Genomic DNA, 520,792 nt, shown 5'->3' on the forward strand with positions numbered 1-520,792 from the left:
TGCTCCTGCTCCTAATGCCTTCCCCAGCGCGCCTAACGGGGACGCAGAGCAGAGCGGGGAGGCCAGACGGTGGCTCAGCCCCGCTGTCCCCCCCCTTGGGGGTGGCTGTCCCCACCCCGGATGGCCCTGGGTGAACGCTGCCGAGGCACGGCCAGGGCGTGTTTTCTCCCCGGCTCGCTCCGGTTTTACCTTTAACATCTGCAAATGCGGTTAAAAGTTTGCCGAGCCTATTTTTAGAGCCTCTCACCACATGCCATTTCTCCATCGTGAGACAGGAAATGCTGATGAGGTTGATCGCCACGGAGCTGCTTTCTCCTCCCCGGACGGCCCCCGAGCGCCTTCGATCCGCTCGGTGCGGCGGCACCGGCACCGGGTTCAACCCACTACGAGGCCACATCCTGCACCAGCAGCCCCCAAAACCCTCCTCCTGTCCTCCAACCTCATCAACCCCGCAAAATCCCCTAACCTTTGGCTCTCCCCGTAAAGCCAGGCCGACCTCAGAGCCCCCACCTTGCTCCGCGCCTCGGTTTCCCCAAAAGCGACCCCGGGAGCGGTGCCAACGATCCGGTGGGACGCGGGGACGTGGCGGCACCGGGCAGCGGGTCTGCGGGCACCCAGCCCCTTTCTCCCACCGCCCTGCTTCGTAAAAAAAAAAAGGATCCAGGGCCGGGGAGGAGCCCGGGTGCCCCGCCAGGTTGCAGCCCTCGTGCTGCGTGCCGCAGCCCCGCGTCCTGGCTCGGTCGCGCGGTCCCGACAGCCAGCGAGCGCGGCTGGCGCTCGGCGGCGCGGGTACCTGCTGTTTGAATGTCAACACCTCATTTATACATCTTGATTGGCTCTCATCAGCCATGCTGCGTTACACCTGATTGCTCCGAGCCGGCGCGGGGTGCCAGACTGCAGCGCGTAATTTCATTTAATTGGCCCTCCATCCCAAGCAAAATAGAGGAATAAAGAAACAATAAAGCAAACACCCCTCCCCCCCCCAAAAAAAAAACATTAAAACCGCTGCATTTTAAGGGTTGTTTGCCCGTTGCAAACCGAGGGGCAGGAGGGGAATGTGGGGGGCTGTGGAAATCCCCTCCCCGTGGTGCTGGTCCCCAGGTGATGCTTTGCCAGCCCGGGGGCTCCCTGCGCCCGCTCTCCCCCTCGGCCCGTGGCGAGCCCGCCGCGTGTGTCACGCTCGCCTGTGCTCCTTCTCCCGCACGTTCTAGCAAACCACTGAGGCTGAAATTTCAATTAAGAAGGAGAAATAATTACCCGCCGCTCCACATTTCCTCTAAAATGGTAGCCAATGCCAGCAAGCCGAGTCATCGCCTCCCACCGCGTCCTGGCGCGGAGCGGCGGGCTGGCATCCCGGTGACATTTTCAGGATAATGCCGGCCCAGCGGCCGCTTGCCGGTGGCCACTGCCACAGGGTCCGAGCCCACGGGCCCGTGGGGGGCAGCTCAGGCTCCCCCCGGCCCCAGCTCTGCTTTGATTCACCCCGGTTATGGCCCAGCCACCCCGTTTCTTGCGTCGTTTTATTGTAGCGCAGACGGAAATAAAGGGAGTGGGGCTCAGTGGGAACAGACCCTAGTAGGGTTGCGAGGGGCACGAACCCCATTCGGAGGAGGCTGCAGCATCCCACAAGTGTTCCTCTCCATCAGCCAGCCCGTAACAGCTGGGGGAGCCCCAAATTTGAGGCACAACCCCACTGCACATCCCCCTGGTCCAACCCCAAGCCAGCACAGCTCAAGATGCAAACTCAAACCCCAAGCAGCTGCCAACCCATGCACGGGAGGCTCCGATGATGATGATGATGAAAGCAGGGACCTGAGGCTGTGTGCACCTCGAAGGGCAGCAGTTCCCATCCCACCTGCAGCACCCCTGCCCTCAAGCCCCCCTCTGCTCCAGCCCAAATGCCCCCCTGGGCACAGAGCTGCAGGAATCACGGGCTGCCGGGTGCTGAGCCCGGCACAGGGGGTGCTCAGCGGGCAGAGGTGCTGGGGAAACGGGTGCTCCCCGCACCCAGACAGATAAAAACGCCACTGCCCAGCAGCTCGGAGGTAATCTGCTTGTGCTATCATGTGCTCGGGTAGCCCTACCTTGAGTGAATAGTAATTACGCTCCGGCAGCCCCGGCTGCACAAGGAGCCGAGCGCGTGCTGCAAGGATTAACTGCACAACGAGCTGGGGTGCTGGGCTCGGTGCCCCCCGAATGGGACCCGTCCTTCGTGGTGATCCGTGCCCGTGGAGCAGAGATAAACCCCGTGGTTTATCCTCTGTGACCAACGGGGACGGGGGCACGGCCCCCGTGGGTCCCCACGCGCCTCCGAGCTCCCTGAGGCTGGAGGGGGGGGACAAAGGAGAGGGCTGGGAGCCCCGTGACCCCCGAGGCAGGAGCCCCGGGCAGCGATCACAAGAGAGGAAAGCAGCAACCTCAGGCTGCAGATTAGCCTCGTGCTGCGGAGGCAGGAACCTCCCGGGGCTCAGCATCTCGCCGGAGACCACACAGGGAGCCCGTCACCACCACCACCACCACCACCACCACCACGTGGGGACAGCTCTGCGGTGCCCGGAGCCCCCCGGGGACACGGGGCACAAGCCGGATAGAAAGCAGGGGCCACGTTTTTCAACCCCTTCACCCCACGTCCCCACCAGCCCGGTGGCTGCTGAGGCTCCGAGCGAGTTTCGGTGCGCTTCCCTTGACTCGATTCCCAGCTCGGCGTGGAGGAGACCTGAATTGGCCGGCAGCCACGGCGCTCAGCTCTTCGTGTCCCTCCAGCTAGACACATTCCTCAGCACTGCAGCTAAGTGCAGCGCCGCCTCCGAGGCCTTCACCCCTCCTTCAAGGATAATTTATGCCCCCCTGACCCAGCTCCCCCTTTTAAATCAGGCTGATCAATAGAGGAATCAGACAATCCTTTTAAGAAACTATCTCAGCTGATCCTTCCAGCTAATGATCCCTGCTCTCCTCAGGGCTGCTTGCAGAGACGTAGCAGGCGCTGCTGCTGGGGGAAGCAGCGGGGAGAGGGAGGGAGGGAGGAAAGCCATGGAGCCAAATTCGGCTTTTACCCAGCACTCCTGGTCTGCAGGGGTGTCAAAGCAGAAACGCCACCCCCTGGCTTTCCAAACAACGTCACGCCTTCAGCTTTTGTCCCTCGTGGTCCCTCCCAGTTCATCCCATTATAAAAGCCGCGGGGACTGGGACCTGCCGTGGCAGAGAGGCTGAGCAGGCTGGGAAAGAAGCGGGAGCGATGCCCGGCACGGCACCTCTGCTCGGAAGTGCTTGGGAAGAGAAAGGCTCGGCGAATTTATACAGCCGAGCCTCCAGAAGGGCTTTATTGACGACGGCTGCATTTCTATTTAACTGGCAAAGTAACAGGGTTAACCAGCGGAGAGGGAAGCATCAGAGAACGCTTTAAGTCTTCAAAGTAAATCAGCTCCTGGAACAAACGCTCTCGGTAGCCAAATGTCCCCTTCTCCTTTGTGTGCGCAGGGCTTTTGACATTTATTACGCCGCCGGAGAGCCACCCGCAGGAACCATGCCTTTTTCTCATCTCAGGGCCATTTCTCACCCCGCCGTGCTCCCACCGGGCTGCACCCCGTGCCACCCACCTGTATCCCCGTCCCCTTTGGGACCTCACCCCGGGAGGTGCAAACAGGACGTGGCCGCGGGCTCAGCACCCTTGGAGCATCTCCGACGTCCCCGTCACCTCCGCTGCCACCCGTGCCCTGTGTCCCTGCCCCGTCTGCGGGGCCAGGCAGCCAGCAGGCGAGGCAGGAGGCGAAGGCAGCGGAGCCGTGCCGCAGCGCAGCGCGGCGCAGGTCCTGCCACAGCAGTCACAGTGAATTACAGGGTATTAGAGCCCCGCGCCGCGCCGCTCGCGCAGCAGCAGTCACGGTGAAGGACATGCTATGATAGGACTACGCTCTCCTCCGGAGAATACAGGCTGCTGAAAGGCGGCGGGGTTAGCAGGAGCTGGAGATCCTACAGCGCTGCTCATGGTGAAGGACACGCTGGGACAGGACTAGCCGGGGATGGGGTTTAGGCACAAAGGATGCGGTGAATGGGGGCGGCCGTGCCCCGCAGCACGCCGGGGGATGGACCACGGGGTGTCCATGCGCTCGCCAGCCAGCGGCCATGAATATTTTTAATTATTCCTTCCTCCTGTCTGTAGCACCTTATTTTCGTTCACCCTCTCCACCTGGGAGCCTGGGTGATGGGAGCTGAGGTGGCCCAGCTTGGATGGGACCTGCAGGTGCCACGGAGCATCCCCAGCACACAGGACGCGTGCGGTGCCCAACCTGCCCTCCTCAAAACCCACGTCAACGAAGAATGGGAACAGGAAAAGCCTCCCTGACATTAAACATCCCTCCCCACCACAGCACGAGCCCCAAGCACAGCTTTTTGTCGCGGCCATAAATGCGGCAGGAGCGGTGTCCCCTGGTGAGGCATCGAGCGGTGACTAAGAGGAGATGACAATGAAGCGGAGGAAGCGAGGTCTGGCTGCAAAGCAACAAACCGAACCCCAGATCGGGCTCGAAGGGATTTATTGAGGATGTTTCCCCCCAAAACAAGCTGGAGCTCAAGCCTCTTTGGCAAAGCACACGCGGAGCCTTCTGCACAGCCCCTGCAGATAAATCTACCCCGCTGAAATGTGCTCAGTGGTCAATGTGGTAGAAGTCGTGAACGACTTGACAGATCTACGCGTATTTACGGTGCTTTGGGACACAACCAGTGGTGATTTTTTTAACCCTGCTCCACCACCGGGGCGTAACGCAGCCGCACCAAACCCATCCGAACGCCTCTTGGCTCAACCAAGGCGGGGAGCCGGCGAATTCCCCACGGAGCCGGAGCGAGACTTTGGGCCAAATTCATCTCCGATGGATCTCCATCAGCTTCACGGAGTTACAGCCACAATTTGGCCCATTCCTGCGATGTAAATCTGTTCAATCTGCTCCCCAACAGTCCAACGATGGCCTCGTTTGTGGAGGGGTCTCTGTGGGTACCGTGCCAGCCGTTCCCGTTTTTATTTCCTCTGTTGCCCGGGATAAAACACGAGCGAGGGGGGTGTCTGGTGGCTCTGGAAGGAAGCAGGAATTTCCTTCTGCCCTTCCCAGCCTTTTGATAGGCAGGTGGGGATGCGAGCAGGAATAACTCAATCAAGACAGCGCAATTTTTAATTAATTGGTGGATCCCTTCACCGGCTGATCGCCTTGGAGACAAAAGGGAAGACTCCTTTAAGACTTGTGTGTGCCTGGTACTCTGAGCCTCCCCTTTTCACCAGCGGATCTTTGGTCTTGAGAGCTGCACAAAAGGAAGAATTCCTTGATCTTTTGCCTTGCCTTTTGCTCAGGCACATGAGGGGGAGCTGGCTCGGTGGTTTTTTTGTTGTTGTTGTTGTTTTGGTTTTGTTTTTTAAGGATTTCTCTCTGTTTTTTTTTGTGGAGGACACGAGACCCCCTCCCCCCAAAACGCACACGGAGAGGGGTGGGAAAGGGGAAAAAAAAAAAAAACAAAGGAAAAAAAATAAAAAAAAATAAAAAAAAATCCCTCAAACCAAAGACCGCAGAGCATTTCTCCCTGCTCTGTCGACACCTCCTGCCCAGCCCGCTCCATCCCCAAGGGGAGGGAGTTGAAAGGTTCAAGCTACATCAAGCGGTGAGTAATGCAGCGGGAGGCTCCCGCGCGCTGCTCGGGGCCAGGCTCTCGCCCCCTGCAATTGCTCCCCAGCCCGCGGCGGCTGCGCGGGGGCCGGGGCAGAGCCCCCCCCCCCATCCCCTCCCTTCCCTTTCCCTTCCCTTGCTCCCCCCTCCAAGTGCAAGTGCGATGCAGGAACTTCACAGGCGGTGACTGACACTACAATTATCGATTGTCGGCTGCGAAGGCTTGCTCTCGCCTCCCCCCCTCTTCTCACTTGTTTTCTTGCGTGCAGCAGAGTGCCAGCCTTCAGAGACTGCTGCTGGAAAAGGCTCGGATTGACGGGGTGTCAAGATATCCACTGCCCGTGGCGGCTCATGCTGCCTTGCAGGGGGAGCGGGAGCGCGCTGCTCCAAGCCGCCGGAGCTCGGCGATCTCCCAAATCCAGAAAGGAGCCCTCGAGATGAGCCCCCAGCGGCAGCTTTTCCAGCCTCAGCTTGGGGCTGGGATGCTGGGCTGGAGGAGAAGCTGTGTGCCATGACAGCGGGGTCCTGCCTGCCCAAAAATGAAGGCGCCCGGGAGGGCGAGAGGTGTCTGGGCCAGGCGAGGTCACTCGGCGAGGCAAGGACGGGGACAGCAGCCACGGGCACCGAGCTCCCTGCCCGCACACGCTGGTAAACCTCCAAAGTCATCAAAAGCAATAGGAGCTCTGGCACCGGAGCAGGTTTTGGCCCTGGCACCGTACGGGCTCGGAATTAGTGGATGATGGGACTTGCTCGGGCAAAAGCTGCAGAAAGACCGGGCGCATCCGCTGCTGTTGGCACCGAGGGCACGGAGGGACCAGAGCGGGGGCTTTCCTGGCAAAGCAGCAGCTCCAGCTGCCCTCCCAGCTCCTCCACTGAAGGCTGGATGACACCTCGGGCCCCCCATCCCCTTGTCCCTTGCTTGGCCAGCCACCCCATTGCAAAATGGGGACGGTGACCTGCCCACGGAGCGGGTTGCAAAGCCTGGTGGCATCTGGGGATCACCGCTAAGCGCGACGCAACGGAACCGGAGGCCTGAAATTAAAGCTGTCGGTGTCGACACCTGGCGATGGGAGGACTGGGACTGACGATGGAGACTGACTAAAGGTTTCCAGGCCTGGGAGGGGGGGGACACGGGGGCAGCAGGGACCTGTCCCCAGCAGCTTTCTGCTTGGGGACACCCCTCACCGCCCCATGGTCACAAAGATGCCATCGCCCAACGGGACCCAGCACAGGGAGCAGGGGTTGATGAGACCCCTCTGTGGGGCAGCCCCATCTGCAGGGCCCCCTGCCCGTCCTCATCCCAAATTTGCTGGGCGATGGAAAGGGCAGGAGGAGGGGGAACTCTCCCCAATCCCACCTGGCACCCTGGGCGTGCAGAGGGGCTGCGTGGCTTTGGCACGACGCCCGTCCCCTCCGGGTGACACTGGGGCTGCAGACAGCACCCTCGGGTCCCCATGAGCCACCCCCCCGAGCCCTAACCCCCCCAGGGCTCCCCGTTATCGCCTGGAGCCCCAGCAGGATCCATCCCACAGCCCGGGGGTCCTGCACAGATGAGAGCCACCCGCAGCCAGGCTGCAGCGCTCTGGGGGGCTCTCACCGCTTCCTTGGGCACTGCGCATCCATCAGCAGCCCCCGAGCCCACCCTGGGGGCACCCAGCATGGTGGGGCCGGGGGTCCTCACCCACCCGGACCCTTGGGGGGGGTGACAGGGGAACAGCATCGCACCCAGCCCCGGCGCAGCCAGCCTCACGCCGGCCCCCCCAAAGCAAGAAAACAGCGCGCGGCATGAATAACAAAAGCAGCGATCAGTAAAGGCTCTCCCAAGAGGCCGTAAGTTCTTCAATTAGAGCTCTCATTATAGGAACGAGAAACTCCACTCTGTCTTCTGTGCGGCTAACACTTTTTTTTTTCTTCTTTTTTTTTTTTTTTTTTTCTCCCCCTCTCTTTTAAAGAAAAAAGGGAGGGAGGGAGAGGAAGGCTGCATCTCTAATGCAACAGACAGGTCTGCCGAGATTCACTTTGGCTCTTATTTTGACTTTCATCTCAAAGAGCTGCCCTGGGAATCCATTAAGTCCAATTTAAATCGGCTCTCCGCCCTCACGGCTTCTCCCCGCCTTCGCCACCACCCCCCCTCCCCAACCCCAGGCTCCCTTCTCCCCCTCCTCGGATGCAAACAAACACAAAAGCCAGGCCACGCAGGGCGAGCAGCGAAGGGCAGGAAGGGCAGACACCGAAGGGCACCCCCGGCGCTGCTCCGGAGCCTCTCCCCGGGGACCGCAGCGCTCCCCGGGAGGTCGCTTCCAGCTCCAGCTCCAGCTCCGTTTCCGAACACATCAAAACCCTCCTGGAGAACCCCCGGCCACGCTCCGCTACCTCCCCGACCCCACCAGCACCGCCGACACCTTTTGGGTGGCCGGGAGGTGCCACCGTCCCCATGCGCCCCTCTCCCCCTTCCCTCCCCAGGGGCGCATTTCCATCTCCTTTTATTCTTTCCCCGTACGGCCAGCCGGCTCCATGAAAGCAAACTTCCCCTGCCCATAACCACGCGCTTCGCTCCGGGTTTTTCCCCCCCTTTTCTGTGGGTTTCACGCTCCTGGGATCATTTCTTCGCCTCCTCAACCCCCCCCCCTCCAACCCCCCCAGCCCGCAGACGCACGCACACACGCAGCCGGCGAGCGGGCGAGGGACAGACCCCTCGGCTTTCATCTACGACACAGTCATTCAAGCTCCGCTTCTGTCGTATAAGCAGTTTTCCAGCTTCCCCCCGCCCCCTGCAACGCACACGCTCTGCATTGCATCCTATTCATATGTTTTCAATCATTGCCATTTCGGTATTTAAAACAAAAGCGCACATGCCCCCCCCCCTCCTCTCCTCACACCCCCTTTCCCCAAGCCGCCGGCACGCTCCGGTTCGGAGAAGCGAGCCCCCCCCCCTCTCCCCGGGCTCGTCAGTCCTTGGCTGGTTTGTTTGTTTATTAATGTCAGCGGATGAATTTTGGGGGGGGGATCAATTTTGCCGTGGGAGAAAAGGGAGCGGGGAGGGGAGGTGGAAGTCCCGCCGCGGGGCTATCCAAAACGCACAGCCAGATGTGCGAGCCCCGGGATCCAGCAGCCTCGCCGCTAAATCCCTTTCTCCTGCCCCGCCAGCCCCGCTTGCCCACCGAGGAAAAGAAAGAAAATAGATCAAGTTCTCACGTGCAGACAACGGCGGGGGCAGCCAGGCGCCTGGCCGCGGTGGCACCGCAACTTTTGCAAGTCGAGCGGCGTGCACGCCGCCGGCTCCCGCAGGAGAAGCAGCCCTCCCTCCCCTCCAAGCCTCCCCCTGCCCCGTTTTTTTTTTATTTTTTTATTTTTTTTTTATTATTATTATTTTTTTATTTGAACTTCAGGAAAAGTCGGAGGCAGGACGAGCAAAACGCATCCGTCTCCTCCCCGCGCCGAGGCACAAACATCCCGAGCCTTCAGCCCCCCCCGAGCTTTGTTCCGACACCCATCCGTCGGCAAGTCCGTGGGGTTTCTGGACCGGTTGCAAATTTCTTTATTACTTCCAGCAAAGCCAAGCAGCCCCCTCCCCTGCGGGCAGGACACACACACACACACGCACACGCACACACACGGACCAGCACCGTGCATCCATTCGGTCGCCGCGGCACACGAGTTGCACAAGGGAAAAATAAACCCCGGAGAAAGCCCCGTCCGCACAACCCCCCCCTCACCCCCTCCCGCCTCCAATCCTGCTGCAGCCTCGATAAAAAGACAGAAAAAGGCAAAAAGCACAAAGATGTAGCTTGCAACAATACCTGCGATGTTCCTTGCTCTCTCCTCTCTCTCCTGCTGTCTCTCTCTCCTCCTCTTCCAGAGCACAGTAGCCAGATTAGATCCTTAGAAAAAAAAATGTGAGAAATAGCACAATTCTCTTTTTTTTTTTTTTTTTCCTTTTTTTTTTTTTTTTTTTTTCGCTTCCCTTCTCAGCAGCCCTTCCGAGCTCCTTCACTAACCATTATTCATAGACCACTAGGGGATATAAGGTAATTAGAAACGGCCCTATAGCATCCAGCCTGAAAATGTAATGCCAGCGGTAGGAGTGGTGGAGGGCTCTGGCTGCGGGCGGCTCCAGCAGACAGGAGAAAGTGCTCGGTGGAGCTAGGGACGAGGTGAGAAGTGGGGCGGAGGAGAGGGCGAGCGGCCACCGTGCCGCTGCCTCCTGGCCCCGCAGAGACGCGGCCGGCGGCGGGCAGGGGCGGCCGAGGGGTTTGTTTGGGTTCTGGGGGGGGGGGATTTTTATTTTTTATTTTTAATTTTTTTTATTTTTTTTTTTATTATTTTTTTTTTTCGGAGCGGGTCGCCGGCTTGCCGTGCCCGCGCGAGCTGCGCTGTGTGCGTGGTGTGTGTGTGTGTGCGTGTGTGTGTGTGTTTGTGCCAGGAATAGCAATCAGCAGAGGCAGCACACAGAGCGCAAAAATGCCATCATGCAGGGTCAACAGAAAGCTGCAGACATTTTTTTTTTTTCCCCTCTCACTCCTTTTTTTTTTTTTTCTTCTTTTTTTTTTTTTTTACAGGCTTAATCCTCTGGAGCGGGGGAGAGCGCAAAGGAGGAGGCTGCTGCCTCCTTTATAGTTTTGATTTTTTTTTTTTTTCCTCTCCCAGCCTCGCAGGATCACATTAACCCCCCCCACACACACCTTTTTCCCTTACGTGTGTGTGTCCCCCCCCCAGCCCCACCGACACCTCCCCGGCCCCGCAGCGGGGCGATGCTGGGCTAGGTGGGCTCGCACGGCAGCGGGGATGGGGAGAAAAAAGGGGGGAGGCAGCGCGGGGGGGGGGTGGAGGCAAATGAACAAATCACACCTGCAGCTCTCGGCGCGGCACAGCCAGCTGCAGCCGACCGACAGGAAAAATACAGGCTGCAGGCACCGCGCATCTGCGGGGATTTAGGTGCGTGCTGCCCGGCTGATTTGGGGTCGGCGGCAGCTCGTCGTTGGGCACCCTCGCTTTTTTTTGGGGTGCTTCGAGGATGGGGAGGAAAGGGAGAGCGTAACAAAGAGCCCTCCTTTCCCAGCACGCTGCTTTGATTTATTTCCCCAGGGGAAATAAAAAGCCGGAGCAGAGGCGAGGAAAAGGGGGACGGACCCCGGGTGCGGGGTAAGGACGGCGTGGGTGGCCTCAGCACCCTGGGGTGCAGCCCCGCGTGCGCTCGCTCTGGCTGAAAGGGTGCAAAGGCTCAGCCCTGCTCTGGGCTGCGCTGCTCTAATTGAGGCAGAGCCGTTCACCTTGATAGCGCAGCGCGGCACGCGGGGGGCTGGAGAGCTATTTGATCCGCTTCCAAGGTGCTGCCTTTCCGTTCAACCCCTTGCTCTTGAAGGATGGATAACCAGGCCCTCTCTTTTCCCTGTTAATTACTCGAGATACCGCGGATCAAGCTGCAAAATAGACCGAAATCCTCCTAAGGGGACCCAGTGGCTGACGAAGCAGACCGCTCGCTCTCGTCTCCCCAGCCCCACAGCCCCACAGCTCCAACCCCACAGCGCGCTCGAGGCCACCCCGGCCAGCCCACGTGTGCCTCTGCGGGATGGGAACACGAGCTGGGACCTCGTGGCTCTCCGGGGACTGGGTGCTTATCCCCCAAACCACCGGCCCCAAACCCATCGCGGGGAATTGCACCACCACCATTCGGCGCTGTGGGCTGCAACCGCAACCCTGCCAGCCCAGTACAACCCAGTACAACCCAGTACAACCTAGTAAAACCCTGTAAAGCTGGGGTGGGATGTACCCAACAGGCAGCAGCCCCAGCTGCTCCTGTGGGATGGGGAGGAGACCGAAGGATTTGGAAGTTGTACACCACAGTCCCACCAAGACACGATCCGGTGCAGCCGGGTCACGTTTGAAATCCCCAACTCCTGGGATCCCGTGGTTTTGGGGGAATCTCAGCCTCACGTTTCTGAGACCCCGGCTTGTGTCAAGGAGTGAGGTGGAAACCGTAAGCCCCCCCAACGAGCCCCCTGTGCAAACGAAATCGCCACCGAACGCTTTGCGCGTTACACGCTGGGATTTTTCCGGCAGCTCTGGAGCTCCGCGGCAGCGACGGACGGGTTCAGAAAGGCTGATTTGGGGATTTTTCAGCACTTCTGAGGTGACGGTGCCAACGTCATCCCCGTTCATGTGTGTGACGTGCTGCATCTCCCTCAGCCTGACCCCACCGTGCCCAACCATCGCCTAGCAGAGCAATTAACGCCGCTCGTTAAACCCCCCGAGCTCCTGGAGGATGCCGCTGCGCGGTTGTGCCAAAGGGAAAGTTTCTTTTTGACAAAACCCGGCCCAAAACCCGTGCCGTGCGCGTTGGCTACGGCCCTCGTGCCCCTCGCATCTGGCCCTGCCTCTGAGGAGCAAATCTCGCCCCTGAGCTGCCGCGGAGCCGGCACGAGCGGCACGGAAAAGCCTCTCCCCTGCGCCTGCCCGCGCGCGCGGAGGGCAGGGCTCACCTTGCCAAGAAAAGTCAGAGGCTTCCCTGGAAGCAACCCCCCCGCCGGGGGCTAAAAAAATAATGACTCATTGCCATGTCATTTCTGGAGCTGCTAAAACAAAGGCGCTCCGGCTCCGGAGGTGTCTCGCCACGGCGACCTACAAAGATAAAGCTTCCTCCCTGCTCCTCCTCCTCCTCCTCCCGGTGGGAAAAATGAGTCCCAGCCCGGGTCCTGCCGGGCTCCGCTGGCCCCACAGCTCTGTGGTTCCCATGTGGGATGCGTTTGGTTGCTCTCCATCAGCTGAGCCCCCGCAGCCAGCTCTTGGTTGCCACCACCCGGTGCTGGGGCTGCGCCCTGCGCCCCCCGCTCTTGGTTCCTGGTGCGCGGGGACCCCGCGTCCCCTCCTCCAGATCCCACCCAGCGCCACGCACCAGCTCCGAGCGGATCTGATGGATTTCCATCTCCTAACTTCGCCCTTCGGGCTATTTCTAATGAGCTTCCTGGTGTTTTTTTTTAAAAAAAACTTCATCTCGCAGCGCAGCAGCTCTCGGGATGGTTGTGCCTACAAGGATGCTCCAGATCCATCATATTGTGGTCACCCAGGGGTGCAATGGCACCTTGCTCCTCACCAGCTCTGCCTGGTGCTCGGGATGAAGCCATGAGACCCTTTTCCCTCCCTCCCGAGCTGCAATCAGGCTTTTGGGGCCTCAAAAAACACGTTGTCCTGGTGCCTGCACTGCCATGATGTTCACCAGTGTGCAGCAACATCACCCTAGGTGAGGAGCCACCAAATTTGCCAGTGTCCCCCCAGCCCCACCATCTCCCTGCTGCCCCCGTGTCCCCATCCCAAACCTCCCAGCAGCTCCATTCGCCCCCCAGGCTTCCTAGGAGAGGAATCGGGAGCTTGGCTTTCTGCTCCTCTGGTGCTTTAATGAGTTTCTGGGTGCCCAGCACGTCGCTGCTGCACGCCACGACCCCTCCAGCACCGTTGTGCTCCCTCGGCGTGCCGAAACCCCTCATCTCGAAGGCTTTCCGTGGTGGGAGAGCGGCGATTATTTCCCTCAAAAGGTCTCTTATAATGGAAACCATCTCTCCATCCCTCCTCGGCCTCCTCCCGCCGTGACCCAGGCTCCGTGGAGAGGAGCTCTGCTCCGAGGCAGCGCCGTGTTTCCATGGAAAGAGTGAATAGCCGAGTCTTCCCAGCGGTTTATTAGAATTCCTTTTACTTCGATGGAGAGTTTTAGAGCAAAGTAAAAAGGCTTTAATGTGGGGCTAATGGAGCCCCTGGGAAGTGCAGGAAGGAAATCTCCCCTGGAGAAGAGGAGGCGTGAGGAGAGGGAGGGCAACATTCAAGACAAATTCCTGGACAGGTTGAAATTTTTTGCAGAAGCCATCTCAGGCAGCGAGAAATGGAAATGAATGTTTGTTTTATTTTTAACAGATGTTACAAAAGACCTGCCAGTAATTCAGCGAACGATGCAAAACCTAGATCCCACTCACTTTTCCCGGCATGTCTTCCATTCCCTCCCTCTCCTGCTCTGTAAGAATGCTTATTTGCATTTAACATATCATATTTAAAAAAATATATTAAGCAATAAAATAACAATCTTAAGCCACTTCATTTCCTCTTTCCCTAAGGCTTTGGTTTCAGTTTAAATCCTTGGTTGTAGCAGCTATTAATTGTTTTTAATAAATTTCCCTGTCTCCTCCCGTTTCCCAAGCCCGTAGCCTCGCCACCGTGGCGGTTGCCCTCTTTGCCTTTCCCCTGGCCCGTTTTCTCCTTGCTCGTGCCCTGCTCCGAGGGACTCGACGGCTTTTGACTCTGCAAAGTGTCGGGAGCACAACCACCACCGCTCCCTGCCCGCCGAGACCCAGCGGAAAATCCAGGTCTTGGCGGCTGCGGGGAGGAGCTGGGGAGGTGGCGAGGGGAGGAGGAGCCCGTGGCTGAGACAGGAGCCACGCTCTGCCCTGCTCTGACCACTTTCCATGTCCTAAAAACCACTTTCCATGTCCTAAAAACCGGGGGCAGACTCCAGCTGCTGTGCGAGTTGACATGGACGTGCCACACGCCGGGGGGAGAGGTGGTGCTGAGCCCCCCAGCATCGCCCAGAGGCTGAGCCCAACCCCGCGGCACCCACCCACACGTGCAGGTTCCCTGGGAGAAACGGGGCAGGATTTGGGGGCAGCCAGCTGCCAGCTTTGAAGGGGAGCTAAACCCAAACGTGATGCCAGGGTGGTATTTTGGGGGGAAAGGGTGAAATACGGCACACGGAAACGGAGCTGGGAAGATGGCACCAGGGCGGAGGAGCTGAAAGCAGAGCGCGCAACGCCGTGCCCTGAACGTCTCAGCGTGCCAGGCCTCCTAAAAATTAGCCAGTTTGCCAGCTCCGGGTTTAACCTTTGAGGACGGTTTGACCTTTGGCGACGAAACGCAAGCCGCAACGTGCCCGCTTTTAATGCCTAACCACAGGAAACCGCTCCTCTCCTCCCCGTACGCCTGAAAGAGCAAGGTCCTGCAGAAAGCTGCGGGCAGGAGCCCTGGGCACCCTGCCTGCCCGGCGGATATTGCCCAAACGAGAGGGAATCAGGCTGATTTTCTGTCCCATTTCCCTTTGGCTCCCCTGCACGCACAGCCCAAGCCATATTTCAGCCACGGCGATGCCTCGTCTGCAGGATCCCGAGCCGGGAAGGAGGAGAGGGGCTCTGGAAAGCATCTACGGGGCAGCACGGATACACCGGGGGTGCCTCTGCGCCCTTCACAAATCCTCAGCTCCAATTTCCAGGCAGAAAATGGCATCCATGTGCAGCTCCAGGTGACGGGGGAAAGCTGGCTGCTTTCGCCGAGCTTCCTCCTCTCCCCGTTCCGATCCTGCACCTGGTTAGCAACCGTCGGAAAGAGGTTAATCACAGCCCTTAAATCAGGAACCTTGTTGCGGTATGCTCGGGATGCACATCTGTGCTCTCCACGTCTCCTCCCCGCCGGCATTTGGGAGAAGGCGCCATGCCAAAAAAAAAAAAAAAACCAAAAACCCGCAAACGAGCCCAGTTCCCCCCTAAAGGAGCGCCGAGCATCCCAGCGCGTGGCACCCCGCTAATCCCCGGCCCCACGGCTGTGGGTTGGAGGGGTCCTGGCTCCTGCGACGTCGGCAGAAAATGTTTTTTCGAGGGTTGGGCTTTTTCTGGCCGTGATGGAGGGGCGGAGGTGTCAGCACCCGTGGGGAACGATCCGGACTCAGCGCTCTCAGCAGGGGAAGGGCTGCAGCTCCCGCAACCGGCAGCCACCTGGCTCTGCTGCTGGCGTTCAAGCGTTGCAAAGCCCGGCCTGGCCTCGCTATTTCTAGATTCGTCCCAGGGGATCACCCTGCTCTCCCCGTTTTGGGAAAAACAAGCGTTTCTGAGCACCGCAGCTCTTCCGAGGAGAGCCCAGCTGGTGCTCGGCAGCGCTCACCGGCGGGGACGGAGGCTTTTGCGCGCGTGCACGCACACACACGCGCGTGCACAGCCGGGAAAATGGAGAGGAATTGATCCTGGAGGCTAAATCTCTTTTGTTCTAGCCCCGTTCCTGTAACTGGATCTCCCCGGGTCTCGGCGCAGCGGATCGCATCGCTTTGCATGCCTTCTCCCGGTGCCAGCTCGTCACATTCCCCCGCCGGCGGCGGGGAGGGGACGCGCGAGGGGCAGCGCTGCTCACGGCGCTTGTTTACCTCGCAGCCGCGCACGAGGGGCGCACGGCGGTAATGAGCAGAAGCCAAGAGGGAGCAGATTGCAAATCCACGGCACGAGACCACCCCCGGCTCGCAGGCTGCCCCCTTTTTCACGAGGTGCCCCCGTTCTCCTCCCCGCAGGGCCACCCCGTGCCCGGACAGGCTCCTCTCCTGCCTTTCCTCCCCGGTGCCTCGTCTGGGCTGCAGAAATGCTGATTCACGGAGCCCAGCACGGGCAGCACCGGGGAGGCAGGCGAGGAGCCCCGGCTGAGGCTGCTGCCTCTGCACCGTGCCGCCCGTATGCCACCCCGGGCGCTTTCACACCAGTGATTAGCGCCAACGCCGCGACGCGAAGACGCTGCAGATTAATCTGCTCTGCGCTTTTTTCCTAGCACCTCTTACCCAGCGGCTCTCGGAAACGGTAATTCATGCCCCCGGAGAGCGAGCTCGCTGGTTTTATCCCCATTCTGCATGGGGGGAAAGCCAGGTTAAAGGATTTATGTGATGAGCCGGGGACACAGAGAGTGGCTGGGACACCGTGATGGGGACAGGGATGTCCCGGGCTCGGTGGCCACGGGGAGGGAGCGCAGGGAGGGAGGTGAGGCGGGTGGCTGTGCCCGGGGGATTGCTTGGCTTTCCAAGAGGAGCTGCCAGAGCAATGGGGTGTGCACCCCGGTGACATCCTGGTCCCCAAAGCCATGGTAGGCACACTGTGAACCTGCCTGCTGCGCCTCGCCTCCGCTTTCCTGCCAGCGCCGTGCATCTGGTGCTGTGCCTCTGCCTGATCACACAAGTCCAGTGGCCCCTGCCCGAAATTGGAGACAGCAAAATGATGCTTTTTTTTGGGGCAGGCTGTGGCGATGGGGTTCCCAACAGCCCGGGGCAGGCAAAAGTCCTGCAAAAGGAGGAATCGGATGCCCGAGCCTCCTGCTTGGCACAAGTCCGGCTCCCTTCTCTTTGGGGCGACCACGACACCCTGCAGAAGAGCTCAGGTAAACAAATCCAACCTATTTTAACCCATCCTGCCCGTTCAGCTGAATTCAGCATCCTTCCTCCTCCCTGGGGCCGCGTTTCACCCCAGAGTCACCCACATCTCTGCGATGGATGCGGTGATGGGAACGCTTTGGGACACCACGGGCTGAGCAGCATGACATGACGTGGATTCTCCTCGCACTCCTCCCCATGCTGTGTCCATCGGGGCTGGCTCAGCACCGCTCAGCCCAAGCAGGACCCGGCCTGGAGCAGCTCATGCAGGAGGCAAGAGCTGGTGAGCCAGGCAGCGAGGCCAATGCCTCCCCGCGCCCTCTCCGTGCCTCTGCGAGCTGCAGTGGCCAGGGGACAACAGGGCATGGGGAAAACAACCCTGGCCACTGCTGCCTGCAGCACCGAGGCTCAGACCTAAAACCACCTTTCCCTTTCTCCCCCTCGTGCTCTGCAGGGCCGTGTTTAAGCCGTGCCGCTCCCCTGATCCCCCCGTGCACGGGTGACCGCCTGCCCGCAGCTGGCGCGGGTTCCTCTCGGCTCACGGGGGCTTCTGAATAGATTTCCACCATGCAAATGTAAAGGCCCCAGTGGGTTTGAATAGGAGCCCTTGAGGTATTATCTCAGCAGTGCCTCGAGGCAACCACCTGAATCCTTCCATGACTCGCCGGCCTGCTGCAAAAACCCAAAATGTCTCCAGCGGCGGGGGATTACGGGCAGAAGAGGCTCCCGGGGACCCCACAGATGGGGGAGCTGCTGCTGGCCACGCACACCCAGCCCTTGGAAAAGCAGGCATGGTAATGCCAAGACACCCAGGCAGGAAACCGAGCTGAAGTTTTCACATTAATCATATCAAGCTCTATTCTTTTTCATCTATTTCAAGGCGAGTCAAAAAGAGGTTCACACTCTCCCCTGGCAAACCACAGAGGATGACGTGAGCCTGTCTCTTGCATTGCAAGTAGAGTGTGTCAAGCAATTAGCAAGTAATCAGGAATTCAGATGTGGTGGGCAGGATACGATCCCTCAAAGAGCTGGCAGGAGCAGAACCCAGCCCGGAGATCCCCATCAGGCGGGGAAGGCAGCAGAGGGAGCAGGGGCTGTTGGTGAGCTGTCCTCGCGCAGACACCGTGCCAGCAGAGCCTGCTGCCACAAACCACCTCGCCGTCAGCCTGTGCTGGGGCTGAGAGGCCCCAGAGATTTCCCCTCACTCATTTCCAGCCTCGGCAAGGCGGCCAGGCCAACGCAAGGTGCTGCTCCCCTGGCATCCCACAGCCCTGCCTCCAGCGCCCCTTCCCGATGCGCTTCGAGGTTGCGCCAATTCTTTTTGCCGTCCCCACTCCTGGCCGTGCTCAGCACCCTCCCGACACCTCAGCGGTGCCCTGCTGAAGCCAGCATCCCACAATTTGTGCTGGGGTGAGAGCCGGAGCGAGCCCAGCCCAGCACCCACACCCCACGGCGCTGGGCACCGCGGGGCACGGCACCCACCGCGCGCACCCGGGGCGGCGCGGCACGGGGCCGGCGGCGAGGATCCAGAAGGAGCAGGCGGGTGGCAAGGGGGACGCCTCATCTGCCAGCCGCCCCTCTCCTGCCATTGCCAAGGTAGCACAGACAATGCTATCTGCCGGGGCCGTCAGCCGGCCCTCCTCCCGCCGCCCCTTCAGCCAGCAACCTCTCCATCTGTCTCCAGATGGGGTGTTTCTACCACTCCAGTCAAACCAATTCAGAGTGGAACAATGATGCTTTGTTAACAAAACAATTTTTGTGTGTCAAGCCCTCCTTCTTGCGGTTTTTCTCCCCCCCCCCCCGAGTCCCCAGTGGGTCAGCTTTGTGTGGCGTCCTACATTTTGTTGTTTCTTTCACATTTTAAAGGCTCCATATTTTCGTACAAAAGGTGCCTGCGGAGCAGCTTTTATCTGCGAGGCAAGATTTGACACATACGCAGATCACAATTGCGACAGGAGGTTCGTGATGTGGTGGTTAAGGGTGGTGTCAGGACCTTCAGAGTGATGAAGCATTATTTCCAGTGATTTTTGCCTCCGGGATAAAAATTAGAGCTGGTCCTACGGCTGCGTCTGAGGCTTCTGCGAGCTGCAATCACCCAGGGGCTGACGGAGGGGAAGTTTGAGGGAAGATGCGCTCGTAAACCTCATCCAGCATCCCCTGGCGTGGCTGTGTGAGTACAGCCCATTTTCTCCCTTTTCTCCCCGTTAAAACCTCAGCCTCACCGTGGCCGGTGCCCCACGGGGAGGTCCCGGGCTGTGCTTGACTTCTCCCCAGCTGCACGGGTTGGGATTTGCCCCTTTGGCCAGCAGCAGGGAGGAAATTTCCCTTTTTTCTTCTAAAGACGTCTCCGCAGCACAGGCCTCCACGAAAAGCAGCTTTCCCCTTCCTTTCCTTTTTTTTTTTTTTCCTTTTTTTTTTAGTGCCCTGAAGCAACAAGCACACAAACCACCTCCTGCTCCGCACACAGCCAGCAGCTCACAGCAAACACCCGACCCACCGGCTCCAAAGCAAACAGCCCTGTGCTCCTGAGCGGGCTGGCAATTCCTACACAAGTGGGACTTTTTCTTCCAGCTCTCCCCCCCGCAGTCCCCTCCTCCTTCCTGTCCTCAGGTAACTGCATCTTCATGGAAACACCACCGCTTCTCCGAGCCACCCCCTCCTGCTCCGTGCCAACACCTCGCTGCTTTCGAGACCAGAGCTGCGGGGACCTCCTGTGCCGTGTCCTCTCCCCCAGCCCTTCCCAGCTCCGTTTGCAGCCGCTGTCTCCCCACCTGCTGCCCTGCGCCCTGAGCCCACCAGGAATGAGGGATCCCTCCCAAAATGTGCTCTGAAGGAGCCTCCTCGGCCACCTCGGCCCTCTGGGCTCGGTCAGAGATTGTGCCGTGCGTCTCCAGAGGAAGGAATGTGCTCGGAGAAGGGAGAACCGGGATAATCCCAATCCCCATCCCAATTCCCCGTTTGGAAACTCCTCCGCAGAGCGGTGCACCGGACAGCATCTGTTTTCCAAGCCAGCAGCTCCGCGTGGACGGACCCTTGCTGCAAGCTCGCTTCTGCACGGCTGCGAGCTGGGGAAGTCCGGGCACTTCAGAGAAAGATCTGAAGCTTGTTGGGGAGCAATTAGCCTCAGGGATGCCAAAACCTGGTTGTTTGGGGGCTTGGACGGAGCATCTCTGGCCTGTGCTCGATGGAGATGACTTCAATTTGCAGTGAGGCTGATGGGGCTGGCTTTGGGGAGCGTGCTCCCACTGCCACAGCTCGTTTTGGGCACATCGCACGCACCCACCAGGGTGCTGAGGGCCGGTGCTGAGCGGCGGCACCGTGTCCCCTTCCCCACACGTCCCGCTGGAATCCAGCCCGGAGCCGTCTCTTCACGAGGACTTTGAAGGAAGCCCAGAATTAAGCCTCCTCGGCGCTTTTTTATATGTAAAATGCCGAATTTAGCTGCTAATGGCAATTCCCAGCAGAAAAGGATGGTTAGCAGTGGCTGGGATATTTATGAACACTTTCTAAGCAAGCGCTGTGAGGCAGGAAATCTATCGGTCCTGTTAGGCAGCTGAACACCAAGTTTCAGCTCGGCTTTTGCCCGTGGTGCTCTGCCACGCACGTACCCTCCCCGTGTCTTCGTCAGCCCCTTTTTGGTGGCCATGCACGGGTGTCACCGGCCCCTGCCCGGCCCAGGGGTACAGCCAGGTCTCCATCCTTCCCCAGACGTTCAGGGGGGTCCCATCGATGGCAAACAGCTTGGGGGGTACCCCAGGGGTCTCCTCAGCCGCAGTGTGGGGCTGACACGTGCTGTGCCCGTGCCCTGCGTTTTTGGGAGGTTCTCACTGAGAACACGTTGGTTTTTCCCAGCAAAGCCAGCGAAGAATTTACCCAGGGAATTTCTCTTTCCCGGGACAGAAAACCAGCTTCGAGCGGGCTGCTAGCAGCTAACCACAAGCTCCTCAGCAGCGGCCAGGGTGAAAGCATTCCCACTCCAGATCTCCTTTTATGTCCACGGCACGGTACTCCGGTGGAGGGCTCTCTTGCTAAGAAAAGCCGTGCTAACTCCCAGCAAGGCGCTCCAGGTACGGGAGCCAGCTCCCCTGCGCGCCTCCCTCGGTCCCCCTGAGCAGCCGAGGTGTCCTTAATTCCTCCTCCCGTCCCCTCCAAGCCCTGGCTGGCTCAGCTCTCAAGCTGCAAGGCTGCTTCTCCTCCCCAAACCCTCCTCACGGGGTTTCAGGAGGAAGGCAGCCTGCTCGAGTCCCCCAGCCCGCTGCTGGGTGCTTCTGGGGCTTTCCGCCCCGCGCCTCCTTTGTCCCGCACGCTGCGGGCAGACAGACAGAAGGTTCCCACCCGAAACCCACCTCTCCCCTCTGCCTTCAGCTGAGCCCAAACAAAAAACAGATGGAGAACGAAACGCTGGCAGGGGGAAGCATATGGGTTGCACTTGCGGCAGCCCTCCTGGAGCTGCGGTGTAGCCCTCCTGCCGCGGGGTCCCAGAGGGTCCCGCTACCCCCCTGCCCTGCCAAGCAGCCTGGAGGTGGAAGGGACACAGGGAGGGAAGGGAAACCAAGAGGAGAGAGCGAGCTTGGCACCTGAGGACGGTCCAGGAGGAGCAATTTCATCCTCCAAGCAGGATCTGCGCGATGCACAGCACGCAGGGTTGGGCACAGGACGGTGGGGGACAGCCAGCAGGGGACACTGAGCTGTGTTTAACTGAGCCCCATCCATCCCACATGCTCCTTGGGGAAAGTGGCCACAAAATTAAGTCGGTGCCCTAACGAATGCACCCTGCTTCGCCCGCCGAAAGCCCCTCAGGTGTCTTTAATACTGGGATTTCGCTCAGCGCCTGACTTTGTGACCCTAACCATGTATTTTTTAGTGTTCTTGTGCACGCGTGAGCGTATCTTCTTCCACCACAGCATCATCCTTTCACCGTCTTTTTGGAGTAAACAACTCCCAGACTTTTCAGTGTCTGTCCTCAGGGCTGCATCTGTCCCCTGAACGCTCCTCAGCTTTGAAATTGAGCCCCTGGAGCCGTGGCAAGCCATGCAGCATGGCAATGGGGTGGCCGCAGACCCAAGTGTGGCTCCTGGTCGAGGTTTCCTGCTGAGCACCACGCTACTGGGGCCTCGGTGGTGGGCACCCGCTAACCCCACACACTGCCGATGCTCTCCATGCAGTCCCGTGGCAGGAGGAGAGTGGAGAGCCCATGGTGGGCTTGTGGAGCACACTCAAAATGCCCTGATGGATCGCCCTGCTCACGCTGCGTCCAGGGAGAACCACGCCGGGGATGGGGACGGGGATGGGGAAGCACCCAGAAGCTGCTGGGAGCAATCAAAGCGCCGCGTCCTCCTTCCCCTTGCTTTTGCTTTCAAAACCCAGCCGCCCCCAACATCACTGTCACTGAGAGCAAAGGCAAGGAAGCTTTCAAATCACTGTAGTAAGCAGAGAGGGATGAGGAAAGGAAAGGAAGAGCCCTCTGATGGGAATGGGGCTCCTCCGTGGGAGGCTGGGCTCCCCCTCGCCCTCGGTACCCGAAGATGCTGGGCCGGTGGCTGCTGCGGCACAACGCGCAGCGAGAGGGAGAAGAAGAAACAGGAACCACCTTAAGGGAGGGGAGCCACCAGCAGAACAGTTTAAAATGACTAAATACTTTCCCAATATCACGGCTCCACGTAAGCACTGCTGTAATTGCCCTTGGGATGTTGCACAACCGGAGGGAGGGAGGGAGGGAGGGGCAGGTGCTGGAGGGGCAGGCAGGGAGGGAGCCGGCCCCGGCCTGCAGCACCCAAAGGGCAGGGGAGCCCCCCTGCTGCCCCCCGGGAGAGCAGCTCTACACAGCACAGGGACGTCTCCAGCACCTGGATTTAGCCCTGGAGGGGCCGTTCCTCGTTCCTCGGAGCCAGAGCGCTCCCGGGGGACTCCCTCCTGGCTGCCCCAGGGAGCAAGAGCAAAAGGCGAGGAACAGAGGAGGCGAGCGCACGGTGCGCCGCGCGGCACAGACAGCGAGAGGCAGAGATAAGGGCTTCATTCAAGCGCTCTCGCTCTCTGGAAGTCTCACGCAGAGCAGCTGGTCTTTCAGACGGTCGCACGCACGACATGCGAGCGCAGAGCGGTTCCATTTCTGGGTGCTTTTATTAGTGGCACTCAGGCAGGGGCATCCACTCGACCCCCCGCGCAAAGGAAAACGGCTGACTCATTCTTCCAGCGATGCTCGAGAGCAGGACACGGCGCTCTGGAGCAGCAGCACGGGTCCTCCCCGCGCTTCGCAAGCCAGATCCCCGGATCCGGGCTCAGACACCACGCGCGTACGCAGGCAGCAGCTAAACCGCGGGATGCGCCGGCTCCCTGGATAGAGCACCCGCAGCTTTCGCTTCCAAAAGCAGCCCGCTGATGCTAGAGGCGGCAGGGAAACCTCTGAGAGCTGCAGTCCCGGGGTTTAAAACATCCGTGGGCCACCAGCCATTAAAGAGGATGCTGGGCTGGTTGGCTGCTCTCGGGTCTTTACGCCAGGTTCATCGCTGTGCCGGCTGGGCAGCGTCCAGCAATGCATTAAGTGATGTGACTATTTCTGTTCTCATCACATGTTTGCTCTCATCCTCTCCAGGGTGTGTGTGTGTGGGGGGGGGGGGGGGGAAAAACACATTCATTATGGAGTGTCTTATTTTGGTGAGGCTTTTCCTCTCCCTGCGTACGCGTGCCGTTGGGCTGGCGGAGGAGAAGGTAGGGGTTTGTTTTCCCAATATCCAGCATACCCAGGTATTTCTCTTCGAGGAGGCAAAGTCAAAGAAATGCTAATCAAATATCCAGGAGTGCACAGTGCTGACATCTGCACCTCGCTACTATATGGCCTTTCATTAGCATTACCTAAATGTACGACCGTACAAAGAGCAAGATTTCCTTAGCAACAGGGCTGCCTTCATATTTCCTCCCCACTACCCCCTGCCCTTAGAAGAAAAATGACTTCAGCTCTTTTGCAGAGCGGCGCTCGCAGCCGCTCGGCGCTGCAGCAGTGCTGCGCGGCGCTGCCAGCCTTGCTATATGCTGCATCTGGGACGCCTTCCTCTCCACGCCGGGACCCGCCAGCCATAAAGCAACCTCTTGACTTAGCTCTTCTGCACAGCCACCATAAAACTCCTCTCCTTTCCTAACCGAGCATATGCAAAAGAGCGCTGTAAAGGGAGAGCGGGGAGAGCCTCTCCTCCGGATGACTTACAGCTCCCCTTGCACAGGGAGGGGGATGTCCAGCACGCACGGCGATGCCGGCACCGGTGGCTGCCCCAAATTTGCTCCGTGTCGCCCGGTGCTGGCTGCCCTCCTGCCCAGACCACGCTTGAAGCCATCTCCGCCTTGGGCAGGGAGCTGCCAACCCCCTCCTGCCCGGATCTGGGCCAGGAAGACTGAACACTTCATCCTCCGCGCTCTCCCCCGGTGCCACCGCCTGGTGCGCTGGGCTATTTTAGGAGATCGTCTGGGAGCCTGGCACACGCACCGCGCTGCCGGGAACTCCCTGCTTCTGTTTCTGAAAGCTGGAGGCTGGGATCCTGCTGGGGCTCACCCCTGTGATTCCCGAGGTCTGACCCTCCTCTTGCTGGGACTGGCGCGAGGCTGCCGAGTCAAATGGCACCGGTCCCGGTTAGCAGGGTGAAAGGGGAGGAGGACCATGCCCTCCCCGGCATCTCAACCCCTCCAACTGGGGCTGTGACCACGAAACCTCCCCCCCTGAGCCCCACCGGCGCTTCTCAGCGTCCTGCCACCATTCCCCGCCTCTCCCACATGGATACTCTCTCCCTTTTCCATTACGACGGGGTCTTTGATTGCGCGATCGCATAACTATAATGAGACAAATATTTATTTTGCAGATATGGGTTAATCAGACCGAAGGTATAGAAATATTTCATGCGCTAATCAGAGTACCTTCAGCAATCAGTATAGTAAATAACTCAGGTAAATTAACATAGGAGAGTTCCCTTATCAGGTTTTAGCCTAAGATATATGTGCATTAAGGACTAATTTGCCCTCCCCCCTCAGATTTGGGACGGAGCCCAAGAAGGGGTTCAGACCCAGGGCCCTCCCACACGCTTCCACGGGCTCTGGGGGGGCTTTTGCTCCTGGCGGGATCAGGCGCCGGGATGAATATTCAGCAGCGCAATCGCCGCGCCTTTGTTTTCTGAGCCCTGCACCTTTAAAATTCCAAGGGCTCCGCTGTTTGCAGCTCAGACAGCCTTTTTGCATTCAGTTCGTCGCAGGCTGACACAGAAGACACGATGGAGCAGGTTGTGTCTCCTGCTCTGAGCCCTTCACGCCGCTCTGGCAGCGTGCAGGGGCCATATTAAGAGCCGCCAGTAATTAGCGGATCCTCCCGCCCCAGCGCGGCGCAGAGCAGCCGCAGGCTGCCGGGGCCACCGGCCACAACGGGGCCAAAACGGTGAGATTTTGGGGCTCCAGTGCAGAGGGGCTGAGGGCAGGATGAGCCAAGTGACAGCAGGCCTGCAACCGGGGCAATCTCCAGTGCCACCACAAATTAGCAGTCCCTGGAGAGACCTTATGTGTAAGGGCAAGAGCTGCGCAGACCCTCCAGCCTCTACATCCCCTGCTCAGAAACCTGTGTCCCCAAACCAAGCTGCTGCTTTTCTGTCTCAGAGCGGCTCCTGCAGCAGCATTTTCCTGGGTTTCCTCCGAAAATGCTCCCGCAGAGGAAGCACGGAGGACCTGGCGATTCTGCCCTCGCCTCCGCCGTGTTTTGGGATCCCTGCGAACAAAAAAGCACTGGAGGAATGGCAGGCATTATAGTAACGATGGTGACAAATTTAATTAGAGCAGGAAGCTCTGGAGCGGATTTCAAATGGCAACACGGCATTTTGTGTGAAAGCATTGCACGGCTCCCCCCCCCCACCACCACCCTTTCAGCCTCCCCGCCGCCGCCACCGGGCTCCTTCCAAAGCCACCCCACCCCGCAGGATGCGTCCCTCTCTCCTTTTCCCACATGTCGTCCCCTATGCCCCCCAAGGACTGACACATTCCCGCGGTCTGGAAAATGCAACTGTAGAGCAATTCAATAATACAGCGGCCAGATGTGCAACAGTATATCCAACGTGTCATTCAAAGGAGCCCTTCAGCAGAGCCGAGACATGCTATCCCGCAATCTTAACTAATACATCCTGGGGCCCTGGAGGAGTTGATGGATATATACAATTCCCTTTCCTACAGCTGTGGTCCCTTTTAGAGGGGGCATCCAGACTCAACAATAGCCCCGCTGTTGCTTTCAAGACAGAACCTCTTCAGACAGACCGGGCTCGATCCCGACCCCGCGGCCGCCCGCGCCGCTCCGTTGGGGTCGGCGGGGTTTCGGTACGAAGGGCTGGAGGCAGGATCCGGCCTCGTGCAGCCAGCATCTGCAGCTTCACCTTGTGCTACAGCCTCTGAGAAACCTTGGTAACTGGTTGGAATAGAACCACCTTGGGGAAAAGGCAAGCGGAGAGGAGCAGGTAATAAGATTTCTAACTGGTGCTGGTAGAAAGAAGGAAGTAATATAACAGTTTAATTAATCTATGCCTATTAGCGTTATTAAAGAAAACAGGGAGCTATTGGAGATTTACCTCGGAGAATATCATCAAACGGGGACCTTCTGCAGGGAATTTTATGTCTCTGTGCCCAATTTATAACCAGCACGGAGGTGTGGTGTTAGTGACAGCCAGCGCTGAAATGTCACAGTGCTTAGAAGTCATTAGCTGGGGACACAGGGAGAGAGAAAGAGAGGATGGAGGAGGGGACAAGGGAGAAATGGGGAAGGAAGGAAAAGGAATTAATTTAATTAAAAATATCTTTAGAGCCTGTCTCTTGATTTGTGTGGTTTTGGGGCTTGGCAGAGCTGCTGAGAACGGTGTGGAAGGAAAATCAAGGTTGCTGGGGCTTTTTGAAGCTGATAAAAAAAAATAAGCACACTTTTCATGTTCAGGAAGATAAATCCCCATTTTCTCAGTCTCAAGACAATCCAGTTATTTACTGACAGTTTTACTGTGAAATAAAAAGGGCTTTAAGCTTCTTTCTACTTGATGTCTCCATAGCCTGAATATTATTAGATCCCAGCCTGGTGCAGCTGGAGTTTTGGTTAATAAATTTAACGTCATTAGACAGAAAAGCCTTCTACTGAATGTTGCAATTCTCTCTTTCTTTTTTTTTTTTTTTTTTTTTGCCGTTGCAGTCAGACTGTATGTAGGTGGTAAGAATCAAAAGAAAGGAAGTGCGCCTGGCAAACAGGGGAGCACTAAAAAAAGGTTTCACTTGGGCTGGGGCTGGGCGCGAGGGTGTTTCGCCCTCAGACGATGCTGGGCTGAGCCCCCCTGGCCCCGATGCTGTGGCAGCAGCGCTGTTTTTGTGGCATCTTGCTGCAAAACACCACGGTGCCTCGCCGGGCGCTCAGCCCAGGTGAGGGGATGGCACCGCAGCAGCCATGTCCGCTGCAGCTGCAAGGCTTCTCGGGCTGGTGTTAGGCTGGGGTAGAGAGCTTGTGAGAGGCGATGCCACAGTGCTCGGGGCCACCTCGATGAGGCCACCACGGGGCTGTGCGTAGGGTGGCTTTTTGGAGAGGAAAAGTCTCGCTTTCCACCTGAAGTCTGCCGTCAGCGAGGCCAAAGGCAACACAAAACGCGACTCAGTGGGACAAGCTGGGGACCAGAGCTGAGGGATGGGCAAGGAGAAGGCATGCAGCAGGGCCTCCATCGTCTCCTGTGGAGAGCCAGGTTGCTGCATCCCCTCAGAGCAGGGCTCGTCCTTCTGGAAGGAGAGCTCCCATCCCAAACCCAACATGGCCCCCTTCTCCCCTCAGGGCGGCCGCCATCTTGTGCCTCCCCCTGCCTGCCCCTCTCCTCAGCTGTGGTCCTCCCGCTGCTTCCCCTGCCATGGTGTCTTCTCCTGTCACGAAATGCACAGGCTGGGAGGAAGACACTGAGGAAGACACCGATGAAGATGCTGAGGAAGATGTCATGCCACTCTCATTCCCCCATCACATGCCTGACCCACTTCTTCCCCAGCTCCCACCTCGCCATCCCACCACAAGCAGGCAGACGCCATCCCCGCCAGCAAGCCTGAAGAGTGGTGGCGTTAAGGGGATGCTTCATTTTGGGGAGAAACCAACACGGTTTGGGAAGACCGGGTTTGAGAGAGGCTACATTTGGGGAGAAATGCACCCAACGTGGTGGGTTGGTTCTCTAACCCCTAAACCCTGCAGGCGTTGGGGACATCAGGATAGGGCTGCGGGAGCGGGGACGTGAAGGACCAGGATTCGCCTCCCACCCGGTGGCCCTGCAGCTACGGGTTCACCCTGTGCGGAAAAAGCCTCTGCATCTGAGATAAGCCCTTTGACAAAATAAACAGCGTCGGCTGGAAGGAGAGAAGCGGGAGAGGGGTCTAGGGGAGATAGCGAGGGGCCGGGCGAGCCAGGGCCGGCAGGGACGGTTGCGGAGCCAGGGGCTGCCGGGAGGGGAAGGAAGTGGTTGTTGTGGGAGTAACGTCAGGAAGAGCCTCCTGAGGGGCCCCGGCGGGCAGGGAGAGGGAGAGATCTGAGAGTTCACGGGACGGGGACGGGGACGGGAGGAAGCGACGGGGCAGAGGAGGCTAAAAGGAAGAGTCCTGCATGGGGTACATGCCCCAGTGCCACGGCGGGCCAGGAGAGCCCGACCACTGCAAATTGATCCCTAAAATAAAAAGGTGTTTATTTTTTATCCTTTTTTTTTTATATTCTTAAATCCTCCTCCGGTGAATAAAAGCAAAACAAATAATCGCAAGAAGCGAGGACGGGTAATTAGCAGCAGATGGCTCGCGATGACAGGTATCTCGGTACCTGTGCACCCCTACTTAACAGCCTTCACGCTTGGAGGTGCTCCCAGACCCGCCGCCTGCGCCAGCCCAACAATTGCAGCCCGGCGAGAGGCACGGATACGGGCGTGCAGACAGCAGCGCCCGTGAGCTGCTTTAGGGAAATCCAGTTCCGAGCCAAGGCAATGCATGCAGAGTCATTAATCTAGGTCTAGTGCCAATAGGGATGGCTTTGCATTAGCGCCGGGCCCCTTTGTAGTTCAGACAATCGGTCGTATTCAAACAGCGCGAGATAACGCTGCAGAAAGCTGAGACCATCGCAGCTCATTCCTCCTGCTAGGGGTGGGGGGAGAGGATTTCCAGGCAAAATAGCATTGCATTAATGGGACTGCTCAGTATTCTGCACAGACGCTCGCGGATAATGTCTTTGCAAACTAACTGCAATAAATTAATTAAATTAATCTACTATGCCGTGCTTGTCCCCACCCAACATCAAATTCAAGGATGATCAGGGCTTGCCTTATCCTCCATAGCCTACGAAAGAATCTGATCTCACTTGCTCTAGAGTTTCTGAGGCACTGAATTGCAAAGTACCACCTGCCTCACTAAACTAATCACCAGCCTGGTGGTTTAGATCACATCAGTTTTACATGTAATTAAGACTGTCCAGGAGGGCATGCAGCTGCTTACATGGTCGTTCCCTCTTATACAGCAACGTGCCTCCTGCTCAGATAGGTGCAATTAAACAAGCCTGTTCACAGTCATTAAGCATTAATGCACCTCATTAGCATAAGAACTGGAAGAAGCTTTGATGCAGGGAACCCCGCAGGAGAAGGAGATAGAGAGAGATGTACATACAGACAGGAAGGCGAAGGGCTGGGCCACCACCTCCTCGTGGCCCCGACCATCCATTCCAGCTCCATTTCTCCAAAGCAATGAGCCATGCCATGCCCTCCTCCCCAGAAATGGGACTGGGTTATCTTTCTCTCCCCCTCCCCCCTTTCTAAATTATGCCGGTAGAAAAAAAAAAAAAAAGAGGAAAAAAAAAAAAAAACACACACACCACAAAACTGTTGGGATATTAACCTAGCGAATCCATTAATAAGCTGAACTCTCTGTTGGCTTTGACACAGCACACTAAAGCTTTAAAGAGACAGGGCCCCAGACGCTGGAGATAGGGGCAGAGACAACAGCGCTAACAAAGAGCCACTGTTGCCACGGCCGTGGCCATCTCGGGTAGGTCCAGCTGTCTTTGGTGTTCTGTTTTCCAGACACAAAGAGCAGACTGAACCGTTTTGGTCTGAATGGCTTTCATTTGATGGTAGAGAAAATGAGAGGGAAGAAAGAACCTAAGTAAAGTGTCCAGGAGAGAAAAAAAAAAAAAAAAAAAAGGGAAAAAAAAAAAAAAAAAGAGCATGGTGCGCTGCAGGTCTTCGGTGAGAAAGGCTGCAGCTCCCTGGAGCACAAAATGGGGCTGTCTCAGCCAACGGGCACGGTGCAAGGGGAAGGCGACGTCGCGGTTTCGGAGCCGTGCGTGCCACCGTCAGCGAGGCTGCGTGGGTAAGCAGGGATGCACGCTCCTGGGAGCCAGGCTGCCCGTCTCCTCCACGCTTCCCCGGCGCTTTGCACAGCACCGCGCAGGTCTCCAGGCGCTATCAGACCTCAGATAATAAACAGCTTGTCTGACTTGGTTTTAATCTCCAAGGGAAAAACGTGTGTTTGTACAGCACCTGGCACCACCAGGCTCAGAGCCTGTTGGGAGACTCCAGGCTGGACCACGGCGCGTTGGTATGCGCAGCCTCGGCAGGCTCTGCTGCTGCCACGACAAGAAACGGGCTTGCACCGGGAGCATGAATCAGCTGGAAAAAGCGCATCTCCCAGTGAAATGGCTTCGGGGAACCGCCACGCTCACACGCTGCCGTGGGGCTGTTCCGCAATCCACACCCCAACCCAAACCGTACCCTCAGCGCCTTGCCTCCATCCCGAGCCGGGACGAGGACGTGCACGCTCCGAAAAACCTCCCTGCTGCAGCTGCAGAGTCAAGATGCCAAAGTCGTGCCCTTGTGCCTCTGCCAGAGGCCAAATCTGCATCCCGGGCTTGAAAAACAGGTCTACAATTTCCAGTCCAGATCGCTCTGTTATAAAGCACGGCTCTGAATGATGGAAACGGGAGCTGAGACCAGTTAGATGCGTAAGCCCACCCACCGGAGAGCCCCGCAGGCTCGTCCCTACAGCACGCGCCCTGTCCCCCTGTCTAGTCCAGTCCGCAAGTGATAAAAGCGTCCACGACTGCAGCTCTCAGCTGGGAAGAAGAACAAACAACCCAAGCAGATCTCACCACTGGGAAATGGTTTCTAAGGGTCTCCAGAGATAGCCTCTTTCCTACGCTCATTCCATTAGTGCTGTGCATGCTCCATTGTCCCAGTCTCTCCCTCCTTAGTGGTTACATCCTACAAATACAAACAGATTTCGAATCCCCTGTAGCCATTTGGCCCATGTTGATAATAATTTTCCCTCCTTGAGCACCTTTTATCTAGAGATCTGAAAGCATCTCCCCGGCATTAATAGTCATTAGCTCCTCCACCACCACGCAACGTAGGGTTAGAGCCGTCACGTTTTACAGCTGGGGGGAACTCGGGCACGGCGGCGCAGGCGGTCCCGACAACGAGCAGCACATCTCATGCCCCGTTAAATGGCACACGGCCGGGGGCACTCGTCCCCTGGCTGAATCTGCGCTGAATTGGGCCCTAAACAATTTGCCAGCAGCGTCAGAGAGAGGAAGAGATCCCAGGTTTGCATCTGAGTCACCCAACCCTCTGTTTTCCCGTCTGTGCGCAGAGAAGTCAACGGAAAGTCTCCCGTGGACTGCAGTGGGAAGTTCACGCTTTTTGAGTCAGTTAAAACAGCTTTTTTTTTTTTTTTTTGCTTTTTTTTTTTTTTTGGAGGTTGTGGGGTGGGGAGTAGCCGTTAAGAGGCTTTTACTGTGCAGTCGTTTTGATAAACTGAGGGAGCCAGGCTTTTACCCAGCAACAGGCTGGGAGAATGACTGATGGAGACCATGACCCCAGTGAACCACAGCCCTGCTCCCCTGGTCCCTTCCCATTTGCCTTTTGTGATTACAATTAGCCGTGGGGGCCGGCAGGTGGAAAAAAAACATCACGAAAAGGGCCCCCCCCCAGCCCTGCTCCCACCCCCTCATTGTCTGCATGAGGCTGGCTGAGCGTCTGCACACTGCAGTCCTCTGCCCATTGTGCTGCTGAGAACATGCGAACAGACGCTCTCGGGCGATGGGTTTTATTGAACGCAACTTCAATGGCAAATGGAGAAAGGAGGAGGAGAAAGGGGGGGGGGAAGGAAAAAAAAAAAAAAAAAAAAAGAAGCCTTGAAAATCCATGCCAAAAAAAAAAAGAGGTGGGGAGGGTGTTTTTTTAATGCAATCAATGGCTCCTTCCTATAACTCTGCCTGTTGTGAGGAAATTTCTTTCCAGTAGCAGCCAGCAGCAGTCCCAAGGCTGTGACATTGCTGTAACGCTTGGAGCTCAGCTCTCTATCTCTGGCAGCAGCCCCGTCTTTTTGTCATTATTGGCTGTGATTGCAGGGGGTGCACGCCAGCTCTCCGAGTGCTGAGATATTGCTGTCTTCCCCTCCCTCTGGACAACCTGCCCTCGGAGAGAGGAGCTGGGGAGGGCGGCGGGGAGGAGACGGGGGTGAAACCGGGAGCTGAATTCTCCTTGCCTCCCCCGAGTAAGCTCCTATCCAAACCCACACGGATAGGTAGAGGTCCCCAAGGCCCTTTCGGAAAGCTCATTAGGAAAGTAGTGACAGATGCATTAGCTATTAAAAAAAAAAGAGGGGGGAGAAGCTATCACAGAACTTTAAAAAAAATGCAGCAGCAGCCGCCCGACAGTTTTACTGCTGTCAGATCCTTTTTTTTTTTTTTTGGTCGGCACGACGCAAAGCAGGAGAGGTTTGGGGAAATATCTGACGCCCCAACCCTTTTCCCAGGCTCTGGACTGTCAATAAGCCAGCCAGGATATTTCTCAGACCCCCAGGGAGGGAAAATACCAGCTCTGGGCCTTCGCCTGCCCATTGCCCTGCACCTGCTTGCCCTCCCTGTCCTCCTGGAGAGGGGTTTGGGAAAGGGCTGGAGGAACCTGCTGGGATGCTACGGGTGGCCAAAAAAACGCGTGTCAGCTGCTGCCATCACCGACTGCAAGCTGCAGCCCAGGGAGGACAGGTCTTGGCATGAGATGCTCCCTTCCCAGATAAGCAGGGGCTGCTGAGCTGGTGACAGAGTCCTGCGTGCTGGGACCTGCTGTCCCTGCAAGCTCTGGCCTGGTGTAAGGACGGGTACAGGTGACACTGTGCAGCTGCACTGGGCTGTGAAACCCAGGAGAGTGGCAGCACCAGGTTGCAACTCCAACCCATCAGAGACTGGGGAACGGGCGTGCTAGTGGGATGCAGCAGCGGGAGCACTAAAAATTGCCCCCCTGCATTGGGACCAACACCTCTGGCAGCTGTGGAGCCTGCACAGGGGCAGGTAAAGGACAGGGAAATAGGGGGAATGGCTCAAAACTGGGTGCTCAGTGTGGGGGGCCGGGCTGGTGAGCTGGGAAGGGCAGGGTATGGATGGGGAGGCAGGAGCGGGACGATGGCACGACCTGGATACCTCCATCCTACGAACCTAAAAGGTTCTCCTACACCTGCGTGGAGAGCAGAGCCCAGGTACGAGCAGCCCAGCAGATGTGGCACCTGCGTGACAGCTCCCGAGCAGCGCGAGACGAGCTGGGATCGGCGTCTGAGACTCTACGACAACGCTCCTCGCGCAGACAGCAGCGGGGCCGAAAGCACCTCTTGCACCAACCCGCTCCCAGCACCAGCTCCTGCCCCCATTTGTGGCATTTTCCTCCTGCCATCCACGGCCACGGGGTGCTCACCCTAAGGACACGGCTATTTCCAAAGCACCAAGAGGGGCACCGGGGGTGGTCGTGAGCCCGTGCCACTCGATTTCCCCTCCTGCCACCTTCAATCTGCAGCCGGGAGGCAGAAAGCTCGCCGGAGGAACACGGCACCAGCAGACACCGTCCCCCTCGGTTGAGTTTTAAATGGCTCTCGGATCCCTTCAGACAAATCTAAATGCACCGATCCTATTGTGTGCATAAATCTTTGCACCGGGCCTGCACGCCTCCACACTATTGATAAAGAGAAACGAGTCTTAAATATTTAATGAGCGAATAAACCCGTTAAGAGGATATGATTAACTGCACGCCACAGCTCTGCATTTAAGGTGTCCCTGCTGTACCTTTAGAGGGGTTTTATTTTTAAGGGAAATCGGCAGCAGCAGCTGGTGGAAGCGAGCAGCCGGGGCCGCCCGGGTGCTGCACCACCGGCAGCGCCAGCCCAGGCATAAATACACTGCGGGGGCCCCCGCTGCCAATGGGGGGGGATCAATGGGGCCATTTGGTGGATGGGGGGCAGAAAATAGAGCCCGGGAGGGTCTATGAGGGGTAGCAGGAGGCAGTTTGGGGGTTAGAGTAAACGCCCGGATCCCAAACCTTCCTGGACTGGTCTCCCAGCGGGACGGGGCTGCTCTCGGGGCAGCGGGAGTCCTTGGAGCTATTTCCAGCCGAACCACGGAGCTGGAGGATGACCTTGGGCAGGCCACTTACGGTCACTCTGCCTCGAGCCGAGCTCAGCGCGACGCTGCCGGAGACTCGTCCGCTGTGGGTGCGGAGCAAGGAAATATTGGGAGCCAGGAGCTCTGCGCTCTCCTCCCCTCGGGACCAGGAGAGAGCAGCCTCAGGTACCCAGCAGGGCACGGGTACCAAGTCCCTTCCACGCCTGGGCCAGCCCACGGGATGCTCTCGGGCACACGGAGAGCCGCAGACGGGAGATTTTTATAAACGGAGCGCTATAAAAGTCCCCCAGCAATGTGACTTTTTACGATTCAAAATTATTTTGATCGTTATTTTTACCCGAGCTCGGAGAATAATACAAACGAAATCACCATGAATCATCACTCAACTTCTTAAGAACGTTAAATTTAGCTGTTTTTGTGCCACCTTTTTGTTTATGTTCTCCAAGCGTTTCTTGCCAACGAGTTACCGGCAAGGATTTTTGGCCAGAAAGAGAAAAAAAAAAAAAAAAGGAAAAGACAGACTGTTAATTTTAAGCAGCGACGGAAGATATCGGAAGAAAGTGAATTTAAAATTCTTAATCGCAACAGTTCCCTCCCCAAAACCTCGAGTCGAAAAATTTCGCCCGCCCAATCAGGAAGCCAAAACCCACCATGTGATGCGAGATCCCAATTAAAACCGCTCCAGTTCTCGAGACCGAGTACTCACAAAAGAGCAAAGACCGCGAATTATTTGCGGAAATTATCCGGAGGACAATTTTGAATAATGAATACGACGGGGGGAAAATCGCAGACACTTGGAATGCTTAATGCAACTACCAAAAAAAAAAAAAAAAAAAAGAAAGAAAAAAAGAATCGCGAACAATTTGCGAGCAGAAAAGAGGTGAAAAGCGCGGAATAAATCATTTCTCAGAGTCCTTCCCCCCACCAGCGATTATGACATACGAGCGGTGCCCCGGCACGGCTGTAAATGCTGCAGAAACCTGCTCTGTGCTGACAGATAGATGGAAGTCACGCCTGGAAATGCACCTAATGGGAGAGGCTGTGCTACCGCAGGCAGGTGAGGGACCCCGCGCCCAGCGCCGGCTGTAAATCGGGGTTGAGACAACCCGGGACGTGCCAAGCAGGAGGGAAAGATGCTCAGGGTGATGGAGCCGAGCAGGGAGCAGCCACCGGGTGCGTAACCCCGACGTGCCAGACCCCAAAAGGCACGGGGCACTGTTGAGGGTGAGCTTCTGGACTGTGTGGCTGTGTCTGGCACGAGGGGTGGGAGATGCTGGCTCCTCCTGGCTCACCAGGTCGTGGCTCTGTGCTGGGAAACGCCGTCCTGCAGCACAGGGACCTCGAGCACCCAGGTACCTGCAGGGTCTGGATTTTGGCAGCTCCCACCCTGCCTCGGCCATCCCTTCTCGTACCAGGGCTGAGCCAACTGAGAGCAGCTCCCACGGCCACCTCGGGCACTTGGAGAGTGGAGAAGCGATGGCTGCTTAAACCCAAAAGTCCCCGGTGCCCAGGTGCCAAACTTCACATCTTTCTTAGATTGACAACAGGCAGCTTTGCAAAGCATTTCCACCACTGAACCTGGAGACCAAACCTGCACCAGGCTCACTTTTCAGCCGTGGAGAGAGAGCTGCTGATGGGAGAAGGCACGCGGAGCTCGGAGGAGAGGTGCTGGAGGACCCCAGAGACACGGCGGGGCTGGCACCGTGCTGGGACCGGCGGGTGCAAACCCCAGGGGATTGCTGCGAGGGGTGAGACCTCGCAGTCGCTGCCTGCAGAGCCTGCAGCTGCCCCCCCTGAGCCGGGCAAAGTCTGCAAATGCCGCTCACGTGGGAGGCACTGGGGCCTCTTCCTGCCCGAAAATCGTGCGCGGCACAGCGCAGCAACGGTCTGCTGGAGATGGAGCCGCGCACATCCCAGCCCGCTCAGCTGACGTCGGGCAGGGTAACGAGAGGTTACAGCCTGATCACAAGACACGCTGACGAGGCATCTTCCCCTTCTGGGGAGGAAAGTCAAGTGCAAAAGTTGTAGCAGGAGCCCGGCTGCCTCCTGTGCCGCCGCCTTCTCGCAGCTCGGCTGGCGGGGAGAGACGGTTCCTCTCGTTTCCCTTTGAAATGGAAGGGAAATGCAAAATAAACTCTGCATTTTGGGGGCGAGAATTAGGAAAAAAAAATGAAGTTCTTTAATGCTTTGGGCCTAATATTCCCCAAAGGCTCTGCAAACGGAGGCTGGATCTCTTGGATTCGCTCGGGTTCAGGATGTTTGTACCAACTCGCACCAACTTTGCGACGAGCCTCGCAGGGAAGCCTTGCTGCTCGCTGCCCGGACTGAGGCATCAGGAGAGCTGCCCATAAACCGAGTCATTATCTGCTGTTAGCTCACCTGGAATCCCTGATTCCTCACGTTATTGTCCTGCAGAGGGAAACAGCTCCTTAAAAATAAAAACGGGAAGGAGAGAGCTGTCCCCCAAGGCAGGACCATCCTTCCAGAGGGCTCCGATGGGTCCCCAGCATCCTGCACCACTGGCAATTAAGAGCGTCGTGGTGGCTTCGGGGCTTTCATCTCGTGCCCCTTGATTTATCACGGATTCCCTGTTGAGCAACCAAACCATCCTGCTCCGCTCCTGCTTTTCCAAGCCCTGCTGCTGGATGTTGTGGGGCAATTTGCAGAGCGTGGGCGTTTGCTTCGTGTGTCCAGGGAGAGCAGAGTCCCCTTGGAAAGCCGTGCCAGCAGGACGGTGCTGCTGCTGCTGGGCAGGGAACCAGGCAGGGCCATCCAGCTTCTCCTAAAAAAGCCTCAGAGTGAGGCGTTTGGAGGATGGAGGGGTTTGAGGAGGATGGAGAACACCCGAGATCCCCCAGGCTCTGCTCCTGCTTGTCTGATGGTTCCCCCCAGCACCGATTTGGGTGGTACGAAGGTTGCTTTAATTCCTTTTGGGATGATGACTGATGATGCCCAGGGCACTTCTGTGCCCCAATCTCTTGCAGCACCTGCCTGCTATCGTGCTGACTTCACAGACAGGGAAACCGAGGCACAGAGCTGGCTCTGCAGATCCCCGAGGCTCCGTGCTCCAACGCCACCCCCCAGGCGACCCCAGCACATCGCCCACAACCCACTGAACGCCCCCAAATCCCCCCCGAGACACCTTTTGCACCCTCTCCATCCCCAGCTCGGCCTCCCCGAGCCCAAATCCTTCGGCCCTCCTCTCGAGCACCCGTTTCTGTCTCCATCCCCGCCAAGGCTGGGGGGAGGCAGCATCCCCCCCGCAGCCCCCAGGATCGCTCAGCCCCGCCGCGGTGGTGGCAGCGGGGCAGACAATGACATTTGCTGCGGGAGCCTGACATTGAACCCAGGCAGTCAGCACGGCGGGCGTTTTGCTGGCAAGGGGAGCAGCTCCGCGCCGACACCGTCAGCGAGGGGACAGGAGAGGGAGGGGAAAGGGAAAAAAAAAAAAAAAAAGAAAAAGCCGAAGCAGCAGCCAGACAGCTGCCTCTTCCTCCTCCTCCTTTTGTGCAGAAATGTGTTTTTGTTTGTCAGTCAAACAGATTGTTTTCTCCTTCTTTGCAGGCCAATTGTTTCTGCTCCTGCAAGATAAGGGATTGAAAAGGGCTATATTTTTATGGCACTGAATCCAGGCCCTCCGAATTGGAGGGGAGACATCAAGTGGGAGGAGATTCCTGTTCAAACCAGCACTCCTCTCCCCCTTTCCACTCTCCAATCCTATTTCCACCCCCATTTTCCTTTTTATTTTTTTTTTCTCCTTCCTCCTCCCGCCTGGAGCTGCCTCTCGGCCCTCTCGCTATTTAATCTCCGTGTCTCTGGTGGACTCGGGAGGTTTGCACAGCTTCGTCCTCTTTGCACCATCTGCTGAAAAGAATCCGTCTGTCCTTCTGCCGCTCTGTCCGGCGGCTCCTCCTGCCATCCTCCCCCAGAAAAAAAAGGGGAAAACGGGGCTGCTGCTGCTGCTCGTGAGCGTCCAGAGGAACAAAACCCAGGAGGGGGCTTCCTTTTTCTATGGCAGGCTTGAAAGAGCAGCCCCCTGTGTGGGGCAGGAGCGGTATGCAGAGACGAGGGAGGAACGTGGTTAACAAAAGCAAGCCCAGGCCGAGGGGAAGATTCCTCTCCTGACTCCAGAGCTGGCCGCAAGGAGCCAGCTGCCATCCTTCATCCCATCCCTTGCTGGGCTCCCCAAAATCTGCGATCCAGGCGGGATGGCGTTGACTCACGGTGAGCACGGAGAGCAGAAACGCCGGAGCAGTGACCCCAAAACGATCGCCGGCATCGGAGCCACGTCTTCAGAGTCTTCAGAGCAGGTCCCCAAGCCAAGAGACCCCGGGAAACCCTTGGTCCATCAGGGCTGGAGGCCACCCCAGCCTTGCCAGCCGCGGTGACGGGGTGGGGATGCTCTGTCCCAAGCACAAATCCCTCAGTCACATCGCACGTGGCTGTTCGGTGCCGAGGACCAGAGGGGAGGTTTTGCCTCCCTTCCTCGCGGGAGGAGAGCCTCGAAGGGGGCAGCGTGGTTCATATCCAGCTCATAAGCCTCTCAGAGCTCAGGCTCGAGGACTGAGATTCACTCAATTAATTTTGCTTTGGCAAAAAGTCCATTTTTATTGCTATTTCATGCCTTCAGTATAGATTTTCCCTGCTCGTCTCAAAGGGATAATAAAACCCGACTCGTTCTTTTTATAAAAGTCTCACACTCCCTCTCTCACCAGGCTCTGTGTTCCCCAGCTAGAGATGTAAATTTAAAGGGGAAATGCTGTCACTTAAAACAAAACAAAACCAAAAAAAGCAACTCAGAAAGCCGGTCTTTGAGCATATTCCAGCTCTCAAAAACTAGGCCGTGCAACCAAAGCAAAACCCAGCGGCAGAGCGGGCTCCGGATGCGATCCCGGACCCCCAGCGCCTGCACCTGCCTCCCCCCCCCTCTGCCCTGCTGGTGCCCAGGGAAAATCCCAAACCTGCGCGGTGCTGAGCAGGGAAATTGTGGGTTCTGAGCGTGTTTCCAGGTGTGCAAAGCCCTGACACCTGCCATAGCTTGGGCACATCCTGCCCGGTCTCCAGAAGGGTTTATCCACGGAGCATCCCCGTGTGAATAAGGGAAACCCTAATTCCTCTGCCCCGTGGGGACAGGACACGAGCGGAAACCAGGCAGTGCTGCTGCAATCTGTCACCAGTGAGTGGCAGCCACCCCTTGGGGACAGGGCAGCGTCCCCAGCACCGCTTTGTAGGAGCAGCTCAGACCCACGTATCCACCAGGACGGGCTCAGGCTGTTCCCTCCTGCTCCGGCCGCGCGTCTGAGCCGGTGACGCGCACAAATCCGCCGTCTCCGGGACTTTCCTTGCCTGGCTGGAAACCAGGAGCGCATCCAAAGCGGAGCAAGAGGAGACGTGCACGTGCCTGCGCGCTGCCAGCCGCCGTGCCACCGCCGCAGCAGCCGAGCCCTCGGCCGCACGTGCAAATGTTTCTTCTTCTTCTCCCCTTCCTCCTCCCTGCACCCGCGCCCTCGGCACGCCCCGGCCGCGGTGAGCTCAGCGCCCTGCTTGCGTCTGCAGCGCCCGCGGCGAGAGGAAACCCGCAGCTCGCCCTGTTCCTGCAGGTGTGCCTCCAACCGCCGAGGGGCTCGGGGCAACTCGCGCTGGGACGGGGAGGAGAGGAAAAGAAGAGGGTGAGGAAAACCCCCGGCGATGCCGCGCTCGCCGGCTAACCGATGGCCCCGTCGCCTCCTCCATGCCCCCGGCTCCATCGGTTAAACCGAAGCCGTGCCGCGCTTCCTCTGATGGCAGCACCAACCGTCCTTCCCCGCCACAAGCTGCCGAGCCCAAAAATAATTCTGCAGCCCTGCCAGGGCCGCTCCGACAGCTCCCGTGTCGCAGGAGCAGGCAGCCGGAGGGGGCCTTACGCTCTCCTGCAGAGCCCTCGCCAGAGCTGGCCCTCCAGGCTGGAAAATCCTTGGCGAGCTGTGACAACCTCCGCAGCTCAGGCAGAGGCGAGAGATGATTAAGGCTGGCTGAAACCTCGCAGGACCCTGCTGGCTGAGAGGCCCCCCGTGCACGAGACAGAAACACCCCGGGGCTGCTCCTCGCAACCTGCGCCTCCCCCTCACCTTCGCACGGGGCCGGGCACCGGAGCAAGGCCAGGAACCAGGTCACCGCCGCCCGTTTCCAGGCAGCAAAGGTTTGGAAGAGCAGAGGATCATTTAGCAGAGCGCCAGCGAAGGTTCAGAGCAGAGCCTTCAAATTACACGCTACAGAGCACTTTCCCTGCCTAAAAGGTCTCTGAAATGACTGTGGCGGCTCGGAAACGCAGCACTCTGCGTGCAATCGTTCCCTGGGGCTTGCAGAGGAGACGGAGCTGGGAGAGGAGAGGTGGCACCGCGGTGCCCGGCACGGGCAGCCCCTCCAGCAGCCGAGGACACGCTGCTCCTGGGCACCCAGCGCGGCCCCCGCGCCGCTTCCCTAAAGCTCCCCGGCAGTTTCTACTGGTCGTGCTATTTTTTTTTGTTATTGTTGTGCTTTTTTTTTTTTTTCCCTTTCTCATTTCTCACTTCCTGCCTTGAACTTCACACAGCTCCCCGGCCCCGGAGCTGCCGTTCAGGGCTCTTGGTGACCCCCAGCACCACGCACAGCCCCCCACGGAGCCCCCCCAGCACCACCAGCGCGCTCGCCAGGCCTCCAGGCGATGCCACGGGGCTCAGACCTGATGTACACCAGGGGGGGAGCAGGGAGCAGAGAGCGCCTGGGGGGAACCTGTCCTCTCCATTTCCCTTCCCATCCTTCTCCAGCCCGTCCCCCAGCAGCTCGAGCTCCATTTTCACCAGGCGGTGACAGCCACCAGCAGACCCCCTCTGAGCGCACAGCCCCGGGGCACCACACGCAGCCAGCCCCCGCCTCGCCACCCGCGTGTCCCCTCATCCTCTCTCACGGCTGACAGCTCCCACATCCGCAGAGCCACCAGCACGGTGCTGCTCAGCCACCCCGGGGCGAGCTGCCACCCCAGGAAAGGCGGCTGCAGAGTCCCACAGCCACAGTTTTGGGATGCCCTGCCAAGTCCCAGCACCCAGCGAGGAAACTCCTGGAGCCTCCAGCAGGCTCCAGCGATGCCCAGAAGCTGGAGGTGAACTGGGAGAGCCCTCCGAAGGTGCTGGCACCACCAGAGCTGCCTGCCCTTCGCCTCACACATGCAAAACCCTCACTGTTGTTTCGGGGAGGGCAACAAAACACCGCTTGGGGAGGTCACCAGAGGACAGGCAGCCAGGGGACCGCTCGCCGCCAAAGGGGAGCGCAGGCAGGAACCGGTGGCCACAAGAAGCCTTCGCCAAGCCAAATCTGCTCACATCTAAAGGGCCGGCACCACGCTAGGTGAAAGGCGGCGGGGAGCGAGCGCGCACCCCAGCAGCTCCCCGCTCTGACGTCAATGAAAACCTCCGGCAGGTCCGCGACGTCAGCCGCGACGCATCGCGACCGGCCCCAGAGCCCTCGAGGTGCCAACCCCCTAAAACTGGGGGGTCCGCAGCTCCCTCGGGACCCCCAGCTGGGAGAGCACCCAAAGGGGGCGAATGCTTGCAGGGAGTGGTGGCAAAAGGGTGGGCACGGGGGCAATTGCAGCTGAAAGGCAGCTCCAGCAGAAAGATCTCGGGGGGGGGCGCAGGGGTCCCAGCCCACCTTGCTGCAGGGGGGCTTCGAATGCACAAAGTTGCATCCTCCTGAGCTGGAGGATGCTGCTGGGGGGGGGGCACGGGGAGCCTAATTGCCCCTCCACGGCCTGGGGGGTGGCAGTGAGAGGTTCCCTGGCCCCTGTGCCATCACCGAGCTCCAGCCAAGGTTGTGCCTGGGGAGAGGGGGGGGGTCCAGAACGGGAGGCGGTTGCAAATGCAAAGCACGGCACGCGCAGCGCAATGGGAGCACAGCCTGAATGCAGCGCAGGGGCCGTGGGGATGGAAAGGGAAGGAGGAAGGGAAAAGGGAAAGAGAAAGGAGAGGGAAGGGAAGGGAAGGGAAGGGAAGGGAAGGGAAGGGAAGGGAAGGGAAGGGAAGGGAAGGGAAGGGAAGGGAAGGGAAGGGAAGGGAAGGGAAGGGAAGGGAAGGGAAGGGAAGGGAAGGGAAGGGGCTGCAGCACACACCACCGGTGCCACCGCGGCTCCAGCAGCAGCAGCACGGCCGCAGCCGCCAGCGCGGTGCAATCGCAACGCGACGCCCCCCAGGCTCGCCGCCCCGCGCCTGTCACCCCCCCTTCCCCTTCCTTCCCTTTTCCCTTCCCCTTCCCTTTTTCCCCTTCCCCTCCCCAAACCTCCCTCTCTACCCCGGGCCCTCCCCGGGCGGCGCTCCCGGTGCGCAGCGGCCCTGCCGGCGGAGCGCATTAAAAAAAAAAACAAAAAAAAAACCTTTTCCTCCCCGGTGACCCCCCCACGGTTCCTCCCCGGTCCCCCCCCCGGCTGTAGCAGCCTCTTACCGGGCGGGCCGTGCCCCGCTGCGTCTCAGCGGCGGCGCTGGGCGGGGGTGGCCCCGGCGGCCATCCCCGGGCGGCCGCGCCGCTGTCCGCCGCCGTGCGAGCCGCCTCGGCGGTGTCAGCGGGCGGGAGCCCCGCGCGGCGCCGGGAGGGAGGGGAGGAAAGTCGGGGGCATGACCGAGCGCCGTCGGAAGTGCATTCGTTGCCCGTCGCCCTCCCCGCGACGGCGGCGACATCTGCCGGCGGGGAGCGCGCACCGCGAGGCGCGCACCGGGCTGCGCGCAAAAATAAAAGGGGGTGAGGGGGGCGCGGCGCAGGGCATCGAGGGGTAAAAGGGGGGGGAGGGAGGGGTGCTGGGCATCGCGGGGTGGGTGTGGGGTGATAGGGGGGTGAGGGGTAGTGGGAATCGCGGGAGGGGTGTGGGGTGATGGGGGTGAGGGGTATTGGGTATCACCAAGTGCGCGCGGTGCACGGGGGGTGATGGGCAGCGGGTATCGGGCATCGCCGGCTGCATTTGGGGTGATGGGCACTGGGTACTGGGCATAGCCGGCTGGATATGGTGTGCTGGGGGTGATGGGCACTGGGTACTGGGCATTGCTGGCTGCTCTCGGGGTGCTGGGGGTGATGGCACCGGGTACCAGGCATCACCAGCTGGATACGGTGTGCTGGGGGTGAGGGGTACCGGGTACCGGGCATCACCAGCTGCACCTGGAGCACTGGGGGTGATGGGCACCAGGTACTGGGCATCACCAGCCATGCACCACGCTCGGGGTACCCCCAGCCACACGTTGGGTGTGATGGGCACTGGGTGTTGCCAACCACACACCGGGTATCATACGCCAGGCACGCAGCACTGGCTGGCACGCACTGGGTACCGGGTGCTGGGGATCCAGTGCAGCACGGTGGGTATGGGTACTGGGTGGCGCTTACTGGGCTGCATGCAGCAGGAACTGGTGCCAGGCACAGCAGGGGGAGTGCACTGAGCACCGGGGACCAAGCAAGGTTTGGTCCAGGATTCTGCAGCATGGTTTAGATCTGGATTTGGAGCTGGGTCTGTGCCTGGGTTTGGATTCACGTTTGGGTGAGGGTTGGGCAACGCGTGGATCTGCACTTGGATCGGGGTCTGGGTTTGGATCAGGATTTTGGATCTGCTCTTGGATCCACGTCTGGATCTGCATTCAGCTCCTCATCCGGATCTGCTTCTGCATCTGAATCTGGAACACGCATCCTTCACAAAAAAGAGGTGGCACTTCTGACACCCCCCCAAGCACCCTGCAGCAGCTCCACAGGTGCGCTGAGCACCACCACGCCACGGGGCGCTCACCTGCTTGCTGGTGAGGGTTTGTGCACCCTGCCCTGAGCACCACGGGGACCCCCAGGGAGGAGCTGGGGGCTGCAGCAGGAGCCGTGGGGAGGGAGAAGATGTTTGTGCACCGGCCCCGCTCGCCTTGGCCGGTCACCAGCCGTGCGTCTGGGGCTGAACGTGCTCTGAGGAGGGGCTGGGGTCAGGGAGGGGGATGAGTGCAGGAAACATATTAAGTGAGGAAAATTGGCTGCAGGCAGCACTGCTGCCTAGTGCTTACTTGGTATTTTCCTCTCCGTCAGGTGTCTGGTATAAGCCCTTTCTGGGTAGCGGTTGCAGCTGGTTAACTGTTTGTGCTGCAGAGGGGCCGCCAGCCTCCAGCACCCGCTCTGCACCAAGCAGGGGGGCACCCAGCACCCCCCCCAAAGCTTGTGGCCCCTGGAGCTCACGCCCGGGTTCGGCCCCAGCAGCTCGTGCAGGTATTTTAACAGGGAGCTCCTGGGCTCTTGCAGCCCAGCTGCTAATTTGTAATCCCCTTCTCCTGTTAAAATAAAAGCCTCTCTTATTCCTGCGCGCGAGAGCCAAAGCAAAACTATGAGGAAGTGCCCTGTTTGCAGAACATGCTGTGAAACGCACAAAGGAAACGAAGAGAAAACAGCGTTTTGCACGTTTTTTAGCCTCATTTCAGCTGGGACTTGGAACCGCAGAAGGGAAATCTTTTCCAGCAGGATGTGCATAGCAGGGAAGGGGGGGGGGGGAGGTGGTGCTGAGCTGCTTGGCTGCTGGCGTCCCTCTGGAGCAGGGCCACCTGCCTGCCGGGGCACGGCAACCTCCGCGATGTCCCCGGGGGGTGCCATGTCCCTGGGGGTCCCGGGTTGCTGCGGGGGCTGGAGCAGCGTGTCCCCACGGGGCCGGCGGGGCACGGATGGAGGCGGATGGCAGGAAATACCTGCAGCTCCACCGCGGCCCCGCCAAGCCCAACAACGGGGCGCGTGTTCGCAGGGCGGCCGCGGCCCGGCGGGAGGAGCCTCCGAGGGACACACGGGCCATTGTTCCTCGGGCACGGGGCGGAAATTCAGCTGGGCCCGTGGTGTGACGCTGCCGGGCTCTCTGAGCCCGGGCTGCAAGTGGAACCGAGGAGCCGCCAGCGTGGGTCAGGATGGGAATGGGTCAAACGCAGCGCCCGGTGGCTGAGCTGCATGTGCCGGCGGTGGGGCAGGCACCAAGGGGGCTCGCTCGCTCCTTGGCTGTGGCGTGGCACGTGCCTGAAGCTTTTTGCCTCCCCAAAGCTCTTGCAGATACTCATCTTGTCCCCTCTCAGAGCTCTGCTGTCTGGCTGTCTGTCTGTCTGCGCTCTTGCCGTAACCTGGAAAGACATCTCTCATGTGGTCTGGTGCTTGGCAGTTCCAACAAGCACTCCCTGGTGTTTTCCTTTCGCTTGCACAGCGCCTTTTACCGCTAACTCCCCCCAATTTCTTAGTAAAAAGCAAGAAAAAGCCTTGCAGAATGCGCCCAGTGCTGCAAATCCCTAATTACCCTCAACTCCTCCTAAAAAAAAAAAAGGGATTCCCATCGAGGAGCACCGCTGCCAGGGGCAAAGGGCTGCAGGCACCGCAGGGCAGCCAAAAATGCTGCTGCTCCCTGCCACCACTGTGAGGATACTGAGAGGGTTTTGTCCCGTTGCAGCTCTCCCAACCAAATCCCAAAACATCAGCACTCGCCTTCCCCTGGCTTCCAGAAATGAGGGCGTTTCTCGGAGGCAGGCTGCGAGCCGGGGGCGAGGAGAGGACGTGCAGCTCTCCTCTGCGGCCCCCGCGCTTTGCCCTTTCTCAGGAACTGGCCAGCTTGTTCCCATTAGGAGGAGCCGAGGATCCAAGTAGTCGTCAATGGCCAGGAGAGGATTTGCTGATCGTTGCCTGGGATGATGGCGAGCGAGGTGCCTGGCACGGAACGATCCTTTTATGGTAAAATTAAGGCCGAGCGCTCATGCCGATTTGCATCTGAAGTTGATTGATACGTGGCATTAATGCACACGCAGATAATTTTGTGTTTGGAGATCGCTGAGCAAGGAGGAATTTTTATTTGGGGTCAAAGATAAGGGCATGGTGCGGGGATGAAATATGCAGGTTTTTTGATCAGTGTCACAGGCGGCGCGTTCCTCGTTGCTGGGCAAGGTGGTGGCAGGCCCCCACCACCCACTCCTGTCCTCGCTTTTAAGTGCTTTGGGTCCGTGCCCGAGGCGAGGAGCAATCCCCTTGCTGTCAGTTCCAACTTCCTGAGCGCTGGAGTTCCCCGTCATGAAAAAAAAATATATAGAAACCTCGCTTTTATTTCATGTATTTATATTTTTTGGGGCAGGCAGGAGGATGCGCCACCGAGAAGCGTTATCTGAACGGCGCGGTGCAGCTCGCTCGTTCCGGGAAAGGTGCGGGCAGAGCGCTGCCAAGCCGACAATGCCTTTCAAACCCACCTCTGGCAGCCTGCACCGAAGCCGTCAGCAAAACCCCGGCCCTCCCAGCTGCTCAGCGCCACTGCCTGCCCTTGTGCCAGCCCTCGTGACACGTCCCCGGGTGCTGCGAGGTGGCTGCTGTCAGGCAGGGAGGCGCACGGGGTCCCCTCGCCGTGCTCGACCTCTCCGTTTTGCTGCGTGCCAAATGCAATTGGGATTTTTGGGGAGCCTGGGAGGGGTCCACCCTGGATATCTGCTCCCTTGGCAGCGAGGACACGGGCTCAGCAGGGGCTCGGCGGTGCTGGTGTGGTGCTTCCCAGGCTGTGAGGGATGAGGAGCTGGGGGCAAATTTCCTAAAAACATCCCCGTGCTGGGACTCGGAGCAGCCGGTGCCCGTCCATCTTCCAGCCGGAGCTCCCGGGGCTGCTCTGGTAGGGGCAGGAAGCAAGAGGCAGCTTCATCCGTGGGGCAAAGTCAGCCCTAACGGAGGGAACGGGGCAGGAATTAATTAGGCAGATCCTCAAGGGCTGGGAGCTCGGCACAAACACCAGGCCATCTGAGGAAGCCTGGGGTCCCCTTCACCCCTTGGATCGTGTCCCAGGACCACCGCATCCCCTCCGACAGCAGGGCAGGGTGGCAAACACCCTCTTCATCCTCCTCCACCTTCCTCCTCCTCCATCAATGTGATGGGAGGAAGAAAAGGACGGGAAAGAGGAGGGAGCAGCGCCGAGGAGCAAAAGAGGCAGTGCTACAAAGAGCCCCGAGCAGCCACTGGTGCTCGAGGCCATCCCCACTGCGAGGCCGAGCGGCTTTTTCCAGGCCAGGCAGGGGAAGCCCAGAGGAAAAGGGACAGGGGCGAGGGGAAGAGGGGGCAGCCCCGGGACGTGTGCCCAAGCCCCAGGAGGTTTGCGAGGCTGCTGAGCGTTTCGGGGATGAAAGCTGCCCCGGGGCCCCTCCCAGCCAGCAGCAGCGCTGCGGGCATCGCGTTTGTCTGGCTCATGGCTTCCTCGTTACGTCGAGAAGGAGGTATATATACTAAAAAAAAAAAGGCATTGCAAAAACAAAACGAAAAAAAAAAGGGAAAACCTACAACAACACAAAACGCAGCGCCGGCTCCCCCCCAACACACACACACACCATCTCCACCACCCAACAACAACCAAGAAAGGCAAGATCTTTCCTAAGCCCGGAAGATGTCACCATAGAAACAGAAATCAGAGCCACTCCAAGGATCCTGCCGCCTGGGAAGGCGATAAAATGTTTTCTATCGATTGCTGTCGGGAAAGTCACTGCTGATAAGCCATCCGAGGAGAAATGGAGCAGGGATGCGGGGATGGGGGGAGCTCTTCAAAGGAGCCTCCTGACGGCCTCTTGGCTCGCCCCGTGGGGAGCTTGGGGTCTGAGAGGTGCCGGGGGTGGGTGCAGTGCCCCGGGCTGTGTGCGTGCAGACGGAGAGGTGTGAGCCCCCCGTGCCTTTGGTGTGCCCTGGGTGTGCTCTGGCAGCTCTTCATGGCACAAAAGCACCGCATCGGGGTGGTTGGTGGAGGTGGGGGCACTTTGTTTTGCTCCTGGTGTGGCATCGCCAGCCTTTCACGTCCCCCTTTCGCTCCGAAATGGCCGTGGAAAACCCCGTGGCGCTGCTTTGGCTGGGCAGCACCGTGCCCACCAGCCCCGTGCCCTCGCAGGACTCGGTCCCAGGTCTACATCCACGCAGGGGGACCCCACGCACACACCCCGGGGCCCTCAGCACCCCCCGGCATCACCTCCGCAGCTCGGAGCATCCCCAGCGTGGCTGCGGGATCTGCCCCGCAGCTCTTCCCGGGGCGCTGCTCAGCGCGGGGGCCGGCTCGCGTGCCCTTTGAAGAGACAGCAAATCCTATTATCTGCTCATTCCTCTCGCAGCGTGAAATCTCAGAGCATTCACCAGCAGCTGAGTGTGGTCTGCCGCCTGCAAGCCCCGCGTTGCCTCCGCTCCCGTGCGCACAGGGTAGGGGTGGGGGGTCTCCAGGTCGCCACGGATGCACCCCGAGATCCGGAGATCTGGGACCCTACAAAACAGGGACCCTACAAAACGGGGACCCTACAAGCCTCCAGCAGCAAGGTGCGAAGGATTTGGGGTTCAGGAAAGCAGGGTTTGGGGCTGATTTCCCCTCTTCTCACCCGCGGGGAGCCGAGCTGTGGCTGCAGCCCGCGCAGCCCCACGTCATTAGGGCCGGGAAGGTGGCAACCCGGCGCGCGCTCCCCATCCCCGCGGCAGCTCTGCTGCCAGTAATTGGCAGCAAGAACAGAGGCAGCTAATCCCAGCCAGCGGGGGATGCAGGCACGCTGATGTCTGCCGTGAAAAGCACCCTGGCAATAGGAGGAGCTGGGGGGAAGAATACACTCCTGGGCACAATCTGCGGCCCCGGAGAGCTGGTTTTGTGCCACCGGGAGCATTTGCCGGGGATTTTGTTAATGATGCAGGCGCAGCCTTCCCAGCTTGGCCCGTGTTGAAGCCCTGGCTCCCGCGAGCTGAGGCTGTTTGGCTTGAACTTCGACCAGCTGCTTTCCACTGCCTGGTGGATTTTTGCCTCCTGACTGGGTGGCTCCGCGCGATAGGGGAACAAAGGAGCAGTTAGGGGGGGAGATTTCACCCCCGGGGTGGATTTTTGGAGGGGGAAGGAAGGGTTAAGCAAGGTCTTGTTACTGGGTTATTTTAGGATGGCAGCGCTGAAGGGACCGCAGGAGGGTTTCTGCGCACAGGGGAAGATGGAATTTAATCAATATTGACAAGAGCCGTTCACCAAAACGCGCTCTGTCGCTAATGAAAGCCAGACCTGGTGACTCCCCGGGGAAGGACGGCTTTGGGAAAAAAGGAGAAGGAGGCACTGGGAAAGTCACGGCTCCCTCTCATGCTGCTTTTAGAAAACCAGGCTGCATTTGGGGTTGATTTTCCCAGCCTGCAAACACTTTGGCTCATAGGTGCGGGATGCCCAGGGCTGGACCCCGTGGCATGAAGCGAGGGCCCCGTCCCCACAAGGACCTGTCCCTCTGACGGCACAGCACATGGAGAAGAAGCCAGCTGGGGGCTGCAGCCACTGCAGCTGCCTCCTGGCATTTCCCCACTGCTGCCAGCTCCGTGCCGGGGCTGGGGCATCACCCGGGGCCACCACCATAAAAGCGACCACCCCAGGCCGTTCCCAATCACTCATGCCCTATTTCTTTCTGCTCTGCTTTTTCTTTTCTTCCACCCAGCCATTTACCTCTGCGTTTCCCCAGCCTCAAATTGAAGATCCAGGCACTTTCCTGCTCCGGCACAGTGTGGGTGCAACCCAGAGACCCGACCCCAGCACGGGCAGGGGGCAGTGGGCTGAGGTGGGATCCTTCTCCTCCTGCAGGGCATCCCCCAGGCTCCCGGCACGGCCACGGGGCTGCTCCTGGAGCAGGGGGAGGTGAGCGAGACGCAGTTGGAAAGGAGGAAGGTTTTGATCCCCCGCCAAGCCCTCACAACCCTGTCCAAGTTCACACTGGCAGATAATGAGCTTTAATGAGCAGGTCACACTAATTGGTAAGTGATCCCAGACCCATCTGTGGCAGAGGCGGAGGAAGAGCAGAGGCAGCACGGGGCGAGGAGAAGGGATGGGGCTGCCTGGGCTGGTTTGGGAGCAGGGGCTCTGCGGGCATGGGGACAACCCCGGGCAGGGTTTGCAATCAAAACCCCGAGCAGGGTTTGCAGGCACGACCCCAAGCAGCACTTCTGAGCAGGACAAGCAGGGTTTGCGAGCAGAACCACGAGCAAAGGTTGCAAGAGTCCTTGGCCAGCTTTGCGAGCATCCCCAGGACAAGGTGGGTAGCCAAAAAAAGAGGCAGGGGTGTAGCTTGCCTCCCAATCCCAATTTCTTTCGCAAGCACAAACGGGGCACGGGGAGCTGAAGGTTTTCACACAGCAGCGGGCAGGAGGAGGCCAGCTTGGCCCCGCGGCCCCGAGCCCAACAGGGCAGAGTGGCAGACGTATGGCGCTGACAAGGCAGTCCTAATCGGAGATCATTGTAAATTCCCCTCTCAAATGGAGTGGAAAAATGCTATTAAGCTAATATAGCAGCGCGGGGGAAGGACGCCCCGCCACCGCGGTCTCCAGGGAATCGAGGCCGTAAGGAGGGGAAGGAGCAGGAATATTTGGGGCAGGGGGAGCTGCCCGGCCCTCCCCTGCTGCTCCCTGCCTCAGTTTCCCCAAGAGGCTTAGGGATGGGGAGCTCTGCCCCAACCCCAGCCTGCTGCTCGCTCTCTCTGATCCATCCTGCATCACCTGCGCTCCTTGCCAGCAAGTTTTCCACCTTTCTGGTGCCACAGCCCAGTGCATCCCAGTATAGCCCAGCACCGCGCTGTGCAACCGGGGCAGGTACGGCTGGAGCCGGGGCCACCTAAATTGCATTTTTGGGGTGCTGGGACCCCCCCAGGTGAGGCCGGTCCCCAACCACGGGCTCCTCGCCTGCAGCACAGGGTGCAGCAGCAGCCGTGCTCCCTTCCCGACACTAAGTGGCAGCCTCTGCCCGGCTTTGGGGCAGCACCCGGGCAGCAGAGCCTGGGGGCTGCAGGCAGGGGCAGGGAGATGCAGCCTGCTGTGGGGCTGCAGCATGGCCAGGGGGTTCAGGAAAACCCATAAATGTCAGGCTGAAGGCAGTGTGCTGGGTGTTATCCCCTCCGGCACGGCCACGGTGCCAAGCTGAGCCCTGCCCGGGTGCCACCAGGAGCACAGCAAGCGGCTGGCAGCTCTTGGCACCAGCTGCTGAGCTCCACTCCCCACGCGCTGAGCAGCATCTGGGGATGAAAACATGCGGCTTATACCTGCCTGCTGCAGGTATTTCCACGGGCTGGCATCCCGCCGTGGTGATTTGTGGTGCTTTAAAGCAGCACAGGGACAGAAACGAGCCCTGGGAGCCGTGTCCTCACCATGCCCGTGAGCGCACAGTGCGCCCACGCTGTGCAGGGTGCTGGGGGAAACACGGCTGCTCCTGCTGCAAAAGGGGGTGAAAGAAATTCAGCAGCCAGCCCGGGGGTTGTGGTGGAAGCCCAAGCTTCTCCCCAGGTTGGGGCCAGCATCACCCAAGGACGCGGTGGCTCCGGCCCTGCTGCCCCTGGGTTGCAGCTGTGAGCACCGAAAACGCTCCAAAAGCGCAGCCCCAGCTCGTGGCGAGTTCCCCCATCCAAAAAATAAACACATCCTGGAGAAACCCAGCCTCCAGCCGAGCTGGGGAGGACCAGTGGGTTGTGAAACCCAGTCCTCCGCCACCCCTAACCCCACTGGCTTCCTGCATCTCCCTCATCTCCCAGCTGCCGTGCCCCAGCCGGGGCTGCTGAGTTATTTCCCTCTCTGCCGGACGATTTGTGGCCACCCGCCTCCGCTCGGGGGGGATCAGGGCTGCTCGCAGGAACCATCCAGCATCTCCCCCCCTTTCCCCAGCATAAATCAGCGGCGGGCAGCTGATTTCAGCGGGGCTGATTTACGCCTCGGGAGGACGCTCCCAAGTACCTCCGTGATTTAGCAACCCCATTAGGGCCCTGCCACTTCTGCGGGATGGACGCAGCGGGTCGCTTTGTCTTCTCCTGGCGGCGATGAGCGGGGACAGCCGGCTGCAGCCCCCCAGCCCCGCTCCCCGAGCAAGGGGAACCTGAAAAGCTCCTCGCTGATTTACAGCAGGCAGGAGAAGCCGGTCCCATCTGCTTCCCCAGGCACCTACTCGATATTTTTTTTATTTTTTATTTTTTTTTTAATAAAAGCCACCCATGAGAGCAAGCTGCAAGAGGCAACGGGGCTGCTGTGGAAGCGTCTTCCATGGAGACGCTTCTTGGGGAGGCAGAAGCTGCGAGGCAGCAGGAGCTGAATTTGCCTCCGCAGGAACCCTGGAGAAGCAGAGGAGCCGAGCGTCACGCCGCAGATGGGAGGATGAGGCAGACAAGCCAAAAAAGTCACCCAAAAAAAAAAAAGGAAAAACTCCTGGCGGGGCTCTCTCAGCCTCCTTCCCCCAGCCCTGTGCGCACCGGGGGCACGGTGCCGCTCAAGGTGCTCTGCGGCCCCTTCTCCAGGCACACAAATGGAGAAAAACCACACAGGCAGCACCGCTCACCCCATAGCCAGGCTGACAAATGACTGAACGACCACAGCAGCACTTTGCAGCATCATTTTTTTTTTTTTCCCTCTTTTTTTTTTTTTTTTCCAGCAGATTTAGCAGCAGACCGGCTTTTACGGCGCGGCTCTCCCTGCCGTCGCCTTATCCATCCCCCGTAACGCACCCCCCCTCTCCGAGAAACGAGGGAAGCAGTTAAAAACGGGCCATTTCAGGGAAACGGCACTTCGCAGCGGCACCCCCCTTACAAAATGGCTCCTGGAGGAGCTGCTGCAGCCCTCCGTGCTCTGATTGCGAGGCCAGGCAATTAGCAGAGGCAAGCTGGGCTCGCAGGTGGGGGCTGGCTGCTGTGGCAGGGTGCTGAGCCCGGCAGCAGGGGCTGAACAAGCAGGGCTGAGCTCGCCCAGGGTCAGGGGGGAAGATTTGCAGGTCCTGAGGGTGGGAGGAGGGCTGAATCCGTCCCTGGGCTGGAGGCTGGATGGTTGGAGGAGCACCTGGGGGGCGGCTGTGCGCAGGAGGCTTTGCCTGCCGCAGATAACGCCAGCCCAGCGAGCAGGATGGAATTAAAACTCCCCGTGGGGAAAACCTGTCTCGCGGCTGGCTTGGCAGCCTTTCCGCCTGTGCCTCGCTCGTCTCGGTGGCAGTCTCAACACCGTGGGCTGCTCCACGGCGTTTTTTTTGGGGGGGGAAGGTTGCTGCTGCATCGCCCCGGCACCCAGATGGGGCCCCCAGGGCGCAGCTTCTCCCATCGCACCTGGGTACAACCAAAAGCCAGGGCTGGGTTGTTCCCTTGAGGCACTGTTGCCACCAGGAGCATCGTGTCCTGAGCATCTTCCCTTGTTCCCTGCCGGGGACATGGCCAGGATTTGCCACCCTCATCCCCAGAGGTGGGGCCGGCCCCATGGGGCTGGCCCTTCCCTGCCACTGCTCCCCTCGCAGCCAAGCTGGAGCAGCTTGCTGGTGGGGAAGAGGAGGCTTCAACCTAAGATTGACCACAGGGAAAAAGGCTTTCCTGCCTAAGTATTAATTGAGATTAATTGCAGCCACGGGGAAATGATTTGCATTCGCTAAATCAATCACCTAGTGCCCAGCACCCCGGGTGCATTTTGCTTGCAGCTCACTGCTTGGCTTGGGCACATGTCCAGCGTTGACTTTTCCTGGTGTTGCACCCCCAGCGCACACTCCCACTTCCCTCCCCAAGGCCTTTCACCCATTTCCCCCACCCCAAAGACCCTCGAGACCTCCCCTGGGCAGCTGCCTCTGCCCCAGGAGGTGAGGAGCACCCGACAGGACCGCAAAGAGCATCTCTGCTATTGCACAGGGGGGCTCCGTTCCCCTCAGCTTCTGCCCTCTGCATCTTGTAGCAGACGTCCTCAGGTTGTTGGTGGTTTTATTTTTATTTTTATTTTTTAATCAGTGCTTAAACACGCTGCATCATGTGCTGACATGCCTGAGCAGCAACCCATGGTGGGGTTTCATGGCTCCATCCTCCCTTTCCCCTTGCCTCTGCGGTGCAGCCCCGTGCTGAAGGCAGCATCAGTGCTGCCATCAGCTTTGTTGTACAAGAGGGGCGCTGGGACACCCATCCCATAACCTCCCCTGGCCGAATTTCCCCCATTCCTCACCTCTCCCTTCCTTCCCTTCCTCCTCAAGGAAAACCAAGCTGCCGGCAGCTCGGTGCAGCACTGGGCTGCGACGCTGCAGCCTTGGAGAGCCGGGGGCACACCGGGTCCTGCGTGCTCAGACAGGGCTGGATTTACTTCTGGCCATAATAACCACGCAGTGCCACGGCCCTGCTGTGCCACACCACTTGGCCAAAGCATTCGTGCTGTTGGAAATCCTGGTGAAAACCAAATCGTGCCGGCCAGGCGAGGATTGGGGCCGCACGCTTCGCCCGGCACGGCTGAGGGCGGCGAGCGCGTGATGTTGTTTCTCCCTCGCGGTCTCTGGGATTAGCTTAATAGCACAGGGAAATAACAGGATGAAAAATTTGCTCCCCTCCAAGCACTAAAAGCCAAGTTTCAAGGTTAATTGTCTGCCCTGTAGGAATAGCTTTTGCACGCTGCGAGGGGCTTAATTAGTGTCATTTTAGCCAAGCAGGGAGAGCGCGCCCTAAACCCGTCCTGCGTGCCCCCGAGCCCATTTTCCTCTCAACACGGCGGTCAGAGAGGTGATGGATTGCAGGCAGCCTCCCTGCACCAGCGCCCTGCCGGGCTGGATTTGGGGCCGATAAGGAAACCCCAAGATGTTCTTCTCCAGCTGCAGCCTCGTGCCCCATCCTTGCGCCTTCTGCACCCACGGATGCTGTGCCCCAGGGGTCTGTGCCTGGCACTTTGCGAGCTCCTGGGGTTACCCCGTTGTGCTGCAGCATGATGGAGAGGGGGAAAACAAACAGTTTGCAGCCCAGCACGACACGGTTGGGCACCAGCGAGGAGCCAAGGCGAGCCATTTCCCAGCGCCCGGCATCATTCCTCGCCGGCTCCGGCTTGCGGAGCCCGCAGGGACGGCCGTGACCTCCTGCGCAATCCCGGCCAGGAGCCTTCCCTGGCCGCCTGCCTGTCTGGGCTGGAGCAGACCTTGGAGAAGAGCAGCTCATCGGGACTCCAAGCTTTCCCCACGCTGAAGAATTCGCTGCAGCCCCCGCTAAACCCATCCGCTGGAGAAACCTCCGCGTCTCCAGCCCCCACCGGGGCTGGGTGAGGGATCCGTCCCCTTTTCCAGGAGGGCTCCAGCCTCTCCTCCTTCCCCCCCTGCCCTTTGGACTCCAATTTCTCACCCAGCTGCCGATGTCCAAATGGGGCCCCAAGGGTGAGCGTGGCTCCCCAGCAGCATCAACAAACACAAAACATCCGCCCCGACAGACGGCACCGCTGCGCGTCGAGCCCTTCCAGCCAAGGCTGTTTTCCCCTTTACAGGGATCTGGGGAATAAAAATAATAATAATAATAATTAAAAAAAAAAAAAAAAGGCAAATTATTGGTGCTGCAGCCCCACATCCTGGCAAAGGGGACTTTGGGGTTTCGGTGCTTCCAGGCAGTTTCTGGCTTCCGCGGGTGTGTGAAAAAGGAGAGACGCAGCAGAGGGAACAGGGACAGCCTGAGGGGCCTCTTGTCTGTAGAGACAAGGGGATTAAACGCCTTAAACCTTAAACAAGGTGGTTAAGTACCTCCCGGCCTGCTGCAGGGGCTTTGGTTCAGAGGGAAGGAAAAACCCAGACCTCTTTTTTTTCAGGCCCTGTTTTCAACCACACAGACCATTTTGTGCTCGTTTATCCTTCGCCTTGCCAAAAAGGTTATGGAACAGAACCAAAAGGTCGGCTCCAGCAGCTTCTTTTCCCTGAAAACTCCTGAGCTGGCACCCAGCAGTGTCCCCCCCTCCCGGGGTGCCCACGCGGGGGGTGGCAGGGCTCCCTGGGGACAGGATTTTGGCAGGGTGAGGAGGGGGTGACAGGGTGCTGGTGCTCGCAGCTCTCCCTGCCTCTGCTGCCGGGACTCCCGGCAGCGAGGGGCAATGCATTTTTAATTCATTTAAGGGAATTAAGCTCGTCTGGGCCTGTCTGCTCACGGTTTTTCCACTTCCATTAATTTCTGAGCCGCTTGCCTGGTTTTCTCGGGGTCTGGCAGGGGGGTTGGCAGCGCAGAGCTGCCCGATTTCTTGCAAAGGCAATGAACGCAGGTGGCTGAAGAGCAGCAGGACACCCTATTAGCCCTGTCCCCTGTGGGTGAAGGATGCTTCTGGTCGCCTGCCACACGGGTCCTCCAGGGACCGGCTGTCTTGTGACCAGGCACCAGTTTGGGGATGTCTGGGGGAGCTGGCACGGCTGCAGCGCTCCGTGCCGGTCCGTGACCAAGCAGGACCGGTTTCTCCCAGCTGAGAACAGTTTCTGGCTGAAGGTTAGGGGAAAGTGGAGTAAAAAGCCCTTGGGATACACCAGGGAGAGGGTGGGGAAGGGCTCTGCTGGGCTCTTTCACCTGCTGCTGCTGGCAGCAGAGCCCAGCCGGGGCGAGCGCGGTGCAGAGAGGCTGGGGGTGGCACCTGGCGAGTTGCAGCTCCCAGTTTAAGGTGCCTTAAAATCAGAGAAGCATGGGATGAACCAGGGCCGGGCTGCAAAAGGGGTGCGAGATTGCTGGGGACGGGACACAAAAACCACGCAGATCCCTGCAGGGTGAGCCCCCGGGGAATTTGGGATCCCTTGGATCCCAACCAGCCGTGGGTGCGTTGTGAGCATGGTTTCAGCTCTGAGTTTCTCAGCTCACCCCCGTCCATCAGCCCCTGGCCCCAGAGCAAGCACAGGAGCCACAGGGACCCCCACAGGGCAGAGATCTCGTCCTTCTCCTGCTGCTGGATGGAGCCACAACGGGGCAGGGGAGGCGGCTGGCCATGGGGTTTCTGCTGTCCCGGGGTCCCCAAGCTTCTCCCCGCTTCCCTTCTGAGACATTTCTGCTCGTAAACAGCTGTGAATCAGAGGGGAGAGGAGAGAAGATAAAAATAACAGCAGCGGGAGCGGGTTGGAAGTAAATAGCAGCACAACATCAAAGAGGAGGGGGAGCGATGCTCCGAGGAGGTATTTATAGCCAACTCCGTGCTTCCTGGGGATAAACCTGCCTGCCCCAGTGGGAGCCCTCAGCCCTCGCCCCCACGAGCACATTTCTGTCCCAGATCTGCACGTCGCCCTTCCCGGGGGGCCTGGGGTGCTTTAAGCCCCGGGTGGCACAGCACCCACACAGCTTTTAGGGACTATTTGGGGAAGGGCTGCTGGCCCCGACAGGCTCTGAGCTTTCCATGGCGCTGGGTGCCTGCTGCGGGGGCTGTAAGACACAGCATGAAGCATCCCCCCCACTGGCTTTGTCCCCCTGCCGGGTCCTGGATGAGGGTTTTTGATCTCCGTGGTGCTCCTGGGTGCCAGGTCTGACAGCAGGGCTGCTTGGGGTCCCCCTGCTGCGGGGACCATTAGGTGGCTCGGCTCCAACACCTGCCTGCTCTGCTCATGGGGTCACCCTAATAACACGCTGTGTGCCTGGAGCAACGCAGCACCCCCGGGATGAGGATGCCTGGAGGAGTTTTTCAGAGCCTGGTTCAGCTTCAGATTCATGCACCATATGGGAAAAGGTGCTGGGGGCGCACGGAGTCACTTGGAGGCACGGGGAAAGCTGTCCTGTGCCCACCAAGCAGCTGCATGGGGATGGATCCACAGGGAAATGGGGTGCCTGGGGTGTGGGACGTGTTTGTGGCCAGGTGACGGGGTGGCAGTGACCTTTGCAGCTGCCTCCTGCTTCGGGAAGCCAGCTTGCCTTAAAGCATTAGTCCCCGCGGAAGGGACTTTGGAGGGATTTAAACGGTTTGGGGGATTTAGGGCTTAGGGGGAGAGCAGAGTGGCAATAAACCCTGCAGCCGGCTGTGCAGGATCAGGGCATTTAGGAGAAGGGAAAGCTCGGGGAGGATTTCTGCCCCCAAAGCCCCGAAATCTCCTCCTCGCTGCGGCGGCGCGGGGGCTGCTGCTCCCTCATCAGACCCAGAGGTTTGCAATTAAGCGACACGGAGCACCTCGGGGACACAGCCTGCTCTGGGAGCTGAGCTCAGACGGGTTCGGGGAGGGAAGGGAGCTGATTTCCCACTTAGCAGACAGGTCACGAGCGGCGGATTCATTGATCCCAGAAAGCAAAGCCTCCGCTTCGTTAGAGGCACGCCGGTGATGAAGGCGGCCTCGGGGAGCGGGGAAGCTGCGTGAAACCTTCCCCAAATGTTGGCTCTGCCCCTCTGACTGTCATTCGGAGGGCTCCATCCCATGTTGCTTGGCTCCAAGGGGCAGGGAACCCCTGGAAAAAGGCTGTGCTTTGTGTGCCAGCTCTTCCCAGCTCCCTCATAAGGCTTAGTTGGGCTGGGCTGGGGGTCCCCAGCACCTGGGGGGCTCCTTGCCCAGAAGCAAGGACATGGTGAGGCCTCAGAGAGCCGGCTGGAGCCAGAAAACAGGCAAAGAGGCAGCCCCAGGCGATGTTAAACCACAACATCATGGCACGCCGAAGCTTGACAAGACCCTTGTACAGGTCTCGCTTGCTGTGCTCCCGTGCCAGGACCTTGTGGGTGCAAAATGTTTGCACGGTGAAGGCAAGGGGGCCGTCGCTGGTCCCCTTTGCCTGCAGGAAGGACGGCTCCTGCTCTGTCCTCTGCTGCCTCTCCGATTCGCCCTGCCCGGCTCAGCTCTCCCCGCGGGGAGGTTTCCTCGCTGGCTCCTGCCAAGAGCTGCTGGCAGGAACGTCCCGGTGCCCTTCAGCACAGCTGCTCAAGGCAGCAGATGGGGACGCGGGCTGTCGCTCTGCCAGGCCGCTCGCTCTGCAAACCTGGCTCGGGAGAAGCCGTGCTTCAGGCGAGCAGCTCCGTTTACCCCCAAAGTTCCCAATTTCCCACGTAAATGCCCACCGAGGTACTCGGGTAGTGATCAGGAGCCCGGTGGGAATTGCTTCACCAGGAGGTGAGCGCTGCCCACCAGCTGGAGCGGGGCCCCGCGCCGTCCCCTCCCCTGCATCACGACTCGCGCCCACCGGGCATCACAAGTGGCAGCACGACAAAAAAAACACCCACGGGCGAAAAAGCAGGGGAAGGACTCGAAGGCCCGCGAGCCTTCGATGTGAAGATTTTTGGAGGTTTTCCCCGGTTCTCTGCGGCTTTTCAGATTTTTCTTCGTCGGGGAATTAATTGTGTTACGCTGCCGGCTCGGGGCAGGGATGCGTCACGCCGTTCCCGCGGGTGTCGGGGCTTCTTGATGGTGATTTTTTTTTATAATAAACCTCCCCCATGGGCAACCAGCACCGCGTGCCATCGCTGCGCCCCCTCCCCAGCACGACCGCCCAGTGGTGGCTCTATGCTGGCTCCTGCCAGGGAAGAGGAGATGCCTGGCAATGTGCCCCGCTGCCAGCACGGGCATCTTCAAGCCTGCGGTGGCAACAAGCCCCCTGCCCCGCCATACATCCCCTTTGCAGGAGCTTTCCACCCGGGGCCGATGTTCAACAACTGCTCCAGGGGCAGATTTTGAGCTCCCAAGCGCTTGGCTCCGGTTTCTGGCTCGCACCGACGCACGGAGCTGGAAGCGCAGCGTGCCCACCCCCAGCCCAGCTTTCGGGGAGGATTTGGGTATTTGGAGCTGATCAGGGCCCCTCTGCATCCCTCGGCTTTCACAAAGAGGCAAGGATCAGTCAGAGCAGGCAGAGGCAAAGCAGCTGATGCTCCAGATTTACGGGGCTCAGGATCCGTGCGAGTCCCCAGCATTAACTGGGGTGTAACTGGGAGCAGCGCCTGACCCGCACGCCGTATGTTCCCAGTCCGCCGCATTCAATCAAGCCTAATAAAATTAATAGGGGAGTATTGAAAAATCTTGTGATTAATTCTTTATGATCTGTAATAGGGGAGCTGTGTGCCAATTACTCGAGTAAATCATTCATCAGAATATAAATAGAGCTAACCTCCAGCACAAACACTAGAGGATTTCCACCAGGATTGCAGGGCTGGATTGCAGCATTACACTGCTGGTGACAACACGTTATCTGATGGAGGACAGGAGCAGCTGCAGTCCCGGGGCTGCCTGGCCTGCCCAAGGTTTCAGCTCTGTGTTCCAGCACTATTTGTCTCTGCCGGGCCTTGCAGTGCAGCCCTGTTTGTTTACGGCGTGTTTTGATGCTCCGTCTTTGATCTGCGTGACCCGCCGGTCCCAAACCCTCGCAGATTTGCGAGGGTTAAGCCCGCAGGGGTCAGCTTCACTTCGTGGAAGGTTTGAACCTGTGGGCCGTGACACAGCCACCGGGGAAGGGACACAAAGAATTGGGGAAAGAGCTGCTCCCATGGGACCTCTGTCAACGAGGGACACGGCTGGGGTGGCACCAGGCGGGTGGTGGGATCGGGTAGGAAAAAACCCAGTTGCCAGCAGAAGCAGCCCTTCCCGGTGACCACACTAGTGGCCAAACTTCCCTAAGGATGAACATCAATTCTGGTTCATTTGGCTGGAGAAATGAGAAAAAAAGGGGATTGTAAGAGGTTCACGGCAAGCAGAGGAGCTCATGGGCTTGTCTTGCTTCTCAAGGGGTGGCAGCAAGTCAGCTGGGAGCGTGAAACCTGTGGGTGCCTTTTTTTCCCTTTTTCTCAGTGTGGAAGTCAATTGTTTGGCCTGGAAGCTTTCTCTTGGGCTTCTAAGGAGTCAAAATTAACCTGTGCTCTTGGCTGGTGTTTTCCAGTGCCCCATTTCCAAAGGAAACCCACCTGAAGGCACTCCCTGCGCTGGGAGTCCTGCCATCTCCTTGCGCTCAGGGACTTGGAAATGCTCCTGAGCCAAACCACAGCTTGCTGAGCCACAGCATCCCGCTAAACCTGACAGCAAGCATCCTTCACCGGCCTGCTGCATGCATGCACTGCTGACCTGAGGACAATCAGCAAGGAAAAGGCACAAAAACCCTCGGTGCAGCTGCAGCAGACGCCTGCAGAAGCCACGGCGGCTGCACAAACCCCACGCACCATCGATCCTCCCTCCAGCAGGGCAGCTCCTCGCCCCTCTCCCTGATGACTTTAAGTGCTCTCTACCCACGCAGGCACTCTGCAAGTCCACATTCATCGAGGCTGACCCCTCGGGGCTGTGATGGGATTTAAAAGGCCGCTGGGAGGCTTCCAGCTGAGAAGGGACTCGGGAACGGGGAGGGCAGTGCCCTCTTCCTTAGCTCAGCGCTCGGAAACAGAGCGCTGGATAAAAGGCACGCCACAGGGAGAAGGGGAGGGATGGGGACACAAAGGGAGATCCAGCCCTGCAGAAAGCCCTCTTTGTCTCCTGCACAGCTGCCAGGATATTTCCAAGGCTGGTGCATGGCGGGGCCCTGCTGTTGGAAACACCCCTGGCCCTATAACATCCCCTCAACAGGGGATTTGGCAGTGGGAGCAGCATGGGGGTCCTGTTCCCCTGCCCCAAATGCAGCCCCCCTCTCCTGAAGCGCAGGGTGCCCCCCAGCGTGGGGTGACAGGATGGGTACGTTTGTGACAACCCCGCTCTCCCCCATGAATGCTGACTTTTAGCTCTTACCCAGTGATTTCAGTTCCTGCCCCACATTTTTCTCCTAACAATTTTAAAAGAAACTCAGAGTCAGTGATTTCAGCTCCTGCCTCTCATTTCCCTCCAAAAGCTTTATTATTCAGCTCCTCTTCGTTTCAGGTCCAGCTCTTCTTTCTCAGCTCCTTTCCCACAATTTTACCTTTTCCTCCCCCGTTTCCTCTCCTGAATGTGGAGTCTCAGCTCCTTCCCAGGGATTTCAGCTCCTGCCCCATGTTTCCCCCCAGAAGCTTTATCATCCTCCCAGCCTGCCGTGGTGTCCTTGTCCTCTCCCAGCCAGCCAGGGACAAGTTCTCCCATTTGGAGAGCTTTCCTCCCTGCTACCTCCCTCCCCAGGGAGACATTTCCCCCTTTTCTAAGCACTGCCGTCACTGCTCTCCCCACGGCGTCCCCTTCGCCCTCCCCTCTGCCCCAAGGACCCAGCTGGTGGGACTTGCAAAATAAACATCCTCCTGCGCTGGGAGATGGCAGAGGCGATAATTACACACTCAACGCAGCAAAATTATCCAGCGCCAGGGAGAAGAGGCCGGAAGCAGCTGGAGATAATCCGTTTCGGGGAACGCTGCTCCCACCCACAGCGCTTTCGTCTGCATCCCACCCCAAACCAGCCAGCGCTGCAGTTTCTGCTGTGATCGCGTTCGTAGGGCCCAGCCGGGATGGGATCCAGCCTCGTGCAAGAGTCCAAAGTGCAGGAGCTGGTCCTGCAGGCAGGGAAATGGGGATGCAGAGAGGGATTTGGATGAGTGGAGATAAAGAAACCTGGTTTCCCACTGAGCTGGGTTGTCACTGGGCGTCCCAGCATCTTTCAAGCACAGTCTCAGAGGATGGTGTTTTGCCAGCGAGGGCTGCACGTGAACCATCACTCACGCATGTTTTTGGTGCCTGTCCAGGCAAATGTGCACGAAAATCCCATCCCCTTCCCCACCACCGCTTCTGAAAGATCTCTGGAGGGGATGCTTGAAGCTCACTCACAACACTCCCTTCCTGTCAAACTCCTTTTTGAAAAAAATGTATTTCTTCTCAAATGAAGGTCTGTCAAACTGGAAGGTCCGCACAGAGATCCTCTGGGGTCCGCAGGGAGGATCCTACCTGAATTCCTACACACAGGACCGATTCCCACCAGCTGCACCAACCCGAAACGTCTCGGAGAGGAGAACAGAAAAGAAATAACGCCAGGAATCATCATCGCAGTCATTACAGGCAGTACCACCTGCTGAAGGGAGTGGGGCACGGTGAATCAGCCCTAAAACACATCCAGACCTGACGGGCTGAAATTTTGCCTTGGGATGAGTAAGCAGCGATGCCAGCAGCAATTTCTGTACTAAAAACCCCGCTTTTGGCCCCAAACACTGACCTGCTGTGGGACACACCACAAACCCCGTGCCCTTTGCCAAGCCCCACGCTTCCCCCATCTGTTTGACCCCAAAGGGCCGCGAGGCTCCCACTGCCCCCCCACTGCACCCCCCCACTTCTCCAGGACATCCCGGGGGGCTCAGAGCCCCCTGTCCCCCTCCCCAACCCCAATGTCCCCCCCACACGACCCCAGGGGACCCAACCCCACCTCCCCCCCACCCCGGGGGGCTGCAGGCGGTGCCGTTCTCCTCCATCCCCCTCCTATCTCCATTCTCCCCCCCCTTTTTTTTTTTTTTTTTCTTCTTGCTTCACCGGGGCGAAGTCCAGCGAGCCTCCAGCTCCGGCCACCCCCCCTCGGCAACCGGACACAAGCCGGGAACCCCCCGAGACGAAGGCACCGAGCTCGGTGGGTGCTCCCCCAAGGCTTTATTTTTTTTTTTTGGGGGGGACACAACGGGCACGGCCCCGCTCCCTCCTTGCCTTTCCCCCCCCCATCTCCGCGGCGTCCTCTGGGCCCTGTAGTCCTCTTGGTGGCGGACTACACTTCCCAGCACCGCCACCGTGTGCTGGTGGTGCTGGTGGGGAAGGAAAAAAAAAAAGGGGAAAAAAGACGAGCCCCGTCTTCCCCCCCCCCCCCCGTCCAGCCCCGTCCAGCCCCGGTCATGGCCCTACGGGACGGCCCCGGGGGCGAGCGGGGCCCCGCGGGTGGGCGGCGGGGAACGGGGTCGCGGTGGTGGCCGAGGGATTGCTGCAGAGGGCTGGAAGGCCTGGACTACGGGCAGGTACCGGGATAAAAGCCATAGGGGGGGGTTATATGGGGTGCCCCCAAGCCATCCCGGCTCGCTTCGCCGCGCTGCACCCGCTGCGGGGGCCGGGGGGATCATGGCAAGGGGGGTGGGATGGTGCCGCGCGAGGTTTGGGTGTTGTGGGGGTTGTGGGGTATGGTGATGGAGGGTTTGGGGTCGTTCTGGGATCTATGGGGTCGGGAAGGTGGCTGCTGGTGGCTGCCATGCTGCCGTTGTGGTGGTGCTGCCAACGCTGCTCTGTGTGAGGAAGGTGATGGTGAAGGTTTTGGGGCTGCTGGAGATCACATCCCTGCCCTGTGTCCCCCCGTGAGCAGGGGTATGGGTGATAAACCCCCGGGGTTGGGGCTGCAGGTGGAGCAGATTGCTGGAAACCTGCAGGGATGCTCAGCACCACGCGTGGACGGGGCTTGAGGTGCTTCCCGTGGCCCTTCCCGGCACTAATTGCTGCTGGAGGCAGGATTTCGTGCCACATCCTTACGGCACCTAGTGGGGTGAACCCCTCCTGCTGCCACCGCCAGCCCTGTGTGGCCGCACAGCTCCCGTCCACCCCGATTTTGGGGCCTTGCAGCATCCCAGCAAGCAGCGTTTGCCACCGGGATGCGGTTATTTATGGCCTGTCAGGGAGGAGGGGGCAAAGTCGGATGTTCTGTGCTCGTTACCTGCTCGTCTCGGCGGCTTGCAGAGACAGCTCATCCTAATGGGCTCCCCTTTCATCCCGAAAAGCACACGCCAGGCACAGGCCAATCTGCTTCCCGCTGGCAGCGGCGAATTTGGTCGTTGAGGAGGAGAAAAGGAGGTGAGCTGCGATGTTAACGATGTTGCCAGCCGGGAGTTAGTAGGTCAAGAAGCTTTTGTTCAGCCCGTGCTGGCGCTGTGTGAAACAAGAGGAAAGAAGCTGTCCTGGTCCTGGGCTTTGCCATTGAAGCAGGACTGGACAGTTCGGCCCCGGAGGCTCTCTCAGTGCCCAGGTTACCTCCTGATCTGAAAGGACGAGGTCTGATGGTGAAGGGCTGCATGGGGGTGACAGGAGGAATAGGGACAGAGGGTGAGGAGAGGCCTTAGGGGCTCTCCCCTTGGCTCAGCGCTCTCCCCGGGGGCAGTCGGTGGTGGTCGACGTGCTGGGGGCAAACCCATGCAAGGCTCGCCGTGCCTGCCCGTAAAATTCAACCTTTGCTCTCGCCCTTCGTCCTCTGGGCGGTCGTTTGGCCATGAGGGGACAGCAGGCCGAGCAGCCCCTCTCCGTGACTGCTGTCACCGCTCCGTTTCCTTGGAAGGAGCCCACGGGAGCTTTTCTCCTGGACAGGAGAGGTCAGGCCGCTGCATTTTCCAGCCCTTCCCGTCCCCTGGCATCGCAGGACTCGCAAACACAGCTGTGTTTGGGAAGCAGAATCCTTCCACGTCTCAATGTTGTCTTGGTGTTGATTCAAGTGAGGGAAAGGCTCGGGCCGGGCTGCTATTTTGTCTTTTGTTTTCAAAGTTTTTGGAGGAAAAAAAAAAAAAAAAAAAAAAAAAAAGGCGCTGGCTGTTTTTCATCCACATACCACTGCAAGGAGAGGGGGAGGGATGGGGAAGCAGCGTGGCTTGCTGCACATAAAAACAGCGACAGGGAGCTGTCCTGGGAAAAAAATGAGTGGAGATAAAAGGAAATAGGGGGAAAAACAGAAAGGAGGGAAGGAGGAAAACCAGGAAGGTTTAAGGGTTTTCTTTTGTTGTTGTTACATAACAGAGGAAAGTTTTTTGCAGCTAATGATGCAAATGCATCTGTGCACACTGTGCAGCGGGTTGGCATCGGTCTTGTGTAATGGAAAACGAGTTGGAGGCTGCACGGTGCAGGGCTCGGGGTGTCTGTCCTCTCTCCCCAGGAGCAAGGAGGCCGTGAAGCAGTGCCCCCTTCCCTGTGGCTCAGAAACATGTAGGGTTTCCCTGTAGTGCTGGTGCCCATCCTCACAGCAGCAGGTCCTCACAGCGCCCGGGTCCTTTTGGGCACCGCTGCAGACACGGGGCTCCCTGAGGCGTGTGGGGAGCCAGTTTTGGGGGAGCCCCCACCCCTCTTTTTGGCTTTGCACCCTGAGCTTTGCAAGATTTTACGATGCATTGCTTGGGGACATTGAAAGATTGATCCTTTCCTGCAGGGTGTTTGGTTTGGGACGAAGACACCCCCTTTGGGTATGAGGCTCGGTGCCCCCGCAGGCACCCCCCGACCCCAATAACTGCCTCTCTCCCCCCAGGTGGATGTTACAGCCATGGCGCAGCTCTTCGGCTACGTGGACATGACCGACTCCGGCTTCATTGCAGCCATCCTCTCCATCGCCTTCAACCCCTTCTTCTGGAACGTGGTAAGAGCCGCTTGCACACGGGCCACACCAGGGGATGGACCCCCTTTGGACTGCGCTGAGTAGCCCCCTGCCTCTTCCAAACACCCCTAAATCATCTCTCCTGCAGGAGCCCTGTCATCCTCCCCACTGGTGGTGGTGTTTATTGCTCTGGGAACACAAGGCCAGAGGAGAAACCACCTCTGGGGAGGTCTGCTGGGCTGGGTGGGGAGAGCTGTGCCCAGGTCGCAGGCACTCGAAGTGGGTGAGCAGGGAGCTGTGCTGTCTCCTGGGGGCAGCAGTGGCTGTGACCGAAGTGGCAGAGGACAGGAAGGTAGGAGCCAGCGCAGGATGCAGAAGGGATGAGGAACTGAGCTCAGGAGAGGGGATAGAGCAGGCAAACCCATCCTTCAGCCACCTCCTGCTGCACCTCCTGCCCCAGCAGCCGGGCACGGGTCACCCCCCACACTGGGGATGCGCTGGGCGCGTCTCCTGCTGCTTCTCCTCAAAGTTCATTGGCAGGCGGTTGTGTGGATGCAGGAAACAAAACCAGCCAAAAAAGTTAACCTGAATAAATCCCTTCTCCATCATGCTGTGAACTCTGGCAAAGAACTGCAGAGGTGGCAGCGAGCCAGCCCGAAGCGTGGGTAGGGTACCTGGGCACAGGTGATGCTCGCTGCCTCTGTGGGTTGCAGCTGGGCACCATACAGCTTCAGGAGCTGATGCTGGAAGAGCTTTCTGTGCCCTTTATCACCTCCCTGCAAGAGCAGCGAGCACCAACACTGCTGTGCGAGCACTGCAGAGCCAAGGCGCCAGCTGGGGAGCCCAGGACGAGGAGCACGAGTTCCCACAGCATCCTCTGCAGCGCAGCTGAGGGCTGGGGACGAAGCCTTCTCCCCGCAAGCACTCATGGAAACGGGATGGCAGCGCAGCCAAGATTCCAGAAGCCGCCTGCCAAAGCTCCCCGCAGCGCTTCTCACCCCGGGGAAGTCTCCTTAAAAAGGCCTTGTTTTTTTCCAGAGGGGGAGGACTCGGCTCTCTCCGAGCGCGGGGGCTCTTGAGATCGTCTCACGCTGGGCTTTGGAAAAGCGAGGCTCTCCGAGCCGTGAGTCACTGTGGAAACCTCTGTCGGAGTTCTTTGTTGCAGCCTCCCTAATTTTTCATGCAACTCGTTATTAAAAAGTCTCACGGTGTCTGAAATGCGAGCTGGAATATGCCACGTTATTTCAGCTGCGGAGTCATCGCTCAGCATAAAGCAGCAATGAACAAGAAGATTCGGGATGTGGTCTCCGGGGGAAGAGACGGGCTCCAGCGAGAAGCAGCATAAAAGGGAAAGAAAAAAAAAAGTCCTTTATTGGCGTCTGCTGCTCTGCCTGCGAGTCGCGGGATGCCTGCAGCTTGGGAAATAGCGCTGCTTTTTGGATCAAGAGTTTGGCTGCTGTTAAAGGACGGGGAAGGCTGATGTAACAGCAGGAAGTTCATTGCTGTGGCTTGCTGCCGTCCCCTCCGAGCGTCTGAAGAGCATTGCCGTTGGCGGCAGGTGGCACTGCAAGCAAATCGTGCGGGGAGCAGAAGGCATCTCTGCATGGGTTTGCAGCCAGCAACCCGAGCGGGCGTGCTGGTGGGAAGCTCTGGGGAGGCGAGCGTGGCGCTGGAGGTTTCTCAGCTGCAGAGGGCCAGGTGCCTCGCGCAGTCCATGTGCCTCCATCCACACGCTTGTGCTCCCGGCATCTCTCTGACGTTTTCAGGCCCTTCCAGGCTCTGGCTCGCACCAGGCACTGCTCGGAGGCTGTTGCAGGGGTGCTGGGGGACCTGCAGCCCTGTGCAAGCCCCTGCTGTCGGGTGCAACTTAGCAGCAGTGGCTCCAGCCATCCCTGAATTTTCCCTAGCCTGTCTGTCTGGTTACCGTCCCCTGCCTGCACGGAGCCAGCAGCTCTTCTTTCTTTCTCTGCATCCCTGCACAGGCTCCCTTCGTCTTTTTTTCTTTGAGTTCCTTCCCAGCAGCTGAGCTCGTCTCTGCATCTGAATGACTTCGTCTGGGCTTGCAAGAGCCTCAGTGCAAAGAAGGGTTTCTGGGCAGTGCCAGGCACCCTCTGCTCTCAGTGCTTACTAAGCAATGTGGGGCCCTGGTCAAAACACCTCCTGTGCGTGAAATTCCCAATTTGGGTAGAAATCGGGTGGGGACGCACTGATTTAGTTCAGCGTCTTCATTCCCTCTTTCTCCTGAACTCCGGCCAGGTCTGCCTCTTGCAAAGCTTGGCGCCGGGTTGTCCTTGCTGCGCAGAGCCTCTGAATAAATATGTGGTGGGGAAACCCTGCCTCGGCGGGGGCTCGGGCACTGCACAGGCACCTCAGGGCCTCGGGGCAGCGAGCGCTGGCTGCCCTGCTCTCAGCGGTCACGGGGAGTTTGTCCTGCTAAGCAGCCTGCGTGTTTCTTTTGGACAAAACTGCAGTGTTTGGAGACGAAGCAAGAGCTACGGAGGCTGTGGAGCAGCGTGGCTTCAGAGAAAACCCGAGTGCTCGTCGAGTCGAGTGCTGTACTTCGCTTAAGAGAAGCAGTTTAGAGGAGCAGAGCCGAAGAGGAGCAGCCTGCAGGACTCGAGCTGGGCTGGGCTGATGCTCCTTCATTCCACAAGGGGGAAAAGTCCCCCCAAAAAGACCACAGGGCTCCCAGTTCCTACCCTCTTCCCTGCATGCACGTGCTGGGGGTACCATGAATGTCCCCCTGCGGTCTCCTGCTGCACCTCCCCACCAAAACCCAGCCCTCACACCCCCTCTTCTCCTTCCTGAAGTCAGTGCCAATTAAAACCCAGCTCATCCCTGGGTGGCCCCCAGCTTATGCTATCCACGGCACAGCTTGGACGCGTTCCTGCACTATTCACCTCTTTTTTTTCCTCTCCTCCTCATGCTGCCTCTTGCTTTCCCACCCGCTGGGGCTGTTACAAAAGGAGCTGCTGGGTGCCACGCTCCCACGTGAGCCAGGGTGCCCACGAGGCCCCAAAAAGCAGCAGCGGAGCCGTTCCAGGAGGAAAGTTGCTCGAGCTGCCCGAGGATGTTGAGAGCAACCAGGAGACCTGAGCCCCGGTGGGGCTGTTGAGGGGCACCTGGCGAGGAGGAGGCGTGTGGCTGGAGCCGTGCCATAAAACTGTAATGAGGTCGGGGAGGCAGAAACTTCAATAAATCCCATCTGTGTTTGGAAAGCCGCGGGACGATGGGCAAAATTTCCCTTCCGTTGGTAACTAAGGAAGATATTAAATAACAGCTCCTCGGGGACAAACATTTCCAAGCCAGGAGAGGCAGATAACCTGCGTGCTGGAGGCTTGAAAGAGCTCTCCGAGCCTTGGCATATGGGGAGTTTCTAGAAAGCTGGGTGGTTTCTGGTGCTGTCTCAACAGCAAGCAGGCAAGTGGCAGAGCTGGGAGCCAAGGTGGCTGACGTCCACCTCCACGCAAACAGGTTGAAGCAGGGAGCACATCCATCAGCGATCCTGCTCCGGATTTGAGCCTCTTAAAAGTTTTTTTGGCTGGCGTCACAGCCTGATTTAGACACGGCACATCTTCAGCTGCTGCGCAGGAGCGTGCTCGTCTCCTCACCCCTGGTGACCCCCTCGAAATACCCGTGCATGGCGCAGGAATCCGCGGGGCGAAACCTCAGGTGTCAAGGCTGGGAATGGGATTAGCATAATTTAGCATGATTTATAAAGAAAATAGAGCCCATCAGGCAAATGTGATTTTATTCTTCAAGGTTGCAGGTTTTCCTGTTCAGGGTAACAAGATCTCTGTTCTAGAATTTCTGTCAAGTGCTTAAACTGCATGAGGTTTTGATTAAAGAAGCAGTTGCACAGGGACCTGAACTGACAACGCCTGGCTCCTGATGGATGTGTATCTCTTGGTTCGTTTATTTTTAATTTCCCTTCCTTTTCTCCTTCTTTGGAGACTGGAGAGAGCTGCCAAGTGGATAAGAAGCGCTTGAGTGGGGCGGAGGGGGGAGTTTGCAGACGCCAGCAGCCCAATCTCACCGCCCTCTGACCGCTTCTCGCTAAATTCGGAGGAAGGTGCCTGCCTAAAAACCTCCCCCCGCTGCCGGGAACTGTCAGGATTGAGACCTCCGGGTGCAGACCTGGCAAACCTTCTGGGGGCAGGAGAAAAATGCCTTCTGCTGAGGGATTTCGGCAGCTCTCGCTGCTTGTCTTGCAGAAGGGGGGAGACTGAGAGGTGGCTTGATTGCGGCGCGTTTAGTACCTGGCTGGGGGAAGAAAATTGCAGCATAAGAAATGGCTGGAAGCCAGCATCTGGGTGAGGGTTGGGGGGGCTGCTGGTGGAGGGGGGCCCTGCACGCAGCTCGAGCATTCGGTGCAGGGCGGGTGGCTGGGGTTTGAAGGATTGGGTAGATGAGCAAGCTGGAGCGGGTGATTTAATGCTCTCTTCGGGCCCGCAAATTCTGCAAATCTGCAAGAGTTTCGTGATCTCCCTGAAAAAAAAAAACCCTCTGCCTGCGTGCAGCTGTGGGTAAGAGCAGGAAAACAGCCCTCAGACGTCTTCTGGAAAGCGCTTTCAGATCCCATCATTGCAGCCGTGGCACAGTGACAATGGTTATCTGCGTAGAGCAGATGCCAGATCAATAGCGGGGCTTCGAGCCACGCTGCAAGGCAATTGACTGCAGCAAGCGGCTCTTTGCTGGGGTAGAGCTGGGCTCACGACGAGGCTCAGCTTCATTCTTACATCTCCGGTCTTAAAATGTCACCACCAGCCCTGTTCCCTTTCATCCTTTGTGCGGGGAGAGAATCCACATTATTCATAATTGGGCTCTCTACCAGGCGGCAATAGCCGTTTTCATTGCCTACAATGCCTGAGAAACAGCGAGGATTTGCTTTTTTTCTTTTTTTTTTCCCCCTCAAACAGCATTTAGTGGCAATTTTGTTCCGAGTGACTTGGTAACACTGCCCACTCGGGTGGTGATAGCTTCGGAGCGATGCTGTAATCGCGTTGGGATCGATTCCCCCGGCCGTTCTCGTAACGAACGCCCCGGGACTCGTCCTGCTGCGAGTCCCCTGTCCTCTGCCCCGTAACTCTGCACCTGCCTGGCTGATAAATTTAGCCTTTGCAGTGTGTCAGCACCGCTGTGAGCCACGTAACAGGCGCCCAAACTGGGTCACATCCTCCAGCCTGCCGGCTGGAGCGCCACAATTAGGAGCTGTGTTACCTGGCGGGGGAGCCGCGTCCTGCATCCCAGCACTGCTTCCCTCTCCCCTTCAGCCTCCCAGCCAGGTTTTTTAACCTCATTCCTCCTCAAAAAGCCGTGCAGTGTCTTTATTATATCCTCGCAGGCTGAGCTGCCTGCTGCAGAGGGGAATCGTGGAGCCCAGCCACTCGAGCAGCCACTGTGCACCGGTACCAGCCCATGCTTGGGCACCTGAACCATTTCCACGCAGGAATTTAGGATTCTCCTTGGGTACACGATGCCCGCTCAGCATTTCTCTGAACTGACGTCAGGATCTTGCCTCTCACCTCATAGTTTCTTGTGAATCGTGGCCAAAGTGGCCCAGGAAGCAACCTCCTTTTTTTAGCTTTTGCCACATGCTTCTCTAGGAACCCAGGGGTTGTTGCGCATTCCGGACTTCTCTTGTTTAGCATTTTAAAAATAAACTGCGGGATGCTGGCAGCCCTGCTGGAGTAAGTCAGCACACGCACAAAAGATGAAAAAATACATTGAAGCTGAGATTCCCAAGTCATTGTGCGGCAGAGGATTATTTATAGACCCTCGGAGCTGGGAGAGGCCTTTCCTCTCGGCCCCTCCATCCCTATCCTGCATACTGCAGCAAGACACGCTCTCCCATCACCACCTACATCCCACGGGAAAAGGGAAAAAAGAAAGTGGTGGTGGTTTTATCTACCCAGCCCAGAAGGCAGCGAGGCCTCCAGGGCAGCTTGGGGCTTTGCAGTTTTCGTGCCCAGTTTTGGGGTTGGGGGCTACGGAGCCCTGAGTCTGCGTCAGGACATTTTCTGTCCTTGGAAATGTGCACGGGCTTCCTTCCAGACGTGTTTCTGCCACGGTTGTAGATTGAGCTCGGTGTTTTCCGGGTATGCCTCGGGGCAGCCTGTTTAGCAGAAGCCTGTCCAATTCCCAGAAAGACAGCATCTCCCAAAATAGGCTGCTTTGATGAGGAAAGGCAGACACACTCAGTCTGCTGGGGCACGGGGGTCAGCCGGGCTTTAGGCTTCGGGTCAGCACCCCCACGAAAATGCACCCTTGTTACGTCTGGTTTTCCCCCACCCTTGCCGAACTCAGAGGGGATGCTGATCTCCAGTTGCTCCCGTGAAAGTAGGAAGTGGTGAAGTAGCTTAATAACTCATGAAGTAAAGCCCTCGTTTTCCTTTCGAACCATATTTTATCCCCCGTGGCATAAGGAGCTGGAAGTGGCACTTGGCAGAGGACTCCGACATCCCTTGTGGGTGAAACTGGGCAGCTCAGCCACAGCATCAGCTGGGCACCGGTTCCTGGTAAATATTGGGAGCCTCATCTCAGCTCAACAAATATCTGCACTCCTCCCAGTGCTGCCTGACTTGAAAATTAAGAATTTCCTTGCCAGAAAAGCTGGCTGCCCCAGGCTTTGTTAAACTTCCCCCATCTCCCAGCAAATTTTGGGGTGAGGCAGAGGAAGGCTGAGGGGAGCTCTCCATCTTCCCATGTACCACCGCAATCACGAACCTCCTCGGTGCATGACCCAGTTGTCCAGATTTAACTATATCTTGTTGTGTTGTGTTTTTTTTTTTTTTTTTCCTCCCTGAAAACCCTTTTTTGTTCCCCATTTTACTCCTCCAGAGCAGATGATTCAGTGCCGGGCTCGTTCTGCAGGTCGGGGCGTGCGAGCGGCGTCTGGCTGGCTGAAGGGCTTTCACTCGCAGTCTGCGTGGGCACATTCACTTCGGTGTGATCCTTTTTTTTGCACTTTTGGGAAGAAAAAGCAGGCTGTGAGTCTCAAGTGGGTGAAATAGAGATGGGCTTTAGCAATTTTCTCTGCATTCAGCCGTTGCGGGAAAGCCTGACCATCAGGGCTTGTAGAACACCTTCGCCGCCACCTTTGTGCGGTGGGAGGTTTGCTCATTATCTGCCTCGTGCCTCGCTTATAAAAAGGAGCTGTAATTGTGGCAGCTCCTCGCCATAAAAGCACAAAGACGTTTTCAGGGAAGGAAAAAGTCCACGCAGCTTTTATGATCGGGTATGGTACTCTGCCTGCTTTTCTCACCTCCTGCCCTTCATCCAGCATCAGCTCCTCCTGGTGCTATCTGTGACCACCTCCGGATGGAGCCTCCCCCTTGCTATAGAAATACCCCTTTTAGAAGGACCAAATTTAGCTTCCTCCACCCCATGAGTGAAGAGACAAGGGACCCAAAATCGCTCCACATGGCCCTGATGTTTCTATTCTTGCCTCATCCCCCAGAGCTGTGTTTTCAGTGGTGAGTCCACCACTAGGTGCTCAATCCATAAAGTCCCATGGGGGGGTTTGAAGTGGGAAAAAACCCTTCCATCTGTGCCTGGATTGCACTGGGAAGTTGGTTTCTTTCCAGCTCTCTGGTATCCCAGATTGGTCTTGGATTTCAGATGGCGCTGAGGTGGGAGAGCCAAAGTTTTCTACAAGGGTCCATGTGAAATAATAAAACCCTGTATGCTCATGGTGGTGAGAGGGAAGCTGCGAGGTGTGCCAAGCAATGGAAACAGCCATGGAAACATCTCTTTCACCCCCCATTGCCATGGGGAGCACGGCTACGTGTGTGTGTGAAACAGGCCTGGAGTAATCCCAGATCACAGCACCTTGGGGCACGCGTGGCTCTTCATACTAAAAACCGAATGAGCTCAGCTGAGATACAGTATTTTTAACTGCGAAGCATTCCTACTAAGTGCCCTTTCCTGTTTATTTTTACCAGGACGTTGTTTTAATGACTGCAGAGTTACTCATTTGATTCCCAAGGCTGGAGAGCAGAAATGAATTAGTTTCATTTCAAGACCGTGGCGTGCAATCATTTTTCCAGAGATGGATGTACTCGGAAGCCAAAATAAATGCATTGCCCAATTGAGGAACATTATTTTCCTGCCTGTAGCCGTCAGCAGAGACCGGCAGGAGCGCGGGTCCCTGCTGCAGCCGTGTTGCAAGGGCAAGCTGTGCGGGTGCACGGGGGTCCTGGGTCCTTTCTGGGACCTGTGCTCCAGTGCAGATGTGTGGTAAAACCACCACAGCGACTCCAACCAGGTTGGGCATGATATGTAGGGCTTAAATGTGTTGTAGCGCTGGGCTTTGAGGCTTCAAAAGAGAGGAGGAGCTCCCCTGTAGTGCACATCACTGGGCTGGGGGGCACTGATGGTTCCCTTGGCTTTTGGGTTATATGTACCTAGGGGCACGTGGGGGCAGCTGGGGCCTCCCGTAAGCACCCACAGGAGCCCCAGTTATAACAGCAGCAATCCTGAAGGGGTTGGTTATTGTATTTAATCCTTTAGCTGGTTAGTACGAACTTTATTTCACTTTATTTCACTTGATTTCACTCACACGTTGGCCTAATAAGCAGCTCCACATGCCCGGTAAGACCTGCACTGTTCCGTCTCCTCTGGAGCCTGGACAAAGTGGAAGCACAAAATTAAAATAAAATGAAATTCCATTGGGAAGAGGCTACATCCTCTTCCCAAAACATAAAAAAAAAAAAAAAAAGGCTTTCCTGGGCCAGGGCGCTGCGTGTTGTGCCGGGCGATGCGAACGTCCCCTCCCCGAGGACACGGGGACGGGAGCGCGCGGCCGCCCGCGTTACATAAAGATCGAAGTGTCCCTCGCTATTGTTGGCCCCGGGGACGCCAGCAGCATCACAAACATGCGTGTCCTCGGCGCCGTGGGAGATGTTCCCAGGGGAGGCTTAGCACGGAGCAGGGAACGTGAGACGCTCGGCCCCGGGAGGCCCGGAGGCCCTAGGCCGGAGGCTGCGCTCCACAGAGCGCGGTACCCGGAGCACCGAGTACCTCTCTTCCAGCGAAGTCTCACTCCTCTGTGAAGGGGTGTAGGGTTTCTGTGGCATTTTGTGCTCTGCCAGGCATATTTATTCTCCCCCCCCCTCCCCTCCTCCTCCCTCCCGCCCGTCAGAGCCTCTGGGAGAGCGCTGAGCGGGTACACGCTGTCCAGAAGGATGGGTGTGTTGGGAGGCCTTATTAGCAGGCTTATTCCAGGGAATTAAGCCCTAATTTCACAAAAGGGCAGCAGGAGAGCGGCTACAGCTGAGGGAGAAGCAGACCGGCTTTGTGTGCTGTGTGTAAATGGGACAAGAAGTCCTGGTCCCAGACTGCAGGTCCTGGCCGTTACGGCATCACAACCAAAAAAATAATAATCATTATGTTTCTTTACTATTTAAAACAAAAATTACAAAGTGGTTCACGAGGAAGCCAGTCATGTCTCCTCTACTGTGGCCCCCGCTCATATTGGTTTGGGGGCTTTAAAATGTTCCTGACCCTCTCCCGTTTCACCGTTTGGCTACCCTGCTTCAAAACGTGCCTCGGCGATGCCCGTCATTGTTTCTCCCTGAATTAATTGTTGCGGGTAATTGCGACCTGCCGCAGGACGCTGCCTCGCTCCATTAGAAAGAGCGGTGCTAATGAAGAACATTGGGTACCGTGTGCCGGGAGAGCAAGGCTCGACTCGCTGGGACGCGTACTCGGCGTACTGCTGTTGCCAGCCCGGGCAGAAATGGTGTTGCTGTCTCTCGTCAGTCACTGGCTAATGATTGTAATTTTTACTTGCTGAGAAACTCCGGCTATAATGGACTTCATTAACAGATACACGAGATGCTACCAGACCTGCATTAGGGGGAGAGAGGAAGAAAACAACCCCTGCGTGGAGGCAATTTTATTATTTATTTGGAGCGATGGGAGTGATCCTGAATTAGTGTCGGGTTCGACGGGGTGGGTAATGAGCTGGGCTGAGCTGGAATCCAAGCAAGCCTATTAACGAGAGCAAACTGCAAAGATGATGCCTGGGCCTGAAAACAGCAAACAGAAGAGCCCGGGCAGCACGTGGGGCTGTGTTTGTGTGCTGATGTGTTTGCATCCTGAGATGCTTCTGCTTGCAGTGGGTCACAGGGGAGAGCAAAGAGCCATGTGCAGTAGCTGACACCTCCGGGGTAGCTTTATGGAAGCGTCTTTGTAATTAATCAGGAGCTGCAAGAAATGTCGGGAGTCGTTGGGTGACCTCAATCTCCTTTTAGCTGGAACCGGGAAAGGTTTGTCTTGGTTCGGTAAAGGATATTTCTGGATGCATTTGCTGAAGTCTGTCCATTTTTATTCTGGCTAGGATAGCAGTTTTTTGATCAGGCTGGCCTTATTTACAACTGCGATCGTGCTTGAAGCTGCAGGTTTGCAGCAGTAATTGGGAGGCTTTGGAAAGCAGAGGGGAAGCTTTGTGACAAAGACAGAAGGCTTTATGCCCACATCTCAAACCCAAGGCACTGAAGTCTGCAGCGCCTTCTGAGGCACTCGCCCTGTGGATCAGCTGGGACCCAGGGCCTGATTTGGAAATCAGCAGAGTGGAGGTGCAAAAATAGAAGGGAAGTCTTAAAAAAAGAGAGACGTTTGCTGTCTTCTAACGTGGCATTTGTACCGAGCGCTCGCTGTCCGCGTGGTGCAGCACAGAGCCCGTCTTTATGTACTGGTGCCAGTTCAAACACCGTCAGTGCTATTGTTGGATCGTTTTGTTTGGACATGGGTCTTCTGGGGGGACAGCCAGGTTCAGGGCAGCGGCTGCGTGCACAGCACTTCAGGCACTTTCCCCAGCTTTGCTTATTTAGTGCTGCGTGAGCATGAGCAACAGGAAAAAAAAACATAAAAAACAAGTGAGTACAGGACGTGAGATGGGCAGAACAGTTAAACCAGCGAGGGACCGACACGCACCTTCACTTCCAGGTGGATTGGGAAGGCAATTTTTGCTCTGCTGACTGCATGAGCAAAGCCAGGGCTGTGCTGCTCGGGGAAAACGCTCCGAGCTTCAAAAATGTATGAAAGCAAGAGACGTGCGGCTTTCTGGCTCGGTTCGGTTGGAGCTGAGTGCGATGGGAAGCAGGGTGGGGGCCAAGTCATCTGAGCACGGAAGAAGACAAAAATAAAACATGCAGAATCCCCCCTGGGGAAAATGCTTCACCATCCTGCACCTGAGCCGCTCACCCAGCAGCACTCGCCATCCTTGTGGGCTCTGGCACAGCCCCAGCTACTCGTGTAGGTGCAGCTTCTGCCTTTCCCTGCTCTCAGGAGGCTCTTTTATTAGGATGCATTACTGCATCAGGGCACGCATCCCCCTGCACCCCTCCCAAAGCTGGGCCATCCACACCCCATCCCAGACGGGCTGGAAGGGGCCTCCCACAACCCGTGCTGCGCTCTGGAGAAGTCATTATTTCTTAAGACTTTTTCCACGGGGTTTGTTGGCCGGGAGAGCCTGTTAGGGCCGTGCGATCCCTGCGGCTGCAGAGCATCATCCTTCCCAGATCTGTCCTGGGGAGCTGCTCGCGAGGGTTCCTGCTGCCAGGACGAATTCCCGCAGCGCGGCCTCGGTTACGCGAAATCACCTGCCGCCGGCTTCCAGCCCTTCGGCCATAAATCATGAGCTCCTTGCCTCGAGGAGAAGCCGTTCAGATTTTGTGTTGGAAATTGCTAGCGAATGCGGCCCGTATTCCGTGTCGGTTTTGTTTTTATTGAAGAGGAAAGGATATTGCTCATGGAACATTTGCGGGCCCTGGGCTGCCGCGGCGCACGCTAAGCAGGGCGCTTGTTTTTATTGCAGGCGGCTAATGAGATGGTCCTCTGACAAATCCCATAAACACTATTAGAGAAATGAAATTTATTATCTAGCTGTTTATCATGAGTGGATTCAAGGTAAAGACTCGTGTGGAGGTAATCTCAAGGGATGGCTTTGAGGTAAAGCGTACCCAGTCCTTACGAAACCCTTATCTGTTTACCTGCCGGCTTGTTTTGTTTCCCCACCTCAAGGCCGTTTGCTGAGGTGACCTGTGCCATTTCAGTCCAGTTACTTTCCCTGGGGAAGGATGTGGGTTTATTTTTTTTAGGCGAAACTCTTCCATGGTTTAAGCAGGCTGCGTTTCTTCTATGCTCATCTTTCTACTTCTCAATAAGTGTAGGCACTTTGCTCTTCTCCCCGTGTCGGAGTCCTCAACCTGGGTCCCATTGACCCCTCGTCTGCGGCGCAGCGGCTTCTTCAGGCTGGAATCACCAGAAGGAGCACTTCAGCTCTAATTTCCTCTTCTTGACTCCCCCGTTTTGGCGATGGGTTTGTCACGCTGGCACAGCTGAGTGCTGCAGCTCTGCTGTACCGTGTGCTGCCGGAGAGGAGCCGTCCCCGGTCCCACCGACCACCCCACGGCAGATGCCTTACAGACAGCACAAAACCCACCCCTGGGCTTTGGGGAGAAGCTCGACCTCCTTTTCCCTTGTAGATATTTCTCGTCTTTAGCCCTTGGATGCTCTCGCTGCTCTCACTTTCCATAGCCAGAGCCTGCAAACGTGTGGCTGTGTCCTCGCGGAGCTCTCCGTCACCTGTGCGTGCGGCCGTGCTGCTCCAGCTGGCTGTTCCCACACTGCCTGCATACCGCAGGCTTTTTTCCTAAGCCCCGCTGTTGTTTCTTTTGGCTGGAACAAACATCAAAACCCCACACCCAGGGCTCGTGGAAGGCAATGGAAAAGTCTTCTTGAGTCGAACCGACGTCTTCCTTTCGGAGCTCTGGCAGACGCGGACCCGCTAAGCCTTTCCACTGGGCTGCGCCTCGCCGACAGCTGTTATTGCCATCGTGCAGATGGGGAAAGTGAGAAAACTGATGGGTGTAGCCTCCCAGGGCGGCCCCCTGTCCTCCTCTCCCAGGACACGTGTCAGGGCTTGAGGTGCCCAAAACCCCCAGGGTGTGACCTGAGCCCCGAGATGGATGCACTTTGGGAACGGGGTGGTAGGAAACCCTCTGTGCCCCCACTGCGGGTCTTCTCTGATCCTGGTGGTCCCAGGGCTGCAGAGCCCTTGCCATTGAAAGCACCTACATCTCATCTCGGTGTGTTACAAAAAAAAAAAAAGAAGCATTTACAAGCCAAGTCTCTGGCTTATGTTGCCTTACAGCTTACACGAAACTCTTAATATGGTGCCTGTCTCTTCTAATATCACTGCAGCGTTTTAATTGCATGAACTGGAAGCTGCTGCTCCAGTACTTAGTGGGGGAACTTTGCAGGGCTTTAATCATTTGCTAAAAAGCTTTCGGGCTCCATTACCATCTCATGGCTTTCCGTAATTGAGTGCCTGCGAGTTGAGAAGCCTTCAGAGCAATAACTCGCTCTCCGGATCAGACGGTCCAGAGCCACGGCTGCAGGAGGAAGCAATTAAACAAAGCTGAGCCCTCTGGGGCGCTGCCAGGAGCTGGCAGCCTGGGACCGTGGGGCAGAAAGGGCTCTCGTGGCTGAGCACCAGCTTCTCCTCCTGCCTCTGGAAAAGGTTGGGCCAGGGGACAGCCCAGCAGAGGGAGGCAGGCAGCGCTGCAGTGGCACGGGGCGCCGAGGCTGCTGAGCGATGCCGGTGGCGGAGCCCAGCTGAGAACTGGTGGCTCGTAGCAGGTGAGAGGTGGTGGATGGAGGATGATGAAGGACCAGCCTGATAAAATCCGGGAGAGGAAAAACATCCTTGGCTCACCGGTGCTGTGGGGCCGGCGGTTCTGCTGGCGGGCGCTTCGTGTCGCCGCCACGGCTGCACGAGGAACGTGACTGAGGGGAGGGGACGGCTAATTGCTGCAGCGAGTCAAGGGCTGTTTAAGCAGCTAATTAATTCCTCCTAATCAGCCCTTGATCTGTTGAAAACTGCATGGCATTATCTCCTCTGCTGCAACACCTTGATAATTCCTGTCTGAATGGCCTTCATGGAGAACATATTTAAATAAACTCAATAGAGATTTCAGACAGATAGCAACTATAATTACCAGCTTGTACAAATTAAAACGTGGTTTGTTCTGTTCTTTTTCTCCTGCCTTCGCTGCCCAGAGCTCCCGCTAATCATGTTCTTGCTGCTGGTGGCACGCTGGTCCCCGGGGCGTTGCAGCACATGCCTTCGGAAAGCCTCTGCCGTGCCTGGTGCCGGGGTGGGCATTTCAGATGGGGCTGCGCACGGGCACACAGCATCCTCACCACGTTTGGGAAGGGGAGCAGCAGCTTTCTGGATGAAATACCACTCGTGGAAGATGGCATGATGCTCCCCGGGATCAGCCCTGCAGCTTCCCTCCTCCTGTCTCTGCCGGGGTTTGCAGTCTGCTGGAAAAGCAGAGGTTTTCTCCCCGAGGAGCTGCAGGACACGTGCCTCGAGCAGCCGCAGGAACCCACGTTGGAGCTCTCAGCCTGGCCCCGGTGCTCAACCACCGCTGCCCAATATACCCACCCCGAGCACTGCTGGCTGCAGAGGGCTCACACACGGTTTGTTAGGAGGGATGAGATCAGGCAGGCCACCCTCATTTCCTCTGCAGTTACTTGGAACAGCCAGAATCGCTGGCTGCTCAGCGTTTGCCAAAGGTCAGCCAGCCCCAGGGCTCCCAGCCCCGCGGTGTCCGTGTGCTTTCAGCCCGCTCGGTTATTTCTGCCCCTCATCGTGGCGTCCTCCCCGCTCTCACGTAACTCCTGTGAGTGCCTGAGTCAGAGTTTGGGTGCTCGGGCGTCTCTCTTTTCTCCCTGTCTGTTAGATAAATGCAGTAGCTGCAAGCAAGGTCATTTTCTGGCACCCAAGTGCTGGCAGAGAGCGGGGAATGTCATGCTGCTTTAATGAAGGATTTCAGGGATTCGGAATGAGAAAATTGATTTTTCACAGCCGGGGAACGATTTGGTGCCCCTGGTCTCTGGAGGAGCATTAAGGGGACTGTCAGATTTCCTACACTCTCGTGGCATTACGAGCTGGCAGGGGCATGCCTCCTGCTGCAGGAGGTGTTCGCACGGAGCCATCAGAGCTCACGTCGGGGTCTTTCCTAACCCAGCAGCAGCGTGGAGCCCGGCATCCGTGGGAAGCTGGCCCAGGAGAGATCAGGCTGAAGGGTAAAGCTACAAAAATTGCTTAGGTCGTTCTTGTCTTAAGGTTTTTGAGTTTGAGCTGAATTGTCGACGCATCCAGGGCTCACTCTGTGTATGCAAACTGTCTTGGTGCTGGGGTGCACAGATGCTCCGGGGAACTGATTGTTCTTCCTCTAGGTTTTTCATGAAATGTTTGAGTTTTGTGTCCCTCAGTGGGCTGTTTCCTTGCCCCTACGTGGTGGGATAAAACCCTTAACACTGTGAGACAGGTACAAGAGGGACAACATATCCTATTCACTGTCATCTTACGTCCAGCTCAGACATGTGCATTCACCGTTTTTATGCTTGGCCAGGGCAGGAGCATCCCCAGAACCAGTCAGAGCATCTCCCCGAGTGGGCAGCAGCTTTGGGATTTCCCAGGATGTGGGCACAGCCTCACCACCCTGATCCCAGAGAGCTGGGAAGCAGTTGCACACCTCGGCCCTCCAGTGCCTCAGTTTCCCTTTGTGAAAGAGAGCTTCTGATCCATCCCAGCCCGCCAGGCACGCCGCCTGCCTAAATTCAGTTAGTGCCCACCCGGTGTTGTGGTGCTAAGGCAGTGGGGCAGCGTGAGGACATCGGCCAGCTGATCAGCAGCCTTTGGGGTGTCTGGTTTCGTTCCCTACCTCTGGGGCAAGCCAGATATAGAAGGGGAGTCATGCGAAACAGAACAAAGTCTCCGTTTCAAAGCCGGGGTTGAGCAAATTAAAATGTAGCACGCTCAAAAGCCAGCTTCCTTGGATGGCAGACAAAAAAAAAAATAAATCAATTTCCTTGAAACAAATACTAAATATTAATGAGAGGATATGGTCTGCCATGCACACAAAGCTGTAAAGAGCATTTCCCGTGGATCAGCGGCGGAGGCAAGCTCGTGAGATGAAATTGCTTTTCCAATGGCTATTTGTGGCGCGTCTCAAGGTGGCTCGGGAAGGTTTACCCACCCCAAAAAAAGGAACAGAGAGCTCCGAACATCTCCTTCTTCCTAGCAGGGCGGCCACGGGGGATGCGTGGTGGTGCTTTCAGTGCTGTTTACGCACTTGCCCAGGCGGTTGGGGAGATGGCTGGGTTCGTGTTCGGAGGAGGCAGCCCCGCGTTACGCACGGGGGGAGCGATGCCCTGGGAGCAGCAGCCTGCCAAAATGAAGAACACAGGGCCCAGGAGCCCACCCGGCTTTGCAGCCACATCCACATGCTGATTTATTCCGATAACGAGCTTTGGGGGAAACATTCAAAACCTGCTTACAGCCATCAGCGAGTTTTTGTAAAGTGAAAGCGCAGGGCTTTGGAGAAAGAGCCTTATTTTTAGTTTCTATTGCTTTGACCCTCGGGTAAAGTCAGGAAACTTTGTGTTGCTCCATTTCCCCGTCCCGATGCCGTGCACGGCGGTGGGAACAGGGGCTGCCAGCCTTGGCCGGGGAGCAAGCATCGTGCCAGGAATAGCTGCAGCCACGGAGGGTGCCAAAACCATCTTGCGTCCACGGCGCAGTAAATAAAAACACGTCGGCTGATGGTTTCATAAAACCATGAAGCCAGCTGCGTAGCCGTAGGTCGGAGGAGAGCTAATATTAGCCAGCAGATGACTAAAATTAGAAAAGCAGAACCGAGCCAGAACTAATTAGCTGCTCGAGGAACAGAACCAGAACCGGAACAAATTAATTGTTCGGAAGCCGAAATACCAGCGCGGGGCCTGGCAGGAGCCCCCCGGGAAGGCTCCACGCAGGCTCTCGCTCAGCTTTGCTGCTGGTGACTCATGCGTGGGCTCGTGGCGTGCTTGGAAAAAGAGTCCTGGGTCCTATCTGGAGGCTGCAACAGCCAAATACAGGTTGATGTTTCGCTCCTAGCCGGGAGTTTGCACGATGCAGCACGAGCTCGGCTGCACCGGGAGCGGCACGGAGCCAGCTGGTGCCCCGAAGGGCTCCAAAACAGGCTCCTTCCTTCTGCCCTGTCTTGCTCTCTCGCTGCCCAGACGAGTGTTTGTAGCGGCGAGGGTAATTACGAGGCCACCTGGATGGCTCCTGGAGGCCTCAGCTCTCAGCCTCAGTTCTGAGATGCTTTGCCGAGCTCTCGGAGCGAGCCCGGAGCTGCCACCCGTGCAAACGCCACCAGAATAATTTCCAGGGAATTAGGAGGCTCGCAGAGATAGCCGGCACGCGGCCGTGGTTTTTGGCTGTGACTCAGTCACCTGTGTGGTCACTTCTTTTCCTTTCCAAAGGTGGTAACTCACCCTATATTTCTTCTTTTCCCCTCTCGCAGCGCTCAAACAGCAGCTCCCGTTTTAGCAGCAGCATGACGCACGGTGTTTTAAATTCAATTTAGAATACAAACTATTTATACCAGCCAGGAAAAGGCAGTGAAGCAGCTCTCTCTGTCATGAGTGGATTTGTAATTTCGGAGCAATCATTGCATAACTAATTGAATCAGCTCTCAGCATGTGAAATCGGCGCCCTGCTTATCGGAGGTTTTCATCTCGCTCCCCTCCCGAAGGCGGCTGTCCCCCCTCCGCCACCGGCACTTTGTGTGTCTGCAGCAGCCTGGGAAGAAAGCGGTGCCTGCAAAGCCGCCCTTCCCTGCTCGCTGCTTCAACGGAGCCACTAAATTACCAAATTTACTCGGAACGGGTGAATGGCCGGGTTGTGGGTGTCCCCCAAAGCTGCCCAGGCTCCGTGCGAGGGAGCGGAGAGTGTTTGAAGCTAATGAAGAGCCCAGCGTGTCGGAGGAGCAAATTGATGTTGAAACATTCCCCTGGCTCCTACCAGGGTGTGGAAAGGTAGAAAACATTCCAGCTGTAGGGATTTTGATCGGGTTGGGAGCGAGGCTCGGGGATGTGATGACTCGGGTGGGTCCAGAGCTGCGGATTTGGGGAGCAGCTCCAGCCACCCTCATGCAGCAGCCTCCCAGGGCGAGGGGGCACCTCTCCAGCTGCATTCAGGGCAGGGGGCCGTCAGCTTCTGCTGCTCTGCAAAACCTGGAGCTTAACGCTGCAGGCAGAGGGACACACGCTGGCAGGGATGCTGACACCTCCCTGGAGATGTGAGGGGCCAGGGACGTCACCAAACGGCGTGCGTGGTGCTGGGAGGTGGGTGAGGAGCTGAGGCGAGCCCTTAATGGCTAAAATTGCTGAGCGCTGACGAAGGCCAGCTGGTTCAGCACGCCCAAGGGCTGCGGTTATCTCTGCCAAGCTGGCAGGTTTTACCTGGGGGGAGCTGGGGGGAGCGCTGCAGATTTTTCTGGAAGAGGGCTGGGAGGGGTTGCCCCTGCCTGGTAGGGTCTGTGTGGCTGGGGGCAGGTCCCAGCCTGGGAAATCAGAGCTGGGGAGCCCTGTGGTCCGTCCCCTGCTCTGGGATCTGTTTTCTTTCCTTGCAGAAGAGCACTGCCAGGCTCCATCACACGAGCCCGTTGGCTTCGATGGCCCTGGGGCAGCCTCAGCCTTGCTGAGTGCCCCCAACCACCCCTTTCCTTTCCTTTTGTCTTTTCAGGTGGCGAGATGGGAGCACAAAACGCGAGCGCTCAGCCGGGTCTGCGGCTCTCCACACACCGCCTGTTACTGCCTGGGCACTGTGATCCTGATGCTCAACTGCGTGCGGAGCCACTGGTAAGGATCCAACTCTTCGTATGGAAACCCAACGAGGTGCCCCCACAGGGCATGGGGACTGAATCCAGCCCCAGCGTGTTGGTTTTACCTCGATCCCTTCAGCCAGCAGATTTATTCCGGGGTTTGGAACACCCCAGTCAGGCAGAGGGATGCAACGAGGTGGCTGTGGGCAGGAGAGCAAACCATCAGCACCCATCGGGTGTCATGGATCTTCTTGCCCCACTCTCTTGGGGCAGTTTCCCCTGCCCTGCGTGCAGCCAGGTGGCAGGAAGGCTGCGGGCACGTACCCAAGAGCAGAATCCTTTAATTTTCTGGTGAAAACAATGACCAAAATGAAGCCTGTTTTTAAGAAATCCCCATTTCCTGTGCGGGAGAGTGGGATTATCTGTGCACTTAGCGAGCAGCCTCTTCAAATTCTTATCTGCAATCTGTTTAAACGCTACCTGTGCTAATAGTGCTGTGTGACTGATGCGCCCTCCACCATGGGAATACGTCCGCTGACGTTCTGAGTGCAGCACAGAGGTTTGCTGCAGAAGATTTCCCCGATGCCAGCAATTTATCTGCGATCTGATAGGCTTTATCTCCAACGCTGTGAGGAGAGGCAGGCTCTCTACTAAATTTCCAGATTCAATTATGCCAGGGTCAGAGCTAATGGGTTGTTTAGTACTCCGGGTAATTTCCCAGGCACGGAGATCTCAGGTTGGAATTTGCACATGTCTTTAAGAGCTCTGCCTTCCTGGAAACGACACCGAGACCTGCCCTTGCCCTTCTGCCTTTGTCACCGCTGCTTCTTGTTGCAGAAAGCCCAAGAAAGCTCGCGGTGAATGTGGCCATCGCTGAGTGCAGGCGGTGTGGGGCTCAGTGCCCGTGGCTCGGTGACACGGCACGCTTGGATTTCGCTGGGGAATGTCTCGGCAGTCTCAGGCACTGATGACACAGCTGCTTGTTGTCTGGGAAGCAGTGCAAAGCCTTGAGCCCGGCCTTTAATTAAAAACACAGCTGATGGGGGGACGATCCCAGCTCCTGGGGGCTGAGCGCCGATGGGGAGGGTCAAGGAGGCTTGAGCTGTCCCAGCACTGCACCCCAAGCTCTCCAAGTCCTTCCCCTGGGAGCCACGGGATGCTTTCAAGCTCCATCCCCAGCTCCGTGAGCCCTCCACAGCCCCAGCCAGGAGAGGCTGTGCTGTTTGGGAAGGCGTGATCCTGCCCCCTGCTCACACATGAAGGCAGAAACCAGCCCCAAACTGGGCTCCAGCTGCCCAGAGGAGGACCCGTGAACGCGGGCACTGCCATCTCAGGGCTGCTTCCACCAGGAGGGGCACAGCTCTCGTGCTTTCACTTTCCCCTTTAATCATTTTTTTTTCTCCAAGTCACTTCTGCTCGGCTGCACTGATGTTTTTGTGGGCAGGGGCTGCTGGGGAGCGCTTGGAGAGCCCACAGGATGCCTCTTTTGTTTTTAAACACCTGCTTCCTCTTCACAGCTGTATTTTTGGCAGGCTCCCAGCCAGAAGTGGAGGCAGGGGAGGGAAGAGCAGACAAATTCTGCAGGTTGGCATCTGGGCTGCAAGCTCCAATGCCTCCCCTTCCTCAGTCTTGTCCCCAGGTCAGTGCCGTGATGGTCTCATGCATTTTTTCCATCCAAAGGGGTACCTTGGTTGTACGAAAAGAAATATTCCATGCTTATTAAGCAATTAGGTGCTTCCCAACCCTGAGCTTCGTTATCAGCCCCGGAGTGTTTCTGAGAAGCAATGCAGAGTGACCTGTGACCAGAGGGGACCTGCTTAGTCAACCACACGAGGCAGGCACCCTTAATTGCTTCGGTGCAGCGATGATTTTCATGATGTTTGTTTGGCAAGAAGCAGGAGCTTCTTACTGGAGCTCTTATCAGGGAAAACAACTCCTGAACTTCTGCACTGCCTGCCTGCACTGTGTTCATGGCTGTAACCCTGTGACACGGGACATGCCCCTCTGTATCCTCCTGCACATTTCCATCCCGTGTCTCTCTCTGGGTTTAGCCACCTTGTTGGCATCTTCCCCTGCTCTGACTGTACAATAAGCCAGGGGTGCTGCTTTTGGAGCTCTCCCCTGCTCCCCTTTGTTTGCTTTTTCAAACTCCTCATCCCACAGCAGGCGTGTGCAGGTGGTTTTGTACCTGGGGTGCTTACAGACTTCCCACCTTAGGGGCCTTGGGGTGTTTTTCCGAGCTGTAACAGCACCACCCCGCATACGTGTGCCAAAAGGGGGATTTGGCAGATGCAGAGCGAGGCCCCGGGGGTGTCTGGGTTGTGGTGCCTTTGCTCCAAGCACGCCCTGCAGAGGCTGAGCAAGGACAACACCTTTTCAACAGAAAGAACCCACCCTGGGACCCGATTCAGCCCTGGGAGGGGCCGGGTGGCATTCAGCAGTGCGCTTCTTTTACGCTCAGCTTGTTTACTTCCTGGATTTGCTATCAAGAACAAGCGTGTTGTAAACGGCATCGATCTCCGTATCACAGCGTTTTGTCACCACGCTCGTGATGGGAACTGAGCGTGGCCCTCAGCAGCCCACGTCCCCTCCGACCCACGCTGCCAGCAGCAGGCTGAGCGTGGCTGGGAAAAGCTCTGGGTGGACCAAAACACCTCGTGCCCCCCACGGACCCGCTGCCGGGCAGGGAGAGAAGCTGCTCCAGCCCCGAGCTGACCTAAATAACACGCACCCCAGCGCTGGCAGAAAGGCAAAGTCATTATTGGCAAAAGAAGCTGTGAAGATGATGACCGAGCTCCCAGTTGCTGGTGGTATCGGCGGGATGGTTTTAGGCTTTATTTCCTTTTTTTTTTTTCATTTTTTTTAACGAGCGAGGTCTTTTGTTGCGGCGTGCAGGCAGCGGTGCTTGCTGCTGGCCACCGCTGGACCATTTTCCCCCTGCTGCCTGCTTTTGCCAGGGGGAACAAAGCCTCCTGCACGGGGACGGGGACATGCCGCGCAGCTGCCTGCGCCCCCGACGCTTCCCGCTGCCTGCCAGCCCCCGTCCCACTTCTGCCCCAGTTGCACTTGCCCAGTTTCCAGGCTGATTTTGGGGATCGGCCGAAGGGAGCGCTGCGGCAGCGACCCAGTTTGCTCGACGAGGTCTTTGCTCTGCTTTGTGGGGAAGGGGTTACAAAATGTGGTCACCGTGTGCCACCGAGAGAGGCCCAGAGAGCTGAAAAGCTCAGCTTCTCTCTCACTACAGCATTTCCAGGGTTGCTTCGTGCTCCATGTGGCTTTTGGGGATGCATTAGGGCTGCAGGTTTGGTTAACTTTCTGTTTTTGCAATATAAGCTCCTGTTTGTGCAACCCTGGCCACAGGTCCCCTCCGCATCCCCACGGGAGGAGCGGTGCCCCCAGTATTCCCCTTGCCCCCGAGGCTGAGCACACTGCGGGTTAAAAACCACTTCCAGCTGTGTGACACCTCCGTCCCCGCGCTGCGGGGCCATTTCCAGAGTGCTTTTCCAGTTCATGTGCTTTATTCCCACCACGCAGCACCGCCTGCACAGCAACAGCTGAGTGCCTGAGCAAACGCCCTTTGTTTTGGGAAAGCAGCGCCGGTTGCCTTGGCATCCTGGGGCAAACCCCGCTGACGGGGAGGTTGTGCAGGTGGCCACGGGGCTGCTTGCACCCCTCGGGGAATCAGCCACATCTGCCAGTTGGGCCAGAGCTGCTGGATTTGGGATTTTTGGATGGAGCAGGGAGCGGGTGCCGCTGGTGTTTGTGCCGGCAAACCCGCAGGTACGCGTGGGGAGATGCTGGGGGAAGCCCCGTTTCCCCCATTTCCATTCCCCAAAGCTGGGGGGCACCCCCCAGGCCCCCTCTACCCCACAATCACTGGCATCCTCGTGACAGCAGCCGGGGATGCGATTAAAGTAGGTCACAGCCCATCCATCCCTGCCCTGGGAGGAGGGCAGCTCCTCCCCACGCCACTCGCTCCGCTCGGCGCACAAAAGCGTTTCCAGGTACCAGGACAAAGCCCGGCTGCAAGCGGCGTCCTCTCGGGTGCCGAGCCGGGATGCTGCCTTGCAGCACAGCCAGAAATAAACGCTGTGATGAACGTGACTCAGAGGCACATGGAGAAAGGGACCGGTGATGGGTGGCCGCGGAACTCGTGCCACACGACGGGGACGGCCCCCGCCTCGTCCTCCCCCTGCCAGGAGGGTGAGCCGTGGCCCCCGAAGGGGCTCCCCTGCTGCCTGCAGCGGGCACGGATGCCACAATCACTGCATCTGCTGACGGCTCCGTGCTGCTCGTCGTGGCCCGGCATCATAAATTGCTTGAAAGGTTTATTTACCAGTCCTGAAAACTCCGGCGCGCATCATGTTTAATGCAAACAGAGAGCGTGTCTAGGAAGGTGGAAAGCAGCACCGGAGGGCAAGGCAGCCCGTTATCTCTGCGCAAACGCCTCCCTGCCTAGCTGCAAGCCGAACAGCAGGGCACAGAGCAGGGCATGGAGCAGGGCATGCTGCTGAGGGTTGCTCCTGCAGGCCTGCGAGAAGGGAGGATGGCATCAGCTGGAGCAGGGGACACGGCTTCGCCAAAGCAAACGGCCTCACGTGCTGGTTGCAAAACCTCCGCGGCTGCTTTTGCAGCCAGTTCGTGCTCTCGAAGCCACGTTCGTGCTTCTCATGCTCCGAGGCCGAGGCAGGTCACGAGCACAGGATAGGGGAGCTCCAAGGATGCAAGATAGCGTTAATCCTGCTAATCCCGAGCAAAAAAGCAGCCTCTGAGCACCTCTGCACCTCCCTGCTCACATCTTTTTGCATCCCCACAGGGCGATGGCTTTCCATCCAAGCCCCGGCAGTGCTGGTAGCAGGGACACAGGTTTGGGCTTCCTCAGCGGGGACGCTTTTATTACTGAAAAACAAACATCAGGGATGCGATGCGAAGGGCTGTGAGGCTGCTGGATTGTGCCTTCCCGTCAGCACTGATTTTAAACAAAACCAGGATGAACCTGGAGAGCAGAGGGCAGTGTGCTGGGTCACGGAGGAGCTCTCCAAGGCTCCTTCCAGCTCCCTGCCCAGCAGAGTACATTTATTCTGTGTTTTGCTTCTTTGCTCTAGTCCGTGCTGAAGGATGAAACGGCTTGCTGTGGGGGCCTAAAAGCTCCCAGAGAGTAGAAAACCTGGTAGGAACGAGCTCCAAGGAAAACAAGAGGTATCAGCCAGGTCTGTGCACCGTAAGGTTTAAGTATCATCCTGGGCTTTGCTTGGCGAGTGCCTCGCCAGCCGGCCTCGAGCCTTCGCAAGGTGCAGCCCCGGCTCTGTCAGCTTCCCGGGCAGGACTCTCAGCTCCAATTTGGGCAGCAAAGAAAACCAAGGGATTTGCAAGGCTCGCAGAGCTGGACGTTAGGAAAAAAAACCCTCCCAAGCAGCGCAGATAACATCACACGAGCTGGCAGCCCTGAAACCACCGGGTCTGTTCCACGCGCAGAGCGGGGAGCACGAGGAGCAAGAGGCAGGCAGCGATGGCCAGGGGCGCAGGAGTGCTGTTATTCCGCTTGAATTTCAGCCTCCAGGGTGCTCATTAAAACATAACAAAACAAAAAAAAAAACGCTCCGAGTTTCCTACCTCGTGTGTCAGCAGCATGTGGAGAGGCGCTGCACGCAGCTCCGTGGGGCTCTTATCTCATCTGCCTGTTATTAACGGGCATTTCTGAATCACAGCCTTATCTCGTTTGGAGCCCTCCGCTCGCACCGGAGCTATGTGAGGCGCCAGGGCTGCCAAGCCCTGCTCCTGGGCAAAGTTCGGGTGGCCCAGGACAGAGGGGTCACGGATTTTACGCTCGAAAACAAGCATTTGGGAGGTCAGACCCAAAATGCCTGCCTGAGCCTGGAGCCGAGAAGCGCAGCTCCAGCATTTTCCTTTCACTGCTCCCATCCTCCCCCTGACTGTCAGGCCCCAGCCATGAATCACTCCTGGGCACGTGGCGAGCCCACAAAAGCTGCAAAATGTTTTGGTGGAGAGGAACGGGGGTGGGAGCACGAGATAACCCGGGGGATTGTTCCCCAGTCCTCCAGGTCCCGTGCTGAGGCATCGCAGCCTCCAGCGTTTGCCAGGGCGTCTTTGTGCATTTTATATTTATTTTTTTTTGCATCATATTGCGCCTCGGTGGGGTTGACATTTCCAGGACATTTCCAAGACATTTCCACCAAGGGTTGCGAGTTAAAATAAGTGCCCCAGGCCAAGCCCTGGCTGCTCACCATTGCTTCTCCCACTGGAAAAGGGGATCCTGAGAAATGCCAAAGGGCCCCGAGAAGTGTCTTCCCCAGCAGCATCCTCTCCCAAAGCTCTGCCTCTCCCACAGGGGGGTGATGTTGGCAGTGAGTGGCCGCTATTAACAGCCCTTGTTGTCTCTCTGACAGCTTCACAGAAGCCATGAAGAGCCAGCCGAAGCTGGAGGGCTTGGACAGCCACTGGGCTTATTGCTCAGGCTTGGTCATCTTGGCCGTAGGGACCTTGTTTGTCATCTCCAGCTTCTTAGCACTGGGATTCACCGGGACTTTCCTAGGTAAGCACGAAAAAATTCAGCAGCCGAACCTGAAAGTTCATTGAGCCCCCCCAGGGGTCTTTTGGCTGGGCAGAGCCCCGTAATTTCGTCCTCCTCGTCTCGGGGGAGCTGTTAGGTTTGTTCTGGCTGTGCGATACCGCAGCGTGATCCAGCCACGCCGTCACCTTGCACGGAGCTGCTCGTGCAGCGATGTTGCCCAGCCGGCCTAATCGCCTCCGGTGCCGAGCCTGAAATTGTAGAAATACGGCTAATTATCGCGGAGATCAAATGTCCTGCAGAAAGAGCAGCCCAAGGGCAGAGCTCCTGAGCAGGTCAGCACCTGCATGGTGGGGAGGAGGAGGAGGAGGAGGAGGAAGGGGAGGATGAAGGAGAGGTAGGAGCCATCCAGGCGCCCTGCGCTGAGCCCCCAGCCGCCTGACACGCGCTCGGGCAAGATCTCATTTGCTCTTCCCCTCTGCAATAAGCCTGACATCCGCTGACAGATCCTTTTATCTGCCGGCTTTCTGGCAAAAGGCATTTTCCACTGTGCCTGCTCTCACATTTAGAGAGTAATTCTATTAGCATTGTTGACTTTAGAAATACGCCAGTATGTGTGGAATTCATAAAAATAAAATAGAGACGGGAACAATAAATATCGAAGGAGAGGGGCAGCTCCCGCTGGCTGCAATAATCACAGCCCCGGCTTCGACACCGCATTTAGGCTGTGCTTTTGCAAGTGCTTTACAAACCAGATTCAATTAGCTCCTGCAGCGTCTCCAGGAAGAGGAGAGGGAGGTAATAAGCCTTCCTGGTTTCAAGTGGAGGCGCAAAGAGACGCCTTGGGTTGGCCAAGATCCTGCCGCCAGAAATAGAGCCCAGCACTCCTCAATGTGGGCTCCTGGCTTCGTGTGGCACCCCTGGCCCCCAACCACCAGCCTGTGGCTCCCTCCCAGCTCGCCCGCAGCCCCCGGGGGTGATGCTGTGCGCGGAGACGTGTCCGGGGAGGCCGAGCACAGGAGCACCCAGCGGCCGGAGCTGCTTGAGCGCTCCTGAAGCCCGGCCAGCTCCGGGGCTGTTGACGTAAAGCCTGATTCAGCCGACCAGGAGGACCCACTGGGCTTGAACCGCTGGGGAAAAAAAAAAAAAAAAAAAACAAACGAATGAGTCAGGCTCGGCGTAAGCAGGGAGCGTGGCCCCGGCCCCCTCCGTTTTGGCACGGCCGGCGGTGCCCCCCGGGGAAGGGAGGAGGCGGGCGGTGGTGGCCCACATTGGGTGCTGCTGCTCCGTCCTGCACAATGGCTCGTGCCAAGCCTGGCGTGACGCAGCAGGGAGCGGGGCCAACGCTGCCAGCTGGAACGTGACGGGGACAGCAGGGCAGAGCCGAGCCACCGCAGCGCTCGTGGGGCAGGAGGTGCCGGGAGCATCCATCCTGGGGGTGGTCAGCTCCAGGGAGCCCCCAAACTCAGCTGAGAATGATGTTCAGTGTGGTTTCTACCGACACACGGGGTCTGCAGGGCTCAGGGGGTCTCACCTGGGTTGAGCACCGTCCCCTTGCACACCCAGCTGGTGTCCTGGGGCTGCGGTGGGAGTGGGGTCCCCGGGCGGTGTGGGCGCTTCTGGCTGTGGGTAGGGGAGAGCTGTGCTTCTTTGGCACCGAGTGTCATTGCATCATCCAGCTGCTTCTCACAGCCGGTTGAGCTCAAGAGGAGTTTAGAGAGCCTGAGATGCCTGAGCACTTAGCGAATTTGCTGGGACAGCATTTGACCCTTCCCTCTCCAGTTTTCCTAAAGCAGCGAGGGCTGAGCCATGCGGGACATGGAGGCTGCATCGGGGCTGCCCAGGAGGACCCCTCTTTAACAACCTTAAGCTCCGGAGCACAGCACTTTGTCTCTTAAATGCAGGCTAAATGGTTCACAGGAGCCACCCTTCAGCCACAAGCCTTTCTGTGCCACCCCATTGCCCCCAGGACCAGTCCCAGCCTCCGTTTGCAGCAGCTGGATGCGGCCCCTTGCCACGACAGCCCCGACCTCCTTCTCCCCTGCAGGACCCCGCTCCCACCCTGCCGGCGCCAGCGTGCCGATTCGGAAAGCACCGTGTGCTTGCTGGAATTCAGTTCAGGGCCGTTTGCCCGATTTTCTGACAAAGGCAAGAACAAGTGCTTGGCTTCCCGGAGGCTGGGGGCACCCAAGAGGCAGCTCTGCCTGTCTGAGCCCATCTCTCCACACCCACGCGCGGTTCCTTGCGGTGCTGACCAACATTTCAAGTGAACCAAACTCGACCAAGCTCTGTTAGTGGGTTACGGTGGACCCGGTGGCTCTGAAAAGGGGCAGTGGAGACACTTCGGGTTGCATTGTGCTCAGGAGGCCGTGGGAAGCTTAACGGGGTGCATTGCATGGCTTTCTGCTGCCAGGATCCAAAGCAACCCCCAGAGCAGCGTCTCCCCTTGGGGGCAAGGTGATAACACCGACCTCCAGCCAAAAAAATGCACCCAAATTAGATCCCAAAGTGCCTTGCCCTGACAGGGGACAGATTCCTGTTTCGAGGGCTTGATGGAGATGCAAGAGATGCCCAGGCTGATGCTGATGCCCAGTCCCTTCCCTCAGCACCTGCCTGGCTGTGAGAGCCTTGCAGATCCTCTCTGTTGGTTGCGTTCCCTTTGTGCAAACCTCCCCGGTGCCAGCGTCATTTGGGGCGCGAGGTGTTCAGCCCCGAGGCGAGGGCGGGCAGGGATAATGAAGCATTTTGACACAGAAGAAAGCACAGCAACGGCAGCGCTTGGGGGGTGCTTTCTACCAGAACAATCTCCGAGACGCATTGCCAAGTAACTGTGAGAACATATAGTATAAATACCAGGCAATTATCTCACTTAGTGGCCTGTAGTTAAAGCCCAAAAGCGTTGTATAATTGGGCAGGCGCTGTTTATCCTTGGAAAGAAATGTCTTAGCACCACGTGAGGTCAAAGAAATTACTCGGCGATCCAGGTAATAATAATAACCTTGAATACTTTGCACTCCCATAATGTGCTTTATCTGGATTTCCAAGCGCTTTCTCACCATACATTAATCCTCGCCCCCACTGCGCTATGAGAAATACCGATATTATGGTCGGCACACAATGGGGCTGGGAGGAGACGTGCCCAAGGTCAGGGAACGGGCTGGTGGCAGCGCTGGGGACAAAACTCTGGGTCCTGAGCTGGTGGACTGCTGGCTTGTGCCGTGCCTTGTGCCGCGGACACGGAGCAAAACCCTTGCTGGGCTTTGTGGTCTTCTCATTGTAAGAGCAGCAGGAGGCCGGGCTCTGCATCCCAGCTCCTTTGCCCCCCCTGAAACGTGGTTCACGAGCTGCACATCTCCTCACTTGTCATTTTACCCAGGCACCCTTCAGCAGCACCGAAAAGATGACTCCGCGCTGGATGGGAAGGCTGAATGCTGACAGTTCTGAGAGCTTTCCTCATTACGGATGACAATCACCTCCTATCATCATCATCATCATGCCGATAATTGAGTGTTTTGTAGGCAGAGGTGCTATTTTCTGAAATTCTGAGAAATTCTCTGAGCCACGAGATAAGGGTGGCACTGAAAGAGGGCGTTTGGTGGTAGCGGTCTTGATTGTAGCATCTCAAAACACCATTACAGTGCTCTGGGCTTATTTCCCCATTAAATGGCTTTGGACCTATGCACTCGCTTCCTTGTCGAGTGACTTTAGAGGGGCAATTTTCAAAGGGGAAAGCAGAATCAGCCAGGTGGGACCTCGAGAGCTGTGTCCTGGGGAGGAATGTAGCTGCCGTAGCCTTGCTGCACTGCACAAACCTTCCTCGTGGGCAAAGAGCCATTCCCGGAAAAGCTGATGGACACGGAGTAAACAGTCAGCCTATTTACTGCAGCTTTCTGAGCCTGCAAGCCAGCAGTAAAACCCTTCATTCACCTTCATTTTCCTTTGCTCTGCCTCCCCAGCAGGGATACCCCAAGGAGGGCACCGCGTGCCGAGCCCCCCGAGCCCCCAAAACTCCTTCCTTAGTGGATCCTAATGAGAAACCCTCTGCTCGCCCTGCAGGTGATTACTTCGGCATCCTGATGGAGGCAAAAGTCACCAGCTTCCCCTTCAGCATCCTGGACAATCCCATGTACTGGGGCAGCACGGCCGTCTACCTGGGCTGGTCCCTCATGTGAGTATGTGCCCCCACCGGCAGCGCTATGGGGTAAATGTGGGGTCTGTGCGCTATGGGGCAGGCGCTGTCGGGGAAGGTGTAAGGTGCTGGCTTGGACCAGGGGCCAAGGAAACTGTTGGCGATGGGAAATCAGCAATAAAATGGCCGGGGAGTAAAATGGCAGGGAAAGCACAACGTGCCCTGGCTTCTCGCTTCCTGGCTATTTTTGTGCCTCTGAGATCTTCTGCTGTCATGAAAGACTTGCGGCATTAATGGTAGAAAAATAAATAACGGCCAAGAGCTGGGGAGAGGAAACATCAGCAAATGCTCTGCCGCCGAACGGGGTCCTTGGCAGGCTCTGCACATGGAAAAATCAACAGTCAGGGCCGAATTCATGCCGGGTGTCACTCAGCAGGGGCAGGGCGCTGATACCAGGGATCAGTGTGACCCTGTAATTACCTCTGAAAAAAAAACAAAACAAGCCAACACACCCTTTCCCCCACTGCATGGCGATAACACTTCCGAAACACTCCTCATGTGATACAACACAGCTTAATAGCCTGCTTAGGAGGAAATGAATAGGCTGTAATTTAGCAGTAAATGAGCAATATACTCTATTCTGTGTATTAAGTTTTATGTGGCTTTCATTTAATATCACATTTTATTTATTTGCCCAGGAGAAAAAAACAACACTGGCTGCCTTGCCTTGGGAGCCCGTAGAGCATTACAAGTCTTTATCTCTACATATTTTTCATGGGCACTCCCGAACGGACCCACCTCTCTTCTCTTTCTGTGGAAAAATAAAAACCTTTTACCACTTTATGGTCCCCTTTTCAGCCACGTCTGCGGCAGCAGACCAGTCTGGCCCCTGGTAATAAGCCAAGCCGATGGCTCCGCTGAGCCTTGCTGATGTTCCCTCTGCACGGTGAGATCCCCCCCCTGCAGCCGTCAGGCATCGCTGCACAAGGTTATTTGCCTTCCTTGCAGCCCCACGGCAGCTGGATTGGGTCCAAACCCTGGGAAATGGAGCCCGAGAGCCAGCCTCACGCCCTCGCTACCCGTGGCCACCGCAGGGCTGGGCACAAGGGGACAGCGTGGGGACAGCGGGGCAGGAGGAGCCCCCCACGCCACACCGCAGCCACCCAGTGTGACATACCCGAAGGAGGAATTTGACCAGAAGGAGTTTATAAGATTTTTATTTTTTTTTTTTTTTTTGCAACCAGCATCAAACAATTTCCTGGAACCTCTGCCGAGCCCCCTCGAGCTGTTTGTGCCGCAGAAATCCCCCCTTCGCCCCCGCGACAGAGCAGCCTCGCACCGGGTGCTCTTTGCTTGGCCTTCCAACACACAGTCCCAGGGAAAAGCAGCTTGAAGCAGCTCAGGACAACAGTGCGATTGCCTCTTTTTCTTGTTAAAAGACTGCTCCCATAAAGGGCAGCAAGGTGTGACAAATAATTGCTGGTGACAAATTGCTGGAGCTGTGCAAAGTGGCACCAGGACACCACCCGCCTGGCCCTGGGGAAGCTCAGCACAACCCTCCCCGCTGTGTTTGTGGCCGTTTGCCTTCCCCCTGATCTCGGCTTGGGTTTCTCAGTTTTTCTGGGGGTTCCTAGGGCTCTCCGGAGGTCTCGCTGGAGTCACAGGGCTTTAAGATGTTGGGTGGCTGCCCGCGGAGGGGCCAGATTTAACATCCCGGGGGCGGGAGGGATGCTGCAGCTGAGCTGTTGGTACAGGAGGAATGCATCTGCTGACGGGCTTTGGACGTGGCCTGAAATGTAGAACGTATTTCGCCTCCCTCGGTGATGTATCATGCTCCATATCGTGGCACTGGAGCCCAGAGGGTTGATTCATTTCCAGCTGTAAGGGCACATACCGCATAATGGAAGCGAGCTTGGCAGCGCCCCAGACAGCCCACGATTAGGACTCCGACGTTAGGAACATGCTTTGGGGCCAGAGCCGCTGTTTTCTCCCTTCTAGGATGTTGCAAATATCCCGGGCTTGACTAATGGCAGCTCCACAGTCAAAATAAACACGTCTGCCAAACGCGTTGCAGGCAGAGCTTTGACCCCTCGGTGCGTGCAGCAAGTGGAGGGGTTCAGGGCTGTCGGGGCTCCTTGCCGTGCCCAAGGGGGATGCATGAGGACAAAGCTCCTCTGCTGCTCACCACAAAAAGGGGAGTTCGGGGAGGAAAGGGCTGCGAGCAGCAAACGTGAGGCAGGAGCAAAGCAGCACATCCACGAGCCCACGCGCATCGCTCTCGCAAAAAACCCCACGGCAATGGGGAGCTGCAGCAAGGGGTGGGGGCAGACAGATTTCCTATCAAAATAAGTCCTCAACAGCTACCAGGACCACAAAAAAAAAAAAAAAAAAGCACAAACCCTACCTGGCTGACTCATCAGCAACCCTGCTACAAAACGAGCCGTGGCTCAATAAGTAGGTCGGGCTCGTAAGAGAGCAGAACCACACAAATGCTCCTCGTCGCCCGAGCCAAGCGGCCTCATTTCTCCCCCCCAAGATAAATGGAGCGTTGGCTGTTTCGAGACGGCTCCGTGTATCGGTGGTAGGGGAAGTGTTTTAACTCATGGCAACAGGCTGTGTAAATCAGAGCTGGCACCGCAGCCAAATGATGCAATTAGAGGTCTTGCTGTCAACAAACAATCATGCAAATTTGTTCCCTCTGATACAAATCAAGGAGGAGACATGACTAAGCATGTAATAGCAGGGGGTGGGGAGACAACGATGTTGCCCCGTGTATCCTAATGAGGAAAAAACTTACAGCAACATGGAAACGGTGAAAAAAAAACGGTGGAAAGGGTGAAAAGTGTGTGCACCTCTCCAGAAGCTGCAGGGTTCAAGTGCTTCGAGCTCTGCTCTGAAGGCATTTTTCCCAACAGGGCTGGCCCCCTCGCACGAGGCTAGCGAGATGTTTATCCTCACCAGAGACCAGCTAAGTACATTTTATTGCTGACAGCCAGCTCTTGTCCCCTTCACAGAGCTGTAACCAGCAATTAAAGGCAATCAGCAGCGTCCTAATTAATGGCAACGCTTGCAGACGGTGGCTGGAAGCATGGGATGCAGGCAGGATGCTTTGGGGGGGCTGATGCTAAGTGATGGACTGGCCACAGCCACGTTTCTCGCTGCAGAGATGAGGCTGGGACCTGGTGGGGAATTTGGGAATTTGTGGTGTTGGCAGCTGGTTTGGAGACTGCCGAAATCCCAGTGCCATGGCAAGGACCTGGCTGCCTTCGCTACCTTCTGCCCCTCACGCCCTGATGCTTTCAGGCCAAGCATCAAACAATTAACCCCAACACAGGCAGCGCAGCGTGGCAATGGGGTTAATTCTGATTTTTTGGATTTTTTGGCCCCCTTGCTAAAAGAAAAAGCAGCCCCCATTGCATCTGCAGTCCCCGAGCACCGCTGCAGCGCAGTGTGGCCGTGGCATCGGCCCCCGTGCTGCGCCCGGGGACCCTCTCAGTGAGGATCATTCAGCCAGGCCCTGGGGACCAGCCAGGACCCTCTCAGGGCCACCATCTCGCTGTGTTTGGTGCCATGCACTGCCAGGTGCCTCCTGCAGCCCGGGTGGCCCGTATTTCTGGGCACACCAGGCGTCTCCCTTGCAGCAGGCTGGCTCGGCGCCACGGCCGTCCGTAAGCAGCTGCTCAGCTATTAAACAGCCTCCTAATCTCAGGACTTAGCATCAAAGCAGGAGCTCTCTTAACGGAGACGTGCGGGGATCAGACTTAAAAGAAGTCGCCGAAGTCGGCTGGGGAAGAGGCTTTGCCAAGTAACATCTGTCTAAGACAGTTAACATTAAGTACAAAAAAAAAAACAAACCAAAAACCACCAAAAACACACCGCCTTTTGTTCACTTCTGTTTAATGAGCGAGCGAGAGCTCTCATGGAGCCTGATGTCTCATTTCACTTTCTGAAGCAGGTCTTGCATAAGCCCATGTACTCACCTGATCTTCTCCTTCCCTTTCAAAACAGGCACGCAAGCCCAGCTGGCCTTCTGCTGACAGCTGTAGTGGCAATTTCCTACACAATTGCGGTGCTCTATGAGGGGTGAGTAGCTCTGCAAAAGTGGAGGGCTTCTAATTATTCCTACCAGCTTTAGCTCCCAAGGTTTCGGGGAACTGCAGAAGCAGAGAGGGTTTTGTTTTTTGTTTTTTGTTTTTTTTTTTTTCCAATTCATGCAGCGGGGAAGAAGGAAAACAGAGGATTGTTTTCCAGTTGTTTTGATAATGGGCAGATTCCTTTCTGAAACTATGTGCTGAGTTCTAGGAACATTTGCGCCTTTGCTTATTTTTATCAAAGCGAGGTTTTTCTCCTTCGGCTGCCCGCCTCTGTCTGCACAAAAGCACTAAGGAAGGCAGGACGAGGACTCATTGTGGCAGCTGAAGAGGCCCTACAGGAAGGACTTGCATTCTGTGGTTCCTCGGATGGGCTCCTCTGATGTTTTACGCCACGGTAGCCAGGCAGCCCTGGCTGAAGCAGCCCAGAACCGTTCCCAGAAGTACTGGTTAGACTTCAGCAGTACAAGGGCTTCTGTCTTTTCAGGGAAGAAGGAGGGTTGGGGGGGGCACAGCTTCTGTTCCCTGAGGCGAGGCAGGAGCAGAGGTCACCCCAGAGCTCCCAGCACCTTCTCCCCCTTCTCCTGCCCCTCTCTCGTGTGTCTCTGCCCCCTCTCTCCCCACGTTCCTGTCCCCCAACCACAGGCCTTTCACAGAAGAAATCTACCGGAGGAAACAGAAGGGAGCAAAGACCAAGTAACGACGGGTACGTTTGCTGCTCACACGTGTTCTGTTCACCAAGGGGGGCTCCGGAGGGGCTGCTCTGCCGGGTACCCCCACCTCTGGGCACACTGGATGGGGACAGGAGTGCTGCCCACCTTCCCAGCCCTGCCTTCCCCTCTCCCCAGAGCCCTTCCTGCATTTCTCGGGAGCGTTGAGCCTCAAATCTGTGCACAAGCCTGTGTGGGAAGGCTTCACACTGCAGCCTTTGTGTCTGCCTCCTGGCAGCCGACCAGCAGCCCCCAAACTGTTTTGATCATATACTTGAGAGTCAGCGCGAGGGAACGCTGCTGGGGAGTTTTGAGGCTCCAGGTTTGATCTAAACCAGGCGGAAAAAAAAGCAGATATTGGCCAAAAAGCAGATATTGGTGCTCCAGTGAGTGCCCAGGGTGTTGTACGAGGATGTGTGTGTCCTACAGCACTGCAAGGAAATTGGGCATCCCTGCTTCGTGCTGGGGTTGGGGGCATTTCTGTGCATGTGCTCACACCAGCTTACTGCAGAAACTCAGCCCTGGCTCGTTTGTTGGGCCAAAGGCTTCTGCAAAATCCTGGCCCAGCTGCATGCACACGTTACTGCCCAGGCTCCTTTCCCTGGGGTTAAATACCACCCTGGAAACCTCCCTTTCCTCTCCCTGCTGGTGGTTGGAGAGCTTAGCCCCTTAGCCTTTGCCCCAGCAAGGCTGCTGCTGCACCAGCACTGTCCTTAACAGCCTCTTTTTGTCTCTTTGCCTTTTTTTAAAGCAGTGTCTTGGATACCTCGGCGCAGCGTGCCTTTGCGCTCCCCACGCTGTCCGATTTGCCCACTTTTCCCACCGAGATGTATCCTACTAATTAGCCCAGCAACCCCTAATGAGCCAACTGAGCACCCTGCAGTATTGGAAGCAATCAGAGGAACAGTACGAGCACCTCCTCGCTCAGCCCGTGGGAGCTGGAGGGTCCTGATCCAAGGTCCCCAGGGCCTCCCGACCTCTCCTCCTGCACCGATTATTGAAGATCTGCAGGGTACAGAGCAACCCAGCTCCAGCTCCGGACCGGGGGGCACTGGGGGGTCTTTCATGAGCAAGCTCTGAGCACGCAGGAGCACCGGCTGCAGCTGATGCTCTGTGCAGAAGGCACTGGAAGCAGGCTGCTCGGGACGGCGATGCCACTCGGTGCTTTTCGGGGCAGCTCACTTCATCTCCTCGCTCACTCCGCAGGCTGACACCTCGGAGGGGCTGATCCTCCGTAGCCCCGCAGCACCTTTGCAAGCAGACGCTGCCAAAGAGGCACAGCCTGGTGCCCCCGGGGCTCTCAAACGCTGCCAGGTGAGGAAGAGGAGCAACTGCTGCAAAGCCAACACCAAATCCCTTCTTATCCGGAGCAGTGAAACCTCCCCGACCACGACAGCGGTTTTCCAGCGGTGCAGAGCCCTGTAGCATCTCTGTGCTGCTTGCAAAGGGGACTGCAGAGCACGGAGATGTGAACGCACTACCTAAACCACTGCCTGGGGACAGCAGAGGGATGGCAGCTGTCCCGTGGGGAAGCCCCAGCCTGGAGAAACCACGCTGGGAGCAGAGAAGACCAAGGGGAAGAGCCAGTTCCCATCGGGTACCCACAGAAGGACTGGACCTGGCCCTGGCCGTGCCGGTGCCCCTTCCCTCTCTGCACCCCGGGGATAAACCCCATCCATCCCCTGCTTTGCCCCAGGCTCCTGCCCCCCTTCCCCACCACCCAGTGCCTTCCAGCTGTTCTTCACTGCCTTGCAGGGGCGGGAGGGAGGGTTGGGAAGGGGTTCTTCCCCTCCGCCCCCGCGAGATGGGACCAAATACAGCCTGGGCTCATCCCGAGCCCTGCTGCTGGATCCGGCCCTGAACAGGACGGTCCCAGGGCTGAGGCTCCAGCCCCACGCTCAGTGTTTACAGATTCCCAGAACAGTATGAGAAATAAGCTGTAAATGACCAAAAAAAAAAAGCAAAAAAGCAGCGTAAAGCTCCCGGCAGAGGACGGCGGCGCGGGGAAGGGGGCTGTGGGATCAGTCCTGGTCCCACCCTGGCACAGCGCCTCGTCCCCATGTCGTGACGTCCCCTCCAGAGAGGGTCCTCGCTTCTCTCAGAACAGCCCAATTCCCTCTTGCTTGTGCATGGTTGTAATTCACCCTCCCGGCATCGCTCAACGGGAATTAAAAGTGTCGGTTTCTTTTCAGCCCGGCCCCGGTTTCTTTTTCCTGCGCTCACGGACGCCGTGTCTGTGCCTCGCCGCTTCAGAGCCATCGCACAAGGATTATTTTCTTGTATTTCTGTCTCGGCGACCTTCCCCTTGAAGACTGGGGTATAGTATTTTATTTTTAGCCAAGTTTCCACATCCCCTCCGCGGTTAATGTTTATAGACAGAGGCTCAAACAGCCCAGTGCCCATAGCAACCAGCGCGGAGAGGATGCGTTGCATTATGCAGACAGTTTATGTCAGAGCTGCCAGTCCTGGCTCAAAGTCACTGATGTAAATAAATTCAGATTCGGTGATAGGTGAAATCAGTATTTACCGAAGGGGCATGTGCTCGTTAGGGGAGGATTACTCTAACGAGGGCTGTGTTTGTGCTGTCTCGCTCCCGGGCTGGGGAGCGCGTACGCCTGTCCTTGTCCTGCCACGAGGCTGCGGGGACCCCCCCTGCAGCCCAAAACAGGACCCCCCTGGTCCCCAAAACAGCATTGGGCCCCCCAGGTGGGTGCCTGTCACCACACACCCCGCTGATGCAGCCGCTCTCCTCGCAAGCTGGTGGCATCCCAAAAGCACAGGGGCTTGGTGCTGTGCTGGGAGCATGTCACAGACCCCGTCCCCGAATCTGCCACTTCACACCCAGCCCTCCCCACTCTCATCTCACAAAGCTTTTTGGGGCTGTGCTGGCTCTGTCACCCTTTTTAGGGTCTTTCCCCACAGCAGCCGGTGTGGGTGAGCGCGTCCCGTGTCTGCAGACGTGGCTCTGCCTGCTGGGAAGCTGGGATTTGGCGTTTCGGAGACGTCTGCTCCATTCCCTAAAGCAAAACCAAGGAGCTTAATTGTGATGTTCAGACCCACCTACACACCCCAAGCCTCCCTTTCTGCTGTTTTTGGGGGGATTCATTCTGTTTGGGACCCATTCTCAGCAGTGAGCACCATGTGCCGTGCTGTGCCACGGGGAGGAGAGCCCCGAGGAACCATTATTTATTCACGCGTGGTATTTGGCCTCCAAGCCAGGCTGTGAGACTCCTGCTGCTTCCAAAGCTGAGGCCTCAAAGCACCAAAAAAAATCCCTCCTGGGTTATTTCTGTGCCACGATAGCATCCTGGCATCCTCCTGGCTCCCCAGGGCACAGCCCCACTGGCCGGGGCTCCCTGACCCTAAGGACAAGCTGGTCCCAGTGCCAGCAGGGGCAGGACGTCCCCCCGGCTCTGCAGGAGCACCCTAACACCACGCAGGGTCCCTGCAAAGGTGGGCCTGGGATCGTTCCCAAATCCTTGTGTCTTGGAAACGCGGCGCGGGGCTTGCTGGGTTGTTTGAGCTTGGCAGCGGGGTTTGTTTGTAGCCTTGGGCAGAGCCGCGCGCGAGGCTGTGCGCAGAGGCGGCAGATAACGCATCCCTCTGTGCGCCGCACGTTTCCCCAGCGCAAACACCGGGAAAAAAAAAAAGGAGAAATTGGTTAAATGACAACTTCTGCCTGGCAGGGACAGCCAGGTCACCGCGTCCAGCCCCCAGTCACCTTTTGGCAGCAGCAGAGACCCAGCAGCCACAGCACCGCTGTCACACATCACCGGGGTTTTTCCCCTGCGTGCCTCCTTCACACGTGCTTCACATGCATGGGAGCATTTGCTCGTGCTATTGAGGGCATAAAACCGCATGTGATATTTTGGGGGGATCAGGGCCAGCTCCACGCTGAGCTCTGCCCAGGGCTGCCGGGCTGAACGTGGGGGCTGCATCCTGCCGCCCTCTCCTTGAAGGCAGCCGCGGCACCGGGGCGAGGCAGAGCTGGGTCCGCGGCCCCAAAAGCCCCTCGCTCTGCATCCCCCACCCTTACCCCGTGTTTGCTTTCGTCCAGCGAAGCTGCACTTCCTTCACCTGGGGGAGGAAAGGCCATCGGCCCGTACACGGAGAGCAAACAGCGTCAGCCAGTAACAGAGAACAAACACACGGCGCAACCCGGGCAGCGCTTCGCGCATCAGCAGAGCTGGCAGGAGGTTTGGGGCTGCAGGAGAAGTCACGATCCCTGTGGGGTCCTGCCAGGCCCGGCCCCTGAGCCTGCAAGCTGTGGTGTTTGGGTGGAGAGGGGGGGGACGAGGGTTAATGGGGGCTCTGGAGGTGCTGCTGCATTGATTCCCGATGCAGAGGCTGAGCCGTGCAGCAGGAGGGGGATGTGGGTTTGTCTGGCACCAGCAAACGGGTTGGGATTTGGTGCTGAAGCAAAGCTGAGGTTTGGGCCCATGGGTATGGGGTCTTACAGGAGCTGTTTGGGCACTGAGTGCTCCCCCAGGGCTCTCCTGGTGCAGAGAATTGGGCACGACGGACCCTGTCCTTACAGGGGAAGGAATAAACCGGGCTCCTCTATCTCTGCTGCACGGGGAAAACAGCCCTGGGCTTTAAACTGGTCCCAAAGTAGAAATTCAATGGGTAAAGTGCCCTCAGGGAAGTTCATTCCAGGTGTGAAACCGCCGGTGCTGGCGGTGAACAAAACCCTGGTGGCAGCAGGAGCCGTGTGGGGAGCTCTCGGAAGCCCCTTGGGTCCCTCCGATCCCAGGGCTTGTTTCAAGGCTTCAGGACGACCCCGCAGCGTGGAGCAGCAGCAGCCCTCGCCCACCATCACCCTGCCCCTCGCATCGCCCTTCCCGGGCCGTTAACAGCATCCAAATTTCCCCGACCCCATCCCACCTCCACCGGGGGGGGGCTTTACGCAGGTAGCTCGCTCCCTGTGCCAGAGGACAAGTCGTGAGGCTGTTTTTCTTTAATTAGCACACCGAAAAGCAGCCCCGGGACAGCCTGCGGAGCTGCCCAGGCTGCGAGCATCATCCTCGGCTCTTATTTCCAAAAGCACACGGGGAAGCAGAGGAATGTGCTTCTTTTTTCCATGCTGCTTTTTGATCGCGGGACAATTGTTTACCCAGGGCGGCTCGTTGGGGCTCAGCTGCTCGCCTGCCCCGGGCTGAACCCTGCCTGCAGCAGGGACAGAGGTGACCCCCGGTGGGTTTTGGGGGCAGCGGGGGCAGGTGTGGGACCAGGACACCAAACACCTGCGGGCTCTGTGCCCACCACACCGACTGCGCATCCCTCCACCAGCTCAAGCCCATCTCCAACCGCTGCTACCTCTCGGGCTCTGCTCTCTTCCAAAAGCCTTTTATTTTTGCCCCAGTGCCCTGGCAGCTGCTGCAATTCCCATGGGACCCCCTGAAATCGGTAGAGATGCATCCACTGGGGTCATCGAGCCCCCCATCTCCCCCACACCCTATATTCCAGGCCTGTATCTGCCCAGATCTGGTCACCGGTGACATTTCTCTCTAAGCCTCAGCATCCTCAGATCCGCACCGAGATCCAGGCATCGAGCTGCTGCCGTGGGTTTTGGTGAGTTTGTTGCACAAAATCCCTCCGGGGTGGCTTTCCATCAACGTCAGGAAGCGGGGCTGATAACCGTAACCAGACACGGGTCCCAGAGGCAAAAATTAAAGGGTGGGAGAAGGGATGCAGATGGTCAGGAGAGCTGCCCCATGCACATGAGGCTGCGGCCGTGCCTCCCACGGAGCTCTCACCCGGGTGACTGAAGGATCTGGGGATTTGGAGACGTGCCTCCAGCTTTCACTTTCTCTGTTAATCATATTCCCAAAGAGAAAGGAACCAAGAGCCACGAAAGCCGTGGCGAAAGAAGCAGGGGGTGGGGGGGGCGGAAGGAGACAAACGAGCGGCCCACCTCTGCTCCGCGCCTCGTCGGGGGAAAATTACACATTGTGAATTAGGGGCCGCTTTTGAGAAGCCTTAAAGGAGGTTTAATAAAACGAGACAAGCTAATAATATAGGGAATTAATAGCAACCCTGGATGCTGCGCCTTGATTTAATCAGATGCTTTTCCCCAGGGGGGGACAAGGAAAAGCGAGAGCTAAGCCCTCCCATCCCTCCTCTCCCCAGCTGCTCCCCTCGCCTCCTCGCTCCGTCCCAGGGGAGCAGCAGGGCAGGAGCTGGAGCCCTCATGGCCCCGCTGGCCTCCAGCAGCTGCTGGGAAGTGCTCAGCCCACGGTGATCATTTCTGAGCGAGCTGCAGGCTGGGGAGCTGAGAAAACGGGGAGATGGGCACGTTCTGAGGAACACGGCCCTGTCCTGGGAGGGGAAAGCAGGAATTTGGGAGCTGGGGTGCGAAGCCCCGGTGCGGATATCAGGAGATAAGGAGCTCCTGTCGGATCTGCTCTGCAGCCCAGGAGGGGTTTGGGGTGCTGGATGTGCCGGGGGAAGGCACAAACAGGCTGTCCTGTTCTGGGCTCTTTCCTCCCTTGCACCCTGAGGATCCAGCTGCAATCTGAGGCCAGCACAGCCTCAGCCACCCCAGCTCCAGGTGCTGATGCCATCGTTCCTTCCCTCAGCATCCCTCCAGCTCGCCTCTCCCCGGGCTTGGCTGTGCGACGCACGCTCAGGCTTTCTGGTACATTTTGCTTCCTCCATGCCTGCAGAGGCTGGTGCTGCCCTGAGCTCTCTTTGCCTGCTCGCACAGTCTGTCCGAGAGGGGCCCTGGGGAGCTGCGTGTTCTGTCGCCGGGACGTTCGTGCGACTTTCGGGGAATTTCCTCTCCTCGGTGACTTGCTGGTTGTTTTGGGCAGGTTTCGTTCATCAGCAGGCGGCTGGAGAGCACGGGCGGGCGCAAAAAAAAATTAAAAAAAAATAGAAATAGCAAGAAGCTAGGGATTGATCGGTGCTGAACACGTTTAGTTCCAGAAAAAGGTGCCTGTGATCACCGGGTTTCGTGCTCAGCAGCCTGCCCCAGGCTCTGGCTGTACCGAGCAGCTGCGTGAGCCAGCAGAGAGCCTCCTGCGTCCTGCAGGAGAGAAGCAGGCACCCCACAAGCGGCGGGGTCAAACCGTGTGGGTTGTACAGCAGCGGTGGGGGGAAAACGCTGTTTTACCTGCCCCTGCGCAGGGCTCGGGCTGTTTGCAGTCAGGTCAGAAATAGGTGGTGATTTTTCACAGGCAGAGCCGTGGGAAGGCTGTGCCTTGCGGCGAGCTGGCTCCGTTATCATCCATCAAAGGCAGCTGGCTCCTGGCAAACGCGCTCTGCTTCCAGCAGCAGACAAATTTCCAGATGATCCTGGGGGACGGAGACTAATGCCTCGTAATGCTCCTCTCCTCGGGCTCTGCGTGACTCTGCAGGAGCCTCCGGTGCTGCGGACGGTGCCCACGTCCTCTGCTGATGGATGAAGCCCTGCGGGGCCCATCCAGCCCCGGGGTCCCGTTCCTTGCACCCTAGGGTCCCTCCCTGAGCAGCCCCCTGCGTGCCCCCTGCCCCAGCCCGTGCAGCCGCGCCTCTGCTGTCTCCAAAGAGCCTTTTGGAGCAAGCAAATGGATTTTCCATTTGCTGAAGCCTGCTAACCTAAGAGGAGGCTTGGAGCAGGCTATTTTTACCGACTCCCAGCACTATTAATAGTTGTACGGTTAACAATAAACCCTAATCAAGGTATTTGATTTGTCTGTCCCCCAGAGGTCCGTACTTCCTATTCGTCCTGTTGTTTTCCTTCAACTGCTTCAATTAAATGATCTTTTTTGTTATTTGGGGGTGATGCATCTGTGCTTCAGAAGCGGCTGTTAAGCCTCCTTGCTGTCTCACACCCGGATCGATAAGCTCTCCCTCCCCGACCTCTCCTTGTGGCTTCGCTGTGGGGCTGCCAGGGGCTGGAGCTGCTCCTTGCTCCCACCCCAGGGGCACCTGCAGCTCCCCTGCATTGCTTTCAGGTGCTCAAATCAACCTCCAGGGGTGAGAACACCCTCAGAGGAGCCCGTAAACTCAGCAGCATCCATTTCCAAAGCAGGGCTGGTGAAACGCCCCCGTGCCCCATAAATCCCCATCCTCCACCCCGAGCTCCCTCGCAGTGCTGTAGGTCAGGGCTCTGCCATTCCGAGCCGTGCTCAAGCACCAACTTTTGCACTTTTTTTTTTCACTCCTGGCTCCTCAGAGGTGCTTTGATTCCAAGTTTCTCAGCAGCTCGCTGCCAGCTCGCCTTTCCCTGCGCCCCGTCTCCCGTTCATCCATCGCGCCGAGCTCTCCGCGCAGTATAGGGGCTCCAGCGAGCCCCGACCGCCCCAAACCCACCCTGGCCCCCCCTGCCAGCATCTTTTTCTCCCCTCTCCGGCTGTGTCCCGGGCCCAGCAGCCCCCGACCCTGCCCGGCTGCTGCCGCTGCGCTGCCCGGGGCCGGCGGCGGGGCCCTCGGCCGCGCTCTAGTGGGAGCAGCCGGGGCTGCAGGCGGCTGGGGCTGGGGTCGGGGTGGGGATGGGATGGGGTGGGCATGGGGATGGGGTCGGGATGGGGATGGGGTAAGGATGGAGAAAGGAATGGGATAGGGATTGGGATGGGATAGGGATTGGGATGGGGATGGGGTAGGGATGGAGAAGGGAATGGGGTAGGGATGGGAATGGGGTAGGGATGGGGATTGGGGCAGGTTGGGGATGGGGTCTTCTTGGGGTTGGAGATGGTTATGGGGTAGAAATGGGGCTGTGTTAGGGCTGAGGCTGGGGTCGTCTTGGAGATGGGGATGGGGTCGTGTTGGGGTTGGGGATGGGGTAGGGCTGGGGATGGGGCTGGGATGGGGATGGGACTGGGGGCAGGCTGGGGCTGGAGATGGGGCTGGGGAAGAGCTGGGGTCGTGTTGGGGTTGGAGGTGGGGTAGGGATGGGGCTGGAGATGGGGTTCTGCTAGGGCTGGTGATGGGGCTGGGGTCAGGATGGGGCTCGGGTCAGAATAGGGTCGTTTTGGGGATGGGGCTGGGGCTGGGGTAGGGCTGGGGATGAGGATGGGGTCCTGTTGGGGCTGGGGTCGGGCTGGGACTGTGTTCGGATTGGGGTTTCCCCACAAAGCCCGACCCAAAGCCCTCCTTCTCGGGGCTGCATCCCCGAGCTGGCCACCACCTCCCCTCTCCCCCCGGCACCCCAAAAGCGCCCCAATCCCTGCGGGACTTTGCCATCCGTGCGGGACTTGCCCGGGGCGCACGGAGAGGGGGGGGCTCCGCCTGCTGCCCAGGACCCTGAGAAGGGGAAGGGGGGGTCGGGACGCGGCTCCCCGGCTCCTGCAGCATCCGGAGCCGGGGCAGGACCGGGAACGGGAATGGGAACGGGGCGGGGGGGGGGACGGGGAAAAGGGGGGGGGGCCGGGGCCGGCGCTGACTCAGCCGCCGCCGCCCCGGGCCGTGACGCGCCGAGGGGCGGTCGCTGCCACCTCCATATAACGCGGCGGCGGAGCCCGTGCGGAGCTCACAGCGGCCCTTTCCTAGCGGGGGGAGAGGTGCTGAGCAGCCGGGCACCCTTGGCTTTTCTTTCCTCATCCTCTTCTTCCTCCTCTCCCTCGTCCTCTCGGCGCCAGCCGCGCCTTCGCCGGCTTCAATGAAACTGGCAGCGATGATCAAGAAGATGTGTCCCAGCGAGGCCGAGCTGAGCATCCCCGCCAAGAACTGCTACCGCATGGTCATCCTGGGCTCCTCCAAGGTGGGCAAGACGGCCATCGTCTCGCGCTTCCTCACCGGCCGCTTCGAGGAGCAGTACACCCCCACCATCGAGGACTTCCACCGCAAGTTCTACAGCATCCGCGGCGAGGTCTACCAGCTCGACATCCTGGACACGTCGGGCAACCACCCCTTCCCAGCCATGCGCCGCCTCTCCATCCTCACAGGTACTTGGCTGGGGAGGAAATTGGGTGGGTTTTGGGGGTTGTTGTTCCTTTTGGAGATGGGTTTTCCAGCCCCGGGAGGAGGGAGGTGGGATTTTGTGCGCGCACGGGGTGGGTGACTTGGTTTGGTGCTGCCCGGTCCGTCCCTCCCCGGTCTCTGTGTGGTTTTCTTGGGGGGGTCTCGGTGTGTGTCCCCGTCCCCGCAGCCGTCTCACGTCCCCGCTTTGTCCCCAGGCGATGTGTTCATCCTGGTGTTCAGCCTGGACAACCGGGACTCCTTCGAGGAGGTGCAGCGCCTGAAGCAGCAGATCCTGGAGACCAAGTCGTGCCTGAAGAACAAAACCAAGGAGAACATAGAGGTGCCCCTGGTCATCTGCGGCAACAAGGGCGACCGGGACTTTTACCGGGAGGTGCAGCCCCGGGAGATCGAGCAGCTGGTGGGGGGAGACCCCAAGAAATGCGCCTACTTCGAGATCTCGGCCAAAAAGAACAGCAGCCTGGACCAGATGTTCCAGGCTCTCTTCGCCATGGCCAAGCTGCCCAGCGAGATGAGCCCCGACCTGCACCGCAAGGTCTCGGTCCAGTACTGCGACATCCTGCACAAGAAGGCGCTGAAAGGCAAAAAGCTGCTGAAAGAGGGCGGCCGGGGAGGCGCGGAGGAGGCGTACGGCATCGTGGCTCCCTTCGCCCGCCGGCCCAGCGTCCACAGCGACCTCATGTACATCCGGGAGAAAGCCATCGGCGGCGGGCACGGCAAGGAGAAGGATCGCTGCGTGATCAGCTAGGAGCCCCCGAAGACCTGAAGGAAGGAAGGAAAGAAGGAAGGAAGGCAGGGAGGGGGGAAAGAGGCTCGGTTCCGGAGTGACTTTGGGCAGGCAGGAGGGTGGGCAGGTGCCTACCTGGGCAGAGGGACTTGCTTCTTCCCCAGCCTCCCTCCTCCCGTGGGTCGGTTTTCCTCAGCTCCCACCCCCGGGGCACATTTTGGGAGAGGGGGATGCGGTGGGGGAGGATTTGGAGGGCAGGAGGGGGGTGCCAGGAGCAGTCTCCTCCGGGGAGAGAGACGGAGAAAGGGCGGATGGGTGGCGAGGGAGGATGAGCCCGGAGGGCGCAGACCTCGTGTTTCTTTCCCTCCCAAAACGCCCAGCCTCGGGCCAGGGCATCGCTCTCAGGAGGGAGGGCAGAGACCTGTGAGAATCCACTTGGGGCTTGGGGTTTGTTTTCGTTTCGTTTCGTTTTGTTTTTACTTGAGAAGCTGTGCACGGACTCTGGCTCTGTGTCGTGTGTTTGTCTGTGTTTGCAAAACACGTGCAGAAGACACTCCTAAGCTGTTGCAAAGGCGTTGCGGAGTTACAGCCCCAATGGACCCAAAACTGACTCTTGTTTACATTTGTCTTGTCTGATTTGCAAGATTTGGGGGGGCGGGGGGGAGTGGGAAGGGTTTTTTTAAATGAGAACATAATAGGCACTTTATGTAGGTATTGCTTGTCACTGACATGAACAAAAAAATCTTCAAGTGTTTCTACCGTGGGTGAAACTTGATGTTTTATTTTTTCTACAAAATAAAAAAAAAAAAACTCTTTTTCAAATGACACTTGTGGGTCTGCTTTTTTCTCTTTGCCGGTCCCCAAAGCAAAACCAGATCCTGTCAAACCGAGACCCGAGCCCAGCTCCGAGGGGCTCAAAGTCGCCTCTCAGCTCAATCCCTTTATTACACCATTTTCCCCGACTCCCAGTGCAAAGGTTTCTGTCTCTGAAAGCAGCCGGTTTCTTGCCACACAGGGTAACGAGGGGCCACGCAGGCTGTTACTCAAGCAGGTCACGGAGCCAGAACTCTTTCCTCACTTCACTGGGTAACGCTGATTTGCGATCCTGTCAACTCCATGACACGCCGGGCATTGGCATGTCATTCACTGCAGAAACCGAGGCAAATGACATCATTTAATTATAAAGAGCTTATTGTGTTTCATGCCTTTTCCCGGTTAAATAAACACACTTTAATGATGTCAACAGAGACTGATTCATTTGCGCCCCGTCCAGGATATTGTTTTTATTTTGCAACATGAGTAAAGGAAGTACTTTGCTTGAAAGGTCACCTCTGCATCTGATGGTTTTTAATCTCTTGGTAATAATAAGTCACAGCAACCATTGCTGGAAGTGAAAGGATAAGGTGAAAGCTCTTCAAAGAGGCACTCTCGCCGGCTTCGGGTTCTCAGAAGCAGACTGTTTCTGTTCCAGATCATTTTCAGCAACCCCATTCCGCCCTCAAGTTGCAGAACAGACTTACATTTAGTACATATTAATGAGGAAAAATTCTACTGAAGCCATAAAAGTAAGGTGGGTGAGTGAGATTGCAAACAAAACCTCTTCAGTTTTAGTCTAAAACTTGGATTCAAGTTAACAGAGTTAACTTGTTCCTGTATTAAGGCCAGACATTTCTTTGGAAAACACTTTGTTTCTTCCAGCTCTTCATACGCCCTGGTTTCTCAGGAACAGCAACTGGCAAAAAAAGGGAAACCTCCGTCCAGGCATGAGACAGAAGAATTTATTGAACTGGGACAGGCAACGGCTGGCAGAAAGGTAATTTCGGTAATAAAAAGCGTGTACATTGTGCTTTGTTTATCTTGCTGTTCTGCTTTGCTCAGAGTTTACACGCTGGCACCGTCCCAAAGAAATTACTAGTAAAGCAACTCCGGTGGGGACAGAGCAATCTCTAGGCTACAGGTGAGCTGCAACCATCCCAGCTCCCAGCGAGCATAATTACCTGCCTCTCGGCTTAGGGAAGCAAAACCATACCCAAACAGATCTTGCTTCTCTTCTTTTGAGGGCACGAATGCTACCGGCCCTCAGATGCTGGTTCTCAACAGATACTGTGCTTCCCTGCGTGGTTTTCCACTCCTCCACTGCTGACGTGCGCCTTCTTTCAGCGTAGCTCGGAGAGCCGGGAGATTAAAGGTTCCCTCACAGATTTGTTGGTGGGCTGAGATGCCGTGCTGCTTACCAGGTTGTCACCCGACACCGTAACCGCTAGCAGCGGGAGGACAGAGGACAGGGAGTTCTGGGATCCATCCGAACACAATACCGCGTTCGAGAGCTTTCCACCCGCCACTGGCAAACGTTCAAGCCACTCCAATATTTGCACTTGTGGGAAGCCCCTGGAGCACTGAAGATACGGATCTGCCCCATCCTGTTGGGCCTGACTTCTGTCACTTACAGAACAAGCGAAAGCTGCTGTGTTACACCTGCTGGTTCGATTCTGCTTTCCCTTCTTCTCTTCCAGGAGGAGGATGCCCAGCGTACTGCCTACAAGCTGTGCTCCCCCAGGCAGATGTAGGGGATCAACGCACCCAAAGCCCGCTGAAATCCACGCCCCTGGCAGCCTGTTTTGCTTTCCCAGGTCATCCCCCTTCCAAAAAAAAAGGGATGTTAAGAGAGAGAAGCTGGGTCCAGGCACTTCTCCTCTGTACTGCCAAAGTCCTGCCCCTGCTGAGCCCACAGGCACTCAGTGAACACACAGAGGGGGCAGTTTGGAGTTTCTAAATCTTTACTTGACTCATCTCAGACACAACCACCGCTTGTTTAAAAACAGAGAAAGGGAGAGACATACAAAACTGAGAGCAATCGTTCCTCTTTTATACACACAAACTGCCAAGTGTCCCAGAGACCCTTTCCAGCAGCAGGGCCAAACAGCTTGGGCTTCCCTCTTCTGTTCCCTTTTGATGTTTGGCCACTTTTGTCCATTCAGAAGTGAAAAAAAATATGCAGAAAATGCCCCCTTTTTCCTTTTCAACTTAACCAGCAGGTATTTTGACCTTTAGTGAGGAGAAAACACAATGCCCCCTGCTTGCTTGAATGAAAAAAAAAAGAAAACAAACACACACAGAGAGAAAAAAACAGAGATGCATATATAAATACACACAGTCCTACAGCAGATCAACGTGACGACACCGCTGTAATCACCGTATGTGAGGCACTCAAGAACTGTTCTGGTTCAGTGTCACATGCCTGTGGTCCACAGGCACGACTGCAGAGCAATGTGACAAAAAAAAGCATGTAAGAAAGAAAAGTAAACTTCTGACACCTTTTTCTCTCTGTTCGGCCAGGAGAAATTTCCCTGACCCCGCAAGCAGAGCTGCTCCCCTCCTACTCCTTGGGGATTTCAAACATGCAAAGGCTCTTGTACTTCTGCAGCAGTTCGTTTTTGGTCCGGACCTGCTCCCGCAGGCTCTGCAGCTGCTGCTGCTGCTGCTCCAGGCTGACGCTGATGCCGGGCATGGAGCTGATCAGCTTCCTCATCTCCTGGAACTTGTTCTTGAGTTCATTCAGCACCTGGTGAACATCCTGGCTGTCCTTGTCCATGCTGCAGAGGAGAGAAAACAGAGACACTATTCACGCCTGCTATTGGAAAGGTGCCTTCAGCCTGATGGGGGAACTGCCATTTCCAGTGTAATCACAGCTTAAACTGGAATTCACTGGGAAACCTTTGTTCCTGGTATTTAGCTACACACACCTCAGTCACCTCTGACAATAAAATAACCACAGATAGATAAACGGACTGGGTAGCCTCTGAGACAAACTGCTTTCCTGGTAATTTCCAGCACACAATCCAGTTACCTTAGGTCCCATTCCACCGGTCAGGAGTTGGTTTAGAGCTTTAAAACATTACAACAAAATAGGCTAAATTCTCACTCTGGTTTTTTTTTTCAGTCTCTCTCTTTGGGGCCAGTAAGATTATGCATGCGTGTTGTGTGTAGGCACCTGTGAAAAAAAGATCTCAGGCTCGCCTGTGACCTGTTGCCAAAGTAATCCAAAAAATCAATGCAGTCAAACAGCTTGACAGCAGAAAATGGAAATTGTTCCCCAAAGTATCAGAGAGTGTCCAATGGCAGAGAGAATGGCACTTTGGAGCTTTAAAACGACTCTCTGGGGATGTATACCTAATAAAAGAGAAGCGACAGCTTATTTTTTAAGAGCAGCACAATTGCTTCTGCAGCCAGCTCTGTGCTCTTCAGGGATCAGTGCTGTCTGAAGCAGTGTCTGCCCTCAAACCCTCATTAGTATCTGCCTCAGCTTCGTTAGCAGCAGCGAGCAGTTTTACGATTCCAGGCGAAAGCAAATCTCAGCTTCCAGGGCGCCTGCTAATAGCGAAAGCGGGATTCTAACGGCCTTTGAAATCTGGGAGCCCGTTCAATAGCCAGCCCTAAAAATAAACCTCCTTGGCATGACCAGGGCTGAGAGGTGCTTGATTATAACTTTGGGGAATCGTGACATGGCTGAGAGCAAAACTTTTAACCAGATGGTCCTGTTCGTTTCAAAAGGCTGTCGGAACAAAATATTCATTACTCTCTTCTAAATAAAACTGCAGCTGGTCCGATAATGTATCCCCATTATGCAGGCATCTACGGTCAGGTCGGCAGTGGAAAAATACAGGCGCACACACACGTTGCACGTCTGGGGAAGGATGGGCTGACACTGCCTTTAATCCACGAGAGCTGCAGGGTGGCTTTAAAAGGGCCCTCCAGGTCTCTCCGAGGCTTATTCCCTTACCTGCACCTAGAGAACGGCTGGTTGCCTGTCCAGGTGGTTGATCCAAATGAATAATTCTTTTTTTTTTATTATTTTTTTTTCTGATGGGTGATTTCCCTGCTGGATCAAGACATTGAAGCGACTCCCTCTTTGAGGGCAGGGGCAGAGGTGAGAGGAAGAGCGGGAAGAGATTCAACCACCTGCAATAACCTAGGATTAAATGCGATGTCCAGCCACAGCCTGTGCTGAAGGAGCACATTGAGGACCTCCCTTAAAGGAGAGAGCTCTTCAAACCCCTCGCAGGCTTCCCCAGTTGTCCTTCACTGGTGTCACTCCATCACATCCCACCTGGGCTCCTGGTTACACCAGCACAACCAATTAGTGGTAGAGCCATGTGCTGGGACCTCACAGGCGACGCCATTTGTTTGCACAAGGGTGAAAACAACAGCAAGCCCTGCCTGGGAAAACTTTCTCAGGACCCAAACGACAGGAAAGAGCACGTGGCCTTGAGTGTAAGCAAATTTACGCGATATATCATCGCTCCTGAACACCGAGTCACCTTGGAGGTGAGGTGTCTTCAGGGCTGAGTCAGTGTCAAAACAGCAGGGCTGGGCTCCGTGTCTAGTGCCAGTGTTAGAGGATAATACATTTGCCATCTGTCAGGGCCATGATGTGGCACATCCCACACCGCCTGGCTCTGCGGTCCTGTGTGCCCACAGCACCGCTCGGCACAGCTGCATCGGCTCATGGAGAAGCCAGGTGCCAGCCCCACGGAGGGAGCAGGGTGGTGGGAGTGGGTGGCTCGGCAGGACAGGGCACAGGATATCCTGGGAACCGTCATCTGTGGGTCGTCATGACCTGCTCGGTGACAAATCGCAGGCTGGGAGGTCTCGGCACGGGGCTCCTGCCCGCTTTGCTTATGCACAGGATTGCAGCTGGCAACGGGGTCAAGCTCCCCGCTGTGGTCTGGGCAGCTCAGGCAGGGTCAGCCTCAGGGGGGAAACTGAGGCTGGGGTTTGTGTTCTCACATCTGCCCTGCATCTGGTGTGGCAGGGGGGGTGTCTTTCCTTACCATGGCTCTCACGGTACAGTTGTTAAGGGTGAACCTCTCTCAGCACTCAGATAGGTTTGGTACAAGTGAAGCACTACCAGGAAACAAAGCAGCTTCAGCTCTCATATAAGCATGCAGGGAAAGCACAGTTGGTCCCGTAACTGGTAACAGGGGAACTTGTGTTTTCCATGCCCAAGTGAGAGCACAGGGAGGGCCCTGGATGGATGTTCAGTGTCATGCTCCTGCTGGGAACTCATCTCCGATGGGGCCACCCTAGCCCCAAAACACCCCAGTTTTCAGGATCCTTTGCCCATAAATCACCGATCTCGAACCAGGAAGCGATCCATTCAGCCTGTAAGGCTGCAGAAACCATCCCATTTTTTACAACACCCCAGAAACACCCTGTGCTGCTGCTCCAGGACTGCCTGTACCTTCTGGGCCATTATCAGCGGGGTTACGCAGAGCAATGACCCAGCACGAGCGCCCTGCTCCTGCTCCTGGGTGTCAGCACCCGGGCACCACCTCGGTGACCCAAACAGCGCCCGGTACGGGTGTGCCACCCTTCCCACAACCCCAACCAGGAGGCAGAGAGCAGGGGAGACGCTGAGGGGACCGAGAAGGATCCTTAAAAAGTGGGCACCCCACTGCCCCGCTCCCCAGCCGGGGCTCTCCATACCCGGCTCCCCGCAGCCCGTTACCATTTGATGATGTCGTGGACGAGCGGCAGGAAGGAAAATTCCTCCTGAACCGGCGGAGGGGGAGGCGGCGGCGGCTTCTGCTCGGCGGGGGGCTCGGCCGATGGCGGCTCCTCGGCGGGGGCCCGGGTGGCGGTGGCGGAGGCGGCGGCGCCCCCCGAGGCCATGGCGGCCCCCAGCCCGCGGCCGCGGCGCTGCTCAGTGACGGCACGGGGCGGAGCTCGGCCCGGGGATGGGCCGGGGACAGGGCCTGCGCCGGGTCCTGGGCTCGGTTGGGGCCTGGAAACGGGGCTGGAGCCCGGGGCTGGAGTTGGGAGGGGAGCCGGGGGCATGGGGGTGAAGCCTGGGGGCCGGGCTGGAGGTTGGGGCCTTGCGCTGAGGCCTGCGGTAAGGCCCCGTGGGTGAGGCTGGAGTTGGGCCTGTTGTACAGTCATATGGGTTGGAAGAGAGCTCCAAAATCATCCAGTCAAAGAATCACAGCAGTTTACGTAGTCCAGCCTCTGACCCACCGCTAACAAGCCCTCCACTAAACCGTATCACCAAGCACTACATCTAAACATCACTCAAAGACCCCCAGGGATGGTGACTCCACCGCTTCCCTGGGCAGCCCCTTTCAGCGCCTCACAACCCTTTAAGTAAAGAAGTTTTTCCTAATATCCAACCCACGCCGGGCTCTGGGGCTGTTCTCCCAGCTCTACACCCCACAATCTGCACTGATCATCAGCAGATTGGGGGTGTCCCCAGCCCATCTGCGTCCCTGCCTTTCCCGCTGAGCCTTGCGGGAGGAATTGTGTTATTCTGTGATAAATCAGTAACCACTGCACCCTTCTACCCCAGCAGGGTTTGGTTGTGTCCATAAGATCTCAGCTTTCTGCTGTGTTTTTTCATTAACCGCTGTCCTTAGTTTAACTTTAACCTAACTGAGGACAATGCATCGAGGTGGCTGGTGCGCTGTTTTGTAACACCTTACCCAGAGATGCCTCCACAAGAGCTGGCTTTCTGTGTGAGGGAAGAAGCACTGGGTGTATCTGTCGGAGGGATGGAAAACTTAAATGTTGGCAGAGAGCTGGAGCTTGAAAATGGGGGAATCTGGAGGGACAGAGACAGAAATCTGGTGCCAGGGCTGGGACCTGAGTGAAGCTGGGAAAGGGGAAAGAAATGAAGCTGGGAAAGGGGAAAGAAATGAAGCTGGGAAAGGGGAAAGAAATAAAGCTGGGAGAGGGGAAAGAAATGGGGTTTTCGCATGCCTGACCTGCAGGTGAAGGAGGTGGCTGCTGAGGGTGCCCTGCCTGGAAGCCAGGAGGTCGGGGATGGTGCCCCTCAGTACCACAGTCTTCCGAGTTTGCTTCAGCAAACTGCTGCTGCCATGTTTAAATTGCTCTATCAATACACAGGATTGCAGCCATAATAATGCTAGACATAATCACGAGTTTTGCTTCCTGGATTGGCTTTGAGAAAATACATAATATTTCATTTGCAATAAGCCTCCGTGCTCATCAGTTAGTTATAGGCTGAGGATGACTGGGAAGGCAATTTTCTATTTCTTTAAAGCAATTTATTTCAAAAAGCAAACAGGGGCTATTTATATATCAAATGAGAATGCTGGTAACCATTTGTACACGTGGAGTATTGACTGCTTGCTCTAAATATAGCAGATGCAATTGTTCACTTTGTTCCTACTGTCAGGAATAGATCCCAGCTTGGGCACTGGTGCTGGAATGTGAGAGGAGCCCTGGGGAGCCCAGGACCTGCTGAGCAGATCCCTGTGGGAAGGCTGGTGGGATTTATGGTCCTTGGCTGAGCCAAGCAGGAGGTACAGGATGCTGCGTCCTTTGCATGGGGCTGAGCAGAGAGGTTTGTTACTGCACGTTGTTTTATGGGCTTTTCTAAAGTGAGATTCAATTCGGCCTCACGGGGGTCATTTTCTTCTGTACCGTGCTGGGTTTAACTCTCCCCTTGACTTCATTGAGGAGTGTGGTTAATTGCTAGGCTGCTGGATGCCTGCCTCTGATGGGTGAGTCAGGCAGTCATTAGGGTAGGTGACAACATGCAGATACCATTCAAACACAACTACAGCGCTGTCAATCAGCATTTCTTTGTGCCATTCAGTTCCCATTTTGGTTCACATGTTCCCACAGCAGCTGGAACAGGCAGCTTTATCTCAGTGGCATTTAGCCCTGTCCCTGCCTCGCACCTTCCCTTTCTCATGGGAACAGCTCCTTCAGGTGACCCACTCCCATCCTTTGGGGCTTGTCACATCTCCTGGCAAGTTCAGGGGAGAGAGAAGATGTTTTGCACTGAGGAAGTGGTGCCAATGGCTCCTCCATCACCAAAGATGCTGGTGAATTGATGGGATGAGACTGCGTGGTCACAATTTGAGTGTCAACCTCTTGCCTATACCATGACTGGTGTGTGCATAGCCCTGGAGAGGACTGCAGGGACCTCAGCCCTAATCCTCACCTGCCCTTGCAGAGCTCCAGGCTGTGAGACCCTTATCCCCACAGGGTGACTCTTCAATGGCCTGGGTTACGTCCTTGTAATGCAGTTCCTAATAGGTAGACATCACCCTCAACATGATCTCCAGCCGCCACATCACTTTAAAATCCTGCCAGGGTCTCCATCTCAGCTGGAAGGGCTGTATCTGTCCCTCCCGCTGTTCCCTCACGGAGCTGTCATTGCTCTGCAGATCTTCCTAATTTTCAGTCTGGTTTTCACCCACTTTCAGACCCTCAGCTGAAAGGTTTGAGTGAGCAACCTCTGAAAATTCCTAGTGAGGCAGCTAAAGCATGAACAGAGATGCTTAGCGTTGAATGAAAAGAAAAACTTCCCCCCTAGATTCGGTGATAAACCCAGAGTGCAAATGATTGTCCTGTTTTTTTTTTATCAGTATGTAGATTGTGCTCTTTGTATAATTCACTTGCTGGACATCCAGTTTCTGAAATGTGCAGATGTCTCCAGACCACCTGATCTCCCACATCTTGAAGCTATCACATAAGCTCGTTGCTTGCCCAAACATTTGGTTAACCTGTTATCCTAAAAAAACAGCTGATCAAATAAAGCATGTCTGGAGCCTCTTATTGCCTGTTTCTTTGCAAAGCTAATATTATTCTTTTTTTTCCTGTCATTTCTATACAAATCGCATCTCATGCCTGCTTCCAAAGGTAATTTGGGGGACTTTTACCACCAGTTATTTAACAGAGCGCCATGCAGCTCCGTGCCTCTCTCTGATGTCTCCTTACAATGACCTGACATTTTTATGAGGACGGTCTGGCATTTCACCAGGCCCCTTTCTCTCTGCTGTCCATCTGGAGCTTGCCGTGCGATTGCCACCAGCTCTGTTATCATTTTTTAATGCCCGGCTATCATTGTGTCGAACTTTATCTCTCCATCCTGCCCCGGTACCACAATATCGACCCAAATTTTCTGTTTAAAGGCCTGCCAAGCTGCTGCGGTGGGATAACTCTGTATCACAATGTCAGGGAGGTGCTGTCAGGGTTGTGGCCACCTGGCATGGGGTGATAGGAATAAAAAGTTATAGCTCCTGCCGGCCTCTGGGCAAGCAGCCTGTGGCTGTGGTCAGCAGCATGAAAACATTGGTGCTTTTTGCTGTTGTGGCTGTGAGCCTGCTGAGATTCCTGCCCAGCATCCCCCTAATTTTGATCAGGTGGAAATTTGGGCCTGTTTCAGGCCTTGGTGTCCCTGGTTCTTTGAGGGATGCTGCCAGGAATGAGGGGGCCATAAGCTGAGCATCATCCAAGCACATCTGAAGCACCAGAGCCAGCCACTGCCAGGGGAACTCGGCGATGTCCCATCTTGGGGCTGCCCTGGGGAGAAGTCCATCGTCCCATGGCCCAGGAGGTGCCACCATGAAGGAGAGAGGCCTCCTCATCCAACGAAGCCCAGCATGTGGGGAAAATTTGAGGCACAGGAGGCTTCGTCCAGGTCATTCTGGCTCCAGGCTGGATGTCAGAGCCACAGGACATCGACCCTGCCCTGAAGGCCAGATCTTTAGCGTGCCAAAATTTGGGGGGGAGAAGGGGGACGAGTCAAGGGGAGTGTCCAGCGATCTCATGATGTTTGCTGATGACACGCCACCGCTGAGCAAACGCGGGGGGCTGCAGTCCCCCCCCAGGGGAGGTATCCAAGCCAGTGCGTGGGCAAGGAGAGCGCGGAGAGCTTCTTGCACAAGGTCAGCTACGCAGAAACGTGGATCCAGGAAAACACACGGCAGGACCGGCCGCAGCCCCCAGCCTGGCCCATCTCCTGGTGCAGGCAGCTCTGAGCTTTGCTGCCTCCCAGCCTCAATTTTTACTAAATGCAGAGGGGCAAAACTCACCCCGCAGAGCCTGGAGTGTGATTTGGGGGTGTCAAACCCACCCCCAAAGGAGGAAAGTGCCCGTTACCACTGGGCAAAATCAACTCTGGGCCCCTGCTGGTATCGCCCGCAGTGTGCTTGACTCAGCAGTGTCCTTGCTGTTATTTGCAAACAATGAGTTAGTCACAAAACACGTGCTGCCAAACACGTGAGGCGGCGGCGTTTGGAGCTCTCGACATGAAAGCAGAGCCTCGAAGAAATGTTGTAAGAGCCTCTGGCAGTGCCCAGCACCCAGCCTGGGCAAGCAGTGCTTCCTGACAGCCCAGCTGCACACCGTGCTTTGGAAAGGTGCTGGAGAGGGACAATATAAATGTTTGAGTCCCTATGAATGTGGATATGTGGGTCCCAGAGCAGCACTGCCCTGCACAGCCATGGTGCAGGTTTTAATTCTTGCCCTGTTCAGAGAACAGACTTGTCAGGATCGATTTATCTGGATCCATTTATCAGGATCAATTTATCCGGATCCACGTAGCAGGGACGTGTTAATAGGACAGCATTAAGGACTTGATTGAAATCCCCGCTCCCTCTCTTGGTGTCGTTCTTGTTCTGCTAAAGTGGGTCAGGCTTTGTTGATGTGTTTGTCAGGTTCCCTTCAAGCACGGCAGGAAAAGCCGTTCCATGAAGAGCCTGAGCAGATCAAAATGCTGCCCTTTGGTTACCTAAAGCATGGGGAGAGGAAATAGGCTTTGCGTGCGCTTTGTTTTGGCACCGCTGCAGAGACACCACGCAAGATTTAAGCCCGTCCTTTGCTTCAGTTGCAAATGCCGTTCTGGTATCACTGGCCTGATTACTGAAGGCAAATTTTACAGGGGCCCTGCGAGATGAATCAGGCAGCCTTGAAGGACACAGTTTGATGTGCCAGAGCAGTGGGTTTCTGGGACAGCACTGGCGTGGTTGGAGACACGCTGCCTGTGCAAATCAAGGCACCGCGAGGTTCAGTGGTGGAGAAATCCCCATCCGTAGCAAGATCATAGCTTTTAATCCCTTTTCAGCCTCACTAGCTCCTTTCCCTCACCTGGAGGAAGGTACATTTCTGAGGCTGTGCTGAGAGCAGCGTTTTGGGGAGGCTTCCTCCTGCTGCTGCCCGGGGCCGGCAGCCTGTGGGGCACCGCGTTGTGGCCCCACAGCCCCAGCCCCGCTGCTGGCCCCGAGGGTATCTCCCAGCCCTGTTTGCCGAGGGTTTAATATTTAGCCGCTAATAAACAAAGCCTATCAGGCTTTTCTGACCAGGTAGCTATATTTTCCTGGGAAGTTTGCTGCTCTTGCAGGACAAACAAGCCCAGGATGTGGTGGCACGCTTGCCAGAGATAAAGTTTTCAATGGAAAATGCCCCGCGTTCCCCCAGAGAGTGCACCCCACATTCCTCCAGCTCCCACCCCCTCTCCCCAGCCACTCCTTGGGCATCGGATGGTGATTGGGTACCCAGCCACATCTGAACCTGCCCTAAAGCTTTCCCTCCAGCCTAGCTGCACTCTGATTTATTCAGGGAGTGGTTGTTTATCTGCCTGGGATTGGTTTGGGATTTTGGCTCCAAGCAGCCATCGGGGAGCAGGGATTACTTCTAGCAGCACTGAAACGAGATGTTTAAACAATGTCAAGGGGAAAAACAAAGAGCCTTCCTTGTTCTGAATTGAGAAAATTGAGAAATTGCCCTTTACGCTTTTTCCCAACAGGAATTTCTCAGCCAGAAGTCTGATTTCTGCCCCCAGAGGGACGTGTCCTGCAGCTCTGCTTGGCAGCTGCCACCGGGGTTGGTGCCCACCAGGTACCCAGGGCTCAATCCGGCCCCGGTGCTGCCCATTTCTAAATAGATAAATGGAAAAAGCTGAGCCCAGCCCCACTTCTCCCATGATGGAGCCTGGCAAGGAGGGAGGCAGGAGCACCACATGAGGCAGCCTGGTCCCTAACACCATCCTCTGCTCCGTCCTTAATCTGAATGCAAACAAATGTCATCAGAGAGTGACATTCAGCTTCCAGACAACCCCTTCCCTTGTCCTGGCTGTCCTTCCTGCATGGAACAGCCCCTCCTGGCATTGCAGGAGGCTCTCGTGGTGCTCCTGCTTGGTTTGCTCTTCCTCCTGGCACCCCTGCCCCATGGGGATTGCGCCCGGGAGCTGGCCACCGGCTGGCCCATTCCGGCATCACGCAGCGCCTTCATGGATAATTGCTCTAATTGTTCCTGCTGGATAACGAGCGTTTCTGCATCGTCATCCCCAGCTGCAGAGAGCATCATCCGAGCTGCTATTTCTGGGGCGGAAAGCAGCTCCTTTGGGCCAGCAGAGGCTGAATCAGGCTGGCTCTGGCCGCCCGAAACCAAGCTGCCGCACCAAGCAGCCCCCGCGGAGCGCTGCGTTGCTGGCGTGGTTCGGAGCAAGGCACGGGCCAGGGATGGTTTCCAAAGGGCAGGCTGGACACGAGGGCATGCGAATGTGGGATTTCCAGCGTTTTCATGAAACACAGCCAAAACCCTGTGGATTTGTGTCTCCAAAGTGCGCTTCTCTCACCCAACCTTCTCTCTGCAACCCTGTGGGATGCAGAGGCCTGGGGACACATGCACACACATGGATGTGCACGCACCTGGGATGGGACAAGCAGTCCCCTTGCCCCTGGGCAGCAGACGGACCAGCTGTAGGGCAGAAACCCCAAATGGGCTTTGGTTTCTCCACCACAAAGCGCTCTGCAGGACCTGGGCACCCACCACCTCCCAGGCAGGGCCAGCTGCAGGAAGCCTGAAAGCCTGAGAAGCATTTGCCAGGAGAAGGGGGTTGTTTTACACCCTGCCTTGGCTTCAAGAAGGGGTTTGGGGACATCAGCGTGGCATAAAAGCAGAAGGGCTTTCCTGCCAGTTGTCACTTGAGCCCCTAATGCCGTGCACAGCCCCCTGGAAATGGGTTTGCAAAGGATGCTGCTGAAAACGCCTTGGGAAAGGGTGGTTCAGGGCTTGAGATAAGAGTCCTATGGACTGGTTAGGCAAGGAGAGGGAGGAAAAAATGTGTCAGGCCAAGAGAAGGGAGAGATAAGCAGGGCATCCGGGCTGAGAGCACAAAGCCGCCAGCCTTCCCGGCGCCATGGGGCTGCAAGGTGGCCGGATCCGGGCCGGGAGAGCCTGGGCTGGTGCCAGCCACGTGGCAGAGCCTGGCCTCCAGCAGGACTTGGGGTGAGTGGACGGGTTTTATAGGGACAGGGTGATGGGGATGGCTCCCCCAGCCCCATATGAGCCATACAACCTGCATTCTGCTCTCAGCCCCGCTCATGGCCTGGCTGCTGTCCTACATAATAGGATTTTGTGTATGCTGGGGCCATGCTTGAGAGAGGAAGATGCTCATTTAGCCCTATCGATCTGTTCTGTTGGTGACCAGATTTAACACCTCTGGGAGCTGCAGTGTGCTGCCTTCCCTTCAGCTCGCTCCTGCTCCCAGCTTTTGGGGCCGGGGTGCACCTCGTACTGGGAGGGAGGGCACTGCCCCTGGTAGCCACCAGGCTAATTGCACATTGCCTCCTAATTGCGGTTCTTGACGTTCTCTCAAAACAAAAGGAATAATTTAGCTGGAAGACGGGAAATTCAGGGAGCTGGGAGCATCCTGTGGAGCTGGCAGCAAGGGGGTGGCTGCTGGAGGGCACATTGGTGGCTCCTGGTTTTGCAGGAGCCCTTCTCCCCTTCCAAAACAGCCACTTGGCATCTTTTCTACCACCGTCCCCTCCTTCCCACCCTGTGCCACATCCACCCCGGCACCCCAGGAGGGAAGCAGGGCACTGAGGATGCTCCTCACGCTCATCCCACCGCCGCAGCCATGCACATGAAGGCAGCCGAGCCCACGCGCGCGCTTCCCCGGTTCCAGAGCCGTACTTGCAGCCGCTGTATATCCACTATAATCCACCCACAGGGTGGCCAGGCTGTACTTGGCCGGGAAGGACAGAACATCCTTGTGATTTGAAAGGTCAAAACGAATGTCAGTGCGCTGTCAGCTTGACTCAGCAGGAATGCAAAGCTGCCTTGGGGACGCGGGGAGCTCGCAGGGACGGTTTGGGGCCGTTGGGTAGGGTGGTCCCTGCATATCAGGCAGGGAGAGGCACAGGGTCCACGGCAAAACTGTCCCTGATGATATTGGGATGTGTGAACAGCTTTGCACGCTCAACTTCTGGCTGTTTGAGGTAAATCCAGCAGAGAGGACAGAGGGCACGGGCACATCGAGCGGCACTCGAGGAGGCTGAGCCAGGGCGGATGTCTGGGATTGATTTCCAGGTGACAGAGGCGCTGCCTTGTCCCTCGAGCTCCTGTCTCCGTGCCCAACGATTTTCTCTGCTAATAATCTCCGCTGAGCAGGTGAAAACACACGCAGGCACCCAGCACAGGGCTGAGGGGATGTTTCGGAGCCCGATGTGCCGACGGCAGGGCCATGCAGTGTTCCTGCCCTATGGATCTCAAACATTTGTCCCCCTGCCCACCCCAGCAGAAAGCCCTGGATGTCAGCAGCACCGGCCCCTCTAGGTATTGGTGCCTCACTGCCACGTGCCACCCCGAGCTGGCTGCATTTTGGGGCAGGTGAAATGTTCCCACGTGTGTCCCCAGCACACCTGGGCAGTGGCACGTGCCGCTCCCTGCGCTGCTCCCCGTGCGTGCCAAGCAGCGTTGGAGCCAACAACACCACCACGCCGGGCAGGGCTCTGGTGGCCCCGACCTTTCTGGCTTTGAAAACAGGCCGGGAACAAGCCGCACTTTTGTTTTCAGTTGATGGAGCTGGAACGGGACCTTCGGGTTGTTCCCGGGACACTGCAGCAGCCCGGGGGGGGGGGCTGTGATGCCACATCCCGGCCTCGCTGCACCCTTGTCCCGGCCCCATTTTGTCCTTCGGCGGCAGAGCTCCGGCTCAGGGCTGCGGACAAACTCTCCCCTATCTCACCCGGCAGCAGGGCCGAGTGGATCCCACCATGGGACAGCCTTCGGGGGAAGCACCAGCAGCTCCAGGCATGGCTCACGTGCCCGGGGAGTTCAGCGAGTTCGGCCGTGCCGCTGGCTGGTGGGACACGTGCCCACTGCCCCCGGCATCAGGGGGCACTCAGCTGAAACACCAGCGTGCGAGGAATGCGGTCCCTGCTTGGTCTCATCCCTCAAACATTGCTCGTGGCCCTCCCCGGGCAGCCCCTGAACCTTGGGGATGCAGCCAGGGAGAGGAGGGCGGTGGGTTGGCAGCTTATGGTCGTCACACAGGGAAAAATAGGGCTGAAAAATGGGGTTACCCAGGGACCTGAGGCGCTTCAAGTCACAGGAATTAGGGACAGTGCAGCCCTGAAGCACCAAAATTTGGGTGATGAGTGTGGGGAGCACAGGGCTGGCACCAGTTTGCTGCTGGGTATGTTGGCCACAAGGCGGGCAGCAGGCAAATGACAAGGGTATTTTTATCTCTGATATGGAAAGGGGTATTTCCAAGAAGAAAAGGCAAATCCCTTCATTCCCCCATAGCCAGTGGTTACCTGACCGTCACTAACCGCCTGTCCCCGAGGAGCCCCAGGCAGCTCGCTGCTTCCCGGCCAGCTCCTTATCAACCTCCCACACCCACAGGTAGGAAAAACAACCCGCTGCCTTCCCGGAGGAGGCTGTGGAGCTGACCACTGCTGAGAAATCACCTGAACCCTGCCACGTCCCCGTGCCTGGGAGCCACCGTCTGTGCCGAGGTCTGTCCGGCACTTCTCACTGATAACGCCCGGAGCTGCTCGAGCTGCCCTGATTAATTTTGGTGAATGACCAATTCCTAGCAGCCAGCACAGGTTTGGGCTTTCTGCAGCTGTCTTGCTAGGGAAACACGGGGTTTAAAAGGAAAGCAAGGCTCCCAGGTAACCTCAGCACCAGGGACTTCAGGAGCTCGTTCGGAAAATCAAGTGTATTTTCTGTGCCACGGCACTGAGGCCGATGTGAGGCCGTTCGTGTGTCCCGTGGTGTTTGGCTAGCAATGTGCTGAGCCCCTCGTCCCTCACACCTTGTCCCATGTCCCCCGTGCCTTGTGCCAAGGCAGGTCAGGGACCTGATCCATCCAAAAGCCGTGCCTGGCCCGGTGGGCTCGGTGCCGCGGGGCCAGCTCTTGTTTGTGTCTCCGGATCACAGCCCCGCCAGCCAAAAAACAAGGTCTTTGTTTTCGCTGCCTGACGGCTGACCCCTGGCCCTCCTCGGGGACGGGTCCCTGAAGGCTGGCAGGGATTTACGGCCAGATGTGATTTATGCTGGAGGTGGAGCGGGACGGAGCCGTCGTGGCCAGCAGGGACCCAACAGCACGGCTGTCCCGGCCTGACCCTACCCGGCACGGGGAGAAAACCCTGGGGGCAGACAGATGTCCCCAAAAATGCCTGGAAGCTGCATGGGAGGGAAATGTGTGAGTGCAGGCAATGGGAGAAACCCATCAGAGTAGAGCCAGTTGGGACACGGGCTCATACCCCATAAGAGGCAGCTCTGTGGGGGCGATAGGGCTGTGGGGCCATCACCCCTCCTGGCACCCCCTGCCCTGTTTCCCAGCCACGTGGCACAGCCCTGGATGTCTTATAAACCCCAAATACATTTCTGTACATCCCCAGGCACCTCTCCTCCCTGCACCATCACCCTCCCCTGCCTGAGGGGACAGGGAAGCATCCCCAGATGCCCCCCACACCCCGACACGTTCCCCCCAGCACTCGGCCACCTCTCGCTTCCTCCTCGGCTCCTGCTTATCAGCGCGGGGCTCCGGGGCCAGACCAAACAGCCACCCCCACACCGGGGAGCAGCGGGGAGGTTGGGGACCCAGACAACCCAACAGAAGCTCCTTGTCTTCTGCTGGGTGTTGAAATCCAGCCCCGGGTGCCCCCGGGCGGCTCCAGGCTCCCTTCCCTCCTCCCTGCCCTCCTGGGTGAGAGGTCTGCCTTGCTCAGCTCTGTTTACTAAGCCGTGGATTTTCCCCTCCAGCCGTTTCTGTATTCTCGCAGAACCACCTTGGCCGAGCAAGTGAAAGCTCAGCACCAATACCCGCACCAGTTCCAACCAGCAAGGAACTGGGGACAGCTAGGGTGCTGGGACACCGGGCTCACCCCAAACCTGGCTCTGGCTGGGGGACCCCTGGGGACCACCATCCCCCGGGCATTTGGGACAGGGCTGTCCCCTCCCAAACCTGATGTAGAGGCATCGCCTGCCTCCCACGTCACCAGCATCACTCTTGGGACAGTTGGGGACAGGGGCTGGCCCCCGATACAAAGAGCTTTTGGTGCTGAAATGCCTCTGGGACAGCTCTGCGTGAGCGTGGTGGGGTGCACAGCCAGCCTGCACCGGGGTCACGCTCTTCCCACTGGGCTTTTACTGCCCAGTGAGCTGCTGCAGGAGGAAAGAGGTTGATTTATTTATGATTGATTCCTGATGAAATGAGCTGGCACCAGCCCCCAGAGCCCGAGGTTTCAGTGGTGCCAGGTGGCACTCAGTCGTGTGGTCTGAATTTTTGGGTAGACCTGCGAGGAGCCAGGAGATGAACTCCATGATCCCTGTGGGTCATCGAGTCCAACTCGATGTCCAACTTGAGTCCAACTCCAGCCCTTCCAACCTGGGATATTCTGTGATTCTGCGATTCTCTGATTCTATAATTCTCTGCCCCTTGCCCTGCTCTGCCCCATTTTTGGGGAAGCTGTGCCGAGCCCTTCTGCATGGCCAGGGGGTATCAGGATTGTGCAGCACCCCCACGGCGAGCCCGTCTCCCTGCCCACCACCTCCCGCCAACATTTTCCGAGCCCAATGCTCACATTCACCCAAATTACACACAGAGCTAGCAGTCACAAGGCTATTTCTTCGCCCTTCATGAGAATTGCTGGTGGAGAGGAGAGACCTTTCCTGCTGAGCGTGAGCCCAGCCCTTTACGAGACACCGGAGCAATCACGGAGCCTTGGGCTGCCTGCTTACGGCGCTGCTGGGTTTGTTTTGTTCCGGGCTCGAGATACCGGCCGGAGAAAAAAAAAAAAAACACTTGCTAAGTGCTGAATTAAAAGGATGATGCAAAACCCGCGGGGTGCCTCGGGTGGGAAACGTGAGCGGCCGGCAGTCGGCAGCCGCGGGGTGCAGGCTGTTTGGAGAACAGGGGGTTCCTGCGATTAGCCCGCTCGCATGACTCAATGCATAACCACCAGTTACACACTACATTTAATCTGGGGTCAAAAGTCAGGGATAATTCCAACCACGCAGAAAAAAATGTTTATCGCCCGCTCGCTGTAGCTGTTTGTTTCTGCTGCTCGTCGTTTGGCCCAAACAACCTCAGCAAAACAAACGCGCTCTGGTCCGGGGTCGGGGCTACCTGCGGCAGCTCAGCCTCTCCCTGCATCCCCCAAAAAAGGTTTCTCAGTATCATTTCATCTTGAAGATTTGCTATGGGGGGGGGGGAAATATTTTTTTTTCCAGAAACAAAGGTTTCTGGAGCTCAGAGGCTTTGCAGACACGAGGACCAGCTCACCCTTGGCTGGGTGTGATGATGCCAGTGGACAACGTGGTGTGATGGTTCCCATTTTCCCATCTAGGAAGAACAGAGAAGTGATCATCTGCTTAAATCCTCTTTAATTTAACCCTGGGGTGCTTGCAGGAAAATCCTGAGCCTGTTTCAGGACACGGGTCCATCAGAGCCCCTCGGGACCAGGAGCTGCTTGGGAGAGCGATGCACCAAAGGGCATCATGCCCTGGGCACAGGCTTGGAAACACGAGATGGCAGTGCTGGGGATGCCAAGAAAGGCTCACGGAGCAGCCAGAACGCTTGTGGCTTCCCAAAAAGCTCATTGTGTGGCTGGAGCCTCTGCAGTTTGCCAGCCTGGGGCGGTTTGGGCTTCGCTCGCCCTTTGCCAGCCTCTGCCCTGTGGCAGCTTGGATGTCTCGGGATGCACAATCCTCTCAGCAAGAGCCACAGCAGCTGCCAGGAATGGGCTTAAGGGAAAAGGAAGCCAAGGAGCTGGGGAAGGGATGGAGCTGGGGAAGGGATGGAGCTGGGTGAGGGATGGAGCTGGGGAAGGGATGGAGCTGGGGAAGGGATGGAGCTCTGCTCCCAAGAAGGGCTCCAGCACTCCCAGGGCTCTGCTTTGTTTTCCTAGCTGGTGTGGTGGAGCTGCTCAAAGGGAAACCAGTGGCAAACAGGATGCCTAGCCCTGGAAAAAGCTACAATTGATTAATTTGGGGTGTCCAATGCCTTTTTCTTTAAAGATGCCTGCTTTGTGTTACGCACAAAGTACCCCTGCCACACACGCTGCAAGGTACTTTTGTCCAAGGATGGGGGCTAGGCTTGGGGTTGAGCCGAGGGGCTGGAAATGAGGGAGTTTAAAGCTAGCAAGAGCAGAAGAAAACCACATTTATCTGCTCTCGAGCTAATATTGAAGCCTGAAGGCTTCTCACACATGGTGCATTTAGGTTTCCCCCTGCATACAAACTCACCAGCCCTGCAGATGGAAAAGCCTGCTCTGCTATGGCACCAGCAGGTTTTCTCAGTGACTTTTGTGGGTTTGTGGCTTTTTTATTAGCTCTAGGTTTGAAAGCCACTAATGGGGGAATTTTTCCTCCTCACTAGGCAGAGCAGTCCTAGCAGGGCAAGGAGGAAAGGGTCAGATAAGGCTCACAATGATTTTTATTTTCCCCTTCTTCAGACAAAAGAGCTCCCAAAGCACCTTGTCCCTGACCGAGCACACCAATTATCTTGCCTAAACCCCTTGCTGAGCTGAGCAGGGCTGGTGCAATTACGTGGATGCTGGAGTGCTTGGCTAAACCACGGCCTCCTGCCCGCTCCCCACAATCTATCCTGGCCCAAAATAAAAAAAATAAAAATAAAAATAAAAAACCCAGGGCCATTCATGGGGGTCACTGGGCTCCTGGGCCATGTAGGCACCCAGATGGGGGCACTTCAAACACCCACAGCAATGGTGCAAAGCCCCAAGTGCACAAATATCCTCCGTGCTTGTGCTGGAGCCTGCAGGAGCCTCCTGCTTGTTTCTCCTCCTCCTCCTGCTCTCTTCCATCACCAAAAAGCCCACCAAGAATTATCCTTCGGCACCATCACCAGGCCTTTCCAAATCATCCCCAGCCCAGCCACATTTTGGACCCACAGTGGTGCAAATGGTGCGGATACCACGGACTTCTACAGTCCCAGATCACCCTTTCTTCACTTTTTTTGGGGGGCAGCCCCCGCGTCCCGTCTCCACACAGGCTTGCCTCGTTACGTGCCTGAATTTAATTCCCCTCCACCAGGAGCTGGGCCGAAGCAATTACATAATAATGAGCTATTCATCCAGAGGGAGGGCACGGATCTAGGTTAATTGGGCTGACAATTGAACCCGAGCCGTTCTGGTTTTGCCCAGTTTCCCCGCTTTTTCCCCTCTTCCGCGCAATATCTGCAAAGCTCTCAGCCTCGTTAATTAATAAGGTAACTTCACCCCCAGGGCTGTTTTGTTCTCCCCTCCCTCCTGCAAAGGGCTGGGATAGAAGAAGGAGCAAGAATGAGCTAGCTGGTAACAAAGCAGCCACCGCCGAGCAGGACAGATCCGGCTCGGTCTGCCGGGGGAGGCAGGCTGTGGTGAGCTGCTGCTGCTGCTCTCCTGGGTTTTGGGGAAAAAATGCTGCGTGTCGAGGGCAGGTGTTGTATGGGGAACGCTCTGCCTGGCACGTGCAGGAGGTTCGATGGAGGTGCTGCAAAGCTGGGAGGTGCAGAAAGCAGCCGAGCGCCCAGGGCTTGCCCTGTGTGGGGTCACCAGCAGGGCTGCAAAGCTGGGGGGAGATGCAAAAGTGCTCGTGGGTCATTGGGAACGCGCAACCCTAAATGATCAGGCACTTTTGAAGGTCTTTAAGCCACCAGGAGAATGGGTGGGATGAGTATGGGGTGCTGGAGCCCAGCTCCATGCCCTGTCTTGGTGGGGAAAGTGGGACGCTGCCAGCAGCGCTGCGGGCTCCCGTCTGCCCTCCTGCACTGGGGAACTTTATTCCTCTCCAGAAAATGCATCACTCGAGTCTTTATTTACAAATAAAGGGACAAAACCCATAAATCCTACCAGGAGGAAACCGCATCCCGGTGCTGAGGGGCGAGACAAATCCATCAGAAAGCTCCCTGCTTCCCCCAGCCCTCACCACCCACAGCTCTGCTCCCAAAACAGGCTCTGGTTTTGGGACGAGTGGGAGGAAAAGCAAAGTAAAGGCCCTTTGTGGGATTTTGGGTGAAATCTCAGCCCTGGGAGAGCCAGGGGCCTGCAGGGAAGTGGGGCAGAGCCGAGCAGGGAGGCACAGAGCAGGAGGAGAATGGCAACGATGAGAGATGCTGGGGGCTGCATTTTTCCCAGGGATATTTTCCATACGGACCCCATAGATCCCCAATTCTTCTTACCCACCATTTTTTTAAGCTTTTACCCTTCCGATCTCTCCCACATCCTCACAGGGAGCAAGCAAACGGCCGTGAGGAGCCTTGGCTGCCCGTTGGGGTCGGCACATTTCTCCCACAGCTGCAGCTGCAGACGCCTTTCTGGGCACCCCGTGCGCCCTGTGCACCCCGGGATGAACTGCCAAAAGGGCACCAAAGGGCTGCTGAGGTCCTTCCCTATAGCTGGAGGGCTGCAGGGTTGGGATGAGCAGGGGGCCGCAGGGCTGGGCTGCAGAGGTGGCACGAGCAGGAGGCTGCATGGAGGAGCCCGATCCTGCTCCGAGGCAGCCTGGCAGCTGTGCGCTCCCACACGCGATCGCACAGTCCCCTCTAGTGGATATTCCTCCTGCATCCCGTGGATCTCTCCTGCACGCCCGCTGCTGCTTTGCCCACGATGTGCCTCCAGGCCCTGGCTTCGAGCAGAGAGGCCAGGCACCATCCTGCTCCAAAATGGAGCGTGGCAGCCCCACAGGTGCCAAACCCCATCTGGCTGCCTCCAGGGGCTGAGCCATTGCTGGCTCTGCTCTCTCCCAGCCTGAGTTATTCGGGTGACTAAGCCTCCCTCCGTCCCCTGCCCTGGCTTTGTCCCACACCACCCGCAGCCCTTGCGTCAGGGCTGGCCCCTGCACAGCACGGCTGGGCTGACCCCGGCCCCGCAGCCCCCTCTTGGAGTTCTTTGGGCATCGGCCAACAAAGAGTTTAGGAATAATGCAGGCGAGAGCATCGCCTGCTCTGCCCCAGACAGGTCCTACAAGCAGGACCATAGTGTGCCAAAATGGGCTGGAAAGGGGGCTATGTCCTTACAGAGGGGTGCCTGCACCCACACCCTGCGCCCAGGCTTCGGGACCAGCCGAAATCCCCATAGATTTTGGGTGATGCCCCAATTCAGCCCCCATCATGCTCGAGGTGCTGTCATTGCTCTTGACGTCCTTTCCTCTCTGTGCTGCTCTGCCCCAGGGCCACATTCACCTCCTGGGGGTGTTTGGGGGTCTCTGGTGCAGCCCCTGCCCATGGGGAGGGCACCGAGGCTCCTTGGCAGGGGGCTGCAGCTCCCCCCTGCTCCGGGGAGGTGCCGCTTGCAGGTCCCCGCACCTCGCTCCATCCCTTGCTGGGGAACATGTCCCCAGTGCCACCACCACAAGGGCAGCCCCAAAACGCAGCCACAAGGGCAGAGAGGTGCTTGTTCCCCTAACCACCCCCCTGGGCACATTTTTGGGACCGTGGTGGCATTTGGGGGGTGCATACCCAAAGGCAGCTGTACCCCCAGAGCCCACCGCCCCGCAGAGAAAGGCTGAGCCAGTGGCACAGAAAAATTTATTGTGCGTCTCCTTTGCAGCGTGGCAATGGGAACATGCATCTTTTTGTAGCCCAAACAGAGTGGAAAAGCCCCAAATCTCCGCTTTTTGGTTAACCCTGAGAGTGCCAGGGGCACGTGCCATGCCTGAGCTCCAGCAGGATTTCCTCTCCAGCTCACGGGTGTCACAGCAGAGCATGGAAAGACACAGCCCAGCCCTGCTGTGAATGCCCCATCCTCCCTGCAGGCCCCCAGCATCGGGGTTTGGGCTCAGAAATGCACATTTCGGGCACGAGCCGTACCATGGTTTTCCTTGCCGTGGCATCTCGGCGGGGTCCGAGCTGTGGCAGGATTGGGCTCGCCGGTGAAGGGGCGAAATTAAGGAGTTCTTGCAGCCGGCGAAGGCAGGGGTCCGAGCTGGAGGAGGAAATTCAAACTGTCCTTAAAGCTGGAGGTGGCAGTGAGCTACTGCCAGGAGAAAACAAACAAACAAACGAGAACAACAAGAACAACAACAAGAGGGGGAAAAACAACTCCCATGCTTCGCGTCCCAGCGTCAGTGCTCGTTTCCTCTGTGCCACGCTGATCCCGGAGGAGGGCACAGGAGGCCGTTCCCTGCCTGCAGCATCCCCCCCAGCACTAAAACTGCCCCTGGGCTCTCGTTCTGCCCACAGGGACTCTGTAATGGCATTATTATTGTGCTGGGAGGGCTGTTTTCAGGTTTTCTGGCCCTGAGGATTCCCCAACCCCAGGTGCAGCCCTCCTCAGTTCCCCCACGCAGAAGGCAGAGCCTCTTCGGGTGGGAAACTGCAAAACCCAAACTGCGTTTCTGGGAAGCCGGATGCCAATAAACCCCGGTGTTTATTGCAGTGCTCCTCAGCAGCCTCTGTTTTATGGATGTGCGTTTAAAAATAAAAGCTCTGTGCGTCCCAGCTGGCTGCAGAACGGCTCGAGCACTAAAAGGACCACGCGGCTGGGGGATGGAAAGTCAGGTCGTGGCCCCAACAGGACGGCAACCACATGGGATTTCTGTGAGCCTCATACAGGGAGAAATTCCTGCCCTGCTTTCAAGTATATTTGGTGTGATTCCATGTGGTCTCTCTGGCATCACACGTCGAACCCAGAGGGAAAGATCTGGACCTGGAAAGCTGCGTCCCTCGGGTCCGCCCTGGCTTTGGGGGAAAGATGTGGGGTTTGGGGCAGCCGTAGCAATGTGGCAGCTCCATTTCAGCTCGAGGACGGGTTGGGAAATGGCTCTGGAGAGCTTGGGGAGCTCTTATTTAAATGGTGCCACGAGGGACAAGCTGAACTCGGAGCCCATGCAATGCCATGTGTGATGCTCGGCAGCCGCAGCAGCTCCTCAGGAGCAGCCCAAAGTGGTTTAAACAGGATTAAAAAAAGTTAAATCCTTGCGGTTCGTCACTCCTAGACCACAGGATCTTTACACAACCTCCCCATCCCAAGAGACGGGGCAGCTTTCAGAGAGAGCTGAGGCAATTCGGGCTTCACCCCTGGCCCGCAGCAGCTGGGGAAGGCACGGATTTGGAAGCACCGACTTCGAGAGCCCCTCTGAGTCCCAGGCGTGGTGGAGCAACTGCTGCTGCTGAAATGTGCTGTTTGTTGGCTGCGTGGCTTTCAGCTCACATTGTTTTTTTTGCTGACGGGGCCAAAAGGAGAGAGGAGAGCAAAGCCAAAGGCTTGGTGAGCAGCACACGGGGTGGCTGACCCATGCCACATGTCCCAGAGGGGAGTTTTACCCCTGTGGTCAGCAAGTCCTTGGTCTGGGTCAGCAGGGGATAGTGGTGGGATCCCAAACAGGGTGGGGAGTGCTGCTGGATACCCCAAATGACCCCTGTGAGAGCTGCAGCGTCCCTGCAGGTCCCCAGGGCTCTGCCTGGGGACACTCAGTGCGGTGCCCCCCCAGGACAGGGACATCCCCTCTCCGGGGCCGGCAGGAGAAGCAGCAGTGGCCGCTTTGTGGTGCAGTTCAGAGGCTGGTGCAGGCTCAGGGAGGTGGGAACCAGCCAGGCAGAGAAAAAAGAGGCACAGCTACATGAAACGTGTCCCTCGGGGAGCTGCCGCTTGCTCCAAGTGCTCCCTTTTCAGTGCCCATTGTTCCAGCTGGCCACTCGCAGCCCCAGCCAGCTTCCCCGAGGTGAAATCAGACAATTTGGCAATCAGCTGGGCAGTATTGACGGTCCCACTGCCTCAGCCTGGTGGTTTGCACCACCCAGGGCTTTCTGCGTGGAAGGATCCATCCCCAGAAGGATCCACCTCTGGGTGGACACACACCCAGAGCTCTCCTGGCGGGCTGATTTTGGGCAGGATGAGGAGAGAGATGGGGCACGGACCACGCAGCCAGCACTGTGCCGACCTCCCTGGCTTTGAAATCCATCAGATCACCGGTTTGTGAGGTGAGATGTGAGCTGCAGAAGCTGCTGGGCTTCCAAAAAGGGCTTCTGCCAGCACTGCTCGGCCTGCTTGCTGCATCAGCAATGCCCAGGGTGAGCGGCCCGAGTGGAGAGCAGTGGGAAACGAGCCCCAGAAGCTCGTGAGGTGAGTGCCAAGAGCTGGGGAAGGAGGAAGAGCCTTTGGGCAGGGTAAAGAACCCCCCTCACCTCTGCCAGCCCGTCAGCAAGTGCCTGCATGGTTTCTTGCAGCTCTTGTGTAAAGAAACATCTGCTCCCTTCTTCCCAAAGCAGCCCTAAAGTCTCTCTGTGCATAGCTGCAGCGGCTCCTCAGGGATGAGGGTGGATGGGGATCCTTCAAGCCAGCCAGAGGACAACTCCATCGCGGGTGTGACCATGCCCCAGCAGGACAGAGAGCCACTCTGTGCCATGCTGGAGGAGGACGGTGATGCTGGGGGTGCAGACGTGGCAGTAAATGCCCCTGGCTGGTCTGAGATCCGCTCCTGGGGTCCTTGCTGCTTCATCTCCCCTTCCTCTCCACTCTAGGGATGGCGTCTGTCTGTCTGTCCGTGGTGTCAGCCTTCAGCAGGACTCTGCAGGGCACCAAGTGGGTGGCCACAGCCCCAGGTGGCCACGGGAGGCTGGTTTTTAGGTGGCCCGGCCGGGCGGCAGCCGTTTGCTGTCCAGAATGGCCCTCCAGTCGTCAGTCCAGGACTGCAGGCGGCGGCTGGGGGGCTTCAGCTGCAGGTGCCTGTTGTGGCAGGCTGTGAAGAGCACGTGCTCCCAGCTGGGGTTCAGCTCGGCCCCTGTGAAGCAAGGAGAGAGGTCAGCTCACCCAGTTCCTCCCCTGCAAGGCGCAGAGCTTGATCTTGCTCACAAATGTGGACACAACCCCCTGATAAGAGCTTCATCAGCCAGGCAGGGACCAGCACCCATCACCCCCGATGCCACCTGCCCCTTGGGGCTGTAGACTGTCACTTCTGCCACCCCACAGTGCCCTTACCTGTGATGTCAGGCCTGTCGTCGATAAGCAGGTCAGCAGAAACCACCGTCTTATCTCGTGTCAGAACGATCTGCTCGAGGAACTCGGGGCCGAAGTGCTTCTCCACCCAGGCGTACTGCAAGGCGAGGGGGAGCAGTGAGAGGAGGCAGGCTGACACGAGCTCTGACACCCTGCCGAATTGGTTTGCTAGCGGGAAGGGTTCAGATGCTGCTGGAGAGCAAGCAGCAGCTTTAAAAAACCCAGGCATCAGGATGAAACATTAAGACCACGTGAATGCAAGTGGCAGAGCTCAGCCGAGGGCAGAGAGGCCACACGGAGAAGATGCCAGGGCACAACGCTGCTGGTGGGGCAGGGAAATGTTGCTGCTGGCTTATGGCTGGGCAGAGCGAGGCACGTGGGGGCTCACTGGAGGGGGTTTCGGACCCACTCACCTTCTCGTAAGGGCAGTAGCGGTACTTCTTGATAGGGCTCGTGCAGATGAACACGTCAGTGCTGCCAAGAGATAAAAGATAACAAGGTGTTAGCCCCCCCTTGCACAGCATCCCACCCACAGCCACATTCTCATTTTTGCTGGGAGCAGAGAGCTGAAGGGAAGGGGATGCACGGGGCTGATTCTTTTGGTGAGCACCCTGCGGGTCAAAACCCCCTCTTTCCTCCCATGCACAGGTGTCCGGTCGGCATTTTCAGTGCTGATGCTGTGCTGAGTACCTCTGCCAGGAGGCAAATCAGCCTGCACGCCACTGCTGCTCCCCCCGTCCGTCCCCAAATACCACAGGAAGGTTTCTACTCACTCTGCCATATTTGCCATTTGCTTCACAGCTTCCACAGCACCGGGGAGCGGGTCCAGCTCGATGAAGAAGTTCTTCGATTCCCAGATGCTGATGGCTTTCTCCTATGAGGGGAAAGAGAGCGGTTACTGCACAGGGCTTTCTTCTAGAGCCTGTCCAGAACCCAACGAAACCTCGGGTCCGTGTCCAGAGGGGAACTTCTATGTGGATCCCCGCTGCAATGTGATGTAGTTCAGCTCACGACGCTCTCTGCCCTATTTATCTCCATCAGATCACTTAAAATAGCAGCCGGGCTGCTCTCGTAGGAGACAATGTAATATAGGATGAAATATATGTCAGGATGAACGCCGACAACCTTCCTCGGGGATGCCCGGGCGAATGGAGCAAGAAACTCCAGGCAAGGGTTGGAAACACATAAAATCCAGGTCTGCAGCCCCAGCACACTGCTCTGGTGCTAAGGGAGAGCTGAGCAAAGAGAAACCACAGGGGGCAAAGCCTTGGGACGAGGACAGAGTCCAGGGGCTGCCTGCAACAGCACCAGCACAGCTCTAAGGAACAGCATCCAGAGCTCCTGTGCTCCCTCAGACAGGTAACGGCTTCTCAGTCGCCAAGAAAAGCAATTATTTCACACAGACACGGGGTCCTTGGGGAGGAGAGCTTGGGAGTGTTGCCACATGGATGTGGGCAGAGGAAGCAGCCGTGGCCCGGTGTCGCAACGCAGCCGAGCAGCTGCAGCCACAGCTGGGAGGTTTTGGTGGGAGCCCTGCCCTGAAGGGTTGATTTGGAGCATCTCTGCTGCTTTACTTGGGGTGGAGGGATAGGGATGAAGGAAATTCCAATCCTTCCTGGCCTCCTTGCATTGCAGAGTTAAGGAGGAGCCAGCTGAGCATCAGGGTAGGAGAGAGCAGCCTCAGCAGCATTTATACGGTGCTTAAATAAGCTCATAGCCAAAAACAGACTGGTCGGACAGGCCAGCTAGACTCATCCTGCCTGATGAGTGGGAATCTACTCTGTCCCACCATCTTTTGCCCTTACTACACCTGCAATGGGGAAAGAGAGCAGGCAACCCACTACATATTTGTGCATGGAGCATTAAACACAACATGCTGGCATCAAACCCATGCACTTCTCCAAAAAATCCCAGGTAATATGAAAAGATCAGGCACACCTAACTTAAAAGGTTGTCCCAATCAGACCAACTATTGCACTCCTTTGCCTGAGGAGCAGAAAACATCAGTGGCTCAGAGGAAAAAAAGAAAGAAAAAGACATATCTTAGTGCCTGCTCAAAAAGAAACGCACCGATTCAGCGCAAGAAAACCAGCAGAAATGCCTCCTGGTAGCATGAAAAGAGCAGCCACCCTGCTAGTTTGCCAAAGGGCCAGGCAGACTCCAGTTGCTCAGCCTTAGATGGGTGGGCAAAGATGTTTTATTTCTAAGGTACTGAATGTAGTTGCCCAAGAGACAGCTAAGAAACGTGGCCTGATGCAGCAAAGCACTTCAAACTGTGCTCAAGTGTTTTCTTACAGCAACGACTTCCATAGCTATTCTGCTTCCACTTATGTCAAAAAGCGTTTTGCAATCAAGCTCGATGGGGGAAGAACTAAGCTCATCTTGAGGAAAAGACCCACTCGGCTCCGAGAGCCAGAATAACTCCCTATGGCAGAAAAAAATCCCCACAGGCTGGAAATCCCACCCTGTGCCAAACAGGATGGACCCCGCGTGTGAACCTCGATGTTCTTCTCAGCCACCGAGCAGCTTCTATGCTCCTTGGTCTGAAAGCAGGGCTGCCCTGAAGATGGTCTGTAGAAGTTTTGTTACTTGTTCAGCCCAAGGTTTGGGGGTTTTTACCATGGCAGATGCAAGACGATCTCACATGCAAAGTAGTTAACATCCAGGAGAAAGAAAAAAAAAAGTTATCATGCATTACCGCATCAAACTTTTAGCATCTGCCTTATTGCGTGGAGGATGTTCTCCATTCCCCATTTCATCAATCTCCATCCCCCTTCCATCAATCCCAGCTAGAGGGGATGCGTCATTCCTTCAGCTCTTTGAGCCATCGAGGACTTTGCCAGTGGGAAGCCCTGGCCGTTACGCATTCTCCCCTCCTTAGAGCCTCTGTGCTGTTGAAGAGGAGTATTTTATCCGCTGCAACTCCTTTCAACTGGTGCAATTACAAGCCTCAGATAAGACCACAGCCCTCCAAGTGAGCTGGTAAACTCGCAGAAGCAGAAACCGACTTTCTGCAGCACTGAGCCCTTTGCTGAAAGATAAAGTACAACATAAAGAGAGCTCCTGCTTCTAGGCTTTAATTAGTAAAACGGATCACAACATTTTACAGACATGGGAGGGCTTAGGGTCTTTTTAATTTCCAGTAAGCCCTCACATGAAGCATCACTTGCATGGTTAGCTCTCAACTCCTCTGCCGCGTCCCACCGCGTACATTGCTGTTGAGGAACTCCATAAATCCATCTAGGGATAGTTCCAACCCATGAAGCATGGCCAAATCGGAGCTAGAACAATCCAGCGAAGCGACTTTTCCTCTTTTTTAAGTAAACAGGTGTTCTGAAAGATCTCCTTTCCTTGCATCTCCATCCGTGCATGCAGGGAAAGGAGACGGACGCATTACAAATGCTGGATTTCTGGGACAAGAGGCATCGCTGGAAGCCCTGCTGCATGCAGACCTGTGCCTGTATTGGGGTGGGAGCTCCGGCCAGCACCCACCACCCTCCCCAGGGGCCTGTGTGAGCCTCGTGCCAGAGCTCTGGAGGCAAAAGCAGGGTGCAGAGCAAACACGAACCGCGCGAGGAGCCGGGGGGATGCAGAGACTCACGCTCAGCTCGGGTCCCAGGCGCCCGTATTGCTCCGACACCCAAAAGCCCCTCCGGTCCTCCAGGGCAATGTAGGGCTTGTCGGGGTACCTGGCCCTGAATTTCTTGAGGAAGCCTCCCTCGAAGTCGGCCAGCACCCCGTCCATGTCCACCAGCACCCGCAGAGCCCTGCGGGACCCCGCTATGGGGCCGGGCCCCCTGCCCAGCCCTGCCAAGGGGCCACAGCGCCGGGGGGGGCGGAGGTGCAAGATGCTGCTCAGCAAAATCATGGTGGGAAGAGGGGGGGGGCTCAGGGCAGCCGGGGAGGGTCTTTGGGGGGGGGGGGGGAAAAGGGGAGACTTTTATTTCAAGCACGCAACCTGCAAGCAAGCAGCCCTTGCAAGCGGCTCCCCTGGGAGATGCAATAGGGGAGAGCGGAGGGGATGCAAGGGGGAGCAAAGGGGGTGCAAAGGGGAGCAAAAGGGGTGCGAGGGGGTGCAAGGGGGATGCGAGGGGGTGCCAGGGGGGTGCGGAGGGGATGCGGAGGGGGTGCAGGGGCTCGTCCTCGCCCCGGGACCTCCCCGCCCCATCCCCTCCCTTGCAGCGAGCAGCGAGCAGGCGGCTGCGGGGCTGGGGAGGGGGGTGATGGTGGAGGTGGTGGTGGTCTCAGGAGCCGGGGGTCGGGGCCCGGAGCTGGGACGTCCCCGACCCGGCAGTGCAAAAGCCCAGTTCCTCTTCCCGGTGCCTGGCCGAGCCCGGAGAGCGACGGCACCGCCTTAAAGCTGCACAAGCGCCCTGCGGAGCTGGGGCTCGGCAGCGCCTCCGAGCCTCTTGAAGCCTCCCCCCGGCTTCTCCCTCCTCTCTCCCCGTAGCCCCCGGTGCAGCCCCGGGGCTTGCACCCGATGCCAGGGTGCTGGGGTCTCCCTTGGGACCCATTGCCCCGGCTTGGGACCCCGGGGGTGAAGGCAGGGCTGGAATCCTTTATGACCCCCCACCACTGCCTCCCCTATGTCCCTGGGTCTGTTTGTAGCTGCAGGGGGTGCGGTGGGTGTATTGGGGTGCGTGGAGGTGATAGGGGTGCAGGTGGAAGCCACGGGGGGATTTTTGCTGCGAAGATGCAGTGTGAAATATAGCAGCACCCTTACAGCAAGTCGTGGGGAGAAGTGAGAGTTTGCCCAGAAACCTCGCTGGATCTGACAGCTCCGTCCACACAAGCGCTTGTGGAGGTTTGCAACATGGACCCAGAGCTCTTCAGTGCACCCAGAACTCATCAGTGATGGGAAACATTTGCAAAAGTGGCCGTGGAGACGGGGACTCAAAGTGACACAAACAAGTGCTGGCACAAAAACAGCATGCGTAAAGGGCTGAATGTTCTGACACAGGACCAAACATCACCATGGCCCAAAAACCACTTTGGGGATTTAAGCTGGTAAAGAGCCGGGAGGCATCGAGAGTGTGACTAACAGCATTAGGCAACCGCTGGGCTGGGGAGGAAGAGATTTTAGCTGACAGCAACGACACGACTTAGCGGATCCAGAATATTTAATCTTTCGGTTCCAGCTTGTTTTCCTTGGAGTATGTTGTTCTTGTTTCATGTAAAGGGCAGACGGGCTGTGGAGAGCAAACGGCTTGGTGAAGGTCAGGGAGTGAATATACAGAATACAGAAAGGGAGTGAATGCAGGAACAGAATTCCTGACAGCTGGGTGTATGTAACAGTAACATAAATGTGAGTTTCAGGGGGAAATGTGAAGTTTTGAGGCTGTATTCTTATTTCACTCGAGCAATCACCGTCCCCAAGGGTGTTCAAGGAGGGGTTGGACGTGGGGACATGGCTCAGTGGTAACAGTGGTGGTAGGGGGGGTTGGACCAGATGAGCTTGGAGGTGCTTAACGACCTTGATTCTGTGATAATTGTGGTAATTGTGATAATTCTGTGATGATTCTGTGATATTTCTGTGATTCAGAGCAAGGACCGGGATCTCATGCTTTATTTCTGGCCGCGCACTGGCAGCACACACACACCCCCTCCTTTCAATCCAGGCACCGGGGAGGGCCCTGAAACAGCCCCAAACCCCACGCGTGACGCCATGGTGACGCCATCATGACATCACCCCGCGGCCCTGCTGAGTCACGGCTTCTCGCGCTAAGATGGCCTCCCGCTCGGGGGGGGGGGGAGCGGCACTTCCGGCCTGCCGCCGGTTACCATGGCAACCGCGGCGGGCTCCCCCCCCGCGGCTCCCCCATCTCACTAGGCGGCGGAAATGACGCGCAGCACCGGCGGGCGGGGCGGAGGCCCCGCGGCGGCATCCGATTGGCTGGGGGAGGTGTCACTTAAGCCCCGTTTCCTTTCCCCCTCCCGTCACCGGCGGCCCCGCCCCGCCCGCAGCGCGCGCGCGGCCGCGCCGCCAAGATGGCGTCGGCGCTGGAGCAGTTCGTCAACAGCGTGCGGCAGCTCTCGGCCCAAGGTGACCGCCGCCACCGGGGCCCCACCGGCCCCACCGGCAGCCCCCGGCTTCGGGGAGGGGTTAACGAGGGGGTGGGGAGGCCGGCGGGGCTTCATCCGCTCTCCTCAGGCCTTGCGCCGCCGGTTGGGGGCGGGCCCGGGCCTGGTCCTGTCACGGTTGTGGGGATGGGGGGGGGGATGAGGGGTGGAGGGGGTTAGGGAGGGGGGAGCTGTGCTCATCCCCGGGGTTTTTCGGTGGGTGTGGGGAGTGGGGGGCTCCCCGAGGTCCTACCGGGGAGTTTGGGGCCCGGGGGGAGCTTTTGAGGGGTTTGGGGGTGGTGGAGGGAAAGGGGGCACAGGGAGGGCAGCCCCGCCTCGCAGATTTGGGGTGCTGAAGGTTTGGGGTGCTGAGGGGTTTTGGGTTAGGGTGGGAGAGGGTGAGAGAAGGGAAGCCTCAGAGTTCCCAGAACCGAATATCCATAAAATATCACCAAATATTTTAATATCCCCGCTTAGATCGTCTCAGATTCATTGCCAAGCTTTGCCTGCATTTGGGCACGGCGTTTCCTACTTCTTGTGTTAATGCTCCCTAAATTGTGTTCTCTGCCCTGGGAATGATCGAAAACTGCTATTTCCCTCTGTGGCCTCAGGCTTTCTCTCTGCAGTTACTTTTGGGTGGAGCTCAAATTCTCTCATAGTTTGGTTTAACTTATTAAATGTGTAGTGCTTTTACTGGGGACAGCAGGTGCAAGAGACGGTTTGTACCTGCAAGGTGGAACAGACAGAAGGTGCCAAGTCCTTGTATGCATTCAGTGTAGCTGGGGGGCTTATTTTTGTAAGGTTTTGTAGGTGCAGAAGGTTAAAGGGGAAGCTGTTTGTTATGGAATTACTAACCAGATAGATGCTCGCTGTCAAAAAGTAAACCAGAGGCAGCTGGAGCTCACGTGAGCCTCCAGGAGAAGTATGTGTGCTCGTGGTGTTGCTGCTCCTTGGCTGTCAGCGTGCAGCTGCACAGGAGGTGGCATAAAGGGGCGCCTAGGCAGGCCTCTTATGGGGCTGGTCAGTTGGGATTTTTTGGGGGAAGGGGGAGAGGGAGTGCTAGATGATAGCAGTAGGATTCCTCTGTTAAGGAGGGCATCAGAAGTCAGGTTTTGCAACGCTTCAGTAGCGTTACCAAATCATGGTTTTATAAGCCCTGTTTCTTTCCATGCTGACACCTGGAGTTTTTTGTATGTAGAGGGCTGTTTTTGGGGTGGGCTTATAGGGTTCCTGGGCTCTGGGCCTACATTCAGGCCTTTTGATCCCTCAGTTACTTCAAAATTAACGTTTTATTGCTAAGGCTTCCTAGGTTTCTTTTTTTTTTCTTTTTTTTTTTTCAAATGAATAGGACAGAGATGTGAGAATACCGTTAATCTTTATAAATGGGGGCACTATTACTTAATTTAGGAAAACTTTTGTAAGGGCAAAATAACTTCTTTCTAATCTGTCTAATCTGCAAGGACTGAACATTAAAACAGAACTCTGCTTCAGAAAGACCTAGTTCTAATTCTGGTAGTTCTGAGGGAAAAAAGAAAAAAAGATTTTGAAAGCAGTTCATCATAATGCAGAGGGAGGTCCCTGCTTTGCAGTGCCAAGAGCCAGAAACTTTGCTGTCACATTAGGAAAAGCTTACTGTATGTAGGTACCTTGCTTGTTGAAAATTTGTGCTTGTCCTACTGCAGAAAAGTAAATGCTCTGGGGGATGCTGCCTTTTCCTCAGGCTGTGTAGGGAAGCAAGGTGTGATGAACTACAGGAATGCACAAGCGTTTCCTAACTGGAGTCTGACAAGAATGTTTTGTGTTTCAGGGCAAATGACCCAGCTTTGTGAGCTGATCAATAAAAGTGGAGAACTGCTAGCAAAAAACCTCTCCCACCTGGATACAGTGCTTGGTGCCCTGGATGTGCAGGAACACTCGCTGGGAGTTCTTGCTGTCTTGTAAGTGTTGCTTCCTTTTTACTAACTATTCTCGTACCAAAAGCTCTGACAACACGATGAATTACCAACCAAACGTTTTTCCTTTAGACATAAAATACTTTCAGTCTGCCTTTCAGGGCAATTTCTTTACTAGAAGAAATGTCACAGCAATTTGTTTATGGCTGTGTAAGTATTTTTCCTTATCTGTTCAGCAAAAAGATACAAGCCTGACTTCTAAAATTTGGTTGGCAGGACATTTGTAAGCCAAGCTGTGAGCATTAAGCAATGTGTTTTTTGGGTTTCTTCCCTAGTGACACAGGGGTTCTTATCATAGTTCTTGGTGTTTATCTGCAGGCAGCACTGAGGGTCTTGCTGCTGTCTTTAATTAAAGATAATCCTTGGATTGCCTTGGTGATACCAAGGGGTTTGGATTTTGTTTTGGTGGTGTTTTGTTGTTTTTTTTTTTTCTGAGGTTTGGCCATGAAGTTCAAACTATCGTTTCCAGTTGTACCTAACTACAAGTGAAGGGTCTGTGGGTGTATTTTAAAATGCTCTTTTAAAGGGCAGATCAGAAATCACGTACTTGTTGTTACCCCTTTGCAGCAAACTGACTGTTTTGCGTATTGATACTAAACTTAATATTCATTAGAATTTCACGAAAATGTGCTCTTGAATTCACAAAAATCAGGGTATCCAAGGTGGAGAAAGGAAAGTAGCTGTAAGAAAGAATATGCAAAATGTATTATTTGAAGAGATGGTATCAGTGAAGCATAGAGGAAAGTGTTCCTGGTTGAAACTGGCGTGGGAAACTCACAAAGTAAGACTTTGTGAAGAGACAGGAAAGGACAGCCCTAACCCTGGTGGGGAATGGCTGTTTACGATCTAGGTAGGCTTCAACTGCCTATTATAGTGCAGAGCAACTCAAGTAGGGGCAGGGTTGGATGCCTTCCAACAGCGTTAAATAGGTGTGTTTGTTTTTTGGTGACATTTCTAGGGTGCAGAGCTAGAGTTCTCACTGCATGCAGATGAGTGTAATCATAACTCATCTTCCAGGAGAAGCAGTGTGCGAGTCTGCGGCCCATAGGGTGCTAAGGAACCAGCAGAGATGAGAGGAACTGGAAGGGAAAAGAAGGAGCTCTTATCAGGAGATACAAGTCTAACAATGCAGTGGTTAAGAAAGCTGTAGCACATTCAAGCAGGAGGTGGCTGCAGCATAGGTAAAGTGTCCAGAAAAGTTGTGTGGTTTATTATTAAAATTATGACTGTTAGCTACTGTTTCTGTTATGATTGTAGTCATTGTACCAGGTGAAGTGGTCTTTATTTGCCATGGTTTGTTCAAAATTGTAGTTCACACTAGATTCCCAATAGGAGTATGCACTGAAAGTGTACGTTTGAGAATTGTGCAACTCCTGGGGAAATCGTATGCCATCTGTCATAAACACTTTGGGTTTGCTTGCAAGCGGCTGCGTGCATCTGCAGAGACAGCAGTGAACGTTTGGAGACTAATAAACAAAAAGCTTTAAATGTTAAACTTTTCTTTTGTCTTGTTTTAGGTTTGTGAAGTTTTCTATGCCCAGCATCCCTGACTTCGAAACGTTATTCTCACAGGTGCAGCTTTTTATCAGCACTTGCAATGGGGAACACATTAGATATGCAACAGACACTTGTAAGTTAAAAAGTTTTCTATAAAATCAAAATTTACATATTTTGGTGTAGTTTGGCTTTACTGATTATTTTTTTCCACTAATTTTCTTTTCTGTTTGTTTGTTTTTTGCTGTGTTTAGTTGCTGGCCTGTGCCACCAGTTAACAAATGCCCTTGTGGAGAGAAAACAGGTAAGCAAGCTTGGTACAACTAAGCTACCTACATATCCAAGTTCTTAAAAGGGGCATTACTCAGTGCTAAATATTTTTGTGCAGCTCCTGGTGGGTTAAGTCTACTGAGAGGTAATGAACCTAAAGTGAGATTTTAAAATTTCTTTAAGGAAAACTTAGCTTAAAATTTTGGGGAGAGTCGCCTAGAATCATGCTCTCACATACAAGCCAGGAAATCACTAGTACCAAGGATGTTCTTCAGACAATGTATGCGTGAGTAGGAGAGAGCTGCAAAAACTACTAGCACTGGTGAGTCAGTGATACTAGCATCAGTGTTATTCTCACCAGTGTTATATAACATCCTTACCAAAATGCCTTAAAATGTAAGGGACTCTTGTTTTAAGGCAAGATACTGACTTTCTGAGGGCATTTTGAGTGAAATCTAGCTTCAAATAAAAGCAGAGATCCAGTGTGGTCTAAGTGAAATAAAGTGAGAGCCCTGCATTTCCTTATTCAGTGGGAATTTAGATAGTGCTGCGGGGTCAATAAAAAGCTTTGTTATCACTACAAACAAATGTATTCCCAACGAGATTCTCGTTGTGGAGCAGAATTGATGGCATTATTTAGTTTATCAGAAGTTGTATGGCCAAGACTGATTTTATTTTCTGAGAGACTGCAGTATCCTACAAAAAGGGAACCTCAAGTTAACTACTACTTAATGGAACCTGTCAATTAGTGTTATTTTTCATTTGTAAGTGTCAACATAAGATCCAATGTGCTGCCATCTATGAGAAATTGTCTGAAAGAGATGTAATTTCTGACAGCCCCTGCGAGGAATTAGCATTCTCAGACAAGCCATAGACAAGATGCAGATGAACACAAACCAGCTGACCTCAATACATGCAGATCTCTGCCAGGTAAGGGGGACACAAGGGCTTATTCTGAGAGTAAAAGCTTGTAGAATATCTATAACCCTTTGAGGAAATGCATATTCACATGTTGCAATGTAAAAATATCTTTTGATTGTGGGTTTGGGTGTTTGTGGGTTTTTTTTCATCTTTTCCAGTAGTCAATGATGTGATATACTGAAATAAAACACCTTTCTCCTTGTTTTAAATGTTCGGTGTGTGCCCCCAGCTCTTTGGTTTTGCTCATGACTTCTACAAGTCTTTCTCTCTGGGCTGAAAGTCATGCACAGCTTCTTTTAGGCAGTGTGAGTGTAATGGCCAGATACTGTTTGCTCAAGTTTGACAAAAGGCATGTTTGTCTCGGTGTCTTTGGCCTGGATATGCACTTCTGTCTCATTCTTGGCTCCTGGGATTTGGGGTTGGATGGGAATGTTCAGTGCAATATTTAGTGCTGCCAGCACAGTAGCCTGGAAGGCCAGGACTTGCAAGCAGCTTTGTCGGTCTAGTTTTTTTTAGGATTCAGATAACTTATAACAATTTGTGATCAGTGTTAATATTTTTTCAAGTGCCACTTTACAATGAATCTGTATTTGCTGACATGCACTGCTTCTTCACCCTTGGAGGAGTGAGATCTATTGAAACTAAGTTCATTTAGTAGTTTCTAACTTCTTCCTGATGAGAATTTGCAATGGCTAATTTATGAAAACTTGCTCTGTTTTCTTATAGCTCTGTTTGTTAGCAAAATGCTTTAAACCTGCCCTCCCGTATCTAGACGTGGACATGATGGATATTTGTAAAGAGAATGGGGCATATGATGCAAAGCACTTTTTATGTTACTACTACTATGGTGGGATGATATACACTGGGCTAAAGAACTTTGAAAGAGCACTCTACTTTTATGAACAGGTAACTTTCAATTGGAAGGGTAAGTCTGAATTGTGAGGAACTAGAAGGCAAAAGCAGCAAGTGTGATAGCACCAGGTTAACACGTTATCTTTGAATTGCCTTGAAGGGTAGAAAAGAGAGCTATGTACTAGCATAAAGCACAAGCATGCCCTGATTATTTTTGTTCTTAACCTTTAGGATACAGTTCTATTAATAGATCTATCCTGCTGTTCATCATGCATATTGGCTTTGCTTTTGCATGTGTGTGCATCACAGTTGTACATAAAAAAATGATCTGGGTTAGTTTTTATTTTATTAGCTGTTTTGTGAAGGGTTTGGCATAAGTGGTATCCTTTAGCGTACAAAGTAAAGTAGCAAACAAAGTGACTTTAGAAATGTTTTCTTTTAAGAAGGTCGCTTACAGCTGAGTAACTCTTACACCATAAAACTATGCAACTCAAAGGTTGATGTTAAATTTATCTCACTATAAATATTTTTCAAATGCCTGCTTATTACTGCTGGCGTAGAAACAGTTTAAAAGCTGATACTTGGAATTATGTATTTTTTTAAGAAAAATAAGCTCAGTGGTTTTGCTTCCTAAGACCTTCGTTAATTTTATGCTAGGCTTGATGTGCAACTTCCATTACAGTAATTGCTGCTTTACTTTCTCCGTGAAAGAAAATAACAAAACTGGGAAAACTCAGTGGGGGGGGGGAAAAAGGTCAAATGTGCAGCATTTTATTATTTTGCATCAGTTTCTTCTGTAGACAAGGGTGAGTTGTTGAGTAACAGTCTTGGAGTAAACCAAAATCCCTTCTCCCTATTCTACAAGCCTCTTTCAGTGTGCTTAAATTTGATATGGGATGATGTAATATCTTTATGAAATCCTTCTTCAAATTATAAAATAAAATACTAATTTACAGTATAAATCCATCTTCCATGGGAACTGTGTAATCGTTCATAACACATAGCCACAGGTGATCTATAGTACAACTTCAGATGCATCCCACAGAAAGAAGTTTCCATTTGATTTTATGCATCACAGCAAGGCAGGCATCACTGTAACTTGATATGTTAAAAGTAGTTTTATGTAGAATTTACTTATTTAGGACGTTTTTTGGTATTTACTTTTGACAGAAGTTAGATAAGCTTTAAAACTCAAAGGTGAATTTAATATGTCATTCTATCCTTCCTGCATGCAGCTTTAAATTGAGATTTGGTTAATACAATAACTACTGCTATCTACAAGTAAGTATATTAAACTTGCTTTATTTCTTTTTCTCTTGCTTAGGCAATAACTACTCCAGCCATGGCAGTCAGTCATATTATGTTGGAATCATATAAAAAGTATATTCTAGTTTCTTTGATACTACTTGGCAAAGTTCAACAGCTACCAAAATATACTTCCCAAATAGTTGGTAGATTCATTAAGGTAAGTCTTGCAAAAACAGTCAAATAATAGAACAGCAGGTGAATTTGTAAACCACGTGGGCAAGAATTTTTCTATCCTCATTTGATGGTGCTGTTTAGTGTTGCAGATCATGCAGAATAATGCACAATGTGTCAGTACAATTTCTTGTTTTCTTTCTAGTCTACGATGGCTAAACATTGTCTGGCAACTTTTACATCTCTTACACGCTGTAGGGTTGAACAGGACTCTAATTATCAATACTCTTTGCTGATACTACACATCCCCCTACTGACCTTTTACTTTAGAACTCAAAGATGACTCAGGTTTCACTTGGCTTTCAATATGCAATGCCACTGTTGTAAAAACATTCAACCTGCAGCTTCATACAGTTTAAATAAAAAATGTAAAACTCTTTATTCCAAAACATCAGCTTTATAGTAATGAATTGAACCTTCCAAAAAGGCTCCATTTTGGAGTCACTAAGCATTCTGATTAGGTGTAGAAGACAAAAATACAATCTTCACCCTCTGGTTCTGTATTGTCCGTACTGGGATTCATTGGGATCAAGGATGACAGTGTCTTAGAGGTTAGAACAAATATAATAGGTCAGAAATGACTAATTGATAAGCTACTGATCTTAAATTCAGCTTTCTTCAACTGGTGATCAACTGATGTTCTTTTTCATGCTTTGCCGTAACTAAAATACACAGGTCCTTGAATGATGCCTCTCATAGCACTAATACAGGTTGAGTGTACAAGGATCTGTGGTTGCTCTGAAGCCTTATGGACATCACCTGTATTTTGAGAGGCACTTGAGCTTACTTAAATTTCCTTTTATATCTGTATGACTTATGTTGAAGCAGTGAATAGAACTTGTAAGGCTGGTTGAACACCACATTCTTTAAGAAGAGTTCTTATTTTTCTAATTGCAGCCCCTTAGCAATGCTTATCATGAATTAGCGCAAGTTTATTCAACCAATAAACCCTCGGAGCTTCGAAATCTGGTGAACAAACACAGCGAAACATTCACAAGGGATAACAATATGGGGCTGGTTAAGCAATGCTTGTCATCTCTCTACAAAAAGAATATTCAGAGGCTAACCAAGGTAAGATGCTTTTTTTTTTTGGTTTATTTTGCTGAGAAATTGAGTGATTTAGTGTTCCTTAAAGGATGTATCTCTGAAACTTACTCAAATGAGAGCAAAATGACAATATAATAATGTCACAATGAAATAACTAAAGCAGATTGATGTCTGTGAAGTAGCATCGAGGCTTTCAGATGCTTTATACAGAAAACCAGTTCTGTTGGCTGTTTATGAAATGGAATAATGACTCCATCAGTTTGGTCTGCATACGATGTGCAGTGTAACAGATTATCTTTGCAGTAAGAACTGAGTTTCTTACATCTGGTTTCAATGGTTTGGTGCTTTCTAAATTTCAGACATTTTTAACATTGTCATTACAAGACATGGCAAGTCGAGTGCAGTTGTCGGGGCCCCAAGAAGCAGAAAAATACGTCCTCCACATGGTAAGACTTGTGACTTGACAAAGCTACTAATTTAAAAAATGATCCAATGAAAGCCTTTTAAAGTGTCTGGTTTTGTGGTGCATGTTCCAAATGTCTGAAGAATGAATGAATGGTTCTTACCAGGTTGAAGGAAATACTGTCAGTCTGCTGTGGTGTTTAGGCTGTTCAAAAATTCAGATGTTCTCTGCCTAAAATAAGCGTGCATCATTTTGTATTCAGGAGGTTGTTAAGAAATAAAAAGTAAATAAGTTAAAGATGATTCCACAAAGAGTCAAGGTGTAGTTATCTGAAATTCTGTTCTTACTGATACCTGATATTAAACCCTTTCTTATTTCAGATAGAAGATGGTGAAATCTTTGCAAGTATTAATCAGAAAGATGGTATGGTCTGTTTCCATGATAATCCTGAAAAATATAACAATCCAGCTATGCTTCATAACATTGATCAGGAGGTAAATCTTTACGATATTCATACTTTTGGAATTTCTACTGAAGAACCATAGTCTGTAATCATAAAGCTGCTGGGAGATGTCAGTGTAGGTAACTTACATGTAGAGATTGAGAGCTATGAATCATTCCTATTTTACAGTACCAGTATTTAAAGGTTTTAGGTTGGTAGGCAATTACTGTCAGTGACTTTCCTGTTATTTTCTGTGTGGCTTAAGACACATTAGTAGAATGACTGCTTAATGTTGGTGGTGTGAAGTTCCTCGGACTGACTGGATTAGAAAGATGGTATTTAGGTTGAGAGTCCAAGGATCTCTTCTGCTGGCTGTTAATAACATGCCTCCAGGCTGAGATGGTTGACTCTCATGGGGCTGTCAGCCAGTGGCCTTAAAAAGGATTGTTGGGAAGACATGGATCAAAACAAGGGAATAAAAAGTGGTATGACACTTTTGTTGGGGAGATGAGGGCAGAGAAGATTTTCACGCTGAACTTTTGTGATGGCAAACATTGCTGGTTCTATGTAGCACAGCCGTGAACTATCTTTGAGATCTTGTACAAGCTGGACAAAGTAATCAGCTTAGTATGTTGCTTTTTTTTTTTTTTAAGATGCTGAAATGTATAGAGCTTGATGAACGACTGAAAGCCATGGATCAAGAGATCACTGTGAACCCTCAGTTTGTGCAGAAGGTAACTAATGTAGTGTTTTGTAAGAGTTTGTAACAAATGAAGTGCAGTGAGTATATTGCACTGAATGTTGGTATGTATAGAGTTAACAGTTACACATCAATGTAATGTGCATAAACATCGTGTTTAAAAGAAGTGCTTGTTATTTTATATCCACTTAATTTCCATACCTGTTAACTTCAAAGAAATGTCTGTCTCAAAGGTAAATCTTCAGACCTGGTTCTAAAGAAATAACTCTTTCTCTTCCAGAGTATGGGCTCTCAAGAAGATGACTCAGGGACCAAACCATCCAGTTATTCCTGAAATTAATGTTGCTCACCACTCCGCTTTCAAGTAAAAGCTTAAGAGAATCACGCCTGGAATAGGGCATTGAGGAGTTCCATGAAGAGAGCAGAGAGAACTGAGCTTTGCTTTTCACCTGGACATTGAGAAAATAAAAGAACACCCTCTCAGTACTGTATAATTTCAGAAATATTCTCTGCAAAGAAAAAGGAAATCTCAAAAGAAACTTAAAAGTCTGTTGTGGATTTATTTATCTTCAGATTAACATCGTTAATGCATTAAATAATCTACCTTTTGTTTTAAAGGGTTTGAATGTTGCAGTGTTTCTGTAGCAGTTCTTTTTCCTCCTCTGCAGAAAAAAAAAAAGTGTTATTCAGGGAAGAATACAAACTAGCATTGGTTCGCTTACAAGATAATTACTGGTTCGTTCTGTATTTAAAGTTGGCTCAAAGTGCAGATTTATCATTGTATGGTGGGGGGAGAAGGGGTGGAATTTAAGTAAAAAATAATAATAATAATAATCTCTACTTCATAATTTGCATATACCCGGTGTAGTTGGCTGCTGTCTCTTAAATGATGAAATAAGAACCATGTTCTTCCCAAAAGGGTAAGCATATTAACGAGTCCTTGTTTAGGAGGCTTTGCTGAAAAGCAGAAATCTCTATAGGGAATCTATACATGATAGCTGTTTATGAGTTTAAGTTTCTGGTACAAAACACTTCCTAATAATGTTTGCTCTTGGATCAAATTTATTAGGCCTAAACAAGGATATTTGGAAGACCTGCGTGTTCTGGAGGATGCTGGATGTGAAGTTGTTCCCACTGAAAGAAATTTAAAGTTTTGCTCTTACACATGAAGGTATTCAACACGCTACTGTACTATACTTCTGTGGTGGAAATCAGTTCTAACTGAAGGCCATGCTATAGATCATTTCTCTGTTTCCAAACAAAATTCTTAATGATGGAGTTCTATACAGCTACCTTAACAAAGCAGGATTTTATTTGGATGCTGGAATGGCATCTAGTTCTTATTTAATTCACTATTTCAAACAAAACCTTTTGGATCCTTCAAGTGCTCACTCCTTAAATCAGTGGTCTCTTTATTCTGTAGCTCTCATGTATCTGAAGATTCTAACTATTCAGTCACCTTTTGAAACACTTAATGTCAGTGCAAATCTCCTCCTATCGGGCATAAATACACCTGTCATCAAGGCAGAATGTGAGAAGCTCAGCATCCAGTGCTTCCTGCTTAAACACTTGAATAGGAGCTGCTTGCTACTGCTAACCTGCCAGCTTTTTTCAGGTGCTGAAGTGGGAGCTGAGCATTTCTGGCTCTTGCTCTGTGCAACTTGTATGTGTTGAGGTCACCCATGGTTGAAAATAATCCATTTGTGCTTCCAGTGCAGATGCAGAACTGCCGGGGTTTTTATTTAAAACCTCTCTCTTAATTCTAGCAGAGCCTCTGTGACAGCAGTATGCTTTCTAGTAGAAGAGAACTATCCCCAGCTTGTTCTCTAGGTGGTGAATGAAGTTTTTAAAGTATAAAATAGCAATTTAGTAGTGAACACAGCATAGGTCCATAGTGTTAGTGGCTCACCATTGAGACCTTGTGCTTCCATAGCCTAGTGACTTCCGTATTTGAAGGCAACTCTTACACCTAAAGCAAAATCTGTTGTTTTTTTTTTTTTTTTCCCTAACTTGCCTTACTAGCCTTACAATTAAAGATATTTATGGTTTTTAACTTTTATTTCTCCTAGTTAATCCTGCAGTGATTTCAATGCTGAACTGGTTTATGCAATTTTCTGCTCTGGTACTGTGGAAGTGTTAAACACGTGATTACTTGTGCTGTGGGCTGGAGCACAAAGCTGGGTTGTGGAAGTGTTTACAATTATGTGCAGTACTCCGAGTATTGCAAATGACTAACCCCGAACTGCCACGTACACAAAAATGTGGATGGCTTGCCTTTCATCGCCAAGGGCTTGCTCGCCAGGGGGAGAAGGTATGCAGAATGCTTTCATGGAGCTTGAGAAGAACCAGAAATGCTCCCTTTGCAGTGCCTGGGCTTTGGTAGCGCTGGTTCCTGTTAGTGAGTGTGGATGTTCTGCTGAGAGAATGGCAAACTAATATACACACTTGGCAAATAGCTGCTATATTTTCTTTTATTTCCTAAAGTAGATAAAATAAATCCATAGTACACGTCAGAAGGATGGCAGATATATTTATGTAATATTTTCAAATGACGTATTACACTACTTGATCTGATTTTTAAGAAGGCAAATGCTTTGAAAGAGAGATGATGCGATTCATTTTCTGACGTGGATAGTTGTGCTGTTAAACTCTTCATTGCTGTTGAAAATTCAAAGTCAGGTCCCACCTGTAGAATGAGTAGAGAGAAAGCCTTCACCAAAAGTGTTTTGGGGAAGGGCTTTTAAGTAATGGCTTGATAAATGCATATGGTCTGGCATCTGCGTGTCTTGAGATACTGTTGAAATTAAGTCAGATTTTTAATGAAGTAGCTTCTTCACGTCTTGGAACTAATTGCATGGGCTGTGGTCAGCTGAGATGCTTTGAGAACACTTGAGCTTTCTGGTTTTAATTTGTATTTATTGCAGGGAAGGACTTTTGATCAAATATAGGAACACTGTGTGCTCTTGAACTTAGACTCTCAGAGGGCCTGTGGCTAGTTCTCATCATGCATGGCCACAAGATGTGTTCACAAAATACTGAGTGCATGCTTTGGTGTCTAACTCATATTTTCAAGCACCTTAATTAGCAAAGAGAGAAAAACGCAGCTCTGAAGGTAGCATTAGTCCTGCAACTGCACCTCTTAGCCACAGGAGGGGGGTCTAGTTCAGTTATGCTTAGCAGGTAATAAAATATTTTCCAAAAAAAAAAAAAATAAAGGCTGGAAGCTGTATGTATACAATCACCCCTCCTACTTTTGTGCCACTGAGGAACCCTAGTTAGTGACCTTTGCTGACACACCTGCAGTAGTACCCACTGCGCCACGCGCTTTTGCATAACTCAAGTTGCCTCCTTCTATACCACTTCCCTTCTCTATCCAACAGTACAACTGCGACCCATGTGTGTGTTGTCGTAGGTGATCTGTGTAACCTAGGAAATGTTTTCTGCATGGCCAAACTGGCTGAGGAGGTTAGTCCTGAGAAGTTGTTTAAATGTACTATTGGAAAATAAAGATAACAAACGAGTCATTCTTAGTTTGTCTTAAATGGTTGGCCTGAAAAAATGAGATAGTAGGGCTTTTGGATTTGGATTTTTTGTAGAGGTGTTTTGTTTTTGTTTTTGGGGGGGGAATCTTTTGTTCTTTGATATCTACTGGTAGCTTCTCAGAGCTCTCCTGGACGGTCTCAAACAGAAGTAGTGTTTTTTTTTTTGTGCAAACAGTTTGTGTCTTGGGAAGTGCTGCTACTGGCCTTTGTCCAAGACAGACTGGAATTAGATGGGCTTTGGCTCTAATGTGCTGCAAATTAGGACTTCTTTGTACTTAGATCTGATCATTGTGTTGCAAGCATCATCTATCTCACTGTCCATCTGAATATTTTCTTCTGCAGAAGCCCAAGTCTTCAGTCCACATGTGGCTGCTCGGAGCAGAGGCGTAATATATGGTGCTGGTATCGCTGGTAGCTGCCTTTTTGGGGGGTTTCAGTCGGTTTGTAGCAGTATGAGTTGTGCTCAGCTGAATGATTTGTGCCATTATCCTGGGGAAGACTTATTACTTTTTTATTTTTTTTAAAGACTCAGATACTTGAGACCTCTTTAGAGGTCAGCTCCAATGTAAAGGGAAGGGGTGGGGGAAAAACACAGCAGTTGATTATTTTGGAAAAACCCAGCAGTTGATTATTTTGAAGCTTGAAAGGATAACTAATAAAGGGGCTGTGGGGTGTACGTGACATATATGTGGCGTAGTTTCCACACAGCAATAACCCTGTGGTAAGATGTGACACCCTACAGCAACACAGGACGGGCTGAAATAAGGGCAGATGTGTAAGAGCCTAAATCGAGGTGTTTTTAACTCGGCTGAGGTGTTTAATTCACTGTCTCTGGGCTGTGTAACCCCCGCAGCCTCCCCGTGACAGGGGCCGGGGCCGAGCCGAGCCCTCAGGGGCCCAGGCGAGGGGCGGGGCCGGGCCATCCCCTCAGAGCGCGGCGGGGACGCAGTGCGCCTGCGCGCGGCCCGCCCCTACCCCCTCCCCTGCGGGTCGGCGGTCACGTGACACACCCTGTGGGCCGCACCATTTTGCGGGGGGTAGGAGAGGGGGAGCGGGGCCCCCTCCGGCTGTGGGGCTCGCAGGCTCGGACCGAAGCCGGGCTTCTGGAGGTGTAGCACTGATGTGTGCTCTGCACCGTGTGATAACAGCGCGAGGATCAGCGAGTAAAAAGAAGGAGACGTCTTTTGGAGTTTCAAGCCCCCCCCGCACCCTCTGAGGTAATGGTTCCGCCCAGCCCTGTGCAGAGGGCGGCTGCGGGCCGAAGGCGTCGCCTGAACCATGACGGCGGGGCGCGGGGGGGGGGGACGCGGCGGCGTCTCCTGTCAGCACCGGGGCTGCGGCGTGAGGACACCGCCTGGGCGCCGCCTCACCGCCTCCTTCCTCCTCCCTTCTCCCCGTTCTTCCTCCTTCTCCTGCTGGGCGGCGAGCGAACAGCCGAGAAGTGACCTTCCCCTATAACCTCCCCCCCCTCGGCGGTGGGTGGGGATGGTACAGCCCGGCGGGGCCGCGGCTGTCAGCTGCCCGCAGCCACGGGACGCGCTGGGGGGGCCGCGGCCGCGGTGAGCGGGGCCTGGGGGGGACCGGGAGGGGGTCGGAACGGGGCCGGGCCCGCTGAGGGGGGACCGGGGCCGAGCCCTGAGGCGTGAGGGAGCGGGGGGCTGCAGCCCGAGGGGCCTCGGCCCCGTCGCGGTGTGGGGAGGGCGGGTGGGCCTGGCACCGGCCTCCCCCTGAGGTACCCGGGGCCCCCCCTGAGGCGCCTGGGGCCTTCCCCTGAGGTACCCGGGCGCAGCGAGGCCGCTTCGCTCTCCCCCCATCAAGGCCTGAGGTATAAAACCCCCCCCCCCCCATGTAGGGTTGGGCCTCTCCCTTTGGCTCAGCCGCCCCTGAGGGGGATGCACAGCAGGGTTTGAGGCTTGTTCCCTGTGCTGATGTCGTCTGCTTTCTTCTTTATTCACAGGACGCCTTGACGGACGCGCCGCGCTCTCACTATGAATGCTATCGTTGCCCTCTGCCACTTCTGCGAGCTCCACGGGCCCCGCACCCTCTTCTGCACCGAGGTCCTGCACTCGCCCCTTCCCCAAGGCGCCAGCAGCGGGGACATCGCTGGGCAGAATGAGCAGGCGGAAGAGGAGGAGGGCGGCATCCAGATGAGCAGCAGGATCCGCTCGCACAGCCCGGCTGAAGGTGCCAGTGCTGACTCCAGCAGCCCAGGGCCGAAGAAGTCAGACATGTGTGAGGCAAGTGCGAATAGCTGCGCGTGGACATCAGTGGCCTTTTACTTTACTAAATCTATTACTTTTCTAAAAGCTCTTGGATTCTCTAATGCAAATTGCGTCGCTATTTGTTTGTGTTTTTTTTTCTTTACCATGAAAAAAGTGAACTGCACTTGCATTTGAATATGACTGACAGCACCAAAAAACGTCTAAGTCTTTACACAGTACAGCTACCCATGACAGGATGTTAAAGGGACTGTGTTTGAGGCCATTGACCTTAACAAGATTGTCTTTTGAGGTCTCTTTTAAGCCCTCTATGCATTTTAGTCTTGTGAGGCTGAGAAATGCTTCCCTCATCCTCTAAGAGTCACTGCTTCGTTAGCTCAGGTCTTACTATTGATTAATGTTAGTCTGTAACTCTTGAATGAGAAACAAAATTGTCAAAGCAATTAAAATGGTGGAGAAAATGTATGTTCTCAGTTGTTTATGTGCCTGGCTTCCGTGTAAGTTATGGCCAGTAGTATTGTTAGGTCAGCCAGGGATGGAAAAATGAAGAGACGATCAAACACCTTAGACAACTGCACGTTCATTTACGTTGAATTTGCTTTTCTATCTTTAGGGTTGCCGCTCTCTTGCGGGAGGACATCCTGGGTTCGTCAGCCACGACAAAGAAACTTCGATCAAGTACGTCAGTCACCAGCACCCAAATCACCCCCAGCTCTTCAGCATTGTGCGCCAGGCCTGTGTCCGCAGTCTGAGCTGTGAGGTAACTGCCTTGGAGTACGAGAAGAAAGCCTCTCTAGGGCCTTATATATTGTTTCAAATCAAAAATACTGCTTTTCTGATCCTAGCTGATCTGTGTAGCCTGTGAGAAGGACGGAATGGGGGTGGAAAGAAAGACCCAGAAGTCTTTCTTACTGATAAACTGCTCGTGTGAGAATGTTTTAATCTGTTGCTTTTTTATCAAGAAATTGCTGATCTTTGTAGACCATTAACATTCAGCATCTCATAGAAGTGAAGAGCCTTATAGATTAACAATGCTTGTATGCCAGGATCAGCAATTTCTTGTGGATTCTCAGCAGTATTGTAGTTGAATAGATCAGAGTTTGTAAAATAAAGTTAAATTGAAGTTTGTGTAGTATTTGTAGGATGTCTCTAGAGGATTGTTTTACCACAGATTTTGGATAGCAGCCTAAAAAAGGTTTGTTTTATTCATCAGATTTGTTTTAAAGAGCAGGAAGATTTTATTCAAACAGTTCATTACTGTTTCAGCTGCGTGATGAGCTGAGCTACTTTGGTGTATGTCCTTCAAATTCAGGTCTGCCCAGGACGTGAAGGCCCTATATTTTTTGGAGACGAACAGCATGGTTTTGTGTTCAGCCACACCTTCTTTATCAAAGACAGCCTGGCTCGAGGCTTCCAGCGCTGGTACAGCATCATCACCATCATGATGGACCGGATTTACCTCATCAACTCATGGCCTTTCTTGTTGGGAAAAATCAGAGGCATCATCGATGAGCTTCAGGGCAAAGCACTTAAGGTGGGTCAGTGCAGAGTCCATCTGGCTCAACATTCATCAAAAATTATGATAGTTGCTTTGTATTTCAATCCGAAACCTGATCTAGCTCACTGCAGCTGGAGTCTTTAAGGTTGGCACAAGGGACAAGAGGATAGTGCGTATCTGCGTGGGCAGGAGGGAGGGAACACGCTGCCTCTGGCCTTTTAAGACAAACTTGATGTTTTTCACAGACCTAACTGCTAGACAATAGCTCTTTTAGCAGTGTAACCAAAGCTGTGAAGGCCAGTGTTTTGGGAGCAGATAAGTTGCTTAATAATTTTTCTTAATCAGGAATAAGATGTCCCTTCTGTTTCTTTTCCTATAATTTACAGTGTATATTGGATGACCGTGATACATCATTTTCATTTGTTGGTGTTTCTTGATGTGCTTTGGTTTTTTTTAATCTGTGTAAGTATTTTATCTTTTTCAGGGTCTTACACTGCCCTTCTTCTGTGTTCTAGGTATTTGAAGCGGAGCAGTATGGGTGCCCTCAGCGTGCCCAGAGGATGAACACAGCCTTCACTCCCTTCCTGCACCAGCGGAATGGCAACGCAGCCCGCTCCTTAACGTCGCTGACCAACGATGAAAACCTCTGGGCATGTTTGCATACTTCCTTTGCTTGGTAATGCCACTTGTGATTCTACCTTCTAGAACTCCTTCGTGAAAAGGGTGCTGCAATATTCTGAAAGGGTGGAAATGTGTTTTGAGTGTTGGGGTGGTTTATCTTGATATAGTAAGTTGGACTTAGCTCCTTCTAAATCAGAAACTACTTAGCAAAGCACAGAAAGGCAGCAGACTGATGATGTATTTAGGACCAAAAAAAAGTCTGCTGATGGAAACAATAATGTATAAAAACAAGTAAGGAAAAATGCAAGATAATCTGCTTCTGGCCCTAGTGTGGTGGATGTGGGATTCGCACTTGAAGTAGAGCAGCTGTTCACCTGGAGGTGCCTGTGTGTTGTGATAGGCAGTGGGAGAGATGCAGCCATGTGGCACAGTAACTTGGCTGTGGAAGTCCACGGCATGTTTGTCCAGTGCCTGATTTGCTCATCAGGCTTCCCTGGAAAGCTGCCACAGAGAGGGTTGCAACACTGGCATGTGACTTGGATGGGGATGAGCACATTGCACGAGGTAATTGCAACATGGTAGGCCCTTCGGTGACTGAATGGCAGTAACTGTGAGATGCGCTGATAGCTGAGGCACAGAGGAAAGCATAGATGTGTTGATTGGAAGTGCACATTGGTTAGTGGTTGGATGTTTTGCTGACTTCACTGCAGCAGGTTTCTTTCCAGATTTTTGCACCTAGCAAGCTTAACAAATGCTGCTTCCACTTGTTTTTTTCAATGTCCCCAGGCTTTTGAAAGCTTGTGGCAGCCGACTTACAGAGAAGCTTCTGGAGGGAGCACCAACAGAAGACACCCTCGTTCAGATGGAAAAACTTGCAGGTGAGATCTAAGTTTTCAGAGATGGAAGACCCTCTGAGAATGCTTAGGCTGGTAAAACACCAAGTTCTTTGGTCATTATTGTAAGTGCAACCATCTCTCTTGGACTGTAGTTTGCGTAGGCACTTTGGAGGCAGTTTCTTTTCCTAGACAGCAGCAATATTTATAACAAATCTGCCTTTTTTTGCTAGACCTCAAAGAAGAGTCAGAAGGTTGGGATGGTTCTGAGGAAGAAGAGAAGCCTTCTTCCCAGCCAGATGCTGTAGAAGGACAGGAGCTATCTAAATGCTCTCCTGAAACCTCCCTGATGCCAGATTGCAGCAGCTGGAATGTAGCTCACAGAAGGTTGTCTGTCTTCCGCTCTCTCAGGCACATGAGACAGGTAAGAGAGGAACACAGTTCTTCAAAGCCAGGTATTATTTGCTTACAACAAAACTGTTTCAGGGAAAAAAAAAATACAAAGAAAACATGATTCTGTGCAGATGTAGCTTGTCTCCAGTGTTTCCAGTTACCTGGCTGAGGGCGAAGGCACAGTGCATTAGACCCACAGTCTCTTTCATGGTAGCTTGCTTTCCTGGACACTCCTGACAAATAGCTCCTGTGTTTCTGAACTTATGCTCCTTTATCTTTTTAGCTTCCTTTTGTTCTCCTTTCTCTTAATTTGGAATGCTTGAAGCTGTGAAACTACAGCGCTGTATTGCAAGTGTGTGCCTTTGGGGGCTTGTCTAAGAATAAAGTTTAATATTTCATGACTGAATCACTGCTGTGAACATAACTCAGATCAGAGAAATGCCTGGAAGTTATCATCACCTAATAGAAGTCGTTCAGTCCCATTCCAAGCAGGCCTGTGTCCATCTTGCCAAAGCCACTAACTCAGCCAACATGCAGGCTGATTCATGTAATCTTGCCAGAGAACTGAAGGATTTGGAAGAACCTAGGAATACAACTCTTCTCTTACTGTGCTTAATGCTGAATTGGATCACGGGTTAGGCACAGTGGTGAGGTGATGCTTTGCTGGTGTTTGTTTTTGAAACCACAGGTGGAGGTGAAAATTACTTTGCGTGATAGCGTGGCACCTTTAGCACCTGTCAAAGAAATACTCGGTGCTGTGCTTTTGAATGACTGTCTATGCACACAACTTGCTAAATTATTATGTTAATTTCTGCTCTTCAGTTCTAGACGTTTTCTTATGTGGCAGTCATGTTTTTAACAGGGCAGACTGGACATTTCACTGATTTTCCTAATGAGTGCTATATGGTTTCATTTCAGGTTCTTGGGGCATCAGCATTCCGCATGCTGGCTTGGCACGTTCTGATGGGGAACCAGGTCATCTGGAAAGCTCGAGACATGGATCTTGTCCAGTCTGCTTTTGATGTGCTAAGGGTTAGAAACTTTTTCCTTTCTTTCCTGGCTGCTTGTTTTTCCATATATGTTCTAGTAGTCCAGCCTTCCTAATGACCTATCTCTAACATGTAATCTTGTGGAGAATGTGTTCTAAATTATGTGGCTGGCGGGGAATCCAACCTTTGGATGTCTTGGTTGTCCACAGATAGCAACTGCATAGTTTTTTAAGCTGAGTAAGATGCTTCTGCTCCCCCAAATAAGCAAAATCTGCATCAGCAGTTCTCCAAGTCCTGGCTGATCGTGGAAATCGTGGAGAAAAGTGTGCTTTACTGGTTTAGTTCCAATGTTTCTCTCAACGTGTTTCCTTCCTTCTCTAGACTATGCTGCCCGTTGGTTGTGTGCGGATCATCCCCTACAGTGACCAGTATGAAGAGGCATATCGATGTAACTTCTTAGGGCTTAGTCCACATGTCCAAATCCCATCCCACATATTATCATCTGGTAAGAACCTGTAGCAGAACCCTCTCTTTAACCTAAAAAAACAAACTACCAAGTCATTGGTAGTTTGCTGCGTGAACTAAAACCTGTAGCACTTCCTTTGTTTTCCCTATATGCTTGCATGATCAGTAGTCGAAAGGTGTGACACCTATGAGCATTAATTGTACCAAAGCTGAAAGTCCTGCTTCCTACTGATTACAGCAAAGGCTCTTGCTGGACCAAGTGTTGTAAGCTACCAGAGCTGCGTTTTCCAGGAGCAGAGTTTGTAGCTGTGTTTTAGAAACAGAGCTATTATAGTTAATGTTCTTTTGGGCTTTTCTTGCTCCAGAGTTTGCAGTCCTTGTGGAAGTTCGCTCTGCTACCCGGTCCAGTCTCTACCCAACTCTGTTTGATGATGAGCAGTCCCTCAACAAGTACGAGTTTGTTGTCACCAGCGGTAGCCCTGTCGCAGCAGATCGAGGTGAGTGCTTTGAAAGCAGAAGAAACTCATATCCCTGAGATTAAAAAGAGCATCCTGATGTTTAACTGCTTTTTTTTGCCATTCATGTACTGTCTGAGTAGAAAGCTGGGTCACTGTACAACTGGGGTTGAGAATTTACTGCCACTACTACCACAGTCTGCTTAATTAAAAAGGGTTTGCTTTACCCAATCAGTGTTTTGCTTGTTAATTTTCAGAAATGAAAAACTAATTCTGTGACATGGACACAGTAGCAATTGTAGGGAAACTATTCTGTAACCCATGATGAACACTTTCTATCCTGAAGTACCTGTCTGTGGTTTGGTTTTTTGGTATTGTTTTTTTTTTTTTTTTTTGAGTCAGTTCAGCTTAATCTGCTAAACACATAAAGCCCATGGCATGACTCATCATCTCCCATATTCTGCTTGATAGATCAGTAGGACTGGTACAGAAATGGCAGACCTTTTCTTGCCTTCTTTGTTCAAGAACTTAAACACTTGCATCTAGATGTGATTCCAGTCGGATCCATCAATCTCGATTTAATGAGAAGTCTTAATTTAGATATGTTGGCCTCTATCTTTGACAGATAGGACAGATAGCTAACCCTTTCTGCGTTGTCTGCTGAAGATACAGGTGCAAAGCAAAACAAAGGTTCACTCCCTCTAGACTTCTTTCTGTGCTCCAGCAGCTGTGTATCCTAACAAGTATTCAGGCATAGGTCATAGGATAAATGGACTTGTCCTTGCTATTACCAGTGAATGTCTCAGTGGGTAACCTGTAGATGTGAGTCCTGTTTCTTACCCTGTTTCCCTCCTTTCTGATTTTGTAGTTGGCCCTACAATCTTGAACAAGATTGAAGCTGCTCTGACCAACCAGAACCTTTCTGTAGATGTTGTGGATCAGTGCCTTGTTTGCCTGAAGGAGGAGTGGATGAAGTAAGTACAACACTGCTTTCAGAGAAACAGCTTTGTTGTCAATCCTGGAATGGTTACACCAGAGTACAGACAAACTTGTAGTCAGGTAACCTTGACCTTAGTCTTGAGAGCAGTCAACTTTACTGCTGGGAGCTGACAAGATTGGAATTTATTCTACTCTGATCCTCTCTGGCTTTCAGCAGGTCTTCACCTTTATGCTTCAGTTCATGCATCTGGAGATTACCTACGTGACAATACTTGTCTGCCTTATATACATTGTGAGGATTAAGTATGCAAATATATATAAGCCTGTCAATGCACACTATATTCCAGTGCAGATAACATGCCAAACAGATATCGTGGTTGCACCCTCAGGCACCACGTTTCAGAGATGCAAGCAGTTATAAAGGAAGACCAAACAGTCATGTGAAATAATTCACAAAACATTCAGGTTTTGTAAATTTATCTGAAGGCCAGATGGGCACTATGTGTGCCTCGCAGGGAGATTCCCAGTTGTCACAGTTAATCATTTCACTTTTCACATGAATGAAAAATCAAACCTGAGTTAGGCGTGTTACTGCTGAAACGAGTAATCTCCTTAACTAATCTCCCCTTTTCCTGTACTCCTCTTCTCCCCGGTTTCTTCATTTAAAGCTTGAGAATAATTTCTTTGGAATATTGTTTGAGGTTTTTATAAACAAGTAGTTGTAGTAGGTACTGAGAGAAGCTACAGTTGGTTGTTTCCTGCTTGATGCATGCAAGTCTATTGTAATAGTAACAGGAGTTTGTTTTTGTTTCCTGCAGTAAAGTGAAGGTCCTCTTTAAATTCACTAAAGTGGACAGCAGACCCAAGGAAGACACACAAAAACTGTTGAGCATTCTGGGAGCTGCAGAGGAGGACAATGTCAAGCTTCTCAAGTTCTGGATGACAGGCCTGAGCAAGACTTACAAGTCTCACCTGATGTCAACAGTTCGCAGCCCAACGTCCTCGGAGTCCCGGAACTAAAGGGTGCCCAACCTCACTTGCTGCCTTCAGATAACTGCAGGGAACCCCAAGTTACCTCTGCTGAGCCTGCAGCATGTGTGTTAGGTGGATAGTGAAATTTCATCACTATTCTTGTGGTCCTAAAACTAACTTGAAGAGTGACTTGAGTCTTTTCTAATTGCTGTGAGACTGGACTAATAAGTGCTAATAAATATTGCTGCTGTCTGTCCTGAAACTCAACTCTAAATCTAGACCTGCACACTCAAGACTAAAATACAGCAACTTTCAAAGAATCAGCGGGAATTATTTGAAATCCTGTGCTGTCATCCTAAAGTATTATGGTGCTTAATCAATTTTAGATTTCATTGGCAAGACTCAGATACCTGTGGCAGCATCCAGAACTCCTGGGAACGGATGTAGCTAATCTCTCCGAATCTCACATAAGTCTCCTAAATGTCTGAGAGAAAAGAACCAAAAATAAGTGACATGTCACAGGGTATGGATCACGTGTAAATTATTTAAAACCACTTCACGTTCAGATTTACAAAGAGACTATTTTCTGCTGTAGCGTTAAGTCAGGAGTATCCTGTTGGAGTCACGTCACTCCGCTTTAATTTATTTATATCTTAACTTGAGACATTTTCAGCATTTGCTTTGGGAATCGTGTCTGGGAGGGAGAACTGTAATACAAGAAGTCTCAAAATGCAGTCTGCTTGCCTCTCTAGAGGGTGAAATACTTGCCTTGTTTTGCCTGTGTTGCAAAACTTCCAAGTAATGAAGATAACCTCTCCAGGGTAAGGTCTCTGGTGTTCTGTCCTCAGATATAGTTTTCTAGCTTCCTAATTAAGCCGAAAAGATCCAACCTGTAGGTGCTCCATTCTTATATAATTCTATAGTAGCTATTTTGAATGCTTAATAGTTCAAGACAACATTGGTGCATTTTTTAATTAACTAAATGGACATTCTTTAACTGTATTGTAAGGAATTACTGTTTCTGTTGTGAAGTCATGTTTTTTTTCCTCAATCATTGTTGGGAAAACTTGACATTACTATAAATGTTTTTAACAAGCTAGAAGCAGCTTTTACCCAGGTGACCTACTACACTCATTCAAACAAGAATCAAGCTCAGAGGGGGGTGTTTGAACTTGTCACGAGTTCTGTTCTTATGTATAAAATATGCAGGTTGCTTTTGTCTGTAACATCTGTAAAATGGAGACAAGCATTAAATCTCAGTAAGAGCTATTTTTGTAAAATGGACAAAGCCTAATTTTGTGTTGATTTGTGTGCGTGTATTGGGGTGGGAGAAGCAGCATCCAGAAGATGAACAATTCATCCACAAGATCGTTCCTGCATCTCTTAGCCCAAATCTAATGTACAGCACTTTAAGAGGTCTTTTCCTCTTAACTTCGTAGGTATTAGTGTGTTTTTTTGTTGTTGTTGTTGTTTTGTTTTGTTTTGTTTTTAATGTATTTTGAGGAAGATGTAGTGGTACATTGATAGAAAATGCTTGACTGGACATAACCACAGGATGTTCAAACAGCAAACCTATTTGGAAGAAAGGTGTTGTTTAATTTCAAGGTTCACAACAAAGCTTGCATCTCTCAACCCGCAATAAGGAAACAAGGGAAAAGAGGTGCTCCGGTTCTATCCACAGGGAAGGAAGCTCTGAATTATACATCTTGCTGCTTATGTGCTGGATCTAGTCCTTGAGGGAAAAATAAAGATAAAAAAAAATCACAAATAAGGAAATAAAACTGACAGAAGTAATTACAAAAGGTTGGAATTTCAAGTGCTAGGTTGATGCTTGCTCTTGAGGCTACCTTGTATGTGATCCAGTATTTTTTATTTTTCCAAGTTAAAACTATGCAGCTACAAATCAGAGTTACATACTGTAACAGGTGAGACATTATTTGGCATTTAGGCCTTCCTAGCTGCCGAACTGCTTCTGTTCCTTAAAAAATAGCTTATTCTAGCGATCATGCATTAACACCTGATCGAAGTTCCTAAACAGAAGCGTGGCTGTTTCTGAACCAGCAAAAGGGTGATGATAAGGTCGAGCTTGAGGTTTTATGTTTTACATCCAGGGCAGTACAATGCGAGTGGTAGGTGACATCCATTGTTCTGCTGCTGTGAAACAGGGCAGTATCACAGACACAACCATAGCCTCTCTGAATAATGTACTGTGTGTGAGCCAGGGTCTGGAACCCACTGACTTCACACTCATAAAACATCCCCAGGAAGGAAGGGGGCAGTCGGTGGAGCCTGTGAACCCCAGGCTCCTGCTTTGCATAGGAGCAGAGGTGCGTGCCTGCCACAACAGATCTGTGCAGGGATTACCCAGCTGAGTGCCTGGGCAAGTTCCTGCAGCTCACGGCTTAGGCCATGGGCACTCATCTCGCTGTCAGTGGGAACTTGAACATGCACAGCGCTCTTTGTGAACTTAATCAGCGAGAAGGCCACCTCTCAGCACCCTCCTCCCCTCCGAGCACCACCCCCTGAAGGCAAACCCTCAGAAGCAGGACCTCTCCTGGTCCTAGCACACTTCCCTTGCCCAGGAACAATGAAGTGACAAAGGCCACACTGACACCTGAAGCCTTTTTGTGCTGTTTGTGCTTTGATTCCCCTCAACCACCTCACAGCAGCCTAAGGGGAAAGGGGGGGGAAAAAAAATCGGTGCAGACAGCTGGAGCTTGGGTTGGGCCTCAGCTGTGTGGCCTGAGGGGGAGCTTAGTTTCAAGGACACCAGACAAGGACACCAGGCTGCTTGGGGCTGCTTCTGGGGGCGTCCAGCAGGGCCCACACCACCCCCAGAGCTGAGCAAGCACCGAGGGAGCGATGTGGGCGGCGGGGGCACGGCAACCAGCCCTGGTGCTGGCGGCCCTGGCGGCGCTGGGCCTGGCCCTGGAGGTGCTGGTGGCCCGGAGGCGGCGGCCGGTGCGCGAGGTGCTCTTCTTCCCCTCCAAACCCAGCTGCACCGAGGCGCTGCTGGCCGAGGCGGCGAGCCCCGACGACGCGCCAGTCCCCTGCCCCTGCCCGCTGCCTCGCGGCGACTGCGCCTTCAGCCGCCTGCTGCGGCACCTCCTGTCCGCCCGCCGCTCCCTCGAGCTCTGCCTCTTCGCCTTCTCCAGCCCTCAGCTCGGCCGTGCCGTCCGCCTCCTGCACCGCCGCGGCGTGCGGGTGCGCGTGGTGACGGACGCGCAGTACATGGCGCTGAAGGGCTCGCAGATCGGCCTCCTCCGGCACGCCGGTGAGGCGCAGGGCATCGAGGCCTCGCACGGCCCCGCCGCGTGCTCGGAGCTGCCCTGGCGGCCCCGCTGAGGGAGCGTAGGTGGCCGTCAGCCGTTCCCCGTTGTGTTTTTGTAGGGATCCAGGTGCGGCACGACCAGGAGAGCGGCTACATGCACCACAAGTTCGCCATCGTGGACAGGAAGATGCTCATCACGGGCTCCCTCAACTGGACCACGGAGGCGATCCAGAACAACCGGGAGAACATCCTGATCATGGAGGACGCCGAGTACGTGCAGCCTTTCCTGGAGGAGTTCGAAAGGATTTGGGAATTCTACGATCCCCTCAAGTACATGTTTTTTTCCAAAGAAAATAAATGATTGAGCCGCTTCCCTGAGCTGGAGGAGTATTGAGCAGATGGCATTCAGGGGGTTATTGTGGATAGGCATCATTGTATTCCCCATCTGGTTGTAATTTAGTTAGGCTCCTCCAGAAGTGAAGTGCTCTCTACCCTAAAGTGCCACAGGTCCCTTGTGTGCTACGTTAGCAGGAGAGACCCGGCTGATGGTGAGTTGTTCTGTGAGGAGAGCTGCAACTGGGCTCAGTCCACGGAGCTTAAAGTTTCTAACAGACTCTATGCTGTGCCCTGGGGCAGGTGAGACGGCGTTTGTACCATACTGGGGACCTAAGAGGTGAGATGGGTGTTTTTCAACTCGTCACGCTGCAGGATGGAGTTTTACCAGCTTTAATCCAACAGCTCCCCTGTGTCAGTAACTGAAGGAAGGGTCCAGAGGGCTGTAGCAAAGCTGGGGCTTGTACAGAGAGAGTAAGCACCTCAGTTGCATTTCTTTCGTTGGCATTAATTGTTGAAAGTTTGTGAAAGGGAATCTGGGAAATAGTTTTGACTGTGTATGTGTTTGCTCTGGTTTAAGATTAGTAGAGTGTAAATGTGTGAGAGCAGATCCCAAGGCCAGCTCATCTTCCAGCAAGCAAGGAGCCTCCGGCACAAACAGAGAGAAACTGCTCTGTGGGAGCAGTCGGTCCTGTCCTAAAAGCAAACACAACTGCAGGTGGGTCACTGACTTCAGAGAGGAGAGGTGGAGGGAAGCCCCGTCCATGCAGGTGGCAGGACACGGTGTCTTGGTCTGGCTCGGTGACCGTGGCCACCGGTGTTGGCAGCATCAGGGCAGAGGATGAGGAGGGAGCAGCAAGAGGAAGGCAAGGTGAGCCCTGGGGACAGCAGGGCCAGGTCAGAGTGCTGCTTTGCTTTCACTGCCCCTGAGATGAGCTAAGGGCAGGCTGGGGAGGATGCTCTGCGCCCTTGCCAGCAGAGGGAGCAGAACATCAGCTGTCTGCTGGGGATGAGGCGGCCAAATTGTAGAGATAATTTATAGAGAGAGGGTGTTTTTTTTGTTAGACCATTGAAAGCGGTGGGAATAAAATGTCTGTGTTTGATCATCCAAATCTGAAACATCTCTGTTTTAAGCTGAGTGTATTAGCTGGTCTAGTAAGAGGTTAAACTGCTCCCTGCAAATCCTGCCAGTCTAAACGTACTGTCCCAGCTTGAGGCTGAAGAATCTCCCTCCCTAGAATTTAAGGGGAAACAAAGGTGGATGGAAACTTGGGATAAATTTCCAAACTCTGAGTATTCAACTGTCTGTGTAAGAACTACTTTATACTGAATATAAAGTGATTCAGAATCTCTCAAAATGAAAAAGGGTCTTAACCTTCTGTAATCAGTAGCGCTGGATACAGTACTGCTGGGACTGGCGGGGCTAAATACGCCATTCTCTCACACAAGGTCAACATCATTTTGATTTTTTTTGTACTCCAGTTCTTGTGGGTTGGTTGATTTAAAGATCCAAATAATTGAAAATGCCAGAAGATCCTTATGTGTTATTTATTGTATGTGGAATAACAGCTACAGATTGCAGATTTGTCCTGTTCAGAAAGTAGGCATGGTTCTGGGGAAGAATCCACGTGTGGCTGTTATCTCTGGTGTAGCAGCTAGAAAGAAGCTGAAAAAGTTCATTCTGTAGTAAATCCAGTTCAACAGCATTATATTTATGCTAGTTTAAACATTTTATTGTTATTCAAATGATACCTGTTGCATTTTGTTTGTGAAGTATGACTATAAAAGCGAAGTGTGCTCAAGCTCTGTCCTCTGCTTCTTTCTTTCTGTAGCAGTGTCCCTGCTGAAACAAACACCTCACGACACAGCATGCGAAGGGTGGTGCAAAAATAGTTTATTACGATATAGTTTATGTAAAGTTAGGTAGTTATATTTACAAAATTAAAATGATCAGCTACATCCATGGGAACCTAGCACGACACACGAGATTTTGTAAGGAATAAATACAGTGACCAAAAAAAAGTGACGTTTCTATTACAGTGAACAGTTACCAGGAGCAGTGGCTCTTAAAAAAAAAAGCAATGAAATAAACTGGAGTGGAAGAGAGGAGAGAAGCAGAGGGGGACTCACGCACACTGAGAAGCAGGAGCCTCAAGCACACATCCACCCCCCTGTAGCAGAGGGGAATTAATCGCATGCGACGTCTCGTTTCCTGGATGGATCTCATGCAAGAAACGCCCCTGGAGAGAGGCCCTTCGGACCTGCAGACGGACGGGGCTTCAGCACAGCCGTGCTTCCCTGCCTCCTGCTGTGACCATTGCTGGCCTTGAGCCGCGGGGTTTTCCAGCAGCGCTGTGGCTGCAGCATCCCCAACTGCACGGGGGCTTCTTGCAAGCGCCAGGGTCGCTGCTGCTCAGCCAAACGCAGGTTGGAGGCGGCGAGCTGGCTGCTGCGCCTGGAAAATGTACTGTGTGCTCAGCTCCTGCTTTTGGGGCCACGAGCCCTTTTTGCCATTTCCAGGAGGAGGGCAGAGGACTCCAAGTGCAAGCAGTGGAGCGTGGTGTGTGCGTGTGTTAACCCAGGCGTCCCCTCGGGCTGCGGTTTGGGTTGCTGAAGGTGTGCTGGAGCACAGCTGAGGGCAGCCTTCACTTCTGATCAGGTCAGTGGAAGGACCGACCGCTAGTACTGACCGTGAACGGCCACTGCCACTTCTGTTACCACCCAAAGACTTGCAGCGTCCCCTTCTCTCTCCCTAAAAACTTTATCCCTCCGAATAAACGATTCCTTAAAATCTGGAGACATCCAGAACGCCAGGTCCCAGGAGGTGCATGTGGGTCAAAGACCAAGCGCTCTTATCTATCGCCTACCTCCCATCACCTTTAGTATTTACGACATACTTTGCTCTCTCTAGTTTAGAACAAAGCCTTAGTGTTCTCCTCACATCCTGCACACAATCAGCGTGCGAAGAAAGCAGGAAGAATGAGAAAATAATTGTTGGTAATTGCACTAATTATTCACCAGTTCATGGCCAGCTGGCTTAGCTCAGGTCGCTACCAACTTGACTGGCTTATCTGGTTCCTGCGAGCAGCTCCCACACCCTGGGTTGCTTTCAGTAGTCTCAAAGTGCAGGCTGCAGTGGGGCCAGCCACCCCACCCTGCCCGGTCCCCATTCTGCCACTGCACTTCTGCATCCCTAGGTCAGAAAGGGTTTGTGCTCCGTGGGAACTCAATTTGACTTAAAATCGCATTCAGAGTTTAAGCGTTTGGCTTAAAATTGCTGCAAGATAGCGTGCGCTTCCAGCCCGTTGCAGGCTGTGTGTCTGCACAGGGGTAGGTGGGGGTCTGTCCACCCCACGGCACCTCACCGAGCACCCAAAAACAGCACCAGTGCCTTAATGCAAAGTCCTCGGGCTGCACCGCACGGCACTCACTGCTCCTCCAGCTGGCCGCTGGCACACGCACGGTGTTGGTGCCACCATCAAATACAAGCTCACCGAGTTCTCTGAATGGGAAAAAAAAAAAGTTTATAGCGCAGGAAGGTTACAGGTCTCAAACAGGCTGTACACAATCTTTGGACACGTATCGTCAAAACTAAAGGTACAGGTCAGCAGAAAACGTTGGAAAAGATATTTATAACAGTCATCAAAAGCAAACAGTCTCTCCGGGCAGGCAGGGTGGGGTGGGCACATCGCACCCAACGCGCCTCTTCCAGCCCCCCGGCGGGACGGCGGTGTTAGAACAAGAGTTAAAAACCAAAACCACGACGTAGTCACAAAAAGAGAACCCTCCACTAATTTCTGAGTAATAAATATTTACATGGCGTGCCTGGAATACTATACAGGTTTTAAATTACTTCTGTTTAAAAGAGAATAACAAAGCTTTTTTTTTTTTTTTAAAAAAAAAAAAAAATTGAAAAGGTTGCAGAGGAAAGGCAAGCTACGCCGAGCGTGCATGTGCTTAAGTGTTCACAACAACCTACGTCCTGCATCTGAACCACGAAAAAATGCAGCAGTCTGGTGGCAGTCCAGGCGAGCACAGAGCTGGTGCAAACGTGACGCGGTGTTACAGGCAGGAGGGGACACCACGAACGCATTCCTGTCACCCTCTGTTACCAAAAGCAAACAGATTTTTTTTTTTTTCTGGTTTGCAAAGCCACGCGCTAGTCTAGTTTCGAAGGAACACCGTTTGCTTATTTTATAGGTGGGCAAAGGGAAGGTCACATAGAAAAAGACGGTTTTGGGGGAAGACGGTGCAAAGGGTGGGAATTTTTTTCGCAAAAAAAAAGGAAAAGAAAAAGGCTGGGTAGCCAGTTACAAGCTGCCTAGCCCTGCAGCTTTGCTGTGCTTGACTTTTCCTAGCCCTCACGCTTGGTGCTCTGAGCAGCATAGCGTTGTGCAGAAGGCAGCAGCAGCTTGCACGGCACGCGTGGCACTGCGGGCACAAGCGGGGAGCGCGCCCACCACTCCCTGTTCTCACTTACGTGGCCACTGATTTACTTTGGAGGATGGATGAAGCTTAGAGCAGGAAGAAATAGGCTAACTAAGGAACGTCACTACCAGCAAAACAATCTTTCTTGATTATTTTTTTTGTTTCTTCTCAGCAAAGCACTGCGCTCTGCAGAAATAACCCCGTTTTTGGCTGTTGTTGGTGCCTCTGGTCCTGTCTTGTTAATGGGAAGGCAGGTAACGAACTGCCCCCTGCTTCGGGGAGATGCTTTGGTAGTTGCCACACAGCAAATAAAGACCGAAACCTGGAGCACAGCCTGCAGCAGCCGGTCAGAACCCCTGTCTGCATGCATTCTTCCTCCTCCTCCTCCCCTTCCTCTTCCTCTTCTCCGTGACCTCCAGAGCTCAGCTCCCACCACAAGCACTTGTACACAGCGTTCCCATCCCCTGAAGTGCTGTCCCGGAGGGTGAAGTGGATCCCGAGGACACCACGAGGCCACTTCTCAGCCTCTGACCCGCCAGCCCTCACAGCATTCTCCTTTATTTCGTATTTATTTATTTTTTTTAACTCCCCAGTGGGAGACAGCTGCTCCTGAAAGGTACAGCACTGAAGCCCACCACCAGTACGTTCATAAAAGAGCCCTTTGCTTAGGGATAGATATTTTAAAGCCACAAAATTAAGCGATAAAACGAATTGATTTGGCTTGTTAGGCATTGCTATAAGCACAAAAAGAGTTGTCAGAGGCTGGTGCCTCCCTTCCCTCCGTCACACGGCGCTCCCACTGCTGTCCTCCTGCCACCCAACACTGTTGGGTTACTCCAAATGTTTTTATGTGTGTATAAAAAGGAAGAACGCCTCTTAGCGTCTCTACACAGAGCAATTCAGCTTGCACGGCCACCGCATCACATTCTGCCTTCCCGCAGCCCTCTGCCCAAGTGCTTTCACCTTGCAGCACCTTTTTGCCCTACTTTGCCTGTTTTTTTTTCCAAATCGTATTAATGCGTTTCCACATGCTGAGCCAAAAGCCAGGAATGGTCCCCACTTGCCATCAGCTTCCCCACACTGACCACCATCCCTTCTGCCTGGCCACGCTCTGGGTCACATTGCCGCATTTCCAAACCATTCTCTACGTTCAGAAATAGGGATCGAAGCAGCGAAGCAAGGAAATGCTCTTCCTCAGCTCAATACCTAGCCCCAAGGCTAAGCTGCAGGAGAGGGTTTTTGGGTGTGATCAGGTGCACAGAAGAAAGTGACCCTCTTTGGGGAGTCTCAAGGTGCTCAGTGGCATGAACTGGTGTTGGAAAGGGTCCATCCTGCGTCCTCCACACCACCGACAGGCAAATGCAGCTGGATAGCAAGGTCCATAACTTCTAGTCCTCACGGTTAAAATACTGAAGCCAGCAAAGATTTTCCTAGGGCACACAAGAACGGTCAGAGTCCACGTGGTGGGATGGAGCCCAGCACGTTCTGCTCGGTTGGCTGAGAAGGACAAAGTCCCACCACACTTCTTGAGAGAAGAGGAGGAGGAGGAGGAGGAGTGCATCCTCCTGCATCCAGCAGAGACTTGGAAAGGAAGAGCAGTGACAGAGACGAGGCCGTGCACCATCCTAGCTCCTCGTCCCAGGAGATCGCAGGGCACGAAAGCAACCTGAGAGCAAAGCACAACCCGACCAAACCTGGGGCAGCCAGAGATGAAATCCAAAGGTTGTCTCTGCTGAGAGCTGGACAAGTGACATTGGAAAGGAGCCGGAGAGGCACCTCGGCCAGGCAGCCATCTCCTGACACGGGCAGGAAGGCGTATGAGCTGTAGGCAGTGGGTTGTCGCTTTCCCACCAAGACACAGCCTGATTTCAGATGAACCTGGGCCACAGCACTGACATCTCTGCTGGTCCTGCAAGGCAGGTGGCAGCGCCCCTGGTTTAGCTCGAAGATTGCTCAGAACTGGTGGTGGCTGCACCTTGAGGTGCCAGGCTCCCAGCTGCTGTGGGCACCGTGGGGTTGTGCTGGGGAATCAGACCTCTCCCTGCAGTCAAGTGCAAGATGCGGGCAGAGAGAGGAAAAAAAAACCTCACAGGCACGACTGATGACAAAGCCGCTCTTCCAGATGTGGACTTTGAAGCCCAGCGGACGCACCCTTCAACAGGAGAAAGATGAATTTGGGAAGGGTGCAAATGTGGAGAGCTGCACCGGCCACCTCAGCTGGGAGGGAAGCAGGATAACCCCGTGCCATGTCTCTAAAAGCCACTGTTACGTGTTACCACCACGTGGTTTTACCAACAACAGTCCGTGCTGTAAGGGGCCATGGGCTAGCTCAGCGTGGTGCGCCCAGGACAGCACTACAGTGACCACTTCCACACTAGGTCTCCATCACTTGGGTTCCCATTGTGCTGAGACGCTGATGATGAGTAGTTTTGGGTGCCTTGGCCATGCTCCTCGACGGTGGGCCGGGAGGACTACAACAGGCTGATGGATGAGAGCAAAAGAGAAGCGTTGAGATGCCTGGGAGCAGCTGATGGATGGTGACCAGAGAGGAGGTTCAGGTAGGTCCAGCATGGGTTGGCTCCTGGCCTGGAAGGACAAGGAACTGCCCTGACACGAGGCTGCCAAGGCTCCTCCGACGCTCAGATGATGGAGAACACTACAAGGAGCTCAGGTTAGGGCGAGTGGCTGCACACCAGAACATCAGAGAGGGCCTGAAGATGGAAGAGCCTTCGTATTGAGAGGTTGAGGGTCCCTCCTGCCCTGCTCCTGTCTCCAGGACTTCCACACACACCCAGGCATGGAGTTAAAGAGCATCACAGCAGCAGAGCATCCTTGTACAGCCCTGCCTCTACCCCACACCAGTGGCACCGCTGGGACCTGCAGTGCACCCAGGGCCAGCAGCGAGAGCTTTCTCCTCACACTCAGACCTCCCAGCTGGCCGGAGCACCGTGTCCATAGGGACCTGAACTAGCCATAAAAGCACAGATCTGCCTGCTTCACCCTGGGTGAAGCACACAGAAGTCAATAGGAAGCTCGGTTCCACCTCCAAAATCTCTGAAAGCCGACGTGATGCGGGTCGCTTGGTGGCCCCGTCACTGGGAAGCGACGGAGCGATGCTTCAGCCCTGCTCCTGGCTGGGTGGCAGGACAAGGGATCTCCATGGATATCTCAGAAGTCTTTTCCATCCTAAATGAGTCTACAGCTGTAAGCACGCCGAGATCTCTCCTCACCCAGCACGAAGCCACCGTGATGTGGGCTGGCTGCGTGCGGCCTCTAGCGCTACCGGCTCTCTCCGCTCAGCGAGCACCCACTTATTGGCCTCGTGGTGCTAAAGTGTCTGCTCTAAACACAAAAAGCTGTTGTGACTGAGAAGGTCTGAAGCACATACTGGTTTTGAGATTTTTATTTCAGGAAAAGATTAAGGAATTAAAATAGGAGCTGCCCTGCTGACAAGAAGAGTTGAATTCAAGAAGCCGATAAAAAAGGAGCATTATATGCATCGAGCACTGTGCATTTTTCAGTCAATATTGGCTCTACTTTCTACTCTACTTTCCTTTGACTTGGAAAAGGGAGTTTCACATGCGCACAGACCCTAGGATACACGGGACTCAACGAGAGGGAGTAACAGCAAAAAAAACAGAGAGTGCTGGGCTGGATCGAGGGGAGGCAAGAAAGTGATCTCACGGCGCAGCCCCAGCAACGCCTCCCTCCCACCGCCGGCGAGGGGGGGCTGGAGGCCGAGGGGCCGCCGTCACGGTGCCCGTGAGCAGCTCCCTACCCAAAACCACCCGCCGAGGCACCGCAGCTCGCCGGGCTCGGGCATCGCCACCATCACGGCACGGCCGGGGGCAGGAGTCACTTCTCCATCCTCTCCCGGCCTGGCGTCAGCGTGGCTCCTGCAGGCCGCTCGCGCACCCCCGGCGGAGTCCCACAGGCTTTTCTCCCCCCCTCCCCTTGTAGGTGCAAGTGATGCAGTCGAGATCAAGGGCTGATTAGGCTCCCGGTGTGCTCTGAGCACTGGGTCTCTTGACAGCAGTAAGAGCGCGGGCTGGCCCGTGCCACCCTGCCCTGCGCGCATACCAAGACGTTGGTACGACGGAGCTAGCTTATTCACAGGCTACTGAGCCTTAATACTGACACTTAGTGTAATGGTTTACAGTAAAGGAAGGATTCTCCTACAAAGCGCCAAAGAGGGAAAAAAAAAAAAAGAAAAACACCCACACCCCAAACCCTTCCTCTCCCTCTCAAGAGTCTCAGAAGCGTCTCACAAGCGGGGAAGGGAGCTGCGGAGGCGAGGGGGCGGCGGGGGGGATCCGCCACGGTGCCCGGAGCCGTCGGGAAGCATCGGGCCGAACGACAGCGAGGACGGTCGTGAGCAACGAGAGACAAACGGTGCTGGTGCTGTGCTGCCTCAAGCCGGGAGGTGCGCGCGTGGTGAAGCGGAGCGGGGAGAGCTAGTCTTTCTTCAAGTCCCTGGATTCAAAAAGCTTCAGGCGTTCTTGCACGGTCAGGCCTTCCTTCAGGCTCTGGGAGAGACAAAAGACAAGACAGGGTGGGACGGGGCGGGCGGCAGCGGGGAGCTGGGTGCTGGGAGAGGGGGGATGTGAGCAGCAAAAAGGGCAGGGGGTGGCCGTCCCGGAGAGATTAGTGGGGCATGCTGGAGGAAAGACGCAGCCGTGGGGTGCGGTTACTGGTGCACGGCGCCTGGAGAGAGGGTGAGAGCGCAGGTTAGCCGGGTGGTGGACCAGAAGCAGATGAGGGAGGCACACGGTGCTGGAAGCGGGGTTAGCTCCACGCGGACAACGATCCCCGAGGGCCTGAGGCGGCCGGGTGGTGTCGGCAGGGCCCCGGCTGGGACCTGCAGCCATAAACCTGCCTGCAGGGCTGCCACTTTGCTCAAACAGCCCTGAAAACTTGTGTTTTGCTGCCAGCGACAAGCCCAGCCTTCCCCTCCCGAGCTGGAGCTGCCTACTGCACGGGGTGAGACGCTAAATGCTTGCTTCGGGGCTAGCAGGACCTGAGGGCTGCCCCGGTTCAGATTCAGCATCCAGACACAAGGCACAACGCAGCCATCAACCAGCAAACCCTCGGCAGTCGTAGCTGTGAAATCTGCTGTCGCCTGTGCTCAGGGACCCAGGAAAAGAGTGGTGTGAGGCCTACGAACCCACAAAATCTGAAATTAGCCCAGGGCTAAAGCCAGCCTCCCGTCCCTCCTGCAGCCCTACACTCTCAGCATGAGTTTCGGGGACCACAGCACCAGCCTGGGGCCAAAGGAGACACAAATCCCCAGGCCTCGCAGCTCACCTTGCCACTTGCAACCCCACAGCCTGAACGGGATCTGTTACAGACCAACAACTGGCAGCTTCAAAAGGCACAGACCCGCACACCAAAGCCTTTTATTAACAGGCAACCCCGCTGCCTTTTGCCTTTATTTCCCTGACCGCGGTGTCAGAGGGCTGTCTGGTCACAGCAGCAGGTTGGGTTTTTGGGCCAGGTTCTGCTTAATTCATGTTTATCAAGGGCTGGGTGCGTACAAACTCGCCACGAGGCTGTGCTGCTCCCCGCAGTTGCTGTTGATGTTAAACACTCCTCACAAAACACAGAAGGGCGCTGGGGGAGCGGCGTGGAAATGAAAGCGCCGCGATGGACTGAAGCTCACACATGATGTATTCTTTCTTTTCAGCCGACAGCGGAGCCTCTTGGGATCCCAGCCTCTGAGCACGCCCTTCCTGAAGGAAGTTAGCTTTGGGCCTCTTTAAATGAGCAGCAGCCCATGCGTTCCAGTTTGTACATTTGATTTCTAATTACATGGAACCAGATACTAGAAGCCATTAGGCTGTGCTGCCTAATGGTACAAATTCCAGCAAATTCACCCCTGAGGGACTTTCACGACCCATTTGAGTTGCTGATGAGGGGAGTTTGATGAAGGGAGACTAATGTAGGGTGAAGTCTGTGATATGGGGATCCTCCACCAGAGCCCCTGAGGCTCTCAGCTCTCCCCCCGTCACCATTCTCTAACCTCAGCCTTTACCACAGGCCAGTAAAATTAACTATTGCTCTGGTTACTCAACATCTGTGTCATTAGGATCATGCTCATTTCTCATCAGCTCCCCCCTTTTACTGGATGAGCTCGGAAGCCTGAGGCCAGCCTGTGGGATGGAGGTGTAGTGCCAAGGGACGCAGAGCAGCGGGGTGGGCACCAGGGAGCTTGGAGAGCAGGAGGAGGTCGTCAACGGGCAAGGAAAACATTTTGCTAAGGCACGGATCAACCTAACGAAGCAGCAAGTACGGGCAAAGGGAAATTCGGGGCAGCCTAGGACATTCTTTCTGCAGCTGAGACCGGGGGCACTATTTTACATGGCCTAGGTGGGAAATGCACGTAGAGGCATCACTGATCCACTCCTCCATCTGGCTAACAACAAGAAGGTGTTTTTTCCTCCAAGACCTGGCAGTTGCTGCAGTTTAGTCTGAGGCATGCACAGTCACTCAAGCATGCACACTCCGTGTCCCGCGCTCCCAACACAGCAAACAGGAAAATGTGCCCCCACCGTGTCCAAATCCTCTCCGCGATGGTTAGCTGTGTCGGGGAGGGTGGGAGGAGTAGGAAGATGAGAAAGCCGTGTTCCCCGGGGAAGGGCAGAGGGAGGCTGCATCTCATATAGCTCTCAGGTCAGCTCTCTTCTCCCCTCCCGTTCCCCCTCCCCCAGTAAAATCATTAACCATGTGTAAACCGGTCAGTCATTAAGAGAAGAAAGGCTCTCGTTTGCCATGGAGGTGTGAGCAGTGCATGCACAAGTGGGCCGCTCCAGCGGGCAGCTGCGCTGTTTGGTGGGTGCTGGTTTGTTTACCTACGTGGCAGGGAACCTGGACTCGGGTTCATTTCAGTTATCCCATGAGACCTGCTCAATAACGGACTGTTGGAGGAGAAAGCAAAATAAAGAAAAAAAAGAAAACAAAACAAAAACAAGAAGCTCATAAATCCTAAAGGCATTGGCATTCGCGCAGCCCTGCCCGCCCCCTCCCCGCGGCAGCGGCGCAAGCAGGCAGCGTGCCCCCTGCTCTCCTCCTTCCCCCACGAGACCTCCGGACAGCACACGTGGGGGACCACGAGATAAGAGCTCCGAGTTGAAGTGGCGAAGGGCAACCGACCCTCGGAGCTGGGACAGCGAGGCTGCAAGCCTGGACTGCACCCCAAAATGCACAGAGCTGCTCCCTGCATTGACTCGGTGCAGTGCAGGCACCCCGAGCTGATGACCTGCTGCTTGCAGAGCTCATCTGGTGACTGCTTCCCCAGCTAGAAGCCTTTTTCTGCCCGGCTTCTCGCTTCGCCCCAAGTCCCAGCCACTTCAAACAGCAGCATGAGATACCCACTGCCCAGCAGGGAGAGGCAAAGCAAGTTTTGCCCATGCTGATTCTCCTTCGTAACTGCCCTGTGCTTAATGGTGGCTGTGAGCGGCTTTATTTGCCCTTTTTATCTCTGTGGTCCCACAGCAACAGCCAGCGTGTAGCATGATGCAATTCTGGCAGTCAGCAGGCCGAGCAGACGCACTTGGCACGGAATTATTGGGATCTGGGACCAAGAGCAAGTACAGAACGGCCAGAGAAACGCAGGGCCATCTGCACTGTGTTAACACACAAGAAAGTGTGTGTTAAATACGTCCAGAGCCAAGGCGTCGCTGTTCCATATAAAAACCAAAAATCTCGCAGTGATGAACACTGGAAAACCTGTAATGCTGTGTGCATTTCCACCCTTTGATATCACCCACATTTCTACTAAAAACGGGGAGCAAATTCTGGGAGAATCCTTCTGTGAAAGACCAACGAACAGGGTGAAATTCCTCCTTGGCTCACGCGAGGAGCAGCTCCACACCTACATCTCAGCAGGTTCAGGAACACGAGTGCCCCACAAGGCACCACCTGGCAACGGGCTCTGCCTGGCCACACAGCAAACCATTTCCCATCTGAAAGCTTGGTTTTCTCCCAGTTGCCTTCCAGGCTAGCATTAACGACCAGGAAATTCTCAGTTTTTTTCCCCTACCGATTTCTTCCCATCTGCAACCCCCTCTGGAGAGTAACACTGGGTGTCTGAAGGAGATGGGAACTCACCTTTGACCTGATATTCCTTAGTTGCCGGCTAACACTGGATCTGTCTTTCTTCAAGAAATCAGGGTTGCTTTTTGATTTCATAATATCTGGAGAGAAGCAAAATGACCAGTATTAACGTCGTGCCCGTGGATTCCTGTGAGGGGCAGGGCCAGGGGCTTTTTCTGCCTCCCGATGAGCCAGGGCACAGGGGACTCCCCGGGGCTCCCTCGTGCCATGCGCAGCACGAGGCTTTCACGATGCCAAATGGCAGAAGCCTTTCAAAACCACGAGCTTCCCATCCTCGGGCTGGAAGGAGGAACTGCCACGGGAGGTAAGCTCAGGCTGCCCGCTCCTTGCCACCTCTGGCAACACTGTCAGCAAGGGGCGGAGGTGGGACGCAACATGAAATGGCAAAAAAGCACCACGCAAAGTCCTACGCTTGGACCCGTTACTTCCCAAGTGCTCCTACACCAGGATGCACGTGCCAGACCAGGAACCCCAAAATTGCTTAGAGCAGCTGGAGGAGGACTGACCATATCCCGATACAGTGGTGTTCACAGGGGATTTCTCTCCCTGAGCTTCTGTGGCTGCTTTCAGCTGCTCTTTCAACCTGCTGATATCACAGTCTGCCTTGGCCTTCACAATGCTCAGCTCTGTGTAGATGTCTTTGTACTTGTCGCTGGCGTATTTCTTATCCTGGCAAAGGAACAAGAAGAACCCAAGAGCGTAAGACAGACAGCTGGAGCCGAGGGGAACGCACCGACGAGCAGCTTGGCACAAGCTGCCGGAAGATGAGCAGCGTGTTGGAGCAGCGCCCTGCACACCTAGCTGTATTTTTTCTCCTCCCTGCTCTGCACTTTGGAGTCGTGGGCAGCAGGCAGCAATGCCAGCCGGGGCAAGGGGCTCATTTTACACGCTCCTGAAGCCGTGTCGAGCAGCAAACGCAGGGCTGGAGATATGCAGAAAGCTCCGAGCGCAGCAGTGAGCACACGGTGCTGCCCACGCATGTGGGTCCCTTTGTTACAGGATGACTTGTTTGTGGGCTTTAGCAAAGGCACCGAATTAAAGCAGAATTCCCAGAAATGGCCTTGGCAAAGAGGCTGTCTGGAACGAGCCAGATCTAATGCTGGGAGGCTGGGCAGGTCTCTAACGCTGACTATTTTTGCCATTTCAAATATCTGATGTGACAGGAATTGGGGAAAAAACACTCGCGGGGATGTTTTCCCACAAAAAGGGAGAAGGGGTAAGTTGTGGGCTGACAGAGTAGTGGGGTGCTTTACTGGTAACACCAAAAGGGGTAGTCGGTTCAGTTAGGGGCAAAAATGAAATGTCGTTTCAAATCTGGGGATAAGCGAGCTGAAATTAAAGCACAGACACGCAAGAGCTGAGCACAGCCCTCGGGAAGGTTCACAGAACCGAGCCTGCAGCCGGCATTACCCTCAGTGCTGTCTGCAGCTCGTCTTTGAGAGAGCTGATCTCCTGCTTCAGGTACTGGATTTCCGACTCTTTGACCCGCAGCAGGACCTGGAGGGACAGAAGCAGCATGAGCACACCCCTGCGGACACCACACAGCCCCCCAGACCCTCACCCTGCTGCACCTGGGGGCCACCGAGCCAGGGCACAAAGCCCAAAATAGGGAAAAAGGACTGGGATTCCAGGATCTCCCAGTCCCACTGTGCCCCCAGTGCATGGTACCAGCTGTGTGGAAGGACAGGGGCTCCTGGTGGCCCACGGGCTCTCATCCCCGTGGCCGGGCTCACCTCCAGCTCGTAGGCGTCCTTGCCCTGGGTGAGAGGCGAGCCAGCAGCCTCTCCTCCACCCTCCCCGGTCAGCAAGGTCCGCAACCGCGTGATCTCCGCAGCCAGGCGGTTATTCAGCTCCTGGAAGATGGGGGGAGATGTTATAGGATGGGGGAGCACAGCCAGGGCTCAGTGCAGAGCCAGCAGCACCTCCCAGCCCTGCTTGGTGCCTTCTCTTTGGTCTGCTGGAGTTGCAAGAGGGCATCTTTACCAAAAACCCTGCATTTTCACTCAAAAGAGAGATGAGGACACCAGCTTGAGGCAGCAAAGTTGTGACAATGCCCAGCAGGGACACAGAAATCACTCAGGTTGGAAAAGACCTCTAAGATTTCTCAGTCCAACCCTTAACCTAGTACGAAAGTCCACCACTAAACCACGCTACTAAGTTCTAAGTCTCCACATTTCCTGAAGACCTCCTATTCCCATGCCACAAAACAATTTCAGCAAAAAAAACTTCAGGCTTTAGACACGACCTCACCTGGTTGTGGGCGTTGAGCTCCTGGTTCTCCCGCTGGCACTGGCGGAGGGCCTGCCTCTCAGCCTCCAGCGCCTGCGCCAGGTGGGCGTTCTCCAAGCACTTCTGCGAATACTGCTCCGAAAGCACCTCCAGCTCCCGCTGCACCGACTGCAGCTCCTCCCTGGCACACAGACACCAGCCAGTGACCTCCCCAGCTCGTCCTCCCGTGCCTCCCACCCGCCCAGGATAAGCTGGTGGGGATCTAAGGAGAGAGCCAACCCTTCCTTCTCCCAGCATTTTGGTGCTTGGCCACCGAAAGAGGCAGCAGGGCTTTTCTCTGGCAGGTTAGATGGCAGGTTTCCTTCCTTGGGTTTCCCAAAACACAGCTGAGATCTGCCAGGCTTGCACTCAGGACCGAAGGACGTGCACACCTAATGGGGATGTTTCAAGCTGCTTGGCTATTTTGTTTAGCTCCTGCGTGAGGACAGCCTCGCCACCAAAAGCCAAGTGCTTTCTTTCACCTTGCCTGCTCAGAGGTGACACAGCTCTCCTCATGTTACAGCTGCAAGAAAAGCAGCATTGTCTGCACGTCTGCTACTTCTGGTGACCATAAGCAGCTGAAATTGGGGAAATTGAGCTGGAATCCCCAAACCAGGAGCCTATGGCTGCAGCTGGGTTGGGACAGGGGGCAGAAGGGGTCTCCCACATGCCTAATTTCCCCCCCGAGACACAGGACAGACGGATGATGATGGTCTTACAGGTATTGCCTCCGGAGGGCCTCGATGTCGGCGTTGACGCTGCTGATCTGGGAGCGCTGCGACTTCTCCAGCTCTCGCTCCAGCTCCTCCCGGTGTGCGTTCTTCATGGCTTCGATGGCTGCAGGGGATGGCACAGGATTAGTACCCGGCACTGCTCTGCCCAAAGGAGGCTTTTGGAGAGGGTTTTCTTCTTCTTTTAGGTTTGGTTTTTAAAGGAACAAGACCCCAGGTCAGCCCAGTGAGCCAATCCCACTGCTTCCCAGCCTGTGGCCCTGGGCACAGTGCAGCAAAGGGGCTTCTGCAAATCCTGCTGTATAATAAGGACCAAAGAGCTGGCCAATTCCCACGCTATTTCCTGAACTGCAGGGCTCCTAATGCAGAGATCCTGGGCTCCAGTGCTTTAAAACTCCCCACAGCACTGAGGAACGAGTTCCTTGTGGAATCAGCAATAAATCAACCACAGGGATGACTGACACCTTTCTGAGACTGAATGGAAAACTGCTCAGAGTCCAGTACAGGCAGGGAGAAGCGTGCTGAGCCTGGAGAAGAAGTGTCTCCATCCAAAACATCCACCCCCAGCTCTTCCCTGTCTCCTGATCCCCATCCAGCCCTCATCCCCGTGGCACTGCTCCTCCCTCCTGGGGCAAACACCATCCCTGTGCCAAACGGAGCTGCCCCACGGCGTGTCCGTGTACCTGAGATGGTGGCAGCCGTCTCCTCTGCCAGCAGGCGGTCCTTCTCCTCCCGCAGCTTCTCCAGCTCCCGCTGGTGCTGCCGCTGCAGGTCCTCGATCTTCTTCTGGTGCGTTTCCTCCATGGCTGCAAAGCCCCTTTCACATGTTGCCTGCAAGAGGGACGAGGGGAAGGGGTTGGCCGGGGAGCTCGGGGGCTGGAATCACAGCGGTGGGGGAAGCCCCTCGGGAGCTGCACGCCAGCGGGTGGTGGGCACCCGGCTTCCATCACCAGGGTTTTCTCCCTCCCCAGCCAGGCAGGAGCCGGCTGAGGACGGACCCCACGAGGTCAGGGCTCGTCCTGCAGCCGCTCGACCCCTGGCAGCTCCAGGGAGAGGGAAGGATAAGGGTAGGTGTGGGGTCAGATTGAGCAGGGAGTGCAACAGCAGGACCTTAATTCACAGTTGAGCATGGCTTCAAATGCTGCATGGGAAATGATTTCCTAATTCAATTCCTAGGATTGAATTTAGGCCAGGAAATAGGGAACAGGGCTCTAGGGATTCAGGAATCAACAACGGTGAAATCTCAAGTCCCAGCTGGGTTTTTCTGCCCCTGGCACAGATCCTGCTCGTGCCTTTGCAGGGGCTAAAATGCAACCGTGATGGCAGGGTGGGGGCACAAACCCACGCTGCTGGTCAGGGGCCACCTGAGCTCCCCGGGGCAGGTGTCAGACCCACGATCCCCCTTGGAGACAGCAGCAAGCCCCAGGACAGGCTGCACTGAGCCAGCCCCTCTGCAGGCAGTCACACATCGGGCTTTTCTCCCTCTTTATGCAACTTTCCTATCTCAATTAAATTCTTGCTTCACATTTGTGTTTTCAAAGGGGGGTGAGGACTGTCCCCTAGGGAGCCACGGGGACTCTAAGGGTGATTTAAGGGGGACAAAGTCACTCCCCCAGTGACACAAGTCCAACACCCACTGACCTACACTAACACACACTCTTCAGCATCACCACTTTGTCGTATATTCTGCATAACCTCTGTCATTCCCCCTATTTTCAGCTCTGGTGCTTTTTCCTTCCCCTTCAAGTTTTAATCCGGAGGCATTTTGCATTTTTTTTTTCTCAGCCTTGTTTTCTGAAACTTGCAGCTCAGTGCCAGAACCTGCCTGGGCTTGGCTTGCAGGATCCTTCCTTATGCCTCTAACACTGGAGGAAAACCACGGATACTCCTCGATAGGACTGTGGATTCAGTATTGAATGTATTGTAAATGCATTGCTATAAATCCAGGACACCTGAAAGGTACAAACCAGTGCCTAGTGTGGTTCAAAACAGAAGAATCTTAACCTGTAAAACTGATTTGCAATTTCCTGGACGGCTTTCAAACCTAGGGACATCTCTGTTTTCCTCTCTGTCCCTCTGCTCCCTCCAGAGGTGCATACACAGGTCAGTCGCAGCCGCTCTCTTCCCAAACTGCTCTGCCCAGCCGATGCTTCTTGCTTTGGTTTTGGCACAGCCAGGGAGGGAGGGCAGGGTCTGTGCTTGCTGTTAGTTTGGAGCCTCAATTTTGGCTGGTTTTGCTGACTTCCACAAACGACTGCTCCTGGAAAGCATCGCCAGCATGGCCTTTGCACGACCACTGCTGACCTTTTGGCCACCTCTCCTTGCCCCTGCTGCTCAACCTGGCTGCTGCTGGGACTCCTCTGCCACCCTAAAGCCAGGTCCTAGCTGGAAATGGTCTTGAACCAAAAGCAGAACACCCAACCCAGGAGGTTTGTTGTTTTTTTCAGAGCTGTACCATCCATCTAAGGCTGGTTTTACAGCCCGCCCTGACTGCTGGAGCAATCTTAATGAAGGCATTTCATCGCCACTGGGTTTTCTGCACCTAAGGCTGGGGTCCCAGCAACTGTGCACTGTTTGTTACGTGAAAAATGCTGGCGTATACCACCAGTGGTCTCCCTCTCAGCCACGTGCAGAGGAGATTGCTGTGCTACAGAATTTGGCGTCCGTTTGCAGCTACCTGCCCCGGGAACGTACATTTGGAGAGCACAGGTCCCCGTTTCATCTCCCATTTTTGAGGGCAGAAGGGACAGACTGGAGATTTGGTCAGACTGGGAAAGACAGAGTTCAGGAATGCTTCTAAAGGGAAGTCACAAACAAAATGTACACCTCGGGTACGAGGAGAAACACTGAAGGAGAGCTTGACAGTATCAAGCTATTTTGAAACTCTCCTTCCATCTACACGACCAGCAGCCCTGCTGCTCAGACTGCCTCCAGTAATTAGCTCTCTCCCCCCCAGCAATGCATTTAGAATACCCCAGCACAGAGAAAAACAAGCATGGAATAAATACCATGCTTTACAGAGGTCTTTTAAGCATTTAGGGGCTTGCTCAGGTGTGCTGCCTCTCATGGGGGATGCCCCTAAGTTTGGCAAACCTGGGGAAAGAAGGCACCCCCCGGTACACTCGAGCAGAAGAAAGCATAAAGCGTTAAACGTGGCAAAACCTTTAGGTTTTCAAAGTCTTTCTGGTATTTCTCCCTCAGCGTGGAAGCGCTGCCCTCCAGGTGCTTGTTCTCCAGCTCGTCCCTCATCACGTTCATCTGGGCCTCCAGCTCCTGGATGCGCTCCCTCAGGCCGTGCATGGAGTCCAGCTCACCGCCGGGACCCTGCCCGGTGCCACCCGGCTCCCCGGCCACCCAGGGGTCCCCACCGCCCGGTCCTGCCGCGGGGGACACCTCCGGGTGCTGCCGCTGGTACTCGTCGAGGGTCTCCTGCAGGCGCTGCAGGTTCTGGCTGTAGTGCTCCTGCAGCGCCTGCAGCTCCTGGCCGTGGATGACCTGCAGCTCCTTGATCTTGGCCTGGAACTTGTCCTCCAGCAGCTGCATCTGCTCCAGGTGGTACCGCTCCATGTTCTGCTTGTCGCGGACGATGGCGTCCAGCTGGCTGAGGCCCTCCGTCCTCTCGGCCTTCAGGGCATCCTCCGTCCTGTTCAGCTGCTCGATCACGTTCCGGATCTCCTCCTCGTAGCGGCCCTGCAACTCGCTCAAGCTTTTGCTGTGCTTGCGCTCTTCTTCCTCCAGAAGCCTTCGCTGACCGTCCAGCTGGGAGACCTTCGCTTTGAGATCGGCGTTCTCCCGCTCCAGCATGGCTATCACCTCGCCGTACTCCCCCTGCTGCTTTCGCAGCAAGTCTTCGTACTCGTCCCGGAGCAGAGAGACCGTCTTCACGCGCTCCTGGCAGAGCGCATCCATGCTCTGCAAGGACTCCTTGTAGGACTTGAGCTCTCTCTCGTACTCCAGCCGGACTTTGCAAGCGGCGTAACAAACCTGAGCCTGAACAATTGCATCTTGGACTAGCAAAGAGGAATACCGCTCCAGGTCTCCCATGCACGAGTGGTAGGAAAGACTCTGAGATATCTTCAGGAGCTTCTGGCAGTCTCTCATGGCCTCCTCAGGAGGCAGAGACAGTAAGGCAACGGATATTTCCTTAAGCACGTTTGATTTGTCCTTTAGCTGTTGGGCAAGGTCTTCCTGGATGGAAACGAGAGCTTCGCTACTGCGGCCTGGCAGGCTGCAGACCTCCCCCACCTTGGCCGAGTCCTGGTACGGCACCATCTGGAGACGGCTCCCGTCCCAGGAGATCTGCATTCTTTCTGAAGCATCTTTCTGAATCTCAAGTGCTTCAGAAATCTGGTGCATGACTCTGTCAAAATCAGGAGTCCTGTATGCTTTGATGATTTCCTCCAGCATGCACTTATGCTGCTGGAGGGCTGTTTTGGTATTATGGAGGTCCTCTTCGATTGTTTTCAATCTCCGATGGAAAGAATCCCTCATTTTCTGTGCCACAAACCCAAGTTCTGCCTTGATCAGTGTAGCATCTGCTACAGCACTGAGAAAACACGGAGAAATCCCCAAACCTGCTGTTTCTGTTTTGCCCTCTGCTTCTCCTTCCCTGGTGCTCAAGTGCACTCTCAGCTCCTCCACCTGGCTCCAGAACTCCCCTTCCAGCAGCAGCTTGTTAGACAGGACACCGGCCAAGTCAACTGCTGTAGGAGAAACATTTGCCGGCTCTATCAAAGCCTCCTCAGCTGTCCCTTGGATCTCCCTGAGCAGCTGAGATATCTCAGAGCCTGCACTTTGCAAAGACTCCGCTATTTGGTTGATCAGAGAGGCCTCGAAGGCCACTCTCTCCGAAAGCCATCTCAGCTGGCCCGCGTCGAACGTTTCGGCTCGCTGATCCTTGGGGACGTGCTCCTCCTCGCTCCGAAGCCCTCCCTCTGAAGCAGGGGTTTCCGTGATAAGGCCCTCGCCCTGCTGATACTCAGACGGGCCTGGCGCCCCTCTCAAGGCTTGGATTGCGCTCGATAAGGTCGTCTCCAGGCCGGACAGAGTAACAAGGAACAAATCGCCCTCTTTTTCCTCATCTGACTTAGGCAAAGCTCTTAGCTGCTCCCTGCACTGCTCTAAGCAAGTCAGCGCTTGATCGTTTTTCATCTGGAAGCCTCCCAGCTCGCTCACATGATTTTCTATGAGCTTGAACTTCTCCTGCCTCTCGCTCTCCAGCTGCGAGATCAGAGCGCTGACTTGGGACAAGCTGCTCTGAAGCTGCTCCCGCAGCTGGGACTCCGTGCTGGCCCACTGGTGGTGAAGGGCGATGAGCGTCTCCTGATTATGGCCGTGCTGGCTTTCAAGCTTCATGGTCACGTCTTTGAGCTTTTCCTCTGTGATATACAGCTTGGTTTCCAGAGAGTGGATGATCGAGAGATAGGTCTCGGAGTCGCTGGCCCCTGACGAGGGGTAACCGAGAGCGGGCTCCGAGGACATGCTTTCCTCAGACAGCGACCTGTCTTGGCTGGTGTCTGAAGAGGTGCTGCTGGTCCAGTTCTTCTCTGACCCATCCGGGTGGATGTATTTTTGGCACTGGATGCTGGAGAAACGGATTCGTTGCCTCTTGGCCCCCATGATTCCTACATCAGGCTTTGCTAAGGCTTTCTGGACCAGCTCTTGGTCCTGGAGCTCTGCAGCTTTGGACGGGGAGCCAAACTCCTCTGCTTGCCTCTGGCTGGTCTCAAGGACCTCCTCCTCCTCCTCCTTCAGTGCGTAACTCAGAGCTGGGAGGACATCCTGAGTTTGCAGAGGCTGCCCCAGCTGAGACGGATGACTTTCATCAGCCTCGAGGCTGGGGCCAACATCTTCTGTCTCCTCAGCACATGGACCTGTGCCTATGCTAGCTAATTTCCTTAAAGCCTCCTCCTTGGCCTTCAGCTTTACTTTTGTCTCCTCTAAATTGCTATCCAGAGCAATCATTTTAACCAAAGCCTCGCTGAGATCTTGATCTTTCTTCTCCACAATCCTCAAGTGCATTTCCTTAACGTGTCTCAGCTCCTCCTCTTTTTCTTTCAGCACCTTCTGCACACCCTGGAACTGATCCGACACCTCCTCAAACGACTGCTCCAGGTTGTGGTAGTTGGTCTCTTCCATCTTCAACTTTGCTTGCAGCTTGGCGACTTCGTTATCTGACTCGGCGACCTGGTTCATGAGCTCGTGGAACCGACATTTGATCTGATCTCTCTCCCTTTCAAGCTCCTCAATGTGCTCGGCGAGCTTCTGGATGCTGGCCTCCTTCATCACCAGCTGCTCCTCCAGCTGGTGGACAAGCTCGCTGCCTTCGAACTTGGCGCTCAGCTTCTCCTTCTGCAGAATCTCCATTTGCTGCTCGTTGTTTTGCAGCTGATTCTCGTACTCGTTGGCCTTATCCTCCACCTCCTTCAGGCTGTGTAATAAAACCTGCTTCTCCCTCTCACAGCTCTCCAGCAAGGCCTCGTAGTTCTTCTGCAGCTTCTCCTCCATGAGGATCCGCGTCTGCTCGCTCGCGTTCAGCTGCCGGCTCAGGTCGGCGATCCTGTCCTGGAGGCGCTGCACCTCCTTCTGATGGTCCCGCTGCAAAGCCTGCTGCATCTCCAGGTCCCGCAGCTCCTGGGTCTTCTCCAGGAGCAGAGCCTCCGCATTCTTCAGCTTCTGCTCGCTGGCCTTCAGCTGGGAGCTGAGCGCGGCCTCGCCGTGCTGCCACTCCTCCAGCTGCTCCTTGGCTTTCTCCTTCTCGCTCCTCAGGTCGCTCTTGAGCTTGGCCAGGGTCTGCTCCTTGATGGAGAGCTCGGCGGCCGCGTTGCTGAGCCTCGCCTGCAGGCTCTGAATCTCGGCTTCGTGGTGCCGGATCACGTCCTTAGCCTCGGCGTAGCTGCGTTTCAGCGACTGAATCTGCTGATTGATCAGCTCTTGACGCCGGCACTGGGCTTCCAGCTCGCTTTGGAGGTCTTGGTTGACTTTGTGGAGCCTCTGCCAGGCACCTGATGGCGAGGCGGCCACCTCGGTCTTAAAAAAATTGATTAAATATGAGATTAGTAACACTCTTGGCTCTCCCTTCTGAGTGTCACACCTCTGGCCAGGCAGGCCATGGAAAAGCTCCTCACAGCGATTTGGCTGCTACCCACATGCTCCAATTGGGATGATTTGTTCTTGGCACAATTTTATTTTGTTTTAACCAACTTTTCTTTTTTTTTTTTTCTCTCTTTTTTTTTTTGTTTTTTAAATGAGCGACAACTGCTTTCCAGTAACAGAAAACATGGACCGTAACATCAAAACAGCTGTACAGTAACAGGCTAAAAAGAAAACAACCAAAATCAAACAGAACCAAAAAAAAAAAAAAACAATGAAAAAAAAAAAGAAACACCAGCAGTAAAACAGAGACGGACAGACGAGAGAAAAACTGGAAGGGTGAGAAGGAGGAGGGGACGGGAACAGGCCGGGGAGAAAGGAATTGCTTTTTTTTTAGTGTGTTTGTTCATTTTGTCATGAAACAAAAAGTGCACAGTTCAGGTACCACAGTCCTACCGAACAAAAGCAACAACAGAAAGTGAGGTGGCAGCAAATGACATCACATCCCACCGAAACGCAGGGAGACAGGACAGCCGGCGTGGCGATGTCATTTCTGTGACTGCTAGACAGGACTTATTGGCTGCTCATCGCATTAGAGAGATGGTGTTATGCTAAAGTTTAAGGCTAGGAAGGATTCTAATTTCGCTACCTGCAAAAAAAACAAACAAACAAACGAAAAAGGACAAAATAAAAAGCCCGACAAGTGAAGGGGGTGGGGGGGGGAACAGGTGTGATGAGAATGTAAAACGAAAGAAACCAACCTTTGTGAGATTCAAACCAAAGCAGTGTAGCATGCAAAGAGAAAACTCACAAAGAGAGTCATGCAAAAGGCGACAGAAATTATGTATCTTTAAAAAAAAAAAAAATAAATACACAGACAGGAAGAGGCAAGAGAAGCACAGCGTTAAGCCTAGGAATTTGGCCTGCCTTGCTGTACTCTGGTTGCTGGTAAGGAAAGCCCACAGATGTGACACTCAGTTAACGTTAAAAGTTAAATTTCATGCTTTACACCAAAAAAAAAACCATGCAAGAACACCCGCCCGGGACAGGTTAGTACGTGACCCCTCCCGCCCGCCGTGACCGGAGCTGGGGACGTCTCGGGTCGGTGTGCGTAGGGCAGGAGCCCCCGCCGTGCCCCCCGTTGGGCACCCCGTGTGTGTCCCGAGGAAGCTGAGAGCGAGAGAAGGGTTACAGGAGGGGGGAGAGGGCTGCAGTGCACGGCACATGCATGGGGGCCGTTATCTCGACGGCTGCCTTACGGGAACAGCGTCTCTCGTGCCGCGGCAGCGCTCGGGTGTCCGCCACGGGGCTGGCCGAGGGCTCGGTGCCCCCCCGGGAACACAGGAAGCTCTCCAAAATTAGGTGTGATGGAGGTGGGGGGCGTGACACGTTCAGAGGGTGAGTCCAATAAAAATGCCGTGATGTTTGCCCGTGGTTTGGGGCTGCAGAAACCACTAAATAATAATCGGTTTCCTTCCCTTCACGCTGGTGGGGTCTGGTGGGGTTACTCCTTCCTACAGGGCTTTAATCCCTCTGCTCCTGGGGTAACGTCAGGCAAATCGCTGGGACAATTAGACCGGAGCAGCAAAACCCTCTGACCCTTCCTAAAAAACCCTGCCCAGCTTCTAGGTGAGAGGCTGGGTCGCTCCTTAGCGCAGCAACGATTTGCTCAGCCCTTCTGCAGACTTCCCCTCTCGCCCCACCTCGCATCGAGGCGCCACGGCCACCTTCAGCCAGGCCGGCCAGAAGGATGCAGCACCTGGTTTTGATCCCCGTCCCCTGGTTTCCAAGCCCCAGGCGAAGCAGGGTCGGATGCCTGTGCTCCAGGGATGCGGGAGTTACTCCACGCTGTCGTGGAAACTCGGGCTGGTGCCAGGGCTCGGGGCCAGCGCGAGCTGCTGCCATACGGCAGATTAAATCCAGCCCCAAAACAGGGGCGGCAGCTGCAGGCTACGGAGTGGCAAATCCAGCAGACATTGGGATCGTGATAGATGGGGAAACTGCTCGCGTTTCTCCTCCTCCTGCAAGAGGTGCCCCTGCAGGAGCTCATCCCTGCACCTCGCACAAAATTGGCCTCTTGGCGGTCTCATTTAGCAGCCTTACGGATGCTGAATCTACCATTCGAAAGAGGATGGCGCTGCCTCTCTAGCACTGACTTATTTGCTAGCTCGATGCCATTTTCTTCTCCTTCTGGTCCCCAAGGAGGTTTTTCCAGCATTGCCAAGTGAAAATGGCACTCCTCCCAGCAAGCACTGTAGCTTGGGGGGGCTTAAAAATACTACACTAATAAGGAACTCCTCCAAGGAGATCACCAGTAAGGGAGGCAAGACGCGCTCTTGCCTGGGCTGGCTCCTCTGCCTTTACAATTTCTCCAGGGGAAATTCCTGCCCTGAGAAACAAGGACGTAAGGCTTGCTGCCGCGGGAGCACAGCACGCAGCCACACAAGGATCCACGTGGATCCAGAGCCACTTGGGCCAAACAGACGTGAGCAGATCAAAACGCCAGCCCTGCCGAGCCAGAAGCTGCCTTCATGCCTCCTCCGGAGCACGGATGCTCTCACAGGAGGGGCTGGCGAACAGCCCGCTGTTTGGAGGTGGGGAGGAAAGGCTTCCCGAGAGCTTCTCCCATCTCGTTGGCCAAAATTTCCAAACCATTTCCAGGCCTTGCTGTGGAAAGGCACCTTGCAACAGAAGAAAGCACCGAAGCTCTCCAAGACAGCAGCTGGGCTGTCCCAGAGTGAATCAGCCCTGACTCCAGAAGGATCTGATGGACTACAAGAAATGTGGAGAGCCTCACGTCCATCCCCTGCCCGAGGGGAATGCCTGGCACTCAGAAGGGGATTGCACAGGCAATCATATATAGGATGGATCAGAGATGGGCTTTGCTGAGGTCCTATCTACCACGGCTGCGTTTCGTTTTCTCCTGGGGAAACCAGTAGGCAGCGTTACCTTCTGCCTACTCCATTCCAGATCAGAGCTTTTGGTACGCAGGAGATCCTTTCCAGGTGACAACTAGCAACTTTTCCAAGAGGGTCAGACCTCTCGGAGCCCCTCCATCTCTGCATTAACCAGGGTGTACCCACAACAGCCCGGCCTGAAGCCCGACAGGGTCCCCTTTGGGCGCAGAGAAGACGGCTTTCCCTCTCCCCCCAGCCTACCTGCAACACGTAGCCCTCCCGGGCACTCTGCTCCCGGCCCAGCGCCACTTTCAGCTGGTCCTGCAGGTGCCGGTTCTGCTCCAGGAGCTCCAGGGCCTCCTTCTGCTTCTGCTCCAGCTGCAGGGACACAAACAGAGACAGCGTCCAGCGAGTGGGGAGGGGGTCAGCCATCAGGAGAAAGCAGCCCGGAGGGGATGCCAAGCGGCACGAGCGGGGCATCCAATGGCACCGCTGCCTCGCTCTGCTCTGGCATCTGGATTTCATTTTACCAGGCGAAGTTCCACCCCCCAAAGAACTCTGTTGGACTTTAGTTTAATCCATAAAGCTCACTGCAGAAAAGGACAAAGGGCACCAGCCCGTGCCAGGAGTGACCCAGGCAAATCCCACTTGGGTTCAGGTTGGCAATACTCATGGCTACTCCACGCCTGCACCCCTTTCATTCCTGCTAAAGCACCTCAATCCTGACTAACAACAACCTCTGTTATCCCAGGCGTGGCCCTCTTCCAAGTGAGCTGAGTCTCCTTTCTTTTCCTAAACTCCTGAGATCGTTTGATACAGGCTCCACAAGAAGCCAACCTCTGTGACGTGTGCTGCAATTCAACCCTGCTTGTAATTTTGCAGACATAATTGCAGACACAGATCCCTACAGGTGCAGAGGCTGGCAGAATTATGAGCTTCAGTTCAGGGTCTGGTTAACATGCATCTACTGTGCTCATCTCCTCAGGGGAAGGCAGGCTAACAAACCTAATCCTGGGACCAAGAACGGACGTGGACCTGCGCCCCAAGCACCCCCACTTACTGCTACCACGAAGCAGGAGTAAATGCAGCTTTTTAAGCCTTGCTCAGGCCTCCTACAGCCACCTCTTTACCTCCTTCTCCAGCAGCGTGGTCAAGTGCTGCTTCGCCAGCCCCTCATCCCGGTCCTCGGCGTGGGCGAGGTGCAGGGGCGCGATGGGGATCTGCTTCTCCTCCCGCAGCGGGGTGGTCTCCACCTGGTGCCACCGCTGCTCGATCTCCACGTGGACGTTCTGCGGTTTGATGTCTGCCGGGACGGGCAGGATCCTGTCCACCTCCATCCTCAGAGCTTCCTCGGGCCCTGCCCCGTCCACGGCGTCGATCATCTCGAAGCGCTTGCGCCTCTCCTCGCGCCGCCGGGCCCGCTCCCGCTCCAGCTCTCCGGGGTCGGCGTCGGCGGTGCCGGCGTCCCTGGGGAAGGCGGCGGTGGAGCTCTTGGAGGGGTCTGCGGCGTTGGCACGCTCCTGGGCAAGGGCTTGCTGGATGGGGCGAAACTCAGCCCAGTCGAAGGTCTTGGATCGTCCTTCTCGCCGGCGCTCCCGGGCGCGGCTCCGTTTCTGCTCCGGGTCCAGCTCTGCTTGCTCGGCGTCCGGCTTCTCGCTGGGTTTCGGGCTGGTCTCAAAGGAAGAGCTCGTTTTGCTTTTCTCTTCCGGCAGGGAGCTGCGAGGACAGAGAGAGGAGGAAAGAAAAGCGTCAGCGTGCGCTCCGGGTGGCGAGGTGCTCCCACGCATGCCTTGAAGAGCCGGGTGGAAAGGGGCTGCTGAAGCCCAAGCCAATGCCACGTGGGTGCCCCCCTGCCCCTCCGTCTCCCACCGCCTCTCGGGCGCGGGAGCCACCGCTGCCCTTCCCCGGGTCACGCTGGTGCGCAAAGCCTTGGTGCAAGCGGCCCCGGGAGAGCTCGATCCCGACCGTGCTCCTCCTCAGCAGCTGCCCCGGGGCAGGCAGCAGCCCCAAACCATCCTCGTGGGCAGTAAAAAGGCTTCGAGGACTCCTCCAGTGCCTGCCCATGCACACGCACACACCAGTCGACGCGGCCACATGATGTGCACACAGGGAGGGTGCCACCGGTCCCACCAAAAGCCAGCCCGGCTTCAGCACCGCGGGGCGGAGAAGCACGGAGCATCTGGTAACGGGGGGACGGGCAGTAACGGGGAGAAAACTTCTCCGTGCCACTATCTGCGCTGAAGGCACGGCTCTCCCCACGAAAAGCAGCCTGTTGGGTGGCTCGGGGCTGCATGGCACGGATGCTGTTGTTGGTGCAGCAAGGAGAGCGAGAGTTATTGGACACGCCGCGGAAATCGCTGCAAACGCCAGATTCTCAAGCAAGGGATGCTTTTTAGTGCCGAGTTAGGGGGTGGTGGGTTGAGAGGGGAGACATACTCGTCAAGCAGGGAGAGTTATCAGGGGGAGGCAGTGCCGTTTCCAACCTACGGGTAATCCATAATGCAATACCAGCTCATTAAACGTAGACATGCCAGCCTTGGAACATGCAGATCGAAATCAAAAATAAAATAAAATGGAAATAGCCGTGTTTAAGTTTGCAGAGGAATCCTGTCCTGCTGGAATGGCACGGGCTCGCTGACCCCTCTTTGCCACCAGAAGCCCCCCGAGATGCCTCCTTGGGGCACAGCCCTGCTGCTCAGGCTGCCCCTCGGCTCTCCACATCCAGCACAACCACAGCATCCCCCGGGCTCCAGCACAGCCTGGAAAAGCTTTCTCGAAGGGCACGGTGAGAAAGAGCCAGAAAGCAGCTGTCTGGGCCCTTCGCTGCAGGCAAATCAATGCTACCACTGCTCCAGCCCACGAGACCACATGCGCCTGGACTGCTGGCAGCAGGAGCAGTGGCAGCAGGAGGAGCAGCAGCAGCAAGAGGAGCAGCAGCAGGAGCAGCAGCAGCAGCAGCAGCAGCAGCAGGGCTCCCCCAGCGCTGGAACAAGCCCCGCTCCCCCTTCCAATGCCCAGACAAAGACTGGGGCAGAAGGGATGACTCTGCATGGGGCCAGGTATCTTCCGATGCACTTTCATCCACCACCAAACCACGGGCTCGGTAGAGCTGGGTTTCAAGAAATGCTGGCAGTTACCGGCTAAAAAACAGCTTGGAGACGATTCCTTCTTCAGCTCTGTCACTCGTAGCTAATAAAATAAAGCCAAAAGGCACCACAGCAAAACCTCCTTGCTCCTCAAGCATTTAGAAGACACTGCCTGGCTCCAGAGCAGACGTACAGCCAGGCACTGTCTGGAGTCAGTGCTCACAGCTGCACTTTAAATAAATAAACCAGCGAGGAGATGGCGTCTTAAAACAAAGAGTGCCAGGAAGAAAGAGAGCCCTGGGGCTCCTCGGGCATCGGTGGGGGGCAGAAATAACATTGCTCTAAACACCATGGAGAAGAAGCTCAGTGTTTCTGGAGGTGCCATCTCTCCTGAGCCCACTCCTCCTCCTCAGCTCCCAAAGGGCACAGGGATGTGTGCCAGGGCACAGCTGGATGGCCGCAGGGAGCTGTGCTATGAGACCAACTGGGCTGCCCCCAAATTTTGCAGTCCATCTCCCACGAGTGCCCCGTGGCTTTTCATTCCGCTCACACATTTCCCACCTCCTCCACTGCAGAGAAATCAATTCCCATCATCGCGTGGCGAGGAGGGGACTCTGCCTCGCGACGGTATTTATGGGTCAGAAAAATGTTTTTTATAGGGGTGGACGGGGAGCGCACGGGGGCTGCAGGGAACGGGGGCTGGGGGCTCAGCAAAGAGCCAGTGCTGGAGCAGTCACCGTCCTCCTCGTGCGTGCCTTACAACCTGCATGGTTATCGTTTGCCCCGTGTAATTAGCGCCTCCGCAGATTGCAGGGTACAGCGGAGGGCAGGGAGCAGGGCAGCACCTGCCCCCTGGGGTGCTGACACACGCTGCAATATAAACAGTAATTAGGACTGGAGTAACGAGAGAAAGCGTGAGCTGGGCTCGGTGGAGACGTGGCAGGGGGGTGAGGAGAGGCAGAGGAGGGCTGCGGGGAGCCAGCAGCACCGTCCCCAGGCTGCTGGCGAGGTGAGGGGGCTCACGACGTGCCCAAAAACCGCCCCGCCGGGCTGGGTTACCGTAGCGAAGGGCTTGCCAAAAACCCTCAGTGAACGCAGACCTCCAGCTCCCAACTTCTCAGCGAGGTGACCGGAATTCCCCACGTGCACCCCACCCGAAATCAGCCCGGTGAGAAAGGAGCAGGGTGCACCACTGATTCCCTCGTTCCCCAGCTCGGGCTTCGGCATCGCCGGCTGTTTGGGCGGCGTAACAAGTTACTGCACAACCGGCCCCTGGAGCGCCTCACTGGGGTAAGCCAAGTCAAACCACGCCGCGTGGGCTCGGGGGAGAAGCAGTGACAGTGAGCACAGGACTACTGTCATGCAGTAACCTGCTAGGCTATCAAGATTTATGGCTCTTTAAAGGCTGGGAGGTCCCCTCAAATTTCCCGGGTCTTCATCTTCACATCTAGTCACATCGGAAGATACCAGTGTGGGGGAACCAAGTGTCAAGACCAGGCTGCTTCTTCCCTTCTTTCTGGCTTTTGTTTGAAAGAAAAGAAAGAAGAAAAAAAAAAAAATAAAGGGGGAAAAAAAAAAAAAGAAAAGAAAGAAAAATAAATGAAAACTGCGGAACTTCCCATCCGAGGTGCAGAAAAGGAGGAGCATGCAGTGAATCACAAGATATACAAACCACAAAACGTTAATACAGGAGAGAACACAGTTTTCCAACCTGGGCTTCAGCACGGATAGTTTCAAAGAGAAGTTTTTCCTGGGATTGCATGGAAATCAAACACACAGAGGAGTGAGGAGAGAGGCGGCGACCCCGTGAGGCCCAGCAGCGGCCGGGTGCCAAGCGGGACGGGATGGGAGACGCCGGAGCATCCCCGGCCAAGAGTGCTGGGTGAGAGGAGCCACTCCACCGGGGGCAAACCTGGCCAAAACCTGCTCGCCACAGCTACGGGAAGGATGGGAGATGGAGTTAATGGTGCGGCCGTGTCCGGGAAGCCTGTAAGAGGTGGCCCGTGGGAGCGTGGCTGGCACGGTTAAGCTGTGAGGAGGTCAAACACCCTTTTTGCCTGAAGCCACAAGCGCTCACGGGCGGTTCTCTGCGAACCCAGGGGCCCCTTCCTCTGGCACTGGCGGCAGGAGGAGAGGCGAATATCGCTAAGGCGCAAGGGGAAGGAGCTGCGGCCGCTATCTGGGAGATCAAAAAAGGGGGGAGGCGATTCCCTGGCTGGAGTTTAAAACACATCGGAGCCAAACAGCTTCTCGGCGAGCCCCGGGCTCGCGCTGCCGTGACCCGCGGCGGGGACGGGCAGCTGGTGCTGAACAGTAGCCAGAGGAAAGGGGGAACCCAGCGCGACTGCTTCCAAGTGCTTTCACAATACCTGGTGGGAATCCAGAGGAGCCTTGAGATAGGCACAGTATTTCATATTCCTACGCACAAATTAAAGCCACATTTTCAACCCTCTTTGCAATGTGCACGCGGGAATGTCAGCGCTATCAGCGTCCCCACAAAGAGCATCCAAACCAAGCCCAGAGAGAGGGATGAGAGAAAGAGACGGAGCTTCCAGGGACAGACAGGCTCAGCACGAAGAAAGGACGAGAGGACGAGGACAAGGAAAGAGGATTTACTCCTGCACACAGAACCAGACCACCGCATGGGCCAGGAACCTCCCCCATTTACCTTGTTACGTCAGGGGCAGTGGTGGGGCGAACGTGCTTCATGATGGTCTGAATCCAGTTGCGGCGGATGCCAGACGTCATGGCAGAGAGGGTGAACTCCCCTTCCTTCGTCTGGGGAGAGCAGAGCAAGGCTCAGAGCTGCTGAACGTGCACCAGCGCCTGCCCGTGCTCCCCGCAGCCACCCAGCACCCAGTCCCGGGGCTCTGCTCAGCCACCGGACTCTTCCTCCTCCTCCCCACGTTGGCCTTACGTGGATCTGGAAGCCGTAGTTTCGCTGGACCGGGTACTCGGTGACATCGTAGCACGTGGATAAATCGATTTCTCCATCCAGGTCAGCTGCCTGCAGAGGGAGGGGAGAGGTAAAACACAAAGCTGGAACGCTTTTCAAACCGAAAGCGCTGTGGATACGTGCAGGGCGTGCAGGGTTTGGGGAGATGCCCAACGCCCTCAGCCCTGCAGGGAGGTGCACAGCAGGTCCGCGGGGAGCACAAAGCCCCAGAAGCAACGGGTTTCATGCCCTTTGGGGTGCCACCTACCTCCTCCGCCACTGAATCCCGGTAGTATCTCAGGCTCTGGTCGGTCAGCACAAACCAGTGCTTCTTCCACTAGGAAACAACCAGCACAGGGTGATTACCAGCAGCTTTTCCCCTCCCGGCTCCCCCGAGAAGCCCTCCAGAGGAGCAGGCAGCAGCATTTGAGCTGGTTCAAGCCACTGGGACTCCCGGCTGTCACGCCAGCCGAGTGCCAGACCCCAACAGCACCAACCCCACGCCTGATGGTGAAACGCCACGAGAGCCCCAGGAACTGCTGGAGCCCTCCGTTAGCTCTACTGGCAGAAGGGTGCTTTTAGTGGCTGCACTGAAAGCCTTGGAGGGATTAAAAACAAAAAAAAGAAAGGCAATAAAATGTTTGTGTTTTATCCGCAGTACCTAGAAATTGAATTGCAGCCTGTTCCTGGCACGTGCTCTATATGAACGCACCTTCTGCATGCTCCCTGCACAGAATACGTTTATCCAAGGGAGCTCAGCTAGCAAAGCACTTGCTCCAGTGCTTTTCGTTCAGCCCTGGGTGCCCCCAGTCACGCCCTCACCCCCTGGGCCCAATGCACCAGAGGGTACCCGCAGCTCAGCCCAGCCCCGGCTCAGCAGCGCCTGCCCCGGCTCCGTAGGAACCCACGGTTTTAACATCCAGATGTGGGGCTTGGAAACTCCCAGGACAGAGCACCAGCTATTCCTGGCACACTGCTTCTGCCTCCAGATTTGTCTGCCCAACCTTCTGGCTTCTCCCACTCCGTCCCCACCATCCCATTTTATTGCCACCCGTCCCCCGGCACCGACCGCAGCCGCGTGCGGAGAGCTCTCCCGGCCACGAGGCTCTGCTGGAGGTGTGAGCTGCCAAAAAGGGGGGTAACAGCAGCGGGGAGAGCTTCCCCGGACTCACCTGCCCGTCCTCGTACTGTTTTGTCAGCCAGCCCTTCTTGAAGTTCAGCAGGTCGGGCTGCAAGGAAGGAGAGAGGCGGTCAGAGCGGCGGGCTGGGCCGCCAGCGGCTGCATCCAGCAGGGGACCAAGGAATGGCAGCAGCTTGATAAAACGCAGCCTGCACCCAGAGAGACCAGCCCCAGGGAAATTGGATCACTGCGCTGTGTGGAGGCTCAACGTCTGCTCCGAGGAGGCGCAGGGATCTGCTGCCTGGTTTAGTCGGGCTGGGCCCTTCCTAGCACTTGTGATTTCGTACTGCTGAACCAGGATTCAAAGGAAGAGGCAAGGGATTAGCAGGACTGCAAGCATTTTTGTCCCTCTCTTACCTACTAGGAGGAGAAAACCACACGTTATTCCACGCATGGATTCAACGCCAGGCTGAGTGCCCAGATGCAGGGCCTGGAAATGGAGGGAATCCCAGCTCTGCAGCACCCAAACGACACCTGCTATTTCCTGCAAAGCGGGTGCACCGCGATGCTGGAGCGATGAGCAAAGCAAGGCAGCAGCGTGGGCTGACTCCTGCCAGCCTTTGCTTCCTCCCCAGCCCTGCCAGCGCACCGGGGAGGATGTGGGGGAAATGCTTTTGCTCCCTCGAGGCTGAGCTCCTCCGGCTGCTCCACGTGCTGCGGGCAGCGGGGGAGGAAAGGAGAGCAGTGGGTGAAATGCAGCTGCAGCATCCAACACAGGCTGCAGCAACAGGAGCAGGGAAAAGCAGGGACCGGGAGCCAGTTCAGCCAAATCTTTGCTATGGGGGAGCTCATCCTGCGTTTGTGTGCTCCCACAGTGGTGGGAATCCAGCACAAAGTCACAGGGGAGAGTAAATGCTGCCTCTCCCTTGCCAAATCCCTAGAGAATTGGAGGAGCGAGCGGAGAGCCGCCAGCCTGAGCAGCCTGGCCACGATGTGGCTGCAAGCAACAAGCCCACCTAGCCCCAGCAGTGCCTGCTGAAGAGGCAGAGAAACCAGAGAGAAAACTGCATTTGCAGTGACTGCATCCATCTGTGAAGCAGGCAAGGAGTGCTGGGCATCCTCATTTCAGCCCTGATTTACTCTCAGAGAGCACTACACCATCTGCCTGCTTCTCCTGTGCCAAAGTGCAGGTGGGATCGTGCTCCCGGGGCCTGGGTCAGGCACAAGCCCTCCCTGGTACAACAGCGGAGCTTTACACACAGCCCTACCCACACTGGGCTCAAGAGCTTTCAAAGGAGAGTCTTCAAGCAAAGCATCTACATTTCAGATCAAAAATCATCTACATTTCACAGCAAAAACCACTGGCTCCCAACCGCGCATTTTGCAGGGAAGGAAAACAGGAGAACAAGTGCTACGGCTGCTCACGGGCTTGTTGTTTATCAACTGGGAAGAAGCAAGAATCATCTGCAAAAGAGACAAATCCCTCTTCAGCACCACTCCTACTGCTTTACTACACCTCTCTGTTTCCTTAAAATCGAAGCCAAGGTGTAAACGCAGCCAGAGAGAGCCGCAGAGATGCTGCTAAGCCGGCAGCACCGCAGCCCCGGGGCGGGCAGGTTTCTCCCAGCACAATCCTCTCTCTGCCTTTCCCCAAGCACGAGCTCGGCCCAACGCAGAGCTGCTGAAAGCTTGGGGCCAGCTGCTGCCGAGGGGAGCAGACACCAGAAAACAGAAAGAGATGGAGCACTGATCGGAGAGGCACCCATGGGCGCGAACCGCAGCCCACAGCGCCGAACAAAGGATGAACTCTCCCTCGGTTTTTATCCTGCTGGAGAACTGATCTGGGCTGATACTGCGAACCTGAGGGGCAGGGGAGTCTTGCAGTCGTGGCCGCAAGCCAGCAGGCACGCAGGTTTTTTCCCATGTTGCTAATTTTACAGCAGGATAAGGGCGTGCTGAATGCTTCCCACTGACAGCACGGTTTTCTTGCCTTCCTTAGATGATGGGCACTGTCACTTGATACTCACTTCTCGCACCTTTTTATTACAAAGAATTCAAGAATCATTCTTCTGGCTGTACAAGTCTACATGAAAAGCTAGCACAGAAATGCTAAGCCTCTGCATTTTTCTGAGAAGTCCTTGAATAGAAGCTGCCCGTCTATGAAAAATGCAGCTCATATTTACAATGGCTGCGTAATCTCTGTGAGAGATTAGCAAGTGTATTTATTTTGTTCCTACGGCAGGGTGGAGAGCGAGAAGAGGGCATTTCATGCTTGTTTTGCACTGTTTGCCTCCAGGTCTGGTGAGCATTTGAAACATGCAAATGGAAGAAAACTGCAGCTGGCAGCTTCAGCCCTTCCTCGGAGACCTCGCTCCGCTGACACCGACTTGCACAAACATCACAAAGTGTTGCTGGAAACTGGGCCACCATCAGCCCTCCTTACCAAGCCAAACGTGAACGTGGCTTCCTATCCATTACCTGAAAAGGTTTTGATTTCTGCAATAGTAGAAGAGGCAAAAAGTGCAGCTCTTCTCTGGCTGAGCCCCTGGGACTCCCAGGAGCAGCCACACCTGATTCAGGTCACTGAAACTCAGCTGGCTGCTCCAACAACCACCCCGCACGTCCTACAAGCTGGTTAGAGAGAAAGGAACAGAGGACGAGGACCAGGTTTTACACGGTGGAGGAGCTCAGCCCCGGTGGCTCACCGTCATGGAGGACTCCGTGGACCTCCTGTCCAGCGACTTCGCCCGGCGGTGCGGGGACAGCGGGGACGCAGAGACGTCCAGGATGGAGCCCACAGCCGCCCCTTCGCACGTGAAGTCCTGTGAGAAGAAAATGGGAGCCCAGATCAGCTCATAACTAGGGCAGCAGCATAAAAATCCACATAATTAAGGGGCATCTCCAGCTCCGAACCAGTGTCATTTCCCTGGCACTACATTTTTTCAGGCCTCTCAGGCGTTAAGCTGTCCCCAAAATATCTAAGCACAACTGGGACTCTCTCGATTGTCTGTTTCTTTTGTTATTTCACGCCATATGGTGGTGTCCTGCCGTGCCAGATCTGACGTGTCCCTCTTTCTATTTTGGAGGAAGGAGAAAAGACAACCTCATTTTCTGCTCCGATCTGCAGCCGGGCCAGGGGCACAGAGCAGCGAGCAGCAAACCCGCAAGGACTGCAGCCATCTGCCTCGTGCACGAGCCCACCGTGCTCCAGCTGGGGGCAAAAACCCTACAGCCAGACCCCACACCACGGGCTGTGGGGTGCCACCACGACACCTGGGTCCACAGCTCACCCGTTTCCGAGGGAAAACCCTCTTCTCGCTCCTGCCCTGCCGCGTCTCACTGGAAAGGGCAGCCCCCGCCGACACGTTCGTCTCCATGTGCTCTGCGTTCTCGATATCCAGCGCCTCGAATTTTTCAATGACCTGGGATCGCCTGGAAGACAGAGAGGAAAGGGAAACCAGAGGCGGTTTGAGCACAAAGAGCAGCGACTGCGGGGAGCTGCACAATCCCGCTACGGCACGGCTGCCCGGGGCAGCGAGGTGGCTGCAGAATTGCTTGCTCGTGCACACCGGGCTTTTAAGCCCAGTTTCTCTCCTATTTAGGGCTGCACAAACGCAGGGCGAGCACCCCGACCTGGCATGCATCGATTTACCTGCGGCCAGGGCGGGGAGAAGCCTCGCACTACTCCGCTCCATAAGCGGCACCTTCTTAAATATCTAGAAAACCTTCGCAACACCAGCAATAACCTTTTACGTTTCGATTTTACAGACATTTAAGCAGCAGGGATTATCGAACAGCTTGGATTTAAGCTCTGCCTTTACTCCCTAACGCTGCAGCTCCAAACAGCCCCCACGCCACGGAGCAGAAAGTCAGACCCAGCTGGGGCGCAGAGGCACCGGGCGGCTATGTGCCACCCCGCACCTTCTCTGCGAGAGAAATCCTACAAAACCTGAGCCCTACGTGGGTAACTTCAGCAGGATTGCACCCAATTAGGAGCATACGTAGGTGCATCCAGCCACCCATCACGCTGTGGCACCCCGGTGACCCAGGACAGAGGAGAACCACGATGGATCGTGGATGGATCCAAAGCCCAGAGGGATGCTCTCAAGGGTGAGCACACAACAGGCCTCTGCAGGTGGAATTAAATGCGCTGTTTCAGCATGAAAAGCTGTTCGCTGACCCACAGGAGAGGAAAAACAGGAATTTTCAAAGGACCTGCTGGTCTCAAATTTGCATGCCCAGGGGTTTGGGCAAGTATCAACCTCTGGTGTTGAATCACAGCCTGGGAAAGTGAAGCAATAACCCACCACCAACACTCGCACCAGCTGAGCTCCGAGCTGGGAGGTTGAAATCCCAATTTTGAACCTCCCCAGAAATCTCAATCCAGCTGGGTTCCTGACCCAAAATCTGGACCCACGCGTGCCTCATCTAAAATCAGGGCTGGCTGCTCTGCGCGAACCTCTAACGTGCATGAAAACCACAAGGGGAACCACATGAGGGGAAACAGGTTATCCAAAAACATTTTCTTTTTAACACTTTCCACAAAAAAAAAAAAAAAAAAAAAGGAATAGCAGGTTAGAACTAAAAAAATACATGAGATGTTCAGTTTTAAACTAACATTTACACCAAATTCCATAAAATGAGACAAACAGTCCGAGCACATCACAGCCCCGGGGGGCTGGGGGCCCCCGCACTGCTGCTCAGAGTGAGGCTGCCAGGACCAGGCGCTGAAGCCCACAACCAAGAGGAAGGGACAGAATCAGTGGGGACGTCTTTGCTTTTTAAATTTAAATTTTTGATGTTTTTACAGGACATCCGTTCAGCCCCCAGTGCCTCCCAGTTTGCAGACTGGGAGCGCAGAGATCCCGGCGCTCGTGCAGAGCTCCTGATCCCCCTGGGACGTTCTGCTCAGGTGAGATGTCCGTTCACATCCACCAGCTCACGGAGCTTAAATCCACGTCCTCCCTTCACCAACAGGTGGGGAACGGTTTGGGAGTCACAGTTTTTGAACCCAGCCATCCCCTTTTCACACTGGCCCAGCCTTCTCTGAGCCTCAGTTTAGGAGGGAGTACAAGGTCCATGACTTAACATTGTCTGGGCCCTATCAGGTTGAAGGCCTGAAGAAAACCAAAATCAAGGAAAAAAATAAAAAATAAAAAAATAAAAAACGAAAACAAAATCAAAAGCAGGTTGATTTCTCATGAAAGGGGCTGCACCACCAGGTTGTTCTACGGCTTGAGATTGAGATGAGATGGTAGCGAAGCAGGCGAAGTAAAGGCGGACACGTCACACAGCAACACAGCAGGAGAAGGTGGAGAGCAACAAGACCTGGAAGAAAACAAGGCTGGAAAATGAATGAACAGAAGAGGAAATTATATTATCTGCATCTACATACAAAACAAAATCAAAATCATTCCAGTAATTCGTCATCGAAAAGGGAGGAGAAAAAAAAATAAAACAAAATAAAATCACGGCAACCAAATCACAGCCCCAAGGGTTAATATCATTCGGATCACAGGAAAGAATCGTTTCTCCCATTAGCTCAACAGTTTCAGAGGTTACTGCGAGAGGTCCTGGGGGGGCCGGGAGGGGCTGGGCTCGCCTTCCATCCCCTGCTGGCTGCGGAGAGCTGGTCCCTGCGAGCGCAGCTCAGCGCCGGTACGAAGCGTTGGGAAAGCTGCGGTGCCATTTAGTGCCTTCTACGCTACAAAGCTGGTCCCGAGGAGCTTCCATGCAGGCTGTTAATCTTTTTCCAGGCTGCTAAAACCCGAGCTGCAGGTGTTGGCTGTTAGGTGAGGGGGGTGTGTGCGCCGGGGAGGAGAGCTCCGAGCACCAACACGAGTTATCGTTGCAGAGATTGGCTTTGATTGGAAGAAAGGGCTTAACTTTTGTTGGATTCATTCATTGTTTAGCAGCAAGAGGGACAGCCAGCGTGAGGAAAAGGGAGAGGAATTTCCCCAAAAGGTACACGAAAAGGAAGAGGATAGGTTTAAAAGGAAAAGAGACCGCTCCTGGGAAGAGCAGGCAGTCCTCTCCGTGCCGTGGCAGCAGCATTCAGAGCGCAGCCTCGCATCTCCAGAAGCTCCAGAGAAGGAATTGGAGGAAGAAAAGTGGCTCTGCAACTTCCTGAGGGTAGGAATATTCCTCAGCCCCCCGACTATGCTCCGACAAAGGCCACAGCAGATTCCTGCCAGCACAAGCAGAACGTGGGGTCAAAAGGAAAAGCTGCAGCCCGGGAAGCGTGCACGAAAAGCCAAGGAAAGAGCCTGGCGAAGGACGGGGCTCTGGGTCTCTGCACCCCAAGAACATCCCATCTGAGGGCGATGTCCCTCCCAAAGCTGCTGGAACTCTCCTGGGATGCACCAGGATTTATCCCCACAGCAGCAGAGCTCTGCTGGGACACGGGGACCTGCGTCTGAGGCTGTGGGATTCGGTTTGCAGCTGCTGCAGCCCCCTTTTGTCTGCAAAACGGGCTTGGAGCTTCACCTTTGGGGTTTCCAGAGAGCTGCCTGGAAACGGATTCATCCTGCCCAGGGGGTCCTGGCTGGGATGGGACAGCGGGGACACGGCTTGACCCTGCTGGGCTGCGGAGCCGTGGGGCCAGCAGCCCCGGGCTGTGTGTGTGCCAGCAGAGGGAACTCGCACTCTGCCGCTCCACCACGCGCCAAAACGATGGGGAGAGATTATCTCCTGCTCAGGGCTGGCTTCTGAGTCATGTTTCACAAGCGGCTGCGAGCTCAGACGTCTGCACGGGGCGTGGAGCAAGCGCCGGGTATAAATGGTCGGCACGGAAAATTTCCAGCACGGTCATGGGCGTAAGTCACGTAATGGCTTTTGGTGCAGGGAACCGGGGCAAGAAGCTTGAAAAGCAGCTTTAGTGGGGCTACGACCGCAGGTGTGCCGCTCGGGATGGAGTGCCAGGCACCTAATTGAGTTTTCCTCCAAACGGAGCTGGAATCATGCGCTGGTTTACTGTGGGTTAACAGAAAATGGGAGGAAAAGCCAAAAATGCCAGCAGAATCAGAGCGAGCCAGTTGGGCTGCCCTGAGACGAGAGGCAAATCTGAAGGATGCCCGGCTGGTGCGTGTGGGGTTTGTGTGTGGGGAAACTGAGTCCAGGCAAACGCTCCCGGACGGGTTAGTGGGTTACTGAGGGGGAGGATTCGAAATGGTGTTAAAGCCGGGGGGAGAAGCTGACCCCGAAAGCATGGAAGTGAGTTATCGTGTTTGCTCAACCTTCAAAAAGCCTGGCCTGGATTTGGAGGGGAAAAAAATAAAATAAAATAAAGGGGATAGGAGTATGTGGACCGAGGAAAACTCAAATTTCAAAAGCAGCCAAGCCAAGCTGAGCTGGGCAAATGGGAGCTCTCTGGTGCAACAACAAACTGCCTCTCCGTGCCCTGCCATCTCCACCTGGAACACAGGTGCTGAACCCACCCAAGCCCTCCGGTGCTGCCATCACCCCAAAAATGCTGCGCCCCATGCTGTACCCCACTCAGCCTTGTGGGCACAAGACCCCGGTGCCTGCTCCTCTCCCTGCACTGGCACGGCTCTGCTAAAGAGGAGAAATTCTGCCCATTCTGATACAGCAAATCCTGCTCGCAGCCCCAGGAGCCCAGCTGGGCTGGGATAAACAGAACTTCCCTAGGAAAAGGCACCTGCCAGCAGGAAACGAGTGGGGCTGGCATTAAAAACGAGCAGTCCGTGGCAGCTGTGTCCTCTCCTGGTCCCTGCTGTCTGCATGCACATCTCTGCTCCTCTCTGCCCTCGGCTGGCACATTCCAGCTCCCCGGGGTGCCCCATGTAAGCAACCCAGCAGGGCTCCAATGCCACCCATGCCTGGACCAACGCAGTGCAGCTTTGCCAAGCAGCAGCTACCAGCTTCTCTCCAGTCCTATCCCCAGCTGGGTTGGCCAGGGGACCCCCATGGCATCCTTCTCCTCCCTCCCCAAGGGACTGGACTCCCGAGGCAGGGAGAAAGCCAGACCCGTGCCCTGCTCCTCCATCCCCAGCTGCGTGCGCTGCCAGGATGGGTTCAGTAGGGGCAGGATCCTGCTGCTGACCCCGGCATGGGCGCAGAGCCACGCTCCCACAGCCGCCCCCAGCTGCCGGGTGCCAGGCTGGAAAACAATCCTCCGGGGCTGTGAAGAAACGAGCTAGCAGCGCTGCCGAAACCGCGCCGAGAGAGAACGTGCCCAGAGGAAAATCAGGGCAAGAAAATCAGACTGGCAGATAGCCCTCTCGCCCGGGGCCCGTCTCCCGGTTTGCTCTGCTGCCCTCGTTGCACAAAAAACGTCTCTCCCAGAGCGAGCCAAGCCCGTCCCTCGCCTCGCCCGGGGAGAGCCGAGCGCGCCTGCGCCGTGCCCGCGCGCCCGCGGACGCCCTCCCCGCCCTCGTTTGCACTAAGCTGTTTTGCAGCCCGCTGCGCCCGGCTCCCCTCTCCCAGATTACTGCCCTGACATTTTGAAACCTCTCTCAGCTCATTAGGCAGTTGCGTAACGCACCCGGGCTCTAACGCCCGTTTGGAGAGCTAACCTAATTAATGGTGCCAGCTGCCCGCCCCGTGCCGCGCCGGGGAGGGGACAGAAAAGGTGCCCCGAGTGCTGCGAGGCAAAGGGGCTTCACGTCGTGTCCGGGGCTGCGGCAGGGTGGGCAAAACCAAAATTTATCAGCGCTGCAAGCATGCAAGGAGGAGGCGAGCCCCCCGTCCCTTACCTTCGCTCATTGCCAAAGAGCCGGGCCACTTCTTCTCTCCCAGGGCTACGCGCCCGGGTTCTCCGCTCTAGCCGCTTCCTCTCCACCTGGAAGGCCTCCCGATTACTGATCCTAATGGCCTTGGGAACGTCGGCCAGGGTGGTGTACTGCCGGCTGGCTTTAAAAGAAAGGGGACGCCCCGATTTTTCAGCTCCCCTTCCTACATCTCTGCCGCCGGAGTCCTTGTGCATGGGGCAACTGCTCTTCGAGTCCAAGGAGTTCAGAGAGAAGCTGTGAATCATTCGGTCGCCTGATCGGGTACCTGGGGAAGGAAAGGGCCGGGCATGCTCCTGCGAGGGCGATTTGGGATAACTGTACCTGTTGTTCGGGGTGCTGGGGCTGGGAGGGCTCGGTGGGGGCGGCAGCTGCTGCTCTTCCAGCTTCGAGTCTTGCTTGGTCTTCTCCAAGGAGAAGTAACCGCTCTCGACACGCGTCTTCCGCCCACAGTCTATCCGGTCTCCGTTCATGGAGCTCTCATCTGAAGGGGCAGAAAAGTCCATTTGGTTTCAAGCCTGAGCTCTGCTTTGAACAGAAACTGCCCCAATTCCAGGCAGGAACAGCGCAGGAAATGAGAGCAGGGATGCTCTGAGCCCCAGCCCCACGCTGAGCCCCTCAGCACCCTGGGCTCTCCCACCCTGACCACCCTTCATGGCCCACGTGGAAGGGGAGATGCTCTGCAGGGAGCAGGGGCTCCCCGGGGACACCCCAAAGGTTTGTGGGGTCCCGGTGCTGTGGGTACAGTGTCACCAGGAGAGGACAGCGTGCACATTCACGCTCTGCCCCATTAAAAACCACAGGAGAGGTGTGAATTCTCACACTTCTGCGTGCTTTTTGCTTCGAAGAAACCAAGCAGGCTGCATATAAGCAGAGAAAACTTTTCCGGGGAAGTTTTGTGAGTGCCTACAGCCATTTCCACCTCTGCCCCTCTCCAAGCAGCAGCCCCAGCTCCAAGGCAAACACGGACGCACGGCTCCTCGCACCGGGGCGCAGCCCCGTGGTGCAGATAAAGGAAACTTCTCCTCGGCCCGGGGCAGGAAAAATCCCCAGCCCCTATTGTTTCAGGCAGAACAATGCCGTGGCCCTGGGCGCCTTCCCCGGCCTAATCAGGGAGCCCAAATATAAACAGCAGCCCTGATGCAGGGGCCGGATGAGGAAGCAGCGCTCAGGGTTTGGCAGCCCCAGTGGTGGGGCTGAGCCAGCGTGGCCCCCACGCCCCGTGGGTTACCCCAGGGGGGTGGTAGAGGTGCTAAAAAAGGCATTTTTCCCCCTAGTTTTCCTCCCAGCACGGTGCCCAGCACCACGTCCAGGCTGCTTTTGGAGAACCCCAAGGATCTCCACAACCTCCGGGCAGCCTGTGCCACAGCTCCGGCACCTTCCCAGCACCGAAGCGCTTCCAAAAACCGCTGCTTTTGCCAAAACCACAGACATCAGCCCCTGCAGCATCAGCTCCCCGTCCTCCCCCTGCCTGGTGCTGTGACACAGGGGGGCGAGGACACTCAGGTCACCCAGCCTGGCCCTCACCTTCTTTGCTGTCCAACACGGGATCCTTCAGGGAGCCGGCAGCCCCCGCCTGCCCTTGCACGGGGCTCTGCGCCGGGCTGATGCCACCAGCCCCGTCCGCTTGGTCTTTGCCCCTCATTTCTTCCTGCCAAAGCGTGGATTTGGTGGCAGGGACCTTCTCCGCGCTGGGGATGCTGCTGCTGGTCACGGCCATCTTAGCAGGACCGGGCTCCTAAAGAAAAAAGGGGGCACAGTGGGGTTAGAGGGCTTCACCCCAGCTCCACACCCGCAGCGCTGCCCACGACGCACGACGTGACACGACGACGGGGACAGGACGGGGACACTCAGCCCACTGCCACCACCACCCTCCCAAGGGGGAAGCCCAGCCCCACGGGGACCAGGCCAGGGCTTCCTCTGCCAAAACGACAACCGAGGCTCTTGCAGAGAGAGAGGAAACGTCCTTCTCCATCCCTCCCCGGGGAGGGCTCCCGAAAGCAGCCGCACCTTCCCACGTGTGCAGCTGGAAAAGGCTCCAAAGCACGGGAGAGCTGACAAGCGAAGGAAACCTTTGGCTGCGTGCTGGAGCAGCAGAGGGGCTCGCTGGCTTTGTTCTCAGGTAGGAACTGGGTAGGAACTGCCCCTATCCAGGCAGCAAGTGGGATGCTGCGGCCACCGACACACAGCTCCTGGGAGAAGTCATCTCGCTACGGGTCGGGGATGCTCTGAGCAGCTTCGCTCAAGCTCCAACACAGCAGCTATTTCCTAAAGCCCTCATTGCTTTTGATCCCTGCCCTTTTCCTCCACGTTCGCAGTTCTGGGGGACGGTATACCCTTGGTAATTGAAGGACATAAGGCACAGCATCCCCTATTTCCCCCCATATGCCCCCGGTCCTTCTGCAGGCAGCCGCTGCCTTCCCCAGCACACAGCAGCGCCGGGCTTCTCTCCCGGGTCCCGTTTGCCAGGACTGAATTTGCTCAGTGTTATAAGTAATGTCAAAAAAAAAAAAAAAAAAGCAGAAATCAAGCTAAAGGATATTGGACGGGGAAGAAAATTAATTCCCTGCCACTAGCAGCTGCATCGTTAATTTGTCACAACTGGTTTGTTATGGGCCATTGATAAAAAGCATAGAAACCATCCAGCGCTGTGTTCCTCCCGGGTGCTTTGGCTATGTAAAAGGACGCTTCTTTTCAAAAGGGAAATACGGCACTGCATCAAGATTTACGTTATTTTAAAACAATAGCTATCATTTTAGAAGCATCACAGGCCAGGAGGGGTTTGGATGGCGATGCCATTTGGTGTGGGTGCCTGCAGCAGCCCGTGCTGGAGGCTCCCTGCGACCACGGCCACGGCAGCCCAGGTTTGATCCGTGCCCCAGGAGAGGCAGCAGCTTTCACAACTCGTTTCGGGTTTGGCTTTGTTCGTTAGCAGATGTTTTGCTGCTGTCCTATTAAGCTTCTGCGTTACCGGATTATTTGCCTTAAAGCCGTCAATAAATCAATGACAATTAACCCCCCCTCCACGGTCCCCGGGTTGCAGAAAGTTTCCCGGCTGTTTGTTCCCTTTCAGCACACCGGGGGGAAACCCAGGAGTGTGGAGCAAGGAACAAGGAGCCAGAGGCTGGGGACAGGAGTGCTTTTAGGGGCTACAAACAGCATAAAATCATCACCTCCCTGCTGTCAGCAGAGCCCCCGGTGGGTTTTAGCTCTGCGCCTCCAGGCGGAGATGCTGCGGGCACCTCCCAGGGACCAGCTCCTGCCTCTGAGCACAGGCACCCGCTCCACGAGCCACAAATGACCTCCGTTTTTAAAAAAATCCCCTCGGAAATTTCATCCTAAAGGAATGTGACGTCGGAGGTAAATGATCCAGAGGGCAACCGGACGAGCTCCGAGGTCCCCTCAAGCCTCTGAAACTCTCGGATTCATTGATCCAAAGCCTAAAGCCAAGTGCCAGCGTCGGATCTATACTTCTATATATTCCTTCCATCCACCCCCGTATCATTATCTGGAGATATGTATTTAATTAAACACAGAAACGAGGGCCAGAAAGCGCTCTATAAACAAGCAGAGCAATTAACCCTTCGCCACTCGGAACCAACAGCTCACCAAAGGAGCAGGCACCAAAATCATCAAAACCAAACTCCAGCTGCATTAACTCTGGCATGTGAGCCTCGTGCACCCTACTGCAAACCAGGCCTGAAGGAGGGCACCTCAAATCCCAGATTTCAGCCCCAGATAATGCCTCCATTCCCCAGGAACAGGGCAAACTGCAAGAGGAACTTCATTTCTCCTAAGCCCTCAAGCTGTTTGCAAAGCAAAGGTGAAAACACCTCCGGGATTGCATCTGGCGACCCCTGCCCGAAGAGCAGCTCTTGGAGCAATGTTCTTTAGAAAGAAACCAGCCCTTCTGCACCGGCACACGGAGAGGGACCTGAACGGCAGCCAGCTCCAGGAGAGGCCACTCCACAGAGGGTGCTGCTGGTTCTCTCCCCAAAACGCCCAAAGGCACTGCTGCGTTTTCCTTCTGGCTTTGTGGGTTGTCCTTGAGTGCCTGAAGCAGCGCAGCACCCAGCCAGCGGAGAGTCCCATGCAGAGGTTGGATTTGCAAAGTGAATTTCAGCTTTTTTCCAGCATTACTGGTGCTGTCATGGGGCTTCCACCCTGATGGAGAGGGTGGAAGGAGGGCGGAAAAAGGGATAGGGCGCAGGGCACAGCATCCTGCACCCTCCTGGAGGAGCAGAAACTCCCCCGAGATGCTGTGCCCCGAACCAAGGGGGGAAAAGGGCCACCAAGCTCCCCGCTCACCCTGTCCCCAAGCACCTGGGGTGCACGGCTGCGTGCGTGGGGAGCCGGCATCCTCCCCGCAGCCGCTTCCCTTATTTGGTGCTCGGCAGCTCCGATCCTGTAAGGTTTCCAAGAAGTTGCCATGGCGATAAAATGTAACCCAGAATGATGTTTTGCTGGCTCCTCGCCCCTTTCTCCTCCTCCTCCCCCTTCCCCGTCCCCCTTTCCCAAACCCTGCCTGGGTTTAGGGCTGCACCGAGCTCCACGGCAGGCTGCGTGCCCTGCCCTGCTGTGCCAGCTTGTTGGGGTGCCCCAAATGCAGCAGCCCCCCCCAGGATGGAGGCCAGGCACTTGTAACGTGCCAGCTCGTGGCCACGGAGGTGGCATCACCCCTGCAGCATCCCTGGTGCTCAAGAGGCCGTGCTGACCCCATCCCTTTGCAGGGGGCAGCTCGGATTTCCAGCAGGGCGTGCAAAAAAAGCATCACCTCGCCCCGGTATTATCTTTTTTTTTTTTGGTCCCTGTTGATCAGAGTCAGTGGAGGGGTGGAAACTTGATGCAGACACCCACAGCCTGCTTGGCACCATCCTGGGGACATCACTAAAGAGGAAGGGACAGGAAAAATGGGGCTGGGGGGACCCCAAAAGTGACTTTCACTCCTCGGGACCCTCACCCTGGCTCTCTGGAGGAGCCGTCCCAGCCAGTCCCCGCGGCGGCGGGACGCGCACCCGGAGGTCTGTTCTCAGCCCCGGCGAGGGACAAGCTCGGCCTCGGGGTCACGTTCCCAATCTGTGGGATTCTCCCCCAGTCCGGCCACGTGGGAGCCCGGCAGGAACGAGTGAGTCACGGCCGGCCCCGGTTTTTACCATTTATAGTCAAAATGAAGGCGAAGCCATCGCCGGGTCCCTGGAGAGCTCAGCTCCGGCCCCCGGAGCTCCCAGCCCGGCCCTGGCCTTTAACTATTTTCCTTTCGTTCCCATTATCTCCGGGGTCATCTCCAAGGGGGTAACCGGAGCCCGCTGGAATTTCGTCCTGCTTCTGCCGAAGAGGCCCGTGAGCAGCCAGCACCTCTCCTGTTCCCCCCCCGGGACCTCGTGGATTTGGGACAGCACGTGCAGGGCTGGGGCGAGGAGACCGCGGCCACCCCGATGGTTTTGGGGGGTGTGGGTGCTCAGAGTTGTGGTCCCAAGCCACGGTGTGTCCCCCCGGGGTTACCTGAGGAGTTGGGGGCTCTACCTTCCTCTTCTTCTTCTGGTTCTGCTTGTTGGTCCTGGGGTACACGATCAGCATCTCCAGCCACCTGCGGGTGAAGAACAAGCAGCGGGTGAGGTCTGTGCCACAGGGATGGCAGCGCTCGGGGTGTAGGGCAGCTGCAGACAGACCCCAAAGCTGATCCCACTGCTGGGGGGCTCTGAGCAGGTCACGCAGACATGGCCCCATCTGCCTCGAGGGCAGGCTGCCTGCAAGCCAAGGGCTTGCTCCCTCTGGAGACAGCGCTCACCCCAAACCCCCGTGTCCAGGGGTTGGTAATCCGGCCATAATTTTCCCCCAAACTGGCCATAAATGTTCCCTCCTCTTGCACGTGGAGGAGTTCAGCCTCTCCAAGCTGGTCGGGGGGTACCACGGTGCCCCCAAATCCTCCCAGCCAGTGCCTGGGGGAAAAAAACTCCCGAGGCAAGCCAGGAGGGAAGGAGGGACAGGGAACAACTCCAGGGTGCTTCGGCTCAATGCGAGGGAGAGAGGTCGTGGGCAAGGGTGGCAGCGGGCAGGGATTCAAGGATCCTAAAAGCCTAGAGAGCTGCCAAGCGAGGGGAGGGACAGAGCCTCTGGCAGGACCCTCTCCCTTCAGAGGCGCTAACAATGAGCTTTTGTCTGAGAAAGAGCAGCGTGAACTTGGCAGGGAGAAGCCCAGCCCGTGCGCGAGCCTCTCGTTCGGGGCACCCTCCCATGCCTTCCCACGGGCTGCCCCTCCATCCCCGTGCACTCGGAGAGGCTCCGCCGACCGCTGGAAAAGGCTCGTGCTTGAGATTTCCGTGCCTTGCCCTCCTGTTCCTCCCACTTCGCACGCTGCTGCTGTAAAGCGCTTTGAGATGACCACATCAAGTGGGTTTTGGTTAAGCAATAAATGCCAGAAGCATGCAACAAACGTAAAACAAATTCTCCCCGAGCCGGGGAAATCTTCCTGTCGTGCTGCAACTGCAAATGAAACCCGCCTGGCTCGGGCCCAGAGCGGGACTGCTCCGGGATGATTAATGCTTGCAGTCAGGAGCAAAACGCGCTGCTTCGAAATCCAGCGCTGGGCCAGCGAACAATAAATCAGCCCCACCTTGCTCTGCAATGCCTCTCCCCTCGCGCCGCTGGCAGGGCCAGGAACAAAGGCTGAGCTGCAAAGGGGAGCGTGAGGAGAGGGAGAAGGGAGCTGGGGGAGCGCCAGGTTTTGGGGGACAAGCACAGCACCGTCCTTGGTTGGAGGAGAGGAGCTGTGCCAAACCCCGTGTCGTGTTCCCCTGGTGTCTCTGTCCCTACTGCTGCACGCCGTGCGCAGAGCCAGAGTCACCCATACCCACTGGTCTTGGTAGATCAGGGCGGTTTTGCCCCATGAAAACACCCCTCTGAGCCAAATCCCAAGCTCCTGGCAGGAAAATGCCTGTTTAAGCTTTGAAAACGGGGGAGGCGCAACCCGCAGAGGCGCTTGGAAATAGAAATATCTCAGCAGGAAGCACCAGCCTGGCACGGAGGAGGTGCCATGCCTCGGGAAGGACGGGAAGGAGAAGGAAGAGGATGTTTCCAGGTCACCATCCAACACCGGGGCAGTCCCCGAGGCAGTAATTACAGCCCCGGGGTGGTCCCTGCTGGTGCATCCAAAGCATGGGGCTGTGCTCCCTGCCCTCCTCTTCCTCCCAGCTGAAGGCTCCCGGGGGTGGTTGGGCCCCGGAGCCGCACTCACCCGCTGATGATCTCCTTGTTCTCAGCCCGGATGAAGTGCTCCTTCTCTGGTGTCAGGATGCACAAGGAGAATTTCTGCCCTGTCCGGCTCTCCCCGTCCACCACGTCCGTGCACTGGTTCATGTTGATGGTGCCCTGCGGGAGGGTCGTGGGCTGTAGGGGAAGGAGAAAGGAGAACGCGTAAGGAGAGAGGGGTGGGTGGGCACGGCGCTCGCCCTAAACCTCTTGTGGCAGACCCCAACTCCCTGTGCACCCCGATGCTCTGCCCACGATGCTCAAACCCATCCTGCCCCACGCTGGCACACGGCGAAGGGTTTGCAGCGACTGGTGCTGCACAAACTGCTCATCCCGGGAGCTGTGCGATACCAGGGAGCGTTATTTCCACCCTGACGTCCTCCTCCTTCCCCAGGGGATGCTCCTCTCTCGGCCCCAGGGCTGCAAGCCCAACACCAGCACGAGGTGATCACTTCCAGGGGGTGCCCAAAGGGGATAAAAGGGGTGGCACGGGCACCACGATGCTCCCCGCTGCGTACCCGCACTGCTCCGGGGTCTGATCTTCACTGGAAAAGGCCAAGCCGAGGGGAGCAGGGAGGGGAAGAGGGCACAAATCTGTTTTTTCTTTGGGCAGAGGCACAGCAGGGACCCCATAATAGGTTCTGTAAGCACGGTGTCACCTCCTGGTCCCCTGGGGACGCTGAGGGACCCGGTGAGGTGTCAGCGCTGACGAGAGCTGACGGCTCCATCTGGAGCAGCAGCGGCTCATCCGATTACAGCGGCGATGCCACGTCCCCGTCATCCCCATCCCCATCCCGCTGTGTGTCCTGCCAGCAGGGCACGGTGACGCCGGGGTCCCCCCGTGGCACGCCAGCTCACTGGGGACCGGCACAAACCCACACTGGGGCATAAAGGAGCCGGGCAGGGACCTCTCCGAGTTGCAAACGGCACCGAAGGAGCACCCGGCACCAGCTCCTCGCCCCAGCAAAGCCTCCTCTCGCCCTCCAGATGGCCAGGCCAACGGGGAGACGGCTTTTTGGCAGGCGTTGTGAAGATTTCTCCCATGGAAACGGGCTCCCCTGCCAGCAAACCACCTCCAAAACAGCCCGCGGCGTGCGAAGGAGAGGCGAGCAGGGAGAGCTGTGCCGGCCCCAGCCTGTGACCCCAGGAAATTCAGTTCAGCCCCCCGAGCCCCCCGGTTCTGCCACGTGTGGATGCTGGAAATATCCCCCTACCCCCAGGAGAAAGCTTTCCCTGCAGCTGTGCCCCCCAACAAACCAAGGAGAGAGCGTGAGCATCCCACGCAGGGAGCTGTCGGGGACGCTGCGGTGTCGGTGCAGGCACGCCGACGGGACCAGCCTTACACCAGGGACCCCAAAACCTCTTTTTCTTCACAAAAACCAGCACCAGCGTCCGCAGACCCCGCGGGGGGAAGGGGAAGAAAAGCCCAGCGCAGCCCCACACGCCTCGAGCGCAGCCCTCCCCGCTCGCTGCTGCGGGAAGTCAACTCCTAAGAGGATTTTTTTGTCTTAGACAACAAAAATAAAACCCCGCTTTCCGGTAGCTATAAAAACCCTACGGAAAAACTTTCTCCGGCTCCAAGCGGAGCCTTGGAAACGTTTTTGTCTCCCCAGCCATTGGCTGTGCCAAGGCCTCCAGGACCATGAACTCTGGCCGGCCGTGTGGGTCTGACCCCTTCCCCACCCACGGCCTTTGTGCACCGGGGAACACAGCCAGGACAGGGGAAAAGGGGCTGAGGGTGGCTCCACGAGGGAGCCCTATGGGCACTGTAGGATGCTGGCTCGCTCCCTGCTGCCTCGTGCACCCCTCAAATCCCCAGGAGGCCCCACAGGTACCTGGCATGGATTTGGCACATCCAAATTGAGCACAGGCTCCCTGCAAGCCTCGCCTGCCCTCCTCCTTCCCAAACCCCTGGGCAGCTTCCCCACGGCTCACATCCAGCCCCAACCTGAGCTCGCCCGCAGCAGAGGAGCCAGTTTCGGGCTCCCCCCTCCACCAGTCTGGTTGTGAAGTGGTTTTGCCACGCACCCCTCCTTGTGACAGCCAGATTTGCACCGGTGCTCATCCAAAATCTCACTTAGAGCTCCAGAACAGGGTCACCAAGAAGGGTACCCCGAGCAGTGCCAGGCACGGGCACCCCGTCACCCACAGCCGGGGAGAAGAAAGGCACCGTGGCCAAACCGGCCCCCCCCCCCAACACCCTTGGGCAGGAGCTGAAACCTGACGGACCAGCAGCCTCGCTCGGGAGGGATTTAAATCCCTTTACATCTCTTTATTTCCTTCCTTGCAGCCAAGGCAAGGCGCTTTGAAGCCAGGGCGAGATGCAAATGCTGCGAGGTGGAAGCACGCACGAGCACAAGCCAAAGGCTGGGACGCAGCCCCCCCGGGGCGAGGACGTGGCTCCCTGGGGAGCACCCAAAAACCCAGCGGGGCTCCCCAGAGGGGCCCTGGGCTGCTGCCGGGGCCAGGGCAGGGCTGCGTGGCCCCGGCAAGTGGAAGGCAATAACGAAATGCAGGAGGAGGGAGGTGTTGCTCGGCGCAGGCACCAAAACAATAACAAGGCAGGGAGTTCAAGCAGCCCTTTGAAGAGCAGAGAGGCTTTGATATAAGGCTGAGCGCCCGCCTGCGTGCTGGGCCTGACCCCGGGGCCACGGGAAGCTTTGCACCAGGGTGAGGCAGGAGCAGACACCCGGCTTCTGCCGGTCCCCACCTCGGGGACAGCCCCGTCCCCAGGTGCTGGCCTTGATTTTGTGCCATCAACGGGATGGAGGGCACGGCTACCCCCTTCCAGTGCCTGGTGGGTGCTTTTTAATGGGGAAAACTCGAGGCTGGGGTGGAAGCCCCCACCTGAGCAGGGAAAGCAGCAGCCCGGGCGTGAGCGGAGCAGCTCGCAGCGCCGGATGAGCAGCCACAGCTCCGCGCTGCCAGTATCAGCAGGGGACCCGGCGCCAAGAAACGATCGCAGCGCCGATTCCCTGGGGTATGACAGATCCCTATTTACACACGCACGTGTTGGCTGCGTCCCCCTCGATACCAGCACAAAACCTACAGGGCTCGCTTCTGCCTTCTCGGGTACCCGGGATGCCGGCCCCGCTGCGCCGTGCCCTCCGTAACGCCGGCAGCCCCCGGGGATGGGACGAGGCTCGGGGACTTTTGGAGGCGTCTGCTCCCCGCCTCCCCTGAGCTGTGAATCATTTCCTGACACAGCTCCATCTTCTCTGAAAACCAGAAACGTCAGAGCTGAGGGGAAAGGGATAAAGCGCCCCCAGTTCTGCGCTTCGGGGGGTCGATCCAAGCAGCTTTGCTCGCTGATCGGGGATTCACTGGGGTCGGCGATGGTCCTGAGTGAGCCCCTGGCACCCCAAAATGTCAAATCTGGGTACCAGAGGTTCACTCAGCACCTGCACACAAGATATTTTTGGAGCAGGTAAACCCCTGGTCAAGCTCCCAGGGACCGGCTGTGCCTCGGGGGCACAGAGCCCGTGGCCATTACACAACGCGCCTGGATGAAATCTGGAGCACAACCTTTAAAGAAAGGCGATGGGGCAGGGGGAGGAGGAAACCAAACAAAAGGGACATTTTACTTTCTGCCAAGAACCAGGAGGGAAAAAGAAAAAAAAAGAAAAAAAGAAAAAAAAGGAAAATTAAAGAAAAAAAAAAACACCATTTGTCTATCTCACATGGCGAGCTGGTTGCCTTGGCACCCGGGTGCTGCACGGGGAAGGGCTCGGGTGTGGGTTTGCTCTGCCCGGGCTCCCAGAGCTGCCCCAGATGAGCAGCGAGCTGGGCACGCCTAGGGAAGAACCATCCAGGCCGCCTCCGTAAATGCTTCTTGACAAATGTTCCTTCTCCGAGCTGAAATATTCATGAGGGTGGCTGCCGAGCAGCGCGCTCCCCACGGGGAGCTGCTAAAAGCATCGCCCGTGCCTGGTGCTCGGCCTCGCGCTCGGGGTGGGGAGAGAGTGGGATTGCTGATTTGGGGCTGGATGCACTGCCTGCCCCTGGGACGTTCGGTCACCGGTGTCCTGGTGCTGCCTGAGCAGGGCTGGGACGTTAATGAGCAGGGTTTTAATGAGCGCTGTAGGCATCCTGCCACTAGGCACAGAGCTATCGATACGGCCTCAGCGCGACCGGAGCTGTGCTGCGGGCGAATTTTATTACACTTATAGATCATCTGGCAGGTCAAGCAAGCGGGATTTAGACAAAGGAGCTTGAAAACGACCTCGGCGAGCTCTGAGGAAGAAAGGATGGATGGAGCAGTCGCCCATCAAAGGGGAGTGAAGGTTGGGTTCTCCCTCTGCACCTCCCCACAAGTGGGAGTGCTCCTCATCCTCTGCTAACCCCCAGCAGCTCTCTCCTCTCCCTGCACCATGCCAGCAGGCAGGGAAGAATCTTTTTTCAGCCACCTGAGCACCTTCCTCACCTGCAGCCTGCCCGGATCGGCAGACATTGCTCAGGGAAGCTGCTGAGAAACCTCTGGTTTTCCAGGGAACGTACCAGGCAATAGGGAAGGACGTTGTTACTATGCCATCCCATTCAGAAAAGCACCGAGCTGCTTCCCACCAGCCCCATCACTCACTGGCAGCCCCCATTTGTCCATCACGGATGCCGACAGCCAGCTCCTGAAATGCATTTTGCCAGAGGAGCTCCCCAGGACCCCAGGTCACGCCCCAAGGAACCAGCTGAAGGCTCCGAGGATGGGTGTGCGAGCCCCTTGCACGCCTGTCCCTGCACACCGGGCCCCTCCAGAGCCCCCCCGAAGCCTCCACCAGGAGATAAAACAATTCCATCACCGCTTTCGCCAGGGGGAAGGAATTTTCTTCCCCCCGGAGCAGTTTGGGGAGGGGGCGCAGCGCAGGGGCTGGGCAGGAAGAGTTCAGCCAGGGGCCGCTTTTCAGCCGAACCGGTGTTTACGTCCACCGACAGCGAGTCTAAACACGGAGCGAGGCCGCGAGCTGGCCGCCAGCACCCTCGGGCTCCTCTCCCACCCGGTGCCGAGGGCAGCGCCGGCACCGCGGAGCGCCCTGGGCATCGCTTTGGGGTCACGGGTCCCCTCCGTGTCCCCGTCCCCATGGGCGCCCGCCCGGGGAGCGAGTGCCGGAGCGAAGCAGGAGGCTGGAACTGGCTCGTCCTGGCCTTATAAGGCGATTCTCGCGCTGAGCATGCAGCTCCCAGCTGCTCCCCACCCCAAAGCGGGGTCTGGAGCTGGCAGCCAGCGCCTCGCCTGCCTCCTTCCTGTTAACCTCTTTCCTGCTGAAGGGCCTCCAGAGGGTCGTGCGGGGCTGGGATGGCCACGTCCCGGCCCCGCGTGTGAGGGCACAACCGCCTGCACGGGTAGGGACGGTCGGGGAGTGCCCCATGCCCAGCTGGGATGGCTGCGGTCACCGGGTGGGTGCTCAGGCGCATGCTCTCCATCACCAATCCTGCTGGAGAAGAAGGACAGAAGATGCAGAAGAAGGACAGAAGATGCAGAGAACATCAGCACCGTGCTGGGGACAAAAGCAAGGTCCCAGGTTTTCATGGGCCAAACCAAAGGAACCAGCATCGCCCGGTGCAGGCACACCTCCAGCCAAAGCCGCCATCTCACAGCCCTGCAAACTCCAAGCTCTTTTTCCCTCCTGCTCTCCTTACGGCACCGACACATGGCAAGGGCTAACGGCGTTTTGCGTGCAAAATGTCCTCCTCCCTTCGGAGCAGGAGGGGGGCGATGATAGCCACCCGACCCCATCTGCTCGCAGCTGCCAGCATGAAATCTTCCCCGCTCCCCAGGCACCCGCTCAGAGGGAAAAGAAATCTCTGTGGGGCTGTCACGGCAAGAACCCCACAGCAAAAACCCAACGAGGCCATGCAGCCGGACCCTGCTTGCAGTGAGGGTGCGGGGACAAGGGGACGGCAGCCACCAGGGGGTGGGAAGGACAGGCAGGACCCATTTGCATTTGGCTGTTTAAATTTTAAATCGCACTCTGAACTGGCCTCCTCGACTTTGTTCTCCACCCCCTCAGCATAAGGGGATGAGTCCCAGGCGGTCCCTGCCATGCCCACGATGTCCTTCCCCATCTCCCAGGAGGGAAGGGGCTCCCCAAAATGTCACCAACGAGGTCCCCACAGCAGGACCCCCTTGGGGGTGACCCGCGCACAGAGACGGCCGCAGATACGGAATAAAACTGGCAAGGGGGAGATTCTTTAGCTCAGGATCCTTCAGAAAGCCTCCAAACGGTGCAAAAATTATAATTTAAAAGGCTCCACTCCTTGGGAAAAAGCTTAGGAAAGGAAGCCAGGGAGCTTGTTTTCGGAGCCAGCCTTCTCGCGGGGCAGGAAAATTACCGCAGCTGATGCAGGCCCCGGTGTTATTTACAGCAACAAGTGCTGCTGGAACAACTCCCAAGGTCTTCTGCTCAGCACTGCTCTGACCCAGGGCACCCAAGATGCCACCACCCTCGTGCTGAGCCAGGCTGGGAGAATAAAACCGAGCCCCCAAACCTCCCCAAGGGGAACCCATCTCCCCTCCGGCCTAGAGGTGCGGAGGGCTCGGCCTCCTGGTCTCCAGCCATCCCACAACCTTTACTACAAACACACGGAGAGGAGGAATTGGAGCAAATGGTGGCAGCAAGACCGAGGGGAGGTCCTCGTGCTGCCACCAGACCCTCAGCACCGTGGCAGCCATGTGAAGCCACCCACAGCCATCAATTTGAGCTCTGCTTCATTTTAGGGCCTAGGTAGGCCCAGCAAGCACAGCGAACTGCACGCCAGGGTGAAGGGAAAAGCCAAAAGTGCTTCCCACAAGAAAAGAGTACATAAAATGGCAAGACATTTCCCAGTGTCTCAGGAAAAAAAAATAAATCTTTAACTTCCACGTGAAGTAGAATTTTTCTGTTTTTCACTAAAAAAAGAAGGGAAGGGAAGCGCTGCTTTTCAGCAGACCAGGTCGGCAGAGGCCTCCCACCTCACACAACACAGGGTTAGACCCGCTTGAGCTGATACCATCCGATCATGGCCCAGCTCTGTTGAACCCAAAGAGCTCCATGCCCGGGGTCCTGCTGTGTGTTACCAGCACAGACCACAGGGTTTCCCTCCCATTTGGCTTCTTTGGGGCTTCTCCACCACAGGGAGCCACCAGGAGCCCTATAACAGCCCCCCCAGCACCGCCAGACCCTCACACTTCCCCAGGTCACAGCGTTCCCAAATGCAGCCCCCCTAAATCCCACCTCCACCGAGCGCTGCCACCAGCAGCCCCTCACACGGGTGCCCACCATAAGCAAGGCGAAGAGGACGAGCCCCCAAAAGCCAGACCTACAGAGGCTGGGGCAGCTCCCACAGGCGCAGATGCTTGGGTGGAAGTTGTCGAATCCTGCCCAATTAGCCTGGAAACCTCATTACTCCCCAGCGCTCTGCTTACGAGCTTTGCAGAGCTTCCTGCGGGGCTGGGAAGACCTCGCGGCCGGGCTCCCAGGGTGAGCGGGGGTCTCCAGCTGGAGCTGGAGGGGGGAAGAGCAGAGCCCGAAGGCACGTGCACACACCAAGCTTTGGGGGTTGTATTCCCCAGCCCACTTCTCTGCTGAGAAAGGAGTAAAATCGTGGCCGGGAGCTGCTCCTGAGAGGTCCTAAGGAGCAGGGAGCAGGCCCTGGTGGGGAGAAAAGAGGTGGTGCAAGGCAGGGGCTCAAGCCCAGAGAGGTTTCTCCATCCCCCTTGTGTCAGCCTGTGCAGGGCAGCAGCAGCCATGCAAGCCAAACGTCCCCTTCCTGCGCACATCTGCTCCGTCCATAATCCCCACGTCCCTCCCCTAGTGGGAAAGCAGCCAAAAAAGCGAACCAAAACCATCATGATTATATCCCAGAACCCCCCCAGCGCCCTGGTCATCTGCTAGGACTTCATCCATGGAGGAAACGAGGAGGAAATGGTCAAGGTGCCCCCAAATCCTCCCCTTTCTCCCCAGCTGCAGCATCGCAACAGGCACAAACCCCACAGAGGGTGCTAGGAGGACCTGCCCAAAACTGATCCTGTCTTGCTGAGTCTTTTCTCCCCAGGGACCCCAACAACGTGAGGGAAAAGCTCGAAGCACTGGTGCTTGGGGAGCGGTGACAACACTCCTGGAAGCAAAGAGGTGGCCGAGGAGCCGTGCTGCCCCACGGCAAGGCAGAGCTGCATGCAGGCCAACTCCTTAAGCAAGAAGAAGAAAACCTGCCTGGGAATTCTCAGTTTTCACCAGAAATGCCTCAAACCCAGCAGCACAAGACGCCAGCGATCCCCCTGCCTGTGGTGACACCGAGCAAGGCCATTTACAAAGCCTCACCAAAGCCCTGGGCTCGCCTCCATGCAAGTTTTAACCTGGGCACTGCCCTGCTGAGCCCCCTGCTCTCATCACACACACCCCCAGGAGCGAGGATGGGGGCAGCCTTCTGCCTCCCTCCTCCTCTTCCTCCTCCTCCTCAGGGGCCACCGTGAGGAGCAGCAGTGGTGGGAAGCCCCCGAGCTCGCCCGCGGCTCCGGCCGCTTTCTCAGGCATTCCAAAATTTGGCCAGAGCCTCTTTTTGCAGTGCTCCCCCCCATCCACCCCCCCACCCCTGGACGCCGGCCTAATTGTGTATTTATTTATTTCTGCATTTTCCCAGCTCCCCACACACGCTGGCACAGGGCCGGGGGGGGGACACCGAGGCCGGCTCCCGAGGCAAACCCGAATCAAACAGAGCTGGGGGCGTCCCCTTCCCTTCCAGCCCCCCCCCCCCAAATTCTCCAGAGATCGGGAGGAAGCTGGGAAGAAGGGGAGCAGGAAAGGGGGCCGCCGGCGGCATCGCCCACCCCCCCCTTTTGCTTTGTGTGCGCTGGGGGAAATTAAAAATAGCTGTGTCCAAAGGGTGGCTGCAAGCGCCACAAAGAGCGTGTTGAGCGGAGGCAGCTGCAAGCTATTTGCTGCCCCTGGTAATCAGCATCTCGGCTTGCAGAGCCCCCCCCCAAACCCCCCCCGGCCCCTTCCTCCCCTGCCAGAAGCTGCCGCCGCCTCCCTCCAACCCACATATGTCATGTCAACAAGCGGGGATTGCAGGATGGCTCTGGAAAAGGAGGGGAGGAAAAAGAAAAAAAAGGGGGGGGGAAACTCGCTTTGATTTTCGGAGAGGCTTTGCCTCGCTCGATGCATGTGTGTCCCCCCCGAGCTGTCCCCGAGGGCTCGCTGCGTTTTGCAGCGCCGAATCCCAGCGGGTGCCACCAGCAGAGCCAGGAGCAGGGCCGTGCCGGCCACCAGGACGCCGTTCCCCCGTAGGATTCCTTTTACACAAGAGCACCACGGGTGCCCCGCGTTACCCAACCCGTAGCCCACAGCCTCCCGGTGGTCCTCGAGGACCTCAGGCAGTGGCCCCACCAAGGCTGAATTACGAATTACAGAATTACATCTAGCCCTGTAACGCACCCAAACGAGCCTTCTGCCTTCCCTGCTACAGCCAGGAGCTCCCCGCTTTGTTTCCCATTGCAATCTCTGTTTTCTTTTTCTTTTTTTTTTTTTTCTTTTTTTTTTTTTTTTAAATACCAGCAGCTGGAGCAACTGCCCACGGTAAATAGCAGGGCTCCCATCTGTCGCCTGCTGCTGGAGGGCTGCGCTTTGTCAGACGCTCTGCTCCATGTGCTCAGCGCGGTGGGACCCGGAGGAAAACCAGGTCCGAGGCCACCAGGGCACGCAGAGGGTGACGTTGGGGTGGCTGCGTGCTCGGCCATGGGTTGTGTCACCTCCCCATCGCCCTGACATCCCCGCAGCCGGGCTGGAGGCCACGGGGGCGAAGCCCAAATTGCCAGGAGTCACGAAGAAACGACCCCAGCTACGACAAGCGCCCGTATCGCTCCATCTCCCGTAAATTAGGGACAAGGGATTTAAAATCCAGCTCGTTTCCCTCATCGCTCCTGCGCGTGTCAGCGAAATAAAAATGCTTTGCTAACTGGAGGAGAACAAAAAGCAGAAGGGACAGAGCCATTTGCACCCGAGCCCGTTTCTCAGTGTGGGAGCACCCCCAGCTTCGCAGCTAGCCCTGCAGAAGACAATAAGCACAGCATTGTTTCCAGGAAGGAAGCACCTGGGCCAGGCCATCAAAGCTGCTCGCTAATTAGGAGGCCACTGGCTGTATCTCGCTCTCCCAGCTCCACTTTTCGTCCTTTCTGTTCACTCCCCAAACCTCCCACCAGGGCCTTTTGCTCTGGGACCCCTTCCCAGGAGGCTTTTGCAGGCACCAAGAGCAGGGCCAGGACACAGGCACGGAGAGAAGCTTCCTCCACTCACACCAGGGAAGACTGAGCAGGAGCAGCCAGCTCCAACTGCCAAAGCTTGCAGAAATCCCCCCAATTTTGGGGGTCCTGGCAGCGGTCCCATCGCTCAGCTTCAGCAATGCCCCAAGCAATGAGTTCCCAGAGCTCCTGGTGGGTTCACGTTGGGTTTTTTTCCCCAAAAGCAGTCCTGAAAATGAAGCACAACGCTCTCCAAAGACCCCTGAGCTCAGTCGGGGACCACCAACATTTATTATCTCTCCACATCCCCCAGAGCCAACGCACGGCTGCGCTTTCTCCCTTTCTCCTTTACACCCCAGCGCCAGGGAGCTCCTTCCCTGCAGCCCTGGAGGAGCACAGATCGCTGCTCCCCTGCTTATTTCCCAACGCTTCCCTATTCCTACTGCCTCAGCTCTTACACAAGCACTCAGCATCCCGTGCAAAGCCTCCCCGCCGAGCATCTTCCTTCCCCGGCAAACGCCTTCCTTTTCCCTGCTCTTCCCACCGCCGCTGCCCAGCTCGCAGCTGCTCCGCTCCAGCCCTTTTTTTGTTCCAGCTTGCTTGAAATCTGAACCGCGCTCCCGCTTGGAGCCAAGAGCTTTTTATGCTAAACAGAAACTGAAAGTCTCCCAAGATCTGGCGAGCAGAAGACGGCAGCAAAACCGTGGCTGCAGGGGGGGGGGGAGAAAAAGCTGCGTGCGCGAGGGAAGCGCGGGCTCGCCAAGCCTCGCGCTGCCCCTGCAGAGGGGGCAGGGAGGGTTTGGAAACGCTTAAATGGCGAAACGGGTGGAAAAAAAAAAAAAAAAAAAAAAAAAAAAAGGAAGGATGGAGAAGCCAGGATGTTTAAGGTTCGTTTTTAATCCCTGCCAATGAATTTGCATCCCGTGCCAAGACTGAAGTAAACTGCTTTGATCTAAAGAGGAGGGGAGAAGAAAAACACACACACACACACACACGCAGATTCTTGGCTTCTTGCAACAATGCAGATGACAAAGGAGGGAGCCACGATGAGAATTAGCACGGCGCAGATCTGCTGAGGGTGACAATCTTCAAATCTGCCCCTTTCTGCTGAAGGACGAGGAATTTGGAGGGGGGGTCGATTGGGAAATAATAACCACACGCGGCTCCGCACCACGGCATCCACGCGCGCGCATCCCTCCCTCGCTCGGATCCCCTGCCAGCCGCTGTTTTTCCTCCTTTAACCATTTCCCAGCCCCTCCATCCTGGCTTCAAGGGCCAGGGGGCTGTGTGGGGCTCCAGGTGTGACCCCAGCAGCCCTCTGCGTGGTGCCAGACCTCCTGTTTCCAAGCTGGCCGCTCTCCTTCCATTTACGCACCCACCCGGCGATGCCGGCGCTCTCCTGACCGTCCCCTCCCCACTCCCATCTCCTCCCCCACCACCCAGCCCACCCCAGGCTGGAGCAGAGACGTTGGCTCCATCCTATTTAGGCTCACACCACCACAAACAGGCCGATTTCCTGCGTTAGGAGCCCGGGATGGTTCCATGTGGCCGCGCAGGCCTTTTCCTCTGACCCAACGCCATGGGGCAGGATCCATCCCCAGGCAGGTGGGGGGAAAGGAGAGCGCTCCCGGTCCCCACGAGCCCCATCCACAGCATCCGCGGCGTTCCCATGCAGCAGGGCTCTATTTATAACCTCGGCAGCTAATTATAGGCAGCAGCAAGCACAACAAAAGGAGGCGACCGCTCCGCGATCTGCCTGCGCTCGCCACCACCCCGCAGCCCGGATGCCGTCCGCTCTCCGGCTCCGTCCCCCTACCCCGGCGCTGTTTTTGTGGCAGCTCCCTTGCTTCAGCCAAAATTTCCCCAAATCACCCCCAGCATCACGGTGCTGAGCTGCTCTCCTGCTGCAAGCAGCAGCGCAGAGCCCACGGGGTGTTTTACCAGGCGGGCTGAGCCCTTGCACAGCACAAAGTGGCATCTCCGGCATCTCCCCCCTGGAAGAATCGTGCCGGGATGGGGCTGCAGGGAGAGGATTCTCTCCCCATCCTGGCACAGGTTCTCCCTCATCCCCGAGCAGCAGGGCAATGCCTCCCAGCTGGCTGCTTCCCCACAGGCTGAGGGCATTGGGATATCTGAAACCGGAGAGGATAAAGCACCAAAGGTCTACGCTCCTCCTGGGCAACTGTTCCACCTCCGAAACAAGTCTCTGGATGCATCTGGCTTAGCTTATTTTTTTATTATTATTATTTTTAAACCACGTTTTAGCCTCAAACCAACCATGGGGAAATATCTAACAATGGGGAAACTGGGGAATGCATCTCCTGGGAGCAACAAGGATGGGACGGCTCGTGGCACTGCTGTGCTCCTCTCCCTTCCCAAAACTCAACATGGGAGTGGGTTCATCACCCATCAGCTGCTGCGGGGGGAAATATCAGCCCCTCTACACCACCCATCCCACACGGAGCTCTACAGAACGGGACAAGGAAGCCAAGGGGTGATACTGGTGGCTTGTCACGGGCACGGGACCCCCAAGGAATCGGGTGGCCGAGCCCCCCAGCAGCTGCAGGGAGGGCAGCAGGAGGGGTGGGCGGCCTCCGTATCCGCTGCCGTTTGTTTGGGAGCGAGGAATTTGTGCACGTCTGAGCAGGCTCGGCTTACCCAGGGCTCAGCAGAGCTGGGAACAGCCCCGCTGGCACGCTCCCTGCTCACTGGGAACTGGGGTGGAGGGGAAGGGGACACCACGAGCTGCTTCGCCCCCCTCGGGGGTCCCGAGGAGCCCTGCAGGGAGCGGGGGTGCTCGGGGCCAGCTGCTTTTTGCAGGTGCCTTACAACCACTTGGTCATAAAACCAGCACAGAGCAGCGTGTGGCTTCCAACTGTAAAAGGAAAGGGAAACAAAAAAAAAAAAAAAAGGAAAAAATAAATAAATTAAAAAAAAAAAAAAAAGCCAACAGCCCGGCCAGCGGCTCAGCCGAGGAATGCGGTGCCAAACCAGGCTCCTCCGGAGACCTCTCCGCTTCCAAACTCGGTGCCTTCCCCGCCCGCACGCCCCATCCCACCGATGGGATTCGGGCAGAATTTCGGGCTCCTGGGGCAAGGAGGAGGCTGCGGCCGCTTGGACCGTGCCCAGAGTTTTCCACCGGCCCGGCAGCGAGCCGTGAGAACCGCCGCAGCGCCGTGCCCGGAGGCCTGGCTCTGGCCTCGCTGCCAACTACGGCCCTTGGTCCCCTCCCAGCCCGCTTTCAGGGCAGCAGCTCATTAGCTGCTGACCCCAGCTTGCAAACAGATGTGCCCTTTGGTGACGAACACGCCGCTCGGGGCTGGGGGAGGAAGAAGAAGAGGCCGGGGCTGCCCGTGGGTACCTCAGCCCGGCGTCTCCGCCACTGCCGCCAGCCCGTGGGCTCCCCTCCCGATCCCACGCCTTCCTCCCCTCCTCCCCGCCTTTTAATAAGAGCAGAAATTGCCAAAGCCGCAAAAATTAATGTCTAACAGGTTCAGGGCAGAGCAATTCCACCCGCTCGCCCGGCTGCCTGGGAGGTCTCCGGCCAGCTGCTGCCCGGCTCCCGGTGCGCTGCGGCGGCCGCCCCCTCCGTGGGACCCCCACCCGGCTTCCAGGAGCACCCCCGGGGAGCACACCAGTAAATCGCCCCTGTGACAGGGCTGCAGGGCAGATCCCTCCCTGTGCAAAAAGCCAAAATTATCCTGTGCAAAGCCCCGGCCCCGTTGCTCCTCCTTGGTGGTGGAGGAGGTGGGGAGCCCCGGTGGGCTGCAGCGGCACCGTGCCACGGGCCGGTGCAGGAGAGCATCTCTGTACGGAGAGGTAACGCTCCTCTCGTGCTCTCTTTTTGTTGTTTTTTCCACTTTTTCCCTTCCCTGCCAGCCCAAGGGGTGTCAGAGACCTGCAGGATGCTCCCCCAGCCCTCTGCGTGCCCCCTGGGCGTGGGGACACAAGACCCAAAGGACAGGGCACGGGGCTGGGGCGCTGCCTGTCTGCTCCTGCCCCAGCGCAGCGGTGCCTGGGGCAGGTCACCCTCCCTGGGATGCAAAGCAGCAAAAAAAAAAAAAAACAACATAAACACGACATTTCCCAACACCCTTCCATGCCTCCTCCTCGTTATCAGGGCATTGCCCCACAGCAGCCAGCTGCACGCTGCCTTTCTTTGGTAGCACGATCCGAAACACCGGCCCAGCACCCGGCCAGGTTGCTGCAACGCTCAAACCCTACCGAGAGCCTCCACGCCTCCCATCCGAGGCATTTAAATTATTCACGGGACTTGGAGCGACCCCAGCAAACCCTACAAACAAACAAACACACACGAACAGGGCTCTCGCTCTGCTCCACGCACCCTCCGTGCCCCACGGTGCCCAGGGTGGGCACGGCAGGGCTGATCCCGCTGGGGGCTTGCAACAGACGGGAGAATTTCTTTCTTTCCTTCCTTCCCCAACCTCTCTTTTCGCAGGGATGCTGTTCCCAGGGAAGGTGTTCCAGCTGACCTACTTTCCACGGGCATCACTGTCTCCTTCCAAACACAGCCGAGACGATTCTCTGCCACCAAACCCCAGCGAGCACCGAGGAATGGGACAGGAAGGAGGCGTGGGGCACCCTGGGGACAGCACGCCGAGCCAGATGACGCCCCACCTGCACCAGATCTGCCAGCAGCACGCTCCCACTGCTGGTTTACACCAAAAACGAGTTTTCTCCAGCACCCTGCAATGCCTGGGCTTGGCCACAAAGCTCCAGGGGACGACAGGGACGTCCCCGTGCCACGCACCGGGAGCGCCACCGCCACCAGCGATGCCCCCGGGTTTGCCGGGCAGCACTCACCATCTCGTCGAGGGCGTAGCGCAGCAGCCCGTGCTCGTAGAGGATGAAGAAGCGGCGCTGCCATTTCTGCAAGAGAAGGCAGAGAGGAGGGTTATTCCCACCCACGGAGATGGAAAAAAGGCACCGAAATCCCCCCCGGAGCCAAGGGAACGCGTGACAGCGGGGCACGCACCCCGGTGCCTCCGAGCACAGGGCTGCAAAGAGAAGCAGTTGCCAAAAAAGCAAAGAGGAGCCCCCAGAGATGCAGGGATTGGCCCTGAATCCTGAATTGGTGACGAATTGCAGCAGGGTTTGTGCTCACCCCCACGGTGTCCCACACAGCACATTTGGGGTGCAGAGCGCATCGCTCGCTGCGCATTCGCTGCCTGGCTCTGGGGGCACCCAAGAAGAGGATGTTTTGGGGCGGCTTCCCCACCTGGTAACCCCACTCCACCCTTCACTGGGGCTGACCCCGAGCCACCTGGGTTAATTGTGCAGAAAAATGACCAGCGGCGGGCAGGGTGCTGTGCCAAACGCCCCCAGCAGCCCCATCCCCGGCCTCGCTGTTTGTGCAGCCGCACGGCACACCAGATTGGAGAGCTGATCTGGCTGGAAATCTGCCTTTTTGTGCGGGTGCCAGGCTGTTTTCAGCCCAGAGCAGAAACTGGTTGAGCAGGCTGAAATAATAAATAATAATAATATATATAAAAAAAAAAAAGTCCCAGATTCATAGCCCCAGTGCAGCAATTCTTATCTCGCTTTTCTCAGCCCGTCGGGCAAAGTCCAAGGTGCTCGGGGACAAGCAAAACTGCCAAGGATCTCTGCTCCTGGAGGGGGGGAAACAAAGTCCCACGTCCCCACGGTGTGCAACAAACAGGCCTGCCACCAGCTGTGACTCCAAATAATGGCACATAACCCGGGCTGAGGTCAAAACCTAACACAGGGAAGAGGTTTTATTATGGCTAGCAGCACCGAGAGCCTTTTGGGCACGTGACAGAGGGGTCCAGGAGCCTGCGTCACCCCCAGGGCTGCCCGCACCCACCCCGTGGGGTTGTGCTTACCCGGGAGCGATGGACGGGGTTGTCAAAGTCCGTTCCTTCGGGGGCCAGCAGCAGCCAGCCACCATAAATGGGTTTGGCCTGCAAAGAAACAGCAGAAAAGCGTCAGCTGGAGCCGCACGGGGGGCATCGGCACCGGGGGGCACGTGGGAGGGGAGCGCAGGAGCCTGTGTAAAGATGTGGCCGGGGAGGAGGTGGCTTCACGAGCTCCGGCTCCTGACCACGGGCAAATTCAGCCCAGGATGACTTTTTGGAGGCTCGATGGCAACTCGTGGTGTGTGTGAGACTGAGATGCGGGTTTGCAAAGACAAAAATCCACGCCACAACCAGCAACCTGGCTGCAGAGCACCGAGCTTCAGGCTGCAGAGCCCATCCTCACCCGCAGCCCCCCTGGCCGTCCGCAGTGTGCCCCTGCCCGGCAGAAAAATAAAAAAAACCACACGTGCTCCGAGGGAGAGCTCGCCCTTTTCCTTTTATTAATTAACAGAGGAAAAACCAGGCGGCGCTGGCGGCGATCCAGCGCGCGGCCAGACCCGGCACCCCCCCTCCCCGGCCGAGAGCCGAGCGGGCAGGAAGGTCAGAGCCTGGGGGGGGGAACACGGCTCGCTCAGCCACAGGCAGAAAGGGAAAAAATACCCGGAAAGAAATGCAGCACAGCACTGCCATTTATCAGCTGGGGGAGGGAAAAAAAAAAGGCTCTTTCCACCAGCGGTTTTGGTGAGGAGCCATCCGTGAGCTGGCGTGGATGCTGCGCCCGTGGTGCCCCCCCTGGATCAACGGGATGGTGAGATGGGGACGGGCACCAGGCACGGGGAGGGGGCACGGCAGCCCCCGCAGCGTCCCGCGGGCACCGCTCCTCCTACGGGACCTGAGCCAGCCCCATTCCTGGCAAGGGCTGGGGCCAATTCCTAGCGCAAGAGCAGCCCGGCATTGCCACACCGGCTCCGGGGAGAGGCCAGGAGGGAGGAAACCCGGGGCACATTCAGCTTCAGGATCCCCCCCCCGGTCTGAGGATGCTGCTTCCCACCACGAGCTGTCCACGGCCATCCACACAGCAGAGGGAATTTGTGTTCCCAGCACCCCTCGAAACGACTTGGTTAATCTTTTCTTTTTCTTTTTTTTTTTTTTTTACTCCTGAAATCTTAAGACTGTTTCCAATTCAGTACCTCCCCTAGATTCCTCCTGCCAGTTTCTGTGGTTTTGTAATGTTAAAAAAAAAAAAAAAAGAAAAAGAAAAAGAAAAAGAAAAGAAAGAAAAGTTTCCCCTCTGGAAAAATCCCTGCAAACAATAGAAGAAAACTGCCTATGCACCAAAAACTGTCAAACGCATGAAGCACTGAGTAAGCAAACTGGAAGCGAACCGGAGGAGTCGTTTTACTGTTTATAAAGCGGGAAGGAATAACAAAAATCTCTCACCCCCCTCCGCCGCGGGACGTATGGGCTTTAGGTGCTGCTCTCCCGACAGCTGGGAAAACACGGGTTGAGCACAGCCACCTCCCCCCTCTCTTTTCGAGGGGGTCCAAATTTTGGCAGAGGCTCCCCTGCTCCGTCCCGCGGCACCCACCTGGCCCCAAAATCCAGGGGGGGCTTTGCTGGTGCAGGGCAGCACCCGATGGGCACCTAACGGGGTCTGGGGACCCCCAGTGCCCCCCGCCCTGCTCACCTGGGTGCCGGAGCCCTGCTCGCCCGTGGTCCCCATGGTCCCCGGCCCCGTGTGGAGCTCCCCCGGCACGTCCCCACCCCGGGGTGCTGGTGACGCCGCCGAGCCCGTGCCCACGCCAGGACTTTGGAGCGGGGGCTCTGGGACTGTCACGGCCGCTCCCCGACGTGCCGGGCTGTGGCTGCGTCCGCCCACGCGGCCCGGGCTTGCGGTGGCTTTTCCTCAACGCCTCTTGCGCTCCCGGGGAGAAGCAGAATTGTGAAATCCCACGTTAATCCAGGCGACCCCGCTCTTACGGAAACGGGGCGCACGGGCGAGGGGTCTCCAAATTACCACGGGAAGCGCCCGAGGTGAGCCCCTGAGCCAAGCCCCCAAGGTGGTTTGGGAGGTATCACGTGCGCCCTTCGCCGTCGGGAACGAGGAAGAGGATGACAGCGGAGGCAGGACGCGGCGTCCCCGATGCCCAGCGCCGCCACGCCGAGGAACCTGAGGTGGCGATGCCACCGGGAGCCAAACCACCAGGGCACAGCCCTCCTCCTCGCCCCGACCTTTCTCTCCATGCCCCTGGGCACAGCCAAACCCCAAAAAACTCAGCCCCGTGCACAAACCCCCGTACCAAACCCCGTACACGGCACGGCACCCCCAGCACGCCCACGCCTGACACCTGGGGATGAAGCAATCCTGAACCACCTCCACCAAGGCCAGCAGCGAGCAGCCTCCACCCAGGCCTGCCGCCCTGCCCTACCTGCCCCTCAGCAGGCATCCTTTTTGCCTTAAAACTCTCCAATTTTGGCTCAGCCGGCTGCGTACAAAGCGCCCAGCACCTGAAATACACGACCTTAACACAGAGCGCGGTCGTTTCTTCACCGGCGTGATAAAAAAGCACCCCAGGACTATACTTATTCCAGCAGAAGCGTCCAATTGCGGATATTGAAACCAAAATAGCTGAAAGGTAGGAATTAGAGGCAGCCGGCGTGGGCAGCCCGGTTCCGTCTCCCCGCAGACGAGCGCTCGGCAGCGCTTTTTAAAGCCAAACCAACACAAGCCACTGCTAAAAGGCAATGCCCAGAGAGGGATGAGCCTAAATGAAAAGGAGACGACCGAAACGAGGAGAGAAAGCCTGAAATAAACCCATCGCACCTGCATGGAGCCTGCCCTGCTTGGAATAAACCTGCTCGATGCCGCCGTGGGAGCGGTGCCGTGCCAGGAGCCTCCGGCTTCCTCCGGAGCTCAGGAAAAGGAGGAAACAACGCCCAGCACCGAGCACGACTCGCAGCAAGAACTTCTCCCGGCCAAGCTGATCCGTCCGACCTCGTGCTGAGAGATGGAAGAAGGAGGCTGGGATTCCCGGGATGCCCCCCGGGATCTCGCGGGCTGTCGGATGGGGAGCTCCCGGCTGCTTTACCGCAGGCAGCAGCCTCGCAGGGTGCCGGGGTTGCTCTGTTTTCCCCCAAAAGCAGCACCCGGCGGGTCGGCGAGCCGCAGCACGGAGCCGAGCAGAGGGCAGGCGCTGACGGCACCACGGCGCATCCACTCCCGGGGTGGGGCAGGAAGAGGAGAGCCGGTTCCTCCGGCACGGCTCGCGGTGACGAAGCCGAACGCCCGCCGCCACCCGGCACGGGAGGTGCCGAAGCTGCCCCGGAGAGGAACGTGCAGCCTGGAAAAGAAGTGATTTGTGTGTGTGTGTGCGTGGCAAGGGCACCACCAGGGTGGGTGTATGGCCAGGTCGGAGCCCCGCAGCACCCCCGTGGTGCTGTCCCTGCGCAGCTTCTGGTGGCACCTCCGGGGAACACCCAGGTTCCTCCGATCCAGGGCAAGCTGCCCAGGTAGGGACGGTGCTTTGAGTGCCCCCCTCACCTCTCAGGTGTCACCACGTCTGTCTGTCCGTCTGTCCATCCACGGATCGCACCCAGAGGTGTGCCGGGCCGGAGCTGGCAGCAGGAGGAGCGGGAGGAAGCGGAGAAGGAAGCGGCCCCAGCTCGGTTTACAGCAGGCTGTCAAGCTGACGCTGCCCAGGCGCCCCTCTCGCCCCGCCGGCACAGCTCCCAGCAGCCTGGGGTTGGGTTTGATGGGCGCGGGGAGCTGCTCGGAGCCTCTCAAAGAGCGGGGTGACGCAGGGACCCCCGGGCAACGGGGTGGAGGAGGCGAGGTAACCCGCTTCCAACGGGCAGGAGGGGTTGTTGGAGCGTGCCAGCACGTGGAGCAGGGGGTTACGGGGCCAAACGGGGGCTGTGACACCAAACAGCATGCCCATTTGGCTGGATTTGTGCCTGCAGTGGTGTCCCTGCCCCGTGCACACGTGCCGTGAGCCTCAACCCATAAAACCACACACATTTCCCCAAAAAAACATCTCCTCCAAACGCCAGGAGCCACCTTCCAGGAGGAAGAAGCAACCCCGTGAGCTGGGGACCGAAAACCAAGTCTCCCTTTGTGGCCAGCCCCATGGCAAAGCACCCGGGTGCCCATCGGGGTGCGGGGACAGCGGGCAGGGTGGGGATGGGGTCCCGGCAGCCGGTCCCGACCCACCCCGGGGTGCATCGAGGGAAACCCGAAGCCATCGCCGGGAGAAGCCTCCTGGCTCCGAGCGCGTGGCGGGAGGGATAATCTGTTTAGGCTGCTGGCAGACGTAATCAGCCTGTCTCGGGTGGAGGCAGGGCTGGTTTTGTTCAGGCTCGGCAATTGAGTGGGAAGGGGAAAATTAAAAAATAATAATAATAAAAAAAAAAAAAGGACCGTTGCTGGAGAGCTGTAACCTCTGCCCGCGACGATGCTCAGCGCCCGGAGCCCTGCACCTGGGGGTCAGCCCCGTGGTTTTGAGCAGCTCTGCGAGAAAATAACAGCCCCAGCCTGGCCCTGGCTGTGTTTGAGCTCACGGTAACTCACATCCTGCCACCTTTTGGGGCTTAGCCCCGATATTCACCAAAGGGGAACCCCCCTGCTGCTCCCCGTGCACCTCTGGGTCGCAGCTCCCAGGGTCAGCACCCCCTGCGTGCCACCTCCCGAACCAGGGACGCGTTTTTTTGGCAAAGCCCTAGGAAAATATCACCGCCAGCAGCGTGCCTGCAACCTCGAAAGAGGAAATCCGGGCGGTTTCAGCCCCGCTCTCGGGTTCTGCACACCTCTGAGCACCGGAGAGCGTCACTGGGGCGGCCGTCACCCCGCAGGAATGGGGAAGGTGTTCGGGGTGGGAACGGGGTCAGAAAACCAAGCAGGCTTCCCGAGCACAGCTTCTAGGAACAGGCAGCGATCGTTTCATGCTCGGCGTGCTCCCAGCACGGCCCGCGGAGCCCTGCAGCACCCAGCCAGCGACCCCAGCAGCGCCCCCAATCCACACTCCAACCCCAATCCACACTCCAACAACCACCCCGAGGGCCAGGAAGGTGCAGCACGGCCCCGGCAGTGAAGCTGCTCACATCTGGGTTCCCTTGTTCAAGCAGTATTTCCCCTTTGCCACTTGCCACTTGGCGACGTGCAGGGGACATGGGGCCAAACCCCGACGCTTGTCGTGCCCCGGGCGAGCAGGGCCAGCACCGTGCGGCCACCTCTGCCACAAAAATCCCATTTGCACAGCCCGCCCGTGGCCAAAGCTGCAAATCAGCGGGGCCAGGCTTTAACCACCCATGTGGGACGAGGCCAAACCAGGCCGGGCTGCCCAGAGCTGACCCCAAAGCCGGGCGCTGCCCGGGCAGAGAGCTGCGTGGGCAGTGGGACCGATCGACTGGAGAAGCAGGAAGGGAAAGGCTGAATTCAGCCTTCGTGCCAATCCCTGAGCCCTGACCCCAGTCAAAGCAAGATTTTGGGGAGGCTGGCTGCAGTTTGCACAGGCAATTTATCAAGGGGCAGCGAAACAGGAGCAGAGGAGAGAAGGCAAGGGTCCTGCGAGCCCCGATCCCGCTCCCAGAGCGCAGTGTCCCCGCAGCGAGCAGGCTCGGAGCCACCTCCCACCCACGACGGAGCTCCCCCGGCGCCCTGGAGAAGCCACAACATCTCTCCAGAGTGCCGGCGAGGGGATTTATCGCTTCCTCGGGTGCCGGAGCAGATAAGGTGCGGCGCCACGCAGCAGCACAGAAGCACGCGAAGGGGCCGCAAGCAGCGCTGGGCACCGCCGTGTCCATCCCCAGGGCCACAAAGGGGGTCAAGAGCACCCAAAGCCGGCCCTAAACCCAACCCTATATCCCTCCCAAGTCCTCCCCAGCTTGCACAGTGCTCCCCAAGGCTGGGATGTGGCCCACGAGGGGCAGCCACCCAGGGACACCGGGACGCGTCCCCCCGGTCCCGAATTCCTGCTTGCTGCAGCGACCGGGGGAGGCGGGTTTGACATTTGCAGAGAATCTCCCCCCTGTTTGGCCCTAATAATTAGTCGATTAACGGCGGATTTTTGCAGCATGATACAAGCAGCCGGCAATGCACGCGCGGGGGCTGCTTTCCAGCAAAGAGGGGGCTTCTCCTCCGCCCCCCCAGGAGCAGGAGGGGGATGGCAAAAGCGTGCCCTGGACACAACCCCTCACCTCTGCTGCCCTTACAGCACCGGGATATGACCCCAACCCAACCCCATCAGGGCAAACCACCCCAAAACCCCTTTGGTTTCCCACTCTCTTTAAGGCCGGCGGTGCTGCATGGCACGAAGCGGAGTTGCTGTAGGGTCGGCACATCCCACAGGCAGCTCCCCAGCCTTCTGCTTCAGCCGTGGCTGGACGCAAGCCCTCTTCTTCCGTGACCCTAAGGGCAACGCAACACCCCACAGCAAAGCTCGGGGCGCTGGGGCAAAGGGCTCAGCTACAGGGACGATGCTCGGGGCGAGGTGGCCGGCACCGGGGATTCACCCGCTGCACCTAAGGCCACCAGTCGCCAGCCTCGGGGCTGTTTAGGACGGGAGGAAAGGGATAAGGTCCAAAAGGAAAATGGAAATAACCAAATTCGCTGCCGGGGCACCACGGGCCAGGGCAGGAGGAGGCGGTGGGAAAGTCTGCAGCACCATTTTCTAACTGGGTGGTCCTTCGGGCATCCGTGCCACGATCTCACAACACACACAAAAAAAAAAAAAAAGGAAAGAAAGAAGACACTGGTAGCTGGGAAGGCGTCCTCAAATTCCTCTATCTGTGCCAGTCCCCATGCCCCGAGAGAGCGCACGCATGGAGAAAATTAAAAGCAACTGCTTCACGCCCTGCTCTTCTTCCAATTCAGGCCAGGCGTAATTTGGAGGTTAATTCCCAGCCTGTTCCTGTTTTGGGGGGGCTTCGTTTTCCCTACGACCCAAATGCAGGGACGCTCACATACGCCTGGTCCTATATTCATCCCCCCACAGCCCTGCCAAGTCCCGGCTGCTTTCCTTGGGGCTCCCATCGATGGGGCCAGGCTCTAGACTGGCGATGGAAAAAGGTCACCAGGAACCCCAAAAAAACATCCATCCTACCCAGGCAGGCAGATCCACACAAGGGGTTGCCAGGAGGTTACAAGGGTCTGGGCGCAACTTGCCAGGAAAAAGGGAATTCCCACCAAAAGGGAATTTCTCCGTCGCTGGGAATGGGGCAGCACGAGGGGAGCTGGCGATGGGTGGCACTTGAGCAGCACCCCAAACCCCGCTGATGCTCCACGTCCCGGCCGGGCAGGGGCCGGATCCTGCCAGCAGCACCACGCATCGGCAGGGCACCGAGCACCCACACCGGGGCGCACGCAGCAGCAGATATTCCCCGGGGAAGAAGCGGATGAAATGCCTGACCCAGTTTTTTTCCGTGCCACCAGGGCGCCCCGGAGGCTTCAACAAGGTTTGGGGGCCAAGGACGCGTCACCTGCAGCCCCAGTAGGACCCAAGAAGGTGACAGGACCGCACGCAGCCACCCCAAATCGTGCTGACCCCCCCCAGCAGCACGGCCGCACACGAAAACAACTCGTGAACGGAGAGCTCCCGGGATTTGGGACTTAGCATCCACGCAGCCCTTTGAAGTTGGACGCGCTAAGTCCGATTACCATTAGGGAGCTGCAGCTCGTTAATCCCGATGTTTGGGGCCGGATCGCCCCCGGCCCCGCTCCGGGTTTTGTTCCCAAAGCCAGCGCCACCACCAAACATTTGGGACACTTGGCACAGGGGAGCAGGTCCCGGAGCCCCGGAGCACCCAGGAAGCCGGAGGGGCGGCTCCCGACACCCCCGCAGGGATTTTTTATAGGATAAAAAGCCAAAAGGGACACGAGTGCGTAAGTGCGAAGTACCTTCACCTTTCCTGCCAGCCAAGCGGAAAGGTCAGATGACTCAAAAGGACTTTTCCAGCCCGGCTCCGGGTGAGCCCCGCCGCGGCCCCTCCGCACGGGACGCCCCCTCCCCAAACCGGGCTTCTTTTAATAAATAAATAAAACCCCGTAACGATAATAAAAGACGATCCGGGGCCGGGAAACGAACTGTTAGCCCAAGGGGTGCACCCCGGGGGTCCTGGTGGAGGGAGGACACGGGGAGGGAGGGTGTGCGTGCACCACCCGCTGCCGGAGCCTCCATCTTCTCTGCAGGCTTCCCCGGGGCCGCAAGGGAGCAGCCGTATGGGATCGAGGTGTTCTCCCCCCCCACAAGCAGAGCCCCAGGCCCCAATCCTGCCTGCGGGGTTTGGGGCGACCCCGTCCATCCCTGTGGGGGCTGTCAGGGGTCAGCCCCCACCACAGCCCCCAGGGGAACAAAGCCCCCGAGGGGTCTCCTCAAACCACCTCGAGCCCCCCGGTGCCATCGGGCCCTACACAGCCGGCACTTTGACCCCCTAAAAAAAAAATATATTTAACATTATCGCATCCAAGAGGCGGCGAAACCCTACACGGGGCAGCACCAGGGGGTCAACCGGACCCTTTTTTTCTTTTTTTTTTTGGGGGGGGGCTCAGCCTCAGCACCCTCCAGGCCGGCTCCTTTGTCTGGGCACGGCGGCGACGCTCCCCGCCCGCCCCTTCCCGCACACACCACGGCATTTTTTCCAGTTACATTTTTTCCATATTAGCCCTCAGATTTCATTATGTCCCGCTCACCCCCCCACACACACACACACACACACCCCACACACACACACACACACCCCAAGCAATATGTCTGATCTCATTGCCATAATAGGATCGGCGGCGGTGGCAGCCCCCCCAATCCCAGCACCTTTCCGCATTGGGGGGAGAAAAAGGGGGAGAGCGGTGTCGTGTCCCCCCTAACACCCCCTCACCCCAAATCCTTGTGGTGTTGGGTGCCGGGTGGGCCAGAAAGGGGTCATGGGGGGGGGCTGCGTGAGGCCTGCCAGGAGGAAGAGGAGGGGAAGGAGGAGGAAGGCCCATTCCCGCCCCAGCCTGCCCAGGAACAGGCGGCGATCGCCTTCCGCTCCCCTCCCCGGGAAATATGGGGTGCTATAGGGCCGGGGGGCTGTGCCCACGGCACCCCGGGGGGGCTGGTTGGGTTCTAGATGAGTTTTTGTTCCCCATGACTTTGGGCATCTCCCGATAGCACCCATAGGATCCCCCCTAGCTGCTGCCACCCACCCCACACCCCAATAGGGGCAGGGGTCGCCCCCATGTACCCGTGACCCCAAAGGGAGAGGGGCACTGGGGTGGGACGGGGGACCGGTGGGTGCCTGTGGGGTGCTGGGTGTCCCGTGGGACACCCAGGTATGCATAGGGCCTGCAGGCACCCTATGGGACCCCTGGACACCCTATAGGACCAGGGATCCATGGGCCCCGTTGCTACCCATGGGGTCAGCAGGCGTCCCATGGGACCCATAACAACCCATCACCAACAGGAGCGGCAGCACCCATGGGACCCCACGCTATCCATGGGGCCAGCGGGCACCCCCTGAGACCCCCAGAGAACCCACGGGTCCCTCTGCCAACAGCGGGGCCAGCAGAAACCCACAGCACCCATAGGGCCGGGAAGCACCGACGGGACCCTACAGCACCCCTGGGAGCCTGGGGCCACCTGGGGGGCACCCATGGGTGCCGCCACCACCCGGAAAGCACCCATAGCACCCCACCACCACCTACAGGACCCCCCCACCACCCTAAAAGACCCCACATCGGGTCCCAACCCACAGAACCAAGCGGGGCGGTTGGGCACCGAGCAGCGCGGGGCGGTTTTTGGGGCGAAAAGCGTGGCTTTTGGGGTCGGCCCCCACCTGGTTGAGGTCCTCGTCGTTGAGCAGGTGGGACTCGCGGGGCTTGAAGCAGTTCTGGCACTTGCTCTTGTTGAAGATGTTGGCCTGGAACTTCCTGCACGGGTTGTCCTTGGCGGCCATGGTGCGCGCGCCCCCCCCCGCTCTGCGCGCCCCCGACCCCCCCCCCCCCCCCCTTTAAATCAGCGCCCCCCCGCCGGCCGCCCCCTGGCCACTGCTGCCAGCACCGAGCCCATGGCCGGATTTATATAAATATATATTTTTTTTTGGAGGGGGGGCGCCAAAAAGAATTTGGGGGGAGTTTAAAAAAAAAATAGGCAAAAAAAAAAAAAAAGGAAAAAAACAGAAAAAAAAAAACGGAAAAAAAAAAATGAAAAATAAAAAAAAGGAAAAAAAGAAAAATGAGAAATTGTCCCCCCGAAAATCGAAATTACAAAAAAAAAAAAAAAAAATCGGTGGAAAAACGGGAGCCAGGCGCGGCGGCCGCCCCCTCGGCGGGCAGCGCGCAGCACCGCGGGGCGGGAGCGCGCAGCGGGAGCGCGCACGGCCGCCCAGCCCCCGCCCGCGGGGCGGGGATTAAGGGGGCGTGGCCTAAAGGGGAGGCGGGCGTGGTTTAGAGGGAGGTGGGCGTGGCCTGGAGGCGCGGGCTGCGAAGCGCCCAGCTGGCGGGCTCGGGAGGGAGGGGCGGGGCGTGGGTGGAGATGGACGTGCGTTGTGGCCAATGGTGGTGGGAGGAGGTTGGTAACAATAGGGCGCTGCGGCCAATGGGGTGCAAGGAGAAGGGAGGGCGCGCGGCGGGCGGTGCTGACAGCTGGGGGCGGGGCCGGGGGGGGGGGGGCGCTGGGATGGGCCCCCCCCCGCTCTATGCATGCCCCCCCTGCACCCTGCAAAGCACCCACACCGAGCACAGCCCCCACACCGTGCACAGCCCCCCCGGCGTGCACCGAGGTCCCCCACACCATGCACGACCCCCCCCCATACCATACAGGACTCCCCCTCTACCATACACGACCCCCCCACACCATGCACGACCCTCCCAATACCATGCACGGAACCCCCGCACCATGCATGACCCCTCCCATCCCATGCACGACCCCCCCACACCATGCATGACCCCCCAGTACCATGCACGACCCCCCCATACCATACACAACCCCCTCCCACCATGCAAGACCCCCCCCACTATAAATTACCCCCCCATACCATACACGACTCCCCCATACCATGCACGACCCCCCCACACCATGCACAAGCCCCCCCCAGCATTGCACAGCCCCCCCGGCACCGTTCCATGCATTGGGACCCTCCCATACACCCCTACGCACAGCCCAGCACCCCCTCAGCCATGAAATGTGAGCAGCAAGGGGCTGACCCCCCCAAAATACCCCCCCAAATTGGGGGGGGGGCACACCCCAGCCCCCAGGTGCCACCCCCCACAGCAAAAACACCACTGTGGTAACCCTGACCCCATCCAGGTGGGCACGCAGAGGGGTCCCCACCCGCCTGGCCCCATGGTGGGGGGGGACAAACAGGGACAGGGGTGCCTCCCCCGCCCCGTGCCACCACCCTGGGGCCCGTGGGGAGCTCCTGTTTGCCCAGCAGGGCGATAAGGAACCGGCAGGGCGATAAGGGGGAGGCCGAGGGACCCACGGGTACCATGGTTGGGTGCCAGCCTTGATCCCGGGGGGCCAGCAGGGACATTTGGGGACACCGGGCGTGCTGGGGGGGGCACCATCAGGGATGGAGATGTGGCAACGCCAACCCCACAAGGCGACGGGGCGAGCGTGCCAAGCGGCACCTCCACACCACACCCCGACCCTTGTGTCCCTCAGGATGGCCCCCACAGCCCCCGCTGGCACCGGACGGGGCCCTGCTTTTAGGATCGGCCCCGCCGACCTCCTCACGGCCCCATAGGGACCAGGAAAAAAACCCGTGGGAGGCGAGGCCGCCGTCCCCTCAGCCAGGCGCTGCCCCAGCGTTTGATGTGGCACCAGGCCTCGGCGGCCTCGCCGCGCCGGCACCCGCCGGTAAATAGAGGCCGGCAGGGTTGCGAGCTTGTTTATTAATTTTTTTGCCTTCATCAAAGGCCTCTTTAATCATCCCTCAGCCCTCCTGCCACTCGGAGCACACACGGCGCGACGTGCCGCTGTGGGGACGGGATGGGGAAGGTTTGGGGTTGCCCACGGGGAGCGGTAGCACCGCCGTGTGCCCCCCAACCCCATATCGTCCACCCTATTAGCCCCGTTCGTGTGATGCTCCCAGCTCCCAGCCCTGTGCCTTGCTGCTTTGGGGTGGATTTCTCACCTTTCTCTTGACCCTAAAGCCCTAAAAGCGATGTGGCCCTCCTCCAGGCAAGGAGGGTGTTTCTCTTTGGGGATTTGCAGTCCCTGATGCCATCACCGTGGACCCAACACCCACCATCCACATGACCACAGGACACCCCTTTGGATTTCATTTTCCTGCCCCAATTCCCTGTTTTTCTGTCCCCCCATCCCCTGATGTTCCTGAATTATTCCCCAGCACCTCCCAGACCAGCGGTTCGACCCCCAGCACACCCATGGCAATGCTCCCCGGAGACTTTTGGCTACGGGGCTGGGGGAGAGGATCACGGGGGGACCTCTGCACCCCCAACTGATGCTCGGGGGACTCTGTGGGGTGTGTGTCCCTCCCCTGGGTGCCCAAGGGTGCTGCCACGACACACCAGGCAGAGCCACGGTGCCAGCATCCCCTCCCCGAGTGGTGCCACGGCTCGGGGCCGCGACCTGGCGCCGGGGCCGGCAGCACTCGTGGGGAAGCGGCTGGTGCCGGGGCTGGCTCCAGCCTTCCCAAAAATCCAGCCAAACGGGACGAGCCTCTCCATAAACCTGTCGAGCTGCATTCAGCCAGGCAGGAGCCAGCGTCCGTGCGCTGCCGCCGGCCGCCCGCCTGCTGCCGTGGATGGGTGCAGCGAGCGGGGCTGCCAAAAAACTCGACTCCTTGCACGTGCCCCCCTGTGCCGGCAGGTCCCGGCACGGCCGGAGGCACCAAGTGCTCCCGTGCATGCTGCTGTGATGGGCAGCCCCCCAATCCCGTCCCCAACGCCCCCGCTGTGGGGATGCCCGGCTGTGCGTAGCAGCCCAGAGCCGGTCCGGAGCAGTTTTCTCCAAGTAGGGCAATTAAAATAATGGGAAAATGGAAAGTATTCGTCAGGGAGCTGCGGTGGCAGAAGGGGAAGGTGCTGCGGTGAGTCAGCGATCCCAAGCGAAGCCCCAGCGCCAGGTAAACAAGCTGAAAACCAGGAGGTGTTAGTCACCGGGGCTGGCTGCACCGGCCCCGGCATGGGAAGGGCACCACCGACCCCTCCTGCCCCAGAAAAAGGGTTTGGTGGCACCAAAAATCCCACCACAAAGCAGCACCCGCTCCCGATCGCGTGCTCCCCACAAGCAGCTACCTCCACCCGCGAGGACATCACCAGGATGGGGACATGGGATGTGTGGCTGTGCCACATAGGACCCCAGGAGCCACCCCATTTTGTAGGAAAACTTTTATGGGATGTTTCTTCCTGCAGGGCCGGGCGCTGCCGGGGCAGGAGGAGGATGCTTGGGTGCTCCCCCTGTGTGGCCATCGCTCCTCGCGTGACCTCGGGCGAGTCGTTTCGTCTCCCTGTGCCTCCACCTCGCCGTCATTACGCTGGAGCCAGACGGACGGATGCCCAGGGGAGAGGGGAGGATTTGGTGTTTAAAGCCCTGGGATCCCTGCTGGATCCAGGCTGGGACCGGCTGGCGCCTGTGAGGGTTTCCCTTCTCCTGCCCCGTGCCAAGCAGGGCATGGGGTTCCCCTGCTCCTGCCCAGCCATGGGGGGCTGGATGGGGCCAGGGGCTCGGGTGTCCCCATGCCCCAATGCTTCTGGTGGCGAGGGGGAACCTACAGGTTAGAAATATGGGGCAGACAAACAGCCTGATGGAGGGAGGAGACCCCCTGGGCTGCCCCAATGCCATCTTCTTGCCCCAAAAAGACCCAAATCACCCTCTGGAAGAAACACTGTGCTCAGCTGCAGCCACTGCAGCCCAGAGAGGAGGCAGCAGCTGGGAAAGATCCCGCAGAGGGTCCAGGGCAGCCCTCTGCTTCACTGGGTGCTCACACACACACACACACGGGCCTGAGCTAGCCCCAGGAGCTGCCCTAAATCCTGTCCCACCAAGCAGAGATTTCCTCTCACCCACAGCCTCCCATGCCTGCGAGTTCATACCCTGCTAAAATTGGGCCAAATGTTAATTGTGCTCCCAGCCGAGCTATCACGGCTGCTTCCTGCCATCAGACCTCGCTGTGCTTTACGGGGGAGAAAAATCCGGCCCTTTTGTCCCCATGTGTGCCTCCCCCAGCCTTCTCTGGCCGGGATCACCCCGTGAGGTCCCCCCCTATATCCCCCCACCCTCCTGCCCGCCGCCAGCCCCTCGCCGCCGCAGCCGTCGGGTGTCTGCTCCGGTGACTCCACATAATGCAGGTTTTCCAAATGGCAACGTCGCCTGGCTGGAAATTAAATACTCGGGAGAAACCCATTATAACGCAGCGACGCAATTAGCTTTATCAGCCAGCCCAGAGTGATGCCAAAAAAGCAGAGCCGACTCACTTGACAGGAGCTGCCATCCATGAAACCGAGCTAACGACCTTAATTATATTTTTAGCTTCTAATTTTTGGCTGACAGGATCCCCAATTACCCAGCCCATAATTTGCCCAGGGACTGCCATCAGCCTACCTGGTCTCTAATTCCCAGGGTCAGCCCTTTTATCCCCTTTTTACACGTTTAGACTCCCACTGGCCGCCCTCCAGCCCGCTGGAATTTCCCCAGGGTTTCGCAGCGCTAAAAATTAACAGCACGGCTCCTCCGGCAGCCTGCAAGCCTGGTCCTGCAAGGGTCCCAAGAGAAAAAAAAAAACCTCGGCCTGACAAAACCCAGCCCCGGGTTGGGGTCCCCGTGGAGATCCAGCCTTGGTGGAGCAGGTTGGCAGCGGGAGAGCCCGGGCCAGGCGTGAGCGCCGTGCGTAATCTGGAGCAGGGGCGATGTCAGAGGTGGTGACGGGGTGAAAATCCTGCGTTTTTCACATCAGCTGCTCCGTCCGAAGGTTGTTCTTTGACTCATCTCCCCTATCTGCTTCCCACATGCACCGATGCCGTCCTCTCCCTCCCCGTGGCAGGCACTGGCGGTGTTTTACTCTCGGTGCCAGCCCTGCGCCCCAGCAGGTGCCGGATTTGGGGCGCTGGCCTCGAGCACAGCCTGGTTTTCACAACATTTTCCTTCCCTGATCCACACCAGCTTTGGGCAAGGCGGCTTTTTGGCATCTTTGCCCAGCCACCAGACCCCCCCAGACCCCCCAGCATGGGGGCTGCAGCAGCGCCTGGCCCCCGATGGGTGCTGAGCACCCTTGGGGCGATGCGCCAAGGCGGGGTGGCAGGGTAAGGCCAGGGTGCAACGCAGGGAACGGAGCAACATGGGCTGGTCAGGGGCTGTCCGAACCCCAAATTGTGTGTGGGGCTGGTGAAAAAGGATGCTCAGGTGCTGCCGAGCCCCTATCCGGGCAGAGCAGGAGCTGGAGGGAGGGGTGGGCTGCAAAAAGAGCCCCCAGCACCCAGCACCCAGCACCCAGCACCCAGCCGGGCTGGGCGAGCCGAGGCTGCCACCTCCTGGGCAGAGCCACGAAAAGCCGGGCCCTGCTTCTCTGCGCCCCCCCGGCTGCAGAAATGGGGCAGAGGGGGCCGCATCCCTCGGTTGTGCCCCCCCCGGCCCTAAATTTTGCCCCCCCCCCTCGGCTCCCGGTTGCGCCCAGCCGGGGGTGGCAGCAGGGGGCTGGCACTCGCTGGCGGTGGCATCCTGGGGACATGGGCACAAGCCCTGGTGGCAAATTTATTTTATATTTATTTTATTTTATTATTTTATATTTTATTTTTATTTTATTTTATTTTATTTTATTTTATTTTATTTTATTTTATTATTTTATTTTATGGGGATGGGATGGGTGCAGCTCTGCCGCTGGGCTTACCCGTACCCCAAAATTGGGGGATTCAATCACAGAGCAGCTGCTGCGAGGCACGGCAGGAGGCAGTGGGATGCGCGATGGTCGGGCAGCGGGGGTCATTGGGTGCATCCCGACCCCAGCACGCTCGAGATCAGGCGTCCACGGGGAATTAGGGTGAGAGAAATGAGTCCCCAGCAGCCAGCTGTGCTCAGCCCGGCCTCACGGTTTCAACCCAAAACGGCTCCTCTTCCCCTTCCCCCCCCCTCACGGCCCCTCTTTTGGGGTCCCAAAGGGAGCACACGTGCAAGCAAATGCCTTGGCTGAGGTTTCACAAATCAGAAGGGGGCCGAGAGAAGGCTGGAAGGAAAATATCCCGGGAAAGCTGCTGCGAGCACCAGCGGGAAGGCGAGGCTGCCCCAAAAAGGCTGGGAGCCGAACGCTGTTCACACTGCGTGCCCGTGCTCCCTGCAGCAGCAGCACCGGGGCACGAGCCCGGAGGAATAAAACCATTTTTTTGGTGAGACAAAACTGGGCTCCATGTCCCCAGAATGGACCCGGGCACTGCTGGAGCCGTCTGCAGGTGGGTGCTGAAGGACCCGGAGCCACGCTGGGAGGGTGCACGGGGAGCGGCCGTAGGATGCTCTCCCTCCGGCACCACACAGCAGGGGCAGGATTTAACCCAGGAGAGGGGTAAGGCACCCGTGGCAAGAAAGCAGCAGGCAGGGGGCTGAATTTGGAGGCCCTTCAGAGCCACGCGGCAGCCTCGGAGGTGCGATGCCACTCGGGGCACTCGCGGTGCCCGGCCGGGTGACGGGGGCGCAGCCGCAGCACCCCCGGAGGATTTTAGAGCTGAGCTTTAGGGCTTGGTCTCTGCTCAGCGAGGAGGGACAAACCGCCCCCAAAGTGCTTCTCACTTCCCTCTTGAGGGCAAGCGAGGGTGGAAACTGCAAGTCCCCCGCTGCTATTTACGGGGGCAGGTTTCCCCTGCAAAACCCCGAGAGCCGGCGGGCAGGGCTGGGGCCGTAGCTCCAGGCCCTCATCGCACCGTGCTCGAGCACTGCAGGCAGACCCCAAAAATCACGATTTCCTTCATCCTGCAGGCGAACGAGGCCTGGGCTCTGCTTCCCCCTGGGGCTGCCGCGGTGGGGTGAGTGACAGAGTGACACCGGGGCGAGTACAGAGCCGGAGTTTTTTTAACTGAGCGGAAAAACCTTGACACTGCCCCACTGATGTTTATAGAAAGTCTCAGGCATTGCTTCTTCCTTCCCCCTCCGGCTGCTTCTGCAGAAAACGTCCCCGGGGCTGAGCTGAGTCACCGTCCCACCGCACTCGCGGTGCCCTCGCACCTTCCCGGCCGCGTGGATAAGGGGGAAAAACCACCAGGAGTGAATGCAGCAGGGGAAAAGGGGGCAAAACCAGTAGCTGCCCAGTCTGGTTTGTTGTTTTTTGAGGTGCCACGGGTCGCTGTGGGGGCACGGGGCTGGGGCTCGGTGCCAGCAGCCCGCTCCCTCCCGTGCCAGCTCAGCGAGGGGCCCCGCAGCTCCACTCCTTCCCTGCTCTGCTGACCAAAGCCCCGTTTTCAGGGTGAGGTGAGCCCTAAAAATAACTGTTTAGCTGTATCCCTGGAGGCTGCCAGCAGCGCAGTGGTGGCCCTTTGCCCCGTGCCACCCGGGCTGTGTTGTTGAGGCTTCCTGCACCCACTGCCAGCAGCACCAAGCCTGGCCGCGACCTGCGGTGCCCACGCTGGGCAGCTCAGCCCTCCTGCAACCCTCCTGCCCCTGAGGGATAAGTGAAACAGAAAATATCATTTCCAGCGTGCTGTTGGGAGCCACGAGATGCTCTCAAGATGTTGAGCAGGAGCCAGGCAGGCCAGCAGCACCGCACAGCCTTTTGCTCAGCCGGAGCTGCTCCTTTTCTCGGCAAAACTGGGAAAAAAAAGTGACCCTCGCCTGCCCCAGGGCAGCTGCTTTCTCTGCAGAAGAAAACCTCCTGCTGGTGGTGGGTGATGAAAGGGCAGGTGCTGCAGAGCCAGACACCCAGCTGGGAGCTCTCCCTGCTGCGACGTGGCCACCAGGACCGGCACATCCCCTCCCTGCATGCCCCCCGCTCCCCCGGCAGCCCTGGAACCAATGCAGTGCGCTGCGAGCGGCCGATTTGCATCGGAGGGATAAGGGGAAGCCCCAGGAAACGCATGGCCCAGGCATTAATCAAATCTACCTCTAATAATAAACCTCCCCAGCAATGCGCGGGCTCGGAGAGCGCAGTGCGATGGCAGGAGCCGAGGGGGAGTAGCCACCGAGCCAGAGCCAAGCGTGAGTTGTGCCCGTGGAGGGGCTGCAAAGGGGCTGGGGGCGAGGGGTTTGCTTGTGCCAGGGCTGCGGGGATGTTTCCAGAGAGCTGGCAGGGAGCAGAGGGGCTCCTTGGGGATGAAATGGTCGCTTCACGCTTTGGGTGGAGGTTTCAGGAGTTTGGGTGCCGTGGTGGGGCATCCCGGGCAGGGAGCTCAGCCACTGGGCAGGGATTTTGCTTAAAAAAAAAAAAAAAAGAGAGACCCCCTGCCTGGGGGTCTTCTCTTTGGGGACAAAAAGTCTCCAAAAAGCATTGGAGGAGAGCACAGGCCTGAGCCTCGCTGTGCCCCAGGGATCATCTTCAGCCAGCTCAAGAGAAGGGAATTGTTTAATTTCATAGCGGCGTTAATTGAACAGCAGGGCTAGAAGGGCCGCAGCCCTGCGCAGAGCAGATTTATCCTTTACTTTGTGAGGCTGGGAGGGCTTCACCCACGCTGCACAAACTGGGATCCAGCTCACAGCCAGAGCTAGAATGGAAATTGCTGCTTCAGGCAGCAGCGGGACAGACGGATGGACACACAAAACCCCCGATTGCCGTGCGCTCCCAAGGACAAGAGGCACAGAGACAGATCCCCGTCAGAGCGCAGCAGCATTTCTATACCAAAATCAGAGTTGGGCTTCAAAAGGCAGCATCGCAGCAGCCCCAGCCAAGGCCAGAGGCGGCTTCCAGGCACGTGGAGGCTGGCACCGTGCCGGGCAGTGATGGCTTTTAATTGTTTTGGGCCCCTTGGCACCGGCACCAGCCGCCCGCACAGGAAACAGCTGCGCTCCGCAGAGGGATGCGGTCGCCCACGAGCCTCTCGGTCAGCAAAGGGCTGCTAACAACTAAATGCTTTTTAGCAAGCTAATATTTAAAATTTCAAATTGTTCAGGACATTGCTGCTGCTCAGGGCTCCCAGCGATGCCTCGCTCCTGCCCCTCATCAAACCCCTTCCCTCTCCCCAGCCCACGGGCACGGGGCACGCTGCGGCCACGTAGGATGGGACGAATGGCTCCTTGTGGGGACAAAATCCCTTCCAGTGCCATGTGTCCCAGCTGGTGCTGGTGGAAGCGGTGCTTAAAGCTCTCCCAGAGAGGCCTCTCTCCTTCTGCTGCCTAGGGGAGTGTGACACATCAAAACCTGCTTTCGGGATGATGCCAGGACGCCAAACAGAGACGTCAGAAATTACACACAGCATGGCAGAAACTGCCCCTCGGCCACAGGGGAGCTCAGAAGTTTCCAGATTTACAAATCGTTTCAGAAGATGGTGCTAGCAGTCATTCTGGTTGCGTTTCTGTTCCTTTTGGTAAAAAGATGTAAAGGCAGGAGCAGGTCCCTGCCCTTATTGCTGCAGGCAGTTTCACACATCCCCACGCCCTTGGGGCACAGCAAGGGGCCAGGCAGAGACCAGGGTGCTCACCCTGCGTGTCCCCGGGGTCCAGATTATAACCCCCATGAGGACGTCCTGTGCTGAAGTGCTTGCTAAGCCTGAAGCAGATTTTGCTGCATGCTTTTAACCCAAGCCTGAGGCACAGCGGGCGTCCCCCTGCACGGGGGTCCCCAGGGCAGGGTCCCCGGCAGCACCACCTGCCCCATAGCCACTTTCCTCCCGTTCTGCAGCCATGGATGGGACGCCCCTGGGCTGTGATGCCATGAACAACTGCACCGACCAGCAGTACTGGGACGCCCTCGTCTGCCAGTGCATCCCCTGCAGCCTCATATGCGGCCGGTCCGCGGTGAGGAGGTGTGCTGCCCTGTGTGGTGAGTGGGGAAAGGCTCTGGGAGAACCCACGGGGCAGGCTCTGGGGCAGCTCGGCTTACCTTCAAGCCCAAAACACCGAGGGATGTGACTGCGTTGACCGGGATCAAGTTGTCCACACCTCTGTACTGCTCCTTCCTGGGATCCTAGGGAGCCTTCCCGGAGCTGTATTAATAGAGTTAGGCCTCATCTGTGGCACCCTGCCCTCGGGAGGGACATATCAGGCCCTGCTAATGTGGGTAACGACAACCTCAAGCAGAATGTGAGCCCCACGCTGTGGCAGGCACCGAGGCTGGGTGCTGCTGAGCAGAGGCGCAGCGCAGCCGAAGCCTGCGCACAGCGAGGTGTCACATCTCCGAGGGGGCTGAGGGTGGGAGATGCTGTCCCCACGGCCCCAAGCCCATGCTCAGGCAGGTTTTGGTGTGCCCCAAAAAGCCACGCAAGCCCCAGAGGCCAGGAGCTGTAAGAGCAGCACCAGGAGCTCGCTGCCACGGGCAGGCACGGCTGCACCCCGTCCCCTTCCCCACGCAGCGCCCAGCAAACCCCATTCCCCAATATTCATCATCTGGCTGAATACCTCCACCTGCCAGCCCCAGAGATGTTTTCAACGCTTCCAACAGCATCAGACAGATCTCAGCCTGCACCCATGGGAGCTGTGCACTTGTCCCAAGCGGCCGTGGGCTCGTCCCCGCGTGAACCCCAGCAGGGAGGGCCCCGGGCTGGGAGCCTCCTGCTCAGGTGACGGGGAGGCAGGAGGAGCCGTGCGGGCAGAAGGACGTGCTCAGGGTGAGGACGTGCTCAGGACGAGCCCCGTTCCTTTCCCTGCCTTCCCACAGAGTCCATGGTTTGCAACAGGAAAGCCGGCTTCTACTACGACAAGCTCCTGAAAAAATGCATCAACTGTGCCACGGTCTGCGGGCAGCACCCCAAGCAGTGCGACCCCTCCTGCGGATGTAAGGCTGTGTGCGAGGGCAGGGGGATCGGGGGGGGCCGTGGGGCAGGGTCCCACATGGGGCTGGGCTAAAAGAGGAGCCGGGTTATGGGGTGGAAGCTAGGGAAGAGGCAGCAAACCCTGCTCTCTGACCCCAGGGCTTGGTGCATGGCCTTGGGGAGGGGGAGAAGGAAGGGATGGGCTCTTTTGCCTCAGATCAACCAGTCCCAGCTTGGGGTTGAGATGTGGGTGCTGGAGAAACGGGGAGGGAGGGCAGATCTCCTCCATTAGCCATAAAAAACAACCAAACAGAGGAGCTGCGGTGCTGCTTTCAGCTCCTTCCCAAGCGGAGCACGCAAGTGCCCTTCGCAGCACCCTGCCTCCATCAAAAAGTCAACGAGGGTGAGCTGTGTGCCGGGGGGGGTCTAAGCTCTCCTTTCTCTCTGCCTGGCCCCCAGCAGGTGCCCTGGCCACCACCCCCCCTCCACCGGCCGCCCTGGTCACGGCGCTGCCTCCCGCGGCCGCGTTGGAGCAGAAGGCGTGCGCGGAGCAGGAGCCGTGGCTGGTGGTGTACCTGCTGCTGGGGCTCTGCCTCTGCGCCCTCATCTGCTCCCTCTTCCTGGGCTGGACGCACCTGCGGAGGAAAGGAGAGGTGGGATCCTGCCAGGCCGGCACCGGGACCTGCCACCGCAGGGAGGATTCCTCCAAGGGTGAGTGCTGGGGGCACCGGGAGGGGACGGGGAGCTGGGGGTTGCTGGCACCTGGGTTCTGCCAGTGAGGTGCTGCACAGCCCAGCCTGAGCCTGAAGAGTGCAGGACCAGGGCCCTGTGCCCCAATTCCTCCCCTATTGCCCTTCTCGGGCACTCACGCAGGGTTGGGCAGAGGGTGAGAGCTGTGCTGCCCACCAGCGATTCCCCAAGGCACGAGGAGGAACAGCAAAAAGCTGACCCTCTTCCCCAAGGAGCCACCGTTGTGGCTGTTTCCTTTGGTTTCCCCCAAAATCCACCTTTGTGAAGATCTGGGGCTTTCACAGCAATTACAGCTCTGAGTTTATTCACTTGGGGCTGCTCTGGGGCCAACGGCTACCTGGCCAGGACCACGTCACACAAGTTTGCTGCCTTGAAATGTCGCAGCCCAGCAGCTGAATTGCCTTGCAGCACAGCATCAAAGCCCAAAGTTTTGGCCTTGGAGCCAGGGGGCCTTCACCAGTCTTTGGCATAGGAAGAAAAGCTTGGGAAAGGATAACGGGGAGTAAAGCAACATAGAAAAGATGTGTTGACTTTCACCCCCTCCTCTTCTCCCCTGCCTTCTCTTAAAAATATATATATTACATATATATATATATATATATATACTTATTTATGTAGACAGACATTAGTTTACGTACCTGAAGAGCTGGATGAGGAAAATCAGGAAGAGCACACGAGGCGCTGCTCCAGCCGGGCTCAGTCCCCAGCAGCGCTGCAGTTTGAGGCACTGTTGGCTCCGTCCCAGGACACTGGCACTGGGCGCTGGCTTCTGAGGGAGGCTGGCAGGTTCAAAGTGATTTACTGCATGCTTCTTCGTAGCCCCAGCCTAGCCTTGTTTATCAGACTTCAGCTGATGGAGCAGAGCCCTCTGACAGCCCATAGAGCCGTGGCCCTTCAGCCTGCCCTGCTGCAGCCCCTGCACCTTGCACGGCGCCGCACCATTGCATTCGTGTATGCTACAAAATGAGCACTTCATGACAAGACAATTTACATGCGGTGCTATAAATATTAAAATTACTTCAGTGCTAAAGCTCCAGCCTGCCTGCTCGAGGCACTGCCCCATTCACAGGACGGGCTGCATGCTGCAGGCCACGCTGTGGGCACAACATGGAGGGAGGGGGGCTCCAGCACTGCCTCCCTGCAGGCCTCAGGGCAGCACTGCAGAGCCTTTCCTGGGTAAAAGCTGCTCCTAAACACCTCAGGCTAACCCACAAAGTTCATTTGCAGATCGCCTGGTGGAAGCGGGCAGCGTTGGTGATGGATCCACCGGCAGCAAGGTCCCCGAGCCAGTGGAAACCTGCGGCTTCTGCTTCCCCGGACACGGCTCGGCTGTACAGGAGAGCAAAGGGCACCACAGCCCCTCCTGCCCCCCGGGGGAGAGGGTTGCTGCCGCTCACAGCAGGGTGTGCAGCACGGGAAGTGCCGGGGCGATTCCCAGCCCTGACGACGGCCATTTTAAGATCATTTGCTCTCCTTCGCAAGAGAAGACGCAAATGGCGTGACCGCGGTGAACGCTCCTGCACGGGCTCAGAAAGGAGGGCTGTCCCTCCTGCCCCCAAAACACAGCTGCTTCTCCCTCCGATCCCAGCCCCAGCTCCTGCCAGGGCAGGTGGACACAGCTTAGGGGCTGTGGGTCACAGACAGTGCCTTTCTCTTCTTGGAAACCCAAACTCTCCTTGTTCCAGTGATGGATGTTGCTCCCCATTCAGCCGTGCCTCCATGCTCCAACCTGACCTCCGCAGACACCTCCATGCTTCCTGGCCCTTGGGACCGGGGGCCCGTGGGGGCTTCTCAGCCTGGTTCCTCCATCAGCATCACTTTGCCTCTACAAAGGGCGCCGATGCCTGGCCAGGAGCAGCCAGTGGCAAGCATCAGGCCACCGCCTTTCCCTGTTTGAAAACTCTGCCTTGCACCACAAGTGGCTTCTGAGCAGAGCTGTGCTCATGTGGGATGCACTCGATGGACTGAAAGTGGATGAAGCGGTGGTGCCTGGCGCCATCTCGAGAATTGGCCAGGTGTGACAGCAGCCTGACCTCGATCCATCGCCCCTGGGTGTCTGCCTCCTTCACCAAGAGGTCTCCTCTCCTCAGGACTATGAGGAGTTTTCCAGAGAATCAGTTTAAAGTGTTTTAAAGCATCTCGGGCCTTTCAGACAAAGCTGCGGCCTGGCCTACTCCAGCCTCCCAGGACGTTCCGCACAGACATGATGACCACCAAGTGCCACTGCCGTGCTCCCAGGTGGGGCACGTTTTCTGACTTCAACAAAGTTCTTTCACAGCAAGAGTATTCACAGTACATGAGCTCCACAGGCAGCTTTCAACGCTGCTTTGAGGGGAGGAAAGGACACGGGGCGGCGAGGCTTTGCCTTTTGACCGGATACGATACTGCATGAGTTGCTCCGGAGGCACCACAATCACCGACGGAACTGGGTTTAGATGTGAAAAATCATCCAAAGCTGAGAACTTTCTGGAAGACTTGATGCTCTGATGTACTCCTGGTCTGGATTACCTGAAATAGCTGGTAAAAGTGCCAGGCTGTGATGTGGCTGATTTGAGGAAAGGTTTTTGTCTGACCTGTATTTGAAAGCTACTACATAAAAATGTGAGTTTCAACATGTAACGTCAAGTTCTCTCATTCTCATTAAAGGAGACCGTAGGAATGTTTTGCTTGGTGAAAAATCCCTCCCGATAGGAGATCATTACCAAAAGTTTCTCAGACTAGGCCTTTAAACTTGACAGAATACACAGGGAAGGGGCAACAGATGCATGAACTGGTGATAGTAAAGCACAGGCCACGGTATCTGAGGCCACGTGAGGCTCCCCACCCTCTCATCCTCCTCCCTCTCTCAAGGCTTTCTTTTCCTTTCCTTCATTTCATCTCCCAGAGCCTCTCCCTCTCAGGCTCGGCTAATGAAGGGGCTTTGCACTCACCATGGGGCAGCTCCTGCACATTTCCACCTGCCCCACGTCCCCACCACCCCAAACACTTCCCAGCGAGGCCGGGGACTCCAGGAAGACGCCTGTGAGCAGGCGCAGTGTCACCTTGCACTGCCTGACCCCAACACCAAGGGGACAGGCAGCTTCAGCCCTGCTCAGGTGTCACCTCAGGGGACAGGTACCCACCATGTAACGGGAACCCTCCCACACGGCCTGTGTGAGGAGCCAGCACCCGATTTAAAACAAACAAACAATAAACCTGAACACGCCACCAGTTTTGCAATTACAGCATCTCTCGAGGCTGAGGAAGCATCAATTATTCAAAACAAGGCTTTAGGAAAGCTTTTACGCGAGCTGCCACAAGAGCTCACCCTGCCTGGCTCTGGCTGCCCATGGGGGGCAGAGCCTGTGTGGGGCTGGGGCTGTCCCCCTCGCCTCCATGCAGCCCCGGCTGCTGCTTACTGCTGGCAAGTGCTCCCCGGTCTCCTAAAATACTTGCTGCAATACATGGGGGAAGCAGCACCCTGCAGTTTGGGTCCTACAAACTGGGGGAAAACATCCATCAGACGCCAGGTCCCTCCTTCGAGCCCTGATAAGCGAGAGGGGAGCGTTCAGTTCAGTCAGGCGTGGTCTCCTCTCCTTCTGGGAAGGTAAATACTGTTATCAGCATGGAGAAGAAAAGGTAACCCTGAGCGTCACAGAGGTCAGATCAGCAGTAACACGCAGGCTCCCAGATACGTGCTGGGGAATTAAGAGAAATCAGCGGGTTTGCTATCACATTTGAAGTCACTGGCCAACAGCTCTGACAGAGCATGCTTAGAGAGATCCCTCTGAATAGCAGTCACTACCTGGGACAAATACTTTCGGTAATTAAGGGCACTGACTTCAAGCCCAAGCATCCACAGGGGGGCTTAAGCTGCTTCCAACTTTCCTGCTTTTGCTCAGGTTTTCATTAGGCACCAGCCTCAACCAAAGCTTTCTCCCCAGCCCATGGGCTGCGATGAGAAGGTACGACACCGACAGCCACCTTCTGGCTGGTTTTGTGCTGCACGCAGTTCAGCGCTGGTGTACAACCCCAAGGTACACTCCGGTATCAACCCACATCCTGGTACCAGGCTTTGGTTTCGGTCATTTCTTCAGATGCTTCCCTGTAACAGAGCAAGCCACGCCAATAAAAAATCATACTTCAAAATAAACCCGTCAGCCCCAAACTGCTCCCCGGCACGAGCAGGGTCAGCAGCTGAAGCACTGCAGCAATTGCCTCTCGCTGCCGTCTGCTAGCACACCAGGGAGGCACAACTCCATCAGTCCTTCGTCAGCGTCTCACTGCTCTGCGAGGACTTCTGCATCTTCCTGAAGGTGACGCTGAGTTCTGCAAAGAGCAGCCTCCCAGCTCTGCAGGGAATAAACCTCGTGCCTGAGCTCCTCAGCAGATGAAGGGAAAGAGAAGGGCTGCGTTTGGGGAAAAACATAATGAGGGGCAGCGCTGTTCGTGTGAGAGCAGCCGTCCTTCCATTTTTATAGGAATAAGGAAAGTGTTCTCTGCTTCTCTGCTTCTCTATCAACCTGTGCTGATTTGCTGTTGCTGGAAATAGAAACCTGCCTGGTACAATTCAGGGAGAAAGAAGAGCTTTTAATACACCACGAATTCTGCTTTAAAAGCCCAAACTAAAGCACTGAAATCTGCCTTGCTCTCCATCTCCCACTGAAAATCAGCTGTGCTGGTGCAGTTGCACAGAGCACAGCCCTCTTCACCAGCTCGAGAGGGGTGTGTGTGTGTGTGTGGAGGGGGGGGGAAAGAAAATAAATAAGGCTGATTTATGTGGCTGGCCTTGTCCCTAAACAGTTCATTTCTGAAGGATTAACAAAACAGACTGAGTTAGCTCCGGTGGCCAAGCGCGTGCTGGCGGAAAACAGAATTCACTTGTTCAGGCTCCAGCTGGAGACCAGCAGCCAAAGGCTCCGAGCTCAGCATCACAAAGCGGCGGCGGCCCCGCAGCACCAGCCCAGCTGCCGCGCGGTGGCACTGCTCCTCCAGCATCGGGGCGAGGCGGCGACGACGCGGGCTGCAGCAGCCATGGGAATAATGAAAGGCTGATTCTCGTCTTCCCCTGCAAGCTTGCTGCATTATTAAAAGGTAGCAGAAAAGCGTCGTCAAGCATCTGCACGATGCTGTGCCCAATTCCGGGAGGGAGAGGAGGGCCCCCCCCCCTCCCTTTTCCTGCAGGGTGTGCCATTCATCCGCATTTCTCCAGCAGCGTTTCATTTGCGACAAGAACACTCAGGTTAAATTTTGCAGTACCCAATTACAACTGAAAATTATTTCAAGCATGACGATAGGGAAAGACAGGTTATGAAACCAGAGTACGCTCTCGCTTCTGCAGAAACCGCGCTGCCTAGGTAACTCGCACACTGTGCGGTACGTTTTCTGTGTCTGATTTGGTATTCAAGGAGCTTCAATTAGTTGGTTCTTCTTCCCTCCTAGTTGCAAACTGTCACAGAGATCTCCTGATGCACAAAACCACCTTGTACTCTCCAGCTTGCGTACAAATCAAATGCGATTCCACCACCCTTTTGTGTAGCATCTCTTGTAAGACGCTCATTTAAAAAACAAACAAAGCCAGGCTTCACTTATTTTCCTCCCATTTCTGTCATTACACAGTCTGCTTTCTATCTCTCTCTCAGACAGGTTAGAGATGGCCCGTACCTATTTCTGCAGTACTGATTTAAAAGACAGGCCCCATCCATGTTTTTAAGCACTGTTGAAGTCGAGGATCATCTGTTTGGGTCCAGAGCTCAGCGACCTTTTTGGTGTGGCCCTTAGGCCAGTTTACATAGTGCCTAACTCAACACATGGCTCTCTCCAGGCTCCTTAAGGGAGAGCAAAGTTATTTTTTGCTCTTTTAAGCTCTGTGTTCTGAATGGTTTCTCTCATGGGCTGCAATTCAATCCACAGCCCAGCCTCCTGGGAGCAAGACAGAGCACACGAGCAGCCACTGCTGGTATCCAGGCAGGCCAACGAGCTGCTTTAAAAGACAGCGACGAAGGGAGAAAAACGGGAACAAAACTGCATTTGTGACAAAGCAAAAGCAAGCTGGTGCACCAGCTGCTGTAGGCTAAGGACACGGATACGGAGGCTGCAAAGAGAAGGAGAGTATGTGAGGAGTTAATACATGTGGGAGGGTACAAGGAACCAATACCAGCCTAGCACATACCAGGAAAATGTGTTGTTTACTTAAAAACCTAGTGCACTGCAGAAGTGCTCAATAGCAGCAGATCTATCGCTCAATGCTGCCCCCAGCAGCAACCGTTTCTAACAGATGGTATATTTCTCAATACCGAGGTTCTTTCAAGTATCAGCTCTATATGCCTTTGGAAGGCAACAGGGGGAAAAAAACAAAACAAAACAAAACAACAACAACCCAAACCAGCAACAACAAAACAAGCAATTCTGAGAAATTCGAACTTATTCACAAGATTTAAAAAAAGAACCAAGACCACTCTTACAGTATAAACACGCCAATTCATTCATTTTTACTGATGGTTGCATTAATGAATCTCATTCTCGTGAAAAAAAGGGAATAAAGGAAAAAAAATTAAGAAAATAGCTATTTATAGAAAACAAAAAAAAGGGCTCAAAACAGAAAAGAATCTGTGCTGATGCTTTTGACGAGCAGTCCGATGGCATTGAACATTACCTGTGCAAGCAGGCATGCTTGAAAACCTGTCTGTACTGTAGCTTCAGTTCCACAATCCAGGATTTCTTTTATTTGTTGGAAAAAAAAAGAGCCTAATAGTTTCATACTGTATTTATTTAATAACTAAAATTCACAAATAAAAAGATACTTGCAAAGTCCTTTAGTTGTGTCATCCCATCCTCCTCCACTCTACTGCTTTCAGACCCATATGCATAAAAAATGGGCTTGGATTTTTAATTTTAACTGTTATATGATTGGTCGTTGGAGCTGAAGCACCAATGGAGAAGATGCTTTATGGAGATGAGGGTACACCCCCTTGCCTTCCCACACACATTTTGGAGGAACATAGGAGATGTACCAGTGCCTGGACTCCTCTGCTCCCATTTCCCCCACCCAGAGCATTCCTTTCATTTTATATTTCCTCTGTTAAGTGACTGACTGTAGCCTCCTTTTTCCCCCTTTCTGTCCTTGCGGGACTGCATACACGTTGGACATTGTTCATTTCTTACTCCGCCAGGCTTTGAGCCAGTGTCAAGTAGGTCCTGTTACAGCTCAGTGCTAGTTGTTTTTTAATGGGTCTTTTCATTTCAGGTAGGTTTGTGTGTCGATTCAGAAGGCTTGCTTATTTTCTTCCTTGTTTATATCTGACAAGCTGCTGGATAAGGCTATTCATACTCCAGGAACTGTTTGTGATAGAACAGCAAATATCTGCAAGAAAGCAGAGGTACAGTTTCAGCTTTCTGCTGTGCATCATAGCAGATTAGTATTTCCATTGATGCAATTGTGAAAAATGAGGACTATTAATTTTGTTTTTCTTTTCAATTTGAAGCAATTCCAGGGACATGCCAGCTCCCTACAGTAACCATGGAAGAGAAGGAGGGAAGCCAGCTGAAATAATTTTACCAGTAACTCAGGGAACGGAACATTTGTCCATCCAGCAGTCAAACCCCTCTTGTTGTACAACCTCCTTAGAACCTGGAAGCTCTGCAAGATTGGGCTGTGTTGATGTCCAGACAGGCAGCATCCATTTAACACAATCATGACACAAAACATAACCGTGGTGGCTTCAGGATGCAACTGTTGCTTTAGACTCGTATGACCACAGCATCAGACATTTAGGATTACTGCAAACTGTCTGCCATTTACTGACAGAAACAAAATGAAGAACCAGGCACATGGGTGAAAACTCGTGTGTCCCAATCAAATACAGCTCATGTGTCTAATGTCTCAATCTGTACTCAAATCTGGTGTTTTAACAAGATGAAGTTCTTCCTGTCCTTAATTACTGTGTGTGTACTGCTACATAACAGAGCCCAGCTCTCAAGCAGTTACGTGTAGAGGGAAGCAGAGCGATCTCTACGTACCCTTTACACACCAAACACTGACAGGGTCATTGCATGACTCTGTTAAAAAGCTTCAGCATAATTTTTAGACTTTCCAATTATTATTTTTTCCTTTTCCAGTCCTACAGAGCTTCCCTCACACAACGCAGATCTACTCAGTGCCAGATTTAATCTGAACCAAGGAAAATGGATCAGAGATCAAACTAGCCTTTACTGAGACGGATGTGCAGCAGTTGTGTTGCATATCCTCTCCTCCTTGCATATGGCAGTTTCTTCTCCAACATACCCCATCCCAGGTCCAAAGCTAGCCAGTTCTTACTGAAGAAAAGCTTATTTCTTCTGCTGACCTCAAAGCACAAGTTACTCAAATCATTTAACACTAAAATTCAGGTGTCATAGGAAATTTTGCACTTCCCAGTTGAAGTTCAAAAAAGGAAAAGATGGCAAAATCTGTTTTAAAAATTGCAAGCTGAACATCTGTGCCTGCAGAAATCAATGGAAATGTCATGAATAATTAAAACAAAAACAAAGCAGGCTTATCTTTCCACAGTTGAAAATGCCAAAACGAAGACTTCAGTTTTTAAGTTACCTTATTCTTGAAATATATACCAATCCCCAGTGCTTCCCTCAAATGAGGAACACCAAGATGCTTCCCTTGCAAACTACTGCTCTGCGCTCCCACTGCTTGTCTAATGCAAGCATCTGAAATCATGATGTCAACCTGAAATCAATTTAAAGACATGAACTAAGAAACAGCTCATGTTCTATGCCTGCCTCCCATATAGCCTTGCAACTGCCTCGTACTATTTTCTTAATGGCTTTTCCTCAAATCTGTTACACTCACAATAACCCAAAGGTTACGCAAAGATCAGAGTGTGTCAAGGAGATGAATTCTCAAATAGCCCTGCTCCTATACACTGGGTGACCATAACACTTTGGTTTTCAGATCCCCCTCCGTTAGCAAGCCAGAGTTTGGAGCACCAGTTACAAACACTGCTGATGATCCCTTGTCCTTCCCCTTTTCTTCCTTAATCCAATTCACTACTACAAATCAACACTCTGAAGCACCGATACATACATGGAGAACCATTACATATTCGAAGAGAGTAATTAAGTCTTCTCAGATGTTATAGGGGCTTTCACCTGTAAGAAAAACCCATAGGACAATTTTTTTTTCCTTCTCCCTTTTCAGTTCGTAACTTACCCTTCACTGTCTAGTACATCCTTAATGCTAGCCTTGGTGATAATGGCATCATCACACTTGAACCACTGGTCCTTGTGCTGCCGGATGAAGCTGGTATAGTGCCCGCTCTCCAAGGTTCCCTGGTGATTAACTACTGCAAACAAGGAATACCTGGTACAGAAGAGAGTTAATCAATACGTGGATCAAAAGGGGAAAAATAAATGACATTTTAAAGAGGCAAAAGCTTGTGTTCATAAGCACATACAGAAACGGTAAGGGATCAGATCCATCAATAAAACACCAGCTCTTAACACTGACTGGAAATGGGGCACCCTTGCCCAGGGAAAAAGAACCACATTTTTCTTTCCCTGGCTTGTCATTACTGCAACATTCCAGTTTGATGACAGCCATCAGCTTCACCAATACTAGCTACTGAAGATTTTTCTTCTAAAATAGATCGATCTTGATGCATTCCTGCAGAGGACCGCTATTATCTAGTCTGACCTCCTATTTCCCTCTAGTCAACTAGCTGCTCTGGTGAACCAGAAAAAAAGCATTTTGGGGTTGGGGAAGGAGGTAATCTAAAGTATAGCTAATCTTAACTATTTCCAGCGATAAACTGCTGTACTGAGTAAGTGTCCTTAATCTGGAAAGTCTGTACTTATTTTGAAATGCCGAATATTTTCAGCCTCAACTTCCAGCTTTTGGATGTCGCTGTGAATTTATTTGCTAACCTGAAAACTACCTGACATCTCTGCTGTAAAAAAAGGTACTGATATACTAAGTTAGCTTCAACTTTTTTTTTTCTTTAACAGGAAAGGCTGAAGTCCTTTTTTTGTTCAAAGGTAAGATTTTGTTCCCAGTTATATTTGCGGCTCTTTTTGTAATGTTCTCCAATCTTTGCCTGTTTTTAAAATGGTATCCTCCAACCTGGATGCAAACACAGCTACCCCATGGTAAAATAATCTCTCTAATCTCCCTTGATATTGTCCTACTTATCTTCAAAAACCACAGAGCTCTTTTGACACAGTGGTGCCACAACAAGGCTCTTAATTCAGCTGACTGTCTACAGAGCCACACGTGTTAAAGTCACCCTCTTCCTGGGTGGAAATCTGATTAGGCTGGACAAGACTTCAGTCCTAGATGCAGGATTCTAGGACTGCTCCAACTGTTTACTGGCATCCAGCACACTAAGCAACTCAGACATCTCTGCTGTTACCTAATTACCTCATCTTTTTCTGCATTAACAGCTACTTCAACCTATGTTGCGTGCAAACCTCAACAGTGGTCGATTTTGTTTTCTTTTAGCTCTTTGCTAACAGTTATTAAACACTAGACCTCTCACGAGCCAATCCCTATAGGAGCACAGGTGGCACACCTGATTGCTATCTGCTTCTATGACAACTGCACCAAGACCTAGGTGGTTAGTTTTTCAATCTATTCTGTAATTCCAGTTTCTTAATGAAACTTTTAGTGCAAATGAAATGCCTTGAGGAATTTAAATGCACGACATTAGCATATGACTGCAGCAACCAAACTTGTAACCTTAATTAAAAAAGAAGTTTGTGTGACCATCTCTTTTTCCATAAAGCTCTGAACGTTAGTTTCAATGACTCTACTTTAAATTCCTGAGCGAGTCATGTGTCAGCCACTCTGTTATTCTGACTGCAATTCGTGCCTGACCAACAGACCCCACAATTACTGGGGTCGTCTAACTGGGACTTACTTTCAATCCTCTGGAACCTCCTTTGCCATTGCAATAGAAATTTGATTATTTAAAGGAAACACCCACCCCTTTTAATACTGGACCCACAGCCTTTAATGTTGCCCACAGACCGATTGCTGGGGTTACCATCTTCAGATTAGCAAGTGAGCTGCCACAGAGCCATGAAAGGGTATGCAATCAGAGCAAACGAAGCTTTATTTTGCAACAGTTCAGACTTACTGTGCTGTCAAACACGGTAACGCACTTCGCGCTGCAGGATATACAGCAGCCTGTACATCTCCTTCTAGAAGCCAACTACCTTTCACAATAGGAGTCACGGAATGTACCACTTACTTATTATCATTGTTTAGACTATCCGTCGGCTGCTGGTATTGCCCGTTCATTCTGCTCTCTTTACTGCAACACACACACACACAAAAATCCAGTCACTTAAAGCAGTGGCTTCCCAAACCGAGGAAATAGGTTTTACACGACACAGCCTGTTAGCTGAATCCAGGTCCTAATTCAAAGGCACAATGCTGCTTAGCAGCAGAGAAGGGCTGCCGATTAGGATGCTAAAAGATGCTTTATTTGTTCTTGCAGCAGTGCTACATAGGAAGCAGCATTTCTCCAGCCGGTCAAGGCTTCGGAGCTGCAAATACAGATCTGTTTACGTCAGATGCCCTATCCAAAAAGCTTTAAAAAAGGTTAAGAAACGATTTGTATTTTAAACCTGCAAAAATATCTAATTACATCAATCCCTTATCCTCTGATGGGTCAATCATCCTGGCTCTGACTTGTAAATTCATTTTGTGTTTTGACAGCAGCAATAGGATTATGCTGTTGATTTCATAGGCGATGAAATTCAGATTACTGAGCTATGCCTCCTGATTATCCCATCTATATTCCATTATGCTTGATACCTTTCATCAGCAGAGCCTGTTCTATCCAGGGAGAATTCACCACAGAGGAACAGAAAAGTCTCAAATTCTCCAGAATAAACTGGAATAAACCATATATTCTTAATATAACACTATTTAACAGAGCTGCAGGGCTCTCCTTTCTCTACTGGCAGAAGCATCTACTTTTCTCCAGGGAGAAAAAAAAAATGTTTGAAATTACTTTTACAATTTTAGCCTCAAATAGAGCCCCTGTGTTAAGAGATGCCACGTTTTGGAGCTTTCTGTGTTGCTTCAAATACAAATTAAATCTGAATACCTTCTTGTATAGTTGAAGGGAATACCTGATAGATACTTGTTTAACTGAGCTGATCAAGTTCCTTTTTTAAAGGTACTTTTAATATAAGTGTTATGCCTTTGCTGAACCTGGGAGGTGGGAGAAGTCTTACAGTTTGTTTAAATGCCAAACAGAAATACCGAATAGAGATTTTAACCTATTTTAACTTGGACTATGTGCTTTTCTGGAAGTGTTTTTTAAACAGAAGTTGAATGTACAAAACAAACCAAACAAAAAAAAAAAAACAGTTTCATATGTGCACAGGAATAGAGAGGAAGGAATTTTACAACCTCAGAATTACTAGGTTGGACACTAGTTTAATGTCTAATCTGCCTGCTAACACAAGATGACCCCGTGGGTGTGCATTCAGGTGATGCTCAAAGCACAGATCTTTAAAATCTGAAGGCACGATGGATCTGAATCTACAAGTTTAACATGCCCACAAACATAACACACATTAATAATAAAAAAAATGTTTAAATATCAAGCCCTTTCTGACACACAAAACTCAATAGTGTATCTAAAATTAGTTTAGAAATGATGCACATCTCAAGGAGAAGCTTACAGGAGAAGTACCATTATACATACTGTTCTATAACCTTGATTCAAGGATGTTCCATGTTTCATGCTGCACATTTATGGAACTGGTAAACAGTTCTGTCCAGGTCTTTGGGGATTTTGAACTTGGTACACACCTGGAAGCCATGAATGGTGTCATGTCCAGCTCCAGCGGAAACGAGACATACGTAGTGATCTTTCGCCTCAGTTTGGCTGAGTGTTCAAACCGCTGGAGACAAAGTGGAAGAATTTTTGTTGTTTTTTTGAGACAGACAGAAAATTTAGCCTGTTATAAGTGTTCTAAGCTTAGGTACAATGACATGAAAGCATACTAGCAGTCAGCAGCTAGGGACACTCCCAGACTTTTTTTCTGGGGGGGATCCCCAAGTAAATGATAAAACACGATTTCTACCAGGAAAATAAGTCACAATTTGTAGAGGAAAAATATAATATTCATTAGATTGTTTACCTTAGTACCTATCCACACAAATGTATTCCCAAATGATATTAAAATAATACATTAGACAGCACACACAGTCTTTAACTAGCCCCACATTCATTTGTACTGTGTAATATTTGAATGCAGGGCTGCTGCCTACACTAGCACACAGAACTGGTGACAGAGCTCTAGCTATCGGATTCACACACTTAATCCACCCATCCAATCATCTCAAATGACAGAAGTCAAGACTACACAGGAATACCAATTCAAATTAAGGCAAAAATGGAATATGATAATAAAAAAGCCTTGTCCCTTGGCCAAAAGCAGCCTGCAATACCCACCACCCTTTCTTCATCTTGTCAATCGAACATTTAATGGTAACAGGAACAAATAACAGAAAGAGATGAATGAGTTGCTATTTAAAGGCAGCTTCTCTCCCCATTTCTCAGAAATTCTGCTCTATTTACACTTCAAGTTAATTATTTTCCAATTGTGGTGCCATAACAATTCCCTAGCAACAGATCCAGACGTGAAAAGCTGAGACTTCTTTAATTCTTATCTTTTGTATTCCTTTTTTTTTTTTTTTTTTTTTTACTTTAACTCATGAAATTGTATTTGCATTTTGGATGGATGGGACAACACAACCATTTAGGAAAAAAATCAAAAACAATTCTTCAATCATTCTGCGTAACACAAATATTGAACTGAGTGTAGCAGGGGGGGTTTAGCATATTCACATTGCCGTGTCCAAAGAGCAGAATCACCTACACATCTTGCCAACTGCTCTGCATTAAAAAAAAAAAAAAAAAAAAAAAAGCCAATGCCCTCAAACCTTTCTCCCTCTCTCTTAAATTAAAAAAAAAAAAAAAAAAAAGGCAACCAAGTCAGACATTCAGGAACATCCCACTGCAGATCACCTTGGTTAATACCCAAGGTATAACTGAGGAAATGCTGGCATATTTGGGGGTGAACATCTGAAGTCATGATCGTGCCAAACAGTCTTAAAAGGCCTCTAAGTTACAGGACTGGGAATTCTCTCTGCCTGTAAAATCCTTCTCTAGTAGAAAGCAGAACCAGCCCTTTCTCACGAATGCAGACCTTCCTATGGCACTCCATGCTTTCATGCCAAGACTTCATTTCATTAGCAAGCTTCTGTACAAGCCAGATTTTGAAAATAAACTTTGAAATTGCTGCCATGCTGGAAATGGAGCTGCTATGTTATTCAACAGTTCCAAACTACAATCGTATATTGAATACAATACACGGCTTGCTCATTGAGACTGTGACACTGTGGTTGGACATTATTAGATTTTCCAGTATGAATGTACTGAACTAGCTTAGAGGACTACTGCAAAATAAACCAGAAAAACAACATGTTTGCTACAGCAAAACTCCAGACTTTGCCATGACAAGTACAAGACAAAGGTCTACTTCCAAAACTGCTAAAGTTACTCAGGTGTTTTGCCAACGTTCAAAGCCTAGAAACCATGTAGGAATTAAATAACCAAAAGTAGCTTCTGGTGCAAAAGGTAGGAGTGTGAGTTCTTTCAATACACTGATTTCCCCACTGGAAAAGGAGAAGCAATGCAAGCTTTCACTGGTGCACAGCACAGAGGTTGCTGATTTGTAGGTTTCCAGTCACTGTGGCCACAGGTGAAGTGCTGCTATTCTTTAGGTAGTTTATGTGACACTAATACCACCAGAGTTTCTTGAAGCACTGATCATAGTTAGAGCTGAGGACAGTGACCGTCAGTTGCTGCCTAGCAATGAGAGGACTGTCATTCTGACCCAGGAGACACTCGAAATATTAGAGGGCTGCATCTGTTCAAGCAGATCAAAGATGCAGTTAAGTTATAATGGTGGCTGCCTCCATAAAGGCCTGTGGCATCACTTTTCAAGGACCCTTTGCCTCTTGACACAGAATGACAGTCATCTTCTGTGATAGATGCCTGCTCTGCACCACAGTCACACTCTTTATATTTAAGACACAAGTCATACAGGACTAAACTATCTGAGGGCACCAACTCTGATGATCATTGCACCTGGCACAATTTGGATTGGAAATGCTGAAAACTATCTTGAGCTAATTAGTTGGGAATATAAAAGAATCCTTTGCAACTGCTAACTTTTTTATATCTTCCCTTCAACACAGAGCTTTTCTGTGGTATCCTTCCAGTAGAAATGAAGGGTAAAAATGTTACTGTGCAGTATGAGTAAATGTTATCGAAGATTGGTCTTTACAATCGTTCAGGTATTGTACTAACCTTCCATTTTGTTTCTAGATTCTTGTTAGGTTCCCAGAGACATACTGCAAAGCTACATTATATGTAATGTAATAATATCTTAATAGAAAATCTAGCTAGGCATGCAAGCTGTTCCTTATGTTAATTTATATCATAAAAGAACAGCCAGTGAAAGCCAGAAGATATGTCCAGGAATTTAGCTCATCCTCTCAAAGAGGAATGTATGTTCCCTGCTCTGTCTGCCCCCTGTGAACTTACTTTGAGATGAAAACAGGCCACAATGGGTAATTTCTTCATAGTGAGTTGTTTGGTAGATTCCTGGTAGCTATGGCAACCACTACATTTGATTTTGGCACTGCTTCCTAGATGTTCTGGCCTTGTAAACCTGAATTAAAAAATAAAAAACAAAAGGATGCACAACATGATCAGACTATTTTCCACACATGCTGAAACTGCTTCTTTCACTTTTCCTTGTGACTCACTGACACCACAAGAGAAGTTGCTCATGGCTTTTATGTCATAATTCAGAAAAAAATATCATAGTGTAAAGTGCTCTGGTTCAGACATCCAAACTGAACATTTATCATTGCTCTACTTGGGCACATTGCACTGAAGTGCATAAGTAACTGAGAAAGAAGCTAAATGTTTCCTCACCTCCTGGAACTGGACATCTTATTTTCAGACAAAGACAGTAGATTTTCAAACCCCAAAACACTGATATGGAAATTATGAAGCTGTACAACAGATTTCTGTGCCCAGTTGCACACTAGTCTGCAGGACACTCTTCTTGCTTGTAGCCTTCTAGGGCTAGGGTCAAAAGCTCAGATGACATGGAGAGAGACTCTTGAGGTTTCGATGATATACAATCACACTGCCTGGCAGCAGGCAGTGTAAAATTTATTTTCTTTTTGCATCACATGGCAACTGGGTTTGACTGCTTATTGTTAAGCCTACTGTTGCTCTGAAACTTCTACATCTTTCTCATTTTGTCTTATGCAAAAATCTAAAGTATGTATGAAATGTTGTTTGTGGATAATGCCATGACAAAGCACCACTTACTCCCATTTCTCAATGCCACCTGTGGAAAACAGAATGAAGCCAAATTCTTTTTACCCCACCAAAATTGTATTTGTCTCAATTCATACCTTCGCAAGCAGTCTGTGAGAGTGGTGGTGCCTGATACATGGCTTTCCCCATTTACGACACTGCCATCACTCCCCGGACTCAGTGGCCAGAACGGGGTGGAAGAGCCTGGCAAATCCAAACTGATGTCCCAAAATGGGTCTATCGTTGTGGAAACGCCACTATGAAAAAGAAAGCAGTTTAATACATATTTAAAGGAAGTAAAATGAACAGATCTCTCATTTCAGAGTGCACACCAGATACTGTACTTTAAAGAACTATGGGATTTACATCGCCCCTAGAGGGCACTCAAAGATGACAAAAGAAATACAATTTGCTCCAGAGTGTCTTCCCACAACTGATTGTTTTTCTGCATATTTAAAAGCCATATGTTTTAGGTAATGTATTTGTTACAGTGAATGCAGAAATATGGTTGTTGAATACACTCTCCCACCTAGTGGAGTCCCGTGACTCCAAGTGAACCAGTTGGGCGTTGCTTGGAGATAGAGGTTCTGGTCATACTACCAGCTAATGTCTACAATGAGAGCAACGTGCAGTCCAGCTAGTTCAGTAGGCTGGTCCTCTGCTCAGACATGGAAGATAGTGCTTAAAAGTACTTAAAAAGAGAGCCAAATATTTCTGCTACACAATACTGCAATGAATTAAGCATTGCAGTACTTATGAGAATCCCTTGCAACATTTGGAATTTGAGAGGCCAAAGAATAACTGCATCGAGAAGTACATGTTCTTGATCAGATTTCTGTGCAAGACAGCTGAATATAAGTCATCAGCTAGACTATGGAGAAAGCTTCTCAAAATTTTATCTTGTACTGACTCAAATCCTTTTTCTTCTACCATTTACATATTAATGGCAACCTTAGTTTTGGGTTCTACTTTAGGAACATTTTCTGATTGTGGTCATTATGCTTTTTTGTTGTTGAGCTCCCTCTTCCTCTAAAACTTGTGTCTTTGTCTCCAAGATTTCACTAAGCATACAATATTCTGCCTTTTTTCCATTTCCATTTGTGCAGATCTTGTGAATTTTCAAAACGAACTTGTTTTGTTAAAATTGCTTCGATGTTAATACAGTATCATTACACAACAAACTTTTTATTATGATATGATTCTGTGGCTCTACCAGGCAAAGAACATAATTTCGTATTTTTTCCTACAATGAATCTTCCGCAAATCTCTCCAGAAAATTGAGAATAAAACCAAATTCAAATAAAGAGAGCACAATGGTCCATCTACAGGACACCGTGGCTAATTATAAAGAATGCAAGACCAAAAAACCCCCCACAAGAGCTCTAACTTCTGAACTGTGGCAACACCAAACATCTTGAAAGAGAAGTCAGCTTGCTCCAGTACACAGTAGAACAACAAATACAATTTTTCTTACTCTTGTAAGACATACACTTGCTGGTACCTGAGATTACATAACATCAGTCTATTTCAAACCTCTCCTGATGATACACAAGGGTCGTAACTGAAGGAAAATACGATTACGTATCAGAACTTTCCTCAAATGCAGTGGCAATTGCATACTTCCAAAACCAATGAGATCTGGGAAGTCTTTTTCTCACAAACTTGGAAAATAACAACCTTCTTCACAGTAGTAAGAAGTTTACATTCATAAGCCTGTGATGCTTTCCAGATAGCTTTTTTTTTTTTTTCCTTTGGCCCATGTCTTAATATATGATGGTTAACTGGTAATTGATTGTATTTAGCTCATCTTGTCCTTAAAACAGTTGTTGTCTTGCAGGAATTTATTTTATTCAAGAAAGAAAAGATTCACAGCACTGTTGCAGTACAGAGTTCAGCTTCAAATCAGAGCACAGAATTAGAAACAAAGCACTTACTGGCAGACTTGACAGGTAACATCAGACTGCAGTCCGCCTGTGAAGATTTGGTCTATGATGCAGTTACAGTGGTTGGGGTTGTTGGCCTTCTTCCCATTATCATCACCTGGAGGAATGCAAACACAGACTGAGAAGTCAAAAATCTTCCTGGGGAATGGTGGTTTGTCTTGGACTGCCTCTCCGGTAACTCATTATAATGCACTCTCATAAGCATACTACACGTTCACATAGACAATTCAGACAATCCTGAAAATGCTGTGCAAAGAAAAACAAGGAGCTTCTAGCAAAATACAGAAGAGAATCAGAAGGTGACCAAATGCAATTAACTCTATCTATAGAGGTGAAGCTTTAGGCTGTAACGGCAGTCAACAACCCCCCTTTCCAAGCCATAGCCCTGCCTCCCTCTGCAGAGATTTACATTGTACTTTGTGGTATGAAGATCAGCCCCTAAGATGAAGGAGCTGCCAAGGTGGTTAATGAAAATAACTATTTAAACTTCACTAAGAGGGCCGCCGTGCAACATTTGTATCTACACAAATGGCCAGCACTTCACCACAGAAGCACTAATTTCTGCTTAGGCAGAGCATTCAATAGCACATTATTTTCCTAAATGAACACAGAGGAAAAACGTCAGCAAATACTACTTTTTAATTTTAACACGGCAAACTTCTGAGACTACAGCAAGGGGAGGAGCTTTGTTAAGACCCATAAAGCTCCAGCCTGCTGCGTGCAGCCTGTTCTTCCAGCATTTACTGCCAGTTCAAGTTTTCACCAGTGAAAAAATGGAAGATGTCCTTATCAGGAGTGGGAAGGTGAGTGCTGTGTCTTCCCCCAGCTTCTTCACAGAGACACGGCAACCCTCTGACTTCCCACGGGGCACGAAGAACACGTACCTATCTCATTATACACTGTCACTGCAGGTCTCAGGAGTGCAGCGATTCATTTTTAGGATTTGAGTGCCAAGATTAGGCCAAGTCAGCTTTCTGAGACTAACCAGAGCATTACATAAATAACCAAAACCTTCTGGGCACAGTTCTCAGTGTTGAAGCACACTCCTTCCACTCCCCATAGGTAAAATAGGAGTGATACACTTTTTCTTTGATTTCTGCCACTTATGCTTTACTTCCTTAGGTAGGATAGACGCAATTAGTTTTGCTTTGTAAACAGAGATGCACACACAAGGTATTTACAGCAGCGGCTAATTATTTTGTAAAGCACATTTTCAGGTTTCTTCCAATATCCTGTAAAATAGAAACTGCTAAGACAATTAAATTTTGACAGCTTTCCTGGTATATTTAACTTAGTAGTAAATATTTCACTTTCAGAAATTAAATACTACGGTGCTGACTCCTCAAATCACAGTTATTACTCTAAAATAATTATTTTCTAGTCAAGTGTGTCAAAAAACACCAAAACAAACTCAAAAACACAGGACCAAAACAAAAAAAACAACAACAATTTTCTCATAAGGTGCTCTTGCTGGAGTCTTCTTGCAGCAATATCAAGAAGGGATGAGATTTTTTCCAAAGCTTCAGAAGTTTGTAGAAGATGCTTTATAAAATGACAAAGGTTTCACCTGATACTGGACGTGGAAAAAAAGATAAAGGTGATACCTACTAAGCTGCAGTTGGCCACTTGAGTCTATTAGATCCTAAATACCTCAGAAAAGCTCTCAATTGCCTGCTTTAGAAACGTTTGAATTGCCAAGGAAAACATATTGTTTCCTTAAAATGTCTCTTGAACAAAATGCTCTAAAATAAGATTTCAAATACACGTGCTTTCAGTTGGGGGTTTTCAGACTCAAACACTTCTTGATCTGAACTACAGCTAAATCTTACTGAACTCGAGATCCTTAGATGGTCTATGACGATATGTTAAGCTAATAAATAGAACGTATGTATAGAGACTGTAGAAGACATTCTTCACCTTTACAAAAAGATCACATACAAGCTTTAAAAAAGTAATTTAAAAAAGTAATTCCTTTTTTTTTTTAAAAAAAATCTTTCTTTGTAAAGCTCCCCTTTTTAAAAGAACAACACACAACTACATTCCTGTAGCCTCACCATTTGAGATCGATTCCCTCCCTCAACTTTGTTTTCAGGGGGCAGAAGCAGAGATAAAGCATCCTGAGACATTCACTGAACCACAGGTAACATCCCTGTTAGACACCTTTACCGGACAGCCATGTCTGACTAGAGGAGAGCACCAAAGCTCCCTTTTCAATTACACAAGTCAATCAGGATCAGTGACGAGAGGGTCTCAAAAGAATATCCTGCAAGCTTGTTCACAGCAAAACAGAAGGGCATTACCCACTCAACATTAGTTCCCATGACATTTGGTTGGAGAGGAGGGGAAAAAAAAGTAAGATTACCACCTACTCACACTTGTCAGTATGTAACAGATGCTGAGAGGAGGTATATTATGCAGCTGAGAACTGGAAGCTGCTAGGTTGTTGTGCTCGAGTTAAGGTTCTCTTCAACATTTCTATCTTACCAAGTAGGTTTCACTTTCATAGTTACATTTTTAAAGCTGTTCACAATTCCTACTAGGAAAACCAGCAGCTTATCATAAGAAATTTGTGAGCACAAGACTAAAACTAAACTTGAAAATACATCGATATACACATTAACGTAATTATAAATGACAAAAAAGAGTATAAGAGCTTGGACTCAAATTAAATGAAACTTACAGAGAAATTGCTACTGTACCTGTGCAATAATGAAGCACATTAACTTTTGCTCAAATGTATACACATTTGATATACTTCTAAAGGTAAATCACAAGTATCAACAGTAAAAACAGATTATTTCAAAACCAAACTCCAACTTAAAGCTAATAATAAGTAGGTTTTGTCACCAACTTCCATCGTGTATTTTGCAATTGGATAATACTGGCTGAGTTTGGCATCACAATACAGCATTACTTCAATTTTTCTAACTTGCTTTTCAAATCTTTGTGTATAAATGCACATCATAGCTACTGCCCTTTGCTGCTTAAGTGGTATTGCTCTTGCAATAAAAGAAAAAAAAAATAAACAGCCAGATTTCACTGGGCTGAATATTAACTTTTGAAGCACAGTCTTGCTCCCTGTAAGAAAGCAACAATTGTGGTCTGAGTTTCTCCCAGTTTGAGGATGCCCAAGACACAGTAAAACACAACATACTTGGATGACTGGAACCTCACTGTCACAGGAGTCTGCAAAATCAGAACTCTGAATTTCTTCCACAGCACTGGTAATTAGAACTGGCTCGTCATATTGAGCATTACTCTGGCAAAGAGGCCAATACCTGACTGTAGAGTAAGCTCTGAATCTCATTTCAAAGCTTTTGCGGGGAGGAGGACCACAAATGCCAGCAAACAACAACAATGTAGAACTTTAAGCACTATCAAACCAGCAAAAGACTGGAACAGCAAGCAATGCAGGTACAGTTGTAAAAGTCATTTTCAGTAGTAACGCTTAAAAATAATTCAGTATTCAAAAAAAATAATCTTGTTTTTATTTGGAGTATGCTTTTAAGAACAGATCTTGTGCAGTTTGGTGAATGGTAGCACAAGGAGGAATTAATAGCTTAGCTCCCCCCCCATACTACTTTTCAGTTAATCCATCCTTCTCCAGCTGTTGGAATGAAAAATAGCAATCCATATGCACAACAGACTCAATTCCTTTTTATTCAGACACATTTTGTATCACTCCAGCAGCACAGAGAAGACCTGGTAAATGCTCAGAATATGCCCTGCCTTGATGCCACAGCTGAACACAACAGTGCTATCACAAGAAGAGCTATCACCCCTGGGACACGATTTACGGTGGTACCCCGAGCTTCCAAAATTTCTCAGAGGCCATTAAAATTTAGTACACATCCAACCAGTGTTTAACAAAAAAGAATAAAAGTTTTAAAGGGTGTGTATACCTCTGCATATAACTTAAAGATAATTAGGGGCTTGCTGAAATCAGATCCGACATTCAGCAGGAGATTTAAAATGATCTTATGCAGAACCATTTCCAAAGGAAAAAAAAAAAAAAGGATCCAGAAATAAGAAGTTCCTGTTTTGTTCACACACACTGCCTTAAAGCCATCTGAACAACCCTTCCCTAAAAAAGATCACCATACTCACTTTCCCCTTGAAAAAGAAAGGGTGGCAAAGCAAAAGTCAGACAAACACTCAAGCAAATCCGAAGATAAATAGAGCTTTTCTTCTGAATGTTTGGGCCAGTCCATACATGAGTCTTGGGGAAGCTTATTTCGTAAGATGCAGTATTACAAAAACTGATCTTTTAATGGACAACAAAATCTTCTGTTTTTCCTAATTCAGGCAACAACAGATATCAATAACGAGAATTCACAGCATTCTGACTTGCATTAGAACATTTCCTTTAAAGAGTAAATGGAATGGAAAAGGGATAAATGACTAAAGTTAGCCAAACAAGTATCACTGGGTATTTATATAGGTCTTAGCATAAGGCATACTTGCATTTATTTGCATCCCTAAATACTTGATAATCTTGAATCCAGAAGCTGGGGCTTTTGGACAAACTTTTCCCCATGATTATTTTTTTCTTGAATGCGTTTCAATGGCAGAACTTGATTACTGTGGCTTTCTTTTTTAATTCAGTAAAACAAGTATTTAATGCTGGCTGGGGAGGCATTATTTGCTTATTGTAGCTTTAGGGCATTCTTATTAGTAGTAATAATATTTTTCATATGGATACTTTGCATGTGCGTATCTGTCTGTATACATAAGTATATAAGTGGGAAAACGTTCTCATTATAGAGCTAAATAACTAGTTCATTCCAGAAGTGGCTTATCTTGACCGTACTTGAAATTCTGGTTTATATGAACTGCTTTGGTTCCCACACAACTGCTCAACCACTTCTTTTCAACTACCTTGATGTGGCACAGATAATTTACCGTAGTTGATTAAAAGCCTCTCCATTTCTTCAGAAACTGTAGTTTAAAAACCTGGGTGCACAGATATCAAGGATTTAGCAGTAGCACCTTCCCACTGGTAGCGTTGTAACAGTTTAGTCATAGTCATGCAAAGAGCTCAAATTTAGGGAGACTCATTGAACAACTGAACTTCAGTCACTGCGTTGAATGCAAGTAGTGCCCACAAGCCAAAAAAGCTCAGCGCTAAAGATGCAAAAACCTAATTCAATCCAGCTGAAACCGCTATTCAGTTTGATAGTGAACAAAAAGTCAGTGTTTACAACTAGTTTGTGATACCCAAACAACTGTAAAAATAATCCCCATGTATGCATATACCCTTCCCAACAACGTATGCTCGATATTATCTTCTTTCACATTTTCAGTTTGGCCAGAGAATCCAAATAGAACCAAGAGTAAAGAAACAGTTGGGAAAGCTCAATTTTGTTGGTAATTGCAGAAGATGCATAAGATAGTCTTCACTTAGAGCCAGAACACAAGAAAAAAAAGTCTTTTCAGATTATCAGTTTCAAAACAGTGCAAGGACCTTTATTGTTGCAAGGCGTTTTTTTCTTCAATTCTGAGGAGAAAATACTCCTTCACTAAGTGATCATGAAGCATACAAGAAATGTGAGCATCATTTTATATCAGAGAAGATGAAAAAGCTTCAAGATTTGTTAGGTCAATGGTTCAGAAGTTTTACAGGAACCACAAAGTATTTCTGTTCGCAGCAGAGTTTTTTCAGTGTTAACACAAAGTAAGAAGGAGGTCAGTATTTTGATAGCAATTCAGCACTTCAACACTAGTTTCATTAAGGTTATTGAATTTCTGGTAGTGATTATCAACTGACAGATATTAATAACAACTAAAGAACTGTCCTACGTACTCTTTTCCTTGGAAATAGTCCTTTTGGAGAAGACTCTTTTGGAGGACACCTATTATGAATCTGAACAAGCACATCTGCTACCATGTAAGATTATCTCAAAGATAAAAGCAAGACTTCAAAATGTTTTAAGGAACAGCAGCAGCCTTTCCTTTGAAAGCCCTCTGATAAGACAGAAAGCTAACCTCTAAGTGCTTATTCTAAAAGCACTAGAGGAAATCTGAGTGCTTTAAAGCTTATTTTTAGTGACGAAGGATTTTTTTTTTCCCCTAGTATCAACCCTACTCTATTTCCCTTACTTTCCCAGCGATTTTTACTATGCTTGTAAGTGAATCAAGCTGGATCAACCATTGGCAATTTGGAGAATTTTCAGTTTAGATTTAATTCAGTTAACAAACATTAAAATATGTAATTTCATATGGTATTACCAAATCCACTTATTTAAGCCTTAGATACTTCCTTCTTAGAAGGATGTCATTAACTGTTTTTTACTGTATTGTGCAATTATGCATTTTATATACAGAATAATAAAATATATCAAAAACAAATACTCTTTTTCTTATTCACATTTCTGTAAGCAATTGGGCAGCATAAAAACAGCGGAATACTATTTAAGCAAAACCACAGCCTCCTCTATATGTTATTTTCATCAGCGATGACACACTAAAGAGTTCCAACTACCTCAAGTATAAATAGAATTTAAATGGCAATTTAAAAGAAAAGACAGTGACTCACAACCAATAACAGAACAGGATGGTGATTCAAACCAATGTAAAGGCTTCTCTGTTTTTAACTCTAGGTAATTTTTGACAGTAGGAATAGTTTATTTAAGTCTTTTCCTTCAAGTCTACCAAATGTTTTTAAAGGAATTTGCTAAGACTGCTGTACTGGAAGACACACACTTTGCTCTACCTCCTTTTGATCCAATATTCCTTGTTGATTGAAGACTCAGCACAAGCCTTACCTTTGCAGTGTCTGTGTAGCACATCTAATGCAGCAATGAGGAACTCGTGTGCATCTTGTTGCTCGTACCCTGCTAAATGCCGTGCATGAGTCCATACCAGGTGCAATAACCTATATGGAATGTGAGGAGATCGGTGCCCAGAGTAAAACTGCTCAAAGCAAAGAAAAGGACATGACTGTTAACAAGTTACACAGCCTCAATGCATTTAATTATTAAAAAATTAATGAGTGCAATTAGTCAAATAAATTTAAACCATTTAACTCTGATGGCCTTAATAATGAGACACATAGACAGCCTTTTGTCACAGACTACCGAAGGAGTGATCCCAGAACTGAGCGCCTCACTTTTCTCCCTGGAATTTCCTTTATTTTACAGTGGATTGGCATTAAAAAAGGGGGACAAACAACTCAAAACTTCCTTTCTGATACCACTGCCTTTTATTAAAATAGTCTGAAAAAAAAAAAACAAAAACCTGTATTTGCAAGAGATCAGCAATTCTCTTCACAAATTACAGCCTTCAAAACTGGGGACAGACAGTGAGGATGAGAATATCAGATGTCAACCGCCATCCAGCCCCTGAACCAAGACCCAGTCCTATCTTACAGAAAAAATACAAGCAGGATAGCAGCCTCATGTAGGTGTTGGCCTTTCATTGTATACTGTGGCCCTGCAAGGCTTTGGGAACAAATTTACTCAACATCTACCCCACTCCCCGAAGTCAGCTGCCTGTTACCACTCCTGCAGGGTCTCGCTGCCCGAAGTTCTGCTCCTGGACCAGCTCCTGCATCTGCTTCATAATCTGCCTTAGTCAAAATCTGTCTCATCAGCCACAGTAGCAGCTGAAATTGCCCCAGCTGATTTTGCCAGAAGCATATTAGGGAGTGCACAGACAAATTATTCAGTCTGCAAAACTGTGATGATGTGAAACACCACTGGCGAATGGTAGCACGCAGCTGGGGAGACACAGTCTTCTATCAGCATGACAGAGCCTACAGAAATTTGTGGACTTTTTTGGTTTGGGGTTTTAAATAAAAACCAAACAGCCAGGTCCCACTTAAACAAAAAAAAAAAAGGTAATGGTCTCTGCTTCCCTGGACTGAGGTTCAGCTCCTTCCACTCCCTTCTCCATTTCCATCCAAGTGCTACCACTGCAACTCCTTAATTCTCATCTTCTCAAGTCTCCCATCACCTGTTCCTTACTTCTGCCACTAAGTCTGGCATCCTTAGTCTGAGGCTAAAGCTAAGAAGCCCTTCTGGAGCAAGCTGACTTCTGTGTTTGTTCAAGAACTCCTGCACCATGATACTGGTTCCAAAAGGAAGGCAGAGATGCTCGTGGTGCCCCTACAGGGAGCTGGGAAAGGCCCAGAAGAGTTTATTCACTTGGGCTTCAGGCTCCATCTGGATTTGGAATCACTGGTCTGCAGCCTGATAAGAACAGAATAACTGCAATGGCAAATTTCCCCATGGCAATGTACCAACACATATTGATCACACTGGTATTTAACTGAGAAAGTTTAAAATTAAAAAAAAAAAAAAAGTATTTAAAGGGGCAATATTTTATTTTCGACAAGTGGAAATTCATAAAGCCTTTTGCCTTCTCTAACCTTTCAAAAAGATGCTTGCCAGTAAAGGGTGCCTGCAACACCACAATTGCATTTTGCCAAGATCCTATCAAATCGACGGCCATTTATTTTTAGTTCCTTTTCCCAAACACAGAAGACAGTAAGCAGCAAATACACATAACAAATATAAGACTAAAAAAAAAAAACCAACATTAGTGTGGAATTTCTCACTCTTACTGGAAAAGGGGGGGGCTTCCTTTCCCAACCCCATGTTTTTCCTGCAAAGGCTGAGCATTTCGTCTCAGTGCAAGCACAGGTCTGGTGCTACAAACCTCCCTGGATAAAATAGATTGTCTTTTGAGGGATGGGTAGGCAAAAGGTAGCACAATTTTCTCATCTAGTCCTCATGTCTGTCGGGATTTAGTGTATTTCCTTACAAAGAAATTTCTTTACTGCAAGCTCCAGTTTTTCCAAATAAGAAGATATACCTCTGCAGCCAAACACCACAAAATGCTTCTATAAATAAAAAGATCAATAGTTAACTCTGATGCCAACAAGAATGACACCAGGGGACTGGAGCAGTGGGATGGTAATTGAAATCTGCTGACGCAGCTGCTGCTCAACATAATTCAGGGAACTGCAGCAATAAAACTTCTCTGTTCTGTCACTCCTTACAATTAGTCCCAGAGCTCTCTGGTCATTTTAACCAACAGCACTCTCCGTAATTACTCCACTGCAGACGCTAGACCTGCCAGCAGATTTTTACATTCTCTAGTGCTTCATTAGGATTAGAAGAATCTAACAAGAAGCTTTATCACATTATTAGCTATTATCACACAAACTAGAAACACAACTAGTAAAAATGCAATTGAATATATGTAGAGGGGGTAGGGAAAGCTTCCCTGTTCTAATACATCAAAAATGAAACAAAAGGACCTGAGCATATTCAACAGCAATATTTTAACTGGAATGTAGAAAACACCCATCCCAGCCATGCTGTTTCCTTGTTGCTGGAAAAAAGACTATCAGAGCTGATCCAATCCATGAAAAGGAAAAAAAAAGAAGATGTAAAAAAAATCAATTTAAAACCTTATTAATTCACTGTTATACAAACCTTTTCATTTAAGTGTGCAAATACAAACAAGGATGTCTTTGCAAGTCACCTTTAAAATACTTCAATGGCACATCTCTTCCCAGTTTAAAATAATCTTTGTTTTAAACTGTTTCCAATCCAGCAGTATTAGTTGCTTATTTTGAAGAGAACTAGTTCAAGCAATTTGAAAATGATTGGTAAGACGCTATTTAATTGCTGTTCAGGGACAAAACAGGATCCGAAGTCCCCATCCTTACATACAACCCAAGTAGCCGTAACTTCCCCATCCCACCCCACCCCCTTAAATACTACTTGGGGGATTTTAGGCTTTGTAGTTTGCACTATTGTTACCAAAAATTATATCAATACCAGTGAGGAAGGGTAAAAAAAAAAACAACCAAGCATCTGTACTTTTTTCTCCTCCTCCTGCCAAAACCACATACAAGGTAGTTTCCCAATTACGTGAACAGATACATCTGATCTATCCTGCATACATATCAACTTAACATTCTCCTGGCTTCGTAATCAAATTCAGAGGCATAAATCCTGTCCCAGGCTCCAGTCCAATTTGAGAAGCTAAAAGCTCCTCTTGGAAATTGGTTCTCAATTAAGACTTAAACGTACAGAAAATTTACAATGGATACAGGGATGGGTAACACGTATCTCTCAGAATACGAGAACACCTACTAGAGGTTTTCCAACAAAAAAGTAATGCTTCAAGGAATCAGAAAAACAGCTGTGCTTGCAGGCATATGTAATATTTTCTGTACTTATTTCAGAGTCAAGATTTTACTACATAGGCACAAAATCTGCATTTTCCCTTACAACGTGCACTGCCTATGTTAAGGGTCACAGTTACTTTTTCGCCTTTGTACGTTTGTTGTAACTTATTTTATACATAAGCTATTTCAATACTGTACCATCTTGAGTTACCAAAGCCATAAATCTTCTCATTCTTTTTCCTTCTTGTCCTCACTTCTCAACTCTCCACATAGTTGCACTGCGCATGTTGATAGGCTTGTGAGGATGAGTAATGATGGGAATAAAAAAGGCTTTGTTCTTTACGTTTCTGAGTGGATGCACTGCATTCTACTATATTCTCAGGTATTCTTGCTATTCCGGTCACAGAGTGCAGATCCACTAATCTTAACATACCGAATGGTTATTCTGTAAAAGGACTTCCATAAACCTTGGGATGTGGACCATCTCGGAATTAATTTTTATTGGCAAAACAAAACTAAAGCACCAATACCAGTAGGTAAAAGAGTAGTGCACAAACCCTTTCAGCCAAAAGGCTCAATGAACGGTTTGTGTTCTGTCGCTCCTCCATCCAGTTTCACCACTATCTGTTATTCCCAAACCCTTTTCATTCCCTTTCTCATGCACTGTAATTCATGTCATGATTCTATTGAGAAATAGGTTTCAAGTAGCACAAATGAGAATGCTAATTGATGCAGTTAGATATTTTCTAAAACAAATGGAGATTCAATGCTTGGCATATTTGCAAGAAAAGCTATTAGGCAAGAACTCTGTTCGGAGAACCATCTGACACTCATTACTCACCACCAACCTACTTCAAGGTAGAAGAACTTTGCACCTCCCTATTTATCAAAGAGAAGACACCGACACAACCTACATAACTAAGTGACCTTCAACAACAACAACAGACCCTCCTATTCTGTTTAAAAAGCAAAAGAGCAAAAATATGCTTATTGATATATAGTAAGTTTTGCTTAACGTTCACAACAGTCTTTTTCTCCCCAGGAATTCTTACTCTGTGCATTCACTGGATCCCCCGGCATTCCTTTTGCCTAAGATCACACCTTCAGAAAAAAGGGTGGAGGGGAGATGAAATTAACCCTTGCCCTGATCATCTGTCACTGGGCAAGATGCCTTGGGATAACTGCATCAGTTAATTCCAGTGGGAAAGCTCCATAAAAACAAGCTAGAACCTGACCCAAAGTTTCTCTAGTAATTCAATTAGGAAGGAATTCTTGAGAACCAGAGCACCGCAGTCTCCACTGGTTAGCTGTCCTTCGTTCAGATCTCTTCTCTGCAGAGATGGCATAGGAACATTCGCCAAAACTATTGCATAGAGCTGAGACATGAAAGATAACCACTCCAGAACTGCAAGATCCTGGTCATATTTCTGAACATAAAAAAAAATTAAACTGACTGGGAAACAGAATTTTACAATGAGTGCTCAGAGAGCTATAAACATAACGTAGTAATTACCGTTTGCGTGTTGAAATATATGAAGTTCGATGCGACGCTACCCTTTTGCTTGTGGAGGACTAAGCTCTAGTTTTACTTTAAAGCGGTTGAGTCACTTTTGGTTGTCCTCCCACAGCTCTTAGCTGCAATACTTCAACATGAAATAAGGACACAGACTACCGTACTGCTATCTTCACAGTCTAAAATCAGAGGTGGCTCTTCCCTCATTTACATACCCTCAACTTGCCGGGCATTAATTATTAGAACTTAATTCAAGTGTAGGCATGAATTTTGATTGGGGAAATGAAGGCTGAGATTCCCAAAGTTGTGTGCGAAATTAAACTTGATTACAGTTGAATTTAATGAGAACACTGCATATAAACCCCATTATGGATAACAGCCCCATTCTTCATGACATGCTTGTGTGTAGTCTAGCAATAGGAATCCTAGGCCATCAACAGAGCTCCACATATAGAAAAGGAAATATAAATAATTGCCTGAGAAGTCTTGATCTTTCCTGCAGCCCCTCCACCTGTAATGCAAAATTCATTTCCTCATTTCCCAAAGGTGTGTTTTGTTTTTGCGTTTTAAAATACAAGTGTATAAGCAAAATGTGGTGACATTGATCAAAATGAGACTTTATACTACAACCTGATGAAAGATTTTAACAGCAGCTATTTTTATTTTTCAAATAAGCAAATAGTAGTGTTTTTTTGTTTGTTTGTTTTGTTTTTTTTTTTTAACAATCTACAGAAACTAGTATTTCTATACCATAACTGAATTTTTATCTAGGCAGAGTAATATTTTCCCATTAACAGCACATCTGGTATGAATAATTCTCAGCTGCAACCTATTGGTATGTCTGTCTCTTGTTTTTACCTTTACTTCTGACAGACTTGAGAATAATTGAAAAATATATCCAAAATAAGTACTGTAATATGCAAGTAATGACTGATACGTAGCATGAAAAATTGCAAAGTGACACAAGTACTGAGCACTATTAGAAAAAAACTTTGTACTGGAAAGGCTAAGGGGGAACTTTACCTTTCACATACATTTAACTCACCTGCAATGACCTGCTAGGTGTACAAATGTCTCCAGCTACCTTAAATGCTCTGTAAGAGCATATATTATGGCCCTATTTTTTTTTTCTTTTGCTTACCATGAAAGCATATCAGTCACTGAGGGAAAGGAAAGGACTATGTGTGCATGCACATGTTTTTTAAAAAAGACTCTTTTTAAAACCAGAAGCTCATGTCTAGCCATGTAGCCCTTACATTACTCATGTGGAATTAAGATAGTAAAGCTCTTCTACTATTTACTAATGAAAAGAATGCGCCTGTCATATCCACCACAGATTAGACCTAGGGAAAGGCACATCACAAAGCTATTCACCTGGGGGAGAAAGTGAAAGAACAGGAGTTCCTCTATGCAAGGTACAAACTGTACCAACGCATTCAGTTGTTTACATTCTCCTAGCTATTAACGTATTTCCACCTAAGAGATGGTAACAAAGATGTTTTCCCTTTGGAAAGCACTGAATCAAGATCCGTAAAATATTTATACAAACCTACCTAATCCAGTGCCTAAAACCACAAGGCTGTGTATCGCTTTATTCTTATTCCCATTATAACCTGAAGAGCCTGTGACACATTTTCAAGTTAAAACTTGCACCTTTAATTAATGCACACATTCAGCTTTAAGACTAAGGATTGCAGGTCAGTCTCAGAAGAGCAGGCAGGACTGTAATTGTGCCCAATAGCACCTTTTCCTAAACAAGGATGACTTATGTGTAGGACTTAAAGGCCAATAATTTCATTTTCAGCAGTCAGGTATTTTTGGGAGTGGGATCTTAGTCTGTGTTTTACCACCTTGAGGAGAAACAGAATTTGCATCCCCTTTCTATTTGCAAATAGAACACAATTCCTTTTGGAATACAAAATAGTCAACATCTGTGGAAAGGTGATGTTATTGTGGCAAACAGCACTCACCTCCTGAAAAAGCGTAGACATTTCACAGACCAGACATGAGCTGGGGCTTTGCATTTCACATTTGTGCCTGTCGGAGAGGAAGAAATCTCGCAGCAGTGGAGTGTGGGTAAGTGCCTGGACAATACAGTTCATAAAACATGTGTTCCCAAGATTGATTAGCCCTCGTAGACCTATAAAGACAGAAGGGGGAGGGGACACATAAGTATTATCAAGTTAAAAAAAAAAAGTACATTTAACTTATTTGCATTTTTATACAGTCTGCACAATAACGCCACAGATTTACTAAGAATGTGTAGCTCCAAAATTTATGTTGTTTTAGGTAGGCTATTGGTTTTGATGTACTCGAGTCACAAGCTCTCACAAATACACTACAGTTTATTGGTTTTTGTTTAAAATTCTTAGCAGAATGTAAAACTCAAAGTACAGCAACACCAACAGAGTTATTTTTGAAGGGGCTGTTTTGCCACAGCTCACCAAAACACGCCCCCTCCCCAAGCTGATACCAAATGGCAATGACAACAACTGATAAATCACTATGGTATGGTACCAATATATTAAAATCAATCAGTAAGTTTTCAGATTGCTTAAAAGGCTTTCCCTCATGCAGGTCACAAAGCCAAAATAAGGGTTTTATATTGTTAAATTGCAACAAACATCTTCCTAAGACAGGCAGCAAAGGGAACAGCCTCAACATGAGCAAAACAAAAAGTCAGGCTGTGATGTCCAATACAGACTTAGCGCATCCTTCTTTTTGCACAAAACCTGAGATCTCAGCAAAACGACCTTAAAGGAAAACTCTGAACAATGCTAGCTAAAACAAGCGAGTGGAACTAAGTTAAACATTAATCTACAGTACACATCACGAAATTTAACTTGGCATAAGAGGATTCATCACACCTTAAGTCAAACGTTCAGTAATGCCCAGAGACGATTTCTTGTGCTTGGAAACCAAGATGCTTAAAGGAAAGCTCTTTTGTTGCACAACAGAAGAGAGGTTAGGAGTGGGGAAAGCTTTTCAGTCATTTGCAAAGTCTAAGTGAGAAGAAAAACATGCTCAAATCCTTGAGTACTCTTCCAAAATGTTAACATACTACCACCATACAGGAGTGCTAAACGAGAAGATCATCAGGTGGACAAGAATGCTTATTTTTTAATCAAAAGCTTACTTTGAAACAAGAAAAAAAATGCACTGACACATGTACACAATTCTGATATTCATTTCAATTTAACTCAGTCCTCTTCTGAAATATAAATGGGATTACTACGCAAACTGTGAATGAAAAAATGGATTACTTGATAGAGAACAAAGAATATCCTCGCGATTCCACGAAAAAAAAAAGCATCAGCTGGCAATGCCGTGGTAATTAAAAATGGTGCAGTTCCCTTGCAGTACACCAGATAGTGCTCAAAGGGCTCTTTAGCATCCTTCAGCAGGAGGAGGTGTGGTCCAGTTGCTATGTTACCGGAGAGAAACGGCACTACATCAGCTTGAGCTGCATACTGAGCTGTAGGCGATGGACACAGAGCCCTCTGAAATTTTCTTTCCGTACCTAGTGAAACACAGTCCTCCTTCCAACAGCTTCCTGTCGCTTCTGTTTACTCAAAGTACAGGACAAAGTTTCTCATTTATACGATAACAACTTCTACTGGGCAGAAAGCTTATTGCAATAATTCCCTTCATTTTCATGCTGGGAGTCCAAACGAAATGTGTGCACAACATTAGCAAAGTGTTAAATCGTTAATTTGTTGTAGCAGCCTGAAATACGGTGCGAGGCTTCGACTTTGTACACAGTCCTAGTTGAATCCCCAGCCTACACATCGCTGCAAACATGATCACAACAGAAAGGTGGTCACGCTGTGCAAGTGGAGAAATGTTTGGTTGGTATCTCCTGCCTGCCTCTCCCCTGTGTTCTCTATTTAAAACTTACTGCTTTTTATTTAAATCAGTCGGTGCCAACAGAAGCTTGGGAGGCTCCCTGGACATGCCCCCAAGATGCACGGGGGCATTTTGAGCAGAAAAATCCCTCCCTATTTCTCCCTGGAAAACTTGGTCCCTCTGTTCAGCAGCAGAACTCAAAGTCAGCGTGCACAGCGCAGACGACTAGTGGAAAATCAGTAGGTACATCGGGAGACTCACCCTAGCACTTCTCAGTATCTAATTGAGCAATCACAAGTAAAAGCAAACACATAAAGGCAGCTTTTTGGAATCATTTATTAAACATCATTTATTACATGCCTGTGGCTGGACCTTGTTTCCCTGTGACCACAAGAAGAATCAATCTTCCTCAAAGTTTCCACCAGACTAGTTACAGAGGCGTCAAACTCGGCAGCAGGCTCTCTTGGTTAACTCTTTACTTGCTTGGTCTTTGGTGTCACGTTTTCTGTGGGTATAGAGTGCTTCTTAGCTGTGACTTCACGTGAATGAACCGACAACAAATTAACCTGCAAAACAGACAAGGCTGAAACGTGAATACCTCTAACCCCTATAAAAATAAGAAAATGGTGAATGTAGCAGAAGACAAGAACTTACTTGACTGGAAAGGGAAAAAGGTAAAGGAGCATATATGACTCTTATCCTCGAGGGAACAATGACTGCAGCTGCTATACTGCCTCTTAGACTGACATCTGAAATGAAACAGGTACATGGCACTGAACTAATGCTAAGCTACTGCGTAACTAATTGCAGCATCTTGGAAAATATCAAAATTTAATCTATAAACTGAAGAGCTGGCAAAACTCGGATCCACAAATTCTCTTGCATGCAACTTTTATGGAAAAAATAAATGTTGTTGGAGAGAAGCAGCTAAAAAATACAGCCTATGCAGCACTTTGGTCAACACAATATTGAGAATGTAGAAGAGTTGTGCCTGCCACACCCTCTCCATTAATAGAGCCTGGCAATATTTAACTGGAATAGTCAGCGTTGCAACATGAGGGTCATAAATTAGCAGAAAAATAAAGCGCTAAAACCTCAAATGCAAGAGTCCACCACTCTTGCTACTATCAAAGCAGTGGTCTCCACTGGACGTACTTGCACAGAGGGTGGGCTCGTTTTCTAAGGATTGCCAACAGGACCCAACTTCTCGTTATAAGGCTGTGGTATTTCTGCTGTTCTTTGTAATGGTATCTTTATTTCTGTTCTTAGTGAAATGAGCAAGAGCAACCAGTGCGATCTCTAATATATTCTAAACATAGACGTATGCTCTTGTAGTAATTGTATTTCATATAAAAGCACTACTTCTCTTCTTGACCTTACAGATAAAAATATAAATATTGTAAGTAAATTAATATTGCTGCCAAGACAAAATTATCACGTATGGTAGAAACATAAAGAAAATACTCTTTAATCATCATGCATGGGATATGACCACTATTCTCATTCTGTCACATGCTGAACAGGCAGGGTGTAAACAAAGAAGAAATCTACTTCCACAATGCCTTGAGCACAGATAATCCCACCTGGGAATTTCCTTTTATATTTGGTCTCAAAGCTGGGCTCTAAGTATCAGGCTTACCTTTGTCAGCTTCGGTTCTTCAGTCTTCTTCCAGTAACGGGTATTGTTTTTTTCTAATGCTCAATGTAATAGACTGCAACGCTGGGCAAACATGCTTGTTGTGATGCAGGAAGATCTAGAACACTGGTTCTGCAAGTCCACCCACGCAGGCGAGATGAAAAAACCAAAACAAGATAAGGAAATTCCACTTCTCTGTGAAATGCAACCGTACAGCTATTACGGGGCGGGGGGGACTGGGGGAAATGGAAAGGAGAAGACCACACATGAATACAAAAGACAGAAAAAAACAATCAGGTGCTTAACTTGCCCTCCTGGAAGGAGCTCACTTTGTCTCAAAAACTAGGCTTGGTGCTGGAATAGAAAGAGCAGACAAACCAGTCTGAACAAATATTACCATGCAGAGACCTGTGATTTATTTGAATGAACCTTCTGGAAGTAAAACCGTAGGTCAGTATGTAACACAGCTTTGGGAGACAAAAATCAGGAAACCATTCAGATTTGCTAAAGCACAACCAGCTTGAGATCCTTTATACATTCAGCACGGGCCGGCAACACCTTAGAGCAATTTTCTGGTCCCCAACCCTCCCAGTTCCCCATCTGGTGCCGGTGGTTCCCCGAAGCTTCATCAGACAGCATCAGAAGTCAGTGCAAGTTGAGGAAGTGCTCGCTAAAATATTTAAAGAAAGTGAGTTCAGCATAACCCTTGGAAATACACGATGCAGCACAGCAATGACGATTTTTAGAGCATTTTTTTTTTTCATCTTATGTTCATACAACAAGAACTGCCACATCCTTATAGTGCATCTTTCTGAAAACGGATCTCGAGGGAGAACTGTCCTACTTTTTAGTACCTAAAGCAAAAAAAAATAAAAAATAAATACATTTCCCAGCTCTCAGGTTTCAGGTGAAGGCCAGGCCATACATTTCCAGAACATCTCCGTTACAAACATTGGTCCTAACCAGGCCAGCACACTACTGGGCCATTTGCATGCCAGACACAGCACAGCTTCTGCTGATAGGGTTGGTAATAACAATGATTCTCAAAAGATAATCCCTTTTGAAAGAAAAAAAAAAAATCTACACATTTAAGGGAGTAGCAGTATGCAAATACACGAAACTACAAGCCTACACAGGAAAAAGCACGATGTTCTGTGCCACTAGTCATCACGTGAGTAATCAAAAAACCCATGCCGTTTTGGATAATTTATTCTGCCCTGCTTCAGGTGAAGCATCCTTTCTCAGTGGCTGCACAAGACCCACATCAACTGCAGGAGTGGGAACAGTCAAGTTAGAAGAGTTTTGTTCAAGTATTTTATAAACTTACTGATGACATTAATTTATTTCGCAAACAGTTCAACACAAAACTATTGCCACAATTTAAAGGAAAAAGATTTCAACCACATGATCTTAGAAACAAAGTTAACAAGTCAATTTATTTTTAATAACCTCCAGTAAACACACAGTGTTCAAAATGCTGTAAACAAAACTGCAGAGAAAAGTAAGGGGGTTGAGCAGAAGCTGAGTTTCCAAAGAGGCATAAATCGCATTCTTTAAATTCAAACAGTTTTATAGATTTGCTTCAGAGTTTTTAAGGGCAGGATTTCTTTTCCTATTTTCGTTCTTAACTGATACAAGGAAACAGTTTGACCACATTAACTTTATAATTTAATAGGGAATTTTTGACATCAAAATCTATTTCGAAATTCACTTGAGTTCTGCCAATCCTATCTTATACTACTTCTACTATTTTTACAAGAGCATGAACTTATTCTTTTAATGATAGATTAAAGTATTTAGGTATTATGCCACCTTCACATTCTAAAAACATATCAAACAGAAACCTTGTTGTTTGGGGAAGGACAGTGGAGAGGATGTTTATTTTGTCTCCCCCTCCCCAAAGATACCACTCATAATAAAATTTAACTGCCATACAATAAAAGAAATCTTCTTTACTCAGCAGAAAAAGAGAAATAGCATACAGTATTCCTCTTTGCATATATTTCAGCACCAGTAGATGAAGACTATTTAAGATAGATGGATCAATCACCCAACCCCGACAGCACTCAGTTCCGGTATGGCACTGCTGTACAGTAAGTGCAATTCATCCTCATTATTAATCTCTTTACCCTATTAACATAACTTTACCCAGAGGCAAAGGGTTGGTCAGTTCATTTAGAGGAATTAACCAAATACAACTTGTTCCAGAGCTGAGCAGCTGACAACTCAAAACAAACAAACAAAAACAGCACCAGGGAATATATCCTGTGTATTGAGTGCAAGCGGTGACCTTAACAAGATGCTCTGCAGTTTAATGGTGTTTTTTTTTTTTTCTGTTTTGCTCTTGTTTTCTGTTGTTTTGCTTTTGTCTGGTTTTGTTTTCTAAGGTAGTCATTCCTGGCCAAAAGCGGTTTTGCTTTTAGAAAGAGTCGCTTCGCCACCTTTCAGATAACCAAATGGTTCACAAAGAAGAAGAAAAACAACGCATGTGAGCAACGTGTCAGCTCCTACTTTCCACTTTTGCTGTCTTTAAGAAAAATCTCACCATTGAGTGCTAAGACTTAAAAGCAGCATTTAAATGCATGCTCAAGCACTTTGTTCAGGTTCACATGACAACCTGAAGCCTTTTGTTGATAATTTCTGGCACATTCGTGTGCAACTGGGCAGTGCAGTAGCGACATCAGCATACGTGCAGACTTTCCCAATTCATCCTTTTTTACATTTTTCCCCATTAAAATATCCAAAAAATATTAAGTTACTGATAGGTAGCAACATATCAATATTAAATTGTCTGGAACATCCACAGCAATGTTTGCAGCATCTGTCCTATGCTCAGCAGTAGAAATGAACAGATTTTCTAGCACGTCTTTGTGAATTGATATAGTTCATGAGGCTTATCCGTGCCACAAGATGAAAACAACAGCAATGGTTCTGCACGGGCACGATTAAGTAGTCCAAGTAAAGGCGGTTACAGTGCATTCCCCAGTACTTCTTGGAAGGTTCTTCACCTTGGGCACAGCAAACATGGTCACACTGTTCACTGACCCAAGCTGACACCATAAATGCTCATGCTACTCTAGACCTAAGCTGAATTTGGCTGGAGTTAGTGTGGATCCAGCTACCAATAATGTTTTTTTCCAGCATTTAGTTTGTCCCTGCCCCTCCTAATTGATGGGGAATTGATTGCATTCAGTATTTTTATTCAACAGCTTCAAGAGCATCACATAACATAAGGGCAAAACCATACCAAATAGTGCAAATGTAGTAGGGAGACAAAACAATCATCCAAAAGGAAATTGGTATATTGGAGAAACCATCTGAAAGCAATTCAATAAAAATGTGGAGTAGGAAACAAGAAAAATTAAATGCAAAAGAAGAAAATAAGGGGGCATTTGAGGGGGCAATAAGGGGGCATGCAGTTGAGTTGCTACCTACGGTAGCAACTCAACTTAAACGATGCAATACTGCACTGAAGAAAAAAGAAGAAAAAAGGTATTTTTAAACTTAATCTTATGACAAGGTCTGAGAGGTAATTATTCTGCCCCAGTGACAGCAGAGCCTCAGCTGGATGACGTCTGGAACTGAGCACGCGTTTTAAGACATCTATGCAAACTGAGGAAAAGGCAAGAACATGAGTGAAAATTTGCATGAAATTAATACATGAGACTTGAGAAATAACTGAAGAACCCACTGGTTGACTTAGTTAATTAAAAAAAGAGATAGTGCTGATAGAGGAACAGACAGGCTGACAATTTTCAAATACGTTAAAGGCAACTGCAAAGAGGACTGTAATTAACTCTTGTGGCCTACCCAAGCTATAATAATAAGAAAAGACTGAGCTCACAAGAAGTTTAATTAGATATTAAAAATAATTGTCTCACAGTTAGAAAACATTGCAACAAGGGAGTTGGGGACTCCCTGCTGCTGGAGCTACTCCAAAAGCAGCTCTGTGAACCATCAGGAACGGCCTCGTACACTTGACCTGGACTTGGAAAAGGTGTGCAGTGCCCCCTCCACGTTTTCATTCAGCGACTGTTCACACAGCCAGGTTAATATTACAGTATGATACAAAATACAGGAGCCACCTTTGACAAGGAGGGGAGGCTGAGGGCATTTTCACATGACAATGAAACCAATCTAACAGCTAACCGGTGCCAAAAGGGATCCTCCTCTTGTACCTGCTCGACTCCGTGGTGAATGGTCTACCTTGCTAGCATGGAAAAAAAAAAAACATCAGTCTCACCTTGAGGCAGTGAAACCCATCATGTGCAAACAGTGATGAATCTTTGACCCCTTTAATCAGGTTCAATCAGCTCAGCAGAGGTCAGGGCAAAAGGCCAGGGCCAGAATGAGGAAGGGACCCAGGATCTGTCAGTCTGTTTCACAGCCAGCCCTCCAGCTCTTCCATCTCCTCAGCTGCAACAAAAATCCATGCAGGCAACTGCCTAAAGCCAACAACTGAGCAGCAAAACAGCTGTAGCCCTAATGCCTGTGTTCCTATTCCTACCTCACTGCTCTGGAAACAAAATTAACTGCCCTGCTGCCAAGAAAGGACGGGATGGAGAACAGGTAACCACCGCTTCTAATCCATGGTCACTAACTATATTCAATGTCATTTTTAGGCTACACAGATGTTCTGCATATGAGCTTTTGCGGCTCAGTATATCATTCATTCACTTTAGTAATGCAAGAAAAAGGTCAGAGGATAATACAAAGGGATCAGTCAGCACCAGGATCTGGTATTTCAGTTCATTTCCTTTGTTTCATACCTGCTAGCACTGGTCAAGAAAAAATGAAGTTTGCAGCTATCAGCAATACTATAAATCAGATCTGGAGGAGCTCTGCTGTGTCCCTGTACCGTGCTGTACCTTCAAATAAAAGCAATGCCTTAACACTTTAACAAAACTGGAGTAAAGGCTCAGCATAGGAGATATAGTTTGTAGTTATTTGAATATAAATATTAATGATATGGAAATAAACACGCTCAAATGGAGATGCGATTTGAGAAAGGTTTCCCCCAGTTTCATCAGATTTAGGAGAAAAATGCATATCTCTAACCAAGGAAGGCTTTACTAGAGACTCCTTTTCAGAGCATCAGATTGGCCTTTCCACACATGCAGCTCTGACACATGTTGGTGGAAGAACCTATGGAAAAATCACATCCTTGGAGCAAACCCATCAAGCAACTTACCACGAGTACAATCAAACAAAAAAGCACAGCATTTCAGACTATTATTGCACAGAAATTGAAGCAAAAACTTCAAACCAATGATTCCACAGCACACAGAACAGAAGGTCCTCTCTGTACTAATGACATGCACATCTTAGAACCAACACCTAAAGTGATGATGCCAAAACACAGAATATTCCACAATCCAGGCGAGTTTCCATTCTTCACCACCAGGCATGCTGCCTATGATTTCACTGCCCTGTAGATATTTTGTGATTTCAGTGGTACGCAGGCACTTTGTACCTTGATTCTCTGGAATAATACCGACCAATTGTGTTATGCTGAATTTCTGTAAGTCCCTGGTTTATGGAACTTTCTACAAAGCAAGGGATCCCTTTTGGCAGTGTGGTAAACCAAGCTGTGAGGTTACAGCCAGTCACTTCGCAGGGACTGTGTGCTTGGGTTAAGATCAGGCACACAGACGAGCACAATTCGGGAGCACCCAACATCCTTTAAGTTCTCATCCTTCTGATTTGATGGTAACTTGCCCATGTGTACGTACCCTCTGCCTGGTAAAATGAGTCAGCATTCCTAAAATATCTGGCAATATAAACAAACAAACCTCTTAAGGTTAATTTTTCATATAAACTGTGTAAATAGAGAAGTTGTTTAAAGCAAGACAGAGGACTGCAAATGTTTTTGTTCCTCTGTGGATTTAAATTAAGAAGCATGCTTCCAAAACAGAATAAAGTGAATGCTTTTGACCAAACAGCTGAATAGTACATCAGATCTTCCACTACAATCACACAAAGCACAGCTGTAGATCTTGAGAAGTCACCTGGTCGTTCCCTCTACTTCAAGGCAGAATTATCACTGCTTGTATTACTCCCAACAAATGCTTTTCAGAATTGTTCTTCAAACTCTCCAGTGATGAGATCCTGCAGTAACCCCGGATGCACTTGTTTTCTGAAGTGTTCCAGTGTCATCTTAATAAAGTAACACAGTTTAAAAACTGCTACAGCATTAATATGGCAGATGCACATACAGTGTGAAATCTGTAGATATGCTCCTATACTATTAGAGCTCTGGAACTGTAATAGATTTAGTCATACTTCAAACAGCAACAAGTTTACAAAAGCTCCTAAAATGTGGAAAGGGACAACTTGTCCAAGTTATGAGAGTCTCACAGATTTTCCCCACTAGAAATTTCTGTGCACCTGAGTGGGTATGGCCTGAACCATTTTATCTCTCCATACAGTTCCAAATGAAAAGATAACAGCTAGACAGAAGCCTTTTGTGGGCCAGATCCAAACAATGTGTCCGCATGTTAATCACGATTAGAGTAAAAAAGGAACAGATCAGAATACAAGTGAAAATACTTCCTTTTAGAGTAAATCTTTCGCTATCTTGGAGCTGCAGAGCTTAACAATAATTCTGAGACAGCCACACAGTTTCCTGATGAGCAAAGGCTGTGACAAGTCTACAAGGGTTGAGCTTTCATCTAGGCAGGATGAAAAGTATTCCAGGAACAATTTCTGCTGACTAGAATGTGAAGTTGCAGTGTTGTTCCCAGTAAAGCAATGGCTGCCTTGTATTGTAAATGTGAAAAATAACCTGAACTAGAAAACGTCAGGCAAAGGCCTTTTCATAAACTGAAGTAAAATAGTTAAATCCATCCCTAAAAGCAGGCCTTCTCCCCCACCCCCCAAGAATAAGGAAAACGACACTTTTTATACCTGCAATATATTATCTTCAGCATTTTTACTGACCATCTGCATCACAAAATTATTTTTATCTCAGGTGTCAAGAAACTAATGCATCGTGTTCTAAAAAAAGAAAAAAGGAAAGCAGCTATACAGCATGTAATCACCCATGGAAATCATTGCTATCTAGTTGAATCTCTCGTCTGAAACAACGAAGACTGAAAAAGACATTAAGTTCTGAAACAGAACTTGCACCAAACTTCTCTGAATTCTTATCTTGGCATATCAAGACCCACTGAAGATATTTTGTCTGTTATGCTTCAACCTGATCCAATCTTTGTCAGGATCTCTTAGCAGGGAGTGAAGCACATTAGGGAGTGCACACACACAATCTGGATCTCAAACTGACAGAACACGCAATAGAAGAAATTGTCTTTCATAGATGGCACTAGAAATAACCACGCAGAGCTCTAATACTTAGTAATATCTTTGATTATCTGAGCCCCATAACACCTGAAGATCAATCAGTTTGAGGACAAAAATGAAATACGATGCACTGCAAGCACATGTGCATCACATCAAGAGCTGGAGTGCCTATTTCTGCACAGTAGCCACCACCACATGAAATGTCACAAAGGTATATACAGTGCCTAACATTCATTGATTTAATAACGAAGCCAGGCCCCTTACAACTGCAGGGTTCTTTGTGCGCTCGGACCTACAGAGCTGAATGAATTTAAACAAGTTGAATAAAGGTATGAAGAAACCCTGAAGCAACCGTGAACCTGAGGCAGGAGCCGTCCTGTGTCACACGCCAGACAACTCAAAGGTCAAGACATTAAAGTCCATAAATCGGAGCGTGAAAAGAATGATTAATCTGATAATTGCAGGAAGGTCAGGGAGAACAGACAGAAGACACCCGGCATCTAAAAAGAACAGCAGTAGGTGAAGAACAGGATCTGTGTTTGTCAAAACTACTCTACGATTGATGCAGAGCCTTATGACAACCAGCCTTTAAAGGCTACTTAAGTTGTAGATCCTTCAAGGTATATTTATATATGGCAAGTGGATGGCAAAGGAAAAAGCCTTTAAACAAAATACTTCAAAAGGTAGCACAGAATGAAGTATTCTCCTTGCCCTCCCCCAAAGCAGTCAAACTTAAAGCTCAGTGAGCTCTTGCATGATCTGCACAGAAGCATAAGACTTGCAGTGAGAATCCTGTGCAGATGGCATCTTTAAAGAACAAGAGGTACTCCCACTAAACTGACAAAATAAAATTCACACCCGCAGCCATCCTTTCCCCCCAATATCACACCATATGCTGCCAACAAGTTTTTACCCTTCCTCAAAACAGATTTCATAAATTAATAGCTTAAGGAGTACGATAACTGCCAATGAAGTTTAATGCATCCAAATATATTAATATGCACAAATTATTGTTGATGAACTGGCACAGAGCTATTCCAACGATCCACAACACACAAACCATGCCACATGCTGTTTATGCACATTCCTGGTTTCAGTATATACTGTATCTACCTTCTGTCCACACGAAGCCCAACTCTAGAAGCAGAAAGGAAAGAGCAGAATGGAAGGTCATAGTAAATATAATCCAAAAGTGATCCACAAAAGAACAAAACTGAGATGGAGACCGCTGGCCTTGTTGAAAATGTCATGCTCTCTAATGACATGGAGTCAAACAGGTTAAGATACAATGAAAAATCTTTTTTTTTTATTTTTTACTAGTAAGAAAAGCACCTTCTCATGCTAAGGATACATCTCTGCCCATGACAAGGCAGGCACATGTTAAGGCTGCAATCAGAGTAGCTATGTGGGTTAATTCGCAACTTCCTTATCTGGCTCTTGATTTAGAGATTATGAAACTATCTTTGCACTGACTACACCACTGAATAGTAAAAATATACCCCCCATACCAAGAAAAGCTTTGTTTTTAAGAGAATCGCTTCTATCTAAACAAAGATACCTTGTTCAGAGGGCCAGAATCTAAAGTTCTGGCTATACATTACTGTTGGGCTTTTCTTGATCAGAAGCATCCATTCCTTTATTTTAAAGGAAAAAAGTTCGAGAAGATGTTGACAACTAATATTTACTGTATTTTTAATGTTAAAAGCCTAGTGTTTTGACTGCAAATTAAAGTTACATAATGATTTAGTGAAGAAAGCCCTGCACTGAAAAAAGTTAACTACTTTACCATTAGAGAGAGAGATAAAAGACAAATAATTGAGTCAGCAAACATATTACACTTGCAAATTAAATCAGCATACAGGAGGGGAATAAGGGACTTTTTAGTGCTGCTACCTGTCTGTATCCAAACAAGGAAGCTGCATCCGAAGACGTACAGAAAATTTTAGGAGAGTGAAATTGCAACACTGTCTTGAGAAATAAGTTATGTGTATGGAGGAACCACAACCATGGATCCACTTTTAAAAATCCAGAGGAAGAAAATGAGTCTCGAGTTAGAATTTTGGAACATGGTCCAAGTCCTGGATCAAGAGCCCTGTCTTCCAAGGATTTTCATGCTGTGAACACAGAGTGCAGCTTCCTTTGTTTCAGCCCCCCAGAGTTACAAAATTAAAATATTTTCTGTGCAAGTAACATGTATGGCAGTTTTCCAAGACGGAATAACAGAAAAATTCAACCTCCAGCTCAATCTGCCTGTTGCACAAAGTAGTTTTAACTTGGGACTGTCTTCCTGGGTTGAATTGAAGGTAAATATCCAGGAGGTCAGTATTGCAGCTCTTACAAACTTCAATGCTTACATTATTGCAGGTGCTTATACACTGGTGTCTCTTGCTGATTTTATTTCCCTACCAACAAAACATGCAAAACAAGCTTTATACGAAAGGAGAAAGTCAAACCATTTACCACTTATTGTTATTTACATATACATTTAAAGAATTCTTTATAACCGGTATGAAAAAAACATTACTCTTTAACCAGCATTGAGTCCACACAAAGGTTCTACTCAGCTTGCTATTCTGTTTTGAAGTAAACTGCTCCCACATAAAGCCACAAAAATTAAAACCTTTAAGAACCCTGAAAGTAAGACTTGCCTCCATAACACACTTAGCACATCACTGCTAAAGCTGCTTTCAATGCCAGCCTATCACGAAGCTCAAACTTCAAGGTAACTTCTCTTCAGAACTGTTTTTGACATTTTGTTAATCTTTACTGGAAAGAAAAGGCATAGGTTTTATTTCTATACACAGCTATTCCAAAATTCCAAGTATCTTACTTCCAGGAGTTGCTAAGAATACTCCCCATCTACAAAAGCAAGTCTGGTGGTTTCTTTAGCAACCTGTACACTACTGCAAAAAGAGATGAATTGAAAAAATATCAGTAGGCCTAACAATGGCCCAAACCAGCTACATTTTCCTTGAATACATAATTCCTTTTCCAATCTATCCCATTACGATTGCTCTTGGAGACAAGATGTTGCATCTACTGTTATATTTCACCTTGTTACAGCAACCTTACCTTGAGAGCAGAATTAAACCCTGGACAAAAACGTTCTTGTAAAAGGAATCAGTATCCTGCTTTCTCTAACCTTTACAAGCTGAAAAATGTGTACTGCAATTTTTAACTATTCTCCAGTGATCAAGGAAAAAATAGGTAAAATTTTATATTAGCTACCTCTAAAGAATTGTTTTTCCCTCTGAGGAAAAGACAAAAATACAGAGCCATAAACTTTGAGCCCATCTATATACAGCAGGAACATTAGATGGCATAAGCCAAAATGGACGTTTAAATTTCAGTCTTACACCTGATTGATTTGTAAGAGACAAAGAATTCACATAATTACATATTTACTTTTTTTAAAAAATACAATTAAATTTCCAATAGTCCAGGCCATAGTAGTGTATCACTGGTGCTAGCTTCTCAAAGAATTTATCCTGTTTTCCTCACATGCGATACTAAAAAGCCTGAAAAGTTTGTTTTATGTTTGAGATGTGCTTCCTGGCATACTCTAATTTCAAGCCTATTAAGGTGAGAGCCCAAGAGCAGTTAATCTTTGCTGGCTTCGCTGGCAGGTGAATGAAAGGACAGCTCAGATGCAGCGTGGCTGCTGTCACCCAAAGGAGATTGAGGCATCCCGTCCCACACCAGCTTTGTGTGCTGGAACCTCCACAAGCTGCTGACTGAGTGCAGGAACACAGGAGAGCACATCTAGGTCCCCCCACTTTTTTTTTTTTTCTCCTGTGAAAGGTATTTTATCTTGCTGAACAGGTGAACTTCAAAAGTCTAGCAAGACTTTCTGAAAGCGTATCTCTACAGCACCCTGTAAATAAAGCTGTGAATAAAAGAAAAATACCCTTTAAATAAAAGGGTGAAAAATTTACCACCACCACCTCTATTTCTATTTTTTTCTTAAAATTCCCCAGGAGCTTTGAGGGAAATAGTTTATTTTACTATCATGTGCATGAATTTCAGATCTCATAGAAATATAACAGAATTGAGGCCAATGGTCAGAGTTGCACAGTAAAGGAGGGATAAAAGGACTCCTCTGATAGCAGAATAATATTTGTTGATTTTATCAAACCTATCTTTTAGTAAACATTTTTCCCACCAGATGGCAGTTCTAATTATGAAGTTAGAAAAAAAAAAAATTATCAGCCACCAAGGAAACTTTCACTCGAGTAGTCTTAATTAAAGGAGGTTTTCCTTTCCCTCATCACAGTGCAGTTCAAGAAATTCAAGCATCAAAAGAGACTTCCATTCAAGGTGCGCTTTGCGTGGTCCTGATTTTAAACCTAAATCCATTACTGCTTACCAATTAGCAACCTGAAGTTAGAGCTAAAAATTTGATGCTGTACCAAAACACGTTTTTCATTCCACTTTTCCATTTGAACTAACCTAACTAGTATCCAACTAAAAGAAAAAAAAAAATAAAAAAAAAACACACCAGAAAGCCAGTACATTCACAAAAGAATTCCACGTATCGATGTAGCCTTTAAAACCTCCACGTTACTGCTACTTAGGGCCATGAACACATGGCCAACCGTCCACGAACAGCTTACAGGACCCTGAAGGATGAAGAAGAGAACCACAAATATTTCCCAGGCCACTGTTTGCCCTCCCGTGCCACCTTTACAGAAGCTTTGCTGCAATATGTATTCCCCTCATGCTGCCGCCGCATCACGCTGCTTCGCCTTGCACAGCTGCAGGAAACCACCTGCTAGTGCACCACGGTGATTGTTTCTGCCTTCTCCTCCTCCACACACCCCCTTCTTTATGAGGAGGATTTGCTCACTCTTCTGTAAAGGCTATCCCCTCTGCCTTTTTGCAACACTGCAAATGGGAATCCCAGGTGGCTCCTGCTAATTATCCATGTGCCTTGGGAGTCTAATTCTTCCTATTGTTGATGTACCAATCTTCAGCCACAAAGTCACTTCATATGCTAATCAGAGACCAGCTGATCCCAAGCTAGTACTACATGTACTCTGGAGAACTCATCTTCTGGGGGTATTAATGATAACAGCAACACTAGCTTCGGAAAACGGTGCCTGAATGAACCATCTCGCGTGCACTTCCAGTCCAACACCATAATAAACTACTTGCCTGTGAACTTGAGCTTGGTCAGTGCCCTCTCCTAGTGAGGGCAGCCTCTTCATAGGCTCATAAAATACTTGCCTTACACTATTGCTGAAACTGCTATCAGCAAAAGAACATTTCAGAAGGTTATCAATGAGCAATTATAACATGCTTCCTCCTGACTGTACTCAGTCTCTGGACTGGTTATCTCTGGAGGTTAAGACATAAGAAGAACGCAAACACCCATTTTTCCTCTTAAAAAAAGCTTTGCCGAGAACATTTTATATGCAAAAGGCAGCTGGTTATGCTTTAACCAACTCTTTTGTGAATGGGACTGATCAACAGATGTGCAATGCTCATAGACGGCTATTAACATGATCTCCATTTTCAGAATCAATAAAACTGGACATTATGCCTGTTTGCTCAACCACTTACCTACCTCAGAAGATACACTTGATTCACTAAGATCTGCTATGGAATTGATAAAAACTTGGTGTCAAAAGAACTGAGAATTAGAAAGAGAAAAATGGCAATGTCCAGATAATTGCAGTATTTCAGTCTGCATATGGGTTCTTCACTGATCTGAAACTGCAAACAGACAAGTCAATGTGAGGAAAGTGAAGGGAAAATACTCTGAAGCAGATATATATTTAGCATCAGGTTAGATGGAGAGAAAAGGCTCAAGGACAATGGCAGGTCTTTTCTTCCTTCAGCTAAGCCTCCAAAGTATTTTTGTGAAAGAAAGCTAGTCTTTTGCTTTTAACTGTAGCCCAAAACTGCATTATGTCTCCTGGGTGCTTTGATTTTTTTTTCCCTCTTTCTAAATCTCAGCGCATAGACAGCTCCAGGGCTCAGTAGGAGAAATTATTAAAAGCATGCCTGCAGAAGTAAAGAGATCAGTCATTTCCCTTATCCCCTGTGTTTCATGAACGCTCCCCCACCCATTCAGTGTTGTATGTGATTTCATGCAACCAGACATGTCCTTTTTAAACAGACTGAAAAAATGTAAAGTCGTTTAAGAGTAAGCATAGCATTCCCTCAAACTGGAAAGAAACACCACGCAAACGTGCTTCAATTCCTTAGAAAGGTCACACTCACCTTCAAAATTCTATCAAGCCAACATTTTTTCTTTTTGTCCTGTGCAGTGGTATTAAAGTAATTTTTAACAGTTTTACAAAATATACTGAAGTTTCATAGAACACAAAATCCTGCTGTGAACACGATATGAGCAATCTCTGCCTACTTATTTTTTCCCAGGCTGCTTAAAGTTGCCAAAGTACAGATGTTTTTCCAAATGTCCTTCCTGTTCCACTACTGCAAATGCATATGTCTTTTCTTTAAAGTTACCATTCTATCCACATTTTCAACTTACAAACTTACTCTGTGCTTCTCAGTCCATTTTTTTCAAATAAATACATGCATATATTGGATTAATTATGACTTACTGTATTGAAAACATGGCAGTAGTTTTATCGATTGTGTTTGGTGTATTTTGACAACAGCAAATGTGTAGAAAATATGACGTTCTGATTAAAAAATAAGCAGCGTAAAAATTAGGAAAAAAACTTCAGTTTCCTACTTCTAATACGTATAGTTGTATTTCCAACCTTGTACCTTTGCCATTAAAACGTTACCATGCATTGCACAGTATAGAAAAATGTCCAATAACCTACAATTTGTAAGGAAGCGGATTCTAACCCCCTATTCCCACAACCAAAACACAACAGGAAAAAATTGGAAAATGCTGTTCATTTTCGTCACCGTTACCTAAATACTCTTCAGCTGTTAGTAGGTATGCCTGCCTTTCAGAGTTCTTTGCTCCAGACTACTGAACTCTATAATTTGATATGCATTTGAAAATTGCCATTTGACACACACTGGAGAACAGATTGCATCATTTCAGAGTCAATACAAAATTGAAGAGACCCTATTTAGTGTTTAAAACATGGAGCAGAAAGATATCACTCTGCTTATTCTGTCTGCAGAATATAGATTTACCAAAACACTTCTATAATTAAGGATCCTAGAGGATACTACAGAAGCTAGAGGATTTCCCTTTATACATCTAACAAGTGATCTGATGTAGACTGGCTTGAGATAATGTCATTCATTTCTGTTAAAGTCTTTACGCGTATATCGTCAAAAAAAATCTGATACACAGATGAACTATCATCAGTCGTTGAAGTAACAGAGCAGACATCCTTCTACAGTGAGAAGAAGGTATAAAATAACCAATAGCTTAACATAATAAATTTAAGGAAATTTAACTCAGGTAAAAAGTATTTATAGAAGAACAACACAATTTTGAAAATTCAAGTGGCTGAGAATCAGTTTCAGAAAGGATTTCTAGAACTTACCTATGGTGCAATTTGTGGTTATTTTTCTCCGCTTGGGGTTGTGTCGTAGCAATTCTAACTCTCGTTTGGTTGGCTCCCATGTTGAATACTTCTCTCCAATGCCTAAGCAGATGAAAAGAAATGTTCAGGAAGTTGTTTAGTAAAAGTATTAAAAACTCTGTTCAAGTTAAAAATTTCAACATACTGTCCATTAAGTTAGAATCAATGTAATTGAGACAGAATCTATGTAAGGAAACGGATTTCCAAAAAAAATTCTTCAAAAAGACTGCAGCCAACCTTCCAACAAACAAGAACTAAAAGAAGACCTAGCTCAAATTAATTTTCCATTACTGGATTATAATCCTTCTTTCAGTTAAAAAGAAATGATTTTATGAGAAGGTAAAGGATAACCAAGAAATCTCATCACTGAATTCTGGCTTGTTATTAAATAAATCCAAACTGAGCCAACTTAATGGACAGATACAGTCTTAATCTTTACAGATGAACAGCAGAAATTAGTACTGAACAGGTATATTTTCTTACTACCTGTTTCATAATATATTATTACTAAGTATAACTTCTCCTTATGCAGCACTGGATATTAGCAATTTTAGTACTTAAAGATTCACTTTCAATGACATATCTAATATTACCTAAAAATACAATTAGTAGGTTTAAAGCAACAACCAACCAAACTCTCCAAACACTTATCTGCCCTGTCTCATGAGCTGCAGCTATAATCCGTCAGTATTCTGTTTAAACATTAACACTGTTATTTCCAATACACTTCTTTAGTTCAAAGGGAAGTGCAGTAGAAATGAGTCAGTTAAGTAGTGCAGCGAATTTATTTGAAGTAAGCAGAGCTGTGTTCAGTGTAAATCTGATACAAGAAAAACAATGCAGACTTATGTGCTGACCAGCTAAGTATTGCTGCAGCGCTTTATGTAGCACAGAAAAATTACTATGCAAGGTCAATTATAGTGAGTCACAAAAGCATCTGGGCATTAAAAATAAAGAATAATAAGATGACAAGCAATCTATTCTAAAACTGAGGATTAAAGTCAATTAAGAGTTATTTTTCACAGAATGCATGGAGCAGAAGCAGTGCTGTGCTACAGAAAATAAATTATAAATCATACATATGAAAAGAAGGAGAGTAGAAAATATAGCTAGAGGCTTACACATTCTGCATAATATACATTAAATTTTAATAGCTCTTTGATCTTCATTTTCAGAAATAGCTATGCTTGTCAGAACCTACCCACCCCAAACTGTTCAATTCATAGTTACTACTGACCCTCCAGGTTCTAGCAATAAAAGGTCTCATTTTTGGATTCCTGAGGACAAGAAAATTCATATTTACATGGATGCACCTCTCTGTTTTACTTTATTTGATTCAACAATATATTATGCAAGAAGCATAAGAAAGAATACCAGAATCATACAGTCCCTTTCCTTTATCCAAGGTTCAGCACCAAGCTCCACACCCAGGAAAACAGAAAAGGAACTAATTACTGCATAACAGACTGATGAGATCAAACAGCCACAGTGCTTTGAATACGCTATATAGTATGCATAGGCAAACACTGAATGAAGCAACTTTAGAGACGCACATATGGACAGTTAACATATGACAGAACATTGGCCTCCAATAAGTTTTATATTGGATGTCTTCAGCAACCTTTTTGTATTTGTAACATTCCCTTAGGAATTTACAGAAATTGGTCTTTAAAAACAAGAACTCAAAATCATTTTCAACGCCTTGTTAGCACCAGCTCTTGCACTGGTCCACTATAAACTCAAATTCCTGTGTTTGGTTTCACCATACTTTAAACATATTGGCGAAGTTAGTACAGAGTGAGAGCAAAACGAGATCTCAAAATTAAAAAGAAAAAAAAAAAAAAAACAACTTCAGATATGTTAAAATCCTGGTTTTAAAAAATTAAAAACAATTAACACCTGGAAACACATGTGCGCTCAACTTTAGGCATGCAATAGTCCCACACATCAGTGAGACTACTGATATATAAATATATATATCTATATATAATTATACGGCTTAAATGCTTATAGAGGATGGTAACAAAAGCATTTAACGAGAGCAACTCTTCAAGTAAAGTTAAATATGACAGACTGGATTACTTTGCAGGATTCTGGGTGAACTGAATATTGTTCAGTTAAAACAAATGAAATCAAAACAGAAAAACATGTACAGTTCATGTCACAACAAACAGCGTAAAACAGACAAAACTTTCTTACAGAACCCTTTCATTAGAAAGAGTACAAGTTAAGCCAGAGACTGAAACTAAAAATAATTAAAAAAAAAAAAATCTGTTCCTGCTGTATACTTTAACAAGAACATTGAGACTTTAAACTTCATTACCCTTGAAAATTTGGAAAAAGAAAAAAAAACACACAACAGATCCACTTATTAGGGATGATTCAATGTTTTAAAGTTAAAAATATATAATATAGTAGTAAAAAAAAAAAAAAGTTTAATAACACCCACAAACATGCCAAAAAATCCAATATAAATTACCTTAAAGATTTGCAAAACATGCATAGATTACTCATTATAATTACGGGAAAGTAGCGTTATTAGAGTGAATATTCATCATTTTAAAGATGAAAAAACAGAGATTCAAGTTAGGATATGAAATCTCCACCTAAGAATTAATTTTATTAGGCTGATTTTCATTTTTCAGAGAATGAAAAATTTTCGGGGATGAATGAAGTAGAAGACAATTAAGGTTCTAGTTTATAAAAATCATAATTTTGCAACTAAACATTAACACGGATTGCTTACTTTGCAATCCTTTAGCAAATCCCATTTCATCCCCACCAAAAAATCCAAACATTAAATAAAATGAAGGGCCCAATATATTCTCATCTCCCTCGTTACTAAAGAATATTGAATTAAAAAAATAAAAAAAAAAAAAAGGTTTGAGTTGAGTTACAACTTGTTCAGAGTTATATCACATAACCCTGAACTATAGTTGGGCTTGTAAACTCATCGTACTGTAACAGTTAACATTACAAGACTATGAAATGACTCTCATGATATTTGGGGTTTTTCTTAAAGTTTCTTCTCCAGGCATCATGTTGTTATGTGAGCAATTATTAAAAGTGTATATTAATACCCTTCAAGTACTGTAGGTAGAAGCTTGAAAATATACAACATTTACACTTCACTTTTAAGGCAATCTCAGTTTTTGCATACTTCAGTTCTTTTATTTGGTAACAGGGTCTAACATAAATTAACTCTCTCATAGAAATATAAAAATGAAACAATATGTACATGTACTAATCTTGTCATTCATTTTGGAAGAGGGAGGGTTCCCTCCCGCTTTATAGTTTCTGATTTTTCAGATAGGGGGAGATGGATTTAAGCAATGGGGAAAGAAGGGCGTAATTCTTTACTACTTCTCACATACGTATTTCTTTTTCATTCCTCAGATAAATTTTGCTAAGAAACATGCATGGTTTCACAATGCAAAGCCATAAAACAAAAGCTTTTTTTGCCACAACTTTAAAGAAAAATGTCTATAGGATGTACTCCAGTAATCTAAAATGTATTTTTGCCTACTCCTCCATCTTGCATCTTCCCTGGTCATTACAGATTCGCTCTCTGGGGACAGAAGATGCAACGTGCATTCATACATAGATGTATGTGTGTGTATATACAAACAAATCCCGTGCCACTAACTAGCCATCTAACCAATACAGAGACCAGTTAACCAGTACAGAAGAGGCTTTCTGCCTGGTAGTTCTTCCCTCAATGACTCTTCCCTTCGCCACATGCCTTCATGGCCCAAGGGGACAAGACGAACCACCAGTTACCTCAGCATACATGCTACAGCAGCTGGGAGTAGGCCGGAGGACAAACTGGCTGCTTCTTGGTCCAGAAGGCACGAGCCTATCATTCATTAAGGCTGACATAATTAAGAAAATGCTCTTTGAATTTACACATTCAGAAGTAAGGAAGTGGGAGGCCTTGCTCTTCTAGAGCATCATGAGCACTTGTTATGCTGCTGTAGTTGACTCATTTGAGACCCAGGACAACAACACATTTTAGAAAGGTTTGAAGGAGCCTTCAGAAGAGGGGCATAGCCTAAATGCAAGGTCCAAAACCACATCTCCGTTTCATCATGCTTTGAAAAATGCTTTATGCTAATGCGTTTTATTCTTTACTTTCTGGAGAGCTCACTGGCAACCTCTCTGTCCTCCCTTCCTCTGACTGAACTCCTTCAAAACGGCGAATGAACAGAAAGCAGAACACGATCTGTAGTAGGAACTAAGTAAAAGCAGCTGTACTTTTGATAGACTATCAGAAAAGCTCTAGTTAATACGATGTTAGCTGCTATTTTTAAAATTGGAAATGAGGTTAAGAATGGTTTGAAGTCATATCAGCCCTGACTAAGGCTGTCACATTGAAACAGGATGCCGTGGATTCACTACAAGACATTAGTAGACAGAAGTTGTCTGTCTTCAAATAGAGACTTTCCCACTTTAAGAAAACACACCCCTAGAGGCCACTGAAAATGGATGATGAGCTACTATCACTGATGCTTAAAAACTACTTGGTTTAAGATAAATGCTACTTCCTTTCCCTTCCAATAAAAAAAAGACAAAAGGTTTGTTTTGGAGTAGTTCTGTCACGGGAAGGGCATATGAAATTAAGTCTGCTGTAATTATTCACTCATTGGAACTTATCCAAACAAGAGGAAAACAATTTGCATGATAAAACTGGCATTCTTAACTGTGATTCATGTCTAAAATGGCAGGATAATCAGCAAAGGGACGCTTGTTAGTGAAGTGCGTCGCCAGCCCACGCCTCTTACCTGTCATTGTACACTGGTAGTGAGAAACCACTGTTGGGGTGAAGGCTAAAAAAGAAAAAATTAGGGAAAGCAAACTGAATAATAAAACAAATGTGTGTACATATATTTGTGTGTAAATATTTCTACATAGATACTGTGCGTGTAACGTGAAAGCACAGGTGTGAAAGTAAGCTGGCACGTTCTATTAAAAAAACAAAAACAAAAATCACACACAAAGGTGGCATTTCATGTGAGGGGAACAGACTTCTTGCCTACAACACCTACACATTAGCCTAAAGGAGCAGATCGTCACATTTTCTACCTAGTACAGATCTGACTGATATGCACGTTTTGCAAGATTAATGTTAGATCTTTTATATATATTTTTTGCAATTAAAACTAATATATTTTTACAATACCTACAATTAGGTGTGGCGCACATGTTAAAAACTAACAGTCTAACTCCTGGAAAGCACTAAACATCTCTCTCCCATGGCCTGCACAGCTATTTCTAAAGAGCTCTTTTCTTCCCCTTACTGTTTTTTGCCATTGACAAATGGGAGGGACAGGTATGATTAAAAACAAACAAGAAATTCAGGCAGGAAAACCAAACCTTGTAATTTCCAAGCTTTTCGTTGTTCTTCTTTGGCAATTTGTTCCATGTCTTTGTCGTATATGTAATCTTGACACATAAAGCAGTATATACCCCCATACAAAAGGTCTATGGCTGCAAAACAGAAGGGAAGTTGGGGAAGAGGAAAAAGACATGAGTTCATAAACTAGAAGACATTTTACAAGCAGGCTTCTGAGTTAGGCACTCCTTCTTCTATACAGTCCACAACAAAATATCTGTACCTTAGAGTCTAAAAAGAAAAAAGAAAAAAAAACAGAAAGAAAAAACAAATTTTCCAGTGATTGTATGACTTATTCAATTGCTTCTGGCACAGCAAGACAACAAAGTGCTAGCTGCCTCAAAATTGTTGGCAACTCACAATATACCTTTCAGACTAAGACGTAAGTAACCAAAAGTCATAATTTCAGTCACTGACTGTTCTATATGCAAAAGTAGCACTGTACTGTAATCTTAAGATTTGATATTGAATTGTTTTTTCTATTACATATATTCAAAGCCATTAGAATGATTAGAAAACACCTATTTAAAAAACAACTGAAAACTCGAACAGAATAGAAAACTTATTATATACTTGTCCAGGGACACAGTTTTCTGCAGTAGTTTATTCCACAGGTTAGGTATCTCACAATTCGCTTTGTTTAAAATGTTCTTTTTAAATGGACATATGAATGTTAACAACATTTTTCTTTCACAACCCTAAAGAAAATAAAGCCAATAAACAAAATAAATCAGCTAACTGGGATATGACCTTTTGCTTGTAGATAGGCCGAGGGAGGAATAAATTGCAAATTAATCGTAGCAAACTGCTGTTTTCCAGCACATTGAAACATACAAAAGCCAAAAAGAAAAACAGAAAATAAAATAGCAATAATAAAATATAATCTGCATCTAGCAGACAGCTGAGTAGCACATCACCATCTTCCCTCTGGAATTTTATTTCTAAATTCCTTTTATTTTTGGATAAAAATACTATGAAAATAATCTCACTACAGTGGAAACTAGTTTTAAACAAAGGAAACGATTACCACATTCGGTGGCCTGCAAGAAACAGCACCGAATTACTCTGAAGTCGTAAATAAGCGTAACCACACGCCACACGGCAGGAATTCCGCCGTCCGTGCTACCAGGCAGCAAAGGTAAATCTTCCACGCTCACGGTGCCATGACCAGCTCCAGCCACACAGTGCCCAAGTCAATCTGCAGCAACTGTGAGCAGCAAAAAACCCACCAGCTTCAGCAGAGGTGGAATTAGAAGTTGCAACGGTATCAGACGTGGGCTCTGATTAGCGCTCCACCTTTAACTTCAGTAATAAAATTAAGATTGGTAAGGTTTCTAACCGTATCTCATTCATCCTTCACGGCCTCAACCCCTATCGTTTAGTCCTTTGTGTCCTTTTCTCCTCCTTCTTTCAAGATCTCCCTTTCAATCATTAGGTCAATTTGTTTGTCACTTCTGCTAAGTAATAAATAGATCAGTAACTTTAAAGAAGTTTGTGTAACATCTATTATCTGTCGCATTATTTTATTCTTTTGCTTTGTGTATTTGGACCACAATCAGTTTGTGGAAAAGGATATGGATGGCTTGCATTACCTTGTGTAATGTCTGGGCCACCAGGGTTTTCACCCCGCTATCTGGAAGACGTCAAGTCCTTTAACAGGTTATCACAGAAAGGGATGAGAACCTTAACTACACTGGAGACCAGTAACAAAGCACTATGCTAGGAAAAAATCACAATTAAGCTACCCAGTTTCAGAGTTAAACAATATTTACCCCATTATCTAATGCACCACCAGTTATGCACAATTATAAAAAAAAAAAATTGAAAAATTCAAGTATCAGTTTCAAAAAACGAAATCTAACTTTGTACTATATTTTGTACTTCTAAAAGACCCCAAAACAGCCAGGTCAAATAAAAAAAGCTGGAGTATTAGATTCTAGCAGAATATAAGATAAATGGGGCACTTTGTGTGCACTAATATGTTCACTCTATGATCAGAACGGGTAGCCGTATGTTGTGCTTCCTTACTTCTCCACGCTTTCTAGCTTTACACGTGTGAGTGATGAATGTCAAGACCAAAACCAACAAGAGATCACCTTACATAAGCCACTTATTCAGAGCAGAATGAATTTCTGGTGTAAAGAATCAGAAAGTTTAACAGAAACACTGGCTTAGTAAAAGCCGTAATTGTCCACTGCCTGATTAAGGACTCTTGAGAAAACGTCCTCTCTTCAGCATACTTATGTGAACAATACAGTTGTATATATGCCAACACTTTTAATGTCATTAAAAAGACTGCAATAGGTTTTGGACAAATTACCTCAAGCACCAATAAAAAGGAGGTTACACAGGCCTGATTGTAACCCAGAGGAAGGGCAGGAATTTCTAATGAAAGACAAAAGACAGCTGCTCAGTTTCAGGATCCTAGAAAAAGAGAGCCCACTGGTAAGGTCTGTAAGTTTCAAATTAGTGTGATTTGAATTTTTAAACTGAATTGCTCTGAGGCTCTAGCCCAAATTGAAACACCAACCGGGAAATTCAGTAAAAAACACTACAACAGTTAAGTATGCAAATGCACATTACGAATTTCATATTCACATTAGCATTTGGGATCACAAAACTAACAAAAACGGGCCTCAATTTCATAAGAAGTTTGGGAACTACTGACCTAGAAACAATGCCTAGACATTTCAGATTAAACTACTGCCAACTTTGCCACGATGTCCCACATTCCTCACTCTGAATGTCCCTTTTACTAGGCTCCTCTGTAAGGCTGCTACTCCTACCTTCCAGGTATCTGCTGTTCTTCACACTACTACTCCCCCCTCCAAAAACAATCAAGTAACAACTCATGAGTTTGAAGATACTTTTTTTTTTCCCTCCAAAAATCAAAGCAAACATTTAATTAGCTCTTATCAGTGTATTTTAATTCACTTTTTATCTTAATACACATACAAAATTGATTACACTGCAAAACTAAAATATGCATTCAGTAGAAGTATAGGGTTTTTTCTTTAATAGGAAAGAACCAGAAGCTTAAAAAAAATTGTCATGTCATTTTATTAAATTTTATTATTCTGCATTCTTGACCCAGGAACACAAAATACGTACTTGGGGGTTCAGAGGCAAAATAATTCAATAATGAAAAGGCCTCTTGCGACGTAACATTTTTCTTTGCCTTTTATACCTTCTATACTGACAACAGGCTACCATTATTCTAAGTCAGTTCTCCTCATATCCCTTCATATATAAAACTCTAAACAGATGCAACAAAAGCAGAGAAAAAGCCAAAAGATTTTTGTTTAAAAATAAAGCCATCGGCCGGAAGAAACATAGGCACCACAGAAAACCATGCAAGAATGAGAGCAACTTTATCAACCGGTGCAAGTGACAATAAATTTCAAAAGACAACAATTCAGAGGTGAAAGTATAAACTCAGGCAGCAAAAGGTCTGCAACCCCTCCCCATCTGGGAGCCATGTGAAGTGTTTTGTTTCAGCTTGAGTGCTTTACTTTTGCCAAATATATCCACTGACGTCTTGTGAAAATGTTGAGACCAGATAGTGGGAACAAGATAACAGTACGTAAAAAAGCAGGAAACCATGCCACACCTAGAGCACGCGTGCGTGCAAATCTTACCCAAGTAAGAAGAGTGCAAGTTTAGTTTTTGAAAGGCCCAGGTGAATAGAACTAATGCTGCTCAGCTAAACATGGGATGTTTCACTGTAATAGATTATAGCCTTTCATTAGGTCACTTATTTGTGATTCACATTTTGGTATCTTCCTTGGAAAGCTCATAGCATTGAAGGACAACAAAATTGACAGCAACACAGAATTAAGGTCTGTGAATTACTATGCTAAATTCACACTTTTATTTTAGGATGATACCTATAATAAAATTAATTCTGATAAGAATTTCTGCGACTCAATCTTGGCATGTTACCAACCTAAAATCAACACATGCACGTTCTTTCCAAGTTACTTATATTCCGTCCGACTCCAACATATAAACTAAATTGCTAGTTTTTAAGACAGTATTCTAAGCCAATATTCTAGGCTAATTCATACTCCTTTCGTTTCACACCTTAACTGTTAATTGTTAAACCATTTTCAGATATTAGTCTCAAGTTCACGGTAAGTTTCTGATTGCCTTCTTCCTGTTTTCCTCGTACCTGGAAACTTCACCACAGGTAAGATTCTTAACTGATAAGATATTAAAATTTACAGGCAACACAAAATCTCACTGATCTCTATTAAAAGATACATACATACACACACCAAAACACCCTAACAGACTCATCTGAAGCATTCATTGACTTGTATACTTGATCTTTTACAAGGAAAAGGTGAGCAGACACATTAAAGGCTAGTTACTTACTCTTTTCCCTCATCTTTTGTGTTTGTCACAGCAACTGCAGCGTTATTAACCCTCCAAGTTACACAACAGGAATATGTACAAGTACGTGTGCGTATAAAGAGATGCCCTGGTAACCCTTATGGAGTCTAGATACCAAAAATGTTTTTAACTGTTAGTTTAGAGGAATCATGGTCTGTCAGAATATTTCTGTGCGTTTATTAAGAACAGAATATTAACTCCAACTTGACCTCATTCAGGAAATATACGTATCATATACACGCACACTACCTACACATGTGTGGATGCACACAGTATACAAAAGAGGAGCCCATTGCAAGCTTATACCTACAGCTGCCCTGCAGTTCCCATTGTACAAGATGCTTTGTCTTTTTCCAGTCTTTTCCCTGCCCTTCTGTGACCTTACAAACTTCAACCATTCCCTTGTTTGCAGCAAACCTTTGAAAATTTAAAAGGATGAAAAGGCCTTGTGGCTGAAGCACCTTTACTCGATCCCACAAAATTTTACTCAGCTTTAAAAGGGAGAAATTGTTAAACGCTGCAGATGCAATCTTCCTTTGAAATTTGGGGACACAATCCTGATGGTGGTTACCAGATTTTGTGCTGCTCCATATGACATGATGAGAACTGCTTACACTCATCTGCATATTCTCATCTGATCAAGGCAGACTTCCCTCAAAGCACCATCTTCAAAAAATGCAGCAGTAAAATCCAGAACTGCACAGAAGTTAGTAGCTGGGGCTGAGGCAAGCAGATGTATGCAGAGCTGACAATATGCAGGCAACTATTCAGGAGGTGGCTTTCTGAGGGCTGAGAATAGTCCAGGAGCACAGAGAACTCTTCAGGAGTCATTTCTGATACCAAGAAGAGCTTCTGTGAGAAGGCTTACAAGAGCTCACAACTACCAGAGCAGCTCCTAGCAGAAGACAAATTGCAATAACCAACTGCCTGCCAGCTTCTTACTACTTCAGTCTGGTTTATAAAATTTATGCCACAGCAGAAGCAAATGAGAATTTGCCTTTTTTTTTTTTTTTTAATGCAATACTTTGCATGATGCATCCTAGAACAGATTTTTTAATGGCTATGAGAAACAACGGAGGTTCACATCCATACCCCCTACGGCTGACCAACGTATCCAAAATGCTTTCCTCCTCCTCTGCTTCCCATCACAAGGATATTATTAGGATGAGATACAGAGAGTTCATGCTTCCTATTATGAAGTTTCATATCATTTTTATTCCTGTAGGCAATGAGGCTATTTAGTTCTTATGGGACTACCCAGCCCTCCTCGGTGTAAGCAATACCTCTGAACTTTGTGACCGCCACAAATTCCACCCAGAGACCTAACTCCTTCTCCTCAGCCAAATAGCAGAAAATGTGGTCTGGTTCTGCAAGTGAAGGCTGCATCCTGCACACACTACTTTCAATGTACTTGTCATCAGCCTCCCTTTATTCGGCCTCACATCTACAATTCTTATATTAATCCCTGTCATTTCTACCCAACTAGAGATTTCCAAGGGAACAAAGTGTCAAATTCTTCACTTGATCTAGATAAATTAGGTTCAGTTTGTTTGTTTTAAGAGAAAGGAAGTAAGCAATTATCAGAAAGACATTAATCTGACATGATCGATCTCTGACAGAACTGCAATATATTAAATCCTATTTTCCATTTGCCCTCATCTCCTTACGAGGCTTTTTGCTCCAACACCTACAGTAAAGCAAAGCATTAGAACCGAAGTCAAATCAAGAGGCTGGTAAAATGCCCAGATGACGTTTTTTTCTACCCCTTTCTGGAGGTGGATGCAAAAGGAAAAACCAGACTGCTACTCCAGCACTGCAATACACTGCACTGGGAGCTGTGTTAATTGTCCTTCCGCACAGAGAGGTACAATCAAAGTCTCACTTGTTTACAAAAGAACTCTGCTTTGCTGCCATCGTGCAGAATTAACATTACTGTCAATGCTTTCCAACTCAAATGGAAATTAAGTATTTTTTACTGTCATGTCTTAACATAAAATTGTTCTGTTTCTACATATTCAATTCTAAGAGGCAGCTACACGTTAGCAGCAGTGACAGGATTTTTTTTTTCCTTTGACCAATTTGAAGTATAGAAACCATTTTTTTGTTGTTTTGTTTGAATCAGATGAACATTTTTAGTTGTTTTCTGAGGAAAGTGGAAATTTTCTGAATTCTACAAACAAACACCCTCACCTTACTCTACGAGCATTACTACTGTGCTCACCCATCCAGTTCCTCTCACCACAAACAGACTTATAGGAGCATATACTTAGAAAAACCAGTTCCTCAACAAACAGTTTGTGATCTAATAAATAATGAATGCACTCTAAGAGGACTCATTTTGAAAAGGACTATGTTTGCCAGTCTTCTTAGAAACCAAATGGTATGTCAGTTTTCCAGCTTTTTCTTATTCAGTCTTTTAACCAACGAACCCCTGTCCTTCTGGTTCACTTATCTCTAACAGGGCTTCAGAGTAGACCAAGACTTCAACCAAAAAATATATTAGGTGCCATTCTAAGATACTACTAAACGTGTCAAGAGAGTATCTGAAACAGATACAAGCATAGTAAGGAAATGCAAGAGTTGGCTCCTACCAAGGAGTAGGTCTACAGAGCTTTGACATTTTAAGTGAACTGATCTAACTCAGAGTATCTGTAACATGAATCTTCCTTAGCCTCACACCAGTTATTTTTCTTGCACACATGCATGTCTGCATTCATATACAAAAATAAAAGCATGTGGGGGAAAACTGCCAAGCAAGGTCACATAAATATTCCATTCTGAAAAATCAGCAATTTTGTTTTCTCATACGATAAACCTCCCTAAAAAGTTTTAGATATTATGTAAAGGAAACAAACTATTCATCCACAGAAAACATTAAAAACTAAACCGAAAAACTACGTAACAGCAACATAGTTCTGACACAGAACAGGAAAAATAAGGCCTTGAGGTCCCAGAAAGGCTGGCCTTGTATACCACTTCCTAAAAGTTTTCACATCTGTGTAGAAACTGCATATTGCTCGAACAATTCCCATCCTAGTGGAAGTATCAACCTTCCACGGTGAGTCTGTGCAGACAGTTTAAAAAAAAAAAAAAAAAGGTTAAAAAATCCATATAGCTGGATTTTACCTCGCCTACCCACCACCCATATCCACAATTCAAGGAATGTATTCAAGTAAGTACAGTATTATTAACAGGCAAGCAGATGCAAGAGCACAGGTATCACTGTAAGGTCATGATGCAAGTGTCTAATTTGTATTGCTCAGGGAAGCAGAGATAACAAGGGATGTATTTTAAGAACACTCCAGACTGCGATCCTGAAGGCTCCTGAAACATATAGCAGTTAGCTGCAAAAACATCACTTCCAGTGCTCAGACAGCTGTTACAGCTGAAATCTATGATATTTCTTAGAACCCTGATTAAGTGTGCAACTCCTGCTAGTCTCCATGGAGACTGATGTTGGCTCAGCAAAAAGTCACCAAGTGTTTTAAAATAATTCCTGTTCGTTTTGAAATTTCTAAGCACTTAACCCATTTCTGCCTATCGGATGTTATTTCCCCAACGAAAATTGCAGCAGTAAATGCAACCAAAAATACTAGCAAAACTACACATTTTTACAGCTCATTTCACATGCAGCTGGAAGTTAAACACCAAAACATACATTAAAAAAAAAAAAAGGAACCTCCAAAAGCAGAAATCAAGCAGTCAGTTGTACTATCTTCACATTGTATGCGTGTGAGCACTGAGTACTTTCCATTTAACCGCAAACAAATACTTCTTTGGAATGATATTAGATGATACTCTGTGTCAACTTTGCCCCTTTTTATCTAAAGGCTGTGTATCTTTTGGTAAGTACCTTCTCTTATGCACTTCTGCAGTTATTTTCATGGTGTGACACAATTAAGTCTTGAAGCAAGAGTGCATCCTCAAAGCACCTACCTCCTCTGTCCAGTTTCTGCTTTTCCTATATTCCAAGGAAACCCAAGACATTTCACTATAACAGACACCAGCAAATTCTAACTTGCACAAAAATGAGCATGGAAAAATTTAGGCTTCCCAAATACATAGCTAAAACAGCAGCTCACAACACATACAATTAAAAGGCTCTTTTAAAGGAGCTGTCCTTAAATACAGCAAGCTTGAAGGTAAAAATATTACAGTGTTTACGCAGTATCCACAGATAAATAGCCAAATACTTTCTAATGGTCTTAATTTAGCACTGTATTTTTTTAAACCCTAAGCCTGTCCATAAGCTTAAAGTGGCACAAAGTGGTCTTTTATACATATATATATATTACCAGAAAAACTTAGATTTTTTTTTTTTCACTAGAGTAAAATCCTTAGAGTTTTATTAATTTCTACTTCTGCATTGGTAAAGATTCCCAAGCAACCTAACCAAAAGAACTGACCTTAAAAGCTCTTCAGAGATTATACCCTGTAAAAAGTGATTAAAAATATCATATAGTTTTTTTGGTTGCCTTTTTTCTGTGCGTCCTGGAATATGACTTCATTGGCCTACTTCTGTTTCCAGCATTTCTAAACCAAACAACACCCCACTTCCAAAACCTCAACCTTTCTATTATGGTAAGCAACACGTTGCCACCGAGCCATCATGCAAAGAAAAAAAATTCAAAGAAGGGCTGAGGTTGGAAGGGACCTCCGGAGGTTACCTTGTCTCATCACCCTGCTCCATCAGGGCCACCTAGAGCACGTTGCCCAGGACTACATCCACATCTCCAGATATGGCCTTATCAGTGCTCACTGATGTCAGGTATCTTCTCATAGCAGCACGTTTCATTTTTCTTCTTATGGTTCTTATTTACAGCACAGCTATCTGGGCTTCAGTTTATACTGAATATTGATGCCCACTTTGACACTAAGAATTATGACCATGTCACTCTCTAAAAGGCCAGCAATTTCATAAGCATCACGGATATTCAGTACTATTTTTACAGTATTCTATTTTTCAGAGAGTTTAGAAACTTAAGCTACACAACTACGAAGTCTACATTTTTCTTTCTTGACACATGAAGGAAGAAAGTATAACAGTTTGCTGGTTTAAGTCATCTTTTCCATAAACAGTAAACTTACATACCAGTTTCTTAAGCGCAGCATTACACAGCACTACGGCCTTATAGTGCACCTTTGTCTTCAAGGAAAATAAAGACTGTTCCATCAGCGCTTACAGTAAGTGAAATGAGAAGGTAGCCCCAACAGTAAAGAGAAAATTTATTCCAGGAAAGAATGTCTTTTTTCCTGTATCATTGTATCAAGAACGTATCTTCCTTCATTCAATGAAAAACTGTGTTGTATAGCAAGCAAATTTGGATTCAACTGTAGTTCTGATTTTTCATGATCTTATTTCCCCCCTCAATAAATATTTCATTAAATATGTTCTCTGTACTGCACACTACTTTCTTCTTTCAAGACCAATGCTTTCTTCTGGTTTCTTCCTTCAAACCAGTGCTTGCTTCTGGTTTTGTTGTGGCTTTAAGTAGCAAGCTAAGCAACATGAAATCCCAAGGTCTAGCATCCTCATTTTCCTTACATAAGCTAATAAACGTTTGTCACAAATAGGTCATGGTCATTTGACATTCAGAACCAATTCAGTCCCATTGAAACCAACCTTGATGACTTCATCCTCCAAATAAAGTAAAAAAAAAAAAAAAAGAAAGAAAAAAAAAGAAAAATAACTTTTTAAATTATTATTATTTTGGGCTAATTGTTGTTCAGGATATCACTGTGTCATAGTAACAAGCACAACATGGAAGTAAGTACAAGGAAAACCTCAAAACCCAGAAAATTTGCAAAGCTGACCTGATCTTGGAAAAGGGCTAGGAAAATGTTTTGGATAATGTATGGACTTGTATGAAATATCAGGTGTTCATTTGTCCCTATAATTCTTTAGTGCTACTGTTCATGGGAAGGGGTTACATACACAACTGCAACACAAACTTGAAATGCCTGATTACAGTTATTCAAAAAAAAAAGTTTTGATGCAGAGTTGTTCCATGAAGTTTGGCTACTATAGACTTAAACGTGGTAAACAGAATTCAATTTTTTGGAAATAAGTATAACTAATTTATAGAAGAAAATTTATAGATTAAAAGGATACTTTCCCTCCCTGCAAGTGGCTAGGGAGAGCAGAACCACAGTGAATATTGTTCTTGTAATTTTTGTAATATTAGAGCATCAAGACAAAACAAAACAGAGTTCTAAACTATAAGAAATAGGTATATTTATCCGAAAGCAAGGTTGAATTATTTTGGCTTTGAACATTACATAGTACCAAGGCTGACAGAAGGGAAGAACTCCTTAGCATTTTAACTGATGTTTCTGAGGCAGTTGAGGGAAAGGTGCTCTCTATCAGGAACACCTTCTTATTTCAGTTTTCTTATTACTTCAGTTATTAACCCCGAGAAGCCAATATAGAAAACAAGTTTTAAAAGTTTAATTAATTCTCATTCTTGTAATACGAATGATTTTTCCCCCCTTAGTAAGAACAACCACCATATACCGAAATAAAAATATTACCTCCTTTAAATAAAGTTCACGGAAATAAACGCTCTAGTTTAGTCACTAAAATAACCATTTTTCAAACTTAGAAAAAAGTCAGCTTTATCTACACACATTTTTGTTATTTTTCCCATATATAATGTTAATTTGAAAATACTAAGATAAAAAATGAATTACTGCTGTTTAGTAAGTTGTAGACAAAAAGCTTATCAGTAATACAATGCAAATTTAAGCACCAGGTTTAAAATAATGCCACTCATCAACCCAGAACACAAAAAATTGATCTTCCTGTCTAATAAGCTTGCTACAAGAACACACCACCTTACTGGCCTGGAATTGGAGAGGCTAACACAGTGAGCTACAAAGCAATGGTGAGTACATCAGGATGACAGCTTACCTAAATTGTGTCGCTTTGTCTTCGCGTGCTCGTGAATATGTTTCTTTGTAAAACAGCCAAAGAAGACACAGTAGAGGCAAGAGTGGAGTCTATTCAGGTGGGCACCACACATATGACAAATGCACGACTTTGCCTGAAACAGAGAAAGATACACACTATAAGAACAACAGAAATTATATATACGTACAAGTCCAACTAAGTGGATGTAGATCAAACCACTGCTTTCTCTTTTACTCAATGCCTTTTCAATGTTGCAGGCAAGCAGGGGAAACAGAAGTTTGCCTCCATGTGACAAAACCACCATTTAGATGTATTATCAGAGAACTCTCTTCCATTTACCCAATACATTTCCAAGTCTTGACAGAGAGTAGGTCTCCTCTAAGAGCTGACGACAGCCAAACCATTTACAGCCTGTAGGTTAATGAACCCTTTAAGCAGAAGTAAGCAGGCACTGCTACTTATATTGAGACCTGGGAGAGATCTGGATGCATTCTCTCTCGGTCCTTTGGGAAAAGGTTCTTCCCCAAGAGGGTGGTCAGGCACTAAACAGGCTCCCCAGGGCAGTGGTCGTGGCCCTGAACATGCCAGAGTTCAAGAGGTGTTTGGATGCTTATCTCAGACACGGGGTTTGTTTTTTAGGTGGCCCTGTGTGGAGCCAGAAGTTGGACTTGATGATCCAGAAACATGGTTTAGTGGGTAATATTGGTGGTAGAGGGATAGGACCAGATGATCTTGAAGGTCTTTTCCAACCTTAATGATTCTTTGATTCTATCCCTGTGGGTCCCTTCCAACTGGGGTTATTCTATGACTTTCTTTCTCTGCCAGGAAATCCTGCCAGATTCATTCATTATGTTTCCTTATACCAGTCCATGAAAGAGAGGTGCAACTGCAAATTCATTCCAGGTGGGGAGTCACAGAAGTCGCTGTTACCACTCTCACAGACTGGATTTGATTCAAGTTTGGCAAGTGAAGAGCTGACTATTCCCAAGAGATGCAAAATGGGAAAGTATGAGATAAGTTACCATGATTCATTCGTTGAAATAAGCATATAAACCTGATATGAGAGTTTACAGTCCTAAGACAACGATACTTTTTAAGTAGGCTTGCACAAAACAGCCAGAAGATTAAATGGACTTTTTGACTCTCATCGTATTCAAAGCATTCTTTAAGCCAACAACACCCAAAACCTTTTATTGGCATTCAACTCAGGTGCTTCAACAGATCCACCGAAAAATGGCTGTCTAGTCAGAGACTTCAGAGGGCTCGAGAGATAAGCCTTTTGCTCAGTAACACCAAAAAGACTTCAAGTCCAATACCATCTGATCGGAAGATCCAGACATGAAGAATTCCTCACTGCAAATAAATTCACTTTACTCACAGACAACTACTTTCAAACAAGTTTAAGAGTAACTGGACTTCTGTAGCAGCTCAGAGCTACAAATACCACTTGTAGAGGCATTGATTGCATCTTATTTCATAGACTGATTTGAAAATACCTTTGCTCATCAATGTAGAAGCAGTTTTTCCCCTTTCACATTAAAAAAATAATAAAAATCAGGATTTACTAAAACACTGAGGGCTATGACCTACTAATTAAGGCAGCGAAGTTAATCCAAGACAAGCCCCAAAGTTCTTCAGCGGTGTTTGCCCAGTCTGCCACAACTTAAAATTAGTGCTGAATAAGTGATGCACAATGCTGTTTTCTAGTCTGGCATTTTTCTTTCAGAATATTCATGGCTTTAAAAATAAAACATTTTAAAATAAATTAGGAAAAAAAAACAAAGCAGCTTGCAATATTCTGCATTGTGAATTTTAAGCTTCCACAAATTAAGACTTAAATCCTGAATTTCACATGCCATGCATCCAAAGTTCTCCGAAGTTGTTAGATGAAAATAAACCAGTTGATACAAACTCTACACACCTACAGAAAAATATTTTAAAGTAGCCCCCCCCAAAAAAAAAAAAAAAAAAAAAACACCACCAGCAGCACAATTTCCATCTTTAGAAAAATACTGCAGAACTGTCAAACTGTTGCCTAACGGTTGCTCTTTGGCTGCAAAAGCTAAATAGGATCAGCCTATCTGTTAAGATTGCTGCTATGACAACAACTCGAGCAACTAGCTATTTTACTTAGCCAGCTAAAAATAAATCTTTTAGCATTAAATGTATTGTAAACAGATGACATAAGTATGTAAAAACTGATCATTTTAGGCAAAAAGACAAAAACTCTTGGGATATTAATTTTCATTTGAATGAAAATTAAAAGAAATGTCAGAATGTGGAAGAACTCGGTAGTGAGTTAAAATAAGTTCAATCATTTGTTTAAAGAAGCTGTTTTTATCTAAATCCTCTATCGGTTCAGTATCGCTCAAGACTCTTTTTCTAAAATTGTAAGAAAACAAGGTTAAAAGACAAGAGTGAGGAAAGAAATCAATATCAAAAACCATAGCGGCTATTCTTAACCAGATTAGCTGTCTCCTTTTCATCTGTATGTGCTTTTAAACAATTTGCTAAGTTACAACAAAGCTGCCACCCTGCCACCCCCCCCCCAAATAATCCAATTACCGTGTTTCATAATACTCCCACCCCGCTCCCATCTCTTGAGGCTACGCTCTGACTAAGAGGCAACAGAACACTGCAAATGAGTAATCAGAATCGGCCGGACCCACAAAGCCACAAGTCTGCTTTAAAACAAGCCTCGACTTTGCCAAAAAGCGAGCCTGGTCCCGCTCGCGGCCTGCTGCTTTGGGGAAGGCAAAGCCCAAAGCCTGCCTCTGCTCCTGCTCTGGGTACGGCCCTGCCACCAGAACGCCCCTCACCTCACCCAGAGGTGTAAACCTGAGGTCTTCCCCTTCCTCTACACCCTCTGCCATGACTGCTGGGCTCCAACCTGCCTCTCCTTTACACTCCCGACCCTCAGATATCCCACTCCCCACCCTTAACCCCATTCTCCCTTCCCATCCCTCGCCAGCCTTTCCTCAGGCCACACCAAGCCTCTGTTCGTCTGCTCCCCTTTAGCTCTGCGTCGACTTTCTGATGAACCACATGGGGAGACCAGAAGAGGCCCTGACCACTTTCTGTCCGGTGGAACACTAAAGGCAGGTTTCAAAGTGACAGAAAATTGGAAATAATGGTCCCACACCTGTTAAGCTGTGTACGGGCACCCACGGTAACTAGCACAATTCCTGACAAAACTACAGTAGTTAGCACCGCTGCGCAGCCCAATTTCCTCAGCAGTGTTTTTTTCTCTGCTAATCTCCTTTTATTGCTGCATAAAACAAGGTTAGCTGACAAGTCCAGACCTCCCAGCCATGGCTCTGTACCTCCTCTGAAGAAGTTTTAACCAGCCTAGCAAATGAGGATGTAAAACCTAGTGCACAAAAGGGAACCGACCATAAAGCACCAGTAAGGCAGGGCAGTATCCAGAATCCACCCCTGGCAGGCTACCTGCTCGTGATATTGTTAACAGCTGTGACACGATGTGAGTTAAAAAAAAAAAAAAAAAAAAAGCAGCAGGCATTAGTAGGTTAAACGAATGAGACTGCTGACACTTCAAGTCTCTCCAAGTTGTCAGAACAGCTTATGATTAGTTTACCCTTCTACCATCCAAACAGTGGTGCAGAAAACGAGCGCATCATCTTCACTCGGGTTTGCCCTGGCAGTTCGTTGTCTGACAGTTTCAGTCCCAAATCTCATTTTCCAGGTCAGCACAGGCTCCCCCTACAGCAAGAAGGTCACGCTGGGCATATGGTGTCAGGTGCTCAAAAACCTACAAACCTGCTTCAGCTTCACATCTCACCGGCCCCTCAAACCAGCAAATAGCAGCTTTGAATGGCAATATGCTATTCCTGCAAAGCCGATTGTGCAGAAAAAATGGAGCCATACAATAGTCCTTAGCCACTGCAAATCATTCTTCCACATTTCCAACTATTCTAGAATTAGCTTTAGAGGCTCCGTTTCTATTTAATTGTACATGAGAAGAAAACATCTTTATTAAGAAGTTTTCCATTAGGGTATTTCAGCAGTCTTGCACTCTTACGCTCACGCCAAATATATCAATGCACCTTCAGGATAAAGCTGCTTTCAGTTACAAATTTATGAGCCAAAGACCTCCTACCTTTCACAATCTGCAACCCATATTCACCACAAAGGTCCCCAGGAAAAGATGAACTAGGTAACACTTACAAGACAGTGGGAGGCTCGGGAGGTTAAAAGATCATAAGAAAGGTGTTGCCACACTGTACGTGTTCACAACTCAGAAAAGCAGATTCTTAAGATACCCTCAAAGCAGTTAACACATTGCCGATAAACTAGCTATGGAACCCCGCAAGTGTTTTATCATGTACAAGTTCTTCTGCAGGGGCACAAATATTAGGAAAGTAAAATTTTCCCACGATAAACCTACTTTACTTTCCCCAGCTTGGAAGTCAGCTTTGTGTAAATCAAGACACAATATTGAGCCACGTCAGAAACAAGAGGAAAGATTATTTCATTTTTTAATATATTATCAGAATTTCCAGCCCTAAACCAAGTCTAATTTTTCAGAAAAATCTTTAATCTCAGTCCACACCAATTAAGGGACTTGCTCTGCAGCTCTAAATATGCCTACTCACAGCATATAGGTGTATGTGGGAAATTCTCCCTCCTAGCACAAGTCTGTCACACCATCATCTGCTTCGCCCCCAGAGAGGCACATCTGTTCTGCAACCACGTCACTTTGGCTCAACAAACCGTTCCTGACAAGGTGGTACTTCAACAAAAACAGGTGAACTCCAGTCACCAGGAGATGCTGAGGAGTTCCAGTTGTTGAACTCGAAGTGGATTTCTGTCAGAAATCGGGAAGCCTGTTCCAAAGCCAGCTTTGCTTCCAACACTCCAGCAGCGATTTATTTAGGCAGAATAAGGTGCTATGCCCGACGTACAGAGGCAAAACGTGGCAACACCATGAGATGCCTCAAAGTGGAGTTACCTGTAATTCTCAGTGTTTTCCCTCCAATTTTGTTTCTGTATTTGAATTAGATTTAAAACTAGATATTATAAGATAATCAAATGAATACATCAATTCAAGTCCCATCCCCTTCTCCCAGTGATATTTTCCATATGCTGGGAGAGAGGTGAGTAGGAGAAAAGCGATGGAAGAGCATCAGCTTGCCCAGTACCTTAGTCTAGACCACGGCCAAGCCCCTGCAACCAATTCTTGTCCAAATGTAATGCAGACACAGCAGCACATGAAGCGAAGAGCAGCATGCTTCCCCGAGCCTACTTTCTGAAGAAAAAAGGACAGATAAACCCAAAAGATCATATGACCGACCGCTGCTTCTTCCTGTGCTGAAGACGGAGACCCTGAGGCTACTCAAACAGCAGCGTTGCTTTGGCCATGTGGCAAGACAAAACCAACAGGAGAGCACAGCTGACAAGATTCACTAATCTTCGGAGTACTCTTTGTACCTCAAAAGTAACAAATTCAGGTCAAATTTGCCTTACACTCTTCTATCACTTCTTAGTCCAAATTTACCTCAAGATTTACTGTCTTGCTTTCCTAGTGCAGGCATGCCACAGACCCATCATCCATCAATATGGTGGCTGGGGTATTTTGCAAATTTAAATACTTAAAACTTGAAAGCAGAGCTCTTAGATTTCAAGCAGCAAAACCCGCGGACTGATTTCCTCGGGTCTGTGGCACGGCACAGAAATCTCTCCTCCCCGCGCTGACAGGATGATTCAGAGCTGCTCTGAGTAAGCGCACGTTTCTGACACATCAGATTCAAAAAAAAAATCAGCTTGAGTATTGTTCACTCACTTCCTGCAACCAAGTCTTAATCAGGTTATTGTCTGATTAGACTTTTGTTTTTTAAAGAACATTTCATCAATTCTGCACTTTTTTTCCCAGTCCCATTAGGGTCAGGGGGGTCCTAGTAAGGGGCTTACCAGTGCCAGCAAAACCATTTGCTAATTTTGTGAGTTTGACACGTGTTCAGAAAGTCACCTTCAAAAAAAAAAAAAAATAAAGCCAAATACAGGTGACTTCTTAAATTGGGCTATTCCAAACAATTTATTTAGATCTCTTACAGCAGCAGAAAAAGACGGTTAGCTATTTCAGCTCTGTTCCACAGCAAGCATTAAATACAAGGTGTTTGCTCTGCGCCGGTGCATTGGCCGGTTCCCTCCTGCCACCGGGTGCTCCATGCAGGACTCCTAGCTCCGACCATCTCAGCACAAGTTGGAGCTCAACAGTGTGGAAAGTGAGAATTCAACATGAAAAAGCCAAAATTAAGAAACATCACTGTTCTCAAGCAGGAGCAAAAATATACCATCAGACCACACCAGCAGTTTGTTGTCCTTATGCAGATTAACTTAAACCCAAGGCAAGTTCTGACAGAACATACTTCTGCCTATAAGGGGGAAAAATAAAAGAGGGAAAAAAATGAAAGAGGGAAAAAGCATTGCTGAACTTGCTGAAAAAAAGATGCTTAAGAGAAGCTGTGGAGACATCTTTTTTTTTCCTTTTTCTTCCAAATGGATTAAACTTGTGCAAAGTATGTTTGCGAAGTACCACTGCTAGAGGAAAATATATTTTTTTCTGCAGTCTTTGCTTTCTGATTTTTTAATTCAAATTCTGAAGGCAGTGTTTTTAATTGCCTTTATTTTCTTTTTTTTTCCCCCTCCTATCTTCGTGGAAGACACATTAGCAACCACACAAGGGAGACGAAGCGTTGGAGGCCAGTATCAGAGTATTTTGAATGATGTCCTTAATTAGTATGTTTTGGTCCAAAGGATTTAGAAGTATGCTAATCCTATTCCTTTTTCAGCTGTATTTTTTTGGTCTTGACAAATTATCTCAATTTCCTCATCTGGCAATGCCGAGCCTCTGCTAAGTGTTCTGGGGTGCTGTGCTGCCAGGCTGACAAATTTTCTGGAGGCTGGAGGAACAGAATTTTATCCTAATGAACAAGGCAGCCTGAGCTACCTTCTCGGGGAGTGACGACATGTCACAACAGTGTGGCTAACCCACCAGGAACCAGCACACAGCTGGCCAAATATTTTGACTGGACCAGGATCCCCATCCAGAGAAATCAGAATGGCTCAGTTGCTTCCAGTTCCCGAAGTTTACATCTTCTCAAATATAAGGTTAACCACAAAAATGACGTTGGAAGCCCATTTGACAGTATGTTGTTGTGGATCTTCGGACCCTCCTGCTCGAAGGGAGGGATGATGATACGAGGTACAACGCTTTCAAGAGCTGAACACCAGAAAAGTGCTGTATATAAGAGTGAATTGTCAGTAAGAAAGCCAGCATACTGACCCAAGGGCATGGGAAGCACACAGGTGAACCCCTCAGGTTCATGAACTGCAAGCAACACGGAGGGGCTGCTCCACAACACGACTGAGAAGAGGCCAGCTATAAAAACATCTTCCAAACAAATCCACTGGAAGCAGAAACGCTCCGAGTAAATCTGAAGTAACACTTGGCTGTTCCGCTGAAGGATTAAAAGTCTGGATCAAGTTATCCCAGGAATTTTCACAAAGCCAGTACTATCCCAGTGCCCACGGACTTATGAGTCAGTAGCCAGACCATTCACTTTTCTTCTCCAAACTCTCCGTACAATAGGAATGGATATTAGGGAACGGTTCCAGAGCACAATGACCAGTTGCTGGAATAGCTCATTCACATAACAGTACGATTTCAGCACCAAATTGGCAGGGGGTTACCCCCTAGCACAATTAAGGAAAATATGGGGAATTTTTCCCTAGCCAGCAGGTGGAAACTGGTCCTGTCTAGGACTCAGTCTGCACTGTAAGGTGCAATCCTTAAATAACTTTGAGACCATCAAAATAAATAAATAAATAAATAAAAAAACAAAACATACCCAAGCCAGAAACAAGCAAAAAACCCACCTGCAAACAAGTTCCACATAGAAATTTTTAAAAAGCTTCTACATATACTAAATATCAGGTAATACCGGGTTTGTTTGTTCTATTGAACAACTCCACATGCTTCTCTGAATTCTTGTGGGCAGGGCATTAATTTAGAAAAACAAGTTAAAGACCATTTTCAGTGTGCCCCAACACACTACAGCTGCTCTGAAATCAGTAAGAGAACGAAAAAAAAAAAGTTATTTCAGAAAAGAACCTTCTTTTCCTCTGCATAAACATGGATTTTGGATTAATATTTATAAAGATCGACCTGTAAGAGTCAGGAAAGCCTTCCTGGAAGCGTGCTGCTAGCTTTAAACCACAAAGAACCAGGCCTTGTGCCTAGTTGTCACCTACAAAACTTGATGTAGTAATTCCTAATATTATAAACCATTATACAGCCAGATGCTAGGATTACCCTATCCTAAAGTGACCTTTCCCTATTCCAGAGTGAGCTACTTCAAGGAAGTCATTTTTTTTTCCCCAAGGATTCAGAACAAGAATAATGACTTGCTTTTATGTGGTCCTTCATTCAATTAGATCAAAGCCCAAATGTGGCTCTGCACTGAAAGGCAGGATGGAAAACATCAGTACATTCATCTTGTTTGTCCCCATGAAACAGTTTCCTATTAGTGTCCAAGCAAGTAATTCCTGCAAAATTTCTTTTCAGAAATGAAGACTTCATTTATTTTTAAATAAGGCCTCGGATTCATGCGGAGATGCCAACTTCTTGACACCGCAGCGTCTTCCCCCAGACTTTCAGTATCACTTCAGATGGCTCTGTTGATCCATCTAAATTTACACGGCACCATTCTTTTAAACCGTTTTGTCTTCTATACCATGTTGCCCCACAAAGAATGATGCTGATCCCACAAAAAATAAAAAAGGGGATACCACAGGGCACCAGCAAGACCACAAATGAGCACATCAGGAAGCCCTACCCTTCATCCCAGCCAGCAAGCTTCCCAACACGGGCTGCGTTATGCATCTGTCCCCTTCTTACGAGCAGGAATTGTCTTGAACTGCCCTGTTTCACCTCTATGATTTGCTCCCAGTACAGATTTTTCTAACCTGAGAGAGGTGACCTTCCACGGATGCCGACGAGGAGCACTCACATCCTTTGTTCCACTGCCTTGGCTCTTGGTGCTGCGTCTCCCAGCAAAGGGCAGCGACACTTGTAGAGCACTGCAGGTATTTATTTGTGCTGTAATCACGCCTCCGCACTCTGAAACAATTATGCTATGCAGTCAGAGAGTTTTTCCTATTGACTATTTGTGCTATGTTAAGCTCGGAGTGTCTGCACCCTGAAGGGGTTTGCAGTTAAGGCTCCAACACCCTGATATGAAGGGATTGTAGGTATGGATGATGGATTGGATGGATGGATGGCACTCAGAAGAGACAACATGTTAATCTGAATCATCGCTGCACTAAGGCAGGCCCTTAAATGAGAGCAGCGTAGCAGCCAAAGTCTACCTAAGCTCTAAAAACAACGCTTTGATTAAAAGGCTCTTCTCAAGAGAGCAGTGAGTCAGCCTAACGCCGGAGTGCTCTGATGAAATTAAGAATCGTGTCTGAGGGTGAATCAAAGATCTCAGTAGTCATCATTTGACCTATCCGTATAGATTTTTTGCCTGCTCTTCTTACCCTGGATTATGCACCATGCCAAGGGCTGGGCACCGAATCAGATTTTGTTGTGGTGGTGCCGGTTTATGTTTGTGCCTGTTTGTTTTTTTTTTTTAATTAACCTTTTCACACGCAATTCCATAGCGGGTAGGTATAAGGCTGAAATGAAATTGATGGTAGGAAAAAGAAAAAAAAAAAAAAAGTTGTACAATTTAAAAGCACAGGCCAGAGGAAAAATAGGAGGATACTCCAAAAAGGTAATTCTGGCTTTCCCATATGAAGTCCCAGTCATAGAAAGTGATACTTGGACAAGAAATAGAGCAATTCTCCTACATTCAAATAACTATGCTGAAATAGCTTATTTGCTTCTCCTGTGGAAGGTGCCCTCCCAACCCACTAGCATTTACAAGTCTAAATGATTTCTCCAGTGCTCGACAAAAGAAGCATTTAAGAGCCGACTGTGTTTTTAAACAATTTAAATAATGGATCAGGTTGAAATTAAATTGCATGTTCTCCTACGGCAACATTCTTTCAGAAGTGGAAAGCGCTGTGTGAAAACATGTAAGCTACGCCGGGTTCTGAAGGCATGCCTCTTCTCACAGAATATGAATGATGTGTGGATATGTGCAGTGAGTTGATTTTTATCTATTTCCTGCAATGCACCACTGCAGTAGCAAATTTCACATGAGAAGAAGGGGCTTGCCAATACCGCAGTAGTGTATTCTAACGTCTAGTACAAAATCTATTACTTTACCTCACCGTTCCCCCACGTCAGCAGATCGGGGAAATGTTTTTAACCGGCCTATTAGGTAATGTATTGATCTAATCTACGAGCACATGACTTGGGAAGCAATTCAAGGAGCGGGCTAAACAGACAAACCCGCCCGGTGTTGTGGAGAGAAGCATTATTTAACTGCCCATGCTGCAGAGATAGCTGTACGCAGGGCAAAACGCACAGAAATCCGATTCTCCCTACCAGAACATGTATGCTCTTGGGAAGTTTGCCATACAACTTTGATGGAAATACTCCGATAGCATGCTTTCAGAAAAGAAAAAACTTCAGGATACACAGATCAAAGTCCTAACAAGTCCTACAGCCTCATTTAGAAAAGCAGAGAGATTTCAGCTATATTTCCTTTAACTACTCTAAGATGTCCATAAAAAAATGTGAACTTAATTAGTCCACATCAAAGTCAAAGCAATTCTGCTAGTAGGAAAGATGGATGGGAAATGCTACAGCACAGACTCTCTGTGGCATGACTTATTTATGAGGCAAAATACACTCAGCAAAAAAAGGAAGACGAGTAGAAAATGAGCAGCAATGGAGTGACAGAGTGCATCTATTAGCAACTATTTGTTTTATTAAAAAAAAAAAGCAAGCTACACTAAATAGGATAAAACCATTGTTGAGCCTAACCAGAAAGGCATTAGTCTGGTAGGAAACACTTCTGCTTTTAAAAGCTTCCTAGGAGCTATGCACCATTCTGTCAAGACTTTAAGAGTTATTATGCATGACATTTTTATATTTTCTGTAGCTAAACAAGCCTACTGGTAGCACAGAAATTTACCCCATTGCTTAGAACTTCTCTGACAATTGTGGGTTTCAGTGATGATGCATATAACAAACAAATAAGGCATACAAGCCAAAGTCGCTTCTTGCCATAAGAATAAAACTTTTTTGTCTAATAGGAGCTGAAGACAAGTTCTAGTCCCCTCACAGTGCCCACAAGAAAAACTGTTACAAAACAATAATCTTCCCTTTCAGTTTTCGGAAAGCTATGCACAGCATTTGCTGCTTCTGCTTCCAAAGACTGATTTGCCCAAAGCACCACAAAGCCTTTCCAAAGAGCACATTCCCCGTCAAAACCACGCGAGCAACGTAAGCAGACACAGGAACCTCTATGCACTAAAGAGTCTTATCACAGGATAAGTGAATCCTCTAAAGTTACGCAGCAAATATTTTGGAGAAAATAAGAACATTCACGGGGTCTGAAACAACAGTGCTTTCACTAGCATGCTGCATAGAACAGAAGCGTAATGGCCAAACTGGAAATTTAATTTAGTTTAATTTACTTCCACTCGTGATATTGTAACACCAGCAGGAGGGAGTGTTTATGTCTATACGTACACGAGTATAGGAATGCTTTAAGCCAACGAGCGTGCTAGTGGCTGGAACATCCAGAGAATGAAAGCTAATTCAATATGCTTGTACAGAACACGCTTTGATAATCTAGTAAACCGGAGCTCTATTTCCTCATACCTCAGTACAAAACAAATTAATAATTCATTTTACAAGAACAAAACACGAGGTCTTTCATTCACTGGGAAATTTTCATGCACATTCACAAAGCAGAAGTTATGCAGATTACAGAGAGGTGGCCAGAGAACCGCAGTTCACTCTTTAAAGGATTTAAGCTTTAGACAGATGGATATTCTGAGCCCTACAGACATGCAAGTCTGTTTTAGTAATTTTTCCTGAACTATAAGAACACAAAAGACATTTTTTGAAGACAGAAGTAGGCTTCATTTCTTGCTCATACTAAGTCACGAGGAAGATGAAGGAAAGCATCTTCAGGAAAAAAAATGGGAAATGAGCATTCTAACGGTAAAGCTTATTCCTGCATCCATTAAAGAGTTTGCAAATTGCTGTAGTCTCACACCTGAAGCACCTTTAACCTTAACTAATTGTGTTTGAACTGAATGTCTAGTATAAGAAAACACCTTCATATTTTGTGGTTAAGCCTCAATTCTGCTCATGCTACAGAACTGCAAATACAGACCAGCAGCAAATGCAAAAAAAAAAAAAAAACAAGGACACTTTCTTGATGGCTTCCAAGTGCTACTGAGAAGTTTGGATAGCAATCCTCAGATGAGTTTGAAACTGTAAAACTCAAGAGTGCCTCTGAAGCACTTTCTGAATCTCCACCATGGGCATCAGGATTTTTTTTTTTTTTTTTTTTTTTTTTTTTGGAAGGAGGTTTAAGTTGTAACGCTGAACCTTTCTGCTCAGAAGTTTGGACAACAACCTCACAGCAAAAATACTCATTTCGATCCTCTTCTTAGTTTGTTGACTACAGCTAAAGAGATTTCCTTGTCTTACTCCTATTTTCTTCCCAGCAATGTCCAACTACTCAACAATATTTTGTTGTTCTTTTTTATATGCCAAACAATGGCATTAAGTGAAAATCCGTATGTTCTCTTCTCAGATGTGCCTTAAGCCATTAACAGATTACATTTCATGTATTAGTATCAATGCTTAGTTTAGAAGACCTAAACAGACACATTTCTATTTTGAGATTAAATTAAGTGTAGAGAAATTCATCCCTGATATTTCAACAGTCTATTCTGCACAGTACTGAAAGGAGTGCTAGAAGATATTTTTTTAAAATCACACATAAAAGTATGCCTTGTTTTTTTCTTAATGGTGTAATTACAAATGCAATTATTTGTATCTTTCTGAGGTTTCATTGTCAGTTATCTTGACTTCAGGAAACTTATTTTGATACAGATCAGGCCCAGTTTAATAAACATGAGGCAAACCTGTAAGTGAATTGAATTGACATCCAGGCCCTAAATCTGTCCACTGACATTTGTGTAAAGGAAAAAAAAGTCTAGAGCCTCACTGCAATGCAATTCTTTGGAGAGTAACATGGAAAACCATCAAATAGATTCAAATCTTCATCTTGACCTAGCTCAGAGTGCTGCCTACAACGAATACAAGAACAGGAAAACATTTTTGTGCAGGTCAGGTGCCACTTACCCCAGCAGCAAAGGGAGAAAGCAGCTTCTGCTCACAGCAGCATACTACATCAACTCGTTAGAAGAAAAAGAGTCGGCCCTTACCACCGTGAGAATAAATATCCAAACAGAAAAAGATGTGTATTTCGGGATGGAAGGTATCCCTGCCCATGGTAGGGGGGCTGGAATTAGCTGATCTTTAAGGTCCCTTCCAACCCTAACCGTTCTGCGATTCTGCTGACAGCTTGGTGCTTGGTTTGGCTTGGTTTGTCTGTTATGTTTTGTTGTTTCTTTGTTTAACTCCCAAGCAGCTTCTGCATCCTATAAAGGAGTATTTATTTAAAAGAGATTTAAAGGGAGTATTTATTTAAAAGAGATTGATGACTACTTTTATTCCATTCTTTGTCTTTCTAACATTTCTTCTAATATTTATTCTGTTCATTTGTAATTTGGACCAAACCTGAATTTCACAGCTGAATTTCAGACAGTTTGATACTCAACTCAGAGGCAGCTGCAAGATTGTGGCAACCCTGGAAATAAACTCACCACTAGGCTCCAATACATGCCACACGCTCAAGGCATGGGTTATCTCCTATAGCAAAAAGACAAAGATGTAACAAGAACAGATTTTGTGCTGACCGACCAGACCCTGCCCTCTTCACTTGTCCTCTCTATGTACCAAGGGAAGTGTAAATATCTCTTCCAATATATCTTTTCAATGTAAATATCTCTTTCAATACAGGCCGATCGCTTTAAGTTCAGCACCATTTACACGCCACCAGTGTTATTTCCACATCTTCCTTTTTAGTAGGCTGCTCGATTACATAACGCTGCACACTGAAAACAAAAATTAGTAGATTATAGTGCTTGGTCTCATTTATGGACATTGTGCTTGGGTTGCCACTTAATGCAAAAAGTGTTAGTTTAATTTAAAGCATGGGTATAAAAATTAGTGAAGACAAAACAAATACAGACTGCAGCAGCCAGCTGGGCCGGATGGCGAGGAAAGCTTGTTAGGCAAAGCACATGCTTTTTTAGCCAGAACACACCTCTGCATTCCAAAAAAAATCCAGCAGGACAGCAAGCTTTCGCAACATGGGGATAAGAAAAGCAAGCAGAAAAACTCCCGGGCCATTCATTACAGCAAAGGCCTATTTCATATCAGCAAGAGATCTTTCTTCCTATTTTTCTTGCCCTATTGAGGAGAAAATAAAACAAAAACAACGTGGCTCCTCTCTTGCTAGCCGTTTTTCAAAGGGAAGCCTGTCTCTTAAAAAAGCTTCACCTACCCTCTACTGTTCCAAAGGAAGATGTTGCAAGGGCTGCAGAAGAAAAGGTGAAAATATAATTAAGTGCAGATAACATTACTTTCAGGACCAAAACCATCCCTTCCTTCCTTGTTATCAAGCATGAGAGCATACTCAGAGCCCTAAGCATCATAGGGTGGCTGTATAAACACCAGTTTCTTTCTGAACTAATTAGGTTTCATAAACTCCTAATGCTACTTGATGCCTCTGTTAGAATATGAAGGATGGAAAAGGAAGACATTCTGGTGAAGTGCTACCCAATACTGGTGAGATAAAGGACCAGTCCACCCTCATGCTAGCAAAAAAAAAAAGCAGACTTGGCATGTGCTATCAAGTATCATCAGAAAAAAAATAAAATTTAAAACAAAACAAAACACTGGGGGAGTTCTGAGAACCACTTGAGGTCAACAGCTCCAAACTTTTGTTAGCAACTTTTTGAAAGGAACAGAGCTTTTACTTACATAGTTGAAAAGCTGAGGTTAAGAAATAAACATCCTGAAACTATTGCAGTTTTTGAAAGCATTTAGCGTTCAGAACAATATCCACCAACACAGACAGCTTTGGACATAATGCCATTGTTTCATTCCATGATGCATCCTTCTGACAATAGCTTAGAGCTCATAATATGCACGTTGCTTCACGTTCATGCAACAGAATGCTCTTGAAATTAAAATATTAGAATTCAAGCTACAAGACAAAAAAGAAAGCTTAAAGAAGGTGAGAAAGAACATCTTAAAACTATAACCAAATTTAAAAATGCTCAGCAAAAGACAAAGGCCTGATTTTAGAAAGAAATGCAAATGGATTCACCTTCAGCAGTTTAAATACTGCCATTACGGTGTCAGATCAACGAGGTATTCAAACACAGTGCTCTCACCTTTCAGATGTTCTGTTAGTTGTAATGCCTGTGTCCTGCAAGCAAGAAGTACAATGCTACATAACATTTTCCACTTCTTTTTGTTGAAGACTCCGATTTCTATTGGAAATATAATTTTGTCCACTGCTAGAGAGCTAAAAGAACAGTACTTTGATGTAGAAGACAATTTGCCTGTCAACGCTAATGAATTACCCCAATTATTCTTTGATTAATCACGCAGAAATTAAGAACGTGGAGAAAAGGTTCTCTAAGAGAGGGGAAATTTTTCAGAAAGTTTGCAGGCACGTTCAAGTGTTTTTCATCAGTACTGCGAATCTGTGCCTTGTTTTTTTTTTTTTTCTCGGTAATGAAATAATTCTTGGAATTAAAGCACTGCTTCTGCTACTCAAGTGATGGCAGTCGGGACTGAAGGAGAGATGTGGGATAACAATAAATGCCTACACGATTTAGTCCAAGATCTACACAAGGATTCCTCAGTTCATCAGCCCCAGGTGAAACTTATCTCCGAAGAAAAACAACATAGTTTTACCAAATGTTTTCATACTCCACGTGACCCTCTGGACAGATGTTTTTGCACAGCAAACTCAACATTATAGTTTTGCTAACGAAAAGTCAAATGATGATGATAACAAGAGACACCAAGGGGAAAAAAATCACACTGAGTGGTTGGGAACATTGGAGAAAGGGGGAAAAACAGAACTCTATTGAACAAAACTTCTGAGGAGCACTACTGCAGGCAATTCCTTTAGCACTGGGTACAAGAAGCATGAAGAACATATCCATGCTGCTCTGTCGAGTGTCCAACTGCTAGAACACTTCACTATGCAAGCATTTATTGCAGCTGAAAATTCATTTCTCCATAAATGTAGAGATTTACCTTCAGTTTCATATAAAACCCACAAGTTGTTGTCCTCTAAACTTCAGCTACGTCATGAAACTGAAGACTGTAACCCCCCAATAATAGCCCTGATAACAAGTAAGCCAGAACAGCTATTTGTATATAGCCTTTCAAGTTCTGTAAGGCAACCCATTAGTCTTCATGTTTCAAGAAAAAATAATTTTTCTCTATATATCTTACAAAATAGCAGCACTACAAATAAGATCAGAACTGTCTCAGTCCATTCCTTTCATGTCTCCTCCTTCCTCCCCTGGCTCTTGACAAACCTTGGCCTTTGAGAACTGTCCCTTATATTAATCTTCCTTGTCAAATTGAAAATACAGCATATATATCTGTGTTTATCTCTATATAGATATATGTATCAATAAATGTAATCGTTCTACTTAGAAGAAAAAAGACGTGAATCTCAGTTTCCTGTAGAGACGGTTTCAGAAGGTCATTTACGTACTCTTGAGTACATACAGAGCTCCAGGAAGTCCTTACAAATTTTCTATCCAAAAATAGTATCTGAATACAGGTATTCAAAATTCAGAAATATAGGTATATGATGGGAAAATACATATTTTTTTTTTGTAGAGGACTTGCTCTATTTATGTCTACATATATTAATGCCACAGACATTCGGTAGTCATCGTTATGCGTTTGGACAGAAGTGCATCAGTTTCTCAAGAGGAGAGAGACCTTTAGAAAGAGAGAAATGCAGAAAAGCTACGAGACGTTCATCAGCTACAAAGAGCGAGCCGGAGCTCCCGCACCTAACAAATCAGTGGCATGCAGTGCTTTAGAAATAACGCTGCCTGCAGACTGTGCTGAAAATAAGGGAAGGAAGATGGTCTGCTTATGCAGTATAGCTGATTGCCGATAAGTACTCGTGCATGTGAGATTGATTCATTCAGCTGAGACAGCCAGGACTACAGTTACTGTCACATTTGTCAAGCGTAAGAACCCAGATCTTCGATTCTACCTGACATCAGCAAATACCGGGCTCGCAGCGTGTCCATCAGCGCTAATAATTAAGAGAAGTGCATTCCATTTCCCAAAAGAACATCTGTACAATAGAGCCAGGCTGTTCTCAGAAAGAAACACTCTCAAGTACAATTTACATTTATCTTATCAAAAGAGTTTAAGGGTACTTGGGTGTGCATGCATTTTCATGTAAAGCAGAAAAGATGAGGCAAGCTGTAGGAACATCACTGTTTGATTGAGTATTTTATTTGGAAAGCAAAAATCTGGTATCTAAGGACTCCAATGGAAAATAGGTAAAGAGGAGGAAGAATAAAAAACAGTCCTATACAGGTGAATTTCAGTTATCTAAGACCGTTTGATGAGCAGATAATGGGTTGAAATAACCAGAAGTCCATTTGGAGAGAAGAAATCACTCCGCAGTTCTTCAGAGAAGGGCTTATTACCATGAAGGATTTGCAAGCATTACGAGACGGTCAGCTGCAACACCTTGAAATACAGATTTGTTGTGTTTGAGAAATATTCAAAATACAGTCCATCCTCACCAGCCATTACACTGCACTTTCAGTATAAACAAGGTTTTGGAGAATGACAACAAATCCTGCATTGTCTTAGTCACAAATTCACTGCAAAAGTGGGTCCTTTCACATTTTGTGTACAGGTCAGACTTTGCCTCTAACAGTCAACACAATAATGAAGATTTTGCAAAGTTGACTAAAACGTTATGTGAACAGGCCTGGCAAGCATGTGCCCTCCTGTATTTCTCTTCCTGAGGCATCCTCCCAAAAGGGGCTGAAGACCAGCACCCTACCAAGCAGCAACGATCTTTCAGAAGCAACCACTACTGTGATCGTTCTTGAACTGGACTCTTGGGGAATGAACAGCGGAATGGTGTACGTGTTTACAAAGCACTACCATCTCTATTCACCTTTCTTTGAGGCAGTTTCATCTTGCCATCTTTACAGCAAAAGAAGATTCTCACCATGGGCAGCTAAATTCTGCTTCTACTGCAGAAAAAAAAAAAAAGTCAGGAAGAGCAACTATTTCAATGGATTGCAGTTCTTCAATTCAGAAGGTTTGGGGCAGTTCTTTCGCTTGCAAACACTCTCTTAAAAGGGAAAAAAGTTCAGCGTAACCATTAATATCATACGTAATTAAAAAAAACTACTGAGCTCCTCTTTAAACCAAAGAAGAGAGAGGAACACAAACAGTCACGTACATCCAAAGAAATGAACAAAGACAGATAAAGGGGGAAAAAGGTTCTGCATGTGGCCTCGCTGTGCTGCTCTGACAAAACACAGCTGACTTGAATCCTTTATAATTAATCTTTAAATTAGTGAACCTGATCCTTAAAAGACAAAGAGAGATTCTGTACAATACTGGATACCACACATTGTTAAGTATCTCGTATTACCATGCTCCACTTTTCCGTCCCAAGGTTAAGCAGATTACCATCAACTATCCTACCACCTTACTGTTGGACTAAGTTTTGGTTTATTTTTACATATACCCTTCCCCCTGTTGTTCGACCATAAATATATATAGCCAAACAAAAATATACAGATGCACAAAATGGAAATAACTGAAGGCAAAAATCCATGACAATGATGTTCTGTGCAATGAAATGACGCATTAAACCTGACAAATGTGAATTTAGACTAAAAAAAAAAAAAAAGAAAATTAGCAAACACCTGATCTATACCCAGCAGCAACGTCCCCAAAAGGAATAATATGTGTTCTTACAAGCTTCTAATCACTGAAATCTTTTCTCATCACATAGTTTTGGTCTCTCTTGATATGAGACAAAGTTCTTTAGGATTCCTCTATGAGACTTACGGAAATGAGAAACAGTTTTTAAAAACCATTTACAATAATTATCTGCATTTTTAGTAAAACAATGCAGATGAAGTCACAGGATGAGTAACACTAACACAGAGCAGCAACTGTTCAGCACACCAGAACTTACAACCACATGTTGGCCAACGGGAACAACTCAAGTGACGTTTTTCTTCTCCATTAAATTCTCTTAACCATAAAAAGGAGAAAGCTTTACTTAAAGTAACTACTAAGCAAGCCTCTCCATACATTTCTGGACATGAAAAAAAAAAGGCAATTGATTACCAAAATATACATCTACCTAGAAAACACCAGTTCAACGCCAGACACCGCCTGATAAATGAGAGCCGTGCAAAGGAGTTCCATGAAGCGCAGCCCTAAAAACAGCCCAGCCACGCTCCTCGAACGCTGAGGCTGCCAGCAGAGCTAATAAAATTAATGCTTTGCTTATTCATCAGACATGAATTACAATTACAAATTTATTGCTCTGCATTTTGTTCAAATATACCCTGGTGTACCTTGGCACAAATCGATACTTCGAAATCAGCGGACTAATTAAAAAAGCTGTAGAAAATTAGTACACGGAGTAGTACATCCATAACTTCCCTTAAGAAATGATAAACAGACATTACATACCATGAGCAGTGCTTTTGAGGGAAGTAAAAGAATACTCAGTTGGCTTTCCAATAGAGAAAGTGACTTCTAACTGGCTTCCCAACAGCAAATGCATTACTCGAAGATTTCCTCTAAAAACAAGGAAGGCAGCAGTAGAGGCAACAGATCTGACGTGCTACCACAGCACTCAAGTGACAGCTTCTTCTTTTTCAGACTGATAAAATTTGCTTTTATTAAGGGGATTTGAGTTTCAGCACACACAAATGCCAACAGTAAAGGTACCAGTTACTTTTAATGTGCAAAGTCTCTGTAATTACACAAAATTTAAGGATTTAAACCAAGAAAAAAACAGGAAGGACCATCAGTGTGAAAAAGTGCATGCACACAAACAGGGAGGGTCGGTCTACGCTGTAATTTCGCCTGACATAATTACATGGGAAAATGAAACTCTGGGGAAATGAAACTTGGCTGACAGCATCGGCTCCAAGGACTCGTGCTGGCAATCTTGTGCGAGAAGAGCTTTTGCCACCCGCGCTGCTGGGACAGACAGATCAGCTCTAACACAGAAAGACTCTGGGCAGCATCGAGCCAAAAGCATATTTCACCTTTAAGATCTAAAGGCATCGTTACACCTGAACAGCGCTCCAGCTTGTTTGAATAACTAATAGCTTGAGTTATTTCATATACCAGGGGCTTCCCAAATTGTTCGTGGACACACACACACAACACAGAGGCTTTGCTTCCAACACTTCTACCCTCCCACATTGAGTTAGGGGTTGTAGGTGCTTCCATCTCTTGCTATTTTCAGTTTATTTACCTTGCATATCGAAACTGGGAATGAATGTGTACATACATATAATGTACACACGTACACGCACACACCCTTTGCTGTGTAAGAAATTGATATAAAGGGAATATAAGAGGAAGACTGGGTTGTGGAGATGACTGAACAAGTCAAATGATTGATGGTAGGGGTTCTGTGTGTCCTGCCTTTTCTTCTGAGTTTCAATTCTCTCCCCGAATCAACACGATGGTCTGCCGGTATCCACAGCTTCCCCTTCAGTATGGAACTAATTTGATGCAATCTCAGAAAGTTACCACATTGCATTCCAACGGGGAAATGTCATCAAAAGGTAGGACTCTGCAAGCCCTGCCCCAAAGCTGCAGATGACTGAGGTCTGAAATCAATCAGTTCAGCAAACAGATAAGCCTAATGCTTCGTCTCCCAGCTGAGCAATTGAATTCGGGAGGGGAGGATCGGCTGCTGAGATGGTAATCTTTGGACCTGAGGATCTGAAACTGCAGCCTCACCGGGAGTCGGGGAACTAGGGTATATATCATTATCAGCTTTCCTTGTTCTTCCCCACACTTAGAAGAACGTTATCAGCTTTCAAAAACAATTATTACTCCCACCATACTAACAAATGTTCATTGGCAGATAAGGCAGACGTTTTACTATGCCCTTCTGTTGATCTAGCTTGTCCTTGTTTCCAAAAGGAAGATTACTTACCAAGGCTTCCTGCTGGTTAGGGCATTAGCTGGCATACTAACAGCTCGTTAAAAACTCCAGACCCCTCTCTAAAGTTAACAGAATAGCAAAAGTTTATGCACGCTTGGCATTGGTAAAAAGAAAATGAAGCTGCCTTTGCCATCAAAAATAGCCAGAGAGCGATCTGTATTTTGGTAAGAGCAGAGAACTCGTCTTGCAGTTTGTTCTAAACAAATCTCTGTTCCCGTACTCACGCAAATGGTACCAGCAATAAATACATCATATACAATACACGTGGCCATACAGGTTCCACCTCGATCTATCATTCACTCAGACATGTCGGTGGGGGCCAGGAATATCAGAGAGGGGGGTGAGTTCTCTGCAGTGACACAGCTCCTGAGCACTAGGCAGGCTACCTGGGCAGCAGGATGAAGTTGTCTGGGTTCTTAAAGCACCTGTAGACAGAAAAACGAAGGGCTAATAACCACTGTACTGGGATGGGAAAACGTGGGAGTGAAAGCGAATTCCTACACCTTCTACCTCTGCAAAAGATAGAATTGCTCTGGCATACCTCGCTTGAAAAAAAAAAACAGTTCAGAGCTTGAAGCATGACCAGGGGATTCTCACGCAAACTATTACAATTGCAAATCGCCAGTAATCTCACGTAGACTTGAGCAAAAGTATTAAATGCGAATCCATACAGATTTCGAGTCCTGATCTCTTGCTCTGTTTCTATGGTTATAAACATGTGCAGTGTTTTGTGGACAAATACGTTGCCTTTATGCTTTACAGCAGGATTAAAAAAAGAATTTGAGAGTACTGCCTCAGGCCTTCTCAAGAGTATCTCAAGTTGCTTAAAAGCTATCTTTGCCAAGTAAAGAGGTGGTTTACACAGGTCCCAAAGAAGTCCTTCCCAGATGTGCTTCTCAAGACAGCATTCTTTACAATCTGGCAGTGCAAATAATTAAGACACAAAGAATGAAAAGGAGGGAAGGTAGCACAACACGTATAACATGCGTGACACTACGGCAAACTTCCCTGCACCACATTTTCGCCTGGATATTGATCTACGGGAGCGCATCCAGAACAATTTAACTTCCATAGCAACTTCTCTGAGAAATAAAAGACAATAGCTATTGGTGATGCAACACTTAGCCACTAGGCATTATGACATTTATGCTGGGAAGAGCATCTGCAAGTTTCTGTCCTACTAAACAACCTGCACATCTCTCTTCCCTGGTAATCAAACACCACTGTGCACTGAATGCTGTTCTTTCAAAAGCTGTGCATTAAGTAACTTGCCTGGGTGACCTTAGATCCTGTAACAAAAAGCTCCCCATTTCCCTCTTCAGAGGTCTGCAATATCCCAGAGACAAAACAGCCACCGATACAGAGGCTTGTAGAAGACTTGTAAGGGACAGAGATAAGACCAAGCAACACTGGTGGCCTCTGCTTTGTGATCCGGCTTGCAGCATCACCTTCCAATTAGCCCAAATAATAACAAAGAGTCAGTAAATTATAGCCATAAATACCAGAAGCAAGATACGTATCCTCGGGCACTTACAGAGCCCAATTACATAGAATAAAAATTCCAGGTGAGGTCCTATTAGAACAACCTAACAACCGAGCTAAATGGCTCTAACGAAATCAAACAGAGCACCTAGGTGTGCTGGTCACTCCCGTGCAAGACTTCACACAATTTCTCTTTCTTTTGAAATAATGTAAAGACACAGATGGTAGGAAAAGTTTGTCAAGCCCATCTAGTCATTAGCACATTTTTAACGAAAACACAAAACTTTGACAACACTTAACTATTGCAGAGAGCATGAACAGAGCACCCTTGCTGGCTTAGTTCATTTCTTTTTAAACTCTACTCCCCCTACCTTAAACTCCTTCTGTCCTTTCTAGGCTGAGCACAAAACAGGACTTCCCTCAAAGCAAAACCAGAAAACGTAGCCGTGAGCAGAAGTTCCTCTACCTCTTCACCCGTGCTCAGCAGGAACGTGCCTCACTGCAGAGCTGTTTTCCTCCCTGAAGTCATAAAAAGGGGGAAGGGAGGTGGATTGCACGAGTCCTACAGCATCTGGCTATGCAATAAGACTCTTGAAATAATTTTCTCTGGTGCAGCATATAGCCAACGAATCTGGCAAGAGGCAACTTCAAGCATGTGTTGCTGTGACAGCAATGAATTATCACCCCGGTCTGCAGCAAGATTAACACTTCCAACCTTGGCACGGGGAGCAGTCTGCTCAGATAGCGCCAGGAGAAGCGCTCCAGCACCAGACCTGAAAGGGTGGGCTCCCGGTGAGGGCTGCATGGCGCAGGAAGGCAGGCATGTCCCTGAACTGGAAGCAAACCATTCCCATGGAAAAAGGCAGCAGGCAGCCCAAGGGGCAGGAACACCAAGTGAAACTCAAGGTATTTGGGGTGGGAGGGGATGCAGCGCTAGAAAACAAGGCTGCCCGTGAAGGAGGCCACGCTCTGAGGACCGGTTACAGAAGGGAAACTACCACGGAACAGCCCGACAGGTTTCTGGTTAGAGCAAAACCACCGAGCATCCAGTCAAACCAACCTGACACGAGGGAAGCTGCCCCGAAAGCGAGGTGCAAACTGCAGAGAGAAACACTCACCAAGGCCATTACTCACGCTGCATTTCAGCATTTGTCAAATTTGTTGTGTTCCAAAGTGCTGCGTGCCATTACCTGCAGCTTCAAGCCACCTCTGGCCTCACGGGAAGGTCGGAGATATTACATCCAAACCAGCTGCACTCGGGACTCCTGCCATCCCGCTCCTCCGGCTAACTGACCACTGAGAGGAGAAACCTCAACACAAGTTTAACATTAAAATAAAAATAAAAACACGGGGAGAAGTGAGGAAAGCCACGACGCTGATGAAAACATGGTGGGAACTCCTTCCTGCTTGAAGGCTCATCATATTTACACCTCCTTTTGCTTTGCAAAATCGGCAGGACTATAGAGCATGACTTCTAGTCTTTGATCTGGTTTGCTAGATTTTTTTCTCTAGAGGCAGTTATGAGATTCCACCAACCATCAGCCACACACAGAGTGCAGCTTTATTTTGCTTCATGAGCCAGAAATGTAAAATATTAATGCTGATAGAATCGATTTCACAGATTAAGCATTCTGCAGCCAAGATCTTAACTTGAAAGAAATATTTAAGCCCCAAAGGCTAAGCAGGATGACCTGAAGCGTATGAGTAAGTGAGGGTATGGCATTCAGCAAAGAAGAAAACCAAGACAAGAGTATTTAATCTGTTAGAAAAACAAAACCAAAACACCTAACTCACAATTAGGACTAGCTGGATATAAAAGTATGCTTAAAAGTATGCTTCAAGTTACGTGAACAGTCTAATGGGCATCACAATCAGTATGATTTTACGTGGAAAGTAGGATTCTGCATAGCAGAAGGGAAATGTTATGGTTTCCTTGAAAAACCTTAGCTGAAACACACATCTATACGTACATACAGCATACCTCTAAACTCTCAAACATGACAACATGAGAGAGAATTAAGTTACAGTATGCACTGAGGATTTTGTGAGCAAGTGGTTGTAATTAATCCCATGTCTTGCTAGGGAGTACCAATGCCCGGAGATTTGAAGCATCTCTACACACAAAAAGTTGGTGAAAATGCCTAGCAAAGAGAAGTAAAGTGAGCTGCAGCAGGTTCTGTAACTGAAGTCAGTTTGGAAAGATCTACTTTGGAAAGAAATGAGGAGAGGGCATCTAGAGCTTCTTGATAGCAGCTTCAAATGATGAAATTAAAGCTGTATTGGTTGGGAAGACCAAACTTCATCCAGAGGGGCATGGCTGCACGTGAAGTGTCCACAGACCAGATTTCAGCGTTCTGGGGCACAGCACCACCATTTCCACTCTACCGCCCTGTAGTGCAGCACCAGGTACATCACAGCATCGATCCACATCTCGCTTCCTGCACCCATGGAATTGCTCAATGAAAATGGATTGCTCAAAGAAAAAAAAAATTAGAATTGGTGGTGGGCTTTTCTAACAGAAACCTTACTTTACCACCTCCACTTCTGTGTGGCGTGCTAGTGTTGAAAGCTCTGTCCTCAGTTCCTCCAGGGCTGCTTGTACCTTATTTCTTACCTTCCTTCCTTCCCAGTACTTCATTATTTCAAGCTAACTTCGGATAGACACAGCTTTAAGTCACTCGCCGTTTCCACCAAAGACAAAATGCCAAATCCCAAATTTCAGAAACGTCCCAGGGGATTACAAAAAGATTGGGCCATAGAGCAAGAGATGCTATTTAGGGAGACAATGACTATTCAGGGAGATGATGTGAGTCACTGCTTTCTGGGGTCCGTTCTGCTTGTAGCTCTCCTCCCGCATGGATAACCATGGGAGCGTGGAAGATAAAGGGCACATCCATCCTTCCTCGCCTAGTCCTGCTGGCACCCATAAGGTTCTGGAGGCCAGCAGCTTTGTTTGTTTGTTATTCTCAAGGAATTATGCATTTCTAGGGAACTGAAAGGCCTTCTATATATAAAGTGGTGTTTATTAGTTTTATTTCAATCAGACACTTGAGTATAATCTTATTTTTGTCAGATTTTTCTTTTTTTTATCTCTCCAAGCAATAGTTCAGTACTTTGAGCTACATCAACTGTGTGGCAAATGCCACCGAAGTAAAATCCAGGCTTGACAGCTATTTCAGGCAGCTGGATTAGAAGCGTTATCTGCATTAATGGGGCAACAAGAGTAATGCTTTCTGGGGCAAGAGTGTGATGAAACATCAGGTAGTTTGAGGCTCTGAGCTCCTCTAGAAAACATCTACCGTTTGAGCAGCCAGCAGTTGATAGGATTCTTCAAGGTGTTTCACCTGTTTACTACCCTCACCTCCACAAGATGGAAATCTTCAAATGGGTGTTTTTTTTGCAAAGAACATCTGTGTATGAGGCTAAGCTGCTGCAGGAAGACCACTGTCTCTGAGCTGAAGGATTAAGAGGGGTGCAGGGGTGAGGTGGACCAGCAGGTCTACCTACTGCTGTAGCACCAACCACACATTTCACTGGTTTTCCACGAAATTTATTTCAGTAGAAGCTAGAAAGTCAGCTCATGAAATGAAGTGATTAAGACTTCTGAAACCTTCCATTTTGAGCACGCTTAAAGTAGGCACTCTCATGCAGTAACATGAAGGGTATTTTTGAAAAAAGAAAACCCGTCAGTGTTTATTTACAAGCTGCTTTTCTGGCTATTTTATAGATACCAGCATTTTTCAATAGTGGGGCAAAAAAAACAAGGTAACACATCAGGTAATATTGTAGTTGCTCAATATTGTGACATTTTTGATTTGATTATCTGTACAACCTATGGAATACACCGTTCTGCAGATACAAGAAGGAAACACAGAACTGAGAACAAGGAGGCACTAACACATTCAAACCATCTCAGGAGCTGCATGCCACACTGCGCATCTCCTCACCAGCAGGTCCACAGATGCTCATCCAGTCCCTTGATGGCTGCTCCGGTACCGGAGGGATGAGACCAGCACAAGCCCTTGCCCAAGGATGTCTTGGTGGGGCTGCAGGGCACCAGCACCTCTCCTCGACCCCAGGATGGGTGCGCTGGGGTTTTACTGGAGTGCTGCTATTCTCCTGCTGTCTCCATCTGGCATCCCAGTCCCTCAGGGCTACAGCCAGCTGGCACAGTTTAGAACAGCCTTCGGGCTGCTCTAGACTACACAAGGGAGTAGGCCAGAGGAAAACCAGTACCATAAATAGCTAATTTACAATCCCATTATCCCATCATCCTCAACTATATGCAGTATGAGCTAGCCACACGCCCCGTGACCAGATGCTCTAAACAAAAATAATAACAATAAAATTAAAAATTAAAAAAAAAAAAGAGTTGAAACATCTTAACGGAGTTTGATAATAAGAGACAGAAATCTTAACTTAGAGACAGGCCTGTTAATAGGGAAACAAGTGCTCATAACTTGATTACTCAGAAAAACACTATTCATTTCATTAAATTAAATGCAATGTGAAAAGTGGATTTTCTGTAATAGCTGATCACAAATTACAGGCATTCTACACTCTCCGGTTCATTTATTTTTCACAAGGAAACCGGAGTAGGAGCGCGTTATTTGCATAGAGGGGTAAGTTCCCATGACTGCAGAACACGAGACACGTGTCAGACACCGGGCTCAGCACACGGCAGCACCCCCGTAAAAGCACGCTGCACCAGCGATAGCAGGTACCATCACGGCACCTTTCAGCTGGAGTTAGGGACGAGCCACGCTTTACAGAAGAGACAAGGAGTACGTGGGGAACATTCAAACAGGATCTGTCAGCGGCAAAGTCGGGAGAAAGGCTGCAGTCGCACGCTGCAGCAATTGCGACTCGAAGTGCCTTGAGCATCCTCCAAGCATTAGCACTCAGGTCCTCTCCCATCACCCAGGCGTTGCTCCCCGCCAGCTACCAGCTGTACAGCTGCTCGTTCAGCCCCACGCTGACACGCAGCATACAGCCAACCCAGATGAAACGGTATTGAGAGAAAAAAAAGAAAAAAAAAAAAAGGTTTTTTCATCCTTATCTGTTCCTCTTTCTGGTTCACAGCACAACCACACCAATATGATGTAGTGAATGGCGTGACAGCAAGAACACGCTGCCCAGAGCACGTCTCTTCACGTCTCTTGTTCCTCCAGTAAGTCAAATACTGCCCTGCTACATCCCTACTGCATCTGAAGGGATCTTTCTCACCCAAAACGTGTGTCAATTCACATGTTTGTGTCTCACAAAGACCCAGATATTGCTCGCTTTTACATTTTAACTCAAGCTTTTAATCTGTCAGATTCCCTACCTTGTGTTTTCCTGCTTGATGTCATCTTCCTGTGTTCTTTTTACCACTGCTTAAAACAATTTGTTTGCACAACAGCTGCAACCTGCAGGGACAAGACACTTCCAGAACTGCCTGGCTTTACAACAAATTGCTCTAACACGGTTGTTCTTCAGGTTAGTGCAAAACGAGTTCTTTGCTGATTGCTTCTTCCTCTGCAGTCAGACTTCTGCAGTATGCAGCTCTTTACGAGAGGCAAAGACCCCACCTCCTACTGCCTGAAATCTTTCATAAAGGGCCTGAAAAGCTCGCATACCAACCATGACACGTCCCTGTGAGCTCAGACACATGTTCCCTTCCCTTAAGTTTCCTTTTTGCCAAATACTTAGCCACACGGATGGACAAAAGATTTACTTAGCATCGTAAAGCAAGCTCGCTAAGGCTCCAGGTGTAGTTTTATTTCTAAACCTGGCGCTATTTCACAAACGTACACTGCTACTCCATAGAATTATGAATTTTGGTACCACTCCACTTTGTGACTCAGGCCCCTTCAATTAGCAAACAAGTGATTGAGAGCGACTCCTCTGCACGTGCAAGTCTGAATCGATCCTGGCAACTGAATCAATGCAGAAAATTCTAAGGAGATAAAGAAAAGAAAGTGAATTTACTGGGGGCAACGCTAAAATTAAGCATCAAGAAAAGTCGCAAGAAGCAGAATTACTACCTGGCAATGAAACAAATCATTAAGGGTAGTATAAAATTACGCTGGACGAAGACTAAGACCAATTTCCTTATGGAATGACCTCATATAACAAAACAAAACCTTGTTCCTCTTCACACGCAACTCACAATAACTGCTGAAACTATTTTCATTCCCTTTTCTATTCTGCTCTCCAAATCACTGTTAAGATCATCCCACTACCATAACACAAACACTGGAGTCAGGAATGCCCAAAGAATTAACAGTGTTAACAATGAAAAATACCCGACAATTAACCTGGGGGGGGGGGGAAAATGCCTGTTAAGTGAGCACGACTAAGGTCAGCAATGTACAGAAAACAATCTACATGAGAACTTCACCCCAGTAATTTTCTGCCCAGCAGGAGAACAAGCCAGTTTAAGAACATAACAGGGCAGTATTATGGAGATAACCAAGCCCAGCGAAGCAAAGAAAAACACATAACCCTAAGACAAATTCTGCATTTGTCACCAGAGGGCACAGGGTCACAAAACCTCACCTACCAGAAAGGAGGTATCGGAATGAGTCAGCTATCTCAGCTGTCTTCGCTTATAAAGCTGTCATACATCTGGTGTGAGATAAATCTTACTTTTATTTGCCAAGCATATTCTGAAGAACATCCTTTAAAATCTCACTTGCGTGCAATAACAAGTCTGAATGCACAGGACAGGAGCCCAAACTGTAACTCTGTCAAGTAACATTAAGTGGTTCAAAGACACAACGGGGATGGGAGGAATCATCTCTACTTTTATTGCAGAAATTATTGGGAAGGGGGTGAGGAAGTGCAATAATAAAGGTTATATAGATGCCGTTTTCTCTCTCTGTGCCAACACACTGCACTAAGACAACCCAAGTTTGTATTTTATGGAAAACAAAAGCCCTTTACAAACAGAAACAAAACATACATATAAAAGCCCTGACATTATATTTAAAAAAAAAAAAAATCTGATGCCAAATCCCAACAAAAAGCCTCCTTAGATGCATGAACTCCTGAGTGAAAGGCAAGGCAATCACCACAAATGGAACCGAGCGCTTTATACTCCGTTATCCACTTAGCTACAACCAAGTACTACCAGGTCTTTTGTGTGTTTAAGCAAAAGAAATATTTCTTATTACTAATTTTGTAATTTTCACTTTTTACAGTTCTACATATTGCTTTCCAACCTGTGGATTTGCATACACATGGATGAAAACAATTGGTTTAATGCACCGGGGCATGCACTGCAGCACAGAACTCCAGGCGACAGCAATAATGAAAAAGACAAAATATTCTAATAAACTGAAACGTAGATTAATCACCTCTACTAGTTAAGTCTACAGAAATACAACTCATGGAATAAGCACAGATTCCTACAGCCTACATGTACAAGCAGAAGAGCTCAACTGGGCACGGAAACCAAGCGCCACGCTGCAGGAAAAACGGGGCTGGGAGCGCGGCGAAACGCAGGTTCTCTTCTGCACTTACTATTAAGGCAATGTCACATTTAGCCAGCTGCTTCTCACTGCCATGAAGAATACGAGGATGTTTAAAATATTTGGCATGTTTTGTGTTGTCAGAATTTGTTACAGTACACCAGAATTTGCCCTGGCCCCAGTGTTTAAGCTAAAAGAGATACTGCATTTGTTAAGTGTGTTGAAAACAACTTTTGTTACCATGCCCGCTCTTTTTTTTTTTTGTGTGTTTCACCTTGCCAAATACACAATTTTTTAATTCAGTGACAGATTTAGTACACTGTAGACCTTCAGAGGAGTATTTCCCAGGGATAGGCTGACATCACCAGCCATGCACAAGGCAGACAAGAAGAGTCATGTTAATTTCGAGCTCCATTAAGCACAGGAGAGGAAGAAGGAAACAACAAAAAAAAAAAAATCTTTACCAACTTGGAAAAATCAGCAGATACTCAGAAAGTAAAAAAATAAGGAATTTTTAAGTAGTGTTACACATAGCTGACAGGCTTTCAAAAAAACTTGACTAAAACTACGTAAGAACTGGAAGAAGTCTGAATATTTGCTTTATTTCGTGCACAAAAGAATGTGAGGAGACAGGCTGTTTGCTAATCAGTCACCTACTGATAAAGTGAATCTCAGGTTACCCGGAGTCAATTGGTGTCTGGTAACAGTTCACTCTACCGATCATCAAATAGGTCTTGAGTAGATAAAATAAGTTTTTTTCTTAAATAGGAGATAGCGACACAGCAGAGGCTGTCCTGGCACTGAAGTAAACCAGGCGTCACTCCGAAGTTGCTCTGCGAGTTGCATTCACCTGGTACCACTATTTGGAAACGTGTTTTGAAGAGAACAGAGGTTAATTTTGCAATGACTAACTCGTTACAGCCTTGATTGTACTACGAGCTAATGCAGCGAAGTTCTTATCTTGAATTAAGCAGGGTGTACATAAAGGACTGCCAGATCGATATGCAAAAGAACACCACTACCAAGACAGAGCTTTCACCCGGTCCAAATACATCCATCAGCTTCCAGAACCACTTCTGTCCAGGGAAGGTTCCCAGCTCAGCCCTCTCGGATAACATCTGGCTCTCCACGCACTCCAGCACTGCTTGCTGACAACACGGGCCAGGCTAACAAAATATGCTGTAATGCTATCGTAGCATTTCACTCACTTAGCTCCACTGCCCACAGGTTAACAAGAGCCTGGAGACAGCTGCTCTAGGCAGCCCGCGCTGTCCAAGCCCAAAGAGGCTCTACCAAAGATGACTTTTTTTTACAGTACATTTCTAGTGAATCCAGCAGAACGCACACAGGTCACCTTCAGATTGCCTTTGCTGTGATGCCACTGACTGATATAAGCAGGAGGGTGCATGCATCTCACCTTCGATGCTGCCATATGCTACAGATCCATCAGAAGTACTTGGAGAACCATGAGAATACAAGAATTTAAAAAAAAAAATACAATTTGTTATCAGCCATGCCTTCAATTTCATCTGGCTGTTAAGAGCACCACATCTCCGCGTCTACCAGGAAATAAACAGGCGGCAAGAAGTCAACCATGCAAAACCAAGAAAAAACCATGGGTGCTACGTTTTGTGAGAAACACAAACATTTGAACTGAAATAATCCTTTTCTGGTTTAAAACAGACCAGCCACCACAAGGATTCGCACAAACATTTGCGACAGTGATCGTTACAAAGCAGGACCCGCAGAGCACATCCAAAGGAAAACAAACTTGCTTTTTTTTTTTTCCCCTCAAAGACTCAAGAAATAGTAAGCCAGGAGAAAGGGAGTCAAAGTCGCAAGCAGGTGACTTGCACCACCAGTCTGTAGCATTTACCCGCTGATTTGTTACTGCAGCACTAAGACAGAAAATCCTCAAATGAAAGAAAAAGGGTAGAAGGTTTAGAACTGATCTGCAGCCCTGGTTTCATGTTAGCGCGACAGATTAAGGCCTGAAACAAAAATGAGGATATCAGCTAGCCTTTGTTTGGGGTTTAAAGCTTTGATGGCTTAAAATAAAGCTCAGCAGATAGTCCAACAAATCAAGCAAACCCATTCTGCTCTGCTCACCTTCGCGCTATGAGCCGTCATTCTGGTTTTAAAGGTTTCAACATTTTGGGCGTGTTTTTTATTATTTTTTTTAAGCAAGTAAGATCATTGACTTCAGACAAAATTAAAGAGATGCTACAGCGGCCTCCCAGAAAACAGCCTGGCTGTTAGGAAACCTTTACTCCTGATCGGACTATATAAAAAAAGAAGCAGCTTTCTTCAGAGTAAAGTTGGGGGAAGTCTGCATTTCCTTTGCCCTTTTGTCTCTCCATCCCTATTAAAAAGGAACAGAACTACTTACTACTCATGAATCAGCCTCAATGATAAGGAACTGTGTAACCTTTGGATCAGACATCTGACTGTAAGTGCTAACCTGGGAGGGTGGGCACATGCGTTCCGATAAGTCCTGGTGGTTCGGATCCCACAGCTTCAGAACTGGTACTCGTTACTCTGAGTTCATGGCACAAGGCTAATTCCTAACCTTCAGCCAAGAAACCAACCACTTCTTTAAAATCCATGGTACAGGACACAGAGCAACAAGAAGAGGAAGGACTTTTTGCAAGGCTCTACTGTGTGCAGAGCTAAAACCTAATGCCTGGGCACTCCTGCACCACAGGCTGTGCCTTCACACCCAGAGGAAAGAGAACATTACCTTCAGCACGTTTAAGGACCTTTTTACTCCTTACAGGTTAAGGGCTAAGGAAGGTTGTTTGTTTACAAAACTGGACGCTTTCTGAATAATGAAGCTTGCAGTTGATTTTGACACTTCTTACGGGCCTTCAGGGAGAAGGTGGTCCCCACAACACATGGCAAGAACATCCTTCCTGAGTGAATCAGATAGCTCACACAGGCAGCCAAAGCGGAGCGTGCAGCTGAAAGAGAGACATGCTTCTCGAATCCTGGAATCCTCTTTCAAATTCTCCACGGGATTTGTAATCCAGAAGTTTGGTGCATATGCTAAAAATGTTAAAGAAAAACAAGCTAAGATTTCCTTATTAATTTAAGAAATAAAAATACCACGTCTGAGAAGGCAGCACAGCCTGGTAAGGTTCTTCGCCCATCTGTTATGATAAAAAGCAAATTGCCTCCGCAACACTTCCCTGTTCCTGGACAGGTACGTGAGGCAAGGCTGCAAGGGAGAAAGCAAGAGAGCAAGCATGCCTCAACAGGCATTCGAGGAGAAGGTCACTTCAGCAAGAACTTAACCCATCAATACAGACTGAACCACAATACCTGCTACTGGAAATATGACACAGCATTTACTTGCTAGATTATGAAACTTTTCCTACTCTGAAAGTTAGGAAATGAACCAAAGCCATTTTGGTTTCAAGTATCTATGAATTAATTCTCCGTGAATTATTAGAAGAAAGGATTCAAAGTCAGAAGAAATACCTGCAGAAAGATCACCACCAATAAAGCAGGATGTTTCTGAGAGCATCATTGGCTTGCAGCGTCCATGTGATGGAAGAATAATGGAAAAACAACAGGAAGAAATACGCTAGAACACACCCACTACCGAAGAGAGCGTACAGCCTGGGACAGGCAATTGTGCTTTGGTCTGTTGTGAGAAACACAAAACAGTCTGAGATTTCAGGCAGGACCTTGTCTGTACCACGGCCATGCTCATGACTAGCAGATCACTTCATCACAACATCAAGCACCTTTTCAGAGCAGCAATGTTAAGACCCATTCAGAACCAGAAGGGCAGCTTGCCTCCAAGGCAGGAGGCCCAACTGCTGCCCTTCAAGTGCTGAAGCCATTACTTACCAGCTCCCAGACACAAAGATGCATCTACATGTCTAAATGTTCTCTGATGGGGACCAGAAACCGTTCAGCACTGCAAAACAGATTTTCTCATCTGTAACTGCAAAGGAATAAGCAAAGCTTTTCAAGTGTGACTCTACAGACAAGACGGAGAAGCTGACGTGAGGGGCTGGCACTAAGTCTTTTTAGCATCCTCTGCCTCTTCCATAATTCCTGAGCAGGGAGCAATGCTGTCAAATTTAGGGACCTCCTATACAGTGTTACTGGGAGGTATTTTCTACATCAAAATACCCAAGGTAAAGCCCATGACCTATAGAAGTTGATGGCAAAGCTCTTATTCATTAAACAGATACTACCACAAATTAAAAATCAAGGCTTACTGGTCAAAGTCCCAAAGTCAAGACAGTCAACACTGATTTTGTGCCACTTGACATACACCTTCAGTGCTGAAAGCTACTTCCAACTTTTTGTCACCATTATTACAATTTCAAGACCGAGTCTTCTGATTTCTTCCTCTACCTCTTCTCCTGTTCCACTCTTCAAACAATCTGAGGCTCGGGTTTTGTCTTCACTTCTGCTTTACCATCAGCAGCACATCTACACCACGGCAAAGCCTCTTCCTACTAACAGCACGTAGCACGACTGCTGCACTTACTACTTTGGCCAAGATGCAGGGAGGCAAGCGACAGCTTAGCTCCTTGATGCAGACACAACGATGCACCAGCCTGAGAGCTGAAATCCCACGTAAGCAACGCTTCAGAAGCGAATACAATCCTGAAACCCTTCACCAGCATTCCAGCATCTTCACAGGTATACTCGTATTTACCTCTCGCTTCCGACTGAGAAATCAAATCTACATTCAGGAGATAGCTTTCCAGCCACAAACAATGCTCTACAGCTATTTTATTTAAAACCCTGGATGTAAAGCGTGCTGAACTGAGAGCTAAAGCCAATAAAAGGCTATTCGCGGGAAAGGTACGTATTAAAAACGAATAGCAAACAGCAAGCAGTGTTAAAATGGTCTTCCAAATCATAATGCAGTAAGCAGCCTAAGTAAAGCGGGAGGAATGGACACTTTCTGCCCCCTGCAGTTTCTATTGCTATCTCGATTTTTAAGACAGCCTTAGGAGGGATAGGTGGTACATTAGCATTCCAGAAACCTAACAATTTAACATCTGGCTACCTAGCACCAACAGCCAAAACATTTTTTTATACCTAGGCTCATTTGAATCACAGTTAAATTAATCAACGTTTCCTATTAATGATCACCTAGCTGCTTTGAATGTTTCCTGCGGTACCTGACCGATGTGATTGTCCCTGGCTTTGCAACAGAAACGACAATCACCTCCCACCAAACCTTTATTTGACTTCTTCATTTTGATTAGCATTAGGGACAGGGATTCTCGCCAACACACTGGTACTCTCAAGAAGTCAGGGACGTGCCCCTAAAATGTACACACACACACGCCCTATATATTATACATAAAGAATGTATGCCTGTGTACATTTATAACCCCATATAAAGGGGAGTGGATTTTCTAGTTATTAGATTGCAAATATTCCTCAAAACAGAAGATGCTATTTATGAAATTTTACATTTAAAGCTGCAGGGCACACATATGGACGAAGATTTTGGTAAAGAAAAAAATCTACAGGAGGTCTCACGTCCACATACAGGAGAGTTAAGTACCGTTACTGCTTAAGCTCTTTCTTCAGTCTTTATGAATGCAGACTGGGAACTGAACCCCAAATTCATCTAGCCAAAGTCTCTCTCTGTCTGTGATCACTTACTCCCACACGTTTCAGGCTGGCTGAATGCAAGAATCCAACTATTTTCAGGGTGGGTGGTAACCTGCTTTAAAGAAAAAAAATATGCATTTTTATCATATACTTGGAAAACCGATGTTTTCCGTGAGATGATAATTTTGAAACAATCTTGTTCTGCTTTATGAGCCTGACCGTACAAAGAAGTAAAGAGGAATTGAGAACAGGCCGATTACAGTAGGAAATTATTTATTGCCAGCTGATTTTTAACCAATAATGAGCGCATCACTACTGTTAGATTTCATAAGAAAAAAAAGAAAAACTGTTGCAGCATGCCAATGATATGCAGGCTACAAAGGATGCTCCATACTAAAATAGGAAAGTTGAAGTGTGAATTTCACTGATGAAATGCACCTGAGACATCTTCTTTCCTCACCTAGATTTTTTATTCCAAAACACATGTGCATTTTTCCTCTATTTAAGCTGTTAGTACCCCACAGCATATACCCATTTTTATTTTGACATACTGAAGGTTAAATAGAGCCAGACGTATACCACTATACTTCATGACGTTAGTTTGCAATGGATTACATAGGTTGAAAACAACTTTGGCGATGTTTTGCGGGTTTACCAACTGAATGACTATACTTAAAATGTTTCTCCTGCGATCCCATTTTTTCCCCTTTAAGTAAAAAAGGGACAACTGGGTTGTCCTGAGAACACAAACCGAACACAGGAGAGCTGTGAACTGCCTCACCCCTGAAGACCATCACTGACACCATCACCGCTTCTGTTAGGAATAACGAGCACCAACCAGGAGCAGAAAGTTTTTCATGGCTTGCTTCACCACCAGCAGGACCTGGGCTGTCCCAAACCCCAACTTTTCCTATGTGTGGCTGCTGCGCTCCCCTTCTGGGCCACGAACACCATCACCGATAGAAATCTGCAAAGTCACTTCCAAGTAAAAACTAGTTGATTCTCGGGAAAACAGCAGCGAGGTGAACAGTTAAGGGGCATCCTCCAGCAACGTGCATTCGGCCAGGAGCTGAATTTTCAACGATACGTGGGAAAAACCCCGGAATCCCCTCAATTCAGGAGGATTTTTCCCTCCTGCTGCCTGCCCTGAGCACCCACACACCCCAAGCACAAACTCCCCTCTCCCTTTTCATACCCTACACAGCGGGCTCCTTCCCCCAAACCCCGCTGCAGCAAGAATCCCCTTTCCCTAGGGATTCACCCCAAGGAGCAGCGCTGGATTTTGAGAAAGGATAAAACATTTTAAAAGGAAATAAACCACCCCCCCCACACACCCCCCAAAACCACCCACCCCACGGCCATTGTGCCTCGAGGCTTCCCCCCCCCACCCCCCTAGAAGCACACACCGAGGCCCCACAAAGCCGGGCCGCGGGCCGGCCGTGCCCATGGCCCTGGGGCTCCCCTCCCTTCCCTTCCCCTCCCCTGTTGGCCCTTCCCCTCCCTTCCCTTCCCTTCCCCTCCCCCGCCGCCGGGTTCCGGGAAGCCTCCGGTGCCTCCCGCACCTCCGGGAGGCGGCGGCGCTGCGGAACGGCCCCAGCACGGCTTGGGGGGGGGGGGCGAGGAAGGGAAGGGGGCAACAAGAGAAAGGGGCAACGAGGGAGGGAGACCCCCGAGGGGTGAGGGGAGGGGGTCGTGGCCCCTTGCTACAACCCCGCTGCCCCCTCCCCCGGCCTCATGGGGAGGCAAGAGGGGGGCTCGGGAGCTCCGTGGTCCCCCCCCCAAGCCCCCTAAGGGAGGGAGGGGAAGGGGAGGGGAAGGTGTAGGGTTAATGGGGAGGTGGGGAGGGGGGGTGTGAGCCGCCCCCCCCCCCCCCCCCCCCCCCCCCCCCCCCCCCCCCCCATGGGTACCTTTCGCTTCCTGGTCTCGGCCGAGCCGCTCCAGACGAAGCACTGGTAGATGGCCCGCAGGTTCTGCTTCCAGTTCTCCACCTTGAAGCCGGTCACATGGCAGCACCCGGCCGCCGGCGGACTCATGTCAGACCCCCCCACATCAATCCGCCCGACGAACGGGCCGGGCCGGGCCGGGCCGGGCCGGGGGGCAGCGAGCCGGCCCCTTCACCCTCCTCCTCCTCCTTCCTCCTCCTCCTCCTCTTCCTCCTCCTTCCTCCTCCTCCGCAGCGCCGGGCACGCGTGTAGCCCCCCCCCCACCCCCCCCCTTTCCCCCCCTCCTTCTTCCCCCGCCCTCCTCAGGGGCTCGGGCCCCTCCCGCCGCCTCCTGCCGCCCGCCGCCCCCACATAGAAGCCCCGGCCCCCGAACAAAAGCGAGGCGGCGGCGGCGGCGCTGCCTCACACCACACACACAAAGATGGGGGCTCCCCTCAGGCGGCCCTCTACCTCATAGAGGCCGCCGGGAGGGGAATAAGAATTAAAAAAAAAAAAAATTAAAAAAAAAAAAAAAAAAAGGGGGGAAAGGGGGAGGGGGGCGAGGCCCCGCCCGCCGCCACCGCCGCTCCCCTGCAGCCACCCGCCCGCCCGCCCGCACGGGGCCTGTCTCTTTAAATCGCCGCCCCCCCCTCCCTCCCCGCTTTGCTTCCTTCCTTCCTTCTTTCCTCTCCCCCCCCTCCGCCCGCCGGGTGCGCTGGTCCGAGCCGCTAAGTCAACCCAGCCCGCCAGGCCCGCGGTGGGATAGACCAACGGGGAAAGGGGGGGGTGATCGGCCCCGCCGCACGGGAGGGAGGGAGGGAGGGTGGGAGGTGGAAGGGGGGAGGAGCGATGCTATTGGTCCGCCCGCCTGTCACTCCGCCGTTGAGGCTCGTCTCATTGGTTCGTTTCCGTCTCCCCCCTCCTCCCTACCTAGCGTTTCCCCCTGCCGGATAGGGGCGGGGAGAACTCGTCTGACTGACAGGCCACGCAGCCAACGGAAAGAAGAGGCAGCAACTCCGTTTAGAATGCTGCCTTCGGATTGGTTATATCACCCGTCAATCGCACAGCGAGCCGCGAGCCGATTGGCGGAGAGGCGCGGCGGGGGCGGTGCCGCTCGGCAGCGGCAGCGGCAGCCTGCGCTGTGGGGGCAGCGGCGCTGTCACATCCGCCGGGCTCGGCCTCGGGGCTGCCTGAGGGGAGCGGGGCCGCGGGGCGGGCAGCGCCCGGCTTCCCCCCGGGGTACCCGGCCCCAACCGGCGGTGAGGTGCCGGGCACGGCCCCGCATCGCCCTCAAGCCCGCCCGTGCCCCCCCTTCCCTGTTCTAGTGGAAGAAATAAAAGCTCTGTGTAACCAAAAAGAGTGTAATGTCATTTTTTCCTGTCAGTGACTGCACGGGGAAAGGGGAAAATGGTGAAAATTTATTGAGTTTTGGGTCTGTAGGGAATCTGCGCGGAGTTCCGAGTGTGGGGGCTCCACGGGCTGCGGTTAGGTGGTGGGGGAGTGAGGCAAACGGGTGGGGAATGTGGCAAAAGGGTTGGGATTGAGGCAAAAGGATGGAGAATGAGGCAAAAGGGTGGGAATTGAGGCAAAAGGATGGGGAATGAGGCATAAGGGTGGGAAATTAGGCAAAAAAAAGGGGAGTTTTCCCCTGATTTGTGAGGAGACGCAGGAGGCTGTGCTTTGGGGGACACTAGGCTCTCACAAGCCCTGGGAGGGCTGTGTGGTAAGGAAGGCGATGTTTAAGTGCCACCGCGTTATTTTATCAATCCTTTTTTCACTTACATCCCTCAGGAGCTATTGCCTCGAAGGCCACCAGGCAGATGGGAATAAAGGCCTGTCCGGTCTCCTGGCCTGTTGCTGAACTTCCAGAAATCAATAGACAGCTACAGCTATCTGTTTGCCTTAGAGGTGCTGCCGTTTCTAAAAGAAAGCAAAGTATCTGCTAGCATGAAACATGTTCGTGATTTGTGCGTAACTATAAGGTTTAGTGGCAAAGGAACTAGGGGATGTAGGGCTAAGGCAAGACCTGGGTTTATTCCCTTTGATGGTGAAGCGGCAGCACCAGGCCACGCCACCCCGCAGCACAGCTCTGTGCTATTTAATCACCTCCTGTAACGTACCTGCCTTGTACAGCTCCTCAGCCTCACTCTGAAATCCCTCTTCCATGCAGTTTGGGGATTACAGCTCCGCACTGTACCAAGGATTGCCCCAGAGGGGAAAAACGGGATGCCAAGAGACCTTTGTGTTCAACAGGAAAGGGCCTGCTTATCCTGCTTTGTACACACGCTGATAGAGGTTGCTAATTGCACTCAATGTTTCAGAAGATTACCTGTGAAATCTGGAGTTAGGCTACATCCTCTTTTGACCCTAGATAATCATTACACCTATTAAGCCATCACAGCACGTGTGCAACCTGTACCTCTTCTGGAAAAGGTAACAAGAACGGGAGCTGCATACACCTCCCATGTACTAACCTCGCACCTTCAGAGACATTTCCCTGTGACTGCAGCATCCTCTGACACCCCCTGCTCATCCTAACACGTGAGAGAGACTATTGAGCCATAACAGGACTCCTAAGGAGTTAAAGGAGTTATTTTTGAATTTGGCTTCTTGTGGAGCTAGAGGCATCTCACCTCCCATGTGGCCCATTTCATTCATTATTCTCCAACCTGAGTCAAATTCCAAGGGTTCCAAGGGTCTGGGTGCTCTCATGTCTGTAGCAGGGCAAGAATATGAACACATTGACCATCACAACTAGCCACTGTTTCAAAAGCTACAGGCACAGAGACCCACCCCATATCCTGTGAAAGCCACTTAACCATCCCTCAGAACAGAGGGAATTTAAAGATAATCAGCAAGTTGTATAGGAATGAACGGGATAGGTTATTAATGTCCTAATAGCATCTAGTGTTTATTCTAATGAATCTTAGTATCTTCCAATTAAACACAAACCCCAATATTACTACAGACGAAATCCAAGCAGAGAGTTATTCTTATTCTGCAACAACCTACTGTTACTAATCTTGAGCTTTTCTCCATGGCTACCACATCAAAACTGGAGATAAAGATAAAAGGGAGAATTTCTGTCTATGAAATTTAAGTCCATCTCTCTGAAGAAACGGGATACCAAAAAGACAATGCATATGTTCAGTGCCCCGCAGATTCTGAAATTTTCACGGAGATTTCTGTGCTGCTCTTTCTTTCTTGCAGAGTCATCGTGTTTACCCAATGTAAGGTGCAGTGGCATTTGTCTTATTCAGAAATAACAAGAATTGTGCATTTATAAAACACGGTTGTTTCCTTTTTAGCAGGGAGAACCTGTATTTGTTCTTCTCTCAATTTTTCCTTTAGAAAAATACTAATTTTTCTGTCTGCCCGGCTCAGGAACAATTACAACATTTAACCATTCCTGCTTCCCGAAGTTTCCTGGCACATTACTTGGAGAGCTGCTGAGGATTTGGGGAGCATTCTCTGAGAAATAACAAACTCACAGGTGTGACACCTATCCTTAAGCTGCTGTCAGTGGGAGCTGAGGCCTCTGTCACATCCCAAAGGCACAGATGTGGAAATTTAAAGATTGGCCCTTAGGGGACACCTCCATGGGTACAGCTGTTACTTTTCAAACTTAAAGGCTCACCAAGGTTTTTCTGGCATCTCACTCTCCACAAAGAGACGAAGGCTTTTTGAACCAGAAATCTGATCGAGGTTCACTTTGGATTTTTACTTTGGTCCCAAAATGATTCACTGACATTCTAAAATACAGCAGAAAAGAATGGCTCTCGAGCTTTTTTGAGGCCAGCTCCTGACTTGTATAGTTTGAACCAAGCTGTGGAAGGCTCAGTGTCATTAAGCCCTTTGTTTTCCATCCTGTGAAGACACCAGAATATTTCCTATGAAGAAAAAACCCTTCAGACACTACAAAAACTTCTTGACTGTGCCATCCCACACAGTAAAGGTGGCATAGCAGCACAGAACATTAGTCAAAACAAAGCAGGAGCAGAAAATAGTGACACCATTTTGTCACGTAGTAATTGTTAAAACAAGGCCTGCTTGCTACACACACACACATGAGCGTTTGTAAGTTTGCTATAGTTTAATTTACTCTTGGGCACAGCTTAGGAATGTTTCTAGAACAAAGCCTTTTGGTGCAGCAGATAGCTTGGGAAAGGATTTGCCTCTGGGGGCTGGAAACTGTTTCAATCTCTCCTGTGTCTCTTGGAGGAATTTTTAATTTTAAAGCATTGATGATTATGCCAATTAGTTCTTACCCCCAAATGACAATGGAATATAAATGTTGACTGTAGCTAAAACATACTGCAAATGTGCTGCAAACCTTCCCTCCAGAGAGTCATCTGTATTACATGATAGCTCAGCTGGGAAGACGCAGAGTTCCTCCACATGGAAAAGCACAGCAAGTGTATCCTCAATCCACGTCATCCCAAGGTGGCACTTCTTGACTTTGCTGGATAGTCAACAATCAGTTGTTACTTTATCACTTGGACATGCTTCTCCGCATAACATGTACTAAAAATGTCCAATTTAGTTCTCAGGTAAACATGAACGTTTTCCTTAAATCTGATTTATGAGCAATACCAAAGGATTTAGCTAGGATTCCTCGCAAAAACTTGAATTGCAAGTGAAGCTTTATCAGGATTTAGCCTGTAAGACTGAAGATCATGGCTCCAAAAACAGATTTGAAGGGGGCCATGCAGGAGCCTGCACTGCTTGCTGGTTTGAAACTCAAGGACTGAATAGCTTGAAAGGTTCTCAATTCTGTATATGCTTGGTTGAATAGAGAAAGGTACTCAGGAATAGGTTGCCATGAAGTAGCACTCCTTAAGCGTCATCCTGCTTCTGGTAGAGCAATCAGAGGAGACTCCTCCATAGGTACTCCTCAACAGGAAAAGGAGAGGAACACTTCTTGGGTATTCTCTGGAAGATGCAGGACTTTGGCATTCACCCTGAGGTCTTTTTGCTTCCCCTGGGCCCAGGTCTCCAAATGAGAACCCCATTTTCTCTTCTGGTAAGAGACACAAAAAAGTTAGTCTATGTATGCATATGGCTAAAATACTAGATCCAGTTATGGCATCTTGTTCTCGTCACAAAAAGTCCATTTGCTCCTACAAGCACAAGGACCATCCATGCTAATAACCAACACAAAATACATGAAGGTTCCTCAGTGCCTCTCCTGCATTTTTCCAGGCACTGTAAAAAAAGGCAAATTCTCTCACAATCTACCAGGAAAGAACTTGCAGAACAGTTTTGCTTACCAAAACCCACAGAGAAAAAAATGTGAAGCCCTAAACTGAACACTTTTAACACTTTAAAAAACTCTTAAAATTGTTAGTGATCTTTTTCCTAGCTCAAGCCTCTTTTCATCAAAGCATTATGAACTTCCATTACCTAAAAACACATCAGGTTGTGTGTCTGACCACAGGGCTGAAACCTCTGTTGCATGATTTTGCCAGAAGGTGATTGCCTTTAGTTCCTAATAAAGTTCACCTGAGATACTTCAAGCACCTTGCAGGCTGCAGGGAGCATGCTGTGTGTGTACCTGCTCACTTATTTCATGGACAAAGTACTGACCTTGCTGCAAAACTGGTCCTATAGCCCCAGCTACACCATTTTCTCTAAAACAAAGATTTTGTTTTCAGTCCAGTCCATTGGTAAGAGCATCCGACAGATGCCAGATCAGAGGTTTCCACCTGCCTCAGTCCTTGCAGAGGGGTCAGAGCAGCTGCTTGAATCCACAGCATTCAGTGACGGAGTTCAGCTGCTCGGGTCCTGCCAGAAGGATGCTTGTCAGTCCAAGGAGCACAAAGGACAGGTGGATTTCTGTGGATTAAGCTGCCTTCAAATTTTGTAATCGACTCCTGCAGTTTGCCACTGGCATCACGGCCCTCTGCATAGCTAATTTAAACCTACTGACAATACACTTGCTTGTCTTTGTGATCTTTTGCAGACCTCTTCAAAGCAGTGCGCGGAATTCCAAGGATTCATAGCCCACAGGTTAAAAAGAGTCCTAGAAAAAAACAGAAGGCCTGTACTTATTTTTCGGAGGATCACTGTCGTAAGATGAAATCTTGGCCCCAGTTGAACTCAGTGGGCATTTTGCCACTGACTTAAATGGAGCTAAAATGTCACCCCTGCTATTTGTCAAGTCAATTATATCCAGACAATACTGTAACATCTGGCTTCAACCGAACCCACAGAAAAGTTCACTTCCTTAGTCTCTGAAGACAACACAGGACATTGGCTATCTCATTAAAAACGAGAAATTTGTTCTTGGCGAGCCGCTTGTAAGAAAACAGCGGATCCATCCAGTGACACGATCGGAACCAAGTCCCTGCTCTTTAGCACACGGCCATTGGCGATTGCATCAATGGATTCTCTGGCATTTTCTGGGAAGAATGTCAAAAGCACCCATCTACTGTTAAAATTCATCATGCTGTAAAAACTTTGTTTATAACAACAGATTGGTCCTCGTCTGTGGTTTCCCACAGACATGGGGGGTTTTCACCCAGCTCATCTCCTGGTTTCCGAGCCACTGGAAGGTCCCTTGCTGGGTTCGATAGCAGTCACTCAGCCTCAGCCCCTCTCTGAGCGAGGTGATTGTAGGTAAGCCTGAAGGGTAACTGACTACAGGAGGCCAACTGATGTGAGCTATTTCCCTCTCTAAAATCTCAGCCATGACAAAGCGTTATTTTATCACAAAATATTCAGGTTAGGTCAAACACAAGCAGGGTCCATCATTTAATGGTAGAAAAAAATAAATAAATGTATAGAGTTATTTGATCAAAGGAAACCTAGAAAGTCTATTTGAATGGGAAGAATCATCACACGATGTCTAGGGGAAAGAAGACATACAGAGAGACTTTTATGTTTGAGGAAAGGGATCCACTCCCTGCTGCTCCCTGCCCCAGGTACTGGTGAGTTACCGCCGCACACCTGTGTAAAAGCAGCTTCCTTCCATCTTGTTCCATCCCCTGGGAAACAAAAGCAAAGTCAGTCTCCAGTATCTGATGAGCCTTAATTCCCAGCACTTAAATAATTAGCTTCTCAAATGTACGAAAACAACTCTCATTTTCTGGATTAATGAAGGAAGCTGGGTTCCACTGAGCAAAGCTATTATGGAGCTGCTAATGCACGGTTTGATTTCATCGCCTGCCACTAAGCACAGAGCAATGTGGGCTCCTGGGAGAGCAACAACACGAGGAGAGCAACGCTGGAGGGTTAAAGAGGAAGGCAGCAGGGGAAACCCTGGCAGTACAGGCCTTTGTGGTTTTATGCAGGAGGAGGGCTGGCTTTGTCTGTGTGTCCGCTGAGCTTTATCTAGGTTTCTGAAGATGCCGTATCACCCAAAAGAAGACCAAAGCTCAAGGACATCATAAGGGGTGGACGGTTTGTTTTAACCACAGACCAGTCAAAGGTGGTTTCTGAAGCAGGGTGACAAAACACATGAAGAAGCCTACATGTACACCTTAGGTAGCCATTTGGCAGCTTCTGCCCCAGTTCAGTAGCTCCAGCAGCAAAGAACGGCAAAAAACTTCAGTGCAGCTTCAGCTGGAAGGCTACAGGGATACTAAAACATGCTTGTCCCCCCTGCTCATTTGGCCGATGAGTTTAGGGAAGCTGATTGCAAAGAGTCATTATTTTTCTTGTCTCACCTTGGCAGGTACAGACACAGAAACCCTTCCAAACGAAATCCTGTTCCTTTTATAACTTGGCACAGAATTGGTGATTTACTTTTCTGTAACTGGATGGAGAAGGGACTGAGAAAATGTCAGAAAGGGCTGCTTTGCTCTGTTCTGGCAGATTTAAACCTTAGGCCATATTACACAAACAACTCGGTGCTATTAGGACTGTTCCTTTCCCCTCTCTGCATAACAATTTTGCTGCCTGGCCTCAGACTGTACAACCTGTTTCACACAGAACCAAAAGTCCACACTGACCCTCTCTATGTGGTACATGGAATGGGGAACAGAGAATGACCAGGAAATCAGGGCTTCTGAGGTGTAACACCAGCTACTCAACAAGTGCAAAGTCATGCAACTCCTCACACACCAGGAGATGGATGGAGAGGCCTGGAGTGATGATTTCCTTAGAGTCTTCACCACCAAAAATCCCTTCGGGTTGTGTCACTCCTCCCTACCCATTAGTACATACAGATCAGTGGAACAGAGGACCTGCAGTTCTACACGTGGATTTGGGATGAAATGGCTTCTTACGGTGAAGTTCTTCTAACTGCAGTAGTGTGAATAAGCCCTCCAACATCTAACTTCTGTCACATCTTTCCAAGCGAAACAAAACAAACCCAAACTTTTGACCTCTGTAAGAAAAGCCTGAAATTGCAACGGAAGCCCTGGGTTAATAAAGAAATTTTGGTGCAGATATGAAGTAGAAGCTGAGAGCTTAACGAGGAAAATCAATGAAACTGTGATGATTTATGCAGCAAAGTTTGTGCTGGACTGAACTTTGCCTGACTTTCAGAGGTAGGCACCAAGGACACGAGACCTGCAGACAGATGCTGAAGAACCTCAGCACCTGCCCAAAACCAGAGCAGTTTCCTATAGATGGCCTTTCAAACTTCAGCCTCAGAGATGCTGCTTCTTCTGTCAAGGCTTGTTGGACCACTGACTTCTGAGGAGTTACAACCCATGTAATTTAGCTGAAGCAATCAGGAAATAATTATGTACAGTGGAGAATTAAAAGATGGTAATTAAACTGTACAAATAAATAACTGTAGTGACTAAAAAAGTCCACCCAAAGCCTACTTTTGGAGCAGTATTTAATGTAAATGAATCACTTAGTGGACAATACAACAATCATCTGTTCAGCTTCTATTCATTATCAAAAACAATACAAAAGGATTGGCAGGGAATAGCCATGTGCCAGAGGGAGCCCTTTAGGAAATACCACAGAATCTGGACTGGCTTTTGTCTGTTCTTCTATTGTTTTCTGACAATGCTTTGCTAATGAATGTCCAACGTCATTTTGGTTGTCTTTTCTTTCCTTTTTTTTTTTTTCCCCAAAACAAATCAGTAGTAGTGCTGGCCTTTCAGAATGAACTGAAGTGCTTGTTCATGTTAGAAAGAGTTCCACACGTTAGGTATGAGTTTTGCCAAGGCCTACAAGGCTGAGGATGTGTGGTCTCAGACAGTCTGGAAAATCCCACAGTAAGGTAATCAGAGAAAATCCTTTGATTTGGGCAAAAATCCACTAAGTTTTAATGAAAGTATCACGTAACTTTGAAACTTCAAATGCTTACTGAACTCAGTATTTGAGTTGTATACTCAGTAAATTCATCTTTTGTTACTCAATTTGAAGTGATGCTAACTTCATTCTAAGAAATAAGCTCCGTTTGTACTGATCGTGCCCAACATTATCCTGGGCGTTATCTGCCAGAAACTGTAAGCTAAAGAGAATCCCCACGAGGGATCTGGGGAGGCAAACCTATCCTAGAAAAAGGAAGGTAAAAAAGACAGCACCAAGCCCTAAAACACTGTCATTATGTTTCAGAACTGATGACCTGCAGCCATTCCCATCTCGTTACTGGTTTGCAGTAACTGAAATGTCTGATGTGATGGTGTCCCGGGTACCTGTAAGGGCACCTTTTTCTTACCTGGCTCCTTGGCTCACTCCTGTGTCCCTGCTGCAACTTACAACCACTGCAGTGCTGCTGGTTCAATTCTCTGCAGACCTACAGCATAAACCAAATCACTGAAATGGTCTGTGTTAAGAGAAAAGGGCAACAATGATGAAGAAAAGAGATAAGAGTGGGGCAGATAAGCAGGCTTTACTGCACATGGAATGCCACCCAGATTTGACTTCCCAAGGTTGTCTCTGGGGCCATGATGTACGGGATTTGTTTTATTTTGTCTTAAACAAAATCTTAGGGTCTGCAGCAAACTTCTGCATCCAGAGATTATTTTGTGTCAAACCTAGTGACGACAGAGTATGTGGGTTTCTAGTTAATGCTATCTAAAATTTGATATATAAATGCACACTTCATAAAATCTTGTTACCAGCTCAGTCGTCCAAATAAAATAGTCAGAGATTGCATCGAGCCCCTTAGGGCTTACTCTTGCAAAACCCTCACCAAGCTAGCTGCATAGTTTGGCTTAAAACTGGGAAGTTTTACTCACAGCACGTTTCCAGAATCCCACCAAAGATGGGACTCGGGCAGATTGCTGCCAGCCCATCCTGGGACTGGTCACGGTATCAACATTTCCAGCTTCCACCTGCCCTTCAGCTCACGACTGTCAAAGCAGAGGCTGCAGAATGGGCAGCGTGTCTTCTCTGAGGTGTGACTGAGGTTAAAGCTGTGAGTGGTGCCACACAGCCCAGCCTGCCACCTCTGGTAGTGGACACAAACCTCTGGCAGCGAGCTGGGGCAGCCACAGCTAGAGTCAGCACGCCTGGGACCGCTGAGTAGTACACCAGTAGTAGGATGACCGTGGCACTTCAGCTCAAGGTGCCCATTTCTTGGTGCCTACGAGGCAGAGCTGCCATGTGGAAATGGCTGGCTCTCGTGGGCTGGAGCAGGAACACAGAATGCTGCCCTGTGATTAAAAAAAATAATTTATTTATTTATTTATTTATTACCACTGGACAGGGGTTGGGAAGGGAGGAACAACTGCTCAGCTTCTGATAAACAATAGTTCATTTCACAAGACTGTTGCTACCACTTCTCCTAATTGACATTTTTTGCAGTAATTTCTCTTCAAAGACGAGAGATCTCAAGGATCTTTTTGGAAGGAAACAGACCACTTATATTACAATGCAGTAGATTAAAGGCATCACCCAAATAGTGGGATAAACTGAGAGGAAACCAGACTAATTAATCCCCTTGGCTTAATAAACTTCCCCTAAAATATAAAAATAAAATAATAATAATAATGAAAAGAACACTAAAATTCTGTTCCTCCCTGCTCTGGTAAAGATTTTTTTGTTGTTAGTCCCTCGAGTGGTTGCTTGAGTCAGGTCTCACTGTAATTACACACCTCACAGCAGTGCAGGGAGACTTAATTAAGAGAGTCACTGTAGGTGCGTTGTCAGACAGATCCGACCTAGTCCTGTCGGAGAAGGCGCTGGGATCCAGCTGCAGCGGGCATGTTAAGTAAGACAATTGAAGTTTGCAGCGGGTTTCGAGATCCTCCTGCAGAAAGCAGCACGGACACACCCAGCAGCCTTTATTCCAAGCCCCTCGACTCCATCGTCGGGGAGCCTGTGGTTTTCCGAATCTCTCTGTACTCACCAGGAGACGCTCTGCCACACCACAAGATTTCATATTCCCTCCCTCCCTCCCCCCCCCCCCCTCCCCGGCTTCAAAAAGTGTGACTCACCAGTTTCAAACGGTGACATTTCATTCCCAAACTATTCCGGGAGCAGCTGGCTCTGTAACACATGGGGATGTGGGGAACGGGGAGGAGGGAGGGAAGAGCCAGATTGCAGAGTGAAAACCACTCATTCTCTCTCCCCCACACAGGTATGTTGCTTCTAAATTTCAGAGCCACACAATTCGGGACCCGCTGGCCAATTCCATCGGAAGAAAACAATAAAACAAGCGCATTTTGGAGAAAAATAAATATCTGTACAAGGCAGTGATGCAATTCCCTCCCTGCCAGGATGGAGTGGGAGAGTGGCTTGCTCTCCGGATCTCACAGACGTGAGGAAATGCACTGTCCCCACTTCTTACTCTTCTTACGAGCTTGAACCCTGCAGTTCTGGGTCGCTCCTTCAAACACTGTGATGCAGACCCGGGGTTTAGTCATCAGCAATCTCCTCCTAACCGTGAACAAATGGATGTGCAGCGGGGAGACGACAACGGGGGGATGACAAAGAAATCACTGTCAGCTCCCGGTCCCGAGAGGAGTTTTGTGTCACCCTGCAAATCTGCATGGCTCGTGTCCCTGCTGTGGGGACGTCACCACCGTGAGCACAACATCTAGCACGTGAGCACGGGGCTGCCGCGGGTGCGTTGGCACCCACCCGAAATTGCCCCCAGCGGTGCAGCGCCAGAGGCAGGAGCATGATCTCTGCTGGCCTCGCTCTATAAACCCGTGCACGGCTGGCTGGCGTCACGGCAGAGCTCCAGCCCCATTCATTAACGTTTGTAAAATTCCCCGGGGAGGGAGTTGGACGTGATGCAAGCCCGCAGCCTCCCTGATGCAGCCTCGCAGCCTCCCCGTGGGCGCAGCCGGGTGCAAGTCAGCCTGAAGGCAGCCTGCAGGCAGCGGTGGGAGCATTTCAGCCTCTACAAATGTTGCTGCTGTGGGTGAGGGGCTCGAGGTGGGCTCGGAAAGGGCCAGCACAGGATGAATTTGGGGTGCTGAGGGCAGGCGAGGAGCTGATTTGCTCCGCACGGTCACGGATGGTGGCAGCACACCACCACGCACCCTGCCGTGCCTCGTGCTGTACGAGCCAATAATGCAGCCCTGTGCATGTCCGCGCAGGAAGCGTTTGATTACAATTTCATTCACCTTCTCTGCCGCCTGTACAAAAGGGAGGGCTGTTCTGGGGGCTCTCCCTACCCAGCAGCAGCGTGGGACCTTGCGCTGGCTGCTTCCGTCCTCCTTACTCCCATTCTTCACCTGGGGAAGCCTCGCTGAGAGCAGCGCCCGTGGAAGGAAGAGGAGGCTGGCTCGCTGCGTGATACAGGCATGCAGCAGCAGTGACCTTGGCTAGGTAACCATCTCCTGAATACAATGATGGATAAAAGGCAGCAATTTCTTAAAAAATAATAATAAAAAAACCTTCCGCTAAGGTAGAGAAGGGCAGCGGTTTGCTAAATAAACTCGTCTGTCAGTGCTGGATTTTTTTTTTTCCCAGCTTCCCTAAATGCCCTTCACCAGCAGAGAGGGGGAGGGGACCTGCTCTTTGAAGCCTTTTCCTTATGGGAATAGAAAACACGGAAAGAATTCAGTCCTCTGCCACAGCCCAGCGGCACCGATGCACGCTTGGAAGGGCAAAGCCCAGGAGCTGAGCTCGCTGCTGGGCGCGGGTGGCCGGAGCTGTGCTGCCAGGTTGGCCTTGCTCAACGCCCAGCATCAGCAAGGGTCCCCCACAGCGTTAAGGCACAGAAAGAGGAGAAGGAATGGAGACCGGGGAAGAAAAAATGAGGAAATTCAGTGCAGAAAAAGAGCTGCAGTTACTCAAATCTTTGACCAAAAGCACCACCTAGTGAGGAAAGGCAACGCTGCAGCTGGCGTTGCTCTGCATCCACCACCAATGCAATTTGACTTTCACCCCAGGTTTTTGCCTATTAAAAAACACAAGCAGCACCACGCAAACTGCTGTACCGGAGTGAATACCAGCACGTCCCCAAATTACCGTGCTCTGGGTAAGTATTTCTCCAGTGGGAACGTGCTATCTTCCTCCCGGCAGCGAATCTCGGCCACCCTAAAGGCAGCAGGGGCTGAGGCACCACAGGAAGAGAATTATTTCCATGTTACAGTTTGGGAACCAAAGAAAAGAAAAGGTAGGTGACCAGCCCAAGGTCATGCAGGAAGCCAGAGGCAGATCCGGGAATAGAGAGCAGCAACCCTGGGTCGAGCAGTGCCTGAACAATGGAGCAGCCGCTCGCCCTCTGTTGTCCTTTAACTCTTTCCTACCCCACCAAAGAGCAGAAGAGGTTGGTTATATTCTTCTCTCTGTTGCCTTGCAGGTCTGGGACCCAGCTCTTGAACCTCACCTGCTTTTATCACACCAAGACAAAGAGGTAAGGCAGCAGGGAAAGCCAGGGCTGGATATCCTCACATCAGCAAGGCTTCAGGGAGGTGACGCTTCCACGGAGCAGGCCCAGGCTGTCCCTTCAGCAATTACAGCAAGCACAATTAGTCTTTTTACAGAACAGTACCTTGGCTTTGCCATGGCTCCACTTCTGTGAGCGACAAAACATCAACTAGCTCCCCTGGAAGCATTCAGCTCTGTTAAAATGGTTCTGGTATGGCTGAGGATCTTTAGCTGCAGGAGGAGACATCGTTCCCTCTTCCCGTTTTTGGTTTAGCTGCAAAAGTCAGGGGTGTGCAGCACAACCATACAACAAAAATGCAGTCTCACTAAGTCTGTTCTTTTTTTTTTTCACATTGAGTCTGGAAATGCTGCAGTGCAGGGTCTGGAAAAGACAGGAGTTATGAACAACTGCAACCAAACCACGCAGAAAGTAACTTGAGGAAAATCAAAGACTCAGGTGGTGCAAAAACCTGTGAGCGCGATGAAATGGACCTAGAGCAAGACTCTCCCAGGGAGAAGGGGTGAGAGGCTACTGACCCTCTCTGAAAGGAGTTTGGTGTCCTTAAGTCAGGGCCCAGTTCCAAATCAGAATAATGGGCAAAAAATCAAGGCTACCCCCTCGGGTCCATTGCCTGGAAGGGACAGACGTCCTGGGCTGTTTTCAGTCACTCCTATAAACCCAATCTGTGCAAGCAGGGAGTGAAGAAGAGACTGCACTCTTGCACCAGAGATTGTGACAAGAAAATCTTCAAGCGTGCCACAGCCCTTTTAATATTTTCCAGCCAAAGGCATGGTGAAATTGGGAGCTTTCAGTACAAACCAGTTCAAGGATGTTTTCCCCAGGGAAGGTTTTGTTACCCTATGGGGATCTCTGCACAGATCTTTGCTCTTAGGGTAAGCAACCTAAGCTTTTCTTAAAAGAGAAACCACTTCCTATATTCCTTGAAAATAGGTGACAAGTAAGAGCTGGGAAGAAGTAGAGCACAAAATTGTTGCCCTAGAGAACAGGGTTAAAAGGCTGTGTGGATGTGCACTCGGTGATGCTTGCAGCAAAGCAGATGTCACCAGCCACAAGTGCAAATACTTCCCTGAGTTTGGAGAGCTTTTCCTCCTCAGAAAGGAACTCCTGCACTTCAGGAGGGCAACAATAGAGCAGCAGGATGTTTGCCAAGGAAGTGTTAAACGCTAAAAGGATTCCAGTCCTTTGCAGTTCTGGGCTGAGACAAAGAGAAAGAAAAGAGGAGAGACTGAGTGCTAATAAAAACAACAGTCGTGGTTTTAAAAGTCTACACCAACATTTACCAGCCAGGCTGCGTGGCCTCCAAAACAAAAGTCCTAGATTCAGGCCAGACTCCTCTCTAATGCTGCTGAGAACAAAGACATGTTGACACAAATCACCCCAACGCCTTTTGGTGTTCTAGGCCACAAAACCAACATGCAATTTGGGAACAAGGAGGTTTAAATCAAAGTTTGTTGCTAATTAAATGCGCTAGTTTAATCTAAGATAAAAGATTCCAGTCAAAGCAACAAAATCAAGCCTTATTTCAGTGCATTCATTCTCTAATTGCAGCTCCAGTTCTGACTAACCCTTTGCTGTAGGACTCGCCTCTCACACAGGCAACACGGGGCACTTGGTTTCAATCAACTTTGCCAGCACCTGCAGTCTTGTGACGCTGACTGTTCCCTATTAAATTAAGTAGGCTGTCAGATACCAGGTAAATTACCACAGGAGCTTGGACGTAGCTCTCAGGCAGCTATGGTCCTGTGAGAAAGTCAGTGCATTAGGCTCTGGCTCATCCTGTCCTGCTTTGTTGAGAAGGATGGTCTGAAAGGGCTTTTCCTAGCTCTGATTTTCAGAAGACCAAGCAGACTGCAGCTTCCAGTAAGGCTGCCATGACACAAATGTACTTCTTGTTTTTCATTTTAATTTGGAGAAGTATAATTATTGATTCTTTCCTTTTGTTTCACATTGGCCCTAAAGCCAGAAAAGTGTGTTACCGTCAGACCTATCAGAAGGTGATTTTTAGGAAGATCTTGAATCCTTTTCTATTTTTTCCTTTCGTATTGATCCCTTACTAATGACAAACAAACATACTGATGCGAACTCATGGCCCCAGTGTGTTTTCCTTATTAGAGAGGCACAAAACGCCATTACCATATGTAAACTGCTTCAAGTAACTGTCATAAAAAACACACAAACACAACTGCTCACCTCACTGCTGCTCAAAGGGAAAGACACCTGGGATTAACTCCCTTTGTCGCTGGATAACGCCTCTGTAGATGTATCTCCTGCTCACATACGCTGTAGGGAGTAGGAAGAGAAGCTCCTTGTGCCAGGACGAAGCCCTCGGTGCAGGAGCTCCTCACACCACTGAGTCCATCCAGGCTTTGGGATTTGGGCATCACGGGGACCTTGTTTTCCAAAGGCCTGGTCGGATTTGTGCTGTAACCCTGCAGCACCCCGTTGCCCGTTATCAGCTCCACAGCCTTAACAGGAGCTGAGGCTGCGACACTTCAGCCCCAATTCACCTCAAAGGGAAAAGCTCTCGGACCACAGGTGCTGCCTGCGAGCGCTGCTGTGGGGAGCCCATTTAAGAACCAGGGAACCACCCTGCCCCTGGTCTCACTGCCCACGCTCTGGGACCGTGATCATGGCCCTGCAGAATGCTGCCTCCTCCTCTTTTATCACAGGATTTCACCATCCCTGCCCCCATAGCCATGCGCTGCCAGCTCTGGGTACGCTGCATGCAGCTCCCCTGCCCTTTCAAGCAGGGCTGGCAACGAGCTGGCTCCTCAGGGATCCTTCTGGGAGGCTGAATTATTAATTGCTTTATTATTAATAATAATATTATTATTATTAATTGAACCACTGCCCTAATAGACCCGCAGGCCCAGCCCAGAACAAAGTGAGGCCGGAACCTCCCGCCCGGGGCGCTGTTTCCCGGCCGGACCCAACCCGCGGCCGGACCCACGAGGGCAACGCCGCGGGCCGGCTCCCAGGCCTTCCGGCTCTCCTCCGGCAGGAGCGGCCTGCTATTGGGCGCGCCGCCGGAAGGCCCGCCTTCCCCCGCCGCACTTCCGGCGGTGGCCATGGTGACGGCGGCGGGCAGGTAGGGCCCGAGCCGGGGGGGCCCTGAGGGGACGGGGGCGGCAAAGGGCGGCTGGGGGGGGCCGTGAGGGGCCGGGTTGGTAATCCCGGGGGCTGGGTTGATAATCCAGGGGGTTACATTGATAATCCCGGGGGATTGTACTGGTAATCCCGGGGGGTGTATTGATAATCCTGAAGGGCTACATTGATAATCCAGGGGATCGTATTGATAATCCCAGGGGTTGTACTGCTAATCCAGGGGTGTGTATTGATAATCCCGGGGGTTGTATTGACAATCCCGGGGGTTGTATTGGTAATCCCGGGGGTTGTATTGATAATCCTGAGGGGGTGTATTGATAATCCTGAGGGGTTACGTTGATAATCCCAGGGGCTATCCTGAGATCTTTTTGGGGTAAAATCATAAATAAACGGCATTAAACGACTCCCAAAATGCAGCGGATTGTCTCCTTCAGGCACTGCTCCAAGTGACAGCGGGGAGGTGGCAGGGTGTTCAAATTGCACCTTAAGAAATTAATTCAGAATATCATAATTGAGCTTTCCCACCTCAGCAGCCCCCAGACGATCGATCCTTGTTGCCATCCTCTTACAGACCTGGTGTCCACCTGCTCCTGCTGCCTAGCACGCCTGGGGCAGTCCTCACCGTCACGCTTCCCATCATTTCTGTTCAGAAATCCAGCTGGGGTCTTGGATTCCTTCTCCCAAACCCCTCCTCCCTTTCTTCTCTGAACAATTATCTTTTACTGAGGAGTTCTGTCCAGGCACTGAGTTCCTTCTTAGGCCTTTTGCTGATTTCTAATGCCCTCAGGGTATTTTGCACATCATTTTCTGCTCATGAAGTTTGGAGTGAAAGCAGATAATGTAAGTGCACACAAGCAATTTGTTAATTTATCTGTTTCAATGAGCATAGTCACTTTTTTTTCTCATTAGGTCTTGAGTGAACTTTTTGAACCTTCACTTACCATTCTGTGGTGACCTGGTGAGTCAGAGAAATTGTCAAATTTCCTGTTTGCTTCTATTAAATCGCTGATTGAATAGACAATGCTGCCTTCCTTTCCCCGCCTGACCTCAATGTCTACACATTTCATGTCCATTTCTTTCCAAAGCAGTTGGATCACCAAGAACATTTAGCTGGTGTTCAGCACAAGCAATGCTCACTCTTCTTCCCTGTCAAACACGGCTTAAAAAGGATTTAGTGAATGTGGTCTGCTTGAGGGAATGCCCATTTCCCTGGCAGATACCAGGTGCTGCTGCAGTGTGATGAGCAGCTCATCTCTCAGTCCAGTTCTGCTCAAAGTTCTCAAGAATCCTAAGGAAAGAAATGAAAATTAATTTTTTTCCTTTTAATTAATGAGATAGCCACTTTAGTGTGCACTATAAAACCAGAGTACATCCCAAAACCAATTAAAATAACAGAGTTGCAACCAATTCACAAACTTTGCCTTTTTTTTTTTTTTTTGCTTTTATCAAGAGAACATAAAAAACACCGTTGGACTTGGGGATGCTCTGCATGAAGTACAGGAAATTACTTTTTAGTCCTAGATCTAAGCAGACTCTCACCAAAACCTCTACCATTTTGCACTTGCCTCCATCTTTTCAATCCGGGGGTTAAACCACCCCACATCTCAGAGGCCGCACGCCGCCGTCTCCCCGAGCTTTGCTTTCAGAGGCTGTGCGAGCATTGGACGGAGCCCAGCCCGCTGCCTGGCCCGCTGCCAGCGGGTAATTTAAGTCAGCTGGGTCCCCCTGAGAGCCCAGAGGGAGACAGAACCTCGCAGTCCCAGGCAAGTGAGCCCCTTTCCCAGGTAGGATTTGTGCTTTCTTCGGACTAAAGGTGGGAGCTGACAAAGCCTGGAGCCGCTCGCTGCTCGGCAGGCGCTTCCTTAGGAAAAAAAAAACGAGTTTTTCCTTGGTGCCCCCTGCCCCCCCCTTTAAATGCCACCTTTTCATTTCTGAAAATAGCCGCCCAGTTGCTGCCATTTGTCATTTAAGGGACAATGTGATTCTAGGTGGCCGAAGCTAAAGGAGAATAGGTCTTGTTTCGAGAAACTTAGCGTGGTTTTGATTGCTTTTAGGACTCGATCTCATCTTTGCTGCCCTCAGTGCACTCTTGACCTTATTAGCTGAGCTCCATGTTCCTTCTGAAATCATTACCCTGGCTGTCATGGGGTAGCATCCAGTTTTTGTTACAGGGGGAAAGCTCTTCTTAATGGATGTGTGTGATTTATTTTATGCTAAGCCTTTCAGAAAGTTTCCAGTCGCTTGTACTTGCTTTCATTATCAGTGCTCTTATTTCTGCTCTCGATAACCTGCTGGTTCCAATCCTGCATTTTGGAGGGAGAACTGAGAATTTCAGGTTTTTATTTCGACCTGTAAAGAGCAGTGGCTTCTCTCCTGCAGGTAATTTGATGTCATAAATGTTAAATGCCAAGAAAAATTAAGAAATCCCTGCTTTTTCCAGTGTGAGCAGCCACATTTTTGAACACAGGTGAGAGGGGGGATCTCACACCTTGGAGCAAGAGCTCTGGGCTGATCCTGTTCACCTCAAATAAGGCAGTGAAACCAGTGCCCTCCTTGCCAACCCTCTTGTTTTTACTGCGACTCAGCCTTACCTGCCCTGAGGTGCTTTGAGCTACTTCAGAGTTTTATCTGCTTAATTTGGCTTTTATGCTTCTCCTCTTCTCCCAGTGTTTGTTTTGCAAATTAGCATTTCTGTTGATGGGAACCAAGTCTATTTTTTTTTTTTTAATTTGTGATCTCATTCACCTTCAGATCACATTTGTGATCACATTCACCTTCGCAGTAGTTTTTTTCACGTCAAATAATCCCAATACTAAACAGAAAATAATTACTCCTTCAGCTTGCAGCATTTTGTTTTTCCTTTGTCCTTTTCCCCCAAATACTCCTGAAAACTGAACAGGATGTCAGAGCTGCCCTGTTACGTCAGCAGCCTAGCAGTGGGTTCAATCCCATGGATGCTGTTGAACACACTGCAGCGTGCCTTGAGCTGATTTCCACGGCTTTTTGTTCCGCTGATTCTCATTTTATGATTCCTTTATGTCCGATATTACAAACTCCACTAAGGACTCGTGGTTTCGTGAAGTAAGCTGGGACAGGAAACTAAAGAAAAAAATACTGCCTTAGGGCTGAAGAGCTGCAAGAATTCTTTCATCTTTCCAAAACAGCTCAGTTCGGCCAGGCATTTGTCTTTCTGAAACTTGGCTGAGCTGGGATTTTCTTTGTTCTGGGGCTCTTTTTAAGGCACCATTTGAGTTCTTTCCTTGGAAAATACCTGCAACTGGACGACCTAATTAAAAAGGATCTACACCTTTGCTTGGCTGTTCCTTCTCACCCTTGCTCCCCTCTTCTGTGCAGTCTTTCTCATTGCCATCCCTTATTTCCCTTCCCCTATATCAGGAGTTAATTACCTGTTGATTCAGCCTCCAGCCTGGAAGCTGCAGAAGCGGGTTGCAGCTGCTGACTGGGTTCAGGGCTTGCTGCAGCCTTCAGGCAGGCAGAGCTCAGCCAGTTTGCCACGTTCCTGGACACAGGGACAGAAAGAAGAGAAAGAAAACCAATAAAAGGGCTTGGAAAGCTTTTCAAACAGAAAGGATTAAAGGCAGACCTTTGTTTATAAGGTAGATGAATAACAAACGACGCGATTAAGGAGTAAGTTGAGCAGGTGTAACTGGTTCATGCTGGTGAGCAACGGGTGCTGCAGGACCAGAACACAGCTGGCTGTGTTGGTGGGCTTGGGGGCTCTTCTCCACCAGCCCCTGGGGCAGGGTTCAGTCCTTGCAAATACAACCTTCATTTTGCCAAAGAACAGGAAAAACCCATGCCCTGAACAAAGGTGGGAATGCCTCCCATCGCCTGGGGTGGTTTAGTGAGGAAAAGGGATCGGAAGAGCTCCCTCTTACCAGCTCTGTGCCTCTGCATTTTACCAAAACCAGAAGCAAAAACAGATTTCTGAAATTTGTCAGCTTCAATGCAGGCTCGTGAGAGAAGTGCCACTCCACCTGTCTGCTCCCGCTTTGGAAATACTCAGAGGTCCTAAATGGGAGCTGGATATTTTTGATTCCAAACTGCCCTGAAAGCCACGCTGGTCGATGTCAGCACCTGTCGGCCCTGCCCACCTCTTGTCTTCGGAATCTCACAAGAGCCTTAGGAGCAGGAAAGGACAACAAAGAAGCAGCTGCATTAAGTGACCAGCTGCACAAGGCAGTAGAAGCACCTCCTGCTTATCAAGCCAAAAGGGGGCCAGCAGCCCCGTATCTAAACAGCAATTCCCCAGGAATTATTTTTTTGGGGGGAGTTCTACACTTTCCTCACGTTAAACAACTCCACCAGGCTGCTTTGTAAATCAGCACAAACCACACCGTTTCTGCACGCTCAGCACTGAGAGGTGGAGGAATAAGACACTGAACAGCTGGGCGCTCTGCTCGTGCGCTGCTTCGCGACGGAATGAGTTTAATCCTTCTCCCAGCTCTCTGATTTCTCACTGCGGGCACACTCCCCGTGCCCCAGGGGAGCCTGTGCCCTGGCTGCCTCTCTGCAGCGTTACACAACGAGGCACTCTGTAAAGATCCACGAGTTAGCTCAGGAAGCTCCACAGTAGCTGGAGAAGAGCTGTGTGCCAGCTCGACAGCTTCACTTTTAGATCTTGTCACGTTTATTTAGCACTAGATGAGCTCTCTGTGTGTGATTTTGTCCTAGCTGTACCTCCACAACTACTTTATACAGCTCGTTACTGGTTGAGCAAGCTGGCCTGCTCGCTGACCAGCTACCTGAGGAATCCTGTCCAAGCCCCTGATGGAAATCCAGGCGAGCACGGCCTTTTCCACATCAGCTGTGTCCCACGACTAGTAGAGCTTCTGCCGTCCCTTCAGCCCCATCCAAGCTCAGTACTACTTAACGACCCCGATTATGGCTTATTATTATTACACACCTATCATTTTCGACTTCTCATGCTCTTGTGTTTGAAGTACTGCATAAGTTGTCTGCCCAATCCTTGCCAGTATCTTCCTGGTGGAGAACTGTCTTGCAGCGCTCAAACTATCTGCAGAACAGGGAAAATATGCTAATATTGGCTTTGGCTCTACGTGGAACCCAAAAGATGTACAAATTCGAGGAAGGGGTTGTAACTGGGTTGCCTTTCCTCTGAAAACAAGCCTAAAAGCTTGGGGGTACACACAGTGGGAAACTCAGTGACCTTTTTCCCAGCAAAGATATCACTTACTCTTTGGCCACCTAGGAAGCTGTAACATAAACTCCTCGCCTGAAGGCGATGGCTTAGCAAGGAGATTGGGGCTAGGCATTGACATCAGAACCCAATTCCAGGCTGAGCTTGGTCCTGAGGACACCTTCAGCTTGGGTTTCATTCACACAGGTTTAGTTTCAGGGCATCGGAACACGGGCTCACGCTGCTAACAAACTGCACGATTAACGTTGGCATTAAAGAGCACAAACGTAGGCTTCAGCTGCTAGATTGGACATGGGGCTCGTTTCAGTCAGATAACTGCTCTCTCCCAGCAGGTTCTGAAAGACACGGGAGATGGAGGCACAGATTTCAGGACATTGAGCAAATAATGTGCTTGGAGAGAAAGCTTTATTCTGCGTCTCCTGAATGTAGAGGGGGTTATATCCACCTGGGATAACGCACAGTAATGGGTCTCTGGCACATAGACATGGTAGCATGGGCTGTTCTAGAGAAATCTAAGAGGTTTTGTTACAATCAGAAGCATGCAGAGACATATCCCAGCCCTGAAGAGCTTTCATTTAATTTCATAGTTTATACAAGGGATGGAATTTAGAGCAAAATGGAAAAGCACGTGGGAACAGCATCCCGCGGCCCACGTTTGTTACATGGTGCTTACAAGATCTGATACCAAGCATCCTGCTGGGATGGTCAGGTTAGCATTTACATGCTTAAAATTGGGTACAGATGTGAACTTTTGGAAGCCCAGATAAAAGATTGAGGAAATCTGTTGAAGATACTTCTGTATGGCGTTTGGTTTACCGGTGGTCTAAGGCAGGGGTAGGAAAAAGCATTTCCCTAGTTTTCAAGCCTCTGCTAATTTTCTTATCAGTAAAGGGGTCTGTTTCCTTTCATCTTGTGGCTCTAGGAAGACTGCTGAGAAAGGAAGACTCATGGATCTCACATCCACCGTCATCATCCCACTGCTCTTTGGCAGCCTGGGGCTCTTCGCCCTTTTTCGGCTGCTGCAGTGGATGCGGATGCGAACTTACCTGCAGGGAGCAGTGGTGGTGGTCACCGGGGCCACCTCTGGCCTGGGAAAAGGTAGGTACTGACAGAAGGGTGCCAAAGGCAGGATAAGGAGCGCGAATTTTGGTGTGAAAAGAGTCTCAACATTTGTAGAGGGAAATTTTATCCGCCCTCCAGTCGGCATAAACTGGAGCTCATCAAGGCAAGAAACACGCTGGGCCTTCCTGTGCTCTGAGGGCTCTTCTCTCTAAATCTTTAGAAAGCCAGGAAGTCAAATTGTTTCTGTAAAACTTCCCACGTCAATTGTTCTGCATTTACTTTGGTTGGTGTATTTCTGGTGCCCTGCCATCCTTTCCCCTCCTCCAACCCCAAGTACCTTTTCTCTTGCGGTACAAATCCATCTATTGACATTAAAACTCTCGGCAGTATTAATATAACTTTTCTTCCTAATATAAGCCACTTTTTCTCCAAATATATATTTTTGAGTGAGTGGTATGTTTTCTAATTCTGCTTTACTTTAAAGCAGCTTTGTGTCTCTCCTCAAGAAGAGATGATAGGAGTGTTTCAGGAGAGAGCTTCCAGCTGTGATACTCTGGGCAGATGGAGCGCTGTATATTCCTGGCTGTTCCTTTCCACGGTTTTCCTGCTCAGGAATACCAAAGCCACCCCAGACCCTTGCTAGCTAAAAGTTCTAGCCTGCCATCAAACATCACGTGCTGTTTGTCTCTGGCATTCAGATCTTTTCTTTTCCTTCCTTCCTCCAAAGAATGCGCAAAAGCCTTCCACGCAGCTGGCTCTAGGCTGGTGCTCTGCGGCAGAGACAGCGAGAAACTCAAAGACCTGGCTCAGGAGCTTTCTACCGTGACCAATCACCGAAAGAACGTAAGTGTGGGAGAAGGGAAGGCTGCTCGTCCCGTGCAGCTGGGATTTCTGTTCAGGCTGCTACAGAAGTTAGAGCTGCTTGCGGGTTGTTGTGTTGAGCAATAGGAAAAATGCAACTCTGTGGTTAGGGATAGATATTGCTAGAGGAGTACACGGAGCTGACACGTCGTATCTTGTAAAAACCTGACAAAAATGAACCAGCTGAAAGACTCCTGTTCCCTTGTAGTGGGGGTGAACACGTAACCGAGTGCAGAGTCCCCAGGCCCCCTGCGCCCTTATACCATGGACTGAATCTGGAGAAGCGACTTTCTTTGTCTTGGCTTTTAGTTTTGACATCTAGTTCTGCTGGAAGTGGATAGCAGAGGCATTGCTGGCTTCTGAGGAAAGATATGACTTTTGACTACATCAGATGCATTTTCTTTAGTAACACAATAGCAAACGTTAGCACTCAAGGAAGATCTCACTTGGTTTAAGGAACGGGCTACAGGAGCAGAAAAACACCCAAGTACAAGCTGCTTCTGTCATGTATTCCTATCAAGTACCTGCTGCACTCTGACTGCAGACGGTTTGGCTGGCCCCTCCTCTGCATGGGAAATCCCATCCCTCCTCAAAGTCAGGAGCATGAACGTAAGCACGTTCAGCACCCCCTGAACATCTTTTTTGCTAACTTTTGTTTACTCAGCTACACGAACCCCACACCGTGGTATTTGACCTTTCGGACACTAAAAGCATCCTAAACGCCGCAGAATTGATCCTGAAGCACTCTGGCCACGTGGACATCCTGATCAACAACGCAGGCATCAGTTACCGGGGCACGATTGTAGACACGGGGCTGGATGTGGACAAGAAAGTGATGGAAACAAATTACTTCGGTCCTATAGCCCTCACCAAAGGTATTTGTGATTCACAGTACAGGGGGACAGTGGCTGGTACCTTCTGCAGGCCACCCCAGCTAAGCACAGCTCATATCCTGTTTGTAATTGTATTTGGCACAGAACAATATGAGGGGAGGAGAGTTTTGTTCTATGGGCAGGCCTAAAGTTGGTTATTGGGCATGAGTGCACGAGAGGTACCTGATGAGAGATGATGCCTCGTTTAAAACACCTCCTGACTCTAGTCTGCCACGAACTTCTGAAGAGAGACGTGGCTAGCCTGTCTGCTCTGATAAAACCTGGGGGAACTGAGTCTGGGCTCTAGGCGAGGCTGTGAGCTTCCTGAGGCAGGTTCTCTGCTTATACATAAAGTTCATCCTGGAGGGTGCGAGCTGCAGGAACTGGAAAGATGCACTGGTGGCAGAAAAGAGCAAGTCCTGCTGACTGCATCTGTGGGAGACCACAGCAACTGCAAGGCCTTTGTGCAGCCTCATAGCTTGCACAAATGCACTGATTCTCAACAGCAGCAATGGTAGAACTGTTATTGTTATTCTTTTCTCTCTTGCTAGCACTTCTCCCCTCCATGATCAAGAGGAGACAAGGCCACATTGTGGCTATCAGCAGTGTTCAAGGCAAAATAAGCATTCCCTTCCGATCAGCATGTAAGTACCTCCACACAAGGTGAGGAAGATATTTGGGGGACCTGACTGAAGGAACAACTCCACATTTAGCTCTTCATAGAGCTGGCTGCATGCAGGAAAGGCAGGGCTGTAAATTATCCTTAGTATGGTTATCACACTGAGAAAACTCTGACAGCTGTTGAGGAAGAAACGCTCAAATACAAAATCTTAGCCCTGTCCTGAAGTTGTTTCAGGACAGAGAAGGAGAATAAGGAATGTGATCCTTGCTTAGAATTTTGGTCTTCTGTGTGACATTCCTATCTTAATACTTGAGAGTCCCAATAAACTTCCTAGCCCCTAGGACTGATTTGCTCCCTAATTTTATTGCTTTTTATGCTTGCTGTTTGTCTGATTAATATTCTGTAAGTAGGAACTTTTTGGTTTAATAACTAGTGAAGTGCCATGGTACAACCAATACCAAAATAAAAGCTCGAATCAGATGTAACAAGAAATAATATTGGTGAGATTACTGGAAGAAGCCTTACAAAGGATAGAGAGAAGAGTATTTAGCATAAAAGCATCTGTAATAATTGTAAATAAACAGGAAAATGGAAAATTACACTGGGGATGGCATAAAACTGGTAGGGCATAGTGCTGAGCGCACGAGAGCCTGGAACACCTGGGCCGTCAGGGCCTGCTGATGGTGTGGGTATGATTGCACCAAGAAACGTGTTCTGAAGAGCTGCCGAAGTGCTTACACCATGACCAGAGCCCCGTGGACCAGGCAGCAGGGGCTCAGCTCGTGCCAGGAGGTCCTCAGACAGGGCACGCAGCCTGTGCTGAGTTCTGCTGGTGTCAACCCTGCAGCTGTGGTGAGCAGTCACAGCGGTAGCAAACAAGCACACAGGGAAAGTGAGCGAGCAAAAGGAGTTGCCCAGCCACTGAACAAGGGGAACTCCTGCCCTAGGCCACACAACTTCCCGTGTGCTTGCATGATCAGGGTTTGACTTTCATGCAGCGAGGCCATGAACCTGCTCGGTCCATAGTGCTTAGCACAGGCAGGCCAGCAGGGTGCTCAGCAGCAAATGTCAGCCCTGCCTGCCTTTCCTGGGCATCTCGTTCCCCCAGCCCCAGTCAGTCTTATCAAACGCTTGCCAAGACAGTCTTCACGTCTCCTTTATCACGAGTGGGAGGCAGCTTGGGTTCACTCCATAATGCTTTGGCATGGCTGAGATATTAAGCTCAGGATCCCAGCCAGTTTCCAACTTGAGTATTTACATTTTGCCTTCCTAAATTGCCTCTCACTCCCACTACCTGTTGCTGCCATTCACTAAAAACAACTAGAAGCTGGAGAACAGCTAGTGGATTCTTGCTGAGAAGTGGTTGCGCTTCAGTGAAAGACCCATTCAAGGGAAGGAACCACTCCTCAGCTCTGCTCCTTCCCCTTAGGGCTTAGCCCTTTTCCTGTTTTCCAGATGCTGCCTCTAAACATGCTACCCAGGCCTTCTTTGATTGTCTACGAGCAGAGGTCGAGCAGTACGAGATCGATGTGACGGTTATAAGCCCCGGATACATTCAGACCAACCTTTCTCTCAATGCTGTAACAGCAGACGGATCTCGCTACGGAGGTGAGATGTGATTTTGTGTCCTGTATCTAAAGCATCTCCAGCTCCCTGAGTTACTCCCAAGTATGCTTTACAGCCTCTGATGGGGACAGGTTAGTCCTGAAGTATCAAAAGACAACTTTGGATGCAGGGTAGGAAGAGCAACCCCTCACAATTAGCCTTCATGAACAGCAACTACCTTGGGGTTACTGAGTCTTTAGGATATTTTATAGGGAACATAAACCTAAGCATTGTCTTTGAAGGACATTTTGCATTCTCCATTCATCCATTTTTCCTGGAGCTTGAGACTTGAACACAAAGCTCTCTAGACTTACAATGTACATATCCTAGGAAATCTGCTAGGTTTGAGGGGAGACAAACTCCAGTTACTGCCCTGTAGGTTCAGCTGAGCAGTAGCGTGGAGGAGAGGTGTATCTGCTTCTCTCTAACATCAATTGACACTCAAAATGAGAAAAATGTACTGAAGCATTCAACTGTGAGCCTTACCTTCAGAAATAGACCACGAGGCTCATGTAGGTGCAGCCTGGATGTCAGGAGGAGCACGTGCTGACTTCTAGCCCAGCCATGAACTCCACCTGCCTGTGGTCCCATAGGCAGCTAGTGCAAAACCAAGAACTAGACCAGGAACCACGTGCAGTTAGCGCATTCCTAGGAAAGGTGCTGAAGTGTGGGCTTACCTGCTGATGTTGGTGTTTCCTCGGCTTTGTTTTGGCAGTCATGGACAAGAACACCGCCGAAGGCCAGACAGCCGCAGAGGTCGCTCAGGTGGTTCTCAGTGCAGTGGGGCAGAAGAAGAAGGAAGTTCTCGTAGCTGGCCTGATGCCCTCGCTGGCTGTCTACCTACGAAATCTCTTCCCCAGGCTCTTCTTTGACTTAATGGCAGCTAGAGCTAAAAAGGAGAGAAAAGCAAAGGACTCCTAGAGCTCAGCTCGCTCTCGAGCAGTAACTGTAGGGAGAGGCTAACCCCCTGCAGGTGGCAGGGACATCAGCAGAAGTGCTCCTGCAGGAAAACCCTTTCTGAAAATGCTGCAACTTACCATTGCATGGGGAGTGGGAAGCAGTTTCCTCCACAACAGGGCAGGCCCACGTGCCAGAAGACAGCACCTAAGCCTCGCCCGAAGAAGGGTGCTTGGAACAAAGCCCAAAGGAGAGCTGAGGCTGCAGGGGAGGGTAACTCAAAGCACACACCTTACAGGAGAGGTCAGCACTTCACCTCACCTCACCCCAGGCACACTCAGCTTTACTGGCTTGCTACAAATAAAACCCACCTGGTTTGCCTTCGTGCAGGCAGATTTTAGCTTTCCCCACCCCATGGCCCCTGTGAAATACGGAGCTGGGAGCTCTCGTGATCAATGTCTCCTTCCCACTCCTTCCAATCTTATCCAAAACATGTTGCTTGAAGTGGAAAGCTTCAGAGCCTCTGCTTGCTAATGTGCCAAATCATCTGATATGTTAAGCTAAAACTAATCCCAGTGCCACTTTTAAAAAAGTAACTGATGTAGAATGCAAGTTTTATTTGGGAACGATGTTATCTGCCTGAATCATGCCTTACTGAGGTGCAGCCATCCCACTCCGCACTACCTGACAGTGCAGTATTAACCCCGGCACAAGTTCATGCAGAGGAAGCATCAAAACAGATTAAAACATTAAAACAGATTAAAAAAGAGCACAGCAAGGTATGTTGTTGAGTGTAAATACCCTGCACCTGATAGCACACCTGGCTCACCCACAGGCCTAGAGCACAGAGGTGTGATTCTTTAGATGCCTGGCAAGCAAAGAAGAATCTGTGTGTGTAGGGTGGACAACACAGGAGACAGGCCTGTAGTTCTCGCCTGTTTTAAGGCAATCACAGCTGCCAGTTCTGGTCGCATCCAGTGAGGGGAAGAGATCTGCCTGACCAGGCACCACGGGCTCCAGGGAGTCGAGCAGCCCGAGGAAGCGCCATACCCCGTTCTCCATCCCTTCCCTTGTTCCCATGCAGCATAAAGCTTCCTCCTCCCAGAGGGACATGGCCTGCCCTGTCTGATCCCAGCAACACTGGGAAAAAAGAGAGTCTGGGCCGAGATAGTTCAGAAAAGTTAGAAATACTTAAATGTGTTAACTGAAATGCAGCCTACGTGTAGGGCCCTGGGCCTAGACCCCTGCTGCCACCTCCATGCACTTCGCAGCATTCTCCCTGTGTACTGCTGCGTATGTCCTGCCTGGGAGCACCCCTCTGATGACAAATAAATTACGTTGCCATGAACTGCATCCTTTGTTCTACTTCGCTCCTCGCAGCCTGTAACTTTGCAGGAAGAGAGATCATTTTTTCCTGCATAAAACCAAGGCATTACCTCCTCTCCCTCCCTACAAGGAGGGGTTCTCTAATTGTTAGGTGTGCTTTTCCTTTCATGTGCTGCACGTTCAGGCCTTTCATTTCTTGGTGAAGTGCAGTATTCCTGCCAGGCTTGTCCAACTGCTCTGTCATCCGATAGTTCAAACTGTGGCAACCCAGAAAGGATGAACGGGCCACTTGGCGTTTCTGCCTGATCTTCCAGGGTGCTGAGGGGTACACAAAGCAGCAGACCTGAGGAAAAAAAATTAGGGAATTACTGCAGTTACTGTGCACAAAATTACAGCTCCGAGTCAGATTCCTGAGGGTGCACACACTCCCCTTTGAAAGGAAATTCCTCCTTTTTTACAAGGAGCCCTTCCCACATTTATTTCTTCTCTACCTGAGAAGAGTGGAAGGTTTTTAAAGCAGACCCACCTGTTGTGATAGCTACGCTGACTTCTTCGCTTTTCCTCCTGCAATAAGAGACCACAGGAAACTTGCTCATCTCTAACCCTGGAGCCTTTGATGCAAGCCATGCTCTCAAGGAGGCTACCGGGAGTTAGGACTTCTGGCAGAGGGATCAGTCCAGGCAAGGGAAAGCTTAACACAAAAAAAAATAATCCAGGACCACAGAGGTTTAGTGGGGAAAAAGAAATAGCCCTGACAGTTCTTCTGCAATGGTCAAAAAAAAAAAAAAAAGAGCAGGAATGCTTTATGTGGCTAGACGAGGGTATTTTGGGGCCTCCTGCTGTAGCTAATAGATTCATTATTGCTGCAGATCTGCCACTAGTTTAAAATTCATCCAGCAGACAGACAGGACTGAAGGAACAAGCAATGTCAGGGCTCAAAAAGTAGCTGCCCAGCAGTCTGAGGCTCGCCACAGAAAGATGAAGCAGTTGCATTTCTTCCCCTCCGCCTTGCCAAGGCAACTGTATATTGTTGCTATAAATAGAGATGCTCTGGATCCCGACTTCTTTTAACCTTGGAGCGAGGCGACTCACCCACTGTACCAGCAAGAGGCCAAGGCTTTAAACAGGGCTGTTGCCACCTAGAAAAGCCTTGATGCCACAGAAATTCCTCTAACCTGGCTGCCTGCGTGGGCGGTGAAAGGATTGTTCAGGACTCCTCGCAAATGCCACTTGCCCAGCACGTGCCCAGCCGGGACGCATGCCCCGCTGACAGAAAACCCACATCAGCAGAAAAACGCACGTCGGAGCCTTTGCCAGAAAAGCCTGCTGCAGCCCGGAGGCGGGGGGAGCTCGCGCTGCCTGCCTGCTGTTGCAATTTGAAGAGATAAAGATAGAACCGAAGTTGGTTTCTGACCTCATGAGGCTGCCTCCCAAGGTCAGCGCCTCGGCTGTGGAGGTCGGGCTGCAGCTGGCATTTACGGGCGAGCAGTACACCTGAAAGCAGGCAGGTTTTATTGCAGGGCCTCGCTGCTGTATCCAGCTCATAACCCTTGAAGCTGTGCCAAGCTGGCCTTCTCAACGCAAGCCACACCTATTTTCCATCTGCTAGGAAGAGATTAGAGAAAGCAAGCCCCGTCTTTAAAAATTAACTGGCAGATCTTGCAAACCAGTAAACGCTTTCCATTCAAAGAGCAAGATTTTGACAGCTTTGAGGTAGAAGTTGAATTCACGCAGAAGGCTGAATTCTAGAATTTCAGGTAACACAGCTAAAAGACACAACCACCTGGCTGCCTTGCAGCAGCAGGCAGCTCCAGAAGTGTGTTTCAAGCCAGACCAGTGGACTCGCACAGTAGGAGCACAGCTGTCCAAGTGCCAGTGGAAGTAAAGGAGGCAAAAGGTAAGAGACTCGACTCCCACCCTGGCAGTCCTCAGCTGTACATGCGCCAGCATATTTCAATGGGGACGTATCCACCTTGTGAAGAATTGTGCAGTGTGTTTTGAGCTGGAAACATCTCCCTTGGGCAAAGTAATAGCTGGAAGATGGCAGGGCAGCAGAGGATTTGGGCCCTGCTAGCCCCCAGCATCAGTATTTGTGCAGTTACCAAAAGAGATAGAAACACTTGGGTAACTGGTACGCCCTCTTCCAAGAAACACAACTAGTCAAGCAAGAGGAAAAGCAGCACTACAGCCCTTCCCCCAGCAGGCAGCTGTGAGGTGACATGGATGCTGCTGCCACATGCAGCAGACAAGAGGAGTACCAGGTCTGTATGTCAGCACACACACATCGTTAGCAGCACTGGAGTTCTCCCAGCAAAGCTTCCAGCCCCTGGAAGCACACTGTAAAAGGGAGCTACGTTAACAGTAACGAGAGAGCAAAATCATTTGAAATTCTCATCCTTTAATGGTCAATGATAACTTCCGGCTGGTTCTGTGTAATACAATTAAACAATATACTTAAATGTTTCAAAAAAAAAAAAAAAAAAAAAGAAAAAAAAAAGCTCTCACACCCCCCTCTTTCCATAGCTTTCTTTCATCAGCACTCCACTGCTGCATTGGACTCCCATGGCCTAACATACTTCTCTCCTTTCACCACACATCCAAATTCTTAAGTGTAACGAAGAACTGAAAAACCTTGGTGCACCAGTGATGTGTTATTTTAAAAATAACAGCTCTATTAAACCACCTCCTTCCCAGTCTCCACCGCTTCTCAAAGAGGAAAAACAAAATGTTACTGTGGGAGTCTTAATACGCTTGTCTTTGTAGGTTTCTCTCTTCCCTGCTGAAGTCATACAGCATAGAGTTCATAGATCTTCTTTACACAGTACACCAGGGCAGCGAGTGCTATCGTGTTATGCAGTCTCTTTCTGTGCAGGTCGTCCTTCCTCACCAGCACCACCGGAGTGGAGGAGGTGAGCGTATGCAGGGGCAGGCGGGAAAGTTTATAGGCGTCGTACTCTACTTGGTACTTGCAACAGGGATCAAACTGCCAGGAGATACCATAAAGGGTGCAGCAGGCCATGCTCAGCACACCGGCAGGCAAGGAGATGTAGTGAGAATAATCTACTGGAAGTGCCAGCGGGGTGAAGAGGCAGGTAGTGCCCGCTAACACGGCCGTCTTGTGCAGGCAGTTCCCCACAGTGATCCAGCGGGCCGTCTCGTCCCCAATGCGAGTGGGCTCTATCACTATGTATTTGTACTGCGCTTCCAGGGCCTGCTCCAGCTCATACTCAAACTGGTCCTGAGCGTTTTCTCCGTTGTAGATCTCATGCACGATGTAGCAGTCCGTGGAGGACAAGGTGACCCTGGTAATGGGAAACACAGGATTAAAACTACGGAGCTAAAAGACGGATTTCTCACCCACCCGGCTGCAAGAGCTGGAGGAAAAAATGCCTGAAATCAGGGCAGCCCCTCAAGGTCACCCAGTCACTGCCTCTGCTCAACAAGCAGCTTGTTCAAATCAAGATCAGTTTCACTGAGCTAATTATGCTTTTTATACATGAAGTCATCCCAAACTGAGGCAATTTACTTTTCCTTACATCTTCCTAACTCGGAGGAACTAAGAACATTTAGAGAACACGGTATCTTGACAGCAGTCCTGAAACGGTTCCTCACCCTGATACCACAGGGGTTTTCCTAGAGATGCTGGAAATGCCACACCTTAATGCCCCCGCTGCATCAATGACCAAACCACACAGACTCAAGGAGCTTTTCCAAGAAATTAAGACCAGCAACTCATTTATCAGGAGGGTGAGTTGCACTGGAAGATTCTGAGAGGCAGCATCTTCATCTGAAGACGATGCCTTTCTCCCCACAACCACCACCTCCTTGCCACCATCGCAGCTTGTTCAGTCCTTCACAGCAAGCCCAGCCTGCAGACACGAGAAGGGCTGAGAAACGTGGCTGGAAGCGAAGGTGAAAAGGGCAGCGGCGCAGTCACTGTCACAGAATGATTCATTCCCTCTGATGAAACAGGAAGCAGCAAGCAAGCAAAGATTTGTCTTTCTTTAAACCTAGGTAAGTTTTAACAAAGAAGAAGGATGCTTGCTTTACCCCGGAACAGGCTCCCTGCTGACAGCAGGCTCACAAGGCTCATACATCCCCCCTCCGAGTACCAGCTCCTAGCTACCTAAAGAATCACATCAATTTCTTTCTTCCACCTTCTTCATGCACATCACCTTAGCTGCAGCTAGGTTAATGTAACAGACAACTAAGAAATAAGATTATGCCAGTTTACCTGCACTGAGAAAGGGTAAAAACTGATCCACTGAAACAAAGCAAAATCCTCCCTTCTACAGGGAAGAAATAACTATTTGACATACTTGTGCTTAACCAGAACAAAACGGAGCACGTGGCCTCAAGGATAAAAATATCTAGCAGATTCCTTCAGCAGCAGCAGAACGAACTGCGCACATATTTGCCCTGATCACGGAAGACAAAACAACCTCATCCCAACAGTGTTTAGACCGTCCTGATGTTGGGAGGCAAGAGGCTGCTGAAAGGGAGAATGCATCTAGCACTTTCTGCTCCATTAGTACAACGGCACTCGTGTGCATGCACTGGAAAATAAGGGAGAGAAAGCACCCATCTGCAGGCTGCCGCGTTACCAGCCGTTACCCTGGACGTGCAGCTCTGCTCGTGCTGCGGAGGGGATCGCGCAGTGACCATCTGTAATCAAGGAGATTGTTAAATTACAAGCTGTTGCCAGCAGTAGCTGCTGTTGCGAGCAGTGGCAAACACGTCAAGCAGCAGGAAATGGGACGCACCAGCTTCTCCCAAAGCAGAATAAGAAGTGATTTCCATAAGGCTCTGGCTGGTACTTAGAAAAATTACAAGGAGAACTCCTCTTACAAGCTCGTTAACTGGTTCTCCCTTGGCCTGTTCACAGGTAGAAGGGGAAATAAAAATCCACCTGAATGCTGCGTATGCCAGGGGCTTCTTTAAGCCATCAACTTCCCAAATGGTGTTGGACAAGATACCTACAAGTCTTCACCTGATTTTTAAGGCAGCCTTTTCAAGAGAAGGCTGGATTCTGTAGACGATTAACTCTTCCAGCACAGGATGTGGTAAGCTCTGCTGTTCTGTAGTGAATTGGCAAGTATTTAAAGATTAAATGACAGCACCTATACAGAAGGTTAATGGCACACAACATCTCTAACTATCAGCTAGCATATTAAGAGTTTCTGTACAGCAGGATTAGTTAACCAGGATTGCACCAGTACGTTAAGGACACAGCTGGCAATGGCTTCTGCCAAGGATTTTTTCCTGACCAGAACCATTCCAAGTGCAACTTCAGCCCAATGAAAAATCCCAGTTTCATTTCAGAAGATACCCTGAGACTCCTGTAAAATAACACCAGTGACTACGTGAGACCACTTGGAGAGGTGAAAGGACTCCAGGAAAAAGCTGTGGCCAAGGGGCATTGTGAAGCTGGAGGCTGATCCAGCGCTAACACAACCCTCCAGACAAAACAAGTATTTCCTGCGACACAGCACCTCCAGCTCTCTGTAACACCCAGGAACACACAGCAAGTCTCTGCAAAACAGGAGCAGTTTCCAATTTTTAGCAGTCCGCCCTCCTAAACACGCTGTTTTTCCAAATTAGGCCCTTAATATGGGGCTAAATCTGTCACAGAGCAGCAGTGGCAGCAGGCTGATTGGACAATCCCAATAACAAAGGACAAAGAATGAAAAAGTAGCTGCTCAAACAATGGGACACACAAAGAGTCAGCAGTGCAAGCAGAGAGCCTCCACTGCTCCAACAGAAGTAGCACAATTTAATTGCATATTTTTGTCCACGCAAGAACTGGCTAGCTCTGGAGAAAGCTGAGAACCCGCTGCAGCTGAGATGCAGGGGCTGAGCAGGGCCCGAGCAGCTTTGAGACCTTGCTGGCGTGCAGAGCAGGAGCAGGGACCTCAAAGCCCAGCAGCAGCCTCTCCTGACGCAGCCTTTCCATTGAGCACAGCAGCTGCCCATGAACAAATCCAACCAAAGCCGTTGGATTTGCTCAGACACTGGAGGCTACAGAATTTGCCTTGTGGTGCTTGTCATGCCACCCTCCAAAGCACTGACAAAAATGCAGAACTACGCCATCGATTACGAGCTGGCACCCACCAGTTGTGAAATGTAACTTCTATGGACCTCCAATTTCCTTAAAACATTGGTAAATAACCAGCATGAGAGGATCTAGTTCCAGAAGTCATAAAATGGTGCCGCACGTTCCGGGGCCCAACGTGCTGTTTACCAGACAGACCAGAAAAGCAGTCGATGATTTTATTCAATCAAATGCTTTTCCAGGACCTGCCTCCCCATCTCAGAAAAATTTAAAAAAAAGTCAGGAGTTGGTACAACAATTCTGGATCCTATCTCCAAATAGTTTACTGCGGCTTTATATATTCTATTCTTGAGAAATTTTAAGTGCCTTACTCCTGGTGCCAACCGCACGCATACATGTGGAAGGTGACGGTACCCCAACCGATTCAGCACAGTGAGATGAAATTTATTTAAAATCACTGATAAAATGTTGGCATTGCCCAAGTCAGCAGTAAGGAATCGGTTGCTAACAGAGCTGCTACCAGCAGGAGGGACCCAAGTGTCTCAGCTATAGGGCAAGCTTCGGATTCCACTGCATTATCTTCCTAACATGGGAAGATCAGAGAGCGCCCGCAGAGGGGGACTGCAGCTGGCTGAGCAGCAGCAGCTCCAGCAGCGCCTCCCCTCAGGGCAGCTCCGTTTGGCTGCCTCCTGAGAAGAGCCCGTCTGCTACAGGCAACTTTCAGCTGGAGAGTCTTTAAGGATGAAGCCATAAATACCCGGCTAAGGAGGAGGCACTCCTGCCACTCGCTGCGCAAAGAGCTGAAGTTTTGCCAGGTGCCAACTGGCACGGAGAGGACCAAGTGAACAGTGCTAAAAACAGGGCACACGGCGGCGGCCTGGCAGAAATCCCAGCATCTTCCTACCCCTGGGTGTTTGGAGGGCAGAACAACGGAGCCTCGGGAGCGTGCTGATCCTAATGGTGCTCCTCAATCCACCCCAAATACTTTTGGCCAGGGTTTCGAGGCCACTTTGGTTCTGCAGAGCATCCGGGGTCAGGACCAGAAACCATCTCAGTCTCCACGCAAAGTATTTTGTGTTTTTTTAAAGGATGTTCCTGACAACAGCGCTGCTCGCTGCACCAAACATACACTCGGAGGAGCTCTAAATGAAGACAGACCAGTCTGATTAGTACTTAAAAAAATAAGTGGGGAGAGGCTTGCAGTTGTGTGATAACACCCGTCACAAGCAGCGCACAGAAAACCCAGCGCAGCGATGCCTCAGAGGGCCTTAACAGTGGCTGTGAGGGTTAACTGCAGAGAAAGCACCCATGGATGGCCAAAGCACGGCCTCTGGGGTCATTATGAGCACCCCAACCAAGCCTGGGTGAGTCGAAACAGTTGAGGGAAGTCAAAGCCAAACGCTAACACACTCAACTTCCCTCCTCCCACCTAAATCCTTCTGAGAAGGTCGGGATTAAAAATGAGATGTGGTCTAGCTGCGAGGCAGGGTATTTCCTCTGGGAATTCAAACCATGTTTGATCAGTGCCTTTGTCTACTCAGGACAGCTCCAGACTATGGCATACAGGAAGAACTAACACATTCAAGCTCAAACACCTGAAAAACTGCCTCTGGACCTACTGCTGCCAGGCCCACAGCTTCAGGAAGGCTGTTTTAACGGGCTGTCCGTGGCTGCACTGAAGCTGAGGAAGAACAGGAAAAGCACAGCAGAAAAGCAAGATTTCCACTCAAAAGACGTGCCTTAAATGCAAACAGGAGAGAAAACAGGGGAAGACAGGTGAGATCTTCAAGCAGCCTTGGTGAGGGAAGGCAATCAGAATGAAAACCTCACCAAGCCATGCTGAAAAACCCTCCAGCCACCAGAGCAAAAAAAAGAAACACCAATTTTAGGTCAACTAATGATTAGCTAGGCTAATGGAAACGGGTCAATCATTGCTGGAAGCAAACAGAGTACCAGAAATCTGAGCAGTGCAGGTAGCGAGAGGAGAGATCTCTTCAGGGGTGCAGAGAAGCCAACGCAAGGAGCAGCGATGGCACGAGAGCTCTTCTTTCTGCAGCTTGTTAGAACATCTCCCCGGGGAACAAACGGCATTCTGTCCTGTGTTCTGGCGGTCACCGTGCTCAATTCCATACAGAAACCCCAAGCACAATTCAGTGTCTGTTCTGTATTAGAAGCTGTTTTGCTCTACAGATTAACAATTCCCTTCAGACAGTCTCCATTAATGAGTCTATCCAGAATGCAGAAACACAAATATTTAGTTGCTTCTCTTTTTTTTTTTTTTAAACTTCATTTTTTTTCCACCAGCAGAGAGCCAGCTGGAGTTCACAGCCAGTATCCTTTGAAATTCACATCCCTACATTTCAGTCCTGTAGAGGAAAGCAGGTTTTGACCAGCTACAGACTCCCCTGCATCAATGAAGTCATTTATGAAGGGAGAGAGTCTGCACAGACAGTGGCTGAGCTTTTTTATTTTATTATTAAAGAGAAAGCTGGTCGAGTCTAACACCAGACAGTATTTTATTCACTACCAAACCTCGACACCACCTCCCAACACACTGATGTCTTTCTAGACGAGCTGGCTGACGACTCTAAAAATACCTTGAAGCCGCCCGTTTCCGAGGAGAGCTGGCTGAGCGCACTCAGTTCAAAGGAACGCGTCTTGGGGCAGGAATCCCGCCCGATGTAGGAAAATTGTGCTCATTTTATGAAAACCCTACGTCACCAGCTGATGACATCAGGCCCGCCAGCCCCACCGTTCCCACACCTCGCACTGCCAGCAGCCAAACGAGCCTGGTAGGTGTGATTTAGAGTTAACCACCGATCAAGAGGCCCAGTCACGCGCATCTCCGGGTCTGCAGCTGCGAGGAAGGCAGGAGAGCTGCCTTGCTGTCACCACCCGGCACCAGGTAACAGCAGGAGCCACGCGGGAGGCCACCTAACAGAGCCCCCGTCCCCTGATAAGGGTTGTGAAAGAGTGGTGTAACAGTCACGCAGATCACCTGCTGCCCTACTGTGTCACTTCGGTGCTTTCTTACGCCTAGCGACGTGCTTCTTGTTGTAGAAGGAGAATAATGCAAGCTGAATGCTCCTGAAGCAGCTCATGTTTATGAACAAGTGGTTTGGATCATAAGATCAAGAGTAATCAGAGCCTAAAAATCCCCACAAACTGCAATTACGTTCTACAATTAACTTACTGCATAGCTCGCAGACTAACTTAACAGGTAACAACTCACTTTTAAGTCTGCATCAATTTTCATCCAGGCAGATTAATTTTCACTGAAGGCGAGTGCTCTTTTCCATACTTTTTCTCCACTTCTCCTGAGAGCGCAGCACCACAACGTGAGAACTCCTCGCCTCGTGCCTTTAGCACTGGGGCAGGCGCCAGCAGTGGGTGCCGTTTTCCCACCCTGCCACCGAGCTCTGTGGCTTTCGGAGCTGTTTATACAACCTAGGCTGATGTAGTGATTCCATCAGCTCTTCCAATTCAATTGCTTTCAGATCCCCTCGGCACAGGCAGCGTTTCTGCGCTTCAAAGAACATTAAGGGCTACCTGCGACTCCCCACGGCTATGTAGATTCAGCACCACCAAATACAGTCCCCTTGAACTACAGCAAGGGAGCAAAACGAGGCAAAAACAACAAAAAAAAAATAAATCAAAGGGATATCACGGTCACTAAGGCGGGAAAACAAAAGAAAACATCTCCTCACAATGAAAACGCAGCTGCTCGCAGCAGCTGCCGGTTACATCAGTCAGCCCTAGGGCGAAACGGGGAAAAATGCCAATGTAAGGAGCCACGGGATTTAGGCAGACGCTTTAAGCAGGTAAAGAACCACGCGCACAGCCCTCAGAACAGCTCAGCGCGCTCTCCTCCCGTCCCTTTTTTCCCCCCAGTCCTTAAAGCCAGGGTCTCAGCTCCCCCGCAGATATCCCCTGGGTATTTCCAGCCTGTCCTGGCACCCCCTGGGTGCTGCGGGAGCCACAAAAAACGGAGCCACCGACCCCGCGAGCTGGCAAGCGGCGAACACCGCACCTCGGGCGGCCACCCCCGGCAGGAGGTCACCCTGGAGGAGCCGCCGGTGCCCTCCCCGCCTTTATATTTAAAAATAGCCTCGCCACGAGCCTCCCGGGGGCCGGCCGGCCCTGCCCGGCCCTGCCTCCTCCGCCCCGGCCCCCGGTCCCGCTCTACCCACGCGGGAACAGCCGCGGCCGCCGCCGTCCCTTACCGAGCCCGCTCCTTAGGGCTTCCCTTACCCCTCCCCAAGCCTCGGGGCCTCCCCTTGAAGGCCCGGGGCCGGTCCCGGGGGCACCAAACCGCCCCCCCGCCCTCACCCCCCCATCTCTGGGCTCCCCTCAGCGAGGCCGCGGCCTCCCCTCAGCGCGGCCCCGCTCCCCTCAGCGCGGCCCCCGCCCTTGCCGCGGGGTCGCGGGGAGCCCCGAGGACCGCAGCTCGCTCCCCACCGCCTCCGAGCATCCCCTAAAAGCCCCGGTTGCCCCTAAAGCCCCTGCCCGGCCCCGGTCTCACCTCTCCCGGCCGCCGCCGCCGCTGTTGGTGCCGCCGGGGCCGCCGCGCCTCCTTCCCCACGCCGCCATCTTGGAGACACTCGGCTGGCAAATGTCTCCGCCAAAGGGCCGCGGGCCCGCCGCGCTGCCCGACGGGAAATGTAGTCCGCGGGGTGGGGGCCGGAACCACTCAGCGAGCGCGGGGGGCAGGGGGGTGAGGACTACGAGACCCACAGTGCCTCGCGGCACGGAGAGGTGGGTTGCGCGGAGGATTCTGGGAGTTGTAGTCCTCTCCTCAGGTGGAGGGGCCCGCCGCCCCGCCATGAGGGTGGCGGGATGGGAAGGGGGCAGGGGGCGTCGTGTGCCCCGTGCTGAAATTTGGGGGAGAGAGAAGGGCTAGGGGAGCCGTGCTAGCCCTCAGCGGAACCCCCTAGAGAAGGAATTGGGTTTTGGGGCTAAATGGAGCCAGTTTGTGCCGTGCCAAGCACCCCCAATGTGTCCCCTGTGAGGCGGGACGGCAGTTCCTAAATAAACACCTCAGTGGAAAACACAACACGAGTTTGGGCACACACGGGTGTTGGGCACACACATTTGTTGTTCACACACAGTTGTTCACACACATTTCTTGGGCACCCCACACACCTCCCCTCAGCCCGCAGGCTGCCCAAGCAGAGCTGGGACCTGGCACACAGCACGGCCACGACGTGATCCCAAAACCTCCCACAGGACCCCCCAGTGCCTCCCAGGGCTCTCCCAGCCCTTCAACTGCTGCCAGGAGCCTTTTCCTAGGAAGCCTGTCCTCTGTCAGTCCTCCCCCAGTCCTCCCTCAGCAACCTGAAGCTCCCCAGCCCACAGAGATGCCTTCCTCCAGCCCAGCAGCCCCAGCCCTGTAGGGTTCCCCTCCTATCCCCCTCCATTCCCCACTCATTTCCATCGCCCTCCTCTTGCTGCTTCTTCCCCTGGAGCTATCAAGCCCCCAAGGAGAAGGGGAAAAGGAGCGCGTCCACAGGGATGTACATCTGAAATGACTGACGGGGCGTTTCAGAGGAACGGCGCTGTCTCTGCCAACTCCCCTTCCTTAAAAATTCCTCTTTTTGACAGCATTATTTCCGAGTGAGGTAATGTGACTGAAGAGAACAGCCCCGTAGCTGCCTGCATCTCCCCGGGCACGGCGAGGCTGTGCTTGCAGGCTGCGGGGCTGCCCCGCACCTCGGCTTTCTCAGCCGTAATTTGGGGTTCTGCTTTGTTGGCGGAGGTAAATAACGCATTTACGTGAGCGAGAGGTGCTTGGGAAAGGCTCCCAGCCCGGCAGAGAGTGCAGCCGAGTGGCAGCATTGCTGGGGCAGGCCGGAGCGTTGGACTTTGTGGAATGTGGAATGTAAACACAGCGTGTTACTAGCAACAGCCCGGCTCCGTGCTATAACCCAAATCCACCGCGCTGTCTCTGGGGAGGAGCAGGGCAGAACCCCAAACTCCTTGCCTGCTCAAATTGCAGCCTCGTGTCGCTTGTCACACTGGGGCAAATCAGAACCAGAGCTAAGCAGTGCCCCTTCTGCCCACCTCTACCCCTTAGGATTTTCAGCTACTGCTGGTCCAGCCTCGGCCTCTGAGGCTTGAGCCCATCTTCAGGAGGTAAACACACTGGCCGGGAGCCCCAGGGTGATAGCTCTGGGTGCTGGGCCCCGCAGGGAAGCGCCTGGTGTTCCTCTGAGTCACCTGCCCGCCCGCCCTGCTCCCCTACGAGGGAAGGGCTCCACTAACCGGCTATTTAAATGGTTCGTGCCTTCATGTTTTCAAACACCTTCAGCAGACGAAGACAAGCGTTTAGCGCCGGTCTGGGAGAGGCTGCGTTTGCAGGATTGCTCCTGAGGACTGTTTGGAGGCAGGACTGCTTTGTGGGAGCAGGGGAGGATCGGTTGTGATCCCCCTCACCCCAAACTCTTTGCAGTTATCGCAGTCAGCCAGCCTTAAGACCCGAAATAAAAGCCAGCAGCCTCAGCTCCTGCCTCCCTGCTCATTCGTGGTGGGAGCAGGCAGTAGGAGGGTGGCTGCTGAGTACATCTGCCAACTTCTGCCCCCTCTCCAAGACACAGACGTGCGCAGCAGTTAATAACCTAGAGAGCTGGAGTCGGATGCGTTAGAGGACTCATTTTTTTGGGGAGGTGAGAAAGAGATTTATGTAGAAAATGACTAATTGTCATCAGTGGCAGCAGCAACCATGCTGGACACAGCCTGGAACACAAAGCTGTCTGACGAGACCTGTGCAACTGGCTCTGCTGAGGTGACCCAGCCCAGTGGGGACAGGGCCAGGGATGCCTGAGGTCCCCCGGCCACCTCCTCCTGTCCCTGCATTCAGCAAACCTCCGCTGCTGAGTTAAGCCACACTTTTTATTGTACTGTATTCCATGCAATATGTTCATGTTTTATAGTATGACAGAGGAGGGATAAAGATAAATGTTAGAAACAAAAGCAGAAAGGTCGTTTGTAACAGGTCCTGAGAAGGAAAGGCACATCGTAACCACCGAATTGAACAGAACAGAAACCTCGGACAGAGGAAGACAACGCTGGGAAGCGGATGAGGGAGGGGGAGTTTCAAGTTGGGCGAGGTGGAAGCGGCTTTGACAGCGATTTGTATCTCCCCACCCATGAAAGTCTGTAGTTCAAACGGGCTCGGGGACCTCACTGTTCAACCACACCACTTCCACACTCCTGTCGCCGGAGAGAGTCCAGGATCCCGGCTCCTCCAGGCTGGATCAGCACCAAGGGGCAGCGCAGGGAGCTCCTTCCCGCAGGGATGAGCGGCGCAGGGGCTGGTGGCATCGCTGGTGACTGGTGGGTATTGCTTTTTGCCGACCTCAAACGCCACGGGGCTGGGGCAGGAGGATGGGTACAGCAGTAAAACAGTTGGCACGGAAACCTGCACATCTCCGTCGGGTCGGACACTGGAGGGGTTGTAGCACCTCGAAGGGACGCGGCAGCAAATCCACGCGATGTGCCTGATTTAAGGCAGCGATTGCCGCTCGCGATCCAGCACCGGGAAGCACGAGGGTCCTGCTGGAGCAGCACGAAGGGCTTCAGGGACGCTGAGCCCTGCCCGTGCATCCTCCATGGAGATGGGGAGCTTTTGGGAACTGCCACACAGTGGGAACCAGCGCAAACCCGAGGCCAAGGCTCGTGCTATTGCTCCTAGGAGGCACCCAGGCACAGATCTCTTCAAGCACCCAGCCCTGCTGCAATGGTGTCTTGGCTTGGCTTCACTCAGCTTCACTTCGGGACCCAGAGCAGGGATGGTTCTGTCATCGCTTGGCTGTAACAGAGCCAGCCTTGCTCCTCGAACTAGATGTCAAAGCGTTTTCCATGTTAAAAAGCAAACGTTTAGCAGCCCAGCTATCTTCTCAGGCTGCTTTTCTTCAGTTCTTTACCCATGACCCTTCCCCAGCCCCTCGAAGCCATCCTGAAAGCTGCAGCCAGGCTGAGAGAGGCAGCAAGAGGGCAGAGACGTGGGGCAGAGGCGGCGCTGCGCCTGGTGCCTTTCGGCACAGGTCCCTGCCAAGGTGGGTGGTAAAAACGGGCAGGGGTCTCAGCGCTGTGGCAGGGGCAGAGCTCTGGAGGTTTGACTCAAGCCAGCGTGCAGAAAACTGCATTGTGTTGGCAGCAGGCAGCCTGCGAGCACAGGCAGGTGGCCAGAAGAGATCAGGACCTCCCTGGCTAACACTGGGCACGGGGTCTCCGTCTCCAGCCGACCCACCCAGGAGCAGAAGCTGCGGGAGCTTTTTCCTTTGCCTCCTCTGGCTCTGGGAGAGGAGCTGAGCTGCTGCCTGGCCCAGGCTTCATTCAGCCCGTGGCACAGGTTGTAAACTTTAGTCCCTGCTGGGAGATAAGCTAGGTTTGGATCTGAGCTCCGGGTGAAAGGCTCTTTGTCTCCTGCTGCCTGCCTGCAGCCCCCAGCTGCTGGCCGAGCAGCCCAGCCCTGGTGCCTCACAAAATCCTGAGAGCTGGGGGTGAAAACCTCCGGGGTCTAGCTCAGAAAAGCCCAAACGAGGCAGAAGAGGTGGCAAACAGGAGCTGAGCAGTGCCCTGCTGTCACGGCATTACCTCTACATCCGACTGCAGCAATGCTGAGCCGTGCACGGGGTCAGTGCCCGCGGAGGTAGCGGTGCACGGCGAGGGCGTTCCACCCCAGCACGCTGCCAGCACCCCAGGCACGGGGCTGCGAGGGGGTCGGTGAGCAGAGGGGCAATGCCCTGCATCAAGGCTGCTTTCCAAAGGCCGTGAGGAGTGAATGGCATCCACACGGAGCTGGGTGGCTCCAGCATCGAGCCCTGGAGATGGGACCAGATCCCAGAGGCCTCACCCCTGCTGCTCTCAGGATGTGGTGTCGGCTCGGATCTTCACATCCAGGGCACAGACAGGTGGAGATCTGGAGATGAAGGAGATGCGAGGAGCCTTCCTCTTCAGCTATGCAGGAAACCACCCTGGGGCTGCTCTTCTGGGCAGGCCGTGCCCTCACCAGCAGGCAGCACAGACAGAATGACAGCCAGGGACCCTGCGGGATGCTGTGTGGGGCTGTGTCCAGAAGATCAAGCAGGAGCTGGCACCTCCAAGAGCATTAACCCACCACAACGCCGTGTTTCTCCCTCCGAATGCACTGCCACAGCCTCTGCAGATGATGCCTGGTCCCCACGCAGCTCCTCTCTCCAGGCTCAGAGGTCTCAGTGTCCCAGCATCTCCGCACCACCGCTGCCCACATGGTTTCAGCTGCACCCCATGGGGCTTCGGGCAAAGCTCGGCGCTCAGCAGATGTTCCTGCTGCAGGAGATGTTCCTGCCACGGGGCTGGGGCTCCTCCAGCACCTCCCTCTGCTCCACGAGGCTTAATCCACAGCATCTCCCCCAGCTGCAGGAGGAAAAGGGGGCTGGGACCCCACAACTCCCCCCTAACCAACATCCCCCAGCAAGTTCACAGCTGGCACCAAGCAGAGGAGAGAGGACGAGGCGCAGACAGAGTCATCCCCTGCTCTCGTGATGGAGTTTGGGGCAAAAATCATCCTCTTCCACCCTCTGGCTCGGGATGAAAAGCACCGGGGGGCACACGACGTGCCCGGAGCGCAGGGGCCGCAGCCATGCTCACACGTGGGCAGGGAGGAGGAGGTCGTGCCCACGCTCGTGCGCCACATGGACACGCTTTAAAAAAAAACAAAAAAACAACAAAAAAAAGGGAATTGTGAGTGCGGAAGGGGGTTTCCTGAGACTGCAGAGAAGCGAAGGCCGCGTTGAACAGTCAGGGACAGGCGTGCTGGTGGCGGGAGCTGCCCTGCCTTAAGGCTGCAAGTGTTCCAGGTACTGCGGCAGCGGGTTCTCCTTGACGTATTTCTGAATGTACCAGCACGTCAGGTGAGCTTTCAGGTCCTCCTCCACCACAAAGTCCAGGGCTGCCTGCGACCGAACGGAGAAGATGGGTTACAAACAGCATCCCCCGAAACCTCACAGCCCCCCTGTGCTCCCACCCGAGAGAGAGAGGGCTGGGGGGAGCACGGATATCCTGGTAGCAGCCCCTCAGCCCTCCCTGCACGGCTGTGAGCCCCCAAAGCGGGACTCAAGGCAGGAAAAAGGACCCAGGAGGGCCTTGAAAAGCTTTGAGGTGAGCTACAGGGGGGAGAGGTTGAACCAGCCCCGAGCAAAAGCAGGGTGGGAGCGAGGGAGGAGGAGAGGACCGAGGCTGGGCAGCGGCCGGATGCGCTGGAACTCACCCAGCCCCTCTCGTGGCCAGAAATAGGAAGGCCTGACCACCCGTTTCCATCCAGCACGCCAGGATACAGGGAAGAGAAGGCAAAACAGCCCGGCTGCCCCGGCACAGCCTCTGCAGCCCCTCGCCCCGACACCGCTGCCGTGCCAAGGAGTGCCAAAAAAAGAGGTGCCTGGAGCTGGGGGGCTCCTCTTGCTAACCTAAAGGGGTGGGAGAGTGCCTGCTGCAGCAGCTCCCCCAAAACAACCCCCCTGCATCACAGCATCCCCATCCCAGCTCTTGGCTGCAGCAGGGCTGGCTTAACACGTCCCTTCTGGGGGTTTGGCCACCCCAAAACGTGCTCCTTTTCCTCTGGGACCTCTCTTCGCCTCCCTGTGCCTCCATCTGCTGTCGGATAGGGACAGCAAACCCCCGGGGCCGGCAGCGGCCGTACCTTTGCCAGGTGCTTGGCTATTCCCCTTCCTCGGTAGGCATCCGGGACCTCCGTGTGCTGCAAGTCCACGATCCGCTTCCCCACGTACTCGTAGAGCAGCACCGCCCTGTCGTGGCAACCTGGGGGGCACGAGAGAGAGAGAGGTGAGGTTTGGGGTGGCCCAGGGGGACGGTGCTGCTCCCCGTGCCTAAGCTGGGGCAGCTCAGGCTTCCCGAGCCCCTGGAAAAGGGGTGAGTTTTTCCAAACCACCCTAATTCATGTGCTGACGCCAACACAACACGTTTAGGGTAGGAAAGCAGCTGGCAGCAGAGGGGTGAGATGCGTTGATGGGGTCAGGAGAAAAAAGAAGGGAACGAACAGGAAAAGTCAGCCCAGGTAACTGCTGGTTCCTTCCCCTCTACAGGATTTTGTCACCATCTGTAAAATGGGACAAGAATGCTTGGGGTTTTGTGTTCAGGACCCTGCAAGGACAGGGGGAAGATGCTGCGAGAGACTGATCCTGAAAAGACAGAGGGCAGGAAAAAAGAAGTTTCGCACACGTGTAAATGAGAGGAGAGCTAAGAATACCCCCCCGGGTTCATCCACAGAGCCCAGACTTCAGCACAGAAGCCAACAGTTCGTTTCTGGAGGGTTCCTGCACTCAACAGCAAGTTTCCAAAACACCAGCTTCCAACCAAAGAGCCGAGCTCAATTCAAATAACGGAGGCTTTTCGCTTCCCCCGCGATGCTCACTGGAGGGTGAAGGGCCACGAGTTCACCTGTGCCCGGGCTGAGCTCAATCCGCTGGATTTTATTGCTTTGTAACTGAAGACTCCAGCCCAGTTCCCTTGGTCCCTGTATTTGAGAGGCACTTGGAGCTTTCAGGCATCTCTCTCCTGCACGGGATGGAGGATTTGGCATTCCCAGCCCGAGTTTATTCCTGCCGGTCTCTACCCACTCGTTCTTGAGCCAGCATTGTCCTTGGGTGGACATAAATCCCTCCTCTCCCTGCCACCCCTGAGCATTTACAGGCCCTGCCCCTCTCAGCTTTTAATTCACCAAAAAGCTCTTTTAAATCGCCTCTACAGCCCCAGACTCCTGTGGCCAACGCAAAGCCAACCCCACGTCCCTGCCGGGGACCCTTCCCTGCCTCCCCTCCACCTCAGGGCGGAGGGTTTGGGGTGAGCCGCTGGGACGGGCAGGGTGGGAAGGGGCTGAAGGAGCAGTCACCTCTTCCCTGCTGGTCCGAGAGGAGCAGATGCCATCCTACAACCCCATTTCACAGCTGCAAATCACAGCGGGATGAGGGGGAAGAGGCAGCGAGCCTGGCCCCAGCCCCAAACCAGGGAAGGGCCGCAGCAGGCGCAGAGCAGGGGCCAGGAGAGGGCCGGCAGCTCGGCTCCTCCGCTGCCAAAAGCTGCCTGTGGGGTGATCCCCGAGGACAAGACATCCTAAAGAACACACGCAGCCCCATCCAGGACAAGTCCCCGGCTCGGCCTCGCTCCCCACGGAGCGACTGGCACGGAGCTGCCGGGAGGGAGCCCAGCAGACCTCAGCAGGCGGCGCCGAGCGGAGACAGCGCAGCCGTCCCCGACGGGCCCCGCTGCCGGAGCGGCGCAGGGGGGGGCCCCGGCTGCTGTGCTGCAGTTTCCTGTTTAGGAGCTTTCTCAAGGTCCGTGGCACGGGGAAAAGCGCGGTGCCATCTTGATGCAGAGCTCAGCCAGCTCCTTTCCACCCCGCGGCAGGGAGGAGAGCACCACGGCACGACCGGCTCCGGGTTTCCTGAACGAGCCCGAGCCAGGCAAAGCTCCCAGCAGCTGGATCCTGCCCAAAGCCGGCAGCTGGGGAAGGAAAGGGAGGTTTGGAAGCACGGCTCGCTGCGCACACGTGCCCAATGATGAGGACCACGCACGTGAAGCCCGAGCATCCCGGAGGAGACTGAGGCACTCGGCAGAGAGCGCGGGGTTTGAGGGATGCTCAGAAATCAAGAAGGGCTCTGCCCAAAGCGCTGCTGCACCAGCAGGTAGCCCGACCCGCGGCTACTTCGGGGCAGGAGTCTCTCAGGGTTTCTTATTTTGCCCAGAAGTGTTGGCTAAACAAAGAAACAACCAAGAAAAACAAGCAGCAGCTTTATCAGACACAACCAGCCCGCGATTCCCAAGGAGAGGCGCAGCTCAGACCCGCGATCCTCTCCAAAAAAGAGGCTGGGCTGAGAGCGCCCCGGCCAGCTCGTGCTGTTCGTCACATCGCAGCTGATGACAGATCCAGCTGGGCTCCTCTCTGCCCTCCTCTCCGAGGGGACAGCGAAGCTCGGTGAGGTCTGGTTACGCTCTGCTTTTCTTTCAGCTCCCCGACGCTTCTGCAGTTGGCTTGCGAAGGAAGAGGGGAAGGTGTCACCGCGGCACAGCTGACTGTCAGTTTGAGAAACCACGCGGGGCACCGAGGGCTCGGAGGGAGGGGATGACGGGGCAAGGGAGAAAGCACCCGAACGCAGCCCGTGTTTGTTGCTTGCCTACGAGCAGGGAATCCCGCCAGGAGGCTGCACGAGGGCGCGGAGGGGAAGAGGAGGAGGCGACGCTGAAACGCGGCACTTCCACGGCTACGTCACGGCTCTCGTGGTGTCTCGGGCCTGTTGTTGTCACAGGGACTGCCTGTGACAACACCACAGGGACTGCCTCGAGCACAGCACCACAGTGAGATCCCAGCCAGCACCTCCTCAAGTCGGGGCTGTGGCACCGCAGCGAGCTCTGGGTTCGCCCCAAGGGCCGCTGCTCGCCCGCGGCACAGGGCACGGCAAGTGGCAAATGTGCTCTGGGAGGGCCACGCGGGTCACAGGGAACCCAAAATCCGAAATCCTATAAAGGAATCCACTCAGCTCTGCTGATCCTCATCCCGCCAGGAGCGGGGCTATGAGGGCAACAAGCCCCAAACGTGCAGTCCCGCAGCAGGGGCTGCGTCCAGCCTCCTCCTGGGGCTCAGGACCGTCACCTACCCTGCCTTCAGCCAGCCCAGGGCAGGAACACCTCCACACCACAGCTCCATGGTGCTGCCCAGCACCAAATTCCCCCAAATAATGGAAAAAAAGAAGGAAAAAATTGAAAAAAAAAACACAACACAAAACCCATCCAAGCACCTGGGGAAACCCACGTTGGATCCTCACCCCCCAAATCCTACCTGACCCACAGGCTGGCAACCTGGCAAACCCCAACAGAGGGGTTCGTTTTCCCCTATAACTTTTTTTTTCCTCCAGGTCCCTGTGAGCTCCTGGGGCAGCCGCAGCTCTGGCGGTGCCGGGGCCCTCGTTTGATCTCTGTCTCTTTGCAAGGAGCACCCGGGGAAATCGCCCTCTCCGCACCCAGCACGCACGCCTCCCGTCTCCTCCTTGCGTGCCCCGCCACCGCCGCCGAGCCTCCAGCCTGCGCTTTGTAATTAGCGGTTGAAATTAAAGAAGGGAAGGGAAAAAAAAAAAAAAAAAAAAAAAAAAAAAGAAGGAGAAAAGCCCAAAATAACCCCAGCCGGCTCCTGTTGTTTTACCGAGAACACCTCCCAGCGTGTAGGATTTCTGTGCTTTTTTTTCTTTAAGTTCCTACACTTTTTTTTTAATATTATTATTTTTTAACCCCAAATCCCTCAGAGCTCCTGCGCAAAAAACCTTTTTAGGGTGACAACCCCAGGGGGGGCAAACTCCCCGAATATTTGGATTTTTTCAAGGGAACCATGCCTGGGGGAGCCTCAGCGTGCCGGAAAGGCGCACCAGCACCCCAAATGCCTGCCCCCCGCCCTATAACCGACCCTATTGGGGTGCCCACGGGTGGGGGGGCACCCATGGGTGGGTGTTGGGGGAGGGGGGGCAGCTTTTAGGGTCGGGGGGGGTGGAGGAGGGCCTGTGGGCAGCACGGGGGGCACTGCAGGGAGGGGATATAGGGGATCGGGGAGGGGATATAGGGGATCGGGGGGGTGCCGGTGCCCATCCCGGTGCCCGCTGCCCCCCCTTACCGTTGAGCCGCACGGTGAACTGCCGCCGCTTGCGATCGTGCTCCACCTGGATGGGGCAGCCCTGCTCCAGGAGGCCGAGAGGAGCCGAGTGGGCCATGGCCGGGGGGGATAGGCCGCGATAGGACGGCGATAAGTCGCGATATGACGCCCGCCCCCCCCCTCCCCTCCCCAGCAGCAGCGGGAGCCGCGCTCGAGGCCGGGCCGGGGCAGCAGCGCCGGGGCCGCCGGCGGCGCGCGGCCGCAGGAAGGCAGCCGGGGCGCCACGTGCCCGCGCGGCAGCCAATGGGCGCGGCGCCGTTTTGTTTTGGTGCGACCGCACGGCGCTTAAAGGGGCAGCGGCACCGCAAAAGAGGGGCTGGGGGGGGGCTGTACTGGTTCTGTACTGGTGCTATACTGGTGCTATAATGGTCCTGTGCGCATCCGGTGTTGGTCCTGTGTGTGTTCCATATTGGTCCTGTACGGGTCCTGTGTGTGTCCCGTATTGGTTCTGTGTATGTCCCATACTAGCCCTATTCATGTCCTGTACTGGTACTGTACTGGTCTTGTATTGGTCCTGTACTGGTTCTATATTGGTCCTGTACCAGTCTTGTATCGGTCCTATGTTGGTCCTGTACTGGTTGTATATCGGTCCTGTACCAGCCCTGTGCATGTCCTATATCGGTCCTGTACTGGTCCTGTACTGGTCCTGTATTGGTCCTATATTGGTCCTGTACTGGTCTTATATTGGTCCTGTACTGGTCCTGTGTGTGTCCCATATTGGTCCTGTGCGTGTCCCATACTGGTTCTTTATTGGTCCTGTGCGTGCCCTGTATTGGTCCTGTACTGGTTCTGTATTGGTCCTGTACTGGTCTTATATTGGTCCTGTACTGGTCCTGTATTGGTCCTGTGCGTGTCCCATATTGGTCCTGTACTGGTCCTGTATTGGTCCTGTACTGGTCCTGTACTGGTCTTGTATTGGTCCTGTACTGGTGCTGCATTGGTCCTGTGGATGTCCCATATTGGTCCCGTGTGTGTCCTGTACTGGTCCTGTACTGGCTCTATATCGGTCCTGTACTGGTCTTATATTGGTCCTGTGCTGGTCCTGTCCTGGTCCTGTGCGTGTTTCAACACACAGAGGGTGAGTGTCAGGAGGACAGAGCCAGGCTCTTCTTGGTGACACCCAATGACAGGATGAGGGGCAATGGGGGCAAGCTGGAACAGGGGAGGTTCTGCTTCAATGAGACAAAACTTGGTCAGGGCGAGGTGACAGAGCACGGGACAGGCTGCCAGGGGCTGCGGGCTCCTCTCTGCAGACATTCCCAACCCTCCTGGCCGTGTTCCTGCGTGACCTGATCGCAGTGTTCCTGCTCCAGCACGGGGATGGGGCTGGCTGATCCGTCAAGGCCCCTTCCAATCCCTCACGTTCTGTTATTCTGTGTCTGTGTTGGTCCTGTGCAGGCCCTGTGCTGGCACACAGGGCTCTCCAGCCTGGCTTACTGGTGCCACACTGGGACACAACCCTGCTGGACTGGTGCTGGCTGTGCGGCCTGCTCTGTGGTAATTAGCAGAGCAGCTGTACTGGTGCTGGTACTGGTGCTGGTACTGGTACCAGTGCTGGTACTGCTACTGGTGATGATTTTGCTACTGGTGCTGCTACTTGTCACCGTCCAGCAGCAGCAGGGAAGGGAGAGAGGGGCCGAATCCTGCACCCGGCTTGGGGCCGTGAGGGGCTGCCGATGCCCTTGAGCACACAGCGGTGTTGGAGGGAGTCAATTTGGGAAACCCGAGGAGAGAGGAGGAAGGAGAGGTGGTGTTTGTGTTCCTCCAGGAATGCTGACAATCCACAGACATGTCTGGGACCCCTCGAACTGGGGTGCTGGGACACTGGGACACTGGGACAGAGCTGTCATAGCCTGATTGCCCCTGCTCTGCCTCACACACGGCTCCAGCCAGGAGAAATAACACTGGCAGCCACCGAGCCCAAACCCACTCGCATCAGCTGCTCCGGAGCTCCAGCCCCGCTGCTGATTCAGAAATCGGGATGGCAAAAAGCCAGGAGAGTCCATCCCGATCCCACCGCCTGCTCGCCCGGCCTGGGGGATGACACGGGCAGCCGGCAGCCCTTGCGTCACCGCTAATAACCCTGCGGTCGAGATGCTTTTTTTTTTTTTTTTTTTTTAGGAAGGCTCCTTGCGTGTGTTGAAAGACTTGAAAGGCGGGGAATCTGCTACGTCTCTCTCTCGGGGAGATAATTGCTCGCTGTTAAAAACCTGTAATTTATTTCTCATTTGAACTTTTCTCGCTTCAATTTCCAGCTGCTGGCTGTTACGCCGTGGCTTCTGGGTTAAAGGTCCAGCCGAGGCATCTGGCCCCCTGTAGACGCAGCCCCCAGCTCCTTCCCTTCTGTATTCCTGGCAGGTTTTCCAGCCCTCGAACCTTTCCAAAACACGCTGCAAAGCCCAGATCAGAACCATGAATGACTGTGCTCGAGTACCACCTCTCCTTTGTACCCCCCTGGGATGTGCTAGGTGTTTCCTCCAAAAAATTGCACTCACAGCAGGCTCTGGATGGTGGGGACGCTGCTGGGACAGCTCAGGGCTGGTTGGTGGGACATGGGTGACCCCGAGCAGGATCCCACGGAGGACACGATGGCATCACCATTGACGGTCCCCACACTTGGGCCAGGTGCCCATGGGGCTGCAGCACGGGGAGGTGCCCCTTGCATCGCCCCGGGGCAGGAGGCACGTGCAGGCAGGTGAGCCTGATGCATCAGGGCTGCAGATATGTGGGTGATTCTCCTCCGGGGTGCGACGAGGGATTGGGGAGAGCCTTGGGTGCCCCTTCCAGGGGTTGGGGAGAGCCCTGGGTGCCCCATGCCGCCGAGGATGGAGCAAGGGTGTGAGGGTGTGGGTGCAAGGGGGGGGGTGTTGCTGAATGTCCTGCAGCAGGACGCTCCCCAGGCATGGTGGCAGCTTCATGGAGCATGCCTGTGGGTTTTTCTCAGCTCCTGGCCGGGCTGAGCCCTGCATCCCTGCACCCCTCCTGCCCCAGCAGGGAGCCCTGGGGGGGGGCAAGCGGGATTTTTTGGGGAGCCCAGGCGGGTGGCTTGCCCTGCTTCCCCTTGCCATGGGGGTGGCGTGTGCCCAGCCCCGAGCACGGGGGGGGTCGTGCGGGGAAGGGAGAGACGTGGAAAGGGGCAAAACGCGCGGAGGGGCCGCGGGGATGCTGTGAGTCACCGCACCCCCGGGGCAGCCACGTTTTTCCCCCCCGCCCGCGTCACCGCTCCCCGCCCACCGTGCCCGTGAACCATAAAACTCCCCCCGCGAGGGTGGGCGGCGAGATAACCCCGCCCCCTCAACCAATTCAACCAATCGGAGCGGGGCTTCGGCAGGCGAGTGGGCGGGGCTCCGCCGGCCGGGCCCCGCCTTTCGCTGTTCTTCCTCCGCCGCCCGCCTCGCTGGGCCGGACTCCGCCGGGCGCCGCGCTCTGCCCGGGCGCTGCGGGGCCGCCGCCAGCCATGTCCGTGCCCAGAGGTAGGACAGGGGACAGGGGGGGATATGGGGACCCCAGGACCGATATAGGGACCCTGGGACCCCCTTCTTTTTTCCTCCGTTCCCGGGCTGCAGGCAGCCCACGCCGTTCTGCGGGCACAGCCCGGCTGGGGGGCGTGGGGTCAGGGGGTGTAAAGGGGTGTAAATGGGGTGTAAAAGGGGTTTTAGGGGGGTTTTGGGGTGTAGGGGGGGTGTAGGGGGGGTTTGGGGTGTAGGGGAGGACCGTGGGGACAAGTGGTGAAGCGCCGTGGGTGTGCAGCATGTTGATAATTTTTTTTTGAAAAAAAATGGTGATTTTGGTCCAGCTGGGAAAAAAAAAAATCCCCAAACCCTAAAAAGGGGTATTAAGGGGTCGTGGGGTCGTAAGGGGGTGGAGGGGGAGTAAGGGGTGAAGGGTTCTGTGCTTGCAACATGTTGATAATTTTTTTTAAAAAAAGGATGATTTTGGTCCAGCTGGGGAAAAAAAAAATCCCCAAACCCCAAAAAGGGGGTTAGGGGGTCGTGGGGTCATAATGGGATGGGGGGGAGGTAAGGGGTGAATGGCTCTGTGTGTGCAGCACGGTGATAAATTTAAAAAAAAAAAAAAAAGTGAGTTTGGTAGAGCTGGGAAATAGCAAAAAAAAAAAAAAAAAAATAGCAACAAGCTGACCCTATTCTGGAAGAAATGGCCCCAAATCGCCTCTCTTTCAACGCTGGTTGGGGTGGTTCGGTGAGCGCCGTGCGTGGCTGGGGGCAGCCCGAGGGGGTCCCTGGGGAGCCCCCCATGACCGTGGGTGGCACCGTGGGTGACGGTGCCACCCGTGGGACCCGGTGGTGCCACCCATGGGACCCGGCGGTGCCACCGCGTCCCCGAGGGCAGCAGGGACCCGTCCGTGGAGCTCGTGCCGCCGGCGTGGAAGTCGCGGGGCTTTCCTCTCCGCAGCGGTGATGCGCTGGAAACTCGAAGTCAGGAGCCATGTGAGCAGATGAGCGCACCTCGGCGTGACTTTTGATTTTTTTGGGGGCTTTTTTTTTTTTTTTTTTTTTTTTTCCTCTTCCTCTGAACGCTCCGTGTCTTAAACGGAGGGAATGTGGACCTGAGTTTCCTGTTTGCTGTGTAAGCGGGGTGTGAATCAGCGGCGATTTACGGTGCGCCGAGCGGAGCTGCTGACTCACGGGTACGAGCGCATGCCTCCCTCCCGCCTGCCCCGGCTGCGGGGCTGCAACGGGGTTCATAAAAAGGCTGCGGGGAGCCCCGCCGTGCCCACACCTTGCCTGGGGTCTGTCTGCCTGGATGGAGAGCCGAGGTGAGCTCGGGGAGGGTTTTGGGGGGCTGCTTTGCTCTTGGGGTCGTGGTGCCGTGCGTGTGTGCTCACGTCCTCTTCTCGTGCCCTGCTGGCTGCTGAGATTTGGCTCGGTTTGGGTTTTGCCTGAAATGTGCTGGCTCCTGGGGAGGGTTTGCCGGTTGTGTGCTGCTCTTTTGGGGGTGTTGGTGGGCTGAGAGCGAGCTGCAGCCCGGAATTTATCCTGGGAAACTCAGGTGGCTTTGGGCTCCTGCTGGATGCAGCCCAGAATTTAATATATGGAAAAAAATCAGGTGGTTTTGGGCTCCTGCTGGATGTAGCCCGGAATTTAACCCGGGAGATTCAAGTGGCTTCGGGCTCCTGCTGGCTGAAACTTGGAATTTAATTCGGGGAAATTTAGGTGGCTTTGGGCTGCTGCTGGATGTAACCCAGAATTTAACCTGGGTGATTCGGGTGGCTTTAGGCTCCTGCTGAAATTTAACTTGGGAAATTCGGGTGGCTTTGGTGCTTCGGCTGGATGTAGCCTAGAATTTATCCCGGGAGATTCAGGTGGCTTCCTGCTCCTGCTGGAGGTGATGGGGGCAATGAATGGAGACGGCTGCCTCGTGGCTCGCAGGTTGGCCGTGCCCGTGACCGATGCGCACAAAAACTCGGCTGCCGTCACCTTGGCTTAGTCACGGGGCTGTCTCCTGCCTCCGGAGATTTTGGGGATGCGCGTGGCCGCCCGTGACACGCGGGATAGGAATGGTGCCGGGCTGGAGCCTTTTTCCCCGCGCGGTGCTAAACATAGCTTCCGAGATAAACACCTGGCGGGGATTAGGGAAGCTCAGGAAGGATTTCGCCTTTCTTCCTCTTCCCGCTGCCGGCTTGATCCGAATTATCTCGCGGGGTGAGGGCTGTGTGTGTGGGAAACCTTCACTTGCGTTACCTCGCGCCGTCGAGCCTGATGGTTGCCCGAATATGCAAAATCTTATTTTGCATCTTTGGTTGCCTGTTTATTGATAGATTTACGGGTTGCCTCAGGCCCCCAGCGCTCTGTCCAGCTCCATTTTCCCAACGTGGTGTCAGGACGGGAGGGAATTGTGCGTGGAGCTGTGGTGCTGCCTGTGCCCATTTGGAGAGCTCTGCGAGGGGCGGCTCCACACGTGGGCACGCTTTGAGAGCGCATCCTTCCCCTTAGCCAAGAGATTTTCCTCCAGGAGGGTTTGGCAGGTGCCTGGATGGGATCTGCTGCCCGAAACCACCACCTCGTTGTGTTTCCTTGGGGCTGGCAGCGTGACCGGTGCCCTCGGTGCATGGCCAGCGTGGGGGTTCTCAGCTCTGAACCCACAGAGCCAGGGTTTTGCTTTGCACCCGCAGAATGTCACACAGGAGGTGATAAATATTGAGCTGAGCTGTGCTTTGGCAGCCCCAAAGGCTGCTCTCCTGCTTGTCACCCGCTACCACCGCCCTGGAAGGCGGCTGCTTTCATTCCCCAGGCCCGGGCTGCAGTGTGGGGCTGAGCCAGGGGTTGCTTTGAGCACAAACCTGGCCCCAAATCTGGTTTCTGCTGTAGAGAATCCGTGCGTGCACTGTGGGGCTTCTCCATTAGTACCCGGGTGTCGTGTCCCGGTGATTTTGGGGCTGAAGACGTGGGGTTTTTTGTCAGAGGATTGCTTTCACTGGGCTAACGGTGGCGGGGCCACTCGCTGGGGGGAGAGCCGGGAGAGGAACTTGTGTTGTCTGGGGGTAATTTTACTCGCCCAACAAAAAGTTTGGGGTTTTACGGACGTGACTCAGGACTGCTTGTGGGTGCATACGGAGCTCCATTTACCCACAGCTGCTTGCTGACAAAACTCTGCAGTGCAGGTCGAGTCCTAGCCAGGGATTTTGGGGCAGCAGAGAGGATTTTTTACGGTGGGAACTGGAAATTCATTGTCTTTTTTTCCCAGTCTGGGAGGTGCTGCATCTCCCCATGGCCTTTTCATCCCCATCTGAGTGTCTGTCCCCAAAACAGGTGGGTACAACACCGGCACAGCTCCTTTGGGAGCTGACAGCGTGGAAAAGGAGGAGCTGGGGGGGATCCGTCCCCTCCAGGCTGCAGCAGGGTCACTGCCAAAGGGGATCTGTCCCGTGCTCTGAGCCAGGTTTGCATCCTCTCAAGTGAAATGCTTATTTTTTATTTATTTTTTTTTTTAAGGGATAAATTTCCTTTAAAAACATCCCACGAGTGGGAGAGGAGGCAGGATGAGGAGGAGACAAAACTTAACCAGAAATTGTTTGCAGAGCATCCACCCTTCCTGCCCCCTACAGCGCCACGAAAAAATAATTAAAAAAAAAACAAAAAACAAAAAAAAAAAAAAACAAAAAAACCACCCTCCTTTTGGAAAGGAGGAAGCCTCTTTTTGGTACAAACAGTTTCCAGCAGGGGCTGCTAACCTGTGCTGTGGTTTGGTGGGGTTGACGTGCCCAAAAACGCTGCGTGGGGCTGAGCCTGGTGCCTGCGTCCCGCATCCATCCGCGCCGGGAGCCGCAGGGTTTGACCCTGGCTGCGGGCTGCCCCCCTGCCGTGGTAGTGCTGGACGTTTTGGTGTATTTTAGGAAAGGTAAAGCTTTTTAATTACTGCTTTTTGTTCAGCCGGAGGTCTCAGATTTCCAGCAAACAAAACCTGCAGCTGGCGTTGGGTCCTGCCGGTGCCTCTCCAGAGGCGCTGAGCGGCGAGAGGGCGAAATGTTGGGCGCAATTAGCTGGGGGCACCACTTCTCCAGCTCAGGCTGTGCCCCCTTTTTCTTCTCCAAGTGCTGCAGCAGCATTTGCAGGTCGGGAGAGCTTGGCAAGGGCAGCAGCAGTGCCCCAGCCGAGTGCTTCTGCCCCGGGGTGGTTGTGACACCGGTGGCGCTTCCTGCCGGGGCCGCAGGCGGACGTGTGCTCGGAAAATGGTTTGCAACCAGCACGGCCAGGTCTGGAAGCAGGGAGCCTGCTGCTGCTGCTGCTTTGGGGCTGGAGAGGGCTCGTCCTGGGGGTCCCCTGCTCCTCCCTGCCCTGGAGTGAGTTGGGTCCGTGGTGCACGACCTCATGCAGATGAGGGGTGGGAAGGGAGGGTGCTCGGGGGGTGGTAGCGCAGCTGATGGATCCCAGACACACGGGGTGGATTGGGGTTATTTAGGGGAGCACGGGGTTATCTAGGAAGGTTTGGCGTGCCTGTGCTCGCAGGTTGGTTAGATACCACAGTCCTGTACATAAAAATTCCCTCTTAGCCCAAATCTTGCAGGAAAGGCCCCCTGCCTCAGCCACCCGTCCTGCTCTTAGCACCTGCAGCCCGAGCCAGTGCCATCTCCTGCTGCCCGCAGCTCAGTAGCACTGTTTTTTTCCCTATTAAAGGTAGCAAAGAGCAAATACGGTGTGTGGGGGAGGCATTCCCTGCTGTAGGACAGAGATCTTGCTGCGCTGGGGAAGGGGAGGCTTGGCCCTGCTTGGAAAGGAGAGGACGGGTGAGGGCTGTCCCCTGCCCACGGTGCTGCATGCCGTGGGCTGCCCCGTGCAGCTCGTCCCTAAAAGTGACGTGGCTCTTTCTGCAAGAGCCGGATGTGTTCGGCAGCGAGGCTTTTTAAGAAAGCTGCTCTGCAGAGTTAAAAATCCCCTGCTGCCGCGGACGGCTTGGTTTCTCTCCTGAAATGCTGCCAAACTGAGCTTGGGGTGAAAATGAATGGACCCGGTGCCAGGGCTGCTCTTTGCCTCCTCCCGAGCACCTGGTAAAGGAGCAGCGAGGTGGCAGACCCAGCCACGCTCCACACCTGTCTGTAAAACCCCATGTTTACACCCAGAAAAGCCTCTGCAACCTGTTCTGGCTGCGTTTTTTGTCGATCCCTGTGGCTGCTCGGCTTTGAGCACCTTTAGCTCTGCGCACCGGGGGGCTGATGGTGAGCAGCAGGAGCTGGTGGACGGCTGGGGTTGTCCTCCTGGGCTCCGCAGAGGCTGATTTCTTGCCCACCAGCAGCTTTTTGCAGGTATTAATTCACCCTGCCACTGCCTGGCTTGGTGGAGGATGCCTGGGCAACGAGCAAAGCGGTGTCTGGAGGAGGCACCTCTGGAAATTGCGGGTGCATTTTAATCCAAGTTCTTTATCAGCCTCGCGTGAGCTTTGCTGAGGAACCAGGCGGCCACTCAGCTTTTCCTCCGGCACCTCTCCCGTCGGTGAGATCTCTCCGTGTACATTCCAGGCTGCTGCAACGCTTCGCCCTTCATTTCTGGATCCCCAAAGAATTTCGCCTTCGGTAATCGTGGGTTTCCCCGTGGGGTTTTACAGGCACAGCTCGCCGAGGGAAGCCGTGAGCGGCAGCCACGGGGCCGGCAGCCAGCGCGTGCGTTCCCCTTATCTCGAGCAGGTTTCACCTCTTGCACCTCTCCTTCCAGCTCCTTTCTGCTCCATTTCATGCTCTGCCCTGCAGCGCGCCACCCTTTTCCCCCCAAAAAACGCTGATTTGAGCCTTGCCCTTTGGGGCTAAAAGGGGATTTTTTTTTTTCTCTTCGTTTTTCTCGTTGTTTTGTAAATGGAAATGATTCTTGGAAGCTCTCAGCGTGCCCCAGGAAAAGCTGCGAGCTGCAGGCTGGGCGGCACTGAGTCACTGCCTGCTCCTGCCCCGGGGACGTGAGCCGGATGTGTCGGGACAGCCTCTGCGGAGCCTGCTGCCTTCCCGGGATGTCTCAAACCACCTCCGAGAGCAAAAACCTGCTGGGCTCATTTCCACCCAGCCTCAAAAAACCTCGCAGTGCGGTGTGAATAAGCGATTCCTGAGCAGGGGGCGAGGAGGGCACAGCAAAAAAAAAAACTAAATAAACCCCAGCGAAACGGAAGCAGGCGAGCGAGGCTGTGCCCTTCCTGCGCAGGGGCTGCCACGTGGGGCTGTGGTGGGGAAACGCTGCCCGAGCTGGGCATCAGCCAGAGATGCCCTGTGGGTGCAGGGCACGTGGAAGGGTTTTTTTGTGGTGTGGAGCTGCTGAGAGCCCACAGGGGCGATGCTTTGCAGCGGGGGAGTTTGGAGGAGCAAAGGAGAAACGGTTGCGGGCGACTTCTGCAAAAATGTGGGGTTTAGCTAGCGTGCTGCGCTTTTTTTTATATAAAATCTTAACTTCCTGAGCTGCTGAGTGGCTGGGGCTGGCCTCAGGCAGCAGCTGGACATGGGTTGGGATGCATGGGTCAGTCTGTCCCCGGTGGTGTTTGTAGGGCTGGGGCAGAGGCTGCGAGGTGGTGGCTGCGGGTCCTGCTGTCTGCGGCGGTTTCCACCCTCTCGCCTCGCCGAAGCCCGAGGTTCCCCGATCACGGGGTGGGTTTTGCCTCTTTGCAGCACCCCAGTTTGCTCCTTTCCTCCCTCTCAGCTCGGAAAAGCGCGTGCATGGATGTAACCGGGGGGAGAAACGTGGTCAAAGGCAGCAGGTGAGGGTGGCGAGGCAGAAATCCCCGTGCGTCTTCAGACGTGAGCGCGGGTTTGGGCACCGGAGAGCCGAATCTGGGTCTTGTGGTGCTCCCAGCCCTGCCTCCGTCGAGCTGCTGGTGGTGACGGACGGACAGACAGACCTGTTCTGACTCACGGACCCCGAGCTGAGTTTGCAGCACCTGCAGCCAGCTCACAGCCCTCGTGGTGCACCTGGGCCTGACTCAGCGGGGAGCTGTGACCCGCAGTCCCCGCGGGTGGCATCACTCCCGCTGCTCCCTTTCCTTCTGTCCCCCTCCCGGAGCAGGCGGCTGCAGACATTGAGCACTTCCTAATTATTATTATTGTTATTAATTATTACTTTTTCCCCCCACAAATTCCACTTTCAGCCCAGGCACCCGGGTCATTTGCCGGGATGAAATCCCTCTTTCCCCACCCGAAATAAATCGGAGGGAGGATGGCAGGAAGCTAAAGAAGCAATTTTTATTTCTATTTATTTATTTTTAGTCAATAAGACTCTGCATTAAAAGCAGAAAGAGGCAATGCTTTGCCCTTTTACCAACTTTACAGGGTTTTGTGGCTAACTGGATGTACTTGAAATTGCACCGAGCCGGGTAGGATGCGCTCAGGAACCAGAGCAGCAGCAGAGCTGGTGGCAGCAGTTCTGCCTCTCCCTCCTGGCTTTTCTCGAAGCACCATCTCCTTTTTCCTCTCCTCCTGCCCGTGAAGTCGCTGGGGTTGCTCCCAGCCCTTTTTCTCGTGGCAGCACGCCAGCACTGTGCTGCTCCCGGAGGTGGCTCGTGGTTGCCTGCACGGCGAGCTCCGAGCAGGTGTAGCCTCTGCCACTGCTTTTTATTTTTTTTGGGGGAAAAAAATCCATCCTGAGCGATGGATGTCAGCCTGCAGCCCTGCAGGATGCTCTGCCCGGCCCCGTGCCTGCTCCGAAGAGGTGGGCAGAGGTTTTTTGCACAGGTCCTGCTGTACAGCTGTACAGTTTTTGGCATGGTGCAGCGTGTCCGATAACGCCACGGTGCCGTGCCAGCTGGCCGCTGCTCTGACGCTCCCCTGGGCTCTGCTCCTGTGGGTTTCCCAGCACGGAGCCTGTCTGCAGAGCCCCCCGTGTTGCAGAACACCGAGCTGCCATCAGGGAACAAAGCATAAAATGAAATGTGGCTGGTTTTTGCTTTCCCCCATCCCTTAGGGTGATGCAGGTAGCCTTAAAAATCCAACTGGAGCGTAACTGGGCGGTAACATCCTCCCGAAGCTGCAGCAGAGCCAGCGGGCTGGCCGGGCTGTTATCTGGCTGCTGCACGGAGCTGGGGTGTGCCTGGCAGCCCAGGGCTGGCAGCTGGGATGTCACCGCCGCTGTGGCTTCAGCTGGTGTCCCCGTCCCCAAATCCCTCCCTGTTTTGGGGTACTGGGCGCTCGCAGTGCTCGCAGGCCATCCTGCTCTGCTGGAGTGATGGGAGCAGAAAGATGCCCCTGATCCCTTTCCTATCGGATTTTATTCCAAGGTTTTGCTTAAAAGCAGAGCTGTCACAGAGCTTCCAGGTTGGGATTGGGGCTGTGGTCCTGCCCATGGGGTTTTGCAGGGTCCTGGGTCCCCGCTGCCAGCCCGGTGCATCCCCTCCCGGTGCCCCTGGCCTCATCCAGCCCTCGGAGAGGCCGCGGGTGGGCAGGGGAAGGGTGGGGAGAGGGCCTGGTGCTGGCAGGCTGCTGCTTGAGCTCATTGCTGTTTTTCAGGGTGTGCTCTTCCCCTCATTGAAGCCTGGCAGGGAGCGGCGGCAGCTGCCCGGCGTGCGAGGTTCGGCCGCTCAGAGCCCAGCAGCGGGGCTGGTGGCCCCGGGACCTGCAAAAAGATGGGTCTGGCTCCAAAAAAAAAAATGGCATTTATTAGCATTTGGGATGTGCTGAGGCAGCACGGGCTCCACGAGGGGCTGTAGGGATCCTTGGAGCATCCCCTGTATGGGACGGGGACGTTGCTGTAGGGCTGGGGGACAGCTCTTGTGTGCCAGCATCCCTTCAGCGCCGATGAGCTCGGCTTGAAACCATACCCGGGGAGTGGAAATGCTGCCGAGGAAAATATCTTCCGCAGTCCTTCTGGGGCTTGTATAAACACTATTTAAAATCGGAGGCGCTCATTAGGTCGGTATGCGCCTTTACCTCGACCTCTGACTTTTCTGCCTGCAAATGTGCGCGGGGCGGCGCAGCCCGCGCGGCGGAGGCACGTTTGCTATAATTAGGGGAAGGTGAAGGAGCTGCTGCAGCATCTGCCCCCCAGGCTGCCAGGGAGGCTGAAAACAAAGCTGCAACCTGTTCGGATTTGGTCAGGGACATCGGTGCTGGCTTCTCCAAACCCCACCCGGGCAGAAGAGGGGAGAGCAGCGAGGCTCGGCCACGATCCTCGCACGTGTTGGCGGAGCCGGGGGTGATTTTTTTCCACGCCTCCGTCCTTCTCCTTTGCTATTTCCCAGCCGAATCCAGGCGGCAGCTTGGACTTGGCCAGCGGAGATGCCGTCTCAGTTGTCAGCCTGGAATAGCTGCCGAGCTGGGAGCCGGCGTTGTGATGGAACAAGCTTCGCACTATTTGTTGTGGGAATGGTTGTCAGTGGCAAAGCAATTAGCCGGGCACCTGCAGCGCGAAGAAATCCGACCTCGTGCTGCCTGGCACTCCCTGGGTGCCAAAGGGCTGAGCGTGGGTGCTCAGGGCCATGTATTTGAGCCCCCCCAAGTGCTTACATCTCCTATACCTTGGTGTTTTGTGCTCCTGCATGGAGCTGCAGCCATCACCGTGCAAAGCTCTGCACCGATGGGGGGCTCAGGATGGCAGGAGCGCTGCTGCTCCCCCGTGGAACCCACCCAGCCCACGGCAGCACCTTTGCGAGCCTCACACCCTTGGGTTTTTATCCTGGGGAGTGGGATCGAGATGGCAGAGGGGAGCTGGGCTCCGAGGCGTCCCCCGGGGGATGCGCCGCGGGAGCCCTGCGCCTCGATGGCTCCCGGCGCTGGCTCCCCCCCAGCTTCCTGTTGACGTCAGCGGTTATTTCGCCCGCTGCATTTTTTTTTTTTTTTTTTTTTTTTTTTTTTTTTTTACAACTGTTGAGCTTTCAAGTGTAACCCGAGCTGAGACCGGCCAACCTCAGCAGCTGCCCATGCGGGGACGCCGCGCTGCCGGCGCCGTCCCCCCCAGCCTCCCCCAGCCGCGGACCCACGGCACGCAGCGGGGACCCCAAAAAGGGGGCTGCTGGCACCTTCTGAGCATGCAGCCCCACCGAGGGTAAGCCGTGCTGCTCGCCAAAAGGCCCCTGCAGCGGATCCCACGGGCTTTTTTTTTTTTCCCTCCCTCCTCCGGCTCCCCCATCCCTCCCTTCCGCCAGGCGTGCCCGTTTCTGTTCTTCATTTCTGGGAAGCCATGGACAAGAGGCAAGGTAGGTGTTGCAATTTCCAAAGCACGTGCCGGGGGGGCGACCAAACGGCTGATTTGCAGTGCCAAAAGGGGACGGTGGAACTTTTCTGGGGTCCCTCCACAGGGTTTTTCTCCCCTCTGCTCGCTCGGGAAGGGGGGTTCTGCATGTGCAGCTCGGGATCTATTTTTAAAGCTCTGGAAACTTGCATGTTTTGCACGGGGTTGGAGCGCTGGCATCTTAGCAGAAATCCAGCAGAGCTCCGGGAAGGAGCCTGTCCCTCTTCTGGTGGTGTTCCCAGGGCTTTCCAGCAGCCTTTACACACCCGTTGCAGCCGGTGGGGGCTTCTCTTCCAGCCTGCCTGGGTTTTTCTCTTTCTCTTTTTGCAGAAGTGCCGGGCGCAGGGCGGCGGTGGCTTGCAGCAGCCCCTCTGCAGGCTGATGAGTGATGGCTCTCGGCAGGTTGAGCGCCGCTTTTCCGCTTACACAGGGAGCTTTTTCCACTCCCGTGACCCAAGCAGCCAAATTCCCCTCTCTGCTTTGTTGCACCCTGCCTCTATTTTTTATTTCCTTTTGAGGATCCTTTTTTTTTCCTTTTCTTTTTCTTTTGGCCCTTCCTTTGCAGCCAGGCTGGGACCCACCCTGCAGCCCTGTGCCTTTTCTGCAGCATTTGGCTCCCGTCTGCAGGTCGAGGGGAATCGGGGGGCACCCAAAATGTCTTCCCCAGCAGTGTTTGACTCCTGTCTGCAGATTGAGGGGAATTTGGGGGCCCCCAAACTCTTTCCCCAGCACTAACCCCACCGTGCAGCCCCTGCAGCAGCCCCTGCACCCGGCAGGTCCGTCCGTGTTCCAGGACTTCACCTGGAGCGCAGGGGAGGCTCGGAGAGGTTTGATTTCAAAGGTCAGCTCAGGCAAATAGCTTTATTTGCAGTTCTTTAGGTTGTCCTGTTCGCTCCTCTCCACCCACGCTGGCGGAGTGGGAAGGCCAAACCTCCCGGAGAGAGGTGCAGCGGGACGGGGCTGAGGTTGGGGAGGAGGAGGAGGAGGATTTCAGCGTTGAATTGAGCAGTTCCAGGAAATGAATGTGTCCGGTCTTAGCTGGTGCGGGCTGTGGCATGAGGGGGGGGGGGGGGAAAAAGCCTTTTTTTCTTTCTTTAGGAGGAAATGGTGCCTTTCTTAGCATAAAGGATGCAGTTACGTGCCTGCGGCGTCACGTGGGCTACGAGCTCGGCTGCGCTAGGAACTTCGATCAGCTCATTTTCCCCAGCCCGGGTGGATGCACGGTGCTGTGTGACCCGTGCTTTTGGCTTTTCGGACATGCTTTCAGCTCGGGCTGGGGGTGACGGGGCTGGGATTAATGGGGCCGTGCCCCCAGGTTGCCCCGTCCCCATTTGGCTGCTGTGGAAGCGATCTGAGGTCACCGCGAGCAGTGGGTGACTCTTGCAAGAGCCCCGTGCCCTGGTACAAGCTGGCGCATCCCCAGGACTTGCAGGTGACAGAAAGCGTCCCCCTGTCCCCAGCAGCTCTCCCGTGGGGTCCCAAATTTGGGGGCGAGCTGCTGAGAGCCTGGCAGGTGACAGGGAGCTGAGAGCAGCCGCCTGCGGGGGCCGACAGCAGATGCTGCCCCGGGACCTGCTCAGGGCAGAAGGGATTGAATTGCAAGGTCGTGCCGTGCTCGTCCCACTGCTTGTTTGTTCCTCTGGCACCGGGTGTTCTGCTCTGGGGCTGCCACCAGCTTTGGGGGTGACACTGGGCAGTGTGCTGGGGACAGCGGTGACAGTGGGGACAGCCCCAAGCAGGCTGTGATTTTATTCCTGCAGGCATGGGTTGAGCTGGGTTTTCCATCCCCATGAGCAGCCTGGGCAGAGCGTGGTGTCACCGGTGCTTTCTGGAGCTGGGAATGTTTTTAGGGGCTGGGCACGAGCAGGGGGAAGGGGAGGGTGTGAGCTCTGTGGCTCCCTAATTCTGTTTCACGGGGTACAACCGATGCACGGAGACGCGATGTGGTTTTCCAGCACGGCGCACGGGGACTTTGCAGCGGGGATCTCCCCATCCCGTGCTGACCCTTCCACCCGTGCTCTCAAACCCTGCTACGGGCACAAGGCTCTGCATCGATTCTTGACCCCAAGACGCCTCCTGCCAGCTCCTGGGGCTCTGGCAGGGCTGACACCGCAGCCTTGGGGCCGCTGCGTTGGTGACCCCGCGTGAGTCAGCGCGCTGCGAGCGGGGCTGTCGGGGGAGCGGGCAGCACAGAGGGAGCATTGTGCTCCTGCTGGGGTTACTATGGCGATTGGGGAGAAGGAGAGCAAACAGATTAAGCAAAATACCAGCCGGGATGGGGTGTGTGTGTGTGTATGGGGGTTGTTTCAGGGCTTCGTGCGAAGGTCTGGCTGGTGGCTGCGCCCTCCGCCAGGCAGAAGGTGGCTGGGGGGGCTGACATGGGATTGCAGGCGTTTGGTTCGCCCTGTCCTGTTTTTTTTTTTTTTTTGGCTGAGCAGGAGGTGCAGGGTTGGCCGGGTGGGTGTTCAGCAGCTCAGCATCCCTGGATTGCTGCCTGCATCCCTGAGCCATGTGCTAAATGCAGCACGCTGGGTGGGATGGGAGCCTGTGCCCCCTGGGCTCTCCCACCCCCTGGCTGCAGGAGGATGCTGCAGCCCCCGGGTTTTGGCTCCGGGGCTGGCTGCAGGGAGGGAAGGCGGTGCCTGAACACGGGGATGTCAGCTTTCCTTTGGCTCCGTTTTGTGTTTGCTCCCGGCGTTGCTCAACCAGGTATTTTTGCAGTGTCCTCAGTGGGTGCACGGGGATATTTATAGCTCCCTCTGCCAGCCCGGCCGGGTGCGGGGTTGGAAAGGGAAACCTCACGGGTTTGTGAACCAGTGATCAAACCCCACAGTTGCCAGGACAGGGTCAGCTTTCCGGGACCCGTTTCCAGCCCAGCAGGATGGGTTTGGTGCAGAGCAGCCGGGCTGAAGCTGCCCGCCCGTGGTGTCCCCCCCAGCAGGGCAGGATGCATCCAGGAGCATCTCCCCTCCTTCCTGCCCAGCTCCTCGCCTCTCCCCTCCCTTTCCCAGCAGCGTTGGAAGCGCTGGACTTTGTCCCAGGAGCCGTTCCTCATGGCAGGGAGCCTGCACGAGGCCACAAGGAGCCGGGCACAAGCTCGCCCCGTGCTCGGAGCCCACCTCATGGGGCTGCTTCTCACGCAGCTCCCCAGGCCCCTTGTCCCTGCAGGGGATCAGGGCAGCAAAGCAGGGCTCTGGCCATCCCATTTTGGGCTCCTTCTCATTTCAGGCCCATCTCCTTGTGCTGTTTGGAGCTGGGCAGGAGAGCATCCTGAGGGCTGCTCCTGACGGGCCTGGCCTTCTCCCAGCTCTCAGCCCATGCAGACCGGGCCTGGATTTGTGTCTGGCAGCACTGAGGCAGCCAGCTCCTGCCTGGTTTTGTGCTATTTTCCCTTGGTGGCACGTGGGGGTGTCCCCATTTGGGGTGGGGGTTAGTTCCTGCTCGGCTTGCTTGTGGTCTGGTGGCCTCTGTCCTGCTGTCGGTGTGGAGCAGAGCTGGCCTGGCCACTTCCCTGCCTGCTTCTGTGGCCGTGATGGATCTGTCCCATCCCATCCCATGTGCAGCAGGATCTGTGGGGCTGTAAACACCCTAAGAAATGGGTTTGTGCATCCCAAACTGGCCTGGTGGGGAGCACAGGAGCTGGGGCAGCAGAGCTCGGGTCAGGGCTGGTGGCGTGGGGACCTCTTGTGGCTGGTCAAGCCGGGATGGGGCTGGGTGCCAGCACCCCTCTGTCCTCCTGGTGTGTTCCTCGGATGGTACACGGGGCCGTGAGGGGTGCGTGCTTTGTGCCTGCTGCTCTGGAGCACCAAAACTGACCCCGTGTCTCTCTGCTCTCTTCCAGATTCCAAGGGATCCTTGGAGCCGCACAAACCAGGTGAGTGCCCAGCAGGAACAGCAGCTTCAGCCCATCCCCTAAACGCCAGCAATTAAAATCCCCAAAGAGGAGGAACCCTTAATGGTCACAGGGGGTTAACAGGCGCTTTTGGGATGGCTGAGGAGCAGTGCAAGGTGTGAGGCCAGGAAAAGGGTTTCTGTGCACCCCCGGGCCGGGGGGCTGTGGGTAGGAGGATGCTTGCAGGCAGAAAAAGAGAAATGCCAGTTGCTCACGTGTGCGTCTTCTCTTCCAGTGAAAAGCAAGAAGAAGCGGGAGCTGAGGATAACATGTGTCCCCATCAAGCAGCCCGTTGCCAACACAACGTAAGTGGGGTTTGACGAAAAGCAGGCAGCTGAAATTCCTGCTCTGTGATGCTCTTCCCAAACACCACGGGCTGCGCCTCCGCCGCTCAGCCCTGCTTGTACCAGGAGCCCTTTCCAGAGACCCTCGGCAGCTCTGGGAGAGCAGTGAAATCCTCCGAGGGGAAATTTCACTCCCTAAAAGCCCAGATAGGGCAGATCTGTGAGCTGGGGAGCTGGGGAAGTCCCCCGTTAGTGCCGTGCAGCCTGGCATGCACGCAGCAGCCACCTCCTTCCCCCGTGGCTTCATATCTCTGAATTTCCCCTGGCAAAGGTGTCCGCCTGGAGCCTGCAGGGTGCTTGCACGCCCAGAGCACTCCTGTAGAGGCTGCTGCCAGGTGCCTGTGATCCCTTTTCTCTGCACTTCTCGAGGTGCAATGCAAATATTTGCTCAGTGCAAGGCTTTTTTCATGAGCCCGAGCACTTCCTTGAAGCTGGAGCTCGCTGCATCGCTCTGACGGGAGCTAAGCAGGAGGCTAAAACAAATTGCTCAATTTCCAATCCGACACGCTCACAGCTGGGGAAAGCACGGAAGCGAAGCACGAGGGACAAAAGGCTAAAGTCTGCTCCAAAAGCACCCTGCTACCAGTAGTGGGAAGTGGGCAACGATGGGGAAAAAGCCGTAAGGGAAGACTTTTTTTTTTTTTTTTTTTTTTTTTTGCCAGCGTGCTGTTGTGCAAAGCGTGACCCTGTGAAATGCTGGCTGCTCCGCATGCCAGGCTGCCTGGAACAGGCCGTGGAGTGTACACAAATGACTCACGGCTGAGGAATTACCTGTTGTTCCCTAGGCGTGTGTTTCGGGCTACGTGGCTGTCCTGTTACAACACCTGCCTGTCAAAACATGACAGCCGAGCCGCTCTGCCACGGGAACAGCTCGTGGGATCAGTCGGGGATCCGTGGGCTCACCTCCTGAGCGGGGATGGTTTCGGAGCCTGCTGGTTCGATGCACGCCTCACCTCGCTGACTGCCCGGGGTTCTCGCTGGCTGCGTTTAGCAAATGCTTTGTGGGTGGTGTTCGCACGATGAAAGCCTTTGTGAGCGTTTGGAGGGGGCTGATCTGAGCCCGTAACAACAAGGCATGGTGGAAAGCAGTGGATGAAAGCGCTGGAAGGAACACAAAACCTGGCCCTGCAGAAGGGGGACCACGGAGCTGTGCTTTCCTCTGACTTTCTCTCTCTCTTTTTCCTTGCAGGCCCCCGAGGAACCTGGACTCCAGGACGTTCATCACCATCGGAGATAAGGTACGTGCTGACGTGGTTTCTTTTTGCTTCTTCCAATTTGAGAGACCTGATTTAAAAAAAAAAGAGCTGCTAGAAACAGCCACTGCTGCTCTTTTATTTCATTCTCTTGTTACGGGCTCTCCTGGGGCTGCAGAAGGCTGTGTGTGAGTGAGCTAAAAATACAAGGTGGTGCCTCGGGTCAGCCCTGCGCCTTGCTGTTTCCCTCCCAGGCTGAGCAGCTCGCTCCGTGGGCACCATCGGGGCCCCTCGGTGCAAGGCTTTAGGGTTTGGGGAGAGCTGGGACAGAGGGGAAAGGGAGAGAGGAGGCAGCTTGGGTTAGATCCAGGGCACAGCCCCATGGCCCTTGTTGTTTTCTAGCTGTTGTGTATTAATAGCTCGGGGAGAGAGGCTCCGTGTGGCAGCCTGGGCACAGCATGTGCGCTGGGAGCGTGCTGCAGCGTGGGGACAGCTCTCCGTGCTGGCTGCTGTCCCTGCCGTGCCTTTCTCCAAGGGATTCAGCAGCTGTGCTCTGCCTGCTCTGGTGGCTCTGGTATTTGCAGGAGGGGTCTGATCTGGGCACTGGAGGGACACGATGTAGGATGGAGGAAGGTTTGGGTCATGGGGTGGAGGATGAGCTCAGGTCCATCTGATCTGTGCAGGTGGTGTCCTGCATCTCTGCAGGGCAGGGGGTGAGGGATGCAGTAAGGGGGATGCTGATTGTGTTGGACCATCGCCTCTGCCCCTGGGCAGGGCCGTCTTGGTTCCTGGAGTGTGCTGGGAACTACCAGCTTCTGGGGAAGCCTGTGGGTAAATGCCAGGAAAAACCAACACACAACAATAACCTGGAACAACTGCACAACGCGTGTCCTGAAAAGCACCACGAGATCCTTCCTGGAGGCTGCTGCAGGAGCAGCGAGCCTGTACCGTGCCTCTGCCCAGGCCAGCGGGATACAGGGAGGGAGATTTTAGGGTCCCCACATCCCTATACCCACTGTCCTGCCCAGAACAGAGCTGGCACCTTCCCGTGCCAGGCAGCGCATATCTCACCGCTGAGCTCAACCCCAGACCTCTCCTGCTCCCTGCCTCGGCCGCCTGCCAGCCACATCTGGCTCGCATAAACGCTGCTTGCTGCCGGCCGCCCCGTGGCCAGCGTGGCGGGGGAGCTGGCTAGCCACCAGCCCGGCAGCCCCAGCTCCCATTTTGGCCCCCCAGCAGCGAGTTCTGCCTCCTTTCTGCCCGGGGTGTAGCTCGCGGGCGGTGTTTCCGACGCGGCGTGCGCTTTTCCCATCCTTTGTGGCTGCTGGGTCACTTGGGCATCCTGGTATTATTTTTCTTCCCCGGGACCGGAGGAAGACTCGCAGGCTGGCTGAAGTTCCTCCTGGTTGAAAGGAGGTCTGTAACTTATTAGGAGCGATGAATGCAGCCTCCCAAAATAGCCCGTGGCTCACTCGAGCAGTTTATGCCCTGCCCAGCGGCGCAGGCAATTACAGGGTAACGCGTGGTTAGGGAAACTTGTCTGGGGGTTGCGCACAGCCTCGCTCGCTCCCTGCTGCCTGAACACTGGGGGTTTGTCTTTTTCCAGCTGGAAATGAAGTTCAGGTCATTGCACTGCCTGAGCTCTTTTCTTGGTGCTAGCTCATGCTGTGCCTTGCTGGCTGCTATCTGATGGCAGGGCTGAAAGCAGGCACAACCTGAGCTGCCCGATGCTGGGAATTGGGTTGTGGCGTGTGCCACCCTGTCTAAGAGCAGCTTTGCACAAGCTGGGTGCTGTCGGGCACGTGGGTGTGCTTGTGGTCACACGGGGGCAGGCAGGGATGCCCCGCTGGGCACCGGGATCTGGTTCCAATCCTGGATCCCAATAGCTGCCCGTGCTGGCAGGGGAGCTGCTGAAACCCTGCGGGTTGTTCACCACAGAAATAGTGTGCCCTGGCTGGAAGGATGACACTCCTGATCTCTAGCTTCAGAGGGAGAATTCAGTGAGCCCTGGTGAGTTTGGGGGCTCAACAGAGTGAAAAATGCATCCATCTCCTCCGAGCCTGGTGCCTAGAGCTGCTGGAATCCTGTAGGCACCATCATTTGGGAGCGCTCTGCATGGGAGAGATGCAAGCTTGGAATTTTGCCTTTGGAGATGAGCACGCCCATGTCTGATTTCTTTTTTTTTTTAATGTCTCTTCCTGTAGAACTTCGAGGTGGAAGCTGATGACCTGGTGACGATTTCGGAGCTGGGCCGTGGGGCTTACGGAGTGGTGGAGAAAGTGCGGCACGCGCAGAGCGGCACCATCATGGCCGTGAAGGTGAGCCCAGATGCCTGCCAGAGGGCTGGAGGTTGGGACGTGCAGCTCCAGGGCAGCAGAGAGGCTCTGCTGGGGACAGAGAGGTGCGGGAGGTTAGAGGGATGCTGATTTTGGCAGCCTCTGGTGTCCCTGTGCAGCTTGGTGTGGCTCCATCAAAGCAGGTTTTGAAATCCAAGTGTGGAGCCCTGGGCTTAGGTGGTGTCATCCCTTAAGGAGCTGCCTGGGAGAGGGAATCTGGGCATCTCCTGAGGGTGCTACTGGCTGTAAAACTCCACCTACATCAAAACCTTCTTTTTTTTTTTTTTTAATATGTTTGTCTCAGAGGATTCGAGCGACTGTGAACACGCAGGAGCAAAAGAGGCTGTTGATGGACTTGGATATCTCCATGAGGACGGTCGACTGCTTCTACACCGTCACTTTCTACGGAGCCCTCTTCCGAGAGGTACTGGGCTGGTGGGGAGCTGCTGGGCTGCACAGCACCTTGGGGCCGGGCGAGATCTCCAAAGGCACAAAAACTGTCTCAAGCCACCTTGGCTTCCTTCAGCCAAGCTGGTCTCTTTGAGATGCAGCAAAATTGAACTCCTGCCTCCTCCAGGCAGCGTGCAGCAGGTCCCTTTTGTCCCCATGTTGTCGTTGGCTGGGCTGGATTTCAGGGAGACCCTGCTAGGGAGGCTGTTGCAGGCAGTTTTGGTGGTACCTGAACGTCTGTGGCCATCGTGCCTGGTGTGGAGGCAGCGTGCTGGTGCCTGGGGAGCTCGCTTTGCCCCAGGTGGAAGGGGCAGGGTCTGTTTGTCTGTCCCCACCACTCCCTTCAGCTCCTGGGGTTTTCTAGGGAATTCCCACTCAGCTGCTTTCTCTCTATCTGCAGGGCGACGTGTGGATCTGCATGGAGCTCATGGACACCTCCCTAGATAAATTCTACAAGAAAGTACTAGAGAAGAAGAAAACCATCCCTGAAGACATTTTGGGGAAAATGGCTGTGTCTGTGAGTGCCTTTTGGGTTCATACATGGTTTTGTGCTCCCCCCAGGCCTTGCAGTAATGCATGCCACCCCTCACGTGTAACTCTGTGCTGGGTTTTGCATTCGTGGGGGTTGAATGCAGCCTGTTGGAGGTCTCTGCTCAGACACACAGCATTTAGAAATGGTTGGTGTGTTTGCAGTGAAATGCTGGTGCTGCGTGTGTCTAACAGTTCTCTCCTGCTCTGTTTGTCACCAGATTGTACGGGCTCTGGAGCATCTGCACAGTAAGCTGTCCGTAATCCATAGAGGTAGGTGCTGGCTGGGATTCGTGTGGTGTGGTTGGAGTGCTAACCTTATAAATCACATGGATTGTGCCTCTGGGGCCCCTGCAGGGGTGTTTGGTGGCACTTGGGAACGTGGTGGGCAGACCTGGATGCCCAAGGCCTTTTTCTGTGATGTATTTTTCATGCATCTCCTTGCATGATGTTGTTTTCTTCATCCTTTCTGGATGAAAGGTTGAATATAATGACTGACTTCCTCACTGCCTGTACTTCTGTGGACATCTCTGGCCCTCTCTGAGCACAGAGATGCGTTGCAGGCAGCTCTTGGGGACAAAATCCCATACCCTTCCTGGCTGAGTAGTTCTGGCAAGGTGAGAGCTGAAGGAGACCTTGCAAATCACGGATGGGAATCATAACACAATCGTAACACCCAGGCCCTGCTCTTCATCTTAATGTAGCTCCTTGTGGACAGCTCATGATGAGCATGAGACAAGCTGTCCTGAGAACTTGATAGGGGTTGAACTTTCAAGGCTCTGCTGGGTGTATAAATGCCCCCTAAGGAGCAGGGTATTAGCTCCTCAGCATTTTATTTCATCTGTGTAAGGATCTTTTGATCTCCAGGCCTGCTCTGCCTGGAGGGCAGGGTTATAGTTCTGCCTCTGAACCTTTACTTTGATAAAAGCATTGTGGGGTTTTGTCTCTGTTCCATGGTCCCCTCTCTCCCTGTGTTGTCCCAGGCTCTGCGCTACCTCTGCAGAGGCCCCATCTGCTCTCTCGTGTTCTCTCTTTCAGACGTGAAACCTTCCAACGTGCTCATCAACAAGGAGGGACACGTGAAGATGTGTGACTTTGGGATCAGCGGCTACTTGGTGGACTCGGTCGCAAAGACCATGGATGCTGGCTGCAAACCGTACATGGCTGTAAGTGGGGAGCCATCCAGCCTTGGCCCAAAGAGGCTGCTCTTAAAAATCAGTCCGTGTTCCCCTCTGTCCTGAGATAGAAACCATTACGGAGCGCTCTGGGCTTCCTGATCCAGCAGGATCCTCCAAGGAAGGGATCACCCTCCCTGTAAACCCTCCTGTTTGTGTTAATCCTGCAGCAGGCTCTCCCTCTGCCACCTTCCCTTCCCAGAAGGGTGAAAGCCTGGCTGGTGCTGGTTGTGGTGGTTGGACGGGCTGCTCTTCTTGGTTAGAAAATGCTGAGGCTTTTCTTGGCAGGGTCATTTCATTCCTTGCTCTCAAGTCAGTGTGAATTTCCCTCTGCCATCCGTGGTGTGTGTGGGTAGCTTGTGCTCCTGGGGCAGGGACGGTGCGAGTCACGCTCAGGAGCTGGAGGGGAGCATTTGTGGGGTTTGTGTGGAACAAGACGTGGCTTTCATCGGTGCTCGTAGATTTAACCTCAAGCCCTGCCTTCGTGGGGACGTGACCCAGGGGAATCCACCCAGCCTGGGCTTTGGAGCCAGAGCTCTGCTGCGTGTGGTTTGCGCTGGGAAAACGAGACAGAGTCGTAATATCTTCCATTTTGCTCTTACAGCCAGAAAGAATAAATCCTGAGCTGAACCAGAAGGGCTACAACGTGAAGTCGGATGTCTGGAGTCTGGGGATCACCATGGTAAGGCAGCGGGCTGAGGCCAGCGCCCTGCGATGCAGGGGTGGGATGGGGTCTGCGCTGGGGGGCTCCCACCCTGCTGCAGGCTGTGGGGTCTGAGGCTTTCACCCCTGCTAAATGGGGCTGAATTCTGAGTGTAACAGCTCAGGGCACGAGCAGATAACCAGGGCAGAGGGGTTGTGGTTCCCTGTGCACTCAGGGCCACTGGGCTTTTGTAGGCATCCCCCAACCTGGCTTTTAAAGCCACCTGCAAGGCTTTGCTTTGCAGTTCCCCTCATACTGGCTGGAGAGGTGGTCAGCAGAGCTGGTTACAAGGAGCAGGGTTCTCTGTGGCTGGCTCGCAGCCTTCCTGCAAGCACACCCCTCCTGTATTAGCCGTGCCTGGTAGGAGGATCACGATGAATTCGCCTGCCCCCCAAGGGGTGATGTGCATGGCCTGCAGCAGTCCCGCCTCCGGGGTAGCTTGCAGCAGCCCACAGAAAGGGGAAATGCTTTGAGTTCCAAAATCGCAGCTGCACAGGATGGTGGATCTACCTCCAAAACAGCTGAAATCGTCTGGCACTGGAAGGCAAAGGAAATCCCAGCTGTTGGCTTTAAGGGGATGCTGCCCGAGAACACTTCTCTTGCTTTCCAGGAGACTCTCTCTCTGGGGCTAGATTATTTTCATTAATTTTTCTTGCACCCTCTTAGCTGCGACCTTTGTTTTGGGCGCTGCATCCAGGCATTTTGGTGTGCTGCACAGATCTTTTGGCAAATATTCTCTCTTCCCTGGCTGGTCTTGTCCGGGGTGCCAAACCCAAGCCCCCTCTTCTTGGTACCCCTGGACCATGCGGATCTGGGCTGGCTGGCCAGCTGTGAAGCAGGCTGGGAATGTAATCAGCTCCGGCTTTCCCTCGAGATGCAGGAAGCTGTGGGATGGGAGATTGTGTCAATGACGACATCTCTGAACCTTTCCAGTGCTGGATGGGAGAGGGGACCTTGCTGAAAGCCTGCCAGCCTGCAGCTGAAAGGAGCCCTGACCTGATTCCCTTTAATGCCTTCCTCCTGGGCTGGCTTCCTGTTGTTTTATTTCTGGAGGGGTGTGATTGATTTCAGACCGGCCAAATTTAGGGCTGTTGAGGTGCGGGGCTAATCCAGGCCTTTCCGGGCTGCTGGCTTCATTCAGCTCTCCAGCAGCTGAGTTCCCCAGATGGGGGCCCCTGGCTCTGTCCCACATCCCTGCACATTTCTCATCCCTCCCATCCCGTCCCGCCCTGCCAGGCTTTGCTGTCCATCTCCAGACAGGAGCTGACCTTTGGCAGGAGATGCCCAGGAGCTGTGAAGGGCTTTTTCCTGCTGGAGTGGGTGATGGAGCAGGGCTGACTCGTACCAAGGACCCAGTAGCTGAAGTGGTTTGGCAGCAGTCTTCCATAATGATGTTCTAGCACTTTTTTTTGGGGTTCGTGGATATTTTTTGTGCTCATGCAGCACCCTGAAGCCCAGAGGCCAGTTTCTGGTGAGAAGCCAGCGCAGACATGGTGTGCGCGCTGCTGCTATCTTTTAAACTAATCCCATTTTACATATCTTTGTCTGCTTCCTGTAAATGCATTAATTTGCTGAGCAGGCCTCAAAAGGAAGTATTTTTGGCCTCTGGGTTTTTGTATTTAAAAAGGAGGAAAAAAAAAAAAAGGTAGCATGACCCAAATTGAGAACTGTTGGTAAGGAAAGAGGTTTTTCATTCTGAATCTGAGCTTGCTGCAGCCTCTGAGGCGGCGGGCTGTGTGGGGTGGAGGTGACCCCGATGTCTCACGTCGGCCTGTCCCTGTCCCCAGATCGAGCTGGCCATTCTCCGCTTCCCGTACGAGTCCTGGGGCACCCCCTTCCAGCAGCTCAAGCAAGTGGTGGAGGAGCCGTCGCCCCAGCTGCCTGCCGACCGCTTCTCCAAGGAGTTTGTGGACTTCACGGCGCAGTGGTGAGTCTCCAGGAGGGTTTGTGGCTTCCCCCGACCTGCCTGAAAGGGTCTGCAGGGGCTGGAGCGAGGCGTGGGGCTGGGTTTGTCCAGCTTTGGAGCCCGGTTCTCCCTCCCTGCACCAAGCTGGCATTCGGCCACGGCAGGAAGCTCAGCCCCAGCGGGTTTTGCTCTCGTCCTGACTCACCCCGGCTGCTGGAAGGTGCAGAGGTTTCTCTTCCCCTTTCACCATTGGCGCTGCTGAAATTGTGGTGGTTTCTGGCGAAGCGGCAATGAAACGAGAACAAACCCCCTGGCAGTGTCTGGGTGCCACCGGGTGAGAGCTGACCCGTGGTTTTGTGGGCACCGCAGCTGGAGAGCTGCTCCCCTCGGGGTGTCCCCTGCTCCTGGCGTGCTCTGAGCCCCTCGGGGAGGTGCCAGGGCTCCAGTGAGCCTTGAGGTGCTCTGCCCAGCCTGCCGGCTGCAGGGAAGCCTCTCCCCTCCTTCCCTGGTCTTGGGGACAAGAGCAAGGCTGTGTGCTGCTTGGCTTGTCCCCTCCGTGGTAAAACCCTCACTCATTTTTTTTGCAGTTCCCTCTCTGGCCGCTCTGTAGGGCTGCATGGTTCAGAGCTGCTTGGGAAGGAGTTGTGGTGCCTGGGTAGTGGAGATCCCATCCCATTGACCCCATGCAGAGGCGAGGGTGTGAGGGGAAGAAAAAAAAAAAAAAAAAGAGAGAAAAAAGATCCTACAGCCTTTCTCTTGTGGTTTTTTTTTTTTTTCTTTCTTTCCAGCTTAAGGAAGAACCCTGCTGAGCGAATGAACTATTTAGAACTTATGGTAAGTGCGGAGCTGTTTCTGCTGGCCTCAGTCTCACTTCTGAAACATTTTGGGATAAAGGGCCCTAGCAAAACGGAACAACAGGGGGTGGGTGGGGGTGATTTTCAGGCACATAGTGGGGTGGGCGTAGCATGGCTAAAGTGGAAGGCTGTGCTGAATTCAGGGGTGTTAAGGTCAGTGTCTAAGTGCTTTCTCCCTCTCTCCTATCTGCTCTTGGTGGCTTTAGGCAAACAACCTCAAAAATTGGTTGCCTGGGTGGGGTTAAACCCAGAAATGCCAAACCTGGAAGCGTTAAGCTTTGTGCTGAGGGATGGTGTCCACGGGAGCCTGGGGAGGACACTGGTGTCCCCCTGGCCATTTGTGTGACATCCCCCGGGGGCTGCTTTTGGGCTGGTATATCCTGAGATGTGACTGACGTTGTCTCGGTTCTCGTTGGCAGGAACACCCCTTCTTTACCTTGCACGACACCAAAGAGACTGACATGGCCTCCTTCGTGACAGAGATCCTCGGGGAAGACTCCTAACTCAAAGCTCACGGCTTCTGCAGTCCCCTCCACCCGGCATCCCTGCAGCACAGCCGACGAGGACTCGAGTCAGTGGTGGTTTGCACAGATCACATTTCCCCCACCCACGGGCGTCTCCGGGCCTGGCCGCCCTTGCAGTCTCTTTTCTCTTTGCCCCGTAACTGAAATCCCCCAGGAGGAGCCTTCTGAAGCCGACACCTTCCCGACTAAGCCACCACAACTGAAGGCTGGGGAGCATCCTTGGGGTGCCAGGCACGTCCCCCACCACAAGGGGATGGTGCCCATGGTACCTGAGCGGGGCCAGGCACCGTCTGTCATCACTCCTGGCACAACAGGCACAGAGTTTTTTTTTACCTTTCTTCCCTTTTGCTGACTGGGGAAGGCAGAGAGAAAACATTCTGCTGTGCTTTCGCACTCCTCGTCTGCCCTGCCCCAAGCCCCGTCCCCAAACTGTGTCCCTTCTGTGCCTGCCTCTCTGCCCCAAGGCTCCTGGGCAGCTTTTTAGGAGGCTCCACAGCTCCCTGGGTACACCGCTGTTCCCACAAGAAGCCGTTTTAATGCCTGGTTCGACCCTTCAGTGCAGCACCAGACCTGGCACCCCCTTCCCACCCCCTCACCGCCTCCATCCAGCCGCCCCTTGAAGGTGGAGGGGGAGACATTTTTGGATGAGCCACACCGTGCTCTGCGTCCCCAGGGGATGGGGTGGACGTGTGGGACCCTGGTGGCTGCCTCCAGCCTCAGTTTTGGAGGATGTGGGGTCAGAAACCATCCAACACCACCCTCTGCCTCTGCCTTCCCCAGCTCCTCGGCCGGAGAGGATGCTGCTCCATCTCCCTTCCCAGCCCGGGCTCGTGTAAGACCTCGCACTGTGACACCCCTCGTTTCGGAGGCCCTGCTGCCACCTTTGCATCCCGAGCTGCCTTCGAGCCCCGTGGCTGCCCACTGGGATGTCAGCCAAAACCCCAAACCCAACGACTTGCACGGGGGCTGCTGCCAGTTGTACATTTTCTGTCTATATATGATGGACTTCGTAACGTGTTTCCTAGTTTTAACCTAACTTGCTATAAATTAAAAAAAAAAAAAAAAGCCCTTCTGTGGGGGAGGAGGGAGGAGTGGTTTCTTCTCCGCTAGCAAATCCACTGTGAAAACCTGATGTGTTTCCCTGCTCCCCCAGCCTCAGCAGCCTGCGAGGAGCTACGGGAGCAAAAGGGATTTCTGTCTTCTACTGTACGTGGTCACAGGACAAACGCACCGGCTGTGGATTTATTTTTTTTTTTTTTGATAGATTGAGTTTTCAGAGGGATTTTTTTTCCTTTTCTAATATATATTTGTGTGGGTGTATGTACGCGTGCTCTATATATTATATATTTTTAAAAATCAGTGATGAATGTGTGAATGTCTGTGTGGCTAGCAGTTTTGGTGAAATGGCTAGCAATTTTCTGGCTAAATTTGGGGTGGTGGGGAAGACTTCTAGAAGAGACCCCGGCCTAAGATTTTTTTTTTTTTTTAAAGAAATGCATCTATTTTTTAAGCGACTCTTTTAAAAACGTTTTTCCTAAAATCCCTGCCCTGGAGGCCTGGATTTTAGGGTGCATTTCCCTCCTTTTTGGGGTCCTCCACCTGCTGAAAAGCTTCTCCCCCAGTGTCTTGTCCACCCAGGGAGAGGGATCAGCCCTGAAAAAAACCATCAGGGGTGTTGAGATGCACGAACCCTGTTCAGCTTTGGGCTGACCCTGACCCCCACCCCACCTCTTTGTATAATATACGCTGATTGATGTTCTCCACGCCCCCCCTCGGTCCCACTCTGCAAACCACCCGGCACTCGCTGAGCGCCCCGATGCTGGCTTGGTAGGACAGCTTTGCAGCTTCTGTACAAATTTGTACAATTGTAATTTTTTTTTTTTTTTAGTTGTTTACTTTGGATTGTTTTTGTTTGGATGTTGAGCTTTTGTTTTCCCCTTTCTCCTTGTTTCCATCCCTTTCCTTACCTCACCCTTTTTTGGTGCTTGGGGGAACGGCGATTATTTTATTTTATTTTTTTGCATGGTTTTTATTTTTGGCTGCCTTTCTCCTCTCGGACACGCTCCTGACTCCTGTGTTTTGGGGAAGGGGAACATCTGCCCTTACGGATACCGGGCCATGCCTGGAGGGTGGGCTTGGGATCCTGCTGATGAAGCTGGGAGCTGTGGAGGAGACGAACGCAGCAGCTCCGCGTCCATCGGCTGGGGCCGGGAGCCACCACCTTGGCTTCAAGGTGGGAGAGGTTTTTAACCACAGCGAAAGCCCCTCCAGCCCTATATGTCTGAGAACGGTCTGTACCCATCCAACCCCATCCTTTTCAATAAAATCACCCTTCAAACCACCTCCTTGTGCCTTTTTTTTAATCCTTGGAGCATCCTCATCGCTCCATCCGTTTGGGATGGGTGGGCGCAGCGCAGGACAGCAGAGGGGGGTGGTGGCAGTGTTTTTTTTTTTTCCCCTGGCCCTTTTTAGGGCTGGAGCAGGCACCCGGACCGGGGGCACCGTCCCCGGGCCGCCGCGAGGGGGAGGCAGCGGCCAGCGGCCGCCCGTGGGCTCCCGTGGGGCTGCGCCTCGCGTGGCCGCTGCGCAATGGGATGGGGAAAAGGGGGGGAAAAGGGGGCTTCATCCCAAAATATCTGCCCTAGGAGCTGTCCCCCACCCGCTATGGGGCCGGGCAGGATGAGGCCGGGAGCAGTGGGGACACGGGGATGTATTGGGAGGGGGGTGCCTGGGGTGCAGCGACCCCAAATTGCGGCACGGGGAGGGGGCTCGGGGGGCTCTGCCTGCCGTGGGGCCAAGCTCGAGGGCTCTCGTTTCAATTAATTACTTAATAATTACAGCAAGACCTATTAAAAATGAATCAGTGCCTCCGAGGAGAGAACTTCAGCAGAAGCAGAAAATCCATCACTTGGAGCTCTCTTAGCATGGTGTCCCCAAATGGGCTCCCCCAGTGTGCTGGGGGCACCCTCACTGGTCATACTGGGAGCTGGTGGGGCTCCCCGGAGCTGCAGCTCACACCATTCCTCAAGAGTGTTTGTGGGGGAGGCCGGCTGATAGCAATTAGCAGGGGGTGTGATGATGTGGGCAGCTTTCTGGGGCTGCGGGTTTTTTAATTTTGCTTAAATTTTCTTCTTTTTTTTTACCCAAAAGCGGCTGAGGCTGGATTTAAGGAGGGTTTCTTTTTGCTTCGGGTGGCCCAACGAGACCTCCGCTGTATGGAGTGGCCTTTCCAAGCCCAGCCAGACTGCCGGGGGGGCTGATAATCATTTTGGGGGCACCTGCAGTGACTGGGGCAGCCCATCAGAGGCTGCGTTTTGGGGTGAGGAGAGCCCAGGCTCTGCTTTAACCATGGGCATCCAGGTGCTTTGGTGCCCTTCCTGGTAACTGGCCATCCCTAGGGGTGAGTTTCCAAATTTTGCTCTGTTTTCACCACTGCCTTGGGCAATCTCCGAGCCCTTTCTGCCCGTCCTAGCAGCCCAGTTTGCAAATCCAGCAATGGGGCCACGGGTGGGGTGCTGGAAAACCAGGGTGACCCCATGCTACCTTACACAGGACCCCAAAACAAATGAGCAGAAGAGGTTGGGTGAAAACCCTCGGCTTGCCCAGCGGGTGCAGCCCTCCTTTGCCTTCACATCCCTGCTGCTTTTTTCAGAGGTGGCAACGCTGGCGGGGAAGCACGGGGGCGAGCGAAGGAAACCTTCAGGGTGCAAAACCTGAAAATATCGCAGGTCGGGGAGGCGCTGGGGTCCCCATGGGGGTCACCTCCTGCGTGGGAGCCCCGGGGCTGCTGCAGCTTTGCCAGGAGGCTCCCCAGCCCCACGCGTGGTGGCCCCGGCCCGTCGCAGGCTGCGTTAACCTTTCCCAAAATACCGAGGGTGCTGGAGCAGGCGGCTGATTTCCAGACGCTGCAGGCACGTGGGAAGAGGGCTGCGGAGGAGCCCGGCGAGCCGGGGTGGCTTTTGCACTTGATTTGCATCTTGGAGCTGCTCGGGGTGCAGAAGATGGGAACGTCAATGAACCGAAGCGGTTACCTTGATATCAGCTCAGGGACACCGGGGTCACTTCCAGAGCGGCGTGCTCCTTCTGGAAGCCAAGATTTCAGAAATGCTCGCCTACGGCGCAGGGTTTTGAGGCAAAAAGCTCTAGCTTGGGTCTGAAGCCGCCCCAAAACGTGCATTGCGTGCAGTGCGTGAAGGAGCGAGGCGATCTCTTGGAGTTCCCTGGGTCATGCTGACCCTCTGCGAACGCCCTGCAGAGCATCCCACACGTCCTCGGTGACGAGCAGCTGATGAATGAGCCGGGGGGACCCCACGCTGCGACTGTGCGATGGAAAACGTGCCAGGAAAAAGGAAGATGGCTTAAAAAAGGCAGTAATAGAAGCTCTTCTTATTCAGATCGCACCACCCCACCATGCGGGGAGCCCACCGAGCCTTCTCTGCGTGCACCGGAGGAGCCCGGACCCAATTTGGGGACAGGCAAGGGGCAGTGTCCTGTGCTCCCCTTGGCACCGAGCATCTTAGTGAGTGTCTGTGCTCCCCGAGTCCAGCTGGCAGCAGGATGCGCCCTTTCCCATCCTAGTGCCTCGCCCTGCGTTTCTTTAATTAAAGCTTTCGGAATGATCTTCCCCTTTATTCCCCCAAATCTTGTCCTTAATTAAAATCCCAATCTGGGCCAGCGGGGAGCAGCTGTTGCCTCTTTGCTGCGTGCTCGTGTGCGCCGTGAGCCGCTAACCCGGCTGCTGGCCCTGCGGGGACAGGACAGGGGACAGCACGGGGACCCTGCGGGGAGGCCGGGAACATCACTGTCCTGCTTGGCTCCTCCGTCCCCCCGAGGGATGCAGGCTCCAGGTGGGTGCAGGACCCCCAAGGAGAGACGAGACGCCCTGTGGAGGTGGTGCTGAGTGGAGATGGCCACGAGGATTGTCCTTGTTTTGCCAGCAGGAGCTGAAATCACCCCAGGCACCTGCCCCCCAAAACTGTCACTGCGGGTCTGCAGAGCTCCTGGCCTGGAGGAGGGCTGAAGGATGCTGGTGGATGAAGATGAAGAGGAAAACTGGGGCTGGGAGTGTCCCCTGAGCTTGGAATATCACCGGGGCTCCGTGATGTGTGTGGACGGGGTCAGCTTTCTTGATTCTTTTTTCATTGATGCTCCCACTTGCTCATTCAGAGGAAGCCAGCTGCAGCACTGCAAGATCCCAATCCAGCACTGCAAGATCCCAATCCAGCCCTGGCACCTCGCAGGGGGCTGGAACGGCCCTGCCACCCACCGTCCCCAGCTCTCAGAAGGGGGGCACAGCCTCGGGAGGTGACTTCCCTGCTCCCCTCCTGCCCAGGGCCAGTGCTGCTGCAGCCATCCATCATCGGAGCAACTGGGACACCTCGGGGACAATTAGTGAGCCGGCGGCGTTAACTTCATCAGGCGATACGTCTTTTTTAATGAAATCCGTGGAAAAAAAAAAAAAAAAGTGCTGACAACAGATGTATTATTTCACCTCCAATTTACCGCTGCATGCATTTTTCATTCATGGAAGCGTCTGATATGCAGATGTATTCAGGGCAGAGCAGGTTCAGCACTTGAGGGATCAAGTCTGGTGGCACACTTGGGAGAAAGGCACCTGGCTGAGTGCATTGCTGTTCCCAAAGCAAACCCCAAATGCTGTCCCCACGATGGGCTGAAAGGCGGATCATCTGTTCCCAGATCATTGTGGCTGCATCGAGGTGGCTTCTCCAGGAGACCCTCCTTCCCTCTCTGGCTCCCTGGCCACCACCGTCACCCCTTGAACCTCAAGGCCAAAGCCAGGTGACCCTTACAGGTCTGAATTTGGCCTCCAGACGTGTCTGAAGCTCCTTTCCCCCGTGTGCTGCACGTTTCTTGCTGTGCTGGGGGGAGCCAAACTCCCGAAGCCAGGTGGAGTTTCAGCTCCGTGCACCGATGAAAAATATCTGAGGTCTTGTTCCCTCTCATTAGGAATGGAAGAAGGGAGTCTTCTCTCTTCTGGGTACTATGCAACCAGCATCAATTATTTAGGACAGCATCTCTCTGACAAATAATTTTTTTATGTGGGGAGATTAAATCCAATTTTTTAATACAATAACAAAAGCAATCTCTCTCTCACGCGTCCTCATATTTCATGCAGAAAAGAGGTCCCAGGCATCCATTCCCGTATTGATCAGCAAATAGGTCCTTGTATAGATTTGGTTCAGCTAACCTTGTTTAATTTTGGATTCATTGATTCAATGCAAAGATCTAGATGAAAAGCAAGTGGGCTGTTTCCAGTGCTGGTGATGCTATTTTTAAATAAATCTAGTGCACGCTAAAATAAATATGCAAAGCATCTTATAAGTCCGTATACGGGTGGGGAAGAGGAGACCAGATGTACTAAAATATTTAACAAACTTTTTCTTGACTTCTCAAGCCACGTGTTTGGTTTGGTAAGTGCTGGTGATATTTAACCTGATATAACTTGCTCTGCCCTGCTGCCCGTGGCCGATGCGAGCGGGTCCGCGGGAGCCTGGCGGAGCGGCGGCGACATGGGTGCCGCATTGAAATGCAAAGCTCATTAACCACGTCTGGGATTTTTCGTTTGTTTGTTTCTTTTTTGTTTTCACGTTCGTTACAAGAGCAGGAGATGAAACAAGCATCTACAATTCTCTTTAATCTCCAGGCATGTTTTTTTTTTTTTTTCCCTTACCGTTGCTCGGATGACAAAGTTTCTCCTTCGGATTTTGATTTGATTTCAGATGAGAAAGAATTAAAAGCATCTCAGGGAAGGCTGGGCTCATGTTACCCTACCTGGGACCCTGCAGAAGGGGGGCATGTGAGCTGCCAGCGATGCCTGGCCCCAAGGGCAGGCGTTCACCCATTTCCATCACCCGTAGGTGACCATGCCATGGAGCTCAGCCCGCTGTCCTGGGGAGCAGTGTCCTGCTCAGGTGTACGTGCCTGTGTCCTCGAAACCCTTGCCTTTCAATCCAATCAAAGCTAATTGAGTTGCTGCTTTGATCACGTCTGATGATGATCATCAGATTCCCAGGGGTGGCACAGAGATGGGGCTGGGGGAGGTAGGAGCGAGCTGGGGGCTCACACACCCGTGCTGGTGCTGCTTGGTCCCTACAAGACACTGGAGAAGCTACATGGGAACCTGGCTCCATCTTTTGAGGCTGGCCAAATTTAGTGCATGTCTCAACAGGAACTTAACTAAGTGGGCTGGGCTGGTTTGGGTCAAAAAAAGGCCGATTTGCAAAACCCCGATGTGGCTCCATCTTGCTGAAGCCTGACGGGAGCAGCCCCAGCACTGTGGCACTCCTCAGGTTGGGGGAAAATCAATACCCCTCCACCCTGACCCAGGCTTCTGGACCAGAAAGTGGCGAGCTGAGGATGTGCAGGTGGGCAGGCTTCCAGGCAGCATCAGTGATCTCCACAGCAGATTCCTTCCCAGCTGGTGATACCCAACCCACAAAAATTTGGGTGATTTTTTTTCACCTTTGATTAAACCAGCACTCAGATCTCTCATTTCCACTGACTCATCCTTATCAGCGTTTCATGTGAGGGGCTTGGGAGGAACGTTCAATGCAGGCGACTCTACCTGAAGTCTCAGGAAAGGACTTTAACCAAGTACCCAGCCCTTGAGCATCCAGCTGGTCCCAAAGGACTCCTATTTATGTTATCCTTGGGAGCAGTTTGCTAATCGTCGTGCTGATATGTGGCAGCTTTGTGTGGTTCCCAGGGGGAGCAGGAAATGCAGCTCCTGAGTGAGGAATACTCAGCTATTCTCTCTGTGAATAACAGAGACTCCAAGGAACAGAGGAATAGCAAAATACAAAGGGAATGGGAGAAAGGAGCTCTGCTTCTGCAGGGCTTGGCAGCCCTGAGGCATTTGCTCCCCTCCTGTAGCTCAGTGGGGATCTGCGGTGCCAAGGAGCTGGTCTGTGTGTCCGAAGGGCTGGGGAAATGCTCTTCTCTCTTGAATTCATCTGACCTCTTTTTTATTTTCATTTTATTTTTTTTTTCTTTTAATCTCATTTTGTATTTAAGGCCCTGGACTGAGACTCAGGATTGCTAGTTTCAAAAGCTTTCAGTCACTTTTTTCTTTTTATTGCTGATTGTTTCCTTTTTCCTTGTGTATCTTATTTTCATAACTTACTCCTTGAGAAGTGCCAAAATATGGGAATCACAGACAGCAAAACCAAGAAGCCCTGGGTTTCCGTGTGGCTGCAGTCAGGGGATTTCAGGTTGCAGCGGATTTCCACCACCGTGAAGGCAATCCAGCCTGCTCTCTGTTTTCCAGTTTCTGACACTAATTGAGGGTGCCATCTCTTCTCTGTGGGTTTGCAACTGTGGTTTAATACATCTAATCTCCTTGAATGTGCTTGCTTGTGTTAATTACACCAACACTTGTCAACAGCAATTCTGCCACTTTGCTCTTTTTTTTTTTTTCTTTTTTTTTTTTTTTTTTTCCCCTAACCATTTCTTTTTCCTGGTCAATTTTTAACACCTGATTGCTCTGGCTTCAGCCATTCCCTGTGGCAGGACCCAGCTCTGAGCCAGCAGAACGGCCTCAGGGAGGATCCTGCTGCACCCAGGACGGCTTGCGATCGAGGGAGGGGATCTGATGCTTCCTTCTCAACCTGCAAAGCCACCATTTTTTCTTGGCCATCCATTGCTACTTCCAACGAGGCAGCAGAGGGTTCCAGACCTGAGCATTGGCGCTGGTTTGGCCTCGTGGCGATGAGCAGTGGTTCCCCCAGGTCTCCATATGGTGGGACGTGGGTGGAAGTGTCTGAGCAATGCTCCAGAGGGGCTTGGAGCTGGAGGAGCCCCATACCACTGAGCTGCCAGAGGAAGGGACATGTTCATAAGAAAGGAACATAGAAGAGAGAGCCTCCTGCATGGGCCCTGCAGATGAAATATTCTAGCCTGGTGCAGGAGGCAGCAGAAAACCAGGAGCTCTGAATGCCGTGGCCAGAAGGATGGAGGAGAGAGCAGTGCCAAGCCAGAGGCCTTCAAGCAGACTGGCACCAAGGCTGGAGGAAATGTGGGCAGCCTGGGAAGGAAAGGACGAGGCTGAGAAACCAGAGCGTAATGTAGAGAGGTGTCTTTGTGCCGGAGGTGTCACTGCCCTTGGAGCTGCCACCGAGGGGCCAAGAGGGGACAGAGCAAGGTTGGGCAGCGGGGCCCTTCTGCCCATCTACTGGTGTGGTTCAGATCACTAACGAGCTAATTAGTTGCTATGGAAATGCAATGTGGGAGAACTTTGGGGAGGAAAAAAAAAAAAAAAAATTATAGGTAATTTTTATTTGTTTGGGCCCGGTTCCTATAGCAACAGGAGAACTTGTCACCGACTACCAGTTGGTTTCCATGGCGTTGGCTGCTAGTTCTGGGTTATTAATGCCTCCGAGCACGAAGCAGAGCGATTTACCGAGCAGGGCTCAGGGCTCAGGGCTCGTCCTCCATCACATGCACGAGAACCTTGTGTTCGGCCAAGCTCTGGCCTCGCCTCTGCCACGAAGTCAGCACGTGCCCAGGAGCTGGGGAGAAGTGCTGCTCGCCAGCAGGTACGGTGCTGGAAGCATCCAGTAGCTTCCCCCTTGCCTTCGTTTCGAGACATCCCGAAATGAATAATCCATCACCTTGCAGCACCACTTGATTTTTAATTGGATTTTTCTCTGGGTTTGGCTTCCAGATGCTTGGCGGTGATCTGCCTTTCTCTGCTAAATTAAAAAGTCTTTTAGCACCTGGCAGTTTTGCTGGGAAGGGACTTATTGTAATTAAGTCACTTCTTGTCTCTCCCAGACGAAGCAGTTCTTTTGGCAGCAGCCTCCCGCTGCCACGCCGCCGGACAAAAGGGGTGCAGACCCTTGGCGAAGGTGTCGTGAGACCTCTCCATCCCCTTCAGATGCTGAGCATTGGAGCCCGACCAAACACCGAGACTGTGGATCTGGGAGAGAGATTGGTTTTATTCTAGTTGATAATTCCCCCCCACCAGCTTTCTGCAGGTGATAATTACCCGGTAGGAGCTAAAATCTCCATCTCCCTCCCCACTTATCCACCCGTGCTCCACTTTGAAGGTATCAGCCACTTCCCTCTGACCAGTTCCTGCAGCCAAGTGATGCTCAGCAGGACCATGCACAACCTTTGAAGGTGGCTGTGTGACAGCAGCTACTGCCTCTCGGTGAGGAGAGAGATCTCAGTCCAGCTTTGAAGGCAAACAGGGTATAATCAGTGTGCGGGTAAACCTTTACAAACATTTGGCTGAGGGCACCGCGCGGTCGGAAGGGAGGCGTGAAGCAAAGCAGCCTGCAAAGGCCAGCCGCTCCTCACCGGCCTTTTTCCCTCAAACCTCTTGGCAAGCCTTGCTCCTGGCCTCGCAGTGCTGCGTGCTGTGCTCGCAGCTGCTCCTTTCAGCCCAAATGCCTCGAAACGAGGGTTGGACACAGCACAGCCGAAATGCCTCGACACGAGGGTGTGGAGGAGGCTAGAGGATGAGGTGGGGAGGAAGGTCTTGGGCCACTGCGGTGGGGTCGTGTGGGCAAAGCTGGGGAAATTGAGTCTTTAAGGTGAAAAGAAGGATCCATGCAAGTGTTTCTGTGTCAGCCTTAGTGCCTCTTGAATGACAGAAAAATCCTGTTAGAAGTCCCTCTGCAGGATCTGTTTGTTCCTTCACGCGTTTGTTTTCAGGTGGTACCCATGGGGAGAAAGCCTTGGGGAATGCAGTGTTTAGGTGAGTAGTGATGTTGGATTTAGCACTGAGACCGGCTGCTGGGTGGAGAGTGGCACCAGGATGAAGGGGACACATCCAGCACACCGGGAACCCATCTCCGAGGCAGTGATCCAGGTTGGGAATCCGGGACAGGAGCACGGGGCCCTCCTGCCTCTTGAGCATCTCAGCTTTCGATAACAGCGATGCTCAGCGGTCACCTCCGAGCTGCAGCCCACGACTCACAGACCTCCAGTCCATAGCAGTGCTCCAGGCCGACCCACGGCTCCCCAGGAGTGTTTCAGCCCCTTGAATTCATCAGACAGCACCATGTCCATGCGGGCAAGAGGACTCCGCTTGTAGGCCGCGATCTGGCTGGCGTCCTGCAAAGACAGGCGGCAGATGGTGCTTCGAGCCCAGCCTCACCTGGTCCTCCTCCTTCCCTTCTTTTGCTCGTGGCTGGCAAGAAACGCTTCCTGGCTTGGTTTGAGCTGCGGATCTCCCAGCTAGGGTTTGGCTTCTCCTGTCAGAGCTCCTTGTGAAACCAGCGTTTCCCCTTGCACTGCTTTGCTCCCTGTTTTGGCAGAGGGGAAAGGACGACACGTCCCTGGTCACAAGGCTGGGTGCTGGGGGCTCTGCTGTGGCAGGGAAGGAGCTCCTGGCACTGCCAGCAGCGTGGCTGAAGCCCTGTGGCGAGCACTGGCCATACCGCCCGGCTCGGCGGTGAGGGTGGCGGCAGGAGGAAGCAGAGTCTGGTTTTATGACACACACACACGCACGGACGTGTCTTTAGCCTGAGTAACCTTCTCCTAACCAGAGAGGGGAGCCTTGTGCTGCACCCCAGGCTCTTTGGGGAGGCTGGTGGGAGAGCTGCAGGGTGCACCGTGTGGGTGCTGGCACCCCAAAACACATCGGTTGCCTCCATCACCTGGCTGTGAGGACCTCTGTCTCCTCCTGGCCACCACCAGCCTTGCTGGGAACACGTCTGTCTGGGTGAGCACGGCGAGGTGTTTCCTGTGGGGCCACTAACCAGCGGTTGGGCGAGCGCTGCTGGCTCGAGTGCAGGTTTTCCCACTTCCCCAGCCCTTTCCCCGCTCTCGATCCATCCACGGGAGCACATCTCGGGCGAGCTGCTTGCACCACCCGGCTCCTCGGGAGGAGCGGTGTCGGAGGACGGCGAGGGCTGGCTCCGAGAGGTGAGACCTTTGAGATTTTTCTCCACCAGCTCCTTGGCTCCAGGAGCTGTCTTTGGAAGGAAAGACGGAGCTGAATGAGCGTGAGTCCACGTGGGTGAGTCCAGGTGGGATGGGTGAGTTCCCTGCCTGCCAGCATGGGGCATTTGGACGTGCAAAGGGGTGGTCACCAGCCTGGAGCATCCTGATGGGACTTGGAAGGGCTGGGAGGAACATTTTCTCCAGGGCTGGGCTCCTCATCTGCCCCCGGCGGGGAAGGAGGCATGGATGTGGTGGCCTGGGGGTTGTCCTGGTGTCTGTAGGGACTCGGGGTGGTTTTCTGGTCTACCTTGGGGTGCAGCAACATGGAAAGCAGGGATTTTATTCCTGGCTGGCCAACAGGACACCTGCTTTGGGGGGAAACATTTTTACAAAAGATTTCCCTTGCTCCGCTCCTCCTTCCCCAGGCTGCGAGCGGCTTTGCCGTGCCCATTCCCGGGGCTGTTCACAGCGCGTGGGGTTATCTGTGACGGGACGCCCTGGGCTTTCAGTGGCCAGCAGGGATTTTTGCTCCGTGTGTGGGCAAGCCACTTCGCGTCTCCTCTAACCTGCAGGGCAGGTTGTCCCGGGGCTGGTGGCTCTCTGCGGATCCCAACCTCTGCGTCAACGCCACCGAGGTGCTCACGGTGTCGGGGAACCCGGGTGGAGGGGCGCTGCTGCAGGGATCCGGGCCGCGTCCCGTCTCCAGGACACCCCCAGCTCCGTGGCCCTTCTCCATCCTGTTTAAACTTTCATGGCCGAATCAGCTTCTGCAGCAGAGCAAACATCCTCCTGTAAATAAAGCACACAGATGGGGCTTTATTTGAACAAGCTGGTGCGTGCTGCGCGGTGGGGTGCTGGGGTGGGGGCACCTTGCCCAGCCCTGCCATGGGCTCACCCCATAGCCAGGGGGCACCTGGCACTCCAGGATGTCCCAACCCATACCTGGGGCCAAGGATGTCCAAGGGTTTGGCTCTGATTTGGGAAAATGGGCCTGGGGGTGGTGGGAACCCCGCTGGAGCTGGGGAAGCGGGGAGGTTCCTGCTCTTCCCCAGGGTTTTGTGCCTCCACGATCAGAGCAGCCAGGTTTGAAAATGGAAAGGTAAATGCTGCCAGAGGTTTCACCTGGAGAATGTCGAAGCAAACAGGTGTCTGTGCTTCCTGAGAAAACCCCTGAGTGCTTCTTTTGGAAGCACTGAAATGCTTCAACACCTTTGATTTTTTTGCCTCCCCCACACTTTAATTGTTTGCTTTGCACTGAACTTGCAGAGCTCCCCTTTGCCCCCATTTTTCAGCCAGATCACTGTTAGCTGAGGTTTTGCACGGCTCTGGGCTCAGCCTTGGGCTGCAGGGGGCTGTGTCTGAGCTGATTCCCCCTCCCTGCTCCCTGCTGCAGGTCCGGCCGAGCCCCCCCATGGCATCGTCTCCCCTGCCACGTGTGCTGCTGCGGGTGATGAACACCACGGAGCTGAGCAGCTCTGTGCTGATAAATCACACCAGAGCTTATCAGCTGCAAACCTCAGAGACTTTTCCATCCACCTGGAAGCCAGCCCCGAACCTGAGCTGCCCTCAGCCCTGGCCTTGGTTCTGCTTTGCTGCCGGCAGCTTTATCATTTTCTTATTTTTAACAGAGCATTTCGAGGCTGCAGCGAGTGGCAGGAGAGTGATTTGTGATGTGTCAGGTTTCCTGCCCTTTCTCTTACAGCCCTGGCTTACAAAAATATGCTCCCACTGGGATTGCTTCGGTTCCTTTTCTGTTGGCCCGTGCAAATTCCTCTTCATTATTTGTCCTGAGGATGTGCCTGGTGGTCTTGGGAAGGCTTCTGCCTCCCGGCACCCTCGTGGGAAGGCTGTGTCCATCCCAGGAGATGAAGGGAGGTGTTTTGGGCATGCAGGCAGGTGGTGGCATCTCTGGAGGTGAGACCCTGGCCATCATGCAGTCAGGTCTTGCACAGCCTCATCTCTTCCATGCCCTGCACCTTGAGGTTTCGACCCTGCCACCTTTATAAACCCCCTTCTCAGCAGGGAATCAGTCAGCACACGGGCATGAAGCTGCTTTTGGTGGTGGTCAGTATGGGGTTACAGGCACCAGGAGCCTACCAAAGCCCTTATGGGGTGGCCGAGGCTGTTCTGCAGCACCAAGATCCCGGTGACAGCAAGTGAGCAATTAGCTGGGGCTGATGAATGCATCTGAGGGAAGACTTTGCTCGTGGAAATGAGCACAGCTCGTACCTGCTGTTCCCTACCACCCGGCCGTGCCGTGCTCTGCCTTCCTGCAGCTTCTCCCTTCTCCTGGAGATCTTGGAGTGCTGCACAGCCAGCACCAAATCAAGCTTTTAATGGGGAATCAAGGAGGTCTCTGCTTCCCAGATGGGCAACCAGGACGCGATGAAGCTGTTCAGCCCCGTGCAAAACCTCCATGGCAGAGCCGAGCCCCAGCCTGCAGCGGGGCTGAAAATCCTCCTCCTAATCTCTGCTTTGTTGAAGAGCACCGGGGGATTTTTAGTGGCTGTGCTTAGATTACTCATTCATTTTCCTCTCCTTAGCTCCTCTCCACCTTGGCAGAGAGCATCTCCTTTATTAGCTCTATGCTTGCAGTGCGGTGACAAAGCTACTAACAGATCCTTTTGCCCTGCAGGCCACCCTCTTAAAAACCAAGTGAAGCATCCTCAGCTCGTGTGAGTGGATGCAACCGCATTTCCTCGCAGCAAAGGTGCCAGTTCTCGCCTGGGAGAGCACTCGTAGCATTTATGCTCCAGCTCTTAGGGTCACAGCATGGGCCTCGCTGGGAGCTGAGCATTTTAGGACCTTCAGGAGGGCAGAAGTGATGGAGAGGTGCTGCTCAGGGTGAGCCTGTGCGCGCCCATCTGACGTGCTGACTGCTGGCTGCAGCCCTGCGCTGCGCTGGAGGCTGGACGGCGGAGCTGGACGGAGCCCAGGGCTTTCAGCAGAGAGAGAAAATTGCCTGGCAGAGGAAGCAGCGAGAAGTAAAGCGCTTGTTGCTCAGGCAGGAAATTGCCATCTCCCCCCGAGCCTGCGTCTCCAGTAGAGGCTGCGGGCGCAGGGGCAGCCGAACCCTCAGCCAGGGCTACACAGCCCACGGTGCCCAACAGAGCCCAAGGAGCCACAGCCCACAAAAACACTGGGAAAATCAAGTCCAGGTTATTTCCATCCATAAAAGCACCGTGCCGTGTTGCTCGTGGTGGGGCAGCATCCATCCTCCCTTGCTGGCTGGCACCCGGTGTGGCCAGGCTGAAGCATTTTGGGTGTCTGAGACTCTTGCTTGTGCAACAGCAGGGCTTGGATTTGGGGCTGATCCCGGCCTGGCAAAGCTCTGCTAATGCAGCTCTTCTGGATCAGAGCCAGGGGAGCTGTGGGTGGAATTTCACCTTTCTCCATAGAGGGAGATGCTCCGAGACTTGGATGCGTGCAGGCAGCGGCTCTCTCCTGCTTAGAAATTGCTTTGGTTCCCCAAGCCAAGCAGCACTGGGAACTGCTTGCCCAGCACAAGCTGCTGGGTGGGGGCAGCCTGTGGGCCAGGAGCTCATCCCGAGGGCCTAGAGCCGCTTGGTTTCTGTTATCCCATTCCTTCTCCTTCCCTCTGCAGACTGAGGGGGTCTGGGACAAATGTTTGCGAGTTGGAAGGGGTCTGGAGAGGCTGGGTTCCAGGTCTTAGGTGATGAAGGATGCAGAAACGCCAAAAAGTATGATGGATGGAGCAAATCCAGGTGGACAGGCTCATGGGCTGCGTTCCCGGGGTGGGAGTGGGCTGGGGGGAGCCTCCCTCATGGTTACACCATCCCTCCAGGAAACTGGGGCCCCAAACCAGCTTTCACCCCCTGATTAGTCAGGAGAAAATAATAAAAGCACAGCATCCCGTCAAATATAATTAACAGAAAAAAAAAGACGAGATTTTTCAAAGTTTGGGTCCTGAGAAGGGATGTTTTATTCATGGCCCGGCAGGGAAGTGCTCGCAATGCCATTAATTAAGGGAGCTGCTGGGTGCTGCGCCTGCTCGGCTTTGTCATCCTGACACCCAGCACCAGGAACGGGGGCAGCAGGGGGGGACACGGGGCCAGGATGCCCCCTGGGCTCCCAAAATTGTGTGGGGCAAGGGTGGCTGCAGCCTCCCCGGACTCGGTGTGACCCCAGGAGCAGCACGCAGCTCCGAGTGTTTGCTGTGCTAGGAAATGTCCCCAGTAACTTTCCAGGGAGGTAATAAAATATCTGGTATTGAGCAAACAAGAACAGCTGCAGGGACAGCACAAGGGGGGGAGAGGGACCTGGGAACGGTCCTCAGGGGAGGCGGCAAGGAACAGCCCAAATGCACGGCCAGAAAGCCACATTAATAATATTGCCATGGAAGAAGCTTCTCCAAAAATATATATTCTTTTGTGAGATGAAAGTGGTGAAACAAGGCTGGGAAGTGGGACAAGCACCTGGGCTGGAAGTAGAGGTGACGGTGGCATCGTTAGCTCAGCTCCAGCGCTGCACCCAGGGGTGCTGGTGTGCTCCCAGGCCAGGCACCCGGCTGGTGGCACTCCATGGGGAAAAGCTTCCTTTGTGCCTGCGGTGTCTGATGTTTTGAAAGGGCAGGAGCAGCCTCCAAGGAGCAAAAAATTAATGAGGGAAGCATCCGCTGGCTGCCCAGCAAGGAGGGACGGTGCCCAGGAGCGTTGGGTAGCGGCTGCCCGCGGTGCTCAGCGGTGTCCTGGGTGCCTGGTGGGCTCCCTGCAATTCGGGGAGCTGGCTGCGACCCTGGGGCCAGCAGGCTTCGTTAACGCCTCCCTTTTAATCAAGGTAATGCTCCCTTGCGCCTCGGCCCAGGCGGTGTCGGGGGGAAGATTAATCGCCGAGCCGCCGTGCTCCAAAACCTGAGCGCAGCGACGGGCTCTGCTCAGACAGCCCCGCCGCCCGCCTCCCCTCGGCGCTCCATTTCCCCCGGGGATTCAGCCAAAAAAAAAAAGGGAATTCAAATGGTAGCGCTGAAAATCCCAACTTTTCCATGGGATTTCAGTGCAGGGCTTAGGAAGGTTCAAGCTGCAAGGGTGCTCCGTGGAGCCAAGAGCAATAATGGGTCTAAAGTTTTATTTTTTTCTTTATCCAGGGGATCCCATCCTGCACGCAACAACCTCCCATCCCTTAAAGTGCAAAGAAACCCAAAGCCTGCGCCACCAGGGAAGCAGCATCGGCTACCCAGGGGGGATGTAATTAGCTTAATTGCTGAGAGTACTGGTGGGAAGATGGTGAGCTCTGCCCAGCTGGGACTAATGAGAGCAGAAGCACCCTGCTCCCCAGCCTCTTGGGCTGGTGGCTTATAAAGAGGAGGAACAAGGGGGGTGAGAGGGGTGCTGGGGGAGGGCTGTGAGGGGCAGAGCTGGCCTGTGGCTCCTTTTGGGGGTGAGTTGTGCCCCTTGGGGGCTGCGGAGGAGGTGGTGTGGGACAGTCTGTCACCGCAGCGGGGCTGGGCTGGCTCCCAGGCACAACGGCTCCATCTGCTCCTGCAGCAGAGCCCTCCTGTTCGGCCTCCGAGTCCAGCAAAGGTAGCTTGTAACCTTTGCTCAGGGCTGGCTCTGTGCAAAGCCACGTGCCCTACAGAAAACCACTCTCCCTGGGGAGAAATCCTCCTATTTTATCCAGATACCTGGTATCGAGACAAAATCCCTTTTGGTGCGGGATGGATGCTTTTGGAAAGCGGGTCTGAGGGGCTCTGAGAAGGCAGGGTTTGCAGGGAGGAAAGGGTTTGTCTGTGGGGGCAGGCGGGCAGGGATCTACACGGTGCTGCCTGCGCTGTGCTGGGTTAATTAGCAGCACCCGTCTCTGATCCTTCTGCTTCACTCCAAACGTGTCAGCCCTGAAACTTTAATGCCTCTACACCGGCGCTTCAATTATTAACCACCGTGGTAATGGAGAAGCCAGGCTGGGCTCAGGCTCCGGGGGCACGCAGGAGGCAGCGGCACAGCTCTGAGCATCGCAGGGCTGCTCGCTGCAGCTCAGACGTTGCTTGGCCCCCAGCCTGCTTTGGCTGCCTCCTCGGTGCTTTGGGGAATTTCCTCCAGCTTGTTCCTGCTCTGCAGGGACCGAGCAGCGTCCCGGCATCTCTTGCTCTCTGCCTGTGCTGTGTTTTCCTTGTTAAATTTGCTAGAAGGGATTGATGTTCCCAAGGGGGCTGCTGGAGATGTCTGAACCCTCGGAATTAAGGTTTGTGATGCTGTCTGCAATCCAGGGAACATCTGTGGCTTTTCCAGGGTCCTGTCCCTATGGTAAAACTGGTGCCCAGTGGGGCCAGCAGAGAGGTTTGTGCTGGGTGCAGGGATGGGGCTTGTCCCCTGCCACCAGTAGTGGCCGATCGTGCTGGGGAAGAGCCTCCCCCCTAGCTACAAGATGTGTTTGCCAAAAATGTAAAACTCCTGTGCTAACAGGCTAATGAATTAATTACAGCTCATTAGCAGAACTACAATCCCATTAGTACCTCTGGATGATGGCTGGGAGGGGGAAGCTGATGCTGGGAGGATGTGGGCTGCTGAGCAGCAACGTTTGCACGGGGGAACCTGGGGTGCTGCGGGGCTGGCTCCCAGAAATGGGGTCATGCTCTGGCAGCCCCTCTTGGGAACCCCTAAATGATGGCCCTTAGCATCAATTTCCACTTATGCCTTCCTGGAAGCAGTCTTCCCAGAACAGAAGCACTGACATTTCCCAGCACACTGCAGTGTCAAACCACCTTCCATCCTGCCTTTGCCTAGGTCCCTTCTTGGAGCAGGTTCACGAAAATCCCCTGTGGGTGTGGATGGACAAGGGGAACGGGCTGAGTCCACGCAGGGCAGCTCCTGGTGTCCTTGCTCTTTGCTCCCTCTGGGAGCAGAGGCTGCCTTCTGCCCCACTTCTCCCCTCAATCTTATTAGCACTTCCTTTATTCTCTATTCTCATTGCTGTCACTCAATTCTTTGATCCTTTTAATTTATTATTTTTATTTCAAAGATTTTTTTTTTTTTTTTAAAAAAAAAGGCTCCGCTGGCAAGGTGAGGTGAGCGTGGACCTGGCTGATTAAATATAGCAGGGAGATGTGCTGATCAAAGCACGCCAGCCTCGGGGTGCATCGCTCATCCCCTGCACCCTTGGGCCCTTTCCCACCTCCTCCTTCCCCTGCACCCATCCCCGATGGGAATTGGGGGAGTGCTGGGGCCTGCCACCCGCCCAGATAAATGGCTCAAGACCTTAAGCCCCGGCTGGAACAAGCACCGAGTTTTCCTTAATTTCTCTTCCCCGAGCCTGATGCTTAGGATCCGGGTGCTTCTGTAATGCAGCAACACACCTCATGAATAAAGATTAAGTTGATTAAAAAGGAAAACCCAGAGCATGGCAGAAGAAAAGTGATTTGCAGAGATTAGATGCTCTGGCACATCAGGAGTTCCCTGAAGGGCTGAGCTAACATGTTCAAGCATTTAAGCCCTCTTCCCTGTTTTGTAACTAATGGCTTTGGGTCGGGATGACTAACTCTCCAAAGTGATAACCATCCTCGGGAGGCAGAGGTGAGCCTTCGTGTGCTGAACAGGGCTGTGTGCCCTGCCAAAACCTGCTCTGTGCTCTCGGCAGGTCCTGGTGCTCCTTATTGCAGCAGCCAGGTGTGGAGGTGGGGGTACAAACCTCGCACCCCGGCAGGCACAGCCTCTTCCATCCTCCTGCACCCAGCACATCCCCTGCTATCAGGTGCCCAAAGAGCAGCTTTCCATGAATCGGCCTAAGGGGAGAAAAATCAATGTTTTTCTTCCTGTTTGCAAATGTGAGGCTGGAAACGAGGCTCCTCCAAACGCTGCTCCAGCCATCAGGCCGTTTCAAGAAAGCCAAGGTACATCCTTCCCTAACAACTGGAGAAAAAGGAGGAAAAAAAAAATCCAAACATTATTTTTCTATCCTCAGGGATCTTCTTCTCAGGAGAGCCCCGAGGCTGCTGGCTCCTTGTCGCATCCCTGGGGTGACTGCTCCAGCCTATGCTGGGAAAAGGGCACGGAGCATTATTTAACGAAGCAGTGGGGAGAGGAATGTGTGTGCAAAACCTAGAAAATCCTTTGGCTGGGATTTACAGGGGTAGATATGAGGGCAGAAAGCAGCCTGTGCTTCGTTTTCACTGACGCAACCTCTGCCTTCATCTGAATTTATTATAGGCTATCTGGTCGGCAGAAACATCTCTTTTCTGGGCAAGGACCGTGTCTCGTTAAGCCCTGTTTGAACCAACAAGACCATCCCCGTACCCGGGAGATTATAAAGTAATTGGCCTTTTAATTCTGGCCTGACAACGCGATGCTCTCCGTGCCGCAGTTTCTCCTCCGGTTTCGTTCCTCTCTGGAGATGCCGTCACCGAGCCAGCCGGGGGAAGCCAGCCCCGAGGCCATGCGTGTCCACGTGGGGACCTCTGCGTGTCCCAAAACGTGGGGACAGCCACCCAGGGGTGGGCGTGCCGGGAGCAGAGCATCCTCGGTGCTGTCGGAAGGAGGCAGCTGCAGAGCAGGAAGCCGGCGGTGGCAGGGGGGGAAGGCAGCAAATTGAGCTAATTTTAAGATTTCCATGATAGATTTCCGAATTGGATTACGCGGCTCGGTTGCCGGCGATGGCAGGGGTCTGGAGCTGGTGATTTGAGGCCCCCTCTCCCCTCCTGCCTGTCCCTGCGTGACCCAGGAGCCTCGCCTCCCGCTGTAGTATTTTTCTGTGCTAGCCAAATTCCATCACGGCTAATTACTCTCCCGTCTCTTCAAATTCCCTGGCGGGGGGGGGGACAGCGATGCAATTCTCTGCTCCCCTCCCCGCCGAGGTGCTGCAGCCCGGAGGTGGCCGCATTGCAGGCGCCCGAGCCCCGGCGATGCTCGCGCCGCTTTGCTCAGCGTTGCGCCACGAAACAAGAGCTTTGCGCCACAAAACAAACGCTTTGCTCCGAATTCCCGGCTGCTGACGGGAGCGGGGAGGTCTGAAGGGTGTGCTCCGACCCCAGCACGCTGTCTGCTTGCATCGGGGTGGCTGTGCTCGCCTGCTGGGGGATGCAGCTGTTTCGGGAAGGTGGCAAAAGCCATGAATCCGAGCAGAAATGCAGCTGGCGGAGCAGCGGCTCCCCCCGCTCCTCCCTGCAGCTACAACCATTCATCCTGAGCGGTTGTAGCCAGGGCTGGATTTTGGCAGAAATTACCAGCCCATCAATCCAGGCAGCTATTTCTTTCCCCCCCCTCCCTGCTGCTTCAGCAGGGAAGGAGTACGAAGCAATACAAATATTGAAAGGCTGCACGTGGGGGATTAGTGACTCGGCAATGAAAATATTTGACCTACATCCTGATGGGCACCGGCAAGGTCATTTGGTGCTGTGTTTCTTCCCCAACTTCTGCCCAGAGGAATTTTAGTGGCGTGGTTATTTCGTTTTGGATAGGCTGCTCGTTTCCCGTGGAGTAGGAAAGGAAAGGCTCAGGGTCTGGAGCTGTGGGGCTGGGTGAGGGCTGGGCCCCCATCCGTGATTTTTGGGGTGCTGGGATGCTCAGGTAGGCGAGCTCATCTGCAGCACAAACACCCCTGAATATTTGCAGGACTCTTCCTGCAAACACAGAAAGGAACAAGCAACTCCTTTTGTTCTGAGCAGAGATTGTACGTGCTGAGAATCCTCGTCTGAACAAACGGACGGGTTTTTCATCCAACAAACATCACTGATCTCTTTTTTTTTTTTTTTTTCCTCCTCTCCTTTTCACGTGTTGTTCGCTCTGTTCTACAAACAATGTTCTTTTAAGCCTGGGCAGAAAACTGTCTTCAGAGCATGATGCAATGGCAGAGCGCAGCGATGTCTGCTTGGCAATGAGATTAAGCGGAAGTCATTTATAAAGGTCTTCTCATCCCAAAGCAGGAGGGGGGTGGGAGAACAAAACTGAAAAAAAAAAAAAAAAACACCCACAACCCAGAGCACTGTTTGGTTTGGATGGCCGGGCGTGCAGCTGGGGTTACAGGGACAGCAGTCCAAGAGCTCATGGACACCCCAGCCCCAGATCTGCTCGCGCAAAGCCTCCTTGGTTTTCGGCAGCAGCAGCGAGCGCCTTTTGGTGCTGGAGAATAACTTCAGATTCGCTCCCCTGGGCCACAAATTGCTGGTGGATTCCCCCAAATCTGCTCCTGTAGCTGGTAGACCCCCACAGTTTAAATAGGGCATTTGTGGCAGACTGGGCTTTAGTTTGTGCTGTGGCTGGGTCTTGGGGCTCAGGCTGCAGTTCCTGCTCTCGGACAAGTGTCTCTCTTGGGCATGGCTGCTAAAATATCAGTCTGATGGGAAACCTGATTTTGGGGGGATTTGGAGCTGCTGCCTCCTGAGGCAGAGTGAGGGAGGCTGTTGGCATCCTCTAGGTAAGTGCAGAGGCAGCTGCAACCCCCGTTCCTAGGCATCCATGTGCCCTGCATCCCTGATTTTGATGATCTTGAAGGCCTTTTCCACACTAAATGATTTTATGATTGTGTAAGATCCACCCAGCTGGGCAGGCAGGGGGCTGCTGGCAGCCCCAGCACCCCAAAATCCCTTTCTCTGCCACCAGGCTCCAGGGAGCTGTCTCAGGGAGGTGAAGCCCAGTCCATCCTCGTTCTTCCCAGTGCTCAAACTGGAGCCCGAGAACCTGGTGCGAGTCTCTCCTGAGTGGAGATCACAGCTCCTGACAAAGATCTGACCCTAAAGTTTCACCCTTCAGATCCAGGAGCACGAGCGTTTGCCAGGGCTGAAGTAGCAGGTTTACCCAGAGGGAATGATGTTGGATTTTGGCAGAGGAGACGTTTGAAAAGAGAAGCCAACAGGCTCCCCAAAACCCCAGGCTCTGTCATCCAGGGTGGGTTTAAAGTCACTTTCCCATCACCTCTATTTTGAGGGGCTCCCCCATCACTTCTGCTGCTTGCCAGTGGGATGATGCTTCCCAAAATGCAGTATTGAGGAATCACAGGTCACTGCTGCAGACATACCTTCACAAAATTCATCACTCCTCTGCAATTTTGCTCTCTGTTTGGGTCCTGCTGGGCTGCCCTTGCCTCCCCAGGCTTGCTCCAGGTGGGTTTTGATAGCTCACTTTTGTCGAGTTTCATTGGCCTTGGAGTCCAACAGCAAGCACCTCCTGCGGAGACAGAAATGTCTTCAGGGCTACCAGCTTGCCAGCCAGCAGGGAGCGGGGAATTGCTGAGTTTGGGTAAATTTTTCATTACAGAGAAAACAAATTCTACAGGTTCTTCCCAGGGTAATGCACAACTTCCAAATACCCAGCAGACACAACAGCCTGGCTCAAAAGAAAAAGCACAATTTCTCATTCAACGTTTTCCTGCGCCCGCTCCCCGATTTTCCTTAGAAAATGAACTTCTGGCTAAACCTATTCAATCTCACAAAGCATTTCAGTTTTGACAGGAGTGCATATTTTGGAGGAACGTAGTTCCATCAGAGTTTCTCCAGCCAACTCTAATCCCAAATGCCTTGCTGTGACTAAACCTCATTTCTATGTTAAGTACCTTAGCTTGCCTGTAAGGGACAGGTAAAAACTCAATCAGTCAAGTAGCCTCCCCGCAGCTGTCTTGTTAAGTGTTGGGTTTTTAAAATTTTTTTTTTTTTTTTTTTTTTTTTTTTTTTTTCCCTCTTTTCTTTAATGGAGCAGAGGTGGAAGACCCCCAGGGAGAGGCACAGTTTGCTCCCTGACAAACAAACCCATGATTTTGCTCTGGCAGCTTCCTTACCGTGGGGGAGAGAGGGATGCGCTGTAGGAAGCTGCCACTTCTTGCAAGGATGCTCGGGGCACCTGGGTCTAGGGAACCCTTTGCTGCTTTCTCGTTCATTATCCAACATCCAGAATGGAGGAAAAAGAGGGGGAAAAAGCCCAGTTTTGGTGAAGCACCTTAGCTGAGAAGTGTAGAGTGCTGGCGCAGTGGCAGCCCCAGAGTGCTGGCTGCGGTCCTTGGAGAGGAGCACGCAGACATTTCTCCTCTTGTGTGTGCATCAATATACCCGCTGGCAGCCAAATTACCAGCCCAGCGGGGCTGAATTTAAGGCACAGGCTGCTGTAGCAGAGGCACAGCTCTTTTTCTTCTCCCACGGAGCTTGATTGTACCTCTCCAAGCACTGCACCTCCTTTCTGAGCTCCTCGCTTTGCACTCTTGCTGTCCCCATGCATGTGCCACCCATGCAGTGCAGGAGGGTACGGCCTGATCCTTCCAGGGGGGATGGATGTCCTGGAAAAAGGGGAAGAGCCTTCCTCCATCCCTTTATGAACCCCCTGCCCTTGGTTTGTGGGGCTGCTCTGCCCCTATAGCTATGAGTGCAGCTTGGATTTGGTGTTTGCTGGCAGCTGCGGGCGCTCAGCACCGGTGCTGTGGGTCTGGTGCTGTTCCCAAATTCACGTGGGGTTGGGAAAATGCGTGTGACTGTGCAAAATGGGGGAGTGGAACAAATGAGGAGATCACGGTGCTTCACTTTGACTTTGGGAATAAAATATTTTGTTTCAAGAACAGCCCGAATGCCCCATGTGGGGAGTTTTTATTCTGTAATAAAACTGGGAGCTAACCTGCGGCGCAGAGCGGGATCCAAAACTTCCCAGCTGGGGAGAGCTGAGCGCTGGCAGAGGTCTCACGACCCCGTGTGATGTCTCCATCACAGCCAGAGCCTAAAGTCCTGCCAAAAAACTGTGCTTGGGCTTGCTCCGGAGAGGTGCTGGGCTCTGCAGGCTCTGTCTCCAGCTGCTCACCCAACCATCACGTCCTGGAGGGCAAATAACCGGGAGGTGGAAGTGGCTCGTCACCATGACCCCTCTATTCTCTCCTTTCTAGCCATTGGGGCTGGATGGCATTTCTTCATACACCAGGGTTTCTCCTGCAGCAGAGTTGGGTCCCCAAAAGGTCCTATGGCCCTCTTGGGGACCATGGGACCCCAAGAGTGGGGTTCTATGGGGACAGTGGCATTGCTGCCCGGTCCCTTGTGCCTCCACGCAGGACATCGCTGTGGCTGAGCTGGCTCTGACCCCGGGTCAGAGATGGTTACATAAAATACTTACTGTGTGCCCCAAGACCGTGTTGGGTGGAAGCCAACGTACTGATTAGGTGACGTCTGCCTGGGATGGGGTGGATTTTGTCCTCACAGCAGCTGGTGGTCCCCGAGCTGCTGCCCAGAGGCTGTTTATGTAAGGAACCGGCTGCAGAGAGCGCTTGGGGGTTATTTTGGGGGGTTGTTTTTTGGCTGCCTCGCCCCTGAGGTGCCCATCTCCTTGCGATGAGCATCCATCGGTCATCACAGCTCTTTCCTCTTCCCTGTGTTAAAATAACCTGCCCCATGGGCAAGTGAAAGGAAGCTGAGCACTGGTGGTGGAGCACGGGGAGCAGCAAGGGGACGGGGGGCTTCACCCCGCTGCTCTGAGCAGCTCTTTTGGGAGCATCCCATGGCAGAGAGGCAAAGTTGTGCTTATCCCCTCTGGTCCAGGGCACGAGCTAGTATTGGGCTTATGCACGAGGTCTGGGAAATCACAGCTGCTGCCCCAAATCCTCCTCCCCAAACACAGCAGGTCACGATAGCAGCAGATAAGCTTCTTGCCTCCTGCTTCGTCCGATATTTCCTGGGCAGGATCCCAGCGGGACACGGTCCCAGGGCAGATCTCGGGGTGGTGGCGTGCCGAGGGTGGTTGGTTTTTCCCAAACTGGCTCTTTTCCTTCTCCCCAACTGCGGGCAGGGTCTCCTTGATCATTTGTCCCACTGACGTGGCCTGGGCCTCTCCGCAGGGACCCTGCTGGAATGAGCTCTGCTGGGTGAGATGAGGCTGAGTAAAACTGGAGCCTCCCGAGGGCTGCAGCGTGATCCCAGCTGCACGACCCCATGGCAGATGAGGGGATGTAGAGGGGGAGACCCCAATGCCTGAGTCTGCAGGGAGCCTGAGCCCGCGGCATGGGGCCAGCCCCCGGGGGGATGCCAGCACTTGCATGCGGTGACGATGCTGCTAACGTTGGCGTTGCAGCTGGGGACAAATCCAGCTGGACGGAGCAATCCTTTATTAGCAAAATCTGCAGAGTTTCACTGGCTGCAAGCAGCCCCGTTTGTTGGCTGGCAGCAAGGCCAACGTCTCGTTCCCTGCGCTGGACGTTTTGGGGGAGAAATGGCTTGTTTGGTGCGTGGCTCCTCGTGGGGCAGGGCGCTAATGACAGCCCCTGGCTGAGTGTTCCTGGGGCAGGATGTGTCCCACGGCTCTGCCATGCCAACCCAGAGCAGAAGGTCCAGCTCCCCTGCACCGTCTGGGGCCACATCCTGCACTGGGACCAGCTCCGAGCACCGCAGGGCTGCCCCTGGAGCATCAGGGCACGTTAATAGCGTGGGAACGGTTGTATTTAATTTGGGTAGGAGACTCCTTTTGTGCACCCAGGCCCTTCTAGGAGCAGCACCTCACTTTGGGGACATCCCACAGCCCCACCGTGCGCTGGCACGGGGTGAGCTGGAGGAGTCTCAGCCTGGCTCTGGGATGGATCCTGCATCCAGGGTCCTCGGGTCCTCTTCATCTTGTTCTTGGGAGCCCCCCGGCCCCATCCACTGCCCTGTGACCCCATGCCATGGGCAGGATGGGTGACTTAGCATGTTTCTCAGGCCCCGCTACCCCCCCCAAAGCCTCTTCCTCCAGGAGCCCTGACACTAATGCAGTGCAAGCGCGGGATTTATGGGCGGCAGCCCTCCAACCGGCCCATCCGTCTTGATTAAATTAGCCCTAATGGCTCTGCGCTGACTCGCTCGCCTCCCCGCGCAGCCGTGGTGCCGGCGCTCCCGGGTGCTGGGATGGGGCTCCTGGGGGACAGGGGGCTGCAGGGACCCCCCCCAGGGCACTGGGGATCAGGCTATGGGATCAGGATCTGGCTGTGGGATCAGGCCAGATCCTGACCCCTGGACTCATCTCCGGCACCTCTGGTGGTGCGGGGTGCTTGTCACCCTCCGAGCTGGCCCCGAGGGCTGTGGATCCTCTGAGCATCCCCTGGGGTTTGGGTTTTCCAGCCAGGGATATCAAAGCGCTGGTAAAAAGTCAGCGTTGTGGGGTTGGTGCAAGCAATAGGGTGAGGCTGGGGCAGGACGGCAAGGTCTGGCCTCGCCTCGGGGATGTTCTGGAGCTTGGGGGTGTTGGAGAGAGGGAGAAATGGTGCTGGGAAGGCAAAACACAGCAAATATTACAGCCGGGGGCTGGTTTGTGTCTCCTGCTGGCTGGGGGCCAGCCTGGGTTGGGAGCCCACCGCTGGGGGAAGAGGCTGCCGGAGCAGGACTTTGCTCCGACCCTGTCCAAAAAGGCCTCACTTTTGTAAGGACAGGGTGACCTGGAGACACCCAAAGCCTCCCAAAGAGCTTAAAATAATGTTCACCACCAAGAAATAAACTTGGACTCCAACCAACCTTTAAAAAAAAAATAAAAAAAATCCCTGCCCGCAATAAAAAGAAGAGGCTTTGCTTCCCCGCCCTCCCCCTGCCCCCTGCTTTTTTTTTCCTGCCCCTAAACGAGCCGAAAAGGGAGCGAAGGCTGCGGGGTGGCCGTGCCCACCATCGATTTTTCGTGGAAGGAGCCCAGAAAGGGCGGTGATGGAGCACGGGGCCGCGAGCCCCCAGCCCCAGCAGCCGGCAACGGGGAGCTGAGCTGGAGCCGGGGGGAGCATCGCTGCTGGCCGGGGCTCTGCTCAGCCAGAAAAATCAAAGAGAGGAGGAAAATCGAGGTGGAGGAGAGGAAGAAGAAGGGCCGAAGGGCTCGGGCGAAGCAGCCATTAGGAAAGTGCTGATGCAGAGGTTCACTTGTGTCTACGGGCAGAGTTGGAGGAGTTGCTGTTCGCGGACAAAGGCGGTAGGAGGGAGTGGAGCTTTGTAGAAGCCGGAGCCTGTCTCGCTGGGTGTCTGCGTTTCATTCCCTGTCAAGCGGCTGGGGAAAAGCAGGGAAGCGCCGAGCTGCAGCGCTCGCTCAGGATCAGATAGCAAGGAAACCAACAGCAGAGGGAACCAAAAAAAAAAAAAAAAAAAAAAAAGAGAGAAAGAAAAAAAAAAAAAAAAAAAAGAAACAACAAACCACCGAGCAAGCAAGCAACCCACCCTCCACGCTGAGACTGAAGCAGGCAGGTCCCTGCCAACTACACAGCACGCATCCAGCAGCGAAGAAGTCTTCCCTCCCCGGGCAGGAGCGGAGTTGAGCCCGAAGGATATTTGATGACACTTTTGCAGCGATGGGGCCCCCAGCATCTTCCAGAGCCCATTTGAGGGTGAAGCCTCTGAAAGCGCAGAGGGAGTTTGAAGCTAAATTCACCTGAGTCTGGATCTCTTGGCCGCTGGGATTTATCTATCTATCTATCTATTTTTATTTTTCTCCAGGGAAACCAAACAAAAAAAAAAACGTGTTTTGTTGTTTGTTGTTGTTGTTTTTTTTTAAGCTCTTTTTTTTTTTTTTTTTTTTTTGGAAGAAGATCTTTATATTTTATTTATTTATTTTTTTTTTCGTGTGGTTGCAATGGAGGGCTTGGGTCTGTGCCTACGAAGCAGCAGCCGAATGCTGGTCCTGGGAGAAACCGGCGCGGACGCGGGGTCCCTCGCCAGCTAACTCCGCAGGACCCGGGGCCGGGGGGCTCGATGCAGTGAGAGGTAAGTGCCTGCTCCCCGGGGCGGCAGCGCCACGGCTCCCCCCGCTCCTGTAGCTCTGCCTGATCCCAGGTCGGAGGCAAAAACAGCAGTCTCATAGTGAGTCAATCACTTCCACCTCTTGCAGCCCTACCGTAGGAATAACACGGGGAAGTTTCATGGCAGCAGCCTCGCCGGTGAAGTTCCTACCCTCGTCCCCCCTTTCCCTGTTGGTGACCGTGCCCTAAACGCCAGGGTGGGTTCGACTTTGCCAAAAAAAACCCAAAACCCAAGACCAAACCAATGCCTCGGGTCCCCTCCCTGCCCGCCGGGCGAGGATTCCTGCTGCCTTTCGGGGAGCTTTGGTGCCGTGCTCGCCTTCTCAGCCAAAACTTTTGCACAAGGTGGTTTTTTTTTGGAGATGCCCGTGCGGGGTTGTGCCCCCGAGCACGCACATGCCCGTGCGCGATGCCCGCTCCCGTGAGGCTGGAGAGGGGCGAGCCGGGAGCTTGGGGGGTGCTTAAAAGCAAACTGCAAAGCGCAGGGAAAAAAAAAAAAAGCGAAGCGAGCCGCCGCCGACAGCAGCAGCAGCAGCAGCAGCATAATTGCATCACTGTAATAGTATCGGCGCTGAGCGCGAGCCAGGCGAGTAAAAATCGTCCAGAAAATGAGCTGTGCTAAAGTGCCTCCAGTTAGCAGCACCTGCACGCCTTCTCTGGGTGCATGAGGCTGTTTGTATTTTTAGCAGGCTCTCTTAATTATAGAGCAAAGCGTGGCAGAGAGAAAATGGTGTGTGCTTAGCAGGATTCAGCCCCGGGTGGTTTTGCAGTGAATGTGAGCACAGCAGCACCAGATCGGGGTTCTTCTCCCCACCCCGTACCCTTGTGGTTTCGAGCCACCTGTTTTGCGGTGGTGTCGGCGAACCAGGTCTGGGTTTTTGTATTCCTGTTCTTAGAAAGCGTGCCGATGACTTGGTTTGCTAGCGCTGTTTACCTCTGGTGTTGGGAAAGCTCTGGCAGAAATGGCCCGGGCCAGGAAATTTGGGGGATGGCTTTTACCCAGGGGGTTGATCCGTCCGTGTTCATAGGGCCTGTGGCAAGCACTTAGCGGCGTGTTGCTCTCAGAAAGTGACCCTGAGGCTGTCCCACACCCCCCCTGCACCCCAAATCGGAGCAGCCCCCATTGTCAGCATCTGGGGGATCTCGCTGGGGTGGCTTGATGGGGACGGGGAACTTGTGTGGCTCTGGCAGGCAGCGAAGGACGGGGATGTTTTACAGCTGGCTGCAAACAAACAGCAACAACTCGTTTTGCTCCCGGAGAGCTCCTTCCCCTCATCCCTCTTCTCTGTGCTTGGAAAACTTTCCGTGTCCTTTTGTTCTGAACAGCAGGTGAAATTCCCTTTGTGTGAGCACAAAGCCGCGAAAGCAGAAAATAACGAAAACAAGGTTAAAAAAATAAAAATAAAAAATCCCCGACAGCTCCTTCCAGGCCCAGTTTTTAGCGCTGAGCATTCCCATACGCGCCGAAGGAGCTCAGGAAAACACCGGCTCTGCTGGGGCAGGCACCTCAAAGGCCACTTTACCTCTTGCCTCCGATCTACGACATGCTTTAAAATCCCTCCTTGTCTCTGTTGGGTTTTTATCCCAAAGAGCTGCTTCGCCTACGAGTTCAAGGTGGATTTTTTCGGAGCCCTGAGGTGACCCCAGCGGGGTGGTGGCAGTCCCCAGGCGGTGGCACGGCCGCAGCTCGAGGTGAGCTCCCTCCTGGGGGGCAGCAGGGGAGGGACCCGGCCCCTCTGCAGAGAAACTTTGCAGGAGCTCTCCAGGCAATGGCACTTAAATGAGCTTAAAACCGGCGTTTTCTCCCCGGTGGGAGACAGGATTTGGGGTCTAAACCAAAAAATTTTGGGAGCCTCACCCAAGCTCTGCTGGGTAGGGAATAGGATGGGGAAGGTGCTCCCTGAGGATGCTGCCTCTGGAAGGGCCAGGAGGGCTGTAACTGGGGGGGACACACGGGTTTGGCCCCCTCCCCGTTGTGCTGGGGTGCGTGGCACGCAGCCACCTTATGTAAGCACCAGGCACCTCCTGTAGCCCTGCTTCTGGCCCTGCCAAACCTCCTTTTTGGGGGGGCTCCTGAGGGATGTGGGTGCTGCTGTGTCACCATGAGGGCAGCAAAATCCCCCCTGGTGTTGTCTGGGGGGACCAGGGGGACCAGTGGCGGTGGGCACGGGGCTCTGCTGTGATTTCTGCAGAGTGGGTGCGTGCAGCTTTGCCTGGCAGGGGCACAGGGGCTGCAGCCCATTTCTAGGCTCTTCTGCGCCTCTCGGCTTGCACCCAGCCCCTTTTGGGTTCAGTACCCAACGGCCATGGCCAGGGCGAGGGCTGGCACTTTTGGGAAGGGAGAAAACAGCCCAATTTGTGCCCATTCCTTGTGCTGCTGTGGGAGCTGGGGTTTGTCCCCCGAGCTTGGGGACACCAGCTGGTGAAGGACCCGTGTCCCTGCCCCGGATCACGAGCCTGTCCCTCCATCCACCCCGCGGGCACAGAGCATGCAAACACATCCTACTGCCTGCTGAGAACACGGGGAGCTGAACACGGCCCCACTACAGCATCTCAGCTGGGCTATGGGGCAGAAGGGTGGGATTTGGGGGGCTGTAGGGCGCTCGGGGGTTCCCGGTGCTGCCCCCACAGCTCTGGCTGGCCGTGTGCCTGTCACCTCGTGGGGACGTTCCCCTTTTTTCCCCGTTCCTCTCGTGCTCCCGGCCCCATCCCCGGTTCCCAGCTCCCTCCCTCGCTCCCAGCTTGCAGCGAGGCAGGGCTGCCGGTGGGCGAGGGATTTTTTTTTTTTTGCCGAGCTCTTTCAGATTCCCCCGTTGGACTTTTGAAGCATCTGGTATCACTATCTCGGCGTCATTATGAATTAATTAACATTAATTCCCTGTTCTGGTATCTCCTATTGCCAGGAGCCTTAGCCTGGGATTTTATTTATTTATTTCTTTTTTTATTATTCCTTCCCCCACAGATGGAAACGGCCGGGTCCAGGCTATGCCTGGGGGAAAGCTGGGGGAGGCCACACGGCTGGGGGACCACGGGGTCTCTTGTCCTTGTCCCCATCCTTCAGGGCAGGTGGCATTGGGGCAGGGGAAAGGTTTCCTCGTTAGCTCTGGAGAGGCCTGATCCTGGCTCTCCAGCTGGTGCTGGGGGCACCAGGGATGCTGCTCCCTGGGATGCCACTGCCAAGGGTGCTGTCCCCAAGGGCGCTGTCCCCTGAGGTTATCTTGGGGGGGTGCTGTCCCCAAGGGTGCTGTCCCCAGGGGTGCCGACTCCAGGTATCCTGTCCCTATGGATGCTGACCCCAGGATGCTCCCACCCCACAGCACCACCCCCCTCGTGCCCCCACACATCCCCTGGCTGCTGCCCCTTGCCACCACCTTTCCCAGGGCCACAGCGACCCCAAGGCCACCCCAAGCCCCCCGCAACACAGGCTGTGGGGCTGGGGATCCCCACGGTGCTCCGAGAGCCTCGGGGACAGAGGTGGGGTGGGGGGGGGACACCCCCAGGTGGGCCGGGGGACAGCCCCGGTGTCCTACATCCCCGGAGCCAGCTCGGGCTTACGTAACGGCCGTGCTGCAGTCTGCTCTGCTGCCACTGCCACCGGCTGAGCTGCGGTGCCGAGACCATGTCCCCATGTCCCCATGTCCCCATGTTCCCATGTTCCCATGTCCCTATGTCCCTGTGTCCCCCATATCCCCGAGTTTTTGCTTTTTGGGGACAAGGGGGGGATGCTCCGGGGGCAGGTGAGCCCTGGAGGGTGGTGGCAGCTGGCAGGGGGCGGTCGGTGGTGCTGCTTTGGGGAGCTGAAATATCCCCAGGGTGCTGCCACCCTGGGGAAGGAGAGGATGGGGACAGGGGCAGAGAAGAGAGCCCTGCCCCAGTCACAATTTTGGGGTGTCTGGGTGGGGAGGGTGCATAGGGACCCCAACGGCATCCGCGCTCACTTCTCTGCCCTCCTCGGAGAGAAATCCCCCGCTGTGCAAACGGGGAAACTGAGGCAGGGTGCGAGCACATGGGGCATGGGGCACCCGGAGGAAAGGCCTCGGTGCCATGCTGTGGTCTGGCCGGGGGCCAGCACGTAATTGGGACTGAGAAATGCATGTCTGGGAGCTGCCCTGGGGACAGGAGCCGCAGGTGGCCCCGGTGCTCGCGGTGGCACTCGCCCAGTGTCCCCCTCCAGCTCAACTTGTGGCAGGCAGGAGCAGGGTTTGGGCACGGAGGCGTGCAGGGCCCCCCCCCAGCTCTGTCCTGATGGTTTGGGGTCACCCAGCACTGTGGGATCCTTCTCCCACCCCCATGGTTTAGCAGGATGCCACCTCCCACGGCTGACACCCTTGGGGACACCCGGCGGGGCAGCGCAGGGCGTCCCTGTGGGCTGGAAAACCCGAGTGTGGCACCAGTGCAAAATAAATGTGGTGCCCCACGGTGACAGAGCCTGCATGGTGACCGTCCCCTGTCCCCTCCCGTGCCGAGGCTCAGCCCGTGGCAGCATTTTTGGGGTGTGAGGTGTCCCGGCACCCTCCAGAGCCACCCACCCTCCCCGTTGTCCCCTCCCAGCTGCATGGCACAGGGACCCCGCGCCCCAAAGCGGGGGGAACAAGGGCTCCTCTGATCGAATCCCTCCCGCCTGGACCGGGAAAATCATGGCTTTGTCCTCGCTGCAAAAGGCTCAAAGGCCTTTGGTTCCCTTTTGGGACACGGCTGGAAGTGAGCCACCGAAAGAAATGCCAGGAAAAATAAGCCTTGGGTAGCAGCTACTCTTCTCGTGCCAGTTTCGGCCTTCCCAAACGGAGGGCTCTCATCCCAGGGGGGCCCCAAAAGACCCCCACTGGTACTCAGCGTGCCGGGCTGAGAACGCCCTCCAACTCATCACACCCGGGAGCCAGCTAATCTCCATCTGACAGCGAGTCATCCTGCCCACCGCGCCGCAGGCTGCAGTGACAACGCGCTTAAAGGGGCTGATGAATTAAGTGCATCTTATAAACCCATCAGATTCCCGTATAATTACAGCGCGATGGATTATGTGCGGTGCTGGAGGGGAAGCAATTCGGCGAGGAGAAGGAATTGCAGTCAGAGGGGAGAGGCACCGAAGGGGAGCTGGGTGCAGCTCTGCTCTCCTGGTGCTGTGCTGCCAGGGCTGCCGTGGAGCGAGTGCCAGCACCGAGGGCTTGTCCCAGCTGCAGGGTTAAGGGAGGCTGGCCCCAAGGAGCTCTGAAAAGGGCTGGAGGGGATCGTGCTGGGCTGGGCTCCGTCCCCTCTTCTCCTTTTCGCCCCAGGAGGAGAAGACCCCGCTGCCCACGGGCTGGCACGGGTCAGCAAGGGGCTGGGGGCTGCTTGTCCTGGCACCCCGCTGCTCTGTGCATGCACATTGATGCTCCTGTGTGGTACAGCAGTCAGCAGCCAGTGCTCGAGCAGCTGAAAGATGAGACTCTGAGTCCCCCTTTCCTTTCCTTTCCTTTCCTTTCCTTTCCTTTCCTTTCCTTTCCTTTCCTTTCCTTTCCTTTCCTTTCCTTTCCTTTCCTTTCCTTTCCTTTCCTTTCCTTTCCTTTCCTTTCCTTTCCTTTCCTTTCCTTTCCTTTCCTTTCCTTTCCTTTCCTTTCCTTTCCTTTCCTTTCCTTTCCTTTCCTTTCCTTTCCTTTCCTTTCCTTTCCTTTCCTTTCCTTTCCTTTCCTTTCCTTTCCTTTCCTTTCCTTTCCTTTCCTTTCCTTTCCTTTCCTTTCCTTTCCTTTCCTCACCCCAATTGCCAGAGCTTTCCCTCCCCAGGGGACACAGAGCAGAGGGAGCCACCACCGTGTCACCAACACCCCAAAACACAGCGGCGCAGACCCATGAGCAGCTGAAATGACATTAGAGGTGACAACCCCTTCCCGGGACAGGGGGGTGCAGATGGAGATTGAGGGGATGAGAGACTGCTGGTGCCCCACAAAGACTCATCCACGAGCCCCAAAAATCCCTCACCCCCCCAAATCCCCTGTCCCCAGAGGGTCCCATGCCTCACGCATGGGGAGGCACGAGCCCTGTGCCCTCTGCCCCCTTCTCCCCCTCGCTGCGGCTGGAGCAAAGGCTTTTGTGCGAGGAGCTGTTGTCTTTCTTCTCATTAATTGCATGGAGCGGTGCCACCACCGGACAAGCAGGCAGTGTTGTCCCGGGCTCTAATAAGGGCAGGGAGAAAGCCAGGCGCTGGGCACGGCGTGGCGGCACGCTTGCGGGAAGGAAAGGGGATGTGTCAGGGCAGGGGGGGGCTCCACGCACCCACCTTGAGGCGCCCAAATCCCCAAAAAACCCTGCAAGCATTGCTGACCATCCCACCCACCATCACCATCCTCCTCCTCCTCCTCGTCCTCCTCCCCGGCAGGGCCGTGGGACTCTTGCCTTCGCTCTTGCGATTGCGCCTCTTCGCTAATTAGCACAATCTGGCGAGGCGCACCGCTCTCCCAGCCATTAATTATTATTAATTATTTGTTATGCAAATAAAGTTGAAGAGCGCGGCGCTGGAGGCAGCACGAATGAAAACAGCCCCAGGCTCTGGGTTATGTAATTACTGCTGGGTGGGCACCCCACGGCCCCCCAGGATTTGGGGACACGTTGGTGGCATTGGCGCTGCTGGGCTGGTGCTGGAGGGGATGGCAGGGGCGCCTCGTGCAGGCTGAAATGGGGAAATCGGTGATTTTTGGGGGCCTGGAGGAGAGGGGAGATGGGGTACCCAAAGGTGGAGAGGGAAATGTGTCGGTGAGGTGGGTGCTGCAGGTGAAGGGGGACAAGGTGACGGCTGGGGTGGGTTTTGTGGCACCCGCTGGTCTTGCAGCTCCTGTCCCAGCCCCGTGGTCTGTCCCTGAGGGCACTGTTTGGGGAGAAAAATGGATGTTTTTAGCAAATTGCGTCCTGTCCCAGCTGGGGGGTGGCCGTGCTGCCTGGCCACCTGAGCCCCAGGGTGTCATTTTGGGGCTGGCACTGCCATATCCCGGTGTCACCGAGCGATCCCGCGGGTGGCCCCGTGCCGCAGGGACATGGGCTGGCGGTGGCGGGGCCCCCACCCAACGCCTGCCTGAGCAATTGCAAAGGGAACCAAGAAAAATTGGAAATTAAAGAGAGGAAAGAATTAATAAGGATCCTGGCTCAACCACAATGGCTTTGTTTCAGGAGAGCTGATACCACACGCTCTCTAATGCCAGTCCTCAGAGGCCTTCGGAAAGAAGTGGGGTTTGGGCGATGCTCAGGAGCGTTTTTGGTGGATTTGAGTGCGTTTTAGAGCTCTGCTTGCTTTCTGCCCCAGCCGGTGCCACCCCCTGCCCCCGGCTGCAGGTCCCAGCCAGGCTCTGCCGCGCCGCAGCGCATCAACCACTGCCGCAACGCAGTGTCCCAGAGGAGAGGAGATTTTGGGGGGATAAACGCACTTCTGCACAGCCATTCCCCTCCTGCTGGGCGCTGCTTTGGCGATAGGGCCATGCCTGAAATGCTGGGGGCTGCCCTCTCTCTGTTTAGTTAGGAGATGATCGTGCAGTGGCCATAAAGTACCCCAATATGCTGATCCCAACCTATTTGCTTATAAAACTGATAGCAAGCTGTCTTGTGCCATACATTCAGTGTCCGTGTGGGTTGCCTTTCTGTCCCTCCCCAGTCCCTGGTGGTGTTTAGATCCCCAGGAATCACCCCGTAAGCCTTGCTGATAGAAATTCTCTATTTCCTCCAGCCTGGACTGCTTGTCCTGGATATTTAATAGGGGGGGATTCAAAGCCAGGCAAGGAGAGGCTTTGCCCAAGCTCTGCTCTGCACCGTGACCAACATCTCGGCAGTGCTGGGGGCTTGCAGAGGTTCCCTGCCTGCCGTGGCAGCTGCCCGGGCACTCGTGCGTGCCCCAGCACAGCTCCGTGAGGCCACATCCCTCACCGCTGTGCAGGGCTGGAGCCAGCTGCTTGTTTCTAATAAAACACATCTCCTGCCATGAGCCACGCTCGTCCTCGCCTGCTCCAGATGCTGATGGTGAGGCCACCGCCGCGGGACACCTCGCCGGGCAGACCTGGTGCCGGAGGCAGAAAGCGGCTGAAGGTGAAAGGACCAAGCTGCAGCTCTGAGCATCACCGGAGAAATGGGACTGCAAAGGGTGCCCAGGGCCTTGTGGCTGTGCCAAAACACCTCGTGCTCCACCAAGAGGAGGATGCTCTTCGCCTCGAGCCAAAAGCTGGTGCCTGTGAGCGGGGCCGGGGGCTAGGACGCGGCAGCGGAGCACAGCAGGAAGGAAGCGCTCGGCGAGGACACAGCCAGCACTGCATGCACGTACTTACATATGTGCTATTTTCAGCTTGACGGGGAGCAGGCCAAGTTCTCCAACAGATTGAGTTTGGATCTGAAATCCTCCTCTCCTCCTCCCCCCTGCCCAGCACCCACTGCCTGCAGGCACGGGGAGTCCAAGTGCGTGCCGGGCACCCCGCTACGGGCCATTTGCTCGTTGTTCCTGCCAGGAGCTCTCCTAGTGCTGCTGCTGCCCAAGAATCGCAGCAAGAATGATGGATCTGACCCTGCTGGGGGCAGCAGCTCCTGCTTGCCCCCTTCCCACTTCGGACTGGCCCAAGCAGCAGCACCAGCACCCCCCAGACATGTCCCTGCTCCAACAGGGACACGCGTCTCCACTTCTCTTTGCCTTCGCACATTCGTGCGCGCTCCCACCTGCTCACTCCTTGCCTTTCCCCAAGCAGAAAACACCCCTCCTTCCTCTTCTCCCCAAATCCCCCCTTTCTGCCACCCCCTCTCTCCCCTACCACTGCGACCCCTCCAGAAGTGCAGCTGTTTTCGCAGCCGTGTCCTTGCCCTGCTTGAAATGCAGGAAGAAATCCATGTGCAACTTACTGTCTCGGCACCCTGTAATCATTTTGTCAGCCGAAAAGCACTTTTGTCAAACCCCCACAGGCAAACCGGGAGGGGACGGGTTGGGGAGAGGCACCTGACACCAGCCTGTGCTTTTCTTCCCCCTTTTTTAATCCCAGGTTTTGCTGTACGGGTGGGACAAGAACCGGGTTTTCCTCTCCTTTCCCTTCCTGGGTGCTTCGGCAGCTGGCCGGGTGGAGGCAAAGGAATAAGGCAAACGTGACAGAACAGCGGCGAGGCTGGAGAAAATGCATCGCCATCGGCTGGGTTCGCTTGACAAAGTGCAATTACACAACGGGAGGAGAAAGCCGTCCGGCTCAGCGGAGACTTTGGGGAGTTTGCAGCAGGGACTAATGGAGCCCCGGGCTCAGCCGCCTGGAATGGCCCCAAAGTGTCCCCGTCCCCTGTCGGATGCTGTGGGGCATGAAACGTCCCCTCTCCGTCCCACCCATGAGCTGCTCTGGTGGGCTCTTTTCAGCAGGAGGGGGAAAGATCCTTCTGCTCCACCCCAAAAACACACAAACCGGATGGCAGCAGGGGTCTGGGGACGATGTGCTTTAAGGGCTTCTCGGGGGGCTGCATCCTGCCCCCAGCCCCAAGCGCCTGGAGAACACACCTGCCATCAGCAGCCAGGCTCTCTGCGCTTATTTTGTTTTACTTTGCTTTGGCTGGTGCTTGCCTGAGCATCTGCAGGGGCTGCCCTTGCCAGCCTGCATCATGTGAGCCCCATGGGGAGCTTGCAGAGCGCCGCTCCTTTCTCCCCAACCTTTCCGCTAACGAGGAAGCGAGCGCCTGGGCTGGCTGCGGCGCTGGGAGCTCGGAGCCACCCGTGGTTGCATCCTGCTCACGTCCTTCCCCTGCCCTTAGTGGTGTTGAGAGGGGGCAAAGAGGCCAGGAGCTGGGCTCTGTGTCCACGGGGAGCAAGGTGCTGCCTGGAAATCTTGTGCTCGGGAGCAGAGCTTCGGCTGGAAATCGATCAGCCCTAACGCAGAGCACTCGTTGACTAATGAACCAGCAATCGTTAGCGCCTGCCCCACTGCTTGCATTTCGCTGCCTTGTTTTCTCCGGCTTTAGCATCTTTTCGGGTTACACCCCCACCAAACACTCCGAGGCAGGATTTGTCACGGGCTCGAGCACCGCTGCTCACATAAAGCAGGGCTCGGACGCAGAAAGACACCCAGCAGCCCACTTGCAAATCCTGCTCGTCTAATTAGGGTGCCAGGAAAGACTCATCCATCCTTAGGTGTCCAGCTTGTCCTCATCTGCCCACGTGAAATTTGGGCCATCAACCACTCGCAGGCACCGTCGCAGCACGGCGCTCCCGTCCGGAGACAGGTCTTTAAATCATCCGCAAGCACCGGGGAAATCGCAGACAGCTCGAGAGCAGAAAATGAAAAGGCGAAACAGCGTTCCTGGAGTTTTCGCCCTGAATTATTTGCTCAGCTTTAATAATAAGTTACACACCAGCAAAGCTGAGGTGGCTCTCGCTGACTTGCTGGAGGAAAACCTGCCAAGGGGATGCTGCGGAGCGGTACCCAGCTCCGCTGAGAGCCTTTGGGGACGGGGACCGGCGTGCTCCGGGGAGGATGGGCTGGGGAGAGAGGAGGAAATAAATCCTCTTCAACGTGTTTTGGCTGCTCAAATGTGGTAACCTGAAACAGAGCGGATGCAGGAGCTGGGGATTGAAGCTTTTCATTCATTTTTCTAGAGGTGGAGGGGAGAAAGTGGCTGTGGGGCTGGTCCCGCTCGCTCGGCTCTCTGCTGGCCCCGGCGCTTGGGGCAGCAGCAGGGAAAGCTCTGGGCTGCCTCTCCTGAGCTATTCCAGGCTGGTTTGACTAAATCGAGCTTGTTTAGGATGAATCACTCCAGCACAGCCGGTTGTGACCTGCTGGCCACTCTGCTTGCTGAGCGTCTGCAATTCCCCGTTTATTGGGAAAAATGAGAAGTTGCTTTTTCGGCCTTTTTTTTTTTTTTTTCTCCAGGACTGCAGATTGCAAATAATGACAGCCTTAAACACGGGCTATTTCACAGCCTGCTGGCTCTTTGGGATGGGATCGCTGCGTGTTTGGGGACGGTGACACCATGAGCCAGGCCAGCCCTGTGTTGGCACGGTCCATCGGGGACATTAATTTAACTCTTCCCGTTCTCTTTGCCTTTTTTAACCAAGCAGAGTGGCTGAGGTTTTGCCGTGCACCACACGTTACACGCTGCCCACCCTGCCCAGGGCTCTGGGTCTGTGCTGCTCACAGCAAGGCGATGGCTGGGCTGGATTCTGCTTGCTTGCACCTTGAAGGATCCCATTTTTTCTCATGTCCTGGTGTCTGTTTGCTGTTTTTCCTCCCGGTTCCTTAATTTGGGGTAATTTATGGCTGTGGCTCCCCGTCCTCCTCTCCCTCCAGCCTCCCCAGGAGCCTCCTCCCTGTGTTTTGGGGAGGCAGGTAGCTCGCTCCCAGCGAAGGAGGCTGTCAGCACTTCGCCCGAGGGCATTCAAACCTCCCGAGCACAGGCAGAAAACTTCCTGAAGGAGTAGCTTGCCGTGGAAATATCGCTGAGCTGGACGAATTGGTTGGTTTAGAGGGAGCAACAGTGAGAGCACCACGAAGATCCACCCCTCTTGCTCCCAGATGCTTGAGCAACTCAAAGATGATTCACAAGGAGAACCTAAACTGCTGATCCTTTATTCCCTGGACTGGACTGGGACCTGATTTTGGACTTTCTGGCAGTAGCCAAGTATCGTTTTCCACCAGCTCCTTCCCCAGATGACTGATGAGAGCCCCCGAGGGTCTGGGCACACGGTGCACGAAGCCAGGGAGGTGTCCGGGAGCCTGGAGCACGGCTTTGCAGCTGCTCGGCTGCCGGCAGGACCCAGCAACCTTTCCCCCAAAACTGGAAGCGTGTTTTTAGAGAAAGAAAGTAAAAACAACAACAAAAGTCAGTCGCTGCGATGCCATCTGTGTCTGCAGCATCGCACAGCGGGGGGAGCAGCCCGAGCAGGCTGCCGTGCTCACAGCCCTCCGAGCACCTAGGCGGAGAGATAAAATGGGTGCCACGAGCCTTCCTCCCCCCTTGCTCATCCTCGGGGAGGAATGTCCTGCTTCTCCTGGGAACGGCGTATCTCCCGGGCATCTCTTTCTTTGGAAGCTTTGATTTCTTTTCCAACTGTGGCTCTCCAGCCCTAGCAGCGTGTCTTGGATATTTTTCTCCCCGTGGTCTCCCCCTCCTGCTGATCCCAGCCAGAGGGGACGGAGGGCTGGGGGCAGCAGGTTGCCAGTTGGTTTGTTTTCCTTGGTGGGGCTTCAAACAGCGATGGGCTGATGGGTTTTGAGTCTCAGGGGGGCAATCTCCCTGGCAGCATCCAAGTTGTGTCACCTCTCCGCTTGGCTCTGTGACGACAGTGTTGATTTGAATTCTTCCAACTTAAGCCTGATTTAAATGATGGTGAAGTTGGGGGGTGGCGTGTGGGAGTAGAGCACTGAGCGCTATTCTTTTTCGGTTGTCATATGCCTCCATAAAGACTTCTGCCTTGGGGATTTGCATAGATCCGTGGTCCAGATTGCGCTGCAAAACCCACCGGTGGTCGGCAAAGCTATGGCAACGGCGCTGCGGTGGCTCCTGAATCGTGCCGAGCCGCCGAGTTGGAGGGTGTTTGCAAGTCTCGTGCCGTGGCCGTTTCTCTTTGGTTGGGGGTCCAGGGGGCAGCCGTGGGCCCGCTCCCCACTTTTGGCCCACGGCATCCCCTGCACCCCTCACTCTGCAGCCCTGTCCCCCGGGAGAAAGCCCGGAGCTTGAGGCCGCTCGGCTGTGACAGAGAGGCGGTGAGGTCAGGGAGAAGCCAATTCTCCCTGCTTTTGTGAAAAATCGGTGTTTGGGTGATGACCTCATGGAGAGGAGGCTGCAGAGCGAGCCGCTGCGAGCAGTGAAACCGCAGGAGGCAGCGGGGGGAGATCTTGCAAATGTCCCAGCCACGAGCAAAGCTTAATTCGGTGGTTGTAATTGCTGAGGACACGCACATCTGTAGGAAAGCAGGCTCCCTTCCTTGCAGTGCTCCCAGAAGGGCTTGTTTGTTTAATTTTATCTCGCAGAGAAAATTATAAAAGGAAAAAAAAAAAAAAAAAAAAAAAGAAACAACCAACCAACCACCCTGTGGTTTTGCTCAGCTGCAGCACGAAACGCCCCAGCGGATCCTGGAGAGCGGCGGGGACCGAGGCCCTCGCCTGACGCAGGTATTTCTGTCGGGGAACGGGGTGCCCGGTGTGCCAGTGGTGTCCCCACTCCTGCTGGGACCTGCTGCCCACCTGCAGGGTGCTGGGTGCCGAGGAGCTGCCCGTGGCCATCCTCAAAGCTGCAGAAATCCCGACGTCGCACTCGTCACCCCGCTCGGAAGGCACCGTGGGGCATCCCATGTCCCCCTGTGCTGCTCCAAACCCCCTGCCCGGGGCGCTGCATCTGTGCACGAGGGACATCTGCACCCTGTGGGGGTCTCACCAGCCTGGCGGGTGCCAGCAATGCGCTTTCTGATGGAGAGTGAGTGGGCAAGGTGGCATTTTGGGGCAGAACACGGAGATATTTCTGCTGGCTGGCGCTGTGCAAGCCGTCATCCAAACCCTGCCACGGTCCTGGCTGGGCAGCGCTGGCGTGGCTGGGTAACGTGGGAACGCCTGTGCTCTGGTTTCAACTCATTTTCTTTGCTGTCATTAGCTTGAATTTCCAAGGGAGCCTGCGCTCGGCATCAGATGATGACATCCTTTAATTTAGCAAATGCAAAAATGGGACCTTTTCCAACCGGCGTGATTAGAAGAGTCCTGCTCCTCTCCCACCCGTGGTGCACGGTGCCGGCTGCGCAGCTCCTCTGGCCAGGGCTGGGGCTGAGCCCTGCCCCGCTCATCACACCCACGTGCCACCCATCCTCACCACCCCTGCCCGCTCTCCTGGCTGATAAAAAGCACTGGGGAGGGGGGCTGGAGATGGGATGGGAGCTCACTGGGGGGGTGAGGGGGCCGGATCCCCCTGCACCACCCCCTGGCACCCTCCGCAATCCCGTCCCCAGCCCTAACGCCCCTTTGCCCTGCCAAGGGCCTCCTCCGCCGGCGGGTTTGCGTAGACCGCTGCGTGTCCCCCCTAAGCAGCTTAATGAGGGTTAAGAGGCTAACGGGCTTATTACCAGCAATTATTTCCATAGCCCTGCAGGTGTCCCTGAGAACAGCAGGGCCCCACGGCCGCAGCATCCTACTGCCAGCCAGCCCGGGGTGCTGCGAGCTTGTCGGTGCTCAGCTTGGCCATCCGGAGAGGAAACGGTGGAAATCTGACCTCTCCATACATTTATTTATTTTTTTTTTTACCAAAAATCCAGCTTTGATAAGAGGGTGGTAACAGGGTGCAGCCCCGTGGCAACCTCCCCCGCCCCGGTCCTTCTTGCTGTGCCTTGGGAGCAGCTCTGCAGCATCCCTGCGCTCGGGCGGTCGCCTGGAGACAGCGCGGCGGGTTGCCACAGCGACGGAGCCTTGGCTCAGCATCCCTCCGACTCCGCCGGCTTGGCCCAAGTTGGGCGAGAGAAAAACACCCCTGGGATGGGGACCCCGCCGGCAGCGGGGCAGGGGAAACTGAGGCACGGCCGGGGGAGGCGGCGAGGCGATGGAGGAGGTTTTTGGAAGCTGCCTCGGGGCTGAAATGGGGGAAGAAACGGTGGAAATGGGGATGGTGGAGGGCTGGGGGTACCCAAAGGTGTTGGGGAGGGGTAGAGTGTTTTTGGGGCATGTCCTGGTGCAGCATCTCCCCCTGAGTCCTCCAAACAGCAGCGTTCAAGTCACTGTGGCAATGTCACCTGTGCTTGGGCTGTCACCAGTCCCGATACCCAACGTGTGCTGGGATGGGACAGGAGGGGTGTGCGCACCCCAGAAGCCGTGCACATGCAGGATTTGGCCACCTTGATCCCAGCTGAAAATCCAGGCTTCCCCCAGTCCCAATAAACCACAATGCCATGAGCACTGGGGGACCAGCGGGGTCACGGTGGTGGCACGACCCTGGGGACCCGCTGCAGCGAGGGAGAGGAGGATGAAGGCTTTTGGGGGTGATACCAGTCCTGGTACCCATGCCAGAGTTCCCCCCACCCTGCCGAGCCTCTAATTATAAATGACAGAAGTGGAGGGCAAGGGGGGGGTTACGTAACTTCGGCGTTTGGAAAATTCTCTCTGCTCCCTTATCAGCTTTATAAATACCTCCAGCTCGGCCCGGCCAGGCTGGGGGGAGGTGGTGGCACGGGCTGCAGCCGGTCCCAGGCTGTGCCTCAGTTTCCCCGTGCCTATGGACAGGAGCATCCCTGCTCCCCCCTGCTGCAGTGCCAGCGGAGGGCTCCTTGTTGCCGGTGTGAGCGCAGGGGGGAGTGCTGTTTCTCACCCCCAGCAGCAAAGCAGGTTGATTTTTCTTCCATCCCTGGGGAAAGGCTTGAAGATGCTTTTTGGGCATCAGCAAACCGCAGGCTCAGAGATCCAAGGTCCTGCCTGCCGCCACCACCTGCCTTGTGTGGTGCCACATCCCCCGGACCTGAATTTGTTGCACCCCCCAGTCTGCTCCTACTCATCCCCCAAACCCCTGGGCTGGGTCCGTGCTGCATATTAACCAGAATTAGCTCAGCACCCCCATGTCCTGTGCCCAACCAGGGCACACTGAGCCCCGAATATCACTGGCACCCACCGCAGGAGGTCAGGGCCCCCTGGCTCATGTGCGCCTGCATTTACACCGCTCCCAAATTACCTCCCCGGGGGGTGTTGGAGGGCGGCCGGGGCCACATCGATACGAGCCCGTGCACGCAGCACAGGGCAGCGTTGTGTAACTGCACGTGGCTGCTCGCTGGGGGCACCTCACCCCATCCCACCAGGCTGCCCCCAGCCCCAGCGCCAGGCTCCTGCGCTCCGCGGCCACCCGATGCCACCGTGGCCACCCGGCCGTGCTGGGGAGCTGCCCGACATCCAGCTCTGCATCTCCAAAAGGTGGTGGAAATCATATCCAGGACCTTTGGGGTCTGATAGCCAGCAGCGTGCTGTTGTCTTTGTCCCCCAAATCTTCCCGTTCTGGTTTTTGGTTGCTGGGGGAAGGATGCCTCGTGTCTCGCAGAGCCGTGTGTGTGCACGCACAGTGGTGCGTGGGCTCACAACACCGAGCTTTGCGCTTGCCCTGTTTTGTTGTAGGGTCGCCCAGGAGCACACATGGAAGTTGTTTTTTTTTATAGGGCTTGCCAAAAAGAAGGTATTTCTGGCTTCTACTTCAGTGCTTTTCTGATTCTGCAGAGTGCACCTGTGCGAGCCACCCGAATGCTGACCCAGGCTGTGCAAACGGGTGGAGGAGCGAAGCAGCTGGGTGTGCACTGACCCTCGCTGGCTTAAAATTGACATTTTTAATACCCTGATCTCTCTGCTCACCCTTCTGCAGCTGCAGGGCCCCTTAACCAAGTGATGCACGGAAGCACCCAAGGCTGGGGCACAGAAATAACGAGACCTGGGTTGTTTTAGGGACTCCTACATCTGCCTTTGTAGCGATCCCTGTTAGAGCAGGGCTTCCCAAATGAGGTGGGTGCCTGGGCTCGCGTGGCCCCAGCCTGGCAGATGCCCAAATTGGGCAGGGATTTGATGTCTCCCCATCGGGTCCCTGGGGCTGGTACCCGTGGGCAGGGAACTAGGGGGATTAATGGAGCTGCTGATCCCTGATGGCGCGGGGGGCCGGGGAGCAGCGAGCCCCCCCGGCGTTACACAACTCCTGCATTAAATCTTCCCTGCATCAGATAAAGATGTCGTCTTGTGCCCCAAATACCCTGCCCTGCCTGGATATTGGGGTTGTTTTTGTAGTTTTGGGGTGCCTGGCTGCCCAGTGATGGTACAGTGGGATGGGGAGGGCAGAAACCCAGTGCTCCCCAGCCCAGCATCGTGATGGGTGTCCCCAGGAAGGAAACTCCTCCGATGGGGAATGGCACCCTGACAGGGAGCCCTGGGAGGATGTGAAGGGCAGGGAAATTCTTCTTGTGGGCAGAGCCCTGAGCTGGGGGAAGGACGGGAGCAGCAAAGCTGTGCCAAGGCCCCTTTCATCTTGGAGATGCCAGGCATTGTGCATGTTTATCAGCCCCAGCAGGAAAGGAAGGTGGTTTTTCTTCTTCCCCGGGGAAAGGCTTGAAGATGTCTTTTGGATCATGGCTGGCATTAAATTGCAAGTTCAAAGAACCAAAGTCCTGCCTTGGGCCACCACTTGCCTTGCCCCTACCCGGTGTCCGATCCCCCGTGTTTGAATCTGTTGCATCCTCCAGGCTGCTCCTTCGCCTCCTGAAAACCTCTGCAATCCCTTTCAAGCTGCTCCTCTTCCATTCCCCTGAGACCGGCCATATCCTGAGCACGTTCCCACTGAACTATCTCAGCCTTTCCACCCCCACCGCCGCTTCGCTCCCTGCCTTTAGCGATCGCACCGGGGGCGAGCGTCCCCCCTCGCTGCCGCTGGCTCCCCACGGCCGCAGCCGAGGTGCCAGATCCTGGACATGTAGGGAAAAGGAGTGGCTGAAATCTGAGCCTGCAGCAATTAGCCGGGAGCGCGGCGAAGTCCCCGCCGGCCGCGGCGTCGGGCTCAGCATCTGCCTCGTCCCCGGCTCGGCCGCTCGCGCTGCCTCCAATGCGGGGTAAGTAGGGCTCAGAGGGTGGCTCTGCCCGAGCGTGGCTTGTCCATCCCCTGTCCCCATCCTCCTGGGCTCGAGGAATGTGGTTTGGGCTCTGCTGACAACGCGATGCCAAGGGGAGCTGGAAATGCAGCTGCTTCTGGGGTGGAAGTGGTGGTTTTGTCTTGGCATGGTGAAGGCAAAGGAGCTGGGAAATGATTTGGGAGAGTGGGGATGGACTGTGCCTCTAACCAAGCTTTGAGGATTTGCTGGTGCTTGGCTGGAGCATGAATGGGTTTGGAAAGCTTAAAAAAAAAACAGGATGCTTACAGGAGAGTGGCGGTGCCTGGTCCGTGGTGGTTCGTGGTGCAGCCTTGCTCGCGTCCCCTGTCCTCTTGCTGGAGGGACCCGAATGTCCCCAGCTGTCTCTCGCGCTCATCCTGCTCTTCTCCAGCATGGAAAGGTGTGGATTTCCCAACGGGAAGCTGGTGCTGAGCAGCTCAGCAGTGCTCCCTTTGTGGTGGCAGCAGCTCCACCTGCTCCAGCTGGGAGCCCCGTTGCGCCCAGCCTGGCACCGTGTCACCTTCCTGTGCCACCTTCCCGTGTCACCTTCCTGTGCCACCTTCCCGTGTCACCTTCCCTGGCACTTTCTGCCCAGGATAAACATTTCCTGGGCGCCGGCTCTGCCCACACAAGAGATTTCCCTTGAGCTGGAGACACGGCTCCTGGGAAGGGTTGCGTTGGGTGAGACATGGGAAAACCCACTTTGGGCTTCCCATTAATGGGATTTGGGAATGAGACCTCAACGGGAGCCTGGGCTGGGTGAGCCGGGCACAGGAGGATGCAGGATGGATGAAGGTGGTGGGAGGTGTAGGTGCTGCAAGCTGGGGCTGAAGGGGCTCCAGACCAGCCCCTCTCTGCCTCTAACCCCAAGGCACGGGCAGCATCGCTCCGTGTGATGGCTTTTAAAATAGTTTGTGCCCATGGTAGCCTGGGTTGATAGTGCCAGAGGCTCCTGTGCCACCCTGGGATGCTGCAGAGAGCTGGCCGGGCTCTTCCCGTGGTGCAGGAGCCACCAGCACTGCAGCCCATCTCCTCCTGCTCGGTGATAAAATCCTCTGGAAGACATTTGCCCTTTTGGTCCCTCTTTTCCCTGCCTTCCCACGGTGTTTTTTAGCAGCCGGGCCATCCTCCCCCCCTGGGGCCGGGGCAGGGCTGGGGTCACTGCCGTCCCCCTGAGCCCCTTGGCATGGGCTGGATGGGAACACGCCATCCCCTGATGGAACCCACGTCACCGTCGTGTCCCCAGGCAGGGACAGGAACGTGGCCGGATGATTTCAGCTCCGCCACCGTCTGCCCCCGGTCCCAGCGCCATGGGTTTGGGGCAGGGGCTGGCTCACGCGGGGCCGTGGCAAGGAGCCGGGCACGTATCGGGATTTGGGGACAGGGGCACGCGCCGGGCACGTGGGAGGGACCGGGGCCACGTGGCGGAGGGGAGTGGATGGGGCGGGCGCGGAGACACCCCAAGGTCACCCATCCGAAAACACCCTCTGGTGCCCAGGGGCTTTTTGGGAAGCTGGAACCCAGCGTGCTTGGGGACCTGCACATCCCACTGGTTCCCCAAGCCCCCCGGCTGGATGCTAAAGCATTTCAAAGCCCCAGGGTCCTTCCAGCCATGACGCACCCAAAGGGGCTCCTATTTTCCCCCCCAAACCCTACTGAACCCGTAGCCAGCTGCCTTCCTCCGCCACCACCATCCCAGCCCCGGGGGCTCTGGGGACACCCCTAGAGTGCCACCACTGCAGGACATGGGGACAGGGAAGGGGACACATTGCCCTGCCTGGTTCCTCACTGCCTGGATTGGATGTCTGACACAGCCGAGCCCATTTTTCAGGACAAATCCTGCGGGATACGGGAGAGGAGTGGGACCGGGGGCTCGGCGGGCATGAGCAGGCTGGGAAACCTCCCCTCCCCCTGGCTAAATCCCTTCCCCAGCACAGGACAGTAGGTTACGGGACTCGAGCAGAGGTTGGATTTAAGGAGATTACAACTTCTCCCCCAGGATAATCTAGAAATTCAATTAAAACTCTCTGTCTCTCTCCCGGGCTGCAGCAGGGCCACGGGGCACCCTGCGCCCCGCAGCCATGGCCGGGGAGCGCTGGGGAGACCCCCCCGGGCTCGAGCCAGGTAAGGGCTGACCCCTCATCCCATGGCCTGGTCATGCTCCCCCCCCTGCCCACGGCTCTGCCCCTCCCTGGGGGATTTGCCATGGGGATTAACCCCAGGGTTTGGGGGCGGGGGGCTGTGGGACGGGGCTGTGGGACCCCAAGGATTTGGGTGCGGGTGCTGCAGGGTTAAGGGCTGGTTGGCTGCATCCTACGGGGTTTTGGGTGTCCCTCAGTGCAGACTGACCCTGCCAAAGCCTTCGGCCCCCCCCTTGCCCTCTTCCTCACCCCCCCGCCGTGTCCCTCCCCGTCCGGGCTGTGCGGATGTGAGCAGACAGACAAACAGCCGGAGTATCCCGGGCCATGGGATTCCAGACCCAGCGGGGTGGCTGCAAGCTGAGGGGGGACCGCAGGTGCTGTGGTGCTTCCTGACCCTCCCCGTGCTGCAGTGGGGCAGGGGGAACAGCCCTAGGACCAGCCAGGGGGGCAGTGGGGTGGACGTGCACCCCCAGGACCCCACACTGTAGGTATCGGTGCTGCCAGTGCTGGGACCAAGGTGGCTGAACGGGGATGCTCGGTGTCCCCATCACACGGTGGAGGTGGGGAGACCTTCCCCAGGGTCCCCACTAACTCAGAGCACATTTAGCAGGGCTTTGAGGGTGCTAAAATGCAAACCTATCACCCGTAGAGGCCACCCGGACCCTGCACTGCGCGTGTCCCTTTTTCTCCTCCTGTGCCTGTGGTGGCACCGTGCACAGCCCAGGCTGGTCGGGGATGAGCCAGAGCCTCTCTGCTCTGAATCCACCTTGTCCCCGTGCCTCAGTTTCCCTCTGATGTGCCCCACTAGGGCTCACAGACAACGACATCTCGGCTGCTCACTGTCACTAGTGGGGTGCGTGGTGAGGTGCCTGCCCATGGTGCTTTTTCACCCATGTGTCCTCCAAAAAACGAGCAGTTTTTTTCTCATACTGTCATGGGAGACTCGCCCATCCTCCCTGGCAGCGGGGAGGAAGCGGGGGGCCATTTATCTGCCGGATTTTGTCAGGGCCTGGCCCGCCTCGTGTCGGCCCTTAATTGACTGGAAGTGCACAGAGATGGGGCGGCGGCGGCACAAAAACTTCAGGCAGAATAATTCTGCTGCTCGCCCCTAAACCCTGAGGGGGAGCCCCCAGCTCCATCACCCCCCTCCCCAGTTTTTTGGTGCCCATTTCAGCCCGGGGCTGGGTCCCTCTCCATCGGGACGGGGTTTGGGCACAGCCCCCCTGCTCCCTGCTCGGCGCTGACATTGCCGTCCCGCTGCCGGGGCATGAAGGGCATCGCTGCGGGAGATAGGGACGTTATCTCCTGCTGCAGGGCTGCCCGGCATGACCTCCTCGTGCCGTCCCCTCTCAGTTTGTCACCTCTCCTGTGCCAAGGGGACCCGCGTGCCCCAGCTCCTCTCCTCGGGAGCAAGGTGTGATGCTAAATCACGTCGGCGTGCCCGGCCGCCTGTAACTAACGCCCTCCCCTGCGCTCGACGAGCTGTTCCGAATATTGTCATAACATTTAAGCCCCTTTAAAAAATATAATAAATAAAATCAGCAGAGCAGTCAGCAGATTGCTTGAGACGCTCGGGTTCTCAGCGGGAAGCTGCTCTGCGGCTGCTGCAGTTTAGGGGCAGGCGTCGTTGCCTCTGAAGGCAGCCACGAGCTGGCCTCGGCCGGGGCGTCGCGGTGCTCAGAGCCCTCCAGGGAGCTGGGGGCTGCCCCTTTCTTGCTGTTTGGGTTCCTTAATGCTGTTCATTAATGCTGTTATGCTGTGCAATGAGCAGCACGTGCCGGGGATGGCGGTGGGGCTGGTGGGCACCGGTTGCGTTAAGTTTTTGTGCTTTGGTCCAGAGCTGGGATGCTCCAGGGCTGGATTTAGGCACGGTCGCACCAGCCCTCTCCCATCCCGAGCCTCCCGTGGCGGCAGCGTGGGGCTCCAGTGCTGAAATTAAAACCAAACTCAGCTTTCAGCGAATTCAAGAGACTGTGTTTCAAAACAAAGCCGTGCTAAATAAAGAGAGAGCTGCAGGCGGGCGCGTGCTCCGGCACAGCCCCACCACGCTCCTTTATTCAGCTGCGGTCTCCCAGGGCTGCCGCTGCTGTCCCTGGCTGGAGCTGCTCCCGACAGTGGGTTTTGTGCCCCCCAGGGCTCTGATCTCTGGCCTCGGTGAATGCAGGTCCTGCGGGAGGGAAGGGGGAAGGAGCATGGCCCCAAAACAGATGGATGTCATGGCAGCAGGGGGATCCCCACTGCATCCCTGGGGTGCAACCCTGTGGGACATGGTGGGGTGGAGGAGAGGGAAGGAAGGGAGGAAGGGTGGGGAGAGAGAGAAAGGGAGAAAGGGAGAAAAAGAGGGAGAAAGAGAGAAAAAAGAGAAAGAGAGGAAAAGGAAGGAAGGAAGGAAGGAAGGAAGGAAGGAAGGAAGGAAGGAAGGAAGGAAGGAAGGAAGGAAGGAAGGAAGGAAGGAAGGAAGGAAGGAAGGAAGGAAGGAAGGAAGGAAAGGAGCAAAAAGGAAAGTAAGAAAAAGAGATAAATAGAGAACAAGGAAGAAGAGAGAAAGAGAGAGAAAGAAAAAGAAAAAGAAAGAAAGAAAGAAAGAAAGAAAGAAAGAAAGAAAGAAAGAAAGAAAGAAAGAAAGAAAGAAAGAAAGAAAGAAAGAAAGAAAGAAAGAAAGAAAGAAAGAAAGAAAGAAAGAAAGAAAGAAAGAAAGAAAGAAAGAAAGAAAGAGAAAGGAATAAAAGGAAAAGGAAAAGTGAGGACATGAAGGAAAGCTGAAGGGAAGGAACAGCAAGACGAAGCAAGAAAGGGGAAAGGCAGGAGGCAGAGGGGGGCGGTGGCAGAGACGGGGAGCCCCAGGGTCCCCTGAACGTCACTGGGGCGAGGGCAGCGCCGCTGCCCCTGCAGCCACCTGGGCACTTCTCCCTCCCAGCACCACTAATCCAGCCTCAGCTAATCCCCCCACAGGTCACTGGGAGCTCATTGCGTTTCGTCCACTTCCCAAATGCATCTAGAATTAATTAAAAAACAGCCACAGTGAATTCATCCCGTGGCAAAAGCATGTGGTGCGTTCCTCTGGGTGCTCCTGTGGGGCTGTGGGGCAGGCCGGAGGGCGTGATGGAGGGACAGACGGCCTATTGTGTCTCCAAATGCTCATCTTTCATTAAAAGGGAGGAGAGAAAGCCTAAACGGATGTAGGCAGCGTGGTGGGGAGGAGGATGTGGACTGGGTGACCAGGCTGGGTTTGGCTGGCTGAGCCTGCAGCCAACCCAAAACATCAGCTCCATGAGCAACCTGCTGAGTCCTTTAGTCTTACAGTGAGCACAAGGTGGTAAATATTAAGTGTCAGTGGTAATTGCTAGTAGTAACCTCACTAGTAACTGTCAGTGCCTATTTTTCTCTTCTCGTGGCTGTAAGGAAGGAGAGCATCTCCAGCAGCAGTCATGCTGAGTGCCCCCAGAAGCAATTTCTCGGTGTGCTGACACCCCAAAGAGTGACTGCGGTGCTTGAAAAATCAGCTTTGGGGATAAAAATGCTTGAGTCTGGATAGCAGCAGGTGGAAATATGGGATTTGGTGCATCAAATGGTGGCACACGTGGGTTTTCTTCCAGCACCTGGGAGGTTTGGGCAGTTTCTTAGTGCTTCTGCTTCAAATACAAGGCTTCTGTGGGGATCCCCAAGACCCAGGCTGGATTTGGGGAGAATTTATGTAAAAGGAAATCTAGCAGATCGCTGCGAGCCGGGATGATGCAGCCTGAGGCAGGCAGTGCCTGGCAATGCTCCCTGGTGCTGGCGATGATGCTGGGCCGGCCGCCCAGCCCGGGCTGCGTGCAATGGAAAGGGTGTGCTTGTCCCTGCGTGTCCCCAGGGCTCACACTGATTGCAGGGATCGAGCACATCGATCGGCACCGCGGGTACAGAGCAGGGTGTACAGCCATGAGCCGGGCACCTCTGGGCTGGGGGGGACAGGGGTTTCATCCCCAGACACATCCCACGTTGTTAAATAATAGGGCGAGCTGTGGCAGAGGGGTTGGGGAGCGCAATCTGTTTGGGGTGCTTGGGATTTGGCTTCTCTGCAATCCCTCCTGCAGCCTGGTGTGCTGGGGAAGGGGCAGCGGGATGTGTTTGGGTGCCCCTCACCATGGGATGAGCTGGGCCAAACAGATAGGATCAAAACAACCCCCCCTTCCCCAGCAGCACTTGTCCCTCCATGAGACTTGGCCACCGTAACCCACCCGTGACCGTAGATGGCTCCGTGTCCCAGTGGACCTGTTGGGAACGCTGCTCCTCAGGACATCTGCCCAGAGCGAGTGCCTTCCCGGGGCCGTCTCCAACCAGCTGCAAGTTGGCCGTGTCCTCTCCCACCCCCGGGCAAGGGAAGGGAGGTTAAATCCACATCTCCCTGTGGTTTCCCTCGACCCCAAAAGAGCTGGTGCTCGGGAGGTCGGGTGACCGCTGCTGGGCAGCCATCCATCTGGCACGGGCAATGTGAACTGCCGGAGCTGCTTTCAGGCGTACCTTTATTAATATCTCCACATGAGGAAGGAGAGCAGCTTGGCCTCTCTGCTCTCCCCTCCAGCAACCTGACCCCACTCTGACAGGAGAGCTCATGAGGAATGAGAAGCAGAGACGTCTTAAGAGACTCCAGTGCAATCCAAGGTTTTTCATCCGCTGTTTTCTTTGGGGTTCCCAGAAATGCCATGTCTCCTCAGCAAGGTTTGCAGCATGAAAAAACAAAGTTTAAGGCCTCTTCCTTCCCCCTGTGTGGTTTTTGGGAACAGGCTTGCCACAGAGGCAAGAGAAATGGGATCAGGGAGGTCCTGCAGCCAGCACTCAGGGGGTGCCCTCCAGTCCCTTTGCCCAGGGAGGTAACGGCCCTGTCTTTGTTTTCTCATTGCAGAGCCTCTCACGGGATCCGCGTGGTGACGTGGCCGCCAAGACGTGGAAGCTTGGGACTTCTCTTCCACCGCAACAAAATTTGGGGGGTGGGCAGGGGTGGGCCAGGGGGACGCCAGGAGTCGCGAGACCCTTCACCTTCACTGTGGGCTTGGCTCAGGGATGACTGCAGGCAGAGTCAACCCCTACAGCATCGTGTCCTCCGAGGAAGACGGGCTGAGGTTGACCACCATGCCAGGAATCAACGGCTTTGGCAATGGGAAAATCCACACCAGGAGGAAATGCAGGAACAGGTTTGTAAAGAAGAACGGCCAGTGCAACGTGGAGTTCACCAACATGGATGACAAGCCGCAGAGGTACATCGCAGACATGTTCACCACGTGCGTCGACATCCGTTGGAGGTATATGCTCTTGCTCTTCTCCCTGGCGTTTCTGGTGTCCTGGTTATTGTTTGGGCTGATTTTCTGGCTAATTGCACTCATTCATGGAGATCTAGAAAACCCAGGTGGAGACGATACCTTCAAGCCTTGCGTTCTGCAGGTCAATGGCTTTGTGGCTGCTTTTCTGTTCTCCATTGAGACCCAAACGACTATTGGTTACGGCTTCCGCTGCGTGACGGAGGAGTGCCCGCTCGCTGTCTTCATGGTGGTGGTTCAGTCCATCGTGGGGTGTATAATTGACTCTTTCATGATTGGTGCAATAATGGCAAAGATGGCCAGGCCCAAAAAACGGGCCCAGACATTACTTTTCAGCCATAACGCGGTAGTGGCAATGAGAGATGGGAAACTCTGCCTGATGTGGAGAGTTGGGAACCTCCGGAAAAGCCACATAGTAGAAGCCCACGTACGAGCTCAGTTAATTAAGCCCAGGATCACGGAAGAAGGGGAGTACATACCCCTCGACCAAATAGACATCGACGTGGGGTTTGATAAAGGCTTGGACCGTATCTTCTTGGTGTCCCCCATCACCATTCTCCACGAGATCAACGAAGACAGCCCCCTGTTCGGGATCAGCCGCCAGGACTTAGAGACGGACGACTTTGAGATCGTGGTCATCCTGGAAGGCATGGTGGAAGCCACCGCGATGACGACGCAAGCTCGGAGCTCCTACCTGGCCAGCGAGATCCTGTGGGGCCACCGCTTCGAGCCCGTCTTGTTCGAGGAGAAAAACCAGTACAAAGTAGACTATTCCCACTTCCACAAAACCTACGAGGTCCCGTCCACCCCCCGCTGCAGCGCCAAGGACTTGGTGGAGAACAAATTCCTCCTGCCGAGCACCAACTCCTTCTGCTACGAGAACGAGCTGGCCTTCATGAGCCGCGACGAGGATGAGGAGGACGATGACAGCAGGGGTTTGGATGACCTGAGCCCAGACAACAGGCACGAGTTCGACCGGCTTCAAGCGACGATAGCGCTGGATCAGAGGTCGTACCGGAGGGAGTCGGAAATATGACTCTTGGTCCTCTCACTGACTTTTCCGAGGGTATTTTTTTTCCTCCTCTAATCTCTTCCCCTACAACCCGCTCAAATTATGCAGAACAATGCAAGTGCCATAGGAATGCTTGAGAAATTAGTATTGTTCCTAGTTTTCAGTTTCATCGCAATAACCACTGAGCGGTCTGCAGGAGGGGACGGGGCAGGCACGGGCGCTCCCCGCACCCTGGGGACGCGGAGGGGCCCCGGGCGTGTGCGTGCCCCGCACCAGCTGCAGGGCTGGGCTCTCCCCGCGGGGAAAGCGCGAGCGTTTTCTTGGAGCCGAGATCCAAAAAGAGGAAATATCAGGAAACAAATCTGTCTTTCTTTCTTTTCCTTTTCCTTTTTTTTTTTTTTTTTTTTTAACTGAGCAGCAACAACAAAAAAATTGCTCCTTCCGGCAGGCAGTATGATTCAGTTGCACAAGATCAACACTTGAAATAACATGCAACGTTAACGTACTTCTTTTTAATTTGGGGAAAAGGGAGGGGAGGGAGGTGAGAGGGTTTTTAATTTTTTCAACGTAACATTTGGGAGACTGTTTACCAAAATAATAATGACAATAACAATAATAATAATAATAATAATAATAAATCTGAAAGGAGTGATTCGGTATTTTTTAAAAGTGAGCAAGGGAACGAATAAGTCACCGAGGTCTTTTGAGGGGTGACTTGCTGGGCAGATGCAGGAGCTTGAAGCCAAGATGGCATCCGATTTTCGGGTGTGCTTTTTTTCCACTGGCACGGCTTCCTAGACAGAAAATAGACGTAAGTGGCTGCAGGTCCGTGGCAGCGAAAGCGAGTAGCATAATTACTGGCAAAGTAGCTAATAGGGAAAAGCCAGACTGCTATAGAAAGAATCTTTGTAAACACAATAATTAGCCAATTTCTGGAAATATTGATCTTCAGGGTGGAAATTGGGTCTGGGGCATCAGCTGCTGAAGTGCTGTGTCTCTGGCGGGGAATTCATAACTTTCACCATAACTAGGATGAAATAATGAAAAGCACAAAGGGCAGACTCGAAAGCTCTCAAATTCAGGTATTTCCCCACTTCACCAAAAAAAAATAAAATAAATAAATTGGTGTCTTCTCCTTAGAAAACTCATTAGAAATGTGGAAATCCAGGTGAAATTTGTCTTGCTGGGCTGCATTTCTTCGAGCCCAGAAGCGGGAGGAGAACTCTGCCCTGTCTGGGCACAGCAGCGCCTGTGCCGCCTCTGCTGGGCTGGGATTTATGAATTCCCCATTCACTGGAGAGTCCTGGTTCGGAGGCAGATGCTTTCCCAAAACCTAGAGCTGCCAGTCAGGAAACCCACCGCGTCCTGCGCATCACCCTGTCCCCGCGCCCCAGCCTCGAGGTGGATCGTGCCTTAGAGATGCAAACTCATCCCATGCCCGTCCCGCCCCGACCCCATCGCTCTGCCCCCGCGGCAGCACCCCCGTCCCACTGTCTGCTGCATTTTGGGCTGCTCTTGGCTGCTCGCTGGTTTGCCTTTTGCTATGCCACGAGGCAAACCACGCCGTGCATGGGAAGTCTCTCTGCTCCCTTTGCACAGAGGGAAGTTGGGCAGATGCAGCTCACTGCTCCCTACGTCCTGGCACTGTTTTCTTATCGGTGCTCCCCGTGCTGCAGGAAAGGCTGTACCCAACTCGGGTGGGTGCAGGAGGGTTGGGGAGCCGGGTCCTCAGCAGCAATTCGGCTCCATGGGCTCGTGGCTCTTTCCTCCAGGGGTTGTAAATTAGCAGCATGTGTCCAAATATCAGCAGCGCAGGCAGGATTTGTCCCTCTGCCCTCATCTCCAGCTCTTTTTGGCAAAGAGGAGCCGCTGCCCCCTGCCCACCTCTGCCGCACAGCCTCTCGCCATCCGGATGGGGTCGGGGGCTTGGTCCCCACAACATTCCCTCCCCCCTCTTCTCCCACCCTTCATCCCACAGCTTCACCCCCGCAGCCCCACGCTGCCCACCCAGGGGCTGGGTTATTTTTGGCTTCCCCTAACCAAAAAAAACGCGGTGAAAAACCATCCCCTCCTTGGGCACCACGGGGAAACAGCCCGCCGTTTTGGCACCGAGTGCCCCAAATGGGCTGACCCCAAATCTGGGGACGTGTCGGGATGTGCCATCAGGTGCTGGCCACGACATTTGTGTTTCCAAGACTGCAACCATGGGCACCATCCCATTGCTGGTCCCTTTGCCCCTGGTGGGGGATGGTTTTTGCCACCCGCTTTTTGCCCCACAGCATCTGAGGGGGGTGGGTGGGCAGGGCGACAGGGGGGGCAGAGAGATTTTGTGTGCGCACTACTTATTTATTTTTTTAAGAAAAATGCTTTTAAGTGGTTTTAGGTTCTTTTGAATAAATAATAACTGTGTAAAAAGGTGCACATCTTGCTGCTGTAGGATTCTCAGAGGGTTAATTTCTTTATAAATATATATATATATATCTCACAGTAAATATTTGTACAAAAATGAAAGAGAAATAGAGATGTCTTTAAGTAAATTATTGCTTTTAAAGAAACTTATATGATTGTACAGTGTTACCTGGGAGAATAGAATAATATATACAGATGTATTTTTAAACTATCGCATAGGGGGCCATGGGGGGGCTGGGAAGAGCCCGGAGAGGCCAATTTGGGACCCTCCCCAGCTCCCGTTCACGTGCCCCCTCCCCAAACCCCGCTAGTGAGGCTCTAGCTCTGGCGAGTCGTCGTATCTGCACTGTATAGTCCTCGTCCCGGCCATGGGCGTGCTGGCACATGGTGTATAAATATTATTTTTGCCTAGTGCTCGGAGCTCTTGGGCGTTTTGCTGCGTGGTGAAGGCTGCCCGGGAGGCTTCCTTCTGGCGGCTCCTTGGTGGTTTTATCACACGCATCGTCAAAGAGAATGGGGGAAAAAAAAAAGCAAAAAGAAGCCCCAAAGCGGTGGGTGTTCCTGGGAGGGGGCTGAAAACGCACGGGGATGCTTTCAGGGTGTGGGTTTTGGTGTCTGCTTGGAATGGGGGGCAGAGCAGAACCTGTGGGGTGGGAGCTCAGAGCCAACCTTGGGGGGCTCATCCCCCAAAACCGCCCCCAGCCCAGGCTGCTCCTTCCACGGAGCCCCCGCTGGCATTACGCTCGATCCTTGCAGGATCACGGGAGCGACCCCACTAATCCTCTTGGCCAGCACCCCGCACAGCTTGCCCCTCGCCTCCGAAGAGCACCCGCTGCCTCCGGAAAATGCTCGCCCCGAGCCTCCCCCTGTGGCCCCGTGCCATGGCACGAGGTGTCCCCACTCCCTGGGGTCCCCGGGAGCTGTCGGGACGAGCCTTAGCTTCTCATCACCGAATTTAGTGCACTTAGTCTTTAGGGCTGGGACAATCACTTTAGCGCTTAACCTTTCGCGACGCGGTGCCTGCTTGACCTTCAAACCTTTTGTAGGAAATGAATTCAGAGCCACCTTTTCTATCTTTAATAAGGCAGAACAAATACGTTTATTTTTAAACCCTCCTGCTCTTTCCTTCCCTCTCGTGCTGACAACCAAAAGAGCCCCCCCCTTCACCCCCCCACCCCACCCTTTGCCATTTCTTGCACGCCGAAACGCAGCGGGCGGCCGGATCCTGCTCTGCCCCCAGCCCCAATTCAGGGATGCTGCCACAGGGGGTTGGCGCAGGGCCGGGTCCGGACGCCCGCCAGCCGTGCACATCTGCCCCGCCGTCCCCTCCCGGGTGGGACCTCGGAAAAAGCCCCATCTTTTCCTCCCCCCACCCCAAAAACGCTCCTGGGGGCTTCCCCAGGCTCAGCCCCAACGCGGTTTGGGGACCGAGGCAGGCCACCGGTTCGCACGGGCAGGTTGGCAACTGGGAGCACTGGTTTCCCAGTGCTATAAAAAGGCAGAGCCCGTTCGCTGGGTGACGTGCAGCGGGAGCGAAGCTGATGGATGCAATGGAAGTCTCTGTACCTTCTCCACCTCCGGTGTTTCTCTGTCTCATTGCACATATATTTGAGATATATGTGACAATGTATATATATATTTGTAAAATGTATTTCAAATGACAAAACTGGCCAATTTTATGTTATTTTAAATATATTATATATATTATATATAAGTCTCCAAAAGATATAAATAGACTAGAGAAAATAATATAAATATGTAATAAATGTATTTTGATCTATTTAAAATATCTCGCGTCATGCTGTATATTTTAAAGATCGCAGGGACTTGTCCGGCTGTAGCATCCTTGAAGTGGAATTTATCGGCTGTCAGTTGTCACACATATATTTAATACCTGCAGCAAACTTTGAGCAAGCTTTAGGGTCAGTGGGACAGCGCTGCTCAGGAGCTGGCTAGGACAAAAATGGGTGGGTTTTAGGAGTTTTTAAGTAAATGCCCATCTGATGCTTCTAGCTAGGAGCAGAAACCCCAAGTTTAATGTCAGCCCTTTCCAAGGGGAGCTGGTGCCTGGGAACGTGATGGGGCTGTGGGGTGTGCAGGGCACCAGCCTGATGGGACAGAAAGGATGCTGAGGACGCATCAGCGAGATGCACCAGCGGGTTTGTGCAGCCCCAAATCAGCTGCAGGGAGCGGATTTGAGCAGCTCAGCCATGCAGGGAGCCCGGAGATGGGAAAACCATGGCTGGTGGCCGGGCAGAAAGAGCCCAGTCATCCGAAGCTGGCCCAACAAATCTTCCCCGAGCAACCTTGGCCGCCCTTGAGCTGCACGAGGATCTGTTTCCTAAGGGCACTGCCTCCTCCAGGGATGCCGTGCCGTGTCCAAGTGCCAGCTTAAATGTCTTTAGCAGTATGTCACGGGTGAAGGAAGGCAGAGGGAGAGTGCGGGACACAGTGTGCGGGGAGGTTAATTGCCTGGTGGATGGGGAGCCCCCCGGATTAGCCATCCTGGCTCCCCCTCCTCGCTTTGCTTCTGCAGGGAATGGTGTTTGTGTGCCGAGGTCGTCTCGGAGGAGTTAATTCATCATAATTTCTCCAGCTGGTCACCAAATGAGGCTGGGCAACCGGTGACCGACAGCTTCCAGCTGCCGATGCTGGGCTGGGTCCGGCCGGCTCCTTCCCTTCCCCCACTGGGAGATTTCATAAAAAAAAATAAAAAATAAAAAATAAAAAATTATCTCTGCCAGCCACTCGCTCTAATCACCAAAGGTAGGGCCTGGGCTAAGCATGATTTAAGAGCGCAGCCTGTTTAATTTATCAGGGGGGAGACTGAGAGGTGACTTGATTACAGCATTTGTCATGGGCAGAAAACACTGGTACAAAGAGGTAACTTAATCTACCAGGGAAAGGCATAATAACAACCTCTTCCTGGAAGCCCAAGCCAGACAGATCTATCTTAGAAATAAGGAGCGATCTTTTAATAATGATTAGCTATTAGAACAAGCTACCGATCTCTGTCTCTTAATGCCTTTAAATCTGTACCAGATGCTTTTCTGGAAGCTTTGCTCTTGCTGAGGAGCAGAGCAGGGCTAGTTGGGAAAGGTAATGGGCTGTTACAGGCACACAGGAGGTGAGACAGAAACCTCCCTGCTCTCCTCGAAAACACAAGCTGGATTTTGGGGGTAAAAGTGCCCCGGGGAGGGCAGGAGGGGGATCCTGCAGGCTGGTCCTGGGGACGAGCCCCAACCTCACCAAGCTCCTGTGCCTCCGCTCCCAGGTTTTGCTCCCCCCCTGTTGCAGCGACTCCTCACGCACTACAAAAGCCATCGCTTCGTTTGTGGAAGCATTTAATGATTCGGGAGCCAGCAGCTCCCTGGGGACGGTTCGCACTGCCTCGATAATTCCTCCCTCGGTGGCTGCTTGTAGCAGAAATCCCTGGGGAGCCGAGCTGACGCTGGCACCGCAGGAAACTGGCTACTGGGATGCTTGGTCCTTGCTTTAACTCCCACTCTGACCACCCTCATCTTCAGGGCAGGCACAGGCAGGGTGTTTTTTGGCAGGGATGCTAGCGAATACCCCAGGGATCGCTGATGGGCTGCAGAAGGGAGGCTGCGCAGCTGCCAGAGGCATTGGGGCTCTTTCTTAGATGACAAGCTCTGCTTTCAATAATCAAGATGTCTTTAATTGCTAAAGCCCTCTCTTCTCTTACCAACGTAGCAGCCCAAGCTGACCGCCCTCCTGCCTCTTTCCCTTTGGTTTCAGAGGACCAGGGCTGCTCCCTGTGCCCTGCAGATTCCTGGTATTTTTATGCCCTTGGATGGGCTCGGCTCAAATATTCCTCCACTGAAACCTGGGTGTGCTGAGCCCTCGGCCAGGCAGGGAGCAGGCAGGAGGGGCTGTGAGCCTCTGCTAGCTCAGGATTCCCACCAGGATGGTGCTGGTGAGGGGCTGTGTGCTCTGTGGTGTGTGCTGTGTGCTGTGAGCTGTGGCAGGGCTGGGTCGAGCAGAATCATCCCCGCGGCTGCAGCTCCTTCTTCCAGGCAGGGATCAGTCGGATGGGCTCTGCCATCCAGCATGGGCATTACTATGGGTGTCCGACTCCTTTGGCTCAGATCAGTGCCAGGCAGAAGCTTTCTGAACCAAATCCCTCATTTCGGAAAGGTGGAGGCAGGAACCTCACCCTGACCCCGTGGCAGCGCAGCTCCTCCGTGCATCCTGGGTGCACGCATCCTCCCTCCTGACCGCATTGCAAAGCTCAGACCCTCCAAACCTCTCCTCCTTTGCTCCCTTGCCCACCCAAATTGCCCTTGCACCAGCCCAGGCACCCGGGAGCAGCTCGGGTACCGCGGGGCGATACCCAGGGATGCTCGCTTGTCGCTGGGGGTAGCCATGGCAACGGAGCAGCATCCCTGCTCTCCTGCCAGCAATTTGCTTTTTCATCCTGCATTAAGGTGGACCCTCGCCGGCTCCTTTCTCCCAAGCCGAGAGCTCTCCCACTGAGGGTTTTGCTCTCCAGCTCCTCATCTCCAATCTCACCCCGTCCCATGTTGGTTTATCCCTGCCCCATAATGGGGTGCCAAGGGGGAGCCGTCCCCTGCAGTGGGGTGGCCGGGAGCATGGCGCCTGGAGTTTCTCCTTAACACACGTTTATGAGTGTCAGCGGGACAAAATTAAGGGTTTTCCTGATAGTTTTTGCTAAAAGGTCGCTGTCAAGGTTAAAATCTTAACTACTTTTATTATTATTTTTTTTTTATTGTAAAAGGCCTCTCTTCGTAATAACCCACTGGCTTATTAATATGGATCGGATTTTTCAGTACTGGATGTAATTATCGCCCGTGAAGTACTTTGTTCACCTTTCACATTTCTCTCCGCCTGGGGAAGGCAAACACATGAGTCAGCGTCCCTTTTTCTGTCGGTTTTAGGCAGTTTCTGTGACAAGCCGTCGTGAATCAGCACAACGCTGCCAAGTTCAGGTCGCAAACGCTCGCCACGACGCTGCTCCTGGAGAACACGGCGCTTTAACGCAGGTGAAGGAGAGACCCCTCCCGGTCCCGGGCTCCGGGGAAAACCCCTAAACCAGCAGATTTTGGAGTCAAATCGGGCACGGTGGTGCTGCTTTAAGGGAAGACGCTCAGGAGGGTTTCTGATCGGATATCAGGGCTGCGGATGGGGAGGGAAGAGGAGATATGTCCGGGCTGGCAGAGCAGAGCCCTTTCCCCAGACATTCAATGCTTCCCCTCCAGCTGGCACGTTCATTTTGGCAATACCCCGTCAGCGTGTAATTAACCCTCCCCTCTTTGCTGCCTGATGACCCCAAGCAACCCATCTGTCCCCCAGGCTGGGGCATTTTTTGCTGTCCCCTTCCAAAGCAGGGTCCCTGCTTGCAGCACCCGCGCGGGGTCTGGAATGGGGACGCCGGGCACTCGGGGACATCATTAGGGTGCCGAGACGGGGGTGACCCCGTGGGGTTGGCCCTGGCAGCCTGTTCTCCGGGGGGTGGCACCCCTGCCTGGTGGGCTTGCTGTCCGTTTGGGTTCGTGGCTGACTCAGCCCCAGATGGTTGCTGCGAGCGCTTATATAACGGCGTGTTTTGGTGGGGGCCGGGACGCGGTGAGCGGCGAGGAGGTGGGCGCGGGGGCGAGGGAGGGAACAGAGCTAAAGATAAGCCTGGCAGCTCTGGCACTGCTTCGCCAGGCCCCCGGGAGCCGGCAGGGGAAAGGCGCTGGGGATCGGGCGCTGAGCTCGCAGCCACGGCCCCGCTCCCTGAGACGGAGCTCAGCATCCCTCTGCCGGCGCCGATCCCCTCCCCAGCACAGAAATCACCCCCATTCCTTAAAACTTTTTTATTTTATTATTTTTTTCCCCGTGTTTCCTCACCTGGGAGCCACAAGGGAGTGGTTTTGCCCCGTCCCAGGGCTGCACCAAGCTGTGCAGAGCCCCCCGCAGCCTTCATCCCCACTGCTCTCCTCCTCCCGCACATGCCGACCAGCACCGAAATGCGCAATTGTACCAGAAAACTGATGTTTATTTCTCTTAAAGGGATGTTTGGGGTGACCTTTGACCTCTGTAGAAGTCTTCCTCTTTTGCCCAGTTTACAACTTCAGCGTAAACACAGAGACGACCCCTTGTTTTTATTTGGGAATTTTATTTTCATGCTCCGGAGATTTGCTAAATAAAAAACGATTCCAACGTGAAGGACGTGCTGGGTGATGGCTTTTCTCTGAGAAAAAAAAAGGGGGCTTGGGCTGGGCCATGAATAACTACAGCCCCTGCTCCACGCTGGGCAGCCGGTGCATGACCCTCAGCATCGTGGCTGACCCCAAAAACCTCAGGGGAGGCTTTTATTTGGCTGGAGCTGCCTCTGGAGGAGAATTCCCCAACCCTGCTGGGGCTGGGGCTGGATTTGACCCCCAAACACCTTCTCTACCCCTCAGCAGGTGCTTGTTGGCCAAGCACACACGTACTGAAGCACCATAAAGAAGTTTTGGAGGCTGCTGGTGAGCCCTGGAGCGAGACAAACCCGGCTGCCTCCAGTTGGGCTTTTTGGGTATGGGGGGCCACCAGGAGCAGCCCCCGGCCGTGTCCCACCAGCTCGAGGGCTGCATACGGCAGCAGGGCGATGATGCCGTGCGGGGGCGATGGCAAGAACAGGCGCTCGGTGTCGGCAGGAGGCAGGAGGAGCTCTGCGGGCTGGTGGCAGCGCTCAGATGGTGGGGGGAAGTCCGCAGCTCCTGATAATTAGGAGAAAGACTAAATAAATCGCTTCGGAAAGACAATGTGGGTTGGGGGGGTGGGGAGGGGGGGGGAGAAGCTCAGCACTGGGCTCCTGCCAGCCGTGGATTTGCAGCGTGCTCCCTCCCACGCTGGGTGGGAAGAGAGGGGCTTGGTCCCCACGGACAGGTCGGGGTGGCCAGGCTGAGGGGCTGCGGTGACAGCCGGCATGCAGGGGGCTGGCGGTGGCATCGCTGGCCGTGCCAGGGCTGTGGGGATGGGTAGGGGGGTGTCTGGGTGCCCCCTGCCATGCAGGTCCCCTCATCGCCCCCCCAGGACACGTCTCCATCCCGCAGCCCCTGACGCGGAGAGGACTGGCCTTACAGGGAGTGGGGATTACACTGCCAGGGTCTGACCAGCCAAAAATTGTTAAAAATCAGAATATCCGTAGCTCAAATCCAGCTTAAGAGTCAAACCAATCATCCAAACCATCTGCCTCGCCATTGAAGATAATACTACTTTTATTGTTTCCGCAAGCTGCTAAGCAGCTTTTCAGCAATAATAATATAAAAAAAAAACCCTCTCTGCTGGGACATTTGCTGCTGTGGGACAGCACGGCGTGGTGACAAGAGGGATATGGTGCACGGGGGACAGCAGGGATGGCTGTGGGGCGCATGGCATTGCTCCCACTCCATGGGGGAACGGCTGCTGCCCAGCTGCCTGCCCAGCAAAGCGGCTGCTGGAGGGGGGGGGTCACAGCACCAGCTCCCCTCCAAGACATCCCCAAAGGTCTCGGGAGGCTCTGGCAGCCGGGGGCGATGCGTGACAGCCTGTAATCGGAGCCACCCTCGCTGCTGCCCACCTGACCTTCTCCCAGGGGTATTCTTAGCCCGCCGAGAGCAGCCAGGCAGAGCCGCGAGCTTTCCATCTGCAAGGCGTCCCCGGCTGCGGGCCAGGCGCCGGGCAGGGGAGAGGATCTGTACCTGATCCTCCCCAGCCTCAGGAAGAGGCTTCGGGCCACCCTCCAAACCCATCCTCTGCCCCTCGTGCTGCCCCTTGCTGCCTGTGCTGTCCTGTGGGGGCACCTGCCCCAGGTTCCCCTCTCCAAACCCCTCTCCTCCAGCAGCCTCTTGGGGAAGACGAGCTGCAGGCCCTATTCCCGTCTCTGTCTGCTCCTCTTTACAAAAGCATCACCAATTTTCCCTTAATGGCATCCTTCCTGACAAACAACACCCCCACGGCGCATGGATTTCAAAGCAGGACACTGATGGTGACAGAAAGGCCCCAGTCGCATTGTTTGCCCCATCCTGAAGGAGCAGGACCCGTGCCTGGCTTGAGGACATGTCTGGGGTGAAAATTCATTGCTGTTTGTTGGTCTGCATTGGTACAACCCATGTGGTGAGAGCAGGAGTGGCTTTGTAGTGAAACCAGCCCAAGGCACTGGGGTTATGTATCCGTGCTGGTGCCTGGCTGCTCCTCCTGGCTCTGCTTGGGATGAGCTTGCTTGGAGAGGTTATTGCGCAGCAGAACACACACCTGAACCAAAATCAAGTTGTCCTCACGTGGAAATAAGGAAGGAGAAAGAGCTGTTTGATCAGCAGTCAACCAGCCAACAGGAAATTGTGTTTCCAAAGGCTTCTGAGCTCTCATTTTTGGTTCCTGGCCTTTCTCTTCCCTAGGAGAGGCGCGGTGCTGCCAGCTCCCTGTGTCCACCAGCAGCCCCAGGGGGGCTCTGGTCTCCGTGCTTTCCCCCAAGGACCCTCTTGGACACTCGGCTCCTTTGTGGGGTCCCCAGGGCCGGCCCCATCCCTCCCCACTGCCCTGGGTTCACCCAGGGCTTGCAGCCGGCAGCCACACCACCGCCTCCTAATTAGGGAGAGCTGCAATTAATGGCACACCAGCACAGTGAGAGAAGCCCTGACCTGTCAGTCTCATCTGCCTCACAGTGTTAACCTATGAGATCCCTGACACTTCCCCAAAAGGTCTGAGCAGGGCGCACATCTCGCTCCCAGAACTGATCTCACCTTACATGCATGCAGCCAGCTCCTGTGGGTCAGCTCAGCACTAAATGTCTGCAGAATTTCACCCTGAGGAGCAGCAGGGTCATTTACTACACGGGGACACTGACGGGTGATACCCACCAACGTTATTTTGTGTGTGCCTTTATGTGCTTTCTCCATACAGAGGGGCAATGTTCGTGCTGGCAGTGCCGAGGAGGGCAGTTCTCTGTGCCTGTCCCCCTTCTGCTGCGTGTTTCCAGCCCTCTGCATGAACACAGCCCCTTTCATCTCCACATCAGAGATATCCAAAACCAGCATCCAGGGAAACGCAGCTGAAAGGCACCGGCAGGGTCAGTCCCTTGGCGCTGTGTTAGGATCGATGTAAGCACTGCCGGAGGGGTCTATAGATTTCCATATGCCACAAGCCATAAAGCAGCCCCCAAAGCCCCTGCGTCAACACAAATCATCTGCTGTATACATGACAGCGAGCCACAGAAACCATGCAGAGCAGCAGGCAAGGCCAGGATTTGCTCCACATCCACATCCAAAGACCTGCTCCGAGCAGGTCTTTGACTGCTGGTGCCGTGCCTGGGCACCCCAATGCCATTTCCGAGATGCTGGCAAGCACCCCTCAGGAGGAAAGCAGCTCAGCCAAGCCTGGAATGGCCTGCTGGGGCGGAGGAGGCTCCTTCCACACGTGCATCACGTGCTGGGATTTATTTAAAAGGGCATTCTTCAGAGGCTCACAGCCTGCAGCTTGAATCCCCCAGGCTCAAGGAGAGCCCCAGATGCTGCTACGGGGCACTTGGCTCCTTTTGGGGTCAGGCTGGACCCGTGCAGCAGGTGACACGGCAGGGTTCATGGTCACTCGTGTGTGTGTCAAGTGATGCTGCACGTGCCTCTAGCACTGCCTGCACCCCCCGCTGCGGCACAGCACCCTGGTCCCTCTCCTGATCCCATGTTTGGAAAATTCAGGTCTGGTTCCTCATGTTCCCACGTCCCCACTCACTGAAAAAAAAAAAAACAACCCCATGCACGCCCCAGCTCCCCAGACCCCAGTGCAGCTCTGCTTCCCTGTGAGCTTCCTTCAGCCGTGGCCACTGCTGTGCGCTCCCCAGGCTTTGATTAACTCCAGGCTCCGCTCTCTCCGCAATCCCCTGGGAAATAAAAGCCTCCGGTGATGCACATCGAGCCTGAGGTTGGCTCCTGGCTGTTGCCAGCTTCACCCACTCCTTGTAGGGGTTGAGGGAGCAGGAGGCTCCAAAAATCCCTGCTCAGGACCAAGGCCAGTCCAAGCACCTCATCTGAGCACCCCTCAGGCAGGGCACAAGCATGGACCCAGCTCCTGCCCTGAGAAGTTCGACTTTCCCTGATGTGCCCCAGGGACCCTACACATTTATTGTGTCCAAGCCTGCTGAGATTTGTGTCCAAGCCTGCTGATCCTTGATAAACTAGCTAACACAGAAGTTGTCTCATCTGCCAGGCCGGTGGCTCTACTGGGATGGGATGGGGCTCTCAGTCACTGCCCAAACCCAACCTGGGGTGGAAACCACAGGGAAAGGAGGAGGCAAGCTCGGTGATGGAGACTGCACTGGTCACTGGGAAGCTGGCCTTCCCCCGCCACCAACTTTGCACGTCACCTTGGTCACCTCCCTTAATGCCCATGATTTAATTCCACCAAAACCTACTTTCAGGGCCCTAAATCCACTGGTGTTGACTCCCCAGGCCGAGCTGCAGAGCCCCGTGCTGCTCTCCCCGCTCCGCGGTGCCAAGCGCTCCTCGGGCGCCGTCACCTGATCTCCGCATCCCGCTCCAAGCCCGGACAAAAATAAATCCGGGAGCGCTCTGGCAAGGCGGGCACAGGCTCAGCCCATTGTTCCAGCGATAATGCTGGTTCCCAGTGAGTGATCGAGCAGAAATGCAGATCTTCCCCGCGCCTCGCCAGCCTCCAAACCGCGCCTCAGCCTCCAGGAGCGGCCGGAGGCGTTTGCTGCCCTGCAGCCCTCGGCTGAGCAGAAAAGGATGTGTTGTTTTTTTCCCCCCCTGTGTGAATTATCTCGTTGATGGAAAGTTCCTTCCTTGCGGGCAAGGCTGAAGTTTCCACATGGATTGTTTTTTTCTTTGGGAGCTCATTTAACTGGAAGGGGAAAAATGCCCTCACCTTGAATGCCGGGAGGGAGAGGTCCGAACCTCCGGCCCCCAAAGCTGCTGGGGACATCACCCCGGTGGGGCAGCATCCTTAAAAACGCAGCTACAGGGAACTGGCACCTCTTTGCAGCCACATCACTTCCAAGCATATAGAGAAAGGCCCATGGAAGGTCACAACAAGACCTGCCCAACTCATTTCAGTTGTGACCTCAGTGCTTGGTGCTGAGGGGACAGAGTCCCCGTGCAATGGGGAGGACTGGAAATTTGGGGTCTTCCTCAGCAGCCAGCCAGGATACCTACCACAAGTCACCTCTTCCCTGGTACGTGCTGGGTTTCCACGTGGCCTTGGGGGTTTGCAAAGTTTTCCTCGCATCCCTGGTTCCTCAAGTTATTCCGAAAAGGCTCTGCTCAAAAGGATCCTTTCCTGCCACCGCCGCAGGCACAGAGCCGGCCAAGCTCAGCCCCTTCCTAGACTCTGCACGAAAAGCCCTGTGAAGGCTTTGCCACAGGAGCCTCCTGCCAGCAGAGCTGAGACATGGGCTTCAGCTGCACCTCCTGGTGCTCCAGGTGGCCAAGCGCCTTCCAAGACCCCTGCCCGGAGCTGGAGACATCAAAGTCCCCCCCACACACACACTCCTTCCAAACAGCCCAGCGTGCTCATGGCCTGGCGTGGTGATAAAACAGGAGAAAAAAAGCAGTGAGCTGAGAGAGGAGGCTGCAAAAAACAGAGCCGTGGAGAAAGCAGGAGCACAGCCCCTTGGCATCCCGTCCCTGCTGCTCCCCTTGCTTTGGAGAGTGCCTCAAGCTCCGCGTGCCTCGGCCTTACAAAGGGACGGTCCCCTGGAGCCTGCTGGGCCCCATCCTGGCCTCGTGCACGGCGGTTTGGACTTTGGTGCACCCATCGAGGAGCCTCCTCTTCCCACCACGACATGCCAGGGAGAGCACAAGGCACCAGGGGAAGCGGCTCCCCTTTCCCAGCACGGCCACGGGACAAAAGCCCAGCCTGTCCCCATCCCATTTTGGCTTTTACACCCCGCTCCCCCAGGCCTGAGATCCCTCACCCCCTCCCCAGGCCATACCTGCTGCTTCTTCTGAAGGCGTCATGACTTCACTGCCTATTTTTATCCAGCCCACTGCTAAGTAAAAGCAGAGTTGACACTGGCTTTTGTAGAAAAAAAAAAAAAAAGTCATTTTTCTTATTGTGTGGGAAAAGATCCATGGGTTGGGTTTTCTTTTTCTTCCCCCTTAACTTGGAGATCTCCCAAAGCAAACAAGTGCGGTTAACTGGAAAATAGGATGATTCACCAGTCCCCTGGGCAGATGGTACCCGGGTCCTCTATTCTCCAGCTCCTGGCAAGGGAAAATGCCCCCTGTAAAACTTAAAATAGACGATCCTGCATTCATCACGGGATCTGTTTGGCAAAGCCGGCGTGCCTCGAGTGACCTCCTCCACGCACCCACACCGCTGGGCTCGCTCTGTCCTGGTGCACCAGAGGGGTACTTTGGGGTCTGTGGGGACAGACTGGGGACACGGGAGGTTCCCAAAGGCTGCAGCCAGCCTGGGGATGCTCAAAGCCCAGCAAAGCTCCGGGTGACATCCCCAAAGGGCTGGAGAAGCCTTGAGCTGCCCCGGGAGGTGCTGTGGCTGTGTGATGTGGTGTCTCGTCCTTGTGGAGCATCTGCTGCACGATGCCCTTGCTCTGGGGTGCTGAGAAGGTGCTGACACATGGAAAAGCTGGTCGGAAGGTCCCCACGGGTGACCAGAGCGATGGAGCAACATTTATCTTCCCTGCAGCCTCTGCTACGTGCCACGTGGAGATGGTTTCTCCACGGAGTGACCTAAGCCCAACCTAAGGGCAGTGCGGTGCTGCCCTTCCCGGAGAGCCAAGGCCTGTTCCTATCTGCCCTCTCCCATGGGCAATGGGATCAGGCTCGTTGCATCTGATTGCTTTCCCCTTAAGGAAACCCAAATTTTGGCCTCCCAGACAGCAGGGCTGTCACTGCAAGGTGGTCTCGTCTTGGGGGCATCCTGAACCAGCAATGGGATTTTGAGGGGCTTTGGGCATCGCAGCCCCAGAAGCACATCCCGTGGGGAGGTGTTGGCCATCACCAGCACCCTGCTGAGTCCTGGGAGGTGGAAGAGGCTGGGGAGAAAGCGGGAGCTGAGCAGATCTTGGGGTGACAAGCCTGAGATGTTGGATCCTGGGGGCTGCGCTCAGGCTCTGCTTTTCCCTGCCCGGGCATTACAACGCACAGGAGCCCGATGCACAGCCCGAGAGGCCAAATTCCCAGCACTTTAAAACTCCCCCTTGGAAGCTTTTTGGCTGCTCGAGGCCCGGGCTATTTCTGGCGGCACTCGGCAGGGTGTTTTTCTTCTTGCTTGGTAGCGAGGCTGGGCTGAACAAAGCGCTCAGCTCTGCCTCCTCGGGGACAGCCTGGCCGGGGCTGGCAGTGCCACCACGAGCCCGGCCCCCCTGCCTGCTCCCCAGGCCAGGGACGATCTCCCTGAGATCTTGAACCACTCATTGCGTGAGCCACAAACACAGAAAGTTTCTTCCTGCCTCTCGCCCTTAAAGCAGGACTTTTCAACCCAAAAAAGCCGCAGCCCCCGCTCCTCGCAGCGGGTCTCGTGCTGTGCCCTGGGCTTTCTCCTGCCTGGCTGCTGGAGGCAGATCAGAGCCTGCTGGGCTGCACAAGTACTTCAGCTCCTAAGAGGGCCCTTGGGACAGGAAGAATGAGCTTTTTTTTTGAAGCCAGCCGGAGTTGATAAGCCTCAAAACAAGTGGCAGTCGATAGCAGCGTCACCTCAGCCACGTTGCCGCAGCTGCTCTGGGCATTTTGATCAGCGTTGCCCTCCTCCTGCTGCCTCTGTTGTTTATTCAGAGGCACCCACACACCTCCCTTGTCCCTCGGGGTAGGCAGCAACCTGCTGCTCTGGTACCCACTCCTCCTCCCCTGTCCACATCGGAGGCTGTGACAGCCTCCTGGGTCACCCCTGGGCACAGCCGGAGAGGGATTAAGGGGAGGAATCCCATTTGTGATGCCAAATCAAATACCTTAAGTCGTGCTGTTTTAAGAAAAGCAGCAAAAATAATTAAAAAATATACCTTTTTTTTAAAAAAAAAAAAAAGGAAAGAAAAGCAAAGCAAGGTGTTCTGGTTTGGCAGGGATGGGGGCACCCTGGGGGCAGGAGGTGCTTTATGGGGTGGGTGAGGGATGGTTTTAGGGCTGCGATTGCTCCTCTGAACCCCCTGCTCCCGGTGAGGGGCTGGGACCTGCTGGCTCCGCAGAAGGCTCGGGTTTTGCACAGATGTTCGACAGAGCCAGGATGTTGAGCATCATTCCTCCCCAGCTCGGTGTCGCAGCCCCTGCTCTGCACTGCTGGGTGGTCCCTGCGAGGGGACCTGGCGGAGGTGCAAACATCCCGGGGCTGGGCTTTGGGTCTGCCAGGAGCCACGCTGGCCACGGATTTTTTTTCTGGTCTGGCTGCAGATCAGAGCACAGGGATTTGGCACCTGGGATCCCAAACTGCCCCACAGCCTCACATCTCACCCCAAAATCACCCCCAAGGGACTCCTTGCTTGGATGCAGTCCCCGGCTGAGCCACAGCAGCCTGGTGGCCACCAGCTCACGTCTCTCCAGAGAGCAAGGCATCAGGACCCCTGGGCACCCACACACCTCTCTGATCACCCCACGGGAGCTGCTGCCTTCACCCTGCCTCCCCCTCACCTTATTCAGAGGGGTTCCCATGCAGATCCCAGCAGATTTTGCTGCCACAAGACCTGGGCATGCAGAAATCCCCCCCCAAAAAAAGTGTCACCCCACTGCACCTCCCGCCTCTCCCCTCGGCTGCCTTTCTCCATGGAAATTTGCAGTTTTTTTCCCCCGAGAACAAACCCTGCCCAGCACCGGGTCTGGCTGGAGCTGCCCCGCAGCCCTTCAGCCTCCCGGCACCAATCCATCTCCGGGCTCAGTGTCACGAGTGCATCATGGAAAAACGGTATCGATCCCGCGAGGTGGTGACTTAATTTGAGGGCTCTAATGAGGCGGTGATTTAACCTCATTACGCAAAGGTAAGCGGAGCTCTGGGTGCCCTGTGCCGGGGTGAAGCTGGTTGTGCTGTTGCCCAACTCTTCATGCAGGAAGGTGCCTCCAAGGACACGTCGGTTTTAGGGAAGGGCTGCTGTGGAGCCGAGCCAGCACCTTGTTGTTCCTGAGGCTGGAGGAGCCCAGGTTTTTGGCCACGCTCATGGTCAGAGGGGAGCTGAGATCCAGCACAGCCCCGGGAGAGCCTCATCAACGTTTGCTCGCTGTGTGCTTCCTTCCAGCTCCTGGCTTCTCCATCCCCACCTGCTTCTAAGAAGGCACTTAGCGTGGAGTTAATGCACTGCCTGAAAGCAGCACATCCTGCTTCACCATAGGGCAGAAAACCCAGGGGATGGCGCCCATTAGGCAGACTGAGAGTCTCCACCAACTCCCTTTACATCCTGGTCAAGCCATTTAATTCGATTTCCCCATTAATGCGCCACACTACCAGGAGCGCCCCTCAGCCCTGAGATATTTGCCCTCTCTGTCCCCAAACCAGGCAGCTTTGCTCTGGACACCTCCTTTGGATTTCTAAGGCTCTTGGGACGCAGCCAGGGCAGAGCTGGGGCTCCCCAGGATGCAAACGCTGCTTGGAGTGGAACTAGAAGTGTGAGGGGGATCAGCCTGCGTTGTCCCATGGCTCACACTGCCCAGGGCTTCCACCAGCAGCTCAGCTGTACAAACCACCAGGACGATGACTACCTCTGAGTCCTCTCCTGCTGATGGCCATGATTTTCCAGCCACCCCGACCAGAAAATCACAGTGCCAGGCTCTGCCACGCTGAGCCCAGCAGAGCCCTGGGCTTTCCCAGACCCCTGAGACACCACCACCACGCTCTCCCCCCTCCAGAAGCATTTCCTCTCCTCGGCTGGAAGCAGGTGCAGGTTCCTGATATCTCTCCTTTCTGTCCACAAAGGAAACGGGGCATGAGAATAATCCTGTGCACGCACAGGGCAACAGCCCCACTCCCACTGATCCGCACCGAGACCCGCGGGTGATTCTTCCCTGCTCTCTGCCGGGCCTGGGAAAGCAAGACAGAAAACAAATGCTTATATCTCCCTGAGCCAACGATCCCGCCGATGCCTCAGCTCAACCTAACGGCAAGGATTCCCTCCTCCTCACAGCTGGTGGAGGCAGGACACAAGCACACTTTGCTACGACTGTTCCAGCCCCCAGGACTGTCAGCGCGGCTAAAAGGGGGTCTCAGCACGTGCAGAGTAGGATATTGCTCTTGCCAGTCGTGGCAGGTGGTGGTATATTTGGGATATTGCAGAGCTACGTTGTCTGATGAGTTCTTGGTGTAACCAGCCTCAGCATCGTGTGCAGGTACAGCCTCACTGGGTGCAGGTGGCTGGAAGCAGCATCCCGAGGTCTGTGCGCTCTTCCCTGCCAGGTGTGAGCATCTTCCTGGCTCTCCTGCTCCAGGAGATGTGGGCAGCGAGTGTGAATCCCCACAGAGAAGAGTAGCACACACCAGGCAGCTGCAAGTGAAGGAAAATAAAATAAAATAAAATAAAATAAAATAAAATAAAATAAAATAAAATAAAATAAAATAAAATAAAATAAAATAAAATAAAATAAAATAAAATAAAATAAAATAAAATAAAATAAAATAAAATAAAATCCTCCTGGAAACTAGGAAAGAATTGCAGAGTAAAGGGAAGGTGAGAAAAAAAATCTCTGCCTTCCAGTCATTCAGGCAGGTACCAACTATAGCAATCCTGTTGTCCTACAAAACGTGGGCAATTTTCCTGTGCCCATATATGAGATGGGATGAAATGAACTCCACGAGAGGAGCAAGGAGGGATTGCTGCCTCCACTCCTTCCTCCCACCCGTCCCCAGCTGGCAAGGACAGGGAGCGGGGCTGGTGGCCTTTCTCCAGCAAGGACTGGAGTCCCCATGCCAGCAGCAGCTGGGTAACCGCCGATCCCGACCCCGTTGTCTCTGCACGTTCAGCAGGCAGCGAGTGCCTCCGACACGTTCTCTCCCAGGCAGCCTCCCCTCACCGCCTCCTGCGTGCGGGCTCGAACGTCACCGCGCGTGGAGGAGAAGCGGTGGGCTGGGGACCGAACTTTGGTCTGCGTGGGAAGCTCCCTGCACGCAGCAGGAGGGGCGAAGTTGAAGGAGGATGATCACCGGGATCCAGCAGCTGAAGACACCCCAGGATCTCTCCCGTGAGGAGATGACTGGCTGCTTTAATGAAGCGGTAACTGTTAATGGCAGAGCAATGCCAAAAGGAAAGGTTGGGGGAAGCAGGGAGGGGGGTAGAGGAGAAAAGGAGAAAGAAAGAGGCTGGAGAGATGCTGTCCCCTGCCTTTTCCCACTCTTTGACATGCAAATTACATTTTCCTTTCAAGGAGCAATGAAAAACCTCTCCTTCTTGCCAGGGCTTGGAGGGAGCAGGCTAAGTCAGACCCATGGAATAACTGCCCCCTGCAGCCAGCCCAAAATCTACCCCACCAGTGATCCCATGCTCCTGCCTCTGTCCCCAGCCACCCCCATTTTAAACTCAGTCAGCACTGGGATTTTTTCGCAGCCACAGGAATTGCAAATAGGTTGCCGGGAGAGATGGATGCCAGGGGAGAAAGGTTAAACAGGCTTTGCACTCTGAGGGAAAAAAACGAAGGATCCAATTCAGCTTTGCAGTTTCTAAAACGGTCTCATTAGATCCTGACTGAAGTGCATGCAAGCAGTTTTGGCAAGGAGAAACAAAAGTCCTGAGAGGAGCGAGAGGAAGGATGAAGGAACAAGAGACAGGAAAACTGCACAGGTTTTCAGTCCCCGACATTCGCTCGTCTCTCTTTTAATGCCCAAGCACTTTTCTTCACAAGGCACCTTTGAGAAAGGTAGGGGACGGGGGTGGGAGATTTACTACTACCGGATTTCTCAACAGATCCCATTAAACAAAAAGAATGGGAGCGAGGAGAAATTCCCAAGGCGAGAAAAAATCCATCATTAATTGCCAGCCCCTCCCCGGGGGGGGCTGGAGCGGAGATGTTGGGCTGAATTCAATTACAGAGCCGGTCAGAATCGGGCAGGAAGATGTGGCTTCTTTCACCGTGTCAATTAGAGGAGTGACTGGGAGCGATGGGCTCTGCGCAGCCTCTGACCCGTGAGCCCAAGCGTGCGTCCATCCGGCGCTGCCTGATGGCTCCGCGGCTCCCGCAGGGAACATATGGGCTCTGGGCAGCGCAGGGATGCCAGGAGGCATCTTAGCAGGCTGGGCTCTCGCTAAAACCGAGCCTTATGCCCTCTGCAGAAATTGCTGTGCTCTGCAGGAAGGTGGCATGGTTAATGGTAATTAATTTGTAGTCACCGTTCTTCTCCCTCGTGTTACCTGAGCAGGAGGGAGGGCACGGTCCAGCTGCGTTGCTGAGCTTGGTGCAGCCCCACAGCCTGCTCCTGAGCTCTGGGTATGTAATAATTGCTCAGGTACCTGCTTAGCACTTTGATTAGGGAGCTAGGAGATGGCTGGCCACGCTCTCCTGCTGTGTGAAAAGTGAGGGAGACGTTTTCCTGAGGTGTCTGGGGACTGCAGATGTGCCTGGCTGATGGCAGCAGGAACAGCCCCAGTCACCTCATCTGGGCGCTGCCCTGTTTGTACCAGGAGCTGAGAGCTGGAGGGAACAAGAGCAAAACGCAGGTACCAGGGAATATCACAACCCTCCCCTTCCCTCTGTCATCCACCTCAGGCTAGGTTTGGGTAGCCCCAGCTTTCAGCCTTCCATCGTTCCCCTTGCAAGGCCATCATACAGCCTAAGAGCTCCCAGCCCTGCAGACCTGTCCTGGCTGATCCCCTCACCTCCTCTCTTCCTCCTGTGCCTTGCTCCTGTCCCTGCAGCTCACCTTTAGCACCTGGAGAACAGGCATTGATAGAACCAAAACCTAGGATGTGCCCCGGAATAGAGAGAAAGAATTCGCTAGGTGATGCCTTCAGTGCAAAGCAGGGTACGTGTGTCAGGGCAAATAAACAGGAGAAGCCATGAAAACTGGAGAAGAGTGATAAGGGAATCCCAGGCACAGCCCCAAAACACCTGTGCTGGGCACTGACAAAGCAGGGCAGAGGTGTGAGTGTGGCTGCTTCTGCTTCTGATTCCTACTGGGTTCGGGTGAGCAGGAGAGTGTCCTTTATTACATTTTTTTTAATATTTTTTTTTAGGACCAGAACACATCAAAGGAACCTCCACTGCATTGCCATTCCTCCTATCTGGGGTAACCTGCAAGTCCTCCCACTTCCAGCTCAGTGCTCTGATCAAAGCGGTATCGGTGCTCTGTTCCTACCGACACCTTTTCACACTTTAAAAGGATCTCTCTTTCTCCGGATTTCCCTTCAAGGACTGAAAACATCCTTTCTTCTGCTCGTTCCTGCTACATTCCCTTTACTTTGAAGACATTTATGTTATCGAGCAGTCACCGTTGCAACAGCTACAGCTTATTTCTTACCATCCTGGACCCACCACGCCTGACTGGGTCACAGGGTACCGCAAGCTGTTCCAGAGCCATCTTGGTGTCCTTAAAAATTCCTCCAACAACAACAAAAAAAAGCAAGAAAAGTGAAGCCCAGAGGTCAGATTCAGCATGGCCCAGAGCGCAGGAGTCCCAGCAGCAAGAAGGCTGCAGCTGGCCCCGCGCTCTCCACGGACCAGCTGAAAGCACCATAAATTCGGCAGGAACAAAGCCTCTTTCCGGGCATACAGACACAGCTGTATGGCTTGAGTGCTCCTTTCGTGTTGGTGCTGAAGTGGAGTTGCGTCTCCCGGGGAAGGAGAGCCTCTAGAGATGGGCTAATTGATGGTTCATGGCTAGTTAATGGATAACTGCTAATTGGTGGAAGAGACTGAGGAAGAAGCCAAGAGCAAAGGGTTTGTGCAGTGTCGGGCAGGGATTTCTATTTCTTGTGTTCTTGGCTTATTTACAAAGATTCCTGTGTCCCCCATCACTGCTGAAGTGGAAAGGACAGGCTGTGGTTGTAACAGACACTCCAGGAAAGAGCAAGGATGGAAAATGCCGTGTCCCTTCTATCTGGAAGCTTTTGGGTCCTTCAAATCGCTTTTCCACCCACTAGAGCATCCTCATGTCTCAAGGCACTCCCAGCATCTCTCCTTCCTTCCCAGCCTTCCTCAGCTTCCCTGCAGCTCAGAGGGTATCAAGAAGGCCTGGAGCTGAAAGAGAAGCCCCTAAAAAACGCTCTCCTGCCCCAATCAATAGGCTCATTCCCACCAAGAGGCTGTGGAGCCGCGCTCAGCCGCGTGCCAGGGAGAGCTGTCAGCAGGAGGGGAAGGAGGGAGAGAGGGAAGAGGCACGTGCTGTGCCCGCTGGCGCTGACTAAACCCGCAGGCTTTGTTTGCTTGGTCTCTGCAGCCCTCATAAAAGTCAAATGAGCTTCCTCGCCCGGAGCCAGGGCTGGGATAAGTGAGGCAGAGGGGGCCATTGCCTCCTGCCTCTCCCTGTCTGGGGCCCAGGGAGTTATTTCGGTCCTTGCAGGAGTTCCTCGCTCTGTGGCTCCTGCAGTGCTGTCCCTGCAGAAGCAGAGTAAAAGCCATTAAATGGCCAAAACCCAGATGCCCCGAGAAGCTGTGGAGAGAGATGAACTTCTGAAGGTCCCAGCTTGGAGCTGAGCAGGGACCGAGGACACACAGAGAGGAAGGAGAGCTCACGTCCCCTTCACCTGCCCCTTCCCAGCGCCTCCTGCCAAGACATAGGGCAGCAGAAGCCCCAGATGAGGAGGGTTTTGGAGCAACGAGGCACTCAGCACAAACCCTCCTGACTCCATTCCTCTATCTGGGTGCTGGAACAGCAGCAGAAGCAGCAATTTCTCCCATCAGGAGGAAGGGAAGGAGAGGGAAGTGCTTGGCAGGGAGGTGTAAAGGTGTAAATCGTATTTTACAAGGGCCCAGGCAGTCCTGCTTGGCCCAAGAGACAAACCCAACGGGCACATTTAGTGACAAAACACACTCTGTGTCTGGAGGGTACAAAGCAACAGAGGGGACCGAGCGATCTCTGCCCCACCGGGTATTTGGATGCTGGGAGACAGCTCCCAGGTAACACGTGGGGCTTTTTATTTGAAAACTGCTCCCTTTATTATCATCTTTCCTCCCACTGCAAGAGGCAAGGAGAAAAGAGACAGGGAGAGGGAGAGTCGCTTGACAAGCTGAAAACTTTTATGGGGGAAAAAAAAATTGAGTAAGTGGGAAAAAAAATGAATAAGTGGGGTAAAAAAAAAAAAGAAAAGAAAAGAAAAAAAGAATTAGAAGTACAAGTCACTTTGTAAGGAAGGAAAAACAAAGTCAAAAGGCTCAGGGCTGAGTCAGTGTGTTGCAGGGCTCGTGAGGGAGACTCTTGTCTTTTGGAAATCAGTAATCCAAAGGGCTCTGTGTGTGTGTAAAGTTATTGACTGACTGCATTATACCCACTTATCCCCCATTAAGCAGCAGGCTTCAGTTTGATCCCAAACAGCGAGGAATTAGAGTAAGCCTACCCTGCATTTCTAGCAAGGTTTCCATCCCCGAGGAATCCCAAGAGCTTTGGCAGCCCTCCGGGGGAGGCAGGACTGAGAGGCAGGTGCTTCTGGGCTGGGGGCTGGAGGGAAACCCTCACGCTGCTGCTAAAAGCTATCGCATCTCCCTTATGCAAGCAGCGAAGGAAAGGTTTAGCTTCCAAGGACAGAGAATATAATTAGCCTACCTCCGAACAACCAGCAATTCCCTTCTCCCAGCTCGGCTTCAAACAAATCATCTCTCCTCCCTTCCCTGCCTAGATCTGCTGGCTGTGTCTCCGCACACCGGAGCGGCTCCTGCGGTCTGGGAGGGACACGGGCTCAGCAGAGCACCGGGATTTTCAGCAGTGGAGCTGACTTGCAAAGTTTTTGCTCCTTTCTGCCCCCACTTCGGTTTTCCACCCCCTCAACCGCACTGATGCAACTGCCTGTGGATCTGTGGGGAAATCAGACCACATAAATGATCTTTTTTTTTTTTTTAATTAAATCCTTCATTCTTTTTTAATTTTTATTTTTTTAAGATACATTCACTCACATCACTTCAGCAGAACAGGTTCCTCGCAGCCCCCAGCCTCAGAGCAGCACAAAGATTTTTGGGAAGAGGCTTCCAGGGGTGAGAAAGAAAGGGAAGGGGACATCAGGGACCCTCCACCGGCTCCTGCTGCCCCGGGGCTCTCTGCTACGGACCCCCCTGTGCTGCATTGCCCCGGTGACCCCTTCAGCCTCCGCCGAGCCAGCTCCATCCAGATGTCCCTGCAGCTGGCACAGGGGCTGCTCGGGCTCTCTTGCTGCAGAGATGCTTTGCTTTGTGTCCCTGGCTTCCCTGCCACGAGCCAGCTGACTTTCAGCACAGCAAAGCCGCTTTGTAATGGATGCCACTGGAACTGCTGCTTCTCGTGGAGCTGAAGAACCGGGCAGCTCCAAAGGAAAAGGAGACTGCAGGTCCCTCAAGGGGAAACGGAGTCAGCTGAAAGCGCTGAAATCACCCCAGACCTCTAGGGCAGACCCAGGGAAAGGCCTTGAAGGAACAGGTGAAATATTTAAGTGTTTAATCCCTGCTGTGACAGCAGCCATGGAGGTCCCAGCACCTGCACCCTGTGCCTTAGCTGTCCCCTCCCAACACCGCTGGGATCCTTCCCTCCTGCTGCCACCCACTGCGGTGGTCTTTGGCCACGTTGCCTCTCCCCAGATCATCCATCTGGGAGCTGGGCTGGTCGTGCTTGTTGCGTTGAAAAAAGCTGGTGCCCCAACACCAACTGGTCGAAGAGGGATCTGTCAGACTTCCCTGCGCACCCTTCTGCACCCTCCAGCCCGTGCGACTGAGAGGCACCTCGTTTATGGGCTTGACACTGGGTATGACTTAACCAGCTGTGACAGGGGTGAGCCTATTTATAGGAGGAACTCCTAATGCTTCTCATTCAATGTCATGTTTGGGAAAAAGTAAAAAAATGAAGCACAAATGACCCCTGAATTTCTGCCTCCGCTAATGGAAATTGCAGCTGCTGACCTGGCCAGGACGGGCAGCGTTTAGCCAGCTTCCTCAAGGTCACCCAGAAGTTCGCATCACAGTCCAACTTCCCCACTCTGAATCTCCCTCCCCTCTTGGCTTGGCACTCCTGAAGCATTTCAGGTCTGGATGCATGCACACACACGCTCCCTCCATCTCCCCATCCACGACAAAGACTTGGGCTGAGGTGTGCAAATGAATTGTTGGGGTTTCTTGTTTGTTTGTTTGTTTGTTTTCCCATGGGAAAAAATGTGTTATTTCTTGCTTTTTTTTTTTTTTCTTTTTTTCTTTTTTTTCCTAGCATCCCGAGGGATGGCTGGCCACATATTTGGCCACCAGCACCAGCCCTCTCAAAACCTCTCTGGTCATCTCCTGCCTCGCTGGGCAGCGGCCAGGAGCCAAGGAAGGTGTACTGCTCTGTGCCGAGCCGTGCTGGAGATGGCACGCGTGCATCTCGAGCTCCAGGTGGCTAGGATGAGTCAGAGCCAGTCGCCTTTTTCCCTGCGGTGCAATTGTACCGGGCCCTGACAGCATCAGCTGGCTTCTATCATTGCTCCACATCAGAGCTGTCAGTCCTGAAGACAATGGAAGGTGTGTGGAGGGGGAGGAATTGAGCATCTCCGCGCTCCGTTGGCTTCCCAGAATGATGCCAAAGTGGCGAGCGAAGAGTTTTTGATTAGCAGCCTGCTGCCGCAAGAGGATTAGCGAGGACGTCAGTGACTGTGGCAGCACTGAAATTAAAAAGCAATACTTCTTGAGCTTCCTCCGCTGCTGTTTCGTGGGGAAGAGCTTGACTGATGGTGGTGAGAGCTTGGGAGGGCATGTAGCCTCTGCAAGTCTCACCCGTGCTCTTGGCCCCACGCATGGAAAAGGCTTTTATCAGATCTGCTGGCACAAGTGGGGTGTGCAAAGGGCCAGCACCACCAGGATTCAAGTCTCCCCCATGCAAATTCACCTTCCCCTGTGTGTAACTCAGGGTGGGAGAAATTCCTCTCAAGCTCACATGTTGCCGTGGCAGTGACAAAGAAAAAGCAGGAAAAAAAACGACTCGAAAAGCACGGCCCGGAGGCATTTAGCGAACAAACAAGTGAATGAAAAGATCAAATCTTGCCAGCTGAGTTCTGTGCGAGGAGAGGGGGGTGGCTGTGCCTCCCTCAGGCATATCACGGAGTCTCCCGTCCCCCGAGCACCCACGTGGATTCTCAAACTTGTGCGCCGTGTCCCGTGCTCCTCCCTCGCACCCGGGGGTAGCTTCCTGCGAACGCCCACGGCGTGATTCGTTCTCTCCCTCGCATCCCTCCCCGGCGAGATGCCTTTGGCAACGCTGGCAGCTGGTGGGCAATGCCCGGGGTCTCTTTGCCAGCCTCGTTTCGTTGCTTCTCGGCAGACTTGCACCTGCCTGTCGTCTCTGTCTTGTGCTTACACACTGAATTCCCCCCAGCGCAGAGATCAGCTTTTTGTTCTGTTTGTAATGCACGTAGCACGAGGACTTTGGTGTGTTCTAGACACTAGGCTTATCTCCTGAAAGGCAGGGGTAGGGAAGGCATTGCTATTTTGGTTATTTTCCAGATACAGAAGCTGGGTTCAAGGCAAAGTGATTCGACAAAGGTCCCTTGCAATCTGTGAGCACTGTCAGGACAGGGTCCGTTTCTCCTGGATCTCAAACCAATACCTGAAGCGTGAGTCCACCCTTCCCTCCAGCACAGAATTTTAAAAAGTCTGATTCCTTAAAGTGCATGGCGCTGAGGCATTACACAATATAAATCAGCTTGGTGTGCACAGGGCCAGGTATGATGGGTTTCTAAATTAAACCCTTCTATATGGAACGGTGAGACAGGTGTGAGAGAAGATACCTCCAGGCTGGACAGCTTAATCAGGAACAAACACTGCCAAACAGGCCAGATAGAGTCGTTTTGGCAAGAATCCCACTGTGTTGCTGCAAAACAGCGAGAAAATGGCTGTTGCCTTGATGATCCCATGCAAGGTGCTGTGCCCATATTACAGACATACTCACGTGCTGTGTCACCAGGCTCCTGTGGCCTGTTGCAGTGACAAGAAGTGGCCAGCTGGCCTAGGGCACCCTGTCCTAGGGACCCTGTAGGGTCCCAGCCTACGAGTCCCCATCCAGCCCCCCCAGGTAAAGCGCCCGGTGACGGCTGAGTGGCATTTCACCTCCACAGCATCCCTCTGGAAGTGACACAGGGAGGAAAGAACACGCTCAGCATCAGGACAGAAGCCATAAAATAAGCAGAAAGGGAGGAAGTTTAAAAATTAATCAGAGCTTAAAGTGCTGTCAGGGTGCTCCACCTCTCTCCCTACACAGACACACAGCTA

The 520,792-nt window shown here is 52.6% G+C and overlaps 15 protein-coding genes across 31 annotated transcripts; 9 read left to right on the forward strand and 6 right to left on the reverse strand.

Annotated features, from left to right (window-relative positions):
- The first annotated feature begins 63,330 nt into the window (after nt 1-63,330).
- PEMT (phosphatidylethanolamine N-methyltransferase) lies at nt 63,331-102,396 on the forward strand. 5 transcript variants are annotated; one of them, XM_032197888.1, is made up of 8 exons: nt 63,331-63,381; nt 66,010-66,117; nt 84,668-84,783; nt 91,154-91,299; nt 95,332-95,443; nt 99,413-99,487; nt 100,141-100,201; nt 100,960-102,396. In XM_032197888.1, the coding sequence occupies exons 2-7, from the start codon at nt 66,025-66,027 to the stop codon at nt 100,193-100,195; spliced, it is 597 nt and encodes a 198-aa protein (XP_032053779.1). In that variant the 5' UTR covers nt 63,331-63,381; nt 66,010-66,024; the 3' UTR covers nt 100,196-100,201; nt 100,960-102,396. The 5 variants fall into 5 exon arrangements, with proteins under 5 accessions (XP_032053779.1, XP_032053776.1, XP_032053775.1 ...); XM_032197885.1 differs by lacking the exon at nt 63,331-63,381 and adding an exon at nt 63,584-63,757 and having other exon boundaries at nt 100,957-102,396; XM_032197884.1 differs by lacking the exon at nt 63,331-63,381 and adding an exon at nt 63,584-63,757.
- Nucleotides 102,397-109,711: 7,315 nt separating this feature from the next.
- Nucleotides 109,712-115,774, forward strand: RASD1 (ras related dexamethasone induced 1). 2 transcript variants are annotated; one of them, XR_004253938.1, is made up of 3 exons: nt 109,712-110,071; nt 110,303-111,447; nt 115,765-115,774. XR_004253938.1 is itself a non-coding variant. In XM_032197853.1 (2 exons), the coding sequence occupies exons 1-2, from the start codon at nt 109,786-109,788 to the stop codon at nt 110,851-110,853; spliced, it is 837 nt and encodes a 278-aa protein (XP_032053744.1). In that variant the 5' UTR covers nt 109,712-109,785; the 3' UTR covers nt 110,854-111,647. The 2 variants fall into 2 exon arrangements, 1 of the variants encoding a protein (XP_032053744.1); XM_032197853.1 differs by lacking the exon at nt 115,765-115,774 and having other exon boundaries at nt 110,303-111,647.
- On the reverse strand, nt 113,592-117,504 carry MED9 (mediator complex subunit 9). Its single transcript, XM_032197854.1, has 2 exons — nt 117,341-117,504; nt 113,592-114,425 (listed from the first exon to the last, which is right to left on the reverse strand). Exons 1-2 carry the CDS (start codon nt 117,502-117,504, stop codon nt 114,209-114,211), a joined length of 381 nt encoding a protein of 126 aa, XP_032053745.1. The 3' UTR covers nt 113,592-114,208.
- A 16,883-nt stretch (nt 117,505-134,387) lies between these two features.
- Nucleotides 134,388-141,852, reverse strand: NT5M (5',3'-nucleotidase, mitochondrial). Its single transcript, XM_032197810.1, has 5 exons — nt 141,415-141,852; nt 138,587-138,687; nt 138,227-138,287; nt 137,796-137,910; nt 134,388-137,598 (listed from the first exon to the last, which is right to left on the reverse strand). Exons 1-5 carry the CDS (start codon nt 141,679-141,681, stop codon nt 137,441-137,443), a joined length of 702 nt encoding a protein of 233 aa, XP_032053701.1. The 5' UTR covers nt 141,682-141,852; the 3' UTR covers nt 134,388-137,440.
- A 1,934-nt stretch (nt 141,853-143,786) lies between these two features.
- On the forward strand, nt 143,787-156,963 carry COPS3 (COP9 signalosome subunit 3). Its single transcript, XM_032197518.1, has 12 exons — nt 143,787-143,856; nt 145,681-145,810; nt 147,343-147,455; nt 147,574-147,623; nt 148,427-148,519; nt 149,237-149,416; nt 150,687-150,827; nt 151,739-151,912; nt 152,248-152,334; nt 152,672-152,785; nt 153,387-153,467; nt 153,714-156,963. Exons 1-12 carry the CDS (start codon nt 143,802-143,804, stop codon nt 153,765-153,767), a joined length of 1,272 nt encoding a protein of 423 aa, XP_032053409.1. The 5' UTR covers nt 143,787-143,801; the 3' UTR covers nt 153,768-156,963.
- A 1,406-nt stretch (nt 156,964-158,369) lies between these two features.
- FLCN (folliculin) lies at nt 158,370-167,643 on the forward strand. Its single transcript, XM_032197777.1, has 12 exons — nt 158,370-158,534; nt 158,933-159,212; nt 159,808-159,954; nt 160,507-160,728; nt 161,208-161,368; nt 162,100-162,191; nt 162,380-162,570; nt 163,458-163,571; nt 163,910-164,033; nt 164,359-164,490; nt 165,317-165,422; nt 166,206-167,643. Exons 2-12 carry the CDS (start codon nt 158,964-158,966, stop codon nt 166,405-166,407), a joined length of 1,740 nt encoding a protein of 579 aa, XP_032053668.1. The 5' UTR covers nt 158,370-158,534; nt 158,933-158,963; the 3' UTR covers nt 166,408-167,643.
- Nucleotides 167,644-169,221: 1,578 nt separating this feature from the next.
- On the forward strand, nt 169,222-169,991 carry PLD6 (phospholipase D family member 6). The gene is made up of 2 exons (XM_032197748.1): nt 169,222-169,633; nt 169,750-169,991. Exons 1-2 carry the CDS (start codon nt 169,222-169,224, stop codon nt 169,989-169,991), a joined length of 654 nt encoding a protein of 217 aa, XP_032053639.1.
- Nucleotides 169,992-171,721: 1,730 nt separating this feature from the next.
- MPRIP (myosin phosphatase Rho interacting protein) lies at nt 171,722-244,610 on the reverse strand. 8 transcript variants are annotated; one of them, XM_032198049.1, is made up of 26 exons: nt 244,476-244,610; nt 234,699-234,776; nt 233,659-233,724; nt 218,614-218,765; nt 216,882-216,966; nt 212,907-213,117; nt 211,704-211,863; nt 205,923-206,064; nt 205,338-205,454; nt 202,685-202,741; nt 201,781-201,849; nt 201,495-201,584; nt 201,246-201,355; nt 200,289-200,327; nt 196,622-197,207; nt 195,753-195,869; nt 188,665-192,531; nt 186,186-186,333; nt 185,491-185,608; nt 184,754-184,913; nt 184,237-184,356; nt 183,914-184,000; nt 183,010-183,172; nt 182,498-182,583; nt 178,660-178,917; nt 171,722-173,465 (listed from the first exon to the last, which is right to left on the reverse strand). In XM_032198049.1, exons 1-25 carry the CDS (start codon nt 244,593-244,595, stop codon nt 178,846-178,848), a joined length of 7,020 nt encoding a protein of 2,339 aa, XP_032053940.1. In that variant the 5' UTR covers nt 244,596-244,610; the 3' UTR covers nt 171,722-173,465; nt 178,660-178,845. The 8 variants fall into 8 exon arrangements, with proteins under 8 accessions (XP_032053940.1, XP_032053936.1, XP_032053941.1 ...); XM_032198045.1 differs by having other exon boundaries at nt 200,250-200,327; XM_032198047.1 differs by lacking the exon at nt 171,722-173,465 and adding an exon at nt 181,240-181,305 and having other exon boundaries at nt 178,858-178,917; nt 200,250-200,327.
- A 9,806-nt stretch (nt 244,611-254,416) lies between these two features.
- Nucleotides 254,417-257,735, forward strand: TNFRSF13B (TNF receptor superfamily member 13B). The gene is made up of 4 exons (XM_032197749.1): nt 254,417-254,555; nt 255,390-255,506; nt 255,946-256,194; nt 257,461-257,735. Exons 1-4 carry the CDS (start codon nt 254,417-254,419, stop codon nt 257,733-257,735), a joined length of 780 nt encoding a protein of 259 aa, XP_032053640.1.
- Nucleotides 257,736-262,963: 5,228 nt separating this feature from the next.
- USP22 (ubiquitin specific peptidase 22) lies at nt 262,964-361,152 on the reverse strand. 2 transcript variants are annotated; one of them, XM_032197339.1, is made up of 14 exons: nt 360,948-361,152; nt 323,223-323,355; nt 311,899-312,012; nt 311,307-311,351; nt 306,487-306,588; nt 288,192-288,361; nt 281,332-281,479; nt 274,559-274,664; nt 272,723-272,881; nt 271,836-271,962; nt 269,030-269,121; nt 267,453-267,515; nt 265,415-265,564; nt 262,964-263,575 (listed from the first exon to the last, which is right to left on the reverse strand). In XM_032197339.1, the coding sequence occupies exons 1-14, from the start codon at nt 361,071-361,073 to the stop codon at nt 263,533-263,535; spliced, it is 1,578 nt and encodes a 525-aa protein (XP_032053230.1). In that variant the 5' UTR covers nt 361,074-361,152; the 3' UTR covers nt 262,964-263,532. The 2 variants fall into 2 exon arrangements, with proteins under 2 accessions (XP_032053230.1, XP_032053231.1); XM_032197340.1 differs by lacking the exon at nt 311,307-311,351.
- Nucleotides 361,153-377,777: 16,625 nt separating this feature from the next.
- On the forward strand, nt 377,778-390,272 carry DHRS7B (dehydrogenase/reductase 7B). 2 transcript variants are annotated; one of them, XM_032197856.1, is made up of 7 exons: nt 377,778-377,806; nt 383,928-384,103; nt 384,795-384,910; nt 385,593-385,803; nt 386,352-386,444; nt 387,878-388,030; nt 388,743-390,272. In XM_032197856.1, the coding sequence occupies exons 1-7, from the start codon at nt 377,787-377,789 to the stop codon at nt 388,946-388,948; spliced, it is 975 nt and encodes a 324-aa protein (XP_032053747.1). In that variant the 5' UTR covers nt 377,778-377,786; the 3' UTR covers nt 388,949-390,272. The 2 variants fall into 2 exon arrangements, with proteins under 2 accessions (XP_032053747.1, XP_032053748.1); XM_032197857.1 differs by lacking the exon at nt 377,778-377,806 and adding an exon at nt 378,763-378,781.
- Nucleotides 390,273-392,752: 2,480 nt separating this feature from the next.
- Nucleotides 392,753-400,895, reverse strand: TMEM11 (transmembrane protein 11). The gene is made up of 2 exons (XM_032197631.1): nt 400,825-400,895; nt 392,753-393,552 (listed from the first exon to the last, which is right to left on the reverse strand). The coding sequence occupies exons 1-2, from the start codon at nt 400,890-400,892 to the stop codon at nt 393,036-393,038; spliced, it is 585 nt and encodes a 194-aa protein (XP_032053522.1). The 5' UTR covers nt 400,893-400,895; the 3' UTR covers nt 392,753-393,035.
- A 2,277-nt stretch (nt 400,896-403,172) lies between these two features.
- On the reverse strand, nt 403,173-411,098 carry NATD1 (N-acetyltransferase domain containing 1). The gene is made up of 3 exons (XM_032197876.1): nt 410,956-411,098; nt 406,981-407,099; nt 403,173-406,237 (listed from the first exon to the last, which is right to left on the reverse strand). Exons 1-3 carry the CDS (start codon nt 411,050-411,052, stop codon nt 406,121-406,123), a joined length of 333 nt encoding a protein of 110 aa, XP_032053767.1. The 5' UTR covers nt 411,053-411,098; the 3' UTR covers nt 403,173-406,120.
- Nucleotides 411,099-414,410: 3,312 nt separating this feature from the next.
- MAP2K3 (mitogen-activated protein kinase kinase 3) lies at nt 414,411-439,801 on the forward strand. 2 transcript variants are annotated; one of them, XM_032198020.1, is made up of 13 exons: nt 414,411-414,467; nt 428,485-428,517; nt 428,771-428,840; nt 430,069-430,117; nt 432,277-432,390; nt 432,713-432,832; nt 433,259-433,375; nt 433,608-433,659; nt 434,425-434,552; nt 435,166-435,243; nt 437,052-437,191; nt 437,959-438,004; nt 438,444-439,801. In XM_032198020.1, the coding sequence occupies exons 1-13, from the start codon at nt 414,452-414,454 to the stop codon at nt 438,525-438,527; spliced, it is 1,047 nt and encodes a 348-aa protein (XP_032053911.1). In that variant the 5' UTR covers nt 414,411-414,451; the 3' UTR covers nt 438,528-439,801. The 2 variants fall into 2 exon arrangements, with proteins under 2 accessions (XP_032053911.1, XP_032053910.1); XM_032198019.1 differs by lacking the exon at nt 414,411-414,467 and adding an exon at nt 424,568-424,608.
- Nucleotides 439,802-466,939: 27,138 nt separating this feature from the next.
- On the forward strand, nt 466,940-493,462 carry KCNJ12 (potassium inwardly rectifying channel subfamily J member 12). 2 transcript variants are annotated; one of them, XM_032197587.1, is made up of 2 exons: nt 466,940-467,070; nt 491,680-493,462. In XM_032197587.1, the coding sequence occupies exon 2, from the start codon at nt 491,838-491,840 to the stop codon at nt 493,125-493,127; it is 1,290 nt and encodes a 429-aa protein (XP_032053478.1). In that variant the 5' UTR covers nt 466,940-467,070; nt 491,680-491,837; the 3' UTR covers nt 493,128-493,462. The 2 variants fall into 2 exon arrangements, with proteins under 2 accessions (XP_032053478.1, XP_032053479.1); XM_032197588.1 differs by lacking the exon at nt 466,940-467,070 and adding an exon at nt 480,133-480,184.
- Nucleotides 493,463-520,792: the final 27,330 nt, after the last annotated feature.

Source organism: Aythya fuligula, chromosome 15 (assembly GCF_009819795.1).
Source record: "Aythya fuligula isolate bAytFul2 chromosome 15, bAytFul2.pri, whole genome shotgun sequence".
In the NCBI taxonomy this organism is placed as follows: Eukaryota; Metazoa; Chordata; class Aves; order Anseriformes; family Anatidae; genus Aythya; species Aythya fuligula.

Excerpts from the sequence above, each read along its gene's own strand:
- DHRS7B (XM_032197856.1), top strand. The coding sequence starts at position 377,787 with ATGGTGACGGCGGCGGGCAG. Across the intron at positions 384,104-384,794 it reads CACCTCTGGCCTGGGAAAAG|AATGCGCAAAAGCCTTCCAC; the intron begins GTAGGTACTGAC and ends CTTCCTCCAAAG. Across the intron at positions 388,031-388,742 it reads AGACGGATCTCGCTACGGAG|TCATGGACAAGAACACCGCC; the intron begins GTGAGATGTGAT and ends TTGTTTTGGCAG.
- COPS3 (XM_032197518.1), top strand. The coding sequence starts at position 143,802 with ATGGCGTCGGCGCTGGAGCAGTTCGTCAACAGCGTGCGGCAGCTCTCG. Across the intron at positions 147,456-147,573 it reads TAGATATGCAACAGACACTT|TTGCTGGCCTGTGCCACCAG; the intron begins GTAAGTTAAAAA and ends TGCTGTGTTTAG. Across the intron at positions 151,913-152,247 it reads ATATTCAGAGGCTAACCAAG|ACATTTTTAACATTGTCATT; the intron begins GTAAGATGCTTT and ends TCTAAATTTCAG.
- RASD1 (XM_032197853.1), top strand. The coding sequence starts at position 109,786 with ATGAAACTGGCAGCGATGATCAAGAAGATGTGTCCCAGCGAGGCCGAG. Across the intron at positions 110,072-110,302 it reads CCGCCTCTCCATCCTCACAG|GCGATGTGTTCATCCTGGTG; the intron begins GTACTTGGCTGG and ends CTTTGTCCCCAG.
- MPRIP (XM_032198044.1), bottom strand. The coding sequence starts at position 244,595 with ATGGCCGCCAAGGACAACCCGTGCAGGAAGTTCCAGGCCAACATCTTC. Across the intron at positions 201,850-202,684 it reads AACAGTACGAGGACGGGCAG|TGGAAGAAGCACTGGTTTGT; the intron begins GTGAGTCCGGGG and ends GTTGTTTCCTAG. Across the intron at positions 201,356-201,494 it reads ACTACGGCTTCCAGATCCAC|ACGAAGGAAGGGGAGTTCAC; the intron begins GTAAGGCCAACG and ends TGCTCTCCCCAG.
- PLD6 (XM_032197748.1), top strand. The coding sequence starts at position 169,222 with ATGTGGGCGGCGGGGGCACGGCAACCAGCCCTGGTGCTGGCGGCCCTG. Across the intron at positions 169,634-169,749 it reads CGGCCTCCTCCGGCACGCCG|GGATCCAGGTGCGGCACGAC; the intron begins GTGAGGCGCAGG and ends GTGTTTTTGTAG.
- PEMT (XM_032197885.1), top strand. The coding sequence starts at position 63,638 with ATGGCCCTACGGGACGGCCCCGGGGGCGAGCGGGGCCCCGCGGGTGGG. Across the intron at positions 84,784-91,153 it reads AACTGCGTGCGGAGCCACTG|CTTCACAGAAGCCATGAAGA; the intron begins GTAAGGATCCAA and ends TCTCTCTGACAG. Across the intron at positions 95,444-99,412 it reads TACCTGGGCTGGTCCCTCAT|GCACGCAAGCCCAGCTGGCC; the intron begins GTGAGTATGTGC and ends CTTTCAAAACAG.
- TNFRSF13B (XM_032197749.1), top strand. The coding sequence starts at position 254,417 with ATGGATGGGACGCCCCTGGGCTGTGATGCCATGAACAACTGCACCGAC. Across the intron at positions 255,507-255,945 it reads GTGCGACCCCTCCTGCGGAT|GTGCCCTGGCCACCACCCCC; the intron begins GTAAGGCTGTGT and ends GGCCCCCAGCAG. Across the intron at positions 256,195-257,460 it reads CAGGGAGGATTCCTCCAAGG|ATCGCCTGGTGGAAGCGGGC; the intron begins GTGAGTGCTGGG and ends GTTCATTTGCAG.
- MAP2K3 (XM_032198020.1), top strand. Across the intron at positions 432,833-433,258 it reads ACGGAGCCCTCTTCCGAGAG|GGCGACGTGTGGATCTGCAT; the intron begins GTACTGGGCTGG and ends CTCTATCTGCAG. Across the intron at positions 437,192-437,958 it reads GTGGACTTCACGGCGCAGTG|CTTAAGGAAGAACCCTGCTG; the intron begins GTGAGTCTCCAG and ends CTTTCTTTCCAG.
- MED9 (XM_032197854.1), bottom strand. The coding sequence starts at position 117,504 with ATGGCCTCGGGGGGCGCCGCCGCCTCCGCCACCGCCACCCGGGCCCCC. Across the intron at positions 114,426-117,340 it reads GTCCACGACATCATCAAATG|CATGGACAAGGACAGCCAGG; the intron begins GTAACGGGCTGC and ends TCTCCTCTGCAG.
- FLCN (XM_032197777.1), top strand. The coding sequence starts at position 158,964 with ATGAATGCTATCGTTGCCCTCTGCCACTTCTGCGAGCTCCACGGGCCC. Across the intron at positions 159,213-159,807 it reads AGAAGTCAGACATGTGTGAG|GGTTGCCGCTCTCTTGCGGG; the intron begins GCAAGTGCGAAT and ends TTCTATCTTTAG. Across the intron at positions 159,955-160,506 it reads TCCGCAGTCTGAGCTGTGAG|GTCTGCCCAGGACGTGAAGG; the intron begins GTAACTGCCTTG and ends CTTCAAATTCAG.
- USP22 (XM_032197339.1), bottom strand. The coding sequence starts at position 361,073 with ATGAGTCCGCCGGCGGCCGGGTGCTGCCATGTGACCGGCTTCAAGGTG. Across the intron at positions 323,356-360,947 it reads CCGAGACCAGGAAGCGAAAG|GCAAAGTCGTGCATTTGTCA; the intron begins GTACCCATGGGG and ends TCTCTGTTTCAG. Across the intron at positions 267,516-269,029 it reads ACACCATTCATGGCTTCCAG|TAAAGAGAGCAGAATGAACG; the intron begins GTGTGTACCAAG and ends TGTGTGTTGCAG.
- NATD1 (XM_032197876.1), bottom strand. The coding sequence starts at position 411,052 with ATGGCCCACTCGGCTCCTCTCGGCCTCCTGGAGCAGGGCTGCCCCATC. Across the intron at positions 407,100-410,955 it reads GTTCACCGTGCGGCTCAACG|GTTGCCACGACAGGGCGGTG; the intron begins GTAAGGGGGGGC and ends CGTGCCCCCCAG. Across the intron at positions 406,238-406,980 it reads TAGCCAAGCACCTGGCAAAG|GCAGCCCTGGACTTTGTGGT; the intron begins GTACGGCCGCTG and ends GTTCGGTCGCAG.
- NT5M (XM_032197810.1), bottom strand. The coding sequence starts at position 141,681 with ATGATTTTGCTGAGCAGCATCTTGCACCTCCGCCCCCCCCGGCGCTGT. Across the intron at positions 138,288-138,586 it reads CAAATGGCAAATATGGCAGA|CACTGACGTGTTCATCTGCA; the intron begins GTGAGTAGAAAC and ends ATCTCTTGGCAG. Across the intron at positions 137,599-137,795 it reads CGACAGGCCTGACATCACAG|GGGCCGAGCTGAACCCCAGC; the intron begins GTAAGGGCACTG and ends CTTGCTTCACAG.
- TMEM11 (XM_032197631.1), bottom strand. The coding sequence starts at position 400,892 with ATGGCGGCGTGGGGAAGGAGGCGCGGCGGCCCCGGCGGCACCAACAGC. Across the intron at positions 393,553-400,824 it reads GGCGGCGGCGGCCGGGAGAG|GGTCACCTTGTCCTCCACGG; the intron begins GTGAGACCGGGG and ends TCCCATTACCAG.
- KCNJ12 (XM_032197587.1), top strand. The coding sequence starts at position 491,838 with ATGACTGCAGGCAGAGTCAACCCCTACAGCATCGTGTCCTCCGAGGAA.